Source organism: Dermacentor variabilis, chromosome 1, assembly GCF_050947875.1.
Source record: "Dermacentor variabilis isolate Ectoservices chromosome 1, ASM5094787v1, whole genome shotgun sequence".
Taxonomy (NCBI): domain Eukaryota; kingdom Metazoa; phylum Arthropoda; class Arachnida; order Ixodida; family Ixodidae; genus Dermacentor; species Dermacentor variabilis.
The window spans coordinates 145105656-145682371 of NC_134568.1; the positions used below are offsets into that span (position 1 = coordinate 145105656).

Genomic DNA, 576716 nt, shown 5'->3' on the forward strand with positions numbered 1-576716 from the left:
TCTGCCAGCGGTGAGATCGCGACAACGGAGGCCAGCAGCGAAGATATGCGGTTGACTGTATGCTGAGCAGCCCAACGACCATCCGGGAGCAGTGCAACGAGCCCTGTGTGATGACTGGTTGCCTGCAGCGGAACGACTGCGCTGAACTCTTGGCTGCGAGGTTTGGTGAGTGCGGGACTTTCTTCTTCTGAGCTTTGCCAGGCTTTTGTTAGTGTCAGAAACAGAGCTGGTAATTGTGGTTGTCGTTGCTGCCGGGTTAGTTTGCGGCAAGACAATAATAGGCAGTAGAGAAAGCAGCATTCAGAGCAGCCATGGATTTGAAGTCGTTGCGCAAACCGAAATTGTTGGAGCTTGCAAGAGAGTTGGGTCTGGATGTCTCGGACAAACTCAGAAAACCAGAACTGCTAAAGGCTATTCTTGAGTTAGAGGCTGAGGATGACGAGCTGTCGGAATGCCTTGAGACTATTGAGGAGAGGTCAAAAAGACAGGAGCGCGAACTTAAAGAACAGAAAGAGAAAGAAGAGCGTGAACGTAAAGAAGAGAAAGAAAAAGAAGAGCGTCAACACGCTTTGGAAATGAAGCGTCTCGAGGTAGAGATGGAACGCGCTCGTAATGGAAGTCAGGCACACGGTGCAGGAGAACGCGTATTGTCCAAAATGACTGACCTGATGCGGCCGTTTAAGCTTGGAGAGGACATTGGTTTGTTCCTGGTTAACTTTGAGCGAACGTGCGAGAAGCAGGGGTTCTCTCGGGAAACGTGGCCACAGCGCTTGCTCACTTTGTTACCCGGCGAGGCGGCCGACGTAGTCGCTCGCTTGAATAGAGAGGAGGCAGAGGATTTCGACAAAGTGAAATCGAGTCTGCTAAAGAAGTACAGGCTGTCAGCGGAGGCGTTCCGTCGGAAGTTTCGGGAAAATGAGAAAGGCAGAAGTGAGTCATACACAGAGTTTGCGTACAGGCTTATGTCAAACATGCAGGAGTGGCTCAAAGAAGAGAAAGCGTTTGGTGACCACGATAAAGTGCTGCAGTGCTTCGGGCTGGAACACTTTTATAGTCGGTTACCTGAGAACGTGCGGTACTGGGTCTTGGATAGGCCAGACGTTTGTACGGTGGCTAAAGCCGCTGAGCTAGCCGAGGAGTTTGTGACGCGTCGGGCTCGCGGAGCTAAGGACGGTCAAAAGGGTGAATTTGGCTCGAAGTTTGAGAGGCCAAAGTTCACACCCATGAGAGCAAAGGGGAACACACGTAGTGCGGATGCGAGTGAAAGCAGTGCGACCGAACCTAAGGAGACGGCGGCAGCCGAAGCCGAACGCAGAAAGCGGTTCGAGACGAGGCAAGCGCGCGTTTGTTATACGTGCCAGAAGCCGGGTCACTTTTCGGCGCAGTGTCCGGAAACAACACCAAAAGTTGTGTTTTTGTCATTATGCAGCACTGACGAGAACATGAAGCTTCTCGAGCCTTACATGCGAGACCTCCTCGTGAACGGGAAAGAGTGCCGAGTGCTTCGCGATTCCGCAGCTACAATGGATGTAGTTCACCCCTCTTACGTAGAACCCCATATGTTCACGGGCGAGTGCGCATGGATCAAGCAAGCCGTGGAAGCTCATAGCGTGTGTCTGCCGGTAGCAAAAGTGCTTATTGAAGGACCTTTCGGAGCGCTTGAGACGGAGGCGGCAGTGTCATCTATGCTGCCCCCCCAGTACCCGTACCTATTTTCAAACAGGTCCGATCACCTCCTGCGCGAGAAGGGGCTTTTGTTTGGTGAGGCTAGCGTTCAGGCCTTAACCAGATCGAAGGTTCGGGAGCTCGCTGCAAAGGCGGTAGTTGCGGGGCCGACGTTATCAAACAATGAAAAAGGGTCAGAGGCGCAGCAAGCCGATATTCAGAGCACGCCCGAACTGAATAAAATTGAGCCTGTAGCGTTGAAGGCGCCAGATACTGGAGAGGAAATGCCCGATAAGGGAAAGTTAGAAGAGCTATCTGCAGATTTGCTCATCGCGCCTACGTCAGACGGACTTGATAGGTTGCTAAAAGTCAGCCGGTCGGCTTTGATAGCCGAGCAAAAAAAGGATGGCAGCCTAGAAAACGTACGCTGCATTGTCAAGGAAGGTATCGCCAAGAAAAATGCTCGTTTTGTGGAAAGAGGTGGAGTCCTGTACCGGAAGTATCTAGACCGCAGAGGAGTGGAGTTCGATCAGCTGATCGTGCCTCAATGCTATCGTCAGGATCTGTTGCGCTTGTCGCACGGGGGTTCGTCGTGGTCCGGACACCTAGGAGTTAAGAAAACTAAGGACCGTCTCTTGCAAGAGTACTATTGGCCAGGGTGTTTTCGGGACGCAGACCATTTCGTGAGGACATGTGACACCTGTCAGCGGGTGGGCAAACCAGGGGACAAATCGAGGGCGCCGTTGAGATTGGTACCTATCATTACGGAGCCTTTTAGACGGGTCGTTATTGATACAGTGGGACCTCTGCCGGTAACAGCCACGGGGTACAGACACATTTTGACTGTGATCTGCCCAGCGACAAAGTTCCCTGAAGCAGTGCCGCTTAAAGAACTCAGCTCAGTTGAGATAGTCAATGCACTACTGTCTATATTTGCGCGAGTTGGTTTTCCTGCGGAAATCCAATCAGATCAGGGCACAGTGTTTACTAGCGCTTTGACGACAACTTTTCTCGAAAGGTGTGGGGTAAAGCTGTTACACAGCTCAGTGTACCACCCACAGTCGAATTCCGTTGAGAAGCTCCACTCCGTCATGAAGCGCGTGTTGAGAGCCTTGTGTTTTGAACATCAAACTGACTGGGAGCTGTGTCTGCCTGGGGTGATGTTTGCATTACGGACCGCGCCGCATGCAGCTACGGGGTTTTCGCCAGCTGAGCTGGTGTACGGTCGCTCGCTTCGGTCTCCGCTTCGCATGCTTCGAGAATCGTGGGAAGGCAGGGGCGACGACCCAGTCGTGGTGGAGTACGTGCTTAAGCTCCTCGAACGCTTAAGAAGGGCACAGGAGTTGTCAGGTGAAGCAATGGCAAAGGCCCAGCAGAGGGCCAAGGTTTATTATGATCGGACCGCCAGGGCCCGTCGTTTTGAGGTGGGCGATGAGGTCATGATATTGCGCACATCGCTAAACAACAAACTAGACGTGCAGTGGGAGGGCCCAGCACGAATTGTTCAGAAACTGTCGGACGTTAACTACGTGGTGAGTCTGCCAGGAAAGCGGAAAGCACAGCAAGTTTACCACTGTAATCTGCTCAAACCTTATAGACAAAGGGAAGCAGTAGTGTGCATGATGGTAAACGTTCCTGAAGAGCTTCCGGTCGAGCTTCCGGGACTAGGCTCAGTGACGAACAGGGAAGACACCGGTCAAGTCATTAGTGACCTTATCAGTAAAGCACCGCTGTCGCCTGAGCAGAAAACCGAACTACACCAGCTCTTACAAGAGTTTCAAGGTCTGTTCTCTGAGAGGCCTGGTAGGACTTCTGTACTTACTCATGATATAGAACTTACCTCCCCAGAGCCAGTACGATCCAAGGCGTATCGGGTGTCACCCCGCCAGAGCGATATTATGGAGGCTGAGGTAAAGAAAATGCTACAGCTCGGTGTTATTGAGGCAGGTGAGAGTGATTATACCTCCCCTTTGATTTTAGTTGAGGTACCGGGCAAGGAACCTCGTCCTTGCGTCGACTACCGCAGGCTTAATTCCATCACTAAGGATCAAATTTATCCGATCCCTAACATAGAGGAGCGCCTTGAGAAAGTTAGTAGCGCTCAGTTTATTTCCACCCTAGATCTTGTCAGGGGTTATTGGCAGGTTCCACTTACAGAAGAGGCTAGTAGGTATGCGGCGTTCATTTCACCAATGGGAACATTCCGTCCTAAAGTATTGAGTTTTGGTTTGAAGAACGCGCCATACTGCTTTTCAAGCCTCATGGATAAAGTGTTGCGGGGACAGCAAGAATTCGCTTTACCGTATCTAGACGACGTAGCGATATTCTCCGCATCCTGGTCTGAGCATATGGCACACTTGCGGGCAGTGCTAACCCGCCTGCGCGAAGCGGGCTTGACAGTCAAGGCTCCTAAGTGCCAGTTAGCACAGGCCGAGGTTGTCTACCTCGGTCACGTGATTGGTCAGGGTCGTCGCCGCCCCTCTGAAATAAAGGTGGCCGCTGTGCGAGACTTCCCGCAACCGCGCACGAAGACCGATATTCGGTCGTTCTTAGGTGTCGCCGGCTACTATCAGAGGTACATCCCCAGGTACTCTGATATCGCGGCTCCCCTGACGGATGCTCTAAGAAAGACAGAGCCGCAAACAGTCGTCTGGGACGAGACAAAGGAAAGAGCTTTTAGCGCCCTAAAGAGCGCCCTAACAAGCCAGCCTGTGCTACGATCGCCAGACTACACAAAAGGGTTCGTAGTTCAGTGCGATGCTAGTGAGCGAGGCATGGGCATTGTACTGTGCCAACGGGAAAATGGAGAAGTAGAACACCCCGTCCTGTATGCTAGTCGTAAGCTGACCAGTCGTGAGCAGGCGTATAGCGCCACCGAGAAAGAGTGTGCGTGTCTCGTGTGGGCCGTTCAGAAATTGTCATGCTATCTAGCCGGCTCGAGGTTTGTCATTGAGACGGATCACTGCCCTCTCCAATGGCTGCAGACCATCTCTCCCAAAAATGGCCGCCTCCTGCGCTGAAGCCTCGCTTTGCAACCATATTCCTTTGAGGTGCGTTACAAAAAGGGGAGTCTCAACGGTAACGCCGATGGCTTAAGTCGAAGCCCCTAACGTAGGAATCAGCCTCAAAATTGTTTGTTACTGATGTTTTTCTTCCTGAGGCAGGATTTTTAACATATTGCTTTTGTTTAGTGTTTCAAAGTGATGACATGCTTTCTAGTGCAATTTTCCAATTTGTGGACGCGTTCTGAGTGCTGCTAGACTACTGTAAGGAACTAGGCAGTGGTATAGAAGGGGAAAGAGCCTGGCAGGGCTTAGTGAGGGTTGTGCCGTGCTTGCTGACTGAGCGGTTGAGTTTCAGCGTAGTTCGAACGCTTGCCGGGAACGAGAACAAACATGTGAACTCTCCCGAAGTCACTTTGCAGTGTCCTGTGCAAACCTGAACGAGAGAACGAGGCCTTCTCTGTGCGCTGCGCTCAAGAAACGTCGAGGGACGCCCGACTTTGGTTATGAGCATCATCGAGCGACATCCCTCCGGACAGCGGATGCAGTCCCCTGACCATCGGGATCTCCTTCCCCCGGCGGGGCGGTCTGTTACGTTTCGCCTACGACGCGCGGTTTAGCCGGCGCGGATGCAACGGACGCCGGGGCTTCGTTCAAAGCGGCAGACATTTTGGCCCGTTCGGCGCCGCCGCTACGCCTCCCCGCCAAGCGCGTCCAGGCATGTTCCGATGCTACGTGTCTTCATGTGCGTGTGTGAGTGTATGTGCATATTGGTGCCCACGCTTGTCGAAGCGCGGCAGCCGGGGAGAGGAGCTCCCAACAACTGTGAAGCGAGGGGGTCTGACAGGCGCAGACACGACGTGTGAGCCACCTTCTCCTCCCCATTGTGCCCGAACGGCGCCGGCACGACGGCTGCGCCACCTTATCCCATTGTGCCCGAGCGGCACCGTCACGTGCTCGTCTATAGAGGGGTTCCTTCTTGCCCTCAACTGCGAGAGTATAAAAGCAGCTGCCCCCGGACGCCAAAGGAGGGCTCCGATTTCTTCTGTTGAGTAAAGTGCACTCCCGTCTCTCTACTTCGGTCAACCTGACCGCCAACTCTTTGCGATGTTAGAATAAACAAGTTGTTTTGTTGTTACCAGTCGACTCATGCTTTGCCGGGACCTTCGGATGCTTCCAGTTGTACCCCAGGCCGCCAGGCCAACGCTACCCTTGGGGCTTGCGACCCAGGTGCAACAACGGGCGTCAGCGCCGAGTTCCCAACAACTCGCGCTAGCGGTGCGATTACAACAGCATTCAGACTCTCAATGTCAAATTCGGAACCACTAGAAACGCTGGCCAAGAACATGCCGGCCGGAATCACTTGAGGGCACAGGCTGAAATACAGAAGTGGTAGAACGACGTCGTTGTTAGTAACCGTCACCAATGCATGCGGAACAGCAACGTTCCGGTTCAAAAGCACGTCGATGATGGGGCGAAGCACATATTCACCATCAGGAACCTGTGGCTGGGCGGTCGAAGTGACGTAAGTAACTGCCTCGGATGACAGACGCACATCGTGAAGCAAGCAGAAGTGCGGTGGGGCGGTGCTCGGAGCATCGGCGAGTTGAGGCAGTTCTAACTGAAGAAAGCCGGTCGCGCAGTCGATGAGAGCAGAATGAGTGGATAAAAAGTCCAATCTAAGGATGACGTCGTGAGGGCAGTTGTCGATCACAGCAAAGACAACAGAAGTAGGGCGGCCGGCTATAATTAAACGCACAGTACACATTCCAAGAACAACCAGCACGCCGCCGTCGGCCACACGAAGCACTCGGGCAACTGCTGGGGTGACGACCTTCCTTAAACGTCTACGTAGGCTAGCACTCATCACAGGTACGTGGGCTCCAGTGTCGACAAGTGCTTGGGCAGGTACGCCGTCTATTTTAACGTCTATTCCACTTTTCCTTGTGGGCACAGACAGAGGATTTGCTGCGGTAGTAGGCAATGCAGCACCAACTCCGATGGCTGCATTTCTTAGTTTTCCGAAAGGGTACGTTGATGACCATCTAGTCATTTTCGAACCAGACCCACGTTCTACAGTAGGCAAGCTTTACGAAGTTTCTTCTGCAGGCCTTAGCCCACTTACTCTCACGCTTGAAGGGCCGACTGATAACGTGCTGCGTTTCTTAGATATTCAGCTCGAGTTCATGGAACGGCACACATGTTGGGAGTATAAACCTAGAGCTAATAAGCCCCTGTTGCCGTATCGGTCTGCCCACTCGAAGCTTGTCAAGATGAGCATTGCCAACTTGTGCTTTGGAAATGCATTAAAGAAATCTTGCCACCATAAGATCTATACGAGTCTTGTGGATCAGTCGGCAAGGTTATCGGCAGCAGGGTTTCCGGAGTCAGTGCAAGTTTCGGTCGTAGAGGGGCTGCTAAAAAGGTGCGGGTGAGACAGCACAACTCGGTAACCAGCAAATCAACGGACAGAACGCAGAGGGAAGGTAGCGGTAATGCCCTACAACTGCATAGAACGGCACATAATCTTAAGGAAATGGCTAGCAGGGTCTTTTCAGCGCCAGGAAAACTCGCGAAAATATGTCGATTAACGGACCCGTACCGTAAGCCAGCTGTCGGATGCTCTACGAATCATCGTAAAGCACCAGTGGGTTGCGTAGAAGCTGTTGTTTATGAGGTCCCGCTGTCCTGTGTGAAAAAATACGTCGGAGAGACAGGAAGGTGTCTTAATGACCGCGTACGAGAACATAGTCTAAACGTGAGAAATAAGCAATACGGTCACCTGTCAACTCACTGTCAGGAATGCGGCTGGGCGCCGGCCGGTGTATGGATCCTGCCGGGTTCTTGGGAAGCCCAAAGATAAAGATGTGCGAGAGATTATTGAGGCTCAGGCTATATCTGCCGGAATAGCGATACGTGTGTTAGTGCCCCTTCGGTCGACTTGTTAGAAAAAGAGACGGCTTTTTTGGATGGTTAAGATTTGGATGAGGTGGCGCTACTGTGCATGGGTTAAATAGCTGGGTGTTTGCTGAAAATCAAGTTGTTAAAGTTAGCGCATTGTGGTGTCGTCTCCCCTCTGTCCTTCTTTGCTGGTGCTAAACATGCTTCCCAAGTCAGTTTACCAACACGCCCAACAAATGGCAAGGCAGTCCTTTGTTCGTCGCCGGCCAGCGGTTACTTCGGCTCGTCGAGGCGCGTCCTTCCGCTGTCCTGATCGAGGCAGCAACTTGCGATTGTGTGTTTCTCTGAAGCATTTCTCCGTTTCCTGTGCTCTGGGGGAGCGCTATCGCAGAAGCGCTGGCCGAAGGCTGGTTGGCCCCTCCAGAGGTATCTTGTAATTTGCTTCATTCTCTGACAAGGTGCGCCGTGCGCGGCCACCGAGGACCATTGGGACATTTTACGTAGTAATCAGGTGGAAATTCGGCTGTGTACTGTAAACAGCTGTTTTGAAGGTGCGCGTAATAAATGGTGGATGGGAGAGCGTCGCCTATAGGGTCTCCCTTGCTGCGTGCGCGGGCTCGCCTTTCTCTGGCTTGGAGTGGCTTCCTGTTTCACATGGCACTATTTTACACTGCGTTTATTGCGGCTATGGTTTCCTAACGAACGCGCACATGCGGTTGCCCGAGAAATTTCCCCTCCGGGCGACTAGGCGTGGTGAGGCGACTAGTTCAGAGTGGGGGGATCCCTTGCTCCGTTACAAAGACATACTCCGTCATTATACACACATTCGTCGCACCCACGCCGCACCACCGCCGTCCTTCTCGCGGGAGGAAGCAGTGACATTACGCCAGTTACAAACCGCAACTTTTCCAAATCTTGCCTCTCTCAATAAATTCTACCCACACTGTTATGCAGATCGTTTCCCTGGCTGTGGCAGCTCGCCCACAATCTTCCACGTCACGATTGAGTGCACTGCAAACCTCTTTCCTCCCTTGCCAACTCTCCTTTACTCCCTACGCAACAAAGAGCTGTGGGACGATGCCCTCCGCGACGGACCTCCCGAGGTCCTCCGAGCTGTGATACAACGGGCTCGAAACATCGCCGGAATCATCTTAGGGACCCTGGACTGAGGGTTCCTCCCACACTGCTCTCGCCATTCAAATATTATTAATAAAGATGTTTTACTCTCTCTCTCCGCAAATGCGAACTTCGCATTGCCGCGCACCGATCGCTGCGGCTGCGATCGTCGCATTTGCTGAACTACTCTTGGTGTCAGTCTCGAGTTACTGAAAGTTTTGAAGTGCGATTATTTCTTTTATCTTTTTATTAATCTGATACAAGGAGATGTTGACGCACAATATCAGGCGCCGGTTTCTCCTTAGCTCTTGACTGGATCTAGCTTATAGCATACTGGGTACAAGATTGCATATGGAATAACCTTTTCGTACGATCACCAGGACTTGTCAAGCAATGTTTTCACAGTAACACTATGACGCAAGAAGCACATGGTACATGCAATATACAAGTTAAATGGCTCCACAGTTCTGTAGAAGAAAGTCTCAAAAATGCAAATGACACCGTCACCTAATAAGTTTCTAGTCAGCGGGTGGTACATACATCGTGCAAATGCATCATCACATATAGTCACAACAGAACAGTCAACATAACATAATGCACAAACTCATACATATATACAGCGACATTCAAATGAAAGGAATAATAAAAGCGTTAATAACGGCCAAAATGCCGCTGTCTTCAAGAAAAGTCTTTAGTGATTTATTATATACTGTGGACCTAAGGTCCAAGCAGCATAGGCAAATTATGAAGCCAGCTTTATCTTTAGCTAATTAATTACGCTTCTTTACGCAATCTTTTAAATATTCGTTCTAGGGCATAAGTCACACTTGAAAAGTCATTGAGCTTGCTCAGAAACACCCAAGGAAGTTATTTTTATGACGTTATCTTCTCCGTAGTTTTTCTTTTTTTCTCGGGCTCTTCAGAAAGCCCGCGATATAAGGAGAAAAAAAGAAACAGGAGGAAACATCACTGCGCTTTCGCTCGTCTCGGTCGCAGCACTCGCGATCGTGTCTCAAGCCCACAGCGACCGGTCGCGGCGAACGTCATCACCTTCGTTATGAATATCGAAATCCGCCGCGGTCCTAAATGACAGGAGATAGGCCGGTGCTGAATACGTACGCAAATACTCTCGTCGGCTTTTTTTGTTTTCATTATTCTGATTTTTTTTAACGACAAGCATGCGGGCTCCGTTCTTTGGAACCAGGAATGCTGGAATTCGGACGCGTAAACGCGCAGTGACATAAATTTCTAAACATTTCGCGGGATTTATTGCCTGGCAAAAATAACGTAACTGTTAACGACAGGGGAACCAGTACAGTGGATGTTTCTGAGCGCGTTCTACAACTTTTTAGGTTCGACTTATGCCCTAAAAGAAATAAGTTTCCACAGTTACTCCTACTAATACGAGAAGTAATCACATTTAAAATATAGTCTAAGTCAAGACGACTATACGAACAACATAGTGCAAAACAGTGTTCACTTTGGCTGGTTGGTACATCGTTTATTCTGAAAAAGTGCTCAAATACGGGGCACAGAAGGGAAGAAGCAGACAACAAAGCACTGTTGTGCGTTCCTTTCTTTCCTTTTTTCGTGTGCGCGCGTGTGTGTGTGTGTGTGTGTGTGTGTGTGTGTGTGTGTGTGTGTGTGTGCGTGCGTGTGTGTGTGTGCATGCGTGCGTGCGTGCGTGCGTGCGTGTGTGTGTGCGTGCGTGCGTGCGTGCGTGCGTGCGTGTGTGTGTGTGTGTGTGTGTGCGTGCGTGCGTGCGTGCGCTTTGTTGTTGTTTTTCTTTCACATCGATTTCAGATCAGACTTCAGATCGATTTGCAGTTCGTGGGATCTGGGTATCTGGTCGCTTATCGTCTCGTCAAATTAGACGGTTTGAAGCCTTCTAGTGCACGTAGGACAACGAAAAACTCGTCAGCATGGAGCTTGTGATGAAAAAGACGCACCGAGTTAACGTGCAGTAAACATGCGTAATTACGCAAAAACGCCGAAACGAAATCCAGATGCGATCCCTCAAACTGCGCGCGCCTACAAACGGGAGTGTAGCTTTACTCAATGAAAAGTATGGGCCTATCCTGGAGATAGTGGAGCCTAAATATGTGGGCCTATCCCGAAGGCATAGGGCAGTCTAAACAGCAAACCACATGGTACACTATTGCGCCCAAGAAGACCTTGTCTTTTTTCGATGTCAACCGCTTTCACTCGCCTTTTTCTTTCCTTTTTTCTTTTTTTAGAATACGACTACGAACAATATACCATTGCTCTCGTTCGTATAAGTTATACCACTATATATTTTTAAAGTTTCGTTCACGTTATGCAAAACACGCGCTACACTGAGCTCCAGACGAGGATGAGCGCGCACCTCTCCAGTTTCGAAATGCGTACGCCGCTTACCCAGACCTCCCTCTAAAACTCTGCGCAAAGGGGCAGCGCAAGCATCTTGGCGTCAGTCATCCTGCGCTTGCACATGATGCGGCGACACGCGAAGGCAGCGCAGGTCAGATAAGAGCGCTGGACGACTGAGTACGCGAGGCCTGTTGCTCCGGGAACATCCATCGGTGGTCGAAACGCAGGAGCGACTGCTTCTGCAGGAGGGGGCAATCAGGAGGGAAGGCTAAGTGACCCTCTCGGAGGTTAACGGCCGTCTCTGTTTGCTTTCCGTCCACTTAGAGGTGCCAGCCGGGTCGAGGCTTTCTCTTCAGCATATGCGGGGCGTGCGCCTTCTGGAGCAACACGACACCGTCGGGCCTGCTGTACAAGACGGCTGCGTGGACATTCCACGTAGCACATTACTTTTCTTTGTTAAATATAATCGCGGGTTATCACGCATAAGTGTAATTTCCTTTTTCAGAGTTCAATAAAAATTATAGAGTTTATTTCGCCTATGATTTCCTTGACTTCATTGTCTGTGGTGTACATATGATTGACTAAAGGTAGAACACCCCGGTCGTCCTTATTATTCTCGTTCAGTTATTCTAGTGGTGTTTTTAATTAGCTGGACCCATTTTTTCCTACTTAAAGAAAAGAAAACTCGCGTCAGCCTGTTCATGTGGATTACTTGTCCAGGTGGCTAACTAAAATTTTCACTAATTAACTTTTTTTTAATTTACAGCGCATGTCGCAACTTTGAAATTGAAACGAGCATTATATATTGAAGTCTTGTCTGCTTAGCAAAAATCCTAAGAGTTCTGCTTAACATCCTAAGACTAAGGAGAAAAGGAACGAGACAAGGACGACAATCAATGGCGAGCACAACACACACTTAACGAAACAGAAGGGCGCGCGTCGCTCTTCTGCGAGGCTCGAGTGGCGTGAAGCGACAGCGCACCACGGAGCCAGCCACTGCGTCGACGCAGACGACGTACTCCTGGGGTCATATATTTTTGTAATGGTTCCATACCTCCGATTTTATTCATTTTTGATCATCCGTCACGCACCGCGGCCGACCGCGGTGGGGCCGAAACTTCGTGAGAGCCAGTGACAAAGGGCAATATGAATAGAAAGTGAGAATAACCGTCACAAATTACGGCCCATGTCTCGTGGGCTGCCCGCGAAACTTTCGAAAGCGACATGGCGGGATTCTGGGATAAAGACACTAATGAAACATAATTTGACGCACTGCACTGCTCCTATACATAGCCAGCCCACGACTGCGACGAGCCGGTAGATGAAACAGATCCCGTCTGCCCCCGAGCCAGGAGCAAAATTTCTGTGTACCAGGGATACCAGAGCTAAGCTTCTTCTCCCAGCACTTCCAGGCAGACGATTTTTCAAAGCATTTTCGTTGCCGTCCGACGACACTTTGTACTCAGGAAGGCCAAGAATACGTAGGTGTAGTAGGGATAAGAAGGATGCATTGTCATAGGCGCATTTACCTGGGGAGGGAGGCACTTGCCTCTCCCCCCTCCCCCCCCGTCAGAAGTGGACAGGCAAAGTGTGTCATTTGCACCCCCACTTTTGAAAGCGGGCACTTTTGGCTGCACGCTGGAAAATCCAACAAAACAACAACTGAGGCCATATTTTCTTTGTGATTTCATTAGCCATGGAAGTAACGCTTTCCTTTTTTACGTATCCTCTGTTTGGGCAGTGAGGATTGTCTTTCGTGCCTCGCCGCGAAGAGCTGTAGCAGACGACGAACGGAGTGCGCCATACACGCTGGCATTGTAGAGGAGGCTTGCGCTGGACAGTTCCAGCCGTTCCTACAAATTTCACGTTACGCTTCTTCCGTCATGCCCAGTTTTTTTTTGGGACCGCCTAATCATATTCGAAAACATGAACTTAGCTTGCTGTGTTTAACCTAAGAGCGCAGGATTGTAACACATTATACATATATAACCAGCCGCGACCAACGATAGCGTGCCTTATGGCATGAAATTTTTGGATTATCAAATACCGGAACTACTGAATTATATATAATTTCATTGTGTAATCACCACTTATATCCTAGATATGTTGGTAAAAGCGATCTTCAGGAATGTCGGCAGTTGAGTGAGTTGGTGACCAATAATTTTGGCAGAAATTGTCCTGTGCGGTCTTTCTGCATTTTTGTGTCGTTTTGTTTTGTGTTTCAAGCGTTAAGAAGGAAACTACAATGTCGAACATGGAGAGCCATTACAATACCATTACTATACACTGCCTTGAATTTTTTCTATTGGCATGTGTCTCTTCTGACGTTGTCTGTTAATTATACTTTAGGCTGTTTCAACATAACAGTTACACTAGCAGCACACGTTCTCTGGCAGAAGCAAAAAAAGATAGAGATTTCATATTTTCAAGAAACGGGGGTAGGGTTTTGACCGAAAGTTTTAACTGTGTGAGCTTCTTGTGTGCTTTGAAAATATTAACTTAATACCTGCTCTCTCCCAACATTTATGCGTTATGCAATGTTATTTAGTTGCTTTTCCTGGTTTCCTCGGTGAACTATGCGAGTCACGGCGTTTATATTTCGTTGAAGTAGGAATCGTGTTCTTTGTGATAAACGATAAATGTTTAATCTGTATTGGTTCATTGCAGCCTTTGTAGAAAAGTACGTATTCAAGCATTCCAAGGTGTCATACTGTCGTTACTCCAAATGTTTCCCAGACTCCTAAAACAACGCATGATGTATGAACTTTAAATACTGTGAAAGTAGGGATAACTTTTAGTGTAATTCTCTGCGAAACTTTCACGTGCTTGTTTCCCCTATTTTTGTTCGTCATACGATGTTCGCAGTTTGTTTCTCCGGTGTCTTCGGCGAATTAAACAAGACACCTTGTTCATATTTGGGTAAAATTAGAGGTATGGTGTGTGTAATCTGTAGGCAACGTTTGAAAAAGGTGGGTTAAATGCGCCTTTTTACAATATATTACGTATGCGTTTCAGGAGCGGCGTAAAACTGATACCGCTGCCCTGGCATAATTACAATTACAACCGAGGTCAAATTTTGTTAACTTATAGGGAACGCTACCCCAAGTTTGTGTGTGATGTTAAATGCGTGCAGATCGAATACAGCTTTTGTAAAAAAATATATAAAAAAAAACTCAGTGCCCTTCCACTCTGTGAAGAAGGATGACCAGCAAAGCTGTGTATGTGGGTCCCTCAATGGCGAACTGCACCTCCGCGGCGGGTCGGCCCGGCATTGCACTATCTTCGGGATCGGCGCACGTATGGGGCGTGCTTAACGCCTGCTTCACCTCCGCGGCGGGTCGGCCCGGCATTGCACTATCTTCGGGATCGGCGCACGTATGGGGCGTGCTTAACGCCTGCTTCACCTCCGCCGCGGGTCGGCCTGGTATTGCACTATCTTCGGGGTCGGCGCACGTATGGGGCGTGCTTAACGCCTGCTTCACCTCCGCCGCGGGTCGGCCTGGTATTGCACTATCTTCGGGATCGGGGCACGTATGGGGCGTGCTTAACGCCTGCTTCACCTCCGCCGCGGGTCGGCCTGGTATTGCACTATCTTCGGGGTCGGCGCACGTATGGGGCGTGCTTAACGCCTGCTTCACCTCCGCCGCGGGTCGGCCTGGTATTGCACTATCTTCGGGGTCGGCGCACGTATGGGGCGTGCTTAACGCCTGCTTCACCTCCGCCGCGGGTCGGCCTGGTATTGCACTATCTTCGGGGTCGGCGCACGTATGGGGCGTGCTTAACGCCTGCTTCACCTCCGCCGCGGGTCGGCCTGGTATTGCACTATCTTCGGGGTCGGCGCACGTATGGGGCGTGCTTAACGCCTGCTTCACCTCCGCCGCGGGTCGGCCTGGTATTGCACTATCTTCGGGGTCGGCGCACGTATGGGGCGTGCTTAACGCCTGCTTCACCTCCGCCGCGGGTCGGCCTGGTATTGCACTATCTTCGGGATCGGCGCACGTATGGGGCGTGCTTAACGCCTGCTTCACCTCCGCGGCGGGTCGGCCCGGCATTGCACTATCTTCGGGATCGGCGCACGTATGGGGCGTGCTTAACGCCTGCTTCACCTCCGCCGCGGGTCGGCCCGGCATTGCACTATCTTCGGGGTCGGCGCACGTATGGGGCGTGCTTAACGCCTGCTTCACCTCCGCCGCGGGTCGGCCTGGTATTGCACTATCTTCGGGGTCGGCGCACGTATGGGGCGTGCTTAACGCCTGCTTCACCTCCGCCGCGGGTCGGCCTGGTATTGCACTATCTTCGGGATCGGGGCACGTATGGGGCGTGCTTAACGCCTGCTTCACCTCCGCCGCGGGTCGGCCTGGTATTGCACTATCTTCGGGATCGGGGCACGTATGGGGCGTGCTTAACGCCTGCTTCACCTCCGCCGCGGGTCGGCCTGGTATTGCACTATCTTCGGGGTCGGCGCACGTATGGGGCGTGCTTAACGCCTGCTTCACCTCCGCCGCGGGTCGGCCTGGTATTGCACTATCTTCGGGATCGGCGCACGTATGGGGCGTGCTTAACGCCTGCTTCACCTCCGCCGCGGGTCGGCCTGGTATTGCACTATCTTCGGGGTCGGCGCACGTATGGGGCGTGCTTAACGCCTGCTTCACCTCCGCCGCGGGTCGGCCTGGTATTGCACATCTTCGGGGTCGGCGCACGTATGGGGCGTGCTTAACGCCTGCTTCACCTCCGCCGCGGGTCGGCCTGGTATTGCACTATCTTCGGGATCGGCGCACGTATGGAGCGTGCTTAACGCCTGCTTCACCTCCGCCGCGGGTCGGCCTGGTATTGCGCTATCTTCGGGGTCGGCGCACGTATGGGGCGTGCTTAACGCCTGCTTCACCTCCGCCGCGGGTCGGCCTGGTATTGCACATCTTCGGGATCGGCGCACGTATGGGGCGTGCTTAACGCCTGCTTCACCTCCGCCGCGGGTCGGCCTGGTATTGCACATCTTCGGGATCGGCGCACGTATGGGGCGTGCTTAACGCCTGCTTCACCTCCGCCGCGGGTCGGCCTGGTATTGCACTATCTTCGGGGTTGGCGCACGTATGGGGCGTGCTTAACGCCTGCTTCACCTCCGCCGCGGGTCGGCCTGGTATTGCACATCTTCGGGATCGGCGCACGTATGAGGCGTGCTTAACGCCTGCTTCACCTCCGCCGTGGGTCGGCCTGGTATTGCACTATCTTCGGGGTTGGCGCACGTATGGGGCGTGCTTAACGCCTGCTTCACCTCCGCCGCGGGTCGGCCTGGTATTGCACATCTTCGGGATCGGCGCACGTATGGGGCGTGCTTAACGCCTGCTTCACCTCCGCCGCGGGTCGGCCTGGTATTGCACATCTTCGGGATCGGCGCACGTATGGGGCGTGCTTAACGCCTGCTTCACCTCCACCGCGGGTCGGCCTGGTATTGCACTATCTTCGGGGTTGGCGCACGTATGGGGCGTGCTTAACGCCTGCTTCACCTCCGCCGCGGGTCGGCCTGGTATTGCACTATCTTCGGGATCGGCGCACGTATGGAGCGTGCTTAACGCCTGCTTCACCTCCGCCGCGGGTCGGCCTGGTATTGCGCTATCTTCGGGGTCGGCGCACGTATGGGGCGTGCTTAACGCCTGCTTCACCTCCGCCGCGGGTCGGCCTGGTATTGCACATCTTCGGGATCGGCGCACGTATGGGGCGTGCTTAACGCCTGCTTCACCTCCGCCGCGGGTCGGCCTGGTATTGCACATCTTCGGGATCGGCGCACGTATGGGGCGTGCTTAACGCCTGCTTCACCTCCGCCGCGGGTCGGCCTGGTATTGCACTATCTTCGGGGTTGGCGCACGTATGGGGCGTGCTTAACGCCTGCTTCACCTCCGCCGCGGGTCGGCCTGGTATTGCACATCTTCGGGATCGGCGCACGTATGAGGCGTGCTTAACGCCTGCTTCACCTCCGCCGTGGGTCGGCCTGGTATTGCACTATCTTCGGGGTTGGCGCACGTATGGGGCGTGCTTAACGCCTGCTTCACCTCCGCCGCGGGTCGGCCTGGTATTGCACATCTTCGGGATCGGCGCACGTATGGGGCGTGCTTAACGCCTGCTTCACCTCCGCCGCGGGTCGGCCTGGTATTGCACATCTTCGGGATCGGCGCACGTATGGGGCGTGCTTAACGCCTGCTTCACCTCCACCGCGGGTCGGCCTGGTATTGCACTATCTTCGGGGTTGGCGCACGTATGGGGCGTGCTTAACGCCTGCTTCACCTCCGCCGCGGGTCGGCCTGGTATTGCACATCTTCGGGATCGGCGCACGTATGAGGCGTGCTTAACGCCTGCTTCACCTCCGCCGTGGGTCGGCCTGGTATTGCACATCTTCGGGATCGGCGCACGTATGGGGCGTGCTTAACGCCTGCTTCACCTCCGCCGCGGGTCGGCCTGGTATTGCACTATCTTCGGGGTCGGCGCACGTATGGGGCGTGCTTAACGCCTGCTTCACCTCCGCCGTGGCCCGGCCCGGCATTGCACTATATTCGGGATGGGCGCACGTATGGGGCGTGCTTAACGCCTGCTTCACCTCCGCCACGGGTCGGCCCGGCATTGCACTATCTTTGGGATCGGCTCACGTATGGGGAGTGTCTAACGCCTGCTTCGCTTCCGCCGCGGGTCGGCCCAGCATAGCACTATCTTTGGGATCGGCCCACGTATGGAGAGTGCTTAACGCCTGCTTCACCTCTGCCGGGGGCGGGACGGCATTGCACATTTTCTGGTTTTTTTCTACACATGGACACAATGGTCGGGAAAGTAGCCTTTAACAGCTTCGCTGTAAAATTAAAAATATTTTAAGCAAGCGTTCGAAAGGAGCGCCAAGCTGCCGTTATCAGCTACGTTTTCCAAATTCCCGAGAATACTCTGCATTAAACAAACTTTATATTTAGAAGGATTGGGCGCAGTTTAAGTGAGTGTGTTTCTACCGTTTCTGGCTTAGTTAGGAGCGCTACGAATAATTATTGAACCCTCATTTTTCGGTTCTTCTTTATGCGTGAAACGTATATTGGTTTCGCCTGGTGTCCTCAGTGAATAAAATGAGTGAGCTTCTTTATCTTTGGTGACAAAGGACGAGGTAGTGGGTGATGTGTAGCCAAAGGTATTGGTGGGTAATTGAGGCTGTGGTAATAAATTACTAATGTCGTTATGAGTGTGTCTAACGAACGGGGCAGTATATATAACCCGTTGCCCTGGCAGAACTACAAATGCCACGGAGACCAAATTTAGCGCAAATGGGTGGAACGCTACGAACATTTCTGCGCGAAGTTAAATGAGCTAGATCAAACACAGGTTCCTTGAAAAAATGTCTTAGTCAAATTTTAGAACGTGTGATATGGCCGCTATCAGCTATGCTTCCCATTGTCCCGACATATATCTGCAGGATACAACATGTTTATATTTCGTGGAAGTGGGAGGGTTGGTCATGGTAAATGCCACAAAATTTTTACGTTGCTGGTCCAGTTAGAAGCGTTGCAAATAATTACTGAACTCTTTTGTTCCCCCCTCCCCCCTATTTTCAAGCGTCATAAGACGTTCGTAGTTGGTGTCTGCGAGATCCTCGGTGAACTAATCAAGGTACCTTGGTTATATTTGGCGAAATTAAGGGGCGCGTTATGGGTAATGTATAGGTTAAGTTCAAATTGAGGGGACAAATAACGACATTTGCAGTAAATTATGAATGGAAGTGATCCAGAACTTTACCAATTAATTTACGAACAAAGCAGAATTTATCTCGCTGCTCTCGGAGATCTGGGAACTTTACCGAGATAAAATCTAGCAAAAATAGGGGAAGGGGGAATGCTATGCCATCCGCTATGGTTAATGTCTTGGCGAAGTAAAATGTGTGTTGATGAATTGCTGGTTTTGAAAAAAAACACCGACGATTACGATACCCCATAATGCGAAATTTGAGCGCAGCTGTATACGTGTTTTCATTCCGCGACGTATATTGGCTGGCGCGCACAATCTGTCTCGTGCGGCACGTTGCAAACGGGGCGAAATTTGGCGCTACTGACTCGCTAATCAGGAGATCGCGAGAGGCGGCGCGTGGGCGCGATTCACAGCAGCCGCCGGAGACAGACCTCAGCTCATGCAGCGCCTTGTTTCCATACAGGTGACGTGCGCTACTATGGCGCCATCTCGTAGCCATCGTCGCCGCAATGCCGTCTTGCGCATCACCACGCTGTTCTTCTCACGCTTTCGCCATACCCTCCTCCTCCGCTTTCCTCCTCGCGCTAACTTCGCTTTCATCCTTCGTTGTGTTCGTTCGCTCGGTTGCGAGGGACAACGCCGACGCCGACGTGCTCGCCGAAGGAGCGGGCGCCTAATAGCTCGGCCCTAAAATTCCTTGCAATAGGTGCTCGAAAGCGTTGCATGCGGGCAAGGTTTCAAACGGAACCGAGCAACCTTTAATTACAGGAAACTAAAGCTCTTACTTCAACAGCACGAAAGAAACAGTTTCGCTGGAAATTACTTTGTAATTCTGCAAGGTCGTAAACATCTGCTGACGTTTTTTTTTTTCCTTATGGATATTGTAAGTCCTTTTGGTGACTACTTTCATGCATGTATAACCTCAACAATACAATTGCCACAACTAGCGATATACTTGTGCTGTAGACTTATACACCAATAGTATTAAGTGTTGAAATTAAAATTGTAGCAAGTGTCCTTTCTTATAAGCGCGGTGCTGCTGCTACTGTGCGGGTCAGGGACTTTTGTCACTGCATCATCTATGGATTTTACATAATTGCAGGGAACATATTCAAATAAATTTTGGTCCACCTTGGTTCACCTGTGTCGCTGGTAATTATAAAATTAACTGACAGACGTATTAACTGGCTCATTCTCTTAGTGCAATAATATATATATATATATATGTTTTTTTCAAAGTTCAGCACGCAGGACCCGACGTAACATACGCAGGAAAGAGACGACGAACTTTTAGGACGACTCTTATTTACTGAACGTTTTCGGCAGGTGCACCAGTCTTCGTCAGAGTAATATATATATATATATATATATATATATATATATATATATATATATATATATATATATATATATGGAGAGAGAGAGAGAGAAGTTGGATATTTTATGGCTTCATATACTCGTCGAGAAGTGCAAAACAAACAACTTTGCACAACGCTGCTTCGCTTTACGCGAACATTGTCAAGGAAATTATGCCTGTGCAAGCGGCCGATACTTCACAGCTGTGCATGGTCCACTAACGGCTCCGGCCTAGCTCGACAGACACCGCAGCCGACGGCGCTTGCGATCCAACCCAAGCTCGTAGAAGAGTGCTTATATATGCCAGCACAATTAACGTTTGTACGCTTATCTGGCCCACAATTAAATGCAAGTGGTTTACTCGACGCCGTCGATGCGAAAAGCAAACGTGCAAGCGAGCAGCCTCTCTCACTCGTCAGTAGCTTAGTACTATAGCGTACTAGGCGCTGCTTTACTGAACAGCAAGGGTGTGCGAACAGTGGCAGAACAAAATCTAATATTATGGAATATAGAATACTTTTCGAATAGCTTTCTAATAATGAACAGCCGTTCTCATAATTAATATAAAACGATGTTCACACCCTAGTATGTTTAAAGTTAGCAAGATTCTGTCATTACATTGTACGTTATAAAGCGTTGTTTAAGAAAAGCAAATTTCAACATTTGGAGCAAACGAGTAGTTTCTTTGCAGGCATATGACTCTTGGAATATTCGCATACGCCTGCGAGAACAAGTACGCGTTCGAGATAATTTTACTGAATTGGGAACTATATCGTGTCAGAATGCCAGAAACAACTTGTCGCTGGTGAAAAAAAAGAAAAAGAAAGCGTCAAGAAACCTGTCAGCCGACGCCTCCTCTGTAGAGAGAACGTCATATGCCACCCGCGCAGTCACTGGCTGCAGCCAAAAGGCGGTGAGGTTGTTGAACGGGTCGGACAACGAAAACCTGGCCAGTCTTTCGCGCGCCGGGCGTCCGATTTGGCGACACGACAAAACGCCTCCATTCCGGCTACCGTTCCGGTGCATCGGCCGACGTATCGTGTGCCGAATTGGACCACGTGTGTCCCGCTGCATGCGGCCCCTGAACGCAGTTGCGTTCAGTGCATGCAAGGCTGATTATGTCAACCAATTTAACACCAGGCATAAAACGACGTGCGACAACGCCTCCCTCCCCAGGTCAAGTGCGAGCCCCGCTCCCCCCGAAAAAAAGATTCCTGGCTACGCTACTGCGCGCTGCTGGTGGTTTTTCTTCGTTTTTTTTTTCTTCACAGCAGGCGCCATGCGTGTGAGACGCGCAAGTACGATGCGCGTGACGTTGTCTTGCTAGCGCGCCGAGTGGCCCCTCCGAGAACAACACACGCTGCTTTGTTTAAATGTTCAGCTATTTTCGCGACGTACATTGGTGTAATACTTTGCGGACGCGCGAGCTTCGCCGTGCAATCTACGTATCGCGCTTGCAATGTTCAAACACGTTGAGGGGCCCTTTAAGCGTGGGGTATCTTGATTTTGCCTGCACAACAATTAACGTCCTCCTAAAGAACTTCTCATTGGTCCTTGCCAACTATCGCCTTTCTGTGCGATCAGCAGCATACGGCCAGTACGCCCCGAGTCAGACATGTACCCGGGCCTCGGAAGCACACAGGGAAAAATATATTATCGACGTCAACAGGCCCTTTCCGTCCGGCCCTTTCCGACGGCAACATCCGAGAATAAGAGGATCGTCGTCTGTGACGACTATCTTAAGTGCTTCGCTGAAAAAGAAGCACCGCCTGCCGAAAGGCAGAGCAGCTGAAGCGGCACACAAGAAACAAGACGGATGATGCCGTTCAGCCTAACGGAAGCGATGCCGCGGCAGCTATGCACGATGATCATTATCAACCTATGTTATATTTACGCCAGGACGAAAGCCATTTCCCAACGATCTCAAATTACCGATTTCCTGCGTCAGTCGACTCCACCATGTGCCGGCACACTTCCTAGTTCCATGACACCACCTGTAGTTTTCTTGCCGCCCCCCGGCTGCGCTTCCAGTCGTCCCTTGGCACACACCGGGTATCTGCCGTATGCGCATTACGTGAGCTGCCTAACTCCTTCTTATTCCAAATCGAATACCTGCTACCGTCGTTTGCTCTCTAACCCACACTGCTGTCGGTGCCATCCATGCATTCCTTGGCACAGGCTCGGCTTTTGTACTACTCGAAATCGACCGGCAAGCTAGGCCGACGTTCGTTTGCGAACAGATTCTGATATGATTAGTGGCAGTATACCATGTGTTGACGAGACAGAGTTCCGTATCTGTCATTTTTTATCAACGATACGCGTCTCGCGCTTGCAGGAAGATATAAGAAGACTGGTAAGTTCTTGTACATCAATAGGAAGGGCATGCGGAGTGCACTTGTCTTATCTGGAATGATTTGGTGTTGTTCATTCCACTATGCCTCCTCAGGGCTTCATTGCTAAAGAAGAGAAGACCACAGGCAGGAAGAGAAGCAAGACCGGCCCCACCGCCCATCGAAGAGGTTGCTCAACTGGCACATCCTCTCATCCGAGCTGCTCCGAACAGCTCCATTTCCGGACGCATTGTCTGGCGGTGGAGCTGCTGCTATGCGAAAGCATTACCCTCCCATATGACATTCGACCGCGTTGTCGGGAGACATGATCGCGTTGGTTCTGAAGGAACATCTGCCTTTCGCCGCGCGAAATGGTGCAAGGTACCAGCTGCGACTACACGAGCTTTCTCCCAGCTTGTTCTCACAGAAATTTATTTATGTATTTAATACTACAGACCCAAAACAGGGCCCTACCAGTAGGGGCAACGTACATGAATAAACGCAGCAGAAGGTGCTAAGAATCTCTGGGTCTCGACAGGCCGCCAATGGAAAATGACCCTTGCAACGTTTAACACCCGAAGCCTTTCGAGTGAGGCTAGCTTAGCAGGACTCTTTGAGGAATTATCAGACATTCTTTGGAATATTATCGGCCTTAGTGAGATTAGAAGAACTGGTGAGGCTTACACATTGCTAAATAACGGTCATGTCCTCTGCTATCCTCTGTCCCTGATAAGAAGCAATACGGGGTAGGATTCCTAATCCATAAGGACATAGCGACAACATTGACGAATTCTACAGCATTAACGAGAGGGTAGCAGTAATCGTAATCAAACTTAATAACAGATTTAGATTAAAGGTAGTACAAGCCTACTTTCCAACATCCAGTCACGACGATGAGGAAGTAGATCACTTTTATGAAGATGTTGAATTACCGATGAGAAAATTGCAAACTCGGTATACAGTAGTAATGGGCGACTTCGATGCAAAAGTGAGGAAAAAGTAGGCGGTTGAACATGCAATTGGCAACTACGGTGTCGATTCTAGAAACACTAGAGGAGAGATGCTGGTAGAATTCGCAGAAAGGAATACGCTGAGAATAATGAAGACCTTTTTCAGGAAACATAGCAACAGAAAGTGGACCTGGAAAAGCCCTAATGGTGAAACAAGAAATGAAATTGATTTCATACTTTCTGCCGATGTGCAGGATGCATAGTGCAGGATGTAGAAGTGATAGGTAGGGTAAAGGTACAGTGATCATAGATTAATGAGGGCCAGGATTCACCTCAATTTGAACAGAGAAAGAGTAAAATTGGTCAAGAAAAGACAGGTCAACTTAGAGGCAGTAAGGGTAAAAGCAGACAAATTTAGGCTGGTACTTGCAAACAAATATGCAGCCTTAGAACAGAGAGATGATGATGATCACATAGATGCAATGAATGAAACCGTAACGAGGCTGGCTTCAGACGCAGCAATTGACGTGGGAGGCAAGGCACCAAGGCAACCAGTAGGCAAACTCTCCCATGTAACAAAGAACCTAATAAAGAAACGACTAAGAATGAAAGTGTTCAACTCGAGAGATAAGATAGAATTCGCGAAACGGTCAAAACTGATCAACAAAGCGAAAATAAGTGACATTAGAAATTTTAACGTGAGAAAGACTGAAGAAGCCGTAAAATATGGACGCAGCCTGAAAGCAGTGAGAAGGAAACTTGGCACAGGACAAACCAATATGTATGCACTGAAAGATAAGCAGGGTAATATCATCAGCAATATCGAAGGTATAATAAAAGCAGCCGGAGAATTCTATACTGACCTGTACAGTACCCAGAGGACTCAGGAGTACTCTATTCGAAACAATAATAAACGGTATGCAGAAACTCCTCCTATAACTAGAGATGAGGTCAGAAGGGCCTTACAAGGCATGAAACGGGGAAAAGTGGCAGAAGAGGATGGAATAACAGTTGATTTAATAAAACATGGAGGAGACAATGCTAGGAAAACTGGCGGCTCTCTATACGAAGTGTCTACGACTGCAAGGGTCCCAGAAAACTGGAAGAATGCAAACATTGTACTAATCCACAACAAGGGCGACGTTAAAGGACTGAAAAATTATAGGGCCATTAGCTTACTCCCAGTATTATATAAAATATTTAAGAAAATAATCTCCAATAGAATAAGGGCAACACTGGAGTTTAGTCAACCAAGGGAACAGGCTGGCTTCAGGAAGGGATACTCTACGATGGATCACATCCGTGTCATTGATCAGGTTACCGAGAAATCGGCAGAGTACAGTAAGCCTCTCTATATGGCTTTCATAAATTACGAAAAGGCATTTGATTCAGTAGAGATACCAGCAGTCATAGAGGCATTACGTAATCAAGGAGTATAGATGGACCGCTTACGTAAATACCCTGCAAAATATCTACAGAGGTTCCACAGCCACCTTAATTCTACACAAGAAAAGTAGGAACATACCTATAAAGAAAGGGGTCAGACAAGGAGACACAGTCTCTCCAATGCTATTCACTGCGTGCTTGGAATGAGTATTCAAGCTATTAAACTGGGAAGGTTTAGGAGTAAGGATCGACGGCGAATACCTCAGCAACCTTCGGTTTGCCGATGACATTGTTCTATTCAGCAACACTGCGGACGAGTTAGAACAAATGATTGAGGACCTTAACAAGGAGAGTGTAAGAGTGGGGCTGAAGATTAATATGCAGAAGACAAAGATAATGATAAATAACCGGGCGAGGGAACAAGAGTTCCGGGCGAGGGAACAACCGGGCGAGGGAACAAGATCACAAGTCAGCCTCTAGAGTCTGTGAATGAGTACGTTTACATAGGCCAACTAATCACAGGGAACCCTGACCATGAGAAGGAAATTCACAGAAAAATAAAAATGGGTTGGATCGCATACGGCAGACATCGTGAGCTCCTGACTGGGAGCTTACCGTTATCATTGAAAAGGAAAGTATACAATCAGTGCATTTTACTGGTGCTGACATATATGGCGCAGAGACTTGGATACTGACAAAGAAGCTTGAGAACAAGTTAAGTACCGCGCAAAGAGCGATGGAACGAAGAATGCTAGGCATAACTTTAAGAGACAGAAAGAGAGCGGTTTGGATCAAAGAGCAAACGGGTATATACGATATTATAATAGACATTAGGAGAGAAAAAATGGCTCTGGGCAGGTCATGTAATGCGCACATTAGATAACCGTTGGACCATTAGGGTGACAGAATGGGTACCAAGAGAAGGGAAGTGCAGTAGAGGACGGCAGAAGAGTAGGTGGTGCGACGAAATTAGGAAATTTGCGGGTGCTAGTTGGAATCGGTTGGCGCAGGACAGGGGTAATTGGAGATCGCAGGGAGAGGCCTTTGTCCTGCAGTGGACCTAAAACAGGCTACTGCTGCTGCTGCTGCTGCTGCTGCTGATGACGATGATGACATGAATAAAGAAAAGAGAGATACAGTAAAAGATTTACAAGGATCAACAAATAACATGTTGGCGAATGAATTATATACACCGAAAAAAACCCGAAGAAGTAAAAATTTGGCCTACATTAAAATAGCATATATCAGACGAAGTTCAAAGTAGGAAGAAAACAATAACAGTTAAATCAGAACTCATCTACGATGACTATCCAAGTAAATGAATAGTCTAAACGCATCATAACGGTCATGTACGAGGGACGTTCCGAAAGTAAGTTTCGTGATCTGCACTTGACAATGCACCTTGCACCGTGACAATACACCTTGCACTATTTTTCCACATAGCCGCCACCGACACTGAGACATTTGTTGTAGCGTGCAATCACTTTGAAGAAACCACTGTGGTAAAACTCGGCGCTCTGCGATGCAATGAATTGTCGCGCAGCCTGCTCCACCTCGCCATTGTTTTGTAACTGACGCCCCGAGAGTGCGGCTTTCAATGCAAGGAACAGGTGCCCATTCATGCCGGACAACAGCACGCACTTCCATTGCCACATTGTCAGCACACTTCTGTCTACCATCGTGATGTGCACTCGAATAACCTCGGGCACGCCGGTCTGCTGCTTCTCTCTCTTCTTCGGCGCTCGGCGCACGCGTCTTTCCTCCTCCGCTGACGCTCCTTCCGGCGTTGAACCAGCAATGGGCGTGGGTTCTTATGGCGATTGCTTGTTTCCCCTGGTGTGCCATCTTATGTTTCAAAAAATGATGAAACTTATTTTCGGAACCACCCTTGTTTGAGGCGTGTACTGCAACCTGGCTCTCTCGCGCTTCCCTCTGGACACGCTGAGCACTCTAGCGCAGCGGCCGCGAAGTCCACATATACTCAGTGGAGGTTCATTTAAGTCAAGTGTCAAGTCGAGTGTCAAGGAGGTTCATTTAAGAACGGCTCGCATCCAGTGGCCCCAAGGGCAAATACCCACGGGAACGGTCCGTATTTTTGGATAGATAGATAGATAGATAGATAGATAGATAGATAGATAGATAGATAGATAGATAGATAGATAGATAGATAGATAGATAGATAGATAGATAGATAGATAGATAGATAGATAGATAGATAGATAGATAGATGACTGGTTTGACAATGCTAAGAATGCTATTCGCATTAATTGTAGGTGCGATACGCACAAACCAGCACGTATACCAATTCTAGTGGGAAGCAAGGGGACACACCAACGAAGTCTTCAGAAAGCTGACAGTAATAATAAAGAAGGAAAAGTTGGAATGCATGGAACAAAAGTCATGTGAAAAAATAACGCAGTTAGAATGTACGTTGGCAACGTATAGCAATACCATTAACACTAAAGACACATATGTTCAAGCGAATCCGTGTTTGTCAGTTTGGATAATGGCAGGCTGTTCCAATCTGTTGAAGTGCGTGGGGAGATATGAAATTTAAATTGTTTGGTTCTGATTATACAAACTGTTAAGGGGGGATGGGTAAAGCGCCTCTACCTTCGGAAAAGTACCGCCTTCTCCTCTCTCCTCCGCCGTCTCCTCTCCTAAACCGCTTGCTTTTTTCTTTACTTGCTTCTTTACTTTTTGTTTCCGAAAGCAAATCGATGGTGGCGCCCCCTCGAAAGTTCCCGTTGAAGCTTTCAGGCCTGGCGCGCGCCGCCGCCGCAGCTCAGGCCGATTGGACGATTGCTGTCTGCGTTATCACGTTACAGCAATCGTCCAATCGGAGATACAGGAGAGAGAGAAGCGGCGTTGTTCAAGAGATGGTGGTACTTTCCCGAAGGTAGAGGGGCTTTATGGACTGTAGGGTAAACCGACCAAAAATGCATTTTTAGGTTTTAGCACCAAAAAGCTGTTCAAGTCCCGAGGTCAAGTCAGTACAAGTGCAACTGTGAACGAGCGCTGCAAGCCATTTAAACAACGCGCCAAGAGTTACGCCCCCTGGGAATTAAAAATGGCAGGCGCGCACCGCGTTTACGCGACATGTTATTTGCCTTGAGTGCTGCATTTCGGCGTTTAATCGCATAATTCTACTTGTAAGGGCAACTTTAGGCAATTCATCGCTAGTTTGTGAGTGAACGCTGCAACTTTCGCCATTGGGCGGCGTTACTATACTGTATTACATGATCGCTACTGCTGCGTTGGTGTTTTGGACAATTTTGTCCACGTTTTGCTTGCTTTGTGCATAATTTTAGTACGTTGTGGTGCCACAACATGCCAAGAAGTAATGCGAAGTGGGCGAGGAAGAGAAAATTTCAACGTAATCAGTACGTGGAGAAAAATACTGGCGACAACGAGAGCAGCAACAACGACGCATGTCCTAGCGCGGGCTTTTTAAAAGTATGTGAAAGTTCTCCATGTGGCAGTTTCAACGTCGACAGAGCAAATACACCAGGGTTTCATTTTATTGACATTACGATCTTTCGGGAATGTTTTCAATCGTGTGCTGTGTGCAAGAAATGCAAGAAAGGTGAGCTTCACCTGCAAGAAGACGGTGAGTTGAGAAGTGGGCTAACATCTACCATGAGTGTCTCTTGCACGGAATGTGCTGAGGTGACGACGTTTCAAACATTAAAAAAATCTCAAGGAGGCATGTTTGAGACAAATGAACGTTTCGTCTATGCCATACGAACATGTGGGGAGGGATTGCAGGCTGGACGTGTGATGTGTGCAGTCTCGAACATGCCACCCCCACCGGCTAAGTTTACGTTATACACGCACCCACGTCTACTTGACGCAGTCGCTTCTGTTGCGGCTAAAAGCATGGCCGTAGCCTGTGAAGAAGTGAAGCTTGAACAACAGAAAAGTGATGAATCACTAGAGGTAGCCGTCACTGTGGATGGAACGTTGATGAAGAGAGGACATTCATCATTGCATGATATTGTCACCGTCCTATCCGCGGATACCAGGAAAGTGCTGGACTTCTAAGTGGAGACTAAGTTCTGGCTTCTCTGTGCCCAGGACCTGCACACAGAGATTAATCACCAGGAGTGCAAGATTACTCACGGAGGACCATCTGGAGGTATGGAGGCCGCAGGTCCTGGGAAAATCTTTGCGAGATCCGCTGAAATGCACAAGCTGGTGTACACGACACACATTGGCGATGGGGGCAGCAAGGCGTGGCTGACTGTGAGGGAAGCAAAGCCCTACAATAAAGGCATAGCGAAGCACGAGTGATGTCGTCCATGTCGAAAAGCGCATGGGCACCAGGCTCCGAAACCTGAAAACAAGCTTAAGGGGGAAGAAGCTGTCAGATGGACTGTCACTTACTGGGAGGGGGCGCCTTACGGAAAAGGAGATTCATTTTCTACAATTTTACTATACGGGAAAATACCAATAGCGTGCAAAACATGCAGAAAATAGTGCGGGCCATCTATTTCCATAAGGTTCCCACCGATGAAAACCTTAACCATGGACTATGCCCACAGAGACCTTCATCATGGTGCGGTTGCAACCGTAGCTTCAGTGATGGCGGTCCTGAGGCATACATAGCCTTCCGACAGCTGTCCTGGAAGCAATCAAGCGAGTCTTTCAGGCCTTGTCAGCGCCAGCTCTCCTTAGAAAGTGCCTGCATGGCAGAACTCAGAATACAAATTAGTGACTGAACCAGCTTATCTGGTGCCGCTGCCCCAAAACTAAATTTGTTGGGGCCGACACATTAAAGATTGCCACGTATACCATGCTGTAGCTTACTTCAATGACGAAAACGCCACAAGAAAGACTGTTTCGAAAGCACCTGGCATTAGCCCAAGTGTATATTGTGACATAGCTCTCAGCCACTTGAATAAAGAGCGGGTTGCCATGGCTGAGTTCCGCAGCTCCGCAAAAAGCAAAGAACAGAGAAGGAGGAAGGAAACATCAGGAAAGACTTCGCTGATAACAGCAAGAAAACAAGAAGTGATGTATATCCTGCTGATGCCTTTTGAACTTTTGTCGTGAATGTAGAAACATAAAATCGTGCATTTCTCAGAATGAGATTTTCCATTTTCTTTTGGTGAATTTCATGTACCTTTTCTAGAAAAGTACTCAACCAATCACCATGAAACTTCTGTAGCTTACAGTGCATTGTGTTGCCAACAATCGGAAGCTATAAGAGTATATTATTTATGCTATAGTAACCGAAAAAATAAAATATTCAGGTTCACCTCTAATTAGGCATCAGCAGCATAGAAAAAAAATAGTTTTTTCTTGCATGCTGCATCTGCAAATCAAAACTTTTTAGGTTCCGTTTAAATACAGCCACATATGAAATATAACTATCCGTTTTAGCAGCTATCCTGCTATTGATTACTGAGAAAAGATACATTGAAACATAATAATCTAGTCAAAGTTTGATATTTATTTGCGAAAATTGTTCAAAATTTTCGACAAAGAACGTTGGCATTAAGCTAAAACGTATTCCCCTGCAGCTTGCAAATTTTCATTTTGCTTTATTGAGTAGTTTATTGAGAGTTATTGAGTAGCTTAAATAGAACTGATATATTTACCGTACCATCCCCCCCCCCCAATCAGGCATGTTTTTTTTTCGTTCTGTAAGTGTTTTACATAAAGCTGTGGGTGGAAGAAAAGCTTGTTTTTAAGCAAAGAAATAAATTTTTCTATTCGTATTTTTCTACTTAACCGCAAAGTTTGAATGCTATGTGGATTCATTAGGCATGTGGAAGAGTCGCCTATAGGCGATATTTAGAAAAAAAATTCGCCGGCGAGAACGATAATCCGTAATGCGAAATTTGAGCGCCGATCTACACGTGTTCTCACTTATTTATTTTCATTTATTTATTTACCAAAGTACCCACAGCGCCTTCAATAGGCATTACAGGGGAGGGGGGATTACATAAAAGAAACAAAGATACATAATACAGGCAGCATAGGATAAAACGCCACAACATGTTCATGTCTATAATATTACATCATGAAGCGACTGTACAAACATATCATTTGAAGTTATTTTCACAATATTGCTTGGTAACCGATTCCAGTCTCGAGTTGTATTTCGCGATATATTGGCTGGCGCGGGCAATCTGTATCGTGCAGCATGTTGCAAACGGAGCGAAGTGTGGCGAACTGCTTCGCTAATCGGGAGATCGCGAGAGGCAGCACGTGGGTGACGCGTGAGCGCGATTCACAGCAGCCGCCGCAGACAGACCTCCAAGACAACGCGCGCTACTCTGGCGCCATCTCGTAGCCATCGTCTCCGCACTACGCTTTTTTTCAGACGCTTTCGCCATACCTTCCTCCTCCGCTTTCCCCCTCGCGTCTTTAAGCCCCCGCTGCGTTCCGCGGTCGCTCATTCATCCTTCGCTGTGCTCATTCGTTCGATTACGCCGACGCTATACGACGCTATACGACGCTCGCCGCAGGAATAATCGCCTAAGAGCTGCTATTTAAAATGAATGTTGTGTCGTTATCCGTGCGATAATGTTAATTTTCTTATCCCCGACAATACAGGTATATTCTAGTTTCGGTCGGGTGAGTGAAGCCAGCAATCAAGTGTTAGGAGGAGCGTGCTTTAGTTTATGTCCGCGAAAACGAAGTGTTCTGAAAAACCAGTGGAATATATATATATATATATATATATATATATATATATATATATATATTGCCGCGACGCCATCTGTGCCCAACCACACTGACGACGAGGACGACGACCTCGTGTGTGCAAGCGAGCGTGCTAGAGAAGAAGCTTAAACTGAACGCTTGTTCTAATTGTCTAGATTAAATAACGCTCTCCGCTCTTGTCTCAAGTGAGCCGTGACTATATATATATATATATATATATATATATATATATATATATATATATATATATATATATATATATATTTTAAATAGCATATATATATATATGCGTTAGAAATGTGGATGTTCCACCTGATGGCACTGGTTATTGTGATTCCAAGACATTGGCTGACTTTGTTGAGCGCTTTGGAGCCGATATTATAGACGAATGACATTTTATTAATTTTTTTTAATTGACATGTAAACATTTCTAAGCTTTCCGTTCCGTTCTCCACAGCCAGCGTCAGGAACGTGTGTTTTCAAGGTTAGGCCCCGCAGGGGCGTCTGCGGGAGCAGGCGTTTGGTGTGTTGCGACACCATGTACCTGAGCACACAAGGGTTGGACCCTCCCGCCTCTAACCGTGCGTGGCTTAGCCGTGTGCGGGAAAAAGGGGGTCCTGGGGGTTGAGCCTATGCCGGATGTTTTATACCTTTACGGTCCCTCGGTGGGCAACACACCTCTTTGGCCTCGGCTTCACGTAGACGGCACCCCCGTACTGACCCACCCGGGGGAAATCGGCAGTCGCCTTTTCCTGTCCTCCTCTCCGATCTTCGTCTTTTTCTCCCGCCTTTTTCATCTTTCCTGTCTTCTCTTCACTTCTCCTCACTTCCAAATTTTCCGGCGGCGAGGGTTAACCCTGTATGGCTAGCCAGCCTTGGTTATGCTGTATTTGGTTATAGCAGCGATGTACGGCTGGCGTTGGCGGGATTTCTCTAGAAGGATCTTCTGTCACGTCCCCCTGTTGGTCTCCATGGTGGGTGGTCGGCATCGCAGCCGAAAACCCCATCTATACTTATGGAAAACGCTTTTCCTAAACTCCCTGATCGCCCTCAGAAACGAGGGCGCACCGAAGATGTCTTTCAGTTTTTCGGACGCCAAGTCCACAACTTTCCTCGTTTTCATGTATTCCATTCTGAAAACCAGACAAACTACTGCGAATTATCTCACCATTCCTTGTTTCAAAGTCGTTGACTGAAGTTTTTGGCCCAGGATATAAGGCGTCGAGGATGGCAAGCAGGGATCTACTCTTAGAGTTCCGCGATCAGAAGCAGTATGAGAAATTGCCAAAACTAGTGTCATTTGGGGAAACCCAAGTAATTGTAACCCCGCGCCGTACTATGAATACAACCCATGGCTTAGTTTCAGATTATGATCTATTGGAGCTAACTGAAGCGGAACTCCTGGAGGGCTTCAGTGAGCAAAATGTGATCAATGTCAGAAGAATTAAGATGAGGCGGGGTGGCAAAGAAATCCAAGCCAAGCACCTGATAATCACTTTTGATTCAAGTGTCCTGCCCGAGTCAGTCGACGCCATGTACATCAAGCCCCGTGTTAGGCCATACGTGCCAAATCCCCTCCGATGTTTCAAACGGCAGCGTTTCGGCCACAGTTCGCAGAGCTGTCGAGGCCGCCAAACTTGTGCGAAATGCAGTGCCCATCAACACACATCCGAATCTTACGAGAACGCTCTCCACTGTGTAAACTATGATGGGGAGCACCCCGCGTACTCACGGTCGTGCCCATCCTGGAAAAAAGAAAAGGAAATTGTTACAATTAAAGTAAAAGAAAACGTAAGTTTCGAGGAGGCACGTAGGCGAGTTTCATACCTGCCCAAGGACACCTTTGCCGCGGTGTGACGCCTCAGGGGGCAGCGAGACAACGGCTTCCGGCGGCTGTCCGACCCACAAGCAGTGAGTCGGTAGTTACGCCATCTGCCCCCGCGGCGGTTGCAGCTGGCGCTCCTCCGCCACCACAGCAGAAGGGGCCATCCACCTCCGGACAGGTGGCCTCGAAGGTCTCGTCTAACGTGCCGAGGCCTTCACGTCAAACAAAGCGCTCGGAAGAGCGCGCGTGTCCAGCGCCTCGCAAGAGGCGATGGACACAACGACCAGCCAGACGGCGCCACCAGCGCCAAAGGAGCGGCGAGCCTCCCTCGATCGCTCCAAAAAAGACAACCCGCGTCACGGCTCCTCCAAAGGGCCCGTGAACTAATCTTTCTTAAACACACAGCACCAAACACATTTATTATAATGGAAACACAAATACTACAGTGGAATTGACGAGGACTTTTACATAACCTCAACGACATTAGAGAACGACTACACAAACAATCCCAAGTTGCTGTGTGTTCAAGAGACACATCTCGAACTTACCAACACAAATTTTCTTCGAAACTACACCATCTTCCGAAAAGACCGTGGCGAGGCTAATGCCTCCGGCGGTGTAGCAAGAGTAGCCGACAAGGCGGTAAGCTTGCCGACACGTCGCCCTTCAGACACCCCTTGAGCGAGTGTCAGTTTAGGCTTTTCTTTTAGAGCGCAGCTCTTTGGCGTCCGTTCCTGGGTTTCGCGTCGTCGTCGTCGTCGGCCTCGTAACCAGCTCCGCCCCCCTTTCATCCCCCCAGCGCTAGCAGCGACCGACTGATACCGCTGGATGCCGCTGTCGCCGCTAGAGAGTCAAGATAACGTGACTGCATAGAACACCGTCGCCGCCATGCAGAAAGAGGAGGAAAGGGTCCCCCCCCCCCCCCCCTGTTCTTGTGTGGCGGATAGGGTGCTCTTCAGTTGCATCAGTCAGTCGCTGCTATCTCTTCCCTCCTCCCTTTATCGTGTTGTCCGCTTGCTGCGCGCGCTTCTGCCCCCATCGTTTGCCGCTGGGTGTACACGCCGCCCCCCTCCCCCCTCTTCCTGCGAGTCTCCGGTTGTCAAAGCGCCGGCTCGAACTTAATTCCTTTCTTCGCTCCTCCTCCAATGCAACCCCTGTGCGGTGGCAATCAGAGAGCCAGATCGGTGGCGGCGGATCTGTATATGTGCACCGCCCGAGCCGAAATTGCCGCTGCCGTTCGCCCTGTGCGGTGGCAATCAGAGAGCCAGATCGGTGGCGGCTTGACATAAAGACAAACAGCAATTTCCTAACACTTATGCGGGAGAACATCCCGTTCCTCTCGCTCGTAACGCGTCCCACGGCTGTGACAACCTCGCGAGGCACTTGTATAGATCTCGTCTTTGAGAATCAAGCATTGGTGTTCCAAGTCGAACATATATCAGTCTATTTCTCCGACCACAAAGCTTCCTTCATGACTGTCAAGAACTGTTAGTGGAGTCTTTGTTAAAGGAATACGTGTGAAAAATAAAAAAAAAAATTCTGTGATAGCGCATACATGTGTTGCTCGATTTCTTTGCCTCAATCTATCGAAAAGGTGAAACAGCTTATTTGCTGCGCTCAAATTTCGCATTAGGACGCGTAATCGTCGGTAATTTTTAATAAGTTGGTCACGGTATGTACCACTTATGTACTCCCGATCCATCATCTCGAAAAGATACTTTTAATCTCATTGATCAGCTTCCCGAGCCTTACATACTCGTGGGAGATTTTAACGCTCATAACACGATCGGGAGACGCACGATGCGACGTGAGAGGTCGACTTATTGGAAATTTCCTTTTAATCTCCGGTGCATGCATCTTTAATAAGAGAGAACCAACGTATTATAATCCACATCATAACTCGTACTCATCAATAGACCTGGTGATCGGCTCCGCTTCTATCTTCCCTGATTGAGAATGGTGTGTAATTAAAAATCCATTCGCAAGCGATCACTTCCCAGTAACGCTGAACTTCGTAAACAAACATGACTTCCCTCCACACTTCCCTCGCTGGAAACTGGCCTCAGCTGACTGGGAACGTTTTAGGAAATCCACACACATATAACGGGATTTTATAGATAATTTTACTATAGATCATGCTGTTTCATACTTCACCGCTTTTATCATTGACGCCGATGACAAGTTCATTCCTCAAACAAGAGGCACTTTATCCAAAAGACGGGTCCCCTGGTGGAATGACGATTGTAGAGAGGCACAGAAGAGACAAAATAAAGCTTGGAGTAAACTACGTGAAAGTCCTACAGCCGAAAAACTAATAGAATTTAAACAGTTAGGTTAAATCACAGGGAATAAGGACGCGACGATAGGCAAAGAAGGCAAGCTGGCAGAGGTTTCTCTCAGGTATAAATTCGTATAATACTCGAGAAGCTAAAGTATGGGATGGGCTGAAAAGGCTAAAGGGACAAGAAATTCATCCGTTGCCACTTGTGAACAGTGAAACGAACCGTTTGAAAGACCAAGCTGACGCTCTTGGCGAACACTTTCAGCGCGTTTCCAGTTCTGATCATTATTCCAATGCATTCCTGAAACACAAACAAGTAGCAGAACTCAAGGCTATCGACCGCAAATGCAGACAGAATGAACCCTTTAACGCGTCTTTTAACATTGCCGAGTTGAGAGCCTCCCTGACTGCATGTCATAGCTCTGCACCTGGACCGGACAGGATCATGTACGACATGACATGATCGTAAAGCATTCCCACCGTCTATTTTTTATTCCGTCTACGTAGACGACATACAAGTAGGTTTCAAATCCTGCAACCTAACAGTCTATGAGAGACAAGTACAACAGTGCTTGAACAAAGTTTCCAAGTGGGCAGACGAAAACGGGTTCAAACCGAACCCCAACAAAAGTTCTTGCGTTCTTTTCACCAGGAAGAAAGGGCTTGCTACAGATCCCACTGTTGAAATATATGGGCAACAAATACCTGTGAACAAAGGACACAAATTCCGAGGTGTTATCCTTGACTCCAGGCTTACTTTCATTCCACACATAAAATATCTTAAAGCAAAATGTCTAAAAACAATGAACTTAAAATCCTATCCCACACAACATAGGGTAGCGACAGAAAGTGTTTATTGAACCTTTAAAGGAGCCTGGTTCGATCATGACTGGACTATGGTGCCGTGGTTTATCACTCTGCTGCCCCGAGCGCGCTAAAGATGTTAACATCTTATGTGGAAGGGGTCTATAGACCCCTTCCACCATCTGGGTATCTGCCTGGCCACTGGCGCATTTAGAACAAGCCCTGTCAAAAATCTATACGTAGAGTCAGATGAGGGGTCACTCCATTTTCAGAGAACATACATCAGCTTCGCCTATTTTCTCACAGTGCGCTCCAATAAGGAACATCCGTTGTTTCACAACAGTTAACGACTTGAAGTGTGAAACACTTTTTCGTAACAGACCCTCTATGAGACTTCCTTTGTCACTGCGAGTAAGAGAACTTAACGAAGAAATGGATGTCCCAATACTCGTACATAGCCTAATGCCTGCAGCTAAGCTATTACCGCCCTGGGAGTGGCAGGTAATAGAATGTGACGCATCCTCTGTAGCGGTCACAAAGCACGCTCCTGAGCTTGAAATTGCTATGCATTTCCGTGAGCTTCAGTCGAAGTACTTCTGCTCCGAATTCTGCACAGACGCGTCAAAATCACATGCTGGCGTATCCTACGCTGCTGTTGGTCCCTCTTTTTCTGAATCTGACGCATTGAATTCCCTAACAAGTACCTTCACTGCAGAAGCCTATGCAGTAGTGTCTGCGGTAAAATATATAAACTATAAAACTTAACAGAGCAATCATATTCACAGACTCGTTAAGTCTTTAAAAGCACTCATTTCTTTACAATAGCATGCAAATCCTGTCTTCAATGAACTTTACTCACTCTTATGCAACATCTATTATTCACAAAGACATGTAATATGCTGGATTCTTGGCCACAGAGGAATATAGGGAAATTTGCTTGTCGACGAGATCGCCAAATCAATAGCATCGCAGGGTATTCGTTCTGCTGCGGTCCCTGCCACGGACATGAAGCCTTTCCTAAGAAACAAACTGCGAAGCCACTGGCAACGCTTGTGGGACGCTCAAACGAGTAATAAGCTTCACGTAATTAAGCCGAAGTTATTTCTGGCATCCAACTACGAGAACACGAAGAACAGATGTCCTATTCACTAGGCTAAAAATAGGACACACATTTGGCAGTCATAACTTTCCCTTGACCGGTAACCAGCCTCCAACCTGTGGTTGATGTGGCGATAGGCTAACCGTCCTCCCTGTCTTCCTGGAGTGCCGGGAAGCCGAAAGAGACAGGAGAAAACATTTTCCTTTTGCATACCGCCATTGCGTCCCTCTGCATCCGGCTAGGTTTCTTGGTGAAAAACCGCTTTTTAAGACCAAAGCAGTCCTCGCTTTTTTGAAAGATGTTGTGCTACATGTTACAAGCCCATTAATTTTGTAGCGCTTCCTCTTTCCAGAGGATGCCGCTACGATAGTTTTCTTTGTATAGCACATGCCTCTAGGCCCCTGGGTTTGAAGGGCTCTGGTGAAGCAGTAGTGCTTTAGACAATTTTAGCATCTCACATATTTTATATATTGCATCATTCTTTCGCAATGCATTTTAATGTTCACAGTACACGTCAATAGTCATTCCCATAGTTTTATTACACGTAGATTTTATGGAATTTACATCAACTCTTTTAGAGTCCTTTATAGCCACGTCACATTACCTTCATAGAACTCATCAGTCCACTGGAAACTCATTAACACTAGCATGGCGCTCTTTGGCCATACCTGGCCCTTGCGCCATTAAACATCAAACATCCATCCAAGGTTAGGGTTAAGCATTATTTCAGAGTCCTCAGCAAACAATATAACTTGAACAGGGTAAAAATTTTATCTAATAATATCTTTAATGCATATAAATAATAATAAAGCCCTAACACACTGCACTGAGGCACTCCTGATGTTACTGCGAGTTCATTGGAAAAATAATGATCGATTAAAATGAACTACTTGTGATTAGTCACTAAGCCGCCACTCACTTGACAATATAAGCTGGAAGGCTAATCGATTCAACTTTCTTTATGAATTTGGTGTGTGGAAAAAGGTAAAACGCTTTCTTAAAAGTCCAAAAATATAACTTCAAATTGGCTTGACTTCTCAAGAGCAAAAGTTGTGAATAAATGTCGTAAATTCTGTTACAGTGGAAAAACCCATGTGGAAACCATGCTGGCAAAGAGAAAGTACATTGTTATAGCTCAGGAATTTGGTTATTTATTCAGTTATAATAATGTGCGATTAACATAAGATAAAGGTAAGGGACGATAGCTTGTTGGTGTCATCCTTTTTCAGGGTGGATACGCGACACGCGCAGTAAGCTAGCCTGTACTCAAAAATGGGCTCAGACTACCTGCGCGCAGAAAAGCGTTCGGTATGTTGTCTGGTATGGTTTAGCTTTGAGGTTCAGTAACATTGAGACTACGCCTGATCGCGATACAATATTGGAGTCCGACTTTCATGGCATGCGGTTAGAATTAGACCCCCATTATATAAATTTGATAAATAAATAAATACAGGCGAAAATGATTATTGAACTGCTTCGCGATACTTAATTCGCTTTCCTGCGTTTTAATTGCCCTCCGGAGCAATTTTGTAAATTGAGGTTTGCTTTTTTTTTCTCAGAAAATCCCAAAATGTTTGCGGTGCCGTTCGAATAAAATTTGGTAAAGCATGCTGAAAGCGAGCGTTTAGCTTGGCCCACCTTTTAGTTTGATTTAATTTGGATTCTATGAGTTGTATCACGACAGGCGCAGCATCGTTTTAAGCGCTTAACTCTTCTCTGCAACAAAGTTCTGCGGAAATCTGCAAGGTGCAGGAAGTTTTATACAAGGGAAAAAGGATGGGTGGATGGATGTTATGAGCGTCCCCTTTGGGACGGCGCGGTGGGTTGTGCCACCAAGCTCTTGCTAGTATACTGCCTAATGTCCTGCCTAGGTTAAACAATAAAAAAAAAAGAAAAGAAAAAACACTATGAACTCCCACAACCAAATTTTCTGATCCACTATTGCGAACTGTGCTTTTGCACGTCTCTGTTTTTTGTCGTTTGCCTACTTTTCTTCCACCAATCCTCCAATCGCCTCTTACTAATCCCTATTGCGAACATGTTTACTTTTTCACTGCTCTCGCTGAACCCAAGGGCTTCAAGGAGGCCAGTGGTGCCTAAATCGACCGCTGGGTAGACGTCTTCACATTGTAATAAAACATGCTCCATAGTTTCCCTAGCTTTACTGCAGCCAAGCACATGCTCCTGCTTCCTTCTTATATCTCACTTTAGAGGTGCGTGTTCTAAGGCATGCTGATCTCGCTTCGAAAAGTAATGATCTTCCCTTTGAGTTATCATAAATTGTTTCTTTCCTGATTTCGTTTTTTCCTCTTAAGTAATTACTCATGGCAGGTTTCTTTTCCATTGCCGCCACCCATGAGATTATTTCAGCCTCTATGACTTTCCGCTTGACGTTCCTTCTTGCTGTGCTCCCCAACCTACGGGTCGCATACTTGCTGGTAAGCTTCCTACTTCTTTTCCTCCACTGTGAATCAGTTTTTCCTGTACATATACCTCTACACTCTCCCAGCCAATTTACTTTCTTCCATATCCCTCAGTCGTTACTGAAGGTCTGACTGTCATCAACGATGGGTTTCCAACATAAATCCGCGGCACTACCTACGGAAGTTGCCTAGACCTCTCTATTGTATCTCGGAGTCTCCTGGCCTCAGTCAGCTGGTGCGTGGACATAGAAACACATGGGAGCGATCATATACCAACATATGTGCAGATGAAGTGGTTTGTGCAATCAACTTCATCTGCTGTACGCTGCATTGATTGGTCCACATTCTCTACACGTGTCGAAGAGTATTGCGGAGACATCAGTTCACCATCTGATATAGAAGACATTATTGTATCGTCAGTGCAGAAGACAACTAAGTTTATCAGTGCACCTACATCCAGAACGGCGATTGATATTGAATATGAACGGCTCCACACGATCCGTCGTAGAGCGGAAAGGAAGGTTAGGTGAACTAAATCGTCATTAGACCTTGTCTTTTGTAGACGAGCTCAACGAAAAATACGTCTTCACCTTCAAAAAAATGGGAAAACAACGGTGGAGGACCTTCTGTTCGTCTCTGGATCTTCGAAAGCCACTTTCTAGGATCTGGCAGATAGCACGAAGCCTTCGTTCCCCTCCTCAGCAAAAACATCCGTTCCGTGCTCTAGCACTTCACCAATCTCTGACGGAAGTGCAGGTTGTCGAAGACTTCTGTAAGGGAGTCACCCGTTCCGATATTTCAACATGCCCAACATTGGATCGACCCGTGCCACCACCTAAAGATGCTCGTCTTGACCTTCCTTTCACGTTGCCGGAATTGGAAGCTGCACTTGCTGCTTCGGGACGATCTTCTGCACCTGGACCTGACGGTATTTCATATACTGCTCTGTGCCACTTTGGTGTGGAAGGTCGGAAAGTCCTGCTGTCGTACTATAACGCCACGTGGTCATCCAGTACAGTCCCGAAGCAGTAGAAAACCAGCCGTTTGGTGGCCTTCCTAAAGCCAGGAAAATCGCCTTACGAAATGTCATCTTACCGCCCAGTAGCTTTAGATAGCTGTGTCGGTAAGGTGATGGAATGGATGGTGCTCATTAGATTAGAACGGTTCATGGAAAAGAATTAGCTTTATCCTGAAATGATGACCTGATTTAGACGTGGACGGTCTGCAATAGATGGGGTCACTGATCTCGTGTCCACGATCGAACACGAAAAAAGGAGACACCGACTTGTAGGAGCAGTTTTCTTAGACATAAAAGGAGCCTGTGACAATGTACTGCACGAAGCCATTCTTGATGCCCTCAGTAATTTGGGCATCGGCGGTCGTCTCTACATGTGGATTGAAAATTACCTAGATGGTCGCACAGTCTTCATGTCCACGAATGATGGCGAAATGAGAAGACACGTTGTGGTCCGTGGAGTGCCTCAAGGAGGAGTGCTCAGCCCGACTCTTTTCAATGTTGCCCTTATTGGCCTTGCGGAAATAATTCCTGATACAGTACGCATCAGTACCTACGCAGACGACATATGCATAGGGGCGTCCGCAGTCACGCGACCGCAAATTCGTCCAAGATTGCAGCGAGCTGTTTCTTTAACGTCTCAGTACCTGCAGTGCCAAGGACTGCAACTGGCCCCAGATAAGTGCGCTGCGATAGCGTTCACACGGAAGCTTATGTGTTGGTAGCCAATTATGATCAATGGCAATGTCATCCCATATGTGACCCACCACCTTGGCGTTGTCATTGACCGCGGTGTTTCATGGTCGAAGCATGTGGCAATGTTAAGAAAAAATTTACTGGGCTTGCTCAAGTTTTTCGCTTTCTGGCCGGTATGAAGTGGGGTTCATCTGAGCATTCGCTACTCCGTCTATACCAGGCTCTCTATGTCGGCTACATTCGGTATAGCCTGCCAGTTTTATCAAGTATGAGCCGGTCATGTTTGCGTACGCTGGTAAGTGCCCAGGCACAGATGCTGAAAACATGTCTCGGTGTTCCACGTTGCACCTCAACCTACGGAACAATTGAGGAGGCTCGCGTCACCTCTTTACCTGTTTATCGACGATGCGAACCTCTTCGACTATTCCCGCGACTACTGTGCCGTCATGGACGCCACCCCTTATCGACACTTCCCGACATACGGCCGGAGTCCACTTCTTCAAGAGCCATTAAATGCCAAGAATCTGCCATACCATCTTACTTTGCCCCTGCTGACCTTCCACGTATGCCCCCATGGGTAATGTCCAAAATACGGGTACGTCTATCTATTCCCGGAATTTCTAAAAAATCGCGCATACCTACCTTCGGCCTCAGACATTTAACACTTGAATATATGTCGAAAGAATATGACTCCTCGGTGAATGTGTATACAGATGGATTGGTCTCGTCGTATGCGTCTGGTGCGGCTTGCGTCGTGCCTGCGCATCGAGTCATTCGACGGTTTCGCCTGTGTAACAATACGTCTACAACATCTACGGAACTAGTGGCAATCAGAGAGGCCGTTCAATATATTTCGTGACAGCCTCCTCAAGTATGGACAGTCTTCAGTGACGCAAAATCGGCTCTGCAACTACTTAGACTAGTGTTGAAAGAAAGCGCTTACAGAATGTTGGCTCTTCAAACTGCCGAGCTCTACACATTAGCGCAAAAAAACGGCCACACATCACATTTTAGTGGATTCCCAGAAACTGTGGTACACACGGAAACGAACTGGCCGATGCCAAAGCGAAGAAAGCACTCGAAGAATCAGAGTCACTGCTTGCAATTCCTTTTTTAAGAGCGAACGCCAACTGCCTCCTCTCCAGTGTCATCCGAAAATCGACAGAAAAACACTGGGACAATCCGGATAATCGCCACAGACGACTCCAGAGATTGGATCCTACCATGAAATTTAGGCTACCACCGAAAATTCAACGCAGCTCTGCCAGTTTACGCACAGACTAAGACTGGGGGTAGCGTTTACGCGCGGATACGTGCACCTCATGCGACGCACTCAGTCTCCAGACTAAGTTGTGCAATGTTAATAAGACTATAGGTCATGTGCTTTGTGACTGCCCTAAGTACGTGGCAGGGCGTCAAAAGTTGAACAATGACCTTACGCGTCTCGACAGCCCACCGTTGTCGGAGGACGTTATTTTAGGCCCTTGGCCAGGCGCTCAATCAAGTTTCAAGGCCATCCAGGTGTTGCTGAACTTTTTATAAAGTACGGGCCTGGGACTGTAGGCTTTGAGCATGCCAAATTTCTTGCCATATGTTTTACATCCTCATTCTCTCGTCATCGTCACCCAACATGCGCCTCTTTCTTCCCTCTTGCTTTCCCTCTTCCCCTTCCCCCAACGCAGAGTAGCTGGCTAGAGGAATATACCTCAGGCCGACCTCTCTGCATTTCGTATCATTAAACTTCTCTATCTCTCTCTCTCCTGAGTCGTTCTTCATACTCAATTCTACTGCGAGCTTCCCTCACTTCAAAACTAGTCCAGCCCGAATCACCCTGCACAGCTTCATTTGTAGTCTTTCCGTGAGCGCCCAATGCGAGGCGACCCACTGACCTTTGGTTCCCATCGAGTCCTGATTGTACCTCTGATTTAAAGCAAACAACCGCATTTCCAAAAGTAAGTCCTGGAACCATTACACCTTTCCACATACCTCGGAGCATCTCGTATCTATTGTATCCCCATAGCGCTCTGTGCATCATTATGGCTGCATTTCTCTTCCCCTTCACTGTTATTGTTTTTTCCTGCGTTTCCATATATATGTTGCCTTCGTTAACCCATATACCAAGGTATTTATATTCTCTTACCCGAGGTATTTCCTGGCCCTGTATCACTACTGTCTGTTCACATTGAATACCATAACACCTGATTTTCTGACGTAGTAGTTCTGCGGAAACCCGCAAGGTGGAGAGAAGTAATGAATATAGGGAAAATCAGACATCCACCCGTTCGTAGCAATTGCTACAAAGGAAACCCATACGGGTTCCTCGAAAGAAAAGCCTCATAGTTGAATAAAAATTCGTCCTGGTTTGGGACTCGAACCCGGGACCACCGCCTTTTCGGGGCAGCCGCTCTACCATCTGAGCTAACCAGGCGGCTAGCAGTGGCAGGGCGAAGTCGAATTTGTCGACAACACGAAGCAAAGGCAAGAGTTTGACGTAGTAGTTGTGCGGAAACCCGCAAGGTGGAGAGAAGTAATGAATAAAGGGAAAATCAGACATCCACCCGTTCGTAGCAATTGCTACAAACGGGTAGCAATCATAGTCTTCAACTATGAGGCTTTTCTTTTGAGGAACCCGTATGGGTTTTCTTTGTACCAATTGCTACGAACGGGTGGATGTCTGATTTTCCCTTTATTCACCTGATTTTCTAACAATAATTTCAGCTAAAGGACAGCTATGAAACTTCCTCCATCTTGCAGATTTTTGCAGAACTGATTTTCTTATTATATAGCCTCCGAAATTAGGCAACCCGCTCTCGGAGCCTATGCTTTTTCAGTCCCACACTTGGAGTTGTCGATTAATTCAATCTTGCGCGGCCGTGGGCTAGCCTTCTCGTCAGTTGAAATGGTTGAGCGTCCGGCCCGTAAAAGCGCTTGTTCCCGCACCAGGACAAATTTTCTTTCAAATGCGAAGCTTTACAAGAGTCCGCACAGGTTACCTTTGTACGATGTGCCATTTTCACAAATATATGACAACTCTTCCTTTTCGTAAGAAATTTTCTTTTAAAATACTAATTTGATTATGGGATATTGATGTCTCAGAATGGTTTTGTTTGTACGTTACTGCACTTATTACGGTGTGGTCCTGTTTCTTTCTGCAGCACACTAAAATTTATACGTTGCTTTACTGTTGTAGCATTAAACAAATAATCCATCGCAACCTGCTAACTGCAGTCATCGCACTGTCGTGAGGCACGGCTAATCTATGTTGCGCTGCTGGTCACATAATTACGACCACTTATAGTGTGCTAAAAAATTCGCTGTGCTTGAGCAGTGACATATAAGTGCGAGAAAAGGTTGCTGGTTCGACACTGACCGTGGCGGCCGCATTTCGATGGGGGCGAAATGCAAAAAAATTCCCCAGACGATACTCCCTAATGCGAAATTTGAGCGCAGCTCTATACGTGTTTTCATTTCGCTGTATAATGGCTGGCGCGGACAATTGGGCACATTGTTCTGTTCTCATGCGGCACATTGTCATGCGCCACATTGCAAATGGAGCGAAGAGTGGCGCGCGACTGCCTCGCGCAGCGCGTGGGTGACGCGTGGGTGCGATTCACATCAGCCGCCGCAGACAGACCTCCGCTCATGCAGCACTTTGTTACCATATATGGTATCCGTCGACGCGCTCACCGCATGCCATCGTTGAACAGACGAAGGCGCACTGCTCTAGCGCCATCTAGTAGCGGTCGTCGCCGCAGAGCCCGTCTTGCGCGCTACAATACTTTCCTCCTGACCCTTTCGCCACTCTCTCGTCCTCCGCTTTCCGCCTCATGCTTTCACTGTAGCCTCCTCCTCAGCTTTCCTCCTCGCGGTCTCTTCGCTATCGCTGTCCTTCATCCCCCGCTGCGCTTCGCGTTCGCTCTTTCATCCTTCGCTGTGCTCGTTCGATCGGTTATGCCGAGGAACGAGCATTTTTAGGCGCTCTAAAAACACTCGTGTACTTAGATTCAGGTTGACGTTAAAGAGCCCCAGCTGGTCAAAGTTAATCCGGAATTCCCCACTACGTTGTGCATTATAACCACACTGTGGTTTTGGCATGTAAAACGACATTATTATTTAAATGCAAGAAGGCGTCATGGAAATTCAACGACTGGCGAATTCGGAATATTATAAGTGAGAATATTTCACCACCAATTGAACACCTCTTTTAAGCATGCCGTGAACAGCATTAGAAAGATTGTGTTACCGTTTCTGACACCGTTCTTAATCGGCATTTTCCAGCATTTCTTCGAAAATTGTTCGTAGTCACATGCGGGAATCCCTTGTTATATATGCTTCCTCTGAACATTGACTACGCAATGCCTTCATGACTGCTGGCGTCTCTATTGAATCGAACGCTTCATCGTAATCTACGAAGGCTGTATAGAGAGGTTCGTTATATTCCGCAGACTCCTCCATTACATGATTGATGACATGGATGTCATCCATTGTGAGTAGTCCGTTATTAAGCTAGCCTATTCTTTGTGTTGATTGAAGTGTTGCTGTGAATATAGTGAAAGAGCCTGATTCATCAGGCTCTTTGCAGATGACTGCATTATATACAATAAAATTGATGCAGTAGGAGACCAGGCTAAATTACAAGCAAATTTACAGAAAATAAAGAAATGGTGTGATGAATGACAAATGGTGCTAAATCCGTTAAAAGCTGTAGTTATGACAGTCTCTAGAAAGTTACATTTCTTAAACTACTCTTATTTTATTAATAATCATGAACTTATAAGAGTTGATCAGCATAAGTATCTTGGCATGATTTTCACAAGTGATCTTCGCTGGAACCACCATATAGATTATGTATGTGCCAAGGCTAACAAGTCACTCTGGTGTCTGAAGCGCAATTTGCCATTCGCAACTCAAGAAACAAAACTTCTAGCTTATAAAACATTAATTAGACCTATAATTGAATATGCTAAGGTTGCCTGGGACCCTTACACTGCTATAAATATATCAAAAATCGAACGAATACAGCGTCTGGCAGTCAGATTCATATTCAATAAATATCGGCGGACGGACTCCCCTTCTCAACTTTGGTAGACCTACCGACATTACAGGCTAGATCGAAATATGAAAGACTTAAATATATTTACCTAATAATTCATCATCATGTTCATATTAGGCATACATACTTTTTTGAAATTCTTTCTGGTGAGACCACGAGACATCGTGACATCGTCATTCAATGTTTATTCGTCCCCCTGTTATACGTACCGATTGTTTCAAGTATAGCTCTTTTACAAGAGCTATCAAAGAATGGAACTCCCTGTTAGAAGAAGCCGTTTCATCCTCATCAATTGATTTCTTCGCAAAACACATTGGAAATATCCTAGTTTGTAAATAATATACTTAACTTTGTGTCCTTGTTATCTTCAGCGGTTTACGCTGTTACCTCTTGGTGTTATTAATTTTAATTTGTTGTCCCTTTTTGTGTTTCAATGTACAATTTTCCATGTACAAAATATGTGATTTATAATTGTTCGTATTCCTCTCCTGCTATAGCCCTGTGTAAGGGCTGGCAGTATCTGTAAATAAATAAAATAAATAATATTGGAATATTGGTGCATGCGTTTATAAATAACCTGCCTGCTTCCGCCTCGCAACGATATTTATAACGTCGTCAAATAATGGCACGTAAGGGTCATGATAGGAACGTTAGGTTGCGCGAAATAAACTGCACTGTACAGAATAGAACAAATGACAAATATTTTGTACAATAACAAAAGCAAGCTCATGGACCTATAATTCTTCCGTTGTTTAATCTCTCCTTTTTTATGTATTACTATTATATTGGCATTCTTTAATATCTCAGCTAGCTCACGTGAAGTCATGATACATTGTATATAAAGGCTCGTAAACTTTTCGAGCATAATATCCCTCCACCTCCCTTTTACTTTTGTCTTCCGAATAGAAGGGTGCACATTTTGTTGCATAAAACAGAATTCCAATGACGGGAGATCAACCTGTGGAAATATCAGTAAGATCGGATATTGTTTATTTTCTTTCATTTCCGCCCAGAAACTAACATTTACAACGTGTTGCGAATTCTTTTTTTCTCTTTCTTTCTGTCAGTTTTCTTTTAGCGGTTTTGCCACGCAAATCTAAAACAGCAGTGTAGAAGAGGCACTGCGTATATTTTACAGCGCGTTTACAAGGCAGCAATAAATACACAGAAGGAATCCCAAATGAATATTATTCCTATAAGCGTCATTAAATATTAACCCCCCCCTCACCAAAAGAGAGAGAGAGAGAGAGAGAGAGAGAGAGAGAGAGAGAGAGAGAGAGAGAGAGAGAGAGAGAGAGAGAACACTCTTAGAAAAAAGGTGGTGAAAAGGTAGTAACGGGTGTAGTTACTAAACTTAGCACCAATTACTACCACTTTACTAACTGTTTACTACATTTTATAGCTCGTACTTTAGTAAGTGCTACCTTTACTAAGCAGTAGTAGGTTTCACAGATCAGTTAGTGAAAGGCAATGCCACCGTCACCTGTTGTCTATTATGCTGTATAAGTGGCGGTCTTCATGCGATGTTTAGATAAAGTATAGTTTCTATCATAGTGGATTAATAGTTGTGTGCTTTACGTTATACAAGTACAGGTTCATTGTTTAGGTATCCACATTTACAGATCGCCCACGGCCGGTAAGCCTGTGGTCTTAACGGTTATGGCTATATACAGTGTACTCGTAAGGTCATTCTTAGAAACACGTCCGTAGAGTATCCCGATCACTGCATTGTGCGATGCGTAGTTCCCCTTTGTCATTTGTTCCATTCTGTACAGTGCAGTTTATTACGCGCAACCTAACGTTCCTGCCATGACCATTACGTGCCATTATTTGACAATGTTATAAATATTGTTGCGAGGCGGAAGCAGGCAGGTTGTTTATACACGCAAGCACTAAGAAACGCAGAAGGCTCAAGCTGACACCTTAAAACATGGCGACCGGGATGCGCTGTCAGCAACGGTACAACTTCGCCCTCGTCGGCTCTAGTCTGCTAGTGCTGCATTGTCTTCATTGCGACAATGCCACTAAACTATGTGGCAGTGCGGTCCTCGTTTTCAGTTTCTTTTTATCGCATATACCTATTTATAATACGCTTCTGGAACTGGAAGCGGCGTAATTATTCCATGGCGATGGAAGCGTCGCTTGTAAACGAAAAGGCCCCACTATAAAGGGACGCAACCTATTTTCATGGTACCCATTTCTTTAGTGTAATGGAAAGCTTATCGGTTAGAGTGTCTAATCATGAAGTGGCAACGGGGAAACGCTGTGTAACATTTTTACAGCGAAGCTGTATATGGCTAGCCAATTCGTCCGTCCGTCTGTCGCCTGTACGACGATAACTCCTCCGGCGCAACCCCATGCGCATGCGCAAAAAATAAAAGAAGGGAGGAGAGGCGCGCGATTGGCTGCGCCAGTAGTGACGTAGTTGCTCTCCGTCGCAGCCGAGCGCGCGCGCAGCAGTTTCCCACCGGCTCAAAAATGAGTAGCCCACGCGTCATACGTACTCCTGAGAAACAGGCAGCTTTCGATCAGCAACGCCGCGAGCAGAACCGGTAACGAGCTCGTCTACGCCGTGCCGATGCTGCAGCCCAGGCATGAGAACAGGCTCGTGCAGTCGAGCGCAAGCAGCAACTGCGTACCGGGGATCTTGCAGCCTACCAAGCCGTTGTTTAATGAACCGTCTGAATTAACCTAGTGATAAGCACTGGGGTCGCACATTTCAGCTTCGCGGGTTAACCATCTGTAAGGAGTGCTTGGGCGGTGATTTTTTTAAATGAGAATTCTTCGATCATCAGTGGGGATGTCGTCGTTCACTGGAAGCATGCTGAAAACAGTGATTAGTGAGCACGATAGCGATTATACGCCGGCATTAGTAGAAGGCAGACGACAAGTGTGGCCGTAGCTAGCAACAAGTATTATTTTGTTTATCAAGCCGATGTTCCTGCAATTCATGTTTTACGAAGTGTCAAACTATTTCTACAATAATAGCTGCATGATTTCGTGGTTTTCCGCTTAGGTCATTAACCAGTCAAAGAGCGTTCTTTAGCCAAGCCAAGTTCTCGAAAGCGAAACGACGCTTCTACGCGTGATATGCAAATCAGCGTATTGCCGTAGCCACGCGTGTGCTAATACTGTAATGCTGGTACCCATTTACGGCACAACCAGTTGATGGCATCTTGTATCTCACAGGGCGACTACACAACTCTGGGTACTTAATTGGAAACTCGCGCGTGTACAACAGCATGTGCGCCGACATGCATTGTGGGACGCGAACGCCGCTCGTTAGCGTGGAATTTCTTCACTTCGTAATACTCACAGAATAAAGCTGCAAGCGTCTAATAATATATGAACTGCAATTTTAAGCAATAAGTATGCTGTACTTAGTAACAGCCGACTTACGTACGGTAACCTCATACTACGTCCGGAGTATGGCGTAATAGTTCTGCGGAAACCCGCAAGGTGGAGAGAAATAATTAATAAAGGGTCTGATTTTCCCTTTATTAATTTTATTTATTATTTTTTATTTGCAGCATACTGCAGACCCTAAATGGGTCCTAGCAGTAGGGGCAAAACAAAAAGAGAATGACAATAACAACTGCAAAAAGCACAGCAAATTACATTGCAGTAAAGAATATATAAACACTAACACATAGCAGGAACAGAAAACAATAACTCTGCAACTGTCGATAAGTAATTTTGTCAAAGGCATCAATACTGGTTAGTAGATCAGTCGGGAGTAAATTCCATTGAGTTATTGTGCGTGGAAAGAAAGAATATTTAAAAACATTGACTCTAGCGTTGTACGGTGTTAAGGATTCCGCGTGATGATTTCTTGTTAGGCGTGTTGTGGTGGACTTAATAAATGGACCAGGACTCATGGATTGTTTGTTATTTTTGATTAGGAAAAGTAACTTCAATCTTTGAATTTTTCTTCGTATTTCCAGTGTCTATGTTATGTTGCGCCATGAGAGTGGTGGGGGAGTCAGTATATAGAGTGGTATTTGTTAAAGATAAATCGAGCAGATTTTCTCTGGATCATTTCCAACGCCTCAATGTTATGTTTTGTGTAAGGGTCCCAGACGGTGCATGCGTACTCTAGTTTAGGTCTGATGATCGAGGTGTAGGCTAAGAGCTTTGCGCTAGTAGGGGCAGCTTTTAATTTGTGCCTGAGGAGGCAAAGTTTCTTAAAAGCTGACGTGCATATGTTTGATATATGTTTATTCCAACTAAGATTATTGGTTATAGTAACACCTAGGTAATTGTATTCATTGACTTCCTCGAGCGGATGAGATGGAAGGTTATATGAAAATGATAGGCTACCCTTTTTATTGGTATCTTTCATGAAGACTGTTTCGTCATTGTTAAGCTTCATCTCCCATCGATTGCACCAAGAATGAATGTTCCGAAGGTTAGAATTAAGGATGACTTGATCTTCAGAAGACCTAATATCATAAACAATACACAGTCGTCGGCAAAAAGCCTAATCTGCACTGGTTCATTAATCATATCAACAATGTCATTTATGTATATTAGGAAGAGTAATGGTCCCAGCACACTTCCCTGCGGTACGCCAGAAGTGACTGGGAAGTGGCTGGAAAAATGAGAATCAATAATGACGAACTTTGTGTGGTTAGAAAGGTAAGCAGACACCCAGTTAATTATGAAAGAAGAAAGCCCAGTAGATTCAAGCTTACATATTAGTTTGTCATGTGGAACAAGGTCAAACGCTTTCTTAAAATCTAGAGAAATAACGTCAATCTGCCCGGACCCGTTTAGTGTATCAGCAAAGCTATGAACTACAGATGTTAGTTGGGTGACTGCTGAAAGTCCCTTTCTAAATCCGTGTTGAAATGGAGATAGAATGTCTCTGTCACTTAGAAAGGTAGTTATATAAGTGGCTACAATGTGCTCAAGAAGTTTACAAGAAGAAGATGTAAGCGATATTGGACGAAAATTTGTAACAGATGATGCGGTACCTTTCTTAAGTATTGGCACAATCCGCGCAACTCTCCAATCCGAAGGAACGCTGCTAGTTGATAGGTTCGCACGGAAAATTATGACAAGAAATTTGGATATCATTTCACTATAACGCTGCAAGAACATATTTGGAATCCAGTCAGGACCAGGAGACACTTTTGTTTTCAAATTTAACAACATGGATAACACGCCTGCAGAAGATACAATGCTTGGTTCGGGAGGACGTGATGGAGCTGTTGGTCGTATTTGGGAGTTGGATTTCGGAAAAACACTGTAGAAATATGTATTAAAATGTTCATCAATGCTTGCTTTATCGGTGACAAGAACGTCATTGCGCATAATTTGGTCGATAGGCTTGTTTTTCTTGGACAAGTGTCTCCAAAACTTCTGCGGAGCGTTTTGAATAAAGCTCGGCAGCGTGTGTTCAAAGTAATGACGTTTTGATTGGCTCACAGCGTGACGCAGTGCAAGTCGTGCAGTTGCTGTAGCGTTTCGGCAGACACGTGTACGCTTTAATCACTTTAGTTTTCGTTTTAAATGCAAGACCCTACGCGTGATCCAGGGATTTCCTTTGTGCGTTTTCTTTATTCTATTGGGAATAAAATGTTTGATGCAGTACGTGCAGATTTCTTTAAACTTATCCCATAGTATATGCACATCATTTCCTTTAAAATCACTCAGGCATAGATCAAGGTAATCAAGCACGCTTTCGTGGCTGGCACGCGAGAAGTCTCTTACACAGACAGGCTTTGTAGGTGGAGAGTTGTTGGGATTTTGGATGCTGCAGGAAAAATACACCACATAGTGATCGGAGAGGCCGTTTTCCACCGAGACACGAACATTTTCAATCGATCGGCTGATAAACACAAGGTCAAGTATGGAAGCACAAGTACCCTGGGCACGCGTGGGTTGTGTAACTCCCTGTTGAAGGTTATGTTGTATCATAATATCGAAAATGTAATGCGTGCCAGGGGCAGAACCAGAAACAGGACAATTCCAATCCAATCCAGGCAGGTTGAAATCGCCAGCAAGAATTATTTTCTCGTTAATGTACTTCGACATGTGATCAGCCAAGTCGGGAAAAAACGTTTGTGGTGAATCAGGTGGTCGGTAAACCGCAAATAAAAGCAAAGACCGGCCCCAGCAGCGCAGTTTTGAAGACACCCTCTCGTGATGAATAAGATGCGGTAAAACAAAAGCTTGGGTACCTTGCTTCACCAACAAAGCTGCACCACCATCCCTTGATTGTCTGTCGCAACGAAACGCGTTATACAACGGAGGAAAAACTTCTTCGTCATTTATTTCATCTTTGAGCCAAGTTTCGGTGATTACCACAATATGCGGATTATAATCTAAGATTAGAGCTTCAAGTTGGTCGCTTTTATTAGCTATACTACGGGCATTAAGGTTCAGTAGGCGTAGCTCCTTATCGCTGGAAGCCTGACGTCACTCACTGCCTGAACTGGACTGACGTCGGGGCAGTTTGACCCTCGTGGCGTCGTCCCAAGCGTAAATTTCACTGTCCACTTTCAGCTTATCGTTTATCAGCATTATTTTCCTTCCGTCTTTTTTATCCCGTTTGGCACTAGCCCAAAGAAGCTTTCTTTTGCGAAGTGTCCCGCGTGTGTAATCGTGTTGAACCGATAAGTCCGTTCCTTTAAGTTTGTCAGCGTTTTTCATACTTTCCTGTTTTTCATTGCAGTTTTGGAAGAATCTTACAATTGGTCTTTGCTTTCCAGGTTTTCCAACTCGGTGAATTCTTCCAATTGATTCGCAGGTAATGCTAAGTTTTTGAGTAAATGTATCGATAACTTTTTATTTTAGTTCCAACGCAGTTTCACCCGCGTCTTCGGACAAACCGAAAACCATCAAGTTCGAGCGCCTGCTTCTGTCCTCTAAACTGACGACTTTCGCCTGAAAATGTTTCTGCAATGCCCTCTATTCTTGCTACAAGGCTTTACAAGTCGGCAAACTTCGAGGTGAAATTAGACATCAGTTTTTCCATGTTTGTCTGTTGTACCCGAAGAGCTGCAACCTCGTCTGTATGTTTATTCTGGTCAGCCAGCAACTGCCTCAGCAGATTTTTTTGTAGTGCGGTCTCCCGTATTCGGACCGGGACTCAGCTCTACGTCTCCGCAGAGCATGAGCTTGCACGCGTTAAACACTTCACGAACAATAGAAATGCACTGTCGTGGGCACGGCAGAACCAAGAGACAGCGGGAATCGCTCACAAATGTGGAGTAATAATCACTGACCTGCGTGAAGCAGAGGAAACGCGTGTTAGGCCACATGCCTATGCTCGGTCCGCCGTGCCCACTGAATTACATCCGGAGTACCAAGATTTCACCGCCAGGCCGCACCATTCACTAGTTTTTTAGACTTTCTTTGCCCATTTATATTTCCTACATAAATGGCGAACAGTGTACTGAATTCTGTCGCTATAAATTATGGTCATTTCATTTCCATCAACATCTCACAACACATTTTGGCCAGTTGTCAGTCTACTATAACTTAATTGGGTAGCAAATGCCACTATGTACCGGTAGCATTAATATATTTGTTTCATAAATTGACCACCTCGCTTTGCATCGTAAATGCAACTTCTGGGGCGCTATAACGTAAAGCTATTCCAAACTTTTCTATTCCAATCCTGCAATCAGCGCTCGACGATTGGTAAAAAATGTTCGACCCCCCCCTCGCCTGTCTCTTTCGTGACGTCACGAAAACCCCGAAAGCGCCCCATCTGATGTGATGTGTGTACACTGATTATGCATGATTAGACCGAATGAAAGAAAAATAATTATTTCTCATTCGACGCCTTTTCCGCCATGATACTCTGCCATTGATGAAACGTTCTCGGGCTGCGCCCACTTCGCCTGTCTTTCACGCAACGTCACAAAACCACGAAAACTCATATATCGTCAAAGTGACGTGTACGCGTTAAAGACGTATTAATATGCCGAACAAAAGTGAATTCTTTTCTGAATAGCCGGAGGCTGCCCCTTTCCGAATGGAATAGAAGATGGCTGCCAACCGACTGCTCTGGCACTAGCTATACTGCATGGAGAGGCCGCGGAGCATGATTTGCGTATAATAAACATTTTTCCCTGGCACTATAACGTTATCTAGCCCATTCGGCACGTATGCGACATCACTTTGCAAAGTCTTTGCTGAGGATCCGTCCTGGCGCCATTTTTAACGTTCCGTTGCACGCCGTCGCGATTTTCGACCAGTCACTGCAACCTAAGAGGAATAGCGGATCAATCATAGACGCTAGCACCTCCCTCTTTAGCCGGTTATCTACTTTGACTGTGCTGGCTCGGCCCCGTTGAATACCTCTCCACTTGAGCGTGCTCCTCGCCTCTTATCAGCCAATTCGATAAGAAAATCTGCTGTGTAGGCAATGCTGTTCGCTTTGAAAGCAAAAAAAAAAAAAGATTACCTCCTATAAACGAGTTGCACGTTTGATTGGGCTTTTACAAACAACGCTGCTGGTTACCGCCCGATGCTTGCGTCGGTGGTTACGTAAATTGGACGTCAGGAGATTGTAATGAAAATAGATAGGAAAAGGTTTACGTTATAGGGCCCCTGGCGCCGTCACTAACTGTCCTCGCTATAATCTTGGTGGACTTTGTGATAAGCAGCCACTAGCTTTTGCTTAGTAACTGACGCGACCTTTTTTCTAAGAGCAGAACGCCAAAGCCACTGAGCCTTGGCCGGCGGGAGACATAACAGTAAACGAGAAGCTTCTCAAAAGGACTGCAATGACGGCGAATCAGAAAAGCAAACAACAGTAAAAAATGCCCGTGGCCGTATTTTGTAACAATCCAGCCCCCCGCCATCTGTCCTTCGTCATTGGCTGGCGCGCGCCGACGCTCTACCGTTATCGTCACCATCGGTCACTTGGGGCGACGGATGATATGAACAGACTAACGAAAAAGGACACGGATTCTTACGCAATATTGTCCTTGGCCCGTATTTCGTAACAATCCATTTCATTTTCCATTGTCATTTTCTTATCATCCGTCGCGCCGAATGGATCATCACGATGACCTTCGCAGCCTATGACGAAGGGCCAAAAAAATGGAAACATGAAATTATTTGTCATAGAACTGAGCTCCAGTTCCGCAGTTTAAGGCCGCTAATCTGGCATAGACAATTCTGCCTTAAAAACGAGAGAGAGAGAGAGAGAGAGAGAGAGAGAGAGAGAGAGAGAGAGAGAGAGAGAGAGAGAGCAAATAACATTCGGCGATGCTTATCCTGTCTTCAGGATGATATCGACAAACTCTACCTTTTACCGCCGTCGGAGATACGGCGCGTTTATCAACTTTCTTATTTTATTTTTTTCGTTTGCAAGAATGCAACGGCCAGCAAGTCCTGCAGGCTGTCACAGCTCTCTGCGTTGACCACGTCAGCTCGTCAACGTCCTATTCACTTTCTTGCCGCCATTGAAGACCACGATAACGAGAGGCTCGAAGGGACGTGTTTATCGGAGGGGGACTTATCGCCTCCTCAAGCATCGCACGCATGCACGAAGCTGAACTCCTCACGTGCCCTTACAAGGCGCAACAACCCCTGGGACTTTTACGAACGACGTTGTCGCGCGTTTAGGAAAGGGAAATGCCGCGGACGGCCCGCTCATTGCACCCAACCGTCGCTTGATAAATTTCGAACAAATGTATGAATCAATCCATAAATTTACCTACAAAAGCCGAACAGGACATGTACCGCGCAAATATGCCCTATGTAACGCCGAGCTGGACTGCGCACTTAGGTGGTGTCAATAACGGGAGATGTCCTGCGCAAAAATTAAGATATGTTGATTTGGCCACGCTCACTACCGTCTCCCAATAGACAACGCAACATTCTTTATGCAGTGAAACTTTTTCTGCGTTTAGTATGCCCTGAAGCACCTTTGATAATTCATTTTGTAATTTCTTGGTGCACGTTCTGCAGCTGAATAAAAGCAGAAAACGTTCTTAGGCCGAGTGAAACATGCCACGATACGATCAGTAAAAGCAAACCTTGTGCAGTTTACAGTAATGTAGCACGTGGTGGGGGGGGGGGGGGGGACAATAATGCTGTAGCAAACCGACGCGGCTCATCCACGTGTCTCTTTTTATGACAGCGTAGCTTGGTTATATCCGTCATTTTAAATGCGAAGCATTTCTTGGCGAATATTTCCCACTTTGACAGTATCTATCTAGCCGCCTACGTCTTGATGCTCTCATAGTCGTTTCGTTAACTTGGTATGTGCCAATGTCATGCGTGTCATGTAGGTCATGAAACAGCCGCCTACGTCTTGATGCTCTCATGGTCGTTTCGTTAACTTGGTATGTGCCAAAATTGGCATAGTATGACAAGAGTGTATGGCAAATATAAATGATAGGTCACGACATGAATGTCCTCACATGCGTGTCATGTAGGTCATGAAACGGCCGCCTACGTCTTTATGCTCTCATGGTCGTTTCGTTAACTTGGTATGTGCCAAAATTGGCATAGTATGACAAGAGTGTATGGATGGATGGATGAAAAAACTTTATTAGGGTCTTTTAGGGCGCGCCCTAGCGAGCAGCGGGCCGCTCCCACGTCGGGACAGAAAGGCCGAGCCTCTCCGCCGCGTCGCGGGCCCGTTGGACAGCCCATAACTGTTCTTCGAGGTTGGGGCTGTGTAGGACAGCATCCCAGCGTGAAAAAGTGTTACTTTCATCGCCGCGTAACGCGGGACATCGCCAGAGCACGTGAGGTAAGTTCGCTAAGTCATTGCATAGTGCACATGCACTTGTCGTCTGAATTTCGGGGTACATCTTGTGAAGAAGTAGGGGGTTTGGGTATGCCCCCGTCTGTAGAAGCCTTAGTGTCAAAGCCTGAGGTCTATTGAGTTTGCAATGTGGGAGGGGGTGGATCCTCCGAGCCAAGTAAAAGTGCTTAGTAATTTCGGTGTACGAGGAAGGAGAGTCCCGATTGTCAGTACCCCCGGCGTCACGCTGCCCGGTAGCTACGCGGTTGATGATTCCTCGCGCAGCTCCGTGTGCCGACTCATTGAGGTTGGGCGGGGCACCCTCGATCTGTCCCATGTGGGCTGGAAACCAGATCAATGTGTGGGGCTTGATCTCTTTGCTTCCTAATATCCCTAGGGCCAGCTCGGATATGGTTCCTTTGGCAAATGCCCTTACAGCTGATATCGAGTCACTGTAGATTGATGTCGTCTTGTCGTCCAATAAGGCCATCGCTATTGCAGCCTGCTCTGCGATTTCAGAGGACGTCGTCCGAATCGAGATTGCGTTCGTTATTTGCCTTTCATGATCTACGCTAACTAAAGCGAAGGCCTGTCCGTCGGCGTAGGGCGCTGCGTCTACGAAACAGTTCTCCGAAGCCTACGAGCCTTTTCCAGGAGAGCCTTCACCCGCGCCCGACGTCTTCCCACGTTGTGTTCTGGATGGACGTTTCGTGGGATGGGGGCGACAGTGATGCGGTCCCGCTGCTCTCGAGGGATGCTGCAGAACTTTGTTTTGATTACTCTGGGGGGAACGCCCAGCTCCTGTAAGATGTGCCTTCCAGCTTGTGTGGTAGATAGCCTGACGCACTGGGCCCTCTCTTGTGCTTCCGCTATTTCCTCTAGCGTGTTATGCATGTCAAGTTGAAGTAAGCGTTCCGTGGGAGTGTATATGGGGAGGCCGAGACCTCTCTTGATTGCCTTCCTGATTAATGTTTTGAGCTTATCCCGCTCCGATCTTTGCCAGTTGTGCATGGCCGCGACGTAAGTGAAATGACACATTACGAACGCATGTACCAATCTCACGAGGTTATCTTCTCCGAGGCCTTGCTGCCGGTTGGCCACTCTTCTGATTAGTCTGATGGCATTGTCCGTCTTCTTAGTCATGCCATCATGCCGAGGATCCGGATAGCATCCACCCTCGGAATATAGCCTCCGTCGTTTGTGCGCAGTTTTATGTCGCATTCGGCGAGTGGCTTCCATCCCTTTGGTTTCGGGCCTCTGCGCTTGGGTCGATAAAGTAGCAGTTCCGACTTGTGCGGTGAGCACCGAAGGCCCGTGGACTCAAGGTATCTCTCGGTAGCATCAATCGCCTCTTGCAGGGCCGTCTCTACCTGTCCGTCACTACCTCACGCGTACACCAGATGGTAACGTCATCTGCGTATATGGTATGACTGATACCGTCAATAGCAGAGAGTGTCCTGGATAGACCAATCATGACGAGGTTAAAGAGGGTTGGGGATATGACTGCCCCTTGTGGCGTCCCCTTAGACCCCAGCTTGATCATGTCTGAAGTCAGGTCCCCGATCTTAAGGGTGGCTTCTCTGTCTGACAGGAAAGATCTCGTGTAGGAATGAAAGTGCTTCCCCAGGTTTAGGCTCGAGATTGTGTTTAAAACGCACGAGTGAAGAATGTTATCAAATGCCTTTTCCAGATCTAGACCTAGTATGGCTCTCGTGTCCCGCGTATTACAGTCAATAATGTGATGCTTGATGAGCTTCATCGCGTCCTGCGTCGAGAGTCCGACCCTGAAGCCGATCATGTTGTGTGGGTAAATGTCGTGGTCCTCCAGGTAGCGTGAAAGCCTGCTTAGGATTGCGTGCTCAGCAACCTTCCCCACGCACGATGTGAGCGAAATTGGGCGGAGGTTATCGAGGCTGGGCGGCTTGCCTGGCTTGGGGATGAAAATGGTGTTGGCCGATTTCCACATTTCCGGGACTTTACCACTGCTCCATGCTTGGTTAATGATGTCCGTTAGGTATTCTATGGACTTCTCGTCCAGGTTCCGTAGCGCTTTGTTTGTGATCTTGTCCGGAGCCGGAGCCGATCTGCCGTTGAGGGCGTGGAGCGCCTGCCTGATCTCCTCAATCCCGAATTCTGCGTCGAGCTCAGGGTTCTCGGAGCCTTCGTAGTCAGGGGAAGGTGGTGTAGGGCCCGATGCGACTGATAGGTACTTCTGCACGAATTTGGATAAAATTTCCTTGCTGGAATATTCTCGCTTGGCTGTGTGTAGAGTGCGCGCCAGTGTATTGCGTTGGTTGGTTTTAGTGTTCGTCTCGTCGAGGAGATGCTTTTGGAGGTTCCAGGTGCCCCCGTTGCGCATCTGCCCGTCAGTGGAGTTACACACCTCATCCCATTGCTGTTTAGAGAGGGCTCTGCAGTGTTCCTCTATAGTTCTGTTGATTTCCGATATCTTTTTTCTGAGCCTGCGGTTGAGCCGTTGTCCTTTCCACCTGGCGAGGAGGGACTGCTTGGCCTCCAACAGGTGAGCCAGACGGCTGTCCATCTTTTCCACCGGGAGGTCGGTACAAACCTCCTTGGTGGTAGCTTTGATGTCGCGTCTAACCTGTACAACCCATTGTTCGAGGCTAGGCTTGTCCTCACTCTCCGCTCGCTCTTCCCTAATTTTGCGAAATTTGTCCCAGTCTGTGTACTGGAACATGCGCTGTCTCTTCTGCTCGACTTGGAAGTGCGTGGCCAAGATATAAATGGTCGCTACCAAAGTCTACCCCGAGGTTCGTCCACTTGACCGCTGCAATGCTCCTGACAAAGGTGAGATCCGGTGTCGTGTCACGGCTCGACGATGTTCCGCATCTGGTGGGGAACGCTGGGTCCGTGACTAGCATCAAGTTTAGGTTTAGAGCCTCACGCCAGAGGTCCTCCCCCTTGTTAGTGTTATATGGGTAGCCCCAGGTGTGGTACGGCGCGTTGAAGTCACCAGCTATGATCAAAGGGGAGTCGCGCGCTAGTTGCGTGGCCTTGGTGATTAAGGCTTTGAAGCGTTGTCTTGGAGCTTTGGGACAACTGTAGACATTCAGGATGAATATACTTTCGCGGTTCGTTGGGCTAGGGATGTTCTCTATCATCATGTATTCGACTTTACTTGCGGTCATCTTAAGGTCGTGAGTGATGTGGGTATGATGTGGGTACAAGAGTGTATGACAAACATAAATTATAGGTCCCGACATGAATGTCCTGTCATGCGTGTCATGGAGGTCATGAAACAGCCGCCTACGTATTGGTGCTCTCATGGTCGTTTCGTTAACTTGGTATGTGCCAAAATTGGCATAGTATGATAAGAGTATATGACGAACATAAATGATAGGTCACGACATGAATGTCCTGTCATGCGTGTCATGGAGGTCATGAAACAGCCGCCTACGTATTGGTGCTATGCTATGCTACGTATGGTCGTGTCATTAACTTGGTAGGCACACTGCTTCGCATAACATCGATTGGCGCAGGGCGCGGAATCTGCCGGATTTTTTTCTTTTTGTTCTCTTCACTCGCTATATGCCCACTTCACCTTTCATAGGACGGCGCTCTCACTCATGAGTACTCGCTCATTTCAAACACGTGAGTGTCAACGTGAGTGAGTAATTCTGAGTGCGTGTGGACGGGAGTGTGAACATGAGTGAACCCCTTTTGTATACATGTTTAAGTATCTCTCGTGTTCTTCACTCACTACTCTTTTTCTGTGTATGTTTATAGAGCAGGAGAGCGTTGTACCACTCCTGGTTGCAGTTTCCAGCTAGCTTTTTCTCTCTTTTCTATTTGTGATTGTTTTTCTGTACAGAAGAGAGAGAGAAAGTAGGAGAGGAAAGGCAGGGAGGTCAACCAGACAAGCGTCCAGTTTTCTATTCTAGATTGGCGGTAAGGGAAAGGGGTATAGAAAGAGGAAATCACTGCGTTTACCTGGGAGGATGCACAGGGACACTATAAGCGGCCTCTCAGGCCAGTGCGCTTCAAGTACTCCCCTAGCACATGATTCGCTTTTTGTGCCAGTGACGGATGTGGCCGCGGTCCGAGTACCTTTGACTTAGAGAATGGTCTTGAGTCCAGACGATTTAAGGTTGTCCGGAGAGAGAGACGTTGGATGTCGTAGCGAGGGCAGATAAACAGCAGGTGCTCGATGGTTTTCTCGCACCTACAGGAGTCGCACGTCGGGCTATCGGTCATTCCCATGCCATAGGAGTGAGCGTTCGTAAACGCCACTCTCAGCCTCAAGCGGCACAGCAGCGTGGCTTCGCCGTGGGAAATGCTACATGGCAATCATAGCTGTAGCCAGGAGTCCAGCTTATGCAGTCGGCAAATGAAGGCACTGGAAGAACTCCAGAAAACTTGTGTCTTCTTGCGTGCAAGCAGACGAAGTTTCGTGGCAGCGTCCGTCCTCGCCGAATGCATTGGCTGCGTCTGGGTGCCTGTCGTGGGCGGACCGCGCAGTCCTTTCAGCAAAGTCGTTGCCGACGATGCCACTGTGAGCAGGAATCCACTGAAATATTATCTTGTGCCCTGTTTCCAAAGTATGGTGGTGTATTTCTACACCATCATACTACGTCTACCAATATGACTACGTCTACCGCGGCACTTGCAGCCCTCCGCGCCGCTATGTGGACTGTCAGCACTGAAATGGGTCATACACTGGGACTCTAAAGCAGCTCTTCACAGTCTCAAGTCAGCCTTACATCACAGGACATACGGGCAGATGACATCCGACATTAGGGAAAATGTACACAAACCTAACAATAATCGTCTAAGAGGAAAGTTCGGCAACGTCTACGTCGTCAGCGTCGTGTTCACATATCCGTTGGAGATCGGGGGAGTGAATCATGTCACGAATAACGATGTGTTACAGAAAGTATTATGCAGTTCAGCATCGTGGAACACCGTTTCTCCTACTTCCATTCTACTTCCACCTTTAATATAATACACCAACTATTTTTTCCTGTTTTTTTTTTCGTAATGACTTCTTTTTTTAAGTAGCCTTCGACAGATTGTGCTGTTCCGGCTTTTCCTGTAGATTTCTGGAAGACACGGGAACTGCCTGGATGTGAAATCACGATGTCCTAGGAGCAAATCTTTTTAATCCCTAAATAATTTCTTAATTATTTACTATACATCACATATAATGATAGCGAAATAGAAGTTGAGCAGTATAGTTGAAGTTATGCCTGCTTACTGGAAACCTTAAGACTAGCACCACTTTCGAGATATCCATCCGTAAATGTGCAGCGAAATTACATCTACGTTCCAGTTATAATAGACTCACAAAAGTGTCCCTCTAGTCATTCAAAACGATCTTAACCGTAACTGCATTGCATTTCTTAGCAGGTATTGTGTAGGAATATCTTCAAAGTGGCGACTAGCTGGACATGACTTCACAACTGCGCGGCTTCTATTTCAGAATTGCAACATGTCCCCTAAATTGAATACTTATAAGTTTAATTAGTCAACCTAATTAATTAGCTATCTGGACATTACCGCCACTTCAAGTAATCCAACTTAGACCGAATTACGCGACATAATTCACGCAAGTTCTTAAAATTTGCGTGAATTAAGAAAATAATAATAAAGCATGAGATACATGTAGTGTTTTGAGATGTCAGCGGTGCGCACGACAACGTGAAAAGAGACACTTTATGTAGCGTCCTTAGAGATGAAGGCCTTGGTACATACACTATAGAGTCATTAAAGAACAAGTCTTATGCGTTCTATAATAACTTCACCGCAATATGGTTGTGTTATGCGATGAAACATACATATTGCGGTGAACGGAAGTGACAATTTGCGCAAGCAATGTGCAAACAACGTGTCGTTATTTAATATACTTTGGCAGTACCTCCGGGACAGTGAAGTTGGAAGCCGGCTCGAGTGTGCTCACGAAGACCCGCTGGTTGCAGCTCTAATTGCCCCGATGCCCCTTGTGTGCCCTCCTGCGCCGCCCGCTTTATTATAATCTGACATGTTCTCATCAGGCTCTCATTAGTTTCACATGCTTTGGTAAGGTTCACCGAAATGCATAAACATATCCCGGTGAAGCTTACTGAACCACATCTGTCATTATGGAACGCATATAATATCCTTGCCAGAAAATATACCAGAATAATACAGTTAAGGTACCGTTAGAAGGACTCACTAATTGAGACGACCTTCAGAAAAGTATGTGCAACTGTTTCCCTTTGTCACCCACTCCTCTCTTTGAGGCGTTATAGGGGAAAGTTAGTTCGGTTATAAGCTTCCATATATACAAATGATACGATGTCGTGGTAGTGATTCGTTCTCTGAGTTTAAGATTCGTGGATGACATTGTCTTGTTAGCAGACGGTCAGAGAGATAATGTGCTCCTCGCAGATATACGTGGAAAGGATACCGTGAAGTTCTAGTATGTGCGTTTAGCATAAAGAAATTTGACTTTATTGCGCCTAATTGTGACTTTGTTGTGTTTAGCCAGTCACAACACAAGGAAGCATATCGTGAAAATGGTTCCCTGTGAGAATGCTGCTTTTCTTTCCCCACATTTCGATCTCGGAAGTTGTCTTTTTCCTGCGTTCCTATGGTCTAGAGATAGAACAACAAATCATCTCCTTTCCAGGCCGTATACACAACTTCGAAAAGTGATACATTGCCGCTTGAGAGCGCATAATGAGGTATCGTTGAGCATGCAAAAGAACGCGCAAGCTTGTGTAGCGTGGGTGACACTGCAGGCGTTGCGCCACCTGCATCGTCCACTTGCAGCTCCTTTTCTGCGAAGCGGTGGGGCGTTTGAGCTACGCTTTGGATGAAGGCGATGCCAAGATTCTGGTGGGCACGCTGGCACTCGAGCCAGAAGGTAGACCTGCACGAGCCAAAATAAACCTTGTGTAAACGAAAACGCCGCGGTGTACCGCTTGCGAGTACATCCCTGACGGCAAATCTTGCGTCTGCTTGGCGCATGCAATTGCATTCACTAGCAGCAAATCTCCAATAGGGTCGCGGGACAGTGAGGATGCCTGGCTGCTTCGTGGTAAACTACAAACTTAGACACGTTGCCTGTTGTTATGGAAACAGTTAGTGAGATATTTTAATGTCATGACACTGTGCCTGCCCCGGAATGAGCGCTTCGCGCAGCATGTTGCTGTATCTGACTGTTCATCACAGCCAAAACATGACGACACCAGCCGCGGTCAATAGGCGCAGACGTGTTGGAACAGAGCCGAAGAACCTACTTGCAAAATACGCTTCTAAAAACCGCGCCGCTCACATTCGCTTACTTGTTCCGCCGCTGAGCTTTGGGCGCCCCATGCCTCGATGCAACGATATATAAGTGCCTGTGTCGCTCTTTCAGTATCATTGCTCGTGACACTGTTCTCGCCGTCGTTCTTACTTGAGGCGTATGTACTTACACTCCTTCAAGTGATGTAAGCTGTAATGGAGTCATGGCATAAGAAAAGGCATGCAGACGTGCAAAATACGGTCACAAGAAGAAGGAGAACAAAACAAGTGCATGCTGTGTCCGGGTTTTGCACGCCTGCATTTATGTACCGTGGATTCTATATACCAACTTCATCTGCTTTCTGTCTATATCTAAGCTTGCAATGAACTATTTACTTGGCAAGCGACGCCCCCATAGTGACGATGGAAAACACAGCCACGTTGACAGATCTGTGACGGGGCTGCGTTGGAAGTGTCTTGCGCCTTTCGGTCTTCATTCGCAGTTCGTTGAAATGGACTAACAAAGGCATTTTCGGTTCCGGCAATGCATCATACTGACACTACGAAAAATCGAATTCTACCAAGGGTGAGGCACCACGTACACGTTTCAACCACGGAAAACACGAAAGCCTGTTTTCCAGCTACGCGTTGGCGTGTTGCGTCCGCTTGTTTGTTTGTTGACTGCGGATCAGGTCAGGCCGTTCTGCACCTGGCGCCGACGGCGGTGGGCTGAGATGCGCTGTTTGCGGTTGTCAGAAACGTGGAGGGCACATAAAAGTTCATTTGTAGGATCATGAAATGCGCTGCAGGCCAGCTGCCGGCAATTATGTCTGTAGAGTTCTCTGAAAAATATACTGTAAGAAAGTTACCACGGAGGTACCAGTTCTGCGTACAAAGTGCACTGAGAAAGAAATGGAGATGAAACATGGCCAGTACAAAGGACGAAATTACGTAAACGCTGCATCTCGTTTCGTTTGTCCTATATGTGCAAACACTCTGACTGATATTGTGTCATTCGGACAACGTCTACAGACGACATACTGGCAGCGCAGCTGTCAGTCATCACGGAACGCACTGGTGCTGGTATATACAACGATGTCACTATCGTCTCAGGATCGAGTTACAGCATATATGTTGCGACATGCCGACATTCGTCGATACAGCGTTTTTTTTTTACAGCGAAGCTCTATATGGCTAGGATTCCGTGCATTTTTGTTATCCGTCAACGAAAACTATCATCATCAATGGCTCATACCTCCCATAAGCATTCATGCTCCCGTAAGCACGCAGAAAATACAATGGATCATAGCCCCGTAAGACAGAGGCTACAAGCTATCAGCAAAGTGAAGCGAACAGTGCTTAAATTCTTTCTAATCATGCATACAACGCGCAGAACAACATTTCCAAAACTGTCATCATCAATGGCTCATACCCTTTTGAGCAATGCCTTATATCCCCCGTAAGCAAGCAAAAAATGCAACGACTCATAGTCCCGTGAGGTTCATGGCTACTCAGTTTGCGTGAATTAGCTGCGATGACACTACCCCTTCTGTCGTTGTCGGTGATTTCAATGTGGATGTGTCGGTACCGAAAAGGGAGCGGTTTACACGTTCCGTGTTGCAGAAAAATATACTGTAAGAAAGTTACCACGGAGGTACCAGTTCTGCGTACCTCCGTGACCGTATTTTGCACGTCTGCATGCCTTTTCTTATGCCATGACTCCATTACAGCTTACATCACTTGAAGGAGTGTAAGTACATACGCCTCAATTAAGAACGACGGCGAGAACAGTGTCACGAGCAATGATACTGAAAGAGCGACACAGGCACTTATATATCGTTGCATCGAGGCATGGGGCGCCCAAAGCTCAGCGGCGGAACAAGTAAGCGAGTGTGAGCGGCGCGGTTTTTAGAAGCGTATTGTGCAAGTAGGTTCTTCGGCTCTGTTCCAACACGTCTGCGCCTATTGACCGCGGCTGGTGTCGTCATGTTCTTTAATGACTCTATAGTGTATGTACCAAGGCCTTCATCTCTAAGGATGCTTCATAAAGTGTCCCTTTTCACGTTGTCGTGCGCACCGCTGACATCTCAAAACACTACATGTATCTCATGCTTTATTATTATTTTCTTAATTCACGCAAATTTTAAGAACTTGCGTGAATTATGTCGCGTAATTCGGTCTAAGTTGGATTACTTGAAGTGGCGGTAATGTCCAGATAGCTAATTAATTAGGTTGACTAATTAAACTTATAAGTATTCAATTTAGGGGACATGTTGCAATTCTGAAATAGAAGCCGCGCAGTTGTGAAGTCATGTCCAGCTAGCCGCCACTTTGAAGATATTCCTACACAATACCTGCTAAGAAATGCAATGCAGTTACGGTTAAGATCGTTTTGAATGACTAGAGGGACACTTTTGTGAGTCTATTATAACTGGACCGTAGATGTAATTTCGCTGCACATTTACGGATGGATATCTCGAAAGTGGTGCTAGTCTTAAGGTTTCCAGTAAGCAGGCATAACTTGCGATGCCACACCGATCCAGCACAACCGACCACCCAGCGGCGTACGTGCATCGATTTGACACTATCAAAGAATGTGATTGCAGTTGCGAGTGAAATAATGACCACCGATTAAGACAACAAATGTGTGTGCGTACCTTTCGTCACGATGACCACCCATCAAGACAATAAATGAGGTCCTACCTTTGTTCAAAATTATGTGTAACCTCCATGTCGTGTGCTAAACAGCTTCGCTGGTCAATCACCTTCACAGAGTGGAATGGCTCATGATTTTCTTCAAAGACCATTTCTGCCGTGGTTGCAGGACGGTAGTAAATCCTGGTCTGGATTTTTTTTTAAATTTAGGGTTGAATTTGTTTTTTGATTTTTTTTCACATAGTGACAGTCAATTAGACGAAGGCGCTATGCATCTGAATTGTGCACAATCATCGGGACGAGTCCATCTGCGCCTCCGAGTGCGCGCTTCACCAGGGCGGCCTGTATTCCTTTATCCTGGTGAACGTGCGCGGTAAGCTATATAAGCGCAGTATGCCGAGGTCTAGCGTTAGCGCCTTAAGAGCAATATAAGACCAACGAGCAGCACCAAGAACCAAAAACACAGCTGGAAATTGTCACAGGCGATCCAGCCCAAGGAGCGCGAGGTGCAGATCGCGGTGAGAAGGCTCGAGCTTACTGAGAACAATAAATGGAAGCGAAAATGGGCAAAACAAGGACATATTTACATAGAACGACATGCGTATATATATATATATATATATATATATATATATATATATATATATATATATATATATATATATATATATATATATATATATATATATATATATATATATATGACGAACCGTACACGCGAAGCTTTGGAATAACCGCCATGACTCCTGCGTTACGCGAACCGCACAATAGTATACAGTACGGTGCAATAGTGGAGAAAGAGGTAGAAAAAGAAAAAAGGCAGTGTGCGAGCGACCATGTTTGTCTCCGTCCGCAACCTCCTGCTCGCGTCTCTCTCTCTCTCTCTCTCTCTCTCTCTCTCTCTCTCTCTCTCTCTCACACACACACACACAGAGAGAGAACAACGTGACGCATGAACTCATGCCCACTTTATCGCGGTGATCCTCTGCTTATCAGGGCGATCGCTATGACGAGTGGTGGCTACTCGAACAACGTGCAACGGGGAAACGCTCTCACGTATGAGCTTTGCGAATACGGGCCCCCTTATGTTTACATTGGGCTGCTGTAGATTACATTGGCGGCTTTCGGCCACGCTTTCGGACGTGAAATATCGCTCGGCGACAAGCGCTTTCCCGCGTGCGTATAATATGGCGCACGGCGCGTCATAACGCTGGCGAAGCTGGTGAAGCGGCGCGCGTGACGCCGCTTTACCGGCGGCGCCCAGTCACATCCGCGTGACGAGAAGCGTTATTACCGGCGCCGCGATTGCATCCGCGTCGTCGAGAGGCCGTGCATATGCAGCTTCCTTCACCATTAACTCGGCCTGTTTTTTTGCTGGCTCAGATTAACTTCGCGGCGCCGTCCAGTCTGGAGAGGCGTGCGCCTGTTGTCGAGCAGCGAGACACGGCGCTCGTCACTGCACGTGCCGCCGGCGGCCCCGTCGCGTTACTTCACGGCGCCGTCGCTCGGCCAGTTCCCCCGGTGTGTCGCAACTCGGCCCGCGGTCGCGCTTCGTTCAAGAAGAAGCCCGAGGGCCTTGCGCCCACTTGGCACTTCGTCAACGCGGCGTCGAGTATTTTGGACGGGTCGCGGCCCGAGTTCCACGTCAGCGCAGCCTTGGCCATCCGGCCCGGGTTTCCCGAACGCCGCTTGTAAACAACGATGATGCCGCCAAGACAGGCATTCCCGCCTGCGGGCGGCGTTGTTTGCGCACGCTGTGTCGAGAGCTTTCTTCCCCGTTCCTTCTTTTTTTTTTTTCTGTATTCATTTCTCCGCAACTGCAACGGCGGCTCCGGCGCATGTTTCAACACACGCGTTCGGCACGCTGGTGAGGGTGGTGCCAGTCATTCCCGCTTGGTTTGGTTCAAGAACGACAATGGAGCCATGTGTTTGCGGATGAATAAGCAGCTCCCCGAAGGCACTGAAGCGAGAAATATATTAATTGCTCTAAATATTATAGTATAGTGAGATCGTGAGTGGAACCAAAAAGAAACTGTACTTCTTTGCAATGACAAAACTACAATGAAAATATATCGGTGTGATGGTAGACGCCGATTTCTATTAATTTGACTGAGGCTATTCGCTCTCTTTAGTCGCGTCAAAACGTAGTTACATAATCATGCTTTTCGGAGGTCGGTATTAGGCGCACTATTGGCCTCGGACAGCGGTCTCCGTGGATTATATTACGTGCAAACTGGAACACTTGTTCTGTCATTGTTGATTCGCAATTCTGGCTGAAATCACTCCGTTTTCAGACCCTTTATTTTCTGCGTTGAAAGACTAGTCACTGACAACCTGTATCCGCCACATGGTTATCGCCATATTTGGAATGACGTTGGTTGACTTTGCGTCGATCGTGTATGACAAAAGGGAGTATCTCCACCAAAAATCTCGAAAATGGCTCGCAGCTCGCAGCTTGATCAATTTGTACTTATACGTCATCAAATTTGTGCTGGATATTGTTATACCTGCACTTACATTTATATTTAATATGTGTCTGTCCTGCACAAAAGTTTATTCGGAAATATGCAGCGCGCTGAAATTAGCGTCGTATTCAATTCGGAAAACAGAAATGTTTTTCTTTTTTTTAATTTTCTTACCAAACTATATGTTGCCTATTATTACAGAAGGATTGTAAAAATTTAAATGTCAGCGAATCACATTGTTCTCTGACAAGCATTAATTACTTCCGCAAGAACACTTGGCCAACTGAAAGGAAGCTTCAGCTCGGCTGCGCCTATCTAAATACATGTAAAAGGAGAATTCATTTTTCTCGGCAACCACTGCACTAAATCTGACGAGGTTGGTTGCATTTAAAAGAAAACTTAAAATCTAGCGACTGTTGGTTTAGGATCTTTAATTTAGGTTGTCAATTTTTACTAAAACTTGGCCAATATCAAAAATTTTAAGAAAACGAAACTATCAAGTTTACAACTCTGTAATGAAAAATTATATCGCAATTCTGCGAATTGCATATCTCATAGTACATTTAAAGCGGACAAAGTTGATGTTATACATGAATCTCAAAAAATTTAGTAATATTGAAATACAGCTTTTGCAGAACCCTTGTAAGAACGTGACAAATTCACGCAGGGTATAAATCAACAAATCGAATTTGTCCGCTTTGAATGATCTAATGGTTGGCGTTTACAGAATCCCGATATATATTGTTGATGCAGAGCTATTACTTTGTAAACTTTGTGATTCCATTTTGTTTGAACTTTTGAATTTTTGAAAATTCGTTTTACAAAATTCAGGCCATAAATCCAAATTCCGCTTCCAACAGTCACTAGAATTTACCTTAATCCCTCAAAACGCAACAAATTTCATTAAAATCGGTCCAGGGGTTACCTCATAAAAGCGTTTTTGTGTTTTGCATGTATTCATGTCCTCTATCGGCAACACAATGGCAAATTTCCTTGCTTTGGGACACCAACTGGTCGTAATTTCCACGTCGTAAACTTCGCACGCTTTGAAGAGCTCCCTTAGTCACAGGATACTTATTTGCAAGATGGTCCTTTTTCAATATTTTCCACAGCGGCGCGAAGAGCAATCAGTTCGGAACCCGTAGATGTCGTGACACGTGTTATCTTGAACTTGATGACGACCGATCGAGATGGGACAACAAAGGCGCCTGTCGTACTTCCCGAGACTGAACCGTCCGTCTGAACATGTATTTGGTTAGCGTACGAAGTATACAAAAGCTCCAGTACGATATACTGTGTACCTTGAAGTTCCAGAAATTGCGAAGAAGGCTAACCTGTCCTCTGCGGCTCTCAATCAGATAGCATTGGAGTACTTCAATGCCTCCAATTTACTTTACGACACAGAACATATGGCAAGTGGCATCGGACAAAAGAGAAATTAACCACCGTACTTTGGACAAGTTCAAGACACAAGTTCAAACAAGTTCATTTCAGTGCCTCCCGGGATATTGCGGCAATGATGGTAACGAATTCGCTGACAAGGCTGTTTGTCAAGGTACGCAGACGCTTCCAATTACTCTGGCGAGAACGAACGCTGCCAAGTGAACCTGTTTTAGTTGTTCGCACTACGGTACAAGCATTCTGGAGTTTCCAGAGCGTGTCCAATTGCTTACTGCCTGTACCTGAACCTTTTACTTCGGCTGAAGTGCCAACCAGCCTCTCCCGCTTCTAAACAACATTACCGTGTGCCACTTATGACAAGGAGTGGCGTTTATGAACGCGTATTATTTCCGTATTCTAGAGGGGCCCATGGACGAACGTGCGACTTTTGTAGGTGTGCAGAAACCATCTGGCATATCTGTACCCGTCCTCCATACGACGTCCAGCGCCTCTTTATCTATAGGCTGACGGTAAACCAGCTAGACTGCAGAACGTTCCCAGAAGCAAAGATTCTGGGACCGCATCAGTCTCTGGCGCAAAAAGTCATTCGGGTGTATTTACAGCTTATGAAGTGAGGTTTATAAAATTTAGGAGGCTTAAGAGTGGTGGTGGTGGAAGTGGTTAAGCTGTAATAGGCGCTTAAGGGAGCGACCGTCTGGTAGCGCATTCTACGTGTGCGCGCAGGCGTTACGGGCCCTCTTTTCCTCGTTCTATCCCCTTTCTGCTTACCCATCGTGGATAACGCATACCGGAGGTTCGTCTACTTATATTTCATCTTTTTGCTTTCTTTTTCTGTTTCCTTGACTCGAAATTTCAATCAACGCTTCCGAAACGTCGACACCGGCAATTTGAGCTGCTGTGTGCGATTGACTTACCCGCAGTGGTTGCTTAGTGGCTATTGTGTTGGGCTGCTAAGCACGACGTCGCGGGGCCGAATTCCGGCCTCGGCGGCCGCATTTCGATGGCGGTGAAATGCAAAAACCCCTATGTGCTTAGATTTAGGTGCACGTTAAAGAACACCAGGTGGTCCAAATTTACGGAGTCCCCCACTACGGCGTGCCTCATAAGCAAACCGTGGTTTTGGCACGTAAAACCCCATAATTTAATTTTTTTATTAATGCCATTGACTTCGACTTATAATGTCGTATACTGCAACAATGATCTCCAACGCCTGGCCAAGTCTACAACCCAGGTAGCACACAGTCTCAAAAACATCGATTTCAGGAATGCATCGGATAAAACGCATTTCTGACCTTTTTCGGCACCCTAAAGACTCCTCACACCAGTCAAGATTTACCTTATCCTTAAAATCTCTTACAAAACGTGGCCAATAGATATGACGTCAGTACAGTTTTCTCGGCCCCCCGAAAGTTGTCTATCATGTGCCCTATGATAAATAGGAAACTTGAACAGGGTGACAAAAAATGAAAATACGATTGCGGCGTTATACATGTGTCCCCCTTTGTGCCTTGTAACAGTGGTATAGTTTATCAGATTCCACTCAAGTGCGGAAAGACTTACATTGGACAGAGCGGCAGGTGCATTAATATTAGACTAAAAGAACACAAACATTCACTTAACAACCCTAATGCTTCACATCTAGCGTCACATTGTTTGAATTTCGGTTGTAAACCTTTGTTTGAAGACACAAAAATTCTTTCAAGACACAAATGCCAAACCACACGGGAAATAATCGAGGCATTCCACATCAGAACATTCGGAGAGACTTGCGTTAGCCATGCATCTTTGTCTCTGTTAGAATGCGATCTTCAGTTTATTCACAACACGTGTGTTAATCTGAAGTGGTGTCTTTTTGTTGCTTCCTTTTTTTGACTTGCCTACCTCCGGATATGTTTAACAGATGTCTTTATACCTTGTCATGTTCTTATGCTGCGGTTTGTTGCAATCACACACACACACACACACACACACACACACACACACACACACACACACACACACACACACACACACACACATATATATATATATATATATATATATATATATATATATATATATATATATATATATATATATATATATATATTGTCACGTGGTGGTGACGTTGATTAACACAGTAGCAATACTGTGAACGACAAGAATAACTTTTATTGGGCGAACCTGTGCCCACAAAACAGGCTACACTTATAGCACTACGATAGCGGCGAACACGGTCGGCGATCGTCGAAAATCTGATCAGCGGGTCAAGCGCGTCGGCTTTTATAGAGCAGTCGTCTTATGTTCCAGACTAATCGTTCGGACCCGCGTGGCTTCCACAAAGTCCTACACCATTCACCTCAGGTGATGAAATCAGATAACATAAGGTTCGGCGACAACAGACAGCGGATAGAAGCATCGATAACTTTCCAGAAACTTCGGATACATGCAGGCGCGTCCCACGCTGTGCGATTACATTTGTTAGGCGGCGAAACGTGATTGCCCGATAAAGATAAGTACACGCGTCAATATATATATATATATATATATATATATATATATATATATATATATATATATATATATATATATATATATATATATGGTTAGTTGAGAATTAGCGCTCGTCCTGTCTGCTTCTAGTCTGTGTCCGTGTCTACATACATACATACATACATACATACATACATACATACATACAGTGCTCACAGAATGAAACGCGACAGGGGGCATTTAGTAGAACCCTGCATACGTGCAAAATACTCGAGAGTACAATGTCACGTCGCTAGCTATCTGGTCACCAAAGGTGACGCAGACTCCGATCAAAGTGTATAAGCGTCAAAATTACGTCGATGTCACATGAACTGCAGCCGGTGGAAATGAAAGTGTGTGCATCAGTTAGCCCTAAATTGACGCGTTGCATTCCCTGAGCACTGTACATACATAATGAACGAGAAGAAATAAAACTGGTTATTTATGATTTATTTAATTCAATTAGGAACTGCAGATAATTCCTCCTATGCCGTCCTTGTTTGGTGGCTTTTCATGATATGACTAACTTGGGCCCCTCGGTTTCCTTTCTTCAAGTTCATTACCGCCCCCCCCATATAACATATAACATATATATATATATATATATATATATATATATATATATATATATATATATATATATATATATATATATATATATATATATATATATATATATATATATATATATATATATATATTTTTTTTGCGGTATATTATGGTACTATTAGAGACTAAAAATGCCTCAGTGACAGTTGCCTTTGTCATCGACTGACCTTATTATCAATCACGCATAATGAAGCATTACAATTCAGTGTTCCTAAAAGTTTTTGAAGCATGTCGCTGGAGTTAGACAACATGTCAGCAAAATTCTGCGGTTTTTCGGGGTGTGGGTATAAAACACAGCTGATTACAAGATATTCAATAATGTAAGAAATACTAGACTTACCTACCTTCAAATATAAGGAATGCTACTACCGAAGCAAAGAAATACTAAAATTTTGAAACAAATACTAAAAGTTCTTTGATGAGAAAAGACGCACACAGTTTTTTTTAATCCTGACTTTGTTCTGTAGGTACGATTCTCTACATTCTCATCGAAAAATTATTTGCATCAGAGAAAGGCGGAAATGCACACGATTTTACGCGTGAAATATCGATGTAATAGCGGACGCACCTGCCATATTACTTTGTGAGGGCGCTGCTGCCGCGGGTCCAAAATCGCTCAACGGCTACATTATCGTTGGTATCAGTTCAGGACGCAAAGGACGCAAAGTAAATAGGACGCAAAGTCGTAAAATTATTGGCCTCAATACGACAGTCGTAAACAAGCTCTAGAAATCGGGCATTTCGCGATAAACTTGTAAAAGTCGGAAGATATGAAATAGAGACAGCATATAAAAGAAGAAGAAAATAACCCGTTTTCGCGACACTAGTTTCGAAACAAAAGAGTCCTGACTTGGTTGGAAAACTTCATCATTCGTTAGACTGTTCCACTCGTTAACAACTCGCGGAAAGAAGTCCTGTACTTGAAGCAATTAACGTCTGCGCGAAGTGGAGTTGCTGTAAGACTCTGCCTTTGTCTGGTGGCATTTCCGACGACAAAGAGATTGCTAGTGATGTATCAGCGTTGTACTGCTCATTAGTTAGCCTTTAAAAAATTAATACGACCAGCCATTCCTCCGGGAACATGCACCTCAATTTCCTGTCGCAGACTTCACCTCTTGCCCCCTCTTCTGCTCGTCTGTCCGGGTACCCAGTGCCAAGAACCCGTTTTAGAGGATTGGCCAGGAATGTTCGCGTACCTTGTGTTACACGCCCATCTGCGCATGTCCAGTGGACCAAGTTGTCTATTCGGGCACATACCCAACGGCACATGCCCGGCGGTCCACGTTGGCGTGAAAAAGGCTAGATACGGACATGCCCAAAAATTCGTCATGTTCCGGAAGAATGCTAATCGCATTAATACTGACAGCTTACTTGTCACAAAGAAGCCCTGCCTTCCTTGTAGGTGAAGGTAGTGAAGTGGCAGTTAGTAAGATTCGCTTTCCGCTGAAGCTAGTAAATGTCACTAACTCGAAGCGGTGACGAACTTTTTACTCTTAGTAAAAAGGTCGTTGCAAGTACTAACCGTTTGTCGCGACATTCACTATCTTGGTAGCACAATTGCTAACGCAACTGAAATATAATTACCAGCAATTTTAATATTTGGGGTTTTACGTGCCAAAACCACTTTCTGATTATGAGGCACGCCGTAGTGGAGGACTCCGGAAATTTTGACCACCTGGGGTTCTTTAACGTGCACCTAAATCTAAGCACACGGGTGTTTTCGCATTTCGCCCCCATCGAAATGCGGCCGCCGTGGCCGGGATTCGATCCCGCGACCTCGTGCTCAGCAACCCAACACCATAGCCACTGAGCAACCACGGCGGGTTAATTACCAGCAATAATAGCGGGGCTTATTTTGCTTATATGTGCCACTTGCATTGACGTATTAAGTCGATGCTATTGTAAATAAGCACAACAAAGGGAAAGGGGGAACCGCATCCTCTCGTTATATTTATTAAGCGTCCATTATTGGTACGTAATGTTTACCAGCGACGTTATGGCGCGATGACTTCGGGTAACTATGTACATAAAACCCTAGACAAACGTAAACGAGAACACCATGTGCAGTACAATGACAAAGCTGCTACGTAACATGTACTTTATGATCAATTTTTATTTTCAGGAATATTTATGGCCGTACTTTGGGGGGAGCGTTGGTTGTACCGGTGTGCACCCACGTATATATGGATAAATAATCAAAATTATGGACCTAAGTTCATATAGCTTACTGTCGCACATATGTGCGCGATGACGTAGCACATGACTGTTAATCCAACCTAATAAAGGAAAGTACAGTTTACCTAAATTTTGCACAGGTCTGTCACAATTGCATAATGATAGATCTTGGGCAGAGGAGGTAGTAGTCTTTACTAACTTAGCCTCCGTGTATCTGTGTGTGTCAGGGTAATGGTTTGTCAGAGTAACTGATGCGGTTACTAACGTTTTACTACCTTTCTTTACTTTAACTAGAGTAAATTGTTAACTGGAACACCAGCGCATGTTGCTGGAAATTTCGGCAACACACTTCATAGAATTAGTGCTATAGCCTCAGGATTTTTAGCAAATAGGCATGTTTATAAAAGTGAGCAAGATTAAATTTTGTAGCTACAATGCGTCTCCTAATTTCTGAATTATCCTCGGTACACTTAGGATCACTAAGGTTATCGGGGATCTGTGATTTTCCTAACAATCGTCAGCATTTCACTCTAGTCAGGAATTTCTCTTCCCCCTCCCTTACCTTTCCTCTGGCGAGCCGCAAGGAAGCTTTCCTGGTCCACTACGTTTTGATATATATCAATTACCTCGCTAATAAACATATCATCACATGTGCAGATTTTTGCTGATGATTGCATAATTTATCGGGCAATTACTGGTACTGACGACCACTTAATTCAAAGCAACCTGCACCTTATTACTAATTGGTGTTGCACGGGGCTAACGTCACTTAGCTCAACAAATTTTAATGTCTTTCACCCGTAAACCATCCAAATCAAACTTTTCGCATTGCACTGTCACACGTAGAAATGACGACGCAGGCATTGTGGCAGCAAATATTTATTCAATGAATTAACTAATTTATTAAGCAAACTAACAACCCGCATTTTATACGCTACCATCCGGCGAACTAGAGCCAGTATGCGTGCCAAAAACAGTTAAGATGGAGGATCACTATGGATGCTCATCCACACGGAGGGAAAAGAAAAACAAGAACAGAGTTCACGGCAGTATCAATAACAACGATGTGTCTAAACCGCATCTTTCAAATATTTAGGCATAACCCTGGCAATGAACCTTTCTTGCAGTGTTCACGTCACCAATATCTCCAGCAAGGCTTTCCGGTCTTTTGGTATACCTGCATCGAAACCTTCGTAAGACACAGGATAAAATACGCACATTATGGCTTACCAAAAATGTGTTCGCTCTCAACTTGAATTCACGTCTTCGATATGGCAAGATATGGTCTCCTCATCATTTATATTAAACCAATATGTTAGAATCAGACCAAACCAAACTAAAAGCGCTCGATTTATCTCGCAAAGCTACAGCTGCTGCTACAGCATTACAGGAACAAAATGACTTATTAATCAATACCATAAATGCACGCATCAGGATATAGTGCACTGATCCTTTTTATTTCACAAGCACATGCATGGAACCAGGCTATCAGCGATAACTCTGCGAGTCTCCCCATTCACGTCGCGAAGGCTGCGCAATCGTCTTTCGTTCGCGCGCGTCTACGTAGAACAGATGCTTTCAATTAACCCACCCTTCCACGTGCCATCCACTCGTGGAACGACCTTCTCGATGGCGTTGTAGCTGAACGCAACAAAGAGAAATTACTTCAGCACCTACACGACCATTTGTCACAATAATCAGCCTGTAAGCACAACCTGTTTTTCTTTCCCCGAACTCGCACGTTCTTACTTTTTTTAACAGTATTTTGTAATGATCGATATTTACCTTTTGTGCATCATATCCATCTATGTTGGTTCATTCTGACTTTTCTCACCCTGCTCATCTTCAGGTGGCTTTTCGGTAGAAATTGTGCAACAGAATGCTTTATTGTCAAGCGTGTCTACTGTACTGTATAACGTTATATTTAATACCGGATGTTTCGCGAAGACGTTAAGTAATATTAAAGAATAGCCGTTCTGAAATAAAAGGACTGTTCCTTCGCGTACATGCCGACAGTGGTGGAGACCACGGTGATATAAACTTAGGTGACATAATAGATATATTCAGTAACTTCTCCGCTGTGGCCTTGTGTCTACAGGAAACAAACTTATGTGAGAAAAACACAAATATATTAAAAGGCTCCATTGTTGTACGGCGCAACCGTACTCGAGCTAACCGGCTGTAGGTGGGTGTGGCTGTTGTTGTCAAACGCGGTTTTCCAACCAGAGCAGTGACCACTAATAGCCACATAGAATCCGCCACTGTGACCATTTTAGCGCATAAAACAATCACGATTTGTTCCCTCTAGATTTCTCCACACACACAGTTCACTGTAAGAGATTTAGAACTCATTGTAGACCAGCTAGCGGAACCATTTCTGATAGCGGGAGATTTTAATGGACATAATACACATTATATGGGGGAGCAAAAGAACTGACCATAGGGGGACAAACAATTGAAGATTTTATACTAAGTAACGAACTATGCCTTTTATATACTGGTGCGGCCACGTACTGCTCCCCAAGCACAGGAGCTATGAGTTGCCTCGATTTGGCACTGTGTTCTCCATCTCTCTTCACGGATCTCCAATGGAATGTAATAGCTAATCCCTACGATAGTGACCATATGCCCGCATACATAAAACTAACATCCACGCCACCTATCCTAGCCTCTAGAGCACCACGTTCAAAATTTCATCTAGCAAATTGACCTCTCTCCACCGAAAAAGCCAGTCTGGATAAAGTGATCTTAGATGACCTAAGCATAGACGAAGCGAATGAGAGGATTACTGCTTGCACAGAGGCTGCGCCAGAAGAGGCTATCCCTCAATCTACTGGATTCTTAAGGAAAAAACTAAAACCCTGATGGACGAACGAGTGCACAGAAACTAAAAAACTTCAAAACAAAGCGTGGGGTATCTTCCGATGGTACCCAGTAATCTTCTGTCGCTCAAAAAAAAAAAAAAAACGAAAGCGAAAGCGGAAGCAAGGTATGCCCGCAGGCAAGCCGAAAGAAATTCATGGAAAAGTTATATTTCATCAATTAACAGTTCAACCACATCCAAGAGAATGTGGGACCAGGTTCGCAAGTTTAGGGGCGATTATGCTTCCTATAGGAAGCATAATAAAGCATAAGTATGGAGATTGTGTATACACAATCTCCATACTCTCAGCTCAGTGCTGCTCCTTGGCGCGCAGTGGGGTCGCGTAATAAACACGCAACCGTAACACCGGGCGGAGAAAGTCAACTGGGCTCAAAGGCAGCACGGGGATTGGGGACTGACGAAGGACGCGGATGGCACGTACAATAGGAAGTGAGTGAGGAGACTGCTGACAACGGTTTTGTGTGGGGCGATGACAGCTATATACCACCCCCATTGGATTCGCCACTGGGTCGTGTGCCGATGAAAGCCACAGCTCTCCCACTGCGCCAGTTGTCTGTCCGGCAGGCATGATTCAACGACAATTCGCTCGCATTTGGAAACGGAGCATTCGAACGTGTCATCATATAAAGGTCACAAGGGCCTCGACACGTTCAACGACGATATAAGTCGCCGATCATGGACACTGCGCGTGCGACGCTATAGTATTGTCTTATTATAGCGTTTCCCAACCGGTGGCACTCCGCGCGCCCTCGTTACACGCTGGAAAACAACAGGCACCGCGCGGTAGCTCTCTGCGCCTATGGCAAATTCGTGCCAGCGTTCCCCTCGAGACCTTGGCTGTTTCCCTCCCCCAAGATCAAGGATGACAGCCCCCCGTTCCATTTATATCTGCCTCAAGTTGGCACTCTGGGACAGTGACTGCTTTTGTGCACTGTACCGAGCGCGACCATAACCGCGAACGTCGCCACAGCTGCTTTTCTGTCGCCGCACGCTCCTTCACAAGCGCCGCACCCGCGTCGCGCAGCCGCACATATGCGCGCGTGTGCGGCGGGATTACGCGCCTGCGTGCGCGTCACGAAAAGCGAAAATGCGTTATCCATGTTCGCGGCTTAACTCGGAAAAGCGCCGGAAGAACACGTTCCAGCTATCGGCCAAAAGTTATCGCTTGTATTCTAGTTCATGCGAAAATTATGTACACCTATAATGCAAATGGTAAAATAAATAAATAAATAAATAAATAAATAAATAAATAAATAAATAAATAAATAAATAAATAAATAAAAGACCATGCCAACAGCTTTCACCGTCGAGCGCAACCCGCCGCGGTTGTTTAGTGGTTATGGTGTTGGGCTGCTAAGCACGAGGTCGCGGGCTCGAATCCCGGCCGCGGCGATGGGGGCGAATATCCCGATGGGGCCGATAGCGCCCGTTTACTGAGATTTCGGTGCACGTTAAAGAACCCGCAGGTGGTATACATTATCCCAGAGTCCCCCTGCTCTACGGCGTGCCTCACATAGTAGTTTTGGCACGTAAAATCGCGTAATTCAGTTTTTAACCGCCGAGTGTGAATCGGGAATAGGTGATCTGATATCTGCCGCGGCTATAAGACGAGCGGCCGGCTAGTCGGCATTGAACCAGCAGTTTTGCTGCCATTGATAGGCGTTTAGAGGCTCAGTCGTGCTTCGTGAAAGCAGAGGTGCAGAGATTAGATTAGATTATGGAGTTTTGCGTGCCAGAACCACGATCTGATTATGAGGCACGCCGTAGGGGGGGACTCCGGAATAATTTGGACCAACTGGGGTTCTTTAACGTTCACCCAAATCTGAGTACACGGGCGTTATCACATTGAAAGCAGGTGTAGAATCTCGAAAAGGCGGCCAATATGGACACGCAGAACCTCTTTAATTAGCAGAGTGTATACGTGCTTGCAGAGTCTTATTACCCTCTGCAATAAAAAAAGAGTATAAAATGCTTTGAAATTTAGTACAGTTTAAGCCCAGATAAAGCGTAATAAACGAAGCTACAAGAACGTCTGACGCCGCAAGCATGAAGATCAGGCAAATCCATGAGCTACCCATCATACCCATGGTGGCTGAACGGTCGCAGCACCGGAGTTCCCTCTAGTAATTGTAGGAAACTCTATATATGGTCTGTATATGAAGCCTCTTCATATACAGGCCCGCGCGTTTATATAAAAATATATGTTTCATGCGCAAACAGGAAGCGAAAAATCATTAATACCAGGAAGCGAACTACAGTATAGTGGTTAGAAAAAGTGTTTTTGCGGTGAAGCTCGGAGGTAAGTGGTGGCATGCAGGATGCTGTCGGCGGAGCTGCGCTCGGAACGCCGTCTCGGCGCTGATGCCGAGGCCACGAGAAACGCGCGGGCTAACAAAACTTCCGAATCGCGACAACGCTAGGGTTAACGTTAACTAGGATTAACGGTGCTAGCGCACAATAGTTCGTCCTTAGTCAGAGCTAAACCATAACTAAACCGCTAGCCATATTTTTCTCCGATCGGATTGTAGTGCGGCTTCACCGGACGTCATATAAAAAATTGGAGTTAAGCTTCGCCTTTAAGAGTGGAACGCGATAGCGTTCAAATACCCCTTACTGCTTTTGATGGTTCCCGGCAACTGCAGCTTATGTAACCGTAATGTTTACCGGGAAACGCTGGCTGCGAACGCTATGTACGAAGGTGAGCTTTCTGGTATATAAACGCGGCCTCTTGCATGGGTCGATCTCCTACTATTGTTTCGCGCTTTTAATATTTCAGTCTGAGAAGAGCTAACATAAAGGACATGCGCTGTCGGTGGCTTTTTTTTTTTTCATTACATTTATTTGTGGGCTGCCGTTCTCAAAATTCCAAGGAATGACTTTGTAAAGAACGAAAGACAAGGGAGCAACTTTGCTGGTACAGAAGTGGTTGGGTATGCGTGGTCCGGAATTTGGTTCGACATTCTTTTTGCCGAGGCAACGTCCGACGCTGGGCGCCGACGCGGGACGCCGAAGCCGGATTTTCTGCGACACGTGCTCCTTGACGCTAAAAAGCAGAAAAACGGCCTTTCGTCGCTGCAGTTCTCGTAATCTCAGAAGCTAGTTTTCAAAGAATTATGCAAGCTTTCTAAATGGTGGTGATGGGCGCATGCATGATTCAGGATGCGCGGACGCAGGACTGACGTCCTTAATCTCGGTTGGCCTCAGTTTACGAGTCCATTTGAGCATTTGCGTGCAGGTGCCTGGTTGCGTTATGTTCACTGTCACAGACATCGGTTTCTTTTTCTCTTCTTTTTTCGCAGCTTCGCCGAGCTGGGGGATAGAGAGTTGAGAGAGAGCGAAAGCAGTGTAAAAAAATAGCATCGCGGCGAGGGTAGGAGAAGGAGCGGCGAGCACGCGCGCGAGGAACGCGGCCCGGTTGCGTGCCCTCTCCTATGGCACGAGAGGCAGGGGACACGGTGTAAGAAGAGAGTATATTCGTACACCGTGCAGGGGGTCAGGCGAGGTAGGAGCGGCGTTCCTCTCCGGCAACTGCTAGGATGCCTCGATGTCCTCCTCGCCCGCCGCTCCCTACAGAGCAGAGACAACCGCGCAATGTCAACCTTGGCCATGCGAATCGCGGACGCCGTAGTAGACGCGGCGGGCGTCGTAGGGGCCGTAGGGCCGCGTTGCCGGCGCCTGTGTGTCTTGTGTGCGGTTTGGCACTACTTTACTGGCCTTCCCCCAGCTCCAATGGTCTCTGGTGTTTGCAATAGCAGAGCCACGCATAGCTTTTTTTCTTATTTTTTTCTCTCTCTCTCTCTCTCTTTTCATGAGGGACGTGTACAAGCCGAGTACCTTTTCTGAGGGTTTGGTAAGCGACGGGAGTAAATGCAGAAAAGCATGGGTAACTGGTCAGTGTTCAAAGACCTGCTTTGCTGAAGGGCTTCAGGTCGGGCGCATTAGTTTGAACAACCCGGAATAGTTCCGTTCTTTTCGCAAGATCGCATTAAAGGAATACGTACGAAGTCATTCATTTTCTTATGCACGCGGCACGTTATGCAGCGCCCTTGCGCCTTAACTAAGGATTGGTGAAATCGTAATGAAACCGAATACAGACCGATGTACACGACCAACTTAAAGCTCGCGAAACCCACCGCATTGGTCGCGGTTTGAAACCCAGCTATTACGGTCGTTATCTTTTTTAACGACAAACTATGAGCATGTGTATCTTTACGTTGTAATGAACGTCAAGAAACCCAAGATTATGCCGTACCCTCGACTACGGCACTCCCCATTTGCCGAGCTATACCAGTCAAGCGATTGTTTCTCGTGATGTATGTGTGTGTTTTTTTTTACAGTTCCTTTTTTTTTACCACAGTACGATTAGGTACTTTAATGCGGGTGTATCTCATATCGCTTGCCATGTCGCACCGGAGCTAAAATGTTCGATCAGCTTGAACTGAAAGTTTTAGAGCTTTCATTTTGTTTTCAATAAAATGCATACTATGCCATTACAACACAAGCTGCACGCATTGGCATTTACAGAATAAACTGTTGAATTGGTGTAGCTATTTCACTTAACCCAGGCAGTACACCGCCGTCGGACTAACCACCCAACGCCGGCAAAGCCTGGCAGAAATATTGGCCCTATGTCGGAAGCGTTGCCAGAACACTGCATTGGGCCAATATTGTCATTTTATGCCGGGCGATTCGTGTCCCGACGGTGGCTGCGCCAACGGGTGATGTCCACTTGTAACGCTGTTTAGGCATTACCGTTTATCACGTGTATCCATAATATTGGCATGCAGCTAGCTACAATGGTACATCCATTACTTCTTGCCAACCTTTCCATTGGACATTGTAACATCAGTGGGAACGACCACGCCGACGAAGCCGCCCGATTTGCGCATGAAAGTGGTCAACGAGTCTTTATTCCGCTTTCGCGAACAGACGCTGCGGCTGGGCTACGATTGATGTCCCGTGATTGTACTTTGCCCCTGTGGAACTCGAACACGTTTTCACCATGTGTCGTTTGCGTTCGTTGTCTCCGGTCATACGGGAGCACCTCCCGCCCGGGTTACCACGACGAGAACAGACCATGCTGTACCGTCTGTGGCTAGGCGTTGCCTTTACGAACCCATATGCTTTCCTTATTGAAATGGCCAACAGCCCCATGTGCGACACACGCAACAGCGAAGAGACGTTCACACACATTGTCTGTGTCTGCCCGCGATATAGTGCTCAGAGACAAGTGATGTGCAGAGTACTGGACCAGTTGGATAATCGTCCACTATCAGAACTGAAAGCTTTAGGTCAGTGCTCTGAAAGAACATCCGCGTTGAAGGCCTTACTCGCGTTATTAAGGTTCCTGCGGTCTACGGGGCTAAGCGATATACTTTAATAACGCCGCCCCTTACCGCTCGATAGTGTACGCGCTTTGTTAGTGCTCGTCTCGCTTTCTCTCTATCCCCCCTTCCACTCTCTTTCTCTTTTTATCCCCCTTAACCCTTCCCCCCGTGCAGGGTAGCCAACCGGAACTACCTCTGGTTAACCTCCCTGCCTTTCTCTGTATTCTCTCTCTCTCTCTCTCTCTCTCTTCCATTGGCTGTGCCATTATTTCCAACCATTTCATTGGCTGTGCCATTCATTACGTCCTAGTGTTTTTATGCATGCATAAGAACGCTTGATGCCAGGACTTCCGCCTCTAGCCAATAAGCAATGATATTTAGTAAAGAAAGAAAACAGTGGCAGTAGATGTTTTATTCCAGATATATATGTATGTATACAAATAATATAATGTGATTTATTGACAAGACGTTGTAAGGCAACAAAAGCAGTCCAAGCCCATGAACGTCAGCTGATGTGCCGCGCCCGCCGAGCTGGTAAGGCCGAGCTGCTCGTTTTGAATTCAGCGTCCACCGAATAATGTTTCTTTTCCTCATTACAATTATAAATATCTACATATATTCCAGCTTCGAAAGAAGTCTTGCACTTCGTTCTGTTATCCGCTTCGTCACAGGTGATAACTGCATAGAAATGATACTAATGTTATGACACCACACTTCAAACGTATGAACCTCGAATAAGGCAAAAATCAGAAAAAGATATCTCCTTGTTGGCAGTCATTTGAATTTTGGACAACCCAGGTGCGTTGTCCAAATTCTCACTTGGCCGTCACTTATTGCGGACTTCTTGTCCATAAAAATTATCAGCTCTTGCATTCGTGTTCAAAAGAAATTCGCAACCTCATTGGTAAAATGCACATTTTATCATATTCAATGTTTTTGTGACCTTGTGAACGTTCTTGTAAACAAAGTTGTAGAACACACTGTGTAATGGCATTCCGTTGTGTCGGGGAAATTATTGATCGACAAATGGCATATCAGCCACTTATAACTTCTGCATAGCTGATCGTCCTATTTATGTGAACAGTAAACACAAACACGTCAGACGGAGGATCTAGTTTCCGAGAGCTCCTGCATTGTTTAAAAGCAGTACTAACTGTTACTACGAGTACTGAACAGTCGCTTATTGCAGCACCGACAATATTATATATCTGTAGATCAGTGTAGTTTCAAACATGGGAACAAGCCACCCATTCAAAGGTAAAATATGAAAGATAAACACTTAGGAACAAGAAGGGAATGCAAATTAAGAATAAAAAGTAGCCGAGGTGATGAATTTATGGCTGCTTCACAGGTACACCTCTGGGTCAAGCTTTTGGAGCCATGCATCTATGTTTGCGAGGACACTTACAACAGGTTCACAATGATACCACAATATACTAAGGCTATTTCGATGCAAGTCAAATTGGTGACGGTTGAAACAACTTACCGCCCTCGTAGCTTGTGTACCATCCACATTCCAGAACTGAAAAAAACTATAAGACCACGATTATATTTGGAAATCAGTGCTTTTATCTGTTCACATTACCAGAACATACCGAAAAACTTCATTTGCAGCTTTTTAATGTTCTCACCGAGGATATAAGAATTCCCATAGGGTCACATTGATTTATTCGTTGTTCTCGCCCCGGATAGCTTGGAGTTAACGCACCATGTTTCAATTACGTGGTCTACAATGATTACAAAGCGCATAACGCTGAGGAGAATAAAAGAAAAAACAAGAAGCACTGATAACGGCTCTATTTCAAATTTTGTTCAACTGATTTGAAGTAACACATGCTGTGCCTCGATAGTAAGTGAATATACTTTGACAGTTTTATGGCGATGCAGCGCATTAAGTAATACATGGGTGGTAGGATGTCACGGTGTGTGCTAACGTGCTCGCAAGGTACCGTAAATTTGTTAAGCACTTGCATACAAAACAAACCCACTTGTAAACTTAATGCGACAGGCATCACTCACGCTTTATCTGGGACCTTTTTACTACACTTCAACTGCTCTCCTTCATTCTACGAAAAGCGGAATCCGAGGACGAAAAACACAAAACAAGTGTGCTTACCTTTGTGAAAGCCATGTTACACGCCTCCCAAGCTGATCTGGCTATATAGTCGGCGGATGCCAGCGCGCGACGGCCAGCCGGACATATTTGACGGCACATTTCTAATTCTATAATTTTGTCTATCGCAAAGAAAGGTGCCTTTGTCAGACGGGAAGAGGACTTGGCATCCTGAGGTGCCGCGTCCCAGAGTTTACATGTACTCATCAACCCAACATCATCCGATACATTGACCTCGGCACTCCCCCTCTACCCGGGCTGACTGGGCGGGGGGCTTTGGTTCGGGCCAACGGTCCTTCCCGGACAAGGGGGCTGTTGTGGTGCAGCACAACTGAGTTACTGCACTGAACACACAAACAGCCATGTCGGTATTACAGGACACAAGCCTGACTGACCCTCGGACTGCCTTGACGCAAAAGAGGTCAAGGCATACAACCATGGAGACCACCAAAGCCATCCGCGGAGCAGCGCGACCACACGAGGGTGCGCCACGACCGGTTCCGACTCTGGGTTCCACTGAGCCAAAAAAAAACCCCGTAGATCGACTGGCACACACGGCCGAGTCGAGCGACCTTAGCAGCATGCATCATAACTTAATGTAGAGCTTTCCACCTGACTCATCAAAAATCACGGCAGGACGAGCCTACACTTCGAGAAACTTCTTGTCGTCCAAGCGATGCCGCTCCCGGGAGACCTCCTTCCGTGCTTTCGCAAGCACTTCGTGAAGGCCTGGCGCCCTTCCCCCGAAAATTGCATCACAGCGTGCTAACCAAACTTGGTCGAGAAGAAGCACGAACTGGTTGATCGCCTGATTAGGCATAGGGTTAGGCAAAGAGAAAGGTGCCGTGAATACTTCCCTGCAGCGTTTTCAGCAGCACCGAACACTGGCGCAAAGAGAAATATAACCAAGCACTTTGTTTCGAAGCACCGCCTAGCGTGAAAACTTTCGAAAAATGCACAATACGTGTCGGCGGTGGAGGAAAACACAGTAGTCACCCAACCCCCCTCCCCCCCCCCCCTCCTCCGCAACCGGTCCGGACCCTTCACATACTGTTGGAAGAGAAGTGGAAAGTGAAAGTGGCAGAGAGCAAAGCGTATGGGGGCGCCCATCGTTTTCTGTGCCCGCCGTCGCGCCTGGACTTGCTTTTCACTTTGCTTTTTTCTCCTGCTTCTCTTTTTTTTTCTGCACTGCAAGGCGTTTTCTGTTTTCCCCTCTGCAGTTGACAACGTGGATCAAAGCCCGCCGCCTTTTGTCCTCGTGCCCACTCTCTGCCTGCTTCCCGCACCACGTGGGCGCCTTGCCCTCGCGTATGGGCCATGCGCATGTGGCAGCAATTATCTCCCGTAGAACCACTCCCCCCCTTTTCAAGCAAGAACAGCGTTCAGGCAGAATTTCATTCAATTTCTCCGATGTTGTTCACAGCGAGACGGCTTTCTGTCAGATGCTGACATTTCCTCGGTACCCGCGTAAATAATCTATCAGAAATATTTCAGAGTTCTATGCGGTCGTTCTTGTAAATGAAAAACAACGTGCACAGCCAGAATGAATATATACAAAAGTACGACACGCTCATCCGATGCGGCATACTTCTTTTAGCGCCATAAATAAATGTATCCGTATCATGGGTTGCATGTGCTATAACTGCACCAACAACGGAAGGACGGCAATAAACTGCATGCCGGTATAGTTTCCTCTTTTGAAGTGACGTGAACAGAAAAAAAAAATGTCGTTCTGAATAAAAAAATATATTAGGTTGCTCAAGCTGTTCAGATCTAGAGTCACAACTTTATCAAATGATAACTTGCTCCCGTAGAAAATTTATATACGTTGTTCTGGTCAATGGCATGCTGATACAGAGCGCACCTACTAGAAAATGGGCACAGCGATTGATAGTCGTTTACCGTTGCGGTTTTCGGTTACAGCAATGAATGGCTGCTCGACTGCTCTTAGAAATGCCGATAACCGATTTTGTATGAAGATGAAGCGATACGTTGTCGTGCGCACATATAATGTTCGAAGTTGCCGAGCAGGTCGCAACACAAATGACCTCTGCCCAGCGTTCGATGAACGGCGCTCGACATGTACCGCGTATGATCGCCTGCATATGATAGCTTCTAGGGCCCCAAAGGGGCCCTAGCAGTAAATAATGAATGGAAAGAATCGAACCGTCTACTGCGAGAACTTGTGCCCGAAAACTTGGGCCGTATGTACAGGCACCGTACGTTATACGGTTCCTGCCTGTACATACGCATACGCGTCACATCATCATTGCTCGGAAGTTAGTGCTATGGCTCTAAGGTGCCCGCTTCGCGCTTCGTTACCTTTAATTGAGACAGGCCTGTTTAATGATATTATACCCGCGACATGAACAGTCCATTCTCTCTCTCTCTCTCTCTCTCTCTCTCTCTCTCTCTCTATATATATATATATATATATATATATATATATATATATATATATATATATATATATATATATATATATATATATGTGTGTGTGTGTGTGTGTGTGTGTGCGTGTGCGCGTGCTGCGTGTGTGTGTGTGTGTGTGTGTGTGTGTGTGTGTGTGTGTGTGTGTGTGTGTGTGTGTGTGTGTGTGTGTGTGTGTGTGTGTGTGTGTGTGTGTGTGTGTGTGTGTGTGTGTGTGTGTGTGTGTGTAAAAAAGTAAGTTCCCTACCGCGGACTCAGCTAGCTAACGGCGCACTTGGTTAGAAAACTAGCTCTGGTCAGCGGCCCGCGAATGTGCCACCGTGGACCAGAAACAGGCGACGCAAAGTAAGGCACGCGCGTAAACTCGCCCCAAGCGGCTCCCACGCAAAAAGGGCGCCTCGCGAACTTGGGGGAGCAAACAGACACAACCTTTCTCTTTGAAACGCAGCTTTACTCTCTGAACGGCACATGCTACTGTACACCGCCAGGGTCGTAAGACGCGGGGCTCGAGGCGGAGAGAGATGCCTGCGGTCAGCGAAAGGGGGTCGAACCGGGGGTGGCGGCGAGGCTGCAGGCATGCAGCCCGTGGCTTGCGGGATTGTCTCCTTAATGAGTTCGAGGCACCTCGGCTTCTGAGAAAAACAGGGCCTGTTAGTGACGGAGGCGTGTTCGTCGCTTATATATATATATATATATATATATATATATATATTAGTTGGTATGCTCGCGTAGATTTGAGAATGGACTGTTCATAAATATAAAAACAACATAAAAAGTGCCGCTCGACTTTACAGTGTGTACGCCTTTATTCAGACTGTTTGTAGTTCAACGATGTAGTGGCAGCTGAGCTCTACTCAAAAATTACCCTCTTAAGAGCTGGCTTCAATTTTAGCTATCGAGGCCAAATCAGATTTCCCTATTCATGCAAACTACATCTGTAAAACGCAGAAACGCTTTGATTAGACAGATGCTGGACTTATTTGTGCACAATTTATTGTGTTTTAGAGAGCGCTTTAAATTCTAGCAACTAAAGGGAGCATAATTTTTATATAGAAATTCACAATCTTTACAAAACATTTCCGAAAAACCAGCAAGCTTAAATACATTGAAGCACGATGTTAACAAATCCGTAACTCTGCACCAGAAACAGATATCACTGTTCTGGAAATTGCTTCTGTTGGAGCATCTAAAGCGAAAAAGGACGTACAAATATACAACTTTCGTGTAATAGGTGCAATGTTTACAAGGTGTTTGCAAAAGCCCTACCCCAAATTAGTAGTATGGTTTAGAGCGTCGTACAATACATTAAGGACAAGCTGCCGAAAGAAGCCTTTCCAGACGTTGCTTACAAGACCCTCTGTGCGGATTGCGATTGCGTCTAGATCCGAAAGACGGACAACATTAAATAGTGGCTGCGCCAACATCAAAACGATGTGGATAAGAAAATAGTGGCTTCAAATCCCCTGGCAGAGCATGCAGCAACGACGAAGCACAATATTGACTGAATGAACTCTAGTCTAATCGGCCAGGAAAAAAACTAGAGGTCACGCCTGTATACCTGGAGTCCCTTGAGATGCAATCAACAGGACACACGCTCAATCCAAACGAATGAACCCTCCCCCCGCTTTACGCGTGGTGCTTGCGCCAAGTGATAAAACCTACTTAAACAGGCACTTAAACCTTTTCGCCCCGTTATGAGCAATTCTTCCGTATGGAAGCCGAAACTTCTTGTTTTTAAATACTTGTTTGATCTGTTTACGTATTTATTTCATCATCATCATCATTATTATCATCATCATCATATTACATCAACTTAGCCTGATTTAGATATTTAAGCAGGTGCCACTCATATAACTACGTGACATCGTTACTTTTACTGTTTTGCAGAGTTGAAAACATGGTACTTGGGTTTTTTTCAGCTTTGCAAATTACAACAATTTCTTGTTTAGATAATGGACTAAATAAAATGTCTTTTTCTTTTTGAAGTAACAGACTAATAACTTTTTTTTTAAATACAACAAATATTACCAAATTCGGTGCGCTGGATGCCGAAGAAAGCCATTCTCCATCTCTGTGTATTTTGGTATAGGAACTCCCGAGCTAAAGCTTCCCTTAATGATTGTCAAAAACTGAAAAAAATCATTTGTGCCGATATATCCAGTGTACGAAGCAATGGTAACAGCATTGGTGCTACAATATCTATCACTGGACAATATTGTCGGGCATATAACGTCGGTTGATCGACATTGGAGGGCAGGTGGAATTGACTGGACAATATGTGAAGAAGAAGACGCGCCTCGCGGCACAGCCGCACCGCCAACGCGCGGCTCGGCTCCGCTCGCGCTGTTGATTACTGTCGTCTTTTTGGACAGTGCTTCGGGCTGTCTCGCCATTCCCGGTCGCTGCGCCTTTGCGTTAGGAGCCGCCAATAAACCTCTTCTCAATTGGTGGAGGTGCGGAGTACTTAAACCCCATCGCTTGAAACCCTGGAGCTGCGATCAAGAACGCTATCGCCCGCCATGACCGACAGCTCATCCCAAACGGCGCCGACGCCACAGTCCATCACTTGCACCGGCGTTCCACGACAACGGGACCCCAAGATCTTCAGCGGTGCAGACGACGAAGACGTAGAAGACTGGTTGGCGTCATATGAACGGGTGAGCGCGCACAACAAGCGGGATGATCCAGCGAAGTTAACCCACGTCATCTTTTATCTGGCTGGTGTTGCCCAACTCTGGTTTCACAACCACGAAAGTGACCTACCCACATGGTCAATCTTCAAGACAACCTTTACGGAAGTGTTCGGCCGACCCGCTGTTCGCAAGCTACGCGCTGAACAACGCTTGCGCGCCCGAGCACAGCAGACGGCAGAAACGTTCACGAGCTACATTGAAGACGTCGTGGACCTTTATAAACGAGTCAACGCCGCAATTCCCGAAGCTGAGTGAATTCACCATATACTGAAGGGCATCGATGACGGCGCATTCCAGATACTCCTAGCCAGGAATCCGCGCACTGTGTCCGAAGTCGTCAGCCTATGCCAAAGTTATGATGAATTAAGGAAGCAACGCGCTTCGACTCGGCGTGCTCTGGGAAGCGACGACTTGGTGGCAAGCCTTGACAGCATGTACGACCCATCCTCATTCTTTCAACGGGTCAAGGACTTCGTGCGTGAGGAAGTTGCCCGCCAACTTTCTTTAGTCCCCTTCACTCAGGAGCCCACCTCCCGTCTTCCAAACACGCTCCGCACTCTCATTTCCGAAGAGGTCGCTCAAGTTGTCCCTTCCGTACACCACCAGCCGCCTGCAGCCGCGAATCTCAACTCTGCGCTGGCAGTGCAGCCTGTCGCCACGCCTCTCACCTATGCGCAGCCAGTCCTGCCTGTGGCCGCGCCTCCTACGTACGCGCAGGCAGTACGCAGGCCTCCGCCTGCGTCTTTCGCGACCCCTTCCCAACAGGTGCCACCGGAAGCCCATGCTGCATCTTGGACCACCCCGAGAGCTAATCCTTGGAGGACGCCTGACAACCGTCCCATCTGTTGCTACACTCCCGGACACGTCGCCCGATATTGCCGCCGTCGGCCTCAAGCGTTCGGCGACGCCTCGTGGCCCTTCCAGTACGGCAGCCAGCCATTTCGCCAATACGCCGCTCCTTCCCCCCAACCGTACGCTCGTGCTGACCTTCCAGAATTTCCTTCGCGTCGCTCGCCATCCCCTCGCCGACGCTCGCTCTCCCCAATGCGTCGGCGACCCGCACCACCTGACCAGGAGAACTGAACGTCGCAGTTCACGAGGCAAGAACTGCGCCCCATTCGAACTGTCTAAGTCCTCGCGCCTGTCCTGCTAACGTGGTCGAAATTCGTCTAGAAGGTGTTCCTGCATTCGCTCTTGTGGATACCGGCGCAGCCGTTTCTGTGATAGCCGCCAAACTGCGCCGTTCACTGCGCAAGGTGACCACGTCGCTTTCTGGACTGTCGCTTCGTACGGCAAGCGCGCAGCACGTCACTCCGCACGCAGCCTGTACTGTACGTGTGCTTATTCACGGCATTGTTTACATAGTCGAGTGTATTGTTCTTCCCACCGGCTCGCATGACGTCATCCTCGGATGGGACTTCTTATCCCGTCATAAAGCCGTGATCGACTGCGCACGCTCCGAAGTTGAATTTTCGCCGTGTGACGCACCCTTGCACGAAGATTGTGACCGCCCTTCTAAACTTACCGTGTGCGAGGACACAGATATTCCACCTGGCTCCTTCGCCCTCGTACCCGTCTCTTGCGATGCCATCACTGATGCAACGGTCCTCTACACACCGTCCGACGTCTTCATGAGCCGTAAATCTCTCCCACTACCCTTCGCAACACTTGACATGGCCGGCGGCTGCAGCAATATATACCTTTGCAAACCCCTCTGTGCGCCTATTACGTTGCTCGTTGGTGAATGCCTTGGCTTCGTGGAACTCCTCGACTCTTCGTCTTTGGTGGACGTCCCCGGAGACACTTTTGATGTCGACTCCGGCCAGTCATCATCGATTTCCGCGCTTGAGGAGACGTCCAGGGATGCATTCTCGAGTGCCATCGCCGATACCCTCACACCTGCCGAACGCGCCGACCTTCTTGATCTCCTGCACCACTTTAGAAGTCCATTCGACGTTTCACAACCTCACTTGGGCCGCACGTCGGAATTGCAGCACTACATTGACACCGGTTCACATCAGCCGTTACGTCAACGACCGTACCGCGTCTCTGCCGAAGAGCGTCGTGTCATTACCACCCAAGTCGAAGATATGCGACGCCGTGACGTTATTCAACCTTCGCACAGTCCCTGGGCATCTCCTGTCGTTCTTGTTCGCAAGAAGGACGGGTCTATTCGCTTTTGCGTCGACTACCGTCGGCTAAATAAGGTAACGCGCAAAGACGTCTATCCTTTGCCGCGCATCGATGACGCCCTCGACAGTCTTCAGGGAGCAGAATTCTTCTCGTCCCTTGACTTGCGTTCAGGGTACTGGCAGGTACCGATGGCTGCAGCCGATCGCCAGAAAACCGCATTCATTAGGCCTGACGGCTTATATGAATTTAACGTGATGCCTTTCGGGCTTTGTAACGCCCCTGCCACCTTTGAACGACTCATGGACAACACGCTGCGTATCCTCAAGAGGTCTATATGTCTGCGTTACCTCGACGATGTCGCGGTTTTCTCGCCTGATTTTCCGACTCACCTGCTCCGCCTCAGACTTGTTTTGACCTGTCTAACGAACGCTGGCCTCCAACTCAACCTCAAGAAGTGCCGCTTCGCCGCGCGAGAGCTCACCATTTTAGGCCACGTTGTGTCCAAGCACGGCGTTCTACCCGATCCTGCAAAACTTCGAGCAGTCGCTGAGTTTCCGAAGCCTCTGACCATCAAAGAACTTCGAAGCTTTGTGAGCCTATGCTCATATTTCCGGGGCTTTGTTCGGAATTTCGCATCGATCATGGCGCCATTGATTCAGCTTCTGCGCGGTGACACCACCCTCTCCTCCTGGTCCCCTGCATGTGACTCCGCCTTTGCTACGCTGCGTCTTCTCACCTCCCCACCTATTCTTCGCCATTTCGACCCGTCAGCTGCAACTGAGGTACACATAGATGCCAGCGGGGTCGGTCTCGGCGCCGTCCTCGCCCAACGAAAGCCCGGCTGCCCCGAATACGTAGTCGCCTATGCGAGTCGCACGCTCACGAAACCTGAGGCCAATTACAGCGTGACCGAAAAAGAGTGCTTGGCCTTAGTATGGGCACTTGGCAAGTTCCGACCATACCTGTACGGGCGCCCATTCGACTTGGTCACAGATCACCACGCGCTTTGTTGGCTCGCCAACTTGAAAGATCCCACTTGCCGCCTAGCCCGTTGGGCACTGCGCATCCAGGAGTACGATATTCGCGTCGTTTACCGCAGCGTACGCACAGAGTCAGGCGCACACGCCCTGTCTCGTTCACCTTTACCTCCAGATTCGGCCTGCGGAACAACTTCCGCACACTCCATGTCATCTCTCGACATGGACTCCTTTGCCACCGCACAACGTCGTGACCCATGGATCGCTTCTCTTTTCGACTATCTATCTGGATCATCGACCATCCCTCTATCCCGAACCCTCTGACACCAAGCAGTTCATTTTGCCATTCGTGACCAGCTGCTCCACCGACGCAATTACTCTCCTGAAGGCCGCCGGTGGCTTCTGGTGATTCCCCGGAGCTTAAGGTCACAAATATGTGCCTCTTTCCACAACTATCCGCAGTGTGGCCACGCCGGAGTCTTCAAGACATACGAACGCATTCGCCACCGCTACTACTGGCGCGGCATGCCCAATTTTGTACAAAAGATTGTTCGCTGCTGTCTTGACTGTCAACGCCGCAAATCGCCACGTTTACGCGCGTCAGGTGCCTTGCAGCCGCTCCCGTGCCCTGCCACACCCTTCGATCGCGTCGGCACCGACCTATACGCCCCGCTTCCCATGACGCCAGACGGCAATCGGTGGATCGTAGTTGCTGTTGACCATCTGACATGCTACGCCGAAGCTGCTGCTTTACCAAGTGCTACAGCGCGAGATGTAGCCTCTTTCGTCCTACATCGCTTCGTGCTTCGACACGACGCACCTCGAGAACTCCTCAGCGATCGAGGTCGCGCCTTCCTCTCCGAAGTCGTCGAAAGTTTGCTCTCGGAATGCCGTATTATTCATCGGACAAGCACGCCAAACCATCCCCAGACTAATCGGCTCACAGAGCGATTTAAGTGCACACTTGGTGACATGCTGTCGATGTACGTGGCATCCGATCATGGTAACTGGGACCGCATCCTTCCATTCATCACGTTCGCGTACAACCACCGCGATCCAGGCCACTACGGGATTTTCACCTTTCTTCCTCTTGTATGGCCGCGAGCCTACGCATACCATCGACACACTCCTTCCATACCGTCCTGACGCCTCCGAGCGTCTACCTGCGTCCGACGTCGCCCGACAAGCCGAAGAATGCCGCCTGCTAGCGCGCTCCTTTACGGCAGAGCAACAGCAGCGCCAGAAAGAAAACCGCACCGACACGCTTCCAACACCTACACCACCTACGCTCCAGGCGTTCTTGTGTGGTTGTCTGTCCCTTTCCAGACTCCGGGGCTTTTCTCGAAACTCGTCCCAAAATTCGAAGGGCTTTACCGAGTCTTGGAGCAAACATCTCCGGTGAATTTTCTAATTGAGCCACTGTCACCGCCTGAAGACTTGCGCCGGCGAGGACGTGACATTGTCCACGTCTCGCGTCTCAAGCCCTACCACGACCCTCTGCCTCCTGATTCTTAAGGCGCCAGGATGGCTCTTTTTGTCCGGGGGGAGATTGTGAAGAAGAAGACGCGCCTCGCGGCACAGCCGCATCGCCAACGCGCGGCTCGGCTCCGCTCGCGCTGTTGATTACTGTCGTCTTTTTGGACAGTGCTTCGGGCTGTCTCGCCGTTCCCGGTCGCTTCGCCTTTGCGTTAGGAGCCGCCAATAAACCTGTTCTCAAATATATAATACTTCTTGCCATTCTACAACCAATATTGTCTATGTAGCGGATAAGCTGGCCCAATATTTCCGTCCGCATTATCTGGCAGTGCCAATAATGTCATTTGAATGGCAACGGTGGGCCATTGTTGGACTCCTTATAGAATGGCTCTAACAATGTTGTTATGGAGCTGGCAACACATGGGCCATTCTAGGGTCATCGTTTGCCACCGCAAAAAACAATATTGGCCCGGTCTTCTGTGCTGCCTGGGAAGCAGATGGCCTGATAGTCTAGGCTACATGAAATTGAAATAAATGGTTATTGAGAATCAGGTAAGACACGCCGTTCGTCGCTCTGTACGTCGCTCCAACAGTGCAAGAGACACCTCTGTTGACGTCAGAAACAGTAAGCATGCAAAACAGCCTAGCGCAGCTCAGCTAAAATGTCAGATATACGTACAACCAAGATGGCTTTCTTTCTCAGCGCCATTGCGCTTTGTTTTGTTTATGTAAAATTACCCGACACATTCTTCTTGTTTATGAAGAAATTGCGGTCACTGACCAAGGCAAGGTGAAAATAACACAGAGACGTTTCGGGACCCGTACGAGTTCCTTGATCACAATAAAAGCGGGCAAGAGCCGCAAGTCTTGCGGCTCTTGCCCGTACGGGTCCCGAAACGGGTCCGAAACGGGGTGTCGTACGGGTCCCGAAACGTCTCTGTGTTATTTTCACCTTGATCGACTTGGTCAGTGACCGTAATTTCTTCATCATCATGTTACCTGACCAGACGAACTTTCGTCAAACTCTTGACTATATTCTTCTTGTTTGCTGCGAGGTATACCCATCCGCAATATTAAATCATTTCTAAAGACACTAAACAGCGCCACACATCCGCAAGCGTTTCGCGGCGATTTGCAGTAGACATACGTATTTGTGGCATTTTTCACCTTTTATAAAATATATGTGCAAGTCCTACAAACTAGACAAGAGCTCCTTGCATTTCCGGAAACCTGATGCAAAAGAATAAATTCCCTGATCTGCGAGCCAATTGTGATGGCGAAATTACTTTTTAGTTTCTAAAACGCATTTGATACTCTTAACATGAGGAGTAAGCAGTCGTTGGCGCGCTCGAAAAATTATGGGTTTTTACGTGCTAAAACCACGATTTGATTATGAGTCATGCCGTAGTGGGTGACTAGCACCTACGTGCACCTAAATGTAAGTACTGGAGTGTTTTCGCATTTCGCCTCCATCGATACCGCGAACTCGTGCTTAGTAGCCGAACACCATAGCTACTAAGCAACCACGGCGGGTGTTGGCACGCTCGTTCAGGGTTATAACTATGTGTCTTCTACAACTTGTGCTGCCGCCGTTCGATTTCGTGTTCCATCTGCTGTAAATTGAGGAGCATAAAAATTTGTATCGCGAAGGCATTGCACTCCCAAAACTGCATTGCTTTTCTGCCAGTCATCTGTAACAGAAGCCGCGACGCCATAGGAGCCTCTAAATCAATAAAGAGCGAACTTAGTTTTTTCTTGATTTAGGTGCTCCAGTATATCCATCTCAAATTTGAATCCGCTTCGTTTCTTCTACATATCCTTACCCAGCGGTGGACCTTTCTTGGACTGGCATTATCTGCCGGTAGCTCCGCGGCACGGCGCTGCTGTCAGTTGTTGAAGATGGCGGTTGTGCTTCACACGTCCACGGCGTACGAGCAACGAAGTGTGATTCGTTTTCTATGGAGGAAGGGACGAACGCCCATCGAAATCCACAAGGAAACACAGCCCACGTATGAAGAAAGGTGTCTCGCTTTGAGAAGTGTGAGGTGATGGTGTTGTGAGTTCGCAAAAGGCGATGAAGCCAAGACAGCAGTCCGACGGTGGTTCCAAAGTCAGCCGGACGAATTCTATCGCAGGGGCATCTCAAATATAGTGCTGCGATGGGACAAATGTCTGAACCGGTGTGGGGACTATGTGAAAAAATAAGTGTAGGGTATGTAGAATAGTAGGTATATTCGTGCTTACCTGCATGTGACTTATTCAGGCTAATAAAGAGTAGAGGCAAATACTTTCTGATTCGCGCTTACTTCATCCATGTCAGCTCTGGTCTACTGTATGGCTGAGCAACAACTGCTGACCATTTCCATGACCATGTGAAAACGAAAGTGATTTATTATATAGGAAGAACAACAATGAAAGCCTTACGTCAGATCCAATGCACTGTCTGAGTATACGTGGTCCGAATGTTCCTTTGGTTTTATAGAAAAGTCTTCACGCGTTAAATATGTGGTATGTCTGTCGATCTTATGCGGATTGACGGTGGAATCAACACTCTGTGACTTGCTTATCAAGATTCTTTCTTTCTTTTTTTCTTTTACCATAAAAGAAATATCCAATCCCAAATAGGCGAACTAGAGTGTAGGCTATGGATAGCGTCCCTGTATAGACCGTTTTTTCGTAGGCGCCGCCATATTGCGAACGCAGTGGCGCCGCCTATGAGCAGCGCCATACTGGCTTGGGTGAAAGCGGTCTTTTGCATGGCAGGTATACGCTTGGCGGCAGTTTCTGGCGTTTGTTTTCGCGGTCGTGCGGTCTGTTTAGTATGACGTGCGTCTTCTACATAGTAAACGGTTCTGTGAGACGTGCTGAAGTGGTTTAAGGCATCATGGCCGGAATTTTCTCTGGCGTTGAGGTGGACAGAACACGCAACGCGATGTGTGCGCGCATATTCGAGTCTGCAATCAGCCTCGGAGATGAATTGTGTATTTCTGAATGTTCCAGTCACTAATGTGACCTTATTGCAGTATTATCCTCTATTTCTAAGCTGCGGAAACATACGCGACGATCATAACAGCGTGATCGTGGGTGCCGTTCTGCTACGATAGGAGCTGTGATGTTATACTTTGGCAAACGTTCAAACTGTTCGCTGCAGGTTACATTGCGTGACTACTTGGTTCGATGGGTGAGGTTTCCGCACCTGAATAAAATAGTTTTGGCAAGTGATAGCAGCATACCTTACAGTCTGAATTACGCTTGTCCAGCAAAGGGACTGTTTACGAACTGCGCGAGCGTCCTAAGCAGTGGTAAGTGCTGGATTACATATATCTTTGTTCTATATACCGCATGGTCCAAGCATACCGCATCAGCGGTTATATATTTATAAACGTTGTGCGCCGTGAGTATGCGAGGCCCTATTGCGGCGTTAGCCCGTTTTCTCTTGCTTTTTCGAGAAAGAGGATTATAACCGAATTTCTTTTTCGGTTGTGTTTGTTCCGTTCACTACGACGCACTCACACGCATTACGGAAATTTTGTTCTCAAAAATAGGCATCGCATTCTTTTTATGCGATCCTTCATATATTATGGCTGTATGCAGACAAAAAAGGCAATGCCGAAGCGCACAGCTTACATATGTACCGTGCTGGTTCACAAACCGCAGTGATCGCTGTGTTGAGCAGCGCCATCGGCCTCATGCAGGAAGGCTAGCGTAGACATATGGTAATTTGAAGCCTACTAGACTTGAAATGCGCGAGAACGATGCCGGTGCATCACAAATATTTGACTGCGCCTGCCGCTTAGATATTTCGTGGTTGCCTTAGGTTGGCCGTGCACGAGCATGCGCTCTTATGTTTATGCTTTGCTCCCTACGCCAAGCGATCAGATATTGAGCAGATTTACCATTTCATGCTGCTAATACAGAGACACTGGGTTTCTTTGTTGAATTAAAACCGATATAAGTAAAATAGTTCACAACACATACACACACCGCGACTGATAATGTGCGTACACCGCGGCTTATAAAACGCGTCACATTTCGGCGCTCCCAAAAGATATTTCCGCCTACTGTAGTTACCGATGCACCGAAAGGCTTCCCTGACGACCTTATATGAACGGACACGGCGTAAATTTCACAAAATACCATCTAAAACATCTCAAAATCGCTCCGCAGCACGCGACAGCAATACTTTCAAGCAGCGCCGCGCCGGATCGCCCAAGCCAGAGAGGAGGAAAGGCTCTCCGCGCGCCCTATCCTCCTCGCCCGATGAAACGGTCTATACATGCTATCGCACGGTCGTTTCCACCCGCACCGCCGTTGGCCGAGCTTCATCACGTCGTTGACGTTCCACTCGATATAGAGAAGCCAACCTGGCGGAAGCAACGCCGGCATACCGCTCGCTTCAGTTCTTGCGGTATCGGTATCGGCAAAGGCGCGGTCCCACCATGGCAGCAGTAGCGCATGCTTATCAAGCACTTATGACCGCTTGGGCCGGAGCAGCGGTCTCACTCCATCGTGTTCACCGAAGCAGCATATACGCTCACCCTCATCGCCGCGCAATAAGTTTTCTGCGGCGTCTCTGAGCATGACCGGGTGCCGCGCACCGGAACTGCACGAATCGCAATGAAAGCGGGACAGCTGCTTGCTCCGTACGTGCCGTGCGCACGGACAGTTGTCGTCTACAGAAGTTATTGCGTACGGGCCGCGACAGCGCTGTTGCTTTGAAACCCATCGCGCCTCTATCCAAAATATCAATCTTTGGAGCAAACCTTCGCTGTAATAGCGTTCATAATCCAACGCTGAAACTCACCTAGTTTGGCTACGTAATATCGCACAGCTATCGCTTTAAAATCAAACATCCATTAAATCTTCGGCGCCAACCTCCGTGATATCGAATAAACCTCGCATTGCAACGGCAGCCACCGTTGACTTTCCTTACTCTTCACAAAAGCAACAGCATAGTTATACACTCATACACAAGGCGACAGCGATCGCTTTGAAATTGTTCTAAATTTTCGGCACACATTTGCGCAAAATAAACGATGTTTAGCGTAAACCAAAACCGCCCCTCATTTCACGCCTTATCGGGTCAGCATTATGAAACATCGTTCCAGCGCACAATTGAACAAGGACGAGAAGAGAAAGACAACACGAACGCCGGACTTCAACTGAATTATATTCATGGAAAATAGGGCTTTATGTACACAGGGGGCGGGAGTGGGGGGCTGCTAGTGCGCAGGACCACTCAAACATATTTCCTTGGTCTAGGCAACAGTCATCATTGGTGTCAAACCAAAATAAGAAAAAAGAAAAAACTTTTCCCTCTCTTTTTTACGTCGCTCAGTGCAATCTTACTCATCTCCCGCTCTACCTAGCTGATTCGACACACCCGTTTGCCCTGAGATAATCAAGTTCTTTTTTCCCGAGTACAACAGAAGGAGCACTGACACAGTAATCGTTTGCATTGGAGATACAAAACGCTTCAAAAATTTCCCGTTTTTTTTTTATTGCTATATTTGCGCAACACACGTGTTCGTTCGAAAAACGCCTTGCATGCTGGCTTGTGCGAGCAACTTGTACTCGGGAAAAATAACTTGATTATCTCAGGGCAAACGGGTGTGTCGAATCAGCTAGGTAGAGCGGGAGATGAGTAAGATTGCACTGAGTGACGTAGAAAAGAGAGGGAAAAGTTTTTTCTTTTTTCTTATTTTGGTTTGACACCAATGATGACTGTTGCCTAGACCAAGGAAATATGTTTGAGTGGTCCTGCGCACTAGCAGATCCCCACTCCCGCCCCCTGTGTACATAAAGCCCTATTTTCCATGAATAAAATTCAGTTGAAGTCCGGCGTTCGTGTTGTATTTCTCTGCTCGTCCTTGTTCAATTGTGCGCTGGAACGTTGTTTCATAATGCTAATCATAACCAAGTAGCCCAGCTGTCCATACTTATCGGGTCGTTAAGTTCCACCGTGTCTTTACCAAATTAGTCAAAGCCATAAGCGTGAGACACAGCACCGACCACCACGAAACGTGCGGGTGAAACGCTAATTGAGCCATCCACTTTAAAAGCCATTTGCATTCATAATCGTTCACATGGACTAAACAAAGCGTGTGCCGTAAAGCAAAATATAGGCGATAAAAACGATACGGCGTGTGTCCCTCGCCACGTCCAAGCTGCACCCCCACCGCCCGTACTTCGGCCGGCCGCATGCTGCAGACTGCACTGTCATTGCTTGAAGCGCCTGCTGCGCCACGGCGCGAGGAGAGATTTTCCACCCTCGCCAGGAACGGGCGTAGTTCCTGCGCGTGCTAGTAGCGACATCTACAGCGAAGCGGTTAGCCTATAGTTGGTCGGGTTTTCTTGCGGTGCGTCCTCACGGAAAAAATACCTTCAGCGATTGAAGCGAAAAGTGCATACATTATTTGGTATTACGCATACAACATACAGCACAGCATTCCTTTCAATAAAGAACAAGCACAAAACAAGCATCCAAACCCCATAATTGATGGTAAGACGCTCCTGATAACAATGCCAAGCACGTGGCGCTCGCCGCATACGTTTCCTGGTAAAGATGACTGTTGCGCAAGCTGCCGCGGCGACAGCAGCTTGCGACGTGGGGAGTGACTTCACTAGCCTTTCATATATGAAAGAACCAGCCTAGCAACTGATTTTATTGCTGCAGCACGCCATCATTGGCACGAAACAAAAAGTGATTACATTAATATTTTTGTGCTACCATTGCTAACTGATAAGGTCCATTTATTAGTGATCAGTAGTGATTCGCTCTGTTGGATGTTCTCGTGTTTTGTAGAGTAACGCGCCATGGTTGCTTAATGACTTTGGTGTTGCGTTGCTAAGCACGAGGTCGCGGGAGCAAATCCCGGCCACGGCGGCCGCAATTCGATGGGGTCGAAATGCGGAAATACCCATCTGCTTAGATTTAGGTGCACGTTAAAGAGCTCCAGGTGGTCAAAATTAATACGGAGTACCCCACTATACGGCGTGCCTCACAATCAGATTGTGGTTCTGGCACGTAAAACCCCATACTTTTTTCGTAGAGTATAGCGTCATGCATATCAAATAAAGAGTCACATAAACAGTGATCGGATTGTAGCAGATGGTAGTATTGAGTCGCAAGCGATCCCGAATCACATTGTTTAGTATCGCAGTGGGTAGCTTTCATTCGTGCGTGTCGCCATTGCTATCATTCATGCAGTCAATAAATGAGTATTTTTGGTTATTATTCCTAATTGATGGTGCCGAGTCATTAGTGATCACTAATGATACATTCATTTCCATATGCTGATACTTTTAAACAGCATAGCCTCATAGATATCCAATGAAAAGTGAAAAAAATAATTCAATTATGATGACTAGGAAATGAGAGGGTTTAATCACTACTGACCAATAATCACTTTGTTTAGTATGACAGTGGCAGTTTTCATTCCCTGATTATCACTGCTATGAATGAGCGTCATCGTAAAGTTCTTTTTTCTGACTACACAGCAGTCAGGGTCGAATAACTGGTAATCACTAGTAATTATGTTCACTTCAGTGTCCTCGACTATTTATAAATCTGAACAATACAGATACCACCTGAAAGGTTTCTTAACGGGTGATTCAATTATGGTAACTGGGAACTGAAACGTTTCAGTCACTAGTGATGCCAAATGTGAAGGGTGGGGTGGGAACAGTGAGGAATGAGCTTAATCATCATTAGGTGCTCCGTTATGAAGATAAGCAACAGGGTGATCTGGTAAATCAAACTTTGATTGATTGATTGATTGATTGATTGATTGATTGATTGATTGATTGATTGATTGATTGATTGATTGATTGATTGATTGATTGATTGATTGACATACGCAGAAATTTTGAATGCAGTCACCACAATGCACCAGCGTAACTCAGCGGGCAGCATTTTCAAAAATGACATTTCAACAGCTCTCAGTTAGAAACGGCGAGAGGTTATGCCTTTCTAGTAACATAGGTATTTACGGCACTTATTAGTAACTTTCCTGCTGCTTTATATCTGTGTTTTAATCCTGACCGAAACACTGCTATAACGCAGCAAAGACTGCAAAAGACCTAATATGACAGTCACCACCGGGACGCGTTCAGTTCTTTACTCGAAGTTTCGGTCTTCTATAGTCTCCAAATAACCACGCTGGCCTGTTCGAGAAAGTGTTGCCTTCACAAAGGCATACTCTACATTAATTGGAGTGACTGACAGTGGAGCATGCGAGGTCTGTGGCACCGAAGAAAACATCGACCACCTGCTGTGCCACTGTCCACGATACACCCCTGAGAGACAAGAACTTGCAAGAGCTTTCCAAAAACTGGACAATCGGCCGCTTTCTGTGCAGGTGCTGCTGGAACACCGCCCTCATCGCTCGTCGGCCCATAAAGCGGTGAAGGCGCTTTTGTGCTTGTGCTACGGGCTTGTGCGACCATCTGTGACTATTAATGCAATTCCTGTAAGGCCACACACGTCAGCGAACTCACCGCAATTTCCTTCTTTCCTTTCCTCCTCTCTCTCTCCCTGTTATCTTTGTTTTCCCCTTTCCCATTCCCCCGGTACAGGGTAGCCAACCGGACGTTATTCTGGTTAACCTCCCTGCCTTCTACTTATCTCTGTCCCTCCCCCAAACTGTAAGCTCTTACGAATGCTTAGCCATGTTAATTTTGAAATTGTGCCCGTCGATGCTATCAAGTCACCTTCCGATGAATTTACAAGCTGGTGCCATCCACGTCTCTCGCCTGACGTCGTCGTGATGTGACGGAGTCAGTCGAGGACGACGCCGGTGCACGGGAAAGCATCAGAGTTGGACTTTTCGTGAGCTGCTAGCGTGCTACCTTGCCTGCCTGCCAGTGCAGCTGCTTCTACGGAGACTTTCAGTAATATTTCAAAAATAGATGCTTTGAAACAAAGGGATGCTTCCTCCAGAAACACGGCGACCGTGGGGTGGCAGGCGATACGAGGTAATTAGTAACTATTTAACAAAACTCTCATAAATATCTTCCAAATTTTGAATTTCAGCGGCCTTATTGAACTAGGCCATTGGAGCCAGACCTCCGTAATAATCGTAGTTACTTTGAATACGGAAAAAAATGCGATTGCTCGCGGAACTGTGGCATGACGAAATTCGGCTTTCAGAGCGCGCGAAACCAAAACTGGGAGGCTTGGTGCGCGCATATAGCCGCGGTTCTCAAGGCGACGTTCTGCTGACGTCAACCAGCGTCAGGCGTGTTGCGGCCTACTTGCTCCTCGCACCATTTCTTTTTATATGGGATGATTTAGACATTGATTGACTCTTCAAATGATATCTATAAGCTATGCTGTGTAAGGATCCAAGAATATTGAAGTGCTCAAGCTCATTGGTTATCACTAGCTTCTCGGCGTTATTCGCAATATTTTGCAGCTATACTCCTTTATTTATTGTCACTTCAATAGTTTCCGCTGGCGTCGCGGACGAATGACGGCTATAGGTGCCACAGTGGAAATGTAACTTTCCCTGCCATTAACTCTTCACGTGATACCCTTAAAGTTGTCGATTGTATGTACCTGACAAGACCAAACTTGCAAAATCAAGATCACCAGTCACTCCCGGCATTTGTCATATTGTTCACCTGTCTGTTTATTGACACTTTCATCCTACCCAACGGCGACGCGGAAAATAAAGGCATTAATAGTAAAAAGTGATTTGTAATCACCTGTGACTCATACTTCTCTGTTCATAATTATCACAGTTGAATCATCCTTTCAACTACCTTTTATTTGATATCCATAAAGTTGAGGTTTGTAAATAGGCGAGAACACTGTCTTAATCACTAATGAATACTAGTATTCCGACCATATCTGCTATACATTCAGAAAAAAGAAGTTTAATGAAATTGATTCATAGAAATGACAGTGAATAAATGAAGACTACCACTGTCAGACTAAACAAAGTTATTCGTGATCACTTGTTTCTCCCGCCTACCATCTCCTAGTTATGACGCTATAACTTTTCATTAGTTATCCATGACGCTATGCCACTTAAAAGTACGAGCACATCGAACGCAACGTATCACTAGTGGTCACCAATGACTGGGCATCATCAGTTAATAATGGTAACCGAAATACTCATGTAATCATTTTTTGATTAATGCCAATGACGACGTGTACGAATCAAGGCTACCACTAGCTGTCATACTAAACAAAGTGATTTGTGATCGCCAGTGACTCAGTTCCGCCATCTCCTAGTTGTTATAATTGAATCAGTGTTTATATGACTTTTCTTAAACACTACACATCGTCGTCGTCGTCGTCGTCGTCGTCGTCGTCGTCGTCGTCGTCATCATCATCATCATCATCATCATCATCATCATTTATATGACCATTCATCTGATATCCATTAGGCTATACTGTATAAAAACGAGAACGTCGAGCTGAGCGTATCACTAGTGATCGCTAATCGTCAGCAGTGGTAACCAAAGAAATACTCATTTAATTACTTTTGGATTGATATCAATAACGACGTATATGAATAAAAGCTACCACTGTCATACTAAACAAAGTTATTCGTGATCAATAGTAACTCAGTCCTGCCACTCCTGCTAGTTGCTAGTTGTCATAATTGAGTCACTGTTTGAATGACCTTTCATTTGACATTCCTGACGCAATGTGTATGAAAGGTATATAGACTCATCGTTATCAGTTAGCAATGCTAAACAAAATGCTCATTTAATTAAAGTGCGAATGACTCCAATCACTACGTGCACGAATCAAAATGATTGTTGTACCAGTAAAATAAATGATTCATTATCCCTATTGACTTCACCATACCAGTTCCCAGCAGGCCTTATTGCTGAATTACTCGTTTTATTATATTTTATTTCATATCAGTGAATGTGCATTGCATGTGTGAAACCGAGAGAACCTAGTATGTTAGTGACTAGTGATAACGAGTGACTATAGTCCTGTTGATTAGCTATATTATGTAATTACTAGTTAACTGCCCATTAATTCAGTGTACTTACTTATTTGTTTTCATAAGTTAGGCTAGAACGTAATATGTAGCTTTCTAAATACCAAATAGAACATTTTAACATGCGCCGAAATTTGAGCAAAGATAGCGCAGCCGGGTTAATTAATGCTTGAATGTCATTTCATAAAGCCATTCGGTCCGCTGCTTGTTGCAGGATCTGGCAGTGTCATCTTTCCTTGTACATCTGCGCAAGAATGTGCGTCATAGTTGCACATTTGAGTCTATAAGTTTTAAAATTACCGACGAACCATTTCCCTTCAATACGACGATGGACGAATAGTTTGCCCTTGTAGTGCAGCTTCGCCGCAAAGTAACCGAACAAAAGCGCCCCAGGAATAATTTTCAATAAGCGGAATAAGATCAAAGTGGACCTACATAGAGAGGGAGACCTAGAGTATACGCCATTAGAGTGCAATTAGCGAATGAGCTCTCGCTGCGCAGCAATCATCATTTAAAAAGTCACCCCGTACATTTTAAACGGGCCTATAAAAGTGCTAGCAAAAAAATTTAGCCTGTGAAATGAAACTATACGCCGTATATAGCGTGAAACCATTGCCGGGATTAAGTGCCTAAAGTGTAATTTGCGAAAATTGAAGCATTGCTCAGCAATCGATATTTTTAAAAAATGTTTCCTATAGAGTTACGCCTACCCGATCGCCTCAGAGTCGGCTTTGCCGCAGTAGTCGATGTCCCGGATTCCTGGACTTGTTCTTGGCAAGAAGACGAGTGCATTAGAATGTGTATGGAAGAAGCCTTTCTGATAGAATATTGGGATTATAGATAAGAATGTATTCACTTCATGTGAGAAGTAGCAGCCTTATGAACTATGAACATCTCCTAAAATATCACGAATCAAAGAACATCGTGGGGCCGCAACATTCATATGGGGACGTATTACCAGCGAAGCTGTTTAGGCTGCATACAAATTCTCCGCTTTTGCACGGTCTCGCTGTCGCTGGTTGTATTTGCATTTCTGCTGTCGATGCCTCCCCGATCGTTCCTCCGTCATGCGTGCCACGACACGACGCCGGCACAAACGGCGCCGCAGTCATCGCACCTCCCATGCATCTGCCGCAACCGCTGCTGCAGCCGCGCCGGTACCTCCAACGCGCGTGACGTCATAACCACAGAAGCTCAGGCCACGTGCGCGGGCGTTGTTGCCACACTCTTTCCCCCTCTCCCCTACCCGTCTCCATTGCGTCACCTCCAGGCCGAATCTCATGCTTAGGCCCCAAAGCTTGCCTGTGATCGATGACCCCTGGTGAGTCGCTCGTCGATGCTCGCAATGCTGGAGCACTGGACATAGAGTAACGTGGGGATTCTAGATCGACAATACTAGTGATGGCTTCGAAATAATGCCATTGCGTGGTGACAGCTCGTAACGTAATTAAGCTAAAGCACTAAATTTCGCACGCATAATTATGAAGCTAGAAATGTGTTGGCTGCGTGAGACGATAAAAAACATGAGCAATGGAAAACGTCCGCTCAAGGTCACTGAGAATAAACAGCGATGACAAGGAACCCGGCTGAGGAGCGATAAGCACTCCGAGTGCTGCGAGTTGGGGCGCATATAACCGAGTAACCTTTGGAACTTTCCGTAACGGCGAGTGAAAGCTGTGTCTTTCGTGAAAACTTGAGGTTCCAGTATACTGTCCTGTTTATCTAAAAGGTTCACTTCGAATCTCATGAGGCGCCCGCGTGTAATGTGTGGCAGTAAAGCTGGTAAGATAGGAGGATAAGATGTCGAAAGCTTGATACGCGACGCTGGGTTCAAAGAAGCATGAAAGATTACTTCGTTTTACGACGGGGGCCATTAAGAGCAAACAGTCATGTTTTTCATCTATGAATGAGATTGTTCTGCATGCATATCTTTTTCACAGCATCGAGTGACACTCTTGTTTCTTGCGCGGCACTTCCAGTTCACCTCCAGAGACGACCGGGGAGGAAATTCAAAATAAATCAGAAAGAAATAAAAAATAGTGCAGTACAAAGTTCGTGGGTTTCATTATAGAAATGATACCAGAGCATAAGTTTATTAACAAGTTGAGTTACTGAAGCGTCTGGAATAATTAGAATTAATTAGAAATTAGACAGCGTGTAAACCGTCTGTTGCAGGGTTCCACGAGAGGCCCTCAGCCCGCCCTTCACCTGGCAGCCGGAGCGAAGAAGAAAGGGGGGGGGGAGGCAACGACGAACGAACTAGGTGTCGCAGGCTTATTTCTTTCCACAGATCCCAAACCAGTTTCTTCGGAGGCGGAGTTACTGCGGGTTATGGCGAGCATGAGCGTGGTATCGCCACGAAGTCGACGATGGTGATTTGCTGCTGGACAGTCTTCAGATTCCCTAGTCGACTCGCCTAGGGAAGACGACGGTATTAAAAGCAGAGCCTTTTCGAGAGTGAGGACAGAGGGTCCTGATGTGAACTGAGACGTTTAACTATAGCTCCTGCATGGAGTGGACTTCCGTACTGAAGCCGTGTAACTAAGCTAAATAAACCGCTTATCCTTCATTTTCTACAACCTGACGTAGTAGCCGATGTGCTTGGTGGATTCCATGCCCTGAACGCTGCCCTAGCCGTAACAGTATGATAAGCAACATGTCAACAAATAACGTCAAACGCAAAGTCAAAGAGGCGGAGACAATCTCATGGGTGGCGGCAATGGAAAAGAAACCTGCTATGACTAACTACCTAAGAGGAAAAAACTAAATTAGTAAAGAAACAACTTATGATAACTCAAACGGAAGCTCCTTACTTTTCGAAGCGAGATCAGGATGCCTTAGAATGCGTAGTTATATAAAGCGAGGTACACCAAGGAAGAAGAAGCGCGTTCTTGCTGCGGCAAAGCTAGGGAAACGATGGTACCTGTTTTACATGAATGTGAAGGTATCTACCCAAGCGTCGGCTTAGGCTCCTCTAGCCTACTTGAAGCCCTTGGGTTCAGGGTTAGCAGGCGAAAAGTAAACATGTCCGCAATAGACATTATTAAGAGGCGATTGGAGGTTTCTGGTGGCAGAAAAGTAGGGAGACCATAGGCAACGAAGGCGTACAAAAACAAAGTAGTGGTTCAGAAAGTTTGATGCTGGGAATTATTTGTGTGTGTGTGTGTGTGTGTGTGTGTGTGTGTGTGTGTGTGTGCGTGTGTGTGTGTGTGTGTGTGTGTGTGTGTGTGTGTGTGTGTGTGTGTGTGTGTGTGTGTGTGTGTGTGTGTGTGTGTGTGTGTGTGTGTGTGTGTGTGTGTGTTTCCAAGAAGATAGGTAGGACACTAGCCAAAATAAGAACAAGAGCTTCATGGCGCAACCGACCACCCCGTTTCAAAGGGGATTGTTTGGATCCCACCGATGGCATCGGTTGTTGGGAACTCGGCGCTGACGCCCGTGGTTGTACCTGGGTCGCAAGCCCCAAGGGTAGCGTTGGCCTGGCGGCCTGGGGTACAACTGGAAGCATCCGAAGGTCCCGGCAAAGCATGAGTCGACTGGTAACAACAAAACAACTTGTTTATTTTAACATCGCAAAGAGTTGGCGGTCAGGTTGACCGAAGTAGAGAGACGGGAGAGCACTTTACTCAACAGAAGAAATCGGAGCCCTCCTCTTGGCGTCCGGGGGCAGCTGTTTTTATACTCTCGCAGTTGAGGGCAAGAAGGAACCCCTCAATAGACGAGCACGTGATTGTACAATGGGCTAATGGTGACGCACACTGTCGTAGCGCCGCCGGTCGGGCACAAAGACTGGGAGGAGAAGGTAACTTCGGCTCTCGTAGCGCCTCTGGTCGGGCACAATGACTGGAAGGAGAGGGTGACCCCCTGCTGTCGCATCGCCGCCGTTCGGGCACAATGGCACATACACTCACACACGCACATGAAGACACGTGGCATCGGAACATGCCTGGAAACGCCTGGAAACGCCTGGCGGGGAGCGTTGCGGCGACGCCGAACGGGCCAAAATGTCTGCCGCCCCGCCGCAGTCGCGCCTGGAAACGCCTGGAAACGCCTGGCGGGGAGCGTTGCGGCGACGCCGAACGGGCCAAAATGTCTGCCGCCCCGCCGCAGTCGCGCCGGCAAAACCGCGCGTCGCAGGCGAAACGCAACAGGATGCTCACAGCATCCATCCAGCCATCCTTCCATCTATCCATCCATCTATCCATTCATGGGCCGTCGAGGTAGAAGCTTGCATCCCCATAAGCGAAGGCAAACGTGCACTTTTTTCAAAAAAATAAAAAAATAACCAGGCAATTAACTGTGAGGTGCTGCACTGAACGACGTATAGACTCCAAGATGCGATCCTTCTGCAGAATTTCAGCAAGAACAGTGCAGCGGTAAGCGTAAAATCCTTTTTTCGAACAAGTTAAGCGAAATATGCAGGGCCCTGTATATAGTCTCCCGACCACTCACACCCTTCGACACTCAATCACGCTGTATCTCACGCCGCCAGTGTGGAGCGAGTACTGAATACATGCCGACCTATGCCGCCAAATGACGAGGTTGCATAGATGGTAGTGGCTGAGTGAGCACGTGAAGTTTTGCGCATCTTGGAGCAAGCGTGACCAAAGCTTCGTAATACCGGTCTATTACAATGCTTCAATGCTTAGTGGGCTTTTTGTAAATTTCGTAATGTCATTCCATGAAATTGAAATGAAGGTCACTCCGTTTATTTTATTTATTGACAGTCAGTTACTACCATCAATGTGTTTCGAGCCACGCGCTGCGTTAAAAAAGTAATAATAAATAAAACTTTTCATAGCGCCTGCTCCGTCGTCGAGGGCGCCGGTAATCGATGCACAATTCACAACTGCGACGGAGAGCTGCCAAAATTACGATAATTTTTGTTTCAATGTCCCCGTTTCATCCCGACAACATAATTCTTAATTGTGACGACAGAACTTTGCTGCCTGACAGCTTAAGGCTCTGTTGCCACAAGATGCCGGGCCAATGATCGCGGTCGCTAAGAAAAAAAAAATCAGCGCCCCTTCCAGTCCGTGAAGATGGTGGAACAGCGAAGCTGTGTTAGTTACACCGAGTGTTACACCATGCGAGTCAAACTTCGCAAGCAGTCTATGTTGTAAAGTTTTTGATTCACCATTCTTTCACCTCATTTTCGCTTTTGCGTGCTTCGCGTGGTAAGCATGCTTTAGGAGTGGTTTTTTTTTTTTCTCCTAGTGTTTTTTCTTTTTCGCGTGAAGCTTTTGTCTGTGTTTTGCCGTGCTTCTTTTTTCGTGTGCAAGTTGCTCCGTCCCTTTTTTGCGCTGACGCTCGCGGTAGGCAGCTTCTTCCTCAGGAGTACGCACTACTCGTGGTCTTCCCATAGTTGTAGTTGGGATGGAATGTGCGGACCCACTAATCCAAAGATCCGTATATTGGGCGCAGGACCCAGCACTGGAGATGCGCGGGCACTGCAGTCGTTTAGACAATTGGTTGCATTGGTTTGACGATCGACGTGAGCAAGAAGTGCCGGCAGCTACGCGCTCCTAGTATCGCGTTTCAATCGCCGGGCACTGTTCGTTGTCCGCAAACCACCAGCATAACATTTTTTTTTTCACGGCATGGTGGAATCAATCGTCGATAAATTCGATGCCGATCTAGCTCGATCGCCGGAAATGCACCTTGTGACAGCCGTATAAGATTCGCGTATAAAATACAATTCTCACAGGGGGAAAGGGGTAACTACAACACCTTTTCCCCAGCTGAGCTCTTCTTTTCCTCTCCCACTATGTCACGTGGCCCCTTTTTAGCGAAGTCCGACAACGGCGGCACAGGGTGCCATGTAACAGAAGTTTCTCTCGATACGACAATATTTCCTACCGTACAACAACAATGCACCGCTAAATACGGCAAACATTTTTATTGATGAGACAAAAATTGCTTTCTTTCGAGCGCTCCGGCTTCTCAAAGTGGCAGTTACGATATATGGTGCATAGCTGTCGCTCACTTTATCTATTACAAGTATTTTTTTTAAATTTTGGTGAAGGCTTGACATAAAGCATTTTGACACCAGTTTCTTCAGGTGCAAAAGACGAAGAAAGAAGCTGAAGTAGAACTTGTTTTTGTTTCTTGATTACGTCGTGTATAGTGCTTTTCCGAGCTACATTAAGGAGCGGCATCGCTTCGATTGGTGTCAGGCTGATGACAGCATTTCTTTTTTTCTGGCTAAATGGAGACCTTTAAAAACAATCTGGAACACATAGTCCACGAGTGGAATGAGCCATACTCAAGTGAATCCGGCAGTTCCAGACGTGTAGTGCATGATTAGATTCGTAGCCTGAGCTTGCTGCACCCGTTAAAACTGCCATTTCAGTGATCAAATTGGCACCTACGAGTTAATTCAGTACCTATAATTTGGTGAACATTCACGATGTACGTCCTACTGGCAGTAATGCGGATACGCCAAAGTTTCTATACAGACCATTTAACATGCTTCGCAAAGAGAGTCATGTTATTAAAGGCAACGAATATTTTAAGTGAGCGACCGCGACGTCAGAGACCAGCGCAGAGGAAGAGGGAATAAAAGCCAGCTCGGCCGTCTTGTTATGCCAGGCAAACATGGGAGCTTGCAACGTCTTCGGCCGGGCAATTAGGCGGCTCCTTTTTCTTCCGCAAGATTTAAAATACAGCAGACTTGGCGTGGCTTATCAGAAAGTTTGCTGGCTCCATGTCAGCGGGCACTTAAATTCGTGGTCCGCAGCCATCTGTGACTTGTGTCGTCCATATGCTGTACATCTCGTAACGGGTTTCCTTAAAGGGACACTAAAGGTTACCAGAAAGTCAAGTTAAAGCGATAAAGCAATGCTCTAGAACGTCTAAGGCGTCAGTATAACCGCGAACAGAGCTTTAGTAACCGAGAAATTGAGGTAAATGCACGACACGATTTGAGACCCCCCAGCGACATTCCGGTACTAGCCCGATGACGAAAGCACTCCTCGTCATAATTTGTCACTAGTACTCAACTACTTGTATTAAAAAGATCATTTGATTAGATTATAAGACAGAAGAAAATGCTACTTGTCTACTTCTATTCGATTCTACGAAAAAAAACATTTTTTTTTTTCGTAGAATCAAGGGTGATCAAAAGGTTTCGTTTTCGCTCGACTCTGCGCGCTTTGGAGTTTCAGTTGTTTCTTTATCGCGTCATGCTGCGGTGGTCCTGCTGGCTCTCGAAACTTGCATTTGGAACAAGCAGCGAGAATGCCACGTCCATGTGATGTCGTGGGATGCGCGAATGGTCCGCGGAACTTGGCCAAGGGCAGTTGCAGCGGCGAATCCAATGTTATACTTATCACTGTGCCAACGAGTGAACCTCTCCGTTCGAAGTGGTTAAGTGCCGTACCTCTGCCACAGCGCGCTGGCAAAGCGCCGAAGAATCACGTAGTGTGCTCGCTGCACTTTCGTCCAGAGGATTACGAGTTCAATACCGACTTACTGAAGTCGCGTGAAGTGCATTTCAAAGCAGGCCGTCGTCGTAGTATAGTACGCAACGACGCCGGCAGCGCGAGCCCTCAACAGCAGGTCACGTTCATCAGTGCTTAAATCGCTGAACTCGAGCCCAGCATCGCGAGCTAATGTGTCGTTGTCAGGGTCATCCATTGCAACGAGCATCGAAGTTCGAAGCCACCATAGTTCCGCTTTCGCGCTGCTGTCGGCTCTGTCTTGGCTCTGTTTCTGGCCGCGCGTTTGCGTTTTGTGCAGAAAAGCCGTAGCGCCGTCTGCGGGAGCAGTTTTACTCACCGACGGCGCAACGTCACTATGAGACCAGGGCGTCAATACTCCTCGATCGGAGGGCGGGCGATTTGAACTGCGCTAGAGGTACGCGGACGCTTCAGAACGCATTTTCTCTTAAAATAAGTCTCTTCTTCGCACGAAACAAGCTTTTCGAGGTTTCTGGGATGGTATTTCAACAGTCCACGTTGACTTAATATTAATTATTAGTGTCCCTTTAACGCCCAGTGAGCTTCGCGGCATTGCTGCAGGCGGTTTCATTTCGCTGGGCGCACTGGGCAGCCGCAGTTGACTTCGCTCACCATATCACAGTAACTAAGGGCCGAGTTAATTACGCCCTCTGGCACACAGTCGAAATTCCTCTTGTGACAGAAACTGGCCAAATTCGACGCCGATTCTGCACCTTGGCAAAGTAGAGACGAAATTTACCTCGTACGAAGGCGCATCTTTCTGCACGACTATAGCAACGCGCCAAATCCATCTGTTTCGCAAAAGTTCCTTCTTCTATGGACAGATCGCTTACGGCAATGGTTGCACGCTCCACTAAGTCTGATGAAATGCTACAGATTTTTGTGCGACAGAGGTACCGCGTAAAGCTATTCTCTCTGTGTCCTTTGAAATATGAAAAAAAAAAACTCTCGTAGGTATAAGCGCGCACTGAAGACTCCTATAGATAGTCGACATTAATCCTACGGTGACAAGCATAGCACAGTTGTGGCTTTGGAACATCGAACGTCAACAGTCAATCAATTAATTAAATTCTGGGATTTTACGTGCCAAGATCACAATCTGATTATGAGGCACGCCATAGTGGGGGACTCCGGATTAATCTTGGCCACCTGAGGCTACTTAACGTGCGCCTGAATCTAAGTACGCGGGCGTTTTCGCATATTCGCCTCCCATCGAAATGCGGCCGTCGCGGCCAGGATCGAGCCCACGATGCCTCGAGCTCTGCAGCGCAACGCCGTGGACACTAAACTAGCACGGCCGGGTCGACATTCAATTAGTCAACACCGGTGTATACGTGTACCTCATATTTATGCGACGGCTGTCTTACGTTGCTAAATAAAAGGGATTTGAGACAAAATAGTTGCTTTTAACTGCTGCACAGCAGCTGCAGACATCAGGATTTGCGAGATAACTACAACTCGATTAAAATGAGCAAATTGTCACGAATTATGTGTTTGTTATACCTTTAGTTAGTTTAATTAATTTCAGTTATAGGACTACGAGGACGCCGTAATGAAGAATCGAAGGCAACCAGTACTCAAAGTACGAACCTTTAGAAATAACTCTCTTCCTTTTTGCCGTCGCAATATGTCAAAAAGGCTCTTGCTTTCGTCGTATACCGCAATGCATGATGATGATGATTGTGATCAACATGATTTATTGACATCCCCTTCGAAACAGGCTGGGGCGACAAATAATCACCAGCCTGCTTGAGCTAATCAATTAATCTATGCATATTTATCATTATATCGTTTTGTATACGTCTCCTTAATCCTTTCTGTCTTCCTGAAAACCTCTTTATGTGCCTTTTACAGTTACCTATGCCTGTAACGGATCCGGTCCTATTAATTTCTTCCCTACATTTTTTCCCACCAATACTCCAAGTCTCTCTTGCTCATCCCAGCAATCTCGGTGTCCCCAGTGCCCACCTGTGGCACAAGAAGTGCCGGTAGCCATGCGCTCCGAATATCACGCTTGAATCGCTGAGTACTGTACATTGTAGTTCAAGACTGACGAGTGGAAAGCAACACGGGCTGCCTAACAAGATAACCAATGACCTCTGCCGCGTCACCGCATACGCAAGATATGGATGCTGCCGCTATCACTTTTCAAAAGAAACCGGTAAATGAATGTTACTGCCTGTCGAAACCGTGGTAATAAAAAGAAAGTTAGCGGTTTTACGTGCCAAAACCACTTTCTGATTATGAGGCACGCCGTAGTGGGGGACTCTGGAAATTTCAACCACCTGGGGTTCTTTAACGTGCACCTAAATCTAAGTACGCGAGTGTTTTCGCCCCCATCGAAATGCGGCCGCCGGGATTCGATCCCGCGACATCGTGCTTAGCAGCCCAACACCATAGCGACTAAGCAACCACGGCGGGTAAACCGTGGTAATGAATACGTAGTGATCTACTTGGCAACCTCGTCACAACACAGACACAGTCTGAAGGATTGGTCTTTCATTTAAATTATTCAGAAATAAATAAATTCTGAAATTCTGACCTTCTGAAATGTATTACTCCATCAAACCATGCGATGAGTTCTGGATTTTTTTATTGAAGTCATAACTGATCTTATGTATGCACATATAGGCAAACCAGGGCACAATAGAAATATTTCACGACGTTAGTTAGCGAAAATATGAACATGCTTACCACAGCGGCAGCGCGCACATTTTACCAGTTTTAACAAGTACGCAATACTTACTCCGCAGCCAGACGCAGTTCCGAAGTGACAACAACGTTTTTCGCAACGTGCGCTCTTGGTTTTAACATTGCAGCGGAGCCTCCGGCGCATTCATTGATGGCTATATACCAACTTGGACTGTTTTAGAGCGCAGATCTTAGGCGCCCGTTCCTGCGTTGAGTGTCCGCGCCCCTCGTAACCAAACGAATGAGCTCAGCGAAGGATGAAAGAGGAATGCGGAGCGCAGCGGGGGATGAAACACTGCGAGAGCGATCGATATATGAGCCATCGATATACAAGGCGGCCGGAAATGAAACACTATCGTCGCAGCGTGCGATGGCTGGCAGAATATCCGTTATTTCATGACTATGCGTCAAGGCTTCGGCTCGCGAACAGCTGAGCCAGTTGCGGTAGCGATAGAAGCCTTCGTGGTGTAATCAGAACCAGTCTTTGCACTCGAAAAAGCGCATGCGCAATTCGGCAGGAATGTTGAGTTTTAACGGTTTCACTTTTGGTTCATTCCACGCGAATGCGCCAGCCGGGAAGTCGCGCCTCTCCGCTTTCTTTTTCTTTATTGTGGGCATTTAGTAGGTCCTAAAATATTTTATGCTGTAACAAATTTTTCTTGTTTGCCTGACCACCATTTGAATTCTAGCCTCTAAATGGAAACGTTGTGTACAAGAAAAAAAAAATCACGACCCATTCCACCCTGTGAAGGTGGCTGGGCAGCGAAGCTGTGGGGGGACCACCACCTACGATATGGCGACGAGACAAACAGTAAACTTTGACAAACGTTCTTCCTATTACTGTGATATACTGATTACTGTGATATACACTGTCATACACAGGACTATCAGCCATTGCATTTTTTGCTTGCTTACGGGGGTATGAGTCATTGCTTCCGCGGGTATGAGCCATTGATGATCACAGTTTTCGACAAGTTCTCTATGATGCATTTTTTTGCTTGCTTAGTTGGGTATTAGCCATTGCTGATGACAATAGTTCTTGCTCGCACTTTTCTGTCCGCGGAAACGATTCTGTCGTAGGGGGAAGCGGTATGAGCAATTGCTGATGATGATATTTTTAGCTCGCACTTTTCTGTCCGCGGACACGATTGTGCCGTTGTGGGGGTAGCAGTAAACAGCTTCGCTGTAAAACATCTGTTCTTACCCTAAGTGTGACAAGGGTAGTTCAAGGGCGCGTTGCAGGTCTCCGAGCCCACAGGGATATGTGCCATTGAGCTTGGACCCTTTCTGCACTATCACCAGGATCAACCCACATGATGATAGTTTTTGCTCGCACTTTTCTGTGTGCGGACACGATTGTTCCGTTGGGGAATAGCGGTAAACAGCTTCGATGAAGAAAAAAAAAACCGAGACGCTTTTAGAAAAGCAGAAATTTATTAATTAAATTTCAGTGTTATGCGTAATAAAACCAGGATATGACTATGAGGCACGGCGTAGTGAGGGACCCCGGGTTGATTTTTACCACCTAGGGTTCTTTAACGTGCACCAAATGCACGGTATGCGCTGGTGTTTCTGCCTCCATCCAAATGCCGCCGCCGGGATTTGATCCCGCGTCCTCGGGCCTATAGCAGCGAAACGCCAAGCCACTACGCAACCACGGCTACTTGCGATAGGTTGTGCTTACTATACTTTCCTTTGTCGGCCCTGTCGGTGTCGCCAATACCTCGACAACTGCTGTCCGAGGCAATCACAGTGAGGGAGAGCATGCGTAACGCAGCGGCTGAAAATGTGGCGAAGGAAAGTCAAAGAAGCCGTGGCTGTCAAGGCATGCCAGTGCTTCAAAACGAAGCAGAACTGCTCATCGGGGAGATTGCTGCGGCCTGCAGTGGGACATGCGCCCCGCCGGTGAGATAGTTGAGTTTACGCGTGTCTTCGTGTGTATGTTTCTTTAACAAGCTCTGCAGTTCGTTTTAAGCTGATGAAATCATTTTGTGTGTGTGTGTGTGTGTGTGTGTGTGTGTGTGTGTGTGTGTGTGTGTGTGTGTGTGTGTGTGTGTGTGTGTGTGTGTGTGTGTGTGTGTGTGTGCGTGTGTGTGTGTGCGTGTGTGTGCGCGCGTGAGCGTGTGCGCGTGTGCGTGTGCGCGTGTGCGTGCGTGCATGCGTGCGTGCGCGCGCGTCGCCTTTTCCTCCTCGTGAGGGGCTTCTCACGGACCTTTCAAAGAAAGAACCTACTTCAGCCTTAACTTTATTTTTGGTGTGTTTACAATACGGACAGAAAGGCTAATTTGGGGCTTTTATTTTAGATTTGTAATAAAACTTTAGATTTATCCGCAGTTATCTTGTTAACTATTCTTGACAGTGTCGTGTCCAAATAATTGGATAAAAGCATTCACTTACGATTTAGCGGTAAGTGCAAGCGAAATTCGTCAGAAATATGTCGCACCTCTTTCAGGTCCCGGATCCATGATTACAAACCGCGTTCACAGCATTGCAAAGTGTTGTTCAGGAGCGCACTCGACACTCGTCCTGCCCCTTCAAGGAGCGAAGTGCAACTAACGGTGGTCCGGAGCAGACGACCGTCAGTTGCACTATGTATGTCTATATAACAGCAGCACATTTTTACTGCAAGTTCGATGGCGCCAACCTCATAATTCGTTAAAAGTCGATATGCCTTGCATAATCACTGGCTACAATTCGTAGATTGGAAAGCGTGCAGTATAGCAACTAATTAAAACTGTAATAGCGTAGTTATCGAAATTTTCAATTAAACATTTTGATTAATTGTAGGAGTAGTGGCCGCCTCATCGAGTGATTTAGATCAGGGGTCAGAACCGTGCTATCAACTCCACTGTGAACAATATGCGCTTGGTTGCCTTCGCGTAGAATAACCCGTCTCTCTCTCTCTCTCTTCTTTTTTTTTTATTGCAATGCATGATGCCTGGGACACTCTGTATATACCAGTTGTTTCTGCTAAGATTCTAGGCAATATTTAAAAATCGCCTGTTGGCAAATAGCACAATCCTAGTCCTTGAGCTGATCTATACTTGAAGAGGCGGACATTACTTGCTCAAGTAATCGAAATGCACAGTCGACTAACTTAAAATAAAGTTCACTTATTAAGTTTTAAAGTAATTACCTTACAGCTCATATTGCAGCTTACAAATTGTAGCCGGGGCTTTCGCAAGGCAGATCCACTTGGAACAACTTCTAAAGGATGACACCACTGTAGTCACTCCGGCATGAAGAGATTGTCCTGACAACGACCTCTCGATGTCCATGCATGTGACCCCACTCGAGGCAGATGAGAACATTCTCTTGATGCCCAGGTGACTGCATTCGCGGCTGTCCAGATGACTACGAAGATACGCTACAGCTGTGAGGGCTCGTAGGGAAAGAGCTCCTCTGTCCAAGGCTTTGGGTTTCGTAACAATAGGTCAGAGCCGCGCGTTCGTGGTTATTCGCTTCGTTATTTCGGTGCGGCAGCTGTTTTTGAGCCGGTATCCGCGGTCCGTATAGCGGTATGTCTTTCTCGAGGCATGGTGGGACACGCACCCTGCACGCGACAAAAGCAGTTTGAGTCGGCCAGTCGAGATAAAATGTTGCTATCGCACTCAAGTGAAAGCTAGGCGGCTGCGCTGAGGGAACATCTAGTTCGACAGGGTCGACTTGCCTACGATGTTGGTTGACTTGGTTTGACTCTCTTGGCAAAAAAGCGTAATCATGTAGCCCAGTCAAGTCGGTGGCGGTTCACAGCAACGAGGAACTGGATGTTGGACATGCCGGCCGGAGGAAAGAAAGAAAGCGTGGGAGAGGTCACTTTCCACCGGGAAAATTATGTTCATTATTCAATGAAGCATTCTCATTTGTCGTATAAGTATTAGCCGCCTCAACGAGTAATTTAGATCGAGGGTTAGATGTATGTTGTCTGCCACAGGCAATTAAAAAAAAGAGTTAGTGTGGCTAACTAAAAAAAAAAAAAATGCCCTATATAACTCGACTAAATGTGTCAGGTTAGAGAGCTTCGGATTATATTCAGGGTACTTCAGTAGCTTTCTTGTGTTGTTGTCGTTTCAGCTCATCGCGCTCTCTTCCATTCAATGCCTTCTTACAGTCTTATGGTATCCTCGACTGGTCGCCTCCATCCTGCGAATATCAGTGCCGGGCAGATCCGCCGTTCCTCGAACTCAGAGGCAGAGGACAAGCACGCAAGCCGAACGTGCGACTCGCTCTAGGATGGAGAAAATGGCCGAGGCGAAACCACGGTCACTACAGCGAACGTCCGATTTGCGCTGCTGGGAAAAGTGGTGCACGTGGCGGGCGGGACGAGCGTGTCGTCATGCACGCAGTGGCCTACCGTCGCCAACGGCGGCGGCGCTGTGATGACGTGGCGCGAAACGCTCTCAAGCTCTACGACTGCTCCGTCGACTCCCCAGCTCCGGGCGCCTGAGAGCACGCCACCTGGAAGGAAAGCGGCCGAAATGAGCGAGCGCTCCGAAACGACCAGCCGAAGACGACATTAATGCAGCAAGAGAGAACGCAATACTTAACTGTACCATCAGCATAAACTGAAATGCGAACAGCGTATAGCCGATCGGAACGCCCGAATATTACGCGGAACTACACGGACGATGGATGTGCGACATGTAATCGCCCTGTAGCCACTATCGAAGCGTGTATAGTAGTCCCAAGCGTACATACGTCTCGGAGACTCAATAAAACCAATGTGACAAATTCTGGTGAAGCTGGAAACGGAACAGTACATTGAAGTAGTTCCAGAATTGTTCGCATTTGAATTTGGGCTGGTAGTACCTTGCACGATGGCTCAATGTATACGCAGTATGCTCATTTGTAAGTTTTACGGAAATTTTTTAAAATCGCCTGTGGCAGGTAGCATAATTCTTGTCTTTGAGCTGGATTATTCGAAGAGGCGGACATTACCAGCACGAGAAATCGAAGCACATATTCAATTAAATAACAAAAATACACTCGTTGTATTTTGAATTAATTACTTTACGGCACATATTGCAGTTTACGCATTGTAGCCAGTGAGCTTGCAAGACGTATCCACTCGAAATGAATTTCCAGGATGACACCAGTTTCCAGATATTACCCAAAGTGTGTAACGAAATATATTGGCGTTCCAGTAAATTTTGTGCTTCAATGCATAAAAGATTGTTTTGTTAAAAAAAGTAAGTGGAACAACAGTGCATTTTTGAGCCAAGTTTGACGGCGCATATCTCCAAACTGGTGCCATTCTAGGAATTCATTCTGTGTAGATACACCTTGCAAACTCACCGGCTACAATTCGTAAATTGCAATCTATGCTGTAAATTAATTAATTGAAAAGGTGATTAGCGGATTTTTGTTAATCAGTCGAATATATGTTTCGATTTCTCGCGCAAGTAATGTCCGCCTCTCTGAACAATCCAGCTAAAAGACTAGAATTGTGTTATCTGCAACGGGCCGTTTTGAAAAATTCCATAAAACTTTAAAATGATCACCCTGTATAGCTTTACGCAGCTGAGCACGAGATCGCGGGCTCGATTATTTTCCACAGTGACTGAATTATTATGCGGGCAGAATGGGCAAAAACACTCGCGTGCTTAGATTTAGATCCACGTTGCATAACTGCAGGAGGTCAATATTACTCAGCGAGCAGGTGCTTTGCGCCGTTGCTGCTGCATCGAACGTAGCTAGCGCCTTTACCCCAGCCCGCGCTACTATAGCGATTCACTCTCCCCCACCACTTTCCTTTACAGCCCGGTGATGGCGACAACCGGGCGTTAACATTGATTAGGACAGTCCTTGTAAAACGACGTCCTCTGACTTTGGTATCTCGCTCAACTGTTTGCTCTCCATTCTCTCTGAGCTCGCGTGGGGGGAGCACTCATCCTCGTGTAAGCGGCACAGTTTCTCAGAACACCAGACGGAGCGATAGGGTCAGCCCACGCCGCAACGCCCTTATCCCGTTCGTTTTGACGAGGCTATCGCGCCCACATGGCTGATAAGCCGATAAGCGCCCAGACGGCGCACGTAAGCATTCCGCAGCCTTCTCCGGGGAGGACCTGCACTTGCGCGGCTGACCGAGGTCACGGTCGTGCCATTCAGCCGCGGTCCAGCACGCCGCCGGCACGCGGTCGCCGCGGGCGCCACAACGCTAGTCGCTGGGCGTGTCAGCTCATATACGCTGCAATGGAAAGGACACGTCTTGTGCATTCGTGCCTCTAAAACGCGTATTTTCTTCAAGAAAATTTTAAAAAAAATGAAGCAAAACAGAACGGCGGAGCTCCAGTGAAAGAGCCATATGCAGTGATAGAGATCACGTGAGACGCAGCGTGCTGGCGTGACGGCATGTCTTTCTTTACGAAGGCATTCTGCGACGCGGCTCGTCCGATGGATGACGTTCGCCAGCGTTTTACATTTGGAGAGTCGCAGTTGAATGTTCTGACCGCCTCCTACAACATGCCAAACAGTGGAGGTTGATTTTAAGTCGGTGGGCACAAACAACTGTGCCTCGAAAGCCTCGTGATGCGCGCTTCAAACAGAGCTTGCGGAAAGACTATAGCGTGCTTTGCATTTCCAACGCACCTGGGAAATGGCAGATACGGGCTGTATTTATTTATTTATTTATTTATTTATTTATTTATTTAGTTTTCCTATACGCCGCACACAGGCTATTCTTGCGTCTCAAAGCCACTTCCGTACTTGCCAGCGCCATTTACGCTTCGAAGTGCCAGCTGCATTCGACTCGACGTGTTATTTGCGCCCGTAAATTGTGTTTGGGGCAAAATATATGTTAGAAGGTCGAACTATACATTATTTCTGCTGCACGTTACCGTAGATACGGCTCATGATGCTACAGGCAACTAACCTGAGGTGGAGAATTGGGCATTGAGTCGATGCACTGGCAAACACTGTTAGTCTTCCAGAAACCCTCAGTGCCTGAAGTGAATCCTTTGGCAAAGAGGAATGAACGCGTGTCTCTATTCACGAGCGACCGACAGACAGCCGATACGGTGGGCGAGTGCGAATTCACGCTTTTCCCGCACCACTTTTCGCAGGTGCTCGACTTCGCAATCTGCATTGCCTCTCGTGCACGTAAGCCGAGCTGCAGATAAGGGCGAACAACAGCCCACTTACTTGTGGAGCAGCAGCGGGCGGGCGCTAGCGGAGCAAGTGACAAGAGGCGAAAAGGACGAACGCCTACTCACTCTTGGCAGCACGAGCTACCCTATACCAGCGGCGAAGGAAACAAATCTAAACAACGTATGTAAACTTATAAAGAACCTTGGATGACCAGGTGAACTCCACAAAAAAGAAAATAATGAAAAGGATCGACCTTTAAAAAAATATTCATGGATTCCCGCAATGAAGCGGATCTTCTTGGTTTTAAACGTTTCCGTAATATCCTAAATAAAGAACTGAAAAAGTGATGGGATGCCTATTTTCTTTTCGTTGCTTTGCTATGTGTTCAGGTTGTGCGAGTGAATTTTGGAGTAAAATGAACGCTCTTATCGGACGTGGGCGGGAGAAGGATTCCGTAGTAGAGATTATACGTAAGGGAGAAACGCTGAGAGCTGGCGCAATGGTTAATGCCATTAACGAATTATTTTTAACAGAAATGTAATTGCAGGCCCTTCAGAAAAAAATCAACATTTTAGGTATAGCTAATAGAATACATTTTTCTGAGAACCAACGGATATTGAAGAAGTTTGCTCTGCGTTCGCCAATTTAAACAATTCCCACAGCTGTGATGCCGATGACATGCAGATCAGACTGTTGAAATACGTCCTTGATATTGTAACTCCCATACTAACGTACATATTCAACGTTTGTTTATCAATGGCCATTTATCCACAAAACATGCAAGTGGCTCGAATGATTCCGCTCTACCAATAAAAAAAAAAAAGGCGATAGCCGAGATGAACTACCGTCCGCTTTCAATACTGCCAGTATTTTCCAAAGGTTTGGAAAGCATTATATTCAAACAACTCTCACGTTTTTGCGATAAACATGCCATAATCACAAGATCGCACTACGGCTTCCAAAAACATCGGTATACAGAAGTGGTACTTATTGATCAGAAAGAATATATTTTGCAAAACTTTGAGGATAGGAACATCGTTCTGGGCATTTTTGTTGACTCTACTCAAGCCTTCGACAACATTAATCACTGCATTATTTTTGATAAACTACACCATCATGGTATTCGAGGGCACGCGCTTAATATGTTAATTAGTTATCTCTCTCAAAGAAAATAATTTGTCCAAGTAAGCCGCCTAATATCTAGTCAGAAAGCAATAGTTTCAGGCGTACCCCAAGGGAGCATTGTTGGTCCCTTACTCTTTAATTATACATTAATGACATAATCTCTATGTCATCCGACCTTAAGTTCGTCATATACGCAGACGACACAAGCTTATTAGTGGTATCTTCCTCCAGCGCTGAAGCGTTCGTTAAAGTAAACATAGCTGTAACAAAGTTAGAAGCTTGGACAAATAATAATCAACCTCATATTAATACGAAAAAAACAAAAGCAGTAATTTTTCATCCTACGGGTAAGCAGCTCCCTATCGGTCACAAACTTTTGTTGAGATCAACAAAGATCGTGGTGGTCGAAAGTATTAAGGTATTGGGTGTATACTTCTGTAAGATGTTGCAATGGGATGACCACGTAAATCATATCTCGAAGAAATTATGTTCCGTAACAGGCATACTTAAACGAAATTGTTGTGTATTTCCGATGTATGCAAAACTAGCTATATACTATGCGTTATTTTCATCCTACATAACATATACTCATTTAGTTTGGGGCACAACGACCGACAAAAACCTTACTAATCTTTCAAGAATAAGAAAAAAAAGATTTTACTAATCGTTAGTGATCTGCCAACGCTTCATTCAACTGAACAAATCTTCAAAAACGTAAAGGTCATTCCAGTAACTAATATGTACCAATGTAAACTCCTGCGCGAATGTAAACTCAGCATTAGGGAATATCTAATTGCCTATCTAACAGACGTATCTAACCTATAATTACGCAACGTGGCCTATAACACGAGAAAAACTGACCGCTGGAAAGTATCAAAATGTCGCAGTAATTAAGGATTTCAGATGCTAAGAAATAACCTGTCTCGACTGCAAAATGCACACATCAAAGCAGAAATAGATGTTCTAGACCTAAACTTCCGTAGGCTGGCGGCGCTGTTCTATTAACTCACATGCTGGTGTTCTTAATATACAGCATATATATTTCATAAATAGAACACCATGTCGAGACACTGCCCTAGCTTCATCAGAAAAGTGTCTGTATTGAATGTGTTATTTCAGTTCTATTGTTAACTTTGCACTGTGTCATTCGTAGAAATGTCATGTTGTTATTGTTTTGTTTTTACCGTTCTGGCTTGTGTTGCTTCGTTGCCGTTAGTGCCAAAAGGACCAAGGTATTTTTCAAGCCGTAATGGAACGGCTTTTATTCTTGACCCCTTTCGCAATGTGTACGTTATGTCGTGAAGAACAAATAAAATGAACGAACGAATGAACAAATGAATGAATGAATGAATGAATGAATGAATGAATGAATGAATGAATGAATGAATGAATGAATGAATGTTCCAGCGTTTTGAAAGACGAAGCACCATACGCAAGATCGTGAAACGTTCACAGGGGTTGTGTTTTGTGCGGTTTGGTGTCCCGTGAGGTTTTCTTCACATTGATTAGCGCAACTCAGACTGAGTGAAGGACAGAAAATTGTGCAGAAACCATCCGCGACGATGGACATTGTAAGCGAGTGCCCCGAACGAACGAGAGCAAAAGGGCGAGCGGATGAACGAGCTAGCGCACGACAGAGAAATCTCACGTTTTCGTCGCTGAGTCCGACCATGGATGGAACACCGGCCAACCACAAGAAGAGCCGAAATTAAGAGCCAAAGAAAGCAGTTGGCTTTAAATAAAGAAAACAATAAGAAGCAGGAGGCAGACTAGTGCCCCATTGTCTGCTGTTTCTTCTTGTTTTTTCTTGTTCATTCATTCTTAGTGGCGCTTATTATGTCAAGAAAACACGAAGCATTACTTTAGTTAGAGCGTCCAGCTGGACTAAATTGAATCATACTTCTTTACCATAAATTACGTGGTTAAACTCAGCAGCCTTTCTTGTGTTAACCATCGTTATTGGTGCGGCAGTAGTGATTTACCCAATTACTTCTTTGAATGTTCACTGCTCTTTCAGTAGATATTTACAGGCGAAGGCTTTTAAAGGGGTGGAGACATCAAAATTTTCGTTCATGCGTTTGTTGATTCAAACGTTGCGTCATGCTTCAGGGAGCACGATACAGACAGCGGCATTCATATATATCCGATAAATAATTTATTAATAGCATTATTATACCGAGCTATTTCGGTTTCGGTTTCTGGGCTCCGGGGGATGCTATGACGTCACAGAGGAGGAAACGCAACATGGTTTGGTCACGTGGGCCACAAAAATAGTGACGTAAAACTATGCTGCGTCGTCTGCTCGCGCATATGCGTGCTCTGCCAGCAGAGGTCAACAACTGGCCATTCGAAGTGCATGTTGCGATTATTATAATTATTGCGAAGAGCGACAACAACGGTAAGAAAATATTGCGGCTTGTGAGAGTCGGTGATTCATTCCGAAGCGCTGTAAGGTTTAGCTTTGAAGTTAACTGGAAAAGGCCTAGCGACGATATCGGCGGCGCCGAACGATCAGAGGCGGTGAAGCTGCCGTCGGTGCCAGAGTGACCACTCCTCGGTCGCTGATTGGCCGCTTCGCCGTACGACTGCCGCACAAATGGGTCCCGGGCCCGTCCTCTCTACGTCAAGGAAATCTCGCCGTTCGCGAGTAAAACCGCCATCGCACGAGGGCCCGCGAACGGCAAACGGCGTGCGGCGAGTTTCCGTGCCGGTAACGTGGACGGGCCGGTAACGTGGAAAGGCCAAGCGAAGGAGAGTCCGCTCCGAGCTGCCGAACTATGCGAGGAGAGAAGCGGACAACACGAGCGCCGCATATCCTGGTCCCTTTCGGAGTCGGCCGGCTAGTGTTACACTCAAACGTAGGCCCGTCCGCACGGCAACTCGCCGCACGCAGTTTGCCGTTCGCGGGCCGCCGTGCGGCGTTCGTGTGGTCCACTTGTCTCCTCTTGTGTCCGTGTCTGCACGCCTTACCCCTTCTTTGCATTAAGAAAGGATTTCTATATGCCTGTAGCTCGGTCATAGTGGAGGCTATGCTCGGTCGCTCGCCTCAGCAGGCTCCGTAATCGGCATTTCATCGCTACTCATCATACGTCACGTTTTTGTGCTAGTGTGCTATGACGTCAATATTTTCGTTCCTCCTCTGTGACGTAGTAACTGCCGCGCTAGCGATGGGTCTCGACCACGAGAAGGAGTTTTTAATGACTTTTTGGAGCTTAATTAAAATTATTTTGAAATGTTTGCAGCGTCCAATACCTCGTTCTGGGTGTCCGGAAGCAGCCTACAACATGCTTTTTATAGCCTCAAAATTTGGTGTCCCAACCCCTTTAATGGGATATACAGGGCTGTCCTAGCTAAGTTTATGGGCACTATAGGAGGAGGGGACTAAAAGCGTCTTGTTGACCACCCTACTTGGTGTAAGTCACAGTATTTTTGTAGTGTATAATTTTATATTTGGTGAAGATTATTTAACGAACTTAGTAATTCGTAAATTTAGAAAGGTGCAAAGCATTTTAAGAAACGTCCGACCCGGCGACATTTAGCTTACTGTTACGCAATAACATTAAATGCATAAGCATTTCTATGCCGACCCAACGAATAAACCCGTCCGTCCGTCACGTATAGGGCGAATCGCTATGAAGAAATTATTGTATAAAACAAAATAAATTCGAAAGCTAAAACGTTGGCGGTGGTGAGTTTCAAGCCTGCGGCCCCACACTCAGAAGCCGACTGTCTTACCGACCGGGCGGAACGCCCACACTTGCTGAAGATGAATATATCTGAACCATATGAATGTGTTGTACCGGCAGTAAAAAACAAGTGCCAAAGGAGAACAGTTTCTGTTAAGGCTTTATTTAAAAATTTGGTGATAGTGGAATAAAAGCCATCGCTAGGACCACATGTAGAGCCGACTTGGGGCATTGTAGACATCAGGAAAATTCCGACATTGCGAAAATTTAATGCCAAACACGCCACATCCCCGATGCGTTTCGGTGGTCGCGGGATATGCCTTCCGTTGTGGCGCTCCTCCACCAACCGAAATGCCACCGATCTCTGCGACTTTATGCCCTTCGCGTCGCGCAACACCGACATATAAGCAATCAATGAGTTGATAAGGATGATAAGTAGTGATGAGTGGTTATATGAGCCTCGTCACGGTTGATAATGGCTCGACGCGGATGGGTCAAGTGCTAACGAGCAATAAGCTAGAGCTTACAATCATCGGAGCAATTCTGATAAGGGCCGATAAGGATTGATGCGTGTTCATACTGGCCGGATGAAATTTGATATTAACACTGGGGCTGCGCGGAGAGAAGCAAGTGGCGCAATGCTTACGCATACTTTGACGACTCCAGTGGAGTTTCTGCCGTAATTTGTTTCGCGTCCTGAAGAAAGCCCGCGAAATGTGAAAAAGAAAGAGAGGGGAAAACATCCGCGCCATTACATTCGCATACAGGCGTAGCGCTCTGCTTATCGCATCACGAGCCGCCGCGCCTATTGCTTTCGCCAGCTGAAGCGAGACGGATCGCTGGCATGAATTTCGCAGCACCGCCTGCAACACTGCCCTGTCACTTCCTCAGCGAGCTTAAAGGCGCTGCTCGTTCATGCGTGGCGAGTTCGAGAGCACTGCGATCGGGCGCACAAGCAATTACTAACGGTGTTCCTGTTTTTCAAGCGAAGCTTGTATTGGTCGCACTCGTGTTGGCCTCGGTGTTGCCGTACGAAAAAACCCAAGCCGCACGAAAATCACAAGTGTTCGTCCGGCTGCGAACTCGAACCACCCACCACGGGGTTTCGAGACCACTACGCTAACCGATTCAGCCACTATCGGTTCACCGTAAGCAATATTTAAAGCGGGGTTTTATATGCATGGAGAAGTACACGCAGCGCAAGGCGCGAGCCAATCACAGGCGTCCCCTCCCTCCGGAGGAAGGAAAGGGTGTGATCGCGTGTTCGCTCGCCTCGAACCCGCCGTTTCCCGCCAGTTCAGGCAATCTACCTTGGTTCAGGTCCGGCAGTCAGATGTGGAGGCCGCGTTTGGTTCGTCCTGCCGATGAGCAGGTTGTGTTGAAAAAACGGCAGCGGGGGCGGGCCGCGCGTCGTCCGTTCGGCCGAAGAACGGGCGGCGTTTCACGAACGCCGCCGGGAACTCGCTCGAGAAAGGGCTTTGTCGTCGACGCGCCGACCTCGCCGTGAGGGAGCGCGAAGCCGAGGCGTTACTGCAACGAAGAGCCGCGGATCCCGAGCTTCGCTTGCACCCCTCTTCACAGTAGTGGAAGGACGGACCATTTTTTTTTTCTATTTCGCAGACTTTCTTTAGGTCACGGGGGAAAATAGGACGGAATTGACAGGCAGGTAAAAAGGCGCTAGAATGCTGTATGACTTCCTCATTAAAACTGTTTCTACAATTTTAAGGCGTACGAAGTTGATTAAATGATCTTGACTAGTTATGCGATTGGGACACACACAATGAAAAACTTGTAACTTTCTGCCCCGTAAGCTGGCCAACAATATGCTTTCACTCGGTCCTTGATGTAGTGTTTACCAGCAAATTTTTAACCCTTGGCAGTATAGTTGGCTTGCACACCCTGTCTGTTGCGTGCGGTTGGGTTTGACAACCTAAAATTTAAAATGCTGCAGTTTCTTTCCAAAACGAGTTGCATGCTCTGTTCACGCGCGTACCTCCGCATATCGCGCAAGTGAGCCAATCGCTTTTCGAGCGGGAAAGTTTATATGCAAGAAACCTGCAGAGCGCCTATGGCCGTTGTTTCTGCCTAGTCGCGAATCGGGAAATGTGCTGCGTATATGCTGTGTTATAATGACGGCTGCTGTGCGACTGGGAAGCCCCGTGACTTCAAAGGCGGGATTCACCCGACGGGACGGATCGCCGCTTCAGACTACGAACGAGCGTGGCGCAGGGTCGCCGAATCACGCCTCACCCAAGGATTCCGCTGACAAGCTGTTTGCGCCACAATGCATTGGAGCTCAGCCACGTCACACTCGTCTGGGAACTGATTAAGCAATCCATGCTGCAGAGTGCCTTCCTTGAGATAACTTGACGATTAAGATATCGGGGAAATGTAGAGTATCCAAGTTATGTATCAGATTTTATAAGTATCTGTGTAAAAAAATAAAGACATCATTAAAATACAAGGAGTAGCCGGCGCCACGTTCGTGCGCCAGCATCTCCTTTTAGTAATAATTAAACAAACACACACAGGGGGCCGTATTTGCCTCCACGTCTGACTTGTCGCGACCGAACAGAACCCCAGGAATCAGTATCGCAGGGCAGGACGTGTGCCCTATTTGGTTCAGATACGGCTATCGCAAGTTCCGGCCCCTGTATAACCGAACTGGCCAGTACCCACTGGCGGCGAACACGCTGATAACGGGTGAAATCGGGCGAAGTCACGCGCTTCTGAGCGTATTAGCGACACTCCATCGCAAGTTTTAATCCTTGGGAGACTTTCCACATACGTTCCGTCTTATCAGGAGGAGCTATAGTTGCAATAGCGAGATAATATGAGCGACTGAAAGAGGCTCTCTGGGCGTCCTACATGGCAGGAGGAACAATGGGAGCTGGCACTTGATTCAATGGGCCTGCGTCTTTCTCTGGGCCGGCAGTCGTGCATGGTAGCCGACTGTATACGGGCCGGGAGCTGCGATCGAAACTTTGTTGAGCGGACGTGTGATGCCCAATTCGAGAGCGTCTGTTGCCGGGCTTCTGCATCGGGAAGCGCTGCTCGTGGCGTCCAGTGGCAATCAATCAGATCGTGGTTTTGGCACGTAAAACCGCATGATATTTTTTTTTCTTCACAAGCTACGCCTAAACGCAAACTCCAATTCAGGCGGATGCACAGTGTGGGACGCATACGCAGCGATGTCACAAGGACGAATGCGATGCATGATGCTTGTCGAACAAAGAACGGTGATGACACGCGGGTGCAGAGAAAATTACGACACGCATCAAGCAACATTTAGTGGGACACGCCCATTATGGAAGGTTGGCCGAGAACTGGCACACCGCCAGTGGCAAAATGACGCTGTCATTTGTTCCAATGTATTACGCAGGAGCAGCTGTCATCGGTCGTGCATCGTGAGTAATTGCTCCGAAATTATATTGGCAACACAGAGCACGTAGAAAAAGCTGGAGTTCTGAAAAATATACGAGGGCGAGTCAAATGAAAGTAAGCCATTGCGAATGTATGACAAACGGGGTACTTTATTTAAGAGTAGTCTCCATGAGCATTTAGACATTTGTCCCATTGACTAAGGAGTCGCGTGATTCCCGTCTTGGGACTCCTTGGGCTGCTGCTTCAAAAAGTCGGCAACTGACTCTTTCACGTCATAGTCTCACACAAATCTGGTTCCCTTCAGCTGCTTCTTCGGTTGTCCCAAAATGTGGAGGTCGTAAGGCGACAGATCTAAGCTGTATGGCGGATGTTGCAGCGTTTCGCACTTGAACTTCGCCATTTTTATATTAACCACATCAGCGACGTGGGGACGGGCATTGTCGTGGAACAAGATGACCTCATTTGTCAATTTTTCCGCGTCGTTTGTTGTTGATTGGGACACGAAGACAATCCGGCGGTTCGCGATATCGGAAACAATTGATAGTCTCTCAAGCTTTAGCAAATTCTATCAGTAATGGTCCCTGACGATTAAAAAAAAATCAATACTTTTTCCGGCGGGAACGGCGGCCTTTGCTTTCTGGGGGGTGGTGCATGCGAATGTTTCCACTGTAAGCTTTGCCGTCGTATTTCAGTCTTGTTGTAGTGGCACCATGGTTCGTCCCCGATCACAATTACAGACAAGAAGTGATACCGGATCGGATGAGACAATACAGCGCCCCAACTTCTCCGTCTTCTCGTGGTGGTTCAAAATATTGGGCATCCATTGCTCACACAAGAGCCGATAACCGAGATGTTCATGAATTATGGCATGAACCGAACCGTGACTGATGCTCACACGCTGTGCCAGTTCGTCGATGCTTATCCTCCGTTCTTGTCTTATCAGCTCATCAACCTTTGCATTTTTTATTGGGGGTGATTGCACGGTGGCTTTGGCCCGGTCTTGGATCGCCTTTGCCACTTCCACGTCCTTCTTTGAACCATTTGTTTCAACGCTTCACAGTGGCCAATGAAGTGCAATGGTGAACGTACACGGCAGCCACACGGCGACTAATTTCTTTTTCGGAAACACCTTCAGCTGTCAAAAACCTCACGGCACCACGCTGCTCAACTTCTGGAGCGTTCATTATGTCACGCGACCATGTTCAACTCAGTGTTTGAGAGCATTAAAGAACATTTGTCCTCACACCTGCGTGTCACTTTTGTACATGAGAGATGCCTGCGTGCTGCGCGCATGCCTCGCAGATATTGAACCGAACCATTTAGGCTCATTTTCATTTGACTCGCCCTCGTACATTAGAAATGCGAAGATACAGCTTGATAAAGGGCAAAAAAGTTTCACCGGAAACAAAGCTCACTGCACGTATACACGAAACCTTGCCACAACATATTTAAATATACGTATAAGTCTCCAATAAATCTACGTATCTCAGAAAAAATCACTGTAAGTAATGCGTCAAACAAGGCCAATAAACATGTTGCGCAATCACAGATTCATAGAAGCCTAAATTCCGTCCCCATTCCATCCACTCCACCCGATGTATCGCGCTCAACGGAAGGCGGCATGCTTCCTCCCCGCTTTTCTACTTTGCGCACACAAGACTGAGCCGCCATCGTCGGCTCACCCACACCACCCCCCTCCCCAAGCTTTCACTCGCACATACAGCATGCGGCGCGCGGTCACGATGCTATTGCCCTTGGACTTTATACGGAACATGAGGACGACGGCGACGGCAGGAATGCGCCTGGAGTTTCATATAATTGCTATCGCAATAATATATATAGTAACAGTATCCGGTAACTGAAGCGTCCCGTGGCCCATTACTTTCCGTAAAAGAAGTAACAAAGTCGAACTTTCACCATGCGACAATTTGCTGCGCTGCGACAATGTCTTTTTGTCTTTTGTGGGGCGGGAACACGGTATCTAAAATAAAACGCAAAGTAAAGCATGTTGGCCACAATCGAATGCCTACTTTGGGCACCTAGTGTGGCCGAAGGAATATCGAAGAAAACGTGAGACTCTTGGTCCACCGAGAACCATACGCATACTGCTCTGTATCCTATACACCGGCGAGACAAGACTTTCCAGAGAGGTTGCGATCAAGTGAACGCGGTGCAATCCGTCGAGTCCCCACAGTGATGGCGGTGAGCGACCATTCTTTATTTTTCTCGTCTGCTAGCCAGAAAACGTCCAAAACTCTGCGAGGCGAAAATCCACTCGGCCAGAGAAAACCGAACGCGCACCGAAGTGCGCCGCGCTGTGGTCGGGGCAACACCACAAAAACGCATGCGCTCTGGCTGGCTCTGGCAGCACGCGGGTGGGGTAGCGAGAACAAAAAAATTGAAGAGACTCAATGTGTCCTCGCAAATAAAAGTCCAAATAGAAACAATATATAAGAACGCAGTTACCTTTGCTGGCTTTACTGTCTTGACATGGATGCTTTGGCGTAAGTGAAAAAAAATGTTGATATTTTTTGTGACATGATGGCACAGATGAACCAGCACAACGCTTCGTCTCATCGGACCTCGCTGCATGCTTTGTCAACTTGTCTGATAGTGTGTTGATTGGGCTTGTCTCGTTGTATGTTTCGATGTACGACGTTAGAAAAGTCAATGCACCTTTGGCATCAAATGTTTATAACAACATTAAACCCACAAAGTTCCGCTATTGAAGATCTAAAGCACAACTTTGGAAATGCCAATGCACCTTTCACATCAAAAGTTTATAAGAACTTTATGCCCATAAAGTTTCGGAATTGACAACCATGCGCTCGCTAGATTCCGCGGCCTCCGCGAGATGCTGCGGAGAGCCCATTCGCCATCAACACATCCTTGAAACTTTGTGCTCGGATGGGGCTGCTTGAGTTATGGGACTCCCGGTGCATGGGCGTTGCCGCAAAATTCAGCCTGAGTTAGCGATGTTCGCGGTGAAATGCCTTTACGAGCTTTAAAAAGACATTCTAAACAAAATCCAGAGTGATTTCCGGCGCAGGGGGTTGCTTTGGTCAGCGGTGCGTGGACAGCACAAAAAATTTCGGGGGGGGGGGGCTGAAGCCTCATAACCCCTCCCCCGCCCCCCTGGCTACGCCCCGGGCGCTTACACATTCTCTGGTGAAATTTGAATGAAATTGAAGGCGCGGCGGCCCAGTTCAGATGTTGGCAGAATGTAAAGACGCCCATGCATGGTATTCATAATTCGCTGCCGTGCTAGTCACACCCAGAGCCTATCTCTACGACGTGTCCCGTCCCATATATAACCCAGATAGTGTAAGAGTTGGGATCGGGCATGTAAAAAGGGGTAGCTGATCCATGCCGTCGTCTGACTAATCCCCGCTAAGGACGTTGTTGAAGAGAGGAACTTGTTCTCATCGAGAACGAGGAGTACTGGATTTATTTACAATATCTACATGAAGAGTGGAGAACGTTACAGCTCATCAGTCTAGCATGACTGACGTGAAGCGCACCGAGGAGCCGAAAACGGCTGCTTATAGCCTCTCTGACCTCCGTATATCTCTAGGATAGGGAAACTACCGTCCAATCTTTGTCCAATCGGAGCGTCCAAAGACGTCAAAAGACCTGCCCTGAGGGCGAGGGTTCGCACACGCACTCCCGCACCTTTGTTCACTGAACACACGGAAAAGAGGGGAGCTTCGTAGACAGGGGTTGTCACGCTTGACTCAAGCTGGCGCGTCTTGGTTCCTGGGATGACCCAGAAGTTAGCTGGGGCGTCTGTCAAACGACCGTAGCGGTTACCGGAGTCCGTGAGAGAACTCCATAGAAACTCCCTTTTCCAGGAGTTTCTTTCTCCCATTGGTCTGTGAAGGCGACAGTGAACCAACAAACAATACTCGACCTGCCAAACGTGTCTCGCCCAGCTGGCGCCGTAGATCTGTCCGAGGGGGGAGGGGGGGACATTGTTGGCTTCACGAAGCGATTCCTCGCAGTGAGGCAGGAGAGGCTGGAAAGTCACTACCCCCGCTGACCGATCGTAACAGTAGCCCCATCTCTCAATCAAGCTCTCCTAACCTCGTCATAGCCGATGTACGCATCTGCTGTCGTTGCTGTCGGGACTTTTAGAGAAACGCAATCCGCATGAAAAGGAAAGAAAGAAAGGCAGATTTTCTCCCGGATTGAACGGAAAGTTAGAAATCTAAGACTGCGTGATGACTCTATGCGAGATATACGTAACGCACTTCTCATTTCGACTCTAGGAAACTTGGCCATCTCTCTCTCTCATGGCTTCCGTACTCGGTAAACTTCCGTGAGCACATGTAAACTGTGGTCCACAGGTCCACCAAAGAGCGGTATGACTCCAGCCAGGAAGCAAGTCAAGCAGATTCATGCAGTCATTTGAAAACATACGTAAGTTGCTTCGGTAATCGGGGTTAGCTGTGCCAGTAGCATGCAAAAGCAGGTCGTCTGACGCGAGCTGAGCCCTGACAGCGCCTTCCGAGCTCTTTGCGTCGCGGCTGTCGTCGATGCCGCAGCGCTGTCCCGCGTGGCCAACGTCGCCTGTCCTGCCGTCACTGATGGCGAACCGTTTGCATGAGAGACATAATACGACGTGCTGTATACCACCAGCAATTAATTGCGTTGCAGTCGAGTCAACGTAAGTTTTCTTCCTTTCCGTGTGCCACCGTCAAAGGTGCTGACGCACTGCGCAGCCGATGCCTAGAGCCACGGCTGCTCACTTAGCCACGGTCAGCGCGCACGGTTCTTTCGCAACGAAGCGCGGTTGAGAGCGCTGTAATAAGATAGCGCACAAGCGCAGTCACGTGGTTTTCTTTCATATTTCGTGGGCTTTCTTTAAAAGCGGAAAAAATCACCACGTAGCATATACGTTGCCACAAAAAATTCGATCGGTCGCTTTGGAATGCCCTCTACAACGTAACGAAACGCATTTGGCCCCAAAGTGAATATTAAAATGTTTGGATAATTGATCTTAGTTAATTAATTAAGCGAAATATAAGAAATATCTTAAGGGCCAACACATAACAGCAAACCATATGTCTTTTGTTTCATTAAGTTGTAGTTAACTACTTTTTTTTTAAATCCTTGGTTCATGTTACGCGAATTAGCCTGTATAGTGAGCGTCAGCAAGAATAAGCAGGAGTGGCCTTACTGTGCAGCATAATTTCTGAAGTCCTTATGGTTAAAAAGGCTTAAGGAAATGATGAACTGTACCTGTGAAGTTAAACCGAGTCTAACAGGAAAGGCATTAGCAGTAGCGCAGTTTCTAAAAACAGACTTACGAGGCCTGTTACGACTCATAGTCGATGCGTTAGCTCCTCCTGAGCAATGGCACGAGGTGGTGGAGCCCGGTGCCTGGCTTTCGCCAATTGTCGCCGTGAACAAGACAAAGGCCCGATCAAAACTAGAAAAAAGCAGTAATTTAATGTGATCTCTCAACAACAAAGCAAACTGGCGTTATTAAGTAATAGCTGTGAATATGTTAGACAGGTAAAGTACGAAAGTGACGATCGCAAAGAACAGATGTAACAATGTCGAACAATTAAGACGTGCAATCGTAACATGAACGATGAACTATATATGTCTGTCGGTGCAAACCAAATTTCTAAACAGTAATCGGGAAAGAAAACATTTAGAGTCCACAGAATCAAAAGTGCATGCAGTAAACCGGGCGCATCGACAGTCCGTCCACACCGATGCGGCTCGTATGTGGCCCGACGTCGGCGGCTGGCGGTGTTCGGTGTCGGGATGTTGGATGCTTATTTGCCCGGGAGTTGCTCGGCAGACCTTTTATAAAGCTCTCGAGGCTTCGTTCAGTCACCTCTAGCCATCTGGACACGTGCACACTGGTTGTCGCCGTGGTTCAGGCTCCACTGGCGGTCACCTTCACCGGCAGCCAGTTTGATCGCACAAGCAACAATAGCTATGTGCGAAGACGGTTTCACGCAGCCCGGGCGTGCTCCCACCGTGGTTCCGACTCTACCAGCGGTCACCTTCTCCGGCGAACAATTTAATGACACACAGAACAATTTCAGTACATAGCTCAACGTGCTCTGGATGAGCCAATGATCACGTTCTCTGCCATTTGCGCGAAAAGGCGCAGCACGTAGGCTTGCGGCTCATTCTTAGAGGAGCGACGCTTAACGGGCGCGCAGGACGCGGGCAGGTGCAGAACTGAAGAAATGATGCGAATTCTGTGGCAGTGCCCTTCATAACAAGTGCGCGCAGCAGCAATAACTTGTAAATCTTGATTTAACGCGTTGCATAAGCTAGCTCCAATTTCTCTTAATCCTGTCTTTAAGTTACAGTTTGACACGTAACACAGGAGTCTGACTCCTGAAGAGCAGGAGTATAGCTGGGCAATGCTAATTTAGAAAAACAGCAATTTTTGAGGACTAGTATGGAATTTCACGGATGGTGGACTTTATGATTGTTCTCTGGGAATATGTGACTTACAGTTAACTCAAAAGTTACTTGCTAGTAAGAAATTGTTTTTTAATTGACGTAATTACTCGGGCTTTTTCATACTTATTTTATATTTATTTATTTATTAGTTGCCTGCATCACCCCGTAGGGCATTACAGCAGGGAGGTTACAAACTTAACTAGGTACATTAACAAATTATTTCAATACATGGAAAAAAAGCATCATTTGATGTGATATTGTCACAGACAAAGCCACAAAAGACTTCGGTCGACGCTAGAGATCTTTTATATATGTCGCTGTCCTGGCACCTTCGTCGTTCTCTTCTTCTCGGAGCCACCCAACATGACTAGCATGTGGCACCGAATTACACCGAGTGGCTGTCAGCTGTGTTGAGGTCGTGGCATTACCCCCCTCCCTAGAAGCATCGTCTCGATGCGGAACATTGATGCACTGGAGATTGCCACGGTGAGACTGTTAAGACAGACGTAGATGGTGAGAGAGGTGTGGAGCTTTGCGTTCAGCGGGAGTGGTATAACTTCAATCTAGAGACGTGAACGACATCGGACAGGCGTGGGCGTCGGGGACGGCGACTGGTGCCTTCTCCTTCAGGAATCACTTCGTATGTGACGTCGCCGAGTCGTTGAACGATCCTATAAGGTCCAAAGTAGCGGCGCAAAAGTTTCTCCGACCGACCACGCTGGCGGATCGGTGTCCACACCCATACTTTGTCACCGGGTTGATAAGTCACGTCGCGGTGACGAAGATTGTACCGGTCGGCGTCGTTGTGTTGTTGGTGGCGGATACGCATTCGTGCGAGCTGGCGCTCCTCTTCGGCGCATCGAGCGAATTCCGCAGCATCAGTGACAACATTAGAACAGTAGGTGGGTAGAAGCATTGCGTCCAACGTTGTGACAGCTTCCCGGCCGTGTACCAAGCGAAAAGGGGTGAAGCCGGTAGTTTCTTGAACGGCAGTATTATATGCAAACGCAACATATGGGAGAACGTCGTCCCAGTTTTTGTGGTCGACGTCAACATACATGGAAATCATATAAGCGATCGTTTTGTTTAGCCTTTCTGTGAGCCCATTCGTCTGGGGATGGTAAGCAGTCGCTTTGCGGTGAACTGTACCACTGAGAAGCGTGATATCTTCTGTGAGCTGCGCTGCAAATGCTGTGCCCCGGTCGGTTATAACCACTCTTGGAGCACCGTGGCGGAGTACGATACCATGTACAAAGAAGGTCGCAATATCATTAGCAGTGCCTCGTGGGAGTGCTCGGGTTTCAATGTAACGAGTAAGGTAGTCTGTGGCAACAGCAATCCAACGGTTACCAGCCCTCGACGTGGGGAATGGTCCAAGCAAATATATGCCAACCTGCTCAAAAGGGATCCGCGAAGGATCCACGGGATGGAGAAGGCCAGCCGGACGCACGGGTGGTGTCTTGCGTCTCTGGCAGTCGCGGCATGTCTTCACGTATTGCTTTACGTCACGGCGAAGGTTAGGCCAGAAGTACTTTTAGCGTAAGCGTGAAAACGTCCGTGCGAATCCCAAGTGGCCCGAAGTTGGCTCGTCGTGAGTGGCCCGCAGGATATCGTCACGTAGTGAAGACGGCACTACAAGAAGGCAGGCGGTTGCGGTCGAGTGAAAACCCAGTTTGTAGAGAACGCCATCGCGGAGAAAAAACGAGGATAATTTGCGGATGAACATACGAGGCGGCTCTGGTAGACGGTTCTCAAGGTAGTCGATGAGAGGCCGGAGTTCTGAATCATCGCGCCGTTGCTTGCTGATGTCTGATACTGTGATAATGGACAGAAATGCGTCCTCTTCATCAAAATCGTATGGCGACGGTTGAAGTGGAGCACGTGACAGGCAGTCGGCGTCGGTGTGTTTACGCCCGGACTTGAACGCTATCGTCATATCGTATTCTTGCAAGCGAAGACTCCAGCGTGCAAGACGGCCAGATGGAACCTTCAGATTGGCGAACCAGCACAATGAATGGTGATCTGTCACAACTCGAAATGATCGGCCGTACAAATATGGTCGGAACTTAGCAATTGCCCACACAACGGCCAAGCATTCCTTCTCCGTAGCGGAATAGTTCCTTTCAGCTGGAGACAAAGTGCGGCTTGCGTACGCAATGACGCGCTCGGCTCCATCTTGCCACTGTACGAGGACGGCACCAAGGCCAACGTTGCTGGCATCAGTGGGCAACTCGGTGTCACTGTCTTCGTCAAAGTGTCCTAGAACAGGAGGTGTGTGCAGACGTTTCTGGAGTTCACAGAAGGCCTCTTGTTGGTCCTGCTCCCAGACAAACGGAACATTATCCTTAGTCAACCGTTATCCTTAGGAACATTATCCTTAGGAACCGTTGCAACGGTTCGGCTATCCGTGAAAAGTTAGCCACGAAGCGTCGATAATATGCGCAAAGCCCTAGAAAACGGTGGAGTTCGTGTTTGTTCGAAGGTGTTGGAAACGAAGCAACAGCAATGGTTTTGTCGGGATCTGGTCGAATGCCCTCGTAGCTGACGACATGGCCTAAAAATTTGAGTTCGTCATACCCGAAATGGCATTTTTCAGGCTTTAAAGACAGGCCAGCAGTACGAATTGCGTCTAGAACTGCGTGTAAGCGCTGGAGGTGCTGCTCAAAAGTTTCTGGAAAGACAACGATATCATCCAAATAGACAAGGCATGAGTGCCACTTGAGACCTGATAGAACCGTGTCCATCATGCGCTGGAAAGTAGCAGGCGCAGAGCACAATCCGAAAGGAAGGACCTTGAATTCGTAAAGGCCGTCAGGTGTAATAAATGCGCTTTTCTCACGGTCACGCTCATCAACCTCTATTTGCCAGTAGCCGCTGCGAAGGTCCATCGATGAGAAGTATCGAGCATTTCGAAGGCGGTCCAAAGAGTCGTCGATGCGGGGAAGGGGGTAAACGTCCTTCTTCGTAACGTTGTTAAGCATGCGATAGTCAACGCAAAAACGCAGTGTGTCGTCTTTCTTTTTCACCAGAACCACAGGTGACGCCCATGGACTGGTGGAGGGCTGTATGATATCGTCGGTAAGCATTTGTTGGACTTGATTTCGGATGGCGTCTTGCTCTTTACGAGAAACACGGTAGGCACGTTGGCGCACGGGTCTTTCATTGGGATTTGTAATAATTCTGTGTTTCGCAATAGGCGTTTGGTTGACCTTCGATGTTGAAGCGAAACAGTCCGCAAAAGGCTGTAAAAGGCTTCGAATGCTAGCCTGTTGTTCACCTGATAATTTAGAATTCACATCAATATTGCTGTTGGCTGGTCCGTCACAGTTAGAATCTCCATCATTTTGCCCTACAGTTAAGCAAGCGGGAAAATCACTGACTGGCTCCAAATAGGCGATGGCAGTTTGTGGGGCGAAGTGCTGGTATTCACGACTGAAATTGGTCACTAAAATCTGAGCAGTCCGTGACGACAGCTGCAAGTTGCCGCGGGCTACGCAAACCTGTCGAGCCAACAAGACTGACAGATTGCCTTCAGCGATTCCGAGATGGGGAGGATCATCGTCTGTTTCTACGGTGATCAACGCAGTACTCCGGGGTGGTAAAGTAGCACAGTCACCCGAAACGCGTAACACCGTGGACTGTAGGTGGTAGTCGTCCGAAAGAGTTGCGTGTTCGCTGGAAAATGTGACAAGCAACTCGCGAAGATTTATGATTGCGCCGTACTCCCGAAGAAAGTCCATGCCGAGTATGACCTGCCTAGAGCACTCTTCCAGTATAATAAATGAACCGACAAATGTGACCTCACGAATTTGTACCCTCGCAGTGCATTTGCCGATCGGCGTGAGAACATGACCGCCTGCTGTACGGAGCTTAGGTCCTGATCACGGTGTCGTCACCTTGCGAAGTGCCGTAACCAGTTGTCCGCTCATGACAGAATAATCGGCGCCAGTATCGACAAGAGCGGCTACCGGGTGGTTATCGACAGAAACGAGTGTGTCGGCTGAAACAGGTTCACGGTTTTCGAAGGAAGGTGTCGAATGTACGTAGTCGTCGTTGTCGTCGTCGTTATCGTCGTCGTCGGGGTGTCGCAGCGGAGGATCTTTCGAAGTGCGTTGGACAGCGGCCCCACCTCCGGAGGTCGCTGTTCTCAGTTTCCCCGACTTGGGCTCGTGGGCCGGTTGCCCACGGAAGCGGAGAACGTAGTGTAGCGGCTAGGTGACGCCGATCGTCGAGGAGGTGGTGATCGTGACTGGCGCCTCTGCGGAGACGGAGATCGGGTCGTTGGCAGAGACTGTTCAACCGGTGGGAACTGCGCGTACGGCGACGAAGGTTGACTGGCCAGATATTGCTGGATTTCTCTCGGGCGCTCTCCCTCACGTGGGCGACGAGCACCGGAGTGATAGCCCTGGAGTCCAATTCTTCGGTAGTAGCAGGCACGGTACAAGTGGCCCGCTTCGCCACAGTGGAAGCAGAGTGGCTGATAGTCAGGTGTGCGCCACACGTCTGACTTTCGCGTATTGATTCGGGGGCTCGTGGACCCGTACATATTTGTACGTGAACCTTGGCCCTGGAAGTGGCACAGCGGTTCTTCAGAAGAAGGCGGGTTATGGTGGTTCCCGGGTTGCGCAGGTAGCCTCACTGCTTGCGCATAAGTCAGTACGGGGGCGGCTTCAGGTCTGGTTTGCACGAATGGCTGTGCTGCCTGGCGAACTTCTTCGCGGACGATATCCGTGAGGGATGTTACGGTCGGTTGAAATCGCACTCCCTGTAGCCGGTCGAGCTCCTCACGCACGACACTACGCACAAGCTCTCGAAGCGCATCGGTGTCATAGGGTAACGAGAGAGAAGATGCTGATCCCAGGTTGATTTGGCGATCGTAGACCGAGGAGCGTTGTTGAAGGGCTCGCTCCATTGTTGTCGCCTCACTGACGAACTCAGCTACTGTAGCTGGAGGCCTTCGCATCAGTCCAGCAAACAGCTGCTCTTTTACTGCACGCATCAGTAGGCGTACTTTCTTCGCTTCTGTCATGCCAGGGTCAGCACGCTTGAAAAGCCGCGACATGTCTTCTACGAACATGGCTACGCTTTCGTTCGGCCTTTGAACCCTATTCTGAAGGGCTTGCTCTGCTCGCTCTTTTCTTGCGGGGCTGCTGTACGTATCGCGTATCTGCCGTTGAAATTCTTGCCAGGTGGTGATGGATGGCGCGTGGTTAGCGAACCATGTTCGGGCAGAGTCCTCTAGGGCGAAGTACACGTTCCTTAACTTTTTCTGCTCGTCCCAATAATTGACGTCAGCCACACGATCGAAGTCGTCGAACCAGTCTTCCACGTCCTCAAAAGGCTCACTATGGAACGACCGCGGCCACCGTGGGGTGTGGAGAACCAGCGACGCAGGATGCTGTCTCGTACCGTACGTCTCCTGTGTCTGGCTTGCGGTTGTGGTGGACATCCTCGGCAGATCTTGCGGGCCGTATTCCGGAGGCAGTCTTTGAAGCCGTCGGCTTTTGCGTAGGTTGTCCGCTCCCTGTTCTTGGGGGTCAGAGTACATAGACGCGTACCCCGCACCTCCACCTGTTTGTCACAGACAAAGCCACAAAAGACTTCGGTCGACGCTAGAGATCTTTTATATATGTCGCTGTCCTGGCACCTTCGTCGTTCTCTTCTTTTCAGAGCCACCCAACATGACTAGCATGTGGCACCGAATTACACCGAGTGGCTGTCAGCTGTGTCGAGGTCGCGGCAATATATACAATGCTCGATGGCAAACTGTTCCAATATCAAACCGTTCTACTAGAATGAGACAACACAAGATGTCGCCCCTACAATAAAGTTCCCTGACCTTCAAGCAGTGATCCAGTCGTTTTGATATATAGTGCGGTGCCTGGATATATTGTTCATTGCTTTATGCCTGTTTTAGAATAATAAATATCGTGAAAAAATACTAATCTGGCATGCCTTCTACTATTCTGCAGCCTCTTGCCACCTAAGTTTATGTTCGCTTTCTATCATGCTAAGCTGCCGGCTGTAGTTACCAAGAACAAATCTAACTGCCCTATTCTGCATGTTTTTCTAATTTATTATGAAACTCAAATGCATGTGGGTCTCAACAAACACATCCATTTTCAAGTACTGAGCGTGCATGACTGATGTACAGCTGCATTTTTAAGTTACTCGGTAAATGACTGAAATTCCGCCGCAGGAATCCAAAAACACATACTGTCTTAATTCTAATATAGTTAACATGCATCATCATCATCATAATCATTTTTTATGTCCGCTGCAGGATGAAGGCCTCTCCCTGCGATCTCCAATTACCCCTGTCGTGCGCCAACCGATTCCAACTAGCACCCGCGAATTTCCTAATTTCATCGCCTCACCTAGTCTTCTGCCGTCCTCTACTGCGCTTCCCTTCTCTTGGTACCCACTATGTAACCCTAATGGTCCAACGGTTATCTAACCTGCCCTATTACATGACCTGCCCAGCGCTATTCTTTTCTCTTAATGTCAATTAGAATATCGGCTATACCCGTTTGTTCTCGAATCCAAACCGCTCTCTTTCTGTCTCTTAACGTTATGCCTAGCAATCTTCGTTCCATCGCTCGTTGCGAGCTCCTTAACTTGTTCTTAAGCTTCTTTGTCACTCTCCAAGTGTCTGCCCCATATGTCAGCACCGGTAAAATGCACTGATTGTACACCTTCCTTTTCATTGACAATGGTAAGCTTCCAGTCAGGAGCTAACAATGTCTGCCATATGCGATCCAGCCCATCTTTATTCTTCTATGAATTTCCTTCTCATGATCAGGGTTCCCTGTGATTAATTGACCTAGCTAAACGTACTCCTTCACAGACTCTAGAGGCTGACTGGCGATCCTAAACTCTTGTTCCCTTGCCCGGTTATTCATCATTATCTTTGTCTTCTGTATATTAATCTTCAACTCCACTCTTACACTCTCTGTGTTAAGGTCCTCAATCATTTGTTGTAACTCGTCTGCAGTGTTGCTGAATAGAACAATGTCATCGGTAAACCGAAGGTTGCGGAGGTATTCGCCGTCGATCTTTACTCCTAAGCCTTCCCAGTTTAATAGCTTGAATACTTCTTCCAAGCACGCAGTGGATAGCAGTGGAGAAATTGTCTACTTGTCTGACCTCTTTCTTTATAGGTATCTTCCTCCTTTCCTTGTGTAGAATTAAGGTAGCTGTGGAACCTCTGTAAATATTTTCCAAAGTATTTACGTAAGCGGTCTATACTCCTTGATTATGTAAAGCATCTATGACTGCTGGTATCTCTACCGAATCAAATACCTTTTCGTAATCTATGAAAGCCATATACGGAAGCTTATTGTACTCTGCGGATTTCTCGATAACCTGACTAATGACATGGATGTGATCCGTGTAAAGTATCCCTTCCTGAAGCCAGCCTGTTCAATGGTTGACTAAAGTCCATTGTTACCCTTATTCTGTTGGAGATTATCTTGGTGAATTTTTTATATAATATTGGGAGTAAGCCTATAATTTTTCAATTGTTTAACGTCTCCCTTTTTGTGGATTAGTATAATGTTTGCATTCTTCCAGTTTCCTGGGACCCTTGCAGTCGATAGACACTTCGTGTAGAGAGCCGCCAGTTTTCCAAGCATTATGTCTCCTCCATATTTGAATAAATCGACAGTTATTCCTACCGCGCTTCCCCGTTTCATGTCTTGCAAGGCCCTTCTGATCTCATCGCTAGTTATAGGAGGAGTTGTTCATTACTCTTTCGAATGGACTTATCCTGAGTCCTCTGTGTACTGTACAGGTCAGTATAGAATTCTTCCGCTGCATTTACTATACCTTCGAGATTGCTGATGATATTACCCTGCTTATTTTTCAGTGCATACCTCTTGGTTTGTCCTATGCCAAGTTTCCATCTCACTGATTTCAGGCTGCGCCCATTTTTTTACGGTTTATTCAGTCTTAATCACATTAAAATTTCGAATATCACTTATTTTCGCCTTGTTGACCAGTTTTGACAGTTATGCGAATTCTATCTTATCTCTTGTCTTATCTCATTATTCTTTGTCGTTTCTTTATTAGGTCCTTTGTTACTTGGGAGAGCTTGCCTACTTGTTGCATTGGTGCCTTGCCTCCCACTTCAATTGCTGCCTCTGAAGCCAACCTAGTTACGGTTTGATTCATTACCTCTATGTCATCTTCATCTCTCTGTTCTAAGGCTGCATATATGTTTGCAAGTACCAGCCTGAATTTGTCTGCTTTTACCCTTAATGCCTCTAGGTTGACTTGTTTCTTCTTGACCAATTTTACTCTTTCTCTCTTCAAATTGAGGTGAATCCTAGCCCTCACTAATCTATGATCACTGCACTTTACCCTACCTATCATTTCTACATCCTGTACTATGCTCGGATTGGCAGAAAGTATGACATTTCTTGTTTCACCATTAGAGCTTTTCCAGGTCCACTTTCTGTTGCTACGCTTCCTGAAAAGGGTGTTCGTTATTCTCAGCTTATTCCTTTCTGTGAATTCTACCAGCATCTCTCTTCTACCGTTCCTACAATCGACGTCGTAGTTGCCAATTGCTTGTTCACCAGCCTGCTTTTCCCCACTTTTGCATTGAAGTCACCCATTACTACAGTATACTGAGTTTGCACTTTTCTCATCGTTAATTGAACATCTTCATAAAACTGATCTACTTCATCATCATCGTGACTGGCTGTTGGAGCGTAGGCTTGTACTACTTTTAATCTGCACCTCTTACTAAGTTTGATTACGACAACTGCTGCCCTCTCATTAATGCTGTAGAATTCGTCAATGTTGCCCGCTATGTCCTTATGGATTATGAATCCTACTCCGCATTGCTTCTTATCTGAGAGATCTCTATAGCAGAGGACATTTCCATTAGTCAGCACTGTATAAGCCTCACCAGTTCTAATCTCACTGAGGCCGATGATATCCCAAACAAGGTCTGATAGTTCCTCAAAGAGTCCTGCTAAGCTATAGCCTCACTCGAGAGGGTTCGGGTGTTAAACGTTGCAAGGGTCAGTTTCCATTGACGGCCTGTCCGGAGAAAGAGATTCTTAGCACCCTCTGCTGCGTTACAGGTCTGACCGCCGCCTTGGTCAGGTGCTCCGCAGATGCTGGGGACTGAGGGCCATGGGTTAATTGTAGGAATCATGAGGGAGGGGGCGGCCGAATACTGCACCTGGGAGGCCAATTCCTGTTCTGGTGAGGGAGTGTCTTTGTTCAAGCTTAGTGGGCCTTCCTAATTTGGTTGTACCTGGATTAGTATAGCCCCACTCGCTCTCGGCATCTTTTGCCGGTGTCAGGCGTCACTCCAAGCCTGCAGATGTAGTGCACTGGAGGATGTCAAATTCAGTCACACCATCGTCAGATTTGAAAAAAAAAATCGTAGAAGGATTCGAACTTCCGACTATCGCAACCGAGCATTCGACATAACTCAGTCAGATAATCCTGCAGGCGGCGAGGCTACCTTATCGCCGAAAAGTACAGCCCAGAGGGCCCTACATGCCTAAGAGATCCGTTGATTTAGCCGCCCTCTGCGGGTTTTGCTGATCCTCATAGGTTGCACGATATAGTGTCAATTCTCAATGGTCCTAAAATCATGGTTCCAGAATCTCTCGCACGCATGCGGTCTTTCAAGCGCCTAGGTACATGATATATTTTCGGCGGATTTGAACAGCACTTAAAACTTCTGTCAAAAAAAAGTAAGAAAAGGGAAAAAGGTTTCAGCGCTTGCCGAAATACACGATATATTTTCGGCGAATTTGAACAGCCCTTAAAAGTAGTGTGGAAAAAAAAAGAAAATTCGAAAAAAAAGGAAAAAAGCTTTCAGTGCTTACCGGGAATTCACTAGTCGCGCATGGATCGAGGTACATCAAACAGCTCACGGTCTGGGCTTCCTGCCTCAGGCATCAGAGAAGTCTTTCCGAACGAGACGGAACTGATACTGAAGCGCCGCCCAAGGCTGAGGCCTCACATAAAAGAAAGGTGCATTGGCAGAGACTTTCGCTCAAAGGGCAAATCCTCAGAGTTAACATGCTTGTTCCATCATAAGTCAGAAGTAAAATATACGCCTAGATTTCTTGCGTATGTTTAGAGTAAAATCATGAATTCTATACCTATGCGGATGATTAGTGCGCTTTCTTGTGCAGGGGACATGAACAGTTTTATCTACATTTAATGACACATACCAACGCACACGCGTCTGCTACAGTATCTAAATAAGATTTCAGGATGTGTGAATCATAAATGGCACCTACCACTCTAAACAACACAATCGTCGGCAAACATCCTGAATGATGACTGTATACCAATTGAAATATCATTAATATACAACAAAAAACAATAGTGGTCCTAACACTGAGCCTTGGGGAACTCCCGACGTGACTGGTGTATGTTGTGAAGGTATATCGTTCAGAACAACAGCTTGTTTCCGCAGTGACAAATATTCGGCAAACTACTCTACTATTTTTACTCTATTATTATTAGATATACGCTTTTAATTTGGAGAGTAGGAGACTGTGTGATATACTACGTCAAATGCTTTACGGAAATCTAAGAAAACGCGGCCTACAACCTGTTGCTTATCAGTTGCCGAGGCTAAATCCTGAATAAACTCTACCAATTGTGTTTTGCAAGATAAACCACGCCTGAAACCATGTTGGCTGGGGCTTAGGGGTTATGTTCGGTTAAATGAACCATAACGCAACTTTATTACATGCTCCATAATTTTGCAGGTCATACTAGTTAAGAAGACGAGTCTTGTTACGATCGGTCAGCGGGGGTAGTGACTTTCCAGCCTCTCCTGCCTCACTGCGAGGAATCGCTTCGTGAAGCCAACAATGTCCCCCCTCCCCCCCTCCCCCCTCGGACAGATCTACGGCGCCAGCTGGGCGAGACACGTTTGGCAGGTCGAGTATTGTTTGTTGGTTCACTGTCGCCTTCACAGACCAATGGGAGAAAGAAACTCCTGGAAAAGGGAGTTTCTATGGAGTTCTCTCACGGACTCCGGTAACCGCTACGGTCGTTTGACAGACGCCCCAGCTAACTTCTGGGTCATCCCAGGAACCAAGACGCACCAGCTTGAGTCAAGCGTGACAACCCCTGTCTACGAAGCTCCCCTCCTTTCCGTGTGTTCAGTGAACAAAGGTGCGGGAGTGCGTGCGCGCACCCTCGCCCTGAAGGCAGGTCTTTCGACGTCTTTGGACGCTCTGATTGGACGAAGATTGGACGCCAGTTTCCCTATCATAGAGATATACGGAGGTCAGAGAGGCTTCAAGCAGCCGTTTTCGGCTCCTCGGTGCGCTTCACGTCAGTCATGCTAGACTGATGAGCTGTAACGTTCTCCACTCTTCATGTAGATATTGTAAATAAATCCAGTACTCCTCGTTCTCGATGAGAACATGATACTCCCTTCAAAACGTCCTTAGCGCCGATGAGTCGGACGACGGCATGGCCCAGCTACCCTTTTGACATGTCCAACCCCAACTCTTAGTCTTTAGTTCTGAACGGAATTTCGTACACCACTCTTATGTATGGGAACAACTCGCGCTAACTTCCAATCGTAAGGCATGTCGATTTCATTGAGGGACTTCTGGAACAACCGGGTGAAATAAAAACATAACGTGTCCGCACAATTCCTTATGATAACGGCAGGAATGTCATCAGGGCCACATGCCTTAGCCTGGTTCATATCCTTTAATAATTCGCGGATACCATCGACACAAAAAGCGTCTGTTTCAACAGGTAATGCGAAACAGACCGTACGTGAGCTAGACGGCAAAAGCACAGACGAAAAATAACGGTTAAAAATTTCAACTTTACATTCATTATGATGAATAAATGTTTCATCATTTTTCAAAGCAAGTATTGATCGGTTGTCCTTGCCATTACGCTTCACATAACTCCAAAATTATTTGGTATCCCTGACAAGTCTTTCTCCTAGATTAAAAAAAAAAAAGAACATACGAGTCCTTAGCGGTGTCGAACTCTTGTCTAAGCTAAATTTTTATTGCCTTCAGCAAAGCCAAATAATTTGGTGAATTAGACGCCTTGTATCTGTGATAAATTCGTCGCTGTCTTCGAATTAGGGCACGTAACTCTGTTTTAAACCATGGGTTTGTCTCAAGCTCTCCTACTTGATATAACTCGTAATGGTAAAAAAGCTTCACGCAGTTCAAACATATTCAGTTTAAAAGTATTCCACAGTTGTTCGATATTCAGATTATCCGCGAGTGTATCAAAAGTTGGCAGCGCTACTCGAAGGCAACGCTAATCGCCTCGTAGTTGTCCCTGCTGTAGGCATAAATCTTTCGGTATGAACAAGATTGTGCTCTACTTAGTTTTTAATTGTTACTGAGCAACTTAATTACATTTCTCTGAGTAACTCTGCTCCGGACGCGGCAGCGCGTGGTTCTACCTGCAGCTTCTGCATGCGGGCTCATGATCAGCACGCCCACGATGACAGGTAAGAGCACCCCACAATACACGTCTGCACCACAGCACACGCGCGCGCCGCTCGGGATTTCTCACGACCCCGAAGCACATTTTTCGAAATTTCTTGTCCCTGCTCTTGAGCGTGTAACTTGTGTACACTCCTTCCCCCCAACCCCTCGCCCTTTTTTTTCCACTACATTTTTGCCTGTCACGAGTAAATGTTGCGCCGTGTTGTCGAAGCGCTTGCTGCCGTTTTTTTTTTTTTTATGAAAATGAGAACAATCAAAAAGAACATAACCACGTCTTTGTCCAGAGATGACGCGGCTAACAAACGTCGATAATTGTGATGCATTCGCGCGCGGGACTCCCTGCTCAAGCTCGTAAGCAGAGCGCTTACAAGATGTGCACCCAACTCGCGTACCTTATTTTGTTTGATTCCAGTAGAAAGTGTGGTAGCTCAAGTGAGTCACAGTGACCTGCCAGAGGGACCGCCGATACACTAGGCCGGCCGCAGTGCAGGTAAAGAAGTTTATCGCTGGGACTGGTCGAGACAAGGCAAATGCACCTACTCGAAGCCAAGGCAGGACGACGCGCGGCGCGACGACGCCGGCCGCCGCCGCTTCTCTATCGCACGCACCCTCTGTCGGCAAACGACGCCCCTACTCCTCCGCGTCCTTAAATAGTTCCGAGGAGCACGGCCTCGCGCGCATTTGTGACTCTCCGCCGCTCGCATCAGTTCGCCGGTGCTGTCGCTGCTGCTGCTGCTCCCTCGGTTGTAGCATTTTAGGACCTTGCCCCCGTCGGGAACCTCGTCCGTCTCTTCCTATGCGCCAGTCGTGATCTAGTCGGGCACCTTGTCCCACACTGCGTTTTCTTTTCCGTACTAACGGATTTCCCCTCAGTAGTTTGGCGAAGAAGCTGAATTTCTAAATTTATTTTGTACCAAGGAATGGCGTCGTCAGCACTGAAAAAATCGGGCCGCGCCGTTGCCGCTCTGCTCCGGACGCAGCAGCGCGCGGCTCTGCCCGCGGCTTCCGCATGCGGGTTCAAGACCAGCTCGCCCATCATGACAGGTAAGAGCACCCCACTGCACCACGTCTTCGCAAGGAAAGTTCTCCTGGCTTCATTTTGCGATCGCAACGCGCTTGCAAAGCACTGATTCGGTGCACGATACCAGCGCGCCGGAAAATTCGTCTGCTTTGCTCGAGCTGAACTAGAGCACGAGAAATGGTTAGCGAAAGTCAATGATACTCGTGCTCGGCGTTTGTTTTTAGATTTTATTCTGACAATAGCTAGCTTAGAGAGTGACAAATATAGATCGTAGTGGAGGTGGCGATGGCCAAAAATTGTCTGTGCGTTCTCCCCCCCCCCCCCTTTTTTTTTTAAGCTTCCGCGGAAACCTCCTATGCCATGGTGCGCGTCGTGCGTTTGGATGCGGCAGTAAACACAGCCGTGTCGTGCGTTCGGTTGCTATGGGGCTTCGGTTCTCTTCCGCTCGGGAAGCTTCTTTTGCGGTTTATGCTCTGCTGAAGCCAGACTTCTCTGGGCCATAAGTTACATCAAATATTTCGCATTATTCAGCAGCTACGCTCGCTGTGCGGTGAGCAGATTTCGGTGGCAGCACTGTGAATCTGTCATAGCCATCGATATGTCTTGTGCGAAAAAGTCTCGTAATTTGACCTTCCGTCTTACTCAGGATGAGACATGCTCAGGCGGCTGCAACATAGGAGGAGGCGGTCTGCCGTAGATGCGGCTTCGCGCTTCTCCGCATTGTGACCTTGGAAAAACACCGCTGCTCACTCCTGCCCGTGAAATCGGTGCGCACGCGTATTGCGCCTTCTGGCAACTCGCACTGCTCATAGTTTAATTTTACGAGTTCGTCGTGTCCATCTTACAGAAAGCAAGTGCTTGCGACAGTGGTGCGCGATTTGACCCGTAGTGCTTTGCTCAAGAATAAGTGGCGAATGACTCGCCGCGGTGGCTTTGCGGCTGCGGCGTTGCCCTGATAAGCGCGATGTCGCGGGTTCGATTCCCAGCCGCGGCGGCGCAGTGGGGGCGAAACGCAAAAAAAAAGAAGCTCGTGCACTTACTTAGATTTAGGTGCACGTTAAAGAACCCGAAGTTGTAAAAATTATTCCGGAGACCCCCACTACAACGTGTCTCATCATTATCGTGGTTTTGGCTCGTAATAACTAAGCATGCGATTCCTTTTAAAAGTGGCGAGTGAAGTAATCAAGAGACTGTCACAGAACGTGCTTATGTGTAAAGGGCCTTTCTTGCAATAGTCCACATGTCGAAACATTGGCCCCCGTTTTTACCTTGTTCTCGTTTTGCTCATCGTCCTCCCGCTTTCCCCGTGTTTTCCACTGGCCTTTCTTGGCAGACTCAGCTGCTCGTTGCAGCTTCATCCTTTCGTTCGTATCAAATTTGCTTATTTTACTTTTTTATGAGGTTGACGCAGTGCGCTAATCGTTTTCATCCATGTACATCGTAATTTATCGCTCCCATAAATTAGCCTTGATGGTAGTACACTGTCGGTTGCTTTTCCTTTGGACCGAGATATGGGAAGTAAGGGAACTCCTTCGGTTAGCATCACTGCTCATTTTCGCTTAGCAGCTGTCGTCTCTACAAAGTTTAGTACCAATCGGGCGTTTGGCTCTTGAAACGTGTCTGGCGCGTCCGCTAGTTTTTTCTGGTTTTTTGAACTTGGAACAACTGACAGTATACGTTAAGTTGGTCTCGCTGGGAAAAGCGCGTTTTACAATTGTCTGTCATCCTTAACAGCAGGTGGTATATGATACAGGTAGCATATTCACGTAGGGTGTGACCACAGTTCTGAACTATTTATAATCTTCCTCTGTTTCCTGCAGTGCTACCCCCTTTTGCAATGCACGCACGACGTCGGTGTTTTCGATGCCGTCCCTGGCCTCGTATGTGTATTCTTGCCAAGGTGCACGTGGCATGAAGTGTCACAATTGTTGCTCGCTCGGCAATCTGCGTTAGCGATCAAGCTTGCCTAATTACACAGTACATTCTGGCCGGCAACTAAAAGATAGTGAAAGAGCGTCGCTCCTGTTCTGCGCCTCCAGTGATCGAGCGAGATATTTCCGATGGCGCGAGCGAACTTCCGCCTATCGCTTCGTCGATCCAGCACTGTTCACACGGCAACAGCGAAAGTGGCTCGTGGCGGCGCGAAAAGGGTTGCCACGGGCGGAACCGGGCTGCCGTCCTCAGTGGCGGAAAACGAAAAAACCTCCTTCTGGACGCCCGCCAAGAGCGGTCGTGCAAGCCGGCTTCAAGGACGCAGCACTCGTTGGTGGGGGTGCCGTTCGGGCCCACTGTCAGGGCCCTCGGCGAGCGCTGCCGCTGCAGACATATGCATGGAAGCACAGCGGAGGCGCAACCGCCTCCAGGAATCCTGACCACGTGCTTGCTGTGAGGAAAGCGGGGAAAGGCGTTACGTTGCATTGGTTCCGGTTTTGCTTCGAGTTGCTAGGCGCGTCTGCTGGGCAATCGCTGCGTTGTTGTGTGAAACTCCTCGGTGGTTAGATGGTCGCATACGGCAGCTTAATGAGTGAGGGGCTACCGTGTTCTTTCGTGTGGCGCCAAGCAAACAGGAATTTCGACCATGCTACATTAGCTGGCTGCGTGTCGTTTGATGCCGATCGAGCGCTATTTCCATGTGTACGTCAACATGTCCGCCAGCCTCTCTCCACTCGGTATCATCGCTCGCGCACGCAATAGGTGTCCGCGTGCATTTCTCGGCTTCTGCTGTCGCGCAAGGCGATCGTGTATGCTGCCACTTTCGAAATGCATGCGCAGCATCCCCTGGGCACGTGCGCGCAGCGGGGCTGCTTTTCGCGCTGCCTCCCCGTCGTGTAACTCGAGCCTCTTGGAATGCCACGAGAGTCTGCGGTTGAACAACCGGGTCACCTTGCCGTCCCGTCTCCAATTGGCAACTGTCGCTGCATTGGCGCCTCAAGCGTCGCCAGTGCTGACACCGAGGAGACACCTGGTCGAGCCGGTTTGCACTCAAAACCCATTTGCAATTCTCTAATTGCTGCATCCCCCCCTCGCACAGAGAACCCCGTGCCCTTTCTTTTTTTTCCCAGCTGTTGCTGCATTCCTTCTGCCTGACGGTCTTAATCGTTTCCAAAGCCTGTCTTTTGTCATTCGCTGCATCTTGGCTTCTTGTCTACGGGGCCGATCTTGCTTTCAAAAAAAAGATGCGCTCGGATCCTTTGTTCGCTTCATCGCGCCTTTCAGGTTCTCTGCAACCCAGGCAATAGGAAAGTCTTGTGCACATTATGCAGTGACGTCAAACGCGAAGACAGTGAGTCAATACATTCGAATGTGGAATTACTTATTGCGATATTTTCCACCACATAGTTTTCAGTTGACTGTAGGAGGTGGTGTTCGGTGAAGTGTTCGGGGGGGGGGGGGGGGGGGGGGGGGTCACACCCGCATTCCTTAAAGCAAGTACGAAATACCCAAGTACAGAGCTTCAATACTTCAAGGGACGTCCTTGGCGATGCCGAAATTAAGCCTGATAGTTTTGTTCAATAGGCCGTATATCGTAACGATTTCTCTCTCTCTCTCTCTCTCTCTCTCTCTCGCACACACACACACACACACACACACACTGGAGAAAAGCGCTGGAGCATAACGCTAGCGAGGCCCTGGACTTAGAGCTTCGGCTCTCCTTTTTGATGGTGTCTCTTCCTCCTTGCGATTGCACAAAATGAACTGTCCAGACTCTTGCTGAAACACTACATGGGAGACTGCACCGCGTGTTTTATGCCGTGCATTTTTTCTTTAAGCAAGCGCTGTAACTAAGGCGATGACGAGGCCCGTATTTCGTACATTATTTTCTTCATCCCATTTTACTTTTTTCTTTCTCCATACGCGTCGCACAGCGTGGCCGGATCCCAGCAGCAATAAAACACCGGCGCGGCGGCGTCCGAGCCAGTGACGAATGGCGAAAGGAACGGAAAGCAAAGTACGGACCTAGCTTGGCAATTTCGTCATTCTCGGTCCACCGCTGTGGGCGCCTTCAGCGCGTGTACCGCCGCCACGTGCGCGCGCCGTAATGGATGCTTTATTCGCTCTTGCCTCGACTGCCCCTGTACTCTCTTGGCAATGCGCCCGCGCTCGTGTCAGCTGGCCTGCGGTGATCTGCCGCCTTCGGTGCGTTCCGTTTCCGCGTAGTAGTTCGCTCCCGCAGTTGACGCCTCACCGCCTGCCTGTTTTGCGTTGCTGCTACGGAGCTCCGGACTGCTGCTTCTACTCTCGGAGGCACCCTATTTTGCCGGCCCGAACTGCGCGAGGCAGCAGCGCGCCGCATTCCCGCCGCCCAGATAGCGGCGGTTGCCTGCGCTCCGGCTCGTCTCCAATGGCACGGGGAAGCCCTTTGACGTCGACTGGCCGCTGGCGTCACAAGGCCGCCCCGTTCGCTGACGCGCGCGGCATGAGCGCGAGCCTGCCGCGTACGGATGCTTGCGCAACCAGTACTGCTTGGTTGCGTGGAGGCCGGAAGCGTTTCTTTTCGCTCACTTTCGGAGGACAGTCGCTATACGGGGCTTGTGCGCCGCTTGTAAATGTCGAATGCTAACGTCGGCAGTGCTCGCGTGTGGTCCGCAGTTTGCCGACCAGAGCTGCGAGACGCGATGATGCCAGCCTCTGGTGCGGTCACTCAGATGCGGTTCATGCCCTCCCATGAGTGCACTTCTGACCACGTTGCCTTCGAAAGAGCGCATGCACCTTCGCTGAGGTCACGAACGCGGCCGGCTCTTGTCCTTTCAATGGGCGGCTGCGTTTCCAGCATGACGCCTCCGTGCGTGCGAATCTGCGTAGCCGCCTCTGGCAACCATTACGCCTCAATTACCGGTCATTCCCGTCGACGAGAGTCGTCAGAAGCTGAGGCGTTCCGGCTCGAATTACGCGTTTTCGGGTTACTGGCACATGAGGTTATTCTCGCACGCGGAAATGCGTTTGTTCGAACGTCCCCTTCAGCTGAAGGTGCTCCGCGCAACGAAGCCCCTCGTGCGGAGCCGCGGTAGTTCCCTGCGCGTTGACCGATTCGAATGTCTTTCCCTTCACTGCACCTTTCCAGCATCGCCTATAGAGTGGTGATATAATCAACATGGTGTACTGCCTTTTGTCGCTTTGTTCTGCTTGTGCATTGCCCGCTGCACGTGTCTCTCTGTCTCCCCTTCTACTTTCGTGTGCGCTGTATTCGTTTTCCTTGCTGTACTAGGTATGAGTCACTTCCGGGCCGTGACTTCCTGTGAGTGAGTCAGTACTTCATGAGCCAGGATTCATGCTGTGTAGTAATTATGTGATCACTGTCTAGACGTTTTGTTTTTATCTTTCTCTCCCCCCTCCATCTGCCTCCCGCACACGCATGAACACGCACATTCTGCGAAACGCGCGCATGGCTATGGTGAACGACCGCTGAGTTGTGATGTTCCAGGTCCTGGAGGCTCCCCGAAGCGAACGTCATGTGTTATAAATCATAAAGCACTTCGGTTGTTGCCTTTGCACAATGTGTGTGGTTAGAGTGTTTGTAAATTGACCTGTACGGGTGTAATAGTTGAACGAGGTTTGTGCGGCAGCGTTTTGGAATCGGTGACCCCCGGTAAATGACAGCCTGCTCGCAAGCAGTGTCGCCATTTTAGTGGCATTATGTAGATCTTCGTGGGATGGCTTGCATGTACAAATGCGGGTTAGGATGTGCGTGTTGAGCAGTTACTTTTTTTTTTTTGCGCGTTCCTCCAGCCAGTCATTCTTTTTGCGTGTACACCGTTGCCGCCTTAAGTTACGGCATCGAAAAATCTGAATTTTCGGGCTGCCTAATGTTACGTCAGAGGGTTGCGTTCCCCGATGACACTTTAGCCGCGCTGCGGGAGAAATGGCAGGACGCTCAGCTTGCCCGTGCGTTACGGTGATTTGCTTCACGTGCAGGTAATGTAGGTAATGTATGGTCAAACTTCCTTTCTAAATTTCGCGCCCAGAACTCAGCATCGATGTTGTCAGTGTGACGTTATAGATTTCATTATATATTCGCACCAAGCTGCTTACAACCGAGCACAGGTGTACCATGTTGCAGATATAAGAAAAAAAAAATAGAGGGATCCCTCCGACCCTTCAGCGCATGCCAGAGCAAGAACGAATTCTCTAAGACGTCATGAAGGCGGTTTATGGACGCCGCGTCCACCATTTAGTGAAGGATGCGACAAAGCTTCACACGCCGCCTTCAAAGTGACACAGCGTTTTCACCATCTCTAAAGGCCTCCTCTTTTGGAGATTCCTTGTGCAAGCAATGCACAACGCAACAGACTACGCAATCTGTATTATGGGAATGCGCCATTTTTCAACAGCAATAGTGGAAGTGCTGGCGACAAAGCCGGTGGAGGATAGATACCTACTGGAATTGGGTAGAACCCCCTCACAGACTTATGGTGACATGACTACTCTTGCTCACTTGAATCCTGGGTGGGTGTCCATCTATAGGATTTCTAACGAAGAAAATTGCCCCGTCACCATCAGGGCAACAGCGGAGTAGTCTTACTCCATCACCCTCCGACCCCACCATGACATCCCACTTCCCGTCCCTTTCCAGCGGAGGACGAATAGTCCAGAGCGGAAGTATCCTATAAAGGAAGAGTATAATAATGACACTTTCAAACACATAGGAATCAATGACGCAGTATTATCTTTTGCAATGTTAAACGTGCCGAACAGTGAGCACCGAAGATGAAATGAAAATTTTTCGGTTCTCTCCGCTATTCTCTCTCTATCTGTCACCGGTGCGCTAAATGAGCTGGGCTTCTATTGCGTTCAGTTTCGCTTAATCAAGGGCTCAGAATGTTCATATATATGAAACGGGACAGTTTGTGCATATTTTTTTTCTTTTGTCTTTGCGTGCATACTAAACTGTCTTCGATAGCATTTTCTTGTGCCCCCTCTGCAGCTGTACTTTGTATCGACATATGTTCTAGAGAGAGAGAGAGAGCACTGTAACAGCTGACGGTGAATGAAATGCCACATAAAAGCGCTGTTACCCTCGGAGATTGTATGTCTGCAGAAGTGTAATCGTAGTAGCCAAGTAAAGGTCCAGATCCATCCGTGCACTGGGGCCGCAACGATGCAACATTCTGCGGAGTGCGAAAAAAAAAAAAAAGCTTGGTGCCCTTTTACTATGTGAAGGATGACCAGCGAAGCTGTGTATGTGGGCCCCTTAATGGCAAATTGCATCTCCGCCTCGGGTTGGCCCGCGGCATGATTTTGACTACGCGCGGACACGATCCTGGGGGAACTATATCCCTTAGCAGCTTCGTTGTAGAAACTGAAGCTTCCGCGAGCTGTCGTTGCAGTTTTCTGGCCTTTCCTCCAGCACTAGATATATACTATACAGGCACCTACCTGCTCGAGTGCAGCCTTCGCGGCGGCTGCGTTGGAATGTCGTGCCGTCAGCTGTGCGCTAAGGACCCACCGGCGCTTGTCGCGCGTGTCTGCGCGCAAGTTAACGCGCAGGTACTCCCCAGCCCCCTCTCTACCATCATATTGCAACATGAACGCGTCTCAGCCACGGAAGGGCCGCGTCGGTGCGCTGCTTGGCTAGGGTGTGCTCAGTGGTCGCAGCTCTTCAGGCGTGGTTTTCGCGCGTGTTACGCCGCTTCTTATGCACCAAGGTATGTGCTTATATACCAAGTCACGCTGTGTGCATCTGGAAGAAGTGTTTTCTCCGCTTCCGTCAGGCGTGTCGCGAAAGGACATGCCTAGCATTCTGATATCCGGGAGTGACGCTGTTTGACCGATTGACACATCAGTACGCGCGGAGGGGAGCCGGTTTAAAAATGTTTCGCAAGAAGATGTCATCGTTGTAGCGAAGAGGCTGGTCAGCGAGTGAAGTTCCAAGGAAAAGCTTTTCGGATTTTCTCTTCGAACGACGCCCCATCGTCTGTCTGTCCGTTGTTAATCTCTGCAAATGTCCGGTCCGAGTGCATGCTGTCACCTTACCCGTGACAGTCAGTATTAAAGGATCGACTTCGATCCAATTGCCCGTAGACCGACCGCCCCGCAAGGCAAACTGTACAAAGTGACAAGCTGTACGCAATTACCACGAAGCAGGTCGCCTGCCAACGCGCCGCATGCGCGCGTGTATTCCCCCTGCGTGAAATGCCCCGCGCTTTCCCGGCGCCCCGCTGCTCGTTATTCCGTCGTCGGGGCTTTCTCGTTCCGCTTGCGATTCCCGGAGCCCTGTCCCCGGGGGTCTACATTTCCGCCTCTGATCCGCCGGCATCTCCGCGACTCATCTAGGTTTCTGCGCGGCCATCCGCACAGGGGCGTGTCTGACCCGCGTCCATGTGCGGGTTTGCGACTAGTATATACGCAGCCGCCTCGCGCTGGCTTCCGAGTGACGTCCCACGTGTACACAGCGTCTGACCGCGTTCCATGTGGGGTCGCAGGCCGGCGTTCATGTCGCTGCAAGTCATTCCGGATTAGCGATTTGCTAGAAGCCATGTATTTACTCTTCCGAACTCCCCACTATTTCACATATGGGTCGTCAGTGCTAATGCACCGTCTGCAATGCCGTCGGATCGGATTCATCTTTTCTTCTGTGTCCTTCGAGCGAGAGCGCTTAGCTCAGTTCTCAAATATGGTTTAAAGAAATGCGCTGTTTTGGGGGTCGGAAATTACTGCGTGCTCCACCAATTAAGTTTTCGGCTTCTGCGAATGTGTGCGTTCTCCGTTGAACGTGAGCAATTTGCTAACAATGAGCCCGCGTTCTTCGCGGAATTCTGGCATAGCGGATCGACAACACTGTAGCTGATTCCCGCATCATCAGCTGCTCGACCTGCTTCGGAAGTGGACGAATTACGATGACCATGCTGACACTGAATAGAAAGTTACATTATTTCCTAAACTTAAGAGAAAAAAATGCAGTTCATACCTTCAGCTATGAACTTTAATTGGTAATTATGTTGAAGCACGGAGTACGTGGCATAGGCAGTCTCATTTTACGAACATATCAATGCAGTCGCAAGCAGTCTGAGCAGTTAAATTTGCCGCTTTCATTAGGTTTCCTTAAATTAGGTCGTCTATTTCTAATATATAAATGGCATTGCTCGTCAGCATTAATTCCCGAGGCTCGCACAAAATTTATTAAAATAAGAAATTCTCACGTCAGGTCCCGCTGCAAGACAGGGTCAGCAGTAGCGCCTCTGAACTTTCGCCGAGCGTACAAAATCCCAAAGAGACCGTAAAGCTCCGCGGACATCCAGGGTCAGGTGAATAGCTCTAAGTTTTTTTATGACAACCCTAAAAACATTACTGTAATGCTAATAGCTATTTGCTATCGCTAGGTTAATGCTTAAAGGCAAATACATCGAAATTAGGCAAAACACTTACTATATATTCCGGTCATGCAACAATAGGCTTCGCTCCGAACAATTTGTGACGGTGATTTGCTAAAACTTTCGGTTAACAATCCTTTAATGAGTAGCTCCATGCGCGACGAGGTGACTTGAAAAACTTGTGTAAATCATCTTTATACTGAGCGCTGCAGATCTTATGTATAGCATAGCTCATTTAACGCCGATTTTGGCTTCGAACGACACATATTACGCGCTTTTCTATTCCAAGTTCTGTTCTGTTACTCCGTGTGAGGAACCACAACGAAAAAGGACCTGTTATATTACAGAAAAGAATACTTCGTATTTACCCGAGTTATCGCGGAACTTGTGACTTAGGAGGGAGTGCATATGACTATAGCACACGTAGTTAGTTTACGAACCGTAGATAATATGGCACCCGTATAGTGGAATTTGCTGTCCAATTATGTTAGTGGGACCTTTCTTGCTAACAAGCGGCACTTCCAATGCCAAAAAATAATTAGGTCGCTTAGCTTCCAAACGTTTATTATAATATGCAAGAGAGAGAGAGAGAGAGACAACCGCATTACCACATGTTTTAGCGATATTTACTACGCTATAAAATAATCGTAACACCATCAAATAACGGCACGTAAGATTCATGACAGGAACGGTGGGTTGTGTGTAATAAACTTCACTGTACAGAATGTAACGAACGATAGAGGGTAACAACGCAGCGCACAATGGGCGACTGTTTCTAAGAATGACCTTATGAGTATGTTAGGCATAACCTTCAGAAGCACAGGTTATATCGGTGGGCCTTCTATGTGTGTGGATAAAGTTATGAACCTATATTTGTATAACATAGTCTGCACATACGTGCGCCACAGTGCAGCACAGTACTATTAATCCAACATGATAGAAACTATGCTTTATCTAAAAATCGCACTAAAACCATGGCTTACGCAGCATAACAGACCACAGGTGACGGTGGTGTTACCTTTCACTAATTTGTGTGTGAAACCTACTAACTGCTGAGTAAAGGCAACACTTACTATGTCTCAATTGTCGAAGGTAGTAAAGTGTTGAGGCTCGGGGTAGCGTTTAGGTCAGGAATGCTCCCGGCACGTTGATGAGTACGTCCGGTAGTAGGAATGAAGAAAAAGGGTTTATTTTACATATTTTACACTGGCTCCAGATATGGAAGCCCACTCCATGTAGGAGGACATCATATGTCTGTGCTCACATCAGGACAGGTCAGCACACTTTCTCACTGCACCAAAAGTCACCGATTTTGAAACGGTCGTCTTCTCTAGGAGGCTAGACTAGGGAATCTGATTACTATATCTCGGCCAATCACAATCGTCGCATCGGTCGCAACATCCCTCCCACGATGTCGCACCGCTCCGCCGGACTCCGTCTCCTAAGCTGCACCTTCGCCCCCGCATATGGTGCAGGCGTGTAGCAGTCTCCGAGGTCGACGCTGTTACCACGGTAGCCTTCGACGTTGGCCCCTTTCACCCATTAGGCCAGCTTGTCGGGGTCAGGTAGAGCGATCTTCGCGGTAGTTGCCTCCTCCACGGAGGGCGGCCCTGAAGTGAGCTCCTTTGATTATGACGTTTATTACGTCATATTAAAACGTTTATTAAAAAAAAGTGCAGAAGGTGAGTGGGTGGAGCCCCCTAGTCCAGGGCCCCACTGGCTTGAGCGCTCCGCCGTGCCTGGTCGAGGAGCGCTAGTTGCAGCTCCCGATCCTCGCTGGCGAGCCAAGCCTCCCACTGCTCCCTTCCGGAAAGTTTGCCGGTTATTATTGGTGTATTAATTTTGGGTGGCCTGTTCTGGCAATCCCACGTAATGAGGGCGAGAGTTGGCCGGCCTCCGCACCAAGGACAGCGAGCGCTGTACAGCGTTGGGTGAATGGAATGTTTCAAATAAAGGTTTGGAAATGTGTGCGTCTGTATTCGGCGCCAGTCATAAGAGTCCCGCCTGGAAGGGACAGCCTCGTGGGAAAAGGAATGCTCATATCGCCGCCGGGAGATTCGAGGATGACCAGCTGTCAGGTTGCCCGAAGCGTCGGTGTTCAGTCGCTACCTCGTGGATTGTTCTGGAAGCGATGGCTCATGACACACTGCAGCTTGAGGTCCCCACCTTCGGTTCGTCGTGTCCTCCTCCCTGGGAGGACACGACGCGCGCACTATATTCGGCGTGACCGAGCGACGCGCCCACCGGACGCTATCGTCCCCGCATCCCAAGTCCCACCCCTCTCGCTCTCTTTTCTTCTTTTTTTCGTGCTCAGCTCTCGGCAAGACAGAAATAAGTTGCGTATCTCAATAACATCGATACGTACAAAACACGTTCTTAAGAGAAAACAAAACAAAACACGGAGTTCTTTTATTGAAATCTCCGGCTCGGACCGTCTGCATTCTTATTGTTTTCCTTTCCTATACTTGACCTCGAAGTTGTATTCCTGCAAAATGACTCAATCTTAGCAGTCTCTCGCTTTCTTTTTTTTCTGCGTTTGCTTCAGCCAGGCAAGAGGGCAATTGTCGCTCTCGACCGCGAGCTTCGTGCCTTGAATTTAGTATGGCCCATACTATGCACAAACACTTTCTCAGAGGTGCCGAGCGCCTCTTTTCGCGGTGTTCGTCTTCGACTGGAGTACAGCACTGGATGTTCTTAACCGCTTTCGTTAAGTTGGGCAAGGACGACACCTTGACCACGGTTGCTGGCGTCACACTTGAGAATGAATTCTCTGCGCAAGTTTGGCGAGACAAGCACAAGCTGTGAAGACAAGGCTTTCCACAATCCACATATACCGAATAAGCTCCGCAAATATTCCGCTTTTGTGAGACTCACGCACTAACATTTTCTTTCTCTCGTCCACAAAGGACCTGCACTAAGGAAATAGGAAAAAAAATTGCGTAAATTACGCGCTCGAAACTACACGAAAATTCGCGCTTATTTCTAAATACTGCCACGCAGGCTCTAAGCGCTACTCAACACGTTGCCGTCTTATGAATACCCGTGCGAGACACGCACCAACGCTTTGCTTCTCTGTGTCCGAGCAAGACACGCCTTAAAGGAACGATACAAACCTTTCTAAAATTGTGTGGTTAAACAACGGCTCCTCCAAATAACGCGTCTTAATTTCAAAGAAAATCTCGCGAACACTTCCGAAAAGTGAACTGATACTCAAGAGCGCCATTGCAGACTAACAAATAACTTGGACTTGACGTTGCTAGCGTATCTCACACAAAAAGAAGTCTTATCTGCGTATAAAGAAAGAACGACGTATCGAGAAAAGAAAGCTTCAAAAATCTATGCGCACGAAAACCATCTCTCAGAATATCGATGAACTTCTAAAATAAACAATCTAAACAAACCTCAAAACTTGCTTATCGAAACGATCTCTAGCATCGGAGATCTCAAAACGTCTAACCAGACACTAGAAATAAAGAACCAAAACTTTTCCCACAAAACCTGTATCGCCGTTATTCATTCTGAATTGCCGACGGTTTCTGTTCAAGCCGTACTCGAGGCGGGCGCTGTCTGAAAGCTCGTCTTGTCAACCTTGTCAACCCGGAAATACAAAGGGCACGTATGCCATTCCCCTCGCTATAGTGCCTAGAATATATTCTAGGCACTATACCCTCGCTGCAAATCCCCGACACTTTACGTACTGGCAACATGCCTTCTAGGCATTGCACTACGAATTCACTGCCTGGTATGAACACTTCGCGTCGCCTTACCGCCGCGCTCACCTGTGTCACACAGGTTACACCTCGAAGAAAAGAACTCAACGAAGGCGAATATAATTGCCCCCTGGCTTTTGTCCTCCGCCACGTCGAACGTCTCCTTTCTTACTCGATTGGCGGCTCGGACGCGCTCTGACTGGAAACTCCCCGAACGACAAACGCGCCTTTCTAATTCTTTCTCTGGTCTCCCCACATGCTTTAGTGCATTTTGCTTTATTCGGCCGCGTTGCCTTCTCTGTCGCATTCCTGACTCTGCGACGCCTCTTGGCACGCTTTCTGGTGCTCATTTCCGAGTGCTTTTTCTTTTTTTCTTCCTGTTGGCGGCTCCTCAGCCTGACCCTCTTCCTGAATTTCTTTCTGGGAAATCAGAAAGATTTCCCCCTCCGACTTAACTGCGTTTCTGGAGCTAGCTGTTTCATTCTTCCTCTTCTTTTTTTCTTTTTTTGCGCTTTATTCTTCGTCGTAACTCAGCTGCTGGGCTAGTTCGCGAGCTTTGGACCTCTTCAAAGCCATGACCCACTTCATTCAGTAGCGACTGAGCTGTTCAAGAAAGGGTAAGGGCGTCCTTCGGTAGCTCATTGGAGACTGCCGCTACTGTCTCGATATCTCCGACAGTTCTCTCAATCTGTACCTTTGCCATCGGTAGGCATACGTATTCGCTGACGGCCTGCCTTATCCACGCGCACGCGACCAACGTAGTCTTCACTTTTCACATACTTCGGATGGACGACGTCCATGGTGGCCGCGAAGTACCTGAGTACCCAACACTCTTTGCCATTTACCATTAGATGCGTCATGTATGGCTTTAGGTGATCTCCTTTGTCTGCGCGTCATAGTCTATCTTGGGCCTCGTTACCGTCTATGCGCGCGCTGATGAAAGGAGGGCCTCGTGGGAAACGTCCAAGGAATGATCATCGCCGTATTGGAACGTAACAGCTAGTAGAGTGGTAGAAATGGGTAATAAGCAGCTACACCCGTTTCTGCCTTTCTACTACCTTTTCTTCTACGAGTGTAGGCTTGGAAAGAAGTGATGGAAGTTCGAATGAATGAAAGTACATGTATGGGCATGATGGTGCTATGTACCTGTTCTGCACATTTTGTTTTAATAAACGCCAGACACCTTCCGATTTCCTTCGTTTCCTCTGTGATTTACCTGTAAAATATGATGGCATTAAGTTATTTATTTATGCGATTAAAAAAAGTTTTGCAAGACATGCATACACCAGTTAAACTAGCGATACATCTTGCTGTCATTTTCTTGGCAGGTAAATGTGCCTGCTGCATGTTATTTGTATTCTGAACTGCACTATGACAAAACTCGGCATTGTTATTTTTGTTTCTCATGATGACTTCTGTAAGCAATGGTAATGTGTATCGATTCAAAACTGTACGAGGTCATCTGTTGGGCTATGTTCCTTTAATACTTGCCATCGGTGTCTATAGTCTTGGTATGTCACTGGAAACAGTAAGCTGTCTTCTGTGGGCCCGCGTACGAGTTTCCGCTTAATTTCCTCTCCACGCACTATTTATGCTGCGCGCACACTAGCGTGAAAGTGTGTCAAGCGAAGCGTGTTTTGTCGTTACTGTCGCACAAAGTAGTCCACTAAACACGCTGGCGTTTGTGTTCTTCGATCGTAAATACTGTCCTGAATAAAGTATCGAGTCTTCGCAAGGACAGCATCCGCCCTTTCGTCGGTCAAGCCTCGCAGTGTTTGCTTTTGGCGGACCAGACAGTCTATAGCGCCTTGGGTATCTACCAATGTACCTGCTACCTTTTTCACACTACGTTCTGCCGTTGGTAGAATTACATGCAGTTTGCATGCTGGCAGCGATATGTGTAGCGGTGCATGCTGCTGGCGCTCCGAACTGTGTGCTTCAGAAGTCGCTGGCGCCAGCGACATACGAGGGTACAATGGGCGCAAGACCATTTCGCAAGACGGCCGCACAATTGGCGCTCGGCTGTTTCGACACGTCGCTCGTCCGCTGCCACTTGTCCAGCCGCATGGAATTTCATTATCTCTGCCGCATGGGGTCATCTTTCCGCTTGGTGCACCGAGTGGGCCCCCTTTCTTGTCTGGCGGCGCGTAAATCGTCACGTGAGTGCTCATCTCGAAACTCGCTGCGTTCCACTGGATTCGCTCAAAGGTCGTCACTGATCAGGCTCGAAGGCTGCCCGTCGCTCTCCGGGCGCGCTGCCAGCCGGCGCGGAGTAACGTTGTCGCACCCTTTCGAGGCTGATAAGGTCCCCGCGCCAACCCCTTCCTCATCGCACCTCGTTGCGTGCATGCCGGCGTATCCTTCGCAGCCTCGACCACTCATCAGTTCCTACAATTTAACAATTGCGTTGATCGATTCAAGAGAGGGGGGGGGGGGAAGCATTGATGGCCACTACCGCTTGTCTCCTCACTCGTTGCTAGCGCGTTACGTGCCGGCGATTGTGGACAATGCCGACGCGCCACGACTAGTACGAGAGTGATTTCACTTAGTACTGGTTCAGCAGAACGCGACAAGATTGCTATCCGCTGTTATGGTACAGCAAACCGCTGACGAATGCCATGTGCAGCTAAAACGGGTCGCCTCTAAACGCATCCGTTGTTTCTACTGCGTGTGCGTGCAGTATTGATGCTTCTTCTTCGATTCCAATACATATCCAAGCCGCAGTTTGTAAACATATCGCTGTCACTTCGTGATCGTGTAGTTTAAAAGCAAAACAGTAGCGAGCCTTAATCAGGGGTGAGAGACGAGATGAAGGAAGCGATTACAAACACTTGATTACTGCGAAAATGGGAAAGAGGTGTATGAAGGAACCTTTTCTTTTGAGAAAATCGCTGGGTCAAATTTCGAGGACTACACTTGTCCTTGACACTGTGCTAAGACAGAGTAGCAGGCTTTTGACTATGGCACTGCTGCGCATGAGCAGGAAAAGAGGGGCCAAAGGGAGTAGTGCGGCACGGCCGGAGTAGAGGCGCCACACGCCTGGAAGACGTCATGGCAGCGTCGCGGTGGCGCCTTCCTTACAGGAGAAGGTTAAGCATTCTGCGGACATTCCTAATAAAGTTGCTTCGCTCGCTCACTGATCCCTGATAACGGTGTAGGTTAGTGCACGCAAAGATGCAAAGTTTGTAGCGAGGACGCAGGAGTCGGCCACGAGCGTCATCGTCAACGTAGGAATACAGCTACAGCCAGTAAAACGAATGCTGCGGAAGCCACCTTACTGCATAATCGGCTTCGATTGGGCGACGATCAATCGCTCTAACACGTGTAAGCATCGGGAAGTGTATAAAGAAAGGTGCACTTACAAAATGCCCTCGCGCAAACGCAGATCAGGACGCAATTTACCAACCGGGAAAAGAGGAAAAAAAATCAGCGTATTCTCATGCGTGTGTTTGAATTGGTGATCAGCGAAGATTTTTTTGATGCTTACTGAAACGTCTTGACTTCTTCACTTCTGTGTAGCGCAGAGGCAAAGAAAGCTTCGCTCCAAGTCCCGATCAGGCTCAGAAGCAAGTAAACAAAACGCAGTGGCAGTGATGTTCTGGCAAATTCAGCGGCAAGTCGAAGGCTAGCGGTAGCCGTGACAGCACTTCGAAGCTCGGTATGCGTGGAAAACGATGCATTGAGTGAAGACATTGCGTACGCTGTCAGCACGGGAAGTGAGGCATCTATGGTGCGTAGGGTCTTCTGCTTTCGACATCATTACATATGAAACGCACCCTCAGCGGTGGCAGAGCGATCTCCCGTTGTTGATCTGAAAGTATTCGAATTTCGATACATCTCGGCGGCTAGATGTTTCAGAGCGAAAGGCAGAACCGCTTGCGTGAGCTTCCTTCCCCCCCCCCCCCCCCTTTCTTCGCACTTTACACACACATTTTTTTTTTCTTTGTTCCTCAATATTTTAGGTTCGCTAATACGCGTTTGCCAGTTTGCATTGACGGACACAGGCGCAACAGTTGTGCGAGATTTCGCGCCTAGTTGTGCCGTTAAGAGCCGCTTCTCATCTTTCCCGAATACATATCACACCGTCGGGTTTAAGGAAAGACGGCAGTGTGGAGTGCTTGCTCGCATAATTGAGGTGTGTCACCTTTGTGTACTGCCTGCCTCGAGTGCGTGGGCGATTGTCTGCCTGGCCTCCAGCGCAAAAAGGGGACCTCTCGGGCTTTTTCTCTTTTTTTTTTTCTTTCTTCTCAGTATTTTTCTGCACAATTTCGAAAACAGCGCTTAGAAAACGGGCATAAAAAGAGCGAGAAAGAAAGGAAAAAAATTGACGTCTGTGGAGCGGCGGACTTGGCTTCGTGGGTCGTTTCCGTTGCCTCGTCAGCTGTGCGCTCGCTTTGCGGATGACGCCAGCGGTGGAAGCGCGCGCCGCCGCCGGCTGTCCCCGTCAGTGACGCAGCGCACAGGTCTCCCACGGGGTGGCACGTGACCGCGTCCGCCTGAGCCAGCCTGAGCGCACTGCCCCGAACACGTGCACAATCACGAGCGTGCCGATGCGTGCAGGCCGCTGCGTTCACGTGATACGTTGCTGCCACTGTTGCCTGGGGCGACGGCGGCAGCTCATCGCGGAGCCCGGATCAGTCGCGCGCGCTCTCGAGGTTGGCGCGCTCGGAGAGCGTGTGCGCTCGCGCGCTCCGTCACGTTGCCGCGGGCGCAGCCTCTCGGCTTTTCGTCGAAAGCGGTCGCGCTGGACTTGCCAAGCGAAAGCTGCTCGATACCCGCGAGCTATGACCGCGCCGTACCAAATGACTCACTTTGGTGGTAACATGTCTTCTAACATTGCATTGCTAACACCGCAGCTCTAAGGGCTAGTTTTGTACTCTTGTGTCACCCGATTCGCGCGGAAAATGAACGGCCTTTGTTTTTAGAAGGAATTTTTATGATCACCGAGGTCTTCATTATTTTCACGCAGAAACGGGTATTAATTGCGAAGTGGTCAACATTTCATTAAATAGATCGACTACCCGGTACTCGGGGAACATGCAGCCAAGAACATGCAGGCAAGAAAAAAAAAAAAAAGTGATAGGCGAATGTCTTGAGTACCTTTCTCTTCACGGCAGCCTTGCCTTATTTCGATGGAGCAGCATCGGGTCCACACACTCCCGATCTTTTCCTTCTCGGTCTTTCCGTGATACTACGCTTCCAGCACTTCCTTTTCATGCATTTCGTGAGGTTCCGATGCATTGTTAAATTCGTCAGTATGAAAACTTGATAACCCAACCGGAGCCGCTCGCCGGAACGTGCTGCTTCCACGAAACCCAAAGAGAATTTTTTTTTTTTTTTTTACGATTCCATCAGTGAGCAACCGCGCTTATTTCGCCTTTTGCTCTCTGTATCCCTTGTAACAGCTGTTCCAGCGTACCCCCACCAGCTGTGGGAGGCCATCAAAAACGCGAGTCTGTTTGCGGTGACATATGTGCTGAAGCGCTCGGCGCTGCCCCGGATGCACTCGAGTTTTTCCGTTTCACCAGCTGGGTATACTGCATACGTCCTCACGGTCTTGAGCAGGTGTGTGCGAAAAGAGTGTTGATTGGGTGTACACGTAGTATATAGCGCGCGATGATGACGACGCCCATTTACCCTGCAGACGTGTGTTACCGAGCAGCTTGCCATTGTCGCAGGAATCGAGCTACACCGCGGCTGAAGTGTATACACGCGGAAACGTCTCGTACTTTTGTCACCCGTTCTATCTGTACGCATAATCGTGCAGGGAGGTAATCGGAGTCGGTTAGACCTGTTTTCATTTGTACTCGTAGCGTCGGCATGGACAACGAGCAAAAAAAAGAATCGCCTAAACATTCGTTTGTATGCTGTTAAACAATGAAACACGTAAGGGTGTGTCGACAAATCGCGCCCTGGCTTGCACCCCTCCAAAGGCACGTTTTTTCGTAAAGCACACCCTTAATTATTAGGATAAAACACTTATCGACGTCAGAATATTATAGGTGTAATTATTCAAGTAGTACTAAAATGGGATATATGACAAAGGTTATCGCATTTACAAAGCAGTGCCTCGTAAGGCTCTGTAAGGCACTGTGCGTGTATTCGCGGGCTTCTTTCACGCTCGGAAAAACACTTTATGTAGCACGTGTTGAGCAACAGAAAGCTGTATCGAGAGTTTTTCATGTCGCTCTACAATTTTCTCATTGACACTTACCATCTAATTATAATATTTGAGAAGTTGATTAATCAAGTAAGGCTAATTATCTGGTTAGGCGGAATGCGACAAAGTAATCTGAATATCTCCAAGCGACGGCAAACATTACCTTGGTTCTTTCCAGCTACGTGGCATGCGCATATTTTTAAACTGGCTAAAGGTAGCTGGGACACTCTGCATGCTCGGCAATACAGCAAAAAGGTCCCCGCGTCACGATTTCGTTACCTCGCCCATAGCTCGCAGGTCGTTTGTTTTCTTCTTTCTCTGGAGTCGTAGCTATATTCTGCCTTTACTGCGCCTCGTCGGGAAGGGTCTGGGTGAAAGTGGCGTGGCGCCTGACGTAACAGCGTCCTGTTTGTTACGTACGCTATCTGCGCCGTCTAGGCGGTTGCGTCTTTCAGGACGCGTGCTTGCTGCATTGCTTGTTGCTAGCCGCATGCAGCTGGAGCTCGCTCGCCCCCAGAAACACGCAGCCGACGGCTTCCCAGCTTCGCAGCAGCTATAGAATAGCCGAGGTGTGGCCAGTCTTTCGCCGCTTGTGCGTCGTCTGTACGCGCACTGTTTTCTTTTTCTTTCCTTCTTTCTTTCTTTCTTTCTTTCTTTCTTTCTTTCTTTCTTTCTTTGTGGAAATGAAAGGAAAAATTCGCAGGGTACCTTATGTTATCGCTAAGACGACTTGAAGGCGAAAGCCCAAGTGCCCATGCATTAAAGATTGACACATGACGTATACATTCCCTTTAATTCGCTTAGTCTACTTCGCCTTATCCTCCATCTTTATCAACCATCTTGCTTGCTTACGGGGGTCTGAGCCATTGATGATAGTATTTTTTTGTACCTTTCGTGTCGTCGACACGTTCTCGCTCAAGGACATTGAAGGTCGACTGAACGATGAGATGTATAAGGTTTTCGCCTTAAAGAAATTATCGGTTAGGCTGTGCCAGGTTGCAGCCGCATGCAGTGGCGTACCTGAAACGTCTCGTGTGTGCTGCTGAGCACGTATGTGCACGAAAGTACACAAATTACGTAACTAAATACCCCCCCGCAAGTGGCATTTATTCACGCATTACAAAGCGGACACGCTTAACTTGTATAGCTAGGGCTGGGGGCGTCATAGCCGAGTAACCGTCAAATTTCTGCAACAAACTGCACACGTATAAGCATTGTGTATAAACTCCTGATAAGCACAGTTCGATGGATCGTATATGCTACGGTAGAGTGAGCTCTCTCAAACGCGACCACTGCGGCTCGGATCTGCAAATGCACCGCCGAGCTAGGAAGAATAGGAAGAGAGGGTGTAATATACTATGATCAAGGAGACTATTTACGTAATGTACAAGAGTAGCGCTAGGACTTTTTTTTTTTTTAATATAAAGCTTATAGTTAGAGCGCCTCTCTCCGACCGAATGCGCTGGCGTTCGTATGCTGTCGTGGGAGATCGAGGGTCGATCTGTCGCTGCTGTGTGGTATACCAGCCGCTGTACGACTCCGTAGGTTCCTCTGGGTCCTTTGACGTGCACGCACAGCGACGGTAATGATGACCGACTTACTTTTTGTAGACTGCTTTCGAAGAAGTCGATCCCCATATCTTTTCGATGTGATTCCTCTTTCTTTTTTTGCTGAAGATCACGCGATCGCAGGCCACGTTGCTCGTGGCGGAGATTGCGGACAACGTTCAGTAACAAAGCCTGCACTGCGTGTCATGTCGTGTCATCACTATTGTTCCATAATCTGTGTACCGTGATGTGAACGGATTCTTTGGCTCAGTATCCTGTTTCAAAGTTCTGAAAGTAAACGAATGAATACACAAACGTTCGTACACGATCTGGTTTGGTGTGCGTTAAAGGACCCCAGGTGTTCACAATTAACGGGGTGTGCTCCTCTGCGCCGTCGCTCACAGCCACAGTGTTGCTCAGGGCCGTTGAAACCCCATGAATGAATCGACTGTTCTTAACGCGTCCTCATGGCCGTGTTACGAGAGTTTCAAAGCCTTTTCTGCCCTTTCTAGTTAGCAGTAATTACGAGCGGGTTAACGTCTAGGTTATTCCTTCCTTTTTATTGTTTTTTCCCATTGTCTACCTCTATAACAAGCGGTTGCCAGTGTAGAGTTCTATGAGGAGACCAGTCATTAGTTTTTTTTTTCTTTCCGTATTACCGACCGTGCTGAAGAAAGCAACTTGCCAAACTCCAAATCTTTCCGCCCTGCGCAATGTAGGATGTGCAGGCGATCGCCTGTGCTATATACGCGTATCGGGCTGATATAGCAACGCGGTGTGGCTAAAATTCTCTCGCGCTGCGACTTAGCAGCGTTTGCACCCACGCCGGAGTCCTTCAGCGACTGCGTGACTTCACGACCACGGTGCGAGCTGCGAGAACTTGAGCAATAACGTGCAGCCTTGTGTGTCGTTCGTGTCGCGTCCTTCGTACGTGCATATGCGGGGATTTATAGCCTTCCCCATCTTGCCGGAGCGAAAGATGCCGAACGTCTGACCTTATCGCCTGGGAATCCTGGTCCCGCTTGGGGGAGCTGCTTCGTGGGTGCAGGAGTGTCCCGGCTAATGGCTTTTAACGTCCTAAAATAACACGAGGGCTGTGAGAGACTCCGTATATAGCCGAATCCGTGACCTCGTTTTCGGTAACCGAACGCCGTAGTCATCGAGCCACAGTGGCTGGTCGCGCGGGAGTCTATAGCCAAGCAAAGTGTTTCCTTTTTCGTCCGTTGTCGTTTGCGCGGTTACATAATGCATTACAAAGTGAAATAACAAATTGCGTTTTGCTTGTTCTTTGATTCGCCCGCCATGTTTCGAACTGAAGGCCACGCGTTTAGGATTCAGCCGCCTGCATGCGTCTTTCTTCTTTAGCCTTTAAAGCGCAACGAAACAACAAACGGGTGCGAACTTGACGTTCTTGCTAGACGTACGCAAACTGATCGCCCGAGCACAGGCGTTGAACGTCTGGTTTCCCAGGAGCCTTCACGCCGGCGCACCAGTGCTGCTTCGCGGCTATCGCCACGGACACTGTACAGGGTGCCACATGTAAATTGAGGCAAACTTTGGAGATATGCAAATGTCGCGTATATAGCTGGACAGAACCAAGGTAATGTTGTTTGCCGTCGCTTGGAGATACTCGGATAATTTTTTCCATTCCACCGAATTACATAATTAGTCTTACTTAACTAATCAACTTCTCAAATATCACAATTCACAAACCTCCGCATATTGCGGTGCTTGTGGGTTTGGCTCCCACCGGCGACAAGTTTCTTTTTTCGTCCACTTTCATTTCCCTTTTTTTTCATTATTTTCTACATTCCAATTTTAACCACAGTTAATTTCCCGATACTTTCTTTGGCATCATTGTCTGTTGGCTTTATGTGGTCATGATTAACAAAATTGAGCCCTTTGGTTCCCCTTCTTCTCTCGATAACTAGATGAAAAAGTGTCAATGCGAACATTGTAGAGCAATGTGAAAAACGCTCGATACAGCTTGCTGTTGCTCAATACTTGCTACATAAGTTTTTCCAAGCATGAGAGAAGCCCGCGAATACACGCAAAGTGCCTCGAGCGGCCAGTCGCACGGCAATGTTGCGTGTATTGGCGGGCTTCTTTCATGCTCGGAAAAACATTTTTACGTAGCACACATTGAGCAACAGACAGCTGTATGGGTAGTTTTTAACGTTGCTCTACAATTTTCTCGTTGACATTTTCAATGTAATTATAATATTTGAGAAGCTGATTAATGAAAACTATTTATGTAGTTAGGCGGAATGCAAAAAATAATCTGAGCATCTCCATGCGACGGCAAGCATTACCTTGTTTTTGTTCAGCCGCGTGGCACTTGCATATTTTGAAAGTTTGGCTCAAGTTACGTGGGACACCCGGTATACACCTGCTTCACATATGGCGCGCCGCTCGTCTGTTGTCTGTCCGCCGGGGCATGCCCGCTACGGACAAAAGGAGTCGCTTAGAGACACGGAGTTTATCCCACGATGTCTCCTCTACGATGCCTGCAGTGCCCGCGCTATGTACGGTTACCACATAAGTACATCCTGCGCCGTCGCCGAAACTCAGGTGAACGCTGTTGCGACTGGGGGTCCGAAGATGTGGAATGTGTTTTGCTCATAGAGGAGTAAGGGAACGTGGGGCTGGGCCCGATATTTTTACACACAACCTTTTACACACAAGTTTATATTGCATATTTACAAGAAAATGCAAAGTAGTACAGAAAAAGCCGATCACTCCAGCCGTCCGTCGCTCTTTTTATCCTCTGCGTGGTCATTGTTCAGTCGCCTCCCCCAATCCGGCGTCAGGAGACCGGTCACCTCATGTCCCACCAATCCGGATGTTTATCCTTTTCATCCGAAGGTAGCTCTGTCGGAAACACACGCACATCGCTGGGCACAAGCAGGGGATGGGGGATAGCACACTGACCCCGTCTTCGGCGTGAACGTGCCAATTTGGGCGGCTAACAGGTGAAGGACGGTATACTTGCTAATTGCCCAAAGCTCTCCTGACCGATCGAGGTACTCCAGTGGTGGCCCTACAATATCCCATTTGAGAACGACCTTGACGAGGCCGTCGGCCCGTTTCCCATAATCGTGTTATCCGTGACTGGACGTTGTCGTGGGGTGAACGGCCGATCACAACAACGCGCAGCGTGCGTTGATGTGTTCGGCGCATTTTTATATGGGTTAATTGTGTCATGCATATTCCCTGTTCGCGCCAATGCCGGCATTGCCGCGGTGGCGTCTTGTTTTGTGCGTGTTGTCTTGTGCTTTTTTTTGTTCTCAAGCATCTAGCGAGCACGCATAATACTAGCCTCTTCAACGCATCGGACACTTACTCTACTGCTGATAACACCACACAACCTTATTTTTTTCCTTTTTTCTTCTGCCCACCTTCTTCTAGGGCCTTTTTTCTTCGTCCCATTTTCCGCAGAGTAGCAGTTAGGCGAAAATATATATGCTGGCTAAACACTCTGCATTGCAGTCTCGTTCGCTCATATTTTCTACTACTTTTCCTTGTCATTTTTTTTTTTTTTTTTGCTTCTCAGCTGGCACGATCCCTGAGCGCTGTAACAACAGCAAGCTCTGAAGCACCCACGAGTTTTCTCCGCCTGGATCTGTTGCTTTTTGCTTCTTTTATCGGCAATGCGGAAAAGTCAGCTTCCAGTTGACGCGATCGCTGACGTAATTGCGGGCGTACTTGTAGCCTTTGCGGCTCGAGTCGAAAGTTGTCCTTATCTTCGAGTTTGTAGTTATATGAAGCAGCAATAATTTCATGTATCGTCCAAATACTGCCGCGCATACTTTGATTTGCCACCAGGTTATTATTTAAATCCTGTGCCCACTTTTCAGCTGAATAATTGCAAGCTGCGAAGCTGGCTGACGATGTTAACATAAAATGAAGCGTGGCAGGACTTGATGTAAACCAAGCAGCTATGGCATATTGTTTTTCTTTTCCTTTAAGCTCTTACAAGTAAACAGTCGGGCCGAGCGCTAATTGAGACTTTTTTTCAAATTTTATTTCGTTTTAGGCGAAGAAAGTCGTCTTGAAAAAACTGTCGGGAAGCCGACGATGTTCCACTATTTGGACCTGCCTATGCCCTCAGACAAGTCCCTGTGCACTTACATCTGGATTGATGGTACCGGAGAGCACCTACGTTCGAAGACACGAACTGTCAACTTTGTGCCAAAGAGTCCTGAAGGTAACTTACGTTTTCTTCAAAACACTCGGCGCTAAATGGCATTCTTGCCTTCCTTCTGCCGATTGCGCTCGATAAACCTCCTGTGATTTTTTTTTTTTTTTTTTGCTCAGAGTTGCCTATGTGGAACTACGATGGCTCTAGCACCTACCAGGCCAAAGGATCCAACTCTGATGTGTTCCTCAAGCCTGCCGCGGTGTACCCGGACCCTTTCTTGAGGGGCAGCAACAAGCTGGTCATGTGCGAGACTTACAGGCCGAACAACCAGCCGACAGGTGCGCAAGAAGCCCGAATCTGCCCATCCTTCATTCATATCACTAGGCACTCTGCGCAACATCTCGTCGGTCGCTTTTGACACTGGCTGTGAGCTGGCTTTTGTAAACTATACTCGTTTTTCGTCGCCTTGGTGCACCGCTTTCTTCGTTGGGATTTTCTTTTAACGCACGCTAGGCAACCTGCTTCTCCACGAACAGACCACGATGTTGTCGTAGTTGTGGTAACAGTTCTCGCTGGTTGGCGTAGCGACTGGTTAGTAGTAGCACAGTAGCTGGGTTATGGCGAAGTGTCAGTACCGTGAACGTGGACTACTGATAAAGGAAGTTTCTGCTTTTTTTTACTCATTGAGCCTTGAAATTTGTTGGCATTATGAGGGTAATTGTTGTATTGTTTTGCCATTAGAAACGAATCACCGACACAAGTGTGCGGCTGCTATGGAGAAGGTCAAGGACCAGGATCCTTGGTTTGGCATCGAACAGGAGTACACGTTCTTGGACACGACAGGCAAACCCTTTGGTTGGCCCAAGGGCGGCTTTCCGGGACCCCAGGGGCCCTACTACTGTGGCGTTGGCACTGGGCGTGTCATGGGCCGCGATGTGGTCGAGGCCCACTATCGGGCCTGCCTCTACTCTAACATCAACATCTCCGGAACCAACGCCGAGGTTATGCCCTCCCAGGTACTGCGGGTGTCGTGGCTTGCGTGCACTTCAGTGTGTGTTTGTGTTCGCGCATGGCAGTCCCCGACACGACTCTCCAGAAACAGCAATTCGGGTTATTGCGTGCTTTTTTATTAGGGAAACTGATAAGTTGCCGTATTTCCCCACAGGCATGTAAAATTAATGTATGGACTCAAAAGGGCTGCAGATAAGTGCTGTAATACAATTGTCATACTAGCGTATTTTTCATTTCCTAAATTTATTATAATCTTTAGTTACAGCATTTCTGCATCTGTTCCAGAGGCATAATCATTTGCACGCAGCTTAACTCTTTCCGTACCGCGCCCATTGGGCATGGCTAGCTCGCTAACGATGGTTTGAAACGCCGCTTTCGAGACTTTCCGCGGCGCTCTCGGACACACTGCGCTATCGGACATGAAGGAGGAGAACTATATTGTTGTTTTCTAAGCAGTTCGATTTTTCTTTTTGACGCGCTCCGAAGTTTCGCGATCGTCAAAACAGAAAGCAAAAATGGCCGCCTCTGGGACCGCCGCGCGCGCGCTTCGAAAGATCGCAGATCTCGTGATTCCGCTGCGTCTGCGGCTGATTTTATCGATGGATCGAGCAGCAGCGAGTCTGAGGATGCTGCCTTTTCGTCGGACCTTGACTCCGAGAGCGACAACGACGCAAACCAGCCCCGAAGATCGGCGGCCGCAGCCCGGCACGCCTAACTGTAGTGCTTGCAGTTAAATTTTAACGCGGTATAGCGTCAAGGGACCCGTGCCGCAGAAAATCCGGCGTCCCTCGTCGTCGTCCGGCGGCGGTAGCTGTTTCGGCAAAAAGGTTTTCGAACCTAGGCCCTGCATGTGGCGCAAGGAAGTTGCTGAACTAATTCAATTTCTCGAGCTAAGATACGTAGAAAAATCTTAAAGTACGACTTACACACAACCTGCAGACATGATAGCGTCGGATTGTAATTTGAATATACGAGAAAACATAATTCTGTTGCGCGAAAACTCAAACCCCTTTTCCAGCGTTCCTACCATACATAGACCGGCCACGGCGACCGCCATTTGCGCGCGCCGGCGCGCGAAAATCTTGGAGGCCATGAAGCGGCACGCCCGTTTCCTTTCAACACTTCCAGATGGCGCTCGCCTCCGCCGCATCGCGGCCCACGCAAGAGGCCGCGTTTCTACCAGAAAGCCCGCCTTCGGGCATAGCGTTCGGCGCGAGCGTTTCCCAGTAAACATTATGGTTACATACGCTGCGGTTGCCGGGAAGCGTGAGAAGCAGTCGGGGATCTTTGAATGCTGTCGCGTTCCACTCTTAAAGGCGAAGCTTAAGCGTCCTCCAATTTTTTTTGTAGTGGAATACCTGCTAAAGTAAAACAAAATTTTTTTTCAGAGATAGCACCTATTAGACGGCAATACATTTTTTATATTGCATCATTTCTGTTTCATATTTTTCTTAATGTATACAAGTGTCGTTACAAACCTTGCTCAATCTTATCCCGCAATCTTGATTCTGGCAATTTATATCTTTTCATGACATGCTTCTCGTTAATAAATCTTTTATGCTTGAAAAGTGCATTCATTCTGCTTTTTGTTTATGTACTACATAACATATTAAGTGCAGTAGTTCCTTCAGAAAAATCTGGCGTAACCTACAAAAACACCTATTTTCCTCATGGTAGGGAAAAGTTAATTGGGATAATATATGCATTTTGGGAGTTTCCATCCCTTAGGACAGCATTTTCTAGGACGGTGTTGCGTGTGACAGTCGTGGTGATCGAATGTGGTGTGAATGCTGATCCTATCGCTGCGATTAGGTACACGAGTTTGCGGCCGAGGTGGTTAAGATATTTGCGATCTTCCTTCAATGCTTGGGGCCTCCTCGAAACGGCCCCAGAATAGACTGTAATATCTGTACCTCGTGACGCACAGAACATGAGGTGCATGAGCTCCAGTGATATTAGTGTGTGCAGCGTGGCTAGACGCGTGGGGCATTGTTTTAATGACCGTGCGCAAGCACTTCAGGGACACCCGATGCGGGAGGCATGGTATCGGGATAACCACCAGCGTTGTCGCCGATGTTCCGCACACATTTCAGTTGAAAATGAGGCAATGTGCCAAAGCACTCTAGAAATTTGTGCCATAAAGCTGGCATACTGTCGGTACGACAGTTTGCGATCGTCATGATATAACACACCGCATAAAATTGTGATAAATTGCCGTCGCTGCGACTTTGACTTTGACTATCCTTAAGTCATCATTGCAAGATTTTTTTTTCTACATACCAAAATTTTTTTGCCAGGACTATAGCAATATGTCCCAAACTCACCAAGTTGTCGTTAGCACAGAGTTTCCTGAAGACTCCTTAGGAGTCTCTGGGTATAGCTGAGTTTCGCTACAGCATGTTCGCTTAACCTATAGTTGCTGGTGCTGCACACGTAAAGTCGCATGCTCATGAATTAACAAGAAATCTGTACGTGTGCTGTATGCTATAGTCGGAACTAGCGGAGTATATGCACAAGGAATGCTCGCGTCTGGCGAGACTAGAATAGTCAAATTCCTCGCTTTGCTGCTTTTCCCACCCACCGCCTCATTTCGGCATCGTTGCACATGCATGTGGACCTCGTGTCAGCGTTCTGTTTGTTGTTTCCTTTTTCGAAAGAATGTGGAGTCCAGTCCGAACATACACAAATGCAGTAGAGGGCAGGTTTCCATTTTTGGGCAGCAGTTGTCAAGCTGCGCAAAGTCAGCGTTCCATTTGCGACTCTTGCATTGAAGTCCGAAATGTGGAATGGCGGTGTAGTGCTGCTTTATATGCATGCTGAAGAGTTTAGCACTTGATGGGGGTTGTTTTGACTTTCTTTTTCAAGTGTTTACTTCTTGTACGCAGTGGGAGTACCAGGTGGGTCCCTCTGGTGGAGTGAGCGCTGCTGACGAGCTCTGGATGTCCCGCTACATTCTTCATCGCGTTGCCGAGGACTTCGGCATTGTGGTTACCTTTGACCCTAAGCCCATGACCGGAGACTGGAATGGAGCTGGAGCACACACGAACTTCAGTACCAAGGCGATGCGGGCTGAGGGTGGAATCAAGTGAGTGCCGGCCCTTTATCTATCGATTATGCTACCTATTGGCTCGAGTACGGTTTCTTATCATTCTAGCACTTTACGCTGTAGTTTGCTATCCGTCAAAATTTTGCCTGCTCTATACAGCAACGCTCAGGGGTTTTTTTTCCCCTTTGGTGACAGGTCCACACGTATTCCTCTTTTCCCCAGACAAGTGTTAAAAGCAGAATCGGCAATGTAAATAAAACAGTGGAACTGGAATCCTTTACTTTTCATCAAAGGGTGTCTGCTATTGACGGCATTCATTTGTGCCCTTGGTGCGGCGGGAGTACGCAGGAACTATATTTTCGGCTGATCACTCTAGGGGATAGGTTCACTTTCGTGCGACGTGGTGTCCAGCACAACGCCTTACTGGAGCGACGGGAATTCTGCACACTGATAATGATACTGCCAAAATTGGTCGATCCAGAATGTCCCCAGGGCTCGTATCATGTATCAATTCTATTCCAATGCTCTCGCTTGTTGCTCTTCGTCAGTGGTCAGAGCGGCGCGCCCTGCCCACGTTATCACAGGGTTAGGCGGGCCGTGAGTGGTGGGTGATAAGAAAGGAATAGAATCGAGCGAAAAGGATCCTTATATTTTTACTGGCCAATGTTTTTCTCCGCTGTATCTGCCCGACGCGATTGACTGCATATCAAATATGATAGTGTAAAGCAAAAAAAAAAAATCCGTGTATTTTGATTGTCAACAACAACCTATTTTAAGTCCACTGTAGGACGAAGGCCTCTCCCTTCGATCTCCAATTACCCCTGTGCTGCGCCAACCGATTCCAACTTGCGCCTAAGAATTTCTTAATTTGATCCGCCCACCTAGTCTTTTGCCATCCTCGACTGCGTTTCCCTTCTCTTGGCACCCATTCTGTAACCCTAATGGTCCACCGGTTATCTAACCTACGCATTGCATGACCTGCCCAGCTCCATTTATTTCTCTTAACGTCAATTAGAATATCGGCTATACCCATTTGCTCTCTGACTTTGACTCTAGTGCAGTTTATGGAACCGTCGGTAATTAATTATCTGTACGTATGTCTGCATTCTTATATTTTCGGCTTTCTGCTAATAACCAGTCAAGAAAATCCTTAAGAGGGAGTTGGGGTCAGCAAGAGTTGTAATAGACGGCGCATGGTGCGAATGTGTAGCTGGCAAACTATTAGTGCCAGCGCATAACGTGGATGGAAATCAAGTGGACACCCTTCTGGAATTTGAAGGATTCACGTAGCATTTTACGTAGTTTTCTTCCTCTTATAAACTTGATTATTTGTCGAAGTGGTAAGTCATTGGAAGGTCATCAAACTTTATACGGCAAGTGTTCTGACCTTCACTCGGAGAAGATAGAAACAACAGAAGATGCTTTAGAGGCTGCTCTGGTTTTTTGATGCAGCGAATTATACTTAGTGTTTGCACTGGTTCGTGAAGCCTCTTGTCTGAGGTCTCTCTTGTGTCATGTGCTTCCGAGCTGTGCACTCAGCTGGCGTTTTTCTCGCAACAGCAAGTTATTTTTCGTGTTTTCACTGGTATTTGTTATCTTGTCTGAGACCTCTAGCGTCTCATATGTCTAATCACGCATAAAAATAAGAGCGCACGGGGAAAGTCTCAAATGTGTGCATCGACATCTAAGAGGCAACAGCCCTCACTTGCCGCATGCATTCTAGATGCTGACACGGTACTGCGCCGCAGCAAACAACTGCTGGCACGAGTTTGTCAACGAGAACATGAGGTGGTGATTGATTAGCGAAAGAACATACACCCTTGATGAAACGTATGCAGGCCAGGGGTTCCGCGAAAAAGAAAGAAAAATCTAAATTCCTCGATGCCTTGGCATGTAACCTTAAACTAAGATTCCAGTTGATATTAGGAATTTCAAACATGGCAGTGCATTCATCAGTTTCAGCTTGTCAGACTGGAATTGCTTAGACTACTTTGCAGCACCCCTGGTCCGCATACTTTATCACGGGGTAACGTCAGCGGCACTGTGTGCTGGAGACCTGCACATACTATCGCAAGTCCTGTCAGTCGCAGTTTTAAGTGAGTGACTGGCTTCTAGTTCTTGGAATGGCCGAACCCTTTCACTTTTTTTCAGCCCCCGCTGGCGCCACCAGCTTTATAACGGAGCCCGGTGCAACCATGGTTGCATGGCTAGAGTTCTAGCCACCTTAAACTTGGCTCTCGTTTCGCAGCCCATGCTGGTCGCGATGGCACTTCACATGTCTTCATCTGCACGCTTCGCAGTATATACGGCCGATGTATTTGCCATTTAGTTATATGCGTCTGCCTTTTTCCTTTCACCCCAGGGCCATCGAGGCTGCGATCGCTCGCCTGGCGAAGCACCACAAGCGCCACATTGAGGCGTATGACCCAAAGCAGGGCCGCGACAACGAGCGTCGCCTAACTGGCCACCATGAGACGTCGAGCATCCATGACTTCTCGTCTGGAGTGGCTAACCGAGGCTGCAGTGTGCGGATCCCACGGGCCGTTGCAGAGCAGAACAAGGGATACTTTGAGGACCGCAGGCCGTCATCTAACATGGATCCCTACATGGTCACCGAAGTCCTTGTCCGTACCTGCCTCCTTGAAGAGTAGAGCCCGATAGCCGGGAGTTTTTAGTCGCATGCCAACTCGGGGCTGCCTGCGTGGGCGTTCAAAATTGTCTAGTATGCAGAGCTAGCTAAACTTCTGTCTGGAGTTGAAAGAACTGTTGTATAGGTTGCATGTCTTGATTATGCCAGAATGAGCTCTGAGAATCCGCATGGCAGCATAAGATTTTATTTCTCTCACTTTCTACGAAAAAAAAAAGAGGAAGAACTTACTGCCACTTGCGTTGTCCTAAGAGGATTCTCAATGTGAAGTTTTTGGGAAAAGAACTAAAATTATTTCATCAAGGTATGAATGATATTTACGGTCAGGTTTAAAAAAAAACAACTTCATCAAATCTTTCCAGTGTCTGCTATTACTATGTCCACCAATGTTGTTGGCTGTGAACCGAGCACTAAATGTTTACAGCATGAACTCCGTTGAAGGTTGCCTAAGGTTTGGTGTACTGGTTCTGTTCTGTATGCTTTGTGCCAGACAGTGCTGGCTGCCACTCGGACTCACTGGTGCTCTTTCCGCTTGTTGAACTCGAAAATATGTGTGGAGTTCCATGTAGTTGGTATTTTACTTTGTTTTTCACTGTTGGCCTTTATTTGTCCTATAATATGTAAACTGGTTAAAATTTCTAGTAGGGCAGGCATCTGAAAAGAGGTACTCGGCTGTTTTCAGTAGATGAATTGCAAGAGGTCACTCATTGCTGTTGAAGACATGACATCAAGCGCCACTCGACATTGTGCACCGCGTAGTCAATTCTCTCATTTTCCTGAGTGTGCCGGTTTCCTCAAGTTTAAAATGTCATGCAGTGTGACGGTATTTTTCTTGCCTACTGCAATGTTCAAATTGTTTTCTTCACGTTGCAAAGATAATGTTTGCAGCGTTGCAATGCATGTATCTCGAGGTGGCACGCACAGAAATTTCGAAAAGCATGCATCATGGCAAACTCTTCTATACATACATATATATATATCTATTATATATGGGCATCCTCATGGCCACAACATTCCACTCGTTTTGTACAGTTGCACATGCAGCTTGCATTTGTGAAACCTTTTTTGTAAATAAGAATTAAGTGCCCCTTGCTTCTGTGGGCATTTTTAAATATCTGGCGTGCTTTTATTTGATTGACATTTCTGAAACTCTATATATTGTTTATTAAAAAAGGAAAACGAACTCTCGTTTTGTTTAGTTTCTTTCTGTGACGTTATTTTACTTCATTCACAATCCTACGTAGTCGGAAACATACTGTCCTACCTAGCGTTACCAAACGTTATGACCACGTTCAGAAAAATTTCGTCTAGATGTGGTTTCACATCAAAAGCGGCAGCTCTAGCAACAACTGGCAATAACAAATTTAATTCGATAGCTGCTGGTAATAAAAAAGCGAATGGCTCAGCATGGTACGCGAGATGCCATTGGGAGAAAACATGGGACTTGTGTTGATCGCTCCCGCGCGCCATCTAGCAACAACTAAAAACGCTCGCTGTCCGTTAGGCGCAATGTCAGGCGTTCAAGACGCTCATTACACATGCAAGAAAGGGCGTGCCCTGCTAAAGCGAAGCATTCTTTGCGTCATACCGGCCACTTTGTAGTAGGCAAGTTCCTCTCTCGCATTGTTTCGGGCCTCTTCGATGAAAGCTAATTGTCTGATAGTGGGATCGAACCTCGATCTGCCTTATTGGGATGAAGCGTATATAGCGAAATTCCAGGTGATGGGCACGATAATGAATGGCAGACATGCAGCGCTTGTGTCCATATCCTGGTGCTGCGCTGCACTTCATGCCAGTTTATTATGACTGACCAACAGGCCCCCATCGCCATGCTCTATACTGACGCTCTATAACCATTAGGCCACGCATACTTCTCTCGTGCCGTTGACATCTATCTATTTGAGGCAATTGGCGCCTGCATCGCGTCGCATAATAGGAGCGAGAGCACGTGCGCACGCATCAGTTTCCATTAGGCCAGAGGTGCAGGAATGGAACGCTCGAAGAAAAGTCAAGCTTACCACATGTCTTTCGCGCGTATCATGTGGGCCAGCTTCTCCCATTCTTCCCCCTCCTGGCAGCTAGCGCTTTGAGACGCCGGGTTGGACTGCTTAGCCTCTGTGATCAGCCCACATTCCCCCTGTCCTTTCCTCATAGCAGCTGCCGCCCACGTAGTCAATAGCGCCTTTGGGATCGGCCCAAGTCGTAACGGAACTAACGTTTCTTCACTGGACTAAAAAAGAAAGAAATTCAATTATATCGTCGCCATAGTTGTTTTGATACTGTCCTCGCACACACAAGAGCGTTAGTCCAACTGGTTACGCTGTGCCGAACCCCAAGCGATGCTGGATAGCCAGCTACCTGCAAAATACTTCGCGTTAACATCGGTTCATACAGTGCGTGGGCTCTGAATATTCCTTTCTCCTGAGATTTTTAATCGCAATTTGCTAAGCGCTGCCTGTGGCTTGAACTTATGGAGAAGCTTCAGATCGCGTTTGATAAGTGGCATTTGGGCAGTGTAATTTCCGGCAACCTATTTGCAAACCTGGCCGCCTGCAGCTAGCAATGTCCTCCCCTTACCTTCTCCTCCTCAAGAATGCATAGTAATCCTCGTGAAATTCCATGACCGAGCCCAGCGTTCAGACTAAAAAGAAGAGAAAAAGTCGTCCCCTAGCTTTATTTACGCAGTTCGTGGTCTTGCGTGTGCCAAAGGGAGCGTTCACCACTGTTATAGCTCCGATAGCGACAGGTCGTTAGTTGCCGCATCTGTTTGCAGCCGAACCTGGCGCGGCTGGGCCAAACGCACATGCGTGTATCTCGTCCGGCCACCTCGTTTAGTCTGCACCATTGGCGTTGAGAAAAACGTGACACTCGAATGAGTGACCTGTGTAAGCGGGCGTGGCACGGCTTTGAACCTCGCTTTCTTTCCGGCACATTTTTTAGAACGCGGTTCTTAAGCGCCCGTTACTGCGTTGAGCGTCGGCGTGTTTCGGCGTCGTCGGCGTAACCGAGCGAACGAGTAGAGCGAAGCATGAAAGAGCGAACGCGGAACGCAGCGGGGGATGAAAAGCGAAGAGAGCGCGAGGAGGAAAACGGAGGAAGAGGCGACAGTGAAAGCATAAGGCGGAAAGTGGAGGACGGTGTGGATTAAATGTGAGAAGAAAAGCGTATGGCCGCTCTGCGGCGACGATGGCTTACGAGGCGGCGCCAGAGCAGCGCGCGTCGTCTGTTCTTGGATGGCATGCCGTAAGCGCCTCCAGCGGTACTATTGGCCTCTAGCTCCACCACTGGAAAAGCTGGCGCCACCGTCGGCGTGACGTGCTAGGAGGGATCACGTGGACATAGCGGCCGCGTCGGCTGCTTCGGGCGCGCCGAAGCGAGCTGAAAACGAGTTTAAATTCCCTCGTACGCTGCGGTCCTCATTTAGTGGCGAAATTTTCCCGCTTCGAGTGTCTCCGTTACAACGCTTCAAAGCACTACACTAGGTAGTGGCTGCCTTTGAAGGCGCGCAACATATATGGTAGGCTACTGCTCGGTTCCGCAGGGCCGGACGCACGTAACGGAGGCCGGTGTCAGCCTTATTCACGCGTAGCCGCAGGACAAGAAGCTGCGTGAAGCTTGGCTCGCGAAACATAAAACCGGCAAACAGTCATCGGCTACAACTCGGGTATGCAGGAAGCACAGACGCGAGGAAGATTTCTGCTACGGCGCCCGGTCTGCGATGTTCTGAAAACGCGCACTGAGACGCTCGCCCGAGTCCGCTGCCCGACTAATGTCATGACCGTTTGGTCTATGAACTTGTCGATGCTATAGATACTCGCAAGTTCAGTGGAGTAGAAAGGCAGCGGTAAGAAGCACATTTAAAAAAAGCATGGCATATGGTCATGTTTGTGTTATGAATTAATGCACTGGATTACAAAAAAAGGAGCAGCGGCAAATTGCACGCTGAGAACACCGATAAACATACAGTGCGACGCAACTCGAGAAACAATATTGAAAGGTCAAAGAATTTAGAAGAAAAAAAAAAGATTGAATCGTCGCGACGGGACATCACAGGCGTCGAAGTCTCTACAATGAAATTATTTTTGAACAGCTCTGATAGCGCCCACGCAACAATGGTTGCTTGTATACTGTCAAATGCTCATATTCTGCGGCCTAAAGCTCATTGCACGGTGCGAAAACGCGCGCGCGGAGAAAGCGAAACAGTGCGCGGACAAGCATGCAGACGCGCAGTCGGTCGCTACGAATCTGCGCGATCGCCGCATTGAGGCTTCGTTCTATTACGCTCCATTTAGTTATACAAACACTATAAGAACATATTTCACATAGTTTGCTCTCAGCGTTTACCTACCTTTCACGCAAGAAGCCGGTTCGGGAGACTCCATCGCAGCGACCGCGCGCAGTGGCGTTCACTGTACGTATTCGGTAAGGAGATAGCGTCTGTAAACGATTGTGTGCTTTCAGTTTGCCCAAGATTATTGTTTAGGCAGTAAGAAACTTCTCTCGTTTCGAAAGTACTTATAGAAATGTCCGGGAGAGCTCGCGCGTGGTGTTTTCAGTGAGCGCTGACAGCAAAACCTATGAGGAGCGCGCCGCATGATCCCTCATACTACGCCAGCGAGGCGCTTCCGATAGATGGCGACTCCGTAACTCCTCGCCGCCAATATATGAAAACAAAGCGCTGCATTTGCGGAGGTCTGTTTATGGCGGCTCTGTGAATCGCGCCCACGCGTCACCCACGCGCTGCCTCTCGCGATCTCCCGATTAGCGAGGCAGTAGCGCCAAATTTCGCTCCGTTTGCAACGTGTCGCGCGAGAGAGATTGTCCGCTCCAGCCAATATATCGCGAAATGAAAACACGTACAGAGCTGCGCTCAAATTTCGCTTTGGGAGTATCCTAATCGTAGGTGAATTTTTCGTGATCTGGACAGTCGCATAAGTAACCTTGATTTTGTGTTGTACTTGCTCGCTCAATCAGCTGGAGCATGAGCATCGGGTTTTCCTAACACCGTTTAGTTCGCCATGCCACAGAGAACCTACAGAGGTAATGGAAGGCAACATACCGGCGGCGCACCTTTCACATCACTGTCTTCGCCTATTTCCAGTAGAACCTCGATATATCGTACTAAATGAAAAATTAAGCCAGGCTCAGCTTGCGTAAAACCTTTATTTGGAAGAATAAGCGAGCAGAATGGAAGCTAACAAAGAAACCATCAAGCCGGAAACCAGAATATAAACGGTAGGTAACGAAATGTGCAGCGACGTTCCGCACGACGCCGCAGGAATGGGAGGACGCCGCTGGGCCAACCTTTTCTAAGTTGCTACAGACAGCTGCATCCAGGACTTCCACGAACCTACGCAGGAGCGCACGTATGCAGTTATCTTTAAGCGAACTTTCAGGGCAGTTAGTGCCGTATGTTTGTTTATCGCGAAGACCTGTCCTTTCTATGCAGTATACTATAGCTGATTCTATTTTTTTTTCAAATTCGCATAGTACAACGTAACGAGTTAATACATCTGTTCTCTGTGTGACGAAATTCGATGTATTCGACGTCTCTCGTGCGCCCGAGTGCAGATAACAAACCCGTCGCTGGCGCACGCTGTGCGCCCACTGCCCTGTCGCACTGCGAAAAGTGAGCACGAAGGGGCGTTCGCGGTATTTGGCGAAGACTTCCGGGTTCCGCATTTCTCAGAAGTTACACTACCTTGCAAAATCTTTGCAGGGTGATTTGCCCGCTATCTCCGTCGCAAGCGGGATCCGCGTGACCGACACAGGAAAATTGCAATCTGTGTAAAATCCTTTCTGACGCCGGATGAGTCCGTCGAGTGTTTGCGGTCCTCGGTATACTTTTCTCGGTCAGGCGGTTCGAAATTATCGTTGCCGATAGCGGAAGTGCTTCGGCGAGCGAGCACGGTATGAGCACGTGAGGACCGTGCATCGCGACCGAGGTCACGCGTGCTGGACGGTGCGCCAAGCGCTTCACGCTCTCTGCGAGCAGTTTCCAGCGGAGGGCATTTTCGCGGGTCGTCTCGCGTTCATTGGCCGAGCCGAACGGACTTTGCTCTTACGCGGTCGCCAGCCTCGGCGCAGCAAACAACGTGCAGTGCTCGGGTTGCCACGCGATACCGCTTAGGGGCAGGCTAGGTCGTGGTATTAGCGAGCGGCGTCGTCCCTTGCGATGGAGAATTTTCCTTAGTCGGCGCTATTATCATCGCGTCTTACCATCTCGACATCCCTCGCGTACAGTTTTCAATGATTGAAACTGAGAGAGCAGATGTGGGCATCTGTCTGCGATGGCTTCGTGGCCGACGCACGAAAGTGTTTGCATGTCTGGACGACGGATTATTTGGCCCAGTACTGCCAGTACGTTATTGTTGGCATTGAATCTTTTTTAGTTGGGCTGCGCGAATACGAGATAGTTCGCTGCACGAGTAGCGCGTCTACAAAGGTGCATTTAAGCCGGCACTATGGCACCAAGAAAGCAAACGTAACACAACAGTGCCGACTGTGCTTTAATTCTGTACTCGTCCCAATCACGTTGCTTCACTCGAGATGAACAGGTTAGCCCAAGTAAAGTTGTGTATTTCCACTTTAACCAAAAAGACGGGCAAAATCATTCATGCAGCACTGACACAGCTCAGTGTCTTTTTTTGTAGTTCACTGTAATATTAATCTATTGTTTCTTCTTTATATCGTTTCACGAGGCAAGGAATAAATAAATAAATTAGCGGGCGTTGTATAAAGATTTTATTGGAACGGTAGCGCAATTTCTAAAGATATTTAATACTCACAACGCCCCAGGATGTCGAAACTGCGACTTCTGTTTCGCGAAAATGATGTCTGGGTCAGCATTCTTTTTTTCTTTCTTGTACACCTTTTGTTAACCACAGTAAACCTTTCGTTATTTTTTTCCTGGCAAACACTCGCCGAGTGTTGCTAGCTGCAGGGGGATCCAGCCTTGCAACAAGTGCCCCGCCCAAAGGTCATATGCGGTAAAGTCTGACGCTCGTTGCAACACAGGCATGCAAGATTTGTACATGACATGCGCTATACTGATCATGCACATAACTAAACAAAATTCTGTCCGAAAGCGTGTAACGTATCTGGAAGACGCGGAAGTTTTGTTGCTCTTCGTGTATTACACTATACCGTGCTGAGATTTTAGACATCGCGGCGACTGATTATCAATTTCGCTAGAACTGCGAAGAATGTGCTGTATGATCGCGGTATGCAAGGAAGGGAACGCGGTAAACGTCGACGAGGCTCTGCAAGATAATTCCCATGCTGATCTTGATAAGCTGCCACTTGACAGTTTCGCACCGCCTCTCTGTGTATACGTCCTATGCTTCCTGTCGTGCAAGCTGTACGAAGCCACATGGAGCAGGGAATACGCGCTGGTAATCGAGCGTACCTGTTAAACGTTTCGTCCAACTTTGTTGCACTTTCGCCGATGCCGTATATGGACAGAATCATTTGTGTTCTCAGTGGCGCTATGGCGTTGGGCTGCTGAGCACGAGGTCGCGGGATCGAATGCCGGCCACGGCGGCCGCATTTCGATGGGGGCGAAATGCGAAAACACCCGTGTACTTAGATTTAGGTGCACGTTAAAGAACCCCAGGTGGTCGAAATTTCCGGAGTCCTCCACTACGGCGTGCCTCATAATCAGAATATGGTTTTGGCACGTAAAACGCCATAATTTAATTTTTTGTTTGTATTAGAAAAAAAAAATGACATTCAAATATATTCGCGTAACCATGGCCAATCTGGCATAATCGCTGCTGTTTACTTCAATACAAGCACGCCGTGGAAACTACTAAATGGCAACTATACACTATATATGGTCCCAAACAAAAGATGTCCAACTTCCTTCAGTAGGCAAATTTTCTCCCACTTGTTCAGCGCTGCACGGAACATGATTAGAACAGTTTTGTCATATATGCTGTGCCGTTCAATCTTTACCGCTGCCACGATCCCGTAGCTTACCTGCCGGGGTGGTTCAGCGGCTATGGTGTTGCGCTGCTAAGCACGAGGTCGCGGTATCAAATCCTGGCCACGGCGGCCGCATTTCGACGGGGGCGAAGTGCAGAAACGTCCGTACGTGTCCTGTACATCGGGGTCACGTTAAAGATCCCCTGGTGACCAAAATTAACCCGGAGTCCCCCCACGACGGCGTGCCTCCCAAATAAATAGTGATTTTGGCACCGTAATTAGATCCCCGAATTCAATTCCCGTAGCTTCGCGAGCGCTCGCCGATTCTCGCCGCACACGCATCTGGCATGCCTGACCTGGAGGTGGCTGGCGACGGTAGCGGACAGTTAGCGCTGCGCTATAATAGGACCAATCTGGTATCTTACATAATTTCCCTTCGAGCATAGCGCGAATGTTAAATATAGTCAGCTCTTCTTAGCTGACGGCGAAGGTGGCGAAACCTGGAAGTATGCCGAGCGCGACAGACGATAAACAATTTAGACGCTAATTTAAAGAAGCACGACCCGCGTTGAACAGCTTAAACAAAATATTCACTCGGTGTTTCATTCGTAGCACGAGTGTACATAAAATGCGCGTCGCGACGCGAGAATTGTTGCACAATATCATGCATGCGTGTCTTTCTATCCTGAATAACGTTATTTACACGCATACGAGAAACAGCCCGAGTCTTTCAAAAAATTGTTCATTATTGTTTCTTGTTTAAAAGTGTTGTTCGGGACGGTGAGAGTTCGTTTCTTTGCGGTGTAGTGGCGCTGTGAAGAGCGCGTGACTGCCAACAGGCTTTCGCACGTTAACATCGATGCGTCATATAACTGAAATGATGCCGAAGACGTGGCTACGAAACTGCAGACACGTACGTCCCTGGTGCTTTAGGTTTCCAAAAAAACGTCGCCAGGAATCCGATGTTGAAAAAAAAAAGAAGAAAGCATTTTTCGCGCGCGTCACAAACGGCGCATAGGTGATCGACTGCTGGAGCCGCTCGCATTGGCTGCACGGGCCGGCGAGGTCACGGCGTCGGAATGACTCTTCGACGTTCGTTGTTGTCTCTTCGCTGTTGTCATTATTTCAGGCTGCCGCAACAGCTCGTAAAATAGGATCGCAGAATTCCGTCACGCTGACTGACTTGGGACAGGTGACGGAGCTTCTCACGAACAGCGCCTCTATTTGAGAAATTCGCTAAGCGAAGCTGATTGTCTTACATCGGGGAAGTGTTTACGGCAGGGCACCGCTGTGACGGTAACTCTGTAACGCAGGGCTCTCGGTAAAGAGAAGAGACCTAATTATCTTATTATAACACCGTCTTCTCCTTTCCACGATTGCGCGAAATTTACGCCTCCTCCGCCACCACGCCTTATGCGCACCTTTGCGCTTCCTCGTGTTCGATACTGCAGGCTCACGTGAGCGCTCCAGCCGCACACATTATACGTGTGCATATTTGGGAGACAAGATGAGTCACTGTCTCGCAAATGGCTCCCCTTTTAGTCAGTAAACGGTTAAATATAGTTTAATAAAGGTATCGACATTCCAGAACGCCTCGTTGTATACGTGTCTTGCCAGGCAGTGTGAGTCTTACACGAACCCGAGGTGCTTGGCGTTTTATCGGTGTGCCTGTACTCGGGCGATATTTGCTCCTTTCTCTATAGGGTCAAGGCGCCCGATCAAGTACAAGCTAGCGTCACTTCGTGCTGAGAAGACGGGCTCTTTCGCTCGAAATACAGTCTTACACGATGTGTGCTTCTCTTAAAGTGCCGCAGAGTGTGCCACGGAGAAGTGGGCGTTCAAACTGCACTGCACGACCCCGTACAAATCCTCGCTGAAGCCACCACTGGCTTCAACAACGACAGATCTCATATCGGTCAGATCTTTCGCAGAATCGAGGTCTCATTCATAGACTCATTCGCAGAGCGAGCTTGACTTCATCGAAAGAACTTGGCCCTTTAGTTTTTCGGCATCCGCTCACTCCACTCTCCTCGTTCCTCCCTTCATTTTTTTTTTGCAGTCGAGCTCAGGGAGAAGCGAGGCCTGCAGCCATGCACGCGACTAAGGTTGTGCTATGTCGCTGCTGATTTGCGTGACGTCAACAGGAATGCGCGCCTGACATCAAACAATCACGTGCAGCTGCGATGACGTAACACAGACGAAAGCGTTGCCTGAGTCATGCGTACTTGTCGGCAAGCGAGCGCCGACTGCATCTGAGTGCAGGGCAACACCCCTCAACCGCGTTCTTTCCGAAGCAGCGCCCGACGCCGGCACAGATGCTCGGAAAGTGAGTGTTGCCAAGATTACGATGCGGCGCCCTCTCTCGTTCCTTGGATCGCATTGCTGTCCGCCTCATCCTCACGCCCTCAGATTCTGCCGCTGTCTCCGGAAGGATCGAACAAACTCCATTCGCGCTGCTTTAATCATGAAGGAACGAAGACGTAAACTTTCGAACATATCAGAGCTCACTTGCCGTTAATTTAAGAGTCAGCATGTTACTACAGGGGACAAACATCGTCGGGGTGACACCATTTTCCCATCTGGTGAAGCTCCAAGATACCGACACCCGTGAAATATGTTTTGCCTGCGACTTTTCTCCCCCCTGATTGTTGTGTTAACGAACTGTTACATGTGGATAGAGTATTTCATGTAAATAATAACAGTGAACTATTTTTATGTACATGTGTAATCTCGTGCTAAACAGAGAGAGGTACGAAAAAAAAAAAAAAAGCTTCCCTTTCGTGCTTAAAGGTGTTGTGCTGTTGTGTTTTGGTATAACTGCCGTTTTTGTTCCAGGATAATAAAATGAATATGGCAAGTTTTCGGAATGGTCCGTCTTTTGCCTACTCCTTCTTTCCTTTTCGTTTTTCTTCCCTGTTTGTGGTGGGCAAATTCTGCGCGCTATGAACTAGCACAGTAAAGTACACCTCCACAACGCTCGAGGGAGCTTCGAACGCCAGCCGAAGTAAAAGTCTATAGCCTTCTTCAATCGTTACAGAAAACTTGCATGTTCTTTTTTTTTTTTTGCCGAACAAAAGCCTTTGCGGATGGAATGCCGGCATTCGGATAGTATACCCTCGAAGTTTAGTCTGGTACGTATGTGAAGCGTTTCATGGGGGGCATATGCAGGGAGATCATTTTTAAGTTTCCCGGAATTAGAAAAAAAAAAAAGAACGCCTGTGGCAGATAGCATAATGCTTGTCCTTGAGCTGGATTACTGGAAGAGGCGGACATTACTAGCATGAGAATTGAAATAGATATTCAGCTAATTAGCAAGCGTTGACTGATGACTGCCTTAATTAGTTACTTTAGGGAAGATCTTGCAATTTAGGCTGGTGAGTGTGCAAGACGTATCCATTTGAAATGAATCTCCAGGATGACACGCGTTTCGAGATACTATTTCCCGAAGCGTGGGACGAAATACCTGGGCTTTCCAGTTACTTTCGCGTTTCATTGCATAAAAGAGCGTTTTGTGAACAAAATGAAATTATGGAGTTTTACGTGACAAAACTACGGTCTGATTACGAGGCACGCCGTAGTGGGGGACTCCGGAAATTTGGACCACCTGGAGTTCTTTAACGTGCACCTAAACCTACGTACACGGGTGTTTGCGCATTTCGCCTCCATCGAAACGTGGCCGCCGTGGCCGGGAATCGATCCCGCCACTTCGTGCTTAGCAGCCGAGCACCATAGCCACTAAGCAACCACAGCGGTTGCAGAGTTTTCTTTAAAAAAAAAAGTAATAGTGATAACAGTGCAGTTCTTACGGCGATGTTGATGGCGCATATCTTCAAACTGGTGTCATTCTGAAAATTCATTCGAAGTGGATATGCCTTGCAAGTTCAGCGGTTATAATTTGTAAATTGCAGTATGTGCCGTAAAATAATTAATTAGTGCATTTTGTTAATGAGTTCAATATGTGTTTTGATTTCTCGTGTAAGTGTCGTCCGCCTCTCTGGATAATCTAGCTCAAGGACTAGAATTATGTTATCTGCTACATGCAGGCGATTTTTAAACATTCCAGAGAACCTAAAAATGTTCACACCGTATATGTATGTTTAACAGAGCGGTCTTATTAGAACAAATGGCCGAGCAAATGTGCAGTTCCTGGCAGAGAAAAAAAACCAAAAAACTTGCAATCATTTGCGTCTTTCATTTGCGAGCATAGCTTAAAGGTGAGACGCTGACAACGAAGCGTTTGTTTCGGTGCTGCGGTTACTCTGCGTTTCATGTGAACGATAGTTTGACACCCGCAAAGCTATATAGGGACTTGAGGGACAACGGACGTCGTGGAGACGACCGCATTCTATAGCTTATAGTAAACCATCGATGGCCTTCCATTACAAGTTTCCAGGGAAAGTGAAGGGTCGAGTTTAATATATGGAACCCGTTTGGGAAGAATAGGACTGGAGGGCGAAGTATTTCGATGAAATTAATGCCAACGGCTGTGCAAACGGTATACGCTCCCTATACCTCCGCGTATACTGCTCTCTCTCTCTCTCTCTCTAGATATATATATATATATTGTTGCGTTGCAGAAGTCACATATAAACATGCATTTACAATATTTACACGAGAGACAACTACACATAAACAAGATGGCTGTCGAGAGCGATTCTACCTTTATGCACGTCAAATCGTCTTCTTCTGACTGGCGCCACTCTTGGTTGCGCCGTAACATAACCGCCGCCTGTAAAGGCGCCGTCTGGGCGCTAACTATACGGGACATGAACTCACAGCAAAGTAAGGCTTTCAGCCGGGACACATGCACGACGTCCGTGGGGATACGCGAGTCCAGCGGAGCGATCTCGTAGTTGACATCGCCATGCTGACGCAATATCGTGCAGGGCCCTGTGTACCGCGGCAGCAGCTTTTCAGGAGGAGGAATAAACATTTATTGATGAGGGAAAAAAAAATAAAAAAAATGGCGGAAGGGAGCGGTGCAGGGTGGGTCCCTATTCCAAGACTCCAGTGGCCATCGCGACCCGCCCAGCTTGGTCCAAGAGGCCCTTCTGGGCCTCGAGGTCAGCAAGAGCGAGGATGTCCTCCCAGGGCTCCCTTAGCAAGGTGAGTACCAAAGGTGAATTAATGGCATGAGGTCTTTTGGCGCACTCCCATGTTACGTGAGGCAATGAAGGCCATGACCCGCACCACGGGCAAGAGTTAGTGTACAAGGTTGGGTTTATTTTATGGTATCTACCCAAATGTGGGTAGGTATCCGTCTGTATTCTTCTATATTTTTGCGCCTCCTCTACATTGAGTAGCCTGTGTGGTGGGGCGTACTGTTGCCGGGTTCTTCGCTGGTGCTCCAGTATATCGCGGACCAGTAGGTGATCGTCTTTTTCATCGTTGTGCGTATCTCCAGCTCGGTTAGTAAAGCCTCGAGCTAGAGTGTGTGCCTGTTCGTTTCCCGAGATACCCTCGTGGCCAGGACACCATAAAATTGCATGATCTTCTTTCAATGTGTCGCCTATGATCTTAAGGGCGACTTGTGGTATGTTGCCTTGTAGATACATTCTGCATGCCACTTGTGAGTCGGACATTATTAAAGCTGAGCTGTTTTGTTTTTCCTTGTGTGCGATAGCGAAAGCAATCGCCGCTGCTTCCGCTGTTGCAGTGCACCTAGTGCGTATCGAGGCTGATGTGTGAAGCGTTCCGTGGCGTGTGGGTTGAACTGCCACTATTACATGTCCTTTGCTAAATCTAGCTGCATCAGTATACATTACGTCTGGATTACTGCCGAAGGTTTTCTGAAGATGTTTAGCTCTCGCTTGTCTTCTCGCTGTGTGATAAGTTTTGTTCATGTTGCGTGGGATTGGGGAGACCACTATGCGCTCGCGTATTGGATCCGGCATTGCGGTCGTTTGTTCCTTAGAGTACTGCGGTCGCAATGGGTAGCCTAAACGCGACAGAACGTTTCTACCTGTGCTTGTGAGGCATAGTCGTTCTCTTTGTGTCATGAGAACGGCTGCTCTTAACTCTTCAAATGTGTTGTATATGCCTAGAGCTTGCACCCTCTCGTTTGCCGCATTCTTAGGAAGCCCAAGCGCTGCCTTATACGCGCCACGTATTAGTAGGTCGATTTCTTTGATTTCCGAAGGGGTTAGCTCTTGATATGGTAGTCCGTATGTTATTTTGCTAAGAATAAAAGCCTGGACTAGTGTTACGGTTTCGTTTTCGTGGAGCCCTTTACCTTTCTTTGTAATTCTGCTTATTAGTCTAGCGATGCTCCTCGTGCTTGATTTTAGAGTCGCAATGGTGTGAGTGGCTTTTTTGTTGCTTTGTAACCATAGTCCTAGTATTCTGACCATATTTCTTTCTTGTAACGTCTGGTCACCCATAGTTAGGTGGATGCTCGGTTTGTTTCTGTATTTACGCCCGTGGATCCGGATAAACTCAGATTTTTCCGGAGCGCATTGCATACCGTTTTGTTCTGCGAAGTCCTTCACCGAGTCGATAGCCTCCTGGATAGTTTGTTCTTTTTGCCCTAACGAGCCTTTGCAGGCCCATAACGTGATGTCGTCTGCGTAAAACGCGAAGTTGAGGTCGTTAATTTTCTCTAGTTGTCGTGCCAAGCGATTCATTGCGACATTAAATAGAAGTGGTGAGAGGATGGCCCCCTGTGGTGTGCCTCTGTTAGGCATTGGGAGTTTAGAAGATCGAATATTTTCCATACCTATTGTGGCTTTACGTTCAGTAAGGAAAGAGCGGATGTAATTGTGGATCTTAATTCCACAGCCCATTCTTTCGAGCTCTTCAGGTATGAGGGTATGGGAGATCGTATCAAAAGCGCTTTTTAAGTCGAGCGCTGCTATGATGTTCTCTCCCCCTGTAGGGACATTTTGCAGCACGTCATCTCGTAGCCTCACGAATATGTCTTGTGTAGAAAGATGTTGTCTGAAGCCGTACATGTTGTGCGAGAGAAGTTCGTGCCCTTCGATATAGCTGGTAAGCCTGATATGAAGGACCTTTTCGAAAAGTTTGCCCAAGCAAGAGGTTAGAGATACTGGCCTGAGATTCTGCAATGTTCTTGCTTTCCCCGGTTTAGGTATTAATATGATGGTCGCTTCTTTCCATTGATTAGGAAGCTCTCCCGTTTCCCAGATTTTCTCATTGAAGTACCGGGTTAGGCGTTCCAGTTGCTGATCACTCATATTTCTTAACATAGCATTCGTGATGCCGTCCTCACCTGGGGCTGAGTTACGTTTTAATGCTAGAGCGGCGGCATATACTTCTTGTTTCGTTATGGGTGCATCAAGCTTGGGATTGTCCATGCCTTTGTACTCTCTCTTATCGATGTTATCTCCTGCTGTCCCGATATATCTATCTGCCAGGGTTTGGATCAAGGATGCGTCATCCCCCTTAAATTCTCCTACCAATGTGCGTAATGCTCTAGTAGTGACTGTTTTTGTATTGTATGGATCAAGCATGCTCCGTAAAATTGCCCATGTCTTGGTTGTTGAGAGCGTTCCTCGTAACGAGTCACAAAATTGTATCCAGTTGTTCGCTTGTAGTTGCCTAGCATACTCATTTGCTTGTTCTGTCAGTTGCTCTATTCTAGCTCTGAGCTTTCTGTTTAAGCGCTGTCTCTTCCATCGTTTAGTAAGACTTCGCCTGCCTTCCCACATATGGACGAGGTGGGGATCCACTACCGGTGTTTTCTCGCTTAGTGCGACGTGCTTTGTGTTAGTTTGGTATGCCTGCATCATTTCGTCTACCCATTCTTCTATTGTATTTATTGGATGCTGAGGGATCGGGTAATGTCTATATGCAGTCCAGTCTGTAAGTTTCGCGTTTCTGAAAGGCTTCTTTAATTTGGGAGTCGTAGTGGAGTAACTAATAATATAATGGTCACTTCCCAGATTTTCATCCAGGTTCCTCCACTGTCCCTCTTTTACGTTAAATGTAAAGGTGAGGTCTGGGTACGTGTCTCCACAGACGCTATTTCCAAGTCTCGTGGGGGCGAGGGGTAAGGTCTCTAGTTGCATGTTATATTTCTCTACTGCTTCTACTAGGTTTCTGCCCTTTTTTGTATTTGTCCTATAACCCCAATTGGTGTGGGGAGCATTAAAATCCCCGACTAAAATCAACCTGTCTTTTTTTTTCCAGATGTCCAAGCGCCCATTCAAGCATCTCGGGAAACGCAGTCTGCCGTTCTTTCGGTGGGCTGTACACGTTGCCAATAAACGTTTTGGTTTTACTCCTTTTTGTAGTGTGTAATTCGATCAATTGGTGCTCCGTTGAGCATTGGGGATAGTAGTGTTCACTGGCCGCGATATTCTTGTGCACCAGCGTCGCCACTCTAGGATACATGGGATTTTGAAAGGTGTAGTAGTCTCTAAGCTTAACTACTCCCTTTCCAACTTCCTGAAGACAGATGACGTCCGGTTGAATAATGGCGGCGTCTAAATAAGCTTGTAACGCTGCCGCTCTTTTCTGAAAAGAGCGGCAGTTCCATTGCCATATCTCAGCGGTGTCCGTGGTTCGGGTTTTTTTACTGGCCATGGTTAGCTACGATTTCGGTATCCGTCGAATCGGAAACAGCCCCGTTTTTTACCTTTCTCGCCGTCGGTGTTCCGGGGTTACTGCTGGCTCTTTTGCGTGATGTTTGCTGCAGTTTAGACATTTGTTCGTCTACATAAACTTTGTGGTTCTGCACCTCAGCAAATAACTGCTGTTGAAACGTTTGCAGAGCCTGAATTTGTTCTACTACCTGATTCATCATTCTTTCAATGTTGCTAATTGTTGTCTGTTGGGCGGCAGGTTTATCCCCTTGTGCTGGTTTAGCTTGCCCAATTTTGGTAGTCTGAAACTGTGCCTTCAGCGCTGCCATCTCTATTTTAAGTTCTTCTACTGTTTTTTTAAGCTGACGATTTTCAGAAAGGATTCTTTGGTACTCAGGGTTTGCGGTTATTGGAGCCCCTTTACGTGCCATCCCCGCCCAGCTCACCTTATGTTGGGTCGAGTCTCCCACTGCCACTGAAGTCCTGGATGGGGTAGGGGATCTGGAGGACATTCGGTGGTGTCTGGAGGCGGAGTGGTCAGATAGCCCTTGGTCTCGATTGTTGTGTCGTTCTTGTGATCTTGATTTTCGAATTTGGGGTTGCGACGTTGGAATGTCCCCTTGAGTCCGCAGTGGAGGCCAATCGTCATTGTCCGTATCGTCTGTGTCAGACCATCTCCGTTTTGGCGACGATGACTTGATCGTCTTGCCCGGCGTTTTGATGGCCATCCGGTTTGGTGATTTTGGCTGCGGTCGCTGTGGTGGCAGCTTGAAACGACGTTTACACTCCTTGGATCCCGTGAGATGCCTTGGATCCCGTGAGATGCAACAGGGTTGCAGTCGTGGTCTGGTTGTGGCTCCCGAGTGCCGCAGTTGTGACATACCGGCAGGTGGGGGTTCGGGCAGACGTCCGTTCTGTGACCCGTTTGCTTGCAAGTCTTGCAGAATTGTATGGTATTCTTGTATGGGAAGCAGGGAAGCTCCCCTCCCATATAATAGACGTATCGCGGTATGATGGGGCCAAAGAAGGTAATTACCGCTGTTTTCGTTTCACCCAACATCCTAGCTCTTAGTATATCGACGCCTTGCGTACGAAGACGTAGGTTGGCTAGCAGGGTTTCAGGGCTTGTGTGAGGAGCGATGCCATGTATCACTCCTTTCTTTGTGTCTTCGCCTACTGCTGCGTACGCACTCACTGCGTGCAGTCGACCGTTTAAGGTGAGGCCTGTAATTCTTCTTGCAATATCCGCCACCTCTTCTGTAGGGGTTGAGATAATAAAAATGTTTGATCCTGGTTTCAATCTCAGCAGGAACTGGTTTCCATTCACTTTTCCTTGGCAGGCGTTTATGACTGCTTCTGCGATCTGTGGCGCCGTGAGTTCCCTGATAGGGAGACCTTGGTGAGGGCGCACGATCACTTTAAAGTCGTCCTTAGGCAGTGGTGGAAGCCGCCTTGTCTTGAATTTCTTTTTATTCGCTGGTTGTACCGGGGGCTTGAACGATGGGTCCGATGATTCGTAGCCACCCTCGGAAAAAGTGGCCTTTTTGCCCGCTCGTGCGAGCGCCTTCTTTTGGCGCACGGTCAAAACCGTTTGCCAATCTCCGTCGTCGTCTTGGCGTCCATGGGGTCCGCCAGTTTCTTCGGTACTCTGGAGGACGATGCAATCCTCATTAACGGTTTCTTGGTATTCCATCTCATCTCGGTCCACGTCCGAGGAGGTCAGTTGCGCGTTGGGTGTTTTCTCGTGGCCTGCTGCCTCATTAAGCGTTGTCGTCGGCGTTCTCGGCGCTTCCGTAGCTGGAGTCGGCGTAAGCGTCGCCATCTATCGCGGCCGCGTCGCCGACGCGTTCCGCGTACCAGCAGCCGCCGCCTCACCGCCGCCGTTAACGTTCACACTTCACACACGTTTTGGCCCGTCACAAAGGTTTGGCGAGGTGCTCACCGGAAAGTTTGATGTCCACAGTGTCCTCACAGCTTGCCGAACCTCGTGAAGTCCTCGAAGTTCAGGTCACAGCGAAAGATCACTCTCAAAAGGCGGAAAGAGATGGGAGCCCATCCTGAGCTGACCGCTCTAGTCGACGCCACCTAGCGGTCTTCAGCAGCTTTTCAGACGAGCCGATGCGGCGACATGGTGTCCATAGGAGGTCAATGGAGCCACGAGAAAATCGAACGTCCCGATGTCGGCTGTCGTACCGGATCTTCTGCGCGGCATGAGACTCAGTGAGCCGGGAGCCGGCAACCTGGCGTGCCGTGCGAGCCCGGGCGAAGACGTCTTGAGCATGTTCAATGGGAGCGTTCGTCGAGGAAGGAAGCAGTGTGTCAAAGGGCAAAGAAGGGTGGCAGCCGAACAGAATGTAAAGGAGTGAAAAGCCAGTGGTCTCGTAGCGGGACAAATTATAGGCGAAGGTCACAAAGGGCATCATGCTGTCCTAATCACTGTGGTCATCAGAAACGTACATAGACAGCATTTCTTCTAGGTCAGCGGAGATGGCGTGGTACAACGAGTAAAAATTCTGGTCCTTCAGCGCGTAAGCTGCGACGGTAGAGAATGTCGTTGCGGAGCACGAACATGTACAGCGTGGGCTCCGAATGTCCAGAATTGAGACAATCGATGAGAACAGCTAAACATTCATCACACCATTGTTCAGTGCAGATGTTGTGCAGATCGGAAATGGCCAGGACACAAAGAGTCGGTGTCATGGCCATCATATTCAGGGCGGTTGACAGGATGACTGGAGAGGCAGTCTGCGTCCTTGTGCAAACAGCCCGAATTGTATAAAACAGGAAATGAATATTCTTGTAGCCGTAGCGCCCATCTACCCAAATGTCCAGTGGGGTCCTTATTTGAGGAGAGCCAGCACAAGGCGTGGTGATCGGTAACAATGGAAAATGTGCGGCCGTACAAATAGGGGCGGAATTTGGCAACTACCCAAACTAACGCCAGGTACTCCCGTTCGGTAATTGAAAAAATTCATCTCGGCGGGTGACAGGAGGCGGCTGGTATGCAACTGCGCACTCTGCGTACTCTGCACGCCGCCATTGAACAAGTACAGCACCAATTCCATGGCCACTGGCATCCGTGTGAAGTTCAGTGGCGGCAGATGGATCATAATGAGCCAGCAATGGGGGAGCCTTGAGCAAGCGTACTAGGGCGGAGAACGCTCTGGTTTGAGCAAAGTCCCATGTGAAAGGAACGTCCTTCTTAAAGGGCCCCTCACCAGGTCTGGCAATTTTGAGCTGACAAACGCAGAGCACACATTGCTCGATAACCATAATGTCTGCAAAATATTACATCGCTACGCACGGCGGAAAGACCTGAAATTTCAAATCGAACGCCGTTTTTCCTTCTCCTTGCGGCCGCCGCGCTCAAGCCGGAGGAGGACGTACACGTGCTAGTGTACACGTGTTAGTACACGTGTTCGCGCTGTGACGTCGCTCGTGGCGACACGTGACTTCGAGAATAATTGAAGGCAACATCTGTTATTTGTGTAACATGTTGCTAGAACAGACGAATTAAGACTTAGAGAAATAATAGAACACACAAACCAAATGTCTGCATGTTTTCGTTTTCCTTCTCAACGCAGCAAGAGAGATGTACTTCCGTTTCGTGTGCTTGTCCCCACATCGTGGAGTCGTGCGTGCAGACACCGGAACTATGTCATTTTCTACCGTGTTCTAATGCGGGATCATGCTCTGTGATCCGCTTGTGTCTGCCTCAGTGTTCGTGTAGCACTGACTTATACCGCTAGTCAGGCACCCTCGTGCACAGCGCGCAAAAACTGTGCCCTGCGCGAAACGAGACAATCACAACAGCTCGCGCGCGACGCCGTCAGCGGAAGTGCGCCGCGCCGCAAAAAAGCGAGGACAAAACAAAATGAAGGCGGTGCCCGTGACGTATGCGTCACGCGATCATCGGGGCCCGGTGTGGTTGATTGATTGACTGAAACTTTTATTAGAAGGGATGGCCCGTGGCCTAAGATAGGGGTAAGGGATCCGGTGAAAGGAAGGATGCCTGTCTCCTTCGCAAAGGACAGCAAAGCGTTAATTCTTCTGGTGTGAAACAAGGGAGGAAGGCTCTACTACGGGTGTGTCCCCCCCCCCATTCCTAGCATCCTTCCTCCCATTCCCACTCGCCTTCCCAGAACAGCCCAGGTTCTCATCCACAAAGCAGGAGCTAAGGCATCTAGTACACCGGATGTTCTGAGCAAGTGGAGAGGAACACAAGTGAAATGCCCCAACTGCCCTGCAATCAACGTCGATCTCAAACATCTGTTGATCTGGTCCTGTCCTGCCACAGCCACCCTCAGGGACAAGCACATTTGACCTCTAAAGGTGGCATCGTACGAAGACTGGGTTGCACCGCAAGCCCGGTATGGGAGAACGCAGAGAAGTAATTTCTCTTGCGGAGGCTAGATGGTGCAAGTGGAGAGAGTGCCTCGCTTAACAGTGGAGCTCGCCTAGTGAAATCATGGGTTTGCGGCACTGAAATATTTCTACCTCGGCTGTTAATCGATTTGATTTTTTTTCGTCTGTCAGAGTCGTTGAATAGGAGGTTCCTGCAGAGGGCGACGGAATTTCGGCGTCAAGAGCCGACATCTCGCAATCGTTCACATGCGAGATGTCGCCCAAAGACATGCCTCTGGGAACAATTTGAGTCGAAAAGTTAAAATTAAGAAGAGGGAGCGAAGTCTGATTGCCTGTAGCAGTGCGCACGGTATGGGGAACGGCCAAATTTCTTTCAGGCAGTATGTCAGAGGTGGGGCGTAGTACGTAGTACGTAGATAGACGCCGTCAGGAACAGATGAGACATCTGGCTTGAGATGAGATGGCTTGAGGCGACAGGCGGTTGTCTTCAGGAGAGCATAACCGTGGTTGTGTGACTGGTGGACTATAGCAGCCGTGGGGCGGTTCAAGCTGAATGACACTAGACGTGCAATCAAAGAGGGCTGAACGGGACGATAAAAAATCTAAGCCGAGTATAACGTCGTAAGGGCATTGTTCCAAAACGGCAAACAGAACAGTCGTTAGGCGCACCGCGATGCCACCGCGAGCGGTGCACATGCCAAGTACGGTAGGCGTTAATTCCTCTGTCGGCGACGCGGAGGGTGCGTGATGCAGCGGGTTTGAGAACTTTGTTCAGGCGTCGGCGCAATTGGACACTCATTACGGAGACGTGCGCGCCAGTGTCAATGAGTGCTGTGACACTGACGCCACCGACTAAAACGTCCATCAACTTCTGTTTGGTAGGCAAAGTGATCAGAGGGTTTTGCGGTCTAGTCGTCAATGCAGCGTCACCTCCTGGAGTTGCATCGCTTAGTTTTCCGGAGACGGGCATCGGGGCTGCATCGGGGACGGTGGGCGACGAGCCTGTGGCTATAGGGACGATGGTCAATGAGTTGGCGGCTGACGGGACTAGTGACGTCGGAATGACGACGAGGGACTGTTCCAAGGAGCACGAGCGTCATTGTTTGGCTGTTGAGGTGCCAATGGAGGCTGGTAACGACGCTCGCTCTGTTCGGGGCGATAATAGGTGGTGAATGGCAGTCGCAGTGGGGAGGAGACAGTACGGTTGTTGCAATGGCGAGCAACGTGACCGATACGCCGGCAGGCAAAACAGATTGGCCGATCGTCTGCGGTTCGCCACTCGGCTGGATTCCGGTAGCGTGCAGGATACCACGGACCAGTCGATGGACCTGGAGCATGAGACAGCTGTGAAGCGGCAACGGCACATACAGAATGAACTCCAAGATTAGCCAATTCTTCGCGGACTATTGCCTGCACAAATGGTGCTGTAGGCAAGTTGTTCTGCTCACTGAGGCGGGAAAAAAGGGCTGCAGGTGCCATGGCTTCAAGTTCTCGCCGCACTATCCGCGTCAGGTCATCTGATGATGATGGTCGCTTTGTTCCTAGCCTGTCGTCTCAAGAGGATATCGCAGCTGGGTTCGGCAAGCGTGCGAACGGCGCTGCAATGCGGTGGCTCTTGGCCTGCTAAAAGCGTTGACACTTTTTTATGGTGTCCTGTACTGTTTCACAATTTTTGCGCATGAGCAGGTAGAAATCATCGTCAGCGATCCCCTTCAGTACATGCCCAACCTTGTCTCACTCAGCCATATCGCTTTCGGCCTTACGGCACAGAGCCAGCACGTCCTAGATGTAAGAGACGTATGATTCTGTGGACGACTGGGCGCGGGTCGCCGGTTATTTCTTAGCGGGGCTCTTCCACCCGGCGCTGAGGGACGTCCCTCAGCGTCTGTTTGCACGTGTCCCAGTCGTTAAGCTGTTCCTTGTTGTTGTCATGCCACACCTTCGCCGTTCCTTGTAGGTAGAAGACCAAGTTAGCCAACATAATCGTTGGATATCCCATTTGTTGTGGGCACTTACACGCTCATACGTGGCGATCCAGTCTTCCACGTCGAGGTGGTCGGTGCCGCAGAACGTTCCTGGATCCCGCGGCTGAGCCAGCACAACCGTCGGGGTTGTAGGCGTTGATATGGGCCGCGCCATGTCAGGTCCTGTTTCGTCCGTCATGTTGTCCAGTCTGTGGTGAGGACCACTGCGGAGCTCCGTTGCTGTTTCTCGTGGGTACCCCGCACCTCTCATCAGTTTTTTACGTTGCAGAAGTCACAATTGGATTGAATTGGGAAAACGTTTATTGAGCCTGCAGTAAAGCGCGCAGGCGCGCTTCGGACGTGGCCTATGTCGTCATCTTCGCGGGCGCTCTGCGAGGATCCCCGCTCGCCAGTCTCCTGCCTAGCTAGCGCCTCGATGACCTGCTGGACAGGCTGGAGTTGTTTTTCTTGGTCGTCGCTCCGCGTTGCTTCATCGAGCTGAGAGTATACGTTGAGTTAGCTTCGCTTGGATCTTTGGAGCAATCCCATAGCATGTGCTCGAATGTGGTCGTCTCCCTGCAGCACGCTCTGCACTTGTCATTGGGGTGCGATTCTGGGTACATCCTATGCATCTACTCCCCCTGATGTATCGCGCGCGAAAGGAGGCGGTGCGCTTTCTCCCTGCTTTTCTCCCTTGCGCACACAAGACTGAGCCACCATCGCCGGCTCACCCATGCCACCCCACCCCGCCCTTAGGGCCGATTTACGCTCGAGCCGCCCATCGCCGCAAAGCCGCACCGCACGCGTGCGGTCGCGCGAAAAATTGCACGCATCCAGCACTTGTGCACAAATTACCATTTACGCTGTGAGCACCAGTGTATACCTTACACACTGTAAACCGAAATTTGTGCACAAGTGTTTGATACGTGCAATCTTCCGCGCGACCGCACGCGTGCGGTGCGGCTTGCGGCGATGGGCGGCTCTAGCGTAAATCGGCCCTTACGCTTTCACTCGCACATACAGCATGCGGCGCGCGGTTACGATGTTATCGCCCTTGGACTTTATACGGAACATGAGGGCCATGGCGACGGCAGGAATGCGTCTGGAGGGCCCATATAATTGCTATCACAATAATATAATAAAACTATCCGGCACCTGAAGCGTCCCGTGGGCCATTACTTCCCGCAAGAGAAGAAGTCACAAAATCGAACTTTCACTATGCGACAGTTTGCTGCGCCGCAACAGTCTTTTTTCTTTTGTGGGGTGGGGGCACGGAAATGAAAAAAAAAAAAAACGCAAAGGAAAGCTTGTTGGCCACAATCGACGGTCTACTTTGGGCACCTAATGTGGTTACCGAAGGAATATCGAAGAAAACGTGAGACGCTTGGTCCACAGAGAAGCATACGCATACTGCTCGCGGTATCCTACACCGGCGAGGCAAAATTTTCCGGAGAGGTTGCGCTCAAGCGAACGCGTTGCAATCCGTCGAGTCCCCGCAGTGATGGCGGCGAGCGACCACACATCGTTTCTTTTTCTCGTCTGCTAGCCAGAAAGCGTCTAAAACTCTGCCAGGCGAAAATCCACTCGGCCAGGGAAAAACGAACACGCATCGAAGTGCGCGCGCGCGGTGGTCGGGTCAACACGAGAAAAACGCTTGCGCTCTGGCAGGCTCCGGCAGTCCGCGGGTAGCGAAAAAAAAAAAAAAAAAAAAGAAAAAAAAAGGAGAGAGAGAGAGAGAGAGAGAGAGAGAGAGAGAGAGAGAGAGAGAGAGAGAGAGAGAGAGAGAGAGAGAGAGAGAGAGAGAGAGAGAGGCTCAATGTGTCCTCGCGAATTAAATTAAAGTCAAAGTAGAACAATAAATGAGAACGTAGTTAGTTACCTTAGCTGACTTTAGTGTCTTGACATGGATGTTTTGGCGCACGTGAAAAGAAATGCTGACATTATTTTCTGTGACATGACGGCAAAAATGAACCACCACAACGCTTCGTCTCATCGGACCTCGCTGCATGCTTTGTCATCCTGTCTGATGGTGTGTTGATTTGGCTTGTCTTATTGTATGGTCCGATGTACAACTTTAGAAAAGTCAATGAACCTTTGGCGCCAAATGTTTATAGCAACATTCAACCCACAAGGTTCCGGAATTGAAAATCTAAAGCACGACATTGGAAATGTCAATGCACCTTTCGCATCAAAAGTTTGTGAGAACTTTATACCCATAAAGTTTCAGAATTGAAATCCATGCGCTCTGTAGATTCCGCGATCTCCGCGAGATGCCGCGACGAGCCCGCTCGCCATAGCTCGCCATCAATACGCCCTTGAAACATGTGCTGGGATGGGGCTCCTTGGCGCTATGCGACTACCGGTGCTTGGGCGTCGCCACGAAATCCAGCCCGATTTGGCTATTTTCGCGCTGAAATGTCTTTTCGAACGTGAAAAAAACATTCTACACAAAATCCACAATGATTTTCGGTGCCGGGGGCTGTTTTGATTGGCGGCGCATGACAGCACGAAACAATTTCGGGGGGGGGGGCTCTGAAGCCCCATAACCCCCCCCCCCCGGCTACGCCCCTGCTAGAGGGTCTCTCCGCATCCCCGATCGTAACCACACACAAACACACACACACACACACACACACACACACACACACACACACACACACACACATATATATATATATATACCTGCCGACTGAGCTAGTTTTCATATACTATGCCCAGGTATTTTGCCGAGTCTGCGTATACATGTGTATGTGCCATTATGACAAGGTATAGAGCTTAGTAATATGCTGAGCAATAAAGGTCAAGTGACAGTTGCTTGTGTAGCCCCACGCGACTGTCAATGTCTATTTGAAGAAAAACCTCTTTCAGAGAGCAATACATTTACCTGTCACTTAAAAACTCACTAAACAATTTTATTATATATTATAGGAGTGCAAAGTATTTTAATCTATTCAATAAAACTTCGTGTTCTACACTATCATAGGCTTTTGAATATCTAAAGTTTCATTTTTCATTTCATTTTTATTCCTTAAAGACCCCGTAACGGGGTATTACATAAGGGGTGGGTTATACAGAAATAAGGAGAAACCATGTGTTAATCCATAATAATAATAATATTTGGGGTCTTACGTGCCAAAACCACTTTCTGATTATGAGGCACGCCGTAGTGGAGGACTCCGGAAATTTTGATCACCTGGGGTTCTTTAACGTGCACCTAAATCTAAGCACACGGGTGTTTTCGCATTTCGCCCCCATCGAAATGCGGCCGCCGTGGCCGGGATTCGATCCCGCGACCTCGTGCTCAGCAGCCCAACACCATAGCCACTGAGCAACCACGGCGGGTCGTGTTAATCTATGGTGAAAGGTGATTGGTGACGCTTTCTATGAAGGTGGATGGACAAGGGATGGCAGCGGTGTCACCCGGAAGGCCATTCCAGTCAGCAGCTGTGCGAGGAAAAAATGACGTAGAAAAAGTAACGGTGCGTGCACGTGGGCGCGCGACTTGAAGAGGATGACCAGTGCGGTTAGATATGCGTGTTGGTGGAACAATGTATGGCGGGATGCCCATCGAGCTGTGAAAGAGTTTATAGAATAAACAAAGACTGGCGATACGGCGGCGACATGAGAGAAGGGGTAAATTAGATTCTAATTTTAGTGATGACACACTCACATCATAAGAATACGAACGATGAATGAATCTAGTGGCACGGTTTTGAAGTGACTCAAGGGCGTCTTGAATATAAGCTTGTCGCGGGTTCCAAATTGGTGAAGCATATTCCAATTTTGTTCGCACGAGAGTTTTATAAGCGAGCAATTTTACGTTCTTAGGTGCGTTATGTAGATGACGTCGCAAAAATCCAAGTGTTTTATTTGCAGATGATATGACGTTAGTGACGTGCAAAGCCCAAGAAAGGTCATGGCAGAAAGTGACTCCCAGATACTTAAACGATTGAACTGCTTCGACAGGAACGCTGCTAATCGCATAAGAAAAAACAAGTGGAAAGCGGCGGCGGTTGAAAGATAAGGCTTTGCATTTGTGAGGGTTAAGTTCCATGAGCCAATCATCGCACCATTGTTTTACATGGTTAAGATCACTTTGAAGGGTTAATTGATCAGAGGCGTTGGCAACAGTGCGATAAATAACACAGTCATCGCAAACATTCGGATATTACAAGATACATGAGTTGGTAGGTCGTTAATGTATATAAGGAATAAAAGCGGGCCAAGGACGGACCCTTGCGGAACGCCTGATGTTACTGGAAGGGAAGCAGAGGTAGCATTGTTCACAAAAACAGCCTAAGAGCGGTTATTTAAAAATTCACGGATCCAATTTATGATGTCGGGGTGAACATTCAACAGTGAAAGTTTGAGTAGAAGGCGTTTATGGGGTACTTTGTCGAACGCTTTCCACAAAGTACTAAAGAGAAGGAAAAAAATCAGTCACAAAAGACAAAGGGCAAGAAGAGAGGTTCAGACCACAACCACTGGAGTGGTGTGGAGTGACTTGTCTTTAGTGACTGTTTTTTTTCCCTTCAACTATGTGCCAACTGGCCCGAATTTCAACCCTTTTACTATAGAGCTGCGATTTGTTTCTGGCGAGGTGCTATAGTTTTATGCAGCTTTCCAGGTGCACATGAGCGTGCGAAGCGGAATAGCCAGATCTAAATTTGATTTCGCAAGGGCTGAGTGAGCCTTCGTCCCCTACTTTGTTCAAAACACAAACATTCAGAATACTTTCTATTAATTTAACCTAATTAGAAGTTCGAGCAACTGGTCCGATATTGTCAAGTGTGTATCCTTCACCATTATTTTTAAGAGCAGTAATAATTTGAGTAAGTTTCCAACTGAAAGGAATTCATGAAAATTGCATAAAATAGTTTACTACATCTAAAAGGTCATCCGGGGACTCCTTGAATAAATCTTTTAACATTTTTGCGGTTATTTAAAGACATACTCCGTCATTTATACACGCATTCGTCGCACCCACGCCGCACCACCGCCGTCCTTCTCGCGGGAGGAAGCAGTGGCATTACGCCAGTTACAAACCGCAACTTTTCCAAATCTTGTCTCTCTCAATAAATTCTACCCACACTGTTATGCAGATCGTTTCCCTGGCTGTGGCAGCTCGCCCACAATCTTCCACGTCACGATTGAGTGCACTGCAAACCTCTTTCCTCACTTGCCAACTCTCCTTTACCCCCTACGCAACAAAGAGCTGTGGGACGATGCCCTCCGCGACGGACCTCCCGAGGTCCTCCGAGCTGTGATACAACGGGCTCGAAACATCGCCGGAATCATCTTAGGGACCCTGGACTGAGGGTTCCTCCCACACTGCTCTCGCCATTCAAATATTATTAATAAAGATGTTTTACTCTCTCTCTCGTCTGTACCTGAGGCAGAATCTGGCAGACTTTCCACTGCCTTAGCCAGTTCCAATATTGAGATCTCAGTAAAGAGAGTAATGACAAGAAATTATCTTGGGGTTTCTTCCGCAAGTTCATATGTACACGTGAGGGCGCCACTGATCATTTATATAATATCTATATGCGCCATCTACAAGCTTATCTCATGTTATCACGCGCTGTGTCCGGTTGGAAGAAAAGGAAAACCAAGGGTCGAGGAAGCGAGTGGCTTGGAGCGGACGGCAGCAGTCCTGTGCCATGTGGGCGTGCTTTCCCTTTTGCCCGCTCTTTCGCCGCCCAAGGCTAAGCACGAAGCCACCGACGGTGGCCCGGAGCTGCCCTTCGCTGAACAAGAGCGCGGTTGAGGAGAATGGCTGGTACGTGTTGGGGCAGTTCTCGAACGACGTGAACCGCAGAGCCGTCCAGTTTGCGCCACCTGTGCCCGTATTAGCGCGCTGCTCGCTGTGTGGACTAGTGCCGCCAAGGTTATACACGAGCGAGTCATGCCAGCATATGTTCTGCTCGTTCTGCATGGTCAAAGCACAACCGAACTGCCCGTTCGACTGCTCGTCCTGGAGTCTCGCAGGAACAGATGCCGCCACCTTGGAGCTGGTTTCAAGGGCCTCGGTGTTTTGCTGGAACCGAGCTGAGGGGTGCAGCTACGTCGGCTGTTTGTTAGACATGCCGTCCCACTACAGGATGTGCCCGTACTACAGGACGCGATGTGGCCTCTGCGGCCAGGAGGTCCGGATGAAAGACTTGGCTGGACACGCCAGGCGTTCGTGCACTTGCTCAAAGGAACTTGAAGAAAGAGCATCCACCACTACCTGCAGCAATGGCCAGCGTCTGGTCAAACCATGTAGCTCTAAAACGCGAAGCTCGTCATGCGCTAGTGGAACGCAAAATGTCGACTTTCTGTGGACGATCAAGCCCTACTCCAAGATCAAAGAGGGTGTGCATCACTTCAGAAGCGAACCGTTCCTTTGTGGCACAGGACGTATGGCACAGCTGCTTGGTTCTATAGAAGCTGTGAGCGTTGTGGAGTTGAAAGCAGCTGTTCGCTTCTTGCCCCGACATGTCGGTCAAACCACCGAGTTTCCAAATTCTCATGGAAAGGCGTCATTTCACCTACTGAAGAACAGCGAACTGGAGCTTGTTCGTGGAAAGATAGATTGTGTTGGAACAGTTCATTTTTATTTTAAAAATGATATTTCCGCTGACGCATGGCAACAAGTCGCTAAGCTTGAGGAGCCTTTATTCGAGAAAGAATTTGTGTCTAACGACACTTTCGTACTTAAATTCACCGAAGCCCGTGCCTCCAGTGACTAATGCATGAATCTAGTTTCGCGCACGCCAGGACACTGGGGAACGCCTCTGCTCGATTTTCTATAAGTATAGAAGATTCCTTCCTTTATGCCTTGCTGTTACAAGCAGTGCACAAATTCAATCTGAAATAGAAAGCAACGACAAGAACTGTCGTGTTAACAGCGCTTTGCGTCTTGTTGAGTGGTTTGAAAAATGCGCACTTTATGCAAGTGACGGTTTCCTTGCGCACTCTTTGTCAATAACGCGTTTTAAGAAACATTTTCGCTTTTATTTCTTATGTTTGTCTTGAGAAAATTTCGCATCCGTGAATTGGCGCATTGCTTTCCTACAAGTGCTGACATAACGACACAATGCATAATTGCGATTTGTTTTTGTTGTTCTTGCCCTGTTGCTACCATTGCGCCCTCACGCGGTGTAACACATGCATGCGTCCGCTTCGGTCCGCTTCGATACAGCAGCAGTCAAGAAAGTAAACGCAGTAAACGCGTGTGCCTTCGTTGTGTGGGCGTCAGTGTTGGTACCAGTTATTTTAGTCTTTGTTGGGCATATGTGTGGCTAAAGTATCTTGGGAAGGGACAATTGAGGGTTGGAGAGCCCAGATCGAAGCAGCCTATCATAACGCTGCTCAGCGACGTCGGGGGCAATGTTTCTTTGACTACTCAGACCCAGCTGATTTCTCTCTCGCACTTTGGTGGGAAAGCCAATTGACTAATTTGCGCTCTCCAATGCGTCGCCAGCATGGGTTTTTGTCTACAATTGCGGTTGCTCTTATGGAAGAACTACACGCTGAAGAAAAGGAAGCCGGTAAGTGGATGTGGCAATGATTTTGCGATAGCGTGAATGTTTGTGCGTTCGCCTTAGCATAGAGATGGGGAAGCAGAGGGAAACGCTGTCGTTGCAGATGCTCGTTGACTTCGTATCCCGAGGCTCGCTCTGTATAGACTGTGAGCTTGGACTGTCGTTAAAGTCTTTGACCGTGCTTACGCGATAATTTTTTATTGTCGTGGAGGTCGAAAGCTCGTGCCCTAGTCACTGTCTACTCGCCGCGTTATGAAATGTGGTAGATGCTCGCACTGCAGCTTTTTCTGCGTTGATGGAAATAACTGACCAATTAATTCAGCTTATTGACGAATTGCCAGATCGCACAGCTGTTTCTTTTTTCGGCGTTGAAGCGGGGAATGATTGCTTATGATTTTGACTGGTTACAAATGAGAATTTGACAAACATTCAGTTATACCAATTTAACATTTTCATTTTGGTGACGCGCGGGTATGCGTGCGAACTTACATTCGTCGGTAGCCTCGCGGTTTAATGCTTGAACAGCTGGCTTGAAATGGCGTAAGGCATCAAGTGGCAACCGCTACCTGCGTTTTCGTTCGTGACCTGTGGTTATTTAGTGCACATCCTCTGACCCCTGATGTGAGAGCGAAGGACAGCCCTAAGTGTGGCAGCTTCCACTTGTTTTGGTTTTCAGGTGGGGACGCTGAATACTAAAATATGTATGTACTACACCAAGTCCAGTTGAGGTGGCGTGATGCCTCACGAAATCTTTGATTTCACTTTAAATGTAGTGCATAGAACTTAAGATATTCCTTTCCGGGGTTCGCGCGCGGTATGTGTTTGTTCCAATACGTATAATTTATTTCGCAGTGTCCTAACTGAACAAGCTGCTCACTTGATTTTGAACAAATTTTGCGGAGTAATTTTGGTTGGAGCGTGTGGTATCGTCCATCATCGGCTGTTACGATTATATTGAATAAACATCTAGTCTTTAATTTAGCGCCATCGTCACGAATTCGCCAATATTATTCGAACTGAGATCTGCAAAGCGAAAATGTCCCGTGGTATCAGATCGTTTAGTGTAATGACAACAGTGTTAATAAAGTTCCGTTCACGATATGTAATCAACGACAATTTTTATGCGTCATTCCTACTATGTTTTTACATGTTGCTGTGCAGCTGGTGTTGCTGTTCGAGCTAGTCATTCCACTAGTCCTGTTCTTCATTTTGATTGGCATACGGAAAAAACAGCCAGCCTACCCTGTGGGCTCCTGTGAGTATCCCTTTTTGCTTCTGTCTTGTTAGTTCCTGTAGGATTTTTCTTTGTGTGTGTGCGTGTGTGTGTGTGTGTGCGCGCGCGCGTGCAAATGTTAATTTTAATAATTGCTACGACCTGGCATCCAGTCCACTATGAGGTGGGTGCCAAGTGCCATCCTCCGACCCCTATTCTGAAGGAGACCCCCTTTTTATCAAATTTTGGTTGAAGGGGGTCGTTATATTTCCCCTCCCGAATTCTTAACTAGGCCCTGCTGGCATTTGCTTAGCAATCTTACAGAGATAAGATGAAACTCTGAAATATCTTTATGTAACTCAAAATTGATTACTAGCTTTTGTTCATCGGTATGCCCACGAAATACGCAAGCAGCTATTTGATGTCTAAAAGATGTCTTGAACGGCTAATTCAAAAGTCTAGTAGCTAGAAACTATTTCAATTTGGTGGATACCCAGCAGGGAAACTTCTTGTCAGTGATGCTGCAGTTCAGGCAAAAATGACATCCTGGTTTCAGCTACAGGGGGCACAATAGCCTTAACAATGAATTGTTAAGAAATAAAGCATAGTTCACATCTGGAAAAACACTCTGCAGACCACTCTAACTGGCAATTAATATAAATATATTTTTTTCTGATGTACATGCCTCATTTAAAAGTAAATTGTAATTTACTTTGTGGGTGCCCCTTGTAAGGTAACGCCAGATGCTTGCACAGCATCACGCAGAAATAATGGCCAATTCTTCGGCATACCACCCACTAGTGAATGCCTTGCATGTTGCATGTTACCGGAACTGAAAGATAAATCATAATATGCTATTTTTTTTTTTCATACACTGTACAATGAGTTTTTCATGCATAAAACATGATTGCAAGCGAAAATGCACTAACACATCTACTGCACACCATGTCATATAGTCATACTTTATTACCTAATAAATTAGAAAAGATGCAGAAAGTGTAATTAACAAGAGTGACAAATAGCAGCGAAGGTGAGCATGGATGAATCTTGAAGATGATTGCCGCTGCTGCCAGAGCAGGCCAGGCTTCGTAGGAGGGCACTGGCTGCCTACAAAAGCTTGCGGTCGCAGGCCACGCGTCAAGGTTCTTGTATCTCGACACAACAGTTTTTGTAGACATAGGCAAGCAACACCTGCACAGAATAGGGAAAAAAAGGCGAGGGAGGAAATGGGAATGTTCAAATCGGAACTTCAATTAGCAATATGCGCTAAGTAAGAAGTTTGGCTGACATTAAAAATAAATTTAAGCACTCCTTTCTCTTCAATTACGGGTATCTTAAGGTATGTATGTGATGATGTTTAAAATTGATACTATATTTCCTGGCATATAGTTATTAAATTGCATAGCAAAGTCAGACAAAGTCAGCCTTGAAATTTATATATGGCATTTTGTGGCTAAAGAGGCACTTATCAACTTGTCAAGTCTGAGAAGTTTCCTGCAAAATATAATCAGTTTAAAACAGTAATCCACTCTGCAGGTAAATGATGTAGTAACTTAGTTAAAAAGTTAAATAGCATTTTATATTGTTAAACTAAAAGCAACATTTGCATTTTGCACTGCCTAGCTGTTGTCTTTTTTTCAAACTTAAACATGACAGAGTACAGAGCAAGCAGTTAGCATGCAAAGGAGGGCTGATGATAGTGTTCCAAAGCAACACTCCTAGCTGGATCAATCACTTTTGTTGATATATTTTCATGTGACCATAACTGGCTTAGGGCAATACCTCGCACCAATGATGTATCATCTTGTATGATGCATGATGCGTCACACGAAATTGAAAGTATCTCATGATGTGATCAAACGATAACATTGCCCACTGTCTTGGAAGCGTTAACATGCTGTTTGCGAGAAAAAGTGCATAGTGATTCGTATAGGTAGCAGATTCATCAGTGCATCTATAGCCTCAGGTAATTCTGAACATCTACATTGACTCGCAATTGCGAAGCCACTAAACACAAAAAAGTGTATTCAAGTAATGGTCCATGTTGAATAATTGCCCACCTAGTGAAATGTCAAATGTGGCAGGCTAATAGGCCAGGGCAAATAAATTGCTGAATTCTGATAACACCTCCAATGATATTATTGAAATAGATGACAAAAAACAGCACAGGTAAAATTATAGTTATGACAAAATTTTAAAAGCACCTCTGCAGACTGCTGGAACCCTCAGCATCATGCCTGTTCTACACGTGCATATGTTGCAGCACAATCTCTATCTCAGACGCAGGCGTCTCCACACATCACTGCGCGACCTCCTCACAATAAGGTTAAAAAGCAGTCTGGCACAAGCTACCTGATGTGATTCATTTTGCGAGCGCCAGCCAAGTGCTGACGGTGGTAAAGCAAAATTGAAGTTCGTCCTTGTATGGAAGCCTCGGCCCATGTTTTCTCAATTGTAGCAGCAAAGCATACCTTTTACAGCACACACATAAATCTTAAATTAGACTGCTTGCTGATGTTGTACAGTAAATTCCTGTAAAGAAACTAAATCACACAGAAAGCATTTAGAATACAGAAATAATCACATACTGGCTTGAATACACTTGTGCATTAGGGAAGCAAGGTGTAATGTACACTGTTGTAGCAAATCTTTACTTATGTATGGAATACTCGTAGGACACAACAGAGTTAATTTGTGAGTTCTTACATAGCACTGACTGCCTACAGTTACATTTTGTAAGGCTTATGGAAACTAATTAATAGTAGAACTGTGTATCTACACTGGCACTGACATATTGGTTATAATAGTGGCAGCTTGTAGGGGACCAGTACAAAAAAAAATGCCCATTTGTGAGACACCAACTAGCTATTTTACCACGAAGCACTCCCTGGCCTTAACCCATACACAAAGCACTGGGAGGACCAGAGAGGGTACAGTACATTGGCTTACACTGATCATGATGAGGTCCCATCGTCTAGCTAGCACCAAGGTACATGAAGGATGTCCAGCCGTCTATGTAGTGAAAGGAACAAAATAAGAGAGCGTCAAGTCAGTTGAAAGACAGATTTACAATTACAAATGAGGTGACCCCAGTCACAGTCATTCATTAACAAATGCCAAGCAGTCGTGATTGCACTCCCAGGTGAAGCACCTACTAAGCTAAAAGTTTTGCTGCTTATTTAGAACAAAACACCAGTGGAATTTGTACATCAGCAGATGATTGCATTTGTAATTGTATATATGAAGTAAACATTGCAGTTATATTTTTGTTTTGCTATGAAGTGGGAACGCTAGATACTGCATAGTCACTGACACGCGTGCGCCCACGCAACACTGTAACCCATGCAATAACAAAAGGACACGAAATAGGGCGAGTTCAGTCTGGTTCAGGATTAGAGCCAGTGCGTCATCTTCGAATGCACTCCCTTCGGTTGATTTGTGCTATGTTGACCACAGACTAACAAGCAGGGCAAAGTTCTGACTGGTGTTGTGGAAGGTGCGGAGCGTGGTAGTGCTGAACTTGGCATCACAAGATGGCAGCTAGACGTAATTATATTGATTCAATCGTGTTTTTTACCAGTTGTAACAACGTGTCATTATTTTGCATTATTGGCGGTGCCTCCAAGACACCAAAGCGACAACTGGGACATCAATGCTAAAACACGGACTGCTCGTGCCACGGGTGTATAAGATAGGCTGTCCGCTATCGCGGACAGCCAATTTTTTATGCGAACACCCCCTGGCACACTTTGGCCTCCGCGGCCCCAGCCCACGGGCCGCCCGGCTTCCACCTTTGATACCCCGCTACCCCTTGGGTGCCCTGGAGAGCCTGTGCCGCCTCTTAAGGAGAACCCTCGTATAAAAGTAAAGTTGATGAAAACCCGCCGGGCAGAAGAGCCCATCCATGAAGAATTGTTGCTGGTAACACCTAAAAATATTCACATTGTTGACGAAAAACGAAGTGCAATGTATTTCACTTACCAAAAACAAAAATTTTATCCGAACGTGTGATGCACAAAGACGCACCGACACACGAAGGCGGCGAACGCAGATCCCGCCATTGTGGTAGTAAGTCGGCGAAAACACGTAATACAGCCGATGTCACGGAGCACTGATGCAAAACACACCACAAGCAGCATGAGCATAGCTAAATGACTCCAGTTAATATCCAGTATAAATGTACAGAACGGATTTTAGAATGACGCACAACTGGCATAACGAACCCACGACTGAGACATTGCGGGTGGCAGTGGCCGTTTTTTCAAACTTCCTGCCACCCAGTGTTTCCAGCATGGAATGAGAAGCCTGACAAATTTGGAGCGTGCCTACTTGACTGCTGCCGAAATGATCGCAGCGCGGTGACACCGCTGTGATCACTGCAGCACCGACATTTCGCTCCTGCTGCTGTCAGTACCTGCTGCGCGAGCATAGAAGAATGGTTTCCAGGTGTCGTGTGTGCACCCTGTATGGAAAACAATAACGCCCTTGATTGTTGAAGCTCTGGTGTGAAATTATTTAACATTAAAGCCAACTTATTATCTTGCTTGCAAAGAGTTGGATTTGTCTGTAGCGTCTTTTATTCGTTAACGCTGACGGCCGACGGTAACCACACTTTTAACACGTCGTTTGGAATTTTATGCACTTTTAAACAAAAAGATCTAAAAAAGTTCTTGAGTTAGACGCTCTGAGTGTGGTTATGAAAATAGACTGTAGTGACACCAGTAGTGGGTTTTACCACAAATAGAATATATACTAGCATATTCCAAGTCTTGAGGTTATGTTTAGAAGAAATTCTGTTTTCAGTCTTATCATGGACCAAGACGTCTATAGCCGTTTGTAGCCGTTTCGAGAGGTTTTTAAGAGGTTCTGTGTTTCGTGAGTGGCATCAGTGTTTAATAAAAAATAATGCTCTGTTATGCATCACAGATGCCACACATTAGACATGCTCCAGGAGAACATTTATTTACCTATTTATTTATTGTAGGACCTAATCCACAGAGAACTGTAAAGAGTAGGTGCAGGTACAGAATGTTTACAAAAATACCATGTACAACACCAGTAAAGAAGCATTATTTAGGTGGCGATACCAAAATGTAATCAACATGAAGATCCATCCACATTTGTGGCAACTCCACGCACTACACAACAGAGACATCTCTCTGCTAGACACAGCACCCCTTGAGTACTAGCACTTGCATGTGGTAACGGCTGAAGAAAATGCAAAAGCTGGAAACCTTATAAACAGTGATAATGGTCACCATTCCTCACATGGACACTGTGCCTTGCATACAAAAATTTAGCCACACCATGCAGAACAGCTTTCTGTTCCTTTCAAAATCTCGTGAGCCTTAATTCTTTCACACTTTATTCTTAATGAAACACAAGAGAACTACATAGTCACTTTAGGCTGGTTAGGTACTGCTTGAGGACTGCGTTTGATAGATTATTAGCAGAGTATTAAGCTTTCCAAGTTGAATTTGTGCCTCTATATAATGCCTGTGACATTAGTGCGACACCAAGGCTTTCATTGAATTTTCAAATATTATGGCAGGAAAGGTTTGGTCCCAAAAGTTTTCAGGCTGTCTTTGGCTACTTTTGAATGCAACACAATATAGTCTGGAAGTGTTGAAGCCTGGGCAAGTTGGTAACTGTTCATTTTAATGGTGTTGACAGCGCATACATACTAAGGAGAGAAAGACAGGAAGACTCTGCCTATCCTTTTTTTTCTTTATTACTAGTATGCATGTACAGTGAATACACCATCAAAAGGAACAATGCAATTCTATATTGACAGGTGCTCCAATACCGGGGACCGGGGAGCGGGGGGGGGGGGTGGAGTTGGGACAAGGGCCCCCACAGGTTTCATTGTAGAAGGGTGCTGCCCTGAGGGCTGAGCCCCCTTCAATATAGTAAATTAAGCATTAGTTTCACAATAAAAAAAAAAGTTTGTGGAGGCGGAAGGAGCTCCAGCTCCTGCCCCCCACTCAACATACACTGTTGGAGTCCCTGTTTATTGATAAACACTTAGCTAACCTGTCAAAATTGATGTCATTGGGAGCTGGCACTGGCATTTCACTATATCCACCCATTTTTCTTGCTTACAAAACATTCACATTTAGAGGTCCTTTAATGGACAAAAATTCACGGAAGCTTTAGTGCATAACTCTAATGCTTCTACTAAAATGATGTTTGTTTAATATATGCAAAAGGCAGGGAGCGCATATATATGTGCTACTCTCCCATTCTCATCTTGTGAGCTCTAGCATGCTCCTTTCTTCAGGTTTAGATTCTCATAATAGCAGCAGCATTTAATTAATGTGGAGAAACCTGTACAGAAATTTTGTATATGGCCTGTTCTCATGGCAAAATAAAACAGAAGGGAAGAAGAAGAATAAAACATAAACAAACAAATAAAACAGAAATAAACAGAACATTAGCATAGAACAATAAGAATTGTGCTAAGAAGTACTAGTGCATAAATGGAAATATGCATGTCCAAGAATTGAATTCATGCCTTTTAACAAATGTGGCAGTAAATATTTGTGTTGCATATTTTTTAATTCTCCTTGTGAGGAGGACCAACAAATGTGAAAACCGTACCCTTATGCAGTATCCTCAAGCAACCACCACAGCTAAATGATTTTTATTCCTCTGATGCATTGTCAAACACTCCTGTATGCAGTAACGTACCAACTATTTTTCGAGTGGGGGAAAAGTTACTCTCTCTCTCTCTCTGGCTATATATATATATATATATATATATATATATATATATATATCGGAAAGTGATCTTCGCAGTCCATGCCACCTGGGATCGCTCTGCCGTCACTATTCTGTCTGCATTGACACCCCATGCCAGCAACGGCAGCTGCACTACCCTGCATATAATTTCCTCTTTGACTTCTGCAGTACATGTTTGTTTTTCATATGCTTTACCACAGAGCTAGACACGGAGGGCTCCTTCCAAGGGGTGCGGAGGTTAGGTAGACCAATAAACGATGACACATTCTTTTATTTAATCTGTTAAGGACACATTGATTTGTTTGAAAATATTCATTGGAGGTTATATGGAAGTTTGCGCCACGACTGGGCCCAGAATGCATACACAGAGCGGCCCCAGGTGGCACGTCTACTGTAAAGTTCGCCGCCCTTGCGGATTATCCAATTGCCATTGCAATAAAAAGGCTGAAAAATGCATCAGTCAAAGATAGCTTTGTCTTCAACAGATCTAGTTTTCAATCATACATTATGAACCATTACTGTCTAGTGTTGACAACATTTTAGGAAGCGTGTCACTGAAGTGAAACAAAAATAAAGTCACTAAAACTCTCGCTATAACTGTGAAGTGGATCTTAAGAATCTAGGTATCTTGAAACACTAATATAAGCTAGCAAGAAGTAAATAATTGACCTAGACGTGTCACGTAGGTCTAATGTTCGTGCAGCTGAAGGAAAACAGTGAATTTACCAACAGAGTTTAGAGGGCTTTAGCTTTAGTAATGTATTTACTATAGGATAGGTGAATATCGAAGTTTCGAATATAAATAGTTGGTGTGTAATATTTTATTTGTATTTGAAAATGAACTATCTGGTATTTTCGAATATCAGAACTAACCAGATATTTCGCAACAACCGACTGTTCAAATAGGGTTACTGTTCTCCATCTGCTGAACAAAGCATCGCAAATTATAATTATCAGGAGTAAAACAGCGACAAGGTTTTTGACACACTGCAGAAACCAGATCGGTAATATTAGCTTTGTTTTCGGTTTTGCGCGTCCTGCTTAGTGGCTACATTGTTGGGCTGCTAAGCACGAGGTCGCGGGATCGAATCCCAGTGACAGCGGCTGCATTTGGATGGGGGCGAAATGTTAAAACACCTGTGTACTTAGATTTAGGTGCAAGTTAATGAAGCCCAGGTGTTCCAAATTTCCGGAGCCCCCGGGCACTACGACGTGCCTCATAATCAGATCGTGGTTTTGGCACGTAAAACCTAATAATTTAATTTTTTTCAGTTTTGCGCTGGAAGTTTTGCATGGGTAATACTCCTTGGGTTAGATCTTGTATACATACATAAATGCCAAAGACTGCACGGACGTAGGAACTGCCTTCGTCGCTGTAGCACAATTTGTAGTGCAACGCACACGTAATGGAGAGGTTGTGGATTTGGCTCTCACCGTCAGCAAGTTGATTTTTCCTCCATTTCCCATTAGCTTCTAATTTCTGCACTTCTATTAGAAACCACAAATCATTTGTGCTATGCTTTCTGTTTCTTCGTTATCTGTTGTTTTCATATGGTTCTGACTACCGAATACGTGCGAGCGCTATTACAAAATTGGGCCCCTCGGTTCCCCTTCTTTCCGTCCAGTACATGAGAATCAGCTATATTGTGCTTATGGCCTACAATGAGTCTTTGTTGCAGCCTAGGCATGTAGGAGTTTTATCTCTTACATTACAACCAGTGATGTTTTTTTCTTGTAAAAGGCTCTGTATTCTGTCTAAGGCACACAAATACCTCCTTAGTGTTTTATTTTCCTTTTTCATAACTTCTGATATTTTTTCAAGAACTATTTATTATGCGTTTTTGGAAAGTTGGTCAGTTTCAAATGCCTGTCATTCTTGGAAAGCTTGTTTGCCACCAGGCTTAAAGGTCTCAAGTAGCTATTCGTGTAGTTTATTTCAGGACTCTTGCAATCTTGTGTCTAAAACGATCTTAATTGTCCATGATAGTTGACTGTCTATTCAGTGCAGGCGCGTTCCTCATTATACTGAAATAAATATTCATGCTGTAAATATGTATGTCTGCGTTTGTCTATTCGTATTCGTTTCGTACTTGAAAAAGTCGATATTCGATTGGCTACCTCTAATGTTTACATATTGGATTAGGACATCTTGAATGTTTCATTATCTTCAGATTGAAAGGTTACAAATACAGCACGATTCAAAAGAACACAAGCAACATAGTTTTTCTAGCATGAAAATGTCTTTAGTCTGCATATTATCCCTTAATTTTTTGTGCTTGTTGACATCTGTGGTAGCAGAACTAGGTTCTGTGGAACATGCTTGGCCGCATGTTGTTAACATGGCAATGACAATTACCTGAGCTTTGTACAAGTTAAATACTGTATTTTCGCCCTTGATCTAGCTGAAAGCCTCTGTGAAGTACTGCTGAAGTGACTAGTGCAAGAGTGGACATGGGGTACTAAAAAGGCTACAAGGACAAGCGCAAGGGAAGTACTGATTGGTCCGAAAGGTGTGAGAAACGGATGAGATTTGTTCAGTCGTGTGTTAAAGAGCTAAGCCGTTCCGATATTTACGCCTTTACGCAGTCAATATGTCTTATTCATCTGCTGTGTTTTAAATCTGGACAGAAAATTTATTCCACTTGGTTATAGTAAATTACTTCTCAGGCACGCTTGCCAAGCATCTACCAATCGAATAGATTTAGTCACAATGCTGAACCCGCAGCGTTTAAATGCTGTGGGTTCACATAGGTTTTGTAATATTCAATTATATGTATATTGAATTGTTTTGTAAATAATAAATAAACTTCAATTTTGTGACCAAAATATCAAGGCTATGGTGACCACTGTGCTGTGAAGCACTAGCACAGTGTGAAGGCTACCAATGTGAAGGCAACTGTTGGTTCATCATGGTCACGAAGCCTATGCATTGTACAGCGAGTTTCGGACACTTGCCTGTGGCTTTTGAATATCAATGTGCGTTCTTGAAGGCTATTTTCCAAGCAATTTTCTTAACTCGTTAAAATATTGCCAACTGTTCATTCAAGTCACTAAAAAGTCACTGGTTGCTAAATAGCAAACTTTGCCGTAGACAGACAAAAAAGGCACTAAATCTAGCGTCAAAATCACTAAATTGGCAACACTGATAAAATAACGGTAAATTATAAAAGCAAATTTGATTTTGTGTTTTCAAAGATGGTTAGGTTAGACGGCCCCAGCAAACGCGTGATGATGCGAGTGATGGTAGATTAAACTTGTTTTGGACAGCCTAGCGATAGCTTCTTCAGCAATGCAGGTTTGCAAGGCACGTCCCGCAGGCGTCTCGCACTGCAAAGTACGGAGTAGCGCGTCATCTGTTACTGCACTTGGAGGCGAGGCCCGCAAGCAAGGGATCCGTAATAAATAGATTGTATCTATGTGAGGCCAATCTGAGAGAAACTTGGCCTCTGCTGTTGTTTTGTTGTATTTGTGCAGTGTGCAGCCGAAAGTGCCCACTTTCACAAGTTGTGTGTGCATAGGAGGCGAATAAATGGCCTACTTTTCCTTTTCAATTATGACTTTGAGGGGAGGGGTACACCTTTCCCCGAACCAGTAGATACACCTATGACAAGCATGGTGTCACGTACATACAGGAAAATATAAATACATCTCACTCGATGACTACGAGCACTCGCTGTCATAACGCTGACGTGATGAAGACTGCCGGCAGCGAGAAGCGAACACTTTGTGCTGCCTCAGTTTCACCACGAGAACACCTTTCATGACCAAATAAGTGAAAGCAGTCTTCAAAGTTCTGGGAACCTCAATTGCACTATTGAGGTTCAATTGCACTATTGACAAACCAAGTAACCCAAATCAATGTGTAGATCAAGACTTGAAAGACTACTGCAGATTTGCAGAAGTGGGGAAATTTGTGAACTGTTACTGAGTAGACTCTCTGCTATTTGAATACCAGTGATGAGTGCGCTGAAGAACCAATGTGGCCGAGACTCCATGTGCAGCTGATGAAGAGGCCAGACCCCCATTATCAGTTCAAGACGCTTTCTGTTGATTCAAGTGATCTTGGCTGGGACTCTAGGCACATATATTCGCGGGTTTCAAAAGTTGGGGGGCAAATCACCTACTTTGCCCCCCTCCCCCCCGTCCTGAGAATGGGGGAGCAAGTGCCCCCCTTGCCTCCCCCCCCAGGTAAATACGCCTATGATTGTATGCAAGCTGTGTCTTTTAGGAGACATGAAGAAATGTGCATTGTCTGTCTTAACAAACTAATCATAGCATGTAACACTAGCAGCTTGCATTTTTGAACCTACCAAGTTTGTTGAGACTTCATAAAAGCAAGGTGCGTGTTTTGCAAAAGTGAATAACCATGCATACTTCAGGTTTATTTTAAAGAGAAAATTGGACACATTTTCATAAGTTCTCTTGAGGAAAAATTTATTTTCATCCATTGGTCTTGGACTTCCATGTGCTTGGTATTTGACCTCCCACTTGTTTTTTTTTTTTAACTTAAAAAGCAAGAACATCATTTTGCTTTATTAAGGCAAAAGGGTGTACTTAATGCTTGCCACAATTCTTACACTGAGGAATGTTATGGCTGCATCTCCCACCAACTTTTCTTGTCAACATCTGTAACGGGCACACTGCTGGGACAGTGAGCAAGAGTTAAGGTGGTGGTTCCACACTGGCTGCATTGCATGTACATGTTTGCGTGGGTACTGATCCTCAGTTGTCTCGCAGATAATGATGATGTATACATCATTTGAAATCTTAACTTCTCTTCCTTATAGTAGCACAGTTCACTGACTGCTAGCTGTGTTTTATTCCACAGGTACACGTGAAATAAGACGCACTAATGTATGTATGCTTGCTTTTCAGTGCGGCGCGCTGCCGTGAAGCCACACTTCAAAGTGCTGGCAACCTAGAATTCGGATCGTGATGAGCTGCGCTCAGCGGCTGTCCTAGCCAGTAGAAACTGATGATAAAGCTGTCACACGACAGAGCAAATCGTGATTTGAGCTTTCGAATTGCATATCATGTGATCATACGTACAACACCCGTGCCGGTAGTGCACCCCTGGACCACTCGAAACACTTGGCGATATGTGGCTCAGCCGCCTTTGCTCCGTCACCGTTGACCATGCGAGGGCTGCTCCATTCACACTGTCACCCTTTGTCGTGAGAATGTTAGCCGTGAAGTCACCCGATTCACGTTGCATGTCATGTGACTGTTTTGTCCATGATGCGTCCATGATGCGTCCATGATGCGTCCATGATGTGTCTGTTGTGTTAATCAAGCTTTAACAGCATCGCCGAAAAGAGGGGGGAGAGAGAGCAGCTGGCTAAAGTTATGACATAGGCGAGTTGTGCATCAGTGCAAAGACTTTTTGCAAAGATTTTAGCGTTGTGTTGTATGCAGCTATTTCCACGGCTTATACGCGTGGTCCTTTCTTTTTCTTTCCTGGCTGTTGTGATTGGGGGTGCGGGTTGTACGTGCAAGAAATAGGGTAATAAGTGGTGTTAAGGTGTGAACTCTATTTCTGTTCAGAAAGATGCCAAGAAAACAGGGAAGTTTATATCAATATAACTTTTATGTTGTGAAATGCCCAAATCCAATTTTTGCAGTATTAAATGATCATGGTTTGCTCTTCTTGTGTGTGAAGTTTTGTTAAATTTAGATTTATTTGGGGGGGGGTCTCATAATAATTTTCTAAGTTTGTTCATTTAGCTTGTATCTGACTTTTTCGTTCACATACTACTAAACGAATGCTTTTTTTCAAGGTACGTAGGCTCCACATACAAAACCAACTTCTGAACGTTCTTCTAAACGCTCATGCTTTCATAAATTCGCTGTAAACCAATATTTGTGTGACAGGGTACGATATGAAATAGGTAAATATTCACCTTCATATTGCCACACAGACGAACTTTCTCAAACTACACATGATTTTACGACACTTTGTGGCCAGAAATATGACTGTTGTGCATCAATCGGTCGATCTCCTTGCAAGACTGCATCTAGCATGCAACACAAGATAAGGACAGAGTTAAAACCGACGATCACAGGTGCTATCCTTGTCTCTGTCCTTGTCTTGTGTTGTGCGCAAGATGCAGTAATGGAACACCAGCAAGCCCGAACTTACATAATTTCTCGTTGCAAAGTTGCAATGCTACCTGATTGTATAGTATGTAAGCTGCAATATTTTTCAATATTTTTATGTTGGTGTTATGTTGCAAGACGCTCATGTGTCTGTCAAGGGTGGCCTGTCTGTCAAAGGTGGCCAAAGTAAGCACTTCACTTCACTAATATTCCGTCTCACGAACTCTGTGTAGTGCCGTGAAAGTTGTGGGTCATATTGGCCAGCCAGAAAGTAATTGGAAAAAAGACTCCTTCATTTACTGAACATGGTTTTTGGGCACTGGATGTGATATGCAAAAGCAAAGACACACACATGCACAAGGCACCCACCGAAATTCCCAAGGAAAAGTTCTATTAAGTTTCTTCATTGTCTGCCACTGGTTTCCCTCAGTGTAACTCAACAGTGTAACCCAAACAAATGGAATCCTCATAGAAGGATTAATAGCACACAATTGGCAAGCTCTCCTTGTTTCTCTGGAACCTGCAGCCAGCTCTTGTTGCTGGTTGGCTGACATGAGCCTCAGCCTTCGCTGCACTTACCATTGGGGGGGAAAAAACACCTTCTCTCTGGTCTATTGCACATCAATACAAAGTGCACTGTTGCCACTTAGGCAGAACTCTTGAGCAGGGACCACATGGATTCACAACAGTCCAGAGGGCATTATGCTGTTGCTGAGGTAGCTCACGTGGGAATGGTTTGACACACAGCTTCACAAATCCTTTCCTGGAGCATGTTTATGACCCAAAATTGCATGCCGGACGACTCGAATCGCACATTGTGTTTTCTTGACAGATGTTTTCACTGTTCCACGCGGGCTAATTTCTTTTCTAGATACTTTGTGTATCTAGAATTTGTGCTGGTCTGGGACCAGGACAAATTTTTCTTCAACTGCGAGGCTTTCCTTTCGAAGAATTCGTATAGGTTTCCTTTGTAGCAATTGCTATGATTGAGTGGATGTCTCATTTTCCATTAATCAGGGACTCTAAGTAGTTGACGAAAAAATGTGAGTACGAAGGTGGCTGGTCAGTGCCGAGTGGCTAGAATCATGCTGTTTTCTTTCTGCTTAGTGCCGTATTTTCCAGACTATAAGTGGCATATTTTTTACCAAAATTTTTCTCGGTGTGTTTTTTACAACAGTGTGACTTTATGCACAAAATGATGCATGCTGGCACGCTAATATGGCATGCTAATGTGGCCATCTTTTTATTCTCGAGCACGCCACACCACAGAAGCAATGCAAGCGACATGCCTACATCTCTAAATCTTATTCAGAGGCTGATGACAGTAACCCAGCAACGCTGCCAGCCAAAGTAGCTGAACTTTTCTACTGTGATGGAGGATGAGGCCATTGATGGCTTCGAATGAAGTGCAACAAATGTTGGGTTTCAGCACTTGAGAGGAGTGCTGGTTGAAGTTTTTTTCTACTAGAATTTGCAGCTCATAAAAATTTTATTTACAGGAATTTTATCACCCTGAAAAGGATAAGCGCGGCATTTTGCGAGGAGTGCAGAAGTGAGCATAATCGTGTTTCTTCATGCCGACTGAGTTAAAATAGGCCCGTCTTACACATAAGTGTGACTTATATACCAATTTCTTTCTTCAAAATTCGTGAGATGTGGGTGGTGTGACGTGTAATCCGGACAATACAGTGCTTATCTGGAAATTGGGTGGTGTTGTGAACCAAACTATGCTGGATCGCGCCTCATAATGAATGGACCAAGCTTCTCAATCCTTGTGAAAAGAATGACCCCCCCCCTTTCCCCCGCATGGCCCTCAGAAGAGGTAGTTACTGCTCATGGTTCAAACTTTTGATGCATCATGGAGGCCTGCCCGCACTTCACGATTATTTTCTGAATTGAGATGGGGGGGGGGGGGGCAATAGTGTATCTCGAAAGAGTTTTAGCTTCAAGTAAAATTTGCAACACAGCTGACTCAAATTTTCGTACTTTGTCTACATGATCTGCTTTGTGTATTATGTTTATCAGGATTTGCAAAATTCTATAAATTTGCCATGACACTGGCCTTTGTACTAAGCTATAACTTTTTTTTACTACAGGCTACAGTTATACCATGGGGCTTTCGTCATTACCTAATCTTGATGCTTTAAGTGGACGCTATATTCGGGTACAACTTAAGAAGGCAGGAGAGGACCCACCCAAATGATTTAAGCATGGCAGCCAATTGCCTCCGCGACTAAAGAAGTAGTCCCACTGATGACACTTGGCCCAGATAGAAGCGCGCGCTGCCATGTTCTCTGTCGGCGGGGTCACCAGCTGTCCGGCTCATGACGTCAGTCTAGAGTGCGTGCCCATTGGTAGAGGCTCATGTGCATCTGCCTTTGAGGGCCAAATGTCGCTGCCTACTAAAGTTGTACCTGATAGCACAGTGTGTCCATTTTCTTTCTTTCTTTTCTTTCTTCTGAAATTCTGACTGAAGGTTTTATTAGTCTTAAATGGTTACCATTAGATTGTTGACAAAAACCAATTGGACCCATTCAGTATTTCTGATGCAGAAAAGCAGTCTCATTCCAAGCTATCAATCTTTCCAAGACAGGGGAAGAAGCTGACTTAACACCTTGTTCAAACCATGTTTGGCTCACGAACTAAGAGTATGAAACCCTATGCAATGCATTTTTGCCATGAACATTTCATGCTTGATGTCATTCTGTTTCTACATGTAGTCTACAAAAAGCTTTCTATCACCCTTGACACCATTTGCATGTATGCTCTCAACGGTTGTTTACAAATCTATGGCAGGCATCATAAGCAGTTCTTTCTTCTCAATCCGAGCTGCTTCCACTGTCAAATGGCTGTCTTGCAATTTCGCCACTCAAACTGTTCAACAGGTTTGTAAGAGCTGAGTGGCGTTTTTTTTTTTTAAATAATGTGATAGCATTACTTTGGTGTTTTCTGAAAGGCGTGTAGTGTCTTTTTTCATCTACTTTGACATTTTAATAAAGCAGTCCTACACTTAGTTATCACTTGACATTCGTGACCTGTTGTGACATGAAGGAATGAAATGAATGTGAGTATAAGATAAGCAAAATTTTGCAAGTACACTTCTTTATATATGTAATTTGATTGGCAAAAGATGTCGGACATTGTGCTATAACAAACCATAAGTGCATAAACTGGCGCCACAATCTCCCCAGACCTTCTTTCCTCATTCCTTCCACGCTTTTTGCATGACTACCCTCACCTTTAATACAGTGGACTCTCTTTAAATGGAACCTCAAGGGACCAGGGAAATTGGTTCTGTTTATCAGGAGTTTCATTAACTGAGAGACAAAGCTGAATACAATTGCATGAATACAAAACCAACCAACCAACCAACCATGAAGATGGCATTCCATTTAAGAGGCAGTTCCGTTTAAGTGATTTCTGTATGTCGAGATTTTACTGTACTACTGCGAGCACGAGGTTGGCCTTTTTTTTATTTGGGGCAACTTGGATCCAGCTGGAATCTTGCTTACAAAATTTGGGCACCCCTTATTGGTATGCATACACTATACATATTCAACTGTCATCAACCAGAATATTTCAAGGAGCAGGATATTTGAGTTAAACTGAATTGAATTACATATATTCCTTAACAGCATAGTGAGGAAGACTAAGGAAAAATCTGTAATTACAGTATGATGCGAGCCTGGCCACCTTCTCAAGTTGCTCCAGGATATTTCCTTGATTAATTGATCCTGTTAAGTTTGCCACCATCAAAATATAGTTAGTGGATGTCAATTGGTGCACGCATGCAGTACTGAAAAGACTGTGCATAGCTATGTGAAAATTATCACTTTATTTTGCACTTACCAGCAATAATTTTGTTTACTGTGCTATACTGTTGTACAAAAGATAAAAAAAGAAAGAGAGAGGTGAGAGACTTACATACACATGCGTTAGCTTTCAGCTGTTTTCAACTGGAACAATGTTTACCACTAGCCCCAGTCGAAGCCTTATTGAACTTACCAGCAATCCTTACCACAAGGTGGCATGCAATTAGCAAGGTAAAGTTGTAGGCCAGTTGGTAGGACATTGGTTGTCAGGTTGCATGTGCCATCTTCTATAAAAGCCATGATGTTTTTCAATAAAAATTCAATTGCAAGTATCGCCCTGTGTTGTCGTCTCCCTCCGTCCTGTGTCTGTAGCGGTTTTATTCACAATGCAATTAGCACATAGAGCAGTAGCAAAAGCGTTAAAATGTGTGTTTTAGACAGCTTAAACAGGCACTTAAAGCCTAATAAGCACTACAAATTGTTTTAAAACCACAACCTGTTTTATGCATTGAATGTGGGTAGCGAATTTTCATGGTAAGAAATCTGACATAGCTTTCGCTGCTGAGGGTCTTAAGGTCAGCAACAATATTGTGCAAGCTATCACTTCGCAGTGCTTGCTGGCTATATAAGAAGCGGCCTTTTTACCAATATGCTTACTGCAGTCAACATGCTTAATGCATTCGTTCCGACACAGTGAGCAGGTATTGTATAAGTAATAGTTCAATTTTCCTGCTTACAAGGGCACATCAGTTGGATGAAGCACAAAAATCACAAAACAAGCCAGGAAACCTGCTAAAAAGTTAATGAGAGAAGCTAAAATTTGTGCCTAATGGATTAGTCAACAGATGTTTCAGTAAGAAAAGGAACCTTAACTAGTGTACGTTTACAAAGATTTGTAAATTTTGTGTAAGAACAGTACACATGATTATCTTCTCTTGGTTTTGCAGTTCAAGATTGTTCCTCTTCTCGCTCAGAATAAACTTGTAGGCTGAAAACGAGTTCTGAGCATTGACAGAGATGATGGGAGTGTTTCTTTATTTCCGTGTGTTTGGCAGCTTCACGCGCCCTAAAATTCTTATATGTTCACCTGTAAGAAGCTTGGAAATTTCTGTAAGCAGAAAAAAAAGTCAGTTTCCTGTTTAAAGTGCAACTCTGGTGATTTTTTGACCATGTCAAGGTAATGAATACTTAGGTTCCTGAGACATCCCTGTCATGTGTCTGACAGTAGGAGTGCTACGCAAATACGAAAATTATTTTAAATAAGCAAAAAACCGCAAAAACGAAACTGAAGCCTGACCAAGCAGCCGAGTGAACCTTTTCGCGTGACGTCGCAAGTGTTCCTACCGGGAAAAGCGCCCAAGGTATGCCAGTCTCACCTGCTGGCAGTGAAGAGCAGACGCTCGGCTGAATCGCGACCATGCCTGACCTTTGGGAGACAATGTCAGCTGCACCAGCTCTTCGGATCTGTCAAATATTGACTGTTATGATTCTGACAAATTCAGTAGCCATGAATCGCCGTTCGCATTCGACCCGCCACCACGAGAGCCAGCGCCCATGCGCTACATATCATGCTGCAACATGAAGACCAAGGGCAGCCCTAACCACTGATTTTATACGTGCTGCTTGTTATTGTACGTGTTTTACCCCTTCTCAGTGAAGCGCTTCGCATGCTCAATGTAAGATATGGAGCACGACTTTCCGCATTTGTATCTCACAAGAATGCTGCTGACAGTCCAAAGCACCGAACGGTGCATTTGTTTACATCGGCAGCTACAGCGACCACTCGTCATTCGCTTGAGATATAATGCGAGCCACTCATCAGTGACATCAATTAATGTCGGGACACATCAAAACAGGCAGATTTTGTGCATCTAAGCACCGTTGCATCACTCTGAATCGTGCCAATATGAGCGACCATGCACCTACAAAAATAGCGAGCCGGAGACCGTAGTATGGGAGCATTGTTATGCTGCCTGCGTATTATTCTTCGTATTCTCTTCATGTACGCAATATGTTCCGTAAAGGGGACATAGATGAGGACTTTGTGCTTATGATCGTTCATTTAGAGAATGCATAGTTTTCTCGCAGAAACGCAGATGCCAGTATAGACACCGTTGGCAGCTGAACGAGGTGGTTGTGTATGCTGCTGTATCGAGGGGCCTACGCTTGCTGCCAATTTGGGATATGCGGCAAGCAGTGCACCTCGGAAGCTAAATAATGAGTCGGCATGACAATACGTAAAAATACACCCATTTAGTGAAGTGCCGGTGAGTTTGGCGGGCAGCTTTTTGTCGAAAATGGAAATGTACCGATGTCAATACTGCTCCGTGTTGTCGCTTCTCGCCTTTTGTGTGTGCACTTTATGAAATGAGGCATCGTTTATTTCAAATCTGTTTGGTCAAAACTGAAGTACAGAAGGAGTTTTCTTCATCCTGATGGCTTAATTAGCTTCAGGGCAGTCGCTCAGGTCCGCCAGCAGCTGCAGCAGCTGACGCATGAACTATGAGACTGTGACATATAGGCTTAACCTCGGCTGAACGCGATCGCCATCGGTTGAAACTGTGTGCGGATGGCGAGGGCTGAAGTTCGTGCAGCCGACACAACACCACTTGCCTCCCATCTCTTGCACGTCTACAGGGAACGCAACTTCTCGTGACAGCAACTTCTCATGCCATGCATGCACCAACCAGCTCATGGTTGTCGACTTCTTGTCACTCTCGTCACTTTTGTCTGCATGATCCCGGCATGCTCTGTATGGAACACTCCTGACATCATGCACAATGTGGTCTGTAACTGAGGAGGAGGCTAGGTAGGATGTTCGAGGCAATTCATTGAATTCATTTGTAAAACATCTGTGCAACTCCCAAACCTGCTTTTGTTTGAGGACATGACGAAAGTGTTCAGAGGAACGTACCCAGCAAATTTCATCGACATCCGTTGACCTAGAAAAATTGCAGGAGTTGGGCCCTTTAAAACAAAGCAAAAACTTTGCATAAACTTTTTTGACAACTGCTGCCACACACAGTATGGATTAAGTTTGTGCTATGGTGCAGTAGCTGTGTTATGACTTGTGAGCTGTTCACAAGAACTCTTCCTTAAGTGCTTTTAATATATTGCTACGGCTTTATTTTTGCAAAGTGTTTCTTTTTATCACACGTTGAAGCACAGTAGTATGCATCTCCTTACATGTACCTTTTTAATTAAAAATACGGGGGAGGGCAATGGAAGGGGCAGTGTTTATTGCTTCATCTACTGCAGAGTTAAGATGAGCTGCCATCGACTGGTTTGTCTGTACAACCACAAAAGGAGCAGAGGTGCTGGAAAAGGGGACCACGTAACTACAGTGGACAGTACTTCCAGCACACTTCCACTTCACCTTCCACTTCACCTTGCACACTTCCACCTAACACACACGCTGCACAATCTGCAGTCAACAGTCTCTCCAAGCTAAAGTATGCTCTACCTCCTTCTCAAAACGTTGCACTTCTCTCTCTCAAATCCCCATGTGCAGTGTAACATGCAGTTGCGTGTCCACTGTTGAAGATTTTTGATGATCCATTTCTCTGGCATTGCTAACCAGTGTCAGGCATATGGTGAGAGTGATATTGTAATACTGGGGTTACTGCGCTACGACACATGGACAACAGAAGTAGAAAACGACAGGACGTGCATAGACTCGCAACTGAATTTTATTGGATGAAAGATGACACATATACACAAGTCATATGATGAGCTTTCCCACGTAGCAATAGATTACAGGGATTGTGAAAAAGAGACAAATAAGGTGTTCCTTCCACTTCTAGAAAAAGCAAACATTTTATTCTGTCATGGGGATCGTCGTACGCGGGAGCTGTTCGAGGCATTGTTGTAAAGAAGAAAGCGTGTGTATGTATTAGCGATCCCTCCATTGTGCTTGCTGATTGTAAGGTGCAATTTTGGATGGCCTATCAGCATGATGATGTCGTCGTAAAAAAATTGTATATATATGTCATCTTTCACCCAATAACATTCATTTGTGAGTCTGTGCGCATCCTGTCCTTTTCTACTTCTGTTGTCCGTCTGTCTTAGCGCATTAACCCCAGTATTACAAGATGAACTTACACCAACTAGGCCGACTTGCTGCTCTTCTGCAATATAGTGAGAGGCCCTCAAGAGCTCAAATAACATTGACAATGCAAGTGCTTATTTTCTGAGTCATATTGCGAGGTACATTGTCATTGGCAACAGCATCTGCCAATGCTGCTGGGTCTTGTGGAGAGAAGTAAGCGAATGTGGTTTTGAAACAAAAAATAGCCCTGCCCCAAAAAGTATTTTCAGGGGTTTATTATTAGGCATATATAGGCACAGTAGACTGAAATATGCATTTATAGGCACAATAATGTGAGTGCTGTACCCCTTCATAACCCATAATTTGTGCTTGCATACCAAAGGGGTGGGGCCCTGATGCGTGGGTACAAAATCAGGTCTCTTATATTGTCTTATATCTTATATCAGGTTATTATATTGTACAAGCACCACCTGCTTAATTGTTTGGTGCTCTGTAACAAGTTAAAGGAAGCAAATATGCAAGCAATGAGTGCACATATTGTCAAAAAATTTAGGAGCCATTGCACTCTGTGAAGGTGGAGGGCCAGTGAAGCTGTAGCACATCACACACAGTTAGACAACGGTACATGTATTTATTTTCATAATTTGGTAATGGGAGTGATGATAGCTTTGGGATTACTGTCATATACACTGATTGGTTTGGTTACAACCTTAGACAGAATCTTGGCCGAAGTAAAGCCTATACATGACCGTTGTTGAGTGGTTGAGTGACTTGGATTAGTGTGTCAAACCAAACTGTTCTAGCACAAACTGAGTGAACCATTCCTTGTCTGGTTATGAAATGTTCGCATTGAAGCCTCCAATGATGATCACAGGGGTAGTGCCATCGCGGCTAACCCATGCAGAGCGCGTGGTCACGAAGTTCTCAATATCACGCTTGAGTGTGCATGGAGATATATACACAGTGGATATCACAATTATATCTTCCCTTTGTACAGCACAGACATCCCCATAGTTTGTGGCATTGTCCTCTTGTGAGTCAAGGGTGTATGGTCGTACATATTTTGTCCTTTGTGTATATGGAAACGCCTCCTTCTTGTGAGTCCATGTGCTGTTCACAAATGATTCCAGTATACCTATCAACTTGAAACAGTGCATCTTGATTTACTTATTTCATTTATTATTATTTGTTATTATTAGGGGCAAAGTGCTTGAAGCCTGTTTCACCTCCGTCGCAGGTCAGCCTGGCATAGCACTATCTCCGTGATTGGCCCATGCTCACATTTTATTGTTGATGCACAAGCATGAAAAACACATGTAAATCTTTATTGAGTTATTATTACTATCATCATCATCATCATCATCATCATCATCATCATCATCATCATCACACCACCACCGCCATCATCATCATCATCATCATCATCATCATTATTATTATTGGCAGTGTGCTTGAAGCCTGCTTCACCTCCGCTGAGGGTCGGCCCGGTATTGCACTATCTCCGGGGTTGGCATATGTTCACCTTCTTTATTGTTGACGCATGGACACGAAAAATAAATGGAACCCTAGCCGCATACAGCTTCGCTGTAAAATGACGCAAGATGACCCACATGACAGAAGATGATTGCATGCAATGTGACAGGGCTCCTAGACCACTTCTGACACGCTGAAACTTTGGAATGCTACCATGAGAACTCTTCTCACTTGCCTGCACTTTAGACTTTTGCAGATGCATTGGGACCTCCACTATGTGGTCCTAAGTCAGCTTCAGTCATGTGCTTAGTGGCCTGTCTATTTTTCACAATGAGTGTACCCGCTGATGCATATTTATTTCGGCTACTTTGTTACAGAGCACCAAATGATTAAGTTGTTGCTGCTTGTACGAAATAATATAAAATTAAAGTATCTGTACTACACACACACGTCATGTGCATAGGGTGCCCTTGCTTTTACTTGAGCTAGGGTTTAAAATTCTGCCAGTCCATTATAGGAGAACGCAACTAACGTCATCTTGTTGGCCATTCTATGGAACAGGTCACACTACTTTTTGTATTCTAATTGTATAAATAGTCTATATTTTGTACCGATTAATTTCCCTAAATAAATTTAGGGGTAAGCTTCCTATGAGAAAGATGTAGAACATTCCAAAAAAATATTGCGCTTAGCAATATTTAACTTCCTACCTATTGCACAGTAATTGTTTTTCGTGTCGCAAGGCAAGCCTGCGACATATGAAACTGCACATGGCTGCCTTCCTGCGCTATGCAATTGCAGTGCTCTCGAACAGGCTACACATGGACATTCAGTGCTTTTATCCAAGGCAGCAATGATGTCTGCTTTCTGTCTTCTTATCACGAACCACTTCATTGTTTCTTTTGGCGCTGCAAGCAAGACTGAAAGTTTCGATGAATATAGAGCGCTGAATGACTGCTATCCCTTTAAGCTATTCTTACTGCCTCTTTTCTATATTAGGCTGAGCATACTTAGTTCAAAGTATTGGTGTGCTTAACCTGGACCACAGCAATTTTGGCATAGAAATGTTTCCTAGGCCACTTGTGGGGCAGGTAGGAGGATTTGTCACATTATTCAACTGAGTGGTGTACTCATGCTACTAGGGTAAGCATGGTTTTTTAAAGATTGCTCTGTTTTATGTTCTTAATTCTTACAATCAGTTGCAAACTTTTTTTCTTGTGCAGCCTCTTTTCCTGCCTTCCCATTGCCATCAGCTGGAGTTATTGCTGTGATGCAGGCATTCTGTGACAATGGTGTAAGAGACAGCAATGGCTTTGCGACATTTCCTAACAGCACGTAAGTATGTTGATTTAGGGAAGATGGCAAAGTACTTTGTAAATTATTTAAAGACAATAATGACTTTAATTTTTGTGGAAACATTTTTTTGTACTTTGAAACTGATGGCTGCTTTTATTTTAACTACCAATATGCTTTGTTAGATTATAGTAGAAATAAAAATGATTATGCTTTACATTGACAAAATGAAATAAATTATTAGCAGTTCAATGACTTCTAATTTTAAGGAGACATAAAAAAAGCTGTTAAACTATACAAAGTGACACTCTATGAAAGTGGGAGTAGTACTAACGTTTCAGTTACGTCGTGTGAATGCATATTGGTATTGACCTGAAGCTCCACCACTGAAGAGGTTGGCACCGCCATTTACATGGCGTTTTAGTTATAGGATCGTGTAATGGCGGTTCCCATATCCTCTGTAGTGGTAACAAGTGTGAAACTAATCTCTTTCATGAGACTGCGTTGTTACCTTGTTTCTGTTTCTTACTATCCTTAATGATGGTTTGTCTTCCGAGATATTTGTATGGCTACACTAGTAGGAGAAATTCGCTTACACACACCCCTTTCCATTGTGGCAGTTCAGTGTTCGGTGCTAAAATATGCGATATGATCGTGTAAAGCCAACAGTCAGTGAAGCCAAGGAAACCACCAGGGAAATTAGCTATGGATGTAAAAAATAATAAAGAAAATGGAAATGAAAGGGGAGAAAAAGGGAACTTGTTGCCGATGGGGACCGACCCCACAACTACCGATTGTGCTACAGCGATGGCTATCAATCTTTCCACTAACTTGGGTATTTATATTTAGTACTATATCTAGCCCTTGTAGTGTTAGCCAGCACCACTTGGAGCCATGGTGGGTGTATGTGGAACATTCTTTTCTACCCAATGGCATCACATAGCATGATAACTTGTTGCCGGTCTCCACCGGCGACAAGTTATCTTTTCGTCCACTTTCCTTTCCATTTTCGTTATTATTTTCTACATTTCATTTACAACCACAGCTAATTTCCCCAGTGCTTTCCTTGACTTCATTGGCTGTTGGTTTTGTCTGATCATGATTAACAAAACTGAGCTTTGCGGTTCCCCTTCTTCTAATATTGGATATGTGTAAACAAAGCTGATAAGCTTTCACAACTTATTAAAAGACTTATACGCAAGAGTCTGCTATGGGCTTGGTTATTTTATTTGGTAAATGGCCTTGGAGTGCCATTTAAACATGCTTTTGCCAAGGAATATTAATGTGTTAGCATTAGGAGTGTCAAAGTGGAAAAAAGGTGCGTGTGTGTGTGTATGTCTCTCTGCTATATATATATATATATATATATATATATATATAGTACAACTGACAATGGGGGGCGGGGGGGGGGGGTCTTGCTTCTGGACCACCATCAGTTAGTTGCACTTCGCTCCTCAAAAAGGCAGGATGTGTTTCAAGTGAGCTGAAGAACACTTTGCAGTGGGGTGAACACGGTTTGAATCACGGATCTGGGACTTCAAAGAGATGTGACGTGATGCTAACGAATTTCTCTCACATTTACCACTGAATTGCACTGAACTGTTCTTTTTTGTACAAATCAAGAATGAACGTGTTATGTTTGTATAAAACACAACATGAACAGAAGTGCATTAGCCTTACTGCACACTTGTGATTAAGGGGATTAAAGGCGGGGGGGGGGGGGGGCACACCCATGAAGGTTAACTTTTGAAGTGCTGGCTTAATCTTAATAAAAATTGTAACGGTATGTTCAGAACACTAATGTTAGACTGGGTGCCAAATTTTATCATTACAAAGTAATTTGTCGGAATTAAGACTATACAAAAGTTTAGGTGACTATGGTTAGTCATAAAAGCTACTGTTCTGCAATGACAAGAAAGTTCAGAATTTGTGTGCCTTATATAACATTAGGAAGCCCCAAAATATGCTACTGTGAAGCCATTTCTTTACATTTCAGTAGTTTTCATATAAAAGAAAAGTTATTATAATTGGCACTGATACAACTGCACTTCCACCTTGTGTTTGTACTTTAACAAGGAAGGCAAAACTTTATTAAAAATCCCAGTCCATAGTAGTGTTCTGCATAAAATTTAACCCAAGAAAACTTTGTAAATCAAAGTTTGTGTTATGTTATATAAAAACAGTGGTTGTTGAAAACTCGGACATTGCTAAAAAATGCAAGATTATGAAAATGCCTTCAAAGATCCGACATTGTGCCATCTTATTTGCCTAACCCCTCCCCCCCTCCCCTCCTTAGAACATAAGGAGGGGAGGGGGGGGGCTTCTTCTCGTATTCTGCGTTCTTCTCTGAGAATGGCTTCAATCTCCCACTTTTTCTGGGACTGCTTTTGCACACTCTGCTGCATTAACTGTCATCTTAGATGTACATTCTTTGAAACTCATTTCCAAATAGTAAGCCTTGTGCATGCCACAAACAGCAGCCAGCTTCTCGGGCATTTGCTGAATACCTTTAGTCCTGCATTTAATTTTATGACCGCCTGGGCTATGGCCGCTTGAAACACCAGAGCTTGCCGAATAGATGCTTTCAGAGTCGAAGAATACACTGCACAGGTTCTCTCAGTGGCCTGGAAAGCCCGGAGCGCAAGCTTCTTTGCTAACAGTATTGTTATGTGGAAGCACAGCAGGAAAACTATTTACAAGGCCTATTTACAAGGTATAGCAAGCACTGGCCAACATGGAAGCAACATAATCTTCTTCGAGTAGCACGTAACAGTATTATTATAACATCATTTCAGGTAAGGCATCCTAATTGTCATGAGCCCCTTTTTGTACATATAATGTTGTATTCCCACCCTTTATGTAATATCCCTATATGGGGTCTTTAATGAAATAAAGTGATGTAAAGTGAATTCGTTTGAGAATTGCTGACTTGAAATAGAAGCAAACCTCTGGATGTCTTGGTTGATAAGGGCGAGAAAAATGGTGTCCATAATCACTGTAAAAAATAATGATGAGCAAAAGGCAGTGAAAGTACTACTTTCATAATTATAATGTTCTTAATTTGACAGTGCCCTCTTGAACCCTCGTTGAGAACCTAGAAATCTGTGAGCTACCTTTTTGACTTAAAGCATACTGAAATTTTCATGTCCCAATACAACATTTTACACACCAAATATCCAAAGCCATGGCTAGTACTACAGCTGCAATATGCTAATGATGATGAATTGAAACTATTCCTCACACAGAAACTGCATGTCCATTTCATTGTGACTCTCAGTACCACTGCATTGAAGTGACTTTGGTTTTAGTTACAGAGACAGTTCACTGAATGTCGCAGAGGTATTTCACATGGCAATAATGATTGTCTGCCCTCCACAAAATGTGCAGGTTTGTTAGACTGCACTGCTCCAGCAGCCCTGAATATGGACACTTCAGTATGATGATGCAGCGCATGCAATGCAGAGTGTTGTTGTCATACTGTTCATGGCAGGCAGTAGGACATGAACAGTCGTGCTGAAACTCGTAAATGTCTGAAAATTGCATCAGGTGTAACGCATGAGTTGTAAACATAGTATTTTACCTGCCACATTCTGTTGCTGTATTCTGCTTACTATTTCGAGGCAAAGCTGCAGCTGATGGGGCACTGAGCGCCTCAATAGTTGTCACTAACTTCCAAAATTAAGTTTCCGAGTGATAAAATTCAGTGAATGTGGCCAAAACACGTCATTCTACCCTGAGGCCGTCCGTCTTCCTAGTCGTACCTGGTGAGGCTGCTAGGCATATCACCCTGCCCCACTTGCCCACAAGTGTTTTGAATGTGGATTGCTTGTGCTTTAAAACTTGAAGTAAAATTTTAAGTAAAATATTGGAGAAACTCCCATTTAGCCATGTAAGAATGCATTTATTTCTTATGTACTCACTCTACATGTGACCTTCTCTAAATAATTAATCCAATAAATATTACAAATGCTTTAACTCAGAAAACACTTTAAATACTATACATAAAAATAATGAATAGTTCTAACTATAGAAAGTTTGCTTTTCATCAGAATGAATAGAAACAAATAAATGATGTGCAAGCACACTGTACAGAATTTTAACACCTCCCTGTAATGGAGAGATCAGGAAGCATGAATAATAAGTTTACATAAATCACCATAGCATGAAGCTCACAGGTTCGACTAGACAAAAATAATTGCAAAACAGATGTGATGAATCGCATATGCATAAAAAAGATGCGCAAGAAATGGTACCATCAGTTTACATGCAGCAAACAATTATTAGGCACACTAGATGTGCCCAATCAAAGACTTAAGGTAGTTATCAAAAACGGTTATGAGGCACGCAGTGGAAACATCGTAAACATCACTGCAAATACATATTCTGTGCCCATAAGAATTAAGGAGAACATTTCAGCATGAATTGAAATCCCTGTCCACTGTTTGCCTAGAAAAAGCAGACAGTGATACTTTCACTTGTGTGCAATATGAAACTAAATCAAAAATGGAAAACTGCATAAGCATTCCACAAGCAGATGTAGTGCTTCTAAATATCCTGCACCAAGCAGTCTTTGAGCAGACTAATATCCATCTCGTACGCATCAATGAGGTGTCAGTGCAAAAGTTGTGTAGGATGCTGAAAAATGACTGATAACAGTGTTTAGAGCTACCTAGGTCTTGTGTGGCCTTTTTCTCTGGCACAAAAAGAAAGTGTGCAAAATTTTAAAAAATACTATGCGACAGTGCGTGCACACGCCAGTGAAAGCAGCTGTCTGAGACTTAACCCTTGCCATCTAGAACACTGTGCATCTTGTGTATGTTCAAAGCCAGACCTTCACGTTTTATAAGGAACAAAGATATGTGCCGAAAGCTACTGGTGCGTCAGGAAAAGAGTGACGGTGTTCATTACCAGTCGCTTGAGCTAGGCCCGTATTTGACGACATTTGTGTTTGAGTGTGCTGGAATCCATGGTGTGTGAATGCCTTATCTATACTCTATCTCACAAGCTGGTTTCAACACTGCCGAAAATATGATGCATACACAGGCAATATCTTTGTGCAGCGGTATATAGTTCCGGACATAACTGACTGATTATTGGCTACACTAAAGAGTTTTATTTTTGCTCACTACATGATGTGGTACAGCGATACATGACATGTTAGGACCTTTGTGCATGCAAATCGTATACTGCGAATTACTGTGGTAGTTACTACCGGTTACCGTAATAGTCACGCTAACCATGGCAACATGGCACTGCCCATACAGTGCCAACCACCCACTTTGATCCGAATTCGTGCTTGTTACTGGCTCTCCACCCTGTCAGCAAGAAACAAGTGGCAAAATCCATCATCGCTAAGTTTCATCTCAAGCTTAGGTCAAAGAATTAGGTATGTTCTTCCCTAATTATTGAGATTGGCTGTTTGTTTTCATGCTGCTAGGACTACAGGCACGGTGCCAAGCCTTAAAACTGGTTTGATTTCTAGTTGGCAGATGGCGCCACAACATTAGCACTGATGATGTGTTGCCGATGCGGAATACTAGAAAGGCTTAGTTCACTGCATTATTAATTTACTGCCCCACTCTAGCGTGGGACCTGATGACGGTAGCGAGCAAACACCAAGTAGATGCCAAGCAGACGCTACGCCACAGGTGTGTATTTATGAGGGCGTTTGTCCTTACTACTTGCTAAGTAGGCTGCAAGGTAAATGCAGGGAAAGCACACAGGTGAAGCGAAGCCTCACTGTCACATGCATGTAAATAAAGCTTATGGTTACAGTGTCAAAGCATTTTTTGCATCATTCCAACAACCATGAAGCCTTTCACATGATGGCAAGCAGACACTGAGCAGGCGACGCGGCGTGAATGAGCACATCTTGAGGGGCATTCGGCCTTTTTATTGGCTAGGAATTCGTGTAGCTTCTGCAGTGCTGCAGCCTGCTTGTGAGATGGTGTATAGTGATATTTTAACATTTTTGTGGGTTTTCTTTTGTGATCAGAGAAACAGACCACACAAGACCTAGGTTCCTTTAAACACTACTCCTACTCACAAATTAGTGGTATATTTCAGAGTGGTGTATAATACATCAATTTTGTTTGTTTTAGATGTATTATTGGGTGTAATTTACAGAATTGTGATATTGTTTTTCATTTCTGAGTTTAAACAGAGTTGTTAACTTGATACTTCAATTTTTTGATATCTTTAAATGTTCAAGAATTTTTCTAAAAATATTGACGGCATAAATAAAAATTTGCTTCTCAGTCACTAGATTTAAAATTGTTCTTTTAACTGCAACAAAGCTAATCAAAATCGGCACAGTGGTTGCTGAAAAAGTGATTTCTCCATTTCCATGTATTTGGATAAGAGCTTCCGGGCTAAAGCTTACTCTCAATATCGTGTTGAGTAGGTAGATGTGTTTATCCCAATGTTTGATGAACGTGTTCAACTGATGAGCTGTTGCATACGTTAACTACTTCATTAATTGATGTTCGTTATTTTTTCAGAGTTACTCCATTTCTCGAGCGACTAAAGAATGTCTCGAAGCACCACAACTTTTTTTTACCAGGCTTTACGCTTGGAGACTTAGATCTTATTCCTTCTATCTTCAAGACCATTGTAGAGGATCCTATAGCCTTACATGATTGCTTCACACAGGCCCCAGGTAAAAACCAGTGACTGCCTTTAAATTTTCTTATTTAAAGGTTTCCCATGTTCTTTTCAATTTATCTATGAGTGTATTGAAGTGTCATGGTATAATGGGAAAATTTTCAATCCTAGAAAATTTTGCAATAAAAGTATCAATATTTTTTCCATCTCTGTCATAATACTATTTGAAATTGCAGCCTTTATTGGACATTGTGTATAGGGTTGGCTTCTATGCCAGGACTGCACTGCCAGTTACCATGTACAAATGTGCCACTTGCTGCATCTAGTGGCCAAGTAAATGGCCTAATGAGGTTCTTGAATTGAATGGCTGAGTTTAAGACAGGAATAGGTGCTACTTATGTTAATTTGCTGATAAGCAGCAGTGACATATTAATATGCTTTCTGTCATGGTCTTGTTCAAAGTTAAAAGGAACAAACCTTTTCGTAACAGAAGGCTTTTCATTCAGAGTGCGTCAAATACGAAAAAAATTATGGCTAAGTGCGAAACAGGAAACAGAAAATAATGCTAAGGTGAAGTTGTTCTTTGATAAGTTAAGCGTGGACGGCGTAATGTTTGGCTGGGACGAAGCTAAAGATAAGCGCTTTAAACTTACTAAAAAGAAATGAATTGAGAAGATTAACAGCAGGCCTTTCACAATTCTTAACATGAATTGCCGCAGTGTCGTGAATAAGACTGTCCAGCTTGAGAGCATGCTTTTTTCACTAGAACCCGACGTGGCCGTACTAACCGAAACTTGGTTAAGCGATGATATATTTGACAGTGAATTCGTACCAAAGAATTATAAAGTGTTACGTAGGGACTGGGATAGAAGAGGGGGAAGTATTGCTATACTGTATAATTCTTCCATTATGCTTCAGAGAATGCCTGACGTTCCGGATGTAGAAAGCATATTTTGTAAATTATACATCAATAATTTTAGATATATCCTTGCAGGCTTGTACAGACCTCCTAACTCCACTGTTGATAACTTGGAGTGCTTGTAAACTTATATGCATTCATATGTAACGCGAGAAGATAAATTAATACTAACCGGTGATTTCAACCTGCCAAATATCAATTGGGAAACTTTTTCTTCGTATTCAATTCAAAGTGCGGAAAGTGTTATGACTGATATAGCTTTTACTTTTGATCTACTACAAATTGTGAAGGATTTCACAAGAATTCAAAATGATTCAAGGTCCATTCTTGATTTGTTTTTTGCAAGTGGCACCATTAAAGACTCCATCTCATATACAGTAACATCTGGTATTTCTGATCACAAAGCAGTTGTCCTGATGTTGAAAAGTGCTTTAATCAATCGAACCAATAAGGTTCATTATTTTCCAAATTTTTCAAGAGCACAGGATGACTCTATAATAAATGCGCTAGCTTTTAACTACGATCACTTTCAAGGCCTTGATTGTAGTGTAAACGACCTCTGGCTTTTTTTTAAGGACCTCGTTTTTGATTGTGTGGAACGCTTTGTTCCTAAAATAGTGAAGAAGTCGGAGCGCCGCAATCCATAGATTACGCGGGAGACGTTACAGATGAGGCGGAAACTTAAGCGATTAAAAAAGAAACGCGCCATAATAAAGGACGGCGAAGAGCTGAAAGCCGATATTGATAACTTGTCCGAAAAACTTCACGAAAAGATTGTCAAAGATAAAGAGTATTATCACAGCACATTACTACCAGACTTTATCAGATCATCTCCCGAGAAATTCTGGAGGGTTGTGACGCCCGCCTCTTCGTCTTCCGACACATTTTTTATAAACGGTGAAAGTGTGCGGGATGAAAAAACTGTGTGTTCTGCTCTTAATAACCATTTTAAGAGTGCATTCACAAGTGATGATGGCTGTTTACCATGCTTTTCTGCGGAACTGCCTTCCCTTCCCGACATTGTTATTTCGGAAAAGGGTATTCTAAATTTATTGTTAAAGCTTGACATTAAAAAATCTCCAGGGCCAGATGATATTCCGAACTGTTTTCTAAAGCGTCATGCTGAATGGTGTGCAAAATATCTGTACATTCTATTTGCGAAGTCAATCAACGAAGGATCATTACCGGAAGACTGGAAAATTGCTAGAATAAAACCTTTACATAAATCGGGAGATAAATCTCGCATCAAAAATTACAGACCGATTTCATTAACATCAACATCTTGTAAGCTCTTAGAACATATAATTCATAAACATATAACTGGTTTTCCAGACGAACATAACGTTTTCACAAACATGCAGCATGGTTTTAGAAGTGGCCTTTCGACTACTACTCAACTAGTTGAAATCATACATGACTTTGCTAACACTGTAAACAAAGGGAAACAAACAGACACGATATTCATGGATTTCAGCAAGACATTTAATTGGGTGTCTCATGTTAAATTGCTTCATAAGCTAGGAGCTGTGCTTAAAAACGATAAAATATTAGCATGGATTAAAGCCTACCTTACAAACCGCCATCAGTTTGTTACTGTAAATAAAACAACCTCTGATATAGCTGCTGTCAATTCTGGTGTCCCTCAGGGATCCGTTCTTGGCCCCCTTTTCTTTTTGTTATATATAAACGATATTGTCACTAACCTCTCTGTTAAAATCAGGCTTTACACTGACGACTGCGTTCTGTACGATAAAATAACAGAAGAAGACCAACTTAGGTTAAACAGGGACTTTAATAAGGTAGTTGAGTGGTGTAGACAATGGCAAATGTGCATTAATTTCGAAAAGACAGTATATATGCAGATAACGTTAAAAAAGAAGCCACTGGTATATCGCTATGGCACAGAAAACGCTTTTTTGTCAGAGGTAGCGCAATATAAGTACCTTGGCTTGTACATAACAAAGGATCTTTCCTGGTCAAAGCGCCTTGACACAGTAATAGCAAATTGTCGCCGCAAGTTGTTTTTTCTAAGACGCGTATTAAAATACTCCACACCAACAGTACATCTATTGGCATGCAAAACACTAGTCCGCCCCGTTTTAGAATATGCTATAGTTATATGGGACCCGTTCACTAAAAGCGATATTGGAAAGCTAGAAAGCTGACAGAAAAAAGCAGTCCGATTCATCTACAATACATATGGACGTAGTTCTATTACTAGCCTTTTATCTCGGAGCGGCTTGCCTTCTATAAGTGACAGAAATCGTGCATGTCGTCTAAAATTCTTTTTCCAACTAATAAATGGTCACTACAACATCGACACGTCTCACATTATCACCTATGCAACAGGTTACGCTACCAGACAGCGACACTCACTAGCTGTAACTCCATTTACAACATGTGTCAACTGCTTCAAGTACTCCTTTTTTCCGAGAACTATAGTAGATTGGAATAAGCTGGCCGATAAAACTGTAACACAGGACTCATTATCACTTTTCGAAACATATCTTTAACTTTTGTTTTTTTGCACTTGCTGAGATTGTTAGTGATAGCACTGTTTGACTGTATGATTGGGAAAGATCGCTGAAGTAATGTTGAAGCGCTTGTTTTTGCACCTGTTTTTTTTTTGCGCCTGTTCTTTTGCGCTTGTGTGAAGTGCTTGTATGACGAATTTTTTTAGTGCAATTCCCCATTTTTGTATGTATTTTGTTTTGTGAACTTACTCGTGTACCACGCTGCTAAGATCTTGTTTAAAATCGCAGTATTTAAAAATAAATAAATAAATAAATAAAAAATTGTAATAATTTTGCATAGTAGTTAACTTGCTGTCAATAAATGTAATTGCAAATTTCATACTAGTGATTACTACACTGGCTTATTTTCTTATCTGCCTTATCTGCATTTGCCATCGTGGCTCAGTGGCTGTGATGTTTCGTTGCTGAGCGCAAAGTTGCATGTTCAATTCCTGTATGTACCGTATATACCCTTGTAATGAACTAACTTTTTTCCCCAATATACCGAAACAAAGTTGGGGGTGCTTTCATTATGAGGAGTAAATTTCATGGGGACATATTCAAAACGGCAAAAGTTGAAAAGTAAAACGGTAATGATTTAAAACATGCATAAGATAACTTTGCAGTAAAAGTACATGTATGCCATTTGCAATCTGTAACTTCACTTTGGAACCACCAGACCTGCCGTTCAGGTCGCTGGCCGCTTCATCCACATCGTGGTTCCACCATAGAATAAAGAACCAACACGTCAGCTGCGCAAAGTCGACGCGGCCTAGGTCAATCACGCACGGCGAAACTGAATGCATGCTGCACACGCTCCCAACAGCGATCAGCGAACTCCAATCGTGCCCCAGCTCATCATCATGGCCACTTCCGGCCATCTGCTGTTATCGCATGCATCACGTTGAAGTGCGCACCTGTTTTGGCAAGAATGCTGTGTGCGTCTCTTTCCTCGACCGTCTTGCTCATCAGCATGTCAAAGTTTATTGGTGTCTGATCAGCATTTCTGTTTTGTGAGCAGATAAACTCTATGTCCCGCAGCAGGCGTGTAACTCGACTTGAGGCCCATCACACACATCAATACCCAAGGCAGGTAGAAAAGCGAGCCACAGACATGCAAATTCGACACTACGCCCGACTATGACCACTAGGCCGATCATGTGCCGGCCACCCCTTTTTCACTTCGACTCTCCCGTGTGCCGCACTCGGATGCACATCCCGCACGTGCGCTCTTCTATTCCATTAGCATAAATTACGTAAACTGCATATGTTGCTGGAGCCGTTTGCATTTTTTTCTCTCTCGAATCTGGGAGGGGCCTTTGCGCCAGCACTGGCAGAAAGGATGCGTTAAGCATTAAGTGCACTTGCTTTAAACACGTGCAAGAGTAAAAGATTGTAATCTCTCCGACAAACTACAGCACAGCTGTTCGATCGTGGGACTGCACAGTAGCAAAGTTGGGGGTGCGTTCATTACGCGAGGAAAAAAGAAAATTAGTTTTTTTGCGACTAATCTGGGGGTGCGTTCATTATGGTGAGTAAATACGGTGGTCTTTCTCTCTGCATGTGCTTTTCTTTTTTTAAATCTTTTTGTCTCCTCTTACCCCTTCCCCAGTGCAGGGAAATGAACTGGATGTTTACCTCCTGTTTAATATTCACGACCTTCGCATCTCATTTATATATATATATCTCTCTCGTGTCTGTAGTGGCCTTATTCTTATAAAGTTTCAATGTCCAAATGCCCACCTCCTGAAATTTTGTTGCCTAATACAAAGCCTTATATCATGAATATTAATTCGCGGCCTTCCACTAGATCAGTTCGGTTCAGTTTCAGTTTATTCTTCATCCAAAAAACAATGAGTAAATAACAAATAGTATGCAGACGAGGGTCTCAAAGTCGATGACTGCAACGATCACCTTTCATAACTCAGGAGTAGCTTTGCATTATGAAAACTGCATGAGGTATTATTTTATTCTGTGCGTCAACATCACTAGAAGATGACCTGTAGTTGCCACTTTTGTGTGAAATATGGAATCGTGACTGTGGGCACTGCTGTGTTGTGGCGAGAGCAGTCATCATGTCATGGCAAAATGTCAACTGTGAAGCCACACAGTTTGGATGTTTAATTTCTTTTGTTGGGGAGCATTGTATTGCTCCAGTGGTTGGTTAATACTTATCAACAGCATTAGCAACAGCAAGTTGTCTCTGGCAAATTTGAATGTTTATGGTAAGGATGTGGATAGTATTAACGTGCAACCAAGCTGTTATGCTCCTCTGGTCAGAGTGCTTGCTTACGAAGTAGGGAAGAGCAGATAGTGGTTTCGACAAAAATAAACTTTTCTGTGCACCCCGAATATTGAATATTACAGTCATCATTCTTGAAATGGGATTTTTGTGTGCAAAATAGGGTTTGTAAAGACTTCAAGAATATCTTTTGTGAGAATAATGATGATGACAGAACATTTATTTAGAAAGGATTGCACTTTGACCTACTGTTTGGAAGAAATAAGGGGTGTGGGTATATTGAAGAGGGAATTTGCTATCAGTAGGGGTATCTACAACTGGTACACTAGCCCTAACTTCCTGGCCAAATTTGAGAGAGTCATAGTTAGGGATTGGAATTTTTTATTTTTATTGATAAATGTTGAAAACTGCCTACTGATTCCATTTTCAGAAATTTGGTTGAAACCAAAAAGTGCCGTATTCAGTAATTCATCCTGGCTAGTCACACTGGGTCTATACAATGTGACTGGACCTTCCCAAGTGGGCTGGGTGCTTGTACAACGGCTCCTGCGCATGTGGGGATGAGAGTGGGGGTTTTGGACAAGCAGGCTTTCTTTTTGCCAGCCTTGCCTGAATACCGGGGGCTTCGCTAACCTTGTCATGACAAAAGGGATTGAATAGGGGAGCTTTGTGCTGCATCCATTCCTGCCCCACTCTTCTCGAGTGTCCTCGTCAGCTTATGCCTCTGGCTGTGAAAAAAAGCGAACGGGATTTGGTCATGGGATAAAAAGTGATGCTTTTCAAGCATGAGCCATCATCAGTGCATGCCAGCTTGTGAATGCAAATAATCAATTAATTAGTTCAATAATTAATTTGCCTTTCTTCCTTTATGACAATAAAGCTTTCTCATTTTGCTGTTTCTCTGCCAATATGAATATGTGTGAGCAGTTTTCCAAATTGCTGAAAAGGCAGTACTGTAAAGAAGTAAGTACTGAATTTCCTGGGGAAAATAAATGCCGATAAATACTTGCCAAATTTTGCAAAAGTAAATGCTGAAAAATCCAATCCCTAGTCATAGGCTATATGATGGTCCTATAGACTGCCCGCCAGCCAAATACACTCCTCGTAGCCAGTGATCCCTTCCTGCTGAAAGTGTATTTTGCATGCCATACTTGCGCTTGAAGGCATATTGCAGTGAAGATATTAAGGTATCATTTTTTGTTTCATTGCATAATTCCATAGAGAGTAGAGCCAGTCAGTGGCACAACTATAGGGGTCATCACAAATGGCTATATAAGCAGATTCATTAGCTTTGTGACCCTTTCGTTGTCTAATCGGAGAGAAATGCACTCACTCATGCCAAAACTCTCACCTCACTCTAGCATGTCCTCGTCAACGAGCTGGTGTCAGCTTAGAAAATGCCATTACCAACCAACAACTACAGAATGCGGCTGGTGGGGCAAAGAAGCTATCGCTTAAATGTTTCAGTTCGACGCTCCACCTAGAAGGCTTACCTTTTGGGTTTCTCACCATCGGTTCAGAGCTCTTAACTAGCCTTAAATTATTGAAACACTCTTAATATTGCAGTTCTTTAATATTACAGAAGCAAAGCTGACAGTTTTGTGCTAGTAACTACTCTCTGGTAAACTTCAGATATGTCTTGATGCCAATAGAGAACTGAGACAAGTGTCTGTACCTGACTGCAGCCAATAATGAAAGCTTGTGGGAAAAATAAATTCTCAATTTGAAGCATGTGGGGAAAATAATTTTTCTCTCTGCAAGTTTTTTCATGATAGTGGGTGTAGGGTATATAGGCTATAGGGTGAGTTGCTGATTTGACCTAATAGTGCTGTTGACATAAAAAAAAAATCCATTTAATTATTGAAATAGAGCCTGCTTCAGTACTAGGAATATAATTACTTCAGGTGTGTAATGTCTTCACTCTGCATGCACAAGATGCTACTTTCTGAATATTATTAGTTCAGATTATTACATGTTACTGTTGTATCCACTGTGTGCAAGCTCTTATGTTTTGTGTTCTCCTTCACAGCCATGAGGGTAGACTACTTTCTAAAGGACCCCGATGAGCTTAAGGAATTTTTATCTACCAATTTATCACTGCCAAGTCAAGATCTGGATGTTCTGTTTAATTCTTCTCTTGATATGAAACAAGTAAGTTGTTCTGTTTGATGTGAACACAGCATTACATCTTTGCAGACATCTTTTTTCTCCCTAATTTCTTTTTTGAATCTGTTTTCACTTCTTTCACTTTGCTATTGTTATATTAGTCGACAAGAAAGTGTGTGGTAGTGCAGGCTTACCTGCACTTACTATCTGTGGGACAAATGTCTCTTTAAAAATCATTTTATTGACACTGGTGATGACCTCCATGTAACATAAATAGGGTTCAGTATTTTGGTTTTTATTTTCCCAATATTTGGCATAACTTTCCAGTTCTTATTCTCCCTGTATTCAGAACATACGTTTTAGTTTTTCTTTTCACCATTCTTTCTTCTTTTTTTTTTTCAGTGTAGTATGTGTTATCATGCATACATTGTGAGAGCAAAGTTCAATGACCAACAATTATGTTCATCGCTGTAGTGGTTTGAGTGTCTTATTTTTTTAGCACAAGTTCACCTAATAAAAAGTTAGGTTTATGACTTAGTTTTGGCACTAGTCCTTCACTGTCACTACTACGTGACAATATTTTTCTAGAGGACTTTTCACCAGCTTCTTTTGCTGTAAAATATTTTATGTCAATCTTGCCTTTTGTGTGTGAATATTTAATTTGGTAATTCATGCTGTGATGTGTTGTATGACTGCACATCCTGCTAAACACTGTAGTTGCATACAATGCACAAAATAGAGTTTTTGAGAAAGAGTCCATAGTAAGGGCACAGTGTCATACAACAGTGTGACTATGCAATAATTAAGAGAGTGTATTTGTTATTCGAGCACAAACAGAGTGAGACTTTATTTGTAGCATTATGTGCGTACATATTGTGTATGTAGCATGTCACATTCTTGTCTATATATGGATAATTGAATTCCTATAGTGCACAATGTGGCAGGGATGGTTGGGAACTATTGCTGGTCAAGGGCAGAAAGGGGATAGGCGAGCATTCTAGTAAACATGCACTAAACGACAGGTGTGATCTCCAAGTGCAATGTGTTGACATTAAATCAGTCATCCCACGTTTCAAAGAGTGAGACTAACAGGGAATAAAATTATTGTGATCTGTTTAAAGGAATACTGATGTGAAAATTTAGTCTCCCACTTTTTTTTGCTTTTTTAGGTACCACTTGGCTGCATAATCACAGTATGAAACCTTAATTTCTTGAGAACGCCACAAATAATTAATTACAGTACATTTTATTCGACCTGTTCAAAAAGCATGCCAAGTGCAGTGCTTCTTTGGACATGAAAAAGGAGACCATTCACACCACCAAGTGGTGGTGGTGGTCATGTGATATCAAAAGCAGCTCAAGAGCATGCCAGTAAGCCAGATGCGGTGGTTGAAGACCATGCGATGACCATGTTGATGAAAGCTGCCGAATTGACCCTTATGATTGTGCACTTCTCTTGGCCGTGGTGTTGCACTGCTAAGCACGAGGTCACGGGATCAAATCCCGGCCATGGCGGCTGCATTTTGATGGGGGCGAAGTGCAAAAGCACTCCTGTACTTAGATTTAGGTTTGCATTAGAACCCCGGGTGGTCAAAAATATTCTGGAGTCCCGCACTGCAGCATGCCTCATAATCACATCATGGTTTTGAGACGTAGAGCCCCATAATTTAATTAATTTGAACGAATAGTTATGTTGCCTTTTAATGTGACCAGTTAAAGATGTGTGGCAAGTGCAATGCAACTCTGGATATGAAACAGGAGGCAGTACACATCACCAAAAAAGGAGGTTGTTTTCATGTAGTACCACCCACCACTGATGTGTGTAGCCACATTATGTTAGTTCCACTGAAAGCCGAGTCCATTCATTAAGTACTTGACAGAAAAAGGGGAGAGGAGGTTTCTCTTTTCCAGAAAAGCGACTGTAGAAAATGAGGCTTAAAGGGCCCCTCAACAGGCCACACGGCAAACTTTGGTTATATGCTGGAAGTTGTTACGTGTTCTCTAGGGAGTGTTCTGCCAAAAAAATTTTTCATATCGGCTCATTAATAGCGAAGAGCCAAGATATAAATATTTCAGTGCCGTGAACCTATGATTTCAGTAGGCGAGCTCCACTGCCTAGCGAGACCCTCTATCCACTTGCCCCGTCTAGCTTCCGCAAGCGAAATTCCTTCCCTGCATTCTCCTATACTGGACCTTGAGGATCGTGTGACACATATGTCATGGGCCCCGCTTTCATTTGTTTTCTCCTTGCTTTTTTGGCAGCGCGGCGCACTTCCACTGGTGGCGCCGTGCGCGAGTAGGTGCGATTGTCTCGTTTCGCGCAGCGCGCAGTTTTGCGTCCTGCGCATGAGGACACCTGACTAGCGGTATAAGTCTGTGCTACACGAATGGTAAGGCAGACACAAGCAGATCACAGAGCATGATCCCGCACTGGAACACGGTATAAAATGACATAGTTCCGGTGTATGCACGCACGATTGCATGGCGTGGGAACGAGCAGATTAAATGGAAGTATATCTCTCTTGCTGTGCTGCGAAGTAAAACAAGAACATTTGGTTTGCGTGTTTTATTATTTCTCTAAGCCTTAATTTGTCTATTCTAGCAACATATTACACAAATAACAGATGTTGCCTTCAATGATTCTCGAAGTCACTTGTCGCCACGAGCGGCATCACAGCACGAATACGTGTACGTAGGCGCACTAGCACGTGTACATCTTCCTCTGGCTTGGAGAGCGGCGGCTGCGAGGACAAGGGAAAATAGCGTTTGGTTTGAAATTTCGGATCTTTCCGCAGCGCGTAGCGATGCAATACTTCGCAGACCCGATCGTTATCACGCATTGTATGCTCTGTGCTTGTCAGCTCAATATGGCCAGACCTGGTGAGGGGCCCTTTAAGGGGAGATGCAACTTGAAACAACTTCTTTAAAATTATTTGTACTAGAGATTTGAACATACTGCCATTCATATAATTTTCTATGTATATTTCAATTATGTCACTAGTTCTTGTGTAGCTGCTATATTTATGTCCTACACAACTGGGGCAAAATATAGCGATCTTTGCAGGCACTTCCTTGGGTTTAGAATTTTCACGAGCTGTAGCTTATTTAGCTCGTTGTAGACTGCAAAGTGCCGTTATCTATCCAAACAGCATGTACAATTACTAGAACTATGCACAAATAATTAGGACACCTTAACTAATCTTTTTTTCACAATCTGATGATATATAACCTTGTACTTTCACAACTACTGCCAAGAGATACTGCAATTTCAAGTAGCTACCAGCATTCTACATATCTTGAAGAGTATGTGTCCCATATTTCATTAATGTATAAGACAATTATAAGTGCACAAGGTTATTCTCATGGGATTGTGAAAAAAATTAGCTGAAGTGTACTAATCTTTTTTTGCTTGGTTCCACTAATTAAACATGCTGTTTGGATAGATATCAGCACTTTGCAGTCTACGAAGAGCTAAGTAAGCTACAGCATGATATTTTTTGTGAAAATTTAATACACAAGAAAGTGCCCACAAAGATAATCATATTCGTTGTTGTGTAGAATCAAGAAATGTAGCAGTAAGACAAAAACTAATGACACATTTAAAATATGCTTGAAGAACTCTCCAATTGGCTCAATTTTTGAACCTCTTGTACAAATAATATATATATATATATTTTTCTAGTAGCATCTTCCGTTAATTTGTGTCAAATGCATAGGAGCATAAAAAGAAGATACATGGAAGGGTCGATTTGCCGATGCACAGGCAGCTTTCAAGGCAACACATTGTGTGGCCTTCAACCCCTGCATCTGGATGACTAGCTTGTGCGAGTGGTTTGTGATACCACGTGATCACCACGTCCTGTTTTGAAGATGGGGTCTTAGCAGACTTCAGACAGATTTGGCATATCTGTGATCTTGGTACCTTGCAGTCACTTCTAGAAAGAAACAGTTCATTAGGTGACTTGTAGATGTCTTATGAACATGACAGTGGTATTAAGTGACACCTCGTCATGCTGAAAATATTTAGCAATAGTCGGAAACAAAGGATATAATAAAAAATAAGTGTGGTAGCTGTAAACTATGTGGAATGTGAGTCTGTGTCATTGTTGCCCTCTTCCATGCTGCCGCCAAGTGTCATCTAACTTAACTGCTGCGCCCTCCAGCAGATGTCGTGGAGTGCCCAAGTTTGATAGGGTGCCTTGCTGTGTGTGCACTGCCGCACACAGCGGGAGGGAGGGCATGTGCTTTGGGGTGCCCTAGAGGTCACGAGTGGGGAGAGCTGGGTCTGATAAGCGTGTCTCAGTCCACATGCACGCTTTCATCCTTGAGCGTGTGTGAAGGTGAAAGCGGCACTCCAATCTCACTGATCACTCACTCAGTGGATGGCCTTGACGAAGTCCTAGCGCAGCACAGTATCTGAATGTGTGAAGGGTGTGAAGAGCAAGCTGTACTCCAGCATAGCATATTGACACTTGGTTGACACTGCCCTTTTTGTGATGTACATAGTCTCCAGGGTCATGTCCAAAGCCAGTACTTGGCAGTACTAGGCACATGTTTTGAATTGGTCCCATTAAAAGGCGATATAAATAATTGCTTGAAGTGCTCTCAAGGAAGTGTAACCTCGTACTGTAAATTCACTGTTGACAGATATCTAAAGCAAAAAAAAGCAAGACGCAAGGTTTTTGTGTCATTACTCCTTGAAATGATTGGGTCATTAATTACTCTTGAAAAAAAAATGTTTCATACTGTCCTGCGCATCAAGCTCTGGTAACGATGAAGTGGTATTCCTCTTTAAGCTTTTTCTATGAATATTAGTATGTATGTATAACGATTGCACTTTATATGAAGTACTTATCTTGGGAAGTCAGTAATCAGATTAGAGGAACATTATAGTTAAGATTTTGAAAGTGAATAGGAAAACTTTCGAGTGGTCCTATTAGAGGGACCCTGAAACAATTTTGACGATTTTGTACAAATGTACTGAGTTGTTTGTAGGTCCTTCTGATCATTAATTGACGCATATAAGTGCTTCGCATAATGCAAGTAATTATAAGTTTTTAAAAATGTACATCGCTACTGATCGCAGCATGCCACTTGGCTGAGTTTTCAGCCGCCCCTGACCAGGTGACACGAGGTGACCATATGATGCCAGTGGGGGCAAACTATCCGATTGGCTGCCCAGGGCGCACCATTGATAATTTTTCCAAGATTATAGCGAACAAATGTTGTTTGTAATAGTTGGTATGTTAGTTAATTTGTTTCTATAAAAAAGAAAGTAACAGAAGGAGAATGCACAAGGACAATTTGTCACTACATTCAAAACTTACAGTGCACAGCAATTGTCGTCTGCTTGTTTTACAATGTTCTCCGTGTTGACCTCTCCACGGTCAGAGTTGGCCTCGATCTTTCTTTCTGCGACCCCCATGGTTCGCCCTTTTTATATTGTGGGCTGCAAACATAGTGACTGGCGATATGTCAAGCTGCAACATCATGTCCCTCTGCAAGGCAGCAGACGAGCGAAGTGGCTGCAGCACATCGGACTGTCGCTATCTGATCGGCACCAGAATTTGTGCGTTTGCAGCCGTCACTTTATGTTGGAGGATTACTGCCACAATAGTCACTGGGCTTCTTCAATTTTCCACTTCTGGCTACCCGCGGGCTGCCAGAGCCAGCCAGAGCGCCTTCGTTTTTCTCGGGTTGCTCCGCCCACCGCGCTACGCACTTCCGCCGGGCCTTCGTTTTGCTCGCGCTGGACGGTTCTGGCTACCCGCGGGCTGCCAGAACCTGCCAGGACGATTTTGGTCTGGCTGCTCTCTGGAAGTTCTCTGGCTAGCAGACGACCAAAAGAGGCGATGGGCGCTCTCCGCCATCTTTACGGGGACTTCACGGATTGCAACGTGGGTGCTTGAGGACTTAAATTTACCTCGCTCAGCCAACTGTCTACGGTCATCTTCGGATTTCCTTACTTCTAGCGTTATCTTTTTAGGTGCTAACGCACCGTCCCGCATCGCGAAGCGGTGTGATACGAGCCGTGGTGAACCGTTTGAAGCTTTTATGTGCGTGTCCCCAGCCGATTGCTTCTTCGCGGTGGTGAACAGCGCGCCGCGCTCCTCTCGTGCGTGCATGTTATCTGCATCGTGTTTCACGCAAGTTGTAGACGCTCATTCACACATTGCGGTACATTTTGGGTACGTCTTTCTCTGGTGGCGTACCTTTTCACATCTCGCGTATGTATATATATATATATCTCCTTTCTCTGCAGTTAGCGAAGGCTTTGCAGCTAGCCCGTGTTCGCTCCGCCTCTCCGTCGTATGCTGTGGCAGCTCGAAGCCGATATGTGTTCGAACTGCAGGCCGTTGACCTAACAATACACTGATTGCACTCGGTACATTTAGACACATGTACATTGGCTTATTTCTCTCATGATTGCAACCAATGTTGTTTTTCATGTGAAACGTTTCGCTCGTCACAGGCGACGTGCATTTTCATGCGCCAGCCGCGTCCCCAGCTCCTTAGGGCTCATTCACACCGGCGACTGACAGTGGTCGCGCGACCAAGTTGGTCGCAAACCGACCAGTCGCAAATGGTCGCAAACGGTCGCCTTTCTTGAAAAGCGACCATTTTGGGCCAGTTGCTCTCTGCGCGATTTTTCAGTCGCGCGACCGTGGTCGCAAAACTGATAAACCAATCAGCGGCGCACCGGAAGTGATCTTTCGTGTGTCTACATCCGGCCTCCTCCGGCGTCGCTTTCAAATTCCGCGTAGATTCCGAGAGTTCTCGCTGAGAACGATAATCTCCGGTATTGCGACTTGCGGGTCGCGCTCAGCCGGGCTTGCCGGTGTGAACATCAGTCGCCTTTGGTCGCTTTTGGATTGCGAGTCGCAAATGGTCGCGCGACCTCCTCAAGTCGCCGGTGTGAACGTGCCCTTAAATGAGAAGCACCATCAGCCACAACAAACTTTATGAAATCGAAGCCCAAGCAGGTCGGCGCGAAATTTTATGCGTATGAGATGTACCCGATAACCTGCTTTTTCATGTCTTGTGATGACACAACGCCAACTCATCAATGTCGCCGGTGGTCGACGTGATCGCTGCGAGCAGGGATCCTCCAGCTATCGCTTTCGAGTATACAATCATGATTTCGCGTCTTGTCATCCGCCGCGTTGAAGGCCATCTGTTGCGCTGCGCAAGCGAGGTTGGCCGAGTACGCGTCCTGCGCCGAGTCGCGCGAAATTGCGCGAAAGTGATCGTATCCCTGAATGCAACAATATATATTTAAGCTGGCAACGCATAAATGGGCCGACTACGCCGAGCGCGCGTCGGCCTCGGTGGGCGCTGCCATGCTGGTAGCATGTTTACATTTCGCCAGCTGTACCGGCGTTCGATTTTGCAAACTTTGGGCAGGTTCGGGTTGTCTTGGGATCCCAGCCCATGTGACTTCCTGTCAGAAGCGGAACTAGCTGGCTGCCATCTGGCTGCTGGCGGGCTGCCGGAACTCCGAAAATCGAAGAGGCCCAGTGTTTCGTGTGTCCGGTATTCAGGTAAACGAAAGCGGGCTGGGCCTGGCCATTTCACGATGCCGTTTCACGGGATGAGCGGAAGCACAAGCGTGAACAGTCTGCATGATGCAGCCACCTGATGGCACAGAGCTCAACCAAACACAGTAGCAGTGACGAACTGTATTCTACTTTGCTGCTGGTGTAAATTTTTGGCAGGAGTGTAATCTTGAACACATTGTTTTTCTAAATTTTCAATATGTTTTACACTTGGTTAGAGCAATATTAGTTCTTTGTTTGGCTGGTTAAGCTCTGCGTCACCAGGTGGCTGGACCGTGGATACCGATCAGGCCACTCACGTACGTCTACGCTAAAGCTCTTTCATCACAGCAATAATAGTATGACGGGGGCTTTAATTTACACCTCCACCCATCCGTCAAAATGCCCAGCTCGCCTGTGATTATCGGAATACTGGACATGCTCGGTGCTATGACGGAATGCTCGCAACGCATGCTGTTTCGATAGCTCTCGCTTGGGATCGATTGCCAGGCATCTGGCAGAGAGGTTGGAGAGGCTTCACGGGCTCACTCCTAGACAACTGGAAGGAGACGACACGACGTCCCATCATGACACAGAACCAGTGAAGGCGGAGCTTAGCCCCGATCACTTGGTGAACTAGTTGAGGAGAAAATGCATGGCTATGGAGGAGGGTAACTTGTAATCGTCTATAGCTCTCGTAGTATGAGACGCTTCACACAAATTGTGGTATGAATGATTTTCTGTAGCTGTACCCTATGCGTCTACAAAATTTATCTGAAATGTTTCAGTGACCCTTGAAAGGCATTGCAGAGTTCAGCTTTCCAACACTTTAATGAAACTTAACATCTCCAAATGTAAAGTTATGCAGAGGTATCCAGTAAACACTATAACAAGAATCACCCGTACTTTTTAAGCTCGACAGCCCTATCCACCGTTGAATCGTATCGTTATCTCGGTATCACTATTAATAGCAAGTTGACCTGGTCTGACCATATAACAAAATTGGCTACCGACACTAATAAATCACTTGGTTACGTCAGACGTACCCTTGCGCTGTGCCCCTCATTCACAAGAAAACTAGCTTATGAAACTTTTATTCGAAGTAAACTTGAATACGCCTCAGCTATTTGGAGCCCGCACCAAGCTTGCTTAATTAATATGTTAGAATCAATACAAAATCGTGCTGCTAGATTCATCACTTCCAGGTACAGCCATGAAGAAAGTGTCAGTGTGATTAAATCATCTCTAGGACTCGAACCATTGGTGTTGCGTTGAAAAATTGCCAAACTGTGCCTTTTCCAACGACTTTATTATAACTTCCCCGAACTGCATGGAAGGCTTCTAATTCCACCAACCCGTACATCTCGTTGCCTTTTTAACTCTTGCAGCATCCAGCGCTTGCATGGTTCAACATTTTCCTTTAATCAGTCGTTTTTGCCTAGCGCCATTATAGAGTGGAACAATTGACCAGATAGAGTTGTCAATGAGCGCAACCCCATTATCTTCAAGCAGCTGCTTACTGATCATCTTAAACCATAACCTTATAATGACCGTACTGTGCCTTCATTCCTTTGCGATTGCCATCTCACATTGTGACTGTTCTGCTGATTTGCTTTTGCATTCTATTCAGTGTGTCTCTTGGCTTTTTTTTTGTTGTTGTTTGTTTGTTTTAATGCGAATCCACAGGCTGAGTCTTGTAAGAAATTGTAACCATATCTTTGTTTCTATCCTTATCTTCTGTAACCCCCCCCCTCCCCCCCCTATGTAATACCCCAACAGGGGTCCTTAAGGAAGAATAAATGATGATGATAAATGATAATATTACGAGCCATACCAAATGTGAATTTTTATGTTAAGTTAGCAGGATCCAAGTTGGCTCATAAATATTTTTGAAAGTGTACGGTTGCTACTCTGACTATAGTATGTGAAAGCTCCATTAAAAAAGTGAACAAGCATTAGTTAAGCCTCATTGCAGAAAGTTGTGCCACTGCTTTCACCGATTGCATTCAGTATGGTGAGGAAGAGTGCAATGCCTAAAACCTATTGCAGGCTACCACCTTCGCAGAAAGGTTTCAACTGTTGTGTTAATTTTGTATTGGAATTAACTAAAGGCAGTGCAAAGGGTTCTGTATATAAATTGTTAGTGTTCCATATAAGCTGCAAGTTTTATTAAACTTCATGTTGCCAAAAGCTTGTGGAATATTCTGCATGAAGGGTAGGTCACAATGGAATATTTTATTTTTATTTTATATTAAGTATTAAATTTCAGCCTCATTATTATTGCTTCAATTTTTTTTAGGTACATTCTCTAAATGTCTTCTGAAATAAACTCTGTAGCCTTTTAGCTTTTCATGTAGACTTAGCACATAATTTCTCAGTCATTTGTTACTTGCCCCAGTTTGTACTCTGCCCTTTTTGCCTGAAATCTGGACAGAGGGGCATGATGTCCAGGACGCACACTTCAGGTGCCTGTTTGTACTTGTGCCAGTTATATGCTAGAAAATACTTGGGGCACATACTGCTGCCAAGGTATATCAAAGCAAGTAAACATAGATCTGGATAAAATTAGTGAGTAGCACAGATGAATGGTTCTTATTATGAGTTTCTAGCCTTTGTTGGCAAGAGCTGCAAGATACGTTGTGCTGTATTGGAGGTTGACACGATGAACCAAGAGGCATAAGTTGAATGCTGGTGTGTACAACATGGTAGTAAGCATGCTGTTCTGCATATTTTCTTGTAGGTCTACTTCTCCTTGTTTGGCCAGCCCTTTAAGAAGCATGATGGTGACTCGATGGACTCTGTGTCATCTTTTCTTGAGGACCAGCAACATCATTTTAGTGCTCGCCAGGCGGTGCCCCATGCGCCGCTATTCCTAGTGGTGCCCAGCTTTTTGCCTGGATTACATCTTCTCAGCTTCAGGCATCTTGAGTTTATCCTCAAGCTGATGCGTACCTATCCACATGAGTCGGCCCATCTGCTTAGCGTATTGCGCTGGGTTCTTGACACTGATAATTCCCAGCCACCTCAAAGAATTAATCCTGAAGAAGCAGCATCTAGTCTTGTGGTAAGTATGTGTTTTCACACCACATTAGTGGTGCTTTTGGCTTTAGTGTATTCAGTAGCATTTTACATTAACGAACATTTTCATTCTGTTCTTCCATCTCTGTTCACCTCCCCCCTCTTTTGTCTTTTCTCTGCAGCAAAGGGCATAAAACTGAAATGTTTTAGAAATGTCAGGGATGCAGGCCTGTGTGTACATCACTCTTACTTAATGTGTAGATTACAGCCACTGGCAGATTAAATGAACTTTGAATAACTTTTTGAAATTACTTTATACTGTCAGAAACATTTGATACAAATATTACTTCATTGCACACAGCAGGAAACCCACACTTGCTCTCAAAAGGCTACTTGTTCTTCCCTGCAATATGAAGCCCCACCATCCAATACTTAGCCCTTTGATCAAGGATGGATGTTTTTTCTTTTTTTGCAGCATGTGAACCTCAGGGTTGATTGAATTATTAATCTTTTTCTGCGGATTTAAATTCATCAGTATAGTAACTACTCTCAAGAAAATATTAGCACAGATTTTTTTATGCTAAAATGTGAAATGGCTCATTGAGCGAAAAAGCCGGCATCCCACATCGGTACCAGCACTGTGGCTGCAACGCCATGGCACGAGCGTGCCTTGACGGAGCAGAACGGGCAAAAGGTACACTTGCTGCTGTAGTAGTGCGCCAGGTGTTGCATGAGGGGAGAGGGCATCGCAGCAACGCCAAATCACCCTCGCTCTTGGAAGCCTGTTTTGTTATCCCTACGTTTCTCATCTGCACAAGTTCTCGCATCCGTTCTAACTGTGCTTCGGGTAAGGCCAAATCAAAGTGCACCAACATCTCGATATGCTCGCTTGCCCGCGAGGAGTTCATAACTCAAAGGACCGTTCAGCGGCGTTCACTTGAACATTAATGATTTCGCTGGTAAATTTGCTAGTAAATCTGCTGGTAAATTTGCTAGTAAAATCGATAGTAAATTTGCTGCAAATTTATTGTGTGTACAGTGTATATGGTTTATTCTTCAATATGTCGATACACAGTAAAATAATTATTTTTCTTTCAAAGAGAAATTAAAAAACTTTTATATTAAAAATGTAATTGAAACATCCAGTGCATGCAGATATAGTGAAAGTGAGCCGTGCGCACACACGAGTGCCTGCAGCTGAATTTGGTGGTTCTCTGCAAATCATAAAAAAGAGAGAAATTTATGAAAATGTTTTATACCAATAAACTAGATACAATGAACTGTCATGCATTTTAAGAAAAGAAATGTTTTTGCAGCGTTATCGTCCTTATGTGAGCACCAGCCTGTGATCAAAGTACCATATTTATGTGATTCTAAGGTGGTCACGATTAGAAGATGTGAGGATGCCAACTGGGGGACCCGAGAAAAAGAAGCGCACACTAATTTAAGACGGTATAGGGTAGCCAATGGATCATTCAGAATCGGCGAGCACTGCTCAAAATACTGAATAGTCGGGAATCCCCAGAATATTCAGTGCAAGTTATATGTGAATTTCACCTTGAGGGGCTGTGACTTCACGGTAGAGTGAATTTCGCCTGTAACCTGCACTGCTGTAAAGCAGTACACATTGTTCTGCCATGGAGCCACACTATAAGGCGGAATTTGCGCTGCCGTGAAGTCACACCTCATGATGAAATTTGCATATAACCCACAACCCACCTTTACTGCTGTAAAGGTGTTTACTAGCCACCAGCGGTTGGACTGGCTGTCAGCGCAGGGCATGGACTTTCAGCATGAACGGCGTTCTCCGAGAACAGCGCTGGAGAGAGAGAGAGAGAGAGAGAGAGAGAGAGAGAGAGAGAGAGAGAGAGAGAGAGAGAGAGAGAGAGAGAGAGAATCAATTTTTATACTGAGCCCTTAGTAAAGGTTGGTGCGCGCTGGCACCAGATGGGGTGGAACCTTCTTCTCAGGTCCCGTTTGCGTCCAGCAGTTCCTGGCCCCCAGCCGCCAGCGCGAGCTGGGTCGGTAGGTCGGGGCTGGACAACAAGGTCTCCCATTGCTCGGGGGGGGGGGGGGCAGGGATGGTGGGGGGTTCTTGAGCCTAGTGCACTCTGCAAGGATGAGTGCTAGAGCGCTGGAGAGCTTGACCCACTAGAAAGCACTGGAGAGGATGGCCCACTATAGTGTTCCTCTTCTTCGCTACAATTACCCCCAGGAACGAAAAGGGAGCCGTCTGGTGACCTAACAGCTCCTCACTATGAGTGGGTCATGGCATGGCTTGAGGCGTTCGACGTTGACAATGTCTCGTCCATGACAGTGCATGTCTGACCACGGTTCAGTGGGTTTGATCATGTAGTTAACGGGGGATGCACTCTCGACAATACGGTATGGCCCTTCATACTTGGGCAGTAGTCTTGAAGGGAGACCAGGTGCAGCGGAAGGAACGGAAAGCCACACAAGAAAGGAAGGTGGCTGCAGAGGGGGTGTCACCGCGATTGCTTTTCTGGTGCTCATGGTTGTTGGAGATAAAGGGCCGTGCGAGGTCATGGCACTCTTCAGCATGTCTTGCTGTGACAGTAATGGGCACAGATTCAGATACAAACAAGAGGAACACTATAGTGGGCCATTCTCTCCAGCGGTTTCTAGTGGGTCAAGCTCTCCAGCGCTGTTCTCGAAGGGGGGCGGGACGCCGTTCCTGCTGAGAGTCCACGCCCTGCGCTGAAGGTCAGCCCAACTGCTGGTGGCTAATAAACACTTTTACGCTGTGAAATTTTTCAAATAAGTGCAGGTGTGTGTGTGCAAAAATATGGTACCGCCTAACCTGCCAAGGCTTATCGTTAGAATTTGCACTGCCGTCTAAAATATGGATCGCCAGAAATGGGGCACTGCTGCCTCCACATTGAAATAGTAAGTGAATCAGCCTAGCATATAAGGCAGGGGTAATATTGAGGCTAAGAATTTTGGGGAAAAAACCGCAGCTTATATTAGAATGATTAGGTTAATTGCATAGTTGTGAAAAAACCAGGTGGGCGATCGCCTGGTGGTAACACATTGAGAAAACAAACGAGAAGAAAGGGGGTTAACCAAGGGGCCCGATTTTTATTAGTCGTATCACAAGAAGCCAACCAACACTGACACCAAGAACAACGTAGGGGAAATTACTTGTGTTTAATAAATAAAATGAAGCGATAAATTAATGGAAATGAAAGTGGATGAATAAACAACTTGCCACGGGCGGGGAACGATCCCACAACCTTCGCATTTCGCGTGCGATGCTCTACCAACTGTGCTACCGCAGCGCCATTTCCCCGTCCACTTTCTTGAGTATTTATCTTTCCTTGTAGAACTCTGGGAGTGTTAGCCAGCGCCACCACTCACAGACCTTGACGGCGGACGCGGAACATCCTTTCTGCCGCAGGTGTCATGAGAACGTGATCTTTTTGGGTTGAGGCAACCGATCAGTAAACCCACACATGCTACCTGAAGGCATCAATGTTGCTGTTCTCGTAGGCATTATGACAGCTTAATGGTGAGACAAGCTGGATTCCTTTAGTAGCCATAAACAGTTCGCGCCAGCCTAAAAGTGGAAGGTGTTGAGAACAGTGAGAAACGTGACAGAGAGAGCAAACAAGTAAAAAAATCTCAGAGCAGCATAGAAAATGAGTGCTTCCATGCCTAGATAGCCACACTAGTGTAGGGCATCATGACAGCAGCACACATGGCATGGTCTCTGCTTTCATTCAGGAAGAGCGAAATGAGCAGGTGGGTGTGGTGTCCAGCCTGGCCAATGATAAAGCTTGTTCTGAAGCACAAGCTTTCTGCTCGTGTTGCCATATCGTTTTTGTTACAGGTGCTGCAGTTGTAGGTGGGACCACTACACCAGCTTAAGGGGAACATGGTCCATGAAATTGAAATGTTGAAGCGTTGGCTCAATTTGAATAAAAATTGGAATTTATGTTTAGAGGGATAGTATAGTACCAGGTGCCAAATTGTGTCATTGTAAAATTATTTGTGACAGTTATGGCTCTTCAAAAGTTCAAATTACTGTGGTTAGTCTACAGAAGCTACTGTTCCGAAATGACAAGAAAGCAAAATTTTTTTGCACCTTATACTATATTAGGAAGTCTGAGACTATCCTACTGTAGAGCCATTTATTATATTTCATTAATTTTCATAGAAAAAAATATATAATCTGCTATTGCCCACACCAATTGCACTTCCATCTTTGGTGTGAAATTTCAATTTTTCTATAAGGAGGAAGGCAAAACTTTAAAAATCACAGTCCACAGTAGCATTCTGAATAAAATTTTAACTCCAGAAAGGTGTATGTAATGTAATGTAGAAATGATAGCTCTTGAATACGTGGACTTTGCTAAAAAATGCAAAATGAAGAAAATGCCTTTAAAGATACAGAATTATTCCATTTAATTTGTCTAAATGGCCCCTGGAAAATATGTTGCGCCTTCTTGTATTCTGCAATCTTCTGTGAGGATGGCTTCTATCTGCCGCTTCTTTTTGGCCTAAATTTTGCGCGCTTTGTTGCATTCACTGTTGCCTTGGATGTGTATTCTTTGAAGCTCTTTTCCAAATGGTGCGCCGTGTGTGTGCCACAAACAGTGCTCATCTTCTCAGGCATAATCTGAATCCCTTTTGTCCAGCATTTAATTTTTTTACTGCCGGGTCTGCGGCCATTTGAAACACCAGAGCTTGCCGAACAGACGCGTCCGGCATCAGGGAAGACGACACTGGGCCGATCTCACGATCGCCTGGAAAGTCTGGAGTGTGAGCCACTTTTGCATGTAGTCGCTTGCTGCTCCAGGTCGTGCCACTCGGCTTCATGAAGTTATGATACTTTCCAAAGCTATGACGTGTGCTGAACTTCAGGACTATATTACAGATGCAAATGTGCAGACTAAAAATGACGAAGGGACCATAGACTCTAGCACAACATCCACCAAAAACAGTGGCCAAAAGCAGTTTCAATGCACGACGGTGCATGTCCGAGGAAATTGGGCAATGGTGCAAAGCCTCATGCGGTGGTAAATTGTAGTCAAGTGAAAACACGTCTGTGCAATAGTGCCTTCCGTTTTGCTTCCTTTGAATTACTGCCCAGAATTTGATACTTTTGACTTCATTCATCAGCCTTTGCACACATCCTACTGGTCCATTGATGCAACTGCTTGCACTTATAAAAAAGAGAGATAAATGACCTTTGAAATGATGGTAAACATTTTATGCAAAACTTTTTTATCACTGCTAATGTACTTCTAAAATGATGGTCATTTCTTTTATCTGAGGCGCCTCCAGATCTTCTAAAAATACAGATTTCCACTTTATTACCACGCAGATATGGCTGATATTTCGCTGGCACCTCCTTGAATAGTTAAGGAACCCAAAAGTGCATGAAACTTGAAGCACGTTTTCTGGTAAAAAAAATTTAAATTTTTTGTAATGCGTTCCCCCTTAGACATGTGAGACAGAAGTAAAGGCTAGTTTATTAGCGAACCTTTTTGCCAGTGTCTTGCAGCTGAGTGGAACATCACATTTTGCTGGTGGAGAGCCAGAGCTTCCATTGTTCTACAAAAACAAACAGAAAGGAAGCCACAGTCATGATGCAAAGTAACTTTTTAATCTCTGTTACTCTAGTGACACGAAATACAGTCGACTCTCGTTACAACGGACCCTGATAATCTGTCAAAAAACGTCCATTTTATCCGTAGTCTGTAATATCCAAAACGCCTCACTTCCGAAACTTTCGTCGCAATGTCTAACAACTTTATTGCAAGGAGTTAGTGATGAACATCCAAAGTAAAAAAACAAACAAAAAGTCGTAGTTTCGCCCGAAAGGCAAAGCATCGATTGCAATAGAAAATTAAGCAAGATAAGCGTGGCAGCAGCAGTGAGCGGATTGACCTTCGTGCTATCTCTTGCTTAGACGCGAGCTAAACGTCGAAAGCACAGTACATACGAAGCTACCAGCACTGGGTGCACTTTTTCCACATCGCAGATCGCTTTCAAGGTACGGCGGCCGCGCCATAAGTAGCAGCCGCTGGAGTAGAACCCCTCTCTCTTGCCTCCGCCCCCCCCTCCCGTGCCTCGTGCACGAAAGAAGATGGTTTCTGCACTGCCTTACTCCCTCGCGTGTGGGATATTGAGCCGATATTGAGCCGCGATCGTCAGCTGACCCTTGCAAGTCAGTTGTCAGCCCGTGTCGACATGGCAAAAATGTTTTATGCACCCGATTTTGAAAAATATTGCCACTAATTTCGTCTCCTGTAGCCGATAGACCGTTGTAGCGTGGTTCGTTAAAAGCGAACTTCATTGCAATAATAAAATAGGTAGGATAAACTAAGGCTGAAATATGGTCCTTTATATCCGAAAGTCTGTTGTACACGGGTCTGTTGTAACGAGCATAGACTGTACTTTGAAAACATTCTTGTGAAAGGAGATTTATGAGTGGATACCCCTTCTTGAAGAAAACTTATTGAAACAGATTGATTCAGGATTGATTCACGGGGTTTAATGTCTTAAGCAAAGCAGGATAACAATTCAAACTTTGTTTAAGTGTGTTCCAGGGCTCCTTAAAGTTGTAGGGTGCTCTAGTCTCGTATGTCCCCTAATGTTAATCTTCCCTGCAGGACATTTTCACTATAGCAAGGGCCACTTCAGAATAGTTTTGCAGCTATAATGAGGTACGTCACTAGCATTTTCGTCGTAGGCATAGAGTTTTCATTTTCCTGCCCAGGGCAGGGGCAGAGCGAGCGTCTCTCTCTCTCTCTCTCTCTCTGTATCTGACCTTCAAATTAAATTGCATTCAATTATATACTAAACTTAATTTCACTGTTTTACGTGCCAAAACCATAATCGGATGATGAGGCATGGCGTAATGCAGGACACCGGATGGCTTTCTTTGGCTCTTTCGGCCATTTTCGTGGTTAAATGGTGGTCAGTGGTCGGTAGTTGGGTTTGGCAAGGAAAAGATTTGTTTTATGTGCTCTCTCAAGCACATAAAAGCATACATGCTGAAGCAATAGCTCTTCTGGGCTCACCCCCTTATTCATTTTAATATCTGCCAGCATCTGTCGCACGAATTTGAAAGTGCTTTGGGGATCCACAAAGAAATTAAAAAAAAGAAAAAGTGCTGTGCCCTGAGTGGATTCATACCGCGATACCAGAGAGTAACAATCCAAGTTTCACCTCTCGGGTACACAGTCGATGCTACATAAGAGACAAATACAGTAGACTTTCATTAATTCGACTCTAGTAATTTGATTTTTCGGTTAATTCGATCGGGAACAAAAGTCCTGGCCGTTGCCCATGTATTTCTATATGCCAAAACTTTCGTTATTTCGATCCTAAATGGTTGACCCATGAGATGAGCACTTGTGGCAATGTTGTGAAAGAATGATAGAGACTGAGGGCAGACACAGCCATTACATGTGAAAAAAAGAAAAGGTTTAATTCTCTAAGAAGGCAGCAAACAAAGAAACAAAGTGGAATATGTGACAGTAAATAAAGAGCACACTGGAGCTCAGCAAAATAGAGTATACTAGTAAAAAAAAGAAAGAAAGAAAGAAAAAATAGATGCATAGGAAGGCAAGGAATTGGATGTCACAAAAGAAAAACACCATTTTCTATGACCCCTATTGTGTTACCCAGCCTACGTGCAGACTGTAATGTGTCAATCCACTCATGACAGTAATGAGAAATAACCATGAAAAGAGGAGAAAAAAAAGTTATCTACTGACCAGAACATAATCTATCAGCTGGTCCTTGTTCAGACAAGTTGATTTGGGTGTTACGATAGTCCAGTGATTTTGGTTGATGACATTGAGTCCGACAAAGCAGACAACTGCAGTAAACAATCCGCTCCCATGTCTGACGTGAATGCATGACACTTCCACTTTGAACTTTATAAAGGTAATCTGGGGGATGTTGGGCCAAATACATTGGGCCTGGTGAAGTGCACTGCCACACTACTGTGGTAAACCATTTGCTCCAGTCGCTGCTGGTGCTTCTGCCGTCCGCACTGGCCGCTGGTGAAACATCAACAGCCTGTACAGCCGAAAATTCTCAACCATTTCCTTACAAATTCCAGCCACTTGGTGCAAGAAAAGGCCACACCTCCAAAATGCCAGCATCGCACTCTGAGAGAATGAGGTCCCCAGGATATGAACACCTACTTAACATGAAGATTCTTTTCCATTTTTGCTACCACATGAAAAAGTCTGCAGGACTCCCCTCATCCATCTCTCATTGATACATATAAACACCCTCATTTTTGAATATTTTGACTTCCACAGCAACCAGGCAGCAACTTAAATTTTGCCACTGTGGGGTGGGCGAGAAGGAGAAAGGCCGTGGCAGTTATTGGCCCTGACGAATACAAGTCGCATTGTCGAAGTGCTGGTTCTAGGGACATCTCTTGTTTGACTCTGCTTGACCTCTTCACGTGAGTTGGAGAGAGAGAGAGAGATTTTCTGTGAAGTGGGGGATAATGGAACGTGGCTCAACAAAGAAAGAGGCTGCCACGTACAACACAATCGGGATGCTGTTAGAAAAGGGCGTGGGCTCAATTACTTATCATCTCAGCTAGCGGCACGAATTCATGACGTACCTTGCAAATGTCCCAACTAGGTTGTGCTAAATGTCGCTACTGCATTGAGGTGTCCATGGCCATTGTTGAGGTGTCAGTCGTCGCAGGTGTGGCCAACAGGATTCTCTTCATTCCTTTCTTCCAACTATTGGAAATAATCGCTTCATCTGGAACAAGACGCGATTGAGCTGATGCTGACGTGTAAGTGTGGTCTTTTTTCGTGCGGCAGTCCTTTCTTTGCAGAAAAATAATTTTCCCTGTGTGAAGGGGGAGGGAGGGTCCGATGACTCCCCCCCTCCCTCACCAAGGAATGTTCGGCGGGGGCACTGGCCCCTCTGCAGCCGCGTAATTGACAGCTGTGACTTAGGTGCTGGTACCACCTGGCTAAAGTCAGACATGATGCTTTTCTCAATTTTTTTGTGAATTGCGCACTCCTCCCTCCCCGGCAATGAGGCGGCCGACACCGTGGCTCCAGGACTCGCAAGCCGAGCCACCGGGGCGCCACGGCTGGGGCTGACAGGGGACTGGATGGTTGGCTACAGGGAGATAACTAACCATTACAGATTGGGGAGGGTGCATTTTCCCCCCGCACACCCATCACTTAATAAGCAGCAGGCGGTGGCATGGCGCCTCCTCCAAACAAATACATATCGAAATCTGGTGACTTATAACCATTATTATCCAGACCAATATTCGGCTAAATGTAAATTTTGTCAAGAAAGGGTGGACCTGAATCACATTATCTGGGCCTGCCCTCGGGCGCCCCGACAGGGCCAGAAAATTAAGAATCGGAAGCAGTGGGAGACCGTGTTGCTCAGCTCGGGCCCCGAAGACCAACTTTTGGCCGTCCAGCAGGCCGAGGATGCCGCTAGAGCTCAAGGGCTTCTGGCCACCATCTAGGCGGGGTTGGCCCCCCCCACCAATCTGCCGGCTACATAAATAAAAGTTATTTCTCTCTCTCTTGTCAATTTGTTAGTGCAGGTGCATATATCTATTGTGGCTATTTTATTTTCAGGCATTGCTGCTGTCACCAGAAGTTCTGAGAGCATCATTCTGTGAATACCATGAAATGCCTAATGTGCTCATGTTGAATGCCTCGGCCACAACAGAAAGTTTTGTAAGTATTGAATGCTGCCTAATTAGCTTTCTTTTGTAACTTGTGGCGTACTTCTAAGTCTTCTGAGCATGCTAACTGCCAAGCACTGTACCAATTGCAACTTCATTCTTTAACTTCGTTCTCACTTGCGCTGTGGATCTTTTTGAGTATTGCTGTTCATTCTAATCTGATGACAAGTCTTTGGGACTGAATGGGTTTCAGTGCTGTGGTATCAATACTTGTGTTGGCCCCACAGCTACTCCTGTTTTGCAGTTAGCAGTAAATGAAACATTTAATGAAAGTTAATGCATTGTTGGTAGCAATGCTTCTGGCAGTATCAACAAAAGTGGGTTGAACAGTCAACACGTTGGTTATTGAACTTCATTTTACACTGCATATTATCTTGCCAGTGCATAATTTAACTTTTCCTGTCGCCATTGCTATAGTGTCGAGGAGATGATAGAACATCTCCTGTGCCTGTCCTTTGAATATGAAAGACTTGACCTCCGTACAGCTCACCTTTCACCTTTTACAAGATCTGTGGAGTATGGCTTCACATCGCAGCTGCAAAAGGCTACAAGAGCGCTACTGCAATTTCTAAAGGCTACCAGACTGAGTGACCATCTGTGATATAGAGCAGAGAACTGTCACTATGTTGGTCATATCAACAGTGGACTTTCTCTTCTTCTGTTAATATTTTCCTCCCCTTTCCCATTCCCCCAGTGCTAGGTAGTCAACCAGGCTCAGTCATGGTTAACCTCCATGCCTTTCATTTATCCTTCTCCTCTCTCTCTGTTCCACTTCACATTTTTGGGGAGATAAGAAGGCTTTGTCACCATTTGCTGCTTTGTACTGTGGTTGGTGGGGTATAAGGGACCTTAGTCTCAGGGCCAACTTTATGTTGTGATCACTTTTTAGATAGAATTTCATTTCAATAATGCACTGACAATTGGTTTAAAGTTTTTGTTGATGGTAAGATGAAATGCTGTTGCTTCTAAGCAGCCATAGTGTTCGGGGTATTGCGGTTTTGCATGTGAGCTATACCACAGCTTAAAGGGGGATGCGGGTCTTAAAAACTGAAAATCGAAAAAAAGAAATACTGATTTTTCGGAACTACTTGTTTCGGCAACTGTAATGCCTAATCTACACTGTATCAGAACGATTTGCCTCGAAACGCACCCTAGTGTCCAAAAGAAAATTATTTTGTCAGCGCGGACGGCGAGAAATGACCCCAAAATCGCACAGAAACACCGGAGCTCACGGAGCGAGCTACTTCTCGTCTTTCCCGCCGCTGAGCGCTGCCATCTTGCTTGGTATCGTTTGAAAGCTCAAAGTGCCTCCTTTCAGTTCCCGCATCCTTGCCAACAACGTGACTGCATAGAAAAAGCACGAACGTAAAATAATCAGGGGTCGGTCTGATGAAGCTCGCGATGCACGTGGCCCTCTATTGGCTCAGTGTACGAACACACGGAGAGGCGCCTTCTGATTGGCTGTTGCTATGGCAGCTAGGCCTAGCAAACGAGCTTGTCTGCTAGGCCTGGCAGTGGGTCGCTTCGAAAACCGCTGATACACCGTTTATTTGTTCATCGTTTTACGAATGTAAGCGGCAAATCGACCTTCTCTAAAAAAAAAAATTTGAAACCGAACACACGTCCACAAAAAATGAAGCGCAAGCCGTATCTTCTTCCTACGGCTTGAAATGGGAGGTGGTTATACCAAGGTTCAGACGAGCCGACAAGATCATGCCGGAGATAAGTCACTCTGTCGCAATCTCATACCGCATCAGCAATAATACAGCAGCGAAGCTAACCACTCCCCTCTATCCCCGCGTGTAGGTTTACTTTGGAGGCCACAGACGATGTGCCAATGCCGATTCCCGTGCCTCTCGCGCGTCCGCAGGTTCGTGCTGGTGCATTCCAGATTCTGTTAGGAGCCTATGGGCTACCTTCAGTGGTCAGGTGGCGCAGCAATCGACTCAGCCTTCAGCGCCACCGTGTCAGTTCCATGAAACACCAAGGCGCCACTTCTACGCAGACGCGCTTTTGCGGCGCTCGCTTGGAACATGTTGGTCATTCTAAATTGTGGTTTTGAGGCAATCAAAAACATCGAGGCCCATTTTCAACCACCGACACTTGAGAAAGGATGCCAACTTTACGACTATAACCATGAATATCGTGTCACAGAAGTGTCACAGACATCGCTGCGAAGTGCTTGAAGGGGCCCTGAAATGATTTTGATGATTTTCTACAAACGTACTGAGTCGTTAGAGTAGGTCTTGCTGATCATTAATTGACACATCTAAGTGCTCCGCGTAAAGTGTGTAATTTATTATAAGGTTTTAAAAATGCACAACGCTGCCGATCGCAGCACACTGCTCGGCGGAATTTTAAGCCGCCCCTACCCATATGATGGAAGTCGCCCATATGACGTAAGTGGGGTGAGCTATCCGATTGGCTGACCAGGGTGCGTGATCGATAATTTTTCCAACTTTATGGTAAACAAATGATGTTTGTAACGGTTGGAATGTTAGTTAATTTGTTTTTATAAAAAGAAAGTAACATAAAGAGAATGCACAAGAACACTTTTTCAGTACACTTAAGCACTTCCGGCACACAGCAAGTGTCGTCTGCTTGTGTTGCAATGTGCTCTGTCTTTGACGAGAGCGCCGTCAGTGTCGGTCTGTCTTTTCGCGAGCACTATGATTCGACTTTGTTGCGTTGTGGACTGCAAACGTAGCGACTGGCAATATGTCAAGCTGCGACATCGTGCCCCTCTGCAAGCCAGTAGACGAGTGGACTGGCTGCAGCGCATCGGACTGCCGCTATCCAATCGGCGCCAGGATTTGCGCGATTGCGGCCGTCACTTTACACCGGAAGATTACTAATGCAATAGCGTTTCGCGAGTCTGGTATTAGGGTAAACGCAAGCGCAAAGGGGACAGGGCCTGGCTGTGTCCCCTTGCATGTCTTTTCATATGGGATGAATAGAAGCGCAAATGTGAATGGTCTGCACGGTGCAGCCACCTGGTGGCATAGAGCTCAACCACACACAGTAGCAGTAACAATATGTATTCTTCTTTGCTGCCGGTGTAAATTTTTCGCAGGAGTGTAATCATTAACATGGTTGTTTTTGTAAATGTTTAAAATGTTGTACACTTGGTTAGAGCACTATTAGCTCTTTATTTTGCTGGTTAAGCTCTGCGCCAACGGGTGGCTGGACCGTGGAGATCGATCAGGCAGTTCACGTACGTCTACGCTAAAGTTCCTTCGTCAGCTTGAGTTTATGCCTCCACCGTTCCGCCGAAATTTTCTGTTAGTGTGTGATTACCGGAGTACCAGACACGTTCGGCGCTACGACAGAATGCTCGCAACGCACGCTGCTTCGATAGCTCTTGCTTGGGGTTGACAGCCAAGTGGCTACCGGAGAGGTTTCGTGCGGGTGGGGGCGGGCTCCAAAACAACCGAAAGTGGACGATGTGACGTCGCTTCATAACGCAGAACCAGTGAAGGTGGAGCTTAGCCCCGAACTCTCGGCGAACGAGTTGAGGAAGAAAAGCATGGCTAGGGAGGAGGGTAACTTGTAATCTCTTGTAGCTCTATTAATACGTAACGCTTCACTTAACTTATTGTGCGAATGTTCTACTTAAGCTGTACCCTACGCGTCTACAAAATTTGTCCGAACCGTTTCAGGGGCCCTTTAAGTTAAACTAAATAAATTATGGGCTTTTACGTGCCAGAACCACGATCTGATTATGAGGCACGCTGTAGTGGGGGAATCTGAAATAATTTGGACCACCTGGGTTATTTAACGTGCACGTAATTTTTAGTACATGGGTGTTTTGGCTTTTCGTCACCATCGAAATGCAGCCACCGCAGCTGAGATTTGATCCCGCGACCTTGTGCTTAGCAGCCTAACACCATAGCCACTAAGCAATCACCGCGGGTGGCAAAGTGGTTGTCACAACAAAACAAGCATGCTTACGACGTTGAACTCGAAGTAAGTTAACAAATCATTATTTTATGCCACTTAAGTGAGCAAATACAGCCGTAGACGTTTTTCAACGGTAATTTGTTGCTTCATTAGTTGGAGCGTGCCTTGCACCTCACAATTGTTGAGGTTTTGGCTGATTGGCAGGTAAGCGCTTTTTCTCTCCATTGACAAAGTGCCTCGAGTATATTCTGATATTGTCGTTTGGGCTCGAATGTGAGAGGTCGTCACTGCTGAAACATAATAGAGAGCAATCGGCTGAGACTAAGCAACGTGAACACTGAACAAATGTGCGCTAGCGTGCACAAGAAAAATTATCAGTTGCGAATACTCAACGTGTGCTATGGTGCACTCCAACCTTAGTTTGGTTATTTTAAGCATGTGAAAACATCGGCATGAATGAGCCCGGTTCCCGCAGTTGCGTCTTGATCTTGGTGCAGAAAGAAGCTGCGTGTTGACTTATTAATGCACAACAAAAAAGCACAGTGCGTACAAAGCTCCAGGACGGAGCGTTTACGAAGCTAGATTTGACATGTAACAGCCACTGCGCGTTTGTTTTGGAGTGAGACAAGCTAAACGATTATTAAACCTATTTACAACAGTGGGAACCAGTTCAGGCGTTTTTATGGAGTTGTCGCTTTAGTGTGTGTTTTTACGGGTGCTGCTGCTGAATCCTTTTTTTTTTCTTCTTCTTGCATTTATGTCTTAGTTCGTTTAACAAAAATTCGCAAGAGCAACACGAACCGCGACGGTCCACTTGAGCTGCTGGGTTGCTTTCCATGGTTTTGAAGGGAACCGGTACAGTTTGACGCCGACGCCCCCTTCGCGGTTGTGACAATCCTTAACTCAGCAGTATCTGCGCTTGTTCTTATGGTTTACACTTTTCATGAATGTGCTGCCAAGAGGCCGTGGTGAATCCATTGAAAAAATTGGAAAAGGAGGCTTCCAAGCGGGCCTGAGCGCAGTATGGGCAATGGTGAAATGGCGGTGAGGGCCTACTCGCAGGTGCTCACCGCCGCTGCTAGGTGGCGCGACATGTGCCGCCAAACTTCATTGCAGGGTGCCCATATGTGTGCCTAATATCTAGAACAGTGGAAGAATTTAGTGTTTTTAATTATACTGTAATTATTATTTCCCGATTTTGAAGCTTGAAATTTATATTTTCCCAGTATTCTTTTCTAGTTTTTTTTTTTGTTTCTCTCAAGTATACCTTTGTTTAAAGTCTCAAATGTTGGGATCAGCACTGTGTCCCTTCTACTCATTCAATTGTCGTCATTCTTTTTTCCCCTGAATGCAGGTTAGTCAGAGAGTGCAAAAAAACTATGATATAGTGTCTTAGAACACTGAAATATTTTGAAATCCTATAAAAATCACCAACAAGAATTCACATTTGTAAAGCTGCATGCAACTTTAGAATTTCATAACTTTGGCTAAAGTACAGATACAAACATCCAAGTACTAACTTGCAGTATTTGAACATCCAGGAACATACATGCTTACTCTTGGCTATCCTGTTGCAGTGCATTTCTTGCAAGCCACATTATTTATTCTTCCCAACTCTGGGTGTTTATTTGCAATAATCACAATTACTTTATTGGTATTTAGTTAGCTTTAGGATGTGCAGTGGGCCTTTGGAAATGTCTGCATATTCTTAAAAACACTTTATTTTAATGAGAAATTACTACAAAGGCTCGTAAGAAATGACGTAGTTAGGACTATTGTATTCTGTCATATCTTTTCTTCCAATTGAGATATTTGAAATCTAAATACATATTTGAAATCGGCATTCTACAAATATTTGCACACAAAATTTAAGCAACATATGTTTAAAAAAAAAAGTTTTCATGACCCTCATGCCTCTTTAATGTTTGCCATAATACTAGTAGAAAAAGAAGAATAAGAGACTTGACAACCATGACCTGTATATGAACTTGAACTTCTGTGTAGGATCCAGTTGTGTATTTGCTGTTTGTAGCCACTGTTGTGACATTTCAAGGTTATCAGCATGCACATGTGTTTAGTTTTCTGTGAAAAGGCTTATTGTTCTTTCCATTGTAGTGCATAGTAATTAAAGCCAAGTTAAAACATATTATCAGAGCTTGTTTCAGGGGAATTTCACTATTACATTTTGAATAGAAATGATTTAATACAACATCTTTAAAAAAAGGGAGTGGATATTCCACTAGCAGCCGGCATAGTCACTCAAAATAAATTTTGCTGGCAGTTTGTCCTCATTGCTTATCCATGATCAAGTCACTAATGCTGGCAGAGTCAGATAATACAGGCAAGTGGAGGCCTCAGTTGAACACATAAGATTATAATAACGTGGGCTACACAGGACTTCCATAGCTTAAGGGGGAGTGAGGGGATCAAAGCTGGAACCAGGACAGTGTGTGGGTTGAGGGCCGAGTCCAGAGCATGCCAGGGGTGTTTGCAGACAAATGATCTTATATACTTCCAGCACGCAGTGGCCTTGGCACCAGTCCTAGTTTCTAGCTTTGCCTCTTGCCCCTTTTGGTGTCCTTAAGGTGCTGCCAAAGTATGGTAAATAATGATAAGTTTACATAGTACATGCACAAATTCTCACTTCCCTATTGAATCCCAGCCACGGCGACTGCATTTCGATGGGGGCGAAATGGGAAAACACCCGTGTACTTAGATTTAGGTGCACGTTAAAGAACCCCAGGTGGTCGAAATTTCCTGAGTCCCCCACTACGGCGTGCCTCATAATCAGAAAGTGGCTTTGGCACGTAAAACCCCATAATTCAATTCAATTCAAATTCTCACTTGCCTCATGGCCTGACCGAAACCAGACAATGGGGCTAACTGCTGGCAAAATTTATTTAGAATGATTCTGCCCGCTGCCATCAGAATATCCTCTCCCGAAAACTGAAAATGAAAGTACCCACATGGACAGATCATGTCAAGGTGTACACTGTTTCTACCCGTGTGTTTTTTGGACACCTTGCCTTTGAACTTATAGCAAAAACGATAACGAAAAACAAGTTAATTAAATACAAGATCTTAAGATGTGTTTATAAATAAAGTAATTATGTATAGATATGAAATGGTTTGAAGACTTTTTTCCCAGAGTGTTTAATGACCCAGAAACAGTTATCCTTAATTGTTGCATTTATGAACCCTTGTCTCATTCTGGCTTGCATTGTGCAGCCGCAGAACAAATAATTCGTCTGTGAAAAAAAAAGGCACTTTTGTTCCCTACTGAGCCAGTAAACTTGAAAAAATGTGTTTGATGTGTGTGTGAATCAAAATGCTTCTCTCTGGTTCAAAAATGTAATGGAAAAAATTTTTTTTAGAACCTGGCATCATGGAAGTTTAATTTCTTAACAGCTCTCATGATCGATTATCTTCTTTTGTCATCAGCAGCACCTGTATGAAAAATAAATGTGCGTCTGTTTATAAAGCTGTGCTCATTAATTCAACTACAAAAGAAAATGTTTCTTTTGATGAATATTTGATGTAAGGTTTTATAAACTACATTCGTTTTTCCTTTAGTTGTTTTAAGTCCTTTGTGGAATGAACCCTTGTTTTTGTCCAAAGTCTTAGTGTCGCTGTGGCTGTCTGACTGGATGCTTGCATTCCTCATTTCTAGGCTGATCTTCATACCCATTTCTGCAACCTTACAAGTAGTGAAACAGCACTGTTGTCTTCAGAGCTGAAAAGACAAGTAGACCGCAAGAAACTTGCTGATACAGTAAGGAAAACACGTTTTTATTGCATTTATTCGAGATTTCACAATTTCACTGCCATTTGCCATGATCCGACTTGATGAAAAAAAAAAGAAAATGTTTTCTTAATATTGCTGCTGTGTAACTTTTTTAACTTCCTTAAGCTATAAAGCCCCAAGGATCCAGAGATGACAAATGTTCTTAGTTTTACCTACCTTCAATATGAGAAAATAATGTAACTCTGCACTGGTCAGACATAAAAAGTGCAAAATTGGGTCTGACGTTATTCTGGATTAATGACCTCTAAAAAATATGTCTCCAGTGAGCTAAACTTTCTCAGAATATGATAAACCGTACAGTGACGAAAATTAATGTCATCATATAGAAAAAAGGTAATTGCACTAATTTCTCCACTCTTGAGCAGCACTCTCTAATGTACAGTTTTCTTCTTTTTTTTGCCTGTAACGACATTCATTGTATTGTCCAAAAGAAGGGTGCCTGTTATAGCACAGAATCTGCCTACATAAGTCACTGCGCACGAGTGTGTCTGTTATGGCCTAAACAAAAAAGTGAAGACACATTGGCTAGTAATACTTTCTGATTTGGTGAGCGAGCCCAAGCAAGCAATGCCATGGCAGAAGAGAGCAAAGCAGTGAATTGGCAGTTGTAGTAGTAGTAGTAATTTGTTGTAATAAGAACAATTAAATACAAAAGGAGATAGGAAATGAAGTACTGCTGGCATTGTAACTGTCTCACTTCTCATGGGACACCTAAGCTGTCTCATAGCCATGACAAAGGAAGGAAAGTTACAATAAGATAGAGGTAAAGAAAACGGGAAAGGATGAAAAGAGGACACACATAAATACATGACTCTAAATTACACATAAATATATGTTCACTGTGTTCTGCAGACTAATATTTCAAATTAAGTTTCATTGATGACAGTTTTTGTTGTCTGCATTGTGTGTGGCTGACATTTCAATGTGTAATATGCATTAATGCATTAAATTTTATACACAATGCAAAAAATTTTGCAGCTGCAGTGTTAAGAAAAAAAGTACGGGTTTGACAGGATGACAATTTCTGTTACCTTAATTTTTTTTTCTTTTAAAGTGTTGTTTGTGCTTAGTTCATATGCGGCCCCACATTTACTGTCTTGAAAAACCCACGCACTTTCTGGATCACTGTTGGCAACTCTTTAAAGGGGTCCTGAACCATCCCTCGGGCTTCGTGAAAAAAAAAAAAAGAAAGAAAAACAGTCTGCGGATAGCATACACTGCTGTGAATCTCTCAGCCAAATTTTGCAGTTGTGCACGACACGTGGAGCTTACAAGCAGAGCATGAAGTCACCTTTTTCTCAGACTCTCTCTTTTTAACAGAAGCCTGCTTCAGACTCTTTCCGGGCTGCTTTATTTCGTAATAAAGCAGATTCCCATATGCGGCTGCTGTTGGCCCATAGCCGACATCAATCTAGAAGGGTATTTGGATCAGTGCACTTCCTCCTACTGTTACTGTGTATATTTATTGAGGCAGTTTGGTAAACAGGCTGAGGTAAGCGAAAATCTCCTTTTGAAATTCGCTAAGAATTACGTACTTCCGGAAGAAGGCGACTATCGTCTGCTCACACCCACATAGGAATTAAACTTTGTCCACCCTGCTTATTGGTGTCATAGCCGTTGAGTCTTGCTAATTTTGACTAGTTTTCAATGCTCAGCTAGCCTCGAACCATGCAGAACTTAAGGTCAGACCACACGCACACTTGCCAGCATGTGTTCCCTCTTGGCCGCACCTGGTTAGATGCCTTGGCAGACTTTGCTTCTTATTGAGCTGTTCATAGCACTGCAAGATGCCTAAGCTACTAGCACTAGCTACTATTCGTTGGTCAAGCTGGTGCAGGACAAAACGCGTCTGCACCACATAGCATGGCCAGACTGGATCATATGAACACATGCATGCACTCAAGACCTGTCGTGCATAAAGCAAACACTGCGCATACGCACTACAGTGGCATGTAGCTGCGGTCTGCTACGTAGCATAGATATCACAGCCACTGCGGGTGCCGCGACGAGTCCACTGGCTGTGCGACCTGTGGCTCGCTGAGAACAACCATATTTAAGCACCTGAAAAATCAATCTAAAGGCAAGACTCGTTATAAAAAAGGTGCATCAGACAGTATGATGACAAGTGTGCAGTTGTTTTCACGGATGTAAAAATAATGAGCATAGCTGGCTGAATAATATGAAAAAGAAGCATCTGGTGCTTATCTCTTCCCTCTTTAAAAGCCAGCCATATGTGTTCCAGCAAGCATACACCGATAAGCCAATTACTAGACCTAACGCATTGTGAGCTTTTTGGTAGAGTACTGCAATCCTCTGATTTGATTCAATACTCATCGCTGGATGCAGCAGATGTTTCTAAATAATGAAGTCATTTTCTTTATGCAGGCATCCAGCAGTGAACATTGCATGAAATCAGAAGCTTGCAGTGCCGTGCCAACACGCTCTGGAAATGCCAATAAACTGAGTGACTGCCAAAGACATAAGAGTAGGACACAACGGTGCAAACACCTTGACTGTGCATACGCCATTCATTGCAGTATTGCAGCCGTAACTAGACAGCACAGCATGTATTGCAAGCCATGCGCTCTGCTGACTGAATTTCATTCTGGCATGACTGTACATGGTGTGCAACCAAGTGCACAGTGTGTGGGGGTCGGCAGCGGTAGAGTGCGGTAGTAGAGGGGCCAACGAATCAGCAGCACAGCCACTTAGGCACATTGCCAGATGTCCAAAAGCTTGCAGGAGTTTTGAACAAGCATGTCAGACGAGTTACTAGCAGTGTCGCATGCTGCCAGTTTTTGGCCTGAATGAGGAAAAATAGTCAGTCAATTAATTATGAACTAATAAAAGGTTTATGTCAATTTATTGGAATGTTACTTCTGCAAAACGAGATTTAGCGGGAGCCTTGGGTAATAGTAATTTACATACACTGGCTTCTGTGGGTGTTTCAAGATAAATTACGCTTACTTCATTATATCTATTAATTAGTTTTTAGCTGTTTTGTTATGGTGAGGTTTACTGTATTCATTAATGTAGTCACCTCACCTAATGGTCAACCTCTTACACTTCATTTGTATTCTGCTGTTTAGTCTCCAGTCATTTGTCACAGATGGACCTTTGCCCTGACACACAGTCCTGTGATGGTATGAAATGTTTTGCTCTCTTTGACAGCTTGCTCTTGATCATTGGAACTTGTCCGTGGCCCACAAAAGAGTGGAAAAGCTTGCAGATGATGTAAGTACATGCCTAGTTTTCTATTTTTCTTTGTCACCTGGTAATAGTGCTTGGCATAGTTAGCTGTAAATTTTGAGAGGCTTTGTTAGATGAAAGCAAACAATTGTTGCCTCATGAAATAGGTCATATTTAGTTGAAGTTCACAAAGGCACTGAATGAACACAGGGGATGGTTACCTCATGAAATAAGCTATTTTAGGTTGAAGTTTATTAACGCACTAAACAGAACACCAGGGATGGAGGTGCTGTGCCAATTGTGCCATCCTGTGTCAAACTACCTGGGCTGTGCCAGCCTGCTGTAAAGAACTGTGGTGGTTCAAAGCATAAATTTCGTAAAAGGTCACTGATTTTTGCAGGGCATGTCCCTTAAGTTGCAAACAGATAGTTGTAGCCATGTAGTGTCAAGCGTTTCACCAACAAATACAATCCATTTTAACCTGTTTCAGCAGCCACTTCTATAGAAAGTAAGTTTTCTCAGCATAAGTTTTCTCTAGCTTGCATGCCACCAGGAATTGTGTAGAAGTAGGTGTTTTTATGATGTTCAATTGCAATGCACATTTGTGACTATTAGGTGCTGGCCTTTCTTGTTAATATAAATATCGAAGAAAAGAAAACACCTCAGTAAAAATCAAACCTATGATCTCTTCTTTTGTAAGGTGGCACTCCAACCAACTGGTTCACAGTAACATAAGAAAATAAAAGTGCTAAGAGTAGCATTACCCTGTGAGACATCCATTGCAATATAAAAAAAAAGTTCAGTGCACAAGACTTTCAGGAATCAGCACCAAGGTGAAGGAAAAGTAAAGCAAGTGGTGGTATGAAATCTATTCCTCAGCATTGTTATGAGGTGTATTTAATAAATTGAAAGCCTGACATCATAGTGAGAACTCTGTGAACAAAACAGTTTATTTTTTTAATTGAACACCACTTGAGTGTCGGCACACTTCATGCATCACTTATTCTCTGATTCATGATTTAAAAATACTGTTTCACCCATCAAGATGGTGTTCAATAACCTTTTTTAAGTTCTTTATCATTCTGAAAACACCATCCTTGAATGTGCTTCTTTAGATGGCTTCTAGTTAAAAGACATAAGAAGAGCACCAAATGGGGCAAGGTATGGAGAAAAAGCCGGGTAGTTGGCAACTTCAAAATTGCATTCCTCTTCTGCAACGGGAAATGTTTGGACATGGGATGTGTGGGCTGAGGCATATTTTGTGCAGGAACAATGCATATTTGCTCAATTTTTATCTGCCCTTTTCTTTAATGGCTTCATTAACGGACACAGCATTTGGGCACAATAGGTACCATTATCATCATTTCGAGTGATTGGTAATCAGCAGAACACCGTCCTCATCCCCCAAGATTCTTGCTATGGCCATGTTGAAATTTATTGGTGGAGGAGAAGTTTTCTTCTAGGATATGGTCTTTTATTGCTGTCATGGTTCCAATGGTAGAACCATGTGTCATCTTCAGTCACCAGTTGATTATAAGAGCTGCTCACTCACACCAGCATTTATTATGGCTAACAGTTGACTGTAACATTCCCCTTCATTTTTTGGGGGAGGTGGTGGGGGCCTTAACATTTCAGGCAATCACTGCGAGCAGACCACAGTCAAATTTTCATGCAGGCTCATTTCTGTGGGCCCAGCACTGATGCCCAGCTCCATAGCAACCTGGACAACTGTTGCATACCTATTAGGCACAACCCAATTATGACTTTTATTTTTATTTTTAATTTTTTATGTGCTGCTAAATGTACTCAATAAAAGTGCCCACCTTTTCACAGTTTCACATGATAGTACATATACTCAATAGACATGTTTCACGTGCTTATGAATATTTGCCAGCTGCGCTTACTGCTTAAGTGTGATCGAGACAACCTGTCTGATGCTGTCTTTCACTTCAGACAGTGCCATCTAATGATTGTCACTGTGGCATGACATGGAATAGACTGAGAGATGAGAGCCACGAGTCCCATAACTAAAACCTAGAAGGATGATGTAATATGTATGCAAGACTTCATTACCATTTTATAAGCCTATTGTATAATACATAGGCTTAAACTTAATGAATAAGAAAAAGTGACTCACAGATAATGAGATTGGGCACCTGCAATTTAGAAATGTTTCTGTGATGACGGTAACAGCAGCAACAGAAAGCAAAAGCCAATGTTTTTCATAGCTGCAGGAAATAGGATCATTATATCAGTTCACAGTTAATCATAATACTGCAGTAGCCATCCTTTTCCACCTTGCACTTGTGCTGGCAATGCCACCTTTGGTGTGCTGAAAAAATTATGTCTGCCATGTGCAGTGTCGTTTGTCTAACAAATATTGTGATACGACACAGGAAACAAAGTGAAAATACTGGCGGTGAAAAGGCAGGAATGGGAAAGACATGCTAATGTTCAGGAGGAAATATGGTCCACTACTTTCTGAAAGTTTCTTTCTTTTTCTTTTTAACAGTTACATAGGTTTAATCTCTTCGAAACTGCAGTTCAAGAGATCTCAGAGCTGGCTTTGGAATTGCCTCAGGATGCATGTCACAATCTCAATGACACAAACTCTACTTTGCCTCGTAACGCTACCATCTTGGAAGATGAGAGCACTCCTTCAAACAGCCGTGAAATTCTGGACCAGGTGACATCAATTTTCAATTTTGGAATATATTGTTACAAAGTGTTAAAAAAGTGGAATAGCTTACATTCACTTGTAATGTTTTATTTCCCTAAGTAAATTTCCCTAAGGTTGCTTTTTATGGTTTTTTATTTTGCATTCCATTCCATGCCTTAAACCAAGTCAGTGAGTACTATCCAAAGCATGCTATGTAGCCAATAATTTTGACATAGGTACACTTCATTTGCACATGCTGGTCAAGATTTCTGTCACTATCATATGCGTGTGCACAGAGAGGGCAAGGGGGAGGGGGGTATGCCCCCCCTCCCCTCCTGATCTGCTTGGGTGAGGGGTGGGCACAAGTTTCTTGCACACTTGCTAGTTTCTGTAATGGAAAATGAAACAGGAAGCAACTTCGTGGCACATGCTGCCACAGGGTCTTATTTACATTGTTGGAATCGTAATAATAATATTTGGGGTTTTACGTGCCAAAACCACTTTCTGATTATGAGGCACGCCGTAGTGGAGGACTCCGGAAATTTTGACCACCTGGGGTTCTTTAACGTGCACCTAAATCTAAGCACACGGGTGTTTTCGCATTTCGCCCCCATCGAAATGCGGCCGCCGTGGCCGGGATTCGATCCCGCGACCTCGTGCTCAGCAGCCCAACACCATAGCCACTGAGCAACCACGGCGGGTTGTTGGAATCGTAGTTTAAGAGCATAGGCACAGCCAGGTTTTTCTGGAAAAGCTGGTATAGCAGTCTCACCTGCTCCCAAGCCTGGGTATTTTTTTAAATGTTGCGGTCCAAATAAAACCAAGTAAGGTCTGATAAAGAGATGTTTCATTTCACAGACAGCTGAGATGTTCCCACCAGAGGCGGCCTTTCTGAGAAGGGTTGAAGATAGGCCTGAAGTACAGGCCTTTCTTCAACCTTTTTAAAGGCTGTTTAAAGAAGGAAAGCTAGACGAAGGGGGGAGGGCCCTGCAATATAGTTTGGCGCCCTCCAATGAAAAGTGCTGCGCATGCCTCTGGTCACTATGTTGTATGATTTCATCAAGCAAAGTGCCTGCTATATATAAAAATTTACTGAAGAAAAGTATTTTTAAATTTGTAAACAATAGAGGTGTTGGTTTTTCTTTCAGTCGTTTTGATCTTGATGATGGGCTCTGAGTGATCTTGATGTGTTGTGACAGGTCAAGAGGACAAAGCCGCAGTATGGCCTTTTGAGAATTTGGCTTGGAATGCAGCGCATGGTCTGTGGAAAAGTTGAAAAATCGGAAGCGAGCATGTCCAGTGATGCTGAAGACATCAATCTGAGTATGTTAAAATTTTTTATTGAAGCTGTGTTGCCAAGATTCATAGGAATTCATAAAAATTTAACTAATACATATTTTTCCCTTTTATTTGTGCTGTTTTAAAATTTTGCTTTTATGACGATGAGGTTCTGCTATGGAAGGAGAGAGAACAACATTGCTTAGATTCAAACGTCATTGTGTGTTATCTAGTCCTGGTATGTTATGGTAATTTTGTTTAAACACTATTGAAGAGTAGGCCAAGTTAGCCATTTGCCCAGTGCCATAAATTATGGACTGCTTATGTTCCAGATATTGGCATTTCAGAATACCAGAAGGAGCAGATTGGGATTCTGGTCCATGTACTGTACAGCAACCCCAAAGTACTTTACACACCTAACAATACTGCTGCTAATTTAATTGTTCACAAGGCAAGTATGAGTTTCTGCTTCACGTGCAGTCTTGATTGTGCAAAATTTTCAGCTTTGTGCTGTAAATTATGGGGCGCATTTATTCTCATATACTTAGGTGGGGATTAGTACCCTCTTTTCATGGCCAGCCTTCAGCCAAAATTTGTCGGAAAAAATTCCGCGCCACACAACAGCGCATTTTTGCATGCTGTGTACTTCCGCGTGTTGCTACTAGATGGTGAGAGCTGCACGCTGACCTCTGATGCAATGGTATGTCCAGCGAACTGGGGGTGGGGGGGGGGGTGCACAAGTCGCCAGCTGCGGTGCCACCATTTTGACCAAAAGGTTCAGTCCCATGTAATGGCCACACCTCATCAGAATTGTGAAAAAAAAAGAAGTGCAGCCCTTATATGAGTCTATATGGTGCTTGTTTCATATTGCATGTTGCCCATGTGTCATCATAAATTAAATTATGAGTGAATGATGAAATTTTTGCTGATGTAAATAAATTTGAAGCTTTGTGAAGGGCTGCACAGTGTGACATGTCAAAACTTATTGTTGCTTCTAAGTGCTTAACACAGCCTTCTAACAGTAGTAGTTGTAGTAGTATCAGTAGTATAGTAGTAATACCCTTTCTAAGTTTAAGCTTGCAAAACGTCCTTCACCAGGCCAAGCTAAGGTTTAGAAGTCCCCACTCTACAGTGGGATTGTTATGAATGGAGAGAATGTCTGATGGAAAATGGCAGACTTATTTCACAAATATTCCATATTATGTGCTAATGGGGTGCCCTTGCACCTAGTTACATGGGCTGTGTGAAGGATAGGGCCAATACTAACACTTTCATGTCTCTAACTGCAGTGAATTAAATTGCATTTTTCTTTCTCTTAAGATCAGTGAATTCTGTCATGTGGCTAGTCTTGAAACATGTTGAGCCATAACATTTTTTGGTCATAACCACCATTGTATTAGCACGGTTTCAATGGGTTTGAAGTATTTTTCTTTGTGATGGGATATTGCCTACAATTCTTAAAGTTGCTAAGGCTATGATGTTGCATAAAGTTTGTGACAAAAAGGCTCTTACAAATAGGGGATATGTAAAATTCTGCAAGTGCGCTTTCCTGCACATCTACAAGATGGTGGATGCTGCCTTAAAAAGTGAAACTAAAGCAGGAGCACACGAGCTGGTGCTGCTATTTCCACCATCTCTTTCTTACACATACTTGCTGTTTACAAGCCTACCTCGGCCGTGAGCGGGTGCATGGTCAGCCATCTTGTGTAGGGCAACCTAATAGAGTGGAAAACCGTACTCCAATATTTCATGTATCCCTTATTACAAGTCAGTAAAACTACTACCTGTTTTGTCAAATGGCATAGGGTTGCATGTCAGGAGCTCATGACAGTTGCACCATTGCTCTCACTGGAGGAAAGAATAAATGGCTATGCGATGAGGTGCATTATTCCTGTGTGTATCTTTACACTGTGATTCCCACCTCAGAATGGGGAATTATCAGCCCTGAGTGACAAATTTTACATACATACATACATACATACATACATACATACATACATACATACATACATACATACATACATACATATGTACATACGTACATACATACGTACATACATACATACATACTTACATACATACTTACATATTTACATACATGCATACATATTTACATACATGCATACATGCATACATACATGCATGCATGCATGCATGCATGCATGCATGCATGCATACATACATACATACATACATACATACATACATACATACATACATACATACATACATACATACATACATACATACATACATACATACATACATACATACATACATACATACATACATACATACATACATACATACATACATACATACATACATACATACATACATACATACATACATACATACATACATACATACATACATACATACATACATACATACATACATACATACATACATACATACATACATACATACATACATACATACATACATACATACATACATACATACATACATACATACATACATACATACATACATACATACATACATACATACATACATACATACATACATACATACATACATACATACATACATACATACATACATACATACATACATACATACATACATACATACATACATACATACATACATACATACATACATACATACATACATACATACATACATACATACATACATACATACATACATACATACATACATACATACATACATACATACATACATACATACATACATACATACATACATACATACATACATACATACATACATACATACATACATACATACATACATACATACATACATACATACATACATACATACATACATACATACATACATACATACATACATACATACATACATACATACATACATACATACATACATACATACATACATACATACATACATACATACATACATACATACATACATACATACATACATACATACATACATACATACATACATACATACATACATACATACATACATACATACATACATACATACATACATACATACATACATACATACAACTGAGTGAGACTTGTTCACGGCACTTAAAGGGTCAACTGCCTAATGCTTGCTCACTGCAGGCTTATGCTCCACAGATCTTGCTACAAGTCAAACTCAGGACCTTCAGTTCTGTGGCTTCTTATGTTCAGTGAACCACTATTTCATCATACCAACTCTGAGGCTGTGCATTGTTAATCGTTATCACAATAGCCTCGGGCCTTAAGCTCTGACCCTTGTGCTTTGCTCTATACTTATTACTTGTCAGTGAAGCCAATTATATGCTCTACTATCTTTTTTTTAGGCAAATGAAACATTCAGGCTGTTGGACACGGTAACACAGTATGCCAAGAAGATGCTCAACATTTCCCGAGACATAAGAGACTACCTGGCACAAAATAGCAGTGACTATTCATTGGCAATGCTGAAACATGTGAGGCAGGCTGTTCATTTCTGGTCTTTTTGATTTTTATATGTCAAGAGCTGTGTTCATAAAAAATGAATCAGTATTTCATGCCTGCATCACTGATCTCAGTGTAAGCCACCATAGAAGTTTGTGACACAGATTCCTGTGTATAGACAGTGAATTATGGAGACATTAAATGCATAATTTTTTTACTTATCTAGACCTATTTGTTATTATTTTCAGACAGCATACGTGTTTGCATATCTGGAATTGGTATTGCACTTGCATATGCTACTGACAATGTTTGAAAATGTGAACAAATGAAAATAAGCAATAATGCTTGTTTGCATTTTCCTTTTCTCATGTGTGGGTGATGTAATTTTAGAATTATGGCATGTTTAACTTCTGGTTAAATGGCAGCCTCTGTGTCCTAAAACGCAGTCCGCACCAACTCTGGTGTCTTAAAACCAATAAAGGTCAGTTCAGCTTTGGAACATTAGACAGAACGCATTCTTTTTTTTACTAGAATTTCCAAGTGATCAGGTATAAGATGTGTTGTCATTCTTTTCTCTCATTGACAATTCACTTTATGCTGGTGGTCCAGATTGTAATATTTAATAGATGTGGGATATTGTTTTCTAGTGTTTTCTTAACATAAATATCAAACTTCTAGTGCACACAGAAGAAAGCATTTTGTGGTGTGTTGTGACTGGCTTTTAATACTTTTTGACCGAACAACTAGCAGTGCAGACACAGCACAAAATACTTTTATGAGCAAAGGGCAGTGCAGGCACTGAGTAACAGCTGCTATCTTTAGTGCAGTGATGCCATTAATAGAGTTCAATGTTTTTTATGTAAACTGAGAACAAGGGAGAGAAAAGCAAGTGAGAAAAGTGCGTCACATTTTTTTCACAGAATTCGTTTTTAATGTAAAAGGGTGAGTGAAAGCAAATTTACAAGGTGGCAGTGAGCCTGCCACCAAAACATTCTTTACTTTTTTTTTTCATCCATTTTGCTCTTTGCTGGGACGAAAACTTGAAACAGGGATGGTAGGGGATATCATGTTTCGCCCACTGCAGTAGACGAGCTGAGCAAGTTCACTGATGATATCGTAGGGCCGCATCTACCTGGGCATTTTTTCCTTTTCTTTGTTATTTGCTGGAGCTGTATGCCCACCATATTGTTACAAATAAAGTCTCATTCTATTTGTGTTTGAATATCAAATGCACTTGCTCTTAAGCATAGTCACATCACCATATGACATTGTGTCCTGCATTCATGTGGTATGTTTTAGCATCAACAGAATAAGTGAACGTTTATAATTAAAAAGAAATAGTAATCTTGACACACAAAAAAAAATTCACCTAGAATAGTTGGCAGTTCATCTAGAAAAATATGTTCACCATAAAAAAAAATGATTTTCACATGGAAATAAAAAAATTAAAATAGTGTGCCAAATTTTATGGAAAAATAACTGAAAACACTGAACCCCAGCTATGAACAAAAAGCAAAAAAAAAAAAAGAAAGTACAGTGAAACCTCGTTAAACCGTAGTTGGCCGGAGCTCGGAATAAGTACGTACTAAACAGTAGTACTATTTAATCGAAATATCATGAGATCGCCCACTTACCTGTCAAAAACGGAACGCGGAACTCGGAGAGAGTGCTATGAAAGGGAAAAAAAAAACATGCAGTATTTATTCACTTTGCGCGACAAAAGTGTTATTTTCATTTGATGCCGCGGCGGCCTAGCAGCAACGACAGCGGCCTCAAACTTACTGAAGCTGCGTGCCAGCTTTTCAGCCAGCCCCTTCTTCTCGGCAAACACTCGCATGGCAGAATCCTCGTTGGCATTATGTATTCTCCGTGCACGCGTGCGGTAGCGCTGAAGAAGTCGCGGGGCACCGTTTTCATTGTGGGGGGCTGTTTTTGTCGCGACGATTGCATTCATGAGGCTGACGTAATGCGTAGTTTCTGCCACTGTCGGGCCTGAATCGCCCATGCTGTCGCTTTCTGTGTCACCTTCATCACTGTCGCTAGCCGACACTTCGGCAACAACAGAGGCAACGATGGCGAAAAGTAGAATGTCGTAGCCGACATCTCTTCACAGTCGCAGCAGTGCTGCCGAGCAACTTCTTCACGTTCCAAATGCCACACACCGTAGTCAACAGCAGATCCCTGTCACGTGCCAGCGCCAATTTCTACATGTCACATTCGATAGCATGAACAATGTGTAATTTTTCTTCTATGCTGAGCACCCGGCGTCTTTTTTATCCGAGCTTCGGCATGACGTGAGTCCTCGCTTTTAGATGCCGCAATGCTCTCTGGCATGGCCATGTATAGGTGTTCTGTGCCATGGTGCCGAAATGATGTTGATGTTGATGTGGCTTCACGCGCAAACGCACAGGGCACTTGGAGGCCGTTGTTCTGACCTCTGAGGCTCGTTGTTCTGCCGGGCTGCCCGATGGAGATGACGCACCGCCGTGTTTGTGCGATGAAAAGTGGAAACACTACGTGTTAACTGACATGTACGCAATAAGCCGGTACGGTTTATGCGGATACAAAACCCATTATGTTCAATGGCCGCTGAGTCGGGGATTTGACTTTACTACTTTTAAAACGAAACTGTTGTTTAAGTGGGTACGGTTTAACGAGGTTTTACTGTATATAGCTCTTGCAAAGTTTTGCACTGCAGCTGAAAAATAAAATTGGGGGAAAAACACCTGTTAGGCTGTATCCTGTCTTCTTTGTTATATACTGTAAACAAATTTTCACTCATCTTTAAAAATTTGTGCTACATGATGACACAGGGACAGAAAGAAAGAAGCATGCAAATGGTGTGGTAGCTTGCAACTCCTAATTTATTAGAAGCACGAGTAATTCAATAAAAAATGATATCTGAAACGCACATTCTAACAGAAAAAAAAATTCATAAGCCATTTTACTCTGTCAAGGTGGATGACCAGCGAAGCTGTTTAGCACACGACACAGAGGTGACACAGAATTTTGAACAAAGGAACAAACATATTTATTGTCCTGATCTGTGGTCATCATGGCGATATAGGTACCCATACACATTTGTGTATCACCTCTGTTATTAAATGTGTCCATCACATAAGACAATGACAATAAGGCTACCCTAGGTATACCCATCAGCACCTCGAACATGAAGCTCATGAACCTAGGCGTGCACAATACGATAGAAGAGATGGCGGAAGCGCAACAGATGGCGCAGCAGGAAAGACTGACGAAAACGCGAGCGGGCAGGCTTATACTCAAAGCGATAAAGGACAGACCCCAATAGATCGATGAACCCGAAGAAATCCGAGGTAGAATTGAGTGCGAACCTTAGAGACGCGATCAGAACGACCCCCCTCCCGAGAAATATGCACCCGGAACACAATGTTAGCAGGAGAAAAGCGAGAGCGAAAGCTTTGTTGAAAGAAATTGAACAGCTAGAACAACAGGTGGCCCTTGTAGACGCTGCCTGGGTCAAAGGCAAAGAGGCCTACGCCGCCGTGGTGGTCGACAGCCGGGGCGAGGTACGGGACGCCATCACCATCTTCACTAAGAATTCCACGGTGGTGGAGCAAGCCGCGATTGCTCTAGCCATCAGGAACCGTAAATGGTCTTTCATCTATAGCGATTCCAAAGCAGCAATTAAGAGCTTTGACAAAGGCTATGTAGCTAGGACTGCGGCTAAAATTATCGACAAGGTCGAAGCTATCAAAACTGAAATCCGATGGTTTCCTGCACATATGGGACAAGTGGACGAGACTCGGCCCAACCTCAACGAGGTTACGAACGACCTGGCACGAGGACTTGCTTGCCGTGCCGGTCAGAACTGAACCGACGCCCACTACCATTCCGGGGAGCATAAAGATCACTTACAACGACATCACTAAATATTGCTACTTGGGGCGTAGGCAATTCCCACTGCCACACGTAAGATTGAACAGGGCTCAGGCAGTCACGCTACATTTACTGCAAACCGGGACGCACCCCACTCCGTATTTCGTAAATAAAATGCTGGCGGGCTGTCCCGCGACTCTTGCCGACCCCGAAGAAATATGACTTTACTGGAACAAGCTCTTCTTATCAAGATCAACTACGGGCTGTCCAGAGGGTCCACGATGATGCCATAAGGCTCGGCCTGGCGGTGCTGACGTGGACGTGGCCCGCCTCGGTCTGAAAAGACCGGGCTTCAGGACACTAATAAAGTTTTGTGAATGAATGAATAAGACAATGAATGGCTCATACCCCTTAAGCAATGGCTGATACCCTTTTAAGCGCGGCCTCCCCATTACGATGACAAAAGAGAACTGAAATTCTGCACTGGAATGATGAGTAGCAATGGAGCCAGCTGTGGAAGAAGACTATGACGACGAACGCATGAGCAGTGGCGCGAGCATGTTTGTGCGGTTGCACCGAGGGGCGCCAACGAGCCAGCTGTGTAAGAAGACGATGACGCTCAAGCCATTGCTTATGATGATAGTTTTTTTGCACAGTGGCGCCAACTGTGGTAGAAGACGATGTCGAACGCATGAGCAGTGGCACGAGCATGTTTGCGCAGTTGACGCCAAGAATTTAAGTCCTTTTTGAAAAAGTTGAACGAGAAATTTTTCCAAAAACATCTGTTTTACCCTGCTGTTTGTACCCTGTTGTTTGTCATTTGTTTGTACATCTGTTGACCTCTTTGGGTCCCAGGTGTGACAAGGGTAGCTCAAGGGTACGTTACAGATCCCCAAGCCTATAGGAGTATGTGCCATTGAGCTTGGACCCTTTCTGCACTATCACCAGGATCATGTCCATATGATCATAGTTTCTGCACACGGACACCACAAAACCCCAGATCTAAGCTGCGTACAGCTTCACTGTAAAAAACATTTATGGCTAGGTGCACCTTAACAAGACAAAATGACAATAAGTGCGCATAAGCATGCACTATGCAAGGGGAAAACAAAAAGCAGTATGCAAGCTTGGCAAAACAGAACAAATTTCATAGCCTAGCTAAAAATGTATATTTTTCTGCTCGAGTTTGTTGAATTTAGTGTGATGATAAGTCAATTACTATATAGGTGCACATTTGCAATATGTTTCAGTTGTCAGTCAGTGTCTCATTTGCCTGCTTCTTTCTGTCCCTGTGTTGCCTATAGTACTGTTCTATAAGGATTAACTCTTTCGTTACCATGAGAAAATTGTCATTTTTTATATGTCTCGCAAAAAGATTATTTACAACTACAAATATTCCAGCACACATTGCAGCGTAGCATATTGTGCATAATGAAATGCTGTTTCCAAAAAGACATCTTGGCAAAAAAAAAATTATTAGGTAAAACAAAAATTCTAGAAAATGCCATTTTTGCTGCCAGTTGATAAAAACAAGAGTCAAAAACATGATATCTATAAAAACATTAATATCAAAGGAAATTCAGAATATACATTTCAAAGATAAATAACCCAGGAATAATGTCTGAAAAAATAAATGCTCAGTATCCCGCCGTTCTTCAGGTACAAAAAAAGAAATTAAGACCAGTTCATCGCTCATGCCATGCGGTGAAGCAATTCCTGGATTTTGGGAAGTGTAGAAGCATTCTGCACTTTTCCCACAGAACATCTGGTTTTTGTTCAGCTTTGTGGTCCTCATAACACATTTTGCAGTTTCGCCTTTTCGGCATCTTCTGAGGATGGTCCGATGAGAAGTCCAAGGAGCATACTTCACCAGTTCATACAGAGTTATGCACCTCTTCCGGGACCGATCGCTCTCAGCGTAGCTGGGCAACTACAGAATTATGCATCCAAGCATATCTGTTTGCATTTTTGCAGATTGTCTTCACCACCTTTCCAAAGAAGAAGAGTAGAAAGAAATCCCACGCCATTGTAAACTGTCTTGCGCTGATTCACAGTGCTAGGCCAAAATTTGCTACAAGCGGCCTTCTTGGTGTGAACGGAAGTTTCTTTGCTGCCGATGGCAGCACATCATAACCAAGTGAATTATGCACGCTGAAGATAATCAGTAGAGCTCTCAGGTCGTGCAAAAAGATCGGCAGATAAGCTCGCTCAAGGAAGGAGACCGCTGAAGGCCGTAAAGTAAACTAACCAGTAAACAGCTGCGGATGTCCCATGCTGACTCGAAACATCATCTCCGTCAGAGCTTGAATCTGCTTTGCTGTCATCTTCGGAATCGTATCACGAGTCCTCATCACGAAATTGAAGTGCGGGTGCAGCATAGTTTCAAGCACGACACTTTTCTTGCGACGCAGCCCCGCAGGACGACGCCATGTGAGTGACTTTCAATAACTGCGCAGTGACACCGGCAGCGCCTCTTGCCTGTATTTTATGCGAGAAATGAAACAGGAACTCTTGGAAACTGGTTGCAAAAGCCAGGTCCACATGTTAGACATACGCCGGACCTTCAGAAATACACTTCGATGGAATAAAACGACTCGGACTCCAAACTAAAGCCCACTAGTGAACAGCTGGCGTCATTTTTGGTTAATTATCACCCCTTGGTGCTGTCAGACCGCAAAGCCGGCGATATAATTTAATTCTTGACTTGCTGGGAGTCATTTGATTACAAAATTTTGATGCTAGGATAGCGTAGTTGGGAGCGGCATGCTTTTCTCTCGAGTGCAGCAGAAGGTGACAGCCATGCCTCTTTTTGATACAACACACGCACATTAGTTCGCAAAAAGGTCCGCCAAAAATCGTAGCATCGCCAGAGTGCGAAAATTTAAACTGATTCTGAAAGTTCAGTGCTTGTAATAACTACTGGGTGGCCTTGAATGGATAAGAAACGGCTCCAACATGTCAAAATTGGCTATCTAAAGCATCAATTACCAGTGATCGATACGAATAGGATGGTAACGAAAGAGTTAACAGGAACCCTCTGGCCCACATTTAGCTTTGTTGTATCTTTGCACATTGGACAGTTACATATGTTTGTGTCACAAAGGTGAAAGGTTTTCTAACCTTGTTGGAGAACACACTTGTTTGCTTTTTCTTCTAGATGCGGGACAACCTGAGGCACTATCCACTGGTGCTAGATGTGGCTCACAGCCAGGCACTGCGTGAATTTGCCCGGGGTAATGGTGCCTCAGTCATTGAGGACAAAGAGGCATTCCTGCATCGGCTCGATGTGATTGACAATGCAGCTTGCTCCTGGATTGCACTGATGTCAGGCCTCAGTCTCAATATGTTCAGGGGCTTCAGTTCGGAGGAGGACCTCATGACCTACTTCAAGAACAGGGCTTACTTTGATAATGTCACCATACTTGCAAGTATGCAATATCAGTTCTTGTGTAGAACAATTCTAGAGAAGTTAGCACAGTAACCAGTATTATGTATAAGTAGGGTTGTGAGAATATTTGAAAAGTTCGAACATGATCAATCATTTTTTTTAATAGTATTCGGTTCTTAACATTTGTTTCTATCTAATCTAAAAATATTGGGGCGATATTGTGCTGAATTTTGTGACAATTTTGTGCTGCTAGCGAAATGTCACCTTTCAAGCATACTTAGAGACTAAACGTCTAAATTTTGAGGGTACGCCAGCCTCTCAGTAGCAAGGGGCACTAGTTTGCGGACAGCGAGGGTGCACTTTTTTACAGCGAAGCTGTCTTTGGCTAGAATCTGGTGGATTGTGCCCGTGCGTAGACCAACAATTTTTCATACATGAGCCGATTCCGAAGATAGTGAAATACCGGGCTGACCTGCAGCGGAGGTGAAGCAGACGTTAAGCACTCCCCATACGTGAGCCGATCCCGAAGAAAGTGCAATACCGGGTTAACCCGCAGCAGAGGTGCAGTTTGCCATTAAGGGGCCCACATACACAGCTTTGCTGGTCATCCTTCTTCACAGAGTAGAAGGACACTGAGTGTTTTGCAGCACCACCCCCAATTCACCCCCAACGTCAGGAGTGCCACAAGGACGCATCCTTGGGCCATTGTTATTCTGTATATACCTTAATGATATCGTTAATATTTACAAGTCTGCTAATTTCATTGTCTATGCTGACGATATGTCCATACTAATCACTGCGCGAGATCCAAATGATGCTGTTATGAAAGCAAATATCGCAGTAAGCTGTCAACTTGGTCCACTGCAAATTCCCTTATCGTAAATGCAACTAAAACAAAAGCTGTCCTTTTTCGACAAAAAAAAGCTCAAAATCTATTTGTAATATCAATTGCAACTTGAAAACTTCGTCATAGAAATAGTGCCTTCTGTTAAATGTTTGGGATCCCGGCCGCGGCGGCTGCATTTCGATGGGGGCGAAATGCGAAAACACCCGTGTACTTAGATTTAGGTGCACGTTAAAGAACCTCGGGTGGTCGAAATTTCCAGAGTCCTCCACTACGGCGTGCCTCATAATCAGAAAGTGGTTTTGGCGCTTTAAACCCTATAATTTAAATGTTTGGGAGTATTCTTTGAACCGCACATGTCTTGGGATCTGCAAGTAGATACAATAGGTGGTAAAATATCCCAAGTATCAGGAGTGCTTTCTAAACTGAGGCGTTGCCTCCCGAGAAGCATAAGATTGCTTATTTATAACTCCCTCTTTATGTCAGTAGTCAGTTATTGTTATTTAGTCTGGGGTACGACCACTTTATCAAACATTAGTCAATTACACATAATACAAAAGAAGGCTGTTAGAGCGATAATGAATGTTCAACATCTGACTCATTCTGAACCACTGTTCAGGGAATTGAAATCATTGCCACTGCCTGAATTTTATCAACGTACTCTAAGAAAGTGCTATCAAACAGAGATTAAAATGAAACAGAATTTCTTGAGAGCATATTCTGTCTCAAACCAAGCAGAAATATTTGAGACACTCGCTTTCATGAGAGTTGGGACATTCCACGTGATTGCACAAAATATGGTCATCAGATGCTGCGTTTCCAACTCCCAAACTTGCTAAATAACTGATTATGCATATATATTTGTCCTCCTGCATTTCGTATGTGTTTGCTATTTCTACACATGTTACTTTTTATATATTTATTGCTGATTGTTTAGATGTGCCTTCTTGTAATAATGATATTGTTCTTCGCCTACGATTCTCAGTGTGTATCTTTGTTATCTCTTGTGTTCTTCGATTTGACACTCTTGTACGCAATCTTTATTTGCATTGCTGTCAAGTAGACGGTCTGTGGATGCAGTCAAGCCCTAGACATAAAAATTGTAACAGTGCAAACACATGCAACCACAAAGTAACAAGGACGAGACACAAGTGGGACGGCGATACAACACAGACACAGAGACGCAGAGACACAGACACAAGCGAGACAGCGCTTGTCTCGTCCTTGTTACTTTGTGGTTGCATGTGTTTGCGCTGTTACAATTTTTATGTCAAGAATGCACCAACTCGCCCAAAAAGAAGTTTTAATGAAGTCAAGCCCTAACTGTCCACTGTCTGCAGCATCACTGTATGTAGATGTTGATGTTGAAATAAACCTAACTTGAATTCTGAGCTTATTGCCTGACAGCAAGTAAAATGAGTGATGACCGGCACAGGGTCAAACGCTCCTGAGTTTATGGGCATTTGGTGCCGTATAATAAGGCACAGGCTGGTGAAGACAGCTAGTTGGAATTACAAAATTTTTCAAGTTCATATGAGCCAAATACATAATGTTTTAGTATAATGGCTTACTACATTGACAATGCTATTGCAATGTTCCAACATAACAAATTCACCAAACTTGCTAATAAATGCATGTGCATATTCAATATTCGATTCGATATTCGAAGCTAAGTATTAGTGTTAGAAAATTTTGATATTTGCACGCCCCTATTTATAAGTTTATATTGGCCTTCATACATTACAAGTGTCATGTTCAGTGAACGTGTGGCACTGTCTGCAAATTAGATGCAAGTGCTCTTATAGAATATTTTGAGCAGTTACTGTGTGTTGCATTCAAAGATATACCTTTATTTATTAATTTTTTTTGTCTCATTCTGGTAAAAATTGGAGCAGTGAATTGATGTCTAGGAGAAAAGTTGACTAATTTAAAGGGGAAAGAAATAAGGCAACACTTCAGAAATAAATTTCAGGCAAGACACTCTGCAGTGGTATGCTACTGTCCACTTGCATTTACCATCAGCTGTGATTATAATAAAGCACAAACATTTGACAAACGCAAACCAGTTTTGTGGGGAAAGGGTGCTGGATTAGTGGATTCATAAAAATCCAATAATGAAACTTTCTGAGCAGGATGTGCAGGAAAATTTTTGGTCTGAGATTCAGGTAGTGTCTTATAAGGTAATGTCTGCTACCGTCAAAATTACATGTGCGATTCAGATGTGTCTGCATGCTCAGGGAAGCCACTTTTTATATTTGTTTTAATTTGTTCATTGGGAAGTTTGGATGTGTACTTGCCAGCAAAAATGTATCAACCCTCAGAGGCAATCTTTACTCCATGCTGATTTAAGGGACCTCAAGATTTCCAGAATTTTTGCAAGCATCATGTGGTTGTTCAGTTTGTTGTAAATAAGAAAGAACTTAAGTTGGCCATCATCAAACATTGTTACCGATGTCCGTAGTATACTTGGGAAGCATTAACTGCTAATGCACCAGTTAATTTCTGTAATTTGCACAAGCTATTCACTTACTTTGACAATAATCTTTGATGGTTTCCATAGTTATAAAATTTTGACGCGATCAAAATCATTGAACTCTCCTTACTTTAATACATGTTGAAGGAATTAACTTAGGTTCCCGTTTGTAGCTTATTTCTTTTTGTTTTCAAGTGACAAGACCTCAGACATTATTTCTTATATTTTTAACATTCCTTTAGTAGTGTAACCTGCAATGACTGGCCCTACTGCGCATGACTTGTACTGTGTGTGTGTGTACTGCTCTATTCTTTAAGATCTGTCATCTTGCTCTTTCCTTTCCTATTCCCTTCTTCCTATCTTCCATTTTGATGTTTCTGTCTCCTCCTTCTTTCTGAAGAGTACACAAGTGTTGTGCCCATTCCGGTGACATTTGCCAGACTGCTCCTTGCTTTCTAGGTTGTCTGTATATATATATAATATATAATGCTGCTAGGTGTAACGACCTAGTATTGAGAAAGAAGGTGTGTCTGAAATGTGCGCTCGGCAAGAGGCGGGCTCTGAAGAAGAAGAAGTAGAGGCTGAGGACGCCGGCTTGAGTTTATTTTTATTGAACGTCTATGGATCTTTAATGTTCATTTAAATCTTTATATAAAAGAACGACTACCGTAAGCACTCAAGTAAAGGCCGCTTTCGTGCAACAACAGCACCCCCAACTTGTCAACCCCAAATTTGTAAAAAAAAGGAGAAAAAAAAAGCTTGTTTGCTATTTGATTCTGAGCGCATGGCTTGCGGTGTCTTCGAATATATATATATATATATATATATATATATATATATATATATATATATATATATATATATATATATATATATATATATATATATATAATAGGGTTTTAGTTCTGTGTAAGGGCACATGTAGATGCTAGCTATTGCCAAAATCCCTGATTAAAAAAGGAATAGCACCGTTCTTGTGGCACTATACAGTAATAGCTGTGCGCAGTTTGCCATCAGGTGCTATCAATGTGGCTGTTCACATTATGTTAATTTGTGTGGTTGATTATGAAGGCTGAGGTGGTATGTGCAATGCAAAGACTGAGGAACATTTGTGCATTAAAATTCAGTAGCCTGGTTTTTTCTTAATGAACAACTGTAGTTTTTTTAATTAAATATTATAATTTCTGTTGTGTGTGAGGTAGTTGCGATTTTTAATTATATATATACACATGAGAAATTTTTCTTCTCACTGATTAGGGTTTCTAGGATAGCCTAAATCTGCAGTTTTGCATACATAGTGGCCCACTTGATGCACAGAACATCAATAGCTTCTCTAAAATTGTGAAGTGCGCTTCGAGGCATACGTTGCGAAAGTGGAAGCACAACATCTGTCTGTACTGTACTGTAATTTTTTTTTTGTCACCATTTCCTACAATTCTGTTTTTTGTCCTATGTTCCAGGTGTTTTATTCAAGATGGATCACAATGGTTCAATGCCACATCACATGACCTACACCATTAGACAAAATGCATCATTCACTCCAACCACGAACCTGATGCGTAGTCGGTTCTGGTTTCCAGGCCCTCGCAATTGGGGTTATGAATACTACCAGTTTGGATTCGTGTGGCTGCAGGTAAAAAGGCTATTACAGCTCCAAAAGTGTACCTTGCTTCTAATGGTATATATGACTGGTTCCTACCACGCTCAAACTCGAACCACAACAATATGGAGCCTGCTCCCGATCATAGCTTGAGGAAGTGTGCCCGAGTTGAATGTACAGTTCCTTGCTGGAGCAATCAGAGGCCATAAGCGGAAACAAGTAAGCACTGCTTCTGTTGTAAACAAACATGGTGGACTGACAAACTGTGCATTCGCCACTGCAGACACCATGACAACAACAGAAGTGTCCGTAGCTATGTGACCTGAATTCTTCCAGGTCTCGGGTGCAATCTTAGGTTGAAGGTGAAAGTGCCTTCGAGTGCTCTGACCTGGGCACGGTCCTTTGAAGGAACCAGGCAAATGTGTTCCAGGCACTCTATTTCGACGCCTGAAAGCCTGAAACTGGATGTTCTATTGGCATTAAGTGAAACACGAACAGTGGTGCGCCTGGTGCAGTTTGCACCATCTAACAGTCAGCATTAGAGATAGATTTGCTCATCTGGTTTGCCTGCAGGGGGCGAGGACGCTTGTCCTACTGCAATATTAAAGCAAAGCTTTCTTTGTCTGTTCCTTCGACTTTCCCACTGCTGATGCTTCTGCTATAGCTGCTGCAGTCTGGCACACTGCGTCGGGGGGTGGTTCAGAGCGTGTGTATATATGACAGGAGCGAGTCAGAGAGGAAAAGCAACGCAAGAAACTCTGTTTTAACCTCACCGTGTTGAATGTGCACAATGCCCTCTGGAGCTCCCTGGGCGTCGCCACATTAGCCTCTTCATAGCTGTAAATGTCCTTGACCCCCCTCAAAAGCATTGCAGAAACTGCAGTGCTTCCCTTTCAGCTAATGTGCGAGTCCTGAGGGGACATATATACAACTGTGGAGAGGAGGGAGGAGAAGAGGCAGTTCCCATACAGGGAGGGGGGGGGAGGTGACGTGAGAAGGCAAGGAAGGGAAACTGAATAAGCTTAAGTTCGAGGTATGGTACAGTATGTTCCTGCTAGTCCTGAAAAATAAACACCATGCAAAGATGTGAAAAAGACAAATTACGTAGGGCTTGCAGAAGCAGAGCCACATTAATTAAAACACACCGCAGAGTCCAGGTTACACTACGGAAGTGGTCGACTATAAAATCAACGCTTCTGTGTCCACTGTGGTAGCTTTGCGGCTATGGCATTGGTAGAGGTCGTGGATTTGATCCCAACCGCGGCAGCTGCATATCGAAGGGTGCGAAATAGAAGACGCACATGCACTTAGATTTTGGAACACGTTAAAGAACATCACAGTGTCAAAATTAACCAGGAGTCCGCCACTACGGCGTGCCTCATAACCTGATTAAAATTTTGGCACGTAAAGCCCCATAATTCAAGTTTAATAATTCTGTCACGATCCGATGTACTATGCGAGGCAATGACAATGCTTGACCCTCTCAGAGGTTATGAAATATGGCGCACAACAACGCCTCAAGCAAACACCTCTCCCTTTGTGTTCTGTGTACTACCCAGACAAACAGCAGTGGTGCACGCAAGCTAACATTTAAGATCAACTCGCCACTCTCTTGTTAGGCTGAACGTTGAAGAAAATAAGCTTTCGCCATCAACATCACCGCTAATTATCATCAATCAAAGCAATCAGCCCAGAAAGCTTCATGTACATTGATTCCCCACAGTTCGTGGAATCTGCATCATTTTTTTAGCTTTTGTTTTCTTTAATTTCTCTTTTCTCACTTTCAAATAAAAGAAATAAAAGAAAAATGTAGCAGTGTAGGGGAAGTACCATCGCGCAGTGCATTCGAACTGGTTGTGCGCACCTGTTAATGCTGATGACTGGACAGCATGCACTATGCTTCCAGTTATGCTTTGGCCATGTGCTCCACTGTTAAGAGTTTCATTTGATGCCGATAGTACATAATTTTTTGCTCTGATCCTGGCAGTCCAGAGGGCTCGCGAGAGGGCCGTCAGGTTTCACCTGATGGTCCCCGAGTGGGCCTAGCCAGGTGACGTGGAGTTCGCTTACGTCTATAGTGGACCAAATAAAGTTGTTTCACTCACTCACTCACTCACTATGAGAAAGTAAGGGCACAGTTTTCTGTCTCATCTGAAAGATGAAAAGAGCTTCAGCCTTTGGCTTACACTTTATCAGTAAAACTGTAATGCTTTATGCTGCTAATGATTGAATATGTCTACTTATAGGATATCCTTGAGCGTGCAATGGTGAATGTGTACGCTGGTCGAGATGTCACTGAGCCTGGCACCTACATTCACCAATTTCCATATCCATGCTACATCCAGGACCAGTATGAACATTTCACTGTTATTGAAGCAAGCTTGCATGTGTACATATTTAGATTGTTAGCTTAATTCTCATTTGTATTTCAGATTCCTGTTTATGATTGAACATGTGATGCCATTGTGCATGGCAATTTCTTGGGTGTACTCTGTTGCAATGCTAGTTCAAAATGTTGTTTATGAGAAAGAGAAACGACTGAAAGAAGTAAGCCACATTTTTCTTTGAAACTACACATTGCATTTTACAAAACCTTCCTGTCTTTGCTGTAGTGGTAGTGATTTTGGACAGGGCTTCTTTTTGTGCTCACATTACTCAACTGCATGTTTCTTCCTCACTCTACAGGTGATGAAGACAATGGGCTTGAACAATGCAGTTCACTGGCTTGCCTGGTTTATCACAAGCTTCATTCAAATGACCATCACAGCAGCTGTCTTGACTGCATTGCTGAAATATGGTCGTGTATTGACCTACAGCAACCCCTTAATCTTTTTCTTAGTCCTAGAGATATTTGTGATTGCCAACATTGCCTTTTCGTAAGTGTTTCCGCCTTTAAAATTTCATTTGCACATATATTATTAGTAAGACAGTGGTGTTAATGTAAGCTAACTAGTTTCTCTATCCTTTTGTTTATTTCTAGGTAAGTTGCCCATAAATGTTGGTCACTTCTCTATGTTGGAGCAAGGTGATGCTTTAAATAACAAAAATTGTTAAAAACCACATCAACAATAAATTTTAAGAGAACAGACCAAAACCTAAAAGTTAATATAAAATTGTTTTTATTACATTAGCCCGAGAAAGACATTCATTGTGGTTGCATGTAAAGTTTTCACTGTAGAATCTTGCAGCATACTTTATATTGTTCTTGTTTCTATGATTAGTGTATAAGCTAATGTTGGCATGCATTAGTAAGATTTGTAACATGAGTATGCACTGATATGGCAGTTCAGGGCTCCCAGCCCATGCGATCAATGAGTTTGTGTTTTGTCAGGCAAGTAATGTCCGTCTCTTCAAGTACCCACCACAATGGCCAAGTGGCTATGCCGTTCTATTCCTCAGTATGAAGTCAGAGGTATGGTATCTGATCATGGCACCTGCAAACCAAATGGAGTGGAATGCGAGAATGCTCGTTTAGTTATCTTTAGGTACATGTTAATAAACACAAAGTGTTCAAAATGAATCCTAAGCCGTCCACAAGGGCATCTCTTGTAGTCCACTGTTCAGTTTTTGGTCACTGAATCCTACCACATTAATCATGCACCTCGTGTAGTTTAACTGAAGGGTTTCCTGCATACATGTGTGTGTGTGTGTGTGTGTATAGGCCTGACTTTGGTTGGTGCCAACATTCAATTGTGGCAGAAGTATAATGGTTAAGAAAAGTGACAGAATCACTCTTCTTCTTGGCTTCCCACTTTTGCTCTCCAAACTCCTTTCACAGTTTACTTGTTTCTACTATTGAGTTAAGCTAATATCTGATGTTATTTTTAAAAATTTATTTTCTTAAAGTGCCCAAGAACAGCTTTACATCTTAATACAGTATTGGTGCACTTGTGTTACACAAAGAACACAAAACCGAAAAACAAGACAGAATATCTCAAACTACAGTGGTACAAAGTGCAACAAAAAATTGAATTATTCAGAGACAGAAGTCAGATAATGACCAAAAAGTAGAACTGAATATATCAAGATCATCACGCAAGTTATTTTGTTGTGTTACAAGACTTGTTATAGCGTCTAGCTTCTTTTATAGCAATATGGTAATATGGTTCCCTTTTCGCAGCAATCCACCTTGAGTAGTCCATATTTTTTACTGTATGCACAGTGCCTGCCCCAGCTCGCCCATTCAACCCACTCTGGGAGACTTGACAGCTCACTAAATAAGCATTTCAGAAAGGAGGTTGTTGTGGGAAATAGTGGCTACTTTTGTAGCTGCAGGTCTTATCCCTTCAGTGGAGGGGAGGCCGCCATAGAGTGGCACCCATGTATAGCGCGTGCGCGTTCACAAACGGTCATATATGTATGTACCAGTGAAGCGTTGACTCACAGAATCCGGTAGTGGAACAGGTCAAAGAATAGAAGCATGTAGGAAGAATACCAGGATTTTACTGACGTTTCGGCCGAGGGCCAGCTTTCACTCCTACAGAGGCTGGTCTCCGGCTGAAATGTCAGTAACATCCTGGTATTTTTCCTACGTGCTTCTATTAATCGTCCTATATATCAACATCATCAGTCTATTCTTGTGTCTACTGCAGGACAGAGGCCTCTCTCTGTGATCTCCAATTACCCCTGTCCTGCACCAACTGATTCCAAATTGTGCCTGCAAATTTCCTCATTTCATCACCCCACCCAGTTTTCTGCCATCCTTGACTGCGCTTCCCTTCTCATGGCAATCATTCTGTAACTCTAATGGTCTTCCGTTTATTCATCCTACGCATTACATGGCCTGACCTGCTCCATTTTTTTCTTGTAATGTCAATTAGAATATCGGCTATCCCCGTTTGCTCTCTGATCCACACCACTCTCTTCCTGTCTCCTAACGTTACGCCTAACATTCTTTGTTCCATTGCTCTTTGCACGGTACTTAATTTGTTCACAATCTTCTTTGTCAATCTACAAGTTTCTGCCCCATATGTTAGCACTGGTAGAACGTAGTGATTGTACACCTTTCTTTTCAATGATAGTGGTATGCTCCCAGTCAGGATCTGGCAATGCCTGCTGTTGCACTCCAACCCATTCTTATTCTTCTGTAAATTTCCTTCTCGTGATCAGGGTCCCCTGTGAGTAATTGACTTAAGTAAACGTACACCTTCAGAGACTATAGAGGCTGACTGGCGGTCCTGAACACTTGTTCCCTCACCAGGCTATTGAACATTATCTTTTTATTCTGCATATTAATCTTACACCCCACTCTTACACTTTCTCTATTAAGGTCCTCAACCATTTGTTGTAATTCGTTCCCAGTGTTGCTGAACAGGACAATGTCATCTGCAAACCGAAAGTTGCTGAGATATTTGCTGTTGATCCTCACTCTGAAGCCTTCCCAGTTTAATAGCTTGAATACTTCTCCCAAGCATGCAGTGAATAGCATTGGAGAGATTGTGTCTCCTTGCTTGACCCCTTTCTTGATAGGTAACTTTCCACTTGCGTAGAACCAAGGTAGCTGTGGAATCTTTGTACATATTTCTCCATGATATTCACGTATGTCTCCTGCACTTCTTGATTAAGTAATGCCTCTATGACTGCTGGTATCTCTACTGAATCGAATGCCTTTTCATAATCTATGAAAGCTATATAGAGAGGTTGATTGTACTCTGCAGATTTCTCAATTACCTGGTTGATGATATAGATGTGATCCATTATAGAATATCCCTTCCTGAAGCCAGCCTGTTCTCTTGGTTGACTGAAGTGTTGCCCTTATTCTATTGGAAATTATCTTACTGAGTATTTTAAACAATACTGGAAGTAAGCTAATCGGCCAATAATTTTTCAATTCTTTAATGTCTCCCTTCTTGGGGATTAGTGTAATCTGCCCACCATCCTTCAACAAATCTGCTGTTACCTGATCCTCCCCAGCTGCCTTCCCCCTTTGCATAGCTCCCAATGCTTTCTTTACTTCTTCTGGCATTACTTGTGGGATTTCAAATTCCTCTTGACTATTCTCTCTTCCATTATCGTCGTGGGTGCTACTGGTACTGTATAAATCTCTATAGAACTCCTCGGCCACTTGAACTATCTCATTCATATTAGTAATGATATTGTCGGCTTTGTCCCTTAACGCATACATCTGATTCTTGCCTATTCCTAGTTTCTTTTTCACTGCTTTTAGGCTTCTTCCGTTCCTGAGAGCATGTTCAATTCTATCCGTATTATACTTCCTTATGTCAGCTGTCTTACGCTTGTTGATTAACTTAGAAAGTTCTGCCAGTTCTATTCTAGCTGTGGGGTTAGAGGCTTTTATACATTGGCGTTTCTTGATCAAATCTTTCGTCTCCTGCGATAGCTTACTGGCATGCTGTCTAACGGAGTTACCACCAACTTCTATTGCACACTCCTTAATGATGCCCATAAGATTGTCGTTCATATCTTCAACACCAAGGTCCTCTTCCTGAGTTAAGGCCAAATACCTGTTCTGTAGCTTGATCTGGAATTCATCTATTGTTCCTTTTACCGCTAACTCATTGATCGGCTTCTTATGTACCAGTTTCTTCCGTTCCCTCCTCAAGTCTAGGCTAATTACCATCCTGTGGTCACTGCAGCGCACCTTGCTGAGCACGTCCACATCTTGTATGATGGCTGGGTTAGCGCAGAGTATAAAGTCTATTTCATTTCTAGTCTCGCCATTCGGGCTCCTCCAGGTCCACTTTTGGCTATCCCGTTTGCGGAAGAAGGTATTCATTATCCGCATATTATTCTGTTCTGCAAACTCTACTAAGAACTCTCCCCTGATATTCCTAGCGCCTATGCCATATTCCCCCACTGATTTGTCTCCAGCCTGATTCTTGCCTACCCTGGCATTGAAGTCGCCCATCAGTATAGTGTATTTTGTTTTGAATTTACCCATCGCCGATTCCACGTCTTCATAGAAGCTTTCGACTTGCTCGTCATCATGACTGGATGTGGGGCGTAGACCTGTACGACCTTCAATTTGTACCTGTTAAGTTTCACAATGAGACCTGCCACCCTCTCATTAATGCTATAGAATTCCTGTATGTTACGAGCTATATCCTTATTAATCAGGAATCCGACTCCTAGTTCTCGTCTCTCCGCTAAGCCCCAGTAGCACAGGACGTGCCCGCATTTTAGCACTGTATATGCTTCTTTCGTCCTCCTAACTTCACTGAGCCCTGTTAGATCCCATTTACTGCCCTATAATTCCTCCAATAACACTGCTAGACTCGCCTCACTAGATAACGTTCTAGCGTTAAACGTTGCCAGGTTCAGATTCCAATGGCGGCCTGTCCAGAACCAGGGATTCTTAGCACCCTCTGCTGCGTCGCAGGTCTGACCGCCGCCGTGGTCAGTTGCTTCACAACTGCTGGGGACTGAGGGCCAGGGTTTGATTGTTGTGTTCATATAGGAGGTTGTGGCCAAGTACTGCACCAGGGTGGCCAATCCTGCTCTGGTGAGGGAGTGCGTTACCGGTTCTGATCACCAGGATCAGGTCAGCCTCCAGGTCTGTTTATGCAATTTTATGAACACGCGGATTTTTTTTTTTTAATCCGGTGGAAAATTGCGTGGCACCAGGATTCGAACCACGGTCCTCTTGCACGCGAGGCGGATGTTCTACCTCTACGCCGCCGCTGCAGAACTGTCACTTTCTGTAATGAACAATAAAGCCTTTCACTAATCATAGATACAGCTGCACCTGTATCGACGAGCGCAAGAGATTTGATGCCATCAATAGACACTTCAATAACGTTAGCAGGGGAAAAGCGAGGACTTTGATGTTCAAACAACAATGCAGTTTGTGCATCAGGAACTTTGGAAATCAGTTTTCTGCCTCGGTTATACTGGCACTGGGCCTACGACGCATGGGTGAGAGTGAGCGGTGACGAGGGGAAGGCTAGCGACGAGTACCATAGGGCTGTGACTGCGAAGGGGGTCTATCATCAGCAGCGTAGACTTCCAGTGGCAGCTGTTGTGGCATACGGTATGGTCGGAAGCCGTAGCTAGGGGCTCCCGTGGTGCCCATGAAGGCCGGGAAGCACCAGTGGCAGAAGCGCGCTACATGTCTCGGCGTACCGCAGGCATAGCATATTGGGCGGTTGTCAGCAGTGCGCCAAGGATTTGTACCCTGCTGCTGTGCACTGAAAACAGGAGCCACTGGCTGGTGAGGTGAAGGTGAGGACACCGGCGGGCAAGGCGCTGAAGGCGAAGGAGAGAACCCCATCAGACGAGACACCCATACAACAGCTTCAGCATACGTCAGAGGTACGGCCACGGGAGCCGGCTGACACGGAGATGGAATAGCTTTGGTCACTTGCTTTTGAATCATCTGTCGGATCGCTGGAGCCAAATAGTGAGAAGGCTTCTCCATGGTCGGCAAAATGGAGAGCTGTCATGCAACCTCCTCTCACACAAATTCTTTTATCTGTGTTATCAAAGTTGTCTGGTTGTCGCCAATAACCAATGCTGCTAGCGAATCTTCCATGGGTGGTGGGCGCTGAGCTAGGATGCGTTGTTTTCGTAGCTCGTCAAAACTTTGACACAAATTGATAACTTCGGCCCATGGTAAGCAGATCCTTCGCTAATAACATTTGAAAGGTGTCCTCATCAATGCCTTTCATAATGTGTTTTATTTTGTCCTGTTCTGCCATTGACAGATTCACGCACTTACACAGGTCAATGACATCTTTGATGTAACTTGCGAAAGTCTCTCCGTGATGTTGCACGCGCTCACGTAAGCACTGCTCAGCGCGAAGCTTGCTCACAGCAGGGCACCTGAACACTTCTGTGAAACTTGTCTTGACTGCACTCCATGTTGTGAAATCATGTTCGGGGTTTTAGAACCAGAGGTTTGTGATACCAGTTAAGTAAAACATTGCGTTGTGCAACTTGTCGGCATTGTTCCACTTGTGTTGGCTCACTCGTTCGTACGATGACAACCAATCCTCCACGTCATGATCATCGGTGCCACTAAAGGTGGCAGGATCACGCTGGCACAACGCACCAGAAATGATGACTGCCGGAGGCTATGGTGTATCTTCTTAGGTGGTTTTGTCGGCATGGTCGCAGCAGTGGGTAGCGTCCAGCTTTGGAGTTCCACCACTTTTCGAGGTTACCCAGCACCTCCACCAAATGAAATGGCGATTTATTGAAGCTTGTCCGAGAAATCGCAAGTAGGTCGGTTTGACCAGTCCTAGTTCTTGGCATCAGCAGCTCGAGCTCGGGTCTCGTGCCGAAGCGATGGCAGTGCGCCCAGCATTACATGTATATTCCCCACTACAATATATATATATATATATATATATATATATATATATATATATATATATATATATATATATATATATATATATATATATATATATATATATATATATATATACCGAGAGAGAGAGGGATAAACCAAGGGAGGGATGTTAACCAGTCAAGAGTCCAGTTGGCTACTCTGCACTGGGGGAAGGGAGAGGGGGAATAGAAAGAAGGGAGGGAAAGAGAGAGGTGGGGGCAGAGACGTGCATGCACAGCACTACAGAGTCAAAGGTGCTTGCACAAGCCAGACATTCTCAGAAAGCACAAAACTGCCTTCTGAGCCAATGATCAGTGGGGACAGTGTTGTAGTATTGTCTCTTCACTTAGAAGACGATCATCTAGTTTCCTGAATGTGTTGGTCATAGATTGTTTTTGTGCTTCAAACTGAGGACTGTGGCACAATAGGTGGTCAATGTTCTCCTTGCAGCCGCAGAGGTCACATGCAGGACTGTCAACCATTCCAATTACTGCTGCATAAGCTTTCGTGAAGGCAACTACAACTTGTACTAATGATTTTAAAAACTTGATTAGTCGCAGCTGAATGAAACCAACAGGATATGGTTTGTCATCATGTGACACTCCTTATGGTATTTTTTATATTCTGCTATATTAGTTAATAACTAAGATAAATTATGCAAAAATGTTAATATTCACTTTAGGGCCAAGCACATTTCGTTGCTTTGTAGGTGGGGTTCAGAAACAACGGATCAAATTTTTGTGGAAATCTACATGCTGCGTGGGGATCTTCTCCGGCGTTTAAAGAAAGCCCATGAAATATGAAATAAAACCACGTGACTGCACTTATGCGTACCTCGAGGTACTCGAGGTACGTATAAAGTAACTCGAGCAGCCAGTTGCGCGACAATTCTGCGTGCATTTGCGGGCTTCTTTCACGGTCGGAAAGACACTTTTATGTAGCACGTATTGAGCAACAGAAAGCTGTAGCGGCAGTTTTTCATGTCACTGTACAATTTTATCATTGACACTTTTCATCTAATTATAACAGTTGATAAGTTGATTAATTCATTAAGACTAATTATCTAATTAGAAGAAATGAAAAAAATAATTTGAGTATCTCCAAGCGACGGCAAACAAGATTACCTTAGTTCTGTCCAGCTACGTGGCATTCGCATATTTTTAAACTCTGGCTAAAGTTAGCTGGGACACCCTGTATAAAGAGAAGCACAGGATCAAAGGATTGCGGCACAAAGGACGAAAAGCACATAGGTAAAAAAAATTGCAGTTTCGCCCAAAATGCGAAGCATTGATATGGTAGCAAATTACTAAACATCAGTAAGATGTAAGGTCAGTATTTTTATCAGCCATATAAATTCCAATAGACATTCCTTTACTAAATAAATTACCAAGCATGGTGTCGCACGCACTTGCAAACATTAAGGCATCCTACTTGACGACCGTGGAAACTCACTGTCGGAACAATGGCGTGATGAAGAGTGGCAGCCGCGTTGAATGAACGCTGCATGCTGCCTCTAGCTTTAACATGTCTCTCAAGCTTGAGGTTATGCGACTTTCCACGCTAGGCTTGCTAGAACAAAGTGCAAATGAAGCCACAAGAGATCTCTGTTCCCTAGCAATTGCACCCCGCCGCAAATTCACTCTAAGATGGGCACAGCCATGCTTAAACGCTCCACATGCAGTAGCAGCTCTGTCAGAGTTGGGGACTCAACTCACCCCCCCCCCCCCACCCCCCGCTCTCTTATGAATGCTCACCCCTCCCCCTTGTTGCGTACAACACTTGGTGAATGGGAAGATGGCGTGCATGCATGCATCAAGCTGCCACCTTCTCCTGCTTTCCCTTTTTGCTCATGCCGCATCAACCAATAAACTGTGAAAAATCATTAATAAAAAAAAAAAATTGGAGAGTTAGAATTGCCCCGCACAAGGCACTACTGGCAATAAAACCACCTACAGCACTCGTCAAATGGGTGCTGTAGGGCTACAGTTGACTTGCCAAGAAGGGGCTGAGCCCTTCCTTAACATATGGAGGGGGGCACTGCTAAAAAATATTGATTTTCATGGATTGAACATGCTACTGTAATTTTGGTCTTGTAACCTGCAGTGCGTGTAATTTTGACAACTGATTTACTTCAGAGAACATGCATTTGACATGTTGCTGCTTCTCTTCTTATTCACTACACATTGTGATTCACAAAATTGTTTTTCGAGGTACAAAGGTTTTGCATTGGGTCTTCGGTATTACAGTGTATTTAATGATGTGCTTATAAATACTAATATCTATTTCAAGTTTTCATATAATTTTTTATGCTTAATAACTGAATAAAAATTGAAGTGCCCTAAAGTTGGTTTTCTTTCTTTGTAGGTTTCTGGTAAGCGTCTTATACTCCAAGGCCAAGCTTGCAGCAGCCTGTGCAGGCATCATCTATTTTCTTACTTATGTGCCCTACATGTACATAGCCGTTAGGGAAGAAGCTGCTCACAACAATATACCTGCTTGGTTGAAAAGCCTTGCTGTGAGTCTGATGACCATTCATTTTTCTAAAATGTATGCATAGTCAAATACCTTTTTTTACAAATTGCAAGGAACTGCAAATGTCTTTTGCTGTACGCATTGCTGTGTAAATGTGACAGTGCCCCCTACTCCAATGACGCACTGTAAGTGTATTGAAAGAAATTGAACTTTATTCTAGACAGGTTCACATTAACTGAATAAAACCAGATTTTTCTTTTTCTGGATGGAAAAAAAATATATGCCAGTTAAATTTTACATCACAAGGTACACAAGGACTCGCACCACTAGCAACCTCACCAGAAGCAACACTAACTCTCTCCTTACCATAAGAATATCTTCCGTTAGAGTGCTTTGTTATATGGTTTTATAGCAAGAAATATTAGTGCTGTCATATACTGTGATACATCAAATTATATCTTAATATTTGATGTGTTAGATGGAAGAAAAGCCACAGAGATCACTCATAATATTTATGAAAATTTTATTGTGAACTGAAGGGTGCAGGACATGGCAAATTTTTTTTAAAATGTGATTTCTTGTTTTGTTGCTGTTTGACTTGCATGTTCTTTTACCAATATTATTTGATGCCTCAAGAGCTTCTGTGCAATGTATTAGTGTGTAAAGTAACTTATTTTCTGAACCAAGTGGGCAGCTGCCACAACCCCTTTTTGTTAAATTTTGTAGTCAGTCAAGTTTCCACTGCCAAAAAACAATGCCGAAACCAAAATGGTACCTTTCTCTAAGCTTCGCGGATTCTTCACTAATCCTCTGGCAAGATTCAAAGGATTGCGGTAGGCTTTTTAAATGAATTCAGAGTCTGTTTTACCATGTGCCTGCTGTACGTCGTCTCCAGTGGTTCGAAGCATTTCTCAGGGGTTTATGAAATTTCTATACCGACTTTGTGGGGTGAATGTTACCATTTATGAAATACCAAGGCCACAAATCAGTTTTGCAAAGCATGGGTTTCATGATGAAGGCACCATATCCATACCATGCAAAGAAGAAGAAAAATACAATGACAACTTTATGTGCCTTCAACAAATCCCATTTGCATAACGAGCACTGCCAACACACTAATTATTTAACTGGCACTGTTCTTCAGGCCATAAAGCATGTTTACGTGCAGCTGGCTCAACCAGACCTCCTAAAGATGCCTACATGGGCTAACTGAGAACCCCAACAAGTTGTTCATCCGTGTTGTCTGGGAGCAAGCACCCAAAAAATGTCTTTGTTGGACTGCAGACACTGAAAAGTGCCGCATTAAACGCTGCTTTAACTTTCCAATGTGGCAGTATTGCCCGAATGCATGCTTTGGAGGCTTGAAGGTGCACATTTGCTCACGTTCAAAGTAAATGTACTTTGCTGATAGGAAACCACAGGCAGATGACAAAGGGGACCAGATGAGCGAGATTCCAGGCTAAGAGGAAAACTTAATTTGGGAATGACTACTTGGCTGGTGGTTATTGAATGAATGCTTCATTGGATGAAATTTGAAGCGGGAAATTGTAACAATGTTTTCGTGCTTTATAGCTAAATATCTCGAAATACATTTTTTTTATTACATAGCACCATTATCTCAGACGTATTAAACGATAAAGGGCAAATTTTTTTCTCAGCCATGTATATATATACACACACACACACACACACACACACACATATATATATATATATCTATATATATATATATATATATACACATACACACACACACACACACACACACACACACACACACACACACACACACACACACACACACACACACACACACACACACACACACACACACACACACACACACACACACACACACACACACATATACACGCACACACACACACATTAGCAGCTACTATACCGGAATCACTGAGGCCAACGAATATCTTTTGTGCTAGAAGGGCATTTATAGTCAAAGGAAAGCTATATCTTGGGGGGTTTCAGAGAAAAAGTTTAAAATAAGTATTTGCAGCTCTAGAATAATAATTCTGGTACAGTCTAGTAAAAAGAAAATGCCGAATAAATTGATACCAAAATTATAGTGCTACCTGTTGGAGTTCCTGAGAAAACACCTAAACATGCCTAAAATACATGGCTTGCATAGGCGATGAGCAAAACGAGAACAAGGTAAAAGCGGGAGCCAATGTTCTGACAAGTGGACTTGCCTTGAAAAAGGCAAGTACACTTGTTGAAACGTTGGCTCCCGCTTTTACCTTTTTCTCGTTTTGCTCATTGTCTTGAATTTCCATCTCCCGCCTTCGCCATGTTTTCCATGGCTTGTATAAAGTTTACTTTGTGCCCTTAAAAGAAAGCACCCGAAAAAGCATGAACAGAAAAAATTGTCATTTTACTGAAAAATACTGATAGTGAAAATCTAAAACCTACAAAATGTCTCTTGCTATGGTTTACAACTTTTGTAAGTTAGACCACGCTAAGAAACTTATGTAGATTTTGTGAAGCTGGGCTTGCATGAGGTTCACCCAGCCAGCCTGTAGAAGTCAGAACACTGATCCTCCACTCTACAGTGTGCGAAGGATGTGATGGCTAGTTTCGACGACTCTCCAACATGGTGCAGGGAAGATTCGCGAGTCGGATTGCCAACAAATGTGGGTTTAGTAACTCAAAATAGGCTACGGTATGATCATCATTGCTTATGGGCAAAGGCTGTCAAGACCAATCACACATGCGCGGCAACTGCGCTAGGCTGTCTAAGTAGTTGTTCACCGAGCTCAAATCATGGGAGCATGTTTCCCACGTGTAATAATAGGCCTGGGGAGCATCTGCTGGGGCAAATAAGTGTGCCACAGTTTTGTGCACAGTGGTGAGAGGGTACCCAGAGGGCAATCATGGGGACAACCAGGGCGCATCGCAGTGACAAATGCTCATACATGGGGCTCGACTCCAGGAAGGAGTTTGGTAAATGTCTATCAGTTTGTGCGAGCTGGGGGTGAGGTGCAGAAAGGCAACCTAATTCTACAGCTTTGCAGAGATTGATGTTAGCCTAGATAATATCTATGCTATGCAGGGAAGCCATCACTCCATACATGTGAAGAACAAGCATACATCACTAATTATGCAGAAAACATTTGTTCTGACTTCTTATGGTTCCTTTCTTCATTCCCTCATGCTTTTGAAAGTAGTGGGAGGGGAAAATTCAGTACCTTTCTTGCACTCAAACATGCTTGGTCAGCTTCTCTCGGAAAGGAAGCTGACCTAGTCGTGCACCTTAAACTAGTATCTGAGCCTCCATGGGCTGTACTTTGTACACTTGTAAAACATTAAGCCATTTGCACAGGTTGTGTTGAAGAAAGGGAAAATTGTCATCCGCCTGACTGTAGAATGAAGCGATAAAGGAAACCCATACAGGTTTCTCAGAAAGAAAGCTTTGCAGCTGAAGAAAATTTTGTCCTAGTCTAGGGATCGAACCCCTGGTGTTATGATCGACCTGTCAAGTGTGAGAGACATTCAGGCGTACGTTCCCATGACAAGATTATTTGCCTCGTCCCAGAAAAGACTGTTGCAGTAAGCCTGGACATCGACTTGTCAAGTGTGAGAAGCGTTCAAGCGGGGGTCCTCATGTCGACATAATTGCCCTCTTCTCGGAAACAGTGTCACCCTTTTTTATTCCCCGAGCTGACACAAAGGGATGGACGAAGAGAAGACAAACCGAACGGCAGGAGGCCATCGACAATAGAACCTGACGAAAGCACTAATGCTTATACAGGCTCCCCAAGAAGATATCAACGGCCACAAGACCGCAAGGGGTAATTAAGGCCGTCCTCGCCCCTGTGTTAATCAGAACCGCTTGAGACTCGAATGAGAGTCACAACCATGTACCATTGAAATGAATACAATCTTTTCAACTTTTTTTTTCATCATGCTGATGCCCGGCTTCGTCATTGTTTCCCGATTCTTTCGGTGAAGACCCACCTCACCCGGTCGAGATGGTATCACTGGTCGCCCAGGGGTTCTCAGATTGTGGCTTTATCATCTAAGCTTACCAGAAGGCCAGCAGATCGCAGAGAAAGGCTGAATTTATCAACAACTCAAAGCACAGGGACGCAGAATATGGCAGATAAATTCTATGGAAGAAGGTTCATGAAAGGGAAAATTATCTTGTTGTCTTGACATCTAGCCTTTCAAAAGTAGTTATTCCTGCCTTCACCTCATTTGCTGGGCAAATCGAACATGCTAAGCTTTCACTATTTTATGCCTGCATATGCCAGTCAAATAAAATTAGGCTGACCCAAGAAACTATCCATAAATTGTCTACCTAATTAGTTAACTATTGAAATTGCATGTTTACTCTTCTGCATGTAGTGGTCTACCAGTAGGATATTGTTTGTCACTTAAGTGCATCTAATCTTGCAAAAATAAATTTACTTTTTGTGATGCACTCTGCAGAGGTGACTCCTTCTCTCTATTTTGCAGTCTCTGCTTTCTACAACTGCATTTGGCTTGGGTGCCAAATATTTCGCCTTCTATGAGGAAGTTGGAGTTGGAGTGCAGTGGGCCAACGTAGGCATTTCACCCCTTGAAGATGATACATTTAGTCTGGCCCATGTTGCTTTTATGATGCTAATTGATGCCTTCATCTATTCTCTGCTCGTCTGGTACATTGAGAATGTGCACCCAGGTAAGAAGCTTTGCTTTTTCTATCAACTGATAAAAAATAGATAAGAGGCTTTGCTTTTTACCAACCAATAAAGAAAACACAAGTGTAAGCAAAGGAAAGTTGATTGATTGATTGATTGATTGATTGATTGATTGATTGATTGATTGATTGATTGATTGATTGATTGATTGATTGATAAGTTGTGTTTAAGTATTGCAGGCTGCTATAAAATTTGTCCCACATATGAAATGCATACCTATGCTGGTTATCACATTTACTGGCCTTGAAGACTCAAGGTCGCTGCCGTTATCTACAAATTGCAGCTGCATTATCTTGCAGGGTAGAGTTCACTGAAGAGGTCTGTGTAGACTAACTATAAAGAAGTGTGTGCCTTTTTGCTGAAAAAGAAGTCACTGCAAGATACGTATAAATTGACCTAACTGGAAACAAAGCCCATTTCCCATTTTCTCATGGGGCTTTTATAATCATAGGCCTCAATTGTGTTTTTGTACTCCTTATGACATCTGTAGGTTTTGGTGGGCCTGTTGTTCTCCAGCTCAGTGCACCAGTGTTCACATCCTTACGTAGGCTGTGAAATAAATATTGCAGCTCAAAAAGGCTAGCATCTTTTATTATGTAGCATACATTCGGCAACCTGTGCGTTAGGAAAATTTTTGCATGCATGCATTGCACAGTCCTGATTACTACTTCACATTGTTTCTTAGGATCATATGGCCTCCCTAGACCATGGTATTTCCCACTGACCCACAGCTACTGGTTTGGTGGTGGCAGACACGACCTTGAGTATGGGCCTCTGCGCTGTTTCTGGCGGAAGTTACTGCGGAAGCACGTGGCCCACTTGTCTGTAACTGAAGAAGAGCAGGCTTGTGCAATGGAAGGTCGTACAGGTACTGTCTCTTATTTGTTATGGGCATGCTAAATCAGTCTGTGACATTGATCAATGTTTTTAGGCCACTTGCATTATGCCTTCTACTAGCGAGATGGCTTCATGGTAGAGGAGCTGCTTTTCCTTGAGCTAAGCATACAAATGTTTCTTACTAAAGCCACGGTTTGTATGTAAGCTTAAAACAACTTCTTTGCCATGTGATATACTGAAGGTGCTAGCACACACTGGTGTAAAGTGAAATGTTTATTGATATGTTATTATGCAGTGTGGTGATATTTTTATCCAGCCTAAACTGCTGAAATATGTTTATGGTTTCAGCTGACAGTGGCTTTTTTGAGCCAGACCCATCCGAGCTACCACTTGGTGTGTGCATCGACAACCTAGTGAAGGTAACATTTCACTTGGGTACTTCAGTTTAAGTTTCTGACATGTTGTTTTATGAAGAAAAACTAGTGATGCTGCCTATACTATACATTGGCAACTTCTGTTATGTGCACCGGATATCTGCTGCAGTCAACTTCTGTTAAATCAAGCTTTACACGAGCAGTGGAATTGGTTGAATCATACGGCAGATTGAATTAAAAGGAAAGGAGGAAAAAAATGGCCTAACGTTCCATCTCTGTGTAGCTTGAGATAATCATTGACCCTGTGGTATAAACAATGAAAACGCTTGATAAAGCAGGCCATACAATGCTTCAAAGTATGTATAAACATCTGTCTCATGCGAGACCGTTTCTGGTGCTTCGAGTCTAACTTTTGCTTTGTCAGACACAGCTGTCAAGTAGTACCTTAGAATCCTCAATCAGTGTCTCAATCAGTACTGATTGAGGTGCTGTTTGGGCTCACAGCTTAAGCATCCTTCATCCGACGTGGTGTGATGATGGCTCACTAGTAGAGTTACGCGTTGTGGTTCTTGTGGATATAGAGGCTTGGTTGATCGCAATTATCAGTGGCAGTGACTGATGATGACTGTGCCTGGCCTCACGCAATGTTGCTGGCCAGATTCGTTCTTGTTGGCCTAGTAGCACCCGTTCAATCCGAAGTCAAACGTGTCTCTTCTCCAACTGCCATTCTCGGACCTGCAGTCATTACACACCTGGCCAGGGTGCGGTGTTTCTTTCTTTCGCATATTGCTCTGCAAGACAACCTGTGCCGAAGCTCCTTTGTTTTAGTATGTTTTTAAAGCGAAGTTCTTTGCCTCTTCCTTCGACTTTTTTGCTGCTGTTGCTGTTGTCTTGCACGCCATGTCGGGGGATGGTTCGGAGCATATATATACATAGAAGGAGCGTGGCAGAGAGGAAAGTCAATGTGAGAAACTAATTTGGACCTTTCTATCACCCCCGTGTGCGCAATGCCCTCTGGAGCTCCCTCGGTGTCACCACATTAGCCTTTTGACAGCTGTAATTATCCATGACCACCCTCAAAAGCATTACAGTAACTGCAGTGCTTGCCTTTCTGCTAATGTGCAGGTCCCAAGGGAGGTAAATAGAATGGTAGAAGGGAGGGGGAGAGCAGGCAGTGAATAGGTAGAGCCAACGCAGTTGCAAAACGAGTGAATAACAGCCTTGCCGCTCTTGCAGTTCCCATATGGGGGAGAGGATGGGAGAGGGAAAAAAAGGACAATAGAAGTCAAGAAAACACTACCACCATAGACACAACAGCGGTTGTGGGCATACTGAAAGTATGGTATGGTATAATTCTGCTAATTCTGAAAAACAAACACCATGAAAATTTGTCAAGCAGACAACTGACGCAGGTGTGCAGACGCAAAACCGCATTAAAGCATCGTAGAGTCTAGGCAACACTATGGAAGTGGTCGCACATTAATCATTGATCGCGGCGGGCACTTTTGTGCCCGCCGCGGTAGCTTGGCGGCTATGGCATTGCTCGGCGTCGTGTGTTCAATCCCGACCATGGCAGCTGTATTTCAACGGGAGTGAAATACAAAAACACTAGTGCACATAGATTTAGGTGTGCGGCAAAGAATGCCAAAGTGTCAAAATTAATCCAGAGTCCACCACTATGGCGTGCCTCATACGGTCCAGCCCACATATAACGGCCCCGCTTAAGACGAACTTTCGCTTAAAACGAACGTGACCCGTGTGACCGCCAAAATATACATTATTTCGATGGTGTAAAATCGCACATATAACAAATGTCTTCGAGCCCTGCCAATTGGTTACAGTGAACAGACGGCATAAACCCGGCACCACGATGCAAGACAAAGACGACCTCTGACCCCTTTGTGTGCGGTCTGTTTTCCCAAGCCCTCTCGTAGGTGAACTACCCGTTTTGTGCCCCGCTACCCTCTTCCTGCCGTCACGCGCTGCCCATGAGTGTCAGCGTGTGGCTTCCAAGATCACCCTACCGCCCATCCTCGCAACTCCGCTCCCCTCTCCTCACTCTTCCTTGCAACTCCCTCGCTTTCTCAATGGGCGCAGTACGATGCCGGCTAAAGTTCAGAAGTTTCGTTTTCTCGCCGTTACCTCCATAGAGTTTCATATTACTATTTATTTAGAAACTCTATGGTTACCGCAAAGCATGCATCTCGACACTAGTCTCCGTGCTTCCTCACTTCCGTGTGGCGTTCTGGTCGTGCCTGAGTTGTAGTCAGGATCGTGAATGAGAATGCCGTGCCTTCAGCGGTCATGAAACAAAAAGTGCTGGACATGGCAAAGAAGCGAGCCATTTTGACGGAACTGTCTCAAGGTGCTAAAAACTGTGAGTTGGTGAAGAAGTACAACGTGGCAAAATCGACCATCTTGACGATTCTAAAGATTAAGGAAAAGATCACTGGCTCTTACGCCAACTCAATGAACACAAAGCACCTGCGGAAGGCCACCCATATGGACATAGAGGACATGCTTTAAGTGGTTTGTCGATGGACGGGCTTGCAGCATGATGATAAGTGGACCAATGATGCTGGGCAAAGCCAAAAACTTTACGTTCCTGCTAGATTTTCCTGACTTCTGCCCAGGCCATGGCTCGCTACATCGATTCAGAGTGCGGCATGGGATTGTTTTTAAATCGATTGTCAGCGAAACAGCTTTGGTAAGTGACCAAGACGTTGCCACATGGCTTGTAAGAAACGGAGTCATTATTGCAAGCTATGTGTAGCAGGACAACAAGGAGGACAACACAGACAAAACTGCATTATTTTATCAGATAACGCAGATAGTGCACAGAAGTACTGCAGCGCAATACTGGTGACAAGCACAGTAATGTGCGCGCTGCAGTACTTCTGTGTGCTAATATGGCTGGCAGCGACTGGCGTGTGCCCTTTATAATCGGAAAATCAAAGAAGCCGCATTGCTAGTAGGAAAATCAAAGGAGCCACATTGCTTTTGCAGCTGTGTAACCATGCGCTACAGGCACAATACTAAGGTGTGGATGACGTGCCATTTATTCGCAGAGTGGCTAGGCGAGTTTGACCGCGACATGCAGAGGCGAGGCAGGCGCGTGCTGCTCATGATCAACAACTGCTCAGCGCACCACGTGCGAACTTCTCTGACGGCAGTTACTCTACTCTTCCTGCTGCCCAATACTATTTTGAAAGTGCCACCGCTCATCGCTGTTAACCGCTCAGTCGTCAACGTGCCGCTTCGAGTTTCACTGTATTCAGCTGTTGAGATGGTGAAAGTGGCCTGGGTAGAGGTGACGGCTACTTCAGTGTGGAACTGTTTCCGCAAGGCCGGTTTTGTCGACACAGTACCTGATGCTGAGCCTGATGCCGACCGAGCCTGATGCCGAGCCTGATGCTTCCGAAGATGATCAGTCCGGGGGCGATTTATGGCAGCGTGTCGTTGACTCTGACGGGGGGGGCCATGACATTGGTTGGGATGACTTTATTTCTGCTGATGAAGACAGTGATGTTGCAGAACTGTGCAAGAACAAGGGCATCATTTGTGAAGTGCGGGCAGAGAGTGGTGCGGAGGAATTGGATGATGATGAAACTTCGGAGCCAGCACCCATAAGCGCACCTGTAGCAATGGGCTACATAGAGGGCCTCAGGCAACTTGTCTATGCCAAGGGCCTCGACGAAGAGCACACTTCTGCTTTAAATAAACTGGAGACCGCCCTCACCGGATCTACACTGCAGAAACAGACGAGTATCATGTACTTCTTTGCAAAGAAATAAATTTTGTGTTTTGACTGGCCGCTTTTATTTAAGCTGTGGTCTACTTACTATGAACTTCGGAATATAACGAACCGACGTCACGTGATGCTCAGGTTCGTTATTAGGGGGCTCGACTGTAATCCGATCATAATTCTGGCATTTACAGCCCCATAATTCAATTAAAGTTTAATTTCATCGTGGCAGAAGTGACTGCCATGATGCGATGTGCCATGTGAGGCAATGATAATGCTCAACTTTTTCAGAGATTATGAACAACAGCGCACAACAATGCCTCAAGCAAACACTTCTGCCTATGTGTTCTGTGTACTTCGCAGGCAAACAGCAGTGGTGTGTGCAAGGTAACATTTAGCATCAATTCGCCACTCTTGTATTGGACTAAATGCTGAAGAAATTAAACATTTGCCGTTAACATCACTGCTAATTATTGTCAATCAAAGCGAACCGCATAGAAAGCTTCACTTACATAGGTTCCAACAGTCTGTTAGATCCACATAATTTTTGAGGTTTGACTGTCTGGGGATGGTCTTCAGAATTTTGTCGGGTCATCCGGTGCCACTGTCTGGCTGCTGCTCTGCAGGGCAGTATTCAATGTCTTGTGGGGACGTACCTCAGTCACTACAGCAAGAAAGCTCGAAGGTTGTGTTCGTTACTAAAACTCTGGAAAATGATTATTTCGTTCCCAAAGGTATGAATGGTGGGCTATGTAATGTATGCTCATGTATAAAGAAAAATTTTTATTGTAATTAGGCAGTGTCTGTGTGATCGACAACTGAATATAATTTATCAGTTGTTTTATTTAATAAGCACAATAAATCCTGGAAATTATGGGACAGGCATTAAAGCGCGGGTTCCCAATTAACTCCTATCCGAATATACGAAGCAAGCTGTTCATGCAAGAGTGCTAATCAGTGCTGTGATGGGGGCGAAATGCGAAAACACCCGTGTACTTAGATTTAGGTGCAAGTTAAAGAACCCCAGATGGCAGAAATTCCCGGAGTCCCCCACTACGGCGTGCCTCATAATCAGAAAGTGGTTTTGGCACGTAAAACCCCATAATTTTTTTTTTTAATCAATGCTGCATTTAGTGCCTGAAAATGCAGCAGAAGCTAAATACAGCATTATTGTCACAAAGAAAACAGCGAAATCAATTGCCTGCAGTGTATAAAACATTAAAATAAATGCCAAATTACAAGCAGAAATAAATACCGAATTACAGGCAAAAATAGGAGTGTTGCCCTTTTAGATTATTTCACATTCATCCTACAATATGAGCATTTTAAGAAATGGGAGGCAGTGGCAAGAGAAAGAGGAAGGTGGATGGCATGCCAAGCAGCCTCTCTGGGTGCTGGGAAGCCTAGTGGCACCACTGGGTGTACTTTAGTTGTGCTACTTGCAGGCTGCAGGCATGAATTGCTTGCTGTAAGGATTTTTAGTGTCACGCCGGCAGGTGTGCTACACGAAGAGGATAGACACAAAATGCTACATGCAAATACACAATCAAAACTTATATTGGGAATCTGTAATCAAAGTGCAGGCAAGAAATATGACAAAAAGCAAAACAAATAGTTAACAGAAAAGAATCATACATCTAATGTGACTTGGCAGGGTGTGGTGCATGAAGAAACAATGAGATTTTAGCAGAGGGCTCACAGGTTACACGTCCGCCATCCGACGTGATGTGGCAATGTCAGTTCATTAGTGGAGTTCGTTGCTGTGGTGTAGGCAGACGGCTTGATAGCTCCTAAACATCAGCGGCAGCGACCGGCAAAGTTGGCAATGACGGCACTTGGCCTCTCGTAAAGTTGTGGCCATCTTCATACCTGCAGGCCGCTTTGCGCACGCCCAATCCGAAGTTGAACGCCTCTCTCCTCCAACTGCTGTTCTTGGATCCACGGTCATCCAACACCCGGCTAGGCTGTGGTGTTTCCCTCTTTTGCCTGTTGTGTTTTGGACGCCATGTGCCAAATTACTTTTGTTTTTGTTTGTTTTGTGAGGTCTGGCTGTCTGGGGACAGTCTTCAAAATTCCATCGAATCATCCGATGCGACTTTTTGGCTGCTGCAGTATTCGGTGTCTTGCGGAGAAGTACTCTAGTCACTACGCTTGCCTCCCTTTTCTTCCTCCTGTTCACACGCTGGGCAATTATGGTTTGCCCTGCTATTGTATTCCTAGCATCACGTGCCTTGGTGATCGCATGCCAGTGCAACTTTTTTGGCTGTCAACAGCTGTGCAGGTGCACACATCATCCAAGGTTAAATTATCCGTTCTGGGGTATTTTCTGGATAAATATAACATAAGGTGGTGGGCCCACAGTAATTCATTACTGCCAGCTAGGACCTTACATTGGGACTGTATTAATTTAAGCAAAAGATTGAATTAACTGGAATCTAATAGATGTCTATTGTATAGGATGTATTTGGCAAAATACCTGAAGTTGGTTCTGTAAAGCTGTCTTTTGCTGTACTGCTCCTGATGGAAGTAGGTCCATGCAAGTCATTAGAAGCAAAGTACATGAAGCAGATTACAAGAGCGGTGGAATCAGCATGTTGTACAGACAGAGAGTATAGTTAAACCTCCATGTAATGAAATACTTTATTTATTTACAGCATACCTACATTGCCATAGAGGCATTACGTAGGGGGGAACAAAATGTAACCGGTAAGAACAGAAAGGCATTTTGTGCAGATATACTTATGTACGTAATAAACATTGCAATGTTATTTAAAGAAAAACATATAGATAAGGTAAACAAACAGTTAGTATGCAAGAAATTAAGGACAAAGTTGTTATTCAGGAGCGATATCATAGCATAGAAAAGAATTCATTATTAGATACATTGACCAAATCATTAGATAAACTGCTCCATTCTCTCATTCATTTGGGGGAAGAAGAGTAGTAAAAAGTGTTCGTTCTGCAGTTATAGGCTACAATTTTTTTGGTATCATAGCGAGTGGACATGTAATCTGCTTCCAGAACATAGTGATTGGGATTGATACCTGTCTGATTGTGATATATTCGGTGCATTAGTTTGAGCCTTAGTTTCTGCCTGCACACACACAGCAAACCCCATCCTCAAGTGGCCTTCATTTCTGAAACACTAGTGTACACTCTGTAATTGTTACAAACAATCCTTACTACTTGGTTCTGATTTTTTCCAGTCTATTAATGAGACAATCTTGATAAGGATCCCATATTGTACAGACATAATCAAGTATTGTCCTGACATGTAAAATGTATTAGGTTTCCTTAAAGGGCCCCTCACCAGGCCACATAGCAAAATTTCAGTTATACGCTGGAAGTTATGTGCTTTCTAGGGAGCGTTCTACTGCAAGAATTTTTCATATCGGCTCTTTAATAGCCGAGATAGAAACATTTCAGTGCCATGAACCCATGATTTCAGGAGGCGAGCTCCACTGCCAAGCGAGACACTCCACTTGCCCCGTCTAGCCTCCACTAGCAAAATTCCTTCCCTGCATTCTCCTGTACCGGACCTTGAGGATCGTGTGACACATATGTCACGGGTCCCGCCTTCATATTTTTTTCCTTGCTTTTTTGCTGTGCGGCGCACTTCCGTTGACGGTGTCGAGCACGAGCTGTTGGGTTTGTCTCGTTCAGTGCAGTGCACAATTTTGCGCGCTGTGCTCAAGAATGCCTGACTAGCCATATAAGTCACTGCTACACGATACTGAGGCAGACACAAGCGGATCACAGAGCATGATCGTGTGCTGGAACATGGTAGGAAATGACATAGTTTCGTTGTCTGTGTGCGTGACTTAATGACATGGGAACAAGCAGACGAAACGGAAGTACATCTCTCTTACTGCAATGTGAAGTAAAACAAAAACACGTGGACATTCGTTTTGTGTGTTTTGTTATTTATCTAAACTTTAATTCATCTATTCAAGCAACAGATTACACAAATAACAGATGTTGCTTTGAATAATTCTTGAAGTCATGAGTCACTATGAGTGATGTCACAGCACTGCCATTTATGTAGGCACACTTGTGCGATATGCGTTGACTCTCTGGCTGGGAGTGCGGCACCCTCGAGGAGAAACGCAAACGCCATTCGGTTTGAAATTTCCGCTCTTCTCACAGTGCATAGCCGTGTAATACTTAGCAGACACGATCATTAGTGCACATTGTATGGACGGCGCTTGTCAGCTCAAGAAGGCCAGACCTGGTGAGGGGCCCTTTAACTTCGCGCACTGCCTGTTTGAATTTCCTTAAAATAAAATGTAGCATGATGAACTAATTTCATTTCATTTTATTTCCTTAAGGACACCGTAGTAGGGGTATTACATAACAATGTTATGTTATGAAACTATTGTAATTCCTTCCTATGCGAAAGCTGATAACTGATCACCTATGTTTTGTCAAACAATATTGTTCATATACTTCACCGAACTGTACATATTTTTGTACCTTATTCATATTGTTTCCTCCTACAATAATGAATAACTAAATAAAATGTCCATAGAAAACCATGCACTTAAAATTTTGTTTTAACAATTGAATATTTCCTAGAAATTCATATGACACATTATAGTTTTAAATAAAGATTCAATGATCATTTTGCACCAATTAAACTGAAATATGGCAGCCCACGATGTTGCTGGCAACTTGCCTGATAGAGCAGTTCGAAACATCCATGTGCTGTTGGGTAACTGCCAACATGCCAACCACACTGCTGAGTTAGCGGCCACTACAGCACCCTGTCCCTGTACTCTACTCCAGCACTCTACCACTGTCACTTTGCCACTGGATGCTACCGTCAACTGCCACACTTGGTGCATATGGCACGCTGCCCTTTGGTTGAGTGTCGTGTACTATCACGCCAAAATGAAATGCAAAACACATGGCTTGCAGTACTTTCTGCACCACCTGACCTCTAACTGCAGCTGCGATGAATTGTCAATATAAAGGATTAGCAGCTTCATATTCGGCTCTCATTTTTGTGGTGATTGTCGAGCTTGTAAGCATTTTATCGATGTACTGGCAGATCACTGCAAGCCTCTGATTTTATGCAACACTTATCACCGGACACCAGCTTAGGTAAATAGGTTTTTTTTTAATTGTTTAGAAGTGCCCTCTTGCGTCTAGCCATGACAAGTTTTACCATTTTATGCCATGATTCATAGCAAACAAGGATGGCATTGTTATGTAGACCATTGTTCATACTTGACGTACATTTTCCTTGACCTACGTTAAGTTGTGCTATGGCATTTGTATCCTTTTTTTCCATTTCTGATTTTGTGAAGAGCCAGCAATACGTAGCAAATATTTCTTGAAACAATGTTTTAAAGGACAAGCTTCTTCATTCTCTCACTCTCTTTGCAAAATCTGAACACTGCAACTGCAGAATTATTCATTCTTGCCTTTATTGATCTGCTTAACAATTATTCCCTTTTTCAGATTTACAAAGATGGCAAAAAACTTGCTGTAAACAAGCTCAGCCTAAATTTGTATGAGGGACAGATAACTTCCTTCCTTGGACACAATGGTGCTGGAAAAACTACAACAATGTAGGTGCTCTTATAATATGGAGAAATTTAGTTGACGTGCAGAAAAGCTGCACTTGTCAGTTTTGTCATGACAGCTTTAAATCTTGCAAGAGTGGTCTGCCTTGTAGTAAATCATGCATTTACATAAGAAATGTTTGCCGACATCTTAGCGTAATTGCATGACATTTAGCTTGTAGGTGATTTCTTTTTCCCAAGGAAGGACTATCACTGTAAAGAATGCCTTCATTCTACAAGGATAGCTTCATATGTTCATTAGTAGCATCTATATGTTGCAGAGGAATGTATGATCCTTTGTGATGTGTCTCTGTAGACTGTAGTCTTCTGCAGTTCTGTTCACTCACAAAGGAGACACAAATTTAACCTGCATTGTCATGAGTTTATTTTTTGTTGCAACCTAATAAAGGCTTATAGGTTGCAATTTTTTTTGTTGGTTAGGTCAATCCTTACTGGGCTTTTCCCACCAACATCTGGATATGCAACAATATATGGACACGATATTCGCACAGAGATGGATGTGATTCGACAGAGTATGGGCATGTGCCCACAACATAATGTGTTGTTTGATGAGTAAGTAGACCTGGCACTGGCATTGAATTATATTTTGGGGGTATTCTGCATCGGTTTCTTAATCCTGCCTTAGTAGTACTTAATAGCAGATATGCAAGATTCCAAAACCCAACTTGTTTACAAAGTGCATATCATAAGATAAACATCTTGCATTATGAAATGAATCGCTTGCATGGAAGACTTGGTAGCACAGAGAGAAGCAAAGACAAGCTAGGAAACACAAAATGGATGCTGAAGGAAGGAAATGCAGAATAGGTGCTGCACTCTCGACTATCTAGTTTATTCATCATTCAAAGCCTACATACACATATACATGTGCAATCCAGATACATTATGGCAAAGAATCAGTTATCAAAGTGCAGGTTCTAAAGGTACCACAGATATACCACAAACACTTTTCACAGGTGTACCATAAGTGCAGCCTAGTGCCCTCATTTATAAATATGAAATACTTTTCATAGTTTCTGTACTGTCATATTGCTTTTGCCCAGAATACTAATCTTATTGAATCAAGGCTTACACTTGCAGGTGCTGCAATGCAGAGGAACATGCATATTCTCCCTTTCCTTTACTGAAAGGTCATGGTCATGTGCCCACTCAATCGTATAATGTGCATCCTGACTCACATAGGCCATGACAGTAGTACCTTGTAGAGGATGCCAGTTGTGCACTTCACATGTCACCTGGACTGCTTCTTTTTGCATCCAGACTTTTCACTGGTGCTAAAAGTGTGCAAACATAGGCCAGGAAGTCTGTTCAGCTCTGAAGAAACAGTAGAGACACCATGCCTGTTTGCTACTTCTTAGGGTTATGGGATTTTATGTATGCATACACCAGTAACAGTTGCCTAACGCTTTCAGGAAATGAAGGCACCAACAAAATATATTAGGAGGATACAACATATTTATAAACTTCTTCCCTTGTCGCATTTTTGCCATCTTCATCACACGAGACATATGGCAAATCTACCTGTGACACTGCACGTCCTGTGCGGCTTTCGTCCTTACCCCTCCTGGGTTAATATGGCAATGTGTTTTTCACAGCACTGGCCTTATTGTTCTTGAAGTTTGAAGTTTATTGAATACTCAGTGCAGATACAAAAGTAGGCCTATAGATATTTAGTACAGAAAAAGGTCCCATAGTGTAAATACTATAAGGGGACCAGGTCTTTCATAATAAATCATTTTGAGGGTACCTTGCTGTTTTACAGTTTTTGTTACCATTTAAGGACCTGTGAAAGGACACGTAGAAATGAAAAGAGGTCCATTTGAATCATTAGCCAGTCAACAGTCTGTGTGCATTGCCTAAATGTACTTTTTTTTTTCTTTGGTAATATGTTAATTGGGGTATGCAGATGGCAATATCGATGGCATGATGATTCTGGCTGTAAACATCTGTTGAAGGTTCATTTGCAACCAGTTATTTTTGTCATGTGAAAAGCTGTATGGTTTCCTGTGAATTATCATAGGGCAGATTTAAATGGTACTTTTATAGCATACGGGGCTTGCTGGTGGGTAAATACCTATGCAAATCAAGTTAGCATAGGCATTTTGAACATATTTTAATCTTGTGACAACTCGTTCGTTTTGAGCATCCATGCTACCAATTCCACTATGTTCATGCATTAAGTCATGTTTCCAAAAGATGATTCTTATGTGAGCAGAGTTGGAACACAACAGGCAGATGGGGACAACCAGGACAGACATGGACATGCACCAGGACAACAATAGACATGAACACACACTTAAATGTTTCATATCAGTCCTTGACAGTATAAAAATGAATTCCAGATTGCTTATCACAAGGGCATGAACTCTTAGCTGCATATAGTATTTTGAAACTTTACAGGAGCTGTTGTGCAATCCTGCAAAAGTCTTGTTTTACTGTTGTAGCTGTTAACTTTGATAACTGTCACAATGGATTTATTTCTTCTTTATCAACCTTTATTTCATTAGGCTAACCGACACCCTCATTTTGGCAAAATTAACATCTCTTCCATTCCCCTCCATTCTTACGTGAAGTTCATGGTCCCTTAGCAGGTAAATTGTGGCACTCTTGATTAGTGACTTTAAATGCTCACTTATTTGTTGTTGAGAATTTGCTTCATGGTTCAATGAGTTCTGAAACCTTGCTCTGCACGTTGCATTCTCTGGCCCTGAGCAGTCGATTCAACATGCTTATGAAAGTAGGATTGAGCGTCAGACGATATGCAGTGAATGATGTGCAGTGTACTCTCATTGACAACGTATTTCAGACCGTAAAGAAATCCACCAACTATCCTTAGCTGTCTGCAGTTACAATCCTTCATCAGTCTGAGCTGTAGGAGGGGAATGAGTCTAGCAGCTTTGGGTTGGCCAGTCGAACCATCCTTTTCTAAAAAAGAAAGTAATAGAGTCCCATTTCATTGTTTCTAGGATTGGCCTTTTCCCATTGGCGAATGTGGAACGCGGATGAGAAACTTGTTTTTCATTTTTCTCTATCGTCGTTAGCATGCTTGATGATCCTTTGGTCGTACTGTTTATTTACACTGCCCAAGAGATACAGGCCTAGATTTTGCATGTTGTCAATGTCAGTCGTCCATTGGTTGCTCTGGCAGGTGATAAAAGTGTAGTTGCAAAGATGGAGCTGAGAAATTGCCATCACACGCTTTCAGTTTCCCAAGTTTATACATGGATGCTCATTGTCTTACATTATCTTGATAATTGTGCTAGGAATCTCTGACTGTTTTTGTGATTGTCTGTATTGACTTTAGACATAGATTTGGCACCACTCACACATATCTTCAAAATCACCATGTCTGTCAACCTGGTAAGTTTAATCACAGTGGCATTTTTTTCTGAGGCTGTCTTACAGTGGTGATGCTGCCTTTGACTCAACCCAGCTGAGAAGCTCGGGAGACCTGGACGTAGTGCCCAAATCGGCAAGATCTTTGCAGTACTCGCATCCATCTTTTTGTCATGCACTTGTTATCATGAAACACATCACCTTCACAAACAATCTGCTGCACCAAAATATAAAGTCATAGATGTTTACAGTGGTTAATAGGATTCATCATTTTTAATTATGAACTTCTTCTGTTGTCTCATCTTCATTGTCTTCATTGCCCAGAACATCTGGCCAGTCTATCCATAACAATTCACAATTGTTTGCACACAATTCTTGGTTGTTTCCTTTCTGGGCATTTCTTCAGACAGTAGGTTTTGCTTGAATTTATTTCGGGCCATATTGATGGAGTTCTGCAGTATCCATTGGCGTATACATGAATTTCATTGTTATCAGAGATAATTGTTCACGTCAGATGAAACTTTCAAAGGCTTATTAACTGATATGGCCCACTGAATTTTGGAAGGCCACTATTATGATTCAACACACTCTCTGATGAAGGCACACATTTCAGTTTGAGGCACAGAATAAAACAAAACTTTGTCATCTGTAGAAAAAGCATTCACTATGGAAGAATTATATTGCAATAAGCCAGTGGCACTTTTTGAGCCTGTTACTACTGAAAGGATCATTAACATCTAGTGAATGTAACTGTTTCAAAAGAAATTTACTCGCTGCTGTGACCTTCTTTCGTTAACAATGGTTAAAAAAGAAGTGCCTTGCTTGTGAGGCTTTGCTGTAAAAAAAAAAAAAATTTACAATGTTAGATTTACATTCCCTGATATTTTTAGCCAGCTTTGTCAGTTTGATGTACTTGCATTGGGAAACAGTCTTTCTCTTCACTTTTGACACTTCTTGGCAACCTGATGTGCCTTTTGTATGTACACTTCAGCTGGAAACACCATGAAATGGCCTTTCTTATCAGACTTAAGGCATATACAGTTCCTTTTGTGTATGACAAGGCAGGTCTTGTAAAACTGTTGAGATGACTGTGCTTGGCCGTTGTGGCTCTTCCGAGTGTGTCAGTGCCTTCCACCTTTCAATGAGTGCCTGTTAATCTTTTGCCACTGCACAAACTGGCTGTCCTATGTTTGTGCACTTTTTTCATGCACAATAACTTCAACTTCAAATGCAGAAGGAAGCCTACCAGGCTGCACAGGAAGTGTACAGTTTTTTACTGTTATACTGGGAAATAACTGTTATAATGTGGGAAATCCTGTATGGGTCAGACTGCATGGTGCTTGAATGACTAGGCACATGAACATCAACTTTACTCAGTCAAGGACAAAGGGAATTTGCTTTTTTCTGTGCAGTGCTGCGCCTACAAGTGTGAGCCTTGGTTTGATAAGATTGGCATTTGGGGCAGAAGCAAAGGCTGCAGCAAAATTCTTGGCCAACTTGGAGTTCTCAAGCTATCAGAAATATTTCATGTGTGTGTTTAGAAAAGAGGCACTGGCTGCATTAGTGATACATGTGCATTACTCTTTGAAAGCAAAGTCCCATTTTCTTATTTAATTCTTTGCTGATATGTATCTGTATCCTTTGTGCTTGTGTGTAGGTCGGTACATGTCTAGACTCCAGCCTAACAGTAAACTAGTTGAGAGTCTAGCACCTGTCCTTTGTTTAGTATGTTTCCACTACTTCGACCAATAATTTGTATTATGCCTCTCCTACATGGGAACGAACTTGCTTAGCAACAAGCCCTTTTAGTAGCTTTCTTGCAGGACTATGTTTACTTGATGTATAGATAGGTGGGTATTTTTCTGTTGATTTTATAACTTCTTAAGATTGACGGGTAACTTGAGCTAAGCAATGTAAAATTAATTATTCTTATACTTACATACACTTTTAAAAAATTTCTGGCATGCTTTTGAAACTGTGAATGATGCTTTGTATTTCTTACAACAAGCTATATTTGATTAGAAATAGCAAGAAAATATTGCTAAAGAAGAAACAAGCCTGTGAAGTGCCTAGAAAGAGATTATGTTCAATAATGTGGTATGATCAAAAATAACGTACAGCGCGAAGGACAAGGACAGCAATAGACGACATACACAGCGCTGACTTCCAACAATATTGTATTGCGTTGCCACATCGTGTGTATATATACAAGAAGAGGCATGCGCAGAAAATGTACGACAGTCACATGGGGTGTTCTAACAGCAAGTCATTGAACTAAGAACATGGTCACCTGAAAAAAAAAATATATAAAAAAAATATAAACATTAAGATTTCTATCTGTTTAGATACGAGACTTCACCAGGGGTCAGCGCGATTGAGGGCGCACTAACGCAAATACTACCAAGTTTTCCGATGAAATCAGCTTCCACAATTTCCCGGGTGAGCTGAGAGCTGTGTCTCGCTAAAACTTCAGTATCTTCAAAGAATGGCACGCAGCCGCAGTCCCGGCAATGGATGCCCAAGTGGCCTTGTACAGTGTTGCGGACGTTGTTACAATGCTCTCTTGTCGATCATTTAAGCACCTGCCTGTCTGTCCTACATATTTACTGCCGCAAGACAGGGGAATTTGGTAGACTACATTCGTTGTGCACGTCACAACCGTTTTCTGTGCCCGACAGAACAACTCCTCTGATGCGATTTAGGCGCGTTTACACGCTTACAGAGCCTTGCCAATTTTTCCGGGGCTGAGAAAACGACTGTGATTCCTGCACGCTGCCCAATTTTCTTTAGCCTATGGGATACATCATTCACATATGGCAGCACTGCAAACCTGCGTCTTTCAGCCCACTGGTTCCCTGATTGAGCGGGATCATCATGTTTTGTGCGCCTCAGAAGCTGTTCCGCTATGGCTGAAATTAAGGTCAAAGGGTAACCAGCCCAAGAAAGGCGATCAACCTGAGCAGCAAGACTATGTTGCATCTGGTGTGGGCACGATTTATTGAGGCTGTTAACGAGACATAACTTTATAATACCTCGTTTAATTAGTTTTGAGTGTGCGGAGTTAAAGGGCAAGAGTGGCTTCTTACTTCTCGGTTCGAAGCACCAGCACACATGTTTGAGCCTTGCTAACAAACATGTGTGCTGGTGCTTCGCTCTCAGCTCTCAGCTCACCCAGGAAATTGTGGAAGCTGATTTCATCAGAAAACTTGGTAGTATTTGCGTTAGTGCGCCCTCAATCGCGCTGACCCCTGTTGAAGTCTCGTATCTAAACAGATAGAAATCTTAATGCTTATATTTTTTTATATTTTTTATTTTTTCAGGTGACCATGTTCTTAGTTCAATGACTTGCTGTTAGAACACCCCATGTGACTGTCGTACATTTTCTGCGCATGCCTCTTCTTGTATATATACACACGATGTGGCAACGCAATACAATATTGTTGGAAGTCAGCGCTGTGTATGTCGTCTGTCGCTGTCCTTGTCCTTCGCGCTGTACATTATTTTTGATCATGAATTACCAACAAGCCCAAGCAACCACCCTAATGTGGTATGAGTTTCTCAGAATCTTCATGCAGATTTCTTGGCATGGTCTTACCAGTGTTGTCTGTATAAAAAATTGATAATTATGGGCATAAACCACAGCAATAGCTTCTTTAGTAATCTTATTTGGTCTTTTTTTTTTCCAGGTTGACTGTAGAAGAACACTTGTGGTTTTATGCTCGTTTAAAGCACACTCCAGATGTCAGCATCAAAGATGAGACAGAAAAGCAAGTGCCACCTTGGTCAACTACTGTATTTACTAATGTAAAACCCGCACTTTTCTTTCTACTGGGTGCATGCCTTACACGAAACAGATGTATGGCTGCTCTCTGACATTGAACCACGCTAAGACTCCTATGCAGATAAATGAAATCAGTGGCGGCCGACTATGAACACATTTACAGTCCCCGACCGATTTTTCGGACACGGACTAGAGCCATATTGTAGCAGCAAACAAGAATTAACCAGCAAGCGAGTACGAGGGCAACACTTGGGAGAATTCTTTTCTCCAAGTTTTTGCAATCCAAAGTGGGGATGTGGGCCTTACAAGAGGGCGGGCTTTACACAAGTAAATGCAGTAGACTTGCATTTTGTTTTGTTAATTACACTCGCAAAGAACTTTGTAGACATGAAGTGCACATTTCAAGGTGGGGATGATACATAGATGCAGTAGTACTAAGCAGAAACAGCTATAGCTCTCGCTCTCTCCAGTTTAGCTCTTTCGAGTAGAATTTGTTATATTTAATCAATAATTATTTAAATAACAATTTAAATAAACTTTGAACCTTGTGGTGTTCAATTTCATAAACATCTTGATGGTTTAAATTGACATTCATGCCTGGACTGCATCTGAGATTTCCTGTAAGAGCTGACCAAAATATTGAAAGCCTTCGGCATGTTAAAGGGACACTAAAGGCAAATACTAAGTTGGCATGGACTGTTAAAATGCCATTCCAGAAACCTTGCAGCACTGGTTTCATGGCCAGAAAAGACTTTACGTCTGAAGAGTCTGCATACCTTTCGTGCAATTCAAATCGCCTGGCCTCGAGCGGGGAGTGGTGATGCTGCATACGCCATCACCGCCCCTTACTGCCGTTGGTGAGTAATAACAGCGCCTGACAAGTGGCACTACAGTTTTCTGTGCAAAATGCAAATGCGTGGCCATGGAGAAACCGAGCCAAGACAGAGCGTTGAATTTGCCGCTGCAGCTGCTCTTGCTCAAGTGGTATGGACCGTTCCGGAACCCCATGACCTCACATGGAAGTTCCATTCTCTACTAATTGCAGTTTGTGTGAGTTTTGCAAGCCAGCAAAATCAGCCCACCACCATGCAATAACAGAACTACTGCAGTGCGAAAGTGCAGGCAGCGTGAAGTAGACAAAACGAAACCTTTCAACTGCCCACATCGTTGTCAAGGGTGACGTCAATGAGTTTCTAAATATCAATTGGAACTGGATAAGTAGCACTTTCTTTCGTCTTATAATGCAATGCAATGATCATTTTTTTACAAGTGGTTGAGTAGTAGTGAAATAAAAATATAATGAGGAGTGCCTTCATCATCGGGCTAGTACTTGAATGTCTTGGGGAGTCTCTAATCATGTCCTGCATTTGCCTTAATTTCTCATTTACTAAAGCTCTGTTCGCAGTAACATTGATGTCTCAGACATTCTCGAGCACTAATCTATCATCTTAGCTTGACTTAACATTTGCCTTTAGTGTCCCTAAGGTAAGTCGATAGATTAAAAAAAAAAATTTTTTTTCTGCTTTTTTTTATATTCAAGCCACCCTTTTGTTTTGTATAAAATGTATTATGTATTATCGTTTTTTCTTTTTTCACAAGATTGTGTAAAAGTAAATTGTGGTAGCAGGAAACTCAACTGATTTTATTGCATCCTTCATAGATTACAGTGGCTTGCTCATAGCAGTGAAATTTAGGGATATGAACAGCACATGACTTTGCATCTGGCAACAAATACAGGTTACGATTTCATTTCTAGCTGAGCCATTAAAAACTAGAGTACTTTTTTACTTATTTATTTTTTATACAAGTCATGTGCTTCACTGAATGAAAATTCAATTATGGATGCACAACATGGCTTCATGGTTCTTTGCCAAAGACGACAATGCCCATGTGATTATTATGTATGTGCTTTGAAATTTGTTGTGTTGCTATGCAATACTGTGGCAGAGCAAGTGTTCCATTTTAAATGTGCAATGTGGATGAGGTGCACGTAATATGAAAAAAAGGTGTACAAAATTTAGACAGCAAGTCAGAAACAAGAAGTCAGCTTTGTGACATCTGTCCATTGGGCTACTGAATTAATGCACTTTTTTCTCTTTATAAAACAAATTTTTGGAGTAAATGCCATTTTTTCACTTTAAAACAGTTATCTCAAGACAGTGTTTTTATAGTTATGGCATTATATCACATGTGGCAAAGGCTGCAACAAAATTCTTGGCCAATTTAGAGCATACGTGTATCTTAACTAGTAATGTAGCCAATGAGCACATTTTTGCTATAAACTCTCATATGATAAAAATGATCAAATAAAGAGCAGGAAAAAAATATATCTATCTAATAATTAAGCAATTATTAAGTATTGCTCATTAACAACTATTGTTAACGAAAAATGACAAAAGGGGTTAAGTAGAGGTATAGTGTCATTATGGTGAAATCATGGCAGGTATACTGCCTACCCAATTACCCTAAGTGGCTGTCTAAACTAAATGTTGCCAAGGATTAAAATAACAGAAGGCATTATGTGAATGGTGCCCAGTGTATATTTGTAGGTGTTGCTTATGCTAGTCATCAGCATCTTTTTCATTTTGAGCAAATAATTGTTTCAGTAAGTTTAATTAGTTACCTTTTAAATAACTTTCCTAATCGATAAGGTGTCAATATGAAGGTTGCAAGGGTGTTGCAGATAACTGCATTTAAAATAATCCAGGCCCCTGTGTGGTTCTTTCTTCTGCCGAAAAACCAAAGCCCATGAAATTATAAGAATAATGTGACAGTGCTCTTGCGCACCAATGATAGCAGTGGTCTTAATTGTAAATAACATTGTGCCGTACACTGTGCCTCTAAAGCACATTCAAAGCCACAGCTTAGCATTTGGTAAGGACTGAAGATGCATTCCCAAAGCTATTGATGTCAGGGAGGGAGAGCATCTGCTAGTTCACAGCACGATAAACTAGGCCCACGTTTGGTGAGGTTTACACTTCAGAGTGCTGCAAACCCTGGTGCTTGAATGCATTGTCACCAATTTTTCTTTTTGTGGGCTTTCTTTTTTCATCACGCTGGATGTAAATTACCTTGAAGGCTGTTATTGGTCACCATCTTGACATCCACAAATCCTCTACTGACACTGTATCAATTAAGTACATTAAAAGTTAGCCACATAAATTTAAATTGAGAATTATTTGTTCACAATGAAAAAAATACAACTAGCATGAATTACGCACATCAGCTTAGGTGAATGCCATTTATATAAAGCCCTCCATTATTTTTTAACTCTTGGTGACATTTAGTTGGGACAGCTGGTTCAGGCTGATGTTAAGTGTGCACTGCACAGGGTGGGAAGGAGAGAATCAAGATTTTTTCTTTATCACCATCATGTGACATATCTTGATGCATGATAGTGCATGCATGATTATGCTCTTTAAGTTGGGCATGCAGCTTACAGTTTTTTATTTCCACAAGACATGCTAGTGCTGCCTATGCAGGATTATCCAGGACCTTGGTTTGCCCCTGAAGCGCTTCAGCAAAGTTGACTGCCTCTCAGGTGGCATGAAGCGTAAGCTATCAGTGGCTATAGCCTTTGTTGGGGGCTCTCGTGTGGTAATCCTGGATGAGCCAACAGCAGGTGTGGACCCTTACTCTCGCCGTGCCATATGGGACCTCATTCTCAAGTACAAAAAAGGTGGGTGATCTTCCCTTTATACTTTGAATGTGCATTTGAGTGGTGCAATATTCCAGTAGACCACTGCTGGGCTTGGTTGCCACAATGTGTGTTCCCCGGCAAACCCACAGTCTTCTCTACCATTTGGTTTCTGCACTGACTTTTGAAAGACAGCAAGCAAAGTCAGGTGTTGCCCTGTGTGATAATCAAAACTTGCTTAGTATCTGGCCTTCAGCTTCACAATGTTCTCATGCAGGTACACAAGTACAGAAAAGGAATGTATATTGCAATGCTTCAGCTTTTTATGTTCTTGTTTGTTTTATGTCACTTTTGAAGCTTTCGTTCTTCTCTCCATATTATTCAATTTGAAAAGCCTTGAAATTATCACTGTCATTATTGCCACATGGATAGCAATTATGAATGACACAAGAGGGGATGCATCACATGTGTAGTGATTCACTGAAGTTGTCTTAGAACATTCAATGTTTGTACTTGTATATTGTTACAAGAGGCTTATTGAACTATATTTGTCTGAAAGCCTCACATGAGTGCTATACTAAAATTTTGTGCAAAATTAAGTTCTTTGGACTATGTTCTGCTTTCCTGTTGAAGTGAATTAGCTGAGAGATTTTTCATATTTTTACTGTCACTTTATTTTCTTAAAGAGGCCCTGAAGCACTTTTTATAGAAGTCAAGAAATGCATTTCAAGTTAAACTAGAATATTTCAGTAATACTTTGGAGCTAAAAGTACTTCACTGTGTGCAGCAGAAGCGGAGTTATTGGCTATCAAAGACTGCCTGTGGTCCCCTTCGTGGTGCTCTTGCTCTTCTTCAATTCCTTGCACTACGAAGGCTATGACGGAGCAGTGTTTTCCCACAATACTCTACTTACTAAACGTCACCGTGGTATGCAGTTGAAATTTGATTTTGTATGCTCACGTAGGTGCCACTATTTGGCTCCTACGACGCACCAAATGCTGTTGTCCTCAGTTAGCTCATCACAGCACCCCACAGTGGCTGTGGTGTTTACGCTACTTAGCAGACTGCAGCTACACGCAACTATAGTGCACACGTGCAGCGTCTGCTTTGTGCACAACAGGGCTTGAGTGTGAACCGACTTTGTCCTACACCAGCTTGACTGACGGACAGTAGCCACATCGAACTTGCGCATTTTGAAGTACTGTCAATAACTCACTACGAAGTTATGTCTGCCAAAGCATCTAGCTAAGAGCGGCTAGGAGTGAGTGCATGCTGGCAAGTGTACATGTGGTCTGACCTGAGGCTAGTTGAGTGCTCAAAATTAATGTAAATTAGCGAGACCCAATGGCTGCAACAACGATAAGCAGGGTGGCCAAAGTTTAGTTCCTATGGAGGCGACCGTGACCGAACGTGACCAGATGATAATTGGCTTCTTGAAGTATGTAATTCTTATCGAAATTCAAAAGCAGATTTTCGCTTACGTCAACCTGTATATTAAACTGCGTAAATAAATGTGCAACAGTAGCAGTATAAAGAAGCGCACTGATCCAAATAACCCTCTTTTTTGATGTCAGCTATTGGCCAATAGCAGCCATGTATGGGAATCTGCCAAATGATGAACTAAAGCAGCCGGAGAAGAGTGAGGAGAAGGCTTCTGTTTAAAATAGTGTTTGAGAAAAAGGTGACTTCACACTCTGCTTGCAGGTTCCACATGCTGCACACAACTGCAAGATTTGGCTGAAATGTTCACAGCACCATGTACTATTTGTGAACCGTGTTTTTTTTGCCAAGCCATAGGGGTCATTCGGGACTCCTTTAAAGACCCTAAAAATAAGGTGTTAATAATGGATGTGAAAATCGACTTTATGGTGTGTTTACTTTTCTTACTTATACTGCAATGAGCTGTTAGTCATAGCCTCCTTATTGATAAAATTACCTCATGAAGCAAGAAATGACAAAACCTGTTCTCAAGCTTGTAACTGCTTATTGCAGTAAAATTGGAGATATCTGTGCAATATTGAGCAGCCATACATCGTAAGTAGTGAACAGCTACCATTACTTCTTTTGCCTCATTGCTGGTTTAGAACTGCCTCATGCACCATGGTGGGATGAAAAAGAGGTGAATGCTATGCTCCTCTATCTCTTTACTTCCAGCAAAGAAAGCAGGACCTCATGCACCATGGCTGGTCTATGTTTCTTTTTTGTTTCTATTTTACCTCCTTGTTGCTGCCCATAGCTTCCACCATCTGCCAGTTGCATTGAAAGGTAGCGTAGCCAGAAACCACCAGCTAGTAGATTGCTTTGACCTTAAGTGTGCTTTGCTTTAATCTGCCCATGACTTGTACATGACTTGTACATGACAGTGCCCATGACTTGTAGTTTTGGAATGTAAAGCTCTACTTTTTTATTTGCCTGTTACTTTTTTACCTGGCAGAGAGGACCATTTTGCTGTCCACTCACCACATGGATGAGGCAGATGTATTGGGGGACCGTATTGCTGTCATCTCTCATGGACAGTTGAGATGCTATGGTACATCTCTGTTCCTTAAAAACAACCTTGGCAAGGGATACCATCTCACTTTGGTAAAGCAGCCTCCTCGGCACATCTCTGGAGACACCATTGCAGGTAAAGCCAACTGGGCAACCTTGTGGTGTGCTTAGTTTCAGTATTAAAACTTGCATGCCGTAAGCAGCTGAGAATTTTGGTAGCGACATATAACCTTATATCTTTGTTTCAACACTCTGTAGCAATATGTTGTATGTTTCTTTCTATTCTATATGTAGCTTTTTCTTATCAGTTCTTGTACCTGTTACTTCTTTTTTTCATGTCTAGCTTCTTGTATTGTGTGTGGTACTTCTCTTTAATTCATAGTTACACAACATATTCAGTCAACCTTAATTGACATTTTAACCCATTCCACATCTTGAACGAGTTCAGCTTATCCAGATAAATTTTGTATTGGCTAAGTGTATTGGCTATATCTATGTACCATTTTTTTGATACTATACAAAATTTTAAAAAATCTCCTGTTACAGATAGCATAATTCAAGTCCTTGAGCTGGATTACTCAGAGGTGGACATTACAAGGAATCAAAATGCATATTCTACTAACAAAAGATAACTAATTAAGTGTTTCATTAATTACTTTAGGCACATATTGTAATTTAAAGATTGTAGGTGATGACGTCGCAGGCAATACACTTGGAAAAAATTTTCAGGATGACACCAGTTTTGAGACATTCATTTCCAAAGCATGCAATGAAATACATGGGCATCCAATTTATTTTTTGCTTCAGTGCATAAAACAGTGTTTCGTAAAAAAAAAAGTAAGTGGAACAGCAGTGCATTTTTACCGCAAATTTGATACCACGTCTCTTGATACCTGTGCCATCCTCAGAATTTGTTCGAAGTAGAGTTGCCTTACAAACTCACGAGCTACAATTGGTTAATTGCCATATGTGCTGTATAGTGATTGGCTAAAAAAACTTAATTAGTAATTTTTTTAATTTTTCAATTATGCGCTTAGATTTCTCATGTAAGTAGTTTCTGCCTTTACTAGAAATATGTCATCTACCACAAGCGATTTTTAAAAATTCTGTATAGTGTAAAAAAGCAACACTCCATATAACAAAGTTTAAGAGGATCTACTTTTAGTATTTACAACTATTGCTCATTCAGTCTCAGTTCTCAGCTGCTTTGTGGGATTTCAAATTCTGTCTGTTGTAAATATCCAATGGAATAACATAGCATGGAAAGGAAATTGGTCTCCAATCTATGCCTTGAAAGTGGTCGGACAGCAGAGCTGTAAACAACTAGAATGATTACCCATCGCGATGTAACTTGAAATTATTCACATGGCAGCATTCACAAGCACTTTACCTAATTGTTAGCCTGAGGTGTTTCACTGACCTGCGACTTGGTTTGCGCCTTGCGCCACGACTTCGTGCACCTACAAAGAGTGGACCAGAGAGAAGAGAAATGCACTTAGCCACACTTTCGCTGCGCCTCGTATACACGCTGTTCTTCAGAAGTCCTCACTATATGTGGCTTTCCCGTACCACTCTCGCAACACGAATCAGTTGCTAGGCGGGTTCTTCTTTTACATACGAAAGTGTAGTTATGTTGCTCCCTGCTTCGTATGTTACAGTAGTCGCTTCCCGGCAACTGCAGCTTATGCAACCGTAATCCTTACCGGGAAACGCTTGCAATAAACCCAATGCGTGAAGGCGAGCTTTCTGGTTCTTTTATTTTATTTCCCCCGCACGGCCAGTGCTGCTGCTGCTGTGGATGTGCAGAGGCGAGTGCCATCTGTCGGTGCTGCAAGTCAGCGCATGCTGCGCATGCCTCCCACTGATCAGTTGAGCTTTTGTCTACGGACACATCAGACCCATTGGGAGGCAGAGCTATACAGCTTCACTGTAAAATAGGAATGTGGAAAGGGGTGTATGCAGATCTAGGTCTTCCTGTGGTGTTGCAAATTACTGCTTCGTATAAGTCAAGTATTGCATAGTGATACCACCGAACTCACTTTGTTTTCTGTGTTAATAGCTTATTGCCCTTGAAAAGCATTTGGGTTACGAATCTTTGTGCATCAGGTATTTGCCATCCCCATTAGCTAATAAATGCTTCATATCCACTCTACATAAAACTTTCTTCTCTTTGACGAAATGAAAATAAACTCAATATATTGATATTTATTTTATCGAAGTACTGTTCAGGCATGTCCACCATTAATTTTTCTGTTGTTTAGGGCTTCGTTTTTTGTCTTATGTGTAACCGTGTTGTGTAAATTTGCATTTCAGAGTGTCATGAGAAGGATGTTACAATGTTCATCCGACAACATGTCGAAACAGCTGTGCTCGTGTCTGAAACACAGCATGAGCTGCATTATATATTGCCACTTTTTGAGTTGCGGAAGGGAAGTTTTGAAAAGCTGTTCTTTGCACTGGAGACCAGCTTGACAGACCTGGGTGTGTCCAGCTATGGCATCAAGAACACAACTCTCGAAGAAGTCTTTCTCAAAGTGGCTGAGGAAGCTAGTCGTTCTGAATCTGAAAGTGAGTTCAGTTCATATATCTGCGCTCTTCCTATTCTTAGAATATTAGTGCAGCAGTCAGGCAAAGTAAATTTTTTAAGCTGAGCCAGTTTCTATTTTATGCTTGTGTTGACCCATTATCTTTGCCTAGCCATACTTTAAACATATGTATGTAAGCTGGTCAGATGTCAGTTTTATAACTGAAGGGGGTGTTGTAACATGGCAGAGAAAAAAGATAGACATGTAATGTGTTCTGCAATTTCTGTGATGTTTATAACTTGTGGTGAAATACTGAGTAAGCATCGACCTAATGTTATAAATCAGGGGTCTCAAACCTGAGTCAGGCAGCGACCCGTTTCTACTCGCATAACGATAGCACTTTTTGTCAAAAAAATTGCTGCAAATTAAAGGGTACGATCATTACGCGGGTTAAATTTCCCGCAAAAAGAAAAAATTGTTTTTCATCCTGCATTTGCTGTGGGATGACAACAGGTCAGCAAATAGGCGGCTGCCACTGTAACAGTGCGGGACGCCAAAACAAAAATGGCGGCCGGCGGAGCAAGCCGAACGCGCCGAACGAGATTTTTTTTCATTTAGCGAGTACATTATGCGCATTGAAACAGTTTCTTTCGTATCAGTAATGAATAATATCGGCAAGTCTGTGGCAATAACTTAGCCAAGTCCACTTTGAGGGGACAGAAATGGAGTTGGGCGTGCTTAGGTGCCACTGACATAGAAACACGTGGCGGGTATGCTGCAGAAACTGCGGCATTTGTCTTCACTACTATCCTAATACGGCACGTTCTTGCTAAGGGTGGGCGGAATATCTTAGCTGTGTTACAAGCGTCGGCGTATGAATAGGATACACTTCTAACGTATCAGTGTAAACGTGGCTACTATCGTTGCCGCTCACGATTTGTTGTGTGCCCACGAGTGCAGACGGGAAGAATCAAAAGGCGCCTTTTTTGTTGTTGTTGTTGACCACAACCATTATAAAGCCTACAAATAGTAAAGCCAAGGCAAGTTTGGTTGTAGATTTTCTTTTCATGGAAATGTGGAAAGTGATGAAAGGAATAAAATGGGGCATCTGCTTAAGAATGTTTAGTGCGTGCAGACCGCTTGGTATGTCTCGAAGAGTCATTCACATAGCATTCGACAATGGTAAGCGTGATCATCATTAGCTAGACTTGGCACACAACATATCCCTGCACCAAGTTTGGGGTGTGATCGTTACACGGGAAAGAAAAAAAATCTAATTTTGATGACAAAATTCAGGGGTGTGATCATTACGTGAGTGCAATCATTATGCAAGTAAATACAGTATATGTGCATTTTTCTAGGACTGTCTGCATCAATGTAAAAATTATGTACGCATTTCGGGCATTCTTACTGAAGCCTGTAAGGCCATGCACGGGCTTCTGCAAGGATCAATAATTGCTCCGTTACTTTTCAATTTTTTCATGAATGATTTGCCATCTGTAATAAAAATAGCTGGACTATTGCAATATCATGCCTGTCAACTCTTCCGAATGTTTCATTAAGTTTACGAATTTGGGCTCATTCTACAATTTTACAGATGTTACGTCATGTTATACGAAAAATACATATGTTTCGAGAGAAGTTTTTAAAGGGAAGAAGCCTAGAGTGTAGGAAAGGTTAAACATGAAGCTGACACACTACATAAGTGCGTGTGTCACTTTCTTCGTTTCTCACCTTCACTACACTCTAGGTTGCAATACCAACTAACCCACCTATCTATCTTATTCCAAAGTTTCAAAAGTGTTGAAACATTGGCTGGTGTGAGATTGCAAAAAATGCATGCAAAAAAGAAATTGTGATGGTAATTATACTGCCTTCTTGTGGCAGCATAAGACAACATACACTGGAAGTCTACTTAATCGGTTCGAGCAAGTTTATTCAGACAAATTTCTGCAGCAGCATCATCAAAGTTGCTGAAAAAGTCACTGTGATCTAAAAACAATAAGTTGCTTTTCACTCTTTCCTGTGCCAAGTTTGCTACCACTCCTGTGCTGTGTGTAAAGCTAAATCATCATTAATAAAGTGCATGTTTATGTCAGAAGGTGTGTACTCAAGGCGAAGTTTTTTTAAATGTGTGCTACTCCCTCCCTTGTCTGCGGCATTCTTAAGAATTTTGATGTTCACAGGTTGGCAGGTATGTGATATGCAGATGATTTGAAGCTGTTCATAACTTTTTCAGATCATAATGTCCATGTGCTTGTTCAAGAAGATATAGATACAATTAGCATGCTTTTTGAGTAGTCTTACTTTAAATGCTTCAAAAAGTGTTGTTTTATTATTCACAAGAAAACAGTCTTTAGTGTATTCAGGTTACTGCCTTGAGGATACTACTTGAAAGGGACCTTGAACCACCTCTCGGGCTTCGTGAAATAACATAGCCACGGCTAGCATACACTGCTGTGAACATCTCAACCAAGTTTTGCTGTCATACGCAGTGCGTGGAGCTAGCAAGCAGATCGCAATGTCACCTTTCTCTCAAATGCTCTCTTTTCAACAGAAGGCCCTGTCCTCACTCTCTTCTAGACGCACTATTTTGTCATTCCCTTAAATGGCTGCTATTGGCCGATAGCTGACATCAAGCTGCGGTCGGCTACATGGCATAGATACTGCAGCCGCCGTGGGGTGCCGCCACAAGTCCACTGGCTAAGCGCACTGCGGCTCGCTGAGGACAACTGCATTTAGCTTATATTTAGCATGTCATATGCACCAAAGGCAGAAGTCGTGGCATCTACGTTAACATCCAAAATGAAATTTGAACTGCGCGCCATGGTAACATTTAGAAGGCAGAGCGTTGTAGGCACGCCCTGCTGCGCTGTAGCCTTCACGGTGTAAGGCATTGAAGAAGGTATGGGAGCACAGCTGAGGCCATGTTTGATTGCCAATAACTCCGCCTCTGCTGAACGTATTGAAGTACCTTTTGCGGCAAAGTATTTCTGAAATAGCTTATTTTCACTTCAAATGCCTTTCCTCACTTGGATAAAAAGTAGTTCAGGGCCCCTTTAAATTAAGTGACGAGTGCTCGAAATCTTGGCATGTATGGATGGTCAACTAGGTTTCATGAGCTTGTTAATGCCATTGTAAAACCCTTAATATTTGTGTACAGCTTTGTGGTGCAAATCACTTGGTGCTTCAGTGATTGTATTGTAGTTCAGGGCCCCTTTAAATTAAGTGACGAGTGCTCGAAATCTTGGCATGTATGGATGGTCAACTAGGTTTCATGAGCTTGTTAATGCCATTGTAAAACCCTTAATATTTGTGTACAGCTTTGTGGTGCAAATCACTTGGTGCTTCAGTGATTGTATTGAGTCTGTAAGACTGTATTGCTTGCTTGCACAAAGCTAATTGGAGTTTGCCTCTGTTGTGTGGAACAATTTGAAAAAAGAATTGGAAGAAAAAATATAAATGTCCAGCGGCGTTTTATTTGAATGTGCTATGATAGATATCTTGGCAGAAAACATTACTATGAATACAACAGATTGTAAAACAAGTGCAAAGTTGAGGACATGAAATCCAGGAGATTAAAACACTATCTTTTGTTTTTTCATAAGTGCTTACTTGGTCATATTGATTGTGCTCAAATTGTTGAATCAATTTCTTTTAATGTTTCTGAAAGGCCACTGTGGCACCATAACTTACTCAATCTAAGCAGGGTGTGTCCGGCTGACCCTGTAATTTGTAGAGAAAATTTCATTGATATTAGCTGACGGTCTGAAACTTTGTAGTAATAATACATCAAATGAAATTACATATTTGTTTTTCCTATGACTGTATGTATTTCGACTTTCTCTTACTCTATAGTTATGTATTTATATTTGTTGGACATTCTTACATAATTATTTCTATTTTAAATTTATCTGGGCATCTTCTTGTTCAGTAGTTGTGTATTTATATTTTATGCACATATTTGATATATCAGTCTCTCCTTTAAAGGGGCCATGACATGGTTGTCCATCATTTATATTAAGCACGAAATGCTTTTAGCTCCCGTTGTTGGCGACCTTCAAGTGACTTTGAGCCAAAAACCATAGCTCTTATTCGGGCACTCAAACAAGGACATCCGGGCAAATTGTGAAAACAAAACAAGATCATCCAGGCAACCAGTGAAAAAACTTATGAAAACGTAGTCTCTGGCCCCCAGCACTTTGTAGAGGTTTGTAGAGGACCGCATTACATACACTAGGTACTGCCTAAACAAGTTACAAAAAATATTGCTTTCGAGTTCTTCCTAATGTTTGTTCACAATATCACTCAAGCTGTAACTTCTAATACGCTGAAGTTTTACTTATTTGTCATTTCCAATAACGACATTCAAGACGTAGATATAGGGCACCATACACTTCATTGTCATCTTTTGCCGCTGAGACAGGCTTGCCTGTGCTGTTTTGAATGCCTGCGGTCTGTTAGTTCCGCGGCACGGGTTTTGCGTCGCCTCGAGAGATGGCGCCACACTGCATGGCGCCTCCTTCAGGTGCTTTTCTTCTAGCTCGGCAGTGTGCTCTGTCTCCCTGGCATCTTTTTGCTGCCTGTCGTGCCGCCTTCAGCCTGTTTTCTTCTAGCTGGGCAGCGTCCATATGGACCACTGCATAGTGTGGCATGGTGCGGTGTAGTGCAGTGCGGTGGGGTGTAGTGAGGTGTGCCATTGCAAACATGCACTACACCCCTTTTAAGATTCTGGCTAGTACCATCTCCAACCAATCTGCTTTGCCGGTTGCCATTTCATGCTTGCATCTACTCTCGATTACGGGAGAGCCAGCAATATTTTTGTAACTGAGAGTGGAGGGCCTGATATGGTCATAGACGCGCAAAAAAAGAAAAAAGACGGGGCGCTCAGTTCATATTGTTACATAGGAAGACTCAGACGAAAAGCTATATGTAAGTATATTTACAGGGAAATACACCGCACTTGGCCAAGAGGCAACAGCCCGCGCTAGCCTCTAATCGTCGTCGTCGTCTTCACACTGCTTGCCTTTTTGTGATCGCAAATACTGTTCCGTAGCACTACCCCCGGCGGCAAAAGTGCCGTCCCAGAGTGACTAAAGGCCGGACTCAGAAGCAGTGTAGTAGGCCTTGAGCCTACTGACGTGTACGACATCACTAGATGCCAGAGTAGAGGACGAGGTTGAACTCACAGGAGCAATTTCGCACGTCACAGGCATCACCTGGCGCAACTCGCGGTAGGGCCCTGTGTATCGCGAAAGTAGTTTCTCTTAAAGCCCGATGTGACGAGAGGGCGACCACAGGAGCACGAGCTCACCAGGCGAAAACTGTACGTCACAGTGGCGGGCGTTGTAATGACGCTGCTGAGTGATTTGCGAGGCTGTCAGTCGAGTACGGGCAAGCTGGCGTGCATGGTCGGCGAGGGCGTCGCGCGCATACTCGCTTGTTGAGATCGCAGCAGGAGGAAGTGCCGTGTCTAGGGGCAAGGTCGGTTCGCGACCGTACAATAGATAAAATGGAGAAAATCCGGCGGTGTCGTGCCGGGAAGAATTGTACACAAATGTGACGTAAGGAAGGGCAATGTCCCCGTCGTGGTGGTCCTTGGAAACGTACTTGCACAGCATATCGGTAAGAGTACGGTTTAATCGTTCTGTCAGGCCATTGGTTTGAGAATGGTATGAGGTAGTCAGCTTGTGTTGAATGGAGCAGGAATGCACAATGTCAGCGATAACTTTCGAGAGGAAGTTACGACCACGTTCAGTAAGCAGCTGTTGCGGGCCGCCATGAAGTAAGATAATGCCACGCAAGAGAAAGTCCGCGACATCAGTGGCGCAACTGGCAGGGAGAGCCCGCGTGATAGTGTATCGGGGGGCGTAATCAGTTGTGACGGCTACCCATTTGTTCCCAGAGGATGACTTGGGAAAGGGATCGAGGAGGTCTAATCCAACACGAAAGAATGGTTCCACAGGGATGGTGATCGGCTGGAGATGACCGGCAGGTAGCACCTGAGGTGTTTTCCGATGCTGGCAGGGATCACAGGCAGCAGCATAGCGTCGGACGGAGCGAGCGAGACCAGGCCAATAGAAGCGGCGGCGGACGCGGTCGTACATGTGGGTTACGCCAAAATGTCCTGCAGTGGGTGCGTCATGCATCTCAAAGAGCACAGTCTGTCGTAGCTGTTTTGGCACGACAAGAAGGAGGTCAGAGCCATCAGGGAGGAAGTTCCTTCGGTACAGAATGCCGCTCTGGAGGACATATCTGCGAACGGATGCGTCGGTAGGTGTAGAGAGCAGACGCTCGATGAGTACTCGCAGCGATAGGTCTCGGTACTGCTCATCGGCGATGTTAGCGAAGGCAGACACAGAGAAAGTGCCGTTGGCGGTACTACTGTCGGCGTCGTCAGGCTCGTCTGCCGGGTAGCGAGACAGGCAGTCAGCGTCCTTGTGTAGTCGGCCAGATTTGTAGGTGACAGTATACGAATATTCTTAGAGACGTAAGGCCCAGCGACCAAGTCTTCATGTAGGATCTTTCAGTGAGCATAACCAACAAAGTGCGTGATGGTCTGTGACAACGGAAAAGGGTCGGCCATATAAGTATGGGCGGAACTTCACAACCGCCCAAACTAAGGCCAGACATTCACGCTCAGGGATGGAATAGTTGCGCTCGGAGGGTGAGAGGGGCCTGCTGGCGTAAGTGATAACACGGTCGTTGCCGCACTGGCGTTGTGCCAGTACTGCGCCAATTCCGTGACCGCTGGCATCAGTACGGACTTCGGTAGGCACAGGAGGATCTAAATGGGCCAGAACGGGAGGCGTTGTGAGCAGGTCGATTAGATGCGAGAATGCAGAGGCTTCATTATCGCCCCACTGGAAAGGGGCATCTTTTTTCAAAAGCTCGGTTAGTGGTCGTGCTATGGCCGCGAAATTTTTCACGAAACGGCGAAAGTACGAGCAAAGGCTGATGAAGCTGCGCACATCCTTGACACACTTTGGAACAGAGAAGTGCGTAACAGCATGGATCCTGCCTGGCTCCGGTTGCACTCCATTCGCGTCAACGAGATGTCCAAGGACGGTAATCTGGCGACAGCCGAATTGGCACTTCGATGCGTTGAGTTGCAGACCGGCTCGACGAAAAACGTCCAGGACTGCTGAGAGGCGCTCGAGATGCGTAGCGAATGTTGGGGAGAATACTATAACGTCGTCCAAGTAGCACAGGCACGTGGACCATTTGAAACCGTGAAGAAGGGAGTCCATCATGCGTTCAAAAGTGGCAGGAGCGTTACATAGACCGAACGGCATCACTTTGAATTGATAAGGGCCGTTGGGTGTTACAAAGGCAGTCTTCTCACGGTCGAGATCGTCCATGGCAATCTGCCAGTAGCCGAAGCGCAGGTCAATAGAGGAGAAATAGTGAGCACCGTGGAGGCAGCCAAGGGCGTCATCAATCCGAGGTAGGGGATACACGTCCTTTTTGGTAACCCTGTTAAGGTGCTGATAATCCACGCAAAAGCGCCGTGAGCGATCCTTCTTTTTTACCAGTACAACAGGTGACGCCCATGGTCTCCATGACGGTTCAATAATGTTCTTGGCAAGCATTTTGCGAACTTCGGCGTGAATAACTTGACGCTCAGCCGGTGATACTCTATACGGGCGGCGATGAATAGGAGGGGCATCGCCGGTATTAATGCGATGTTTAACAGATGTAGTTTGGGCCAAAGGACGATCGTTAAAGTAAACAATATTGTGGTAGGAAAACAGAACGCGGTAGAGCTCACAAGCGTGCTCGGAGGCCATGTCGGGCGCAATCATTTTCTGTAAGTCGGCGATGGTACAAGTTGCCGACTGCGATGGTAGAGGAGTATCGGCTGAATTGTCGTCTACTGCAATAGATGCTACTGAGTGATCCTCGAATGAGCAAAGCTGAGCCAGGGACATCCCGCGTGGCAGCACTTGTGTCGTCAAGCCAAAATTGACCACTGGCAGGCAGACGCAATTCGCCGTAATAGATAAAACTGTATGAGGTACTGTAATCCCGTGTGTAAGGAGGACGTCTTGCATAGGAGCCGCAATGTAGTGACCGTCGGGGACTGGTGGGGATGACACGAAGTCAACGTAAGTCAGTGCCGAAGGTGGCAAGTGAACGAAGTCGACGGAACTGAGGCGACTGGGGTGTGGTTCAGCGGGATCCAGAACAGGCAGGTCAAGGCGGAGAGTACTGGCGGAACAATCAATGAGAGCAGAATGTGCGGAGAGGAAGTCTAAGCCGAGGATGATGTCGTGGGGACAGTGGGCGATGACTGTGAATAGCACGACAGTGGCGCGATCGGCGAAGGAGACGCGGGCGGAACACATACCAATTACAGGGGCTGTTCCACCATCGGCGACACGGACAACAGGCGTCGTGGCGGGTGTGATTATTTTCCTCAGCCGGTTACGAAGATCAACGCTCATTACCGACAAATGCGCCCCGGTGTCTATGAGAACAGATACAGAAACACCGTCGACTTGCACGTCAAGAAGGTTCAGATGAGTGGGCAACATCAGTAGAGGATTTGGCGGCGTAGGGAGCAATGCAGCGTCACCTCGAGGCACTGCATCGTCTAGTTTTCCGGCTGGGAGCGGCGTACGAAGGGAGTCTGCGAATAGGAACGACGGGGCTGGGGGCAGCGAGATTGTCGTTGTTGGGGCGAGGGCGAACGGGAATAGGGGCGGTTCGGCCCAGGAGAATCTGTGGCGGCATTATCGGAGCGGGCAGCATAGGGACGAAAAGGGCCACCTGGGGGCGAGAGTAGGCAGTATAAGTAGACCGATTCAGGAAACTCCAGCGACTGCGCCAGGGCCGAGAAATGTGCCCGATTCGATGGCTGTGAAAACAAATGGGCTTGTCATCAGCAGTGCGCCATTCAGACGGGTTGCGGAAACGTGGTGGGTAAGAAGATGCGGGACAGGGCGGAATCGAAGAAGCCGGGTGGGTATCAGGGCGATGGGCCGAGCAGATGGTGTGAAGACCCATGTTTGCGAATTCCTGGCGGACAACTGCCTGGATCAGGGAAACCGTGACTGCAGGTGTGTTGGAGGGGCTGGAGTCGAAGGCAGCTGGATAGGCGGCCTCGATCTCACGCCGGACGATTCTGGTAACATCGCCACTGTTGTCGGGACGAGGAGCGTCGGCACAGGAAGATGTCGCTGGGGTGTTGGGCAGACGGGCAAACTGCGGGTCGATACGTTGGCTTTTAGCGAGTTCCAGGCGGCGGCACTCTTTTATAACTGCATCCACCGTCGCCACATTGTTGAAAACGAGCAAGTTGAAGGCGTCATTGGCAATGCCTTTGAGGATGTGGGAAACCTTATCCGACTCAGTCATGTGTGTGTCAACCTTGCGTCACAGAGCCAAGACGTCCTGAATGTATGTGACGTAGGGCTCTGTTGATGTCTGCACACGGCTGGAAAGCGCCTTCTGTGCAGCAAGTTGGTGAACATAGGGGTTGCCGAACAAGTCTCGGAGATTTTGCTTAAGGGAATTCCAACTGGTGAGCTCATCTTCATGCGTCCGAAACCAAACTCGAGGTGTGCCACCGAGCTAAAAGACTACATTGGCGGGCATGATAGTAGGGTCCCACCGGTTATTGCGGCTGACGTGTTCGTACAGGCTGATCCAGTCATCGACGTCTTCCCCATCTTTGCCCGAGAATACGCCAGGATCACGGGGAGCGGGGAGAGTGATGTAGGTCGTCGAAGTGGCAGCAGGTGTCGGAGCCGGCAGAGTCGAGTTGTCGTCGCCAGGAGCCATGAAGGAAGGCTTGACGTACCGTCCACTGCGAAGCTCCGTGACGAGGTACAGGGAACGTCCACCTCCACCAGATATGTTACGTAGGAAGACGCCGACGAAAAGCTATATACAAGTATATTTACAAGGCAATACGCCGCACTTGGCCAAGAGGCAACAGCCCGCGCTAGCCTCTAATCGTCGTCGTCGTCTTCACCCTGCTCGCCTCTTTGTCATCGCAAATACTGTTCCGTAGCAATATGATATGCAGTCCCAAGACACTTCCTTGGGGAACTCCTGAAGTGACACTCAGAAGACTTGAAGAACAGTTGCCGACTTGAACAAACTGTCGCCTATCTTTGAGGCAGGCAGCAATCCATGGAATGATAAACGCTAGAAGCCCTATTGATTCCAATTTAAGCAGAAGTTTTCCATGAGGAACCTTGTCAAAGGGTTTGCAGAAATCCATAAAAAGAACATTAATCTGGCCTGACGAGTCCACCTCATGAGACAAAACATGCACTGTTGACACAAGCTGCGTAACGGTAGACAAACCTTGTTTAGCACCATGCTGATGAAATGATAAGTCATCGTGTTCTGATAATAACCTCTGTGTGTAGCTGACAATGACATGTTCTAACACTTTGCAGGGTACACTAATAGAAAACGGCCTGTAATTAGTAACTGATGACGGATCGCCCTTTTTATAAATAGGTGCTACACGTGCGTTTCACCAGTCATCTGGTATCCTACCTGTACCCAGGAGCAGCTTGAATATACTGGTCAGAAATTCATACATCTGTTCAGCATACCGCCTCAAAAATGCATTAGGAATGCCGTCCGGCCAGGTGTCTTTTTTGGATTAAGGTTAAGCATAATGGCTTTAGCACCTTCGCAATTTATTACTAACCGATCTGCTGCGTCATTGTGCAAGCTCTGAGGCCTGAACTCTTTTTCTGCAACGACGCTTTGGAAATAGTGATTGAATTATTTTGGAATTTCTTCTGCATCTGTGAAAACTAAATCGCCTTTGTTTATTTTCTTTATCTCCTGTTTAGTGTTCCTGAGAGGACGCCAAAACTTTAGGGGGTCGGTTTTAATGAATTCACTGAGACTTTGGAAAAATTACTTATCTCTAGCGCACTTGAGTGTAGTTAATAATTCTTGTTATACTCTTTCAATTGGTATTTCATCTTTGTTTTGTTTTTTCTTCATCCTCTTAAGTTTTCTTTTAAGCTGGATGATGTTGTTGTTATTGTTCCTGCATGCCCCGTTCACGTCACCCAGTCTCAAACATTGGTAGCGTTTAGTATAGCACATGCCTCCAAGCTCTTAAGTTCCAAGGGCTTTGGTAAAGGCAGTAACACTACAGCCATTGACCCATCTTAGTCTATCACCCATTTGTAGCACATTTTCTATGTTCATCTTACAATGCCATAGCCCACATCACTAACTAGCTGGTGTCATTATTTTAGTACCTGTGTTTTATGCCATTTACAGTGACAGTTTTTATGCACTTTTACAGTCATGGCACATCTTGTGTTTTATCCACACCTCATAATTCATTATTCATGTACCATTGACAAGACATTACCAGCGCCTTGACACTCTTTGGCCACATCTGGCCCTTGTGCCAATAAACCCCACTAGTCATCATCGTCGTCATCATAATCGAGCTACATGCAGCTTGTCGTGTTCCAAAACTCCTGTTGTAGAAAATTATAGTAAAAAAGAGAGTGGGACCTTTATCATCTAGATATAGGCAGAATGCCAAGGGATAGGGCGGGCATTTCTTAGGTCTGAGAATTGTATTTATCACAGTGGCCATTTGTCATGTGCTGAATATTGCCAACCACCTGCCTGATGTGCAAATGTGCAATAAAAACAAAATTCTTGCGGTCAAAACTCTTTCCAGAAAACTTAAGACACCAAGGTTGAACATTGGGCCTGTTAGTGCTACATAATCAATGTTTTCCGACCACATTAGACATGGACAACAGGATAGATACACACAGCATTGAAAATCAGCACTGTGTGTGTCTGTTGTGTTCGTGTGTAGTACACTGGGAAAACATCATTTAGGACACCTGTGTCTCATTATCCGCACTCACTAAAGCTGTTGAATGTGTTTGCTGAGAAGAAAATGTCAACTGGCTGCAAATGCGGTGACTGGCATCACAGTCAAAGGGCACAGAAAGTGATTGAAACAGAAGACAACCTTCATCCACGTGCTGAGAGAGTGGAACACGAAGGATGTTTACAGTTTGCTCAGATGTTCTTTGCAGAGATCAATGGAAAGTTATTAAACATGGTTTTTGTGTACATATGTGCACCCATGAGTAATAGAATACTGATAAACAAATCCTCAAGACATTTGAATGTGTTAGTAGCCTTTTATGTACAGTGTGATGTTAAATAGTGTATCCTGTGTATGACTGAGATTGGTGCTGTGCACTTTTCACTTTTATACTGCCTACTTTGGATCATAAAAAATCTGTTTATTTTTTCCAATAACCATGGTTCATGTACTTTTGCTCAAAAGTATACATCACTAAAGCTCTTTTGCAACTAAAATTTTGCAGGGTGTGAGATGGGATCGAACCTGTGACTGCAGCTTAAATCCAGGCATCATAACCACTGTACCAAGGTCATGCAGTGAAAGCAAAGAGAAAACATTGATATTAAATCATTCACAGAGATCTTATATTGTTCTTAGTGAACCAAATTAAATGTAATTTTAAATGTTTCCCTGCAGAAGAAATAAAAAAACAATAAAAAACTGCCATCTGAACAGAGGGCTGTTCTGCAAAAGTCTTTATTTGTGTGGTATGGTGGTATTACCTGTGAACAAGACTACGAAGTCGAGTAGTTTCAGTTACAAGGAACTCCGCCAGCTGCTAGTACTGCATTTTTCTGCTGAAAGATGTCCTCTAGTTCTCAGGGAGAATATCAAAGTTATTAAAATACCATGTGAAATTGAATGCCATGGAATCAATAAGCGCCATGTTGTCTCTTTCCCAGCTGATTTGTGGGTACATCAAAACAGGCAACCATTATAAATGCCTGAATTGTTGTTTTTTTTTAGCTTATTTGGACAAAGTTCATATGCAACACTTAGGTTTGTTGTCCAAGCAGCCTGGTGCAATGGTTAGCATTCACACATTTCCTGGCTTTGGCTGCAAGCTCCGAATAGTAGTAAAGACTTTGTGCATTTCTGTTGAGTTATATTTACGAAAGAGAAATAAGTAGCTGCTTCACTGAATGTGCATTCTGCATTTATAATATGGCCACTTCCTTTGAAATGCAGATTAACCTTGTTTTGCCTGAACTTGTCATGTACCATATAAAAACCTTACCATTGATAATGTAGTAGCAGCACCTTAATCATTATTTAGCACATAAATCAGCACTTTGTAGGCAATGGCATGACACATAACTGGCTTTCATTGCTAATGTGAGCACAAAAAAATGTGTGCCCTGCAAAAGAATTCCCTCCATGATCTTTCACTAGTGCTGGACACAAGCTTTTTGTTTACATTGTCAAAAAGTAGCTTAATCCTTCTCTTCATTGATAGATGTCAAGAGCTACTGTCATGAGAAATGTTAGCTACACTAGAGCTGCACTACATCAGTAGCAAGTGTTAAATGCTGGAGCTGCTGAATATCTTGCATGTTAAAATTTTATCCTGTTGACTCTTAGCAATTTGGTTCATTTTATTCTAAATATCAGTATAAAACTATATAATGCAGCAGATGTGCCTTAAAGTTTTTGCTGGCATTTTGAAAATGACTATGAGCCATTCTGTGGTTTCAGGCAGTGAGAAAAGAGCTTGTGTTAGTTGCTGACACTGCAGTGCTTTTGAGCAGCTATTGCCGTTCCAAGTAAAGATTGTTACATGTACAGTGCTCAGCATTTGAAACATAATACTCGGAGCACGTGACTGCTGGCACTTCTTGCACCACCGGTGAATGCTGCAGACACCAAGCTAATGCATTTTATAGCACAGCTCTTAAGCACCCGTTCCTATGGCGAGCGCTGACGTTGTCCCTTGGCGTCCTTGTATCCAAGTGAACGAGTACAGTGAAGGATGAGAGAGCAAGTGCAGAGTGCAAAAGATGGCGATAGCAAAGAGAGCATGAGGAGGAAAGCAGAGGAGGCGAGCGCAGTGGAACCATGAGGTAGAAAGCGGAGGAGGAGGGTATGGCGAAAGCATGAGAAGAAAAGTGTAGTGCCATGCAAGATGGGCTTTGCAGCGATGATCATGACTTTGAAATGGCGCCAGAGTAGCGTGCGTCATCTGTTCACCGGTGACGCCACCGATGCCACATATGGAAACAAAGCGCTGCATGAGCGGAGGTCTGTCTGTGGCGGCTGCTGTGAATTGCACCCACGTGCTGCCTCTCACGATCTCCCATTTAGTGAGGCAGTCGTGCCACACTTCACTCTGTTTGCAATGTGCAGCACGAGACAGATTGTCTGCGCCAACCAATTTATCAGAAAATGAAAACACGTTTACAGCTGTGTTCGAATTTCGCAATAGAGAGTATTGTAAGTGTCCGTGAATTTTTTGCATTTCATGAAAGCAAGAACCTCTGTGATGCATTGTGACTACATTTCGCCCCTCATTGATCAGCCAGCACTCACCAGTGGTGCAGAAAGTGCTGGCCACCTCGCGGTTCAAGTAATGCATTTCAATCGCTGAGCACTGTACATGTATATTTGTCGCTTGTTTATAATTGTTACTGTTCAGGGATCTAAAAATAAATATCAAGCTGGCCTAGACTGGTGGATCACTCTATTGAAATTCTGTTGGCAATCATTCCGTGGAAATGTGCAACTCACTCGCTAAGAAAACTGCAGTTTAAGGCTGAAGGCCTAAGCTCAATCTTTCATGCGACTTGCAAAACTAGTGAACTAGCCTACGCAGTCATATATAGTGCTAGTGATGCTGTGAGTAGACATAAAATAAAAGAAGAAGAATGAAAGCTGGCTGCCTTATGGCTCTAAGCATACCTGTAGTCGATGACACTGCGAGAGATATAAAGGGAGAATTAAACACAAAGGCACTTGAATGATTGCTCTAACAGGTTTGTTGTGATGTTGCCGCCACCAAATTTATTATGCTAATTTTTAGCACACTTTGACTGGGATCTCTGTAAGAGCCATGCAGTTATTACACTTGAGTAACCTACTAAATAATTTAGCATGGATTAATTTGCCATTTTGATCACTCATTAAGACACATATGCATATAATGTATATTTGTCTAAAAGATGCTTCATTAAGCATAGCGCTGTTGTTGGAGAAGTGAAGCATGTTTTTGGCCTCAGTTTAAAATTCACTGTGCATTGTGCTCTTATGCTTGCTTCAGATTATGACGAGTCCCCGATAAAGCCAAAGGCCGTTTCTTCGAATCGCGCTGAAAGCAGCACATGTGCAGAGGAGAAACAGCCACTGACAGAATTCGGGTATAGTCTTGCTGAACTGTCGGGGTCTAGTGCTGGTGATGTTGACGAGGCCAGTCAATGGAATGGATATACAAACACAGGTAAGTTTCAGTAGGGCTTATTAGCCTCAAGCATGATTTATAGTGGTGCTGCAAGTACTACTTGTGTGATGTCAGCCCTTGGGTACACTTATATTGTAGGAATGTTTGAATAGTAAGATTTTATGATCAAATCGACTGCAAATATATAGAGTTTGCATGACGAGGCCAGTCAGTGGAATGGATATACAAACACAGGTAAGTTTCAGTAGGGCTTATTAGCCTCAAGCATGATTTATGGTGGTGCTGCAAGTACTACTTGTGTGATGTCAGCCCTTGGGTACACTTATATTGTAGGAATGTTTGAATAGTAAGATTTTATGATCAAATCGACTGCAAATATATGGAGTTTGCATGGAGTTTTTTTGGTAAGAAAGAGGCTTTTTTATATTGGGTATTTGCCCCAGTGCAGGGTTTTCAACTGGATATTGATTCTGGTTAACCTCTATGCCTTTTCTCTCGTAATTATCTTTCTACATTATTTGATACATGCATGAAAGCCATTCACAGCTGAGCAACTGGTCAGCTGAGGAACTTGTCAGGTACAAACAATAGCTTTCCTTTTTTGGTACATCATGGCAGTGATGGTAACAAGGGAACAGCACATCACCGGATGCACGTAGGGTGTTGTATTCATTAAAAGAGAAGATTGCGATATTAAACATACTATACAATGCCACACATTGTTTTAAAGGGATACAAACATGGTTAGCCTAGCCAAATAATAAATTGGTTTGCCTATGTCCAAACAACAAATTTCTATTAGGCTGCCTAAATGTAATGCATTCTTATTGAATGACTGGAAATTTTTTAGCAAAAGTTATCTTCCCCGGGTGTTTGCTCTGCGCAACAACTATGGCTTTCCTACAGTAGAGTCATTCGGAACATTCCTCACTTGCAACAGTCTCTCTTCCTTGAGACTGCAGTAACTGTTGCTATTAGGGGTGTGTGAGTATTTGAAACTTTCTAGAAATGAATCAAATATTCGCCTATTTGATTCGGCTCTCACATTGAATTGTCACTATTTGATTAGGTCCTTGAACAGCACAGTCACTATTCAAAAATGAATATTTTTCTAATAGTTTTTGAATACTTTGTCATTGACTGTATGTGATCAAACATGAAATTAAAGCAAAAATGGGATAACTTTAGCGTCATTCACAGTGGGCATTATAGTGAACTGCATGCTGCGTTACTCAAAACAGCCAGATTTTTCCAGCTAAATATGATCATTCACAATAAAATGTTCTTTAGATGCATCATTTGGCAGTGTGTGTTGTTTTGTTGATTTTATAGATGCAGAGTCTGTGTCCTCTCCTCGGATTAAATATGAATACATTTCATTGCCGCATACTTTATGCAACAGTGGCGCCATCTGTCGGGGTATATTTAACTAGAAAAAAAAGTGATTTTAACTAGAAAAAAAGTGACGGCACACATTTATGAATTGGTCATGAAGGTATACACAGATGTCAATTGACCAACAAGGCTGCCTTTCTAATTGTTATATGATAATGCATGACCACATTATCATATAAAGAGCCCCGAGTTTAAGAATAAAGTGCTTAGTTATTTGTGCTGAATGTTCCATTTGTGCTTTTAATAAAGCATGCTTTATATTGCATAGTGTAATTGACGGAAACTTTCTAATGTTGTGAATACAAGGATGTGAAAATTGTTTGGTACTAATGGTGAGAAGGCTGTACATTATTCACAAACTGGCACTATTCAATTTGTATTCAGTTTGCTTCTGGGCCCTATTCAATTCGTATTCAATTTTATCACAAAAACTACTATTCGCACACCTCTAGTTGTTTCTCATATATTGGAACAGTAACAAATATTCGTCAAGTTTAAATAGTGAATTGATTCAAATATCATTTGAATAGCAAAGCTTATTCAATTTGTATTTAAAATTTTGAGTATTTGTACACCCCTATTATTTGTCATCTGCAACACTGCAAGCAAATGTGGCCTCCGCAGGGGCGTCTGCGTCAGCAGGCGTTTGGTGTGTTGCGACACCACGTACCCGAGCACACGAGGGTTGGACCATCCCGCGTGTAGCCGTGTGCGGCTTAGCCGTGTCTGGGGAAAGGAGGATCCTGGGGGTTGAGCTGATGCTGGGTGTTTGGACCTTTAAGGCCCCCCGGCGGAGGCAACACACCCCTTTGGCCTCTGCTTCACATAGACGGCACCTCCAGACTGACCCACCTGGAGGACATCGGCAGTCGCCTTTTCCTGTCTCTCCCTCCTCGAATCTTCATCTTTATCTCGCACTTTTTGACCTTTCCTGTCTCCTTCTCTCTTCTTTTTACTTCCTTTCTCCTGGCAGCAAGGGTTAACCCTGTGTGGCTATCCAACCTTGGGTATACCATATTCGGTTATAGTGACGGCGTACGACTGGCGTCGTGCAGACTTGTATAAAAGCTCTGCTGCGTCCCCTTGTTGGGCTCCGTGGTGGGCGGTCGGCGCTGTTGCCGAATATATACATTTTTTCATGGAAACTTCTTTCCCCTCCCTTGCTGATCACCCTCAGAAACGAGGGCGCACCGAAGATGTCTTCAAGTTTTTTGGACGCCAAACCCAGAATTTTCCCCGCTTTCACGTTATTCATTCTGAAAAGCCAAACAAAGTAGTCCGAAACATTTCACCATTCCTTGTTTCAAAATCCCTGACTGATGTTTTTGGTCCAGGTTACAAGGTGTCGAGGATGGCAAGCAGTGACCTCCTCTTGGAGCTCCGCGATGTAAAACAGTATGAGAAACTACCGCAACTAGTGTCATTTGGAGAGACCCCCATAACAGTAACCCTGCACCGTACAATGAACACCACCCGTGGTGTTGTGTCAGATGATGATTTGCTTGAGCTGACTGAAGCGGAACTCCTGGAGGGCTTCAGCGAACAAAATGTGATCAATGTCAGAAGAATTAAGATGAGGCGGGATGGTAAAGAGATTCAGATGAAACACCTAATAATTACTTTTGGATCAAGTATCTTGCCCGAATCAATCGAGGCCGGGTACATCAAGCTTCGTGTTAGGCCGTACGTGCCAAACCCACTCCGATGTTTCAAATGCCAGCGCTTCGGCCACAGCTCGCAGAGCTGCCGAGGCCGCCAAACTTGTGCAAAGTGCAGTGCTCAAGAACACACCTCTGAAGCTTGTGAGAACGCTCCACACTGCGTGAACTGTGATGGCGAGCATGCCGCATACTCGCGGTCGTGCCCGTCTTGGAAGAAAGAAAAAGAAATAGTCACTATCAAAGTAAAAGAAAATGTATCATTCAAAGAGGCACGCAGGCGGGTTGCATACCTTCCTAAGGCCAGCTTTGCCGAAGTGGCGCGTCAGGGGGCTGTGTCACAACGGCCTCCGGCGGCTGTCCGACCCACAGGCAGTGAGTCAGCAGTTACGCCATCTGCCCCCGCGGCGGTTGCAGCTAGCGCTGCTCTGTCAACCCAGCAGATGGGGCCACCGACCCCGAAGGTGGGCGCAGCTGAGGCTGCCCCAACCTCCCCGGCCCCTTTCAGCGCTGGCAACAGCCGGCGCAGCCAAATCCCTCAGGGAGCCCCATCGACCTCCGGGCTGGTGGGCGCAGGGGTCTTGCCCTCCAAGGCGGGACTCTCTCGTAACTTCTCGCTCGCAAGAGCACGTGTCCAGCGCCTCACAAGAGGCAATGGACACTACACCTGTCCTCAAGACGCACCAAACACCTAAGGAGCGGCGAGGCTCCCTCGAATGCTCCAGAAAGGGCAGAACCCCCGTTACAGGGCCTCGAAAGAGCTCTGTAACCTAAGGCATCACCTCCGTTTCCATACACACAGCACTTATTTACATTCAATATGGATACACAAATTATTCAATGGAACGTCAGAGGTCTTCTTAGGAACCTTGATGACGTACAAGAGCTTATCCAAAAACATAATCCAAAAGTGCTATGTTTACAGGAAACACACTTAAAATCCAAACACACAAACTTTCTCCGAACGTATGTTACGTTTCGCAAAGATCGCGATGATGCTCTCACATCATCGGGCGGTGTTGCAATTGTAATTCAAAAAAGCATAGCCTGTCAACGTTTACAGCTACGAACGGCCCTTGAGGCAGTGGCGGTTCGAGTTATTCTGCTAAACAAACTTATCACTATTTGCTCACTTTATATACCCCCACATTATAAGCTAAGCAAACATGAATTTCAGTCCTTTATAGATGAATTGCCCGAACCCTATGTTGTTGTTGGCGATTTCAATGCACATAACTACCTGTGGGGTGACCCTCGTATAGATGCGCGAGGACGTCTTGTCGAACAGTTCCTTTTTTCTTCTGGTGCGTGTCTGTTGAATAAAAAGGAACACACATATTACTCTCTTGCAAACAGAACCTATTCTTCCATAGACCTTAGCATAGTCTCCCCGTCTGTACTGCCTGAACTTGAATGGGAAGTTACCGACAACCCTTACGGCAGCGACCACTTCCCTATACTGCTAAGATCACCTAAAGAAAACGAATATCCACCACACGCTCCTAGGTGGAAGATTGAGACAGCTGATTGGGAGAAATTTCGATCTCTTACTAGTATCTCATGGGCTGACCTTTCTTTGTTAGGAATTGATGCTGCAGTCGAGTTCTTTACAGCCTTCATAATAGATGTCGCATCTAAATGCATATCAGAAGTAAAAGGCTTGGCCTGCAAACGGCGTATCCCCTGGTGGAACGACGATTGTAGGATCGCTCGTAAAAAACAGAACAGGGCGTGGGGGTTGCTACGTGCTTCTCCCACTGCGGAGAATCTTAGCAACTTTAAAGAAGTAAAATCCCAAGGCAGGCGAACCCGCCGACAGGCCAGACAAGAAAGTTGGCAGAAGTTTCTATCGCGTATCAACTCGTTTACTGATGAGGCCAAAGCCTGGAACAGGGTCAATAGTATAAGAGGGCGACAAGCATATTCACTCCCTTTGGTAAACACACAAGGCGATACCCTACAAGATCAGGCGGACTCACTTGGGGAGCACTTTGAGAGCGTGTCAAGTGCCAACCATTACTCGCAATCCTTTCGGAAATATAAACAAATAGAAGAATGTAAGCCACTCATAAGAAAATGTCAACAGAATGAACAGTACAACTGTCCTTTTAGTATTGCCGAGTTGAGAGCTGCCTTGAGCGCATGCAAGAGCTCTGCACTGGGATCTGACAGAATCATGTATGAAATGATCAAAAACTTACATAAAGAGACACAAGTTACACTAGTCACAATTTTCAACACCATTTGGGCTGCGGGATACCTCCCGACTGCATGGAAAGAAGCCATTGTGATCCCGGTCTTGAAACAAGGCAAAGATCCTTCCTCAGTGGCAAGTTACCGCCCGATAGCCCTGACAAGCTGCCTTTGTAAGGTATTTGAAAAAATGATCAATCGCCGTCTCGTACATCTCCTAGAGTCCAGTAATATGCTTGACCCATTTCAATGTGGTTTTCGGGAAGGGCGATCTACAACCGACCATCTTATGCGCATCGAAGCGAACATTCGCGATGCCTTCGTGCACAAGCAATCTTTCTTATCTGTATTTCTGGATATGGAAAAAGCGTACGACACAACCTGGCGGTACGGAATCCTGCGCGATCTTTCCACGCTAGGTATCCGCGGCAATATGTTAATACTATAGAGAGCTACCTAGAGAACCGTACATTTCGAGTGAAAATAGGTCCTGCACTGTTGCGTACATTTATACAGGAAACTGGGGTACCCCAGGGTGGCGTACTCAGCTGCATGCTCTTTGTCGTAAAGATGAACACGCTTCGTGCATCTCTACCACCAGCTATTTTCTATTCCGTCTACGTAGACGATATACAAATAGGTTTCAAATCCTGCAACCTCACGGTCTGCGAGAGACAGGTACAGCATGGTTTGAACAAGGTGTCACAGTGGGCAGAGAAAAATGGGTTTAAAATCAATCCTCACAAGAGTTCTTGTGTTTTGTTTACAAGAAAGAGAGGCCTGGTTCCGGATCCTTGCTTAGAACTGTGTGGACAACAGATACCTGTAAACAAAGAACACAAATTTCTAGGTGTTATACTTGACAATAGAGTCACTTTCATCGCACACATTAAACATCTTAAAGAAAAATGTCTGAAAACAATTAACATAATGAAACTTCTATCGCAGACTACGTGGGGTAGTGACAGGACGTGCTTAATGAATCTCTCTAAAAGCCTGATTCGGTCACGATTAGATTATGGTGCCGTGATCTATCATTCTGCCGCCCTGAGCGTGCTAAAGATGCTAGATCCGGTCCACCATCTAGGAATCCGCTTAGCCACGGGCGCTTTCAGAACAAGTCCCATTGAAAGTTTATACGTAGAATCAAATGAGTGGTCACTTCATCTGCAGAGAACATACATCAGCCAAACATATTTTCTGAAAGTGCACTCTAATCCTCAACATCCGTGTTTTAATACCGTTATTGATATGAAATATTGACACGTGTACTTATCTTTATCGGGCGACCACGTTTCACCGCCTAACAAATGTTATCGCAAAGCGCGGGACGCGCCTGCATGCATCCGAAGTTTCTGGAAAGTTATCGATGATTCTATCCGGCTGTCTGTTGTCGCCGAACCTTGTGCTATCAGATTTCATCGCGTGACGCGAATGGTGTAGAACTTTGTAGAAGGCACGCGGGTCCCAACGATTAGTCTGGAACATTCGACGACTGTTGTATAAAAGCCGACGCGCTTGACCCGCTGATCAGATTTTCGACGATCGCCGACTGTGTTCGCCGCTATCGTTCTGCTATAAGTGTAGCCTGTTTTGTGGGCACAGGTTCGCCCAATAAAATTTAGTTTTGTCGTTCACAGTGTTGCTACTGTGTGCTTCAACGTCACCACCACGTGACATCTGGTGGAGGTGCTTGTGCGTTCATGTACCGAACGCCCCCGCAAAGCCACGATCCAAGCCCGAAGCCCGAGGACAAAACCAACATCGCCCAAGACCAGCGTGCTAGCCGCAGACTGCAAGGACTGCCCCCAGAGCACGGACTTCTACCTGAGTCGACAAAGAAGATCGTGGTCAAAACAACCGCAATCGCTGCCCCAGCGTCCCCCGTTATCCTACAACAACCTCGGGACCCACCGACCTTCCATGGAGCAGCGACTGAAGACCCAGAATCCTGGCTGGAGACCTACGAGCGAATCGCGACTTTTAACAACTGGGACTCCGACGACAAGCTGCGGCATGTATACTTTGCCTTAGAAGATGCCGCCAGAACGTGGTTTGAGAACCGGGAGTCGACCTTGACGACATGGGACCTCTTCCATAGCGGCTTCCTGCGCACCTTTACGAGCGTTGTGTGCAAGGAAAGGGCCGAAGCCATGCTGGACGCCCGAGTGCAGCTACCCGACGAGAACGTTACCATCTTCACGGAAGAAATGAGCCGTCTCTTCCGCCACGCTGACCCGGATATGCCCGAGGAGAAGAAAGTCCGCCTTCTCATGCGTGGTGTGAAGGAAGAACTCTTCGGCGCAATGATACGAAGCCCACCGAAGACCGTAGAAGAGTTCCTTCGCGAGGCCACTAGCATTGAGAAGACACTCGAAATGCGGAACCGGCAATTCAACCGCCGTACAAGCTCTACCCACTATGCAGGAATTCAATCACTGGCCATGGACGATCTGCGCGAGACCATCAGGGCCATTGTGCGCGAAGAACTGCTCAAGGTCTTGCCTTCGTCACAGCCTCAAGTGGCCTCGATCGCCGACATCGTGAAAGAAGAGGTGCACCAATCGCTTGGAGTTCCTGAGGTGCAACCAGAATCGCCACAGCCCCAGCCGGAAGTGATGACCTACGCCGCCGTCGCACGCCATCAAGGCACCCCTCCGCGACCGCGCCAGGGCCCTGTAACGCCGCAACTCCGTCGTCCGCCGCCGCCGCCACCAGCACGCCCACCCGTTGCCCACCGCACCTATGTGAGGAAGACGGACATTTGGCGAGCCCCCGACCACCGCCCGCTCTGCTATCACTGCGGAGAAGCCGGCCATGTGTACCGCCGATGCCCATACCGCGACTTGGGACTGAGAGGGTTCGCCGTCAACGCGCCGCGTCCACAGCTTGGCGAGCGCCCACGTGACATCGCCGATTACCTCGCCGCTACTCAGTGGAGCCCTCGACGGCCGTCCCGTTCGCCGTCACCAGGCCGCTACCTGTCGCCGCAGTGCCGACCATACACCGGCCCAGCCCGGGGCCACTCTACGAGCCCATATCCGGAAAACTAAAAGCAGCAACCAATGGAGGTGCGGTTGCTGTTCGTCGAACTGACGAAGATCCTCCGCCGCCGACGAAGACGCCGAAAAGACAATCTCGACGACATGACAACGACGACCCAGCGCCGTCCCAATGAAGTCAGGAAGCCAAGACTACACCGACGAAAGACGACTTGACGACGCGACGTTCCAGCTTCAGTTCAACACGACGCAGCCGTGATCCGACGCCAAGACCTAACTGTAACGCCAGACAAAGAACCACCGACCTCGACGTGCTTCTCGACGGCCACGCAGTTACCGCCTTAGTGGACACAGGTGCTGATTACTCCGTCATGAGTGGACACATCGCCGCCCAGTTGAAGAAGGTTAAGACTGCATGGGAAGGCCCTCAAATTTGCACCGCTGGAGGGCACCTGATTACGCCGACTGGAATCTGCACGGCAAGAATAACCATTCATGACCGGACTTACCCTGCCACCTTCGTTATCCTCCAACAGTGTTCACGAGATGTCATTCTCGGCATGGACTTCCTGAACCAACACGGCGCAATCATAGACCTGAAGTCGAAGTCATTAACGCTGTCGGAAGATCAAGCGATACCGCCGGAGAGCTCTCGTAGTCACCACGCCTTGAGTGTGCTCGAAGATCAAGTAAGCATCCCGCCTCGCTCGAGCATTGTTATTTCGGTCGGCACAGAAATACCCGCTGACGTAGAAGGCGTCATCGAAGGCGACCAACGTCTACTGCTAGACCGTGAAATTTGCATCGCTAGAGGAATCGCTCGACTGCATGGAGGGCTGACAAACTTCAGCCAGGAGTTGAAGCACATCAACAAGGGCACGACGATCGCATACATCGACGAAATTCTGAAAACCAGCAATGCGTTTGTCCTCTCGGATTCTGCCGCATGAATCCGTACACCGTAGTTCCCGAACTAGACTTCGACATAAATCGAAATCTCCCCATGATTAAGCAACAACAGCTGAGAAGCTTACTTCGACGATACAAAGAGTGCTTTTCGACGTCATCGAGGATTCGACAAACACCAGTCGCCAAGCATCGCATAATCACCGAGGAGTACGCTCGACCACTCCGCCAGAGCCCTTACCGAGTTTCGCCGCGAGAACGCGAAGCTATAAGACAACAAGTCGACGAAATGCTGCGCGACGACATCATCCAGCCGTCGAAAAGCCTGTGGGCATCCCCTGTTGTCCTGGTGAAGGAAAAGGATGGAACCCTACGTTTCTGCGTCGATTATCGTCGTCTGAACAAGATCACGAAGAAGGACGTATACCCCCTCCCACGGATAGACGACGCATTGGATCGGCTCTGCAACGCTAAATACTTCTCCTCGATGGACCTCAAGTCTGGCTATTGGCAAATAGAAGTCGACGAAAGAGATCGCGAAAAGACCGTCTTCATCACCCCAGACGGCCTCTACGAGTTCAAGGTTATGCCATTTGGACTGTGCTCGGCGCCTGCAACGTTCCAGCGCGTGATGTACACGGTTTTAGCAGGATTGAAGTGGCAGACCTGTCTCGTTTACTTGGATGACGTCGTCGTATTCGCCGGAAATTTCGACGATCACCTTAGGCAGCTTGCCACAGTACTAGAGACCATCAAGTCATCAGGGCTCACTCTAAAGCCAGAAAAGTGCCGCTTCGCTTACGATGAGCTTCTGTTCGTAGGCCACGTCATCAGCAAGTCTGGAGTCCGCCCCGACCCGCAGAAGACAGCTGCCATTGCAAAGTTCCCGCAGCCCATCGACAAGAAGGCAGTACGTAGATTTCTTGGCATGTGTGCCTCGCCGACCATTCCAGCAGATTGGGATGGATTTGTTGGGGCCGTTTCCGATGTCAACATCCGGGAATAAGTGGATCGTCGTGGTGACGGACTACCTCACCCGCTTTGCTGACACTAAAGCTCTACCAAAAGGCAGCGCAGCCGAAGTGGCGAAATTTTTCGTTGAGAACATCCTGCTGCGACATGGTGCCCCAGAAGTCCTCATCACCGACAGAGGAACGGCTTTTACAGCAGAACTCGTCGAAGCCATTCTGCAGTACAGCCAGACAAGCCACAGGAGGACAACTGCCTACCATCCGCAGACGAATGGTCTCACGGAACGCCTGAACAAGACCCTCGCCGACATGCTAGCAATGTACGTCGACGTCGAGCACAAGGCGTGGGACGCGGTCCTGCCATATGTAACCTTCGCTTACAACACGGCGGTGCAAGAAACAACACAGATCACGCCGTTTAAGCTGGTTTACGGCAGGAACCCGACGACGACGCTCGACGCCATGCTGCCCCACGTTATTGACGAAGAGAATGTTGACGTCGCTGGCTATCTCCAGCGCGCCGAAGAAGCCCGACAGCTCACCCGCCTACGGATCAAGAACCAACAGAGGACCGACAGCCGACACTACAACCTCCGACGACGCTTCGTCAAGTACCAGCCCGGCGACCGTGTTTGGGTTTGGACCCCGATACGCTGACGAGGACTGAGTGAGAAACTATTGCGCCGCTATTTCGGACCCTACAAGGTCATTCGACGTATTGGCGCACTGGACTATGAGGTCGTGCCAGACGGAATTTCGCATTCACAGCGGCGCCGCGCACCATCTGAAGTGGTCCACGTGGTGCGTCTGAAACCGTTTTACGCACGCTGACGAACTTCCTTATTTTGTTGTTTTCTTTGCTACGGGTGTTTTATTACTTTCGTTTGTATGCAGCATCGGGTCGATGCTTTTTAAGAGGGGGGCATTGACACGTGTACTTATCTTTATCGGGCGACCACGTTTCACCGCCTAACAAATGTTATCGCAAAGCGCGGGACGCGCCTGCATGCATCCGAAGTTTCTGGAAAGTTATCGATGATTCTATCCGGCTGTCTGTTGTCGCCGAACCTTGTGCTATCAGATTTCATCGCGTGATGCGAATGGTGTAGAACTTTGTGGAAGGCACGCGGGTCCCAACGATTAGTCTGGAACATTCGACGACTGTTGTATAAAAGCCGACGCGCTTGACCCGCTGATCAGATTTTCGACGATCGCCGACTGTGTTCGCCGCTATCGTTGTGCTTTAAGTGTAGCCTGTTTTGTGGGCACAGGTTCGCCCAATAAAATTTAGTTTTGTCGTTCACAGTGTTGCTACTGTGGGCTTCAACGTCACCACCACGTGACAATATTCTACACTCTTTTGGAATCGTCCCTCCATAAGACAACCTTTCTCGCTGCGTGTGAGGGAGCTTAGTGTTGAAATGGATGTCCCAATCCTCAAACATCGCCTAATGCCTCCAGCTAAGCTGCTACTTCCTTGGGAGTGGCAGATGATACAATGCGATATATCTTTCATGCAAGTTACAAAACACGCTCCAGAGATTGAAATACAAATGAATTTCCGGGAACTCCAATACAAACACTCCTGCACGGAGTTCTACACAGACGCATCAAAGTCACACGAGGGGGTGTCCTATGCAGCCGTCGACCCATCCTTCTCGGAATCCGATGTACTGCATCCGGAAACAAGCATCTTTACGGCTGAGGCCTACACACTGTTGTCGGCTGTAAAGTATATAAAAAAAATCAAAACTCGAGAAATCAGTTATATATACGGACTCCCTAAGTGCTGTGAAGGCCTTAATGTCATTTTCTAAGCACAAAAATCCAGTAATCAATGAACTCTATTCCGTCCTATGTAAAATGTATATATGTAACCAGCATGTCATCATATGCTGGGTGCCGGGTCATAGGGGCATCGAAGGCGATGTTCTGGCAGACCAGATGGCCACATAAATTGGATCGTATTCTGTAAGTCCTACCGCAGCAGTCCCTGTCACAGATCGGAGGCCCTTCTTGCGCAGAAAACTGCGAAACTACTGGCAACGCTCGTGGGACATGGAAACAAATAATAAACTGCACGCAATAAAGCCACAATTAGCGTTCTGGCCTTCTGCAACAAAATCACGCCGAACGGATGTCCTATTCTGCCGTCTAAGAATAGGACACACATTTGGCACCGACAATTTTTTACTCACTGGAAATGAGCCCCCAACCTGTGGGAGATGCGGGGAGAGGCTGACCGTCCTCCATGTCCTCCTGGAGTGTCGGAAAGCCGAATCTGACAGAAAGAAACATTTTCCGTTAGCATACCGGCAGCACATTCCCCTTCATCCTGTAATGTTACTCGGCCCAGAACCGCTCTTTGACACTAACGCAGTCCTAGACTTCCTGAAAGGTGTTGTGTTACATGTAATTAGCCCTATACGTTCATAGCATCTCCTCTCACCAGAGGATGCCGCTGTGAAAGCTATTTCGTATAGCACATGCCTCTCGGCCCTTGCGTTTCAAGGGCTCTCGTGAGGCAGTAGTGCTCTTAGAAAATTTTAGCATCTCGCATATTTTATATAATGCATCATTATTCTTTAATGCATTTTAGTGATCATAGTACCATGTCATAAATCATTGCCATAATTTTATTACGTGTAATTTTTATGCAATTTACACAAACTCTTTTAGGCCCCTTTACAGCCACGTCACATTAAATTCACAGAGCCCATCAGACCACGACATATTCATTACCACTAGCATGGCGCTCTTTGGCCATACCTGGCCCTTGCGCCATTAAACCTCAAACATCATCATCATCAGCAAATGTGGCATTACATTGTCCCATTCACTGTCTTGATTAATGCTGTCATTTGTTGGATGATAACTCAGACTAATGTGTTTTGCTCGTTGCACATGCAAGAGATTTTAGAAACCAGGCTAAATTAGTGGCAATAGGTGCAATCCTTTACATGCTTTGCCATCTTGAAGACTGCATTCGCATGATTATGCAGCTGAATCACGAGTCAGCCATTTTTGGAAGGTATATGTGTCAGATTTGTTTCTGGCATAACCTGTCATTTACTGAAATAACATGAATGTGTAAGTAATCCTCATCCACTCTCCACTGTGTGTGTGGGTGTCTGTGAAGGTCTCAGTACTTTCAAATCTCTTATTGTATATCTAAATAGCATAGATAATTAATCACCTAACTTAATTCCGGGAAACCAGAGGGTTCTGTATGGATGTATTTGGTTGCTGAAAGCATTAAAAACATCCACTTTCCTGTTTCATACTTTCTGCACCAGGAAAAGCAGGTGTAGCCTTCGTGCCACGATTTCCGCTCAGTCGTGAATTATGATGGATTGTGTATAAATTGGTCAAATTTACACAAATTCATTACAAGGCACTCGACACTCTACTGCAAGAAAGACAAAGTGGTAGGATGGTGCTTTGTGCATCTTATGATGAGTAATCAAAATTGGGGAGTAATTAATTATATATTTATTGCTTTGTCAGCAATGCTTTGTTCTTGCATATAAAAATTCAATCACAAACTTCAGACATATGCAAAAATTTATTATTCACTGCATGCATTACTAGCGAAGAAAAATTCTTTATACATTGGTGCCAGAACACATCACATCACATGTCCCGTGAAACATGGTAGTAGCTTCAGCAAAGGGCTCATTTGTAGCAGTACAGAGCACATTGTAAGTGAAATCAAGACAGTGGACATGCTGGGGGTTCAATTCACCCGACGCTCAATGTCTGTCGGTTTTTCTTGACCACCGCTCAACAGAACTGGCAAAAACAAGTTGCGTCCACAAATGTGGACATCGGGTACCTGAAGTGGATATGGTGTGCTGCCTTTATTTTTATTTAAATATTTCTTAAAGGGCTGTGTACTTGTACCCTGTATCACATGTATATCTGATGTCCCGGGTACAAAAACATGTAGTTGGGGGTAGGTTCTAAAAATCCAAAAAGTCTGTATATCATGGTATAGAGTAGAGGCTATGCTCATGCAATATTCTTTGACACATTGTTGCTCTTGCCATGCATCTGTTTTCTGTGCCCAATGCCTTTTGACCCCTGTCCACAGGGGAGGAGCCAACAGCTGGCGGCAGCTGGGTGAGCAATGGTCACCGGGTGGAAGGAAAGTTACTGCTGGTGCAGCAGCTGAGTGCCATCCTGCTTAAGCGCTACTACTGCACCCGACGCAACTGGAAGGGCCTCTTCTCACAGATCTTGCTGCCGGCCTTTTTTGTCAGCATTGCCATGTCAGTGGCCCTAACAGCACCTCATGTTGAGGACCCTCCACCCTTGACATTGTCACCGTCCCGGTATTACAACTACACTCAACCCCGAGGCAATGTGGTTCCTTATGCATTTCGAGAAGAGCCCCGACCCAAGTGAGTGACCTCAAGTTGCCAGTGCTACTTACCTAAGTTTTTGTTTTTCGACTGAGAGGACAGTGTTGGAATTTGCATCTATGTTGTGGTGTTTTGTGCATAGGAAGAGAAATGTTCTCTGCATTAAAGAGATGCACATGGAAGACAGTGAGGCTGCCCTGGAATACGGTTGAATGCCTTTACAATGAATGCCTTTATTGTGACGTGCTCTGTGTAACGGGGGGAAATACATAGCCCCGACCAGTTTACAATATTTCACATGCTTGGTGAGCCTTACAGTGAAGCCTTTTACAGGGAATTTGCCTTTTTAACCCAAATAATCTATGCAGCACGAGTCACATATTAGTTTTTGCAGCAAACATACATGAAAACATGTGAATTCTCTTTGTAGCAGTCCAGTATTTTCAATGCGGATACTTTATGCAGCAGTGTTTGTGGTTGTCAGGTGGTATGCTACTGCACACTTGAAAACGCTATACACTGTGCTTTTATTTTGGCAGACCCCTTTTTAAAACTAACTTTGCATGGGCAGCACACTAGTGATAATCTGAGACCCTCTATCGATTGTTCCATCACACTTGATTTTTGCTTATATGCATGCATCAGGATTCTCAAAAGGGAATATCTCTGCATGGGTGAACTGTGCATGGTTTGATAAGCTCACCAGTTTCAGTTCTGGTCTACTCCCATGTTCTTTGGCACTGGTTGGTATTGTTCATTGCTTCAATGCTTCATATTTAGATACAGTGGTTAGATTTTTTTTGGTGTTCTGGCACATTTGGCCTGATGCAATCGACAATCAGTGTAGGTTTCTACAGGGCTTCAAAACATTAGCAGTTCACATGACAACTCTAAACCATGTTTATACTTTTTGTGCGCAAACAAACAGGGACGAAGAATAGGGGCAACACAAGGACGAGCGCTTTTTGTGCGCTGTTTGTTTGCGCACAAAAAGTATAAATATGAATATGTTCCAACTAGGCCGACTCGCAGTTATGCTTCTAAACCATGAATGATGTTCACAGTAGCAGAACAAGGAAGACTGTGTTCAAAAATTCTCCCTGTACTTTCTTTTTCCAGTAAAAATATTCTGAACCTGCTTTAAATAAAGATTGATTTGTTGCAATAATGTTTGCTGGCGAGCTGGTTGGGGATGCATTCTTTGTAGCAGTGTTACAGCACATACACACGCAGGAAAGAACGAAAAAAAAAGGGACAGGACAGAGTGCTGACCATGACTAGCGAAGGCCAAAAGCCTCCGAACAAGGCTTCTGCATCAAGAGGCGACACTCTTTCTAGGATACAGAGTGCTACTGTTCTGGCCTTGTAGTTTGTGCTGGTGATGACAGGAACCAAGCGATGTGGATCAGACAGAAAGATTTACCGACAGCCTTTAGAACTAGATATGAAATTCAATAATACATCACCAACTAGTCCACTAGCAAACATTATTGAAGTTTATATCTATTCATATCAAGAAGTGTGATTGAAATGTCGTTTCTCCTGCATAGGTGGAACCTAGATGCTGATGCACAGCACTTAGCATCTACCCTTCGACTTCCATCTGGTGTTGGTGCCACTTGTGTCTTACTGTGGCCTCTTAATGGAAGCAGCAGCATCCTGGTGCCTTCGTCTAATGGGAACTACTCAGAGCGCTCCCTTGACTGGGATATGTTGGATGCCTTTGAGCCTGAGTGCCGCAGTGTGTTTGTGCCTGGGCTTCCCTTGGACAACTTTGTGCCGCCCCTTCCCACAGTTGAAAGCCCCACTGGAGATTCTGTGGATGTGACCACATCACCAGGAAATGTCTTTCACCTCGTCAACATTTGTGAGCATACTTTTGTTTTCTAATCTACATTTTGTGTATTTGGCATTCCTTCCTGAAGTTCTCACATAAAATGTGAGTCCAACAGTAGGTTCATAATATGCAACTAGCATACTCGGACAGGAGAAACTATTGCTCTTTTAGGCAGCACCTGTGAGTTGGAGTGCCAAGTACTCATGTATTTAGGGCAAAATTTAGCTTGATGCCATCTCATATTTCCATGTTTAAATACATGTGAAATGCTTTTGTTAGACAACTGCTGAACCATTCTAAATGAAACGTACTTGTTACATTTAAGAGAGAAAGTTAAATGCTAACATTTTTGGGACCAAATTATGATTTACGACCTCAAATTTTTTGCAATAACTGCTGAAAAATTCGTAAATGCAAAATATATGGAAGCACAATAAGTAGAACCTCATTGATAGGTTCCCGTTACGTACATTTTCCCAGCGCCAACGTTCGCACTCGAGAACACAAAAACTGACCCAATAAAGTTATGCTCATTTTTTACTCGGCACCAACGTTCAGTACGTCGCCAAACTGCGATCATATACGTTTTCTTGGTGCTAGATCCTATGTAAACAAGAAAATTCGTGAGGCGCAAGCGATCGAGAACAGTAGCTAACCGCCGCGGCAGCTTCACTGCAATACTCGCCTGCCCGTCTCACGTGAAAACGGCAGCACATACTCAGTTTATCATTTCGGTACCAGCAAATCTTCTCCGGGGTAGTCGCACGCGTGGCATTTACAGCTATCGCCGCCAAACCTATTGCGAAAAGCATCTTCACCTATCTGTTTTACAGCGTGTGGTGCGTAGTGCCATTGGTAGCGGAATGCACGCTTTTAGTATGTGATAATGCAAACGCGCCGCCTTTCCCTGCTGCAGGCGGCACAATGTTTGCATCACGTTTCGCTTCGGCGGCATCTGGTGTCGCAGGCCAGCTCAATTTCGTTGAGGTTTCTGGTCGCCCTCGTAAAACACCACGCAATAGGAAAACAGCAAAACGCATCCCGGTCCTTCGGAGCACCACCAGCTCGACGAGCGTAGGCATTGCGTGCCGCAACGATCCGCGTGCGCCTCGAACTATGTAGATGTCAACAATAGTTGAGTCTGTCAAATTTTTTTTTAGTTACTTCGGATCGTACATTTTCCCAGTTAGTATGTTTTTCTCGCGTTTGTTTCTAAAACATACGAACGAGGTTCTATTGTTTTTGCAACTCGCAACGCTGTACCAAAGACAGATATCCGAATTCAATATGTATGTTTTAAACCACATAAAGCACGAAAATATGATTTATTAGTTCACAGCTTAAAAGAAATTATGACATTGTATGTGTGATTTTGGCAAGAAGTCTTACAAGTTAGTCATATATGAGCAGTGTATAATGTACATAAATTTTTTTCAACTTTGATATATGCCAAAAGCTGCAATTTACAATCTTTTTTCTGCAATTTTTTTTTATGAGCTGCAGAGTTCTTCATGCTTCATTTCATGAAATTTTTCCCATTTTTTTCTGGTACTTTTGTAAAAAAAAAATTGTTGGCACATGCATGACATATTTTTTTACTTTTCTTTCTTTTTTTTTTTTTGGTTAAGTGAAGTGCCTGGATATTGAAATCCGCGAAAAAATACCGGCAAGCCTCAAAGCATCCTAGATGATTTACTATAATAGCATTTCACACCAGTTTCATTTTCGTTTCCTAGGAGGTATACATCACATAACGTAACGTCATGACTGGAAGGCGACCAGTCACATAGGAGCAGGACATCTTGGTGTTTTGGCACTCACTCCTGCTCACTCAGTGGTCCATTATGCTGCTACATTGGGCTGTGCAATGAATTGCAATAGCAGACAACTAAATACAGCAGCATTACTCTAGCTGCCTAAAATTGTTTTGTATTGTATGGATACCTAGGTTTAATTAAAGTACCATAAGTGATACATCTTTTTCTGAGTATACTCTATATTCCTATGTAAGGGTCATACCCCTAAATTTGGGTCACAATATCTAAAAAAATAATTGAGAGAATTACCTATGCATGGACCACACAGCCTTTTCCTAAGTGCATACCTTGTTATCCACAGTTGCACGGCCTATGCTGTGCTATCTCCAGGCAGTGTCAGTGCAGTACATAGCGGCATATGGTGTGGTGAATTGGGCTTCTTTTTGGTCTGGCTGTTGCTTCTGCAGTTGCTAGTCTGCTAGAGCTAAATGCATTGACTAACCTTCAGTATTGTTACAAGATTCATCTACCGGCATCCCGCAGCTTCTTTTGTTGCAGATTCCCCTGTGCACATCCATTTATGCAATGTTCACCACTTACCATAGGCAGTGTCTGCTGCTGTGTGCCACCCTGAGCATGTGTGCATTGTGCAGAGATAAATTCTGTGCTTCATGATTACTTTTGATACTTCTGTGCAGTCAGCTTTCATTGCTAATAGCTATTGCTGAAAGCTGGGCTAGTTAGCTAGTCATTGTGATACATAGTTACAGCACTAAGGAAGATGAAAACATAAACACAAAATTTACCAATTGTCTTTTGTCTTCTGTAACCACGTTTCGTAATGTCAGCAGCCAGCTAGTGCAGCTTTCAGCAACCAGCACTTGTCATGTGCAGTTTGTGTTTACGCATTCATCTTCCTTAGCACTGTAACTGTGTTTCATAAAGCTTTCATTGCTCTCATGCCATCTGAAACATACATGGATGCTACTGACTGTCATTTCGTGTGAAAACCTTAGGCATGTCAGTATGTCCAAATATGTGTCCAGTGATGATGCCAGCTTTGAACAGTGTGCATTTGGTGAACTAGACTCCTGCTTCACAGTTACATGCCAGCAGTGACGAATGAGGTAGTAATCGAAGCCAAAAAAAATTGTTCACTGTGCCTTTCAATAATGCTGTGCACATTTCAGTAATGCTGTGCACATTTCAGTAATGCTGTGCAAGTAACTATAGGAACACCACATTCTTTAACATTTATATTAATTAGGATCATATGAATTTTCATTACATACCACAAATGAGGATGTGTAAACATAAGCTTAGCATGCTATTATGGCAAAGTGGAAACCTGGCTTGAGTAACCTCTCAGACAAGTGTGACCGGCTGAGTTGCCCATGTTGTACTGATCAAAGGTCCTTTTCTGCTTAAAGGGTCATTAAAGACAAATATTAAGTCCAGCTAAAGTGATAGATTAGTGCTCAGGAACATTTAAGGCGTAACTATTATCGTGTCCAGAGCTTTAGTAATGGAGAAATTGAGGTAAATGCAGGACATAATTAGAGACTGCCCCAGGACATTCAAGTACCAGCTCGATTACGAAGACACTCCTCAGTATAATTATGTCACTAGTACTCAACTGCTCGTAATAAAAAGATAATTGTATTGCATTATAATACGAAATAAAAAGCTACTTGTCCACTTCTATTTGATTTTAACGATATGGGTGGTCGAAAGGTTTCGTTTTCTCCACTCTGCGCCGGCTGCGCTTTCACATTTTGGTAGCTTTGTTTATTGTGTAGTGCTGCCCTGGTTTTGCTGGTTCGCGAGACTCAGACAAACTGCAAGTAGCAGAGAATGCCATGTTCATTCCCGAATGGTCCACGCCACCTGACCAAGAGCAGCTGCAGTGGCAAATCCAACGCTCTGTGTTGGCGTGGTTTCTCCATGGCCGGGCATTTGTGTTTCGCTCAAAAAAAAACATGCTGCTGTCTGACGGGCAATTTTCTACTCAGCGACGGCAGTAAAGGGTGGCATATGCAACGTCACCACTCCCCACTCGGGGCCGGTCAATTTGAATTGTGCTAGAGGTATGTGGGCCCTTCAGAGGCAATTTTCTTGTAAACTAAGTCTTTTCTTGGCACTAAACAAGTTCTGCGAGGTTTTTGGAATGGTATTTTAACAGTCCACATCAACTTCGTATTTACCTTTAGTGTCCTTTTAAAGCAGGCAATGCAGCTTGGACTTACTGTGAACAAAATTTCAAAGTGTAGCGGAGACTCTTGGGGGCATAAGTAGTAGCACATCTTATGTTTCAGAAAGTGCAGCTTAGGCGAAATTGTTCCCAGCACTGATTGCTAGGCTAACACCGTTTGGAGCAGCCACACCACCACCACTAACATCAATGAGTACTCACTGTCTGAATGGCTTACTAAGCCCAGACAAGCATATAAAAAATCTTTTGATGAACCAAAAGCAGGCTAGACATGCTAGTGCAAGCTTGTGCAAATAGGTTGACAATTAGCTTTAATTGAAATTGCCTACTCATTGCTCATTGTGTGCCTCTTGTTCTGCTCATGCCTGGGCATTTGCTGCCATTGTAAAGCCCTTGTCAGCAGCCGAGTGTTCGTATATGTGAATTTCTTGGCTCCCTTTTATGACTTGCCAGGGGAAAGTTAAAGGCACTCAAACCCCAGTCAAGCAAACAACAGTCCACATAGTGTGCACACAGTATTCTATTCGCTTGGCAATAATACAGGCAATAGAAGAGCAGGTGCACAACATGCTGACTTCTCCAGAAAGCAGCAGCTCCCATATGACTGGAAATGGCTTCTTGGAGAGAATATAGAAGCCATATGGATGACATATTGTGCAACAAAGTTGATTAAGTTATGAACTACTATGATATATAAACTTAACAAATACTGAATAATGTTTTCAATGTAGAACTTGTGGACAATGTGGTTCCTGCAGGCCACTTGATGAAATATGTAGGTAGAGGGCTGAAAAACAGTTAGAGGGGTGAACTGCCTTGTTGAAACTTGAAACTTGCTTCGGGCATTGCTTTGAAATAAATGTACCAAGAGACCTGAGCATTGTAGAACTTTGTAAGTATGGTGAAGCAGAAAGCAAATGGGAAAATGAATGTAAGAATGAAATTATGCTCTCAGGCTTTAGTCCACAGCTGATGTTTAATGTTTTACATCAGTTGAAAATACAGATGTTAGCTCAGGCGGACCATAACCATTGTTTAATCCACATGTATGAATTTATTCCTAAGCACATATAATGTACCCCGCAGGGGCGTCTGCGCAAGCAGGCGTTTGGTGTGTTGCGACACCACGGACCCGAGCACACGAGGGTTGGACCCTCCCGCGTGTAGCCGTGCGCGGCTTAGCCGTGTCTGGGGAAAGGGGGATCCTGGGGGTTGAGCCGATGCCGGGTGTTTGGACCTTTAAGGCCCCCCGGCGGAGGCAACACACCCCTTTGGCCTCTGCTTCACAAAGACGGCACCCCCGGACTGACCCACCCGGGGGAAATCGGCAGTCGCCTTTTCCTGTCCTCCTCTCCAATCTTCGTCTTTCTCTCTTGCCTTTTTCATCTTTCCTGTCTTCTCATCACTTCTCCTCACTTCCTAGTTTCCCGGCGGCAAGGGTTAACCTTGTGTAGCTAGCCAGCCTTGGTTATGCTGTATTTGGTTATAGCGGCGATGTACGGCTGGCGTTGGCAGGGTTTCTCTACCAGGAACTTCTGTCACGTCCCCCTGTTGGGCTCCATGGTGGGTGGTCGGCATCGCGGCCGAAAACGCAACATTACTTATGGAACATGCTTTTCCTAAACTACCTGATCGCCCTCAGAAACGAGGGCGCACCGAAGAAGTTTTTCAGTTTTTCGGACGACAAGTCCACAATTTTCCTCGTTTTCATGTCATCCACGCAGAAAAACCAGCTAAACAAGTGCGAACAATCTCCCCGTTCCTTGTATCTAAGTCTCTCACCGAAGTTTTTGGGCCAGGATATAAGGTGTCGAGGATGGCTAGCGGTGACCTCCTCTTGGAGCTCCGCGACCAGAAGCAATTTGAGAAACTGCCTCAGCTAGTATCATTTGGGGAGACCCAAGTAGTAGTAACCCCGCACCGCACGATGAATACCTCTCGCGGCGTTGTCTCGAACGATGATTTGCTGGAGCTCACTGAGGCTGAGCTCTTGGAGGGCTTCAGTGAACAAAATGTTATAAATGTCAAAAGAATCAAGATGAGGCGAGATGGTAAAGAACTTGCGACCAAACATCTAATACTCACCTTCAATTCAAGTGTCTTGCCCGAGTCAATCGAGGCCGGGTACATCAAGCTCCGTGTAAGACCATACGTGCCAAATCCCCTCCGATGTTTCAAGTGCCAGCGTTTTGGCCACAGTTCGCAGAGCTGCCGAGGCCGCCAAACTTGTGCGAAATGCAGCGCGCACGAACACTCCTCTGAAGCTTGTGAGAATGCTTTCCACTGTGTAAATTGTGATGGCGAGCATGCCGCATACTCGCGGTCATGCCCGTCTTGGAAGAAAGAAAAAGAAATAGTAACAATCAAAGTAAAAGAAAACATATCATTCAAAGAGGCACGCAGGCGGGTTGCATACCTTCCTAAGGCCAGCTTTGCCGAAGTGGCGCGTCAGGGGGCAGCGTCACAACGGCCTCCGGCGGCTGTCCGACCCACAAGCCGTGAGTCGGCAGTTACGCCATCTGCCCCCGCGGCGGTTGCAGCTAGCGCTGCTCCGTCTACCCAGCAGACGGGGCCACCGACCCCAAAGGTGGGCGCAGCCGAGGCTGCCTCACCCTCCGCCGCCCCTTCTAGCGCTGGCAACAGCCGGCGCACCCAAATTCCTCAGGGTGCCCCATCGACCTCCGGGCTGGTGGGCGCAGGGGTCTTGCCCTCCAAGGCGGCACCCTCCCTGACATCTCGCTCGCAAGAGCACGTGTCCGGCGCCTCACTAGAGGCAATGGACACTACACCAACCCTCAAGGCGCACCAAGCGCCTAAGGAGCGACGAGGCTCCCTCGAACGCTCCAGAAAAAGCAAAACCCCGGTTACAGGGCCTCGAAAGAGCTCTGTAATCTAAGGCATCACTTCCGTTTCCATAAACACAGCACCAATTTACTTTAAAAATGAATACACAAATAATTCAGTGGAATGTCCGAGGTCTTAGAAACCTTGATGATTTGCAAGAACTCATCCACAAACATAATCCAAAAGTGCTGTGTTTACAGGAAACACACTTAAAATCCAAACACACAAACTTTCTCCGTACGTATGTTACGTTTCGCAAAGATCGCGATGATGCCGTCTCATCATCGGGCGGTGTGGCAATTCTCACTCATAAAAGTATAGCATGTCAACCTTTACAGCTACGAACGCCCCTTGAGGCAGTGGCGGTGCGAGCTTTTCTGCTAAACAAACTCATCACTATTTGCTCGCTTTATATACCCCCACATCACAAATTAACTAAACATGAATTTCAATCCTTTATAGATGAATTGCCAGAACCTTATCTGGTTCTTGGCGACTTCAATGCACACAACTACCTGTGGGGCGACCCTCGTACAGATGCGCGAGGACGTCTTGTTGAACAGTTCCTTTTCTCTTCTGGTGCTTGTCTACTGAATAAGAAGGAAGCGACATACTATTCTCTTGCAAACAGAACATTTTCTTCAATAGATCTTAGCCTAGTCTCCCCGTCACTACTGTCTGAACTTGAATGGGAAGTTAACGACAATCCTTACGGGAGCGACCACTTCTCTATACTACTAAGAACATACAAAGAAAACGAATGTGTACCACAGGCTCCTAGGTGGAAAATCGATACAGCTGACTGGGAGAAATTCCGAACCTTAACTAGCATATCATGGGATGACATGTCCTCATTAGAAATAGATGCTGCTGTGGATTACTTTACAGCTTTCGTTATAGATGCCGCATCTAAATGCATACGTGAAGTTAGTGGCTCGGCATGCAAACGGCATGTCCCGTGGTGGAACGATGAATGTAGAGTCGCACGTAGGAATCAAAACAAAGCGTGGGGGTTGCTACGCGCTTCTCCCACTGCAGAGAACCTTGTTAACTTTAAGAAAGTTAAGTCTGAAGGCAGGAGAACCCGCCGACAGGCCAGAAGAGATAGTTGGCAAAAGTTTTTATCCAACATCAACTCGTTTACAGATGAGGCGAAAGTCTGGAACCGCGTAAATAGAATTAGAGGGAGACAAACATATTCACTCCCTCTGGTAAACACACAGGGTGATACGCTGCAACATCAGGCAGACTCACTTGGGGAGCACTTTGAGAGTGTGTCAAGCTCAAAACATTATTCGGAATCCTTTCTGAAATATAAGCAAATAGAAGAATGTAAGCCACTCAAAAGAAAATGTCTACAGAATGAATTGTACAACTGCCCTTTCAGTATTGCCGAGTTGAGAGCTGCCTTGAGCTCATGCAAGAGCTCTGCACCGGGAGATGACAGAATCATGTATGAAATGATCAAAAACCTACACAATAACACCCAAGTTACATTACTCACACTTTTCAACACCATTTGGGCTGCAGGATGTCTCCCAACTGCATGGAAAGAAGCCATTGTGGTTCCTGTTTTGAAACAAGGCAAAGATCCTTCCTTAGTGGCAAGTTACCGCCCGATCGCCCTCACGAGTTGCCTTTGTAAGATATTTGAAAAAATGATTAATCGGCGACTCATCCATTTCCTTGAAATGAGCAAAATGCTTGACCCCTATCAGTGTGGCTTCCGAGAAGGGCGCTCCACAACTGACCATCTTGTACGTATTGAAGGACATATTCGTGACGCGTTTGTACACAAACAGTTTTTCTTATCGATATTCCTTGATATGGAGAAGGCGTACGATACAGCATGGCGCTACGGAATCTTACGAGATTTGTCAGAAATGGGCATTCACGGCAACATGCTAAACATAATAAAAAGCTATTTGTCCAGTCGTACTTTCCGCGTAAAAGTCGGTAACGTACTTTCGCGTCCTTTTACGCAAGAAACGGGTGTACCGCAAGGAGGCGTGCTCAGCTGCACACTCTTCATCGTGAAGATGAACACTCTTCGCGCTTCATTACCACCGGCAATCTTTTATTCTGTCTACGTGGACGACATACAAATAGCTTTCAAATCCTGTAACCTCGCAGTGTGCGAGAGACAGGTACAGCATGGCCTGAACAAAGTGTCGATGTGGGCAGACAAGAATGGATTTAAGATCAATCCTAACAAAAGTTCTTGCGTTCTTTTTACAAGAAAGAGAGGAATGATCCCAGATCCTAGCTTAGAACTGGGTGGACAACAAATACCCGTAAACAAAGAGCACAAATTTCTAGGTGTTACACTTGACTACAGACTCACTTTCGTTTCCCACATAAAACATCTTAAAGAAAGATCTCTAAAAACGATGAACATAATGAAACTCCTATCCCAGACTAGATGGGGTAGTGACAGGAATTGTTTATTGAAACTCTATAAAAGCCTCATTCGATCACGATTAGACTATGGCGCCGTGGTCTATCATTCTGCCGCCCCGAGTGCGTTAAAGATGCTAGACCCTGTCCACCATCTAGGTATCCGCTTAGCCACGGGCGCTTTTAGGACAAGTCCCGTTGAAAGTTTATACGCAGAATCGAACGAGTGGTCACTTCATCTCCAGAGAACATACATCAGCCACACATATTTTCTGAAAGTGCACTCTAATCCTCAACATCCGTGTTATAATACCGTTAATGACATGACATATGCTACACTCTTTCATAATCGTCCCTCCATAAGACAGCCTTTCTCGCTGCGTGTTAAGGAGCTTAGTCATGAAATGCATGTTCCACTCCTCGAGCTTCGCCTAATGCCTCCAGCTAAGCTGCTACCTCCTTGGGAGTGGCAGTTGATACAATGCGATACATCTTTCATGCAAGTCACAAAACACGCTTCAGAGATTGAAATACAAATGCATTTCCGGGAACTCCAATACAAACACTCCTGCGCGGAGTTCTACACAGACGCATCGAAGTCACGCGAGGGGGTGTCCTATGCAGCCGTCGGCCCATCCTTCTCGGAATCCGATGTACTGCATCCGGAAACAAGCATCTTTACGGCTGAGGCCTACGCACTGCTGTCGGCTGTAAAGTATATAAAGAAATCAAAACTCGAGAAATCAGTTATATATACGGACTCCCTAAGTGCTGTGAAGGCCCTAATGTCATTTTCTAAGCACAAAAACCCAGTCATCAACGAACTCTATTCCGTCCTGTGTAAAACGTATATATGTAACCAGCATGTCATCATATGCTGGGTGCCCGGTCATAGGGGCATCGAAGGCAATGTTCTGGCGGACCAGATGGCCACATCAATTGCATCGTATTCTGTAAATCCTACCGCAGCAGTCCCTGTCACAGATCTGAGGCCCTACTTGCGCAGAAAACTGCGGAACTACTGGCAACGCTCGTGGGACATGGAAACAAATAATAAACTGCATGTAATAAAGCCACAATTAGCTTTCTGGCCTCCTGTAACAAAATCCCGCCGGACCGATGTCCTATTCTGCCGTTTAAGAATAGGACACACTTTTGGCACACATAACTTCTTACTCACGGGAAACGAGCCTCCAACCTGTGGTAGATGCGGGGAGAGGCTCACCGTCCTCCACGTCCTACTGGAGTGTCGGGAAGCCGAACCCGAAAGAAAAAAACATTTTCTCTTAGCATACAGGCACCACATCCCCTTTCATCCTGTTATGTTACTTGGTCCAGAACCACTCTTTGACACCAACGCCATCTTAGCTTTTTTGAAAGATGTTGTGTTGCATGTTATTAGCCCCACATGCTCGTAGCGCTTCCTCTCTTCAGAGGATGCCGCTACGATAATTATTTTGAATAGCACATGCCTCTAGGCCCTTGTGGTTCAAGGGCTCTGGCGAGGCAGTAGTGCTGTAAGCAATTTAACGTCTCGAATATTTTAAACAATGCATCATTCTTTTACGATGGATTTTAATCTTCACAGTCTTCGTCATTAGTCATTGCCATAATTTTATAGCACGTAGATTTTACGCACTTTACAGCGACTATTTTTAGGCCACTTTACAGCCAAGTCACATCTTCCATACTACATCGTTAACACCACCATTTGTCATGGCGCTCTTTGGCCAAATCTGGCCCTTGCGCCACAAAACACCACACATCATCATCATCATCACATATAATGTAGGCACTTTTTTTAGTATCCATAAGGGTTATCTATAAAGTTTATCACCGGCTTAAGAGATAGTTTATAGTGTCCCTGGTGTCTAGTGTCCCTCCCACACGCACTCAGTGCTTACTCTCTCCTCTTTTCCTCTTTCTATTCCCTTTTTCCCCACCCCCATTGTAGGGTAGCAAACCGGGTGCTCTTCTGGTTGATCTCCCTGCCTTTCCTGTCCTTGCTTTCTCTCTCTCTCTTATCATAATCATTCTTGTTGAGGCTGTCAGTTTTGAAAAAGTGACACATAGTGCTTCAAGTGCATGTACCAACAATCTGGTAGGATTGGCATGATTATGTTTGTTATACAGTGCATATGGACGATGGACAAGAAATATATACAAGACATGTTCTGACTTTTAGCTTGTGGGAATTGTGGCATGATCCATGGCCTTCATGTGGGTGCTTGCCTATCCTTCTGCCCCTGCTCCTCTTCCCTTTCCAAATGTGGTAGAATGGGAGGGAGATGGCCAAGCTCTGCTCCACCTTGGAAGCTCTGTGGCCTGTTTCATTGAACCACTGTTGATGTGAATCGATCCCTCACTCTTCCAGTCGCACTCAGTGCGACTGCAAGGGAGCGAGCTCAGAGTGGAAGATACATGTTTACCTCTCGTCCAACTGCCCCTTGAACTTGAGCCCGTCTGTGGTAGCTTCCACCTATGGCAGGTGCACATGCAAACTCAATGCTCTGAACAATCAACCAAAGAGTGGTGCCTAGTGATTGTGCATGCTTCTACTATGCCAGGCTGCATTCGTTGGAGATGAATGCTGAGAGAGGTTGCCCTGCATTCTCATGACTTGGCCTTCGGCCATCGCAAGAATATGTAGCATAGCCACAGGAAGCATTCCTCCTTTCACGGCACATTGCGGAAAGATTTCATCCAGCAGCAATGTTCTAATGGCACCTATTCTGCGTATTTACCCTTGGCTCAGGGGCCCTTGCTTCCCGAGCCATCCAGAAATGGGTGTTTGTACAGTGTCAGATGTCACTGGAGGTTGAGCTGAAATAAACTTCAACCATGTATCTTGCGTCATAATGCTCAGGGCATTCTGCAGGACAAGTACTCGCTCGCTCTGGCCCATCAGTTTATGCGAGGCAATAGCTGATGCAGCTCTCTGGTTCACTAAGCTCAAACCTGCAGTGGTCGATACTCTTTAGAATAGTGTTGTGAACTGAAGGTTTTGTTTTGTGCACGGAAATACACACACACAAAAAAAGGAGAGAAAGTACTCCTTGCATGTCATCAGTGTTTGTGATGCACTATAGCAAGAAAAAAACAAATTATGAAGACAAACATGAAAAAGAAAGAAAAAAATTGCAGGACCAACTGTGCAGGGCAGGTGAATGTGACACCAAAACATAATAATAACCAGATGATTATTGGTAGTGTGGCTTTAAGGGGTTTAGTGACCAAACTGTAGTAGCCCGAAAGGGTAGTGGGAGTAGGCGGGTAATAGGATACAGGTCAAATGGGGCCAAGGTAAATTTTGTGGGAGAGGAAAAAGGTGTGAATAGGAGAAGAAAGACAGCCGGTGCTTCAGTCACTGACAGAGATTGGTGTCGGGAAAATGTTGAAAGTGAATGAAATGCCAAGAAAAAAAGGTTCAGCACATGTTTACGTATTGTATGCATCACAACAGAGCATGGACGTAGTTCATTGTTAGCCATTCTTGTTAGTCCCTTTGTCAATTCCTGGAAACCTAAGCTCTTTATTTGTCAATGTAAGAGAAGATGTAAAGACACATTTAATGCCAACGCTCTGACTCTGGGCAGCTTCACTAATTTATCTTGCATTTCTTTCCCCTTCATTCACACTTGGTCATTGCTGAGCTCTAGTACAGAGCCAAGTCTCTATAGGAAGTGTCAAGTGCCTTGATAGCATCCTGTTTACATTGTACTAGTGTTCCTTTGACCTTGCATCTCTCTGTTTGGTCAGTGTATCCTTTACTGCATGTTACTGCTGGTCAGCACAATTGAATATACGATGCTGTGTGTGTGCAGCACAAGTTGTCATTGGTGTTGCTTTGCATACCTGTGAACTGCATGGTCAGAGATTGCAAGCATGCAGAGCCTGGATAGTTTCTCAAGTTCGTGTGCCAGAAAAAGAGGCCTCAACATATTCTAGCTCCTGAGTTGCAGTTCCCCATTTTGTGGCATAATAAAATTGTGGGTGGTCATTATCTGCGCAATATGAAGAGTGTGGTAGTATTTATGGTTGAAAAATTATATCCTTCAATTATGGCAGCCTATATACATCAGAAAACTGATGTTGTACTTTTCTTTTGCAGCAAAGCAAGTTAAAGAAGGAAAAGAACGTTTCTACCCATACTGCCATTGTTCAGCAGATAAGACTGGTTATGTCTGTGAACCATATGGTTTCCAAGATCCACCCATGTTCAGGGCTTTGACTGGCGATATCCTGCTTGACATAAGCAGCCAGAATGAGCATGAGTACTATTTGTACACGACTGATATGTACAGACTTCGAAGGTAAGTAGATGAACATTTATGCTGGTAACTATGGCAAGAGATTCATTTTTTATGGTGATTTGCATTGGGCCAGTCATGTCACCTTGTCATTGTTAAAAATACCTGAATCTATGGCATTATTTGATACATAACAGCACTTTTTTTTATTATGCTTTCATAGAAACAGTGGTCATCGAACATGTTTTTGGTAGTACTAGGTAATTCAACTTTGATAATGACCTTTTACCATTTCAGCTAATGAAAATTTTATCGCTTTATGTTGTGTTTTTTAATATGCATACAATGGGGGGGGGGACCTTTTAGTTGCCCTGTGTTTATCTAAGTAGGAGCCTTGAAATAAAAGACTGGGCATTTCACTATAAAAGAACCCTTTGATTTTTACAGTGGTTATTATGTGTTGTTGGTGAATGTGATCAATGTGCCTGTCTGCTGTACTGTTGCAAGTTCACAAATCTTGACTGTTTTGCTTGTTGAAAAGGCAGAATTCAAGAGGATGACCTAAAATATGTATATAATGGTATGTTTCAAGAAACACAGTATCTACTAACTGGAAACAAACTTTGTCACTTCTAGAACTTCAAAGTCCTTTTAAACTCCTCTTATTTTGTATTTTTCTACTAAATTTCAAGTATGGAAAAACATATTTTCATACTACCAGAGATTTACTGAACTTTAAAAGTTGTTTTGGGCCAAAATTTATTCAGGAGTGCAACTGTGGTCTCGGGGCTTTTAAATTTTTAAAAATTTAAAATTTTTAAAACGGCAGTATCATTTGTAACATTGTTTTTGCTATGAAAATAAAATATCTTAGAATAGCTTCATAGTTGTGTGCACAGGGCCTTTCTTGGTTAGTTAAGGCATATACATTCTAAGCCATCTTTTTATTTATAAACAATAACTTTACAAGCAAGAGTATTGACCTATCGTTTGTACCAGCCATAACTTTTCCAACATTAATCCTGAGTAATGAAATTTAATCCAGGGGCTTAGTAATAGCGGTACTATAACTACATCCTTTAAGTTAAGCCTGGTTAGTTCTTTAAAGTATATTTTTTTTTTTACTTGGGGCTTAGCTCTCTGGTAAGTTGAACAGTTGAGTGACCTTTTTTCGTCTTCTATATATTCAGCACACTTCAGTTTAGCTAAATTTTTCCTTCATATAAAAAGAGTGTACTATGTTTAGAGCAAAGCTCTTTTTTTAATTGTTTCAGGTATGGAGCATTTTCCTTTGGTCTGTCACGTGACTATGTGCCTTCGACATTTGGAGAAGATGCACCACCACTTTTTAGAAAAATTGCTGTCAGAGATGTTGCCAAGGTAGTGTTTTATCAAAGTGCAATGTTGGGCTAAATGGTGCAAAGCTGCTGATGTTTGTGGCAAAAAAAGGTTAGCAGAGGAAAGAAGAAATGGACAGAAAGAGCACAAACTGGCTGTTTCTTTCCTCCCCTAGCCTTTTGCTCCACAAACATCAACAGTAGTGCTATATATTTCTTTACTTTTGCAAATTATTGTCTAAGTTGAAGACTATAAGTGCTTTCTTTTCTTTCAAATTAAATTTTATCAGTCTTATTTGGGCTACAACATTAACTCCTTCATTACTGCACCTATAGAAATAAATCAATTTGGTAGTTTTTTAATGCTGTTAAGCATTTCTGTCGCAATTCTTCTACTAGCAACGTGAGGGACTGTCTGAAATGGTGTCTGAACTTTCACTGTTTGTCAGATTTGACAAGTTTTGGTGGATTGGGGGCTGTAAAAATAAAGCTTCAACTAGTGGTATTGTCCAAGCTAGCCTCCGGTGCTACTAGCACTTTCTCAATAAAATGATGCAAAATTTGCGCTTTGGTCGACTCAGAAAAAGAAATTTTAAATGACTGCAGCAGTGGAGGCACAGACGCTTGCTTCTCTTGGGTCCTTGCTTCTTTTTGGTCCGATGTCTAGGCTGTTTCAGCAATGTCTCAAACAACGGAAGATGTTCATGATTGCATGTTATTTTAATAATTGTGTTCAGCTACTATCAAGTGCAACTTTATTTTTGCCACTGTGGGTTGCTCTAATCCATCAGCATTTTGACAATGTATGTACAAATTATTACTTGCAATCCTTTCTGGGTTTTCACTCACGTAAGAGTACACAGTTGATTTCGAACCGACCTGTGACTGAAGCTTGGCTAGCACTCTGATGTCATACATATTCAACAATGTCTGTACAAGTGTCCTTATTCACTACTGTACAATATTGTGCAACACTCCACATTAATGTACAGCCCCATACAGGAACTGAACAAAGCTTGTGGAGGCTCTAACGCCTGTTGAACACATGCTAGACCACCTTTCTTGCACAGAAAAGCTGATGGAACGCAATAATAAAGTATGAGGAGGTATCTGCATGCTGTCTGACCTGACAACCATTGCTTCATGAGCCCCAAAAATGGAAGTGAAAAACGAACCAGGTGCCTGCTGCAATGAGTAAAAACAAATGTTCCTGTACAATAGGAACTTACCCATTTTCACATTTGATAAGGTACTGCTTTCCCTCCTAGCATGGGCATCACTATGGCCAGTATCAATGGCAACAAATCTTCATAATACTTTTTTTGTGACTTGACTTACAAAAATTGGCAAATAAGAACCAGGTGCATATTTTGTATATTTGAGATTTTTGTTCCTCTTGATACTTATACTAAAAATAGCAAATTCTTACTTTCATTCATGTTCCTTGAGGTGCTTCTTTGAAGTTTCACAAGAATGCTAAAAAAGTTCATGCAGAAACTACTCTGGGAGTTGTCGAAGTATGCGTTCGCATTGTGCCACTTGCTCATCTCCGCACAGTCCGATGTCATTATCAATGTTATGAAACTTGATCCAACCAGTATAAACCCTTGTCAACCCTTATCAGTTGTTATCAAACTTATCAGACTAGATCTGACGCTAATGAACGCTAATCAGTTGTTATCAACCTTATCGGAGAGGATCCAAGTCTTATCAACCCTTATTGGTTGGTATCAACCTTATCGCAATAGATGCCATCCTTGTCAACCCATATCTGCCCTTATCAACCTTATCGGACTTGATCCGACCCTCATCAAACCATATCGATGCTTATTAACCTTATCAGAATTGCTTCGACCTTTATAAGCCCTTATCGCTCTTAAGCACCTTATCCATCCACGTCGAAGCATTATCAGCCGTTATGATACCCATATAAACCCTCATCACTCCTCATCACCCTTATCAACTCATTGACTGCTTCTCTGTGTTTGGCATTAAATTTTCACAAAATCAAAGTTTTCCTGATGTCTACAATGCTCCAAGTTGGCTCTACATGAGTTCCTAGAGATGCCTTTTATTCTATCATCACCAAATCTTTTAACAAAGTCTTCATAGAAACTGTTCTTCTTTGACATTTGTTTTGTACCGCCACTACAACACAGTCATATGGTTCAGACATAATCGCCTTCTGCAAGCATGGGTGTTTAGCCTAGTGGGAAGTCACTCAGCTTCTGAGTGTGGGGTTGTAGGTTTGAAACTCACCGCCGCCAACTTTTTTACCTTTCAAACTGATTTTGTTTTATACATTCATTTGTTTATAGCGATTCGTCTTACGTGACTGATGGATGGACGGGTTTCCTTGTTGGGTAGGCATGGAAATGCTTGCGCTTTTAAAATTGTCTGAGCCTATGTTACTGCTACACATCCATCTAAAACGCAAGGGATCAGACTATAACTTTATGTATTCCAGTACACGTTACAACTGTGTCTTGGAATAAAATGTTAAAACATAAAAGTACTGAAAATGAGCACATTTCTAGCCGTAACGAAAGAGTTAAAGTACTGCAACAAAAAACAAACGCAAGCTTAGAGCCATTCTCTACAAGCTGGTTTTTTGTAATCCATGAAAAACTTTGGCAGATGCTTATTTTATAAAGAGAGTTTATAAAAATTTTAATTGTGGAAGTTTTTCGTAAGCTTGTTGGTTTTTTACACATTTATATGTTGTACAGATTTGCTTCCTAGCAGCCTTCACTTCATTCAGATGGGGGTGGGAGGCAAAAACACCAGTGTAGTGTACTTCGGATGCACAGTAAAGAATCTCAGCATTTCTCATGGCCCCCTGTGTTGCTTTGTGACATTAAACCCTGTCAGTCAATCATATGCTGTACATTTTACATACATTTTTATGCATTTGATTTTGACGCAGTTTTGAGCTAATTGAATGTTAAGTACATATTTATTTTTATTAGTCGAAAAGGGAACAGTGTTTACTATGTGATATACGATTTTACTGCAGTTAGATAGTTTGTAATGGTCAGCATCCACAAGCACCTCCTGATACGAGCGTGCAGGCATTTTTGAAGCCACATTCTGTCAGTTTAATTCATGCAGAAGGTGCAGGGTATTTGAAAACAGCATTGAAACAAACAGTGTTCAAAGTTACTGCACTTGTATGTAGTTTTGTAATTGTAAACTTATACGTAATTGTCGTGTTCTCGAATAACCATAAGCTTTCTCTAGAACCGAGCCCATATTTCTCTTCTTCAGCATCTCGTACGCCCAGTTTGTATCATACAGGAAGTCAGTAACGAAGTGAACTTGCCATGCTTACTTAGTGGCTATGGTGTTGGGCTGCTAAGCTTGAGGTCATGGGATCGAATCCCAGCCATGGTGGCCGCATTCCGATGGGAGCAAAATGTGAAAACACCCGTGTACTTAGCTTTAGGTGCATGTTAAATAAGCCCAGGTGGTCCAAATTATTTCGGAGTCCCCCACTACGGTGTGCCTCATAATCAGATTGTGGTTTTGGCACTTAAAACCCCATTTATTAATCATTTTTTAAAATAACAAAGTGCATGAATCTGGGAATTCAGTGAAGGAGAAGTAGCCATCTGAAATGGCTCAGTCTGATATGCATTTAAGTTATTTTTGTGCAATTTTTGAGGTTTACATTTGTTCATGAGTTCATGATCAAGTTGATTCTTATCTGTGCCAAACCTGCGTGTTCTTCCTAAGCCCCTAGCACCTATCCATACCTCTTACCACTTTGCATTTCATGTGGTACTTGAGGAGTGGTAGGAAGCGAAGGGGGGTTGAAGTGCTTTTGTTTTCAAAGAGATGGATATACAGTCGAACCCACTGGTAATGATACCGGTGTTTACAATATATCAGATATAACATTGAACAACTGATGCACCATCAATTTTTGTATGTGTTCTAAATAAACCGTTTACTGCAAAGCTCCGAAGCCATGCTACTGGTTATAACAATTCAATCTGGCTATCGGGTGGGGGTGCCGAACGCAAAATGCCCAAAAGAAAAAAAAGAAAAAAAATGCGAGCCACTTTGCCAGACATGCCTTTGTGCTGTGGGGGGTTGTGAGGGGGAAAAGAAAAAGAAAGAAGATAACGTTAAAAATTGGGGTGGGGGGAGGACACAAGCCACTTTGCTACACCTGCCTTTGTGCTGTGCACCCCACGCAGCAAAGGCGAGTGCGGCAAAGTGGCCCGTGCATTTCTTTTTCCTTGGATTTCACTTTCTTTTTTTTTTTTCTGTGCAGATACCCAGTAGCCAAGTTTAATTGTTATATCCAATAATTTGGCATGGGAACATTGTAGTAAGCAGTTTCATTTACCATAGAACACACACAAAAGTTCACAGTGTAGCAGCTGCTCATTATTACATCCCAGTATTATTAAAACCAGTAACGCTATAAATAGGTTAGACTGTACTCCTTTCATCATTTAATGTCCCTTAAAGGGTATTATTTCAGGGTATTACTTGGGGGGGGAAGGGGGGGAATACATCAATAAACACTATGGTCATTATTAAACTATGGTTAACTTATTTATGCAATGCTAAACAAAACTTAGTATGCACGCTAGAAGACAATGTGTGAGAAAAAACAAAACAAAATATAAGGTACAAACCTGCTGTAGAACTGGCAGCATAACCAGCAGTATAACAGAGCAGTAAAAAAGGTAGACGTTAGAGTAACAATGCAGTAGTGGTAGGTTAAGGGTTTAAAAAACATGACAATAGGTGCCTAAATTTATCTGAATCTCTTTCATTTACTATATCATCGGGTAGCGCGTTCCACAGTTCATAGTTCCACAGTTGTGTCTAATTAAAATGTTTGAATGCTTATACCCTCTGCTTATTTTGTGCAACCCAGTTATAACAATTATCAGTTATAAGAATGGGATTTTCTTGACACTTGAATATTATTATAAGTGGGTTCAGCTGTAGCAGAAAGCCAGCTTCAAGTTGGGACTGACATAGGCCTGTTGCCCACATCTGTGTGTGCCCACGTCCCAACACTATTAAATAGAAGTCTAGAGAGTGCACAAAGTTTGTTGCGTAAAAGCTTGAAGGTGTATTTTAATCATTTAAGAATTTGTTTTATGGTTCTCTCGTATCAGGTATGGTACAACAATAAAGGATACCATGCAATGCCCACTTATGTTAATAGCATCAATAATGCCATTCTGAGGGCTAATCTTCCACTTGAAAATGGACACCCATCTACTTACGGTAAGTGTAAGCAGATCCATCATGAAACATTGTATTCTTTAATTATAAATTGTCAAAAAAAATTTATTTTTGTTAGTTAGGTCTTTCTGTCTATTAGTGTAACTTTGTCATTGTGAACTAGACTAGAGTTTTAACCATTTGTTAAACGGCAAGACATACTCATCGCAGTGCTTGTATGCTGCATTTCAACTATAATCCTGCTTTTCGTAATCCATCCTGCTTTTCAACTCAACTTCAAAGAGCTTTAGTTGTGAACTGTGGCAACCTTTATTAAATATTTTGATCTTGCTAAAGGTTCTTTATTACTCTGCATGCCCTGTCATAAAGTGGAGTTATTAAACCATTCATTTACTTCCCTTTTGTCTGCTTCCTATAATTTTATCACTGTTTTCTAAGTTGACATGGAGTAAACGCACTATCTTTTGAATAAAATTTTGCTCACTTGCACTACAGACACACGAAAAACCGAGGCTACTCTCCCTTACACTTAGGTTTGTAAAATGTGCCAGTGTGTCCAGTCTGCTTCTGATTACTTTTGGAAGCAGCCATTAGAAGGCAAAAGTGAACATTATGAAAGTGACCCAGGTGGACAGTGGAGCAGATCAGTCCCACTTGTTTCTTGTGTATAAAATGTCCTAACTTTGGGGTTGCATCCTTTCTTTCTATTTTTGTAAATAGTAACATACCAGGAGCACTATGGTAAAGCTTTATACATGGTGCAAGTGGTTTTCTTGTACCCAACAAATGGTTAAGGTGTATTTCTTAAGGGATCCTTATACTGCTTCCAATTGATTATTCTGTGCTTAACCCTTCAATGTTAATTGTGAATTTGTGATGTCCAACATGTGCAGGTTCTTGTTAGTGTTCCTGTATATGCTCCCGCAGGGACCAGAGTTGCGCATAGGTCCGGTTTATGATCCAGCTCTGCAGTGTAGCCACTCCTCGCGCGCGCAGGAGGCAAATGCCGCGCGGTGTTCCATTTGCTTTCTTCTCTGCTGGTCACGAGCTACATGCGGAAATTGTTCGCAAGTGGTGAGCAAGATGACACTTTTTAATGCAGGCTACTCTCGAACGATTGGCATAGCCAAAAAGGTGCCAACCCCCCGAAATGTTTAGTCTGTGTGTACATATATACACACACATATACAAACACACACGAATGTACATATAAAGAATAGGACCCCCCCCTCGATACCTCGAAATAAAATCCTGACTATGCCCGTAGCTCGAGCAGCTCAAAAGTTCGGGTGCAAATACGCATTACCTTGCAACAAAAAGCGGCGCAATAATTTTTCAGCATGCATATGAAGTTTTCTCGCGGAGGCAGAAGGCAAGAAATGTTTTAAAGGGTGTTTAAAGAAAACTTCACACATGTGGGGTAGACAATTATGGGAGCACATTTTGGCTGCCCAAACGAGACGAATAATGAATGTCGACAACAGAACTATCGTGCCTGCAATTACGTCAGTGACCGTTGACTGTCATTCATCACTAAACATTGTTCACAGCAGCTGCATGTTTTCGATATGTGCGGTGCAGACACGTAAATTTAAACGCATTGCAAATGTTCACATGCGCACATCTTAAGAAAAGCTTATTTTTACGATTCATACCGCAAACTTAACAGCTGCTTCGTAGCAGCAAATTTGCGAGTGGAAAAAAATTCAAGATGCACGAGCTTCTAGATCAAATTTATTTCGTACAAGGGAATGGATGAGCAATGGCGGCAGGGGATGAGTGCTGGTTCTTGGAGCCTTTGGGGGCAGAATTCAAAGCCACTGGAAAGGCAACAAGTTATTAAGAGTAACAACAGGTTATTTTTATTGGACTAATCACATAAGATGACAAACTGGCAAAGTAATTATTCACACATAGCAGACTGTAATATGACAGCACATTTTTCTTTAGCTCTTCATACTACTCAGGTTAATTTACCATAACACAGCGTTTAATAAACGTACAAAAATAATTTCACATTCCTCACGTCGACTAAGGCTGATCGAACAAGCAACATATTGTGGGCAGTAAATGCTGAAGCTATCATGGCTGTCTCATAAGTGGGAGCACACGGTGTTTTCCCTTACTACAAAACAATGAACACCAGCACATCAATCGACTTTACATGAAAAATCATAATGCCAACAAAAAATTAAAAAAAGAAGACTGAGCAGAGAAAAGCCAGGGTGCAGCGGGCAAATTGTACGTGCTAGTATTTACTCTGTTCTGAACACACTTTTCTGGAGCCGCATAGTCAGAACAATCATACAAGCAACAAAGCGAATTGAGCGAGTTGGTAAGTTAAAGGGACACTAAAGGTTACCAGAAACTCAAGTTAAAGTGGTAGAGCAATGTTCTAGAACGTCTAAGGCGTCAATATAATCGCGAACAGAGCTTTAGTAACCGAGAAATTGAGGTAAATGCATGACACGATTTGAGACCCCCCAGCGACATTCCGGTACTAGCCCGATGACGAAAGGTCTCCTCATAATTTGTGTTACTAATACTCAACTACTCGTATTAAAAAGGTCATTTCATTCGATTATAAGCCGGAAAAAATGCTACTTGTCTACGTCTATTCGATTCTAGGAAAAAATAACATTTTGACGTTACCCTTCAGTAATATGGGTGTTCGAAAGGTTTCGTTTTCGCTCGACTCTGCGCCGCGCACGCTTTGGAGTTTCAGTAGTTTCGTTATCGCGTCGTGCTGTGAGGGTTCTGCTCGCGAAACTTTCATTTGGAACAAGCAGCGAGAATGCCACGTCCATGTGATGTCGTGGGAAGCCCTCGTTGCTTTCCCGCTCCGGAGAGCCGGTGTCGAGGCCGCCGTCGTAGTACGCAACGACGCCGGCAGTGCGAGCCCTCAGCAGCAGGTCGCGCTCGTCGGTGCTCAAATCGCTGAAGTTGAGCCCACCATCGCGAGCCAATCTGTCGGTGTCAGGGTCCATTGCGACGAGCGTCGAAGTTAGCGTCATAGAATGAAGTACCAGCTTATGGGCGTCTTGCGCTGGAGTTTGAGGTATAGTAGCGGCGCCTGGTGGCGGTGCGGGAAACGACATCTGGGTCGTGCCAGCTTGGGTCGTATTGAGCCCTGGCTGTGGCGAAGCACGTTTCTAGGCCGAGTTTTGCGTCGATTCGCACATTTTTATTCCCTGTTGCGAATGCGAAAAGGCTCGTCGCTTCTCATAGACCACGCCGACCACGCTGCGAGCTCGCTGCAGCCTATAGTTTAACGAAAACGGACTCTCCGTGTGCCGTGGGACGTAACGTGGGACGTAATTCGATTCTCCTTCCGCTAGCCACCATACTCCCGCTTTCGCTCTGCTGTCGGCTCTGTCTTGGCTCTGTTTCTGGCCGCGCGTTCGCGTTTTGCGCAGAAAAGCCGTAGCGCCGTCTGCGGACGCCGTTCTACTCACCGATGGCGCAACGTCACTATGAGACCATGATGTCAGTTCTCCTCGATCGGAGGGCGGGCGATTTGAACTGCGCTAGAGGTACGCGGACGCTTCAGAACGCATTTTCTCTTAAAATAAGTCTCTCCTTGGCACGAAACAAGCGTTTCGAGGTTTCTGGGATGGTATTTCAACAGTCCACGTTGACTTAATAGTAACCTTTAGTGTCCCTTTAACATTCTTGGCGTATATGTGCAGCGTGACATAGACGTCTCGTCCTTTTTTTGTACCGCGTTTGTGTCGCGCTGCACATATACACCAAAAATTGCACAAGTGAAAAACCTCTCATGCCAGGCGTACGCATTTCAGCGTGTACAGGAGTGTTATTCGAGATAAATGCCGCTTTAGTGTAAACAAGCCGAACTCACCACTGTAAACAAGGTGAATGCACCTCGCATATCCTGGTCTCTTTCGGAAGCCAGCCGGTCTCGTCCGTCTGCACGGCACCGTGTAAAAAGCTTTACCACCTTCCGTGTGATTTGTGCAGTTTGGTGCGCTGCATCCCATCATATTGGAATACGAGTGTCAAAATGATCTGCTTCGTAGCACTTCACCAAGGTTATTACTTAATATCCTCGAATACCGTACCTGCAACCGGGAGCCGATCGTTGCTACGCATGCTCGACGGTCCGCTGATTGCAATTTAGATGGCACTGACAGAAACGAGTCGGCGCCGTGTCTGTAAAGTTGGCTTTGGAGCGCGAAGTTGATCATTTGACGTCATTTTGCACCACGTGATTGCGCTCGGCAAATAGCGGTGCGAGCGGAGCCGGAAAAGTTATGCGCAACTCTGCTCCCTGTGGGAGCATATACAGGAACACTAGTTCTTGTGTGTCTTGAGCTGTGTATTCATAGTAAAAGCAGTGCAAAAATAATTGCAACACAAGACAGAGAAGCACACCGAACAGAGCTATGTACATTTATGTGACCATATGAAAGTGGCACTTCTAAAATGTCCGTGCTGCTGACATCGATTCTGTTCCAAATATATGAAAATGTACACCCATGAGCAAAAAGTATACGGACCACAGGGTCACACACGCAAAAAAAAAGGAATTTCTTCGTAATTAATGTGCATAAACTGAAATTAATGAGTACGCTGGAAAGTTTGCAATGCCAAGTTTGGGCTGCAGTCCTCAATTTCAAGTTGCATTCACAGGCACAAAAAGAATCGGCTTTATTGTGCAATCCCTGGTCCGTATACTTTTGCTCACGGATGTATGTCACTTATAATATAGCAGCTTATAGTGTAGGACTTCATATGTGAGGTCTTTCCAGATGATCAGTGGGCCTATTGTAAGCTTTATTAAATTATGACTCCACACACAACATGTTTTGCATGCTGTAGTTAACACATATTGCCCACCTTACTTGCACAGAATGTGACACTATTGACAGCATTGTTGCAGCGTAGGTCAGCATCATATAGTTTCCCCAATCTAGATGACCACTGTTGTAAAATTTATTTATTTATTTATTTATTTATTTTACAATACTGCTGACAGCTATGTTGCCCAAGCAGGAGAGGTTACACGAAGAACATTACTAAGCACTTTTAGAACAATGATACATCATGACATCAACTGCAGATGCAGATAGAGAAGTCCATAGCTCAACGGTGCTAGGAAAAAATGTTTTTTGAAAAAGCTTTGTCCTAGCAAAATTCGGATGTACAAATGCCATGATTTAGCCGTGACAATTGTTTGGTAAAGCAGGCAAGTATTCATTTTGTTCCAGACCTGTTTTACAATGATATATCAAATTAAAGAAACTTTAGCTTCTCTCTGCCACCGTACTTGCAATGGTTGGAGTTCAAGGAACCACACCTTATTGGAAACTGACAATGTAGGTTGCTAATTCAATAAAATGAGCCTAGGTGCAAGACGCATGTGCTAAATCCTCGCAATATCTTTAGAAGAACACAGGTACCACATGATAGCGTACTCAAGGACTGGGTGAGCTTCTTGTATGCTTCGAGCTTAACATTACAGGGGTAAATTTTTAGCTTTTGTTTCAAAAAGCACAGTTTCTTATAGGTCTTTGCGCAGACGTTATTCGTATGGAAATACCAGTTAAGTTTATTGGTAATTGTTATGCACAAGCAGGATAAATAAGTAAGTGGCTTTATTTGCCTGTCACTGATATAAGTGTGAAGAAGAGGTTTTTTTTTAGTTGTTATAGCCATGGACATGGTCTTACTAAAATTAATCTGCATTTCCTTACGCTCACACCAGTCTGCGAGTTTACAAAGATTAATATTCAGTAGCACCTGGGACAGCATTCTTGTTAACAAAAGAGTAAATAATAAAATCATCAGCAAATAAACTTCACCATTATACAGTCATCGGTACCATTAGCAACTCCGATTCACAGCTTGCCATTCTCATCACACTTGTGATGGCAATGGCGAGCAAGTTCAGCAAATTTTGCTAGTGCGCAATGAAATAATACAGAATGAAAAAGTACAAAGTCATAAGAAAGGTATTCACATGATGAGCTCTGACTTCAAATGGTTATTTTTATGTAGCAATATGGTGGTGGTTGCTGGAAATGTGTTTTGATTTGAAGTCATGTGCTTGTCCTGTTAGTGTACTTAAATATTTTTTCCCTGGTCTTTCCTTGTTCTGTATAGTTTCATCTAGTGATGCTCTTAAGGGAGCCTTATCACTTTATTGCTAGATGACTTTCGAAAAAGACTACTTCCACTAATATGTGTCAAGATGAAAAGAATATGTTATTAACGATAGAGATTAATCATCATGTCAAGCGGAATCATCTACTTAACTAGCAGAAGTTTCTGTATAACCCTTCTAGGTGGCACAGTGTGGCCATTTTAAATGTGTCCCATGGTAGACGTAGGTTTCCATGCTAAGTGTGCCTCACAGCGAATGATTATGCAACAAAGTGCACTGACAATGAATACTTCAGAAGAAATTTTGGACCAGTTTACCTATGTGGGTTCTCACATGCGCAGACTTCTTCTACAACCTTTTTTTACAGCACGCAGTTATGTGCAAAGTCTTCTTTCTGTGTTGGTGTTGTAATTTATCATGCATCTTTCTCATTCCACATGCCCACTGTATTGGCCTACTTCATATATTTAATACCCATTGTTCTAAAGAAAATTCATCACAGCATGACATTATACTCTAAAGAACAATTGGACTCACTTATAATGAACTCGAGTATAATAATCTTTCAATTATGTTAACTAGATTTTGATTTGATGTGTAAATTTGGGGCCCTAACCATTGAAATTATGTGCAGATGTAACAGCCGCTTTTCAAAGCATCATATTTATTGATGCAACTATTTATTTATTCCTAATTGCTAGAAATCTGGGAGAGAGGAGAATAAAATTAACATGCATGGAATTATAATAAAATGTGCAAGGAATTTTTGCGGGACATAGAGAAAGGCTCGTGTGGCTTAAGGTCATTTGCTCCATAGATACTGCATCTCCTACCACAGCTACTGGCACAGTTTCCTAGGTTCAGGCCATGTCTATCGCAAATTCTGATATTGCAATAGTGCATATGTGAAAAGAGGCCGCTGATGGTGCTCATATTAGGAAACAATTTTACAGCCAGGGAAGCAGACAGCACATTAGTGCACATAATGGAAGCATGACTAATTGCAGTGCAGGCTGCCTTATGAGTAGCCACACATGTGCGAGCACATATGCTACACATGGGCTGAAAAAAAAAATAGTGTGTCAAAAAGCAGTAGGGCCTGCTTTCAGGTTTGCAAACCACAGGTGCTCGCACCACTCCACATCTTGCGATGTAGATGCCAAGTGATATGAGGCAGTGTTGACAGACCCTAACAGCTCCTAGATACACAAGTTCGCATTTTTTCCTTTACACTTGTGGAATGGTACATGAATCTCCTGAACAATCCAAGAAAGACAGGCGCATGCAGTGCAAAGTGGAGCAGCCTTTAGTCAGTTTTTTCAATAAAGAGATAGCTCATTGCAACCAGTTCCATTATGTTTGCTTTTCACATCTTTTCTCATAATTTCGGATATAACAAACAACTGACATAACAACTGCTTTTTGAAAAATTATTCTGTTTATTGTAAGTGACCCAGACTTTTTCAGTATTTCAGTATTCTTCAGTATTGTGTAATCTTTAAGCATGGCTTAAAATAGAAAGATGTCTGAAAAAATGCCAGTTTTTTTTATAGCCTTTCTTTGTTGCACTTTTTTCTGTGCTCAAAAGAAAGCCTGCAATATTGAAGCTGGCTCTCCTACAGGACAAGCTACAAACTCTTATATTTTCACCAAAAGTTGTTAAACATGTCCTTCACCACTTTTATTACCTTGAAGACTGTTGCCCAACACAAAAATAAACTTGTTGATTGTCTCACAGCAAAACCATGCTTTCCTATGTATTCAAAATTATGACTGCCTAGTGTCACTGGACGACACCATTCGTTAAACCTCTTGTTCCCAAATATAAACAAGAAACTGCTACTAATCTTCTGCATAGTGGCTATCTTTGCTTGTTAAAGAACTGCTTACAATGCTGAATTGCAAAAGCAGGGGGAAACCAGACACATTTTTAGTACTGGAAAAGTGCTTTTTTTTTAGTCAAGCTTATTGCCAGAGCACAAAAGTCTTGTCTTTTTTAATAACATTAAAGAAAAAAAGCTTTCTACTGAACCATCATTATTTCTTTCTGTGTAGGAATTACTGTGGTTAATCATCCCATGACGGACACATCGTTCCTGCTGTCAAAGGACCAAATGTAACTCTTTCTTCTATTGTTTCCATTTTGTTAGACTGACATTTAGACTGATGCTGAAAAGCATTTAGTGAAAGTATATTCCTAGTCTATGTTTTGAAATTGAGCAATTTTTTGGAGGGCATAGTGTTTAAACAGAAAAGTGTGCATAGCTGGAAGCAAATTTTAAATCTGATGTGATATTATTGTTGCTATTGTTTTAGTGGCGTTCTCTTGGCAGAGTTCAAAAGAAAAAAACTGCTTGTATTTGCAAGCTGCTCAAACAAAAAGAGCCACAAATGTTTGTAGATAAGTTAGGTTTTAATGTTGGCTTTCAATGTCTGAACTTCGTACACAGGTGCAAATCCCATGTTCTCCTGCATTCATATCTCATAGCTTACAGCAATTTGCGAAAATCTAGTGTTTATTTGTGCATGGCAGAATGGGCAGGAACAGGTTCTTGTAGCACAAACTAGACATGTCTTATTTGAAACAATTCTCTGAATTAATACATGTAACCCACAGCCTCTGCATGTGCCATGCAGAAACCCTGGGTTGAGCTCCTACCAATGGCAGCATTTTTTCTTCATCTTTCATTTTGTTTTCCTAAAAATATAAAAATCACTAATTTAACACCCATTTATAATTATTTCGATAGTTCAGTTAAAGGAAGCATTTCATTTCCCCAATACTTTCCTTGGCTTTATTGTCTGTTGCCTTGATGTGGCTACCCAACTAAAGACCCTAAACCAGCTGTGTAGCATATGGAGAAATGAATGCCATGGAAATTCATCTGGCATCACCTCAACTGATCAAGGTCTTTAGTTTTGAATTTATAAGTCTCTTATAACACCCAGAACTGTATGGTTAAGATATCATTGCACCTGCATGCTCTACTTGCTGCTGTTCAAACTTGTTTAGAACCTTGTTAATTAAAAAGATCTAGTTATTATAATTGTTTAATGCGTCTATAGGCTGAATTTACAGACCTTAGATTTATAGTAGACAAACTCCATTGTGATAATCAGTTATTGTTTTAAGCAGTATCACTAAAAGTGGACAGCGCTGTAATCATATGCTATGGGCCAGGTGTTCTGCCCGTTCTTTGTTAAAGTTTATGATATGCCAGAAATGGTGAGTTGACGATGAGCAAGATGTGTTATGAAGTCCTTCATTAATCTTAATTTGCCACACTGCATAAGTTCGTCTCATGTGCAGATCTAGTAAGTGCACTGCGCATTGTTAATTTCAGCTTACAAGGAACAGACGTGCTGATTGCCATCTTCATCATTGTTGCAATGTCATTTGTGCCAGCAAGTTTTGTACTATTCCTGGTCTATGAGCGCTACACCAAAGCCAAGCACCTGCAGATTGTCAGTGGTGTTAATCCTGTAGTGTACTGGCTGGCAAACTACTTCTGGGATATTGTGAGTGGATGTGTATTATCCTAACATTATGCCTCTTTTGTGTGTTGCATGTTAAACTAATCATAAGTAGGGAGTTTTAAGGTTGAATACTTCTGCCTAAAGCAAAAGCACACCTATATACAGTAGAGTCTCAATTATACAAATTTTCATATTAGCCATAACAAATGATAGCTACGAACTAAAATGAAGGTGTAGAATCCCTATTTATTAATTGTGACTACTTTCAGACAAATTTGTTATTGATTGCTTTCTGGACCGTTCTTCCCTTAGGTGTTGTTGAGGAGACCGCTGTCGAATGTGTAAAACTCTGCCCTTGTTTCTTCACCTACGTTGCTAGAACTCACTGCACACCACATTGGGCACTTTTTGCCCACTTTTCAGTGCAGTCAACGTCCGATTTCTCAGACTTCCTATGGGCCGCGAAAATGTCCGAAAGATTGAGCAGAAAAAAAAAAAAAAAAATGCATGCATTTTACTGCCCCCAAGGGCTGAAATCGCCAAAATAGCTCTGAAGGCCTGCCAGAACACTTATTAGGCATATCGGTGCTTGTACTGTGACAGGAGACGGCGGGTGCACGCGTGTATAATTAAAGAAATACTGTGTCCCGTTACAAATGCCTCTTTCCACTCTTGGTATGCTTCACTGTGTAACACTCTATACTGAGGCGAAGCTGACTTTGGGAAGGATTACAAAGGCGGAGTCGGTACCATTGCTAAGAGCGGTGAATTGTCTTAATGAAAACTAGGCATGGAACAGCAAGAAGCTTGGTAGTTAACATTGAAGTAGCTAGGCCTAGCGTTGCTGCACCAGCGGATCTACTTGCGACAGCGCCTGTTCAAGGCGGTGAGATAATCAAAATGGTGGCGGTGGTGGCTTCGATCAATGTTGTTTCGGACCTGTGGCCATGGCAAGAAGTCCGGAAAATTGGACTGCAAAGGGTTTGTGGGTCAGGAATTTCAGACATTCTTATACATTGACTCTATTGGGTACCATGGCGGTGCGCGAAGGCGTCCGAATTATTAGGCATGTCCGAAAAATCGAGCGTCTGGAAAATTGGTCATTGACTGTACGCCAGGATTAATGGAAAACAAAGATTTTGAATGCTGACTTCACAACTGCACGCCACAACTGTACTCTCCTGACTGTGCGAGATCTTATCTTGTGGCATCTCAGAAATTCGGATCATCCAATTCATCCCAAGAGATTGTTCAAGTAATCCCAGAACAGAATGCACTTGGTGCATTCTGGCTGGGAATTTTTTAAGATTTGTATCACCCCAAAATTCACATCAACTGTGATTGTATTGAGATTCTACTGTAGTAGCTCTTTGTAATTCTCTTACTAAGCCAGCCAACTTTGCGTATGACTCCAGACAGCAGGTTATTCTTTAGAAGTGATGTTTTGTTGTACTTATTTGCCATGTTGCCATGGTTAACTTTGTCACTTGAAAATGTAAAACTTGTAGTTGATGTCCTTGTCCCTATCGCCAATATTGTCAAAGTGCAGTGCTTGCACTTGTGCTCTTATTTGAATGGTGAACAGGCCTGCGTGTCCTCTGGCCTAGAACATATTTCTAGTAAATTCAAGTCTGAGTGCACTTGCAAGAACTTTATCATATATAGCTGTTCTATTGCTGTAAATTGGAAATGCTGTTTGGCAAGCACTTTTCAACATAAATGTTCTATGCTTAGAAGTTTTGTACGATGACAAGAGCTTGTGAACTGCACTCATCACAGGCTAATAAATTCCATTCTGTAAAGCTCTTTTATTTTTCATAGCGTAACAACATGCAGAAATATTGAGCAAAGGTTTTTGAAGTGCTCTACTGGAGTTGAGATGTTTTTCTTGCTTAGTTCTTCAGGTTGCAGAAGTTAAAAGGCCTGCATATATGAACTACATTGCAGTCAAAGCATGTAGTACTAACCGCAATTTTCAAGTGCTATATAGGTAGTATCTGGCTTATCGGTAAGTTAGTACCATAATTCAGTCAGCCAAGATACAAGTGATGCAGTGGCTTTATTAATAATGCCATCATATCCTTTTTGTTCTAGTGATTGTACCAAATGCATCAACAAATTTTTAAAATTCTTGTGCCTAATTAATTTTTTCTTGCTCGTTACAGTGCAGCTATGTTGTTCCTGCAACATGCTGTGTTCTTATTCTGCTTATTTTCGACATTCCTGCATATACATCAGCAAAAAATTTTCCAGCTGTACTCTCATTGTTCCTCCTTTATGGGTAAGTGTCATAAATATATCCGTGACTGAAATACATATATCTTTTCTGAAACGCACTATATATTGATGCATTTTACTCTCTTCAGGTGGTCAATAACACCAGTCATGTATCCCGTGTCTTTCGTATTCAAGGAGCCAAGTACAGCCTATATTTTTCTTATTGTGATCAACCTTTTTGTTGGGATCACATGTATTGTGACCAGCTTCTTGCTTGAAGTCTTCTCCTACGATGCCGTATGTTTTACTTCACTCCTTTAGCAAGAATGAGTTTGCCAGAAAATAATCATCCTTGCCTACCTTTTCTTCTTTTTTAAAAATTAATCAGGGTGATAGATGTACTATCTGTCACAAAAGTTCCCAGGCCAGAACAATGATTGCCGGATTGCACATGGCTGGGCCACATAACAGGATCATGATCGCTGGAATTTATTTGGTCTTTGTTTGTGGAGTCCTGTAAAAGCTCATGTCATCCTCGGGCTGGTACTGGTTATTATAGCACTGCATACATCTTAAAAGGTCAAAAGCTAAGCAAGTTGGTAAGGTTTCATAATTTTAAAGGCAGTCTTAAAGACACTTGCCTAGATAGTCGTGTGTGTTGGCAGTAGTGTCTGAAGGCATCAAAAGCTTTGTTAATGTTTTTCTCTAAGCATGTAAAGTTTAAAAACAAAAAATGGAATAGCCATGTCTCGGCTCAAGTTCTCCCTTAATTATGGGGTTTTACGGGCCAAAACCACTTTTTGATTATGAGGCACGCCGTAGTGGAGGACTCCAGAAATTTCGACCACAAGTTCTCCCTTAGCAAGTCATATTTGCATAAAATTGATGTAACCATTAGTAAGCAGATCATGCATCTAACAGAAGCATATTTCCCTCTTTATTATAGTCACTTTCTCTGAACAGTGAACACTTGAAAATGTGCATCCAATCTTCTAGTTTGTGAAAGGTAGCAAAAGCACAGATGGTAAGAATAGAGTCATGTATATACATTATATTTATTCTCTGTCACACAGACTTGAGAAAGTGTGTAGTCAATACAATGTCAACTTTGTTTTTACTGCTGGCAGTAAGTTAGGAAAGATATGCACTGCTGTGCAGAGAAAAAAATAACAGTAAGAAAAAGAAGACTTGACAGATATTAACTAAGACATGCCTATAAGTTTGTAGAATGCCACATTGGAGTAGTTTATAAAATTTCTTTTTGTTGTGGTCAGTCTTATAAAGGGCAGACAAGCCACTGTCTCAGAGATTCAACAAACAGATAATGGTCATTGAGCAGTGCTGTCTAGCCTTTTGTTGCACTGTTGTGAGCATGATTGTATTCCCAAGTTTGAATATAGTGAAGTTCTGTCACAACACAGGAATGAATAAGTGTGTCTTATGGTGAATACATTCTATATCAATAATTGTGGCAGCACTTGTATAATAAGCCAGCCTTTGATTATCCTCCATAATAAAGGATTGCGCTTGAACTGCTTTTGGTGAGTGAATATGTGGGTCCATGATTAATCAGTTAGCGCTGCCTTTGCTTGAGTATTCAGTTGGTTTTTGAGTGTTCTTCCTCCTTTGCCGCAATTGCTTCCTTATTTGCTTTGATCCGTTCTGGTCAGACAAATATAGAAAACTTTGTCAGTGGTCTCTGCAGCCGTGTTGATGTACTAGAAAAAAAAGTTGAAGTCTTCCAATCCACTGACCAACCCGTCGCTAATACTGCCCTCTAAAAGCTGTCCTCAGAAATCAAGGAGCTTGCCGGGAAATGGGACGATTCAGAGAACCGCCTTCGCCAAAACAACCTGTTGTTTTTCGGAATTACAGACGCCAGTGGTGAAACGTGGGCAAAGTCTGAGTCGCATATCATATCATTCTGTGCGGAGCACCTCGAAGTAACAATCTCTAGTTCTGATATCGAGCGAGCTCACAGGCTTGGTTGTTTTTGCGATAATAAACAACGACCCATTATAGTCAAACTAAGCAGCTTTAAAACGAAATTGAATATTTTGTCTGCTGGATCTAAACTGAAGGACACATCATTTTCAATTCGAGAAGATTATTCTACACGTGTATGCAAAGCTCGAGCAAAGTTATACGCATATGGCCTCAATAGTAAGTTGCCTTTTAAGATCCGTTTTGATAAACTAGTCATTGGTAACAAGCAATACACTTACGATGCCCGATCGGATTCTGTACTCGAATTGAAAATATAGCGTTTACCGCGCATTCCAAGGCTTCCACAGCTAACATCGTATCGGCCAGTACATCGCCCTGTCAACGCACCAGCAGACCAAACAATATCAGCTCTACTTACCAATATCCGTAGCTACTTTCCTAAAAGGGAACGTGTCGAAGCCATTCTAGAAGATAACCTTGCTGACATCGCTGTTCTTACAGAGACATGGCTAACCCCTGATATCTCATCCGATGAGCTACTGACCAATATGCGATTTTCTGTGCACAGACGTGACAGGGTCGGACGGAAAGGCGGTGGTGTTCTAGTTCTCGTGAATCCCAACCTACCTTCCTCTGCACTCGATATTGAATGCCATCAAAAAATTCTCTGCGTGAACATATCTCTCCCTGGAAGCACTAACATACTCATCGCTTGCTATCGCGCACCTGACTGTGACATATCCTTTGTGGAAGAACTACACACTGTCCTTCTCAGTTTGCACAACCACTTTCCTAGAGCCAACGTTATTCTCTGCAGTGATTTCAATTACCCTGATATAATCTGGGATACTTTATGTGCTACTTCTGGCCAATCCAAAGAATTCCTCGATCTTGTACTTATGTATAATCTTACACAGACAGTCAATATGCCAACTAGGATCAACAACACCCTTGATCTAGTTTTGGTTTCGCACCCAGAAATGGTCCACTCAATGTCTCGTGTTCACGGTCTCAGCGATCACAATATAATTTTATTTCACCTATCAGTATAGAAGCCTCCCCGTAACCCTTCCACTAAAGTTATCCGTGATTATAACAAAGCAGATTTCACTACTATGAACGCTGAACTCACGAATCTTTTTCACACATTTAAACAGCTCGCTCCTTCCAGGACTGTCAACCAAAACTGGTTAATATTCAAGCGCAAACTCTTGGCCCTAATTGAAGCCTGTGTTCCAGTCTTTTACATTCGTGGCGACGCTGGCAAACCCTGGTTTAGTAGTGCCCTAACTAAGCTATCCCGGAAGAAAAAACGTCTTTTTCGCATAGCTAGGCGTTCTAGTTCAGCCCTCAGGTGGGAAAAATACATCACATGTCTGAAAGAGTATACAAGCCTCTTGAAGACCTCCAAAAAGAAATTCTTTCATCAGGATCTAGTGAACATAATGAGCAACAATCCACAAAAATTCTGGAATCTGATTTCCCCTTCTAGCTATCAATCGCACAACATATCGCTTTCTAACCCGGATGGTTCGCATCTGTCGCCTGATGAACTACCTGATGTTATGAACTCTTACTTTTCTTCGATATTCACTCATGAACCGTATCATAACATCCCAAACTTTTCTGATCCCAAATTTTCTCAGATGCTGCCCATTACAGTTACGGCAGAAGGCATAGCAAAGCTGATCGACAAGTTGAAATTATCAAGCAGTCCCGGCCCCGATAACATATCTGCTAAAGTGCTCAAAGCAACCGTAGTCCCATCAAGTTGTTTACTACAAATAATCTTTACCCAATCCCTCAATGAAGGCGCGCTTCCAGATGACTGGAAGGGCAGCAAAGTAGTTCCAGTATTCAAAAGTGGTAACCGGTCTGATCCTTCAAATTATCGTCCAATCTCTTTAAAATGCATTGCATGCAAACTAATGGAACATATACTTTATTCTCAAGTCGCCTTACACCTTGATAACAACGGGTTCTTTTTCGCCAATCAACACGGCTTCAGGTCTGGTCTTTCTTGCGAAATGCAACTTTTTGAATTTACCACCGAGCTTCATTTAAACCTAGATTCATTATTTCAAACTGATGTAATATTCTTAGACTTCTCAAAGGCATTCGATCGTGTTCCCCATCTATGACTAATCTGCAAACTCTCTTCTCTCAGCCTACACCAGCAAATTCTAGCCTGGATTAACTGCTTCCTCACCGACCGCCTTCAGTACACCGTTATAGGGGGATGTTCTTCAGCCTCAAGCAAGGTATTTTGTGGAGTTTCACAAGGATCAGTCCTTGGTCCCCTTCGCTTTCTCATCTACATTAATGACCTCCCTTGTGGTATTTCATCATCCATACGCCTCTTCGCGGACGACTGTGTCCTTTATCGTTGAATTTCTACTGAGTCTGACCAGGCCCTTCTTCAGAACAACCTGCATTTAATAGATAACTGGTGTACCAAATGGTTGATGCAGCTTAACATTTCTAAATCCAAATTTATTCAAATTTCCCACAAGCACACTAACATTACCCATGAGTACTCATTACGCACAGTCAACATCTCGCAAGTACAAACGTATCGCTACCTCGGTATCCTAATCGCTAGCAATCTCAACTGGTCGGAACACATCACAAAACTGATCGCCGACAGCTCTAAAACACTAGGCTTCATCAAAAGAACATTATCGTTGTCACCCCCTTCTGGCCGTAAACTGACATACGAAACTTTTGTTCGAACAAAACGAATACGCACCCGCGATTTGGTGTCCACATCAAACATATCTAATCAATGCAATAGAATTGGTCCAAAACCGTGCTGCTCGATCTATACTTCAAAATATGACTACAAAACTAGTATAAGTAGTATTAAGTCATCGCTCAATTTACCCACATTAGTCTAATCGATGCAAGATAGCACGTCTATGCTTATTCCACAAGTTGTACTACCATTTTCAACATCTGCGCAAATCACTTCTTCTACCACCAGCACGTTCGTCACGACGCCTGTTCAATTCACACAGTTTACAGCGCCTGTATGGATCAACTTCTGCCTTCAATAAATAATTTTTACCCACAGCAATCCAGAAATGGAATGCACTCCCAGATGCAATTGCCAGGGAGCATGATCCTGAAGAATTTAAAGAGCGGTTGCTTTCACATTTTGGAAACTACAATTGAACGATTTCTCTTTTCATTCCAAGTGTTGTTGCATTTGAAGTCGCCTCTGCTCCCATTTTGTTTTGCTGCATTACTTAACCTGCGTTATTTCAATTCATTCTTGATGTAACATCTTTGACTTATGTATATCTATGACTCCCCCCCCTCCTTATGTAATACCCTGTAAAGGGTGCTTAAGGGTCCAATAAATGATGATGATGATGATACATCTTAGTTGATAGTCAGCACTTTGTGTTTTCCTTTTTGTCCCTCTTCTGTCTGTTTTTTTTTTTTACACCTGCTTTTAAAATTAGGGCCATTATGTGGCTTTGCCTGGCCTAGTTGCAAGTGCTATCGCCTGAAAACTTTTTTTGACAGATAGTACATACAAATTGTGTACACAGAACTGGCAAAATGGCTGTAAATTGTATAAATACAGTTTGTAATCTGTGCCTAAATTTTTGCATTTGTATGTATTGAAAAGCTTGTTTACACCACTTGTTGATTCAGTTAGTTGCATAGTATAGCATGTGAGTTGTTCTTGCTAGTATTCTTTTGCAAAATTCTTTTTACATTTTGTGTGTCTTGATACCAGAATCTCAGTATGCATGTGTGTGTGTGTCTGTGTATATATATATATATATACTTTTTCTTTTCCAGTATCTTGGTGAAGTTCATCACTTACTCAAGGCCATTTTTCTCATGTTTCCTAATTACTGTCTCGGAAGAGGACTTATGGACATTGCTTTTAATGAATACCAGAACTTCTTCCTGTTTAAGACAGGTGACTTAGTTTCTTTACTGTTACAAGTTTTCTCCTAAAGGGCTTAAAATTTACTACATTCGGCCAGTTTTATTCTGACAGTCTGCAGGCACTGCTGTTTCGAACCGCACATGTAGAAAACCTGCAGAAAGGGGTGGCAACAGGCACATATTCAAAGGGGCCCTTCCCCCGAAATGAAACTCTTCGCCCATTTTTGTGAGCGTGATGCATCCATTTCTCTCCTGCAAGAGGTACACACCTGCTCGTGTATTGTCATAAACATATATCATACATATATATCATACATATTGCTACGGAACAGCTGCCACAGTGTGGCTGCACTGAGGAGGAAGAAGACGACGTGTGTGCCAGCTTAATATAGCGTCGCCATTTTGGCCTCCGTTAGCTTCCCTGTAAATAAATTGTAAATAGCATTCGGCTTCAGGTACACGTAACATTATATATCATACATATATCTACATATGGTCATAAACAAGTATGAACATTATCACTAAAGTAGTCTCTGCCACTCAGGCAAGAGAGTCTAGTGTCAGTTTCTCGGTTTCTTTTTCCCCTCGAAACAAGCAGGGAAATTTGGTTTTGGATCCACACAGAGCGACCGACTTCAGAGTGAACTGTGAAGTGCCACAGGGGCACAGTCATCACACAGAAATATGGGGCCAGTTATTTTTCCACTTTTGTAGAGGAGCTACCAAGGCGTGGCACCTTAAGTCTGTGAAGCTCACCTTTTAATTTTAGATCAAAGCTATGTAAGAATGGCGCATGTCCCTATGCTAAAAGGGGAGTTGTTGATTTGGAAGGTAAAATGGCAGGCCATGCAAGGCGAAGAGCTTCTCTGCTACTCGACAGATGCTCTAGTTGAATGGGACAGAATTCCTCCCAAAAGTTCCCATGCACCTCAAATTATTTACAATGGTCAACGAGAGTAAAGACATATTTGTGGAACATGACGGCTTAAAAGTGGCTTAATAGGCTGGATCTTATGTCCATTCACTGCGTGCCTGCCAGCGTCAACGAAGTTATCTTTATGTTTATAAAGCAGCCCCGGCATTTGAAAATCGCAGTGTGAAACAAATTTTGGATCCCGGGACAAAACGACACCATTTAAAAGAAAAAGGAACTGTATAAAGGCCGTGCCATTATTACGGCCATACTGTTAAAAGCAATGAAGTAGGACACAGCTTGGTGTAGCATAATCATCATGCCATCTTCTCATTGAATAATCTTATGCCTCCTAAATCTGCAAACGTATAGATTGTCACATCGCTGAATAAAATACTATAATTGAGCTTCAACCCTCACTTATGGCTATTGTTGAGCCATGTTGCTGCATTTTTCACCAACCTGTTGGACATTTCACATTTGTTTGGTGCCTTAAAAATGAATCTATTTACAGAAAGACAGACCACAGCTGAAAATAATTATTCAATCCATACCAATCGGCTAGACATCATTGACGTCATAATATATAAAATCACATCAAACATACAAGTCATAAATATACAGTATAATTAATTGATTGATTGATTGATTGATTGATTGATTGATTGATTGATTGATTGATTGATTGATTGATTTGATTGATTGATTGATTGATTGGAGATAAATTTCTTCAGATTTAATCAGTAGAGGCTTGGGCCCCCTCCAAAAAAATCTTGGCTATATGTTTGGGTGCCAAAAATTTGCATGCTCCCGACCCACCAGATTATAGGGGCTAGCTTGGTACCTGGCATGGCAAAGAGGAGTCACTTCAGTGTACTAACGTAGCTATCAGTGTCACAGCAGGTACATAAACACAGCCATAAAGCTACAAGAGGTGGAAGTTGTTAGGGTACTGGAGGGATACGAGTGTGGCTGAAAAGGTTAGGCACAAGTGATGCATGTGTCCTAAGAGCCAACAACAAACTTCTTTAATTTTGCTTCCTTTGTTGGCTAGCACATTGGAAGGGTACCCTCTCCTCATCACCTATCCTGCTCATTATGCAATAACAATTCTGCGATAATGAAAATACTATGGTGGCTCAATGGCTGTGATGTTCTGCTGCTGAGCATGTGGTTGTGGTTTGGCCACAACAGGCACATTTGAATTGGGCAGAGGGCAAAAATGCTTGTGTGCTTAGATGTAGATGCACATTAAATAACCCCAGGCAGTCAAAATTAGTCTGGAGTCTTGGCTTCTCTCATAGCCACAGTGTTGCTTTAGGACATTGAAACCCATGAATTAATAAATAATGAAAAAGGGCTACATTTACCATCTTCACTGTGGCCTCTAATGGCAGTGTTATACGGGCTAAAAAGGGCAGTGCTGAGTTAGAGATGACCAGCGGGCACTTTTTAATGACAGGCATTGATTATTGTGGGCACTGAAACATGCAAACATGTTAAGTGAATGAAGTAAACATTTCTAGAACTCTTTGCCCATGTTTACAACAGACTTTCATTATTCTATTGACATTGCCTGGACAGGTCATCTTTCTTTTTTTTTAAACTAGGGGGGGGGGGGTGCACTTATCAGTGGACAGTTGTTGCATGCTTTAAAGAGCCACTTAAGCGAAACACTGAATTGATAAATTATTCTTTCAAAACTCTATTTCGATTGATTTCTTGGTAAGTGGTTGATTACTAGAAGAGAAAATGACTTTTTTTTTTTTTTTTGCATATACCCTAGTGCTGGTACATGCATGTGATGTTAAGGATTTGAAAGTGTTGTAGTTCTTGCATCTCAGTAAAAGTTCCTGCAGCTGGCTTAACCCAGTCTTTTGCTTTCTTAGAATACATTGTAGTCCATCTTTAGACGTAAGAAATTAGGCCAGCCCATGCAGACGTCTTTAAAATTCCTGACAACATGGTGAGCGCTTAAGGGCGCGGCAGCACCACCCGTCTTTAGAGATTGCCTTTTTTTCTGGCTTACCACCCTTCCTGTAATGGTAAGAGGGGCTTTTTTGATATTGTAGGAGCGTAATTTACTGATGCAGCTCAAATGATTTTTTTGCCTTAGTGTCCCTCTAAGAGTTTTGTGATGCTTTTCACTTGTAGTGCATTTCATCGAGCTGTCATAGTTACTCATTATAGCTTCATCTGGTCATTGTCATAAAATTAGAAGGGATTGTCATTTTCTTGGCAGTGTCGTGAGGCTTAATGCTGTGCTTAATGATCAGTGGTTATACCATTGAATTGTAGCAGCTGATTTCAATTAGTGTTCCCTGTATATTCATATGCCGCTATGACACAGTAGATAATAAAGTTATAATGCTGATCTCTTTCAATCAAAAATCAGTTCTTTGTGAACTATTGCCCGACCGCTAAGCACATGGAATTTTTGCATGATACAAGGTTACATAAATATTGTTGCGCTATGCTAAGGATCTCTGCTAAGTTTGTCCAGCTGGCTGTAAAAATGTAACATGCTCACTGTCACATGTAATCGATTAGAAGAAAGCTAGATGCTTACTTTAAACTGTACATTGTGTTCATTACTGAGGTTGAATAGAACTTTTAACTAGATTAATCACCATCTTTAATCGACTGATAGAATGTATTGACTTGCATGCACAGTATCGAAACAGTCGCTCTTACTGTTAAGTCTTCAGTGTTGCAAAGAATGTGTTTTCATCATTATATGATAATAATGCCCTTAATTAAAATAATTGTTGGTGTGTTAGTATGTTGGTTATTGAAATGTGGAAACTGCCTGCAGACGGAATTTTAGGAAACCACAGCTGCCTCATTTGGCTTGCGTGACTTCAACAGACTAACGTTTTAAATAGAGTAATCCAAAATTTAGCCTTATGTGACTGCTACAAAAGTTTGTTAGGAAATTGTCCAGTCCTGCTACTTGTGTGTCATGCATTTTATAAAGGAATGCTGGAAAAATACATGGCAGAGCTTATTAGCTGAGTTGTGGGCAGGATAATCAGCCTACAGGCAACCATGGCAAACAAAAGTGCTTCTCTGTGTGAAGCATTGATTAGGGTATTTAAGCATGACAGAATTTTATTACCATTGCTGATGTGGTCTCCTGTCAGCTTTGCACCTAGCTACACTCTAAATCAAATCAAATCAATCTTTATTTTCCAGTAAAAGAAACACAAACTGGATGGTCATTTTGGGCTAAAGGCTACGAGAGTAACTTGACGTGGTCCAAAAGGCCTTACATGGCAACATCATCTAGGCACACGATCAAACACTGTAGTAGACATGTACATATATGTGAGGCAAAAAACATAATAGTCATGACTGCATAATAAATAACTATGTCATAGTGCACCGTAGTAATGACAGCAAAATGCATATATGCAGGAGAAAACAAAAAGAAAAAAAAAGACAATGGAAACAGAATGTTATCACTGAAACAACATATCATAACTGAACAAAATATTGTCTGAGTTGCTTCCTATTGTAACTTGCAATATCTACATATTTGTTGAGAATAAATGGTAAGTTGCAGGCTAGCGATTGGTGTTTTTAGCAGTATGTACGGAAATGTGGACTAATCCATTTGTCAGAGTTCCTCGTGTTTATCTTAGGCTCATGGTGTTCTAAGCATGCTATTCGTTCAGTGAAGTTCTTTACTAATGTGTCAGCAATTGCATCACATATAATAAATGGTATGTGCAAAGGTGATCTACTCTGACAATATGGAACAATAAATGGCAGAGCACATTTATTTGGTAGGTGCTGTGCAGATCAGCTAGGATGCACAAAGCTGAGATGCGCTTATGTTATGCGCTTAGACTCTACTGATAAAGCACCCTACCGTTGTTTTGTATTTTCCTGAACGCACAAAACGTCAGCAGTTGCTCATGTTCTGGCACCGTCACAGCATGTGTGGCATGCAGAATATGCGCAGCCTGCCAGACAGGTTGTGCATGGTGGTGCAGGGTTGTATCCCCATAATAGCTCATGAGGCCTACGTAATTCTGTGGGTAAAATACTGTTTGCAGGTCGATATGACCGGATGAGGTCACCGTTTGCATGGGATCTAGTGACGAGGAATCTTTTTGCCATGGCACTATCAGGAATGCTCTTCTTGGTGCTCACACTGCTTCTAGAGTTCAACTTTTTTTTGAAGCCAAAGTGAGTGAAAACTATTCTCTTAGCCTTGTATATGAAAATACCCTTTGTGTATGTATGTGTAGGGAGGCTACAGTGCTAAAGCAAAATGTGTATTGATGATCTCTAATCTTCACATATAATATATAGTATATGTTAGCAGTGAAAGTGATATTCCCAGAAGTATTCAACAGAGAAAATGGTCCTTGGATTATTTATTCCAAGTTTAACTTGTTTAGTATAACATATCAATGTCATTACAGAACAAATTTCAACAAAATGTATTGCTATATATTAATGTTTTGGCTGTGGTGCATTAATGACAAGCCAGCAGTGAAAAATAATATTGAAGCACGATTTCTTGTAAAAGTTTATTCAGTAGCAGAGTCAGCAGTAATTTATTACAACCTACCGTTAATTATAGCTATATGTACAATCGACTGATTGTTGAACAATATCACGCGAGCCTCGACTGGCCGGCTGGTGAGCACCTTCCAAGGGCAGAAACCAACAAGATCAGCAAGATCTTGCTGATCTCATCACTTCACACCATTGGAAGGCGCAGACCAACCAGCCAGTAAACGCTCGTGTGGTACTGTTAAAGAATCAGTCAACTGTACATTTAATGAATACCCAGCAGTTATGTAGTCGAAAAGCTATCTTAAGGTGAGGGGGATGCTGCATCAGCTAAGACAACCTCTCCCAATGATTGATTTTCTTTCCTTCCTTCGTGCCTCTTCTTCTTGTTTTTTATTATTCACGGTACGACCATAATAGTGTTGACATGCAACTGATTCGGGTTGAAGAAGATGAATGAGACAGCCTCCGAATGGATTTGAAACTTAACAAAGCTCTTTATAGGGATAGAAAAGCACGACTTCTCGTAAATTCAGAAGTGTGCCTCATCTTCTGATGCTGTTATTAGCACAATCATGCTGCGTTTTATTGCAATGGGCATGCATTGAGCATTGTATATGGACACATCCAGGCATGTGTGTTTTAGACCACAGGTATGCAGTGCTGCTTTCTTCTGTTTCTTTTTTATTTCTGGGGAAAGGGGGATATTGGCTCTGTGGCAGCACAGAGCTGGCAGAGAGCTCCTTTTTATACAGATTACCTTGCACATGAATTTATGTTTTCTTTTTGTTTTCTGAGTTGGTTACACTGCTTGTGTATCTAAGAGCATTATCAAAATTGATAGCTTAATTTGAGCACTGTGGACTGGTTTGGCCAGGCTGTAAATGCTTAATGCTATGGAGCTGGATACCCGCTGCGGTAGTTTAGTGGCTATGGCATTGCGTTGGTGAGCTCAAAGTTGCGTGTGCAATCCCAACCATGGCAGTCGCATGCTGATGGGGGCAAAATGCAAAAATACTTGCGTACTTAGATTTAAGTTCTACGTTAAAGAACCCCATGTGGTCAAAATTAATCAGGAGTCCCCCACTATGGCATGCATCATTATCATATCATGGTTTTGTCATGTAAAACTTGAGAATCAAGCTAATTAGCTATGGAGTTAGAGGGTCTTTGCAACTTTAAGTTGTCATTTAGTATGGGCATTGGAGCTCTTTGATCCCTGTACTAGACAGAAAATCACACAGTGATGTCCAAGCAGTTAGCACATTGCCACAGCTTCCACAGTGGTGCAGTGAGATCTATCTAGCTGATGTGGTTCCATGCAGGACATAGATTGGAACCTCTATGCTATTAGTATTTGTGCATATAAGCATGACATCAGTGTAACTAAACATGATGGCCAGCAGTTGCCAGTGATGTGCACTGAGCCACTTTGCTTGCAGTGCCACCACAATATTTTTTATTGATGGGTGCCTCATCACCATGTATGCGCAATGCTGGCCACTCATCTCTTTTGCCATTTTTTAGTAAATAAGTTCTGCAGAAATCTACAAGATGGATGAAGCTTTATGCAAAGGAAAAATTGTCGTCCTCCTCAAAGTGGCATGAAGCTTCCCAGTGACTGCAATGACATCTATTGCAAGGATATAGATATATCTGTGATATGCTAAATTTGTCCAGTGGACATCACTCAAAATTTTATTTTGCTTCATTTGCCACCAAAATTGAAAATAATGGTATGTAAGCGAGATAGAATAGACTATGCTGGATGTTTAGCATGTACCAAAGTATGCACAGCAAAAATTTCGAAGGAAACTCACGGTAACGAGACACATAAAATCACCAAGAAAGGCCCATTTTTTAGCGTCTTGTTCAAAAGCCAAGTATAGCATCTTTTGTTTGTGTTGTGCACTTGCACAGACAAATGAGTTTATTTTGTTTCCATTAAAGAAGTTGTATAATATAGGTTTAAAAACTATGAAAGTATGGAAAATTTTATAAATTTTTAAGAGTGCCTCAATATTGGAACATTGTGCACTTTTGTAAGCTACATTCTCCAACTTGCTTCAGTCAAGTTTTTGTCATGCTGAAACAAAGGTTTGCACTAAAAAAGGTAAGCTTTATTCCAATCTGTAAAAGCTTTATTTAAAGTCATAAACATTTTGTTGCAATCAAGAAACCCCCTCTGACAGTTCTTATCTGAACACACCCGGTAGTCACATGGTTAAGAATGTGTGCCAGCCATTTTTGTGCTTGGTCATAAGAGCTCTATGATGTTTTGTGCATTACACATGCATTTTTTTATGGATTACAGAAAGGTAATTGTTCCCGAGGCTCTCAATGTTGCTGAAGATGAGGATGTCCAGAATGAAAGAAGACGTGTTCTTAGTGGTCAGACAGATTCTGCAGCACTCTGCCTTGTGAACCTGACAAAGGTAACTTTGTGCCGTTCTGTAAAGAAATTTTTTCTGTGATTGGTATATTTAGAAAGTATTTAACGGCTTTATCTTTGTGTGTGCTTTCTATACATGTGTATGCAGATATACCACACTAGGAAACTGGGCAAGCACTTGGCTGTTGACCGGCTGTGTCTGAGGATTCCAAAGGGGGAGGTACCATTTGCTTATTTTATTTATTTAAGGTGGCCAAATGATAAACTGCATTATACAGCCTTTATTAGTGACTGTGCAAGCACATTAACTAGTTTGTGTGAGATTTCCTGCAGTTTAATTCGGTCTGTATCACACATATTCTGTAAACTTCACATCACATAAAACTGAGAATCTCGTGAAACCAGGGCTAGTTCTCGAGGTGAGCAACCTGTGCTACACCGGTAGCTCTGTCTTATTCACTCTTAGCTATGTAATCTGTGGCAAGACTTGCACATGTAAGTTGCAAATTCTTTTCACAGTGTGGTATTATTCTTTTATAACACAACAGTGCACAAAAGACTAGAGGATATAAGAGAAAAGGCAGTGAACCATCATTCTTTCTCTCCATATCCTTAAGCATCTTGTGTTTGCTGCTCCAACCTAAGATAAACCACCACCAACTAGCCTGTAATGTGGATTCTCTTTAAAAGATGTGACCATTGCAATGCCTGCAAGTCCTTATACCTAGGTCTCAATCAAAGCAGTTGCAAATTGTTCACAAGATGTTGATCTTCTTTTTGTACTTCCATGTCATTGCCATGTGATTGGCATCATATCGGTTTTTTCACTTCTATTTTGACACGGAGAAAGCAAAAATAAAAGCAATTCAAGATGTTTAACTGCCTGGTCAGCATGCCTGTATGTGGTGGGGTGCAGCTCTTTTGTGCAATTACTGGGCAAACAATCTTTTTTTTTTGTCATGATTTGCCCTGCAGGGGCGTCTGCATGAGCAGGCATTTGGTGTGTTGCATCACCACAAACCCAAGCACATGGGTGTCAGACTCTCCTGTGTTTAATTGTGCGTGACTTAGCCATGTTCAGGGAAAAGGGGGTCCTGAGGGTTGAGCCAATGCTGAGTGTTTGGACCTTTAAGGTTGCATGACGGAGGCAACACACCCATTTGGCCTCGGTTTCACATAGACGGCACCCCTGGACTGACCCATCCGGGAGACGGTAGTTGCCTTTTCCTGTCCTTCTCCTTAATCTTCGTCTTTCTTTCTCAGTTTCCAGCTCTCCCGTCTTCTCTTCGCTTCGTTTTTCTTCCAATTTTCCAGGCAGCAAGGGTTAACCTGGTGTAGTTTATCCAACCTTAGGTCTATTATATTAGGTTATAGTAGCTATGTACAGCTGGCGTCTGCGTTTCCTTCTGGTCTCGTAGTGTCCCCTTGTTGGGCTCTGTGATGGTGGGCGACTGGCATAGTTACCGAAATCAAATGAATTGACTGTGGCTTTAAGGACCTTTCTCCAGCTGCCTGATTGACCTCTTTTGAAAAGGGAGTGCACTGAAGAAACTATTCAAGCTTTTTGTCCAACACAAAGGATCCTTCCCCTGCTATCACATTTTACATAGTCAGTGCCTGAAAAAGACATTCAGAACCCTTTCTCCTTTCACTGCTGTGAAAGTTCTCATGGCTTCACTGGGTCCCAGATACAAAGTCACTAAAATAGCTAGCGGCAACCTGCTGCTTGAGGTATGCAACAAGCTCCTACATGAAAAGGTTTCAAATCGCGCCAAGCTCCAACATGAAAAGATTTCAAATCTTGTGGCTTTTGGTGACGTTGAAATCACGGTAACCCCACATCGCTCAATGAACACATCCAGAGGTGTGATATTGGATGAAAATCTCTTGTATCTGAGTGAAGAGGAACTACTTGAGGGGTGGAAGGAGCAGAAAGTTACCAAAGAGCAAAGAATAATGATCAAATGCGACAGCAAAGAAATTGATGCAAAACATCCGATTCTGACCTTGGCTACGAGTATATTGCTAGAATCTCTTGAAACAGGGTACACAAAAACACAAGTTAGACCATACATCCCAAATCCACGTAGATGTTTCATATGTCCAAGATTTTCCCATGGCTCGAAAAGTTGCCAAGGCTGGCTCACTTGCACAAAATGTGGTGAACAAGAGCACACTTTCGACAACTTCACTGGCATGCTTCACTGTGCGAACTGCTATGGTGGTCATGCTACATATTCCCGATCATGTCCTATGTGGAAAAAAGAAAGATAGCATTACACTGAAAGTTAAAGAGAGCAACTTGTTTCAAGTAGTTTGGAAACATGTTTCATTCATTCATACCACAGAGTATGCTGATGTGGTACATAAGGGGGCAGTGCCGCAGCAGACTCTGACATCTGCCCAGCCCACAAAGAATGTGGCCGCAGCAGTGCCATGAGCCCCCTTGGCAACAGCAGTCAGCTCTGCTTCTCCATCCTTGAAAGAGGGCCCATAGACCTCCAGATTGTTGGGCAACAAGGCCTTCTCTGTCGACATGACGCCATCACAGCAACCACACCCCTCCCAAGAGTGGGCAGCCAGCACCTCACAAGAGGCATTGGACATTACTCCTAGCCAGATGGCGCAGCCAGTGCCAAAGGACTGCCGTGAGTCTCAGGACTGTGACAAGATAAATTCCGCATTACATGGCTCTGAAAAGACCCTGTAAGCTAAGCTGTGTCAACCTAAACACACAGCCTAATTACCTTTCCTAATATGTATACACCAATATTACAGTGGAATGTCAGGGGACTTATCCACAACATTGACAATGTTAAAGAACTTCTTTGAAAGTTTACTCCAAAGGGGCTGTGTGCACAGGAGACATATCTGAAATCAACACAAACAAACTTCCTCAGGCAGTATGCTATTTTCTGCAAAGACCGCGATGGCGCTATTGCCTCGTCAGGTGGTGTGGCTATTATAGTTGATAAGGGTGTAGCCTGCCAGCAGTTAAAACTCCAAACACTCCTTGAGGCAGTTGCCAACCGAGGGGTGCTGTTTGCTAAGCTAGCCACCATCTGTTCTTTGTACATCCCTCCTAGTTATCAACTTTTTAAAACCGAATTTCAGAGCTTCGGCAACAAACTTCCTGAGCCACACACAGCCATTGGTGACGTAAATGCTCATAGCTCCCTCCCTATGGGGCAACTTCTGTTGCGATGCATGAGGGCGCCTAATAGAAAATTTTCTGCTTTCTTCAAGTGTATGTTTACTTAATAAGAATGTACTAACATACTATAGTGTTACTACACACAAAACATACTCCTCTATAGACTTAAGCATAGGGTCGAGTACACTTATGCCATACCTGGAGCGAAGTGTTATTAGGAGTCCCATGGGAGTGATCACTTCCCTATAGTTCTGAATCAAACAAAATGGGAGGTTTACTCCCCATACTTCCCAGATGGAAAGTTGACTCAGTCATTTGGGAACTCTATCGAGAGGTTACATACCTAAGCTGAGAAGACATTGCTGCTTTTAGTATAGACGATACTGTGACACGATTTATTATTGACGCTCCTACAAAATGTATTAAACAAGCTAACGGACTAGCTAATAAACGTCACATCCCCCGGTGAAATGACAAATGTCAGAGTGCACGCAAAAATCAAAACAAAACAAAGTGGCAAAAAGCTCATCAATATTAGATAAGTCACAGGGCAGAAGAACACATTGGTGTACAAAAAGAGATTGTTTGAAAAAGTACATAACCCATATAAATTCTTACACAGATGAAACAAATGTGTAGAACAGGGTAAATAAATTAAAAAGCCAGCAGTTGCACCATCTGCCCTTGGTATATACACAAGGTGATACTCTGGAAGATCAGGCAGATTTTATTGGCAAACACTTTGAACAAATCTCCAGTGCATGACACTACACAGCAACTTTCGTGAGGTTCAAAGAATATGCTGAGCCACAGTGCCTTGAACGCACACGTCTGCGAAATGGGGCATACAATAATCCATTTAGTTCTAGCTGAACTTCATTCATCTCTCAATTGTTGCAACAGCTCGGCACCAAGTGGTGACCGTATCATGTATGAAATGATTAAGCATCTTCACCATGAAGGACAAAAAACACTCCTTTCTCTTTTTAATATGATGTAGACTGCTGGGTGCATTCCATCTTCTTGGAAAGAAGCTATAGTAATCCCCGTACTTAAACAAGGCAAGGACCGGTCCTTACCTAGCAGCTACAGACCTATAGCTTTGGCAAGCTGTTTGTGCAAGCTCTCTGAAAAGATGAGAAACTGGCACCTAATCTGTCTCCTGGAAAGCAACGGAATACTAGATCTTCACCAGTGTGGCTTCTGAGAAGGTAGGTCAATAACAGACCACCTTGTCTACATTGAGGCAAATATTAGGGGTGCATTCATACACAAACAGTTTTTCCTCTCTGTATTCCTTGATTTGGAAAAAGCGTATGACCTCGTGTGGCGCTTCAGTATTATCCGAGACCTTTCTGCCATGGGTGTCCACGGCAATATGTTAAGTACAATCGAAAGTTTCCTTTCTAATCACACCTTTCGTGTAAGGGTTGGCCAGGCCTTGTCAAGGTCTCTCACCCAAGAAACTGTTCTATAAGGCAGTGTGCTTAGCTCCCAGGGTTCTACTAGGACACATAAATACCCAAGAAAGTGGATGGGAAAACGGTGCCATGGTAGCTCAATTGGTAGAGCATCGCACGTGAAATGCGAAGGTTGTGGGTTCGGTTCCCACCTGCGGCAAGTTGTTTTTTCATCCACTTTAATTTCCATTAATTTATTGTTTCTTTATTTCATTTATTAAGCGCGAGTAATTTCCCCTATGTTGTCCTTGGTGTCAATGTTTGTTGGCTTCTTATGATATGACTAATAAAAATCGGGCCCCTCGGCTAACCCCCTTTATTCTCGTTGATTACATAATGAGGGTCTCGAGTCCGGCAACATTGACGCCTTCAGGTAGCATATGTGGGTTTATTGACCAGTTGCCTTCACCCAAAAATATCACGCTCTTGTGACGCCTGCGACAAAAAGGACGTTCCACGTCCACCGCCAAGGTCTGTGAGTAGTGGCGCTGGCTAACACTCCCAGGGTTCTACTAGGACACATAAATACCCAAGAAAGTGGATGGGAAAATGGTGCCGTGGTAGCTCAATTGATAGAGCATCGCACGTGAAATGCGAAGGTTGTGGGTTTGGTTCCCACCTGCGGCAAGTTGTTTTTTCATCCAGTTTAATTTCCATTAATTTATTGTTTCTTTATTTCATTTATTAAGCACAAGTAATTTCCCCTATGTTGTCCCTGGTGTCAGTGTTTGTTGGCTTCTTTTAATAAACTCCATGTTATTTAAGCCCGACTTAGGAAATTGGTAACCTATAACAAATATATGATGAACGAAGGTTATTTTTTGTCATCTTAGAATAGGCCGCACCTATGGCACACACTCCTGTCTGCTAACTACTGATGACCCTTCTATCTACAATAAATGTGGCGAGACACTGACGGTCCTTCACATCTTTTTGGAGTGTCTGGAAATAGAAGTGCAGAGACAAAAGTATTTTCCTCTAGCATACAGACAACATATTCCCCTCCACCCGGTATTGTTACTTGGCATAGAACCACTTTTTGACGTGTGGGGTTCTCACGTGTGCTCTTGTGACAAAGGAGCGACAACATTGTAGTGCAAACAATCACAAGGGCATTTATTGCACCTTTCATAGACTAATGCCTGCTAGCCTGCTATCCACAAAACATGCCGATGGACGCGCGACGAATGGCGGAAGTCCGACTCACCACGACCAGATAGCAAGCGAATATGTTCGCCCCATACTGGTCATCGACATCTTGTTCTTCGCGCGTGCAGTTACGTGAACGGTGGCGCGTTCGAACGATCGTGTTCGTCCATATGATGAGCAAAGCGAGAACAAGGTAAAAGCAATAGCCAACGCTTCAACAAGTGGACTTGTCTTTCTCAAGGTGACATATGCTTTCCTCGGCACAGTATATATAGGTAGAATTCTTCTAAGGGGGTAAGGCGGGTGGGTGAGGCAACGACCGAGGGTGTGTTGCCTCGCCCACCCACCTTACCTCCTGCACCTCTTTAGAAGAATTCTACCTATATATGCTATGCCAAGGAAAGCATATGTCGCCCTGAAAAAGGCAAGTGAAACGTTGGCTCCCGCTTTTACCTTGTTCTCATTTTGCTCATCGTCTTGAATTTCCATCTCCCACCTTCCCCGTGTTTTTCACATTAAGTTAGTTTTAGATTTTTTACACGATACTGGTACCTTGTGATTTATCAGCCCCACAGATTTGTAGCACATCCTCTCATTAGAGGTTTCTTTTGCGACAACATTTGTGCAGAGCACGCGTTTCCCAGTCCTTGCATTCAAGGGCCCTTGTGAGGCACTAGTGCTACTATCACTGACGTTTTGCTGCATCAACTTTTGTATGTTGACTTTTATTGTCATACTGGCCATCACTATTCATTGTCATCATTTTAATGCTTAAAAATTTTATGCACTTAACAGCAATTATTTTTAGGTCTCTCTACATCCATGTTATATCTACCATTCGCAATTCATATTTGTCTTGACAACTTGTCACTTTTTTGCATGGCACTTTTTGGTTTGTTCATATTTGGCCTTTGTGCCAATAAAGATAAATCAATCAATCAATCAACACCATTATTTGTGGGACACTATTGTTCTTCACCATTGCTGAAGTTATTTTTTTTAGCTTGCCTCCTCAAATTTAGATTTTGTTTGTTCTGTCTTGTGTTGTATCTTATCTGCTTTTGCTCCTGTCGTGCAGTTACACAATGTGACATTTGTTCTCTCAGGTGCAATACATGCATGCATGGTTGCATTGTTAATTAGGTGTGTGGGGGTTGTGGCATTCTTTCTAGCTCCCACCGTAACACTTGTATAAGTTGCAGTTCACAACATTGTTCAATAAGAGCTGGATTTAAGTCTCACCTGTCTGCTTGAAAGCTATCATTTTTCTCACTGCTGCCAAGTTCCTTCTGTGTTTCATGGGCAGAAGATTGCTTAGTGAGCCGTTGCTTCTTTAAAATTATTGTGTCACATTTCCTTGCACACAGTGGTCATTTTGTGGCAATACCATGCTTGTGTGCCAGTTTGATCATGTTTATACAGTTCAACCATGGTTTAATGAAATCTTAAATGTCATGAACTTTTATTTCTCAATCCTAGTTTCATTGGAAACAGTGTGCTTTCTCAAGGAAATACTATGCCCATCATATTCTACTTAACAGTTTTCTCTGAGCTATAGTGGACTGGCCATCACTCATCTTCACTGTCACACGCCTCCTTAATAGTCTTTAGTGCCATCTGCATAGAGGGACATTGAAGAGAAACATTCAATCAGTTTAGACTGATAAAGTATTCTTTCAAAACTCTTTTTTTTTTGTTAGTTCCACTTTAATTGAATAATAATAATAATAATAATAATAATAATAATAATAATAATAATAATAATAATAATAATAATAATAGTAGTAGCGATTGTGATGATGATGATGATGATGATGATGATGATGATGATGATGATCAATAGATTGGTGAAAAACACCGACCATCGAGCAGAGGCGGAAACACACCGCTTTATCATCTGTCATGCCACTGTGGAAACTGCTAGGTGCACTTCATTTGTGCTCAGATATACTCTCAAGTGCATCAGCACATTTGGAACAGGAAAACACCTACTGGTGGTGAGCTTATGAGCCCACTGTCAAAATGAACATGTGCTTTCTCGGTGTCATTCCACTGTGTTGTTGTCTACATTGTTAATGCCAACGAACTGAAGGTGATATTGGCCTTGCAAATCACTACATTGTCAACAAACAAAATGGTGCCCTAACGTTGGCAGGCTGTGATGCCAATGATACACATTTGTACATGGTGCTATCTGATGACAGTTACTAGCACTAGGTGCAGTCTGCGCCAAAGCCTTGCTCTCGATGCAATCTCTACTGCAGCAATGCTTTTAACCCCATAGTTATTGCTCCTGTTTCTTGCACGGTTTTGTTTAGAAATGCACAAAAAAAATTATACTATCCATCAAAACTGTTTTAAGAACCTGTATAACTATTGTTACTGCTAAAATGTAGAAGCATTGACTTAATTAACGAAATTCACGATTTAACAAAGTTTTTCACTGCAAGTAGAACTACATTATATTGAAGTTCAACTTTATACCTGAAGTAATAGTGATCATTTGTCTGTGTAGTCAGTAAGTAGTCAATTTCTCTTGCTTCTAGTTTGCGAGTTTCCTTTTATTTTTACTTGTGTTTCTTTGGTAATACTTATCGGTATGGGGAAGGGGGAGTATTAGGAAGCGACACATGCTTTTTTGTTTATACACAATGTGCCAAAGTGGCATGAGGTAGACCTTGCATCAAATTTCAAACTTCATTACATCAGTTGTTTAGTGTTTCAATTCTCCAGATAATTTTGTCATGATGCATAAATACATTGTCCTTGTAAATGTGTAACTGAAGGTGGCTGTAATGAAATAGCAGTTACAATATTTTTCTTCTCCCTCAACTGGTCAGTGAGCAATTACGTACATTATATATATTATATAGATAATACATTAGGTCATGCAATGTAATTCCAAGCACTGAATCACTACATAAAGCTGGTATTAACATTTTTCTGGACCTATAGAAGCATTGGTGAAGCAGCATGAAACTTATAATGCATTTGTATATACATTTTGTATATACCAATTATGTGGGAAGACATTGGAATACTTGTTTTAATCAATGTCACTCATTCATATTAAATATATTGACAGCTCCAATTATAGAAACAATGTGCATCTGGAAGGCTTGTCCTTGCTTATTTGAACATGTTAGGTTCTAATAGGTTCTAATAAACAAGGACAGGCTGTTTATGTACAAGAGTGTTGTGTTCATGTTAGAAATTATCCCATGGACATAGTTTTTTCATTGTTTTTTCTTGTTCTGTTGTAATTGATTGATTGCCTTTATTTCAGTGCTTTGGCCTCCTTGGTGTTAATGGTGCTGGAAAATCCACGACATTCAAAATGCTAACCGGTGACACAGAGATAACATCAGGAGATGCTTACCTGAATGGACACAGGTGAAAAGAAAATTATTATTCCGAAAATGACTTCTTTTCCTAGGGTATTTCTCATAAGGGATTCTATGAATTACCCTGAAGTTCGCTAAATAAAATATCGCCTTATATTCGATGCCTAAATTCATGTGTTAACCCTTTCAGGATCGATTTTTTTTCGCCATATGCGACCGCCCAGGGTCGATTTTTTTTATTGCAGATTCCAATTCTTCTTAGGGACTTATTTCGAAAAAAATTTACCGTAATTTTTCTAGGGTGACTGTAAAGTGAGAAAAAAATATTTTGCATTGGTATATATACACTCTTCATTCATAAATAACAACAATAAAAAAAGGACATAAACTTATCAGAATTAAAAATTTGATGCATTTTTATGCACATAGTTCAAGCCTTTAAAAATCCGCACACTAGAATATTTCGCAAGTCTCAAATGTTCCTGCTCTTACACTAATACGTACGTCCATAGCGTAATCGAACTGCGTAAGTGCGCGCACTCAAGGAAATTGTTCGGTTGTGTGCCCATCAAAAAAAGCAACACATGTGACAAACTTCCGCTAATCTTCATCTTATCGCCAACTAGCTAGGGCAATTAGTTTTCGTGAGTCTTAAAAAAAAAGGAAAGAAATGGAAACGCATGCACAGCGGCATCCTTCCTATGCGCAACCCTGTGAGCACTAAACGAGCGAGAAACAAGCGGTCGCCCTTTGAGCGATTAGTAACGAGATAGCCATCACTTTTGCAAGCGCAAAAAGCCCAAACCGCCCGCGAAACAAAATCCAAAGGACCGCCCGCACGCACGCGTGCCAATGCACGAGCAGTACTATATAGACACGAGGGAGCAAACTAGCGCTAAAACAAACCATGCAACGAAAACCAAGAGAGGGAGGCGCACGCAAAAAATTCCCTGTACCCCACATAGTGGCAACACATGACAGAAAAGAAAAAGTTAGGAAATTGTCACACTTTTTAAACGTGCAGACGGCACCATAAATATACGGCAATCGACCATTTTCGGACTTGTTCGTGGCGCCGTATATTTAAGTCATTGACCGTCAAAGGGTTAAGACTCTTTACAGCACAATTGGCAAAACTAGAAAATTTTCACTCATCACTTTGTTTAGTAAAAATGATACAAGGAGCCTACCATTAACAACAAAAGCTTTTATCTTAAAGTGGTGCAGCACGTAATGCCACAACATTTAGAAACACTTCATTGTAAATATTTCATTTTAGTGTTTTAACACAACAGATTAATGTCAGTGGTAATTCTGAAATAAATTATCAGGGTAAATGTAACATAACGCTGAAGGCTGTCCATTTCTTTAACTACCAAACCATACCACTCAGTTTGGTTTGGTTATACTATTCCTGCAACAAATTCCGCTTTCAATGGACTATTGGCTGCATTAGACCAAATTTCGGGCAAATTTTGACTAGGTGAAGCATGTACAACATACTCAGCTGCAGTGGAATGTGCAGAAATACACATTCTTTAAAAGAACGAGCACACCAGTGGGAACCTTCATGCTTCCCACTGCATGCCACACAACATCCAAAATTTTTGGGATGACCATGCAAGTGGCTTACCACCAAGAACTAGTGTTGGCTTGGTGCTCAGCAGATGCCATGGTTGCCGCTAAGCCTAGCACAGTGTCCCTGGGAGCAAATACGGGGAAGCTAGCCTAACATGACCTAGCCCACTTCGCTTCAAAGCCATCACAGATGGTGCTTCAGAAACAACTGCCAACAATCACAAAATGCATCGTTTTGAAAACACTTTACCTTCTCATCGCATCAATTCGCACAAAGAAACGGCTTCTAGTCACAGTGTCTGGGATGTGTAGCACCTGATGCGGCTCTGGACGTGAGCACCGAGTTGAACTTGCTTCTTCTATTTGTGTTAGAGGATATACAATGGTCGTTGATTGCCATAATAGATAAAATTAAGGCATCATTTTATTCTTTTGACCATTATTTTGCTCTAAAAAGTAATTTTAGCCAATGTTTATGTTGGCGGTGGTGATGACCAAGGCAGTGGTACTGCCAGGTTGGCTGTCACAATGGGAAGTTGACTGCAACAGCAGAAAATTTTCTTGCTGATAGGAAAATTTTACCTTGTGCAAGAAAATGCCAGCATCTGGAAAAAGGCATACAGCAGAGCACCAAGCCACTACTTCTAACTCTGTAAATACATTCCTTCGTCGTCTTCTTTTTTTTTCTCTTTAACTTTAAATCTTTTTATCATTTTTTAACACCTTTGTGTTCCAATGATCAAACCCTTGACATTGGTTTATGTGAAGCTCTAGCATTTCACACTGAACCACAGTGCACTTCGAATATAATGGACCATTCTCGTTAGGTTATCATGGTCTCCTGTGACGAACGTCGACTACACTTTCAGAAAACTAGAGTGGAAAGAGGAAAACTTATATAGGCAACAGAGCTGACCCAACAGCCTGAAAGCACTGAAGGGCTGGAGGTGCTCGTGTAGTACACATTATAAGATGAATGAACTTGCCAGTACGTGCCTGGTATGGGCAGTTCTGAAAACAACAAAAATTTGAGAAATTCCACTGCTTTTAAGCTAAACTCTTTCCTCATTCTACATATTATCTTGGTTCAATGATGTGGTTCCCAGTCTGCAGCTGCAATTAGTGTAATAATGTGCTTTTGGGCTTCATTTCCACTAGTATTAACCCTTTGGGTGCCATGTGTTTTCCTTAGCACTGCGAGTTCAATTTCTGTATAAGTAACAAATAACGAGGCTTTAAATTCAAGTGTTATTTATTAACAATATGTTGCTGAACATATTAAAAAATTTTAAATCTGAAAACTCAAACAAAAATAACTTAGGCTAATGAATAAATTTAGCTAGAATAATTAGTGTTCCTCAGACAGCATTGCATCTTCATCACCGTCATTGTGCATGGAAGGCACCTCATAATCAACATTGAAGTCCTTTGAATCAGATTTTACAAGAAGTTCTTTGATTCCTATATCTTTCAAAAAGCACACAGAATTTTTGCGCTGATCTTCCATGGCATCGGAAAATGAGATGTGAGCAACGCTGACATTCAATAAGCTTTGTCACCCTGTATACTGTTGCATAAAAACGAAACCTACCATAAAATTGGCCTACCATAAACCAGTCTTTAATGAGGGGAAATCAGACATTCACCCGTTCGTAGCAATTGCTACAAAGGAAACCCATACGGGTTCCTCGAAAGAAAAGCCTCACAGTTGAAGAAAAATTCGTCCTGGTCCGGGACTCGAACCCAGGGCCACTGCCTTTCCGGGGCAGCCACTCTACCATCTGAGCTAACCAGGCGGCTAGCAGATGGCAGGGCGAAGTCGAATTTGTCGACAACACGAAGCAAAGGCAAGAGCGCGGTGGTCCCAGGTTCGAGTCCTGGACCAGGACGAATTTTCTTCAACTGTGAGGCTTTTCTTTCGAGGAACCCGTATGGCTTTCCTTTGTAGCAATTGCTACGAACAGGTAGATGTCTGATTTTTCCTTATTAATTACTTCTCTCCACCTTGCGGGTTTCTGCAGAACTATTACATCATAAACCAGTCTATGGATGTTTCATGTTTACAAATTGTTTTGGGCATATATAGGGGTGTGCTTTGGTAGATGAGTATACTTGGGCACAGCACTTAAAGGCCTAAAGTAGTTTGGATGTGAATTTTTCATCACTGAACTAAACGTGGCATGCATTTGTCAGGCTTTCTAGGTTGGGTTCTCCAAATATGATTTACAAAAAATAAGAAACAGCTCTGTCTGTCTGTCTATGTAGCTTTTTGTGCACGTGTGTGCATGCGAGAGAGTGAGAGAGAGCTAATTGACAATACCAGAACTATTAAAATTACAATCATCATGAAACCATTCTTACGTACAAAAATATCTGGCATTGTGTGGTCTGCACTGCTAAGGTGCCTTCATGCAAGTTGCACCTGCATAAACTTGAAGCCTGTTTGAGCTTTAATTAAAGGGGCTGGGAAACAATTTTGTACAAATGTACTGAGTCGTTAGGGTAGGTCCTTCTGATCATTAATTGACACATCTAAGTTTTCCATGTAAAGCATGTAATTTATTATAAGGTTTTAAATATGTACATCGCTACCACCACGCCATGCACCACACCACTCGGCTGAGTTTTCAGCTGCCTCTGACCAGGTGACGGGAGGTGACCATATGACGCCAGTAGGGTGAGCGATCCGATTGACTGACCAGGGCATGTCATCGACAATTGTTCTAACTTTATGGCAAACAAATGTTGTTCATAATAGTTGGAATGTTAATTCATAATTTGTTTCTATAAAAAAGAAAGTAACAGAAGGAGAATGCACAAGGACAATTTATCACTACACTCAAGACTTCTAGCACACAGCAAGTTTCGTTTGCTTGTGTTGCAATGGGCTCCATGTTGATGGGAGCTCTGCGATCAGGGTTGGTCTCAATCTTTCTTTTTGCAAACACCATGGTTCGCCCTTGTTACGTTGTGGGCTGCAAACGTAGCGACTGGCGATATGTCAAGCTGTGACGTCGTGTCCCTCTACAAGACAGCAGATGAGCTGCAGCACATTGGACTGTTGGTATGCGATCGGTGCCAGGATTTGCGCCTTTGCGGCCGCCACTTTATGCCGGAGGATTACTACCATAATAGTAGAGAGTTTTAGCTAGTCTGGTATTCTTGTTAACACAGGTTGATTGGGCATGTTACTGGAGGGGCATAGGCATAACTGTGAGCGGCCGGAGTGGAGCAGCCACCTGGTGGTGCAGAGCTCAGCCAGACAAACAGAGAGCTAATATTGCAGTAACTAAGGGTATTCTTTTTCGTTGCTGGTCTAAATTTTTGCAGAGGCATAATTGTGTCACGATTCGCCACTGCTGAAAGTACAGCACCTGTCAGGCATGTACCCAGGCTTTTTTTTTTCCCGAGCCCAAGTTCCCGAGTTCACAAGTTCCTAACCCCACAGGGGTATGTGCCATTGAGCTTGGACCCTTGCTGCACTATCACCAGGATCAGCCCACATGATGATTTTTTCTGTTGACGGATGCTGAAAAAACTACAGAAGGTTATATACAGCTTTTGCTGTAAAAGGCAGCAAAATGTTGACCGCCAAATAGATTGATTTGCCGGCACTTTAGGAATGTTTGTGAGGAGTGGTGGCATGGGCGGGAAGGGGGGAGGGTATGCCGCTTAATTTCAGGGGGGGCCCAGGCCCCCCCGGGCCTCCCCTTGGGTATGTGCCTGGCACCTGTCAAGCCGCTCACGTTTGCGCCTCCCGCCCATCTGGTAAAATTCCCAGTCTGCCCGCATTTACTGGAATGTCGGGCAAGCTAGTGTTTCATGTGTCCTGTATTCGGGTAAATGCAAGTGGACTGGGCGTGGGCATTTCGCGGGATGAGTGGAAGCACAAATATGGATGGTCTGCATGGTGCAGCCACCTGGTGGCACAGAGCTCAACGAAACACAGAACTGATATAGCAGTAACGAAGTGTATTCTACTTTGCTGCTGGTGTAAATTTTTGACAGTTGTGTAATCATGAACACATTGTTTTTCTGAATGTTTAAAATGTATTACACTTGACTGGGGTTGAGGATTGGGCACATTGGTGTAGCCAGAGGGAGGCTACACCGAAATTCCCACCGAAATTTTCGGATGAAACACCTCCCCCTCCCCTTTCCCATGGAACAAAGTTTCAGGAGGCGGGCTCTGAAAGAGCAACATGGATGAAAGGGAAAGCGAGGCGAAGGCTAGTGGCTGTCTGAAAGGGGGGTAGGGGGGGGTTCTCATGGGGGTGATCTCTTCTCCCATGCACAGAACATTGCAACCCCACTCATGGCATGCCTCTACCTCATTCTGGATTGTGTTAACCAAAACTGCTGAGGCGAAATCATGACTAAAAATTCCACACAGTGATAAAGATGGGACAAGTGCGTGCATAAAACTTGGGGGCGTTGTTACTCCCCACCACGCTTTCATGTCGTCGAAGAGCTTCTCATTTCTGGTATTTGACCGAATTGTTGACCACACTGCGTGGAACAAAAGCAGTCCGAAAATAATGTGGCTTGCTTGTCTGGGATAGGCATAATAAGCGCCCTTCCACCCCCCTTTTCTTTTAAAGTGAAGCTTTCTTTGCCTCTTCGCCTTTCGCACTGCTGCTGCTGCTGTTGCTGTCTGGCACACCTCATCAGGGGTGGTTTAGAGTGTGTCTGTACATGACAGGAGCACGGCAGACAGAAAAGGTGACACAAAAAACTCGTTTGTACCTTTGCACCGCGTCGAATGTGCACAATGCCCTCTGGAGCTCCCTGGGCATCGCTACATTAGCATCTTGACGCTGTATTTATCCGTGAACCCTCCCCCGCAAAAGCATTGCAGCAGCACTTACCTTTCTACTAATGTGCAACCGTCCAGAGGAAAAATATATAGAATGGTAGGGAGGAGGGGGAGAGGAGACAGAGAGTGGGAAGAACCGACGCAGCCATGAAACAAGTGAATAACAGCCTTGGCACTCCTCACTCGCAACTCGCATACATGAGGGTGAGGGCAAGAGGGGAAGGCAACATGAAATGGCTAGGAAACGCTACTACTAGACACAGCAGTGGTTGCAGACAAACTGGATAAATTTAAGTTCAATGTACGGTACGGCACGTTTCTGCTATTTCTGAAAAATAAACAAGCGGACAATTTATGCAGGGTGTGCAGAACCGCGTTAAAGCGCACTGTAGGGTCTAGGTGACACTACAAAAGTGGTCACACATCTAAACACTTCTGTGTCCGCTGCGGTAACATTGTGGCTATGGCATTGCTTGAAGTCGTGGGTTTGATCCCGGCCGCGGAAGCCGCCTTTCGACGAGGGCAAAATAAAAACCGCTAGTGTACCTAGATTTAGGGACACAAAGAATACCAGGATGTCAAAATTAATCTGTAGTCTGCTACTATGGCTTGCCTCATAATCCGATTGTGGTTCTGGCACGCACAGCCCCATAATTCAATTAAAGTTTAATACCACAACGTAATGCGCCATGTGAGGCAATGATAATGCTCAACCCTTTCGGAGATTATGAACAATGGCACACAACAATGCCTGAAGCAAACACGTCTCCCTGTGTGATCTGTGTACTACACAAACAAACAGCAGTGGTGCACGCAAGTTAACGTTTAAAATCAACTTACCACCCTCTTGTTGGATTGAACATTGAAGAAATTAAACATTCGCCATCAGCATCACTGCTAATTATAGTCAATCAAAGCAAACAGCACAAGAAGCGTCCCTTAAATTGAATCCCAAAGTGCGTGGGATCCACACATTTCTTTTTTCTCCTTTTTCATTCCCTTGTCTCTGACTTTCATTATGTTCATAAACTTGAGAAGAGCTTGCTGTTAGGCTAGTTTGTACACACTGTCAAGAATAATAACAGGGCAAAAAACAGGACAAGAAAGAAAGACCTACAGAACGCAACGCTGATTTGCGCATGGCAAAATATATCAAGGATGGGTGTGCTGGGCCAGGGAAGCTAAGAAACTGCCACAACGAATAGGTGGGAGGGTAGGTAGGTGAATGAGCTCGAAGTCCACGCAGAAACAGAAATATAGGAATGTTAGGGGCTGCTGCACCTTTCAACAACCCGGTGAATGTTGAACAATGTGACAGTGACTAACGGAAAAGCCATGGCCGTACCACTCACTAGACAATCTGGCTGGAAAACAATAGTGATCTCCACTGTTACCTGGACTGCGACAAGTCTGGTCTGCAAACGAGAAGATACACAATAGTGCGCTGTCTTATTTTTGTATGGCCCCGTTTTTAGTGCTGTTCATTTTTCCAAGTCGTTTACCAGCTAGGACATCGACATACATTATATCAGTGCATCAACTTGTAAAAAATATTTTTTTATATAATCATTTTTAAATATAGCAAAGGGTGACAGCATAATTCGATGTGAAGTGGCTGAAAGCCTTAGCAATGATAAACTTTTGTCAGAAGTTAAGCAAAGTGTTGTTTCAGCAATGCAAAAGTGACCATCTTTGTTAAAGCATTCTTGTTTGGGGAGTGCTAGGAGTTTGTCTTTGTGGGGTATACAACCTCCACGTGCACGTGCACGCGCGCGCGCGTGCACGTGGAGGCACGTGTGTGTGCGCGTGCACATGCGCGCACACACACACACGCGCGCACACACACACACGTGCATATGCACATGCACACACACACACATGCATGCTGACAGACAGATAAAGAGGGAGGGGTGAAGGAGGGAGAGGGGTGGTAGTTGTATGCAGGAACCTCCCCCTCCGAAATAAAATTTCTGGCTATGCCACTTATTGGGTGAGTTGGTATTGCATTCTAAAATTGGTACAGTGTAATGTATAAAGGAAGAAACAAGCCGAGCCGGCGAGAATAGAAGGAACAGAGCAGTTCCTTCTCGCTGGCTCAGCTTGTTTCTTCCTTTCCATGTTGTGCTGTACCAGTGTTAGAGTTACAGACAGACAGACAGACAGACAGACAGACAGACAGACAGACAGACAGACAGACAGACAGACAGACAGACAGACAGACAGACAGACAGACAGAGAGAGAGAGAGGGGTGAAGGAAGGAGAGAGGTGGTAGTTGTATGCAGGAACCTCCCCCCTCCGAAATAAATTTCTGGCTATGCCACTTATTGGGTGAGTTAGTATTGCGTTCTAAAACTGGTACAGCTCAATGTGTAAAGGAAGAAACAAGCCGAGCCGGCGAGAATTGAAGGAACAGAGCACTGTGTTCCTTCTCACTGGCTCAGCTTGTTTCTTCCTTTCCATGTTGTGCTGTACCAGTGTTAGAGTTTTACACTTGGTTAGAGCAATATTAGGTCTTTTTTTTTGGCTGGTTAAGCTCTGCCCCACCATGTGAATGGATCGTGCAGACAGATCAGGCCATTCACGTGCGTCTACACTGCCCCTTCATTATAGCAATATTAGTATGAGGGGCTTTAGTTTATGCTGCCACCCATCCATAGAAATGCCCAGCTCGTCCGTGGTTACTGGAATATCAGACACGCTCGGCACTGCGACAGAATGCTTGCAACACATGCTGCCTTGATAGCGCTTGCTTAGGATTGACTGCCAGGTGCCTGGCAGAGAGGTTGGAGACGCTTCGCACACTGGCTTCAAAGACAATCGTAAGTAGACAACATGACGTGCTATCATGACGCAAAGCCAGTGAAGACGGAGCTTAGCCCCGATCACTCGGCGAATGAATTGAGGAGAAAATGCATGGCTATGGAGGGGGGTAACTTGTAATCATCCGCAGCTCTCTTAATATGAGACGTTTCACACAAGATTGGTGTGAATGATTTACTATAGCTGTACCCTACGCATCTACAAAATTTGTCTGAACTGTTGCAGGGACCCTTTAAGCTTATGGGAGCTTAGATTCAGCAGTTGGGATTGACAAATGAACAGGCAGCTTGTTGCAGTTTGTTGGTTCTCAGGACCTACTTGACAGAGAACATGCACAATCCACATAGGGCAAAAGGTTATTACTGGTGGGAAACTGAAATTTGAAAGTAATGTAGCAAAATTTTTACATGTGAATTTATTCACAGCATGCTGGTGCAATATTATGTCCTCGATCTGCAGTGATTCCCAAGGGGGCATCTATAGCATTTAAAAGACAAAGGAGAACGTAATAAATTTGTCTGCTTGTTCTTGTTGAATTATGTTGTTGAAAATTCTTCTTGTTGAGCTTATCCAAAAAAAGGTGCACTTGTTCACTGAAAAGTCTAGGATCAAGATTTTTTAGAAGCTTGTCATTTTAATCTGCACACTCAGGATTTAGCTTAGGTAGTCAATGGTAAAAATGTTCAGAACCTTCAAGTGCCCTCTTAAAACCTCCAGCATAAATCTCAAATTTTAGAACCATGATTGGGGAAACTGTGAGACCTGCTTTAATTAAAGTTAGGCATTCTGTAAATGCAATGTATATTTGGGTTGTTTGCCAGTGTTCTTACCTGAGGGAGCTAATTTATGAAGTGGAATGCTTGTTGTACATCGGACTGTGCTCTCTCTCCACCTATTTATGGGTCATCTTGGTGATGCAGTTACTTTAAAGATGCACGTTTCCAGCTTTTCAGTGTGTCTCTCGTATTTCTTTCTTTACTTTTGTCTTCTTCAACCTTTCTCATGCAGGGTAATGAAGGTTGGGCTTTCCAAAATTAATTCTGCCTAACAAAATTCATTACCTACTTGTTTGCAAAAATTACTTTTTAACCCTTTGAGGGTCGATTTTTTTCGCCATATGCGACCACCCAGGGTCGATTTTTTTTATTGCACATTTAAATTCTTCAGAGGGACCTATTTCGAAAAAAATTTGCCGTAATTTTTATAGGGTGACCGTAAAGTGAGAAAAAAATGTTTTGAATTGGCATATATGTACTGCTTATTCATGAAAACCAATAAAAAATAGCAAATAGTGTTATAAGAATTTTTTAAAAAATTGGCGCATTGTTATACACAATGTCCACACGAGAAAAATACACAAGAAGAATGCGCACACGAAAATTTTTCTCAAGTCTCAAATGTTCCTCTTGCACTAATATTTTTTCAGCGTGTAGTAGCCCTTGAAGCATGGCTCCACACAGAGCGGTTTGTTGCACTCAGCGCACATGTACCTTGTGCCCTTGCGACGTTTTTGCTGCCTAGTGGTGTTGGCGCAGACGTGGCACCTACTCTGGGGACTGCTTCCGTGAGCAGCCGTGGGAGGCAACTTCTGAATAAAGTGCCAAAAAAGGAAACGCATGCACGGCGGCATCCTTCGTATGCGGACCCCTGGGAGCAACAAACGAGCAACAGGCGGCCACCCTTTGAGTGATAAGAACGAGATAGCCATCAGTTTTGCGAGCGAAAGAAGCCGAAAGCGCGTGCGAAACTAAACCAAAACTAACCGCCGCGCGCCCGCGAGGGTGCCAATGCGCGAGCGGTAGCAGACGCGCCGGAGGAAGAAAAAACTATACAACGAAAACCGAAAGAGAGAGACGCGAGAAAAAAATTCCATGTATTCTCACATAGTGGCAGCACATGCCAGGCAAGAAAAAGTTAGGAAATTAGCGCGCGTTTTAAACGTTCAGACGGCGCCGTAAATATATGGCATCGACCATTTTCGGACCTATTCGCGGCGCCGTATGTTTACGGCGTCGACCCTCAAAGGGTTAAGGGGTATTTCGATATTCACTATATATTCTGAGTCATTATGACAGCTACAAAGATATTTCCGCAATGGGCACCGAGAAAATAGTTCATATTTTACCATAGTTACTTGAAACTACGAACCACTTTTAAATATACTATAGTTTTTCTCTATTCAACACAGCCATATTGTTTCAGATATGTTGTCAGTCTGCCATTCAAACAGAGGTTAAGTGTCGTATATACAGGGTCCATTATGAAAGTAATGCGCATTTTCTGGGAAAAATAGATTTATTGAGCGAACCTGTACAAATGGTTAAAATTCTTCAAAATACTCTCCCCCTGCACGAATACACTTGCGGAGACGTGTCTGCAATGCCAGGAAGGCACCCTGAAAGTCGTCGGTGGCAATGTCTCTCAGGAATGCTGTAACATGCTTTTGGATGTTTTCCGCGGTCTCCCAATGCTTTCCTTTCAGCACTCTCTTCTGTCGGGGAACCAAAAAAAGTTACACGAAGCCAAGTCAGGACTACAAGGGGGTTAGGGGCCAGGGCTAAAAAGTTGGTAACAATGAAGGACATGTGGCCGCAGGCATTGTCATGGTGGAGCTTGACCGTGTCTTTGATGTCAGCCCTCATGCGCACGACTCGGTGTTTCAATCTCTTGAGCACCTCCAGCTAAAAGGCTGAGTTGATAGTTTCTCCCTGCAGTACAAACTCAAAATGGATGATCCCTCGAGCGTCAAAGAAAACAATGAGCATCGTTTTGATGCGAGACTTGGTCGTTTGCGCTTTCTTGGGGCGGAAGGATGATTTTGTGTGCCACTCTCTGCTCTGCCTTTTCGATTCTGGATCGTACTCGAACATCCAGGATTCGTCTCTGGTTACGACAGAGTTAAGAAAGTCCGGCTCATTTTGAATCAAATCCAACACTTCCTGACAGCGCAAAACTCGACGTACTTTCTGATCTTCCGTCAACACTTTCGGCACAAGCCTCGTGAAGACCTCGTGTGTTTGCACATCCATGGTCACTATCCCATCTACCACTAATGTGGACATGTGTAGGGCAGAACCCTTGCCACATTTCCTGACCAGTTTTACCACGCTGACATGGATAGTCGCGTCATAATAAAGTCTTGCATGCAACTTTCATAATGGACGCTGTATGTTGACATGACTGCACAGAGTGCTCACAAGCTCCACATGCATATTTTGCTTGCAAATATTGAATCCTTCACCATTCCTGTTCATAAGGTTTTACAGGAGGGATTGTCGTGGTTAAGGAGGAAGTTACTGCATACTGTTATCATTATTTATTTTAGTAGCTAATCCCAGTTACAGTCATGTACTTGCATCCCCCCCTCCCCCTATGTTCTCTTACGATGCATTACAGGTGTGCCTCATGATTAAAACTATGCTCCACATTTCTTGCAGTGTCTCACGTGAGCTGAACAAAGCACAACAGTTCATTGGCTATTGTCCCCAGTTTGATGCTCTTTACGACGAACTTACAGCCAAGGAGCACTTGAGACTGTACTCAAGGTTTCGTGGTATCCCAGTGAAGGAGGAAAACAAGGTGGCACATATTATGTTTGAAAAAAGAAAATTGTTTTTGAAGCATGAAGTTACTTCAGCATACAGAACTTCTGAACATTCTTGCTTTTCATTTTGTACTGCAAAGTTTAAGGACAGAGAAGCAGACACAAGCAGCATTGTGCTTATTTCTTTTTGGCATCATTGCTTGTTCTGTTGCACAAAAGCCTGTATGCCTTTCAGCTACAATCCTTGTTTTCCTAGTACTTTGTGTTTGCCTTTATTTTTGTAATTTGATGCTGAGATGCACAGCATGCATTTGTCTTGAGAGGCTACTTTGCTGCCATTGTTTTCACCAGCCATTTTATGTGTTAATTAGGTCACTTAAGATTGATGTCATACTGTCACTTTATTTTAATGTCTCCATGGTATTTGTATGGACACAAATTATATGTTATAATGCTTTAATGATTTCCATTACATATTTTGCATCAGGACTAAATATTTTGGTACTTTTGTTCCTGTAATATGTTATGCATTTCATAACAAGGCTGGCTTGCACTGCTTTGAGACCATCCATTAGTGGTTCCCTGTTTCATAGGCACCATCTTATGTCAGTTTTGCTTTTCTGCCCTTCTGCTTTGCATTCTTTTGTTGAATGATATGAGGTGTGTGACTGTTTTCAGTGGGCTCAGGTCTTGAGGAGAGTCATGGGTACAGTGCACCAGAGGCAATCTTGAACTTTGTGATATCAAAGACAGCTCTGTCAATAGTAGCTCAAAAAAAGATGCATGTGTTTGTGTGAACCAGAGTTTTGAATGAGTTAGCATTTGTGGAACCCATCATCTTAGTCTCATGAAATATCATTTGAGAGACCTAAGCACGGTATGAGCACGGATAGCATACCTGCCAGCCCTTCAGAATTTTCTGCCAAGTTTACAAAATTGGGCATATTCTATGGCTTTTCGAATGTTGTGCCAAGTATTATGAAAAAAATTCTGTTTGCAAAAAAAGTTTTAAAGGTGTTGAAGGGGCGGCACAATATTTAAAAAAAATGCATGCAAGAAAGAAATTGTGATGGTAGCGGCGCTGCCTTTTTGTGGCAGCAGAAGATGCCATAAATTGCAAGCACAGCCAATTAAGTCAGTGCCTGTGCAATAGCTCCAGAGTGGCCACCCTAACCTCCTTTCTTCTCCTCTCCCACTGTCTAATGTTAATAAAGTGCATATGTATCCCAAAAAATATGGGTGCTCAGGGAAAATTTTTTTTTAAAATCTGATCTCTTCCCAGCAGCAGCTGGCTTCTACACTTCCTCTGGACTGCCCTTAAATGTACTGCAAATAAATAAACCTGATTAGTCTAATCTGGTGGCCTTAATGGACCAGAGGGGTTTGATTGTGCTTGTGGCCACTGCATTCCTGTCAGCCAGTGCTTCAGTGCATCACAGTGCATAATAAAACTGAACCACTTCATGATGCTTATAAGCAACTTTTGAGACTGAAGCTATGACATACTTATGACAGCTATGACATATTGTTATTGGCCAACAACAATCAGAGATCCTTTGATGGTATTCCTTGAATCAGGCAGAGCATTGGACTCATTTGTTTGCTGTTCATTTGAAAGCAGTACTGTCACAGTGCATTGTAGCTGGCCATCATAAGGCAAATTTTTGCTTTCACACACTTTCCACTTGACATGGAGAAAAAGTACTATATGGAGGATACAAAAATTTAATGAAATGTTTTCCATGATGATCTACAAGAATTTAAGAGTCTGAATGAAAAAAAAATATTTTAATTAACTAGCTAATTAAGCTTGACTAATTTCCTAGTTTAATAGGACTGAAAGAATACTTTAAGTTTTATAAGGAAACTGTGAAATATATAAAAAAATAGTCTTATTCTTCTGTACAGTAGAAGTTTCTTTTTGAAAGCTTGGCTCACTTCAGGTGGGGCGGCCCCGTAAGATGTGTTGCTCCATATGATTGGTCCACCTCATGTCAGCATGGTGACATATGCTGTGCTGTGGTTGCTCACCTTGCTTTGGCTGCATTAGACCGGTGTATGTTCATATTGTCAAGTAGTAGTGACGGTAAAGAACACAGTAGCAATAGTGTGAATGACGAAACTAACTTTTGTTGGGCGACCTTGTGCCCACAAAAACAAGCTACACTTAAAGCACAACGATAGCGGCGAACACAGTAGGTGACCATCGAAATCTGATCAGCGGGTCAAGCGCATCGGCTTTTGTGCATCAGTTATCGAAGGTTCCAGAGTAATCGCTTGTGCCCGCGTGTATTTCAGAAAGTTCTACACCATTTGCGTCACGCATACATGAAATCAGATTACACAAGGTCCGATGACAACAGATAGCGGATAGAACCATTGATAACATTCGAGAAACTTCCAATACATGCAGATACGTCCTGCACTGTGCGATAAGATTTATTAGGCAATGAAACGTGGTCACCCGATAAAGATAAACAAGTACACATGTCAATATTGGCACGTGGTAATGACGTTGAAGAAAGCAGCAAAACTGTGAATGGCGAAACTAGTGTTTTATTGGGCAAACCTGTGGCCCTCAAAAACAAGTTACACTTAAAGCACAACGATAGCGGTGAACACAGTCGGCGGTCATCAAAAAATCTGATCAGCGATTCGAGCACGTCGGCCTTTATACATGAGCCATCGAATGTTCCAGAGTAATTAATGGTGCCTGCGTGTCTTCCAGAAAGTTCTACGCCATTCACGTCGTGCACACATGCAGTCAGATTACACAAGGTTTGTTGACAACAGAGATCAGATAGAACCATCAATAACGTTTCAGAAACCTCAGATACATGCAGGCGCGACCTGCGCTGAGCGACAACATTTGTTAGATGGTGAAAAGTGGTCACTCGATAAACAAGTACACATGGCAATACCCCCCTCTTAAAAAGCATCGTCCCGACGCTATAAACATAAATGGAGAATGAAAAACAAATGCACACTTACTGAGAAAAAGTGACAAAACAAGAAAGAAACAAAGTCCAAAGTAGCAAAGTCGAAAGGAAGTCCAAAGCTCAGCTATGCAAAGTCCCAAAGTTCGTTAGCGCTGCTAGAATATCTTAAGTCGCACAACATGGACTATATCAGGTTGTGAGTGGCAGCGCTGCTATAGTGAAATGCCATCTAGCACGACCTCATAGTTGAGTGTGCCAACGTGTCGGATGATCTTGTAGGCTTTGAAAGAGTGGCATAAAAGCTTCTCTCTAAGTCCTCATCGGCGTATCGGGATCCAAACCCCAACACGGTCAGTGGGCTGGTATTCCACATAGCGTCGTCGAAGATTGTAGTGCTGGCTGTCGGTCCTCTGCTGGTTCTTGATGCGCAGGTGGGCAAGCTGTCGGGCTTCTTCAATGCGCTGTAGATGAGCGGCGGCATCGACATTTTTTTCATCGAGGAAATGCAGCAACATGGCATTGAGAGTCGTCGTAGGGTTGCTACTGTAAACCAGCTTGAATGGTGTTGTCTGTGTTGTTTCTTGCACCACCGTGTGTAAGCAAAGGTTACGTACTGCAGGACCTCATCCCATGGTCTTGTGCTTGACATCGACGTATACAGTCGAACCCACTTATAACAATATTCAAGTGCCATGAAAATTCCATTGTTATAACCGATAATTGTTATAACCAGGTTGCATGAAAAAATCAAAATAGGAGGATGACAGACCTGATGTGAGAAAACCATAATGGTGGCGAGGCCAGTGCCCCTCCCATCACTTTCCTCCATCTGGCTGCTGATTCTGTTAACTCGTTTAGCTGTTTCCTAGGCGCTCCGGCACTGCTATAACAACTGCAGAGGGGTCATGGGTGGCAAGCGATATGCGAGCACCGCTGAGGCATCGCTTTCGTGCCCCCAAAAGGGGCCTTTTCAAAATTGCGAGGAGACTGCCGCGGCAGCCTGTCAGCTTGAGAAATACAGAAGAAACACTGAGGCGAGATCGCCACAAGCATCTTGCCACCTACTTCTCACAGGCTTGCACGAGAAAACCCTATGTCCTTCAGCCTTGCATGCTTTACGCGAAGCTTGCCGACATCCTTCTCCAAGGCATCCAGGTGCTCCACGTAGTGCAGCGGAAGGTTCCTAACGAAAACAAAGCCCTGGAGAGACTGAATCATCTGCTGGGCCTGCTGTGAGGACAACGTTGAGGCAGCTTGCTCTACCACATCATCTCCAAATCTATAGCCGTGCACTTTCTTTTCACCGACAACATCGTCCATTGCTGATGATCAGGGGGCGTATCAGCCATGTCCCATTACACCGGCGAGTCAAACCAAATGTTGGTCAAACGAGGCTGAGAAGCCGCGTGGCCAGGAACGATTTTGACGCAACCAACAAAGATGAATGCGAGCGAATAAGCTATTAGCAGAACTGTGCTGAATGAAAAGCCAGCGAGCAACATGCGAGCAATCTGCAGGCAGCGCAGTTGGCGCAGTCCATTCGTGTTTCAGGGTGGGGTGGCTTAGAGCTATGAGCGCAGCCCATTCGTGTTCGGAGGGGTGGAAGCGTGACAGGAGAGAGGCGCGCGGAGATGACTGGAAAACGAACGTGCAGTGGCTGTTAAAGCAGCGGCCTATCATGCAGCGGCTCGAATTTCTCGTTTTCTTTTTTTTTCTTTTCAAGGATTTCGCATTACATTACCTTTCGGCTTGGACACCCAGCAGCCAGACTTCATCGTTATAGATGATAATGCGGCATCGGGGCATTGCAGTAAGCGGGTTCTTTCACCATGGAAAACATACAGAAGTTGACGGTGCAGCAGCTTCTCATTGTTATAACCGATAATTGTTAAAACCGGTATCGTTATAAGTGAGTTCAACTGTATTGCTAGCATGTCTGTGAGGGTCTCGTTCAGGCGCTCTGTAAGACCATTCGTGTGCGGGTGGTAGGTAGTTTTCCTCCTCTGGCTTGTCTGGCTGTATTGCAGAATCGCTTGCATGAGGTCTACTGTGAAGGTTGTTCCTCCATCGGTGATGAGGACTTTTGGGTCACCATGTTACAGCAGGATGTTCTTGACAAAGAATTTCGCCTTTTCGGCTGCGCTACCTTTCGGCAAAACTTTAGTTTCAGCGAAGTGGGTGGGTGAGGTAGTCCATCGCCACACAATCCACTTATTTCCGGATGTTGATGTCGGAAAGGGTGCCAACAAATCCACCCCGATCTGCTGAAATGGTCGGCAAGGAGGCTTGATCGGCTGTAGTAATCCCGCTGGCCTTGTCAGTGGCGTCTTGTGTCGCAGACAGTGTCGGCAGGTCTTGACATAACGGTGACGTCAGCGGTCAGGTGCGGCCAGTAATACCTTTCCTGTGTCCTTGATAGCGTCCGGGAAAATCTGAGGTGCCCAGTGTTAGGATTGTCATGTACTTCAGGACGTCAATGCTTCAGGATGGAGTGTTGAGGGAACAACAAGAAGGTAGCTGGTGCGGACTGGTGAGAAGGTCTTTTTTACGAGTAGGTTGTTTTGAAGCGAAAACGAAGACAATCCTCGCTTAAATGCCCTAGGGACAACGTCGGTGTTCTCTTCTAAATACTTGATGAGGCCTTTTAGCTCCGGGTCTGCTCATTGCTGTTCAGCGAAGTCTTCCGCGCTTATTATTCCAAGGAAGGCGTCGTCATCCTTGTCGTCTTGCGGCAAAGGGTCAATGGGAGCACGGGATAGGCAGTCGGCATCAGAGTGTTTTCATCTGGACTTGTAGATTACAATGATGTAATATTCTTGCAGTCTGAGGCTCCACCACGCCAGGTGCCCTGAAAGGTCCCTTAAGTTCTCTAGCCAACACAATGCGTGATGGTCACTGACGACTTTGAATGGCCTGCCATAGAGGTAAGGGCAGAATTATGCTGTAGCTGAAATAATGGCGAGGCATTCCTTTTCGGTCGTAGAAAAATTGCCTTCCGCTTTTGACAGCAACCGGCTAGCGTAAGCTATCGCCTGTTCAAGTCCATCTTTCCCCTGGACTAGGACAGTACCGAGGCCTACGCTACTGCCGTCAGTGTGGATTTCAGTATCGGTGTCCTTGTCGAAGCGCGCAAGTACCGGTGGTGACTACATGCGTTGTCGAGTTCTTGAAATGCGTCGGCCTGTGGCGTTTCCCAGTTGAACTTGACATCACATTTAGTTAAATGTGTCAGCGGCGCAGTGATTGTGAAAAGTCCTTGACAATGCGTCTGTAGTAGGTGCACATGCCAAGGAATCTATGCACTGCCTTCTTGTTGACGGGCTGCTGGAACTTCGCGATGGCAGCCAAATTGTGCCGGTCGGGGTGTACTCCAGACTTGCTGATAACGTGTCCCAGGAACAGCAGCTCTTCATACGCAAAGGGACACTTTTGCAGTTTCAAAGTGAGTCTGGAAGACTTGATTGTCTTTAGCACTCTTTCAAGGCGTCTCAAGTGCTCGTCGAAACTTGCAGAAAAAAACAACGTCGTCCAAGTAGACGAGGCAGGTTTGCCACTTCAACCATGCTAACACCGTGGCCATCATGCGCTGCAACGTTGCAGGCACCAGGCAGAGTTCGAATGGCACGACCTTGAACTCATAATGGCCATCTGGCGTGATGAAGGCAGTCTTTTCGCGATCCCACTCGTCGACTTCATTTTGCCAGTAGCCAGCCTTGAGATCCATTGACGAGAAGTATTTAGCATTGCAGAGCCAATCCAATGCGTCGTCTATCCGTGGGAAGGGGTATACGTCCTTCCTCGTGATCTTGTTCAGTCTATGATAATCGACGCAGAAACGCAGGGTTCCGTCCTTTTTTTTCACCAAAACTATAGGAGATGCCCACGGGCGTATTGATGGCTGGATGATGTTGTCGTGCAACATTTCGTTGACTTGTTGCCTTATAGCTTCACATTCTTAAGTTGACACTCGGTAAGGGCTCTGGCATAGTGTTCGAGCAGATTCTTCAGTTATTATGCGATGCTTTGCAATTGGTGTTCATCAAGTCCTCGATGACGTCGAAAAGCAGTCTTTGTATCGTCAAAGAAGACTTCTGAGCTGTTGCTGCTCACTCACGGGGAGACTTGGATTTATGTCAAAGTCTGGTTAGGGAACTGTGGTCGTCGGGGCAGATGCAGCAGAATCCGAGAGGTCAAACGCGTTGTTGGTTTCCACAATTTCCTTGATGTATGCGATCGCCGTGCCCTCGTTGATGTGCTTGAATTGGTGGCTGAAGTTTGTCAGCATCACTTTCGCTTTCCCTCCGTGCAGTCGAGCAATCCCTCTTGCGACGCAAATTTCACGGTCGAGCAGTAGATGTTGGTCGCCCTTGATGATGCCTTCTACGTCTGCGGGTGTTTCACTGCCGATGGAGATGACAATGCTGGAGCGAGGTGGAATGCTGACTTGGTCCTCAAGTGCACTCAAGGCATGGTGACTATGAGCACTCTCTGGCGGTATCACTTGATCTTCGTTATTGACTTTGACTTCAGGTCATTGATTGTGCTGCATTGGTTCAGGAAGTCCATGCTGAGAAAGACGTGAACACTGTTGGAGGATAACGAAGGTGGTAGTAGGGTAATGTCTGGTCATAAACGGTAATTCTTGTCATGCGCATTCCATTTGGTGTTATAGGTGTCTTCCAGCGGTCTGAATTCGAGGGCCTTCCCACGCAATCTTAACTTTCTTCAACTGGGCGGCGATAGGTCCACTCATGATGGAGTTGTTGGCTCCTGTGTCCACTAAGGCGGTGACTGCATGGCCGTCAAGAAGTATGTCAAGGTCGGTGGTTCTTTGTCTTGCGTTGCAGTTGGGTCTTGGCGTCGGATCTCGGCTATGCCGTGTTGACGTGGGGCTAGGACGTCGCGTCGTCGGCGTATTCTTTGCTTCTAGGCTTCATTGGGATGGCGGCGTCTCGTTGATACATCATCGAGATAGTCTTTTTGGCTTCTTTGGCAGCGGCAGAGGATCTTTGTCAGTTCGACAAACAGGAACATATGGGCTTGCAGACCGACCCTGGGCTGGGCCAGTGTATGGTTGTCATTGCGGGGACAGGTAGCGGCCTGGCGACGGCGTACGGAATAGTTGTCGAGAACTCCACTGAGTGGCAGTGAGGTAGTTGGCGATGTCACAAGGGCGCTCCTCAAGCTGTGGATGCAGCACATTGTCGGCAAACCTTCACAGTCCCAAGTCATGGTATGGGCATCGGCAGTACACATGGCCGGCTTCCCCGCAATGTTAGCAGAGTGGGTGGTGGTCGGGGTCGCGCCAAATGTCTGACTTCCTCGGGGCGTTTCGCTTGCTGACAGGTGGGCGAGGTGGCAGCAGCGGCGATGGCGGTGTCTGGCAACGGAATCGCAGTGTCATAGGGCCCTGGCACGGGCGCGGAGGCGGAATATGGTGGCGAGTGACAGCAGTGTATGTCATCGCTTCCGACTGAGGCTGTGGCGATAGCGGTGGCACTTCAGTAACCTTAAGTGATCGCTGAACCTCTTCTTTGAAGATGTCGGTGATTGAGGCCACTTGAGGCTGCGAACTTGGGAAGAGCTTCTGCAGTTCCTCGCAAATGACCACACTGATGGTCTCTCGCATGTTGTGACTGTTGAGTGCTTGAACGTCGGTGTAGTTTTGGCAGGTATATTGCCTTGTCCGCATATCGAGTGTCTTCTCAATGGTTTTGACTTTGGAAACAAATTCAGCAACAGTCCTGGGCGGGTTGCATATCAATCCAGCGAAGAGCTCCTGCTTTACACCACGCATGAGGTACCGATTTTTTTTCTCCTTGAGCATATCTGGATCAGCGTGGAGGAGCAGGTGCTTATGTACTCGATGAAGATCGCAATGTTCTCGTTGGGTAGTTGTACTCTGGCCTCTAGCATAGCTTGGGCCCGTTCCTTGCACACAACGCTCGTAAAGTTCAGCAGGAAGCCATTACAGAACAGGAACCGTGTGGTCAGGGCCGACTCCCAGTTCTCAAACCACATTCTGGCAGCGTCTTCTAAGGCGAAGTATACATGCCGCAGCTTGTCATCGAGTCCCAGTTGTTGAAAGTCGCGATTTATTCGTAAGTCTCCAGCCAGGATTCTGGGTGAAGAAAGCAGCAAAACTGTGAATGGCAAAACTAGTGTTTTATTGGGCGAAGCTGTGCCCTCAAAAACAGGCTACACTCAAAGCACAATGAAAGCAGCGAACACAGTTGGCGACCGACAAAAATCTGATCAGCAGGTCAAGCACGTTGGCTTGTATACATGAACCATTAAACATTGCCGAGTAATCACTGGTGCCCGTGTCTCTTCCAGAAAGTTCTACACCATCGTGTTATGCATACATGCAATCAGATTACACAAGGTTCGTTGACAACAAACGATGGATAGAACCATCGATAACATTCCAGAAACTTCCAATACATGCAGGCGCATCCTGCGCTGAGCGATAACATTTGTTAGATGGTGAAAAGCGGTCACTCGATAAACAAGTACACGTGTCAATATCGTAGCAAATTACAGCATTGTCACTGTGAAAGCAGCGCTTGGAGAAAAATCTTTAAGATGACATCATCATCACACCCTGCTTAAGTACACTCGAACTCTTTAAATACAGATGAAATGATCTCATGAATAAAGAAATGCATACAAAATATGCAAATAAAGTAGTGTTAACTGGAACATTTGAGACCTCATGTTATTGTACCTTCACAGTGATGTGAATATTACTTGCTTATGTATAAAAAGATCACAAGAGCTATGAACATTTGAATGCTTAAACTGCTTGTCAAAGTACTCATCGAAGTTTTCATTCCGAGGTGTGCAGAAAGAAGCTAAACTCTGCATTGGGAGCTGTCATGTATTTCTCACAGCTTTCTATGCAATGCAAAATGCCATGTTTTGTGCAGGCATACCTCATTCTTAATCATCTTGTGTAGGTAACCACAGTGAATTAATTTTTTAAAGTCGGGCTACTGATTTAAAGCATTAAACATTATATCAGCGAATGCAGAGCCCTTACTTACGTATGATTATTTTGAGTTACCTACATTATTACAGGCATAGGGAAAGAGTGCTCATTTTATCTTTCTTTTCTTTCTTTCTGAGGTTAGGTGCGCAACCCTGATTTTTTTTTTCAGTGTTATATTAAAACAAGACATATATATTTATGACTACATGTTTATTTCTGGCATGCTATTTCACATAGGGGATCTTCCTCGTCAAGTATGTGTGGCTTGTTCCACTGAGACAGCTAACTCTTCTGGGCATTTACACACTACAGACTAATCATGGAGAAGAGGGTTAATGCATTACTGCGGTAAACAAGAGGCTTGCGATGTAGAACTGGCTTAAGGCTGAGGGATTTGAGAGCAGAGCAGCTGCCTTGCAAATGTCATCCCCCATCTTGTGATCACAAGCACTGTGTGGTGCAAGGCAACTGTGACAGGACATGTTCACAGGAACGAAGGAGGAGTTGGCAATAACTGCTGGCTCAAAAGACATTTATTGCACTAATAAGCAACATGTGATGTTGCAAATGGCAAGTTCCTCATAGAGGCTATGCTAGAAAATAGCACATCTTCAACTGAACTTTTAAGTAAAGAATGCAAGCAAGCATTTGCCCATTCGGAGGCTGAACTCTGGGAGCTAGAAAAACATGCTCTATAGGGTGAGCTGTGCGCAGCTAACCAAAGTGTACCACACAAGTCTATGCTTACAGTTGTCCCAAAGCTGAATGTAATTAACATAGTCTTTTTTTTTTTTTTCCCACTCACCAGCAGCAGTGGTGACAGTGCACTAGTGCTCTCTGGTCATAGGTTGTCATGTCTAACTATCCTTAGCCATCATGTGACTCATGTAGGGAAGATATCTTATTGTACCTTAACTTACTATACTTACTATATACCACTGTACTATACTTGAAGTACACACCAATTTAGTGCATACTTCAATTATGTGTCCATGCAAGTCAGGTAGTTATTTGATTATAAATTTGTTGCTCAAAACTGGCATAAAGTGAGTAAAGAGAACAGATTTTGTGTTGCCAGAGAGAATTTTATGTCTCTGAATAAGGGAAATTCAAAGACCCTATTTAACATAGGTAGGTAGTAGTATGCTTAGTGACCATTTTCACTCGTTTTATGTTTTTGCCATTTGGTTGAATAAATTTTGGTAATCTGTGAAGTTCTTTTGCATACCACAGCATAACCTTATTTGCTTGTTTGTAACTTTTCTTTTGTTCCAAAATCTTTTTTCAGGTTATTGAATGGACTCTGCAGAAGCTTGGACTGACATCATATGCTGACCGTGTGGTGGGAACATACAGTGGTGGCAACAAGCGCAAGTTGTCTACAGCCATTGCTTTACTTGGAGGACCGCCAATTATATATCTAGTCAGTTCTTGCAAAAATACTTCATAGCGACTAGCTTCAATAGTGTATGAAACATTTGTTTTGGAGCTTGTAGTTTCCAATTTATTATGTATGATACAGGCAAGTACTGCACCTGGACATGATATTAAATTGCACCATGAAATGGTACCTTTGTGCGAATTTTGAGTGCAAGAGAGAGTGTGAGGGCTGTGAGGACTATAGCAGTTCTTGAGAAATGGCCGCATGACATTACACAAAAATAAGTATATAAATCTATAAAACATTAAGGCACTGAAATGAGCACATTGCCTGCAGGAGGAAACAGTTAATATAATGACAATATGTGTATGTGAATATATGTGTATACTAGTAAAGGGTCTCTAAAGACACCTGTTTGGTATGTGTGTAAGCAGAAAAAAATATTTAATTTATTGCTGCTTTGCCCATTATCTAGGAGTTATTTGGTATGTCGGTTCACAGTATATCAGTTTGTGTATTTAATTCATGTAGATGCTGTAACCATTTTAAAAAATATTTTATAAGCTGCATTTTGAGTCTACTCTTTACCATGAAAGTATTCAGCCATATTTTGTGTGTTACACTTCAATATTTGATCACTAGATTTAATGTCTCGAATCTGCATTGTGGGCACTGATGAATGCCACAGTGGAGGGCTCCAGATTTATTTCAACCATCTGGGATTTCACCGTGCACTTAAATTGAAGCATATGAGCATTTGTACGTTTCACCTCTATTGTGATACAGTTCTGTAGCCTGAATTCCATCCCATGATTTCATGCCCAACAGCACAATGTAATAGTCCGTGAGCCACCGCAGCAGGTTATGCTATGCTTATGTTAGTCTCTTTGGCTGCTTATTATTTCTGTTATAGCTGCACTTAATTGTCATTTATTTACTCATTGCTACTAGTAAGGTTATGCTTAAGCTTCTTGTTACTTTATGTAATCCTGTAGGAGAGACCCAGTGAAAACTGAATTGCATTCCTCCTCTGTGTATTTTCCTGCATGCTACTTTACGTTTTGACGCAAAATAGTATGATTCTTGGTTCATAGAGACGTCTTTACAGGTTATATTAGGCTGAATGGCTTGTGTGCTTCCCCAGTTATAATGAAGCTATTAAAAGCAAGTTCTTTTTTCTTTTTCTTTTTTTTATGTAGTACTCTAAAATTTCTTTTCATGCAACTGTGTTGTTCTCAAAAAGTGGTAAAGAGGACACTATTATGCGGTGCAACTGACGCTCAGAAAATAATAATGGCTGTGCTGTGACAGTTGTGAACAGAATATCACAGACAGTACGAGTTCATGAAACTAATTGTCATCCACAGTAGTCGAATACAGCTCCTTTGAAGCTGTAGAGTTCCTGAAGCTATGTTTCTCAATTCATTATTCAACTGGAAATAGCAATTCGCTCGATTTCTCCATGGCCGGGCATTTGCATTTTGCATAAAAAACTGTAGCGCCATCTGTTTGGCCCCATTTTACTCACCAGCAGCAGTAAAGGGCAGCGATGGCGTATGCAATGTTGCCATTCCCTCGCTCAGGGGCAGGCATTTTGAATTGCGCTAAAGGTATGCGGACACTTGAAATGCGATTTTCTCTTAAGCTAATTCTTTTCTTGGCACAAAACAAGCACTGCAAGGTTTCTGGAGCAGCATTTTAACAGTCCATGTGGACTTAATACTTGCCTTTAGTGCCCCTTTAAGCATGAATAAAGTTGCCACCATGTTGGCTTAGCACCAATCGGCAATTTCTGTTGCCAACTCTAGACAAAGTTGCACTGGCTAAGAAATACAGCTGTGATGAAAATTGGATGATGGCCGGTGAAGTGGCTGGTGACAAACCATCACAGGAAGCTCACCGTCGGCGTTTATATCCATAGACCTCATCAGCGATTGAGCTTGAGTTTGCATGCATGGGCTGGACTGACGGCCGTAATAGTGGAGTTTCAGTATGCATGTGGCCCCCTGGTCAGCGACTGTACTTGGCAAAAGCACCTTGAAATGACATATTTTGGATGCGCTTGCTTGGTTTGGCCACCAACTGGGCTTGGTTAGACTGCAGCCAGCAAGCCAACATGCCATTCCCATGTTGCTTACACCAATTGCATGGTTACATATTAGTAATCGTGAAAAGCATGTGTATGTAATTTACTGCCATTCCTGTGCCATGTGTCAAAATGGCAAGCCACCGGCAGGCCATCGAAAGCTCCAGAAAGCCTTTTCTGGCCCATTGGAGGTACCATGCTTGCATTCTTTTTTTTTTTTTTTGCACTGACCCGATCGCATTTTTTTTGTGTGTGTGTGTGCCAATGTCAGTGTGCATTCTTTTAATGAATATCGGATATAATGAAGCTAGTTTCATGTCAGGTGCAACTTTGTTATAATGAGGTTTGATTGTATAGCTCTGTTCATTGCTTTAAAGGGGCCCTGAAATGCCTTTTATCGAAGTAGAGAAATGCATTTGATGTTAAAACAGACTATTTCAGAAGCACTTTGCCTTAGAAAGTACTTCAATGTGTTCAGCAGAAGCGGAGTTATTGGCAATCAAAGATTGCCTGTGGTCACCATGTTGGCTATTCTCCCACCAAGTGACATGAGCAGCACATTTCCTTTCACACTTATCTTTACAAGAATCGCACAGAATTTCGCCGTGCTTCCGGTCCTTCAATGTTTTGCACTGCGAAGGCTGCGGCAGAGAGAGTGGTGCCGACAATGCTTCGGCTACTGAACGTCACCGTGGCATGCAGTTATGGCACCTACGATGCGCCAAACTCACAGGCTATTCCTCAGCTTACGGTTAAGTTCATGATGTCTCTTCCCTTTGCTATACTACAGTGTACTAGATAGGTACGCGCAGCTATTCTAGCACCAAGTGACATCTGTATCACATTTCCTTTCGAACTTAATCCTTCGAGGGTCGATATTTTTTGCCATGTTCGACTGCCCAGGGTCGATTTTTTTTTATTGCAGATTCCAATTCTTTTTAGAAATTTACTTCGACAAAAATTTACTGTAATTTTTTTTTGGGTAACCGTAACGTGAGGAAAAATATTTTGCGTTGGTATATATGTACTCTTCATTCATGAATAACAACAATAAAAAAGGAAATAAACTTATAAGAATTAAAATTTCGATGCATTGTTATAGTTCAAGGCTTTGAAAATGCGCACATGAGAATATTTCACAAGACTCAAATGTTCCTGCTCTTACACTAATATGTACATCCATAGCGTAATCGAACTGCGTAGGTGCGCGCACTCAAGACAGCTGTGTAGTTGTGTGCCTGTCAAAAAAGCAAAACGTGTGAAAAACTTCCACTAATCTTTATCTTATCGCCAACAGAGGCATTTAGTTTTTGCGAGTCTCAAAAAAAAAAAAAGAAAAAAAAGCAACGGAAACGCATGCACAGCAGCACCCTTCCTGTGCACACCCCTGTGAGCACTAAACAAGTGAGAAACAAGTGGTCGCCCTTTGAGCGATTAGTAACGAGATAGCTATCAGTTTTGCAAGCGCAAGAAGCCGAAAGCACCCACGGAACAAAACCCAAACCGCCTCCCACCCGCCTGCACGCCAATGCGCGAGCGGTAGTATATAGACGCGCAGGAGCGAACTAGCGCTAAAACAAACCATGTAACGAAAACCGAGAGAGGGAGGCGCGCGAAAAAAATTCCCTGTATTCCCACATAGGGCAGCACATGACATAAATGAAAAAGTTAGGAAATTGGCGCGCTTTTTAAACGTACAGACGGCGCCGTAAATATACGGCATCAACCATTTTGGACTAGTTCGCAGCACCATATATTTACATCATTGACCCTCAAAGGGTTAACCTTACAAATATCACACAATTTCCGAGGGCCAAACAAACTTAATCTTCATGTTCCCTCATGCTAGTATGTCGGCAGCATGCACATCAGCTAAGCGAAGGATGCCACACTCTGGATTCGAGTTGAAAGGATTCCTAATGTAACAAACTTCGACCCTGATGGCAGCACCCCTCGAGGGCACCGTGCTTGAGTGCAAGCTCAAGGTCTGCGGGCTCAAGGCTCAAGGCCTGTAGGTGATGTGCTCAAGGCCTATTTGCTAACATGTGACAAACAGGACATATTCATCAGGTGTTGGCGCTTGGGTCTTGAGTCACATAACCCACAGCTACTGATAAGAACACGCTGTTGTCCTCAGCGAGCTCAGCGAGCACGCTTGTCATGGCACCCTACAACGGCCGCGGTATCTGCGCTACGCTGCAGATGTAGCTACATGCAACTGTGGTGGCTAACTATGCACACGAAAGGGCTGGATTGCAAGCTTGCGCTCATGTGCTCCAGTCTGGCTGTGCTAAGTGGTGCGGACCAGCTTTGTCCTGCACCAGCTTGACTAACTGATAGTAGCCACATCCAAATTGCACATTTTGTGCAATAGCTCAATACGAAGTGAAGTCTGCCAATGTGTCTAGCCAGGAGCGGCCAGGAGTAAGCTAGCGCTGGCAAGCATATGTCTTGTCTAACCTTAAGTTTCGCTTAGTTTGAGGCTAGTTGAGTGTTCAAAACTAATCGAAATTAGCGAGACCCAACAGCTACGAAACTGATAAGCAGTGTGGCCAAAGTTTCATTCCTATGCAGGCAGGCACGGACGAGCTTTTGAAGACGATAGTTGGTAATAGTATGATAGTCGTACTTCCGGAAATGCATTACTTCTATCAAAATTCAAAATGCAGATCTTCACTTACTTTTCACCCTGTTTATTAAGCTGTGTCAATGAATATACACAGTAACTGTAGGAAGAAGCGCACTGATCCAAAAACCCTTCTTGACTGATGTCAGCTTTTGGCCGCCACCTGTGCGAATCTGCTATATGACAAAATATGGCATCCCGAAAAGAGAGCAGGCTTCTGTTGAAAAGAGAGTGTTTGAGCAAAAGGCAACCGCTTGCAATCTCCACACGCAACACACGAATACAAAATTTGGCTGAGATGTCCACAGCAGTGTATTCTATTCAGACTTTTTTTCACCAAGCCCAAGTAGCGTTTCCGAACTCCTTTAATGTAGATTGTACAATACACTCGTATACTAAATGAAGCACCTCGATGAGTACGACCTCTTCTGCACAACCAACTCCCAGGCCAGTGTGTCGTTCAAGTTAATGAAGCCATTCAGTAGAGAAATAAGGTGCAGCAATTGCCATAATTTGTAGAACTGCCAGTCACTTTCTTGCAGTTCCAGAAAAAAAAAAATAAGTAATCAGTTCACACAACGATTTCTTTCCTATTTTCTTTAATATATATTGTAAATTTTCTCTCCTCTTAACTTTTCTGTTAGCCTGTATCTTTTGGACACCCGCGGGACAGCTCAGGTGTCCTCTGGGAAGTTATGGTGGTCATGGCCCTTCCTTTGCTTTCTCCTTTTTGTCCTTAATACAATAAACTAATACTACTACTACTTGTATTAGTTAGTAGTGGGTAAGACCTTGACTACTACATTTTGTCTTGCAGGATGAACCTACCACGGGCATGGATCCATACACACGTAGATTTCTGTGGGACCTCATTCAGGACCTAGTGCGAGGAGGCCGATCGGTGATTCTCACCTCTCACAGGTGAGAATATGTTCCATGTTCTGTGTTCTTTCATCTTGGCTGATTGTGATATGACACGGCGCTTAACTGGGCTTCTGCCATCTGCATTGAATTAGAATGTGCTACCTCGGGAATTATTATTTTGTGTCATAATTTTGTGCTGATAAAAAGATAAAATTAAGTGGGACTGGTGGCTGCAGACGAACATTTTACCTTCATGAAACAACAAAAAAAGGGGCCCACCTATTTACACATAACATTTACTTCTGTTGCGTGATCTACACACTTCCATAGAAATTTCTCTCCTACTAGCCCTGTGTGGGAGGCTAATTCTTTTCAACAGTTTGTCAATAAATATCTGGGAAGGTATGCAGAGGTTGTATGCACTGCACTGACGGAGAGAAACAGTCTCATGGCAGTAGGTGTGAAAGGTAGCCTGTTGGTTTTTTACTAAAGAAGGACGAAATCAGCCACGTCTATGCATGGCTTGCTGCTGGCGCCCTCTAAGCTGGCACCTTTTGATAATATCCTTTGCTGAAGACAATGTCTCGCTGTCAAATTTTTCAGGAATATCCAAAAATTTTTTCACTATCAAGCCATTTGTTCTCTCCTGAATGTGGGCTCCCTTGCCACAGCCATGCTGTACGCAGTTAATTGTGGCGGTTTTTGATTTGGTCACCACTGCATGACATCTTATTCATCCCTGTACTCGTGAATGCGTGGGACCATCCTCCCAGCTTCACTGCAGCAATGTGCACCACTCAGACTAAAATATAGTGCACATAGTGTCACTCACAAAGGACAAAGGGGTATGGTGTGATGTACAGGTTGACAAGAAAGGCTTTTAATGCAAAGCACTTTTTGCCTCATTCTTGGAACTTTGCAGTAGGTAGGTAGTTTCCTGTCTCCTCGCTTTAATAAAAAGAAAATAATGTGTCACTGTCCGTGGAATCGAACCTTTGCCATCAAGCACAGCAGCCCGGTGCTCTAATCATTAGGCGACGATCACATGCATACCTCTCTCATACGAAAATGAGCCAGTTCCTTGAAACACTCGGCATGTGTGCTCCGTGCCACTTCGTCTTCTTTTTTTGTGACATCTCGTGCTCTAAGGCACTGATTTAGACCGACCTATCTCCAGAACCGGCCCACTTTCCTCAGTACTTTCTTTGCCGCGCGCTACGTGTGAATTGTGCGACGTTGTGCTGTCATGATCACCAAGTTAATCATGCATTAAGATATCTTCGCTGGAGTACACATGCCATCATCGTTTTACATATACTACATGACACAGCCATAGATGTGTATGATTTTGTAACACATAGTCGCTGATGACATCAGAATCTGTGTTTCTCTCCTTTACGCTCTTCCGCTACCTATGTAAAAACCAACAATTGCCATATGAGCCTGCTTGGAATCGCCGGCATAGAAATGACTCTGTAGTCGCTATACAGTCATCTTCAATGTGGTCGTTGTCGTGCTGCTGTCGTGACAGGCCTGTACGCTCATGACCCACAAGCACAACTACTCAATTTCACAAACATGTTGGTCCACCTGGTATTGCTTTACACCACCCCAAACAATGCTAGATAGCCAGGTACCTGTAAAATGCTTCACATAATGTTGATTCCCACAGTGTGTGGGATCTTCAAAATTTTTATTTCTTGGTTTCTTTTTTTTTTTCAACATCTTGCATGCTGTATATTTGGGAGGGCATTGTTGTACCTGTTCAAATGTTTCTCTGCTTTTATGTGTGGCATGGCAAAAACAGGTTCATGTGGCAGTCACATCCATGGTCGTAAATGCTACTACTCAGAGTTGCTGAGCTAGTTTTTTTTAAATATTGTATTAGCTGTATTGACCAAGCCATGAATGTGCTAGAAGCATGTTTACTTTGGCTTCCATGGCATTTTAGCAAGTAGCATTTTTTTACTGATTAGTTACACAGTGGCAGTGGAGCCTCATGCAAGTTTTTCTAATGCAGCATGGAAGAGTGTGAAGCCCTGTGCACAAGGTTGGCCATCATGGTCAATGGCCACTTCAAGTGTTTGGGCAGCATTCAGCACCTGAAGAATCGTTTTGGAGAGGGCTACTGTATTACCGTCAGAACAAGAGGAACATCCCATGATGCTATTGCTGCATGGTTCCACAGAGTCTTCCATAATGCCATGCTCAAGGTTAGTTCACCGCTAATAACTGCACAGCAGACTTGTACGAGATACTTAAAAATGTATTTAAGTAGAACACTAAATACTGAATACAGAAAAGTATTTGAGCAAAGTACAAAATCTCAAGAAAGCAATTAGTCACTTGTAAGATGCTCCCAAGATAAATGAAAAGAAAGCAAAACAAAGCAATGTTACCACAAAAATTTATTGGTTTGCTGGAGAAATTGCTTCCCACAATTGGAATGTGACAGCAAGTCTCATATGATGATAACAAAAAGTATTCTAAAAAATTCCTCTGAAATGCTTCAATACCAGATGGACAGTTCTCTGCCCCCTGCCTCATGCACACATAAAGATGGTCATTGCTCCAAAAATTAACAGATGTGACAAAAACACCAGCAGGCATCTTTCAAAAATGCTCTTGTACTACTACATGTGCATAAAAGAAAAGAGGAAAACAGGCTGACTTACTTGGGCATAGTCTTGCCTACCCTAAGTGTGTGGGCGAGTGGGAGAAAATAGTGTTTACCTACTCGAGTGTAGCTTAGACGATGGTTCGAGCTTAGGTGCAACCTTTTACATGACCCAAGTTGTGTTGTGCACCCCCTCGCCTTCCTTGTTTCAAAAAAAGGCTGTGGAAGCTTTCGCTCACATAGCTCAGGTTCTTTGAATGAATACTCTGGCTGTTCTGCAGATTTTTTATCTTTTTGTTGTTGCTATTGGCAGGGAGGTTGAGATGCGTGATAGGTTTGAATTCTAAAAAGACACAATGCGTCTTAATTGAGCATCTATCCTGTCCATTTTCATTCCTTGTGTGTGTGTTGCAAGGTTCACAGCTTAAAAGAAAAGCTTTCTAGTGCTACTTTATTCTTTCCTGTTTTTTTTTTCCTGTTGAGATTTTTTCCTTGCTGCTGATGCAGAAGAAAATGTGCTACAAAAGAAGCACGAGGTGTGTATTAAACTGAGAGACAATGAATGTTGTTTCTCGGCAACATTGAGATAGGTTGGTCGCGTGTTGGCTCACTAAAATTAATTAGAATGTTCTATGAATGTCTTGAAACAATGAGTACAAGGTCCTCTGAAAAGTATTTAAATTATATTAAGAATGCCGAGTCATCAAAGTATTTGAACAATGCCAAGTTACTTAAAAAGATATTTTAGATACAATGACCGACTGTAAAAAGATGGAGGACACTTAAGCTTCGCCTTTAAGAGTGGAGCGCAATAGCATTCAAAGATCCCTGACTGCTTCTCATGCTTCCCGGCAACTGGAGTGTATGTAACCATAATGTTTATTGGGAAACGCTGGCTGTGAACACTATGCACGAAGGTGGGCTTTCTGGTAGAAACGTGGCCTCTTGCGTGGGCCGCGATGCAGCGGAGGCAAGCGCCATCTAAAGGTATTGTAAAGAACTGGGCGCACTGCTCCGTGGTTCCCGAGATACTCACGCGCCGGGGTGCACAAATGACGGATGCCATTGCCGCTCTATGAATGGTAGAAACTCTGGAAAAGGGGTTTCTTTTAGTTTTCACATAGCAGAAATATGTTTCATCATTACTAAAGGGAAAATTAGACATCCACCCGTTCGTAGCAATTGCTACAAAAGCGTTTGGGTTTCCTTTGTAGCAATTGTTATAAATGGGTGGATGTCTGATTTTCCCTTTAGTAATTACTTCTCTCCATCTTGTGGGTTTCTGCAGAACTATTACATCAAACTCATGCTTTCTCATATAGTCAATTTACAGTTCGACGCTATCATGTCTGTAGGTTGTGTGTAAGTCATACTTTACGATTTTTCTGCGTATTTTAGCTTGAGAAATTCAATTAGTACCTTCCTCGCGCCACCTGGAGAGCCTGGGTATAGGTGGCTCAAAAATTTTTTTTGCCGAAACGACGTTTAACACTGGACGCTGGGCGCCATTGCGGGACGCCGATGCCGGATTTTCAGCGACACGGGTCTCTTAACGCTGTCGCATTAAAATAGTTAGCAGTTTTGCCCAAAGGCGAAGGCCCATTGAAAGTGATAGTGAGATTTAGCATTGCGCTCTAGCTCCTCACATGATGTTCTAATTATACGTGGAGGCAACATAGCGTGGTGCAGCACGTGAGACAACTGCTCCTGTGCAGCAGAAACAGCACCCTGGCAGGTGTCACACTACTGACACGAATGCCAGCAGTGCCGTTGCTGGTGTCGCACCTTGATGGTGCATGAGATGATTCCAGTGGAAAAATATTGACGTTTCTCAGCACCCAAAAAAAAAGTGTTAAATAGATTTATCTTGACAGTTATTGTTCTGCTCAGACTAGTGTATGCACCACGGTGTCGTATCCACACAGTTGCTCAGCAGGAATGCTAATGTGTGTTCACGCTGTAAGGACGTTCAACTCTCGCATCTCCTGTTGTTGTGTTCCTTGCATGGCTCTCATGTCTCCTGGAATCCGGCTTCTCTGCATAGCACACATGCGGTGCCAGTGTTGGTAGTTGTGTGATTGTATGAGAGATGGCGCATCATCCGCTGCTAACGTCACTTGATGTCGGCGATACTTGGATGCACAAGGTAGTGACCTTCTCCTCTTGGACTATGGGAACTATAAGTCATTCGCAAGACTTCACCCGTGAATGACTTAGGCGTTGCTGTCCAGGAATGGGCGAACATATTCATTAGATATCTTGTTGTAGTGAGTCGGACTTCCTCAATTCATCAGCATCCACCAGCATGTTCCATTAGTTGTAAGTTGTCTAGTAGGCATTGGTGTATAAAAGGTAAATAAATTACCTTTGGTTTGTTTTCACTACTGTGCTGTCGTTCCTTTGTCCTAAAGAGCACACTTGAGACCCCACAGCACAATGCTTGTGCTAGCAGCAGAAGCTAAAATGCTGCCCTGGCTCCAGCAGAGGCAATTGAGTGGAGTCTGGTAGTGCGCCCACTTGACTTCATCGCTTTGAAAAATATAGAAGTACTGCAGAGCCTTATTGACATGTTCCTGTTGTGTTTGCCCTGTTCTTATGCTTTGAAGCACCAGTCCCATTTAGTTTCTATAGGGTTATGTGAATAGGGCCATAAGTGTTAGCTATCTGTTTGTTACATTTCTCTTTCCAGTTGTTACATGCAAAAACTGCAACAGTGCACCACCGATGCGACACCGTCTGTCAGCAGCACCTACATTTAACCACTGCATGTCAACTCTGAAAATGGTGATTTTGTATAAGCTGCCATGCAATGCAGAAGGATCGCTGTCACTGTTTTCAGGTTCTCGCCAGTCAGCGATCTCAATGTGGCCCACAAAGCCTAAAGCCAAGAGAGCATGTACAAAGGCACGAAGGGACAGCCACATTTGCAAATGCTATCTCGTGACCTTCGATAACTTGCGCAGTTACTTCTATATACAAGGCTGTGCGGAAAGTGAAAAGGGGCTGTGAGTGTTATTACAGACTTGACCCAAGCACCAGATGGAAATCACAAGCTTCATTTTGTATGATTCACGATTATGACCACTCCAAAAAAAGTGTTGAATGTTCTTTCTTAATTACCAGGCAACAATAACAACCTTTACTGAGTTGGTTTTGTATAGTTTGTTTCGATAGTCAACTTCAAATAAGGTTTTGTGTGAAAGTAGCTTTTTGTCTCACCAGTAGTGCTGCCGCAAGCATTACTGAATGCTATGTTTTCCCGGATCATATGTTCTTTTTCTGTGGGCCTCTAGAAAATGTATCAACAGGGTTCTAGTGTACGATTTTATCAACCAGTATTTGTGTTTAATATTAGCTTTATTGAGAATATAAATGCTTTAAAACCATATAAAGTTTCCTGTGATGTCACTAGCATTCACCATAGTGGTATAGCATGTTATTAATGGTGTTGGTGACACATCAAATTATTGTCATGATTGCAGGAGCAGCATTTCAACATGCTTCAGTATGACTTGAAGTCGGAGAACATATCCCTGGCTTATGTATTCTGCCAGATGGAACAAGCCCTTGTAGAACTCCCCATAGAGGAGTATTCTGTGTGCCAAAACACTTTAGACAATGTAAGTGATGCTTTTATGTGTCTTATTTTTGTCTGAGTGGACTACATTTCTGATCATTAATACATCTTTCAGATATTGTTGATGGCATCTTTACACATGAAACAAAGCATGTGAGACGTACAGCATGAATGGTGCTTGCGTGTGTGTTATTTTTGTTAGGGGTGTGCAAATACCCAAATAACACCGAATGGAGTAGTGAGTGTTCAAATAATTTGGTTTGTGAATCCAATATGTACTAGAATTCGATTTTTCTAATATTCGACATATTCGGTATATTCAGTGTAGAGGCCCATGCACATGTCGCATGCACCGCAGAGAACCTCATGCTCGATGCCACCCAAGCAAGCATTTCACTGCATTTTTGGTGCAAAAGGAGTGCCAAGCGTGCCTCGAACGGGCGACCCTGGCTGATGCGGTAGCGGGCTTTGTCACTTTGAGCACTCCCCGATGTCCGCCCGATGCGGTAACCATACACACACACACACAGTGTCTGACTGCCGCAGTTTGCAGAATGGTGCTTCATTGGCCGGGGCCGTCTCTGTAGGTACACAGGCAGTCTATTCCGCAACAGTTTGTGGCCCGTTACCACGTCTACCAGCGGCAAATTTTCGCCATGGCCGTTGGGCCTAATTGGTGCTGCTTTATCATACGTTGGCATCTAAGTTACAGTTTGGTGCTGAATCGACGCAGATTATTCGCAGAAGCTATGTACATCGCTTGGAAAGCTGACAAACCACCTCTCAAATGAAAGTGAGAGACTGAGAAGAAAGGAGGAGGGGGTAGCGAGTGTTGCATGAACTTGCCATGACCCTCCAGATTTCAGATTCTTTGACAGGTGGCAAATCACGCCAAACCTGACAATAAAATGGTGCTGACGGTGCCTGCTCTTTACTGTTGGCACCAGCTACGCGTGGAGCAGTCCTTTCGTATTTCTCGCAGATTGGCCTCATTAGCCATGCCAGCGCCTCCTCTACTTTTTTCAATGCCAGCCTGATGCGTCCAACCGTTCACCACCCTCTCCTATCATCCTTTCCTACTCTCCCCTGTTGGCTAGCGTTCACGCCTGCTTTACAGTCGCAGGGGAGAGTACCATCCAGGTGGTGCCTCATGATGGAAGTCGGAGGAAGACTGACTGACGCATGATAACCTGAGAGATGCAGGAACAGAGCATCTTCCACTTTTCCACCCTAACGACAGCAGCGTGCGCTCAGACGCACGCGTGACACCAGCAGTCATACCATCTGGGTAGCGTCGCATCACGGCAACTCACTGAACTAAGGCACACCGATGGCTCCCATTGGGGAGCGAGTGATTGCACTGGCATTGACAAAATAGAGGAGGTGATGGCCGTACTGCCATAAAGTTGGTTTAGCCCTTCTGTATATTAAAAACTGAAAAACAAATGAAAAAAACTTTCTGTGCAATAAATAAAAGATCGCCACAAAATACATGTCCATTATTAAGCTGAGAACCTCATTGGTATTCACTGCAACAGAACATCACTAATCCATTAGTTTCAGAGGGAAAAAAATTATGCGGACCCCATGCACTGTGGGAATTGACATAAGCAAAGCTTTCTATGCTGTTTGCTTTTATTTACGATAATTAGTGGTGTCCTTGACAGCAAATTTTTAGTTTCTTCAGCATTTAGTAATATACAAGAGTGGTAAAATGATGGTAAACATTGCCTTGCATGCAATACTGCTGTTTGTCTGAGTAGCACACAGTGAGACATGTTTGCTTGAGGCATTGTTATGTGCCATTGTTCATACCCTCCGAGAAGATGAACATTGTCATTGCCTCACACGGCGCATTACATCGTGGCAGAAGTGTCAAACTTTAATTGAATTATAGGGCTTTACATGCTAAAATCAAAATTGGATTATGAGGCACGCCATAGTAGCAGACTACGAATTAATTTTGATCCCCTGGGGTTCTTTAATGAGCGCCTTAATCTAAGTATACAAGCGTTTTTGTATTTCACCCCCGTTGAAATATGACTGCCGTGGTTTGAATCGAACCTGCGACCTCGAGCAATGTCATAACCCCAAGACTACCATCACGGGCCCATAAGTTGATTTGATGTGCGACCACTTCTGTAGTGTCGCTTAGATGCTATGGTGCTTTAATGTGGCTTTGCATCCGCACACCCTGCATCATTTGCCCGCTTGACAAATTTGCATGGTGTTTATTTTTTCAAAATAGCAGAAACGTACCGCACCGTACCATGAACTTAAATTTATCCAGTTTTTCTGCAACCACTGTCGTGTCTATTAGTAGCGTTTCCTCGCCTTTTCACTTCACCTTTTCCCTCTCTCACCCTTCCCCCATGTATGGGAAATGCAAGCAAAGAATGGCAAGGCTGTCATTCACTTGTTTCGTGGCTGTGTTGGTTCTGCCCATTCTCTACCTTATCTCCTTGCCTCCTCTCTACCATTCTATCTCCCCTCTGGGCTGTGTTATACATTAGTAGAAAGGTAAGTGCGGCAGTTTCAGCAATGCTTTTGCGGGGGGGTCACAGATAATTACAGCTGTCAAGGTGGTATTATGCCGACGCCTAGGGAGCTCCAGAGGGCAATGTGACGACCGTCGATGGGAAGCTGCAAACAAGCTTCTCACATTCCATTATCGTCGTGGATGCCACTGGTACTGCATAAATCTCTATAGAACTCCTCAGCCACTTGAACAGTCTCATCCATATTAGTAATGATATTGCCGGCTTTGTCTCTTAACGCATACATCTAATTCTTGCCTATTCCAAGTTTCTTCTTCACTGCTTTTAGGCTTCCTCCATTCCTGAGGGCATGTTCAATTCTATCCATATTATACTTCCTTATGTCAGCTGTCTTACGTTTGTTGATTAACTTCGAAAGTTCTGCCAGTTCTATTCTAGCTGTAAGGTTAGAGGCTTTCATACATTGGCGTTTCTAGATCAGATCTTTCGTCTCCTGCGATAGCTTACTGGTATCCTGTCTAACGGAGTTACCACCGACTACTGTTGCACACTCCTTAATGATGCCCATAAGATTGTCATTCATTGTTTCAATGCTAAGGTCCTCATCCTGAGTTAAAGCCGAATACCGGTTCTGTAGCTTGATCCGGAATTCCTCTATTTTCCCTCTTACCGCTAACTCATTGATCGGCTTCTTATGTACCAGTTTCTTCCGTTCCCTCCTCAAGTCTAGGCTAATTCGAGTTCTTACCATCCTATGGTCACTGCAGCGCACCTTGCCAAGCACGTCTACATCTTGTATGATGCCAGGGTTAGCGCTGAGTATAAAGTCTATTTCATCTTTAGTCTTGCCATTCGGGCTCCTCCACGTCCACTTTTGGCTATCCCGCTTGCGGAAGAAGGTATTCATTATCCACATATTATTCTGTCCTGCAAAGTCTACTAATAACTCTCCCCTGCTATTCCTAGTGCCTATGCCATATTCCCCCACTGACTTGTCTCCAGCCTGCTTCTTGCCTACCTTGGCATTGAAGTCGCCCATCAGTATAGTGTATTTTGTTTTGACTTTACCCATCGCCGATTCCACGTCTTCATAGAAGGTTTCGACTTCCTGGTCATCATGACTGGATGTAAGGGCGTAGACCTGTACAACCTTCAATTTGTACCTCTTATTAAGTTTCACAACAAGACCTGCTACCCTATCGTTAATGCTATAGAATTCCTGTATGTTACCAGCTATATCCTTATTAATCAGGAATCCGACTCCTAGTTCTCGTCTCTCCGCTAAGCCCTGGTAGCACAGGACGTGCCCACTTTTTAGCACTATATATGCTTCATTTGTCCTCCTAACTTCACTGAGCCCTATTATATCCCATTTACTGCCCTCTAATTCCTCCAATAGCACTGCTAGACTCACCTCACTAGATAACATTCTAGCGTTAAACATTGCCAGGTTCAGATTCTAATGGCGGCCTGTCCGGATCCAGGGATTCTTAGCACCCTCTGCTGCGTCACAGGTCTGACCGACGCCGTGGTCAGTTGCTTCGCAGCTGCTGGGGACTGAGGGCCGGGGTTTGATTGTTGTATTCATATAGGAGGTTGTGGCCAAGTACTGCACTAGGGTGGCCAATCCTGCTCTGGTGAGGGAGCGCGTTACCGGTTCTGGTCACCGGGATCAGGCCACACTCCAGGCCTGTTTATTCAATTTTATCAACACGCATTTTTTTTCTTTTGTTTAATCCGGTGGAAAATTGTGCAGCACCGGGATTCGAACCACAGTCCTCTTGCACGCGAGGCGGATGGTCTACCTCTACGCCACTGCTGCATTTATTGTGTAACTTGCAGTAAAACTTACTTATGAAACAATCAAGCCTGCATATATTGAACTCTAATAAATCGAATAAATAAACAAATAGATAAATAAATAAATATCTGGCGGAGGCGAGCGCCATCTGGAAGTGTTTCAAGGAAGTGGTCACACCGCTCCGTGGACTCTGAAATATTTATGCGCCTGCATGCACAAATGGTGGATGCTGTCTCCGGTCTGTGCATTGTAGAAACGTTGTAAAAGGGGTTTGAGTTTTCGTGTAGCAGAATTACGTTTTCTCGTATATTCAAATTACAATCCGAGAGCTAACATGTCTGTAGGTTGTGTGTAAGCCGTAGTTTACGATTTTTCCACATATTTTAGCTTTTGAAATTCAATTAGTTCAGTCAAGTCCTTGCGTCACATGGAAGGCCAGGGTATACATGGTCCGAAAATCTTCTTGCCGAAACGACATCCGACGCCGGACTCCGATGTGGGATGCCCATGCCGGATTTTCTGCGACACAGGCTCCTTAACGCTATTGCGTTAAAAGTACCAAAGCTCGTGATGGCAAGTGGTACATTCTAGCCACTCCGCGCGGTGCTCCTCCTAGCCATGCCACCCACTCTCCCAGCATGCATGTGAGAAAGCCACTTTCCAATGTCATAGTGTGGGAAAGCCAACATCTTGGGGCATTTTGCGCTGCCTGGAGTTCGGTCGATCAAGTGTTCCAGATATGTTTGTTTTATGTAGCCCTAAATCTGTCTATGCGTTGACCTTAAAGCATTGTAGTGTTTGAAAATTTTTCAACATAAAGGTTAATTCAATTCACCTGAGTTCAGTTTAATTGAGTTTGACTGTATATGGCTTTCAGACATTTGAGGATTAGACATAACTTCATACTTTTTCTCAGAACTTCACACAAAAATCTTCCAAGGTTTGAAGCAAACACAATTCCTTCAATAAGTGCAATAAATGGCAACATGATAAACGAACACGAAAGGGGTTTCACGCACCTGCAGATATGTCTGGGTGCATTAGGCAATTCGTGATAGATCTAGCAATGATAATTAACTGTTCACCACCTAAAGTGGTCATTTGTAAACTGTTGTGTCGAGTAGCTATGTCTTGTTTTTATTTTGTTTCCAGTAATCTAAAAATTTCAGGAGATTCTTCTGGACATTTTGTGTAAAAGCACGGACAATTGGAATAAGGTGGAATTAATTGATTTCCCCCATTGAAAATTTTTGCTCAAGTGCATGTCTACAGAATATTAAGATGTTATCGTGTGAATTACTAGAATCTAGAGTTGTTATCAGTGTGCCGAAATGGAACAAAAACGAGCAAAAAAAAAACGATATTTTTGATCAGAACAAACCGTAAGCAAAACATTATTTATTATTTTGTTTCGGAGTGACACCTGACTGTTTTTTATCGGTTTTTGGTTCAAGGGGAAAGTTGACAATCTGAAACTACCGACATCAGGCAACGTCAGAATTAGTGCGTATGTCAGGGGTCCACATAAGTGCGTATCTCGGGCAGGGATAGTGCGAGTGATAGGCGGTCCAGCGCTCCACTAATCTAAGCCTGTTGCTTGGGGTACTAGCAGATCGGTATCGTAGCAAAACCCAGGGCTTGCACGCTGAAGAGCTTATCATTTTGTTTTCTATGGGTACAACGCTTTGCTACCAAAGTTTTATCGTTACTTTATGTTCATTGAAATTAGTTTATCGGAACAGTGATCTCTCATTTTGGTGAGTACACTTGATAATGTGCTGCTTCTAAGATCCTGCTCAATGCCTTGACTCAAGGCACTAAGCATGATCTCAGAATTCCTAATTCACTTATTGAGAAAATTAAATACAATGTTTTTATTATTACTTTCCTTTGAAAATTTTTGCATGTGACCCAAAACCGTTGTGAACCGTAGTGAATATTTTTTTTTTTTTCATTCCAGAGCAGAACCGGAACGGAATGTTTTTCAGTGAAACGAAACTAAAATCGGGACGAAAAACATTTCTTTCCAACACCCCAATTGTTACAGGGGGAACTTTTCATGATAGTGTAATTGGCTGCATTTGCACTGTCACATTTTTTGCCACTTTTAGTGAGAGTAAAAAGTGCTGATTTATACTTTGCTTTTCTCATCAGTTTGCTCTTTTAGCTTCATAAAGTACCAAGTAAGGAAGTTAATCACACTTTACTTCTTCACCCAGACAAAGAGCCCTCTGTAACAAATGTGCTTGGAGCATTTCCATTTTTCATTTTTCCATGCTTTCATCATCTGAAAAGTGATGTTTTATATTGCCAAGCCCAGGAACAATTAAAAAAAACAATAGACTTTCATGATCTTCCATAAATGAAAATTAAACTCTGGTGAAGCAGAAATGCCCTATACAAGGAATGGAGTTTCATACAAAGATTATGAGATTATTTTATTTATAAAAATAAATAAATCTGGCACTACAGTCATTCAGCATTTTGTATGATTTGGCATGGATCCATTAACAAAGCACATTGCAGCTTCCGCTATTGTTATTTGTGGTTCAGTTGTGCTGCATTCTAGCTTCGAAACATTTCTTTGGTGCAATATATTGTTTTAAATTCACAACTAATTCCTTTCATTGTGTTATTTCTGGTGCATTTCTCTGTATGCATGTAGATTACTCTATATGACGTTTTGGAAGCAACACCAACCATGTGTGTAACTATATTAGATATTCTGAACAATTATTTCTGTTTTTATTCTGGAAACCATCAAATGGCAGAAATTACAAAATAGATGAGGCACATTGTCTGCATACAACAAACTTGCAATGAAAAATGAGCTTCAAGAAAGTCAATTTAAGAATCTGCAAAGTCTTTTGAAGCCAGAAGGGCGAAGTTTAGACAAATCTACGTCTGCTATGTTGGCTGAACAGCCGTACTGGCACTTGCACAGAATGTTAGTGCCAGACTTCCCTCTAGCATTCTCAGTACGATACCGACAGCGCCCGGTCTACTTCTTGTTGCAGCCACGGAGCATTTCCCTCTAAAGGCACGATTCTGGTTCCTGTAGAACTTTTTCACAGCCCTTCATGCCGTCTTGTCACCACCTCTGCACACCACACAGAGCCCACAACTGTTGCGCCAATGCTGGCAGCCTTGACTGCAAAACCAATTCAAATTAATGCTCCCAAATTAAAACTTATGAACTTCAATACGCTCACTGGTCGATTCTAAGTATACTGACTGCACGAAGTACTTGAGGACATAATGAGGACTTCATGAATTTTAAAGATATTTCAAGAATCAATAGATTTGTTACAAATTTTTTATATTGCCTCCTTTACTGCTGTTTTCTAAGGCTGTTGAATAAAATCATCTTTAGCCTCAATTGTTGACTGAATTCAGCTTCGATAATGGCTGTAAGCTTGCCTCAGATAGTGCATGTTGATGTTGGGAAATGCTTCAACAATAGCATTCTTTAGTGAGTTTTTAGCATTTTGTGGCTTTTTGTTGGTCATCCTCTCAGTGACACTCATCATACATAGCAGCGTAGCAGGTTTATATTGGGAACTAAGACGGCACCTTGTGTTGTGGCCACAAAAATCGACAGCCAGTCACTGTTTTCTTGCGCCGGCCATGTGTGAATTATCAAATCCGTGACTTAGGAGTGGCGCCTAATGACATCGTGCACAGAAAGCTTGGCTATTGACTTCACCACTTGAAGCGGCTCCACAATGACCATAAATGGTTTTTCAGAGTTCTCACTCATGGCCTCTACCTACTGGAGAAACTCAACCATCTGAATAGTGTCTTACCATTGGCAGCTCTAATTTTCCTTTGTCACAGATGGCAATTGACTATAAACTGTTTTCACCCCAAAAAGAAGGGATTTGTCAACATTTAAGAAGACCACAGTCTTGAACTCTCTCTGGTCTGCGTGTAAACTGATGAGGGCAGAGTATGACTTCATCTTCTGCGTCAGACTGGAAGCTGGTACCCTAGAGTAAATGTGTTAGATTGGAGACAGAGGGGCTAGTGAAGAGGAAGTTAAGTGCCTGGACAGATAGAATGATAAGGTTAATGTCTTTGGTGATTCAAAGCTGTGTCTTCAAATATCTTGTGCACCCAGTAAAAGGTCTACAGTATATGCATACAAAGTTTCAAGTTGAAATGTTTTCGAACATTATGTACACATTATGAACATTATGAACACTATGTACGAACGCGTGAGTGGAACCAACAGATGGGGCCCTGTGCTTATGCTAGCTAACCTGTTGTTCTACCTAAGAGGCACGGCAAAGGTGTAGTACGAAAACAACAAAGAGGAACTAACCAGCTGGGACCTATGCAAAGAGAAGTTGACAGAGTTGTTTGGCAAACCAGCCGGCCGTAAGATTGCCGCAAAGCAGGAACTGGCTTTCCGTGCCCAATCCCCCATGGAGTCCTATGTCTAGTACATCCAGGACATGCTGGCGCTTTGTCGTAAAACCGATCACAACGTCACAGAAGCTCAGAAGGTCGGGCACATACTGAAGGGCATTGCTAACGACGCCTTTAATCTGCTCATGTGCAAAAGCTGCTCTACAGATGATGCTATCATCAAAGAGTGCCGAGAATTTGAGCAGGCCAAAAGCCAACGCATCTTACAACCATTCGCCAGACTTCCCAATACTGCCGCAATGTTGACGTGTGAAGATTAACCCGCACAGCAGCATGCATCACCATCGGAGGACGTGGTGCGAATCGTTCGACGTGAACTGGATGCGATGGCACCCGCAGCTTTCTGTTCATGCAGCCCTGATGCTACCCCTTTTTCAGTTCCCCTTGTACAAGCCATCGTACGCCAGGAACTTGAAACCATTTGTTTACATTCTGTCTGTGCTGTCGCCAATCCCAGAGCTAACGAACGCCCTTATATTTTCACTCCACCCCGCCGCTTCTCTCCACGTTATCGCAACCCGACTGAGCAGAGAACTGCGGACGACCAGCCGATATATTTCACCTGTCGCCGCATTGGTCATGTCGCCCGATACTGTCAAACTCGTGGCCCTCAACACTTCGCACGCTGACCAACCTGAGCTGTATTGATGGAAATGCCCGCAATGTTTCGCCCACCACCGAGTCTAACAGCACCGACAACTCTGCTAGGAACACGTGGTACAGTCGCTCACCATCGCCGCACAGACACCAGTCTCATTCACCACAAACACGTCACCCATCTTCCCATTCACCGCAGCCACTTCACTTTTCGTCCCCTCTGGCTTTTGGCCGCATCCTTTCGAAAAACTAAGAACTGCAGCCCTTGGAGGTAGGTGGTGCTGCATTGCCTACTACTGCAGCAAATCCTCTGTCTGCTCACAAAGAGAAGTGTAATTGATGTTAAAATAGATGGCATATTTGTCCAAGCACTCGTTGACACTGGAGCCCACGTACCTGTGATGAGTGCTAGCCTACGTAGACGTTTAAAGAAGGTCCTCCCCCCCAGTAGCTGCCAGAGTGCTTCGTGTTGCCGACGGCGGCGTGCTGGTTGTTCTTGGAATGTGTACTGCGCGTTTAAGTATAGCCGGCCGCCCTACTTCTGTTCTCTTTGCTGTGATCGACAGCTGCCATCACGACGTTATCCTTGGATTGGACTTTTTATCCAATCATTCTTGTCTCATCGACTGTGCAACTGGCGTTCTTCAGTTAAAACTGCCTCAACTCGCCGATGCTCCGAGCACCGCCCCACTGCACTTGTGCTCGCTTCACGATGTGCGTATGTCACGCAAGGCAGTTACGTCACTTTGACCGCCCAACCACAGGTTCCTGATGGTGAATATGTGCTTCCCCCCATCGTCGACATGTTTTTAAACCGGAATGTTGCTGTTCCACATACGCTGGTTATGGTTACCAATAACGATGTCGTTCTACCATTTCTGAATTTCAGCCTGTGCCCTCAAGTGCTTCCGGCCAGCATGTTCTTGGCCAGTATTTCTAATAATTCTGAATTTGACATTGAGAGTCTGAATGCCAAGAGTGGTTTATTAGCACCAATTACAGCTCAATGCTCTGGTTCCTTAATGGATGACTTCACGAAAATGCTTGCACCTGACCTCACCTCTCCACAAGCCTCGGACATACATCTCCTGCTCGAATCGTACAGTGACATCTTTGATTTCGGCGACAGGCCTTTCGACCAAACATCTGTTGTTCACCACTGTATAAACACTGGAGACACAAATCCTATTCGTCGGTGTCCCTATTGTGTATCGCATGCTGAACGTAGTCATCCAATCAGAAGTGGACAAAATGCTACGCAAAGGGGTCATCGAACCATCAGCCAGCCCTTGGGCTTCGCCTATCATCTTTGTGAGAAAAAAAAAAGATGGTACCTGGCATTTTTGCATCGATTATCGGCACCTAAACAAGACCACGCGAAAGACGTCTACCCGCTACCACGCATTGATGACACCTTGACCTGCTTACACGGAGCTAAATACTTCTCGTCCATCGATCTTCGATCCGGCTACTGGCAAATTTCAGTTGATGAAATGGACCACGAGAAGATGGCCTTCATCACACCAAATGGTTTATATCAGTTCAAAGTCATGCCCTTTGGCCTCTACAATGCTCCTGCGACATTTGAACGTATGATGGACTCTCTTCTGCGAAGCTACAAATGGATCACCTATCTTTGTTGCCTTGATGATCGTTATTGTTTTTTCTCCCACGTTTGGCAGCCACCTTACCCGACTCGCTGCCATTCTTGCGATTTTCCAAAAAGCTGGCCTGCAACTGAACTTCACGAAATGTTAATTCGGGTGCCGTCAGATTACCATGTTGGGACACCTCGTTGACGCATCCGGTGTACAACCAGATCCGGAAAAAATTTGTGCCATTCTCAGTTTCTCTGTGCCACATTCTGCTTCTGACGTGCTCTACTTCATCGGCCTGTGTTTGTGCTTTCGCCGTTCCATCAAAAACTTCGCCGACGTTGCTCCACCTTTGATAGATCTTCTAAAGAAGAACACGCCATTCTCATGGCACCCGGAGCAGGCTCATGCGTTCGCCGCTCTCATTGGGTTTCTGACCACCCATACTTGCCCAGTTTGATCCATCTGCACCGATCGAAGTCCACATTGACGCAAGCAGTCATGGAATCGGCACTGTTCTCGCCCAACAACAGAATGGTGCCAAGTGCGTGATAGCTTAAGAGAAAAATTGAGAGAAAGAGAGAAATTAAGAGAGAAATTACTCCATCACTGAGCAGGAGTGCTTGGCTTTAGTTTGGGCTGTCGCCATGTTCCGGCCATATTTGTACGGCCACACGTTTTCAGTCATTACAGACCACCACACACTCTGCTGGCTGTCTTCCCTCTGGGACCTGACAGGACGGCTGGGTCGCTGGGCTTTGCGGCTGCAGGAATTTTCATTTATTGTCAATCACAAATATGGAAGCCTCCACAAGGATGCTGACTGCCTCTCTCATCACGCCGTGGATCCTCCTGATCCTGCTGCACATGATTCAGTGACCCGTGTGATGGCTTTTACTGACATGACCGACATGCGCGCTGAACAACAAGGCGGCGAATTCTTACAGTTCATCATTGCCAGAGTGCAATCTGGCAGCACCGACGGCATGTGCCGCATGTTCGTGCTGCACAATGGCATCCTCTACCGCCGCAATGTCAACCCTGATAGCCCTAAGCTGCTCCTTGTCCTTCCTCGTCATCTGCGATCCATCGCTCTCGAACAACTTCACGATGCACCGACGGCGCGACACCTTGGAGTTTCGCATACATACAACTGCATATGACGCCGGCTCTTCTGCCCGGGTCTCCACTGCTCTTTGAGTCGTTATGTCGCAACTTGCGAATTGTGTCAGCGCCGGAAGAAACCTCCCCTGCCACCTGTCGGACGACTTCATCCAATTGAAGTTCCCTCTGAACCTTTCTTTCGCATAGGCCTTGACCTGCTTGGCTTTTTTTCGATGATGTCTAGAGGGAATAAGTGGATCGCCGTCACTACTGATTATGCGACACACTTCGCGATAACAAAGGCGTTGCCGACTAGTTGCACAACAGACGTCGCCGATTTTCTCCTCCACAACTTCATTCTCCACCGCATTGCACCTCGACAGTTACAAACCGTGGCCGCTCGTTCTTGTCTGGAGTTGTTGACGACCTCCTCCGCTCTTGTGCTGCTGAGCACAAGCTGTCCACCGTCTACCACCCACAAACGAACGTTCTTACAGAACGTCTTAACTGAACACTCATAGAGATGCTGTTGATGTAAATCTCCAACGATCACCGCGACTGGGACGCCACACTGGTCTATGTGACATTCACGTATAAGTCGTCCCGACATGACATCGCAGGATATTCACCCTTTTATCTTTTGTATGGTTGCGACCCCACATTGCCGTTTGACACCATCCTCCCTTCTGTGCCACATGTTGCAACTCAGTACACTCTTGAAGTCATCGATCCCGCTCACATGGCGCGTCAAGTCACCCGATGTCGTTTATTAGCCTCGCAGCATATACAAAAAGAGCGTTATGATCGGTGCCATCACAATGTTATGTTCGCCCCAGGAGCTTGGGTGCTCCTTTGGTCACCTTGTCGTCGGGTCAGCCTCTCCTAGAAGCTTCTCTCTCACTACATAGTGCCTTATGAAGTCATATGTCAAGTTAACAAAAGTCAATTGCGAGATTTTGCCATTACAGTTTGATCCATCCTCAAGTCTGACGTCTGTTGACATTGTGCGCGTTTCGCAACTTAAGCGATACTTCGCTCGCAATTCTTTGCCTACCATACGCCAAGACGGTGATTCAGCACCCGGGGGTCCTGTTACGGAAGATTAAAAGAAGAGGAAGGAAGAAGAAGATCGCAAGACGCTGGCTGCTGCGTGTTGTTGCTGGTCAGCCATATTTAACTACACTGACTCTGCTTGTCTGTATTGTGTAAATACATTCTTTCTATACTCCCAACATCCCCGTAACAATATTGATAATTTTTCCATGGTGCCTCCAAAGCACATGCAATATATAATTTTCTGTAGCATGCTTCTGCTAAAACACCTTATTTAAACGAGGTTTTATCTCAGTATGCATTATATTTCTGAAACAACACACTGCTTAAGACCCCCTTTAAGGTAAAGTTAACAGAACCTTTGTCATTTCCCACAGTACTCTTGACATGCACAACATCAATTCCATGTTGTGTTGCACCGCCTTCATTGGTTCTCTCAGTGAACTTAAGGTAACATTCTGCGAGGACATTTTGGGTGGATATTTTCTACACCATTTAGTTTCTCTAACACTTTGCTGTAAAAGAAACAATTCATAAGACTTCTTATAGAATAAAATGGCATGCCATCAAGACACTTATTATTCATGATGGGTAGTATAAATGCAGTAGCAGTGAAAAATGTTGGAGCCAGAAAGGTTATACTGATGTTCAGATAGATTAATAAAAATAATTAATTCTCTATTTTGTTCTTTTTATGTTTAGGTGTTTATAAACTTTGTGAAGCAGCAGTCTGAAAGAGGACGGGAGCCAAAGTTCTGGTCATCAACCGGCAAACGAGCAGCAGCCTCTCCAGTCAAGAAGAGCCAGCCAGGGCTGCCACTGGATGACACAATTGGAGACAGTGATGACGAGGAGGATATTGAGGAGCGCCTTCAAAGATCTCAGGTAGACTAATCTCACCCGTAAGGATTTATTTTTGGCATAGGTTCTTGGAACCTTTCAGCTAAATCTGTTATCTTTTGGCTGAAGAGCATGCAGGTATTGTAAGTAGGAAGCAGATTTACTACTTCTGGTTGTAGTAATGTTTCTTACAATTTCCATATAGCAATCACAAATCTTGTCATTTGTAACACCTGTATGCCACTGGCCTACCACCTTCACGAACACAGTCGATCCCGGATATATCGAACTCGAAGGGGATCGCGAAGTAGTTCTATATATCGATAAGTTGAAATATAAAATATGCCACTTTGAAGCCTATTTGAAAACTCCGCACATCTCACAATCTCCCGAGATCGTGAGAAGCGGTAATTTACCAATTTGTTTATCCAAAGCCATGTCAAACACACAAAAGCTCGCCTACTTTAAAAACATTTTTTTTTTGTCTTTTGCAAATGAATGTTGCGAGTCACTTTCATTGCAGAATGTCCTTTGATAAGCTAATTGCAATGATAACCCTAAAAGCCTGCATCGCCCAGCCACGAGACCGGGTGAGACTGCAGTGCGCCTCGCAGTACATGTTGCACATTTTGATTCAGGATGAGGTAGAAAAGGATGCAATGTCGAAGCGAACCAGCCCGGTTGCATATCATTTATAATAAGCCATTTAAATAGCCTCTTGTCTTAAGTTGGCAGCGAGTCAACTAAGCAGGTGCTGTTAGATTAGAAAGTGGCTTTCAGCCTGTAGAACACCCGAGACCATTCCCACTGACATGTCCCTGTGAGTGTGAATGAAACATGGTTCAGTGCGGACTGTGGGCCTGTGAATCACACAGAGAAACTAGAACGCTGCTCCGAGAACGTCTTTTCGCGTAGGGCAGATGTTGGTTGTTGGCAGATGGTATAAAAAGATTGAATTGTACAAAGCATGTATTAGTATTCACTAGTGTGTGCAAGTGAAAAGCTTCAAAGGTTATCTTAATATCTATTGTTTTCTGCCATAACAGAGCCACCTGGCATTCCTCAACATGGATGTGGACTGCTGAAGGGCAGGTGCTGTCTGAAGCTGGTGATCAAGAGCAGTGACGTCTGCTTCCCTTAACATTTCTTGAACTTCTGTTTCTGGTTTTACCTTGCATGAACATGAGGCGATAGGGCTGCTGTTTCGCTGCCATTGTGATTACGTTTACCTCACTGTCATCACAGTTGTTGCAAACATAACATACTCTTTCTCAAGGCCTGCATATTGCATGTTCTAGTCATAACCTGTACCCATGCTGAGAATCCTTGTCAGCACAAGACATATATATATGTATATGCACTAGAGATATTGAACACATGCTCGCCATTATCAGTGCCTCAGGACTGTTGCCAAGAGTCCTCCCTTGTTTCGATGCGCTCACATCATTGGTTGACAGGATTGCGCCATTGCAGTCTGTTTGCATGCAGCTCCTAGCACAATTGGAGATTTCAACGTCACATTTACCTTTTCCTTACACTGTGTGTGTTGTATGTGATCTTTTTACTGAGTAACATTGCTTGCTGCTTAAATACATGCATATTATATAAATAGTTGGGTCATTCCACACTAAACCCACAAGCCAGAAATTTCTTCAATTTTTTTTGTGGGTTTTGAAAAACTAATTCTAAAGAAATGCATTCTGAAAATATTTTTGAAAAAAACCTTATGGACACATGAAGGCCATTTAAATTTTACCAAACAGTGAGAAACCATGTGTGAAGGAAAAGATTGCCGAAAATCAAGTGCTTTGTGCAGACTTGCATTTTTGTAACGATAGTGGTTTCACTTAAAGGTGATTTTAAACAATGAATTTGTTTCTCTTCCTTTAAAACAAATCTAAAGATGACCAAATTATGGCATTCTTGAGAAGAATAATTAGAAAAACTGGCTGTGTAAGAAAATCTGAAGCCACTTTAACTGTCCCTAAAGTGTATTTTGTGCTAAAACTTTAGTAGCACCAGGATATTGCACACTGGCTCTAAGATGAACTTGAATTTAGAAAAAAATGTAATTTTGGCCTATGTTTATTGTGGTGGTTGATAAAACAGAAAAGTGGCTATTGTAGAGAAAAGTAATTACTCTCGGTACAGAAATTTTAATAAATGTAACTTTTGTTTCAATATAGATTTTTTTTTTTTTTTTTTTTTTTTTTGAGGTTTAGATCCACAAGTAAAACATTTTGGTTCACAGTTCAACTTCCCCTCACACCATCTTGGTGGAAAATACAAATCAGTCTGTCACACATGGTGATAGCGGCTTAAACTATCTGTGGCATGGTGCAAAAAAATCTCAATTTCTGGCCTAAAAACACATTTTGAATTTTTGCAGTTTTGGGTTCCTCGACAATTCAAGCATGTGGCAGCAAAATTTCAACCACATCTGTGCAGTAATAAAGTGGAATTTGTATTTTTAGATGGACTGGTGGTGCCTCAGGTAAAATAAATGTGCGCATTACCATTGTTCTGGAAGTGCATTCATGGCGCAAGGAAAAAACTTAGTATGAATGGCTACCATCATTGTAAAGGTTTTTTTTTTCTCTATTTTTTATAAGCTCAAACAGTGGAAACAAGGGTGTGACAGGACGTGCAGTCTACCACAGAATTTTACGAACCACGAGATCTGACAAAAAGCTTGACTCTATTCGCAGCCTCACAACACAGCCTGGTATTCATATTCTGTGAACCTTTTTGGTCGACTGTACATGTGCAAAAGCTAATGAATGAAGTCAAAAGCAGCAAACTTTGGACAGTGGCTGCAAAGAAGGTGAAATTCAAGGCACTGTTGCCCCACAAGGTGTTACTTGACTACGATTTACCAGGACACAAGGCTTTGCACTGTCACCAGATTGCATAAGACATGCGGCTTCGCACCTTCAAAATTTCTGGCCGCCGTTTTTAGAACATGATGTGTGCTAAGCTCCCTTCAAGATTTCTAGTGCACACGTTTATGTCTGGTGAAAATGGCCCCGAAGTTCAACACATGCCACTGCTTTCGAAAGCAGAATCGTTTTACAATGTTGAGGGGCACAGCCAGGCTCAGCAGGTGACCAACCACGTGCGAAAGCTACTCGCACTCCAGGCTTTCCAGGCCACAGTGAGAAATTGGCACAGCGTCTTCTTCCCAGATGCTGAACACGTGTGTTCAGCCAGCTCTGGTGTTTTGAATGATAGCTGCCTTGGCAATCTTAAAATGCTGGCTGAAAAGGGATTCAGAGAGGGTTTGAAGTTGGACACTGTTTCTGGCACGTGCACAGCATGCCAATTGGAAAATAACTTCGAAGAGTACTCATTTAAGGCAAGAGCGAATGTAACAGAGTGGCCAAAAAGAAGTGGAAACTCAAAGCTATTCTCACAGAAGAATGCAGAGCACAAGAAGGAGGCCCCATGCTCCAGAGGAATTATATAGACCATTAAAAGAGACGTTTGGGCGAGTTGGTAAGACATATTTGAAACAGAACAGTGTAGTTTTCATGGGGACAAGCAGGGAAAAACGACACGGACGAGCGCTGACTTGCAACTGAAGTTTATTGCTTGGAATGAAGAATATGTAACAGCTCCAACCAACCGAAGAAACCAAAAAAACCATATATATATTCACAATAAATCATACACGCTGCACTGAACAGGGGAGATAACTGTAATCATCATATCCCCCCCGCTAAAAATGCTAGTTCTTTGGACGTAATGGATAAGGAGGGGCTACTGACGCATGCGTCTTTTGACCAGGCGATGTGCGCTGCTTTGATGATTTCAAGGGTTAGTTGGTTGCTATGTTTGCTTAAAATTTGTGTTCTAGGGAAGTCAGGGTGGCAGGCCCTGGTGTCGCAGTCTCTACAGTGGATGCCCAGATGTCCTTTTACTGTATTATGCACATTGTTGTTGTGCTCCTTCAGGCGTTCAAAGGGCATCTGGGCATCCACTGTAGAGACTGCGATACCAGGGCCTGCCACCCTGACTTCGCTAGAACACAAATTTTAAGTAAACATAGCAACCAACTAACCCGTGAAATCATCGAAGCAGCGCACATTGCCTGGTCAAAAGACGCATGCGTCAGTAGCCCCTCCTTATCCATTACGTCCAAAGAACTAGCATTTTTAGCGGGGGGGATATGATGATTACAGTTATCTCCCCTGTTCAGTGCAGCGTGTATGATTGATTGTGAATATATGTATGGTTCTTTTTTTTGTTTCTACTGTTGGTTGGAGCTTTTATATATTCTTCGTTCCAAGCAATAAACTTCAGTTGCAAGTCAGCGCTCGTCCGTGTCGTTTCTCCCTGCTTGTCCCCGTGAAAACCGCGCTGTTCTGTTTCAAATATATAGACCATACATGCAACTAGAATAATCGACATTTGGGCAAGTTGGTACTGGTTGAACATTTTGAAGGGGCAGCGCTAGACGACAAAAACAGAAAAGACAGGACAGCACTGAGAAAGCTAGAAAGACACAGGACAGTGCTGTCCTGTGTTTCCTGCTCTCTGTTTTTGTCGCCTTGCACAGCCCCTTTAAGATGTTCAACATGCAACTTCTCAACTTTTGAAGCCATTTTTCTGAGTGTGTTTTTTCACTGATGTTCTCTTTCAGAAAACCTATTGTTTTATATTGTGCATGGTAGACTTGTTTGTAGGGCATTTTATGGTGTGAAACTTCATGCAGAATGCCACTGTGGACTCAGATTTCTAAGTTTTGCCTTTTACCTTATAGAAAAGTTGCAATTTCGAGTACAAGGTTCAAGTGACAGCTGTAGTGATGCCAAGCATATTTAATTTTGTTTCTATGAAAACTACTAAAATGTGAAAAAATGGCTTCACAGTGGCATAATTTGGGCCTTTCTAATGTTATATCAGGCACAAAAATACTAAACTTTCTTGTGATATCTTCTTTTTTCTTCTTAACAGCAAACAAAACTTGCCTAAGTTTGAACAAAAAATAATTTTTATGATGTTTAGAGTACTCTACGGGTCTCTGGTTCACATAAAAGCGAGACAAGTTGGCCTGTGCCTGATATAATGTTGTAGATGGCGCAATGATCTGATGTATATATCGGGTAGATTTCCACATGTCCAATTAAGTGTGAGAGGTGTCGACTATATTAATGATTTCAAAAGAAGGCGGGATGATAGTGATTTTTCTTGTGATATCATAATGGTAGTTTTTGGGACTAACCATATACTCACTTTAACTTTTGAAGAGCAAAAACTAATTGACCAAATATTTTATAATGGTAAAATTTGACACCCGGCCCTATGCTGTTATTGCTGTAAACATGCCTTCCAGTTTTTGCTTAAACTTGAGCCAGCGGTTCAAAAGTTAACTTTCATGGACCGTGTCCCCCCTTACAAGAGCTGGATTTCCTGCACAAAACCAAGAGAGGTAGTTCTGCAACACAGTTTATGGTTCTTTCCTACTGAATTCTCAGTATATGGTTGATAAATGCAGTAGCAGACCCCATTTAAAGGTCTCATTGCAGTTTTATTGAAGTAACATTAATAATATGTCTAATCAAAGGCAGTTGTGTAACACATATGGTTTAGAGTTATTGCTTCTAACGGAATTCTCGGTTCTAAAAGACCTACGAGCCATGTGTTGCACAGTTTTACTCAATTAATAAAGCTCCATTATTTTAACACCATGTGTGTAACACTGGTTTGTGTTTCCCACCAATATGCTATGAGGGGGGAAGTCAAACTGAACAAAAATTTTGCCATGGAGGTGCTCAACTTAAAGAATATTTTTCTTTGTTATAACAAAAATACAAAAATAACTTTTATTAAAGTTTCTGTACTGAGTGTTATATTTTCTTATGATACTCACTTGTCATATGTTTTCAGAGACCCATCTGTGTATTACTAACGTCTAACATAAGCCAAAATGACCTTTTTTCTTTGGAATTCAGGTTTGTTCTGAATCTGGTGTGCAATATCCAGGTGCAAATAAAGGTTTAGCAAAAAGTAAACATTAGTAACAGTTTTATAGAAGTAGCTTCAGATTTTCTTTCACAACCATATTTTGTGAATAATTTATCAAAAATGGCATAATTTGGCCATTTTTAACTTCTTGTTGAAGGAAGAGGAACCAAAAAGATTTGTCTGAAATCATCTTTTAGCAAAAGCACAATGTCAACCATTACAAAAGTGCAGGTCTTGCAACCATATGCAAAACACTTTATTTTTGGAAATGTTTTTTTTTTTTCTCAAGCCTGGTTTCCTGGCATTTTATGAAAGACAAATGACCCTCACTTACCCCCAATTTTTTTTTGCTTGATATATAAGAATGCATTTTGTTATACCTAGTAAAAACCCACCATTAAAAAAAAACGAGTAGATTGAGTTTTGGGCTGGTGCATTTGGTATGAAATGACCCACTTGAGATGTTCTCACTGAAAACATGCAATTCTAGTTATTTGCATACAAGCTTTGCGAGATAATCAACCTTTCAAAAGTGAAGGCCAGCATGTGGTTTTCTGTACAGACTTTTAATGATCTCATGTCTGTTCAGGAACACACAATGCCATTATGCTTATTAGATCATGTTAAGCTGCCAACCTGTATTAATTCAGAGCATAATCTATGAATATCTTCTATCATTAAAAAAATTTTGATGTTTTTAAGAGTACCTTGGTGAAGGAAGCAAACACATGGGTAGTATTCATATAGCTATTTCTGGCATTGACTAGAACTTGTGGGCAAGACCTATCAACGATGGGCGGCGACTAAGCTAGGCTGACTGGATGGGCATTCACCGAGCATGAGAAGCTGCTGGAGTGAAGGTCCAACTCGTATGAGGTCTTCTGCAGCAAGGAAGCACTCAGTGGTTGAGACTTCAGGAAGGAGCCTAAAGTGCAGTCACAGGGAGCCCAATCGGGGACATCCCAGTGACGTGTGTTCAAGCAGGTGGCTCAAGTCAAGGATTTGAAAAGAGCATGGTTTACACAGAAAAATAGCTCTGGTGCGCTCACTTTATTTTCCACGTTACCAGTACAATAGTGATTCCAGGAAATTGATGCTTGCAAATGGCTATCAACACATTCAAACTAGATATGATGTGTGGGGAAGCACCTTGATTCTCACAAAATAACATAGTTGGTCCAGAAATGCAGAGAGATGAAAATGCATATATTCAAATGTTCTGTAATGTTATACTCTTCAAGGCTGTTTAATGTACTATGAAAGGCTGTTTTCCTGTGTTATTTGTTCCGTAATTTTATAGATGGCTACTCTGCAAGTTACTGCATTGAAACACTTTGCTGTGTAACCATGCATCCTGTAGTTCTGGGTATGATTCATCTGGGAGGTATTTATGTCGTTATGGAGATAGGTTGTGCAGCTTAAGTATCTACTCATGAAAGGTGTTTTACCTATGAAAGAGCAGTACAAGGAAGACGTGCTTTCATTACTTCACCTTTCTGCAGTGAAGCAGTGTGCATAGCCCAAATATGTACTGCTGCGGCATTATCACTAGTGCAGTGCACCACTTAGCCTTCTTGTTTATGCATGTGATGCTGAGCATACCGTATACGCTTGTGTAGGAGCTGCACTTTTATTTCACAATTTTGGCGAGGTGTGGTCCTTGCATGGGACCGAACCTTTTGGTGAAAATTGTGCCGGTGCAGCCGGTGACTACTGCACACCCCAGATCCTCGGATGTATCATTGCGCCAGTGGTCACTGCGCAGCCCTCGTCATCTAGTTGCAGCACACGGAAGTACGCAGTGCACAAAAATTCACCGATGTGTACACATGGCATCAGGGCACCGAACGCAATTGCTTCTCTGATGTAAATTTTGTTTACTAAATTTTGGGCTGCCAAGTTGGGGGTGCAGCACTTGCACAGGTGTGACCCTTATACGAGTCTGTATGGTAGATTGCATCCCTTTGATAGCATTTGACGAACTGTCTTGCATCTTTCAAGTTATGGAAAAAAAAAAAGAACTCCACCTTTTCTTGGTAGGTTATTCACACAAGTTGCCTCTCACCTCCTTGATGCATGCCTGATGCAACACATTAACTTTTTTAAGCATGGATATTAGCACAGTGTGTAGTTAAATGAAAAATTTGGCAGCTAGTATAGTCTCACTGCTGTTGACTGTCATTTTAATATTATGCTTCGTGGCATGAATGTAAACTTTTTATTTAATTGCCGTATGTTAGTGTCAGAGTGCAAGAGTGCATTTTTGTCATGGTCTTTTTGTCAAATGTTGGTGTCATTAATATGTACTTAACATCATATTTACTTTTTCTGCTCTCTTTCTCTTGTGTACGTGTGTGTTCAAGTAAATCATCAAAGTATGTGTAGTCCTAAATTTCCTCTGTTCAATTTATTTTCAGCTTCTGCCTAGGGCCTTAAGTGTTAATATCATTGGCATGGTGCCACATGAACTAGATTATTGACATTAGATTTAAAGGTTCCCTGAAACGGTTCGAACAAATTTTGCAGACACGTAGGGTACAGCTACAGTAAATCAGTCGCACCACAATTTGTGTAAAGCATCTCATATTAAGAGAGCTACAGACAATTACAAGTTACCCTGCTCCATAGCCATGCATTTTCTCCAACTCGTTCACCAAATGATCGGGGCTAAGCTCTGCCTTCACTGGCCCTGCGTCATGATGAGGCGTCATGTTGTCTACTTCCGGTTGTCTTAGAGCCAGCACGCGAAGCCTCTCCAACCTCTTCGCCAGCCGCCTGGCAGTTGATCCCAAGCGAAAGCTATCGAAGCAGCGTGCGTTGCAAGCATTCTATTACAGTGCCAAGCGTGTTTGGTATTCCGGTAACCATAGGCGAGCTGGGTGGAGGCGTAAACTAAAGCCCCTTCAAACTACTATTACTATTACTACTATTACTGTGATGAAGGAGCTTTAGCATAGATGTACATGATCGACCTGATCTGTCTAGATGGGTCTGCACAGTCCAGCCACCTGGTGGCACAGAGCTTAACCAGCCAAACAAAGACCCAATATTGCTCTAACCAAGTGTAAAGTATTTTAAACATTTAGTTTTAAACATTTAGGAAAAAACGTCTTCACAAATACGCTCCTGCCAAAAATTTACACCACCAGCAAAGTAGAATACACTTCATCACTGCTATATGAGTTCTGTGTTTTGTTGAGCTCTGTGCCACTAGGTGGCTGCACCATGCAGACCATTCACGTTTGTACCTCCATCCCCTGAAACACCTGGCCCAGTCTGCTTGCACTTGCATCTACCCGAATACCGGACACGCGAAACACTATTACGGTAGTTAATCCTCCAGCGTAAAGTGACAGCCGCGAACACGAAAATCCTACCGCCAATCGGATACCAACAGTCCGATGCGCTGCAGCCACTCCACTCATGTGCTGCCTTGCAGAGGGACATGATGTAGCAGCTTGACATATTGCCAGTCACTAAATTTGCAGCCCACAACCTAACAAGGGTGAACCATGGTGCTCACGAAAAGAAAGATCGAGACCAACACAGACCACGTAGCTCTCGTCAACACGGAGCACGTTGTAATGCAAGCAGATGGCGCTTTCTGTGTGCCAGAAGTCTTTAGTGTAGAGACAAATTGTCCTTGTGCATTCTTTTTCTGTTACTTTCTTTTTATAGAAACAAATTAACTAACATTCCAACTATTACAAACAACATTTATTTGCCATAAAGTTGAAAAAAATTATCGATGTTGCACCCTGGGCAGCCATTCGGATTGCTCACCCTACTGGCGTCATATAGTCAACTCGCGTCACCTGGTCAGGAGCGGCTGAAAACTCAGTCGAGCAGTGTGCTCCATTCAGTAGCGATGTACATTTTTAAAACCTTATAATAAAGTACACGCCTTATGCAGAGCACTTAGATCTGTCAATAATCAGAACCTACTCTAACGTCTTAGTACGTTTGTACAAAATCATCAAAATCGTCTCAGGGTCCCTTTAATAACCTTATTCACGTTGTAAAGCTCTCCATAACTCATTTGTCATCTGGCATACTCTTGATTATATTTCTTTTAATTGTCTGAACATTATACAAGAGCCAGATGCACCACTGAGTTTCAGGCTGAACACCATTTTAATTTTTAATACGAACATAAGTTATTTTTATGCTATATAAAAAGCTGTTCTTTGCATACTTGTGGCCATAGAAACTTCATGCAACCTGATGGCCATGGTGTGACAGTGCTAATAGCATGGAAGTAGCAGGCACTATCTTTACTGGTGGTGGGCTTTGTGTGTGACACCTGTTGGCTAGTATGTTAACTAAAATTTAGAAAACCAAAAGATTGTGCACTATTCCCTGTGGACTGCCCATGAGTGCATTTTTAATAAACATGTGCATGTGCAACATTTCTGGTTTGCACACACCAGCTTAAAAGTCTGGATACCATGGTTAGTACAAGAATGTTACATTTTTTTGCAGTATAGACATGCCGCCTCAAGTGTATAGTGGTGCAATGCACACTGACGGGTGTTACCAATGCAGTGCACTTCTCATTGACCAGCCAAACATGCACGCCATGAAGAAATCGGACTTTTGTGCAGCACCCATGTGGCACCGACACTATTGAAATGCAGCTCCTGTATGGTATTGACGTTTGCTCCTGATGGTGCAGTTGAGCCTCAACAAACATCTGTTTGATGAAATTCTTTCATTTATTCATTTGCATAGAACACTTCCGTACAAGGCACATTTTTCTCGATTTAGTGAAGTAGTTTTGCATTGAGAAAGGATAGTAAGTTACGTTAAGTCAAACTGCATAGAATAGGTCATACCTCTGGAACACAGCCAAGCCTGCTTGTGATTCATGGTTACGATACTTCAGCGCAAAGACAAGAGACAAAAGAAAGGAAGTGCACAACACGAGCGCCGTCTTGTAACCGAATTTTTATTGGGATCTACCCAGAATATTCACATATACAAAAAGAAAAAGAAAAAAAGAACAGAATAAACAAGAATCAAACCACTACGCAGCGTCCTAGGAAAAAACAAAGAAACAAGACATGATGCACTCTAGATCCACACGGGCAGTCTAAAACGATTTATCAATGTAGTAGTATTCCGTGTCATGTAAAGTTGGTGATTCCTGGCTGACATATGCGCCCATGCGCGGAACTGCAAACTAAACACCTCAGTGGTAAACGGTAGGAGCGGTGGTGGTTTCTTTCGTTATTTCATGGCATATGCAACAGATGGCTGGATCAGCGGCAAATATGATGCCATGGTGGCTTTTGCGTGTCGCTACGTTCCAATTTTAGATTTTGAAGGATCGAAAAATTCCTTTCTTGATTTTACAAACTTCTCAATTTAACTAAATAATTCTAGCGTGGTCATCACTTCGTTGAACTGAGTTTCAACTGTAGTTGCATTTCAAAAAATAGTCCGAGTAGCTCAAGATGACTGAAACAATACTCCTTTTGTCATGTTTGCCTACCACTTTTTAAAAATGTTTGGTTCAAGTTATGTAAAACACCTAGTATACTGCACATATTGCGACATCAAGTGATAGCGACTCCAGCATGGAGCAACTTATTACAGTTACCAGATTTCTTTTTGTTCTTTTGGCAATAAAACATAGAGTTCTTTTCACTATTTTGGTTTCTTTATCTGATAAACATAAGATTTTTTTTTACCACTGAGCAAATAGATGAAAGGCATTCGCAGTTCCCATTTTTAATGAATCTCAAAATTGACAATATTTTTCTTGAAAAGGACATTGAAAAATATATATTTCATCAAGTCACTTAGTTTAAAGAAATCTTGCATCTCACATAAGGCCTGCTTCTGCATGTGTATTGCCTATGCCAACATCAGTTTTCATGCAGTCTGTAACGTTTCCAGGCCTTCCGATTTTACTTCAGCTGGAAAGAAAAATAGCCATTGCCTTTCAGGTTTTATTCATAATGAGTTGGGGGGGAGGGCTTTTATAGTGAGCTCAAAAGTGAGTTACCTTTTTTCCCCCCATCAAAATGACTGTTTTGGTGATTGGTTGACCGCTATGGTAGCTGCAGTACTGGTGCATGCTTCTCATACTTGATGGGATGTGCTGTATTGGTGTAGGCAGCAGCCAGTGCAAAATACTCCTTTCACTCGTTTTTGTGAACTGACAATCTTCTGTGTGGTTCAGTATTGTGATGGCTTATTTTGCCCTTATCAGTAGCCTGTGAAATTGGAAGATTGCATCATAAGCATTTAAAGCCTCTCAGTTGCATGGAGGATCATGATTATAAAAAATCTTGTAAAAGGACTTGGCCATCTATCCTCCTTGGGGAAAAAACAAGAATTTGTAGCTGTGGTTGAGTACTGCTGTCTGAAAAGACAGACTAGGCTTTTCACTTGTGCAACTATTACCCTGTTTCTACTGTGATTACATTATAAAGTTCCTCACTCATATCATGTTAGCCAATGGGACAGTGCTTACTAAATCATGTAAATACTAATTTGGCTAAAATCACTATATAACAAAGTTTTTAATTGCTAGTATGACTTTGTTAAACAGAAGTTCGTTTGCAATGCTGCAGTGATATTGAATTGCTGTGAGCCTCAGCATAACTATTGTGTTTGTTGGTGTGAAACCTAGACGAGTGGCACCAACTGCGAAAACAATGGCATTAAGGAACTTAAGGCCTTCAACTTAGCTTGTTACCTTGCTCCTTGACAGTAAAAGACAACTGATTATTATTAAGGAACTTTATTTTTTATTGCATGCATAAAGGAAGCTTGCATGTACAAAAGAAACTGTAAATACATGAGCTACAAGCAAGCAAAAGAAACTGCATCATTGGTCAACTGACAGTGTAATTTGACCTAACAAAACTTCAGTAGATTATTTTTTCTTGCGCCATGTAGCTGTTGCAGCATATTGTAAAGACTGTTTGCTGTGTGCTTGCAAGTGGGGCTTGCTCAAACGCACCACTTGTTTTTCCTGTGCTCATTGTATTGATTTTGGCTTGCACTACTTGTTTTTATGTGTTTGCCTCTGTTGGTTACCTTCCCTTAAACACCTTGCACTGCACTATTATTAATTGCTTACTCTCATTTTGAAGCATAGCATTCTGTTCAGATCTTCCATGTGCCTTTGCTTAAAGCAGACAGGTGTGAAAACTTTGTTGTGTGTTGTCCTCCCACTCTGTCCTTGCAAGCTAGTGGTTGCTATAGTTACTGTCAGCAAAAACTTCTCTTGTGGAAAAGGTTGCTTAGCAAGTTTGGCGTCTCTTGTTGTCATTTATGTGCAATATTACTGTTATTCTTTATTTGTGTGGACAATAATTGTCAAACCTGTAATAAATTATTTGGCTGTATTATTTTGTGCTCTTGTGCATTTATAACGGTATATTTTCTTGAAGCAGCATTTTTTCATAATCTAGTTGGTCATACATATGACGTTGGCGAAAGCAACACAAAAGGTCGGTGACAAGAAGTGAGAGGCATTTATTCTAAACAATGTTGCACTTAGGTAGTCTTATAGAATGGTTTAATCATGTTCATTCTCATGAATGCAAGATACAAAATATAGTGACTGGCACCTGTTGTTTGTGGGGACTTGTACCAATGTGACTTGCACCTAATTTAGCAGAAGTCGGTCAATGTGTGTACTGGGCTCTACACTTATGAGAACTGTTTGGAACATTGAATCAGCATTAAACCTGGTAAGCGTTTGAACCAAATAATGTTTTATTTTGGTCATGTAGACTTTACAGAAACAGGCCTGCCAAAGCCAAACAAGCACTTGAAGGGCAGCGCATAGCAAAGTAGCGTATCTGAAATAAACTGTAGCATGAAAGAACATTATTATGTATTAATAGTATATTGCACAGGCAGTCCCCCCCATTCTATATTATATATTGACACGTGTATTCTATGCAGACAACGTCAATGGGGGCATTAACGGACTTCGTCTAGGGGGTCAGTGAGATTGGGCGAGGACAAAGAAGATGTGTATCTGTTCTGTTTGTTATTGAACAGGTTGTCCTGCTGTCCTTGAACATCTCCCTGTCTCCTGTCGGCGTTGTACCCCACACCTCCACCAGTGTCGCGATACAATGCGGACAGAAGACAGGGAGATGTTCTTCATGAACAGCAGGACAACCTGTTCAATAAAAACAAACAGAACAGAGACACATCTTCTACTTCCTTGCCCAGTCTCACTGACCCACGAGACGGAGTCCGTTAATGCCCCCGTTGTCGTCTGCATAGAATACACGCGTCAATATGCATGTGTACATAATTTCAAACAATGTTCCATGGGTCAGTATGCACACAGTTCAAAAATGAGGAGCACATTTACAGAAAAAGCATATTGCTTATGTTTCGGCCGTGGCACGACCTTCGTCACAGCACGGCCGAAACATCAGCAAGTAAATATGCTTCTTTTGCAAGTGTGCTCCTCCTTTCTGAAGTGTATATATATATATATATATATATATATATATATATATATATATATATATATATATATATATATATATATATATATATATATATCATGAACATTAAGCCAACAGACAATGAAGCCTAGGAAAGTTTTTTCCTGACAAAAGCTCTTTCCTTAGCTTCATTGTCTGACCGCATACTCGCATCAAACAATAATAGACACCCATCTAACTTCCCACTCATTTTACAAAACGATATTGCACACATTATTCAAACTTCCAGCACAATTCAAATCATAGGCGTTTCAAGATGTATGCAACATATTTTAAGTATTATTTTCATGAATGCTTTGACTGTTCACTATGTTGGCATATACAATTGTATGCACAGTGCCTTAAAGGGTTACGTTGCTCCTTCCTTTCTGAAACCCATCTATTCACACATCTCACTCCCTCATATCCCATCATGTTTCAGTCTCTTGTGGACGATGCCTTTGTTCCCCAGAAATGGAAGGAATCCTTCGTCACCCCTGTCCACAAGGGCCGAAGGAAACCCACATTGTGAGATGTCCAACTATCGCCCAGTCTCTATCACCTCCATCCTTTGCAGGACATTTGAGCGTCTGATCAACCGTGCCATTAGAGCCTTCCTCGAGGAGAATGGCATTCTTGCTTCCTCTCGGCATGAATTTTGTCCAAATCACAGTTGTGAGACAGCCCTAGCCACTGTCATACATTACGCCAGTTCCATCATGGACAGTGGCATGCCAACTGACCTGATCGTATTGCATCTCAATAATGCATTTGATACACTCGAATACACAATTCTGGTGACAAAACCAGCTCAAGCTGGTCTTTGAGGCAAACTGCTCCTCTGGTTAGCATGTTTTGTGGTGGGACACTCACAGCGGGTCTTTTACCATGGATCACATTCCGAGCTACCCCACCCTTTCTGGAGTCCCCCAGCCAGGGTTCTGTGCTAGTTCCAACTCTTTTCCCTCTATGTTAATGACATGCCGCAGTCGAATGACATTCTACTGGTGCAATATGCAGACAACGTATCTATTTTGGCCTGTGTCTCATTATGTGGCAGCTCCTGTGCCCACCTGCGAGACTACCTCACCTGTTTCCTGATGGACATCGGTCAACGATCTCTCCATCAGCGAAACTGTTGTTCTCCATTTTCACAACAGCAAGAGTGGTATACCACATCCAGTTATGCGCTAGATGGCTCTGTCCTGCACAATGTTCCGTGAGCTGCAATCCTGGGAGTTCACTCAAACTCTTGATCTTTCACTCCATGTCTCCAACATAATGGTCAAAGTATGTCGCATACTCTGTTTTGTGGTGTACACATAGAGACCCTGTGGCCCGGAAGCTTTCCGCGCACTCTACACTACCCTTATGCTGATAAAACTAGAATACCGTTCTGTGTGGAATCCCTTTCAGGCTCACCTGACCAATATGCTGAAGAGTGTGTCCAGCACCGCACCAGCCGGATACTATTCATCCACCTCGATTGCAGCTGTGACGTACTTCCACGACCTTGTATGGCAGACACTTCAAGTGTACCAAAGAACTGGAACAGTGCCAACATTATATGAGCATTGATCCAGAAATAAGGTTCCCATCAATTTTAGAAATAGACAACATTGTTTATTCTCATAGAAATTACATCATTGGAAAGAAGAAGCTTTGCTCTATTCTCCTACATAATCTTCATCTTTTTCTATGCATTTTTGTAGATGGTGCTCCAATTTCTGCATCCCAATGTTGTAGAACTCCGTTGCCAACCCGTTGAAAAAGTGTTTCGCCTCTTCTTTGACTTCATCGTCCCTCCGGAAGCGTTGGCCACTCAAATGTTCCTTTAACTTGGGGAACAAGTGATAATCACCAGGCACGAGGTCTGGACTGTACGGTGGGTGGGGCATGACAGTCAACCCAAGGTTTGTCAAAAGTTACTGGGTTAGACGGGAGACGCGAGGTCGGGCGTTGTCGTGAAGCAGCGAGCTGCCAGTCGTCTGGATAGCTCACCTGAGTTTTGTTAGTGTTGCACAATAACTGTCTGTTTTGATTGTTGTCCCACGTTCCATGAAATCGATCAGCACTATCCCCTTACGATCCCAAAAAACACTGGTCATGACTTTGCCAGCAGAAGGAGTTTGTTTGAACTTCCTTGCTACTGGTGACTCCACTGTTTGGATTTTGTTTCGTTTCGGGAGTGAAATGGAACACCCACGTTTCGTCTCCCGTAACAATGGAGCACAATAATCCTTCCTTATCTTCTTGACACTTTTGAAAAAACTAGCGAGCACAGTCAAGGCATTTCTCCTTGTGGTTTGATGTCAACATCCACGCTACCGGTCGAGCACAACACTTGTGATACCCCTGTTTTTCAGTCAACGCTCTTTCCACTCTACCGTAAGAACTCCCAGGAATCTGAGCAACAAGTTCACGGACAGTGATCCTCCTGTTTTGAAGCACTTCGTGTTGGACCATCTTGATAATCGCCTCCGAAACTGACGTTCTTCCACTCCCTTCTTTCATCGTGGACTTCCTTCCGACCAGTACTAAACTCCCTGCACCAGACGTGTTGAACGAACATACACTTGTCGCCATACACCTCTGTCAACTGACGATGAATGCCCACGGGTGGAGTCCCTTAAATTTGGCGTGCAAAAAGCGAATTACAGAACGAATCTCGCACTTGGCGGGATCAACATTGGGAACCTCCCTATCCAACGGCTGCTGAGCCAGAGCACATAGACATATGAGCCGAGAATGATCGGCGCAGCGAAGCACGGCCAATCCGCGTTTTTCACGGTGCGACGGCGCATGCGCCCTGCCCTAGCGGATTAGTCGCGAAACATTTTGGAAGGGACGCGCGCGCGGCCGCGCGGCCAGATATCGGGGGAAAGTACCCCGGAAAAAAGTAAGCGCTTGGACGCGCTGTTGCAAACGATCGTGCCATGTACTGCGTTGAAACTCTGCTGGTAGCTCGACGTCGGTGCGGTGCCGAAAACGTGCGTAAGACTGCAACTCCACTTTGAAACAGAAAAGGGCCAGGGCTTGGTCCGGACTGCACCGTGAACCACGTAGTTGCCGCCTTGCATTGACGGCTGTCAAATTTATCGATAAACCCCTGCGTTACACTTCGGCGACACTTCGAAGAACACGTTGCTGACGCAGTCTTCTTGCAGCGTCGGCCCACTGTTGCTGGTGGTGGCAGCGCGTGCCTAAGTTCATGTACTCTTTTAAACCGACAAGACGCTGACGCCGACGATTGGCCGACTATTCAGCACTGTGTCACTGAGACCATTTGATCGTAATAGGCCGACAACGACGCAGCCGACGGGTGCGAGTTCTCATATAGCGCGACGGGCTTTTGTGTCGACGGCACCGGCAAAATCGGCGTGCCGACCGTGATAGCTTGACCGAACCCTACGTGATCAGCCGTCGAACCGACAACGCGATACCTGCAGCTCATTCACTTGTAAATAAAAATTCGCGCTGAAAATGCGTCGACATGCCTTCGAAGTTGAAATGCACGAGCTTCAGTCCTCTCAAGCCATGAACATAAGGTTTGAATCAATGTTGATCCTGTTTAGCGAAGTTTGGGTTAGGCCTGACCCCGTCGAATTCGTGCACCCGCTGCCGATGGAGCTCGACTTAAAAAATAAGCAGTCAGGACGAAGGAAAGCTGTTATAGTTAGGTTGTGGCCCTATAGCGATTTGATAACTACTCTTCACTTCCCACGGCACGTACACAATAAGCGGCAAGCGGCACAGAGCTGTGCCAACATCTTGTACTTTGGTCGCCGTTCCCGAACGCTGCCGGTCGCTTGCCCGTAGATGGTGGGTCTGTGCGTGTTGTTCTGATGACATTTCTTAATTCAAAAGAAGCAACTGTTTACCTCTGCGTGAAACAGGAAAGACGAGACAGTGCATTTGGTACAGCAGCCTAAACTCGCTCAGTTCCAACGGTGTCAGCGATGGCATCCGCGTTTTCGCGAGAGAACTGTACGGCCTCTAAGTGGGGGGACCTATGCCGAGCACAGTTGTCTCTAATAATACTATTTAGCACGCGCAAACCGTAAGTATGATGAAGTTAAACAAAAGCGAAAATCAGTAAGAGCCCGTAATATATATGTGTCTGCAGTGGATCACAGTTGCAGTTGTTTCAGGGACTCTGCCGCTCATACTGACTCGTCTGTATGTTTTGCTACGTTGAGATTATTTCACATCAGCGATGCGCCGTTTCTACAATATACAGTAGCTAACAGCGATCTGCAGGGGCTATAGAGGTAAACAAATGCACCGCTCTGGCTAATCCCACATGGAAAGCTGCGCTCGAAGGCTTCTTGAATATGCGAAATGTTTAATGAATGTGTAAAAGGAGTACAAAAAGCGATGTGCAATCGCAGACATCAGCGACAACGAACTCAGGGTAGCCACGTCGGCTGACGGAACTCAGCGTGCCTTTATCGGCCGCGCTGTTACCACAACAGCACACTCGGGCCTATTCACCCACTATACTCGATGAGTGAACGACATGCTGCCCCGGAGAAACCACTAATAATTAATCGCGATCCACGAAACGCACAACCGGCGCACACTCAACAAGGGCGCAGGTACACAAATCAACCGGCGAAATTCCCGACGCCCTTCCAAAACGTTTCCAGCGGTGTGCGTCAGAGGGCAGCACAGGAACATGAAAGAGGCGGGATCGTGGGGGAACAGCCGCGCGGCAGCGGTGTTGCCGGATTTCGCTTCGCACCTTCCCGTGTGTCTGGAGCTCTTTGGGAACCTTGTTTCTGGATCAACCATCGTACTAATACGCAATTAAAAAGGGAGACGTTCAAAATAATAAAAAAATATAGGCCCATTAGCTTGCTTTCAGTATTGTATTGTATTGTTGCCCAAGAATAGGGCAACACGACTTCAGTGAACAAAGAGAACCGGCTGACGTCGGGAGGGATATCAATTTCATCTATCAGGTAATCGAGAAATCTGCAAAGTACAGTCAACCCCTCCATATGGCTTTCATAGATTATGAAAAGGCATTTGATCCAGTCAGTCCCTCCTCTGTTTTTCTGTGCCTGTGAAATGGAGCGCAAAACAAAGGGAACCGGCCGTCAGCTCTAGTACGGCTTTTCGCCGCCGCCGGAGTAGGATCGTCGTCGCTCATGAAAACGCAGAGCGCGACTGTATTCGCAGCTGTTAAATGGTCGAGCTTTCGACTGTATTCGATCGCATTGTTTCAAGTACAATCAAGACCAGGGCCGGATTAAGAATTCCACCAAATTAAAAAGAACGAAGTGCTATCAACGGGATTATTATTATTATTATTATTATTATTATTATTATTATTATTATTCAAAAATTTCAAGCATCAGACTGCAGTATATAGTCGTTATACACGTTACTCTATAAATTTACAATAGATATATACAATACTTAAGGCAGTACAAACACCATAATAATGCACTAGAATACAGATGAAAATTACCAACTGTATTTACAAAACATTATTTGAAGATATTTTCGTGAAAGGTAAGACAAGCAAGGATGACACCAAATAAACGTGGCACTATCAAAAAAAATTGCCGACGATTACGTTACTTCCTAATGCGAAATTTGAGCGCAGCAAATAAGCTGTTTCACCTTTTCGATAGATTGAGGCAAAGAAATCGAGCAACACATGTATGCGCTATCACAGAATTTTTTTTATTTTTCACACGTATTCCTTTAACAAAGACTCCACTAACAGTTCTTGACAGTCATGAAGGAAGCTTTGTGGTCGGAGAAATAGACTGATATATGTTCGACTTGGTACACCAATGCTTGATTCTCAAAGACGAGATCTATACAAGTGCCTCGCGAGGTTGTCACAGCCGTGGGACTCGTTACGAGCGAGAGGAACGGGATGTTCTCCCGCATAAGTGTTAGGAAATTGCTGTTTGTCTTTATGTCAAGCCGCCACCGATCTGGCTCTCTGATTGCCACCGCACAGGGCGAACGGCAGCGGCAATTTCGGCTCGGGCGGTGCACATATACAGATCCGCCGCCACCGATCTGGCTCTCTGATTGCCACCGCACAGGGGTTGCATTGGAGGAGGAGCGAAGAAAGGAATTAAGTTCGAGCCGGCGCTTTGACAACCGGAGACTCGCAGGAAGAGGGGGGAGGGGGGCGGCGTGTACACCCAGCGGCAAACGATGGGGGCAGAAGCGCGCGCAGCAAGCGGACAACACGATAAAGGGAGGAGGGAAGAGATAGCAGCGACTGACTGATGCCGTTGACGCCGATAGTGAGTCAACCCCAGCTGCGGAGTTGGTTTCAGGGACAACGAATAACCGGCGCGTCGGCAACTGAAGAGCACCCTATCCGCCACACAAGAACAGGGGGGGGGGGACCCTTTCCTCCTCTTTCTGCATGGCGGCGACGGTGTTCTATGCAGTCACGTTATCTTGACTCTCTAGCGGCGTCAGCGGCATCCAGCGGTATCAGTCGGTCGCTGCTAGCGCTGGGGGGATGAAAGGGGGGCGGAGCTGGTTACGAGGCCGACGACGACGCCGACGCGAAACCCAGGAACGGACGCCAAAGAGCTGCGCTCTAAAACAAAAAAAATACAGTTCTTTATAAGCACGCTAAATATCACAAGAAGAACAAACAAGAGACGAACAACGAAGATTTGCATATCTTGAATAACACTGCTCAGCCTTTCGTTGGCGACGTGGAGGCTGGGAGGCGACACAAAGAACTTATTGGAATTATTCATGTATAGCGAAGCAGTCCTCTTTTAAAATGGCATCTTTCGCGCCTTCGCTTTGGCGAAGGCGCGAAAGTTATAGTCTGTTATCTGAAAGATATAGTCTGTTCGAAGGATAGATCGCGGAGGAGGTCACTTTCAATGGACATGATAGCAAGCGAGTTCACTTTGTCTTCAAGGAGGCTCGAACGAAGGCGATTTTTTATCAGTGACAACTTCGAAAATGATCGTTCGGTCTCACAGTTTGCCACAGGTATGCTTAAGTACATTCGCAAATCAATAGAAATGTTCGGAAACACATCAATAAGCTTTCTTTCGTGAAGCAACTTCATTATTCCCAGGGGACTCGTGTCCTGGCACACAGAGTTGTGCAGAAAGTTCGCAAACTGAACGATTTCAGTGGAAAATGCTGGCTCCAGATTATTTTTGTAGGTTTTCAACAACTTAATTCTCAGCCTGCTGTGCCAGAGAGGCCTCGCTCCCAACTTTTGTCAGCAATTCTGAGAATCTGAACCTTTTGCAGAGTTCAGTGTAGGCAGCCTTTCGCACTCGCAGAGCAGAGCCTATAGACTGTCAAGTACAACATTGTAGGTCTCTATAGGATAAACTTTTTTCTACCTTGTAGCGCACTATCGCTTTTTCCGTCCGGGTGCTTACTCCTGCAGAACGCTGCGTTTGCCCTCATCCTGATAACATTTGGTACTTAGCGTGCATGCTCTCTCATCGAAGGTATCAAAGAGAGGTCGCAAAGAATTCGCAAAGCCTTCTAGAAAGCTCAGCAGGTCTACAGCAGTTGAAATGTCTAGGCCTGGTTTCTGAAGTGCTACGTTCGTTTTGTCAAAGCGCTCCAAGACTTCACTCCAGTAAATCGCCATGAATGCAGTCTCTAGTTTTGTCATTTTCTTGGAGAGAGAATGCGCTTCGTTCCTAGTGTCATCGTTTTCTTCCTCGTTCTTTGATGTAGCTTCAAGGCAACACAAGACTGCATTGAAAATTTTCCGAATGGCCTTACATGATTCAGCGTGTCTTAATTGACCATCTCGTCTCAGAAGACTTTTCAAAACAAGCTGCTGGCCAGTTCCGCCCATGCTGTCCAAAAGATACCTCCATCGCTTAGGTGAGGCAGCAAAGAACACATACAGTCTCTGAATTACAGTGAAAAATTTGACTGTCTCAAGGCAACTGTCAACGCTACACGCACCAACTAAGTTCAGTGAATGACCAGCACACGGGACGTAGACTGCCAATTCGTTCAGGTGTTTGATTTGAGCTTGCAGTCCTTTGTATTTCCCTGACATATTACTCGCATTATCATAAGCTTGGCCCCTACAATCATCAATTGAGATGTCATTGGTCGTCAAGAGGGACATCACGGTATTGAAAAGATACAAGCCGGTATGCGATTTAATTGGAACAAATCCAAGAAAGCGTTCGTACACTGTCCCATTTAAATAGTATTGTAAAACAACTGACAGCTGATCAACGTGAGCAAGCTCTGGAGTCGAATCAACAATTAAAAAGAAGTATTTTGCGTGTTTCACTTCGTCAACGAGATGTTCCTTGACAGCCTTTGCCATATGCTCGATAAATTCATCACAAATGGTTTTTGACAGATACGATGGGTGACCTTTTCCTTTGTTCCCGTAGCGTTTGATGTGCTCCTCTAGAAAGGGATCAAACTTCGCAATGGCCTCAAGCACTCCCATATAATTGCCATTTCTCGGTGAACCAAAAATCTTCTCACTGCCCCTAAACGCTAGGTTGCGCTCAGCTAGAAGCTTAACTACAATGACTAACCGCTTCAACACCTCTGTCCAGTAAGCGGTCTCAGCGACAAGATGCTTAACCAGCACATTGTAAATAGTGCTGCTCGAGTTAGAGCGGGCGAGCCATGCTGCCACGTAGTTCCGGTGCTCGACGCTATTTTCATGTGCGCAAACCTTTTCTTCTGCTCTTTTCCAATCAGAAAAGCCGTGCGTGGTGAAAGCACCGGGGTTGCTTGAAATCTAAAATAGTTTGCACATGAAACAGTAAACGGAACCTTTGGACTACGAGTACATTAACCAGTGTCGCTCGTATACGCCTCCCCATTTACAGCCTTTCGTACGAAAAGATGAGGTGACATATAGCGTTTCTGAGTTTTGTATTGCCTTTCGGAAGACGGAAAATTTTCTGCCCGATTTTGAAAATACAATGGCCCTTTCTCAAGGCATACACTCCGAAAGCTGTCAGTAATAACGTCTGGCCACTTAATTAGCAGGGTCACTTCGGAGAATCTCGCAACGTACCTCTTGCTGCGGGGGTGTCTGTACTTCTCTGTTGCCGCAACGAGAAGCCGTCGCAACGAGAAGCACACTTAGTGGGTGGGAACATGATTATTTGAAGCCAAACTAACAGGAAACAAATGAGTCGGTTCTTGGAGTGTTGTTTCCTGGCGCTCGTCAGTAGAAGGAGGCTCACCGGGGAGGTTTGGCACCTGTTGATCAGCAGTAGTAGAAATCGGGCGTGGCGGACCGGACACCTGGAGCTCTGTGGCAGGGGCCGGGCCGAGTAGCATAGACGGGCTGACTCAGGAACAGGACAGGGCTCGGTTAGTGTCGGTTGCTCAGAAATATGGACCACCGAGGTTGGCACCGTTTTCACAGGATCCAGACAACCAAGATGAGTCAAACCTTGCTTCTTGCCAGGAAACCGTGGTGATGGAGTTGGCAAGTCCTCCACAGAAGCACAGTCGGTACTATTCGGAGTTTGACACGGACTACAGGTAGAGCGATCATACTGCTCCGCGGAAGCTGCATTCAGTAGGTACTTTGTCATCTTTGGTAGCTTCTTTTCACACTCTTCTCTTTCTAACTTCGCCTTTCGTTTAGACACACCACTTCGATGCTTCCGACCGAGCATTTTCGCATGAATGGATGCTAATTGTTCACCGGACACTTCGTCAGTCCGATGCGACCGCAGGTGTCCAACGATGGCCGTCCCGATGACTGGCGCACGCTGCCTGGATGGTCCGTGGCTGGCCGAGAGTGGTGCGTCCCCCGGGAACTTCTCAGCGGGCGGGCTTATGCAAGCTTAACCGGCGGCGCGGGGCTGAATCGCAGCCCGCGATCAACTTCCTTTTATAGACGCGCGCCGCGTGTCTGTTACTAGCGCCAAAGCAGGCGTTCACATACGCATAGTTCCTCATACAAATTCCCTCATTCTCCGTACAAATTCACTCCTTCTTCCGTTCCGGTCTCGTCTTCCTATTGGCTAGGAGCAATCGTCTGTTCTGGGAGGTTCTAGGTTTTTCTTTCGCCCCGTCGACGCCGAGCGCGAGAACAAAGGGGAGAGGGCGACTCCTAGCGCGGGCGAAGTTACGCACCCTTTGTCGCCTCTGAGTCATCTTTCTCTACTTCTTTCTGGAAAGTTCGGCGGTCAGTCTGACCTACTTTTTCCGTCGAGCGCGCGCGAGGGTGCGCAGCCACTAGGCAGGAATGAGGCCTGGAGACAGGCCTTTGTGTCCAGCTCTCCAACTTCCCCCTTCACTCTTTCACAACCCTAGCCCGAACAGTGAACACTCCATGTCCCACGGCACGCGGACAAAAGAACGTGTGATGTCTTCTTTCCTTTCCTGCCTAGACTCTGCCATCAGACTCATCATCTGCTATCGGACTCATCCTCCCCCGCTCAAATTACCATCACGGCAAAGAAAAGTCGAATGGGAGGCACTGTTGGGTACTGCAGCACATCTTTTCTATGAGAAGGACAGCGGCGGAACTATTTGAGAGGTGAAGGCAGTGGCGTAGCTAGGTCGTCTGGCACCCGGGGCCCATAGGTCTTCTGTAACTCCCCCCCCCCCCTGGGTGTAGCCGGCGGAAAGAGGGGTGTCTTCAGACGTATATGACACCCCCCCCCCCAATGGTCCCTTGCACCCGGGGCCCACGGTCACACCCCCCCCCCCCTGTTGCTACGCCACTGGGTGAAGGGTGGCGTGGTGGTGACGAGGGGCAAGGGAAGTTTAGGTCCTCATCCCACATTACATGTTTTAGGTGTTTCCCCCTTGCCCCTCCTCTCCAGACAGCACTGGACAGACGGACTGACAGGAAACCACGAAAACTCTTCCAAGCAAACGCACCTCGCTCCGTAAGAAAGAGGGCCCCGCCGGGGTGGCGGGGGATTCCTGTTTTTGCAGCTCGACAAGCTCTCCCCAAATGATCAGGCTAAAAGCATGCTGTTACATTAGGCGGGGGGCCCCGTCTGCTCGTTCTGGTTTCCTCGCGAATTCATACATGTCGCTCAAAGTTCCGTGGCCCATGCTTGCATATACTAAGCAGGTTACAATAAATGGGCCCCCTTCTCCTACTGTCCGAGGTGAGGCCCTGCGCTGGTCACACAAGGTAACAATACGCGATTTCCTTAGTAATTCGGTGGTACTTTAGTTAATTGTATTTAAAGAAATGCGTATTATTCGCTTGTGTTATACTAGCAGTTTTGCAATGTTAAAGGGCCCCTCACCATGTCGGGCCATTTTGAGCTGAGAAGAGCGTCTAACGATTGCATCGCTACGCGCCGCGGATAGAGATGAAATGTTAGACCAAACGCCGTTTTACCCTCCTACTCGTGGGCGCCGCGCTCCCAGCCGGAGAGTTAGCGCATATTGTTAGGATCGGCCTGCAGCTATTTCAGCCCGCTGCAGGTGCGTCGATCAATTCGGGGTGGTGGCGCCCTTCAGAGAACCAGCGAGGACAGCGCTAACCAACCGTGAGCTTCCTTTGGAAAACTGCGGATAACGACAGCTCTGGAATGTAGAGGCGCCGGCTGGGTTCGGGCGTGACCACCTGACTACGGGGACGCAGGACAATGGATACCACGACGACTGCGCTGCAAAGGTCGTCGGCTCTCGGAGAGAGCACTGAAACCTGTGCGGCATGTGTGTGTGTAAAAACACCTACCCCCTTCACTGAAAGGCGACCACGAGTACTTTCTACGATGACGTCGAACGGAGTGGTTATAAGCAGCGGTTGTCGGCTGCTAGAGCGTGCTCGTGGTCGTGCTCTGTGCTCGTCAATGTACTCGTGAGCTGTGTGCTCGTTTGCTGTATGCTTAGCCTTGCGGACTCCATTTGGGAGTCACGCTAGACTGTGTAAATGTATCCCATGTTCAACTGTAAATAATGTAAATAAACCCTGTCGTCCCAAGTTCCCCTGCTCGCCTAAGTCCTGACGATGACATCAAGTTTCTCCCTTCAGCTACTGCCAAATCTAATACTCTACAGCAAAACGTGATGCCGCGTTCCCTTCTTAAAGTTTTTGAGGATTACATTTGTTGCCACTGCAAGGAAGCTACAGCTGGCGTCAGAAAATGAGGAGCTGTGCCGTGTCATTTAGGAACTCAATGCAGTTGAATCCTGACGGTGCAAAAACAAACAAAAACAGCGCGTTCTGCCGCGCGCTTCCTGCAACACATGCAGCTCTGCAGAACCAACATGCAGACATTACTCCACAAATGGAGAGGTTCATGTTTTCAGTATCAATGAGTTGCGATGTCATGGCTTACATTGATTTTACAATTTCAATGGTGGACATAAAAGCATTTATTAAAAGCAACTACCACATGTCATTGAAGCATATATGTCATTCTCACAGTTTCGCGTACTTTCGCGAAAGGGGCTTTCTTACAAAATGTTTAACTGCGTCGTGCCTATCGGTAACATTGAAGGCGTAGTTGCAGAGGACCGACCTCAGGAAACGAACCGACATGAGGTTCATGAGCTTAAGCCTGTGCTCGTTGCTGTCATTGCTCTTACACTGCTGGGACGGCGTACTCCACTAAGGTAGTCAGTGGCTTCTGCAAGGTCTGGCGCTCCTGCGGGGCACGGTCAGCAAAGGACAAAGAGAAGCTGGTCCGATGGTTAGAGTAGCCCACCTCGATCTTGGCTCCGAGTGAGCTGAAAGAGCGGCTGGTTGCTCACCGGCTTCGTACACAAAGTAACGCAGTTCTCGCAGTTAATATGCTCGCCTACAACCCTTGCAATGTAGCCCCCCACATAGGCGGTAGCCGAAATCTGTAGCGATGACAGCTGCTGTGGCAAAATTGTGGTATTATGTCTCTGCAACGCCAATCTCGCTCTCGAGAGCTGCGGCACTGCTTGCACAGTCGACGTCACTGGAGGCATTGGAGCTGAAGCAGAAGCTGGTTGTGCAGAGGAAAGTGTATCCTACAGTATGTGTCCCGATCGACATCGCACCACATTCTTTGTGGGCAATATTGGAGGCTCATTGGACGCAGCAATCCCGGTCTTCAGTAGCTTTTCGAGACCTGACAGTGCAGCCCGAACGTCTAACGTGTGGTTGTACCCGGATGACATACACAAATTTCCAAAGAGCGATTCAATTGGATCGCTGTTGAATTTTCGAGTTAGCGCAAAAGAAAACTTTTCTGTCAACAGATATCTGACGCACGCCACTGTCGAATAGGTAGTTAACAGAATTGATTCATACGTTTCGGCTGTGAGGAATTCACGGGCATGTCCAGATCTTTTTTTTTTTGATGTCTCTAAGTACATAGGGAAAGTGACCTCAAGCCATTCAAGCTGCAGATCAGCACTGTCGTCAAATTGACGGCCATCCGAAAAATTGTGGCGTATGTGCTGCGTCGTGCTGCTGACATCGTGAAGCACGAACCACCGATAAAGGCTCTTCATGAACGTAAATGTTGGGCTTGCGGCTGAAAATGACAGCGCACAAGTGTGTCCAGCCCACGGAGTCCAGCCTGATCCTTGAAATGTTCCAAGGCAGCGGTTACACTTGAAGACATGAGCTGGATGGCTCTTGACACGTTCATCTTTTCGATGTTACTCGGATAAACGTGCTTCCTGCTTAAAAACCGAACAGGCTTTACAGACAAGCCTTTCTGCAATTCGTAGATGTCTTTTATGTGTGAAGCAGAAATCTCACCTTTCGGGCCAAAGTCGCGATAGAAACTGTGACGTCACGTTCTTCAGCACGTGGCACGGATCAAAGCTAATGAAAATAATCCTGCTGCATGTACAGGCTGCATGTGCAACACGTGCGTGCAAAAGCCTGAGAAAAAAAACTAATACTATGAAATACGAATGTAAGTTTCGCACTGTCAGCGCGGCCGGACAGACTGCATGCGGAATACGTACCTGCAAAAGCCTGAGAAAAACAGGAATGCAATCAAACGCGGATGCAAACACGAATTCGTCAGCTTCGTACTGCGCGCGGTCAGTCAGCGCCAGCGTCCTGTGGATGGATGGATGGATGGATGGATGGATGGATGTTATGAGCGTCCCCTTTGGAACAGAACGGTGGGTTGCGCCACCAAGCTCTTGATATCATACTAGGCAGATTCGGCTCCTGAAGGACCTACCTCTACTGGGGTGTTCAAGGAATTCGTCCCCGAGCTGGCTCGCTCAAGACTTCCGCCGACAGCTGAAGTTGGTGTCTCTTCTCACAGAAGCTCTTTGGCGTGCCATTCGTCCCAGAGTCACTGGTAAGCCTCCTGGGCCCCCGCCTGGCCAGCCAGTTGCCAAACTGGGAGAAGTAGTTATTCCGCACCAAGTGGAGAAAGCTTTGAGCTTGGGACCTAAGTTCTGCGTTCCGCCTAAGGTTGACAAAGTCGAAGCGTTGTCCCTTGTTAGAACGACTGCGAGTAGAGCCGCTTCCCCCGACTGCGAAAGGGTGGTTCTGGAGTGTGTTGATGCACTTTCACTGGGATCCTCCGGTCCCTGTCGACCGAAGGTATCAAGCATCATCGAATCGCTGCGGAGTAGTGACTTAAAGTTGCTGGTGTCAGATAAAGAAGGCGGCTTTGTTGTATGCCACTCCCTGCAATTTCACCTTTCCGCAGAATGCGCACTCAAAGAAAATTTCTAAGTTGCCGATGGGTTCAACCCTTCCAAGACCAAGAAGTTCGCCGTAGGCAGATGTGAGGAAGCCGGTCTAGAAAAGTTGTGCAAGGCGATGAAGCGCTCCAAGCGATTGTGCCTTTCCGCCTTTTTTACTGTTAAAACTCACAAGATGGGCCACCCCTTCAGAGTCATTGTTTCGGAAGTGGGCACTTGGCAAAAGTGCCTAGGGTCCTACCTTCTGGAAGGTCTCAGGCAGCTTCCCATAAATGACCCTTTTTTAGTACGCAACTCGACAGAGGTAGACCAGTTCCTAAAGGAGTCAAGCATTAAAAGAGCACAGGCATTCTCGGTAGACATCAAGGACCTATATTATTCCCTACCTCAAGATGACCTCTTCGCTGTTGTGCAGGAAGGCATAGAAACGATAGGTGAAGTCCGGTTCCAGAATGCGGTTGGCACCAGCGTCGCCAATTTCCTGGACCTGCTGCAGGTTTACCTAAGATCTACCGTCGTCCTGCATAATGAAGAGTTCTATGTGCAAAAGAACGGGATATGCATAGGCTCTCGTATTGCGCCCATAATGTGTGATCTATTGTTGGCGCACTATGATAGTCTCCTCCAGGAGCAACTCAGCACAATTCCTGTCAAGAAAGTGTTTCGCTACGTTGACGATTTTCTGGTGATCCTTTCTGGCCACCCTAATGAAGCCACAACCCTGGCCGACCAAGTGTTTGAAAAATTCAGGAGCATCTATCGAGGTTTGACGTTCACAAGAGAATTGCCGGAAAAAGGCCAGATCCGCTTCCTAGACGTTGAACTACACCTCCAGGAGGGCCACACGTATTGGATGTATGCCCCGCGTTCCAAAAGATACCTTCTCCGTTACACATCCAACCATTCAAAAGTAGTGAAGCGCTCCATCGCCCTAGGGGCCCTTAGAAATGCGGTCGTTCGCTCTTGCCACCACTCGATGCCCAGCAGCCTCTCCAATCAAGTCCAGCGGCTTGAAACAAGTGGCTATCCTGTACAACTGCTGTTATCCTTGGCGGAAGTTTTATTGCAAGAGGGTCGTTCCCCCAAGAAACAGCGCGAAGCGGGTGAGTGATGTCTTAACCAAGATTGTTGCGATCCCGTATATACATGGTGTGTCCCATCGCATCAAGAAAGCCGCAGGCCGGGCTGGTATAAAGGTCGTGTTCACTGCGCCTAACAAGTTGGGAAGGATGTGCAAAAAAGTCAACGAAGACCGGAGAACACCTGGACTGTGCAATAAGCAACATGTCACCAAGCCTGTAGATTGCAGTACCAATGTAGTGTATTCCATTCCCACCTCTTGTGGCTGCACTTACATAAGGTAAACAGGACGCTGTATCAATGAACGTTTGCGTAAGCATACGCATTGTGTCAAGATTAAGGCTGGCAGTAATCTGGCTGTTCATTGTGCAAAGTGTGGCTGTTCACCACTCCTTAATGACACACGTGTGTTGAAAAGGTACAGCAATCAGATGGCTAGAGAAATCTTTGAGGCATTTTCAATGTATCAGCATGGAAGGACTCTGGTATCAGTTAGGAGCCACCTGTGTTAGTTCCCCTTCCATAGCACTTTGTGATAAAGAACTTAAGTTCCTTAGAAGTTAATCAGTTTGGCCTGTGTCCACCACGTTATGGTTACTTTTTATATTGTTTAATGTTATTGACGCATGCGCAGCAGGAGTTGACCGACGATGACTCGCCTTCCCCTTCTTCTCTCACTCTCTTTATGCCCGTTGCAAATTGTATATATTTGCGCAGGCTCCAATAAAGGTGTTCTTGGCAGTCAGCGCTCGTCCTGTGTCCTCCCTTGTCCGTGTTTTTTGGCGCTGTTTTTAAATATGAATGATACGTACCAACTAGCTCGCACCCAAACCCTTCCGAGTCTCACCTAGGTTAAACAATGAAAAAAGAAAAAAGAAACACTATGAACTACCACGCCCAAATTTTCTGATCCCCTATTGCGAACTGTGCTTCTGTACATCCCCGTCTTCTGTCGTTTCCCTACTTTTATTCCACCAATCCTCCAATCGCCTCTTACTAATGCCTATTACGGACATGTTTACTTTTCCACTGCTCTCGCTGAACCCAAGGGCTTCAAGGAGGCCAGTGGTGCCTAAATCGACCGTTGGGTAGACGTCTTCACATTCTAATAAAACATGCTCCATAGTTTCCCTAGTTTTACCGCAGCAAGCAGATGCTTCTTGTTCATTCTTATATCTCGCTTTATAGGTGCGTGTTCTAAGGCATCCCGATCTCGCTTCGAAAAGTAATGAGCTTCCCTTTGAGTTATCATAAATTATTTCTTTCCTGATTTCGTTTTTTTTCCTCTTAAGTAGTTACTCATGGCAGGTTTCCTTTCCATTGCCGCCACCCATGAGATTATTTCAGCTTCTCTGACTTTCCCCTTGACCGTATTTGTTGCTGTGTTGCCCACCCTACAGGCCACATACTTTCCTAGTTCTCTTCCTCCACTGTGAATCAATGTTTTTCCTGTACAGATACCTCAACACTCTCCCAGCCCATTTACTTTCTTCCACATTCCTCAGTCGTTCTTCATACTCAATTTTACTGCGAGCTTCCCTCACTTCAAAAATATATAGTCCAACCCATATCACCCTGCACATCTTCATTTGTAGCCTTCCCGTGAGCGCCCAATGCGACGCGACCCACTGACCTTTGGTTGCCACCGAGTCCTGATTGTACCCCTGATTTAAAGCAAACGACCGCATTTCCAAAAGTAAGTCCTGGAACCATTACATCTTTCCACATACCTCGGAGGACTTCGTACCTATTGTATCCCCATAGCGCTCTGTGCTTCCATTATGGCTGCATTTCTCTTCCCCTTCACTGTTATTGTTTTTTCCTGTGTTTCCATATATCTATTGCCTTCGTTTATCCATATACCAAGGTATTTATATTCTGTTACCCGAGGTATTTCTTGGCCCTGTATCTCCACTGTCTGTTCACTGTTTTCATTGAATACCATAACACCTGATTTTCTTACACAAAATCTCAAACCTAAATTGTTGCCTTCCTGTCCACAGATATTGGCCAGATGTTGCAAATCACTTTGCTTATTAGCTAGCAACACAATGTCGTCCGCATAAAATAAACCTGGGAGTTGCTGCTCTACTACTGTACCCGCCTGTTTGTATGAGAGATTAAACCCGATATTACTTCCTTATAGCGCCCTCTCCATCCTCACCATGTACATCATAAACAGCAGCGGGGATAAAGGGCACCCCTGTCTCAGTCCCTTGTTGATATGAACTTTCTCCTCGCTTCTCATCCCTTCTCATTAAACGCAAACGGTATTTTCTAGATAAATCTCTCTCAAAAGCTGTAGACAATCGTCACCTAAGCCTTCCCCTTTCGGAATATACCACAAGATGTTGCGGTCTACGCGTCGTCGTAGGCTCCTGTAATGTCTAAAAAGGCCACATATAACGGTCTGCTTTCTACTTTTGATATTTCAATACATTGAGTAAGAACAAATAAGTTATCATCTAAACGCCTACCTATTCTGAAAAGCCAAAAAACACTGACACCAAGGACAACATAGGGGAAATTACTTGTGCTTAATAAATGAAATAAAGTAACGATGAATTAATGGAAATTAAAGTGGATGAAAAAACAACTTGCCGCAGGTGGGAACCTAACCTTCGCATTTCGCGTGCGGTGCTCTACCAATTGAGCTACCACGGCGGCGTTTCCCCATCCACTTTCTTGGGTATTTATGTGTGCTAGTCAGTGGCGTAGCAACAGGGGGGGCCGGGGGGCCGGGGGCCCCGGGTGCAAGGGGCCAGTGGGGGGGTGTCATATACGCCTTAAGACACCCCTCTTTCCGCCGGCTTGATTGGGCGCAAATTGCAAAGAATTCTCCGGTATCCAGTAGCCCGAGCTCATGCACCCGATGCGTTGCGCCGCAGAATTGTCGGCTGCAGCTCTATCAACACCCCACGAAATAATTACACGAATGTGCGGGCTAAAAAATTTTATTCTCAATATGGTCACTAAATTACTCGCCTTAGCGGAACGTTTCATGTGGGGTGCGCTCGTGCCGTGAGTTCATGCTGGGAGCAGGAATCGCTAAGCATAAAGTGAGGCGTTGTAAGGCGTTGGGGCTCTTGGGCCCCTCTGCTGCTCAGAACGCGCAACGAAGACGAACAAAGACAGCAGCAAGAGGGCGTTCAGCCAGCTCACCCGGCGCTCGCGTTTACGGCGAAGCGTTTGTTGAGAGCGACGTTGCATAGGTGCGACCGTCAAAAGTCGCGAATGGGATTCTCTGGGCCGTCTTCAGACTCGGTGTGGCCGAAGAGTTCGGCGGCGTATGACTCGACAGGCTGTAGTCGCGGGCCCGCCGCGATGTTTGGCTCGCTTTTACTTCCCCTCTCCCGTTCGCTCCGAGAAAAAGCCGCTGCGAAACATGCCGTTATGTTTCACGCTTTCCTTCTCAACCTCGAAAGTTTCAGAAAACTGTTGTTGTTGCGTGACTTCATGTCACAAGTACAGTGTCTGTATCAGCTGCACTGAACTTTATAAAAAAGAAAGGTGAATTTTATAAGGATATTTCCTGATATTCTATGAAGTTATGTATTTTTGTGATTAGCGGGAACTCGGTAGCGTGAAAAATATGGCAGATAAGTAATAACCATATCCTTAATAATCCCTTAATTAGTACTTATAGAGGAAGCACTTCAGTTCGAGAATTGAGGACTCAAAGTCATGTTATTAACTCAACAAAAACTTCTTAAACAAAGCCGTTTTGGGTGCTACAACCTACAGTACTTTGGCACTGCGGCCGGCGCCCAGTATGGCAGTACCGAAAGAAATATGAAATAGTGCACCAGTGACGTTGATCCCTTGATCCTCTCCATTGCGAGTGCAGACCAACAGTAGTGCAAGCTTTCGCTGGCACGGGCTTCATCGCGGTCTTCTTTTTTTCTTTTTTTTTATGGTGACGCCAAGCATCGACGCGAAGCGTGCTCTATTCTGTTCCAAATCTTTTGGTGGTACCGCAGCTCGGATAATCAGGTTTGTCTGTATAGCAACAAATAAAAACAAGGATTTATTGATCACAATGACGAGAACTCGTAATTGTCACAGCATTGGCGCCTGCGCAGCAGGGAGGCAGGTGGCATTTTTCGTTTTTCTAATAGGCTGAGGGGATCAGCGTCACTGACAAACAATTTAATTTTCCTTTTCGTTCAGGGCTTCCCCCAGCCAAAATACTGCGCGCCATATAGTGCCTACGAGGATTTTTGTGAAGTTGTTCTCGGGCAAGATATGAATGTCGGCCTTCAATTTTGCAAATGCAACGTTGCCGCTAAAATTGGTAATTAAAACTTTATAAAGATATTTTTCGTTACTTGTGACATCAGCCGTATTTGCCACGATGCCGCATTTGTATTGGCTGCCATGACTTACAGTCTGACAGAAGATGTGCACATGCGCTTATCACAAGGTATCAGTGCAGCACCCTGTGTTATTTGGCGCAGAAAAAAACTGCGTGTATACCTGCGGCATTCGCCATCTCTGGGAAAGAAAGCGAAGGAGAGGGGGACCCGGGGGACGTGCGCGGTATCCAAGGCGGCTGTACTGGTGCTGAAACCCGGAAATCGTCGATATCCTCGCTTTCCTCGACTACACTCGGTGGGGGGGGGGGGGGTGACATAATATCTATGGGCCCCGGGTGCCAGATCACCTAGCTACGCCACTGGTGCTAGTAGAATTCTGGGAGTGTTAGCCAGCGCCACCACTCACAGACCTTGAGGCGGACGTGGAACGTCCTTTTTTTGCCGCAGGCGTCACGAGAACGTGATCTTTTTGGGTGCAGGCAATTGGTCAATAAACCTACATATGCTACCTGAAGGCATCAATAGAGAGTTTTAGTTTAGGGGACGCAAGGCGTTGGGGCCCGTAGCGCTTGGGTGCGTTTGCGTTTGCGTACGCAAGCAGAAACACGTTATAGGTTAGCGGCCCCAAACGAAAGCCGCAATGAGGTCGCATGCGCTCGCAGCGCCATCAACGTCTGATCTTTTCTGCGTTATAATTTTTTAAAACATGAAATCAAGCATACGAAGTAAAGCACATAAAACTATTCTTATTAAAAGCAGTTAATAGAGAGATTTAGAGTGTCCGGTAGTCGGGTAAACGCAGGCTGGGGCGTTGACGAGGGCGTTGGGGCGGAGCCATGAACGTGAGCGATCTGCATGGTGCAGCCACCTGGTGGCGCAAAGCTCAAATAGACAAAAACAGCTAATATTGCAGTAACCAAGTGTATTTTACTTTGCTGCGGATATAAATTTTTGGCAGCAACACAATTACGCCACTGCCGAAAATTTACACCAGCAGCGAAGTAGAATAGACTTGGTTGCAGCAATATTAGCTGCTTTTGGTCCGTTTGAGCTTTGCGCCGCCAGGTGGATGCACCATGCAGGCGCTCCCGTTTATATGGCTCCGCCCCAACGCCCCAACTGCATTTATCCGAATACCGGACACGCTAAACCTCTCTAATATATATAAAAACGAGGTCTGTCGACGCTTTCCAAAAGATTTATTAGATTATCTACCCGCTAGCTACTCGTAAGTTCTCCGACACCGCGAGAGTCACGTAGGTAACGTGACCACTTAGGGGCAGCGATGTTTTCGGCCGGCCAAACAACCCAAGGACGCAAGAAGACGTAGCGGTCTGCGCATGCGCAGTACCGTCGCCCCTAGTTCTTGCGTACGCAAGCCATAACGCAAGCCGCTTGCGTCCCCTAAACTAAAACTCTCTAATGTTGCCGGATTCGAAACCCTCGTTATGTAATAAACGAGAAGAAAGAGGGTTAACCGAGGGGCCCGATTTTTATGTCATATCATGAAAGCCAACAAATACTGACACCAAGGACAACATAGGGGAATTTACTTGTGCTTAATAAATTTAATGGAAATTAGAGTGGATGAAAAAACAACTTGCCGCAGGTGGGAACCGAACCCACAACCTTCGCATTTCGCGACGGTTGTGGGTTCGGTTGTGGGTGTTACGTTTCGCCTACGACGCGCGGTATAGCCGGCGCGGATGCAACGGACGCCGGGGCTTCGTTCAAAGCGGCGGACATTTTGGCCCGTTCGGCGCCGCCGCTACGCCTCCCCGCCAAGCGCGTCCAGGCATGTTCCAATGCCACGTGTCTTCGTGTGCGCGTGTGTGTGTGTGTGCATGTTGGTGCCCACGCTTGTCAAAGCGCGGCAGCCGGGGAGAGGAGCTCCCCCAACTGTGAAGCGAGGAGGTCTGACGGCGCCGGCCCGGTGGATGCGTCACCTACTCGTCTCAACGTTCCCGAGCGGCGCCGTCACGTGCGCGTCTATCGAGGCGTTCCTTCTTGCCCTCAACTGCGAGAGTATAAAAGCAGCTGCCCCCGGACGCCAAGAGAGAGGCTCCGATTTCTTCAGTTGAGTTACGTGCTCTCCCGTCTCTCCACTTCGGTCGACCTGACCGCCCGCTCTTTTGCGATGCTAGAATAAACAAGTTGTTCTGTTACCAGTCGACTCATGCTTTGCCGGGACCTTCGGACGCTTCCAGTTGTGCCCCAGGCCGCCAGGCCAACGCTACCCTTGGGGCTTGCGACCCAGGTGCAACAACGGGTGTCAGCGCTGAGACCCCAACAACTGTCTGCCAGCGGTGAGATCGCGACAACGGAGGCCAGCAGCGAAGATATGCAGTTGACTGTATGCTGAGCAGCACAACGACCATCCGGGAGCAGTGCAACGAGCCCTGTGTGATGACTGGTTGCCTGCAGCGGAACGACTGCGCTGAATTCTTGGCTGCGAGGTTTGGTGAGTGCGGGACTTTCTTCTTCTGAGTTTTGCCAGGCTTTTGTTAGTGTCAGAAACATAGCTGGTAATTGTGGTTGTCGTTGCTGCGGGGTTAGTTTGCGGCAAGACAATAGTAGGCAGTAGAGAAAGCAGCATTCAGAGCAGCCATGGATTTGAAGTCGTTGCGCAAACCGAAATTGCTGGGGCTTGCAAGAGAGTTGGGTCTGGATGTCTCAGACAAACTCAGAAAACCAGAACTGCTAAGGGCTATTTTTGAGTTAGAGGCTGAGGATGACGAGCTGTCGGAATGCCTTGAGACTATTGAGGAGAGGGCAAAAAGACAGGAGCGCGAACTTAAAGAGCAAAAAGAGAAACAGGAGCGCGAACTTAAAGAACAGAAAGAGAAACAGAGGAGCGCGAACTTAAAGAACAGAAAGAGAAACAGGAGCGCGAACGTAAAGAACAGAAAGAGCGAGAGCAACAAGAGAAAGAAAAAGAGCGCGACCGTCAACACGCTTTGGAAATGAAGCGTCTCGAGATAGAGATGGAACGCGCTCGTAATGGAAGTCAGGCACACGGTGCAGGAGAACGAGTATTGTTCAAAATGACTGACCTGATGCGGCCGTTTAAGCTTGGAGAGGACATTGGTTTGTTCCTGGTTAACTTCGAGCGAACGTGCGAGAAGCAGGGGTTCTCTCGGGAAACGTGGCCACAGCGCTTGCTCACTTTGTTACCCGGCGAGGCGGCCGACGTAGTCGCTCGCTTGAAGAGAGAGGAGGCAGAGGATTTCGACAAAGTGAAATCGAGTCTGCTAAAGAAGTACAGGCTGTCAGCGGAGGCGTTCCGTCGGAAGTTTCGGGAAAATGAGAAAGGCAAAAGTGAGTCATATACAGAGTTTGCCTACAGGCTTATGTCAAACATGCAGGAGTGGCTCAAAGAAGAGAAAGCGTTTGGTGACCACGAGAAAGTTCTGCAGTGTTTCGGGCTGGAACAGTTTTATAGTCGGTTACCTGAGAACGTGCGGTACTGGGTCTTGGATAGGCCAGACGTTAGTACGGTGGCTAGAGCCGCTGAGCTAGCCGAGGAGTTTGTGACGCGTCGGGCTCGCGGAGCTAAGGACGGTCAAAAGGGTGAATTTGGCTCCAAGTTTGAGAGGCCGAAGTTCACACCCATGAGAGCAAGGGGCGACACACGTAGTGTGGATGCGAGTGAAAGCAGTCCGACCGAACGTAAGGAGACGGCGGCAGCCGAAGCCGAACGCAGAAAACGGTTCGAGACGAGGCAAGCGCGCGTTTGTTATACGTGCCAGAAGCCGGGTCACTTTTCGGCGCAGTGTCCGGAAACAAAAACAAAAGTCGTGTTTTTGTCATTATGCAGCACTGACGAGAACATGAAGCTTCTCGAGCCTTACATGCGAGACCTCCTCGTGAACAGGAAAGAGTGCCGAGTGCTTCGCGATTCCGCAGCTACGATGGATGTAGTTCACCCGTCTTACGTAGAACCCGATATGTTCACGGGCGAGTGCGCATGGATCAAGCAAGCCGTGGAAGCTCATAGCGTGTGTCTGCCCGTAGCAAAAGTGCTTATTGAAGGACCTTTCGGAGCACTTGAGACGGAGGCCGCAGTGTCATCTATGCTGCCTCCCCAGTACCCGTACCTATTTTCGAACAGGTCCGATCACCTCCTGCGCGAGAAGGGGCTTTTGTTTGGTGAGGCTAGCGTTCAGGCCTTAACCAGATCGAAGGTTCGGGAGCTCGCTGCAAAGGCGGTAGTTGCGGGGGCGACGTTGTCGAACAATGAAAAAGGGTCGGAGGCGCAGCAAGCGGATATTCAGAGCACGCCCGAACTGAATAAAATTGAGCCTGTAGCGTTGAAGGCACCAGATACTGGAGAGGAAATGCCCGACACGGGAAAGTTAGAAGAGCTATCTGCAGATTTGCTCATCGCGCCTACGTCAGACGGACTTAATAGGTTGCTAAAAGTCAGCCGGTCGGCTTTGATAGCCGAGCAAAAGAAGGATGGCAGCCTAGAAAACATACGCTGCATTGTCAAGGAAGGTATCGCCAAGAAAAATGCTCGCTTTATGGAAAGAGGTGGGGTCCTGTACCGGAAGTATCTAGACCGCAGGGGAGTGGAGTTCGATCAGCTGATCGATCGTGCCTCAGTGCTACCGTCAGGATCTGTTGCGCTTGTCGCACGGGGGTTCGTGGTCCGGACACCTAGGAGTTAAGAAAACTAAGGACCGTCTCTTGCAAGAGTACTATTGGCCAGGGTGTTTTCGGGACGCAGACCACTTCGTGAGGACATGTGACACCTGTCAGCGGGTGGGCAAACCAGGGGACAAATCGAGGGCGCCGTTGAAGTTGGTACCTATCATTACGGAGCCTTTTAGACGGCTCGTTATTGATACAGTGGGACCTCTGCCGGTAACAGCCACGGGGTACAGACACATTTTGACTGTGATCTGCCCAGCGACAAAGTTCCCTGAAGCAGTGCCGCTTAAAGAACTCAGCTCAGTTGAGATAGTCAATGCACTACTGTCCATATTTGCGCGAGTTGGTTTTCCTGCGGAAATCCAATCAGATCAGGGCAGTGTTTACTAGCGCTTTGACGACGACTTTTCTCGAAAGGTGCGGGGTAAAGCTGTTACACAGCTCAGTGTACCACCCACAGTCGAATTTCGTTGAGAAGCTCCACTCCGTCATGAAGCGCGTGTTGAGAGCATTGTGGTTTGAACAACCAACTGACTGGGAGCTGTGTCTGCCTGGAGTGATGTTTGCATTAAAGACCGCGCCGCATGCGGCTACGGGGTTTTCGCCGGTTGAGCTAGTGTACGGTCGCTCGTTGCGATCTCCGCTTCGCATGCTTCGAGACGGATCACTGCCCTCTCCAATGGCTGCAGACCATCTCTTCCACAAATGGCCGCCTCCTGCGCTGGAGCCTCGCTTTGCAACAACATTCCTTTGAGGTGCGTTACAAAAAGAGGAGTCTCAACGGTAACGCCGATGGCTTAAGTCGAAGCCCCTAACGTAGGAATCAGCCTCAAAGTTATTTGTTACTGATGTTTTTCTTCCTGAGGCAGGATTTTTAACATATTGCTTTTGTTTAGTGTTTCAAAGTGATGACGTGCTTTCTAGTGCAATTTTCCAATTTGTGGACGCGTTCTGAGTGCTGCTAGACTACCGTATACAAGGAACTAGGCAGTGGTATAAAAGGGGAAAGAGCCTGGCAGGACTTGGTGAGGGTTGTTTCGTGCTTGCTGACTGAGCGGTTGAGTTTCGGCGTAGTTCTACCGCTTGCCGGGAACGAGGACAAAAATGTCAACTCTCCCGAAGTCACTTTGCAGTGTCCTGTGTGAACCTGAACGAGAGAACGAGGCCTTCTCTGTGCGCTGCGCTCAAGAAACGCCGAAGGACGCCCGACTTCGGTTATGAGTATCATCGAGCGACATCCCTCCGGACAGCGGATGCAGTCCCCTGACCATCGGGATCTCCTTCCCCCGGCGGGGCGGTCTGTTACGTTTCGCCTACGACGCGCGGTATAGCCGGCGCGGATGCAACGGACGCCGGGGCTTCGTTCAAAGCGGCGGACATTTTGGCCCGTTCGGCGCCGCCGCTACGCCTTCCCGCCAAGCGCGTCCAGGCATGTTCCAATGCCACGTGTCTTCGTGTGCGCGTGTGTGTGTGTGTGCATGTTGGTGCCCACGCTTGTCAAAGCGCGGCAGCCGGGGAGAGGAGCTCCCCCAACTGTGAAGCGAGGAGGTCTGACCGGCGCCGGCCCGGTGGATGCGTCACCTACTCGTCTCAACGTGCCCGAGCGGCGCCGTCACGTGCGCGTCTATCGAGGCGTTCCTTCTTGCCCTCAACTGCGAGAGTATAAAAGCAGCTGCCCCCGGACGCCAAGAGAGAGGCTCCGATTTCTTCAGTTGAGTTACGTGCTCTCCCGTCTCTCCACTTCGGTCGACCTGACCGCCCGCTCTTTTGCGATGCTAGAATAAACAAGTTGTTCTGTTACCAGTCGACTCATGCTTTGCCGGGACCTTCGGACGCTTCCAGTTGTGCCCCAGGCCGCCAGGCCAACGCTACCCTTGGGGCTTGCGACCCAGGTGCAACAACGGGTGTCAGCGCTGAGATTCCAACATGGGTTGTGGGTTCGGATGCCTTCAGCTAGGTAGCATACGTGGGTTTATTGACCAGTTGCCTTCGCCCAAAAAGATCACGTTCTCGTGGCGCCTGCGGCAAAAAGGACGTTCCACGTCCGCCCCCAAGGTCTGTGAGCGGTGGCGCTGGCTAACACTCCCAGGGTTCTACTAGTACACATAAAATACCCAAGAAAGTACATGGGGAAACGGCGCCGCGGAAGCTCAATTGGTAGAGCATCGCACGCGAAATGCGAACGTTGTGGGTTCGGTTCCCACCTGCGGCAAGTTGTTTTTTCATCCACTTTGATTTCCATTAATTTATCGTTTCTTTATTTCATTCATTAAGCACAAGTAATTTCCCCTATGTTGTCCTTGGTGTCAGTGTTTGTTGGCTTCTCATGATATGACTGATAAAAATAGGGCCCCTCAGTTAACCCCCTTTCTTCTCGTTTATAACAAATAATTGAGGAACTTAATAGAGAAAGTGTAAGAGTGGGGTGTAAGATTAACATGCAGAAGACAAAGATAATGTTCAATAGTCTGGCAAGGGAACAAGAGTTCAGGTTTGCCAGTGAGCCTCTAGTGTCTGTGAAGGAGTATGTTTCATCATCATCAGCAGCAGCAGCCTATTTATGTCCACTGCAGGATGAAGGCCTCTCCCTGCTATCTCCAATTACCACTGTCCTGCGCCAACCAATTCCAACTAGCACCCGCAAATTTCCTAATTTCGTCGCACCACCTAGTCTTCTGCCGTTCTCTACTGCGCTTCCCTTCTCTTGGTACCTATTCTGTCACCCTAATGGTCCAACGGTTATCTAATCTGCGCATTACATGACCTGCCTAGCACCATTTTTTTTCTCTTAATGTCTATTAGAATGTCGTCTATACCCACTTGCTCTCTGATCCAAACCGCTCTCTTTCTGTCTCTTGAAGTTATGCCCAGGATTCTTCGTTCCATCGCTCTTTGCGCGGTCCTTAACTTGTCCAAGCTTCTTTGTCAGTCTACAAGTCTTTGCCCCATATGTCAACTCCAGCAAAATGCACCGATTGTATACTTTCCTTTACCACGATAACGGTAAGCTCCCAGTAAGAAGCTCACGATGTCTGCCGTATGCGATCCAACCCATTTTTATTCTTCTGTGAATTTCCTTCTCATGGTCAGGGTTCCCTGTGATTAATTGACCTAGTTCCCTTGCCCGATTATTTATCATTATCTTTGTCTTCTGCATATTAATCTTCAGCCCCACTCTAGACTCTCCCTGTTAAGGTCCTCAATCATTTGTTGTAACTCGTCTGCATTGTTGCTGAGGTATTCGCCGTCGATCCTTACTCCTAAACCTTCCCAGTTTAATAGCTTGAATACTTCTTCCAAGCACGCAGTGAATAGCATTGGAGAGACCGTGCCTCCTTGCCTGACCCCTTTCTTTATAGGTATCTTCTTACTTTTCTTGTGTAGAAATTAAGGTGGCTGTGGAATTTCTGTAGATATTTTCATGGGTATTTACGTAAGCGGTCTGTACCCCTTGACTACGCAATTCCTCTGTGACTGCTGGTATCTCTACTGAATCAAATTCTTTTTTCGTAATCTATGAAAGCCATATAGAGAGGCTTATTGTACTCTGCGGATTTCTCGATAACCTGATTAATGACATGGATGTGATCCATTGTAGAGTATCCGTTCCTGAAGCCAGCCTGTTCCCCTGGTTGACTAAAGTCCAGTGTTGCCCTAATTCTATTGGAGATTATTTTGGTAAATATTTTATATAATACTGGGAGTAAGCTAATGGGCCTATAATATTTCAGTTCTTTAACGTCTCCCTTTTTGTGGATTAGTATAACGTTTGCATTCTTCCAGTTTTCTGGGACCCTTGCAGTCGATAGACACTTCGTATAGAGAGCCACCAGTTTTCCTAGAATTATGTCTGCTCCATCCTTGATTAAATCGACTGTTATTCCATCCTCTCCTGCCGCTTTTTCTAGTTTCATGCCTTGCAAGGCCCTTCTGACCTCACCTCTAGTTATAAGAGTTTCTGTATACTGTTGATTATTGTTTAGAATAGAGTGCTCCCGAGCCCTCTGGGTACTGTACAGATCAGTATAGAATTCTTCCGCTGCTTTTATTATACCTTCGAGATTGCTGATGATATTACCCTAGCTGCTTATCTTTCAGTGCATACATCTTGGTTTGAGTATGTTTATCTAGATCAATTACTCACAGGGGACCTCAAGCATGAGAAGGAAATTTACAGAAGAATAAAATGGGTTGGAGTGCATACAGCAGGCATTGCCAGATCCTGACTGGGAGCATACCACTACCATTGAAAAGGAACGCGTACATTCACTGCATTCTGCTGGTGCTAACATATGAGGCAGAAACTTGGAGACTGACAAAGAAGCTTGAGAACAAGTCAACGACCGTGCAAAGAGCGATAGAACGAAAAATGTTAGGCGTAACGTTAAGAGACAGGAAGAGAACGGTGTGGATCAGAGAGCATACGGGGATAGCTGATATTCTAATTGACATTAAGAGAAAGAAATGGATCTGGGCAAGCCATGATAGATAAATGGTGGACCATTAGAGTTAAATAATGGGTGCCAAGAAAAGGAAAGCGCAGTAGAGGAAGGTATAAGAGTAGGTAGTGCTATGAAATTAGGAAATTCGCAGGCGCAAGTTCGAATCACTTGGCGCAGGAGAGGGGTAATTGGACATCGCTGGGAAAGGCCTTTGTCCTGCAGTGGACATAAATAGGCTGCTGCTGATTATGATGATGGCAGACGCTGCAGCACTGGTGCACTGCTGCCTGGATGGATCCCTAGGAGATTGGAGACTCCTACATAGCACAGTCGTCCGCTATAGCAAACAAATGGGTCAGCCCGAACTCGTGTACGCGAGGACAGTCCGCCACCAGAATTCTCTCATTCCGACTGCAAGGAGGGACTTTCCTTCCACACCCCGAAGTGTGCGAACACCCCTCCCTTTGGACCATGCAGCATTTAGGGAGCCGTGCAGAGCACTAGCGAGAAGCCTCCATGACGGAGCTCAGTTCATTAGTTAGTTCAATTAATTGCCTCGAGTCTACCTATCCTTCACGGCGTTTTCCACAGCCCCCCCCCGCCCCGGCAGATGGTTGGCACCTAGGCGCTTTGCACACGAGTTTGTACCTATCTGCTACGCCTAGTACGCCACGTAGGGCGATACCCCTCTTTACTCCTCTACAACCCCCACCTTTTAACGCGATAGCGTTAAGGAGCTCGTGTCGCAGAAAAGCCGGTGTCGTCGGCGTCGGTGTCGGCGTCCGCGGCGTTGGCCGTGAGCGATAAATCACGGCAGGCACTTCATAAATAAAAAGCAACTTCCAAGATGGGCTGGGTGGGAATCGAACCAGGGTCTCCGGAGTGTGAGACGGAGATGTTACCACTGAGCCACGAGTTCGATGCTTCAAAGCGGTACAAAAGCGCCTCTAGTGAACGCGGTGTTGCCTTAGAAACGAGCTGTTTCCAAGGCTCAGGCGTGCGTCGCTTGCTCAGGCGCACATTTCGTTGTCGCGCCGAACGCTGCGTTGCTCGACGCTCACCGCGTCCCATGCGGGGCGCGTAGTCGCTGCGCCGTAGCCCATTGTCTTACACCCCTTGGCGGGTCGACGGGAACGCTGTCGCGTTCAACTCTTGAAGGCGAAGCTTAAGCGTCCTCCAATTTTTTTTCTTTGGCATTCAGCACAAATAAGGATTATTATAATTAATCTCTTCCTTGCTTTTTTCCACCAATACTTTAAATGTCTCTTGCTTATCTCAAATGCTGACTGGTTGATGCTTCCATCCACTTTAAACCTAAGCGCTTCGGGAAGGTGTACGTTACCTATCGGTCTCACTGGGTGAATGGCTTTGCATTACAGCAGGATGGGCTGAGTGGTCTTCAGATTTTTGCTGCCACATACACATGCCTCATACTGTTGCGAATACTTGCTCTGGTTATTATTATTGTCATTAACCTTTTCACTTCAATTGCTGAAGATATTTTTGTTCCGTGCGGATGTGCCGTGAAAAATCTCGGCCAACTAGAGGCTAACAGCTTCGCTGTAAAAACAAGCATAGCACTTTTATTTGATTGAAGGAAAGGCAAATACCATCTAGCCACGTTTCAGGGGCACGCAAGTATTCTTGCATGCGCTCGCATAATGAATGAATATCCCCTGCGGAAGTAAAAAAAAAAACTTTATGTCATCAGTGTTAAATGCAAGTGCTAACGTTCTGACCACAAGGGATTGAATGAAAAATGTTCTATAAAAGTGGAGGTGACACCACACGTCTGAACTTTTCTGAAGAAATGCCAGTTTATGCATATACAGTAAAACTCCCTGTCCTGTAAGGACTCGGAAGTCCACACTACAATATATCCAGACAAACTAAAGTCATGCATCCTCTCCATTAAGGTGGAATACTCGACAATATTGTGCGATTACAAAAGTTATGTAATTTATCTGATGTGCCAGCTGTAGCCTGCTCTCAAGACCAATATGAGTGCACCAGATTGTTAATTCCAGGCCCAATTCCAATTTGACGAGGGCTCAGCAATTCTCTACTGGTCAAATAAATCTCCATGTGGATGTTTAATATCCCCTTCTATCAATTCATCAAAATTTAAAACTAAGGATAATAGCTAAATATTAAAGAGAATGTATCCTCCACTCTTACTTATATAGCCACACTGGCTAGCTTCTTCAGCAAAAGGAAACCATGCATTCTTGATAGAACGATTAACAGTTTGCAAATCAGGAGCGATTCAAATAAAACATTCAGCATTTCTGTTGCGATTTCATCAGGACCTAAAGCTGTGGCAGGCAAACTTAAAACAATAGAGGATAGTTATAGCATAGAAATAACCTCAATATCTACTCATGAGCCAAACATTTGAGAAGAGGATGGAAGAGTGGTTGAGAATCGCGTCTCTAAACCCCCATCACCCGAGAGACTTAGCAATCTTACTGGTTGTTTGAACCATAAACCGAAAGCATACAGGTCACATAATGAGTTTTTGAAATCTTAAATACCAAAAAGTGCACCCTTGGTTTTTAATTTAGAAAATTGAAGTAGCGAACACTGCTTTAAGGGGGGACGTGACTTTGAAAATCAACTTCCTTATTTCTTCGTGGATTTTGATGAAAATTGGCACAAATGTTTAGAATGTCTCCCTGATGCTTCCATAAAAGTTTCAGAGCGATATCTTGAGAACATTTTATTCAATTTTATTGAGCAGAATTTTTCTTTCTTTTACTTTCTGGAAAGCTTGGGGAACTCAAAAAATGTGATAGAAGGCTTGTTAAGTATTGACTGCATAGCAAAATGCGTGCTGAAGGTCGTGACATTCTTGCATTCTTTTTTTTTTCGCAACACAAATTTTTTGGAGTGTCATATTTTATGTTACCTTCACATCAAGCACACTTTCAGGGTAGACGAATAGCCATATCGTAAACTTACAAAGGGTCAAGATAAGAAAGCGAGAATGTCACGACCTGCACTGCAGCCCAAGGAACGTGACAAAAAAACCGGAGTAAAAATATGTTAAACGGTAACAAAGAAATCAGCTCCAGAAACTGAGCAGAAAGGCAGAAGAACAGTTCTGAGAAAACGGCTCTCAAAGTTTCACCTTCTCTTCAGTTCTCTAAAAGGCACCAAATTTGTAGTCTTTGGGGTGTTTTGTGACGTGGGGCTTCTTGTACATGTGGCCTCTGGTCTGGGGTGCTTGCCCCCCGCCCCCTCCCCTTTGTATTTTTATAGGGCATTCTTTACTGCTGCTGCTCTACAAGAACATGGTGCCTAGGTTTCAAACCAAGTGACGTGTCCAACTCTGTGTGGGCATGAATATAGTTACAGCGTACATTCAGGCAGCCTGTACCCGCAGGCTGCCAGATTGATAGCAATCTCCAGAACAATCACTGAGGCTTTTTTTTTTTTGTAGAGTTGACTATGTTACTGAATGAAGGCTCCGAGAGTCAGCAGCCTCCCAAGTCATCTTTACTTGACAATGGCTGTACAACTTAGGATCAGAGAGCCAGTGATAGATATGCAGCTGCTAGGTGCTTTCCAGAATTTTACTTTTGTGTGATGCCTCAACCACTTCCGCAGCCACGTGTCTGTGCCAGCCCAAGGGGCCTAGTGAACAGAGCTCATGATGAGGTTCTCTTTATGAAGGGGTGGTATGATATTGTTACGAGCTATCGTGACAATATGATAATAGAGTGAAAACGCAATATGCTTGGTTGCAGGCCCGAGGTGCCGATGTGCGAAATGCCTAGCCGCAGATACAAGGAGCTGGCGCGCGATGTGCTTAGACGCGCAGTTCGAGGTGCCAGCGCGCGAAGTACCTAGCCGCGCAGTCCGAGGTGCCGACGCGCGAAATGCCTAGTCGCGGGCTCGAGGAGTCGACCCTCGATGCGCTTATTCGCGCAGTCCGAGGCAACGTTACGTCCGATGTGCCGACGCGCAAAATGCTAGTCGCGGGCTCGAGGAGTCGACACTCGACGCGCTTATTCGCACAGTCCGACGTGCCGACGCGCGGAATTCCTAGCCGCGGGCTCGAGCAGTCGACACGCGATGCGCTTATTCGCGCAGTCGGACACAGACAAACAGAAAAACTTTATTGATAGCAAGTGAGTTTGGACTTCTCTGGGTCCCTGGACCACCGCACGGTCCCGGACTACGTTGAGATGTCGACGTTCATGCTCCTTTTGTTCATGACGTCGGCAGCCCGAGCCACCGCAGTAAGCTGCGATGTCGGGTCCGTAGACGAGAGCAGGACCTCCCAGTCCTCCCAGCTTGAGATGGCGGGCTGTCCCTGCGGGGGAGGATCGGCAGGGCAGCCAAAGAGGATGTGGGAGAGTGTGGCGTGAGGGTCTCCGCATAGGGAGCATGTAGGGGAGATGCCACAGTAGTGAAATAGCAGCTGAGGGGATGGGAGAGAGCGGGTCTGGAGGCGTCTCCAGAGGATCTGTTGGGAGTGCGTCAAGGAGGGGTGGGGAGGAGGGTAAGTCCGACGGTCCAAACGGGGTATTTGCGTGAGCTCCGCAAAGCTGTGTACCCGCTCCCTCGAGAAACCCGGATCGAGGCTGTCCTGAGCCCGGCAAATTAAACCTCGGGCCAATTTATCGGCAGCCTCGTTTTCGGGGTTCCCAGAGTGAGCCGGCACCCACCGGAGCTCAACCCTGCGTGGTAAATTCTGGGTGGGGATGTTCAACAAGTTCCAGGAAGGGTTGTGAATTTTGCCTCTGGCAAAGTTGGACAAAGCAGTCTTTGAATCGCTAAAGATGTATTCAGCATCCGAAAGGGCAAGGGCTAAGGCGATGGCGGTCTCCTCTGCTTCCTCAGGTGTAGAGCCCGAGGGAAGATGGTGAGTTAGGGGTCGGGGTAAGGTTGGGTTGTAAGCAACTGCTACAGCTTCATGCGTTGTACATGCGGCGTCTACCCAGATGGCTTTCTCGACTTGTCCGTAATACTTGTGGAGGGCATTTGCGCGAGCTACGCGGCGAGAGATGTGATACTGGGTATGGACGTTTCGAGGAAGGGGTTTCACTACAAGGGGTGTAGGAATGTGTCGCGGAATGGCCATAAGGGTTGACTGATTAGCGGGTATGTTGATGCGAAGGGAGGCGAGGATATGGCGGCCAGTGGCGCTCGCGGCAAGTCTTAAATACTGCGTCTGAAGGTGCGCCTCAACTAGTTCAGGAAGCGTGTTATGCATGCCTAGTGCAAGGAGTTTGGCTGTGCTAGTACTGCGAGGTAGGTTGAGGGCTGCCTTAGTTGCAAGGCGGATCATGGCGTTCACGCGCTCGGTTTCCGTGCAGTTCAGCTTGAGATATGGTGTGGCGTACAGAATGCGGCTGAGCGTAAAAGCATGTACAACTTTCATGTTGTCTGCTTCGTCTAAACCCTTGTGCAGGGAAGATACGCGGCGTAGAAGCTGCAACACTGATTGCGTGGAGGCCTTGAGTGTTTTAAGGGTATGGTCATTGCGTCCGGAATCCTGCAGCTAGAGGCCAAGGATGCGCAGGGTGGGAGTGATGGGGATGGGGGATCCTTGTAAAGTGATTTGGATGGGTGAGTTAGCGGCAGATTTTGGTCTAATTAGGAGGAGCGCGGACTTAGAGGGGGAACATTCGAGTCCGTTAGATGATACGTGAGCTGAAATCGTGTCGACTGCTAATTGTAGAGTTTCCTCAATTTCCCCGTCTGAGCCATGAGTAGTCCATGCGGTAATATCATCAGCGTACAGAGTATGTTTTAGGTGGGGGATAAGATTGAGCTTCTGGGCTAAGGGGATGAGAGCAATGTTAAATAGAAGGGGGGAGAGGACGGCGCCTTGCGGGGTTCCAAATTCACCGAGTGTATAAGAGGGTGTGCTGAGCTGATCAATGTGCAAGGAGGCAGTGCGGCCAGAGAGGAAGGCGCGAACGTAGTTGTAGGTCTTAGGGCCTACCTGTAGTTCCTGCAGTTCCCGTAAGATGGCAGCGTGTCGAATTATGTCAAATGCCTTAATGAGGTCAACCGCCAGGATGGCTTTAGTAAGATGGGGGACGGTATCATCAAGCACATCGTGCTTAATTTGAAGTAGGGCATCCTGCGCAGATAGATGCGCACGGAAGCCCACCATACTGTGGGGGAAAAGGTTATTTTCTTCCATGTACGTTGTCAGTCGGGCAAGGATTACGTGCTCAAAGGTCTTGCCGGCAAGGATTACGTGCTCAAAGGTCTTGCCGAGACAAGATGTAAGAGAAATGGGGCGGATGTTCTCGAGGGTGATGGGCTTGTGGGGTTTTGGGATAAATATAATTTTTCCATGCTTCCAGGAGGCAGGGAGGGTACCTGCCTCCCAGCACTCGTTAAAGTAGGTAACGAGGTGAGATATGGAGTCATCATCAAGATTTCGGATGGCAGCGTTCGTAATGTGATCTTTCCCGCGTGTGGTATTGCGCAATTTCAATAGGGCTGCGCGAAATTCAGATTCTGTAATAGGAGCGTCAAGCTGTGGTTGGGGTGAGCCCGTGTACTCGGGATGTTTGCAAAGAGGACCTGGGGTGGTATAAGTACATTTCACCTGCGCGAGGAAGGCGTCGGTGTCCTGCCGATGGTTGAGTGAGGCGGCGAATGCTAAGACGCGTCTGAGTTTTAGATTGCGTGGGATCGAGCATATGGCGTAACAGCTGCCAAGCGCGGGTTGTGGAGAGATTGCCTCGGAGGCCGTCACAAACCTGAGCCCAGTTAGGTTTGCAAAGAGTGGCACTATGGTGTTCTATTTGGGATTGAAGTTGGGTGAGTTTGAGTTTTCGTTTCCTGTTGTGCTTTTGAGTTCTCCACCTTCGCGTCATGTTCTCTTGAGCTTCAAGAAGGTGGGCGAGCTTACTGTCGATAACGGGGGTGTCTGGGGTAGTATCAAGCGTTTCGGTATGTTGGCGAATGTATTTCTGTAACTGAGTAGTCCAGGTGTCTAGGTCGAAGGGGCCCTGTGCTGGCTGCGCTTGCCTAAATTTATGGAGCTGATCCCAATTAGTGTGCCTAGCGGTAAATTTCCGCTGAGGTCGGCGATAGTTCACCGCTATGCGAATCAGGTGGTGGTCGCTGTCTAGTGTGGCTTGCGTTCTTTCCCACTGTAGGTGAGCCAAGTTTCTATCAAGCGTGAGGTCTGGGCAGTGGCGTAGCTAGGTCGTCTGGCACCCGGGGCCCATAGGTCTTCTGTAACCCCCCCCCCCCCCTGGGTGTAGCCGGCGGAAAGAGGGGTGTCTTCAGACGTATATGACACCCCCCCCCAAAGGCCCCTTGCACTCGGGGCCCACGGCCCCCCGGCCCCCCCCTGTTGCTACGCCACTGGGTCTGGGCTAGTATCGGCAGTAACACTGTTACCAACCCGCGTAGGTAGGCTAAAATCATTAAAGATGGTCAGGTGAAGTAATAGCGTATTATTGTATAAAACTGTGCCTCTGTGGTTGGTGCGTCGATAGCCCCAGTCCACGTGAGCGCAGTTAAAGTCACCGGCAACCAGTAGGGGGTTTGATCCGGCCATTTGGGTTGCGGATTTGAGGAGTGGAGCAAGTAGGTGAATCGGCTGTCGTGGGAGAAGATAGCAGTTAAGCATGAACAGGGGAGATTGTGCAGGGGTGTGGGGTAAAATTTCGATGAAGGTGTGAGCAATAGGGGAGGTAACGTCGTGCTCCGCGTAATGCAAAGTGTTACAGACGTATGTAACCACCCGAGGAAGATCAGTGGAGTCAGAGGGGATAACAGCGTATCCTGGCAGTTGCCTGCAAACATTGGCATCCTGGATAGCGATAATGTCTGGTGGGGACAAAGAACTGGCGATAATCTGCTGCAGAGGGTCGCCCTTTCGCCGAAAGCCCCTGCAATTCCATTGAATAATTTGTAAGGAATTATGGTGCCTCGGAGGAGCCATGTTGAAGGGTGGCGGGGCGAAGGAGGAGTGCAGAAGGTAGGAATGCGGGAGGAGAGGCCGCTGAGAGTCCAGGCATAAGGTTAGCTAAACGCTCCTCAACCTTGGCCATGATGCTAGATATGACCCTATCTATTATACCGGTAATGGTAGCTTCAATCATAGTCTGGCACTGTGCAGTGACCTGCGCAGTAATGCGCTCTGTGAACTTGGATTCTAGGTTTTGGGCGAGGTCCTGAAATTTGGCTTCCAGGTCTATAGGTTGGACTGGGCTCTCATCAGGCCTCCTCTTTTTCTGAGGAGGTTGGTCGGACGGGGTGGATGAAGAAGATGGGGATGATGGAGTGGGGGGTAGAGCAGGGGTGGAGGTAGAGAGGGCTGCCTTGAGCTGCCTTACCTCATCCCGCAGAGCCTTCATGTCCGAGTCCTGGGAGGTCATGATGTTCGACTTGGCAACCTTGGAAGCCCATGTAGAGGTAGACGGGAGGGTCGTGCTAAGCGGGGGAAAGTCCTTCTTGGTAGGGAACTTTGTCTTCTGGGCGGTGGGCTAAGTCGTTTGGTGGCGGCATTTCTTGCCTTGCACGAGCCGGTGCCCGTGAGGTGCTGCCTCCCACAGAGAATGCAGATCGGGATGCAGGAGGGAACATCTTGCGGCTCATGCTTGGCAGAGACCACTCTTGGGGTGGGGGCACACGTCGTATCTGTGGCCCGGTCGACGACAGTTTGTGCACGCGTCTGGACTTCCCTTGTACGTCGTGCATCTATGCACTACACTCATTTAGCGTATGGTGTGAGGGAATGGGCCATGCGCAAATGTGATCAATATGGAAAGGGTCCTACCCATTCTGCGGGCTGCGATGAAATCAGCTTCCGGGTTGCGAGTCTGGAGGTCTTGTAGCATCTCTTCCGGTGTTTCCGCCCAGTAGGCTTGCGAGATGACTCCGCGCGCAGCAACGGGTGCGCGCGGTGCGATGTAGGCGGCGACGGGGTAACTGGTTTCTTGAAGGACCACTTCCTTGATTTGGACGAGGTGAAGGGCCGTTGACTCGTGAGGTGTAGCGACCGTGAAGGTGTTATTCGTCGAGTGAATCCGGAGGTGAAACTCTCCTAGGTCCCGGTCAGCGGCGGTGACTCGCAGAGCTTTCATGAGTGGCTGCGCCATGGCTCCGTTCAAAGCGAGGCCTCCTCTTGGTCGGAAGACTACCCTTATAGTGCTGGGAGGGAATGAAGCAAGTTGCTTACTTCGCAATGCGATTGCGTGCGTCACGCGCAGCTGTTGCTGTTGAGCACGGTATGTCGGCTTGAAGGTCGCAGGGGCAGTGTCGGCCGGAGCACCGACGGCGGGTGCGGCAGGCTTATCTCGAACAGGGGCTGCATGAGGAGGCACAACCAGCGTTTCCGGGCTTGGTTTGCCTCCCTTGTACGCACGGAGTATCGTGGTCCACTCACTGGGTCTGAATGTTGTCGGGTCGAGGTCTTCGCCCTGCGATTGCACCTCCATGGCTGTTGGGGGTGGGTGCGCTACCAGTGATTGGCCTAGCCTCTAGCGAGGCAAGACCCAGTGCGGCGGCTGGCCAGGAGCAGACTTTCCGCCATCGATACGGTCCAAAAAAGGCTCGGATGTAGGTTTAGCGGTCGGCAGCGGCGCAGACGGAGGGGATTCGTGCCGCGCAGTCGGAGGCTCCGATGCACGAAATGCTCAGGTGAGGGTCCGAGAAGTCCGCGCGCGATGTGCATGATCGCCGAGTCGGAGACTCCCTATGCGCGAAATGTTTAGCCGCGTGTCCGAGGATTGCGTGCACGATGTGCTTCGTCACGAATTCCGAAACACCGAGTGCTGAAAGGCTTAGCCGCATGTCAGAGGGTTCCGCGCGTGAATCTTGGTCGCAAAGTCCGTGTCGCCGATGCTCGGAATGCTTAGCCGCGAGTCTGAAACGTCCACAAGCGTAGGGATCGGCCACGCTACTGCGATGTCCGTGTAGCGCCCGTTTTGACACGTCGAGATTACGGCGAGTGGAGACGTCCATACTCGCGAGGTGCAAAGACCCGAGCAGATGACGCCGGCGCCGGACCAATGGCGAACCGCGCTGGAGTCAGGTGGCGGGCGCGGCACATCGCAGAATTCGGCACGACCTTCAATCATTTGCTTTTGTGCGCTTGTTTCTGCGTGCAGGAGATCGCTGAAGCGGCAGATTTGAAGACTGAGAAATGCGCTTTCCAACGAGGCCAAGATGGCGGCGCTCGGTCGCGCCACGACCTACTCAGTAGGTCGTGGGTCGCGCCCTTCCGGAGATATTGCGGCTTGAAAAACGCTGTTCTTTCTTGATCTCCGCGAGATTTTTCGCCACCTTGGCTGATAAAACAATTTCTTTAGAGCACTCCTAAGCGGTTTAGAGTGAGAATATTTGGGTCTCAGATAAAAGAAGGGTTATAGAAACTGAAAATGTGATTTCAGGGTGTCTACCAAGTTGACATTTCCAAATTCCCTGAGTTTTCCAGGTTTTCCCTGAGTGCCATTGCAAATTTCCCTGAGTGATGCAGAACTATGTTTTATGTCAAGACGGGCTGAAACCATATCGCCTGATGCTGTCACTCTCTAGCAAGCACATGAAAAAAATAAAGAAGCGCCTTAATCCAATTTGAATACTAAGGAGTAGTGTTTGTGTTATTCAAAAAGAGAATAGAAGGCAGGGGTTAGTAAAATGCACAGCAAATAAAGTGCCTTCGAAAAAAATTGCAAATGGAGTCGGACATTCTCAAATACGAATAAAAAGGAGATGGATATAGAAGAAAATATTTTCGAATATGAGCTATTTCTATCACCTGATAGCAAGCTCAGTGGTATGAGGCCCGAACTCTGTCACAATACAGATTCTCTCTCAACAGCTCGTAAGTCAACCTCAACTGTCCTGACATACTCTCAGCCCACGCACGACTCCTGAGTGTTGTGTTTCACTGCTTTAAAGAGTTTATTTTGGTTTGGATGAGGGACACTTGCATCTCGGCATTAGCCAAAACTTTATTTTTTGAGCTCAAGCTCCTTCAAAACGGCGGCAGCAAGCTTCCTTTCCCGTTTATTCCTCAATGCGTAGGTCATTTCTGTTCTTGTTTTCCTTCCGCCACTCGTTCGCCCCAAAGACCATTTGAAGCATCTTGGTCAGTTGCACAGTCTACGGCCGATTTTTCGAACTCCCTAAGGGCCGCGAAAACGTCCGAAAAATCGGCCAGTTGGAAAAAAAAAATAAATGCGTGTCATTTAGTGCCTTTAGGGGCTCAAACCGCCACAGGCACGTTCGAAAACGCTCTGAAGGCCTGTCGGTACACATATTAGGCATATCGGTGCTCGTACTGTGACGGGAAATACCGGGTGCACGCGTGTATAATTAAGGAATACATACTGTGTTCCGTGGCAATAGCCCCTTCCCACGCTTATGCTTCACTGCTATTGGCGGCGAGGAGTTACGGAGTCGCCATCTATCGGAAGCGCCTCGCTGGCGTAGTATGAGGGATCATGTGGAGCGCTCCTCATAGGTTTTGCTGTTAGCGCTCACTGAAAACACCACGCGCGAGCTCTCCCGGACATTTCTATAAATACTTTCGAAACGAGAGAAGTTTCTTACTGTCTAAATAATAATCTTGGGCAAACTGAAAGCACACAATCGTTTACAGACGCTATCTCCTTACCGAATACGTACAGTGAACGCCACTACGCGCGGTCGCCGCGATGGAGTCTCCCGAACCGGCTTCTTGCGTGAAAGGTAGGTAAACGCTGAGAGCAAACTATGTGAAATATGTTCTTATAGTGTTTGTATAACTAAATGGAGCGTAATAGAACGAAGCCTCAATGCAGCGATCGCGCAGATTCGTAGCGACCGACTGCGCGTCTGCATGCTTGTCCGCGCACTGTTTCGCTTTCTCCGCGCGCGCGTTTTCGCACCGTGCCATGAGCTTTAGGCCGCAGAATATGAGCATTTGACAGTATACAAGCAACCATTGTTGCGTGGGCGCTATCAGAGCTGCTCAAAAATAATTTCATTGTAGAGACTTCGACGCCTACGTGGACTGTGATGTCCCGTCGCGACGATTCAATCTTTTTTTTCTTCTAAATTATTTTACCTTTCAATATTGTTTCTCGAGTTGCGTCGCACTGTATGTTTATCGGTGTTCTCAGCGTGCAATTTCCCGCTGCTCCTTTTTTGTAATCCAGTGCATTAATTCATAACACAAACCTGACCATATGCCATGCTTTTTTTTAAATGTGCTTCTTACCGCTGCCTTTCCACTCCACTGAACTTGCGAGTATCTATAGCATCGACAAGTTCATAGACCAAACCGTCATGACATTAATCGGGCAGCGGACTCGGGCGAGCGTCTCAGTGCGCGTTTCCAGAACATCGCAGACCGGGCGACGTAGCAGAAATCTTCCTCGGGTCTGTGCTTCCTGCATACCCGAGTTGTAGCCGATGACTGTTTGCCGGTTTTATGTTTCGCGAGCCAAGCTTCACGCAGCTTCTTGTCCTGCGGCTACGTGTGAATAAGGCTGACACCGGCCTCCGTTACGTGCGTCCGGCCCTGCGGAACCGAGCAGTAGCCTACCATGTTGCGCGCCTTCAAAGGCAGCCACTACCTATTGTAGTGCTTTGAAGCGTTGTGAAGGAGACACTCGAAGCGGGAAAATTTCGCCACTAACTGAGGACCGCAGCGTACGAGGGAATTTAAACTCGTTTTCAGCTCGCTTCGGCGCGCCCGAAGCAGCCGACGCGGCCGCTATGTCCACGTGATCCCTCCTAGCACGTCACGCCGACGGTGGCGCCAGATTTTCCAGTGGTGGAGCTCGAGGCCAATACTTTTGCGTATGCTTCACCAAGTAACATTTCTGTACAGAGGCGAAGCTGACTTTCAGGAACCGGCATTATGCAACGCACCGTGTTTTCGAAGTTTCTAAGCCAATCGCGAGGACCACAATGGCGTAGTCCGCGCCATTGCTGACAGCAGCTAATTCTTTCAATAAAAAACTCGGCATCCAACGGCAAGAAGCTTCATAGCGAACGTCGAAGCAGCTAGGCCTAGCGTTGCCGCAGTGGCGGCAACGGCGCGTGCGTCTATTTGTCGTACAAAAATCTCTCACGTGACCTGATCCTAGGTGCCTAAGGACAGCATCGTTTAGGAATTTTTGAGAAGGCGCGATGCTGGCGCCGAGCGACGCCGTGGCGTGTTCGTCCTCGGCGTAATCGTTCTCTGGACCGTGCGTTGTTCAACATGGCTCATGTGATTGTGCGTGCGTTGCCTGTGTGTTGGTTGTAGGTTCTGTGTTACTTGGCGAAAGCCGTGAGTAGTGGCGGTGCGGCAGTGCGGCTTTGGCCTCACAAAGAGAAGCACACCCACAACCCCACAAACAACTCGACAGGTCGCAAGAAACAGGTTGGAGAAGGTTGCAAACCAGAACATTCCGAAAGCCAGCACACCTAAACAGAGTAAATTCCAGACAATACCCAGACGCGAGCTGCAAGCTGTGAGCTCTGGCAGTACAGAATCTGCGTTGTGTGACCCGTGCTTTCTTGAGAACCCGGCGGTGGTGACAATTGAAATATCGAAGTGGCCTAGCGCCTCGGCAGCGAAGTTCTGCGAACCGCGATGTGGCGTCGCCGTGTCCGACTTTACTTAACGGACATCGAGGGATGTGCTGCTCGCTGCAAGTCATGTAAATGCAACTGCGTCGACCGCGCACTGTTCAGCGCTGAATGTGTGTTTGGTGTGCTGTGCTTGAAACGAGTGGTGCAGCCGTGCAGCTGGCGTGGCTGAGGAGCAGAGTGGCTTAGGGGCTCCGTTTGCGCGTTCACAGACATGTGCTCCCGTCTTGGTCTCATTAGCGGCTGTCGCGGGATTGTGGTGTGCTAGCTCCTTGCCTAGTATGAAGTTTACGACGCTAATTAACACACAGCATGTTCACGTTTTTCCGCGCTATATGTCATTTGCATGACGGCCGAGTTGAAAACGAGACATATGTCTGTGTTCTTTGCGTTTGTGTGTTGTAAACTGCTTTCTATTGTGGAAGTTCTGGGAGTCTTATTACGCAAGGAGTGCGAACGTAAACATAAACACATATGTGTGTCTGAAATTTTGAATTACCCATAATACCCTTTACGACTGATAAGTGGGCTACACGGCCTGTGTGAATCAGCTACCGTATGTTGCGACGCTCTTCCGTGTGGTAGACTGATGCATGGTGCGCGTTTATTTCTGTACTGTTGTAAAAACCATTCGTTTATTCACTCAATACAAATGTACGGCTTCTTCGCCGCAGTACATTTCAGTTACGCGGTGAAGCATACTAAAAGTGGGAGGGGGCAGCTATCAGCCAACATAGTATGTCCACTTAGGCGACCTGAGAGGCGGCGGGTGCGCGAGTGTATAAAGAACTCTTATTATGTCCAGTGACAGCGGCCTCTTTTCACTTTTAGTATGCTTCACCGCAGTACATTGCTTAGGCTTCACCGCGAAATATTAGTGTGTTGCGAGAAAGATAATCGTAAAAAGCCTAATTATGCAACGTTTCTTTTGTAGCTTGCTACACCGCAATACAGGGGTGTAAATAAGCATCGTGCAGTAAAGCATACTAAGAGTGGAAAGGGCACACAGGTTTACACTGTGCTCATTATATTCAATTGTGACAATTTGCAAGTGCACCTGTGCTCGTGGTAAGCTTCATTGACAATTCTTTGTACATTACAAATTCATATTGCAGGGAAGCTTACTATAGCACATTTGCCATTATGGTAGATGTTATTCACCTTCAATGCAGGAGCACAATGCGGATTCTTGCCCCTGCTTTTGGCTGGACTGCACATGCTCTTTGAGAATTCATTCAGTTCATTGATTCATTCTTTGATTAAGCGCGAGACCTAGCAATGGGTAGCCCAAATATAGATTTGAGAAAACCAAAACGAATTCAGCAGTAATAAGCTAAAGGGTTGTTTTGGTGTGGACCAGTGGCCAAGTTCGGATATGAGAGAGGAGGAAGAAAAGCCAAGTCTTTCCACTTCATCACTGGGAGGCACAACTCCCACAAATAAATACGACTCTGACTTTTTTTGAGGAGATTACCGACTTGCATTGGCAAGTGTTCACTTTAACAAACACTGCATGAAGTAAGCTTCCTGCACATATTTCACCAGCTACTGGATCATTGTTTCACATTATGAGTGAAACTGCAATTTTCTTTATGCCACAACTTGCCCAATTTTGTGGTTTGCAGTAGGATGTTAGCAGTGCTATTAAGGCACTTAAATACTCGTGAATAGTAGCAGAGAGAAAAAAAAAATAAAAGTAAGAAAGCAGTGGCTCTTTGTGCATAGACTAAGCATACACCTGGTGCTCTTGTGGTCATTTTTTCACTATCCGCTAAACCATTCTAAACAAGAAAAGTTTATACACAGACCACAACTAAACCACAGGTATCGTTGGTAAGGAAAGTATATTTATTCAGTGACATTTTTTTCAGCCCTGCTATTGGGCTTTCCTTCCTTCCTTTCCGGCTGTGCAGGTTCATTAAGAAGTGATGAGACAGTTTAACAATTTTAATCGTTGAAAGACTTAGCGAAACCTTTTTCGGGTTTTTTCTTGGTTTCAGACTCTGCACATTGCATTTTAAGGCGTGTTTTCTGTGTTAGTTGCTTTTTCTTTATGAGTAGGGCATGTCAACATATTTTACACCATGTCAAGTATGTGGTGCCATAGACCGTTCCTAGATGGAGTCTTGCCCTTTCATTCTGTACAATATGATGTCGGTTGTTTGTGTCCAAGGCCGTTATACAGCGTGATTGTAGCATTGTGCCAAGTTTTGTCTCTGCCACCCAAGCTTGAAAAGATTGCTACCCACTGCTGGTGGCATGACACATGTGACATTTCTTTTTCAATAAAAGGAAGTTTGTCACTTATCCTGTGCACTGTTTGTCTTTTGTCTCTCTGAATTGCAATTTGTTGCCTACATTTGCTCTTTTGTTGCATTTCAGATTAGGAATGGCTATCATAATTGACATTTAACCACATTGCACACAATGTGGATGATATATAATTGCAATATATGGCCACCATAAATATAATAGAAGTTAATAATTCAAGAATAGTGGCTTTGCATGGTGGTGCAGCCATGAATTGTGGCTATAAGGTACCAGCACTGCAGGTAGCACTGCTTGTGCAGACTATAGTTCAACTCTACTACTTTCAAACATCATTGTTTTTATCTGCATTTGTATAGCTCCAGGTTCTGTGAACAACGCACATCTGGTGGAAGAGTGGCTTGCACCTGCAGTTGGGTCCAATGAATAGCCCAAATTTCTGCCCGTTTTGATGTTATTAGCATATTAGTAAAGGCAGTCGTTTTTATAGTAGCCTGTATGCCCAGTGTAGAAGCCGCTGCAGGGTGTCAGGATCTCATACACATATTCAGCTTTGCAGGAGACATAGCATCTGGCACATAGTTTGTCACAGGCGATGAATTCGGGGCAAATTGAGTTTACTCACTAGCAAAGGGAGAACCAAGCTTGTTGGATATGAAGTAAACTGCCTGTATACTCAATGATCTTCTTAATTTCGTGTGACATATGTGGTTATAGCGACCCTTGTTTTAACCACTTCTTGTCCAGCAGCGGTCGTTTGCTTTTAAAACACTCAGGATAGCTTTCAGCAAGCTGGACAGGAATAACACTGAAAAACCAGCAGATGTTAATTGTCGCACTTATCATGCGAAGCTTCGTACAGTATGATGAGGGCGTAAATAAATGAGGGCCTTCCTCAAGGCCTTGTAGCACATGTCAAGAGTTTGGAGCAACATGATGTATAGCACTTTTTAGATCGCACGCTATAGGTTTAGTAGGTGTGGCCATGGTTGAAGTGCAGTGCAAGGTCAAGAAAACAGATATCTATGAGCGGAACCCTGGTTAAGGAGACAGTGGGAAAACTAGTGGGAAGCCTGTTGAACATCTGGTTGACCCACTTGCTGGCTCCATTAGGCAAAGAATGATAAAGAGAAAGAAGTCATCAACATATCAGAATGTTTTTTACATATAAACACTGTGCTAAGGTCATAACATGCCAACAAGTCTTAGTGCTATGGCTATGCACGACCAACTACATATGCCTTCTGTTCGGACATTGCTCATTGTAACTAACCAGGATGGAGTGGACAAAAAAAGAACAGCAGCTCCATTAATTTGGTTTCACTGGCATCAACAGTGTTTTGTAAGTGTACATTGCCATACTCCCCAATGCCTTCTTGGGTGACATCAGCAAAGACCAGCTTGAGGCAAGGGGTAATAGACGTCTTTACAAGCTAAAAATGCATGCATGCATGGAGAGCTCATTGTGTCCAAAAAGTAGGCACTTCACGGTGGCACTGGAGAAGGAACAGATTATTAACAGTGGGCAAAGACAAGCTACTAAACACCCAACACTGTTGCCATGTAACGACCTCTGAAACAATCCCTCTTATCATCTTTGTGAATCCATAGAGAGGGCAGATGGGTAAAGCCCCTTCAGTAATGCTGCCAGCTTCAAAAGCCCACTCTGCACATCCTGAATGCTTCCTTCTTAAGACTTTGCTGGGTGCAAGCATTCTACTGTCCAAAAGCTGTCATTGAGAGCGCTGTTGGTTTGGTGGCAATACAGTTCAGAAGCGATTGCAACAAACCTCCCTTCCTAGTTGGCCTGGCTGCTCACGGTGCTTATGAAGCAGCACCATGAGGCAAGCAAGGTGAACGGATGCATTTATTCCCTTGTTCGTTTATCACACTGTTCTGTTAGTAACAACCATGAGACTTGAAACCAACAAGCTCAAGTTCGGCACTCGCGTGGTTACTGCGGACTGATAGCGGCCCCCTCCCACTTTTAGTATGCTTCACCGCGTAACTGAAATGTACTGCGGCGAAGAAGCCGTACATTTGTATTGAGTGAATAAACAAATGGTTTTTACAACAGTACAGAAATAAATGCGCACCATGCATCAGTCTACCACACGGCAGAGCGTCGCAACATACGGTGGCTGATTCACACAGGCCGTGTAGCTTATCAGTTGTAAAGTGTATTATGGGTAATTAAAAATTTCAGACACACATATGTGTTTATGTTTACGATCGCACTCCTTGCGTAATAAGACTCCGAGAACTTCCACAATAGAAAGTAATTTACAACACACAAACGCAAAGAACACAGGCATATGTCTCGTTTTCAACTCTGCCGTCATGCAAATGACATATAGCGCGGAAAAACGTGAACATGCTGTGTGTTAGCGTCGTAAACTTCATATTAGGCAAGGAGCTAGCACACCACAATCCCGCGACAGCCGCTAATGAGACCAAGACGGGAGCACATGTCTGTGAATGCGCAAACGGAGCCCCTAAGCCACTCTGCTCCTCCGCCACCCCAGCTGCACGGCTGCACCACTCGTTTCAAGCACAGCACACCAAACACACATTCAGCGCTGAACAGTGGGCGGTCGACGCAGTTGCATTTACATGACTTGAAGCGAGCAGCACATCCCTCGATGTCCGTTAAGCAAAGTCAGACACGGCGACGCCACATCGCGGTTCGCAGAACTTCGCTGCCGAGGCGCTAGGCCACTTCGATATTTCAATTGTCACCACCGCCCGGTTCTCAAGAAAGCACGGGTCACACAACGCAGATTCTGTACTGCCAGAGCTCACCGAGGCCAAAGCAGCGCTGCCGCTCCGCCACTACTCATGGCTTTCCGCCAAGTAACACAGAACCTACAACCAACACGCAAGCAACGCACGCACGATCACATGAGCAATGCTGAACAACGCGCGGTCCAGAGAACGATCACGCCGAGGACGAACACGCCAGGGCGTCGCTCGGCGCCAGAATCGCGCCTTCTCAAACATCCCTACGATGCTGTCCTCAGGCACCTAGGATCAGGTCACGTGAGGGATTTTTGTACGACAAGTAGACGCACGCGGCAACGGCTGCCAGCGGATCTGCGTGCGAGAGTGCCGGTACGAGGTGGCGAAGTAATCAAAATGGCAGCGGTGGTGCCTTTGATTGGTGCCGGTCAGCGGTGGTGCCGGTCACGGCAAAACGTCCGGAAAATCGGACGGCGAAGGGTTCTTGCGTCGGAAATGTCACACGTTCTGATACGTTGACTCTATGGGATACGTGGCGGTGTCGCGAAGCCGTCCAAATTATCGGGACTCCGGAAAAGCCTGTGACGATTCATTGATTCCTGTCCGTTACTCGATCGAGCCAGCATTACCGCAACTTTCGACCCTTTCAATAAGATTGCCGCTATTTTTCCCTGATAGAGGCCCAAATTCCCTGAGTATTCCCTGACTTTTTCCAGACTACTCAAAATCCCTGAGAATTCCCGGTTTTCCCGGTTGGTAGACACCATGGATTTTCAAAAAATCGAAGTCGGAAAACCTCCATTCGAAGTAGTAATGAACAGGATACAGAAACACCTCCTATAACTAGAGGTGAGGTCAGAAGGGCCTTGCAAGGCATGAAACGGGGAGAAGCGGCAGGAGAGGATGGAATAACAGTCTATTTAATCAAAGATGGAGGAGACATAATTCTAGGAAAACTGGTGGCTCTCTATGGGCTCCCTGCAATGGTCAGGCGGCGCAGCGATCGGCTCAGCCGTCAGCGCCACCGTGTCAGTTGCGCGAAACACCGAGGCGGCCACTGCTACGGAGGCATGCTTTTGCGGCGCTCGTTTGAAACCCGTCGGACGTTCTAAATTGCGGTTTTAAGGCAATCGAAAACATCCGTCGGTGGCCCATTTTGGACCACCGACGCTTGAGAAAGGACGTCATATTTACGACTACAACTATGTATATCGTGTCAAAGAAGTAAACATCACGGACATCACAGCAAAGTGCTTAAGTTAAATTATAGTGTTTTAGGTGCCAAAACCACGGTGCGATTAGGAGGCACGCCGGGGTGGGGGACTCCGGAATAATTTGGACCACCTGGGGTTCTTTAACGTGTACCTAAATCTAATTACACAGATATTTTGGTATTTCGACCCCATCGAAATTCGGCCGCCGTGGCTGGGATTTAATCCCGCAACCTCGTGCTTAGCAGCCCAACACCATAGCCACTAAGCAACCACCGCGAGTCACGAAGTATTTGTCACAACATAGCAAGCATGCTCACGACGTCGAACTCAAAGTTAGTCAACAAATAATTATTTTATGACACTTATGTTAGCAAATACGGCCGTGGACGTCTCTGAACTCTCAATTGTCGCTTCATTACTTGGAGCGTGCCTTGCACCTCATAATTGTAGAGGTTTTGGCGAATTGGCAGGTAAGTGCTTTTTTCTCCATTGACAAAGTGCCTCGAGCATATTCTGGTTCGGACTCGAATGTGAGAGGGCATTACCGCTGAAGCATCACAGAGAGCAATGAGCTGAGACTAAACAACGTGGACTGAACAAATATGCGCTAGCGTGCGCGAGAGAAATACTAATTTTCGAATACCCGACGTGTGCTGCAGTGCACTCCAACCTTAGTTCTGTTGTTCTAAGCGCGAGAAAATATTGGCACGAATGAGCTCGGTTCCAGAATTCGCGTCTGGATCTTGGCGCAGGAAGAAACACAGCGCGTACAAAGCTCCAGCACGGAGCGCAATTACGAAGCTAGATTTGGCACGTAACAACCACTGCGCGTTTTTTTTTGGAGTAAGACGAGCTAAACAACTACCTAAACTAATATACAAGAGCGGAAATCATTTCGCGCATTTTTATGCAGTTGACGCTTTATTGTGGGTTTTTACGCATGCCGCTGCTGATTGTTTATTTTTTTCTTGTTTTTGCATTTACGTCTTAGTTCGTTTAACAGAAATTCGCAAGACCGACACAAACCGTGATGATCCACTTCAGCCGCCGGGTTGCTTCCCCCGGTTTTGAAGGGAAGCGGTACAATTTGATACCGACATCCCCGCGCCTGTTCTTTTTGTTCATACTTCCCACGAACGAGCTGCCAAGAGGCCGCGATGAATCCATTGGAAAATTGGAAAAGCAAACTTTCAGGCGGGCCTGAAACAACGGACAACGGTGAAATGACGGTGAGGGCCTACCCGCGGGTGCTCACCGCCACTGCTAGGTAGCGCGACATGTACAGGCAAACTTCATTGCAGGGTGCCCATACGAAGTGTCTATCGACTGCAAGGGTCCCAGAAAACTGGAAGAATGCGAACGTTATACTAATCCAAAAAAAGGGAGACATTAAAGAATTGAAAAATTATAGGCCCATTAGCTTATTCCCAATTATACAATTTTCACCAATATAACCTTCAATAGAATAAGGGCAACACTGGACTTTAGCCAACCAAGAGAACAGGCTGGCTTCAGGAAGAGATACTTTACAATGGATTGCATCCATGTCATTATTGAGGTAATCGAGAAATCTGCAGAGTACAAGCCTCTCTATATGGCTTTCATATATTACGAAGAGGCATTAAATAATCAAGGAGTACAGACTGCTGGCGCGAACATCTTGGAAAATACATGTATCTACAAAGATTCCACAGCTACCTTAATTCTGCACAATTATGAAGATAGCTATAAAGAAAGGGGTCAGAGAAGGAGAGAGATTCTCTCCAATGCTGTTCACTGCGTGCTTGGAAGAAGTATTCAAGCTATTAAACTGGAAAGGCTTAGGAGTAAGGATTGATGGCGAATATCTCCGCAACCTTCGGTTTGCCAATGACATTGTTCTATTCAGCAATACTGCAGACGAGTTACAACAAATGATTGAGGACCTTAACAGAGAGAGTGAAAGAGTGGGGTTGAAGATTAATATGCAGAAGACAACGATAATGATGAATAGCCGGGCAAGGGAACAAGAGATAAGGATCGCCAGCCAGCATCTACAGTCTGTGAAGGAGTATGTTTACCTAGGTCAATTAATCAAAGGGAACCCTGATCATGAGAAGGAAATTCATAGAATAAAAATGGGTTGGATCGCATATGGCAGACATTGTCAGCTCCTGACTGGAAGCTTACCATCGTCATTGAAAAGGAAGGTGAACAACCAGTGCATTTTACCAGTGCTGACATATTGGGGAGAGACTTGGAGGCTGACAAAGAAGCTTGAGAACAAGTTAATGAACGCGCAAAGAGAGCGGTTTGGATCAGAGGGCAAACGGGTGCAGCCGATATTCTAATTGACATTAAGAGAAAAAAATAGAGCTGGGCAGGTCATGTAATGCGCAGTTTAGATAACCGCTGGACCATTAGGGTTTCACAATAGGTACCAAGAGAAGGAAAGTGTAATCGAGGATGGCAGAAGACTAGATGGGGCAATGAAATAAGGAAATTCACGGGCGCTAGTTGGAATTGGTTGGCACAGGACAGGGGTAATTGGAGATCGCAGGGAGAGGCCTTCGTCCTGCAGTGGACATGAAATGGGCTGATGATGATGATTATATTTGTTTACCATTCACACAGCGCATCTCTATTTAGTAATGCTGTGACGAGGGTTTGTTGATATAACATCATGGCTAGATGCACTGCTTCATAGCACAACAGAGGACTGGATAGTAACAAAGAGATACAAGATAATGCATGAAATTTCTTCCTAATTTTGGGAGTACAGCAGAAGGTGCAAATTCCTGCTGTCCCAAATTCATGACAAAGTGAAAATCCAGGTATCCTTTTCTTAAACTTGCATTCTGGTCGAAAACAAAAGTCACTACCAGGCTAGTTGTCGTGATGCGTGCTTGCTTACAGTTCAGTTTATTGCCTGAAAGTGGCACTCCAAGATTTACATTGAAAGTGCCACCTCTGGAGGACACACAAAGGCCAAAACGATCCCAGAATTTTTGCATGGCGTACAGTCGAACACCTTTATAACGAAGCACTTGGGACCCCCAAAATCATTCGTTATACAGGTCACTTCATTGTAAAGATTGTGCACAATACTGCTCACTATAGAGCAGGCTAAGCACATTTGGCAAAAGAAAATCTTAATTTGGCATGAATTCAAGAGATACTTAATGAATTAACTCCCTTATTTTCTTCTCGACACTTAGTTTGATGGAATGTGCAACTGAAGATGATGCAAGGTAGAACTGCAGAGCATCAAATGCTGGTATTGTCTGCCACATCAAAATTCTTGGCTAGTGTGAAAGCTCTTCACTATTGCTTCTTTTGTTGACCTTTATCTCCATCCCGTACTATATGGCCTTGATGATGTCATCAGTTGTCAGTTTCACATAGATCGTTGGTTGAAAGCAGTGGGGGGGGGGCATAACATCTTTTCCCAACTCTCCCACACAGTGGCGCTCATGCGTACTGCAACTTGATGACGGCTATGGAGGAAAGTGGCGGTGCTACTACGTGCATTCACTGTAAAGCAACGAGTTAGCCCTCAAGGACACCTATTACTACTTCATTGTACAGGCAGATTCGTTGTAGGGGTCTTTAGAGGTGTAGGGTTGTAGAGGTGTTCACAATACACGACAGGCAGAAATTCACCTCGGGCATACAAAATCCTTCATTATACAGATCATTTCGCTGTAGAGGCGTTCGACTACATTCGGTATGTAGCGAATCAGCAACATTAGGCATTAAGGGGCAAAGTTACCCAGGAAAACTAAAAAGTTTGCTGTTTGTTGTAATGCACCTATGAACCTCATTGAATTTGATTTGATGAGCAGAGTTCTTTGAACATACAGGCCATCTGCATTATAAACTAATCATAAGTGAGCACTTCTTCAGTCCTGTCTTTATTTTGTGCTTGTTTTCTTTATTACAACATTCATTATGGTTTAGATAATAGGCACACAGCCAACACTGTACACTGCCGACTACACATTTGCGCTGCTTGACTGACAAGCTTGCAAACACCACCATTCACACCAGCAAGCCCGACCCACAAGTCACTACGCCGAAGTGTATTGTGTAAAATGAAAAATTTCTGCATTAATGCTGTTTGTACACTTATATCTGCTTTTGCACTGAACAAGTTTACATCTTCATGACTAAACAACACTAAAGAAGACAGGAAACCAATAGATTACTCTGTTTACATCTTTTTTCACTTCAGGAAGGCAAACATTTCTACTGCCTTCGGCTCAATTTAAGTATTTTGACAATGGCCTTGTATCAGTTGTTGTAAAATGTACTGTGATGATGTTGGCTCTGGCAGCACATGGGCAACTGATTTTGTAGTGGCAGTGAGGCAGCCCAGAGTGAGGATGGCCCTCTGGCCTAAAGAAAGGGAAAGAACCTAGCAGTAGCAGTCTTGCAGTCCAGCTTTACATACATAGTTCCACAACGACATCAACATGCATGAAATGTCAGCCTGAGTAGCCAGCTCAATCCTGTCATCCAAAAGTGGACGGGGGGCCCTCTGCGTTTCTTTCTGATTACTTCAAGGCCACAGTGGCATTCCCACAGCAGGTGGTGCGAAGTGGGGTGTGCTATGATGTCACAAGCCCAACAGACAACAACAGGTGCAGTGAATGGCTTATTGTCCCACAAAGGGGGAGCTTACTTGATGCTGCCTCTGGAATTGTGTGTTCTCATTGAGGTGGGCAGCTTCTGTCTTAGCATTATTGACCCGGATCAGAGAGCTGCAGGAGCACCTTTTGGGGAGAAGGTAGGCATGGTGCCGCACCGTTGCCTGAAGTTCCTTTTTAGCTGCAATCTTGCTCGACATGTCAAGGGTAGAGCAACTGCCAAAACTGCCTTATTGGAAGCCGGTAAATGCGCATCTTCACCCCATGCAAAGGCTAAAATTTAGGAGTGTGCAAATATTTGAAATTGTCAAATATTCTTTTCTTTCAAATATTGGAGCCTTGAGGGAGGAAGAATGATTGTAGTAAGGGCTGTTCCGAATAATTTCACTGTAGAACAGCTGCAGTTACTGTGCGGACACCAGTTCCTGAGCAAACACACCAGGCAGGTATCTCCAATAAGAATACTTCAATTTTGGGCAGCCTGTCACTGAATTTGTTGTTTCGATTTATTATATGGACAGTCTCAGCAAGTTAGCATCTCTTTAAAGCAGTGTTTAGTGCAGTAGTATCTACACTTCTCTCCTTTGACAAATGCAACTTCATATGTGCATCTGGTGATGTGCTGTTCCCTTGTTTCATTACTGCAATGGTCATGGTGCCCTTGATAACAAAGCAGTTGCTATGTATTTACAAGCTCCTCAGTTGTCCGGACATCTAATTGCAAACAATATTACTTACACGTGTCAGTACATAAACCTAATTTTCTCATCAAAGTGGGTCTACATGAACTTCATACTTCAGTTCATTTTGAAATAAAAGATATTCACTATTTTATTCAATATATGAAGGTAGTTCTTCCAGAATATCTGTATTTGATTCAATTAGAAAAATGCGCTATTCAAACACCCCCATGTTGGAAAACGCAACAAATTTATTTTTCGGCGTTTCGGCTGAGGACCACATGTGGCTTTCTTGATGTAGTGCTCCCAAGTACCAAACCATAGAGGTCTACAAGGCCTCTAGCATGTCAGTAAAAGTAGTCATAGTTTAGCCATTAAATGTGCTATCACTGTTGCCTGTTTCATTCTCAAACCCTGAAGATATTACACTTGTTTCTAAAAAGATTGATCCAGATTTTCTATGCTACATTTTAGAGATTGCGTGTTTGAAAAACTTTTTTTAAAGCCCATTTGCACTTCACACACTACCGATGATGTATTAATACAAGCCAATTATACATTAAAACACAATCATGAGCAAGGTGCTGAGATCTTTATTACGATAAGTGCCACCAGAGTTGTGTAAGGGCTTCAGCTTGGCTTGGCTTCATTACTTTGCAATGGCTTGTTCGCTTTGATTAAGCTTGAACATAACAGTACTGAGAATGAAGGACAAGAGTTCACATGTATCAAGCTAATATGATCTAACACACTTACGATTATGCTGCACCACGTGTTTGCAATTGGAATACTGTTGTTTGTGCATCTGGGTTGTTTTTCAGATTATTTTCATATGCTTCACTTCTTGTATATACAGGGTTCTCAAAGTTAAACTATGAATAATTTCATTAAAACTGCTGCAATAGCTATGCAAATACTGTTTGTACAGGTGATTTATTTGCTTTGGCAGACAATTTTTGTGAACAAATGCAGTCGGCAAATCTATAATGAACATTATGTTACTTTTTAAATTTTGCAATTATGGTATATGAATATATGGGAAACGAACAGAATTGTATTCGAGGGCAGCTCCATTTTATTTGACAATTCTAAAGTACTTGTGTTCCCAGACATTTGTAAACAAATGTGACAATGTGCTTCGCATTCATATGTGGGAGTCTCAACACAATAATGAACTCTCCATTCCATGAAGCACGTAAGTCTAGAAGCCAGGCAGAACTGATAAGAGCTGTGGTCTTGTTCCCAGCTGGCAAGAACACGACTAGCTTCCCCCTTTCCTCTGCAAACTGCTGTGTCACAAGGTGTTCACCTTTGCATCGAGACTACTGCCTTTGAATGCAAAATTACCATACAGAGCATTAAATTTGATAATGAACATCTCGGAACACAAATGCTTTACAAAATTAAATGTAGTTGTCTTTGTATACAACTGTCTTCACGTGTCTAATATAAACATACACCATATTCTCCAAAACTTGAAAACCTAATTAAAACATTTTTGTTAACCTCCTTAGTCACGGCAAAGCGACCTATTTTTGTCATTTCTGCCAATGACGTGCCAAATCGTGGAGAGGTAGGCAAAGAAAGCTTCTCTTTAAGAATAGGACCAACATATGGCTCACCGGTTCACTTGCTTTTAGCTTTGCAACTGTTTATGCATCATTTTTATTGACTGTTGCACCGGCACCGCAGTGGAGAGATTAATTTTTTCACTGAGAGATGGCTTGCGGTAGCATGCGCTAACATTATCAGCTTGAGCAATTGAACTGGGAAACTACACGACAACTGTTTGTACACAGGACTGCAGAGAAGTAAAGTTGGGGGTGTATTTTATTATGTGAATGCATTCATTGTGTGCATAAATATGGTAAATAAAAAAGTGGAATTCACTTTAGTTCTTTCTTTAAAGTGGTTGCAGTACTGCAATTAAATTTTTCATAATTTGTTCCTTGTACTTTTCGCCTTTATAATACACGCTTCTCTATGATTCCCCCATAAGTACGTTATTCTGCCTTCCCTTTCTAAATCATGTCTTCGTGTCACCAAGCTTTGATCCCAAGCAAAGCTTGCATTTGAGAAGACGTGGCTGGGTCATGTGATCGCCAAGGGGTCTAAGACAGCAGAGTATAGGCTTGGGCTGGTTGGTAATACATAGTTACACTGGAAGCATAGCACGGAAAGGACGATCGGCAAAGACTAGACAGGACAAGCGCTAACTTTCAACACAGCGTTTATTACGAAGAGGATCATATATATGCAACTGATTTTGCTAAGGGAAAGAAGGATATGACTGGAAGCGTAGCGCAGAAAGGACGATCGACAAAGACTAGACAGGACAAGTGCTAACTTTCAACACATCGTTTATTGCGGAAGAGGATCATATATACGCAACTGATTCTGCTCAGGGAAAGAAGGACATGTCCTTCTTTTCCTGAGCAGAATCAGTTGCATATATACGATGCTCTTCCACAATAAACACTGTGTTGAAAGTTAGCGCTTGTCCTGTCTAGTCTTTGTCGATCATCCTTCCCGTGCTATGCTTCCAGTGTATCTAAGACAGTCGCAGCTAGACAACAAAGAGGGGGCCTGGCTCTGGCAGCTGACAAGGCAAGCTGCTCGGTGGAAACTGGCTGCGTCTTCATAGGAGCCTGGGGCCCTAGTTCTTGGACTGTGTCGTAAAATAAAGACCCTTTGTAACCTTCACAGAGTTCGCAGTCTATACGTTCGTTTCGACACCTTATAGAAAATAATGCTCAGGACTTCAAAAATCTGGAGCAGTACACAAAGGCTGTTGAAAGTGAGTCCAAGAATGCATTGATACTACTAAGGGGTATTATATCAGATGTACTATCTTTTGCGATAAAAGTAAGCAAGCTTATGTGCAATTAAGTAGGGATCCATGTGACAGATGTACACTCACTAGCGGATGATGCTTGTAATGCTCTTGGCAATAGCAGAAAAATTTCAGTGGTCACGCAGTCAAATCAGTGTTTCAAATACTGTTATGGGCTGAAGGAACGCCAATATCAAGACAATTGTGCGGTCAAAATAAAATGCTGATCTAAGAGCACACAGGCATAATAAGTCTTGACAACCGCAGCAAAAGTATATTAACAGTACTGCACACCTTACAGCACCTCAGCAGGAGGGTGCCGTCTGACCCACTTAGGTATATTTTAGCACAATGTATAGCGCATATGTCAGGAAATGGCACACATATTGCTCCTGATGACAGGGGGCTTTCATTTCAAAATGTTCTGAAAGTGAAACTACGACTAGGTGCATAAAATAGAGCATTAAAGACTGAGATACAAATGTAAACCAGGAAGCGAAATTGACATGCCAGAATAAGGGGGTAAAAAAACAAATTTTATATGTTGATTTTTGTATTACTGAAGAAAAGTATTAAACTACCAGAAATGCATGTAACAATTTTATTTGCACCTGGTAGCTTTGAGGTGTTCATCAGCAACTAGTACCACATTCAGAAATGTGCTCGAGATTTTATCATTTCTTAAAATGCAAAGCACTGATTCCCTGTGATTATTGGTTTAATGTTCAATAAATGTCATTACCTTTTTTTCTGCCAAACCAGTTACACTGCTTTCTCAATGCTACATGGACTCCACAGAACTTTTCACCATCCTTAAGCTCAAATTTTTCTTTAGCCTTTTTATCTGCTTTTTATATACAGTATTTGTGCGACTAAGGGAAATATCAGCATTAAAAAAAAAATTGTATGTTCATATCGGTGTGGAGAAGGAAGGGTGCTTTATGTGAGGTGCAGCGAGTCATTGATACAAAGATTTCGCACTTTCACATGTTGCCTTTCATAGTGCTTATTATAGCAGTATGTTCTATAATTGACATTAAAGGTGCACGAGGAACCGGTACGTCCGAAAGAAGAAAATAGCCTTCAAGCATGCAACCATTGGAACAGTGCAGTAGTCTGCTTCACATGCACAAGTGCAGCAATGAAGAAAGAGATTGTTTTAGATAATGTGCTTCCAATAGACTACAACTCTAAGCAATTACTAGTTGATATCGAATCACCACCTCCAACAGTATCACAATTACAGACTGAACTTTCATTTTTTACTGCAAATTCAGCATGGTATTTGTCAGTTGGCCCACATAGACACAAGTACCTAGAGAGATGTATTAAAGCCATGTTTATTCATAATATAACCAGTTCTTTGAACACTCAAGAAAGATAGGAAGTATTGACTCATTCTTTTCAGCACTTAAAGGCAGCATGAGTTTGCATTGTTAGAATAGATGACAATTTTCCTACACACTCACTCAATAATGTAAAGTTGCATGTAAAGTATGCTAAGTTATGTACAAATGTGGGAATACTACTACCTTTTTCTTATAACTTGGTTCCAAGGATCATGTCAACAGCTTTTTTCTGATGTTTCCAACTATCTGTATGGTAAGCAGAATAACACTGTAAAGACTACTGGCAAGCACTCCTGTAGCAAGCCTCAACTAGCAGAGATTGAACAAAAAAAAAAAGCACCAGGTTCATTAGGGAATGCACATTGCATTCTTGTCAACAGACAGCAAGCTGGAGGTCATGACCAAGATCCTGTTCATATAGCCTCCCAACATGTGGAATGCATGCACCACTAATTCTCAATAAGGAATGACTTGTATAACTTGTTAGTTCCACTATGTACTGACATATCAGACAGTTGAACAATGAGCATTAGCAGTTTTGTAGACTTGCTAAATAGAGAACTAGCATGAAAGGCAATGGACTATGAAAACAATGTAGAAATGGCATCAAGAAGCCTTACAGGCCTATGTCAGAATTAAAACTGCTATGCTTTTTAAGGGCATTGTTGTTCTTCACTGTCATGTCTAAGTTTGATTGAATAGATGTGTTGCATAGAAGCACAGGGAAAGCACTTAGCAAACAAACAGATCTGCCATATGGTTATGACTGTATCAACTATGCAAGCACAGTAATTTTTACAGAAAAAGCATGTTTATCTAATCAGTTGAGAATTTCCAGGTATGCAATGGGGACCTTTCCCTTCTGTAGTCCTCGCTCCCCAATCATCCAGTCAGGGTCCATGTTCTCAGTCTGGGATATGATGATCACCTGCAATACATAAACATCAAAGCGATTTCTGTTTGAAAAAAGCAGCTATATAATCATGCTGCTTTTATACAGGTTCATTCATTTAGAGTAAGCTTGACAAACATAGGTCATTAGTCATGTAGTACAGTTGTATTTGTTAGTATGAACTCAACTCTATTTAAAAAAAATTGTATTGTAGGTTAAGGTTCCCACTCAGTGTCCGCATATACAGTTGAACTTGGATATATTCACAAAGTACAGTTGAGCATCTCTACAACAAAATGACCTGTGTATTGAAGGAATAATTCTGTCCCAGTTCTATTGTGAGCTATTCAGTGTTCAACCTTCACAACGAAGTGACTTGTATAACAAATGATTTCGAAGGCCCCAAGCACTTTTTTATAAAGGCTTTCAACTGTACTTGATTTTTCAAAGATAACAGCCCTGGCTTCCACTTTTGCCAAGATTTGTCTGCTGAAGCAATAGAGCAAATGGAGACATGGGTTATAGCAATAAACAGTGCATAGAAATTCTTGAAGCCCTGCCAGCTTCTTTCTGTGACAGACTGCGTGCGTGAGGGGGTTATGGGGGGTGGATGGTGATGCATCTGAGACGGCGGTTATTGAGGCGTCCATTGCCTCACAACATCAATTTTCACTTGAAGCCTATTATGTTTGTTTAGTCTACATGCAGCCATGATAATTCATCTGAAGCATGTTTGAAGGAATTACCTCTTTCAGGGTCAATGACACAAATATATGGCGCCGTGAACAAGCCCAAAATGGTCGATGCCATATATTTACAACGCCGTCTGTACGTTTAAAAATCACGCCTATTTCCAAACTTTTTTCTTTTCTGGCAACTGCTGTCACTATGTGGGAATACAGGGAATTTTTTTCTCGCTCTTCCTTCTTTCGGTTTTTGTGTTTGTTTTAGAGCTAGTTTGCTTCGGAGCGTCTATATACTACTGCTCGCACATTGGTGCGTGCGCAAGTTGGCGGTGGTTTGGGTTTTGTTCTGCGGGCGGTTTCGGCTTCTTGCGCTCGCAAAACTTATGGCTATCTCGTTACTAATCGCTCAAAGGGCGACCGCCTGTTTCTCGCTTGTTTAGTGTTCACAGGGGTGCGCATAGGAAAGATGCCGCCATGCATGCGTTACCTTATCTTTTCTATTTTGGAGACACGTGAAAACTAATTGCCTCTGGTTGGCGATAAGATGAAGACTAGCGGAAGTTTGTCACACGTTTTGCTTTTTTGACGGGCACACAACCACACAGTTTTCTTGAGTGCGCTCACCTACGCAGTTCGATTACGCTGTGGACATCAATATTAGTGTAAGAACAGGAACATTTGAGAGTTGCAAAATATTCTTGTGTGAGCATTTTCTAAACCTTCAACAATGTGTATAACAATGCATCAAATTTTTAATTCTTACAAGTTTCCTTATTTCCTTTTTTTATTGCTGTTATTCATGAATAAACAGTACATATATACCAACACAAAATATTTTTTTCTGACTTTATGGTGAGAAAAACTTTACCCTGGGCGGTCGCATATGACGAAAAAAATCGACCATGAAAGGGTTAATGCCACTACTGCAAGTACCTAGTCACAGTATACTTTCAGATTTTGCTTGCTTTCTTTGGAGCCCCGAAAAAATAAAACCACAATAGTTATCCACATAGAAAAAATTCACCTGGATATTTCTCAATATGCTCTACAACTTTTGCACTGAAGATATTGCATTTAAATTATCACTTTGAAAGTTTGTTAACTGATTTACATTAATGACTTATGCTTATAATAAAACACACTACAGCGAACAATAATAAGTCGATTGCATTCATGTACTAGAGCACACATAAGTTTTTTGAAGCTTGGCACAAGTTAGCTGAAATGCCCAGCATTTTCGTAGAAACATGTCTTGCGATGCTCATGCTGGTCACATTATTACCAGTGTATTGTAACTACTCAAAATACAGCAAAATATAGTTTTTTCTTACAATGTCTTCCATAAAACTGCATCTTTATAATGCCTTATTGATGTATCATCTAAATTACTAAAGGACCGTATTTACCTAAATCTCAAGCGCACCTTTTTTCTAAAAAATTGAGTCTGATATTGCCTGCATGCTACAATCGGGTACGACACCAAAACCGCATTGGCGGCGCTGGCAACAGCCTACTGTCAGAGCCATCAGACGCAGCGTCATTGTCATCACTAGATGGCGACAGAGCATGTTTTTGTGAAGGTTTCTGTGGGTTCATTTCGTGCTCAACTAAAATCTGGAGTAGTATTCTTGGTCAAATCACATTTGAAGATATAACTTTCGCAAGATTTCATGCGACTCAGCAGCAGATGTGTCAGTGTACACAATTGCGAGCATTTCTGGTGCTGTGCCAAGCTTGCTATATGCACACAGTGCCAGGAATGCTGTCTGCTGTATACTTTCAACAAGTCCGATGCAGAGTCTCGCAAAAGTGATAGTAGCATCTTCACAGAATGAAAAAAATTACCCACTGTGAAGGTAAATTCTGCATGTCTTGTTTTTCCTGACTGCGAACATGGAGGGCATGCTATATTTTTCTTTTCAAAAGTTTCAAAATTCCAAAAGAATGGTAAGCTCGACTGCAGCATTAACACCCAAAAGTTATGAGTACTATACCTCACGATCAACAAAAATTTGGAAAACGTACATGCTGAGACATCTGCTTCCTGGTTTACTCAATTACCTTCATAAACATACTTGTGATGTTAACGCATTCGTTAGTTATTTCGAATGCTTGGTTAAAAAATGTACCCAGTGTTTCATTCCATTAAAAACAAGAAAAATATAAAAATTCCCTGGATGACGCGAGATATATTACACCTAACATGGTGTGTTAATAGGCTAAGGTGTAAGAGGCGCTCAAACAATAATGCAGCCATGTTAAGTTTTATTAAAGCCAAGGAGGAGCTTAGACTAAAAATTAACTCGGCTAAGGATTTCTTCTTCTGTGTGCAGCTGCAGGACCTACTAAGAACTAACCTGCATAAATTCTGGTCGTCTGTTTTACCACATGATACGATAGCTACTTCTATGGTGATTAACAATGTTTCTACTAATGATCCATTTCATATATCAAATGCGTTTAATGAGTATTTACAGTCCATTTTCACTCGTGACAACGTCATCCAACCAGACACCATTGCTCGTAGTAACATGTCCATCAATTACATTAACGTTACCGCAGGTGTCTTGAATTTATTTTTGAAACTTGACATTAAAAAATCTGCTGGCCCAGACGACATTCCGAACTTGTTCTTGGTACGGTACTCATTAGGACCTGTCATTACCTTACTGTCATATTTCGCAAGTCCCTGGCATCCTCTACAGTGCCCTCATCCTGGAAAATGGCTCATGTTCTTCCTTTATACAAGATCTGTGACAAACACATTATATCACATTAACACATTATATGTTCCATTGTGTGTGATTGTGCGCATATGCTGTTAAAACTTCTCATGCTAGCTGGTGATATTGAATCTAACCCCGGCCCCGACAAAGAGATTCTTAATGTATTGAAAGAACTGCAATCTGGACAGACGGTAATGCTTGAACAGCTAAAGTCTATTGAAAAAAAAACTAGTTGGTCACGATAAAACGTTCAGTGAAATTAAAACACGGCTAGACAAAATTGAGACAGCCTGTGCTGGTATCGATGACATGCAAATTGAATTAGGCAGACTACATGAGATAAGCACTGAAAACACGGCACAGATAGGTACTGTCTGCCCGGATAAACGATGCTGAAAATAGATCTAGAAGAAATAACCTTGTTTTTTACAGCATCGCCGATAAACATAAAGAATCATGGTCTGATTCTGAGAAAATTATTATTGCACACTGTACACAATATTGAGATGTACAAATAGAACCGCGTGATATTGAACGTGCACATCGCATAGGGTCTTTCCAAACTGGAAAGTCCAGGCCTATAATTGTGAGGTTCGCTCACTTTAAAAGCAAAGATCTTGTCCTTTCTTCGGCTCGTAAGTTCAAAGGTACGTGCTATGCCGTTGCACAAGATCTCGCCCCAAGCACGCGCCTTGCCCAGAAACGCCTCATCGAGTTTGGAAGGGCCCGTAAACTGCGGTTCAAGTTGCGACATGAAAAGCTTATAGTAGGTGAAAAAACCTACTACTTCGACCAAACTACTAACCAGGTCATTGAGGAACACCTTTAGCCATCATTGAGACCAAAATGTACACCGCAACCACAGAACTGTCAGCCTTTATCATTCCTGCTCGCTAACATTCGAAGTGTTGTTCCCAAGCGTGATGCACTGTGCAGTCTAATAGGCTCATCTTCTTGCGATGTCTTACTACTAACAGAAAAATGGCTTAACACCATCAATCGATGATACCGAAATTCTCCCTTACCTCTCGTATTTTGACATTTTTCGGAAAGATAGACCCGATAACTCACGCGGTGGGGGTGTATTAATTGCCACTAAGCGTAACCTACATTGTTCACTTGTAAACCTCTCTTCACAACTGGAAATGATTTGGATTCGATGCATTGCTACACACCCGCACATTCTGATTGGTATTTGCTATCGGTCTCCTAGTACCGACAGTTCTTTCACGCCTTCACTTCATGAAGCCTTAAATACGTTAACAAAAACATATCCTAACAGTCCTGTCCTTCTGTTTGGCGATTTTAATTTTCCAACTATTGATTGGTCCGATCCTGCATCTACATTATCTAAAACCAGCCCCGGTAGTGACTTCTTAAACACGTGTATAACATTCGGCTTAACGCAGCTCGTCACTGACTCAACATGCGTCACTGCTGACTCGTCCAACGTTTTAGATCTTGTATTAACAACTCACCCTGATAACTTTACCCCTGTCACCTTATTGCGCGGTTTGAGCGACCACCTGACAGTACATATTTCGTTTCGTTGCAACGTACTAAAGAAACAAAAAAATCGGAAAACACTTACACTCTATGATAAAGGGGACTATGTCAGCATGAACCGAGAATTATCTGAGTACTTCGATACGTTCGTCGCTAACTTTCAACTAAATTCTCTCGAGTCAAACTGGCTGCTTTTCAAAGCAGAGATGCATCGCCTTATACGTCTTTACATCCCCACCATTACAATAACAGAAAGAACAACATCACCATGGTTTAATGTATCCCTCAAACGACTAAATAATAAGAAAAAACGGTTGTTTCGATCAGCCAAACGATCTAATTCTTCTTGCACATGGCAGAAGTATTACGCAGTCAAGAAAGAATATGACAAGTTGACCTCTCAAACTAAACACAAGTTCTTTCTACCACTTTACCAGCTATGCTACAAACTAACCCGAAGCGATTTTGGAAAACTATTAATCCTAATCAGCGGAATGAGATATCACTTATCAATAGCTCCGGACTTCCGATCCCTGAGACTGAGGCTGCGGATCTTCTTAACAGAACATTTAGTTCAGTTTTTACTAATGAATTACTTGATGGCTTGCCCGATCCACCATACTTCGCATATCTGCTCATGCAAAATATCACATTCTATCCCATCGGCATTGTCAAAGTAATTGAATCATTGAAGAACTCGTCATCTACAGCAGTAGACGGTATCAATGCCAAAGTTCTAAAAAATACTAAACATGTGTGTAGCCTGTTTTTATCACTCATATTCCAGGAATTGCTTAACAGCGCTTCAATTCCACATGACTGGCAGGTGGGCAAGGTCATCCCAGTCTTCAAGAAAGGAAGCCGATCATCACCGAGTAACTACAGCCCTATTTCCACAACAAGCGTGTCTTGTAAAATAATGGAAAATAATTTATACTCGCATATTGCTAACTTCCTAACATCTGTCAATTTTTTTCACCCAAGTCAACACGGTTTCCGCAAAAATTATTCCTGTGACACTCAACTTGCTCTTTTCTTGCACAACTTACATTTAAACCTAGGTCGTAACATCCCGACTGACACAATATTTTTAGATTTCGAAAAAGCATTCGATAAGGTCCCTCATGGTCGTTCGTCTCTTAGTAAAGTTATCGCGTCTTAACATTCATCCTTGTGTTCTAAGCTGGATTCGAGGGTTTTTAACTAACCGTGAGCAATTCGTATACGCTAACTCACACTCTTCATCCTTAACACCCGTGCTTTCAGGCGTACCTCATGGTACCGTACTTGGTCCCCTCCTTTTCTTAATATACATCAATGACCTACCTTGTAATATTTCTTCTCATATCCGACTCTTCGCTGATGATTGTGTGGTTTACCGAGCAGTTACTAACCCCAGCGACAATTTGGCGTTACAAAATGACCTATCGTGCATACAAAACTGGTGTACCACTTAGCTCATGTCATTAAATGTAGCTAAAACCGTGTTAATGTCTATTCATCGTCGTCGTAATTACGATATTCCTAATTATAGCATCAATAACACAAAGACTGCAACAACGGATTCATTCAAATATCTTGGTGTGTACATCTCGCGTGACTTAACTTGGACCTGTCATGTTAACCACATAATAAACTCTGCTAATCGTACTCTAGGTTATCTACGCCGTAACCTTTTCCTCGCTCCTCCCTCTATTAAACAACTTGCTTTTCTAACCTTTGTGCGGCCCAAGCTTGAGTATGCCGAAGCTATTTTTGACCCCCACCACGATAACCTTATTAAAGCCCTCGAGTCAGTTCAGAACCGCGCGACACGATTTATCCTGTCAACTTATTCATACAATTCAACCATCTCGGCACTAAAAGCCCAAATAAACCTACCCTCTCTAGCCTCACGCCGTAGAATAGCCAGTCTTAACCTTTTTCATAAATTCTTTCATTCCTTGCCTTTTGACAACCCGTACATAAAAAGAGCACATTGCATTGCTCGCACCAGTCACTCTAATACAGTATATCCCCCACAAGCCCATACCGTTACTTTTCAGCAATCATTTTTTCTGCGCACAGCACGACACTGGAATGGCCTGCCCGCCGAAGTTGCCACTATAATTGACCCACTTGCATTCAAGCGACTCATTGGAAATATCCCTTTGTAATTTGTAGTATCTATCTGTCACTAACTCCTCACTCCATCATGTAATGTCTCAACAGAGATCTTTGAGGAAATGAATAAATAAATATCGAATTATAGACCGATTTCTTTGACATCTCATTCGTGAAAAATGTTAGAACACATTATTTACAAACACATTATGGAATACCTTGTCACATAAACTACTATCTAATGTCCAGCATGGCTTCATACATGGATTCAGCACATTAACACAGCTAAGTGAAATTACACATGACATCTGTATTAACCTCGATGCGGGCAACCGAACTGACACAATCTTCGTTGACTTTCCAAAAGCATTTGATAACGTGATTCATACGTAACTGATGTATAAACTTGGCGCCATCCTTAATCATCCCCGCCTTCTCAGCTGGATTTCTACTTTTCTTTCCCATCGATCTCAATTTGTGTCCTTTGACATAGCTAATTCCAGGGTAGCAGAGGCACCCTTAGGAGCGTCACAAGGTTCAGTGTTGGGTCCGTTGCTTTTCTTCATCTTTATAAATGATTCGCCTCATCACATAACCTCAAATTTACATTTGTATGCTGATGACTGCGTATTATATCATAAAATTTCCTGCCTTTATGATTACTTAGAGCTTCAAAAATCACTTTCAGATTTCAGCTCTTGGTGCGCATGTGCTACCTGGCAAATGACAATTAACATCTGTAAAACCATTGCTATGAATTTCACTAATAAAACCATGCCTTCAATATTTTCTTACAAAATTGGTAATAGCCCCACTCAGAGCATTAGTGAATATAAATACCTTGGTCTTGTTTGCACACCCAGTATGTCTTGGTCCAAACACATAGATTTAATAACCTCAAAGGCACTGAAAAAGTTAGGCTATCTGCATCGCACATTGACCACGGCCCCAAGGGATACTAAACTACTGATGTACAAATCTCTAATCCGATCTTTACTAGAATATGATTCTCCTGTCTAGAATCTGCACAAGCAATGAGACATCAATCAAATCGAGGCCATCCAAAAGAAAGCGGTTCACTTCATATGCTGCAGGTTCGACAGAGATTTTTCACCTTTCGCATCGCTTCCATCCCTAGGCTTCTCAGACTGCTCTCAGATCTGCTCTCAGATCGGCGACGAATGGAATCGCTCAAGTTCCTGCATTGCATTATTAACTCCTCTCGCCGGATTTCAACAGATAATTATCTAACTCCTGCTAAACCATCCAATACTAGAAGTTACCATCACCTAAACACCGCGCCTTATTTTGCACGTACAGACACTTTTGAATACAGTTTATTGCCCCGTGTTATTGAATATTGGAATTCTTTGTCTGGTAATACTCATTCTCTGCCTTTAAACTTATTTTTAGCGACCATTGAGTGGGTAGTTATTTTCATTGAGTCTGTATTATTTGTATTGCCTTATTTATTTGACATTGTTCTGTTTTTCATACCCACTCCTGCAATAGCCCAATAGTGCAGCAATATGTACAAATTACAATAAATAAATAAGAGCAAATAAAATTATTTACAATTTTTCTTTATTGTTAATATATTCTGATTTCAATTGCTGTTTTGCTATCATCAGTGAAGGTGTTCCACATATTTTCTATTGTGTACCGTTGTTTAGCTAGCTACAAAATAATGTGTATCTGCAGACAAGAGAACTGTTTTTACATCTACATCTGATGACTATGTTGTGCTGTTTCATCACCATTTGTATAGCTACGTGCTAAATGTATTTCCAAATGTGTACAAGTGTGTATTTGCATATTACCATGTGTATCAACCGACCGTTGTCCTGCCTTGTAAAGGAAGCTCAGACCTCATCAAGCAAAACTTTCTTTTTTTTTTTTTTTTTTGCTTCTCTTCTGAACCCCATCCAGAGGTCTGCTGTGCAAACTCATCAGCTCCGCTAGGCCTAACCTTGGCTGAACAGGATCAACATTGGCTCAAACATTATGTGGGCAGCTTGGGAGGGCTGAAGAATGTACGTTTCAACTTCAGGAGTATGTTGTGACTCATTTCGACCATCTTTAAATATATAGTCAATGATAGATTTTTCGGACACCTGATTTTTTAGACAGGCCTGATAACTGAGATGCCTTTGTGGCACCACCATGTGCCCGATAGAGCCATTGTATAAAAACTTCAGAAATTTCAGAAGCTGAAACTTTTCACCGTCCGATTTTTCGGACTTCTTGCGATCACTGCATGTCCGAAACAGCATTAATTGAAACCACCACCACTGCCATTTTGACTACCTCACAGCCTCAAACAAGTGCTCTTAATAATAATAATATTTGGGGTTTTACGTGCCAAAACCACTTTCTGATTATGAGGCACGCCGTAGTGGAGGACTCCGGAAATTTTGACCACCTGGGGTTCTTTAACGTGCACCTAAATCTAAGCACACGAGTGTTTCCGCATTTCGCCCCCATCGAAATGCGGCCGCCGTGGCCGGGATTCGATTCCGCGACCTCGTGCTCAGCAGCCCAACATCATAGCCACACAAGTGCTCTTGCACGCCAATCTACTGGCAGCCTAAGCATCGTTTTGTGCTGTTCTTGGGCCTAGCTGCGTTGACGTTCGCTATCAGGATTCCTGCTGTACAGTGTCGTGTTTTTAATTTAAAAGATTTGCCACTGTTAGCAATGGTGTGAACTCTGCCTTCGCCCTCCTCACCAGTGGCATCGAGGCACGGAAACCATGGCAAGGGTCTAAAGCACTGTATAATGCTGATTCCCGAAAGTCAGCTTCATCACAATGCAACAATGTTAAGGCTGTTTCACATGCTGCGACTGGAGCGAAAAAAAATCGGTGCAATCGCATGTGTCACAATGCGATTTTTAGAGGGCTCATTCCATATCATTCCACCTCATTCCATTCCAGTATCAGTTCCACCTTGTTAGGAGTGACTTCTCCGATGCGTGAGACAGGCAGCCGAGACCGTGAGTTGTTTGGTGTACCGCCGTCAACACGCGACTAGTAAATTCCCGGTAAGCGCTGAAAGTTTTTATTTTTCTCATTCTCTTTTTTTCCCACACTACATCTAAGTATTGGTCAGGTTTGCCGAAAATGCATCGTATATCTAGCTGCGTTCATGGCCGCATGCGTATGGGTGACTCCGAAACCACGATGTTAGGACCATTGAGGAATACTATGCTGTGCCACACCCGCCGTGGTTGCTCAGTGGCTATGGTGTTGGGCTGCTGAGCACGAGGTCGCGGGATCGAATCCCGGCCACGGCGGCCGCATTTCGATGGGGGCGAAATGCGAAAACACCCGTGTACTTAGATTTAGGTGCACGTTAAAGAACCCCAGGTGGTCAAAATTTCCGGAGTCCTCCACTACGGCGTGCCTCATAATCAGAAAGTGGTTTTGGCACGTAAAACCCCAAATATTATGCTGTGCCACCTGCTACGTTCAGCAAAGCCCCTATTGCACAGAAAATTTCAAGCATGTTTTCAAGCATTTGAGATATACGAAATTGACATTGAATGACTTGAAGTGAGCGCATCGTGCACAATATTATTATTTTTAAATGGAGTCGTAGTCGGCTGTATGGTTTTTACCTAGCCGAGTTCATGGCTGTCTGCGCCTGTGTGATTCCGGAACTACAAGGCCAGAAATGTTTAGAAATCGTTCTATATTGAGTTACCCATTGCGATCAGGAAAACACTTCTATCGGGGATAAATCAAAGAAGTTTTTAGGCATGTAGGGCCCTCGGGGCTGTATAAGGTAGCCTCGCCGCCGGTGGAATTATCTGACTGAGCTACGTCAAATGCTCGGTTGCCATAGCTGGAAGTTCGAATCCTGCTATAAGAGCTTTTTTTTTTTTTTTTTTTTGTACGATGGTGAGCTTGAAGTTCACCTCCTCCAGTACGCAACATCTGCAGGCTTGGAGTGACACCTGTCACCGGCAAAAGATGCCGAGAGCAAGTGGGGCTATACTAATCCAAGTGCAACCAAATAGGAAGGCCCACTAAGCTTCAACAAGACACTCCCTCACCAGAACAGGAATTGGCCTCTCTGGTGCAGTATTAGGCCACCCCCTCCCAAATGACTCCAACAACTAAACCATGGCCCTCAGTCCTCAGCAGCTGCGGAGCACCTGACCAAGGCGGTGGTCAGACCTGTAACGCAGCAGAGGGTGCTAAGAATCTCTGGACTCAGACAGGCCGCCAATGGAAACTGACCCTGGCAACCTTCAACAGCTGAACTCTGTTGAATGAGGCTAGCTTAACAGGACTCTTTCAGATATTGTTTGGGATATCATTGACCTTAGTGAGATTAGAAGTACTGGTGAGGCTTACACAGTGCTGACTAATGGCAATGTCCTCTCCTATAGAGGTCTCCCAGATAAGAAGCAATACGGAGTAGGATTCATAATCCATAAGGACATAGCGGGCAACATTGACAAATTCTACAGCATTAATGAGAGGGTAGCAGTAGTCGTAATCAAACTTAGTAAGAGGTATAGATTAAAGGTAGAGGTATTACAAGCCTATGCTCCAACATCCAGTCAAAATGATGATGAAGTAGATCAGTTTTATGAAGATGTTGAATTAGCAATGAGAAAAGTGCAAACTCAGTATACTGTAGTAATGGGCGGCTTCAATGCAAAAGTGGGGAAAAGCAGGCTGGTGAACAAGCAATTGGCAACTACGACGTCGATTCTAGGAACAGTAGAGGAGAGATGCTGGTAGAATTCACAGAAAGGAATAAGCTAAGAATAACGACCACCCTTTTCAGGAAGCGTAGCAACAGAAAGTGGACCTGGAAAAGCTCTAATGGTGAAACAAGAAATGAAATCGACTTCATACTTTCTCCTGATCCCAGCATAGTGCAGGATGTAGAAGTGATAGGTAGGGTAAAATGCAGTGATCATAGGTTAGTGAGGGCTAGGATTCACCTCAATTTGAAGAAAGAGCAAAATTGGTCATGAAGAAACAGGTAAACCTAGAGGCAGTAAGGGTAAAAGCAGACAAATTTAGGCTGGTACTTGCAAACAAATGAATGAAATGAAATGAATGAAACCGTAACTAGGTTGGCTTCAGAGGCAGCAATTGAAGTGGGAGGCAAGGCACCAAGGCAAACAGTAGGCAAGCTCTCCCAAGTAACAAAGGACCTAATAAAGAAACGGCAAAAAATGAAAGTGTCTAACTCAAGAGATAAAACAGAATTCGCGGAACTGTCAAAACTGATCAAGAAGGCAAAAATAAGTGATATTTGAAACTATAACGTGAGAAAGACTGAAGAAGCCGTAAAAAATGGCTGCAGCCTGAAATAAGTGAAAAAGAAACTTGGCATAGGACATAGCAAGATGTATGCACTGAAAGATAAGCAGGGTAATATCATGAGCATTCTCGAAGGTATAGTAAAAGCAGCAGAAGAATTCTGTACTGACCTGTACAGTACCCAGAGGACTCGGGATAAGTCCATTCGAAAAAGTAATGAACAACTCCTATATCTAGCGATGAGGTAAGAAGGGCCTTGCAAGACATGAAATGGGGAAGAGCGGTAGGAGAAGATAGAACAACAGTCGATATAATCAAAGATGTAGGAGACATAATGCTTGGAAAACTGGCGGCTCTCTATACGAAGTGTCTATCGACTGCAAGGGTCCCAGAAAACTGGAAGACTGCAAACATTATACTAATCTACAAAAAGGGAGACGTTAAAGAATTCAAAATTTATAGGCCCCTTAGCTTACTCCCAGTACTATATAAAATATTTCCCAAAATAATATCCAATAGAATAAAGGCAACACTGGACTTTAGTCAACCAAGGGAAAAGGCTGGCTTTAGGAAGGAATACTCTACAATGGATCACATCCATGTCATTAATCAGGTTATCGAGAAATCTGCAGAGTACAATAAGCCTCTCTATATGGCTTTCATAGATTATGAAAAAGCATTTCATTAAGTAGAGATACCAGAGGTCCCAGAGGAATTGTGTAATCAAGGAGTACAGACCGCTTACATAAATACCCATGAAAATATCTACAGAGATTCCACAGCCACCTTAATTCTACACAAGAAAAGTACGAAGACACCTATAAAGAAAGGGGTCAGACAAGGAGACACAGTCTCTCCAATGCTATTCAGTGTGTGCTTGGCAGAAATATTCAAGCTATTAAACTGGGAAGATTTAGGGGTAAGGATCGATGGCGAATACCTCAGCAACAATGCAGACGAGTTACAAAAAATGATTGAGGACCTTAACAGGGAGAGTGTAAGAGTGGGGTTGAAGATTAATATGCAGGAGGTGCAGCGGTGGCGTAGAGGTAGAGCATCCGCCTCGAGTGCAAGAGGACTGTGGTTCGAATCCCGGTGCCGCAGAATTTTCCACCAAAAAAAAAAATCCGCGCGTTGATAAAATTTTATAAACAGGCCTGGAGTGCGGTTTGATTCCAGTGACCAGAACCGGTAACGCACTCCCTCAACAGAGCAGGATTGGCCACCTTGGTGCAGTATTGGCAACCACAACCTCCTATTGGCAACCACAACCTCCTATACGAATACAACAATCAAACCCCGGCCCTCAGTCCCCAGCAGCTGTGCAGCAACTGACCACGGCGGTGGTCAGACGTGTGACGCAGCAGAGGGTGCTAAAAATCCCTGGATCCGGACAGACCGCCATTGGAATCTGAACCTGGCAATGTTTAACGCTAGAATGTTATCTAGTGAGGTGAGTCTAGCAGTGCTATTGGAGGAATTAGAGAGCAGTAAATGGGATATAACAGGGCTCAGTGAAGTTAGGAGGACAAAAGAAGCATACACAGTGCTAAAAAGCGGGCACGTCCTGTGCTACCAGGGCTTAGCGGAGAGACGAGAACTAGGAGTCGGATTCCTGATTAATAAGGATATAGCTGGTAACATACAGGAATTCTATCGCATTAACGAGAGGGTGGCAGGTCTTGTGAAACTTAATAAGAGGTACAAATTGGAGGTTGTACAGGTCTATGCCCTTACATCCAGTCATGATGACCAGGAAGTCGAAAGCTTCTACGAAGATGTGGAATCAGCGATGGGTAAAAGCCAACAAACACTGACACCAAGGACAACATAGCGGAAATTACTTGTGCTTAGTATATGAAATAAAGAAACGATAAATTAATGGAAATTAAAGTGGATGAAAAAACAACTTGCCGCACGTGGGAACCGAACCCACAACTTTCGCATTTCGCGTATGATGCTCTACCACTTGAGCTACCGCGGCGCCGTTTTCCTATCCAGTTTCTTGGGTATTTATGTGTCCTAGTGGAACCCTGGGAGTGTTAGCCAGCGCCACCACTCACAGACCTTGGCGGCGGACGTGGAACGTCCTTTTTGCCGCAGGCGTCACGAGAACGTGATCTTTTTCGGTGACGACAACAGTTCAATAAACCCACATATGCTACCTGAAGGCATCAATGTTGCCGGATTCGAGACCCTCGTTATGTAATAAACGAGAAGAAATGGGATTAACCGAGGGGCCCAATTTTTATTAGTCATATCATAAGAAGCCAACAAACACTGACGCCAAGGACAACATAGGGGAAATTACTTGTGCTTAATATATGAAATAAAGAAACAATAAATTAATGGAAATTAAACTGGATGAAAAAACAACAGCATTTGATTCAGTCGAAACCTCAGCAGTCATGGAGGCATTACGGAATCAGGGTTTAGGCGAGCCGTATGTAAAAATACTGAAAGATACCTATAGCGGCTCCACAGCCACCATAGTCCTACATAAAGAAAGCAACAAAATCCCAATAAAGAAAGGCGTCAGGCAGGGAGATACAATCTCTCCAATGCTATTCACAGCGTGTTTACAGGAGGTATTCAGAGACCTAAATTGGGAGGAATTGGGGATAAGAATTAATGGAGAATACCTTAGTAACTTTCAATTCGCTGATGATATAGCCTTGCTTAGTAACTCAGGGGACCAATTGCAATGCATGCTCATTGACCTGGAGAGACAAAGCAGAAGGGGGGTCTAAAAATTAATCTGCAGAAAACTAAAGTAATGTTTACCAGTCTCGGAAGAGAACAGCAGTTTACGATAGGTAGCGAGGCACTGGAAGTGGTAAGGGAATACTCGGGGCAGGTAGTGACCACGGATCCGGATCATGAGACTTAAATAATCAGAAGAATAAGAATGGGCTGGGGTGCGTTTGGCAGGCATTACCAGATCATGAACAGCAGGTTGCCATTATCTCTCAAGAGGAAAGTGTATAACAGCTGTGTCTTACCAGTACTCACCTACGGTGCAGAAACGTGGAGGCTTACGACAAGGGTTCTACTTAAATTGAGGACGACGCAACGAGCCATGCAAAGAAGAATGATGGGTGTAAAGTTAAGGGATAAGAAAAGAGCAGACTGGGTGAGGGAACGAGTGCGAATTAATGACATCTTAGTTGAAATCAAGAAAAAGAAATGGGCATGGGCAGGACATGTAATGAGGTCTTTAAGGGTAACGGACTGGATTCCAAGGGAAGGGAAGCATAGCATGGGACGGCAGTAAGTTAGGTGGGCGGATGAGATTAAGAAGTTTGCAGGGACAACATGGCCACAATTAGTACATGACCGGGGTAGTTGGAGAAGCATGGGAGAGGCCTTTGCCCTACAGTGGGCGTAAGCAGGCTGATGATGATGATGATGATGATGCAGAAGACAAAGATAAATAACCGGGCAAGGGAACAAGGGTTCAAGATCGCAAGTCAGCCTCTAGAGTCTGTGATGGAGTATGTTTACCTAGATCAACTAATCACAGGGAACCCTGACCATGAGAAGTTAATCGCAGAAGATCACAGGGAGAGGCCTTCGTCCTGCAGTGGACACAAAACTGGCCGGTGATGATGATGATTCCATATTGCAATTTCAAGAATGTGGCTGGTATGACGCCCAGGGTTGCCTGATGCCAGGTTTCGTAGCATACTTCGCTTAATTTTTCGAATGTGATGAAAAATACCTGTGCATTATGATATTATTGACCTATTTTGAACAGGAGTAAATGATAAGCATATTTTGTAATTCAAAAACGCTTTGAAGTTTCAATTTGTTTTAGAGTGTGCAGCAGTGCTTCCTGAAGTTCAATGCGAGGACACATGGTGGACGTTCAGAGCTGTTTGCAGCTGGTCGTCGAGCGCTGTGTTGTCTCATGTGCCTTCTATGTCCGTGTTGATCTGTGTGTGCTACAACAAATTACAACATGATCTATCAGCAAGCCCATATACAGGGTGCCCAGCTAACTTGGACCAAGATTTTGAAAAACACCTATGCGTTCTTCAGAACAGAAATCCTGTGGATGTTGTTAGCGTTTATCAGAACTTACAGTACAATTTTTTTGCTCATCTTTTGTTGAGTAATTAGCCGAGATAAATTAACTTTTTAAATATAGCTTGAAACATTCAGGCATCAATAGGAAAGTTGTGGAGCTTCACAAATATTGCCCAACCAAGGTACTTCCAACGAGATAGACTTAGCGTGGCCGTTTTTATTTGGGAAAAATGAAAGCCCGCGGAGTTTAAAAAATACCACATGACAGTGCGCTCTGTGTGCCCGAATGCGCCACGATTACAGCGCTCTCATGAGTGATTTGTAAAAACATTACCAACGCCACGCCTTCCCTTCACTTACGAGAAAGGGCTTCAACCTTTGTTCGGCTCTGACATTACCGGCAACGGCTGGTGACGGCACTCCGAAAAAGCGCTTCGTCAGCAGTTGCTCGCACCTGTCAACGAAGAACGCGCCCTCATCAGCCGTTTATTCTGATATGATGAGAAGAGCAATTTTTTTCCAGCGTTCAAGTCATTGCATAATAGAAAAAATACACACAAAACATGCATCATACATTTGAAACCTGTACGAGAGAGCATCATTTGTTACAACGCTTTTCTTCCAAGCTGTGCCAGCGGCTAGATGCATGTGAGCTCGACTGTCTATTACTGTCGTGCCGCACAACCGTTTCGAAGAATTTGTTTGCAGTGCCTAAAGCATGCCGTGCTCAAGCGAGCAGAAGGCGAACATGGTCTTAGCCTTGGGAGCGGCACGGGGCGACAAGAGGAAAGCTGCCAAGGTATACCGAAATTGGCAATGTGGGGGAAGACCTAGCACGAACACAATTATGAGGAGTTACTTGATGCCGAAAGAAACAGGTAGCTTCAAGAAGACGCGGCACAGAAAGGGGACCATCAATGAAGAGGCTGAAGGAGACATTTTGGCTTTCATGACTGCGAACCCTCATTCCAGCGTGTGTGATGTCAGTGGTGAGGTTGGCATTTCAAAGTCTTCAGTGCCAAGAGTTCTTAGGAAGGCTGAAGTGCATCCGTATCACCTTCAACTGCATCAAAAGCTGCAAGAAAGATACTTTCAATGGCGGCTTGATTTCTCAAATTGGATCCTTGTGAACAGTGAGGAAATACCGGATTTTGTTGACAAAGTGCTCTGGACAGATGAGGCAACCTTCTCCAGAAATTCTCAAGTCAACATCGATAATGCGCATTAGTGGAGCGATACAAACCCGCATTGGGTGGTGCAGACCAGACACCAGTATCAATGGTCATTCAGTGCGTGGTGCGGTATCTCTGATGGAAAAATAATTGGCCCCATATTTGTTTACTACATGCTCACTGCTCAGCGGTACGTGAACAACATCTTGGAAGGCCCAGTCAAAGGTTTTCGCTGTGATCTTCCTCTTGCGTTTTTAAAGCGAACTTGGTATCAGCACGACGGTGCACCAGCTCACAGCAGCAGCCTTGCCTGAGCCTGGCTTGATGAAGCCTTCAAACGCCAGTGGGTCGGGCGGCAAGAACCAGTGACATGGCCTGAAAGGCCACCAGACTTCACACCTCTTGACTTCTTCTTGTGGGGACATGTGAAAGATCGAGTGTAATGCAAACCTACAACTGCACCAGAAGCGCTAAAGGCAGAGATTGCCGAGGCCTGCAGCGAGATACCGTCTTGCGTCATCAAAAAAACTACATCGGATGTGCTGAAAAGGTGCCAATACTGCATTATGGCAGAGGGCGACTTGTTTGAACACATTCTTTAGACAGACATCACAGCGAATAAATCTCTACAACCATTATCCATGAAAAGAGCCATGTGTGTGAAACTTTTGTACGACGTGGAAAAGGCACATAAGTAATATGAAATTACAAATTCTCTGCCGACAAGGAATGGACAGGAAGCTAAAAAGCAACTTTCCGTGTCAGTTTACAATTCTTCCTTTTGTGACAACCAGCGTAATTCACACGACCTTATCAAGCTTGTTAAAATGCGCGTTTGCTTGTTGGGGTCTTGCTCCCAAATTCGAACTCATGAGCTTGTCATTTTTCCTCCACATGCATCCTGCTAGCGTGAGAGTGCAATTATCGCCGCAGAAACGGGAGCCGCACTGTATTTCAACTGCTGCCCGAACCCACTAGCGTTTATCTCGTAACCAAGCACAATGCAAAGCTCTGTCGTGGGCAGCACAAAAGGCGCGAAGCGAGCAATGTTTTTTACAAAGCTCGGTTGCGAGCACTGTAATCGCGGCACATTCGGGCGAACAGAGCGTGCTGTCACATGGTATCTTTTAAGCTCCGCGGGCTTTCATTTTTCCCGAATAAAGACGGCCACGCTAAGTCTATCTTGTTGAAAGTGCCTGGGTTGGGCAATATTTGTGGAGCTCCACTACTTTCCTATTGATGCCTGAACATTTCAAGCTATATTTAAATTGTAAATTTATCTCAGCTAATTACTCAAAGACGAGCAAAAGAATGGTACTGTAAGTTTAGATAAATGCTAACAACATCTACGCGATTTCTGTTCTGAAGAACGCATAGGTTTTTTTCTAAATCTTAGTCCAAGGTAGCTGGGACACCCTGTAGATACCCTCATTGCATATGCAGCCTTCGGAATTCAGCTGAAACAAAGTTGCGTCAGCGCAGTGAGATCCTCGTGCTACCTGTGCTTAGGATGAGCTTCTGAAGAAATGATGTGTTTACAGCAGAATCTCGATGATACTAATCTCACGGGGTCCTGAAAAATATTCGTACCACCTGAAATTCGCAACACAAAAAAGTTAAAGTAACAGAAACCGACAAACTTTTCATTGAATGGAGCAAAGAACAGACACTTTACTTGCAGAGAAAGAAATCTCTAATTTCTTTTTACTTTTTCGTCAAGTCAGCCAGCAGCCATTTCTCAAGTTCGTAAAAATGCTCCACACAGGTCATTGCAGACTTCCTCCGCACCGATGGCACATGCCAAAATGTTGAGCACATGCAGTGTTTTAGCTGCCTGTGGTGGCTTCTCATCATCATTCCTGTCAACATCGCCTTCATCCTCGCTGGAAGCCACCACGTTGGATGTGGCTTTGTGCGCAATGTCCTCGACTGTGCCCACAACGCAAGTGGAAAGGTTGTCACCCGTGGTGAGAAAATTGTCCACGAAGCACTCGACCTGGGGCCGTATTCTGTAGCGGTTCGCTTTGGAAGCGGTTCGGTCTGGCTGTTGCCATTAGTCGGCGCTTCGTTGTCGTCATCCCTGGTGGGCGGGACGACAAATTTTGTTGACGTCACACAAGTTGTCAATCATCTGGAAAGGAACCGGTTCCCTGCTACGAGAGGAACCGGGGAGAAGTGGTTCGCTCGAGGGTCGCGCGCGGTGGCGAGCATGATGTCGAGGATTGCTAGGGCAACCATGGCTGCCGGCTAGTCTCGCGCCAGCTGACGAGCCGGCACCTAGACGAGACGAGACAGAGACGGCAATGGCGGCTCCTTTGGTTGTGCTGCTGGCGAGCGCCGAAAGACAACAACGCGACGCGTTCGGTATGGCCGAAGAAGAGTTTCGAAGGCATTTTAACCTTTCCAAAGACATAGTGCG

At 45.1% G+C, this 576716-nt stretch overlaps 3 protein-coding genes, 1 long non-coding RNA gene, 2 other non-coding genes and 1 pseudogene across 7 annotated transcripts in view; 5 read left to right on the forward strand and 2 right to left on the reverse strand.

Moving 5' to 3' along the window:
- The first annotated feature begins 28078 nt into the window (after positions 1-28078).
- LOC142572188 (uncharacterized) lies at positions 28079-29836 on the forward strand (annotated as a pseudogene).
- A 122562-nt stretch (positions 29837-152398) lies between these two features.
- On the forward strand, positions 152399-185504 carry LOC142585974 (glutamine synthetase-like). The gene is made up of 6 exons (XM_075697145.1): positions 152399-152774; positions 177513-177683; positions 177794-177955; positions 178359-178633; positions 181514-181713; positions 184037-185504. The coding sequence occupies exons 1-6, from the start codon at positions 152651-152653 to the stop codon at positions 184323-184325; spliced, it is 1221 nt and encodes a 406-aa protein (XP_075553260.1). The 5' UTR covers positions 152399-152650; the 3' UTR covers positions 184326-185504.
- Positions 166906-171077, reverse strand: LOC142585983 (uncharacterized). The gene is made up of 2 exons (XR_012829167.1): positions 170870-171077; positions 166906-166985 (listed from the first exon to the last, which is right to left on the reverse strand). It is a non-coding gene; the product is annotated as an uncharacterized LOC142585983 (long non-coding RNA).
- A 24874-nt stretch (positions 185505-210378) lies between the features above and the next one.
- On the forward strand, positions 210379-485601 carry LOC142585987 (ATP-binding cassette sub-family A member 2-like). The gene is made up of 50 exons (XM_075697164.1): positions 210379-214651; positions 215807-215900; positions 239252-239363; positions 245822-245979; positions 253628-253749; positions 263980-264303; positions 273869-273970; positions 281549-281650; positions 284855-284917; positions 287385-287558; positions 288731-288854; positions 289142-289260; positions 292123-292251; positions 299232-299502; positions 304240-304412; positions 306626-306729; positions 306812-306926; positions 307065-307255; positions 316036-316186; positions 320617-320821; positions 321526-321708; positions 322026-322096; positions 331260-331369; positions 331805-331936; positions 338407-338487; positions 341984-342180; positions 344573-344764; positions 346942-347196; positions 362288-362464; positions 376644-376953; positions 378465-378781; positions 392073-392274; positions 393486-393591; positions 398690-398801; positions 406939-406999; positions 408228-408402; positions 410526-410641; positions 410727-410874; positions 416338-416461; positions 421405-421537; positions 424185-424305; positions 424411-424482; positions 433312-433418; positions 446022-446163; positions 457347-457481; positions 462969-463072; positions 465036-465228; positions 469115-469252; positions 482991-483173; positions 484175-485601. Exons 1-50 carry the CDS (start codon positions 214586-214588, stop codon positions 484211-484213), a joined length of 7335 nt encoding a protein of 2444 aa, XP_075553279.1. The 5' UTR covers positions 210379-214585; the 3' UTR covers positions 484214-485601.
- On the forward strand, positions 428964-429036 carry TRNAS-UGA (transfer RNA serine (anticodon UGA)). Its single transcript has one exon. It is a non-coding gene; the product is annotated as a tRNA-Ser (tRNA).
- On the forward strand, positions 429431-429503 carry TRNAS-UGA (transfer RNA serine (anticodon UGA)). The gene has a single exon. It is a non-coding gene; the product is annotated as a tRNA-Ser (tRNA).
- A 70271-nt stretch (positions 485602-555872) lies between the features above and the next one.
- The window catches only part of EndoB (SH3 domain containing GRB2 like, endophilin-B), a 92818-nt gene continuing 71974 nt past the window's right edge, over positions 555873-576716 (reverse strand). For both annotated transcript variants that reach the window (XM_075697259.1, XM_075697243.1), the window contains exon 9: positions 555873-556827. In XM_075697259.1, coding sequence (XP_075553374.1) covers positions 556805-556827 — 23 coding nt within the window. In that variant the 3' untranslated portion in view covers positions 555873-556804. The remainder of the gene's footprint in view (positions 556828-576716) is intronic.

Coding starts and splice junctions, on each gene's coding strand:
- LOC142585974 (XM_075697145.1), top strand. CDS start 152,651: ATGGCGTCGTCAGCACTGAAAAAATCGGGCCGCGCCGTTGCCGCTCTG. Junction 152,775..177,512: donor CAGCTCGCCCATCATGACAG/GTAAGAGCACCC, acceptor ATTTCGTTTTAG/GCGAAGAAAGTCGTCTTGAA. Junction 177,956..178,358: donor GCCGAACAACCAGCCGACAG/GTGCGCAAGAAG, acceptor TTTTGCCATTAG/AAACGAATCACCGACACAAG.
- LOC142585987 (XM_075697164.1), top strand. CDS start 214,586: ATGGGTTTTTGTCTACAATTGCGGTTGCTCTTATGGAAGAACTACACG. Junction 307,256..316,035: donor ATTGCCAACATTGCCTTTTC/GTAAGTGTTTCC, acceptor CTTTCTTTGTAG/GTTTCTGGTAAGCGTCTTAT. Junction 421,538..424,184: donor AACTTTTTTTTGAAGCCAAA/GTGAGTGAAAAC, acceptor TATGGATTACAG/AAAGGTAATTGTTCCCGAGG.